Source organism: Choloepus didactylus, chromosome 4, assembly GCF_015220235.1.
Source record: "Choloepus didactylus isolate mChoDid1 chromosome 4, mChoDid1.pri, whole genome shotgun sequence".
In the NCBI taxonomy this organism is placed as follows: Eukaryota; Metazoa; Chordata; class Mammalia; order Pilosa; family Megalonychidae; genus Choloepus; species Choloepus didactylus.
The window spans coordinates 66666807-67118045 of NC_051310.1; the positions used below are offsets into that span (position 1 = coordinate 66666807).

Sequence of the window (451239 nt, forward strand, 5' to 3'; positions counted from 1 at the left end):
TTTGGGAGAGGAGACTGGCCTTGGACAGTGAGTACTGCAAAACGGGACTGGCACAGCTGTGTCCTTCTCACAGCCTCTGGAAGAACTATTTCACACAGCTGGAGTTTATCCACCTGTCAAAATGAAAGAATCTAGTGTACTATTTGAGTCATGGAAATAAATAGATAAGAATTGAGAAACTAAAGTCAAATTTTTAAGTATCGAGTAGGAATTATCTGGAAATTCTAAGTGAACGGAAAAAAAAAATGTTATGTTTGTATTGTGAGTGAACAATACAGACAAAACAGAGGGCCAACATTATTAGGTGACCTCACTGTACATTATTTGGAGGGTCAATGGCTCACTCAGCAATTGTGAGTAATTTTCTACAGACAACATTCCCAAAAAAGTAGGAGTAACTTCTTTGTCTTGGGAAATTTAGCACCAAAGTCCAGGAGCACCATGTGGGTACAGAAAATAAAGTACGCAAATGATTGCGGTGTATTGTTAACTTGAATTATATGAAGTTTAATAGAACTATTTTTTACAAAAGTTATCTAAAAATGTTGCTTTGGTAATGAGAATGAACAACCCTAGGTCCATCAGGCTTGCCCCATACTGAAACCATAGACTATGATAGAAAATTATCTTTAAAACTAAGATGACCAAAATTAAACAGTTCATATTACTGAGTTTTTATAAGATTTAATTACAAACCAAATAAAAAGTGGTAATTTACACTTATGTATAAGACAATTTCAAGTGCTAAAAAATTTTTAAATTTTTTTAGTATTAATTAATTCAGGTGTTCTCGATGGGGGCAATATCATCCCCAAAACTGGTTCTTGGGGAGGCAAAAAACTTCTTATGTATAAAGCACATCCAGGCACAGTACATGGGGAAGGTGGGCACACACTCCACCCCCAGCAGCCTCCCGCCTGCACCCCTGGCTGGGGAGGGCCCTCCAGGTGGTTGCTGCCCATGCTGACCACAGGCTGGCATCTTGGGCAGGAGCAGCAGAACAGGGCAGGCCCAATATTTTTTTTAAGAAACTAATGGCTATAAGTTGACAGGTTTTGAAGTCGTTATATTAGTCTACTTTTTTTACATGTTTAAAACTGTTCTCTAACATTTTTTAAGACCAAAATATAGAATGTTTCAAGTGAACCCTTTAAGCAGCAAAATAAAATACGTGGTACAAAGAAATCGTATTTTACAAGCATTTTAAGTTTGCTCCAAGCATTTAGACTTAGAAAAGAATTTTATCAATTTGTCTTTTTATTGTAACGAGTTAAATTCAAGAAATAACCCTCGTCTTCTGATGCTATTTTACGTCCCAGAGTTGTTAAATGGTCTAAATGACAAATATAACTCATTATGAAAATATATTGAAAAGTACAAGAGCTGCTGTAAAATAATCAAGTTTCCAGGCATCACAAGATTAGAGTAACTGAACAGTAAAACTGGCAGACTCCAAAAGAGCCCAGTCCCAAAGAGGCAAGATGCACCAGGTTTAACAAAACTGTTGCCTAAGTAGTCCATCAACTGTGCGCATGGAATCTTATGTGTGGTGATTACGTCACAGCTGGAAAAATATTTCTTTGGGGTAATTTCCTAATCTTTTTTGTCTGGAGTTTGTCCTCATTTAGTAACTTAAGATTTCCTTAAAATAACGGTTCAAAATCAAAATAATTCATCAAACAGGAGGCATTTTATAGGCAAGGTAAACCAGAGCATATTGTATTCAGATAATTTTGTTCTTTTTAAATTGAAAAAAATTTAAAATGGTCAGGATTGACAGAGAAGATGACAAATATACATTTCAGACTTTTATACCAATGAAAAAATAAAGCATTTTTATAGACTTAAAATTGTCACTAGTGCATTTAGTCTTGGGTAAAGGACTCAGAATTTAAAATACCTCTAAAATAATACAGTGTTACTAGAAATAGAAATCGGCCACATACTGAGGTCATTTTAGTGAGCTACCATTGTTTAAATGTATGAAAAGTATTATCTTGGTCCCAATTAGTGAAACCTTTAAAAAGATTGTCTTTAGAGAAACTTACTTGAGGACTATGCTTTTTCAGATATTCAAATTCACTTTATAGCAGAACTATAGATTAAATTTTTAACTTCTTCTTTTTTAAAAAGCTGCCAGGTTTCCATTTCTTCGGGAGATACTTTCACTAGTGCGTTCAACTCCACAGGTTAAGCTTTCTTCGTTATTATTAAGAATTTCATACATATTAGAGGGATTGCCATTCATTACTTTCTCATCTTTTCGAAAAGACAATGGCAGACTTGCTAGACTAAAACTGAGATCTTTAAAGGCATGCAATAAAAATATGCCCACAATGATGGTAAGGAAGCCGCTCAAAGTACCAATGACATCGTCAACAGGCATATTCTGCCACTCCTTAAAAAGAATAGCTGAACAAGTTAAAACCGATGTTGTGAAGAACACGTAATAAATGGGCGTCACGATGGAGGTGTTGAATATGTCCAGGGCCCTGTTTAGGTAATTGATCTGTGTGCTCACACACACCACCAGGCTCAGCAGCAGGGCCCAGGCCAGCGGGTGCTGCAGCACGGGCTTTCCAGCAAGCAGTTCTTTAATAGCGATGCCCAGGCCTTTGACACAGGACACCGAAAATGCTCCGATCACAGAGCAGATTGTTATATACACGAGAACGTTGGTCTGTCCATGGCGGGGTCCCACTATGAAGATTAATATCAAGGACACAATGACCACAAGGGTGGCAAAGACCACAAAACCTGGAGGAAGCAAAGCAAAGTTATATGTAGTTAAACGATTAAGTACCAAGAGAAAACTGAAAACCCAAAACAAAATATAAACTCAACAGGAAGGAGAAAAAATATGGCCTTAAAATAAACATCAGCTTTCTTTAAATCTGCCCCAGCAAAAGCACACCCACAGAAGTTTAGTTTTACGTACACAGTGTAAGATTAAAGTATGCCTTCATATTCACAAAATGTTACACCTCCAATATTTTTAAAGCAGCATCTTATGCCTCATGATAACTGTACAAAAGAAAACAGAATTTGGGTAATCCGTAGCCTCCTATTCTTCTGGAATACCTCTGTACTCTTTATCTCCCACCTACTCGAATGTTGCAACTCACAAGGCAAGGGAGCCAGAATTAGAGCAGAAATCACAGGTGCAAATAAAGACAAGAAAAGGAAAGGACAGGAAAAGAAGAGACAGTTATTTGGGAAGTCATAGACAGAGGACAACTAATAATACATCTAAGAAAGCTGAATCCTCCATCAGCAGCGATCCAAGCCTAAACTCTGTAGCACAGAACCCTGAAAGGGCACAAGGAGCTGTGGAAATGGAGGTGATACTGAGACTGTAAGCAGGAGGCCTTGCTCGAAGTCCACTGGGGAAGCAGTCAGACCCCAGGGGGCTGCACATGTGGGCAAGGGTCCCCCGCAGCCACAGTGGGCAGCCTTGGTGTCGAGGACTCCGGGCCCAGCTGAGGATGTGAGGGGCTGGAAAGAGGTGTACTTCTAAGATGCCAGCCCCACTTTGCCACTCAGCTACCAGAAGTTTCTTGTCCGGAGACATGACCAGCCCTACTTTTAAGGAGCAGTCAAGGATCATCAGGCAGCTGAGCAAGGAACTTGCCTAATAAGGAAGGGAAGGGCCAAAATCAACAAAAAAAGCAGCAGCCTTTTATTCTTCCGTGTTGAGAAAAAAGCCTTCAAAATAATCTCCCCCACTGAAAAAATAAGAATCTCCCCCACTGAAAAAATAAGAAAAACTAGCATTAATAACCTCAGAGACAAAGAAGAAATACCAGACTAACTTTGCTTCCAAACAACCATAAACAATGAAAAAACTACACAAATGAAACAAAAACAAACAAACAAAAAAAACCCAAACAAAAAATCATTTGAGGCCGTCAGAAAGCAAGCAAAGCATCAGGAGCTGAAGGGCCAAGATACAGAGAAAAGGTGAGCACTCCGAGGTGAGCCGCGTTTACCCCTGCTTTTCCCTCAAGCAACTGCCAATTCTGGAGCAGGATAATGGGCATAAAGGCCAGCAGACAAACTGGTGGCCTGGGGCATACAGAAGTTTCCGTGGGCTGGGTAAAAAGATACAGGATTTGGGAATAAGCAGCCAGGATGTAATAGGCCAATGTCCCTAGAAAGGAGGGAACTACGGACAAGTGAGCCCCAAGTCCCACATGGTGTTTGGGGGCCCAGCGCTGCACGAGCTGAGGAACCAGGTGGGAAGCCGGTTAGGGGTCCAAGGACAGCAGTCACGTACACAGACATGGAATTCGTGACTCCCTGCGGTGGAGGGGGTCCGAGGAAAGACCCCAGGCTATCCCCTGAGAGCCAGAAGGGCTATGACCAAGAATAACGGCCACCTGGAAGGAACCAGCCCCAGCAAGGCTTGACAGGCAGCTCAACTGGTTGCAGGTGATCCGCTGCACTCTGCCTGCAGAAAAAACGTAAGTTCTCTTTGAGGGAAGAACACGTCACCCAGAGCCATTATGCATTTTATAACATTATAGCCAGCATTCAGTCAAAAATGCCAAAATACACAAAACTAAATGGATGAAAACCAAAAGAAAAAAAACAGACCAAAGAAACAGACCCAAAACAAAATCCTGACACTGAAGTTAGCAGGAAAAGACTTTTAAAATAATTAAGAACCAAAGCTCTTGGAAATTAAAATAGCAAAAATAAAATCTCACCAGAAGGGTTGAAGATAAAACTGAGGAAATCTTCCAGAAGGCAAAGCAAAAAGGCAAGAAAAAAAAAAGAGGAGGTAAAAATATGAGAACAAATGTAAGAAAACTAATCGTCTAGATTAGAAGGTTCAACCACAGGCAAACAAGGCCTCCACTCAGAGAAAAAGGAGGGAAGACTATCAAAGGAGTAATTCCATTTATTCCCCAGAACAGGACAAGGATTTCCAAATTAATAAGACCCCATCAAATACCTAGCACAATGGATGAAAAGTGACCCACATCCGGATACATTATTGGGAAATTTCAGATAGTGAAGGCAAAATCCTAAAAGCTTTCAAAGGCAAAAAACTGGTCAGATGAAAGATAAAAAATCAATTGCATTAGATTTCTCAACAGCAGCACTAGAAGTGAGAAGTGGGTTAAAGACATTTTGAGATACACAAGGTCTCAAAAAAACATCTCTCCCCTGGGCCCTTCCTCCTTTCCTAGGAGAGTGGCTCCATGAAAGTGAAGGAGCAAGAAACCTAAGATGTAGGAAACAAGGAAACCAAGAGAAAACAAAACGTGTAGGGAATTCCCAGGATGTTGAAGAAGCAAAACCCAGGCTGGCCACTGTGCCAGCAGCCTAGAGATCCCAGTGTAGACTGAGGCCAAACCAAAGCTCAGGGAAAGAGACTTCCAAAACGATCGAACTGCAGGAATACCCAAATGTGTGTGAAATGCCTGAGAACAGAACCAGACAACCAGGGAAGAGTTTCAGGATAGACCGATTAAATTCTAGAACAGGGAAAACATGTCATACAAGAAAGGGAAAATAGTCATAACATACTACATGGGCTGAGCTTCAAAGTTATGTAGTGATGATAGTGTAAACCAATAATTTCAAAAAGCAGCTAAATACTCATCTTTTACAGTGTAAAGCCAATAGATAAAGCCTAAAGCCCAGGAAGAAGCAGAGAGAGAGAGTTGAAGAAAAGAGCAACAAGGGGCTGGGGCTACCAGGAAGGACTGTGACTGCTCCTTTCATACTAAGCCCTGCAGAATATTTGCCTCTTTTAGGCACACATAAAATTTTGATTAAAATTAAAAGTAGATTAAAAAACTAAAACGTAAGGCTAATAAAGCTTTTAATTTTTCTCACCTGGATCACCCAGCTTGTGAGACATCTCATTTAAGGTCTCTATCTCCTCTTCCTTTGGAGCATGAATGACCATAACTGTAGACCCTAGAATACTTAACAGACACCCAATTTTCCCGTGAAGATTAAGTCTTTCATTTAGAAAGTATGAAGAAAGAATGGCACTGAAATGGAGGGGGGACATGAAAGTAATCAGTTTTCTCATTTTTAAACATCAACACAATTTTAAAAACTGAACTCAAACAACACTGTACGCTTATGAAGATTCTGGCTTTTAATTAAGGTAAAGAAAATGCACATTCAATCATAAAATGCAAGTTTCTAAAGAATCATATTTCATTATATACAAGTGTGTACACATTTTACATCCTAATTGGGAATTTGTATCCACAACAGTGCTTAAAAACAGCTCACCCTTAATTCAGCCCTACTGGTTGAGGTATCCTTATTTGTTTTCAGTTAATTCTATTTAGTTTGCCTATTAATTAAATTGCCAGTTTTAATACTTTATCATTTTATCTACATCTGAAAATACAGTATAATGCTATAAACATAATAATAGTATAAAGTAACAGAAAATTAAAGGTAAAAAACATGTACCAAATTCCTTTATATCTTGTGCCTTCATAAAAAGGATTAAAATAACTAATTATCAGTCACCATTCTGGGAATAGTAACCAAAATCCAAACTTTAATTTGGGCTTAGCTGTCTAGGCTAATCATTAAAATACCAGAAACAGAACAAGTCTTGGACTCGGCTTCCAAGGCACAGAACTTTGTCCCAGTCATTGGTTTTTTGTAGTAAGTACAGAAATCGACTCATCACCAACCAGCACGTAACACAGTATGTATGTGTCAAATGGTAAATACTGTACTGGTAAGTAGTACTTGGAATTTTAAAAAACTGATATCAAACTAGAACTAGTGCTGGTACTGAATACAAGCAAGGCAATGCATAAAAACATTTCCTCCTCCAAATCAGTAGCTTTGCAAATGTATAGAGGGTAACTTTTTAAAGCAAGTTCCTGCATAGTGTAAAAAAAAGTCCTCAAGGCTGATTAAATACAAATTATGCCAAACACATGTAATTAGGTGGGGCTGAATGTTTTAGAGACTGAAACCCTGACCACTGCTTCTCCAGGTGAGACGGGTGCACGTACCTCACTAGGACACTGAGCGCTCCCAGCGGAGTCACCAACGTGGCCGGAGCAAACGCATATGCAGCGAAGTTGGCCACCTCACCAGCTCCCACTGGGAGATGGAAGCAAAAGAAAACTTAAGTAAGAACATATATGCAAACAAATTTGTGAATGCCTGAACTTATGCAATATCTACATACTGTTTCAACCGTATTTAGAAACTTCCTTATTTTTTCCCATCTACTCATAAGGGTTAGGGTTCCCCTGTGAATTATCAACATTAAGAGTAGAACAAATCAATCAGAAACAATATTAAATCTATAATTTTAGTTGAAGAAATCTAACATATGCTTAATTTAGGTTTTTCTTATAAAAAAATTCAACAAATCTGTATACCATATGACAACAAACACAAATCCACTAAAAGAAGCAGAGTTCTTGTATACCACTTTCCCTCAAGCCTTTTTCACTGGGAATCTTGTTTTCAAAACCCCATTCTTACATTCAGAAAGTGGTCTTGCGTACCTCTGTGCCAAGTCCTATTCTAAGATCTAGAAATTAGGCAGGCAGCAAAACAAAGATACTGCTCTCATAAAACCATTTTAGTGGAAGGAAGACTGGCAGATACAATACACGTCAAGTGGCTGTGGAGAAAAACAAAGCAAGGGAGAGGGTACACTATTTTATATCACTGTGTTAGGCCAGGGCTCTCTGGTAAGGTAAACTGAACAGAATCTGAAATGAAGTGAAAGTTTCCCCTGCAGCTCTCTGGGGAAGACCATTCCAAGTCGGGAACAGCAAGTGGAAAACCCGTGAGTTAAGAAAATGTTTGGCATGTCTGAACAAGCAAGGAAGACAATATGTGTCCAGCAGAGTGAGCAAGGGGGAGTGGCAGTGAAGGTTAGGATTTTATCTGAGTTGAAAAGTCGTTCAGAACTTCATGCAGTGGAGGAGCACTATCTGATAAAAAGATCACTCTTGGCTCCTGCATTTTCAAAATGGTTATGCCAATTTTCACTTCCACTATCAGTGTATGAGAACTCCCATGAACCACACTCTGACCAGTATTGTCAGCAGGTTTGTTAATGTTAGGAGTACTGGGATTATTTTATTGTGCTTTCAATTTGCATTTCCCCTTTTCATTTGTTCACTAGCAATATGAACATTTTTAGTGAAATGACTGTTCAAGGTTTTCCCCTATTTGTCTCATGTTTATTTTCTCTTATTGATTTGAGGCAATTTCTTTTTATATTTTGGATATGAATCTTTGCTATTTTTTTCACACTCTACAATTTACATTTTTATCCTTTTAAATTTTCTGATCAAAAGCAGCTTTTAATTTAATAGTTATCCATTTTTTAAATATTTTCCTTCATGGTTAGTGCTTCATACTTGTTTAAGAAATCTCTCCCTAAATTCTTCATAATCTTCTGAATTCTTTAGTGTCCTGCCTTTCACAACTAGGCCTACGAATAGGCTGTAGCTGATTTTTGTGTACGGAGTGAGAAAGAAATCCAATTTTATTCTTTTCCATATGCATACCCAATTGTTACAGCAATATTTACTAAAAAGTGCATTTCTCTACTTCTCTTCAATACCACATTCTCCATGGGTCTGTGCCAGGGCTATTTCATTGGTGTATTATCCATCTTGACACAGTACTGAATGAATTAGTACAACCTCGTATTACATCACCTAGCTAGTTCACCTTCTCTGTTTCTTGATCAGTTTTACCAAAAGTTTATCAATTTCATTAATATGATCATAGACCCAAATGTTGACTATGATGACCCTTTGCTTCCTATTTAACAAATTTTTATCTTCCCTTTATCTACTTCTTTCTACATTTTTGGGTTTACTTTACCATTCTTTTTCTAATTTCTTGACTTCGATGCCTTGCCTTTCTGAAGTACTTGCTTCAGCTATATTCCACAAGTACCTGGCATCAACATATTAAAGCGCTTTCTAAGTTAAATATTAACATATATACTTTCTAATTCTCAGACTTCTTTGAATCATGGCTTGCATGAAAGTACATTTCTTAATCTCCATGCATGTGGGATTTTCATGTTATCTTTTTGTTATTGGTTTTTAACTTATTGCTACTGGCTTTCCTGTAAAAACGCTCCATTAAATCTTTTGAAAAATGTTAAGACTAGCTTTATAAAGCTAGCAATTTGTATAAATATTCCATATGCACTTGAAAAGACTGTATATCTGAAGTAGAGTGTGGTGATGTATGTCCATGTGTTAGGTTTGTTAAACTGGCTGTTCAAATTTTCCATAGCCTTAATGAGTTTTCTCTGTTTGTCCTATCAACTACTAAGAGCAGTATATTAAAATTTCACTATATGATTTTACAGCTGTCTGTTTCTCCTTGTTCTGTTGATTTTTGCTTTGCATATTTCCATGTTCTTACATAACGTTATAATTGTTATAGCTTCCAGGTGAGTTGAAACTTTCATCTTTACAAACTAATCCTGTATCTCCAATATGGTTTTTTGCTTTGAAGTATATTTTGTCAAATATTAATAACAGCAATCTCAATTTTCTTCTGGGATATGTTTTTCCATCCTTTTCTCTCAACCTTTATATATCCTTATGTTTTACATGTGTCTCTTGTAAAAACCATATAATTGGTTCTGTTTGTTTTTTTTAAATTCCGGTCTGATAATCTTTGCCTTTAAACTAGAGCATTTCTTTTAAGGAGTTATTGATATATCAGGCTTTATATATGCCATCCTTTATCTTAAAGATTGTTTTATTTTTAAACTCTTAAACATTCCAAATAATGAATAACAAAACATCCTAAATATTCAGAAACAGAATAAAATATACCTACCACCCAGACTTAATCAATTTCTCAAAACATATTTTCAACCAAAAATGCTGTTCATCTTTTTTTAAGATAAATGCTTTTAATATTTGCTAAAACATTTTTAACAAATTACGAAAAGCACAATGTCTCACTCCTAAATACTTCTTGGGAATGCAAATATCTTAGTAAGTAAGAATACGCCCTACTTAACCACAAAATCATTATCGCACCTAATGAAACGTACAGTAAATCCCTAATACCATCTAAGAAGCAATCCATATTCATATTTTCCTTACAATCAAATGGTTTGTTCCTTCCAGGAATCTATTAAGGAATTTGGCTGCAGTGTCTCAAATAATTTTTCATCTAGGATAGTCCTCTATTCCTATTGATTACATAATATACAGGAAACAAAACAAACAAAAAAACAAAAAAATCAGATTTGTATTATTTTCATTTTCTTATCTACTATCTGTCTTACCTGTCTTTTCTTCTTTCTCATCTTCCTTGCTTTTCCAACTTTTTAAAAACATTCTATTCTTTCTTCCATTAATTAGGAAGCTCCACACTGGCTCTATTCCTTTCCTGTGTAGCCTAGATATTACAACATGTATCCAGGGTTGTTAAGTCTAATGTTAACGTTAGCTTTACTCTCCTACCAACAAGGCAAGAACCTCAGGACACCTGAATCCATTTTCTCCCTTACAACTTGTGTTGTTTTGTTGCATATTTTAAGTATGGAAATTTTAAGTTCACAAGTCCTTTTTATTGCTTTTCAGCAACTTGTTTCTTTCCTTCCTCCATCTCTAACCTTCTACATGGACCAATTTCTTTCTGCTACAGAAATCTCTTCGAATTTGCTTTAGTTTAACTGTTATCTGTTTTACTTTGTCCAAAAATATCTTTATTTAGTTCTTATTCTTGGAGGTTATTTTCAACAAGTAGAGAATTCTATCGCCCACTACCTCCTTTCAGCACCACTATTTCCAGCTTCAAATGCTGTTGAGAAGTCAGCCATCGATCTGTCATCCCCTCTAAGGGTACCTGGATTTTTTTTTCTGACTGCTTTTAAGATATTCTGTCTCTGCTATGATGTGTCTAAGTCTGGTTTTCTTTTCACAGATCCTGCTTCAGTCTTGTTGGACTTCTTGATTTCATGGTTTGATACAGTCAGTTTTTGGAAAATTCTCAGCCATTTTCTCTTCAAACAGCTTGAGCTCCATTCCCTTTTCTCCCAATTCTGGAAATCCAATTATTCCCTGAATCCTCTAAATTTCATAACCTTCTTATCCATATTTTCCACCTTTTGATCTCCTCTGGCTTCCATCTAGATAATTTCTTCGAAACTACTGTCCAGTTCACGGTGTCTCTCTTCAGTCACACCTAATCCACCGTTAAATCCATTCATTTAATTTTCATTATTGCATTTTTCAATTATACAATATCTTTTAGGCTTTTTTTTTTTGTAAATGTGCAATGTTGCTGTAGTTTCCAGTTCACTGCTGGAACTACAACTCCTTGTAGTAAGCACACTGTTTTACGATCTGTGATTCATCCAATATCTGCAGAGTCTATGGGTCAGTTTCTACCAATCACTTCTGTTAATTTTTCTTATTCTCATGTGCTTCTTTTTTTTTTTCCTGGATATTTTATTTTAAAAATTACTTATAGAAAAAGTTAAGGCCAAGATGATATAATCCCCTTCAAGACAGAAGTTGCTTCCTTCTGGCAGGCTCCAGAGAACACTGGCAACTCAGGACCAAGGCTTGACATTGTCTGGTCCACCCCAATGATCAGACACTGCACAGCCTCCATCTTACTCCATAGGTACAGTTATCAACATCCCCAGCCTAGCCCAGAGCTCCCAGAGCAGGTTTTCTTCGTTTTTTTTTGTTTGTTTGTTTGTTTTTTGTTTTTAGCAGAATTACCATCCTTGGCAGCATCAGACTCTGACTCTTACTAATCCAGTGCAAAGATTTACTCTGTCTCTCAGCTGCCTCCTCTGGAGTCTACAAACACTTTAGGACAGAAGTGTCTCCAGCTTACTCTTCTAAGCCCTAATCCTTTCCTTGATCTTGGTGAAGTAATTCTCAACTATCATGTTAATTCTTTGATGTTTTTTAGGATACTTTTAATATTTTGTTCAGCTTTTTGTTTCCAGTAGGAATGTTGATTCACTCACCTAGTCCACCACTACCAGAAGCATCAATATTGCTTTCTGACATCAAACCTTTTGTATACTTTTGATACCTGAACTGCTTTCCTCAGGGTCATCAAGGGCTTACCTGTGTCTAAACTCCATGGTTACCTTTCCATCTTCATTGTACCTATACTACATCAGCACCAGGTGACACAAATGAGCACTCTGCTCCCTTAACATTTTCTTCACTTAGCTTCCATGATAACCACACTCACTCGGTTTCCTCCTAGTACCCTGGTTCCTCTTTCTCAGACTCTTCTAACACCTTCTCCTCATCTCCCTGAACTCTGAATACTAGACTGCTCTCAGGTCAGATCTTGAACCTCTTTCTCTATCCATACTCATTTCCTAGATGATCTTACCCAATCGCATAGCCTTAAATACCATCTATAAGCTGATGAGTCCCAAAATTTTATTCTCTACAGCCTGGACCGCATCATGGAATTCCAGACCTGTATATCTAACTGGAAACTTGACATTCCATTTGAATATTTTATAGGCATTTCAATCGTTAACACGTCCAGATCTAACTACTGATACCATCCCACCCCATCAGCTCAGGTCCTCTCATAGTCTTACCATCAGGTTAACGGTAAATCAATTCTTCCAGGCACTATTGCCAAATACCTCCATGTCATCCATACCACTCCTTCCCACCCTACAAATGGTCAGTCAGCAAGTCTTGTCAGTCTACTTTCAAAATACATCCAGAATTCTACCAGTTCTCCACATCCTCATTACCACTACCCTGGCCCAGCCACCACCACATCTTACCTGATCACTGCAGCAGCCTCTTACTTAGCGTCTTGCTGCTTCTGCACTTAAGCAGACTACTCCCACTCAGCACAGCAACTGGACAGATCCTATCAACACCTAAGTCAGGTCAGGCAACCCCTCAGCTCAAAAGCCTCCCACGGCTTCCAACAAAAGTCCTTTCTGTGACCAAAAACACCTGCATGATCTGGCCCCGCAGAACCTCTCTGAACTTATCCCAAGATATTTCAGTAACTGAATTCTCCATAACAAAGCAACTCAAAACTTGGCAGCTTCAAACATGTAATCTGTAATATTATCTCTCATATTGGTCAACAATTCAAGACGGGCTCAGTAGATAGCTCTAACTCATAGCCTTTCAAGAGGCTGCAGTCAAGATGTCGGCAGGGCCTGCAGTAATCTGATGGCCTGACTAGAGCCTAAGGGTCCACTTCCAAGGTGGCTCACTCCCAGGACTGCCAGGTGGGTGCTGGCTGTAGCCAGGGGACCCCTCCGCAGGCTGAGTGTCCTCAGAGCACAGTTCCTGGCTTCCCCCAGAGCATGTAACCCAAGAGACCAAGGTAGAAGCTGCATCACCTCTCATGGCGTAGCCTCAGAAGTCACACATCATCACTTCTGCCACATCCTTTGACCTCCAGGCCAGCAGTGATTCATTGTGAGAGGGTGTACATAAAGGTGTGAAGACCAGAAGGTGAGAACCACTGGGGGCATCTTGGAGTCTGCCTCACACTTCAACAGGCAAGGCATGGTCCCACCTCACTGTCTTCACATTACCGTTTCTTCCTGCCTAAATGTTCTTTCCCTCAAATATCCACATGGCTAGCCTACTCATTTCCTTTTGTTCTTTTTCTCAAATAATATCTTTTCAGTGAGGCCTTCCCGACCCCCTATTTAAATTTTAAACCTATCTATCTTCTATTTCACATCCCCCTTCCCTATGTTATTCCTTCTCCTTAACATGTATCACTAACATATTTAAACTTATTTAGTTTATTGTCTGTCTTCCCATCCTGAATGTAAGCTTCTAGGGTAGGAATTTTTCTGATTTCTTCTCACTAGTGTATCTCCAGTACCAAGAACAGTGCCTGGCATGTAAGAGATAAACAATAAACATTTGATGAATGAACAGTCAAATCTATCAGTTTCTTTATTACTTCATCTGCTCTTAGCTTAGAAAGTTGTTCATTATCCTAGGTTTCAATATCTATTTATTAATTTAATACAAAACACTTACGTAATAATCCTGAATAGTTTCTCTGAAGGCTAAGTGTCTTAAGGATCATTTGTTCCATGTACCTTTTTAAAGGTAACCATTATCAGAATAACTTTGGACAGTCTTATTAATTATGTGCTCCCCTTTCAATCTGGAATGAGAACTAATGGAAGAAGAGGAACTAAAAACAGGATATTACAGGATATTTTCTAGGATCTTTCCCTTCTTAAATGGAGAATTTTAAAAACACATACTAGACATGTTTTAATCAGGTAAAATAATCTTCTAGTTCAAATTAAATAAGATAAGCTACTGAACTGCTGAATAATGTTTACATCTTAAATTTCACTCATTTTGAATATTTTTCATTAAAAAAAGTGAAGTTTAAAAATTTTCTAATAAGATGAGACTATAATAGTACATGCAAGTATTTAATATATAAATATCATAAACATATATTTTCTTGAAATTTCTCTATACATACTTGATAGCAGTCCAGCCCACCACAACCATTCTTTAAGATACGCATGGCCGCCTTGACCTGTGAATGAAAAAATACTTTACTTCTTTGGAAGATTATCAGACTCTTGTATTAATAATTATGACAACTGCTAGAAATGATGTATTTTTAAATATCTCATTTGTTGATTATTATTACTTTAAAGGAATTTGTATAAAGGAATTTCTCAGTATTATTTTTATGACTTTCTTGGAGAAAAGGGCTGTGGGGATCATGAGAATGTTAAAAATGTTCAAGTTTATACCATACTGTTGAGTGAAGGAATTAAATCAATCCTTAAATTCAGTTCAGTTCTTTTTTTGTTTTGTGAACTCAGCACAATAAACAAAGCAAAGAAAATGAACCCGGTAGCCTTACCTTCTAATGAGTCTGACAGTGAATAAACCCTTTCAGCGGGGCATGTCCCACATCATATAATAACGTTGGAGAATATGGTCCTATCTGCATCAAACATAGTAAGACTGAGCACTGCTCATGGGGTGGAACTGCCATGATGCACACCATGCTTTTCTCCTTGGCTTCCCTCCTGACCAAACTAATCAAGTCAGGAAGTAAGGGAGCCATTGGTCCCGAAGCCACTATCCAAAAGGAAAAAGCAACATGAATGAATCCTTTGCCAACCACATAGATCACGGCCAATGAAAGTACCTTCCCGAGGACCGAAGATGAGGGATTGGGGAAACAAGCAGTGTATGTTGATAGATTCTTCTCTGTCCACTGAACCCCAACAGAGGCTACTGTTTTAAGATTGCTTCATTAGGTTTGCCCTTATGGGTAACACAGTAAAGAGGGAGGTGACATTTTACTGCCAAAGCAGATCTTCTAATCAGATCCAGGTCTAGAACACGACAATAATGCCACATTACAACAGTGGAACTATTGTGGACGCACCCAACAGAGGCAGAGTGGGCTGAAGCTTGTCAAGTCTCCCCAAAGGTCACTGTCACTTTTGGCAATTTCTGAGAAAATGTTTACCACCCAGTGGTTCACTGAACCAGGGATTCTTCGAGCCAGGGAAGCCCCCTCTTCCTCTTCTTATCAATTGAAAAGCATCAGGAAAAATCTTTCGGTAAAGTAAGGTAAAAACCAGAACTTTTCCGACTCCCTTCAATCTCAAGGACAAAAGATGCTAGGCTTCAATCCCACTCACGGACCTTTATTTCCTTCTTTGCAGACATTATCAGAAGGCAAAGAAAAGGCTAAACACTAACTGGCTCCTGTTCCTACTTTACATTTACATCTTCTCATTACAAAATTGTAATTTTTTATTTTTCACATTGCAAAACTGATTTGGCATTCTCCATGAACATTTAGAACTCCTTCATGACTCAAAGGTATGAATACATTCACCAGGAATGAAGGTCCTCTGCAAAGAACCCCATAGAGCAAACGCTGTCATTTCATATTTTCAGCTGTAACACAGGGAAAACTTACCTGCTCTCATGGAGCCTTTTCTGGCAAGTCGCAGGAGGCCTTTCTTTTTCAAAATGAAACTCCCTCCAATGAAAATGCTGGAGCTCATAGCCAATCCCAGACCAATATAAAAATCATATTTTCCACGCCCCTGGATCATTTCGTTTTCTACTTAAGAAGTTCCTGTGAATCACATTGATCACAGAACAGAGAAACTGCTGGCACTGGAGGCAGGACAATGCAGCCTTCAAATCTAAGCAACAAAAAACGAAATGAGATAGTCACAGAACAATCCTAAGAGCTCACCCACACCATGTCCAAGTTAAAACTTTACTCCATTTCTCTTCTCGTAAAGGAAGAACATTTTCTTTATTACTATTATTGATAATAAATATATTTACTATTTAAATTTAGAACTGATCTTATATTTCCTCCATTATGGCAAAAAATGGTATAATCATATAAAACTATGTTTAAATTGCTTTTATAAACTCTGGTTTTATATTTTTAAAAAATTGTCTCTAGTCGTCGCTGACAGTATATGATAACAAATCTGTGCTGATAAAGGGGAAAAAAAGAGAACAAAAAGTCAGACATAACAATATTCAAATCTCATTTGTAAATCTACTTACCAACTTCACAAATGTGTCCTTTTTGAATAATTCAAACAGAAAAACTACAAATGTCCTCACACAGACTGTTTCTTGTTAGAAATATATGTAGTGTACATAGCAATTTATTCCTTATTTACCCTTTTTGGGTGTATGTAGAGAGAAGGTAGAGTTCATGTTATTTTTTAGCAGAGGATGATGATACTAGGACACAAATGTTTGGCAGGATGTGTGTGGTGTTGGTGAACTTTAGAGCACAAGAGGGCAATGGCACCCGGAGGGCTCAGTGAACAAGATTACAACAGTAAGAAGAGGCTTACCAACGACTGCAAGGTTTTTTCTAATAGCTAACTCATGAACTTGGCTGACAAGTGAACTAAAACAAAGTGCTGACAGCAGAGAAAAACATTATTTAACAGCAAGGTTCATGATTATTTATAATTACCTGCCAGTTCAACCTTTTAAGTCATGGGATTTTTGTTCCCCAATTTAACATTTACTCCCAGAATTAATCTGCAATTCAGTCAGGATCCCCTTGCCGTCACTATTTTCAGACTATGAGACTGTAGCCCTTAACTAGGTAATTTACTCTCCTATCCACTTGGCCTCTCAGTTACTTTATCCAGCGCTCAAACAGTAGTTATTGAACAGATCCCATGTGCACAAAGCATCAGACTAAGCTCTCTCTATAAAATGGTGATGCAGATACGCAAAGCCTGCCCTGAGGGAGCTTTTAAGACTTCCCTGGGGAGACAGACAAGAGGCAACTAAATAAAGGTGATAAAAACTATAATAATGCCAAGAGCAGTATTATCACACTGAGTTATACATCTTATACAACTTATACATCTTAACAGGCTTACCACAGGAAAATAGAAAACTTCCAACGTGAGTTTTGAAAAACCAAAAACTGTCTGAATAAAATGTGGATCACTGTTGAGGGTAAATGAAGGAGGTTCATCATATTATTTTCTCTACTTTCAGGCATATATGTGAACATCTCCACATTAAAGCTTTTAAAACACATCTTGCAGTGCTCAAGAGCTGCAGGGATGCCAGGATGGAAATCACTAGCACGTCCCAAAAGCAAGGTCACCCCACAATCTAGGAAAAGATAATAGTGAACCATGGGATCCAAGATGGCAGATTAGGAGAGACACAGCAAAATTCTCCTCCATGAAAAACACTAGAAAAAAGACAGAAAGTGCTCCAGAATAGCAGTTCCTGGGTTCCACTGGCTGGGCAGAGACTTCTACAGCCATAGTGAGTATGCACGTGGAGAAACTGAGACTGTGTCCAGAGGCGGGTGAGTGTGTGACCCAGAGAGCCGCCAGGGAACCAATAGCTGGTCCCGCAGTTAAGTGCAGTGGAGAGTACCTTCCACGCCCTGGGCACCCACCTCAGTATCTACCATGGGCGATAACCCTTTGCAGAACCACAGCTAAGAGCCCTCACACCAGGGATCGGTTGTTGCAGCAGACAGAGGATCATGGGAGGGAGTAGCTTTCCATGCCCCGAGCAGCCGTCTTTGCAGCTGGCTGGTACGCAACCCTTCGCAGCGTTGCGGCCAAAAGCTTCCCTGAGGGAATTTGGGATTCAGCTGGCTTGTGACAGCGCACACGCCTCTTCCACAGAAGCCCGCAGCATACACAGCCTAGAGGCACGGAAGGAACAAGAGCCCTCTGCCAATCCCAGGGACTTGTGGGCCCACAGCAGAGAAGGACGGAGGAGAGTCTGAGCTGAAGGGTTTGATGCCTGTTGCAGCCCCAGGGTATTCCAGCCGCAGCCTCAGAATGGCTGGTAGTACTGGGTCCTAGAGTGGTCTCCCTGCCAAATTGCACAGGGCATGCCCCCCACCGACAGGGCTAGCAGTCCCCACTGCACACAGAAAATTGGTGCACTGAATGGACATCCACATGGTTTGGACCCCCACTCAGTGCACGGACGAAGTTGGGGAGAACTGGCTTGAGGGTAAGAGGTGGTTCAGGAGCACCATCTTCTGGTAGGTCAGGGAAAGTGCACACCACCAAGCTGTAGCTCTGTCAAATTACAGAAAATTGTTTAAATGAGCTTGCATTTCCTAAAAAAACCCTAGCAAGATAAGCGAATGCCAAGAGGCCAAAAACAACAGAAAATTATAAAGCATATGAAGAAACCAGAAGATATGGATAACCCAAACACCCAACTTAAAAAACCACAGGAGAAAAAGAACTTGGAGCAATTAATCAAAGAAGTAACCACAAATGCAAATATCATGGCTCAGGAGATAAAGGACATCAAAAAGACCCTAGAAGAGAATAAAGAAGAATTTGCAAGAGTAACTAAGAAAATAGCATATCTTATGGAAATAAAAGATACTTATGATCAAATGAAAAAGATTCTTGAATCACATAACACCAGATTTGAAGAAACAGAGGAACGAAAAGGCAAACTCGAAGACAACGTGTTGGAAAGTAAATGCATAAAAGAACGAATGGTGAAAAAAATCGAAATATTTGAAATGGATCTCAGGGAAATGATGAACAACACGAAGCACACAAATACAAGAATCATTGGTGTTCCAGAAAGGGAAGAGAAGGGTAAAGGAATAGGAAGAGCATTCAAAGAAATCATTGGGAAAAATTTCCCAACCCTGCTAATGACATAGATATCCAAATCAAAGGTGCCCAATGAACTCCAAATAGAATAAATCCAAATAAACCCACTCCAAGACATATTGTGATCAGTTTGTCAAATACTGAAGAGAAGGAGCAAGTTCTGAAAGTAGCACAAGAAAAGCGATTCACCAAATACAAAGGAAACAACGTAAGACTAAGTAGTCATTACTCAGTGGGCACAGTGGAGGTAAGAAGGCAGTGATATGACATATTTAAAATTCTGAAAGAGAAAAATTGCCAGCCAAGAATTCTTTATAAAGCAGAACATTTCATAGACAAACAAATGCCAAGAGAATTTGCTAACAAAAGACCTGCCCTACAAGAATTACTAAAGGGAGCTCTACCGCATGAGAAAAAAAAGGAAAGAGAGCTCTGTAGAAGGGTAAAGAGCTGAAAAGTTTTAGTAAGAATACCTTAAAGGAAGTAAAGAGAGAGAAGAAAAAAGTAAATCTGACAAAAAACCGAAGGATAAGATGGCTGATTCAAGAACTGCCTTCACAGTAATAAAACTGAATGTGAATGGATTAAACTCCCCAATTAAAAGATATAGACTGGCAGAATGGATTTTTAAAATATGAACCATTAATATGTTGCTTACAGGAGACTCAACTTAGACCCGAGACACAAGGAAATTGAAAGTGAAAGGATGGAAAAAAATATTCCATGCAAGATACATCCAAAAGAAAGCAGGAGTAGCAATATTAATCTCAGATAAAATAGACTTTAAATGCAAAGATGTCATAAGAGACAAAGAAGGACACTATATACTAACAAAAGAAACAATTCAACAAGAAGTAACAACCAGAAATGTTTATGCACCCAATCAAGGTGCCCCAAAGTACATGAGACAAACATTGGCAAAACTAAAGAAACAAATGTTTCCACAATAATTTGGGAGACTTCACTACATCACTTTCTCCTACAGATAGCTCAACCAGACAGAGAAACAATAAGTAAACTGAGAACCTAAACAATCTGATAAATGAATTAGACTTAACAGACTTATACAGAGCATTACATCCCAAATCACCAGGATACACATTCTTCTCTAGTGCTCATGGAACTTTCTCCAGAATAGATCATATGATGGGCCACAAAACAAGCCTCAATAAATTTTGAAAGGTTGAAATTATTCAAAGCACATTCTCTGATTACAATGGAATACAACTAGAAGTCAATAACCATCAAAGATCTAGAACATTCACAAATATCTGGAGGTTAAACAACACACTCCTAAACAATCAGTGGGTTAAAGAAGAAATTGCAAGAAAGTTGCTAAATATAGAGAGACAAATGAAAATGAGAACACAACTATCAAAACTTATGGGATGCAGCAAAGGCGGTACTGAGGGGGAAATTTATAGCTCCAAATACATACCTTAAAAAGGAAGAAAGAGCAAAAATCAAAGAATTAATGGAACAACTGAAGAAGCTAGAAAATGAACAGCAAACTAATCCTAAACCAAGAAGAAGAAAAGAAGTAACAAGGATTAGAGCAGACATAAATGATACGGAGAACAAAAAAACAATGAGAGAATAAAATCAAAAATTGGTTCTTTGAGAAGACCAACAAGATCAACAAGCCGTTAGCTAGACTTACAAAATCAAACAGAGAGAAGACACAAATAAAATAATAAATGAAAGAGGGGATATTACTGTGGATCCCTGTTCTAGTTTGCTAATGCTGCGGAATTGCTAATACTTTTCCTTTCGCTTTGGATCTGTGGACTTAGAACAAGTTATGTGCTCCCAATATACAAAGGAGGGACATTCATAGGATAAACATTCCCATTGCCATAAGGAGAAACAGTAAGGAAAACAGGGTTAACAGGACCAAAACAGTTCTTAAAACCTGCAGGACAAACTCCATTAGATTTCAAAGTCTGAGAGCCATTAACAGAACAATGTTGCATCCTTGGGGCTTCAGAGAGCGGGAGCCTAATCCTTCCTAAGGGCCTTTTCGGCAGCCCTTTCCTCTCCAAACGCTTAGGTGAGTGCTCCAACATACCCACACATTGGGGAGACCACCTTCTTGGCCCCACCCTCCTCAAACATCGGGGCAGCTCCCGGATTCCCTTCCATCTCCGGGGCACACGCTCAACCCCTTCAGCACAGTGTGGTGGCAGCCAGGCTCTCCCCAATTCCCTGGGAATGCGTTCCACCCTCTTTGGGACCTTGGGTGGCAAAACTCTTCCAGAGCATTGAGGTGGAATGCCCACCCTCGACCTCCGGGGCAAACTCACCCTTTCCATGCGTGTGGGCTGCTCCACTCTCACAGCCCAAGGCCTTTTGACTCCAGACCTCAATCTCCATGGCTCTGTCTTTGAAGAAATTTTTCCTTCAATTTGTTCCTTGTCCTTCTCCTCCAGTCCTGACTGGCAGCGGCTCTGTCTGTAAAGATCTTGCAAAAATTCTGTTGGCTTTGCATGAAGCACACAGGGGTCAAAGCCATCAGACAATAGGAGTTTCCCTAAATCCTTTCTGGATAATTCCATCTCCAATCTTGGCTTGTACTGAAATGGTGGCTGGGTTCCATGTTTGGTTACATCCTCACGTTGGGCTGTAGCTTCTGGGAATTTCCCAAACCATCAGCTTCTGGTTTCTTTGAACCCAAGAGTTCAGTTCTAAGTTTATCTCTCTCTGCTTGCATTTTACTATAAGCTGCAAGGAGAAGCCAGGGTATATCCTCCACACGTAGTCTGGAGATCTCCTCAGCTAAGTATTCCAGGTTGTCACTTTTAAATTCTTCCTTCCATCTAACACCAGGACTCAATTTTGCCAAATTCTCTGCCACTTTAAAACAAGGATCACCTTTCTTCCAGTTTGCAACAACACATTCAACATTTCTGCTCAAGTCCTCATCAGAAGTATCTTTAGAGTCCATATTTCCATAAACAGTCTCTTTAAAGCAGTTTTGGCCTTTTCTATCAAGCTCGTCCCAATTCTTCCAGAATCTTCCCCTTATCCATTTAAAAAGCTGTTCCACCATGTTTGGTATTTGCAAACTCAGCAGCAAAAGCACCCCACTTCTCTGGTACCAAAATCTGTTTTAGTTTGCTAATGCTACGGAATGCGAAACACCAGAGATGGATTGGCTTTTATGAAAAGGGGGTTTATTTGGCTACACAGTTACAGTCTTAAGGCCATAAAGCGTCCAAGGTAACACATCAGTAATTGGGTACCTTCACTGGAGGATGGCCAATGGCATCCGGAAAACCTCTGTTAGCTGGGAAGGCATGTGGCTGGCATCTGCTCCAAAGTTCTGGTTTCAAAATGGCTTTCTCCCAGGACGTTCCTCTCTAGCAAGCTTGCTCCTCTTCAAAATGTTACTCACAGCTGCACTCCGTTTCCTCTCCTTGAGCCAGCTCATTTATATGGCTCCACTGATCAAGGCCCACCCTGAATGAGTGGGGCCACACCTCCATGGAAATATCCCATCAGTTATCCTCTACAGTTGGGTGGGGCGCATCTCCATGCAAACAACCTAATTCAAACGTTCCAACTTAATCCCCACTATTATGTCTGCCCCACAAGATTGCCTCAAAGAATATGGCTTTTTCTGGGGGACATAATACATTCAAACTGGCACAATCCCGAATTAAAAAACAATATCATAAGAGGATACTATGAACAACTGTATGCCAACAAACTAGATAATTCAGAGGAAATGAATAATTTCCTGGAAACACACGAACAAACTATACTGACCAGAAAAGAAATAGAAGACCTCAACAAACCAATCACAAGCAAAGAGACCCAATCAGTCATCAAAAAGCTTCCTACAGAACAAGTTCACTGAAATGTTGCTATATTATGTAACTTTCTTGGGGTAAAGTAGGAACATGTTGGAAGTTAAGCAGTTATCTTAGGTTAGTTGTCTTTTTCTTACTCCCTTGTTATGGTCTCTTTGAAATGTTCTTTTATTGTATGTTTGTTTTCTTTTTAACTTTTTTTTTCATACAGTTGATTTAAAAAAGAAGGGAAAGTTAAAAAAAAAAAAGAAAAGAAAAAAGACAAACGAGGAAAAAAAAAAAAAAAGATGTAGTGCCCCCTTGAGGAGCCTGTGGGGAATGCAGGGGTATTCGCCTACCCCACCTCCATGGTTGCTAACATGACCACAGACATAGGGGACTGGTGGTTTGATGGGTTGAGCCCTCTACCATAAGTTTTACCCTTGGGAAGATGGTTGCTGCAAAGGAGAGGCTAGGCCTCCCTGTATTTGTGCCTAAGAGTCTCCTCCTGAATGCCTCTTTGTTGCTCAGATGTGGCCCTCTCTCTCTGGCTAAGCCAACTTGAAAGGTGAAATCACTGCCCTCCCCCCTACGTGGGATCAGACACCCAGGGAAGTGAATCTCCCTGGCAACGTGGAATATGACTCCCGGGGAGGAATGTAGACCCGGCATCGTGGGATGGAGAACATCTTCTTGACCAAAAGGGGGATGTGAAAGGAAATGAAATAAGCTTCAGTGGCAGAGAGATTCCAAAACAAGCCGAGAGATCACTCTGGTGGGCACTCTTACGCACACTTTAGACAACCTTTTTTAGGTTCTAAAGAATTGGGGTAGCTGGTGGTGGATACCTGAAACTATTAAACTACAACCCAGAACCCATGAATCTCGAAGACAGTTGTATAAAAATGTAGCTTATGAGGGGTGACAGTGGGATTGGGAATGCCATAAGGACCAAACTCCACTTTGTCTAGTTTATGGATGGATGTGTAGAAAAGTAGGGGAAGCAAACAAACAGACAAAGGTACCCAGTGTTCTTTTTTACTTCAATTGCTCTTTTTCACTCTAATTATTATTCTTGTTATTTTTGTGTGTGTGCTAATGAAGGTGTCAGGGATTGATTTAGGTGATGAATGTACAACTATGTAATGGTACTGTAAACAATCGAAAGTACAATTTGTTTTGGATGACTGCGTGGTATGTGAATATATCTCAATAAAATGATGATTAAAAAAAAAAAAAATAGCCTGCCCTTCAAAAAAAAAAAAAAAAAAAAAAGCTTCCTACAAATAAAAGCCTAGGGCCAGATGGCTTCACAGGGGAATTCTACCAACTGTCCAAAAAGAAGTGACACCAGTCTGACTTAAACTCTTTCAAAAAATGGAAGAAAATGGAACCCTACTGTTCTAGTTTGCTAATGCTACCAGACTGCCAAACACCAGAAATGGAACAGCTTTTATAAAGGGGGTCTATTTGGTTACAAAGTTACAGTCTTAAGGCCATAAAGTGTCCAAGGTAAGTCATCAACAAGGTGGTACCTTCAGTGGAGGATGGCCAATGGCGTCTGGAAAACCTCTGTTAGCTGGGAAGGCACGTGCCTGGTGTCTGCTCCAGAGTTCTGGTTTCAAAATGGCTTTCTCCCAGGACATTCCTCTCTAGGCTGCAGTTCCTCAAAAATGTCACTTTTAGTTGCTCTTGGGGAGTTTTTCCTCCCTTAGCTTCTCCGGAGCAGAAGTCTGCTTTCAAAGGCTGTCTCCAAAATGTCTCTTCCGCTGAGAGAGGAACTGCAGCTCCTCTCTCAGCTCCTATGCATTCTTCTAAGTGTCCCTCTTGACTGTAGCAAGCTAGCTCCTTCTGTCTGAGCTTATATAGTGCTCCAGTAAACTAATCAAGGCCCACGCTGAATGGGTGAGGCCACATCTCCCTGGAAACTATCCAATTAGAGTTATCACCTACAGTTGGGTGGGTTGCATCTCCATAGAAACACTCAAAGAATTACAATCTAATCAACAACAACATGTCTGCCCACACAAGACTGCATCAAAGATAATGGTGTTTTGGGGGGACACAAAACATTCAAACTGGCACACCCACCTAACTCATTTTATGAAGCCAACATCACTCTAATACCAAAACCAGATAAAGATCTACAAGAAAAGAAACACAGGCCAATCTCCCTAATGAATATAGATGCAAAAATTCTCAACAAATACTTGGAAATCAAATTCAAAGACGTTAAAAAAAGCATACACCATGACCAAGTGGGGTTCATTCTAGGCATGCAAGGATGGTTCAACATAAGAAAATCAATCAATGTAATACAACACATTAACAAATCAAAAGGGAAAAATCAAATGACCATCTCAATTGAAGCTGAAAAAGCATTTGACAAAATTCAGCATCCTTTTTTGATCAAAACACTTTCAAAGGTAGGAACTGCAGGAAACTTCCTCAATATGACAAAGGAAATATATGAAAAGCCTACAGCCAGCATAGTACTCAATGGAGAGAGACTGAAAGCCTTTCCCCTAAGATCAGGAACGAGACAAGGATACTCACTGTCACCACTACTATTCAACATTGTGCTAGAATATCTAGCCAGAACAATCCGGCAAAACAAAGAAATAAAAGGCATCCAAATTGGAAAGGAAGAAGGAAAACTGTCATTATTTGCAGATGATATGATCTTATATTTGGAAAACCCTGAGAAATTGACAACACAGCTACCTGAGCTAATAAATTTAAGAAAGTGGTGAGGCACAAAAGTCAATAACGTTCCTATACACTAGAAATCACCTAACTGAAGAGTCACTCAAGAAAAAGATTCCAGTCTCAACAGAACTAAAAAATCAAGTACCTAAGAATAAACTTAATCAAGGATGTAAAAGACCTCTACACAGGGAGAAACTAAGATGGCGGCTAAGTGAGACAGTACAAAAAAAGACCTCCATGAAAAACACTAGATAAAAACCAGAAAGTAACCCAGAATACCAGTTACAGCGATGCGCCAGCTGAATGAGGTATCCTAGTTCCACAGGGCTGTATACTTGGTGAAACCGGGAGTCTGCATTCTGAAACGAGTGAGTAAGTTGGCTGGAAGACCTGCAGCCACGTGGCAGTCTGGGGAAGCCAGGGTTTGGCATTTGGAGACCAATGGCTCTTTAAAAAAAAAGGGAAAAACCCAGGAGTGGCTGCAGCTGCGATAGTGGGAACCAGGCAGTAAAACACAGCAAGAGGGGGCTGGGCCGGCCTCTCGGTGTCTGGCCTGGAAGATAGCCCGCTGCAGATACCCTTGGGGTTGGGGGAACAGAGGGCAGAGCTGGAAGCAGAAAGAAACCCCACGGCTAGCAGCTGGCTCCCTGGAGGGCTGGATAAACTCCTGCCCGGGGCCGTGCCCACAGCTCAGAGCCCCGCCAGTCGTCCTGGAGCTGGGAAGGAGGAACAGTGCGAGGAGCAGGGTGTGGAGACGCCCCGTTCGGCCATCTTTGCATCAGGCTGAATGCGGCACGGCCCGGCAGCCCGGGGCTTCCCTTGAGGGCGCGCTGGTGACGTAGCACGGCATTCCCTCAGCAGAGATCCTGGAGGATCACGGCTGGGCGGGCAGACCCGCCCGGAGAACCCAGGGACACTACGCCAAATCCGGTGGTTTGTGGGACAGCGAGAGAGAGGGTCTGGGGCTGAAATGAAATGAAGGCTTAGACTCTTGCAGTGGCCTTGAATCTCCGGGAACCTGGGGGATTTGAATATTAAAGCTGTCCTTCCTCCCTGGCCACCCGTACATACGCCCCACATTCAGGGCGGACGGCTCCATCAACACACCCAAACTGAGTTCTCCAACTGAACCCCACAAGAATCATTTCCCCACACACCGCGGGGACAAGGTGGAGAACTGACTTGAGGGGTATAGGCGACTCACAGATGCCATCTGCTGGTTACTTAAAGTGTACGCCACCAAACTGTTTCTGAAAAATTAGATAGGTATTTTTTTTTTACAACTTGAAAGAACCCTATCAAGCAAAGCAAATGCCAAGAGGCCAAAAACAACAGAAAATCTTTATGCATATGATAAAACCAGACGATATGGAGAATCCAACTCCAAACACACAAATCAAGATATCTGAAGAGACACCGTACCTTCCACAATTAATCAAAGAACTACAATCGAGGAACGAAAACATGGCAAAGGATTTAAAGGACATCAAGAAGACCATGGCCCAGGATATAAGCGACATAAAGAAGACCCTAGAAGAGCATAAAGAAGACATTGCAAGAGTAAATAAAAAAATAGAAGATCTTATGGAAATAAAAGAAACTGTTGGCCAAATTAAAAAGACTCTGGATATTCACAATACAAGACTAGAGGAAGCTGAACAATGTCTCAGTGTCCTAGAAGTCCACAGAACAGAAAATGAAAGAACAAAAGAAAGAATGGAGAAAAAAATAAAAATCGAAATGGATCTCAGGGATACGATACATAAAATAAAACGTCCAAACTTAAGACTCATTGGTGTCCCAGAAGGGGAAGAGAAGGGTAAAGGTCTAGAAAGAGTATTCAAAGAAATTGTTGGGGAAAACTTCCCCAACCTTCTACACAATATAAATACACAAAGCATAAATGCCCAGCGAACCCCAAACAGAATAAATCCAAATAAACCCACTCCGAGACATATTCTGATCAGACTGTCAAATACTGAAGAGAAGGAGCAAGTTCTGAAAGCAGCAAGAGAAAAGCAATTCACCACATACAAAGGAAACAATATAAGACTAAGTTGTGACTACTCAGCAGCCACCATGGAGGTGAGAAGGCAGTGGCATGACATATTTAAAATTCTGAGAGAGAAAAATTTCCAGCCAAGAATACTTTATCCAGCAAAACTCTCCTTCATATTTGAAGGAGAGCTTAAATTTTTCACAGACAAACAAATGCTGAGAGACTTTGCCAATAAAAGACCTGCCCTACTTCAAATACTAAAGGGAGCCCTACCAACAGAGACACAAAGAAAGGAGAAAGAGATATAGAGAATTTTAACAGACATATATAGTACCTTACATCCCAAATCACCAGGACGCTTATTTTTCTCCAGTGATCACAGATCTTTCTCCAGAAGGGACCACAAGCTGGGACATAAAACAAGCCTCAAGAAATTTAAAAAAAAAAAAAAAAAAAAAAAAAAAATTTGAATATACTGAAAGCACATTCTCCAACTACAATGGAATACAAATAGAAGTCAATAATTTTTGAACTGTAACTCCACTATTTACTTCCTACATGATATAAAATACACAAACTCTAATGACAAATCAGTGGTTTTGAACTCAATGTAAAATATGTAATTTTAGACAACCATATAAAGGTGGGGGAATGGAGGAGTATAGGAACATAGTTTATGTGTCCTATTGAAGTGAAGGTGGTATCAAAGAAAAACAAGATTGATATGGATTTAAGAGGTTAATTTTAAGCCCCACAGTAAACACAAAGAAATTATCAGAGAATATTACCATAAAGATGAAAAGTAGAGTTTGGCTTAAGAGAAATGGGGGAAGGAGCAAGGGAAGTTAAGAAATGAGTGTAGGGTTGCTGTTTGAGGTGAAGGGAAATTTCTAGTAATGGATGGTGGGAAAGAGCATTACAACATTCTAAATGTGATTAATCCCACTAATGGAAGGCTAGGGAGGAGGTGGAATGGGAAGATTTAGGCTATATATATGTTTCCACAATTGGAAAAAAAAAAAAAAGACAGTCTAAATAGATGACAATTGAATGCCAAGGATGAACTTGGATGGGATTGGAGGACAGAGGACAGGTGGCTCAAAGGGACACAGTTGAGACATAAGGAAAAGGAAATACAGAATGTAAGCTTCATATCATTGTTGAATCTCTTGTACTTCTTAGCTGCGCTTAATGGGATTGCACAAAAGAATGTTCTTGTTCATGAGAAGTGTATACGTGAATTATAGTGTATATTCAATGATGTGTGCCGCTAGCTCTCATATGTTCAGAAGACAGAGCAATAGATGATGGATGACAGATAGGGAGGGAGGAAGGGAAAGAAAGCGATGTGACAGCATGTTAAAGTTGGTGGATTGAGCTATCGGGAGAGGGGGTCAGGATATGATGGAATTCTGTGATGGGGTTAGTATTGTTTTTGCAACTGTTTCTGTAACTTTGAATTTATTTCAAAATAAAAAAAAAAAAAAAAGACCTCTACACAGAAAATTATACCACTTTACTAAAAGAACAAAAGGGGACCTAAAGAGATGTAAAAATATATCATGCTCCTGGAAAGGAAGGCTAAACATTGTTAAGATGTCAATCCTACCCAAACTGATCTACAGGTTCAGTGCAATTACAATCAAAATTCCAGCAAGCTACTTTGCATAATTGGTAAAGCTAGTTATCAAATTTATTTGGAAGGGATAGATGCCTTGAATTGCTGAAAACATTTTAAAAAAGAAAAATGAAGTTGGAGGACTTATATTCCTGATTTTGTAGCTTACCATAAAACCACAGTAGTCAAAACAGCATGGTATTAGCACAAAGACAGACATATTGATCAATGGGATCCAATTGAGAATTCAGAAATAGACCCCCAGATCTATGGTTGACTGATATTTGATAAGGCCCCCAAATCCACCAAACTGGGACATAACAGTCTCTTCAACAAACGGCCTGGAAGAACTGGATATCCATATTCAAAAGAATGAAAGAGGACCCCTATCTCACACCCTACACAAAAATTAACTCAAAATGGATCAAAGACCTCAATATAAGAGACAGTACCATAAAACTCCTAGAAAACAATGCAAGGAAACACCTTCAAGACCAAGTATTAGGAAGTCGCTTCTTAGACCTAACACCTAAAGCACAAGCAATGAAGGAAAAAACAGATAAATGGGAACTCCTCAAACTTAAAAGCTTATGTACCTCAAAGGAATTTGTCAAAAACATGACAGTCAACTCAATGGGAAACAATATTTGGAAACCATGTATCTGATAAGAGACTAATATCTTGCAAATAAAAAGAAATCCTACAACTCAAAGACAATAGTACGAACAGCCTAATTATAAAATGGGCAAAAGATCTGAGAAGACTTTTCTTTGAAGAAGAAATACAAATGGCTAAAAAACACATGAAAAAATGTTCATCTTCACTAGCTATTAGGGAGATTCAAGTCAAGACCACAATGAGACATCACCTCACATCAATTAGATTGGCTGCCGTTAAACAAACAGGAAACGACAAATGTTGGAGAGGATGTGGAGAAACTGGAACTCATTCATTGCTGGTGGGACTGTATAATGGTACAGCCACTCTGGAGAACAGTTTGGCATTTCCTCAGAAAAGTAGATATTGAATTACCCTATGATCCAGCAATTTCACTTCTTGGTATATACCCAGATCTGAAAGCAGTGACACAAACAGGTATTTGCACACTGATGTTCATAGAGGCATTGTTCACAATTGCCAAGAAATGGAAATAATCCAAATGTCCTTCAACAGATGAGTGGATAAACTAAATGTGGTATTTACACACCACAGAATATTATGTGACAGTAAGAAGGAACAAGATCGTGAAACATATGACAACATGGATGAACACTGAAGACACAATGTTGAGTGAAATAAGCCAGGCACAAAAGGAGACATATTGTACGTTACCTCTAATGTGAACTCTGTGAAAAATATAAAGTAAGTGTCTTAAAAAGTAGACTATAGGGAATCTAGAGATAGTCAGAACCTAGTGAAGGGGGAACAATAATCTAATATGTACAGATGTGACAAGGCGGGTGATCTTAATGGTATGGGAATTGTCCGTAGTGACTATGGCACGTTAATGGGATTCATCCTTGGGGATTTGCTCCACAGCTGCTCATTGAATTGTGCCTTGAAGGTTTCACCTTCCTACATATACCTTGTATTGTATAATAAGGAAAGAACTGAAACCGTCGAACTGTAACTCATAACAATTTTTGAAACTACCTATGTGACTGCTTGTTGAGCTGTACATTGAGAGATGACACCTTTCTGTATGTATGTTACATTTTACAACAATGGAAACTGAAGTTGTGGAACTGTGATCCATGACATTCTTTGAGTTTTGCTCTCTAAGTACTTGTGAAATCATACATGGAATGTTATCACTGTCATTTAAATATGTTAAATTCACAATTTAAAAAAATGGAAAAAAAAGTGAACCAGGGACAGAAGAGCCTCAAGACAAAAAAACACTCTGAGTTTTTAAAGTATGAGTTACGTATAACAGATAAGACTAACTGTCTACTTGAAACCTTTGCAGACTCTCTCTCTCATAAGGAATTTGGAAAAGTATCCGCAGCCCTCCCAATCCCCCTCCTGAGGTAAGATGGTGCTGAGAACTCCAGGCAGTTGGAGACACAGCCCTGCCCCTGACTGGGTGTGTAACAAAGTATGCTGCGAAGTGGTAGTTCCAGACCCAAGTAACAGTGCAAGGATTGTGGTTATAGGGTCCAGGAAAAGGGAATAAAAAAACTAGCTACTAATCCCGCTGGTCCACTTGGAAGGTATATCATTCTAATAAGCATGGTGGTCACCTAACTTTAATGAAAGCCTTAAGATCATTAACATTAAAAAACATATATCACCTTTCTTTACCATTAGCTTCATGAAGCAATGTTCTTTGTGATCATGCAAATTCTCCTACTGAGGAAGTAACTACTTGGTAGTTGTATTTCTCATTAAATTTTAGAAGTTCCATGGTTCATAAATTTCCCTTTGTAAGGTCTGAACAGAACAAATCAACTTATAGTCTAAATATTCTGGAATCAATAAAATGGTACTTTGTTACCTGTAAAGATGATACACAGAAACCAATCAGATTTTCGACAATGCTAATCCTCACATAGTGGTAGCTTCACAAATTCAAATCCAGGCCTTCCTTATAGGAACCTCACCTTCAAATACCAAATGTGTAACTATTCAATTTGCTAATAATCACTAACACTATGATGACTTTCATATTCATATTTCTATTAGGTGAGTTATATACACCTAATAGAATTCTATTCACTTCTTCCTAAGGTCACTGTGGATGGTTAGGTTCATGTGTCAACTTGGCCAGGTGATGGTTTCCAAGTGTGTGGTCAAGCAAGCACTGGACTAACCATTACTGCAAGGACATTTGTGGTTGGTTAATAAACCAGAAGGCTGGTTTATTAAATCATCACTCAACTGCCTGTACCTGTGACTAATTACATCAATGAACGGCATGTCTTCCACAATGAGAGGATTCAATCAGCTGGATTTGCTCCAATCAGTTGAATAAGGGAGACAGAGACTACCTTCACTTCTTCTTTGGCTAGCCAGCGACTCCTGAGTTCATCAAACACCTTCATCAGAGCTGCCAGTTCACTGCCTGCCCCACAGAATTTGGACTAGTACAACCCCATCATTGCATGAGACACTTTTATAAAATCTTGTATTTACAGATATCTCTTGTTGGTTCTGTTTCCCTAGAGAACCTTAACTAATACAGTTGCTAAAAGTTTATTGCTCCTAACTTTATTATATAATAAAATTCACTTACTGTATGTATTTTCTCTATATTTATTACATAGTTTCACAATGCTATTTAAAATCTATTTTCCCCTCTCCTTTTCATTTTTTCCTTTTCATTATGGGAAATTTAAAAACACACAAAAGTAGAGAAGGCCTTTTTTCCTGTTTGCTGATTTGCATCAGGCATGTGTGTGAACCTCCAGAACATCCTCTTTCCTGTCCACTTTATTTCCTACTCTCTGCCAATCCAGAATCATGGCTCCCATCAGACAGGCGTCACCGCTGCCCATACACTCCATGGGCCTCCTAGCTTCCTACCACCTCCTTAGAACTAATTCTTTCCTCAGGACCAGGTCACATTTCAAGCTGTGCTACAAAGACGTCTTTAACAACTCCAGACCACTGGCACTTTCTCTCCTGTGCACTTGTGTTATTTACACTCAGCCTCACAAAATTTAATCCTCAATTACTGTTCTATCTTCTAACACAAACTCTAAGTTTCTTAAAGATAATGACTTTGATCCTTGGTGGTGAATACCTATCAAAAGATTCCCCCCAGAAAAGGCACTCATTTATGGTAGCAAATTTGATTTGTAAGCCTTTCTAGAATTAAGGTGTTTTGTTTATGTTGTTTGTTCACTGGTGGAACTATACCATAAGAGGGGTGGGGGTAAGAAATGGCAAGCAACATTAAAATCCCCAAGCCTCGTCATTAAAAGCAGCCTTCAGCCCCTAAACTAAGTAAACAAATTATATCATTTTGACTTACAGTTTGAAAACAGGACACTGGCATGAATATCCTGAAAAGTATGAGTTACTCTGCTATTCTCAGATCTAATAATGCTCTGCTACCTTCCCTGTAGCAGAGAAAGTCAATCACAGCCGGGAGAGCCTGCAACAGAGATATTTTTTATTCTTAAAGATTAGCCATCAGGAAGGTCCAGACTTAAAGAAAGCTAAACAAGAAAATCTTCAAGTTTTACTTCAACTAGATTCCCAAACCAGAGACGATGATCTCCTGCCCATCTTTCCTCAAGTAGAAGGTCCCACAGCTAAGCATTCATGTTATTTATTTGTCGCCATCTGTTCAATAAACCTGAGCAGCTACCATGTGTCAAGCACAGGAGTCAGAAAGATGACCAAAGGCCCCTTCCCTCAAGAATTCACAGCTGAGTGAATAAAAACTTCTGAAAATAATAAACACACTTTTGAAGACTCTTGGAATTCCCAGATTGTTCTTTCTGTCTTTTCATAAACTTAATTTTTACAAACTTAATTTACTATCATTTACAAATACTTACAATGTGAACCTTCATTAAATGCAAGTATGTTGAGAATGAAATATATCTCAAAGAGAATAAAACTGGTCCACCTTCCTCACTAATGTGGTGAACATGTAATTTAAGGAACAGGAGAAGATGAACTAGCATTTTAACATCTATGAGGAAAACCCAAGTTAAAATATGCTTTGCAAAATGATTAACAGTAAGCAATACAATCGCCAAAGACAGCAATCTTTAAAAACCACACCAACTGAAGTACATATCCAGCTTTAAACGTGTCACAGCACTTTTGATTTCTCATTTCCACAAAGGCTTGAAGAGGTATGAGATGAGGGTCCATGACGAAGAAACAGGCACAGAGGGGTAACTTGTCACACAGGTGACGGATAGCAGGACTCGGACTAGAGTCCAGCTCTCCTCATTCTCCACCTTCTGCCTTTCCCACTGGAGTCTCCATTTCTTCCCAGAGATGAACACAAGCAAGCAGCAGCTCAAACCCAACTCTCAGTATCGGGCAATGTCTTCTCTTCCTTTTGTGTTTTGACAATGGCTTCAACATCTTCATCATTGCAACTGGATACAAGGGCAAGGGTGCAGATGGATTAAACCTTTGAAATATGGCCTCATGCCTGCTCTGCCTGTCTAGACCCTGCAGCTCTGCGTGTCTCCTGACCCCAATGCAGCTTAAACACAATACTGTCACGCTGCTCCACAAAAGACATCTCTGCCAAAGCCATCCTCCTGCTAAAAACTAGCAGTGGCTACCTACTGCAATTCTGCAACCCAGTAACCAGTATCCTTCACCATTTGTTCCAACCCTGTGTTTTACGTGAAGCCAACACACTACTGCCATTCTTACCTACTCCTACTTTTCCTCCTTCAGATCTTTGTTTTTCTTTTTTTATCCCTGTCATCATTTAAATAACACCTTCTTGGTGCAACCCTGCCTGAATTCCACAACCCAGAATAATCCCAATCATTTTTTAATTCCCTCAGCCTTTCACCTGCATCTGTCTTTAAACACTTATTTTCCAGCCTGTATTATGGTTACTTACGTACATGACTCATTTCCCATTTATTGTGGCTCCCTGTGGACAGATGGCTTGCTTATCTTACTTAATCAATAAACACATACTACGAGCACATATTATGTTTTAGGAACTGAGGATGCACAAGTGAATAAAACAGACCCCAACCGCTACCCTCATGAAGTTTAACTTCTACCAAGGGCAGGGAGAGATAATGAACATAAATAAGAACATTATATAGTATATTAGAAGGTGGTAAATGCTACGGTTTTTTTTTTTTAAAAAAAAAAAAAGCAAGGGAAGTCAGAGTGGGGAGAAGTCTGTTTTAATTAGGGTGATCAGGGAGTCTCACTGGAGGTAACCTTGAGCAAAGGCTTGAAAGCAAATGGAAAAGAACAGTCCAATCAGCAAGAAAAGCAAGTGCAAAGGCTCTGTGGTGTGGGCATGTTTACAGTTTTCTAGGAAAAAAAAGGCCATTGTGGCTGACCCTGAATGAGAAAGGTAAGTGGGAGACCAGCACACAGAGTAAGCAGGTGAAGTGTCAGACCCTGGGGACCCAAAGAATGTGAAACAGATGGATCTACAATCCATTTACTTTGCCAGATAATTTATTTTCATGTAGATTCATTTAGGACTTTATACAGTTAATATATCTCAAATCTATTTAGATGAAATAAATACAGTTAGTCATGCATGAATGTTTAAGGTTGAGCATCTCTTTAGACTGAGGGGTGCTCTTAGTTCTTTGTTTCTTTTCAAAAACATAACATACACCAGTGAAGTATATCAGAATTTAGATGGTAATTATACCTTGCATGAAAAAAATAATGTAATATTTAAAGTCAGTAGTTTTAAATAAGTGAACCATTTTTTACACAATAGAAATATCCTAAAATCCTGTGTAATTCTTTTTTATAATTATTTCTTCCCAATAATAGCTACCACTTATTGAGCACCTATGTAAGCCAGTTTTGAGTGATTTACACTCATTATTTCTAAGCCACACAATAATGAAAAGGTACCATTTTCTGTGCCTTACCACTAAAGAAGCTAAACCTCAAGGGGTTAACATATAAAGGATTACAAGGAAAGTAAATTATAAAGCCTGAACTGGGGCCCAAGTGCCCAATGGATTCTACTTCTACATTAGGTTCCCTAACATTAAAATTTGAGAGTTCTTAATCTTTACTTCTCCTTGGTTCCCGCTGCTACCTAAAGTTAGCTTTAGTTTTTTCCAACCTCTCATTTGGCTAATTATTTTTCAAAGCAGTACTTATAAATACTAGAAAGCCTAAATCTCCAACCCTAATTTAGTGGCACAATCAATTAGTTATAAGTCAACTTGCACATTAAGCTAACATCATTTGTCTTATGAAAAAAAAAGGCTGGAAGAGTTTAGAGGATGACTCATTCACTTTTTCATTTCCTCATAAATATTACCCTTTATTCTCATTTAAAGTTTTAAGCCCTGGCAGAGTGACTCCAGCCTGGAAGAAGAGAGTATAAAGGTAGACAAAAGGACTGAATGAAGTTACTACGTGCTTTTTAAATTTGGTTTCTAGTCCCCATGCTCATTTTCCTTACCAAATGACATGAAGCTTACTCAACTGAGCATAACGTGTGAAGAACACTGCTTGAAAGACAACTTACTGAAACGGACCAAAGACCTGTAATCACATTTTCTCTTATTACCAAAAACACAAATAACAAAATTTACTTCTAATGAACGAAATGGACACAGGGTATACATAGAATTTCTAGGAACAGAAACGATGCGGTCTTGTATTTAAAATCTGGTGAAGAGATGAATGAGACATGAAGTTGCATGAAGAGGGAGACTGGAATCAGTGATTTTATAAGTTAGTAACTTAAAGCAGGCTTGCTGAAAACGTTAGGTTACAGCAGACTTCCGTCAGTTAATGACTTCGGCGGTAGCTGAAAGCACCTAAAACTCACCACGATAAAATGAAACTCTTTTAACGCGCGCACCGACAGAGCCAGAACGGGTTTCCATTGGATTTAACAGAATCCAATTCACGTTTGGGTTCCCCGCTGCAGCTTACGAGGTAACCCACCCTCACCTCCCAAGGAGCGTGGCCCGACGTCCCCGGGGAAAGCAAAGTCGCCCCTGAGAGGCGCCTCCCAGCGCTGGACCCGCCGACCCGCCCGCAAAGTGGCCCTGAGAGGAAGGGAGCGGCGCGCTCACCGGGTCCGCAGGCCGCCCCGCGGCCGCCCTCCTCGGGCCGGCGGGGTCACCGCGGCTCACACCCGCGCGCAGGCCGCCACGGCCGCCCCGACCTGCGCTCGCGCGGCCACTGCCGTCGTCGCTGTCCTGCAGGATGTGCGAGCATCCGAGGCTGCAGCTGTCCGCGCCGCCTCCTCCATGGGGAAGCCCCGAGGGCAGCCCGTCTGGGACGACCTCCGCCCCGCCACAGCCGCCGGGACCCAGGGGCCGCAGCCGAGGAATACCCAGACGCGGCCGAATGACGCAACATAGCGGCGGCGCGCATGCGCAGCGGCCTGGGGAAGCCCCGCCCCAGGGCCCTCCCGGTGGTCTCGTTTCCTTACAAGGGCTTGTCGGCGGAGCCAAGGAGGGCAACCCGAGGGAGAAGGGTTCTGGCGAGTAGTTCGTAAGGTAGCGTCTGCCAACCGTCTGGCCACAGCCAGAATCCATGCGGCACTTATGTGAAACGCGCGTTCCCAGCGGTGGTCAGTTTGAGAGGCTGCGTTTGCCCAGGCGTCCCTGGTAATCCCCTAAGGCAGTGGAGGTTCAGAGGAGGATAAGGGGAGGACGGAGCAAGGGAGGCCTGGGGGCGGGGCAAAGGGAAGCCTGGGGCGGGGGCAGGGTGGGCGGGGCCAATGGAGTCTGGAGGCGGGGCGGGGCGGGGAGGGGCGGGGCCGACCGAATCCCGGAACAGATGCTTTCTTTGAAGAGTTTGTGGTTTGGTAAAAGCTGGCTTCGCGACACCAGGAGCAGGAAGGTTTATTTTTCCTGAACATAGGAACCCTACTGTGAGGCCGTTGGCCTGAGCTCCTTCTCAGACAAGGACGGAGCTCAGAGGATGCGTTCCTGAGGAAAGGAAGGGGATTTGCCCACAAATCAGTGATTGCTTGGGTACAGGTGTAAATGTCCCTCAGGGACGTTCTCCTAGGTGCAAAAATACTATTACGTATACAAAATTTAAATCATTTTGCATGTGCAGCTTTCTAAATTGAATTATATGCCTATTTAAACGGAAAATGTCAAATATAACTTGCCCCTTTGAGACTAATCCCACTGTACTGGTCCGTTCTAGACCACACACCAGACCACTCTGGTTTTGGTGTACTTAACTATGCCCCTTGTAATTTAAAAGTCCTTCATCTGCTGTGCGTTCCGCAACCAAGGACTACGGTGCTGTGGTAGACTGAAGTCGAATGGCTCTGATTCTCTGCCCTTCCATGTGCCTGCACATTTTACAGTGACTTTGCAGCTCTCCCTAATCCCTGAATCTGGGCTGCTCTTGGGACAGGCTGTGGCCAGTAAAATGTGGCAGCAGTGAGAGTGTGCTGGTTCCCAGCCTAGACCACGAAAAGAAGCTTGGGCTAGACTGCCGGAGGCTGCGAGTGTTCGGAGTGCAGTAACGGGGCCCAGTTGCATGGTCAAGCCCCAGACATGTGAGAGCCCAGCCAAGTAGTACAGCCGCCCAGTGGAAACCAGCCAAGTCATCCAAATTAGCAAAATTGCATTGACCCATAAACCTATGGTTGCAATAACTAACTAATAAAGATGCCAACAGATACCTCTAAGAGCACAGATGACTGTGATGAAAGCAGTTTTCAGTTCATGTGAGCAAGAATGCTTAGAAGTTGATATGTTAATTAAACCTAATGAATGAATTTCTTTGCAGCTCTTCTCTGCCAATATTCTAATCATCCCTGCTAAAGCCCTGCCTCATCTAATCAGCTCTCTCCTACCACCGTAGTCCACAGACTCCTATCTCATTCTCTGGACCTGACACTTATTATCACATTGTACATGGCCTTTGCATGTGTATATATATCTTGCTAATATGATACATACTTCTTAAATGCTGAAATCACGATTCTCCAGCCACTGGGTGCACATCATGTACATTGTGAATATGCAAGCATTGATATGGAGGTATTTTTAAACCTAAAAAAATCTAGTTCCTTTTCATAAACTGCTGGTTTATGTAAACGTAAAATGGAACAACTTCTTTGGGAAACAATTTGGCACCTTCTTAAAAGATTAAATGTACACCAACCATATAATCCAGCCACTCTCTTCCTACATATTTACCCAAGAGAAATGAAAGCATATGTCCATAAAAAGACTTGTAAAGTTAAGGGAAAGAAGCCATTCACGAAAGTTCACATATTATATGATTCTATTTATATGAAAGCCCAGAAAAGGTAAAGCTATAGAGATAAGAGTGGATTGGTGGCTGACTAGGGCTGGGGGTGGGAGGTGGGAAGGACTGGGGAATACAGGGTGATAGCTAAAGGATAGGGGTTTTCTTTCTGAGGGGATGAAAATGTTCTAAAATTGACTGCGTTGATAGTTGCACATATCTGTGAATTTACTAAAAACCACTGAACTGTACGCTTTAAATGGGTGAATGGTACGTGAATTATATATTAATAAGGCTGTTTTTAAAACAGAGACTTGTAAATGCACATTCAATATCAATTTTATTTGTAATAGTCCAAAACTGGAAACAACCCAAATGTCCATCGACAGCTGAATGGATAAACAAACTGATATATCCATATAATGGAATGCTACTCAGAATAAAAGGTAATGAACTATTGATACACACCATAACATGGCTCAATTTCAAAACAATTTTGCTCAGTGAAAAAAAAAGCCATACCAAAAAAAAAAGAGTACATAACCATATGATTCCATTTATATAAAATTCTAGGAAATGCACACTGACCTATAGTGACAGAAAGCAAATGAGTGGTTGCCTGGGAATGAGGTGTAGAGGGAGGACAGGAATTACAATAGAGTAAAATGAAAGCTTTGGGTGATAGATAAGTTCACTATTTTGATTACGGTGTTGCTTTCAAGGGTATATACATGTGTCAAAACTTAACAAACTGTACATTTTATACAGGTGCAGTTTATTGTATGTCAATTATACCTCAGTAAGGCTGTTAAAATCTACTTTGTCTGGATTACAGAACCATAGGCAAGAGTGCTTATTAAAACTTTTTTAAAACCAAATATTAGGAAATCAAATAGGTTTCTTATTTTCTTATCTATAAATTATTCCCCAGTTACACTCACATTTTGGTTTTGTTGCCACAGATGCCAGCCAGAAGCATGAAAACAGCATAGTATGCAAACATTTCTTCTTTATCTCAACCCCCTATTACCAGTTAAATTTGCCCTTTCCTTCCAAAGTGAATGGTGGCATTCTCTGGCATTTAAAAATATTAATTTATGTTTGTCAGTTAATATTATTTAGTTTATTCAAGGCCAGAGATGACCTACAATGTACTGGGGCATTTTTCCAAAACATTTTTGGATGGGAATTGGGAAGCTTTCTGAGAAAGATAGGAATAACTGGAAGTGAGAACACTAGGATATTCATTAAAAGCCAGGAGTTGGCTGTTTACTAATAGACTCACTTGACTGGTTAGTAAATGTAGTATGAAGAATATTGCCCCCTCACCCACACACAGATGGTCACATCCTAATCACCAGAACCTGTGAACATTTACACAGCAAAGGGGACTTTGCAGAACTGATTATTTTAAAGGATTTTGAGATGGGGAGATTATCCTGGATTATCTGAGTAGACCCAAAGTAAATCACAAAAGTCTTTCTAAGAGGGAGGCAGGAGATGTGACTATAGAAGAATAGTCAGAGACAACATTGCCAGCTTTGAAGAGGGAAGAAAGGGCCACAAGCCAAGGAATGAGGGGCTCTAGCTCTAGCAGCTGGAAAAGGCAAGAATTCATTTGAATGTTCCCTGAAAGTCTCCAGAAAGGAGTGCAGTCCCACCAACACCTTGAATTTAGCCCAGTGAAACTGGTATCAGACTTCTGAGCTACCGACTGGAAACAAACTGACTTTGGGTTGTCCCAAGCCCCTAAGTTTGTGGTAATTATCATAGCATCAATAGAACACTAATACAAAGAAAAAGTATGTCATATTATGGAGAAGATACTGATAATTTCCTGACATCTTCACCAAAAGTAAAAAGACTTAATTTTACAGACAAGCAATCTAATTTGACCTTTCTTCCACCCTCTAGTCCATCTTCTCAGTTATTTTATACTTACTTATTGTATTTGCTACTTGGTTGGCCATCTCTCCTATCCTGTTCACCAAGGTCCAGTTCCAACCACAACTCTTCACATTTCCTCAGCTGGAATTAATCCTTCCTTTCTCCAGACCACAAATACAGAGAGAGGCGCCTAAACATTTGAGTTCTGTTTGTTTCCAGACTGTCTCACCTCCCCAACTCAAAAGAACTCTTTGAGAATACGCTATGAGGATCAAAGAATAGTATATAATTAAGTGTGATGAACATTACAACAAACATACTGACAATGTTATGCCTACGGATAAATGGATGGGATGTAATTAATCAAGAGGAACAAGAACACAAGCTCCTTGGAGGGCAAGGACTGTGCTTGATTTTACCTAAATCTCGGAACTAAGTGTATTGCTAGCATTCAGACCCACTGTGCTTCGCAAGCAGCTAGAAGTAAGTTCTATAATGTTTCCCACCCAGGACAAGTTTTACTAAACGACTACAGAATTTGGCATTTATACATTTCACAGCCCCAAAAACCTCTGTGGAAAAGATTATCCATAGAAACACTGGGTGATTTCTTAAAATGTTTGTTCCTGATTTCTTTATAGGTGTACTTTGATCAAAATGTGAGTAATTAAATTCTTTTGGACATTTGTGCTCACATATTTTTCTTATTTGATATTTTATTATTGATTTAGTACAGAGTATTAAGATTAATGACAGGATTTCTGATGACATTTGGAGTATTAGTATATGTTATGATTCTTTAATTTTCTATGTACTTAAAATATAATAAAAGTATGTTATGCTACTCAAAAACAAAAATATTAACACTAAAATAGAGCTGGTTTTTGGTAAGACATAATTTCATTGTATGAGGAGGTAGTCACAGAATGGTTGAATTCCTTTGGATATCATGGATTTACCCTCTAAAATATAGACAGGCAGACATTTTCTACATCATCATGAAAACCTAGGCTATTCATTTCTACAAAGAAAATGGAAAAAATTTGATTGACAAATTAGGATAATACAGAACCTGAAACTATACAAACATTTCAAGTAAAGGGGAAAAAAAGCAATGAGTGGTCAGCTAGAAATAAGTTATTTTATTTTAAAACACATACAGATTAATAAATATTATTGGAAAACTTAATAAATAGCCTTTTTATTTACATAAGGCAATTGCAACATGCCATGATTACTTCTATGAAACAAAATATAAGCAAATCTTAGCCACTGACAACTGTGTATGTGCATGTTTGTATGTATGTATGTGTGTGTGTATATACATACATGTAAAACTGTTATGCAACAATCAACATTTTCATTTTTAATCTTCTAGTCTTCTTCCTCTTCTTCATGATGATATTCTATTTTACAAGAAAATAACAGTTATCATTTAAAAAGGCAAAAACACTCCCAAATGCTACTGAAAAACAGTACCTTTTAATTGTTCCAAAGTGCAAAATACCAATATACAGGGGGGAGGTACCAAATTATTTCATTCTGACAAATAAAAGAAATACTCTTAACTTTGCAATGTGACTCTTTGGGAGTGGCTTGGGAGCCCCTGAACTCAGCCTGGTGTCAGAGAGTTCATCATCAGAGTTGAGCTACGTGAAAGCAGGAAATTCAGCATCATTCATTACAAATTCAATTCAACAAAGATGATCCATTTCACAGGCTATGAAGTCTTTCTAAAGAATACAAACCTAAGCAGAGGCCTAAAGACCGAAAGTCCTCTGTGGACATCAGAAGGTAAAGGGGGTTCATCAAACCATCAGAGTGAGACCTTTCAGTACAGCTTCTAAAAGCCCCTGTTTAATTTGCATATTTCACAGTAGAATATACAAAACCCTTCCTTTTAAAACAAAAAAGGGGAAGTTAAAGCTTGGTCAAATCATGAAACCTTTACACCCAGTGCTGTCTGCTTTCTCAGTGCTCAGAAGTGGGTGTTCTCTATCGCAGTCCTTAGTGGACTGAGGAGACAGCTGGGAACAGGGTTTCCCATGTCAGCTACAGAGCAATTCTGAAGATGGTGCTCCCACTGGGGCTGCCAGAACACGGGTAAAAGTGCTCCAGTTCTAAACCAGTCAATATGGAGAATCATCCCGCCCCTTTAGAGGTAGAAAAATGAGGCACAGGAAGGTTAAGTGACTTACCTAAATTTGTACAATTCAGGGAAGAATAGAGAAAAGAACAAATAAATCCTTCTCCCTGGTTCATCATGCTCTGGGCCCTAGACTATGATTTTTTTCACCTGGAGTACAATTAAAATAGATTTTTATTTACATGATCATTGTTCTATTGAATACCAACTTTTTATTAGGCAGCATTTTTTGGATGAACCACAAAGTTAATTTTCTTAAAATATAACTTTTGTCACATGTAAGAGCATAGGAGATATGTATAAAAAGAAATGAGTAGTGATAATTGACCAAATTCTTCCTGTTCCTATAATTCTTAATCTTTTCAAGTATATAATGGGAGTATAAGAATCTGGTCAGATGCGAAAAATCACCGATAAGCTAAAGGACAGGCCTTAATAGCTGTGATGTTGAAGTGAGGAATACAGAAAATTGAGGTATTTATAAAATACTGTCTTATGGTGTGACTGGCAAGTAAATTGATCTTTTCTCTTTCCAACTCAAGTTAACAGACCTCTAGTTATGAATATGAGCAAAATATAAGAAAAATGAATACGGACATATCTTTGGGAAGAGAATCAATGCTAGGGAGTTAATGTTACATTTTTGGTCCCTGAGATGGCGGAACACAAAGATTCCACCTAATCCTGCCGGAAGGGTGAACTGCTTTCTTCATGTTAGATACACTGAGAAGGATCACTCCTTCAGACCACTGAAGCTGATCTGTGCAGCCTTGAAAAGATTTAAAAACATAACACTCTTTTCTTTCCTTTCAGTCATGGGAAGCCTACCTCAAGATCACATAGGCATCAGAGAAAATGTGATCTCAAGCTCTTCTAGAATTAGTTGAGCAGCCTAGGAAAGAAAAGTATCTCCTGACAAGAATTATACACCATACAGGGTGGCCTGTGCTTATCAACACATCTCTTTCAAGGATCTCATCCACAGATCTCTACAAACTAGCTACAAAGAGCTTACTCATCTAGGCATAAGTTAGATGAAAAGTGACTGCACATTTTAGTATGTGCTCTCCTATCAGAAAACAGAAGTGGAACCAAAGAACAAAGACCAACATACTACTGCTGGGGTGAATTTCTGGAAATAAAATTGAACTTAGCAAATTGGCTTGAAAAGTAGGAACTGCAAGAATATTGCTTATTGCTGAGCAAAGAGCAGCAAAATACATTTCACTAATATTCTAACAGGAATGTTACATAACTACAGTGTGAGTGATGAGTGATGAAAACTGCAGATTCCTCCCTAAAGGTTCTGGTTTTGGCAGTCCTCCCTTTTCCCAAAGAACCTTCTAGGAGACCTAATCGTCCTGAGAGCAGCAAAAGGCTCTGGGATGGTTTTTACATGCTGGGTTTGGCTTAGAATCCTTAATAGGTCCAACACTTGATCAATGTGCAAAACCAGAAGCAATATTCTTAAATGCCAAGATTCAGATAGGAAAATAAGGCATTATCCAAGTAGGAGAAGGGAGAAGGCCTACTGACTACCCATCAACAATAATATGCAAAGCATATGATTTCAAAGGAGGTTTAAAAACAAGTATATAGTGGGTATTTTTTTCTTTCTTATCTTTATCAGAGAGAAAATCCAAAGAATAGTATAACAATGCAAAGGTTTCACATGGAGGCCTACTTAAATATCTATCAACAGTAAATCTGCAAATTGTAAAATATATATATATGTATGATTTCAGAGGAGGCTTGAAAACAAATGTATATAGATATTTTTTTCTTTCTTAGCTTTATGAGAGATAAAATCCAAAGAATTTTATAATCCAAAGAATAACGCAGATGTTTCAGATGTAGATGCTTTTGGAAAAACCAACCCAAGAATCATCCCCATCCGAGGCCTTCCGCCAAAGCTCTGACTTTGGGGGGTTTAATAAATATCGTAAATCCTACTATCCTTCACTTTTGTTTTTTCTATGCATTTCTAAATGAATTATGAAAACATGAATTTGTAAAATAATTACCATTCAAATCAGAGATCTGTTCTAAATTAAGTTTGAAAATTAGCCTGTTAGACTATGATTATCTAGTCACATTAATTACCTTGAGGCTAGTGTCACACTTGAAATACAACGGATGGTGTGATCTTTGTTACACTGGAAGAAAAACATATCCTACCAATGTAATTGCCAAACATATAAACTTGGGGATTCTACCTGTGGCCGGGACCAGTCATCCTTAAGAGAAGAGCTATTAATACTTTGAGATTTTGTTTTACTCTTAAAGAAATAATAGGGAAGATCACCCACAAAATATCATTTCCGAATACCAAGGGTATAACTGTGGATTAAAATACAATAAAATACACCAATGGCTGTATTTAATATAAGCTTCACATATAAGCTATAACAAAATTAAAATGATAATTTCCATTAGACACATGAACCTTCTCATTTATCCTTGTATAGCCACATGTATTATTTGAATATCTTAAAATTCTTACCTAGGAAGATATTCTCATGCCTAAAAGTAAGTGAATACTGCTACACTACATTTTCAGAATGTCCAGTTCAATAAAGTAAGGCTTGCATACCTAGAAATATTCATGATTAAAAAACAAGCCTTCAGGAACTGATGAAAGCAGTAATGGACATTTAAGCGTTTATTATCTATTGGGTAACATAATATTTTTTAAAATTTTTAAATAATTTTGTTGATGCCCTTAGTCACAAATTGCTGGCAACCCATGATCATTATGTATACTTCTAATCCATAAAGGTATTTTTTGTTCTATGTTAAACTATTCTCATTTTATTTAGCCTCTTTGTTCAACACTTTATGGAACTATTCCTTGAGTCGTTAATATAGACATTTCTTTTTGCCTGGAAAATACACATTTCTTTTCTTAGCAAGTGACTTCAGTTGGATCTTACTAAATTTCATGTTCTACTTTTTCATAATACACTTTGCCCAATCCCATCTTTCCACTTGGTATAGTTCCCTGTTTAGATAAAGCATTGCACATGAAGTGCATGATATCTTGATGAAATATTCACAATACTTTGTATTTCTCTCCCATTTAACACACATGGAAGGTTACTATAGACAGAATGAGCACTTTGATCCAAATAACTGGCATAATTAATGGCTATTTTGCATTTCGGAGGTTTAATAAGAGGTTTAAAGCGATGGCTAAATTAATTGTTTTCATTTTTTGCTAGAAATTCTTTTGAAAGTCAACATTAAAGCCAGATGTGTTCAAATTGTAGAAACTAGCCTAAGCATAATTGTGTCCTTTAAATCATTCCTGTATTACAGGGAACTCAATATATGTGCTATTTAACAATTAGTCTCTCATATAATAGCCTTATTTATCAAGTTAAATAATTTGTCTTCTGAATGGCCAGCTAATCAAAGCCACAATACCTGCTGAAAGAGCATGTGGAAATATTAGACACTGGATCCCAGTTATTACAGGTTGAATGCAAATGAGATATTTCATACTACTTAAATCAATTGTCTTTAACTGGACACTACATGCTAACAGGGTAAATGTGCTCTAATGTGGCTTTAGTCTTGACTCTCTTTCAAGGAATAAAGTATGATTTCTAACTGCTTTACACATTTATAATTTGAATACTGAAGTATTAAAGTATAATCAAGGAAGTTGCATTATTCTAATCTCAGAGAACATACACACAGTAGTTAAACTAAGTGAAAAGTTCAAGTGATAAAGGCACTGAAATAGATCTGAGCTACTGAGAGTCACCCTGTGAATGGAACACTGTGTTATGTCCATTCACTCTTCTCTCTCGATTTGCTGTTAAAATGTCTTGGGGAGTTGGGGTGGGAGGTTGTCAACTTGTTAAAGGATTAAGAACAATTAAATGTATACACCTCTTATTTGGGTAAGGTACCTGAATGTTATACATGCTTAAGTATAAAATAACACAACTACAGAGTCAGATTTCAAGACAACATCTTCCATTTCTGAAAATAATCATTTAAGTAGGAACATCTGCTCCCTTACAAAGACTGATCAGAAAGAGCCCATTGTTCGTTTCTATTTAAATATGTGAAAATGTCTTAAAAGGAAACTGGATTCATGAAAGCTTAGAGGTTAACGGCAATGAAAACGAGATTTTTCTCATCAGAGAGAGAGTGATGACCCCCAGGCAATCCTCTGGCAAATCCAGGCACCGGGAGGCTGGGCTTCCACCAGGGATCACTCATTAACACACAGGCAACTCTACTCCCACTTCTCAGGGTATCGTCTACTCCACCTCAAAGTATGACCAGAAACCATGTCCACTTCCTGCTCCTCATGCCACCCAATGCCCTCTCTCCTCAGTCTGTTTTCATGTTAGACTTGTTCATCTCCCCAAGGTTGAAATTGAACTCTTTGAACACCTGGATGAGGACGATGCCCACAGAGACGGTGGTGAACCCGCAGGCCATCCCCAGGAAGTCCACGAGGCCCACATTGCTCCACTCACGGAACAGGATGGCCGAGGCCAGCAGGACCAGTGTGGTGAAGACCACGTAGTAGATGGCCCCAAACACTGAGGAGTCGAAGCACTCGAGCGCCTTGTTGATGTACCTGAACTGCACGATGATGCTGCAGCCCAGCACCGCCAGGAGCCCCAGGCACAAGCACAGGGCTCGCTGGCTGGACGGGTTGTTATGCAGGATGTCCTGGGCAGCCAGCCCGATGCCCTTGGTGGAAGGCACGGTGAAACTCCCCAGCAAGGAGCAGATGCTGATGTACACCATGATGTTGGTGGGCCCGTGGGCAGGCGCGATCCAGAAGATCAGCAGCAGCAGCATGAGCAGCACGATGCACAGGTAGCCCACAAACACTGCAAAACAGACCACAAGGTGACTGGCAGGGGCCCAGGCAGCCACGGCAGGAAGCGCAGGCAGGCTCCTACATCTCGGGGCGACCCTGCCAGCTCCATTCATCTCCTCTCACCGGAGCACCCCTACCATGAAGACATTCAAAGCTCCATGCTGGTTGACCAAGATGGTAGCACAGATGACCCACGTGCCATTTCCCCCAGGATCTTTGAACAACAAACAAAAACTGGCAGACATTGTCTCAAAACTCCAGGATACAGCTAAAGGGTTGCAGCAACTGGGCAAGTACGAAATCAAGAAACACACCTTTAAAAAGGTAGGAATAAAGGTCTGAACAAGGAAATTCTCACCACACTCTTGCTGACCAGTCCCCCACTCTCTCCCTGGTACAGTGTAGACCCAGTCTGAGCTTGCATTGTCATCCCTGGTCCTGTTTGGGAGCAAGCAGAGTGACCCTGTGCACATACTGGGGTGCCTGAGGTCAGTACCAATCTAGCTGGGGGCAGACTGGAAGACTGAACCCAGAAACTCCTCTTGGGTTCAACCTTCCAGAACTTGCCCTGTGGGCAGAGGCAGTTTGCTCACAGCTAAAGCAGTATAAGAAACAATTAAATCAAAGCAGCCTGGAACAAAGGATTACTGGCATTAAGCCATACAATAGAGGACACTGGAGAGGGTGAAACTCTCTTTCACAGGCAGTAGAGTCGAAATTCAAAATCCTATAAACTGGGGAATTCCTAAATCTGTGAGCAAGCACAGCAGGACAAGACACAGACTCATAAAACACAGGACCATATGCTTCGCATTGGCCTTAGGATGATCTTTCTGACAGGAGGGCTAAACTCTGAAGGAAAGCAGCAGCTAATGCAGGGCCAATTTGCAAAGACTGTGAAAGGTGTTTTTTGCCTTGTTTTCTTTGTTTTTATTGGCTCCTGGCACTCAAGGAAATCGGGGTCCTATCACTTCCTGGAAACAGACTTAAGGAACAGACGGCTCAGGGAATAAATCCCATGGTTAACACTTTACAATATTAAAATGTGCAATTTTAAAGTGTGCAACAAATGATTACCGTACAAAGAAACAGGAAATGATGGCTCATCCAAAGGAATAAGATAAAAATCCAGAAACCATCATGAAGAGCAGCAGACATATTGGAAAAAGTCTTTTTAAAAAATGATCCTCAAGGATCAAGGAGATAAAGGGAAAAAAAAAAAACAGAAAGAATGAAAGAATATCAGAAAAACAATCAACAATTTCAGAATCTCAATAAAGAATTAGAAATTTTAAAAACGAACCAAACATGATGAATGCATAACTATGTTATCATACTGTGGACAGTGGATTGTATACCATGGATGACTGTATGGTGTGTGAATGTATTTCAATAAAACTGAATTTAATTTAAAAAAATGAAAAAAAAAAAAAAATGAACCAAACAGAAATACTGCAGTTAAAGACCACAATAACTAAAATGAAAAACTCCCTAGCAGGTTTTAACAGCAGATTGGATCTGGCAGAAGAAAGAATCACTGAACAAGAAGACAAGACAACTGAAATGATTCAAGCTAGGGCAATTAAAAAACAAAAACAAAAACAGAGCCTCAGATACATGTGAGACACCATCAAACACACCAACATGTGAAGTATGGGAGTCCCAGGAGGATAAGAGAGAGAAAGAGGCAGAAGGAATAATCAAAGAAATAATAGCAGAAAACTTCCCACATTTAATGAAAAACATGAATATACACATTTAAGAAGACCAATAAACCCAAAACAGGATAAACACCAAGAGAAACACATCAATACACATATTACTCAAACTGTCAAATGCCAAAGACAGAGAGTTCTGAAAGCTAAAAGAAAAAGGCAATGTGTTATATACAAGGAATTCCAAAAAGATTCTGATTTCTTATCAGAAACTATGGAGGCAATAATGCAGTGAGAAAAAATGTTTAACGTGCTAAAAGGAAACAACTGCCAACCAAGAATTTTGTATCCAGCAAGATTGTCTTTCAAAAATGAGGGAGATACTAAGATATTCCCCGATCAACAAAAGCAATGCAATTTGCCATCACTAGACATGCCCTACAAGAATGCTAAAGGGAGTTCTCCACACTGAAAGGAAAGAACAACAGACAGGGAATCAAAGCTGCATAAAGAAATAAAGACCTCCCGTAAAGGTAACCATATGGGTAATCATAAATACCAGTGATACTGTCTTATACTTTTTGGTATGTAACTCCACTTTTCACTCCTTACAGGTTCTAAATTGTAAATGCATAAAAAGTAATAATAAATATATGATTTGGGGACAGAGAATGTACAAAGATATAATTTATAACAAGTACAACAAAAAAGTGGGGAGATGAAATGGTTATAGGAACAGAGTATGTGCATACTATTGAAGTTAATCTGGCATCAAGCCAAACATGACTGTAATATATTTAGGATGTTAAATTTTAGTCCCATGGTAACCACAAAGAAAATATATGAAAAAAATTCGGAGAGAATTAAGAAGGGACTTTATACGGTACATCGCAAATAAATAATATGAAAACAGGCACCAACAGAAGGTTTGTGGGACAAAAAAGGTATAATATTTTAAAACACTAAAGAGCAAAACGGCAGAAGAAAGTCCTGCATTATCAGGAGTAATTTTAAATGTAAATGGATTAAAATCTCCAGTTACAAGGCAGAAACTGTTAGAAGGGATTAAAAAACATGACCGAACCAGATGCTGTTTATAAGAGTCTCACCTTAAATTCAAAGATATAACTAGGCTGAAAGTGAAAGAATGGGAAAAAAAATTTTTCCATGCAAGTTGTAACCAAAAGGGGTGGGGTGGCTATACTAATATCAGATAAAATAGGCTTTAAGTCAAGAACTGTTACGAAGGACAAAGGTCATTATATACTGATAAAGAGTCAATTAAAAAAGAAGACATAATTATAAATTATTAATGCACCCAATGGCAGAGCCCCAAACTATATAAAGCAAATATTGACAGATACGCAGGGAAAAATAGACAGTACTACATTAATAGTAGGAGCTTCAATACACAACTTTCAATAATGGATAGAACATCTAGACAAAAGATTAATAAGAAAATAGAAGACTTGAACAATATTCTAAACCAACTAGATCTAACAGACATCCATAAAATATTTTATCCCACGACAGAAGAACACACATTCTTTTCTAGTACACAAGGATCATTCTCCAGGATAGACCATATCTTAGGTCACAAAACAAGTCTCAATAAATTCAAAAATATTGAAATCACACAATGTATCTTCTCTAACTACAATGGAATGAAACTAGAAATTAACAACAAAGGGAGAAATGGAAAATTTGCAAATATGTGGAAATTAAACAACATACTCTCAAGCAACCAATGGGTCAAAGAAGAAATCAAAAGGGAAATTAAGAAATATCTTGTGGTGAATGAAAATGAAAACACAAGATACCCAAACTTAAGGGATATAGCAAAGGAATTATGGAGAGGGAAATTCATAGCTCTAAACGCTTAAATTTAGAAAGAAGAGAGATCTCAAATCACAGACCTAACCACACAACTGAAAGATCTAGAAAAAGAAGAGCAACCTAAATCCAAAGTGATCAGAAAAAGGAAATAACAAAGATTAGAGCAGAGATAAATGAAATAGAGAATAAAACAATAGATTCAATGAAACCAAAACATGGTGCTTTGAAAAGATCAACAAAATCAACAAACCTTTAGCAGACTGACAAACAAACAAAAAAACAGAGGACATGGCTGAGAGATTTCAAATGGAGTCAAGAGGTCACTCTGGTGGGCATTCTTATGCGCTATATAGATATCCCTTTCTAGGTTTTGTAAATTGGAATAGCTAGAAGTAAACACCTGAAACTATCAAACTGCAACCCAGTATCCGTGACTCTTGAAGACGATTGTATAACTATGTAGCCTACAATGGGTGACAGTGTGATTGTGAAAACCTTGTGGATCACACTCCCTTTATCCAGTGTATGGATGGATGAGTAGAAAAATGGTTACAAAAACTAAGTGAAAAATAGGCTGGAATAGGGGGATGATTTGGGTGTTCTTTTTTACTTTTACTTCTTATTTTTATTATTTCTGGTGTAAGGAATGTTCAGAAATTGATTGGGATGATGAAAACACAACTATATGATGGTACTGTGAACAGCTGATTGTACACCATGGATGACTGTATGGTATGTGACTGTATCTCAATAAAACTGAATTTAAAAAAAAACAAGAATAACAGCATGTGTAAACACAAAGAAATGCAAACTGCAGGGCCTATAGCAGGGAAGAGGAGTCATTAGAAGCAGGTAGAATGCAAATGAACAGGCTCAGGAGCAAAAGAAACAGCTGGCGTGAATAGGAAGCAGACTGGGCTTCTCTCCAGGAGGGAAATTCCAAGGGCTTTTAAGCTGGGAAGAGACAAAATCCGACTACTTTTCCAAGGGGTCCAGAAAGCTATGTAGTTGGGGTGAGTGCAGAGTTGGGGGTCCAGTGAGAGACCACACCGAGGAAGAAAAGGCCTCCAGCTGAAGTGGGACAGGAGCTGGGCCGGCTGGAAGGGGCATTACCAGGAGCTTCAGCGGCTACAGTGAAGACCCAAGAAAGCCTTTTCATGTGACCAAACTTAATTTATTATTTTTTACCTTTAGAAAAAGCAACCAGATGCCCCTCAGCCTTGTAACTCTTACTTTAGGTCAGTGTTTCTCAACCTTTTTTTTCATGATCACCACCCCCCCACAACAAACCATTTTAGACATTTTTTTCCTCCTTGTCTAACCCCATTAAATCTTAACACCACAGATGTACTGTGTCTTTTATATATATATATATATCTGTGCTATGTACATAAAAAAGGGTAAGTTTTTTTCACCCAAATAACCAATTGTTGCTCTCTTGGGGTGATACCATCCCACCAAGAATGCAGTTTTACATTATCCTCTCTTTAGCGAACTCTTCTCCCAACCTTTCTTTCCTGTCCCCTCTTTGAATATTAGAAATTGCATATCCAGGGTTTGAGAAATACAAATGAATATTGATTTTAAATTTCTTCCAAGACAATTATATCTTCATGGCAACATATTATGGTGATATTCAAATTAGACACTTTTTTCTTTTTTAATATATATAAATTGTAACTTAGGACCCGAATATATTGGCATTGTCCACATTTACCAAAAAGTTAGAAACTATCTGGGTATGTCTTCTGGAACTGACATAAAGTAAATCCCTGAGAACACTGATTTCTAGTTCTCTGATCTTTTTCGAAGTCTCTATAGTCCCTTTTGTTGCTCACAGTATTGGAAACATTTTGGCTTTTCTGGGAAGAAATGAGTAACACTGTGATACATATTTAGAGCTAAAAATTAAAGATATAGTCTTGGCTAATTTCACTGTTAATCACTTTTTCAAATTTTACAGATGTTCTACTGCTGTTGATCACTGCCCCTAGAGAGCTACAAAACACTGGCTGACTCAGGTGTCACGGAGACATTTGTACTCGTAGCTGGATGGGGGTAGCCCTGCACAGGAAGCTGTCTAAAAGAGGTGGTAAGCAACACAGGGTGATTTACTGGAAGGAATCTAGGAGAAACCTACACTTTAAGGCCACTGTAATTGTGCAGATAGAATTTTTTTTTTTGCAATTAACAAGAAGAGAGACAGAACACACAAACGGACAATGACCCTCTATCACCAGTATCTGGAACAGGAAACTGGTCCACAACCTGCAACGAGCAACCCAGGAACCTGCCCACCATCTATAGCAAATAGCTCAGGAAGCCAAACCACAATCCCTGTAACAATTGACCCAAAATAGACAGGACTTATCAATAACTGACAGCTTCCCCCAGTTTTCGCCCCTGCTCCAAACTTAGGACCAACCAGAGAAAGCCAAATATGCTCCTGTAATCAATCCCACGGGGTGCCCCCTTCTAGTAAACGCACCTCCAGCTTCTAGTGCCCACAGTCTCCAGTCAGGGCATACTGAAGGTTTCCCTGCTTCCCACTGTAAGGCTTTCCCACTCCCCTGGCCTGCCCTTGAGTCTCTGTCAAATGCAGGTGACAGTGGCTGACTCCTTTGCTGTAGCAAGCTCTGAATAAATAACCTTCGTTTGTTCTTATTTGGGTGTTCTTCGTTTATTTCCACAAAAGTAAGAAAGAAGTTATTACTGTGTCAAAAGTACATAGAGCTCTATGAAGAATATAAAGATAAATGAAACTCAGGCTCTGCTCTCCAAGCACTTGAAATCAAGGAGCCCTGAGGCATGAATGGAAACAGCTGTTACATAAGGGGTACCATCCCGGGATCACAGGTCCCCAGTGGTAGGCTCAGGGCCTGGCTCACCCTGCTAAGCAGCTCGCCCTGCTGAGCGGGTGGCAGAGGCCACCCCGAGGGGCAGCAGGGCCGCACAGAGAAGTGAGTGTGGCTGTGGACAGCAGGATGTCTTGGGGTGCAGTGTGATGGTGGGAAGGAGAGCGACAAAGACGGGAGTCGGCATGAGGAGGCCCATGTGTGGCTGTGCACGTGAGCTATGTTCAGAGAACCAGGCCTGGGATGTGTGTGCTCTGAGGGCAGCTGGAGGGGGCAGGGGAGCCGACGGGTGGTGGGGATTGTGGGACGGCTAAACGTCCTGCGGCCATACCAGAGCTGCCGTGACTGAAGTCTGTGCCACTACACACAAAGAGTGGGTGTCTGGGAGGGCATGTGGGAAAGGCAGTGCTATAAAGGCACAAGTGGGGAAGGCCTTGCAGAAGAGCTTCAGGCATACCACAGATGGGGCCAGAAGGGGCCCAAATGCCAAGCCCAAGGTGAGGCTCTGGTTGGTGGGAGGGTCACTAAGAACAGTCTGAGAGCACAGGGACTTGGGGGTGGGACCACCCAGGTAGGAGATGTGAGGGGCTAGAGAGAGGGCAGATGGCTGGGAAGTATGCCAGGACCTTTAGCAGAAGCCAGAGCTGCAGGAGGCTAAAGAGGAAACCTTTGCAGGGAGGAAGGGTTGGGGGAAAAGATGTGACAAGCTACATTTCAGACAATGAGTGAGAGGCAACCACCCCAGGAGGTGCTCGGCAGTGGTCAAAAATACAGAACAGAGACCCAACCAGCCTTGCATCTGGCCCCTCCCAGGCTGCTGAAGTTCTACCAGAGAGAGGCAGTCACCCTGGGAGTGGCAGCTCCTCACAAATCGGAGGTGAGGGTGAAGAACAAGAGAAGCCTGAGGTCAGGGGGGCACAGCTGACTGACAGGTGTACTAGATGAACACGCAATATGTCATAAGAAACAAAGGGGTAGATACTACAGTATAACGAGACCTGTAGGATGCATCATATGTATAATGCTTTATGTACCATAAAAAAGATGAGATTCCTTGTGCCTTTCTTAGCAAGCTCTCATGGCAGGGTTGCTAGAAAGGAGTTACCTGGATTGGTCAGCTTCTCTTCGAGCTCAGCCTGAGTGGTCACACTCTCGGATTTCGGGGAGTGGATAATTAGTACGACAGAACCCGCACAGCTTAGGAGACACCCCAACTTGCCCAAGATGTTGAGCTTTTCCTTCAGAAGGTAAGAAGCTAAAATGGACCTTCAATGAAAAAAAGAAAGTAAGTTAGATCAAACTATTTAACTTGTTTCTACTTATTGCAAATAGTTTAGATAGAAAAGCCACATTATCTTTATAGCCATATTTTAATTATTGTAAATTTGGTTTTTGAGAGTAAAAAAGATTGGGAATTTTTACTGAAGATTTTATTTCAACAGAAATCGGTCTTTCATACCAACTCTGTGCCCGTTTGAATGTCTTATGTCCCCCCAAACGCCATTATTTTTGATGTAATCTTGTGGGGCAGACCTACCAGTGTTAATTAGATTGTAATTCTTTGAGTGTTCCCATGGAGATGCGCCCCACCCAACTGTGGGTGATGACTCTAATTGGATAATTCCCATGGAGGTGTTGGCCCACCCTTTCAGGATGGGTCTGAATTAAATTACTGGAGCACTATATAAGATCAGACAGAAGGAGCAAGCTGCTACAGCCAAGAGGGACGCTTTGAAGAAAGCACAGGAGCTGCAGATGAGAGACAGTTTGAAGATGGCAGTTGAAAGCAGACTCTTGCTCCAGAGAAGCTGAGAGAGGACAAATATCCCAAGTGCAACCGAAAGTGATATTTTTGAGGAACTGCAGCCTAGAGAGGAATGTCCTGAGAGAAAGCCATTTTGAAACCAGAACTTTGGAGCAGACACCAGCCACGTGCCTTCCCAGCTAACAGAGGTTTCTGGACACCATTGGCCATCCTCCATTGAAGGTACCCAATTGCTGATGTGTTAACTTGGACATTTTATGGCCTTAAGACTGTAACTGTGTAACCAAATAAACCCCCTTTTATAAAAGCCAATCCGTCTCTGGTGTTTTGCATTCTGGCAGCATTAGCAAACTAGAACAAACTCCATGCTAGGAATTGCTAGGAATTGCATGTTAGGCATGAAATGTCATTGACATAGTTAATGACACACTTACTATGTCATTATATTCCATTATTACTTCAGTAGTTACGAAACACACTGGAGTAGAAAAAGAAGTTTTAGGATTGACTAAACATAAAAGTATTATTTCCTTATTTATAAAAGCAGACAAATAATAAAAAACCTGTTAAATGGGAAAGTAGAAATTGAAATTGTTCAAATAATTACAAGTAATTCATTATCACAACAGTTAAAAATGCACAAAAAGAAGAAAAATGCTAACAGTAATTGTACTATGGTGGAAGGAGTATGGGTGATTATTTTTCTCTTCTCTAATGCCCAAAACTTTAAAACTATGCTCAGTATGTTTTTTCCCTTTTCTTTTTAAAATTTTTTCTTTCTTTCTTTTGTCTCTTTTTGTTTATTAAAGAAGTAGTAGATTTACAAAAATAGGCAGAAAATGCAGAATTCCCATATAAACTCCTATTATTAACACCTTGCATTAGTGTGGTACACTTACTACAACTGAAGAATGAACTGGATTTTTTTTTTAATTTTATTTTAGTAACATATGTACAACCTAAAATTTCTCATTTTAACCACATTCAAATAATTGATGCTGTTAATTAAGTTCACAATGTTGTGCTACCATCACCACCATCCATTACCAAAACTTTTCCATCACCCCGTAAGAGAAACTCTGTGCAATTTAAGTTTTAACTCCCATTATCCCTATCCCCAGCCCCACACTGGCCTCTGGTAACCTATATTCTAGTTTCTAACTATGAATTTGCTTATTCTAATTATTCATATCCATGAGATCATACAATATTTTTCCTTTTATGTCTGGCTTATTTCATTCAACATGATGTCTTCAAGGTTCATCCATGTTGTCACATGTAGAACTGCATTTCTTTTTATGGCTGAATAATATTCCATTGTGTATATACACCACATTTTGTTTATCTATTCATCGGTTGATGGACACTTGGGTTGCTTCCATCTTTGGATAACTGTGAATAATGCCATTATGAACACTGGAGTGCAAATATATGTTTGAGTTCTGCTTTCAACTATTTCGGTATTTACCTAGAAATGGGATTGCTGGGTCATATTGTAATTCTATTCTTAACTTTCTGAAAAACCACCAAACTGTCTTCCACACAGAGTACACCATTTTACGTTCCCACCAACAATGAACAAGTGTTCCTTTTTCTCTATATCCTCTCCAACACTTGTAATTTTCCATTTTTTAATGGTAGCCATTCAATTAGGTATGAAGTGGTATCTCACTGTGGTTTTGCTTTGCATTTCCTTAATGGCTAATAATGTTGAGCATCTTTTCATGTGCTTTCTGGCCATTTGTACATCCTCTTTGGAGAAATGTCTATTCAAGTCTTTCACCCATTTTTTAATTGGGTTGTTTGTCTTCTTGTTATTGAGTTGTAAGTTTTCTTTCTATACTCTGGATATCAAACTCTTATTGGGTATGGTTTCCAAATACTTTCTCCCATTCTGTAGGTAGTCTTTTTACTTTCATGATAAAAATCCTTTGATGCACAAAAGTGTTTAATTTTAATGAAGTCACATTTATCTAATTTTTCTTTTGTTGCTTGTGCTCTGGGTGTAAAGTGTAAGAAACTATTGCCTAACACAAAGTCCTGAAGATGCTACCCTATGTTTTCTTTTAGAAGTTTTATAGTTATAGTCACATTACTTTTTAATAAAAGCACAAGTGTATTCTTTATAAAACATCTATAGTCTTAAGACTTGTAATGTGTGTCTTCTCTCTTTCCCTTATTTAGCAGAAGTTAATAAAATCTGTGTAACATCAGTATGAAATCTGATTTGGAGAACCTGGGCTGTCTGTAAGTCACTGGCCTGGCCATTCTCCCTTTTCCGGGGTCCATGGAAAAGGCACTCAAGGAAAAAGGAACACGAACATGAACTCACAAGGAACACCAGGCCCAGGTATGTGCTAGATTATCTCCTTTAATCCTCATTTCAGAAATAAGGAAACCAAGCCTCAGAAAGGATCAGCATCAAACCTAAGACCACAGAGTTAACAGGTGAAAATTGGTGAAGACACATCTGTACGGCCAAAGCTCCCATTTTTTCCATTGTACCACTTAGCATCTCTGGCCCCAGACAGCCTGTCATCAAGGATCCCCTAGTGGTGTAGCTGGGGAAATAAGCAATGTCACTGAAACAACTAACCAACAATATAATAATATGCAACTGGATATTAAATTGAGGAGCTCCGATGATCTCCATGAAGCTATTCAGAAAAGAGGAAACCACAGAGAAGTGGGAGGCTCACAGAGCAAGATGTGGAATCTTTCTGATTTCTGAAATCCTCAGTTCTGGCTTATAAGACATCCAATTGGCTGGATGAGGAGACTCCCCTCATTGCAGAGGGCAATCTCCTTCGTTGACTGCAATCAAGTAATTGTAGACAAAAATCCATCTGTGAAATACACAATATTGTGTTTCAGAGTAACAATCAGGCCAGCACTCGCTTGACCAAACGACTGGACACCACACCCTAGCCAAGATGACACATGAAACTAATCATCACACAGTTTTACTGAGATACAATGCACATAACATATAATTCCCACATTTAAATTACACAGTCAATGGTTTTTAGTATATTCACAGAGTTGTGCATCCATTACCACAAAGAATTTTAGAACTTTTTCATTATGCCAGAAAGAAACTCTTTAGCATTCCTTAGCCATTACCCACCAATCCTCCCATGCCCAGGCAACCACTAATTTACTTTCTGTCTCTATATAGATTTGCTTATGCTGGACATTTCATAAAAATGGAATCATACAATATGTGGTCTTTAGTACTGGCTTCTTTCACATAGAATAATGTTTTCAAGATGTATCCATGTTGTAGCATATATGATTCATTTCATTTTACCGCTGCATAATATTCCATTACATTCCATTTCTTTTTACTGCTGAATAATATTCCATTTCATTTACCCATTCATCAGTTGATGGCCATATGGATGGTTTCCATTTTTTAGTTACTATAAATAAAGCTGCTATGAACATTTCTGTACAAATTTTTGTGTGGACAAAGTTTTCATTTCTCTTGGGTACATACCTAGAATTGCTTAGATCATATGGTAACTATGTTTAATTATTTTAGGACCTGCCAGAAACTGTTCCTAAGTAGCTGCACCATTTTACATTCCCACCAGCTACTATGTCCCCCACAAAAGCTATGTTCTTTAATGCAATATTGCAGGGGCAGACTTATTAGTCTTTTGATAAGGGCGGTACCTTCTGATTAGGTCGCTTCCATGGAGATGTGACTCACCCAACTGCAGGTGAGACCTTTTGATTAGATCATTTCCATGGAGGTGTTAACCTACCCATTCAGGGTGGGTCTTGATTAACTCACTGGAACCCTTTAAGAGAGCCCAAAGAAACCAGAAGCTCAGAGAAGCTGAGAGACAATTTTGGAGAGAAGCTAAGATATATAATCCAGAGTTTGCCCCTAGGGAGAAGCTAAGAGCAGACACTGACCCAGATGCTTGGATATGCAGACAGGAAGACATTTGGAGATGCTAAGCTAAGAGATAAAGTCCAGATTTGCCCTGGAGAAGCTAAGAGAGGACCCCTAGATGCTTACAGAGAAATGCCCAGGAGCTTTTTCTGCATCTTTTGAGGTGATAATATGGTTTTTATCCTTTATTCTATTAATGTGTTATATTTCATAAATTGATTTTGATACTAAAGCAACCTTGCATTCCTGGGATAAATCCCACTTGGTCAGCATGTATAATCCTTTGTATATATATTGTTGGATTTGATTTGCTAATATTTTGATGGATTTTGTGTCTGGATTAACAAGAGAATTGGTCTATTAGTTTTCTTTGACTGTGATGTCTTTGTCTAGTTTTAGTATCAGGGTAATACTAGCCTCATAAAAAGTTCCCCCTCTTCTATTTTTTTGGGAGAGTTTGTGAAGAATTGGTATTAATTTTTCTTTAAATGTGTGGTTGAATTCACCAGTGAAACCATGTGTGACTGGGCTTTGTATTGTATGAAGGTTTTTTAAATTACTAATTTTATCTCTTTAATTATTATTGCTCTATTTGAATTTTCTACTTCTTCTTGAGTCATTTTAAGTAATTTGTGTCTTTCTAGGAATTTGTCCATTTTATCCAAGTTATTTAATTTGCTGGCACACAGTTGTTAACATACAGTACAAATATACAGTTGTTTTATTTCTGTAAGATCGGTAGTAATGTCCCCTCTTTCATTCCTGATTTTAGTAATTTGAATCTTCTCTTTTTGCTTGGTGAGTTGAGCCTAAGATTTGTCATATTTGTTGATTTTTTCAAAGAACATATTTTGGTTTCATTCACTATAGTAGGTTGAATTATGTACCCCAGGAAAAAAACATGTTGCTAATCTTAATCCACATTCCTGTAGGAGTAAACTCATTGTAAATAGGACCTTTCAAAGATGTTATTTTTAGTTAAGATGTGGCAAACTGAATGAAGTTGGGCCTTAATCCTATTACTGGAGGCTTTACAAAGGGAAAACCACTGGAAGGAGTAGAAGCTAGTCAACAGAACCTGGAAAAGAAGCAAACATTGCCATGGTATGGGAAAGCCAAGTTTTACAGTTTGCTAATGCTGCCATTATGCAAAATACCATAAATGGATTGGCTTTTATAAAGGGAGTTTATTTGGTTACAAATTTACAGTCTAAAGGCCATGAAAATGTCCAAATTAAGGCATTGACACAAGTATACCTTCACTGAAGAACAGCCGATGGCATCTGGAACTCTTCTGTCAGCTGGGAAGGCACGTGGCTGGTGTCTGCTGTGGGGTTCTGGTTTCAAAACGGCTTTCTCCCAGGATGTTTCTCTCTAAGTGTCTTGGGGCATTCTCTTAGTTTCTCCCAGGCAAACTCTGGGCAGGCCCAGTCAACGGAAGTTACACGTCAACTGAGATACAGGAATTTAAACAACTACTACTAAGTAAATTCAAAAAGTTTAGGGAGGATATTGCAAAAGAGATGAACCGTATAATGGAAACACTGGGCGTACATAAGGTAGAAACTGAAAGTTCGAAAAAACAACTGGTAGAATCTATGGAAATGAAAAGCACAACACAAGAGATGAAAGACACAATGGAAACATACAACAGCAGATCTCAAGAAGCAGAAGACAACACTCAGGAACTGGAGAACAAGGCACTTGAAAGCCTGCACACAAAAGAACAGATAGAGAAAAGAATGGAAAAACATGAGCAATGTCTCTGGGAACTTAAGGACAAAACAAAAAGCAGGAATGTACGTGTCACTGGTGTCCCAGATGGAGAAGAGAAGGGAAAAGGGGCAGAAGCAATAATAGAGGAAATAATCAATGAAAATTTCCCATTTCTTATGAAAGACATAAAATTATGGGTCCAAGAAGCACAGCATACCCCAAACAGAGTAGATCTGAATAGGCCTATGCCAAGACACTTAATAATCAGATTATCAAACATCGAAGATAAAGAGAGAATCCTGAAAGCAGCAAGAGAAAAGCGATCCATCACATACAAAGGAAGCTTGATAAGACTATGTACGGATTTCTCAATAGAAACCACAGAGACAAGAAGGAAGAGGTGTGAAATATTTAAGATACTGAAAGAGAAAAACCACCAACCAAGAATCCTATATCCAGCAAAACTGTCCTTCAAATACGAGGGAGAGCTTAAAATATTCTCAGACAAACAGACAATGACAGAGTTTGTGAACAAGATACCTGCTCTACAGGAAACACTAAAGGAAGCACTGCAGACAGAAAGGAAAAGACAGAAGTGAGTGGTTTGGAAAACAATTCGAGGAGATAGTAGCACAGCAATGTAAGTACACTGAACAAAGATGACTGTGAATATGGTTCAAAGAGGAAGACTGGGACCATGTGGGACACCAGAACAAAACATGAACGATAAAGACTGGGACTGGGTAACTCAGAGAAACCTAGGATGCTCAATGATTGCAATAAAATGTACAAATATGTTTTTATACGAGGTAGAACAAATGAATGTCAACATTGCAAGGCATTAAAAATAGGGTGGATTTGGGGGGGAAATACAATCAATGAAAACTAGAGACTATAATTAATGGAAACATTGTATTATGCTTCCTTTAATATAACAAAGGCAATATACCAAAGCTAAATGCATATAGGGGTGGGAGGAATAGGGGAAGGGTATGGGACTCCTGGCATTGGTGATGCTGTCTGACTATTCTACTTTGGGTTAATGCTATCTTTCCTTTTATTGCCTTCTAGCTGTCATGGTTTTTTTTTTGTTTTTTTTTTTTGGTTTTTTTTGGCTTTTTTTTTTCTCTCTCTCTTTTCTTTTTCTTTTGTCTCTCTGCCTTCTTTGACTCTTCCTACTTCTTTGTGGAAGAAATGGAGATGTCCTTATATAGATAGTGGCGATGGTGTTGAATACATAAATACATGACTATAAGGGAACTAACGACTGTTTACTTAGGATGGAATGTATGGTGTGTGAACAAAACCATCTTAAAAGAAATAGGTTGGTTCCTTTGACTGCCATCTTCGCCATGTCTTCTCATAAGACTTTTAGAATCAAGCGATTCCTGGCCAAGAAACAAAAAAAGAATCGTCCCATTCCTCAATGGATTCAAATGAAAACTGGCAATAAAATCAGGTACAACTTCAAGAGAAGACATTGGAGAAGAACCAAGCCGGGTCTGTAAGGAATGGTACGTGATGGTGCAGACGTTGATCCTGTACCAAGTTCACTAGCACCTTCAAGTGGAAAGAGTTCCCCTTTCTGAACAGCTGGACTTATTTTATTGGGGAAAAACCTGGCTTTTCTTTGCTTTTATGCTTCTGCGTAAATAAGTTGGTTCAGTAATAACTATGTGAGGCCTTTTGCTTGGGAAAAAAAAAAAAGAAAGAAATGGGTTGATGAAGATATCTTGAGGGCACTATATTGAGTCAAATAAGACAGACACATGAAGACAAATATTGCAGGGTCTTGTTGATATGAACCAATTGTAATATGTAAACTCATAGACATGAAATATAAGTTACCAGGATATAAAATGAGGCTGAAGAATGGGGAGCAGCTGCTTATTATGAGCAGAATGTTCAGCTAGGATGCACTAGGATGAACATTTAGAAATGGCCAGGGGTGATGGTAGCACATTGTGAGAATAACTAACAGTGCTGAATGGTGTGTGAATGTGGTGGAAAGGGTAAGCTCGGAGTCATGTATGTCACCAGAAGGAAAGTTGGAGGTTAAAAGTTGGAAATGTGTAAAACAGTGAACTTTGTGGTGGGCAATGTCCATGATTAACTGTACAAATATTAGAAATCTCTTTCATGAACCAGAACAAATGTATGGCACTACAACTGGAAGTTAATAATTGAGGGGCATATAGGAAAAATATATATACCTATTGCAAACTATATACTACAGTTAGTAGTATTTTAACATTCTTTCATTAACAGTAACAAATGTACTATACCAACACTATGAGTCAATAATGGAAGGGAAGGTGGTTAGAGGATATGGGAGTACTGGAGTTTCCTTTTTCTATCTTTATTTCTTTTCTGGAGTAATAACAATGTTCTAAAAATTGGAAAAAAAATTAATTGTGATGGATGCACAGCTGTATGATGGTACTATGGGCAATTGATTGTACACTTTGGATCTTTGGATAGTTGTATGGTATGTGAACAATCTCAATTAAAAAATAATTAATTAATTAATTAATTAAATGTTCCACCCAACAAGACTGGATTAAAAATCATGGCTTTGTGGGGGACATAATATATCCAAATTGGCACACCAAGGAACCCAAGGACTGCTAGCCAGTTACAATGCTCCTGATCCTGGGAGGAAACAAGCCTTCTAGCCTCTGAAACCATGAGCGAATAAATTCCTGTGGTTAACCAACCTATTGCATATTTGCCTTTGCAGCCTGAAAACTAAGACATTATTTTTCTCCACTGTTTTTCTATTCATCATTTCATTCATTTCTGCTCTGATCTTTATTATTTCCTTCCTTTTACTTGCTTTGGGTTTAGTTTGCTCTTCTTTTTCTATTAAGGTAGAAGGTTTGATTGTTGGCTGAGATATTTCCATTTTTAAATGTAGGTATTACAGTTATAGATTTTCCACTGAGGACTGCTTTAGCTGCACCACATAAAATCTGGTAAGTTCGATCTTCATCTTTATTCATTTCAAAGTATTTTCAAATTTCCCCTGTGATTTCTTCTTTGACCCTATTTTAGTTTCCTTGGCAGCTCAAGCAAATATCATGCAGTATGCTAGCATAAACAAGGGGAATGTATCAACTCATGGTTTTGAGGCCAGGACAATGTCCAAATCAAGCCTCATCAAGATGATGCTTGCTCCCCAAATACTGTAGGTTCTGGGGCTGGCTGCTGTGATCCTTGGTCCTTAGCTTTTCTATCACATGGCAGTGCACATGGTGGCCTCTCCCTTCTCTCCCGGTTTCCACGGAGCAGACACCAGCCATGTGCCTTCGCAGATGACACAGGTGTTCCGGATGCCATCGGCCATTCTTCAGTGAAGGTACACTCGTGCTGAATTTCAGCTTCTGGCTGCTCCCTGTGGCTTTCTCTCTCTTTCTGAATTTCATTCTGCTAATACGGGACTCAACAGTAGGATTAAGACCCATCTTGTTTGAGTTGGGTCACACCTTAACTGAGGTGACCTCACCAAAAGTCCTACTTGCAATGGGTTCACACCCACTGTAATGGATTAAGTTAGAGAACATGTTTTTCTGGGGTATGAGGCTCCAAAATACCACAGACCCATTGTTATTTAGTAGTGAAATATTTGATTTCTACATATTTGTGCATTTCCAGATTTCTTTCTATTACAAATTTCCAGTTTTGCTACATTGTGATTGGAAAATATACTTCATATGGTTTCAATCTTTTGCAATTTATGGCCTAGCATATGGATTATCCTCTTGAATGTTATGTGCATTTGAGAAGAATGTGTATTCTGCTATTGTTGGGTGTTCCATAGGTATCTGTCCTGTCAAATTGGTTTATAGTGTTGTTTAAGTCACCTATTTCCATGCTGATCTGCTACCTAGTTGGTCTATCCATTACTGAAAGTATCAACGTCTCTGACTATTATTGTTGAAATGTCTATTTATTTTATTCTGTCAATTTTTGCTTCATACATTTGAAGCCTGTTTTTAGGTGCATATTTGTTTATAATTATTATGTCTTCATGATGAATAGATCATTTTGTCATTATGAAATACCCCTCTTTTTCTCTAGTAACATTTTTTGCTTTAGAGTCTAGTTCATCTTATACTAAAAAAGACACTCCAGCTTTCTATGGTTGCTGCTTGCATGACATCTTTTTCCCATCCTTTTACTTTCAACCTATTTGTACCTTTGAATTTAAAGTGTCTCCTGTAGAGAGCCTATATTTGAATCATGTTTTCTTGTCTAGTCTAATAATCTCTGCCTTTTGAATGAATTGTTTAATCCATTGACATTTAATGTTTTTATTGGTATAGTTGGATTTATGTCTGCCATTTTACTTTTTGCTTTCTGTGTCTCAAGTCTTTCCCCCCAACTATTCTTCCTCATTTACTGCTTTCTTTTGTATTAAGTGAATATTTTCTAGTATAACATTTTAATTCCTTTAATGATTTTTTTTCCACTATACTTTTTTTGAGTTATTTTCCTATTGGTTACTCTAGGACTTACCATATACATCTTAACTTACCAGAATCCATTTTAGGTTTATAGTAACAATTCCAGTGAGATATAGAAATGTTACATGTGAAGGAATAAAATTAAATTATCATATAGCCTGGAAATACTGAAGTCTTAACTTCAGTTACAAGTTAACGTTTATTATTTTAAGAGAAACTTTTAATTAATTTTTTAAAAAATATCTAAACTATGCACTAAATGTCAAAACACAAAATTCCAACTCTCACCCAAATGGCACTCCGAGGGCACCCAGAGGTGTCACCAGGACTGTGGGAACTGCCGTGTATGCCAGGAAGTTTCCAATCTGACCGACAGCCACTGTCAAGAGAACCAGAAGATTACCACTTGGAATTATCAAGCTGTCCCGTAACACTGATCACTGAGCTGAACTACACAACGCTGTGCTTTGAAAATTCAACTTCTTTTTCGCTACTCATAAGGAAGCAAACCTGGGGTGTCATTCACATGTTTCATGGCTAGGATGGCAGAGAAGAGAAGGTCCAGCAGCTTCAAGGGTCAAATTTGTGGGTTAGGTCAATGTTAGCCATCTATGGAGACCCCTAATCCAGGCAACAGTGTTGACAGTAGGGCACAATATGGGGGCATATTTCCACTCTCTCCTTAATGCAGCCTCAGTTTTTAAGATGAGACAAAGAGCCTCATCCCCTCAAGTAGCCTGGCACCCATTCGGTGTGAGCAGTGGGGTTACCATGACCAGCTGCTCGTCCACCAAAGGAAACACGGCTGCCCACCTGGCACTGCAGCCAGGACCTCACAGAGAGCAGTGCTTAAAGACGACCATATAGGAATCCATGTTGACTAGATGATCTATTGAATAATTTCTAGCCTAAAAGCCAATATGTGAAATTCCTAATGCATTTTTCCATTATATGTTTATATTTATGAACTATAATTTTACTATTTATTTTTATGTTATAACACATGACCTGTGATCTGGTACTAAAGTTGAATCAAGAAACTCTCCTTTGTAAAGCCAATTGTGTGGAGCAAAAGTAGACAGCTTGACAAATAGCACAACTAGGGATGGGCAAGGAGCTGTTGCAATTTCTTCAGTACAGTTTGACACCCTGCTTCCTCTTCCATCCCACTCCCTTCCAACAAGGTGTAGGGCGGAGGGAGGAGCTGTGGGAGATGTAGAGCGAGAAGCCCACTCTGCAGAGGTGGGGATGGGGTGGGAGCCCTGGAATGGCGGTCAGACCCTGGGAAGAGGCAGAATTACATCACCTTCAAAGGACAGAGCCAAGCTCCATCCCACCCAGTGGAATGACTAAAGAAAGAAAAAGAAAAAAAACTCTTCACCCACAGGGTACTTACTTGCAATGGTGCCTGCCCACCACACAATGTCTGTTAAATAGGAAGTACCTATAAAAGAGTGAGATAAAAATGGATATGTTAGGAAATACTACAGAGATGTTTACAAACTACATACTTGTTGGGGACTGTACCCCAAAACGACAGTTCAAGTCTTAACCTGTGCTCTTGTAGGTGCGAACACACTTGTAAACAGGACATTATTAAAATACGAACTCATTTGTGAACGTGATCTTTGACGATCCTGTTTAGACAAGGCCACATAGAATCAGAGTGGGCCTTTATCACGAGACCGGAGTCCCATAAGCAAGAAGAATTCAGACACAGTCAGAGAAAGCCACAAGAGGAGACAAAGGGAACAGATCGCCAGGTGACGGTGGCAGAGACGCAAGCCAAGGAACCCCAAGGACAGCGGCAAGCCAGCACCAGAACGCTACAGTCACTGGGGGAAAGCATGGCCTGTCGAGACCTGGATTTTGGACTTCTAGCCTCCAAATCCGTGAGACAGTAAATTCCTGTCCTGTAAGCCAATCCACTGTGCAGTACTTGTCATAACAGCCCTGGCAAACTAGGACAATACTTAGAAGAGGAATTCTTACATGAAAACTACAATTGAAAGGAACATGAATACTATACTGCATATTCACCCTAGAAAGTACATTTAAATTAGTCTAATAACAACATGACAAACCTCTAACAGTAACAACATAAAGACATTTTTTTGCAACTAACAGACTGATCAAACAAATGAAACCTTTATAAACTATGGAGACATGAATATTCTTTGGAATGGGACTATATGTTAATTTCAAACAAAAATTTGGTGTTTAAAGTCCAACCCACATGCATTTACTGTCCCCCACTTTTATGATAATTTTACTAGTATAGGGTTCAATGACCTGCTGCTTAAACAGGTTAATCAATTTTCATAATTTAGAACTCTTCTGATATGGCTCTCTTCCAACCATTTGGGCACCAGACCCTTACAATCACTCAAGGTTTCACATGTTACAAAATGCTTCCCTGTGTATTATCTCAGGTTAGCCTCATGCACCCCCCGGGTTGTTGAGGGGCTTCCCAGGCCTCCCCATCACATTGCCAGCCCCCTCCTGCCCTGGGTCTCCCCTTCTCCTTGCCCTTCCCCTTTTTCACCTCAAAAAATACCTACATCTATCTACATCTTACTATCTACTTCTTAACTAACAGAATTTACTTCAGTCTATGCTAACTTAATTCCAGCAAGATATAGAAACATTACTCCTACATAGCCATATTGCCTCTTCCTTTTTTTGTTATTATTGTTATAAATATTACATTTATATGTTATGAACCCAACAATACATTTTTATAAATATTGCTTTATATTATTTTACATCTAAAGAAGCTGAGAAAACAAAACAAAGGAGAACAAGTATTTATTTGTAATGTTTCTAATATTAACTGGATATCTGCCAATTTTTGCCTCTTCATTTGTTCTTGTAGATTCAAGTTACTATCTGGTGTCATTTTCTTATTCAATAAAGTTTTGCTCCCACCCATATACTTTATGTTGGTCTTCTTCAATAATATCAAAATATTCCAAGTCTGAGAGATTTTAGAACTGCAAAATAAAGTGCCTAATGCTACTTGGACATTTTAATTCTTGGTAGTAAAACCTCAGTAATTTGGTAAAATGAACCTACGAAGCCAGGCTCCTTAGAGGAACATTCACAGAAAGACACAAAATACCAAAATTGAGTCAAGAAGAAATAGAAAATCAGAATAGACCTATAAAAAGTAGACATAAAATTAGTAATCAAGAGTTTTCTCAAGGAAAATGGTGGTGAATTCAACCTCATATTTAAAGAATTAATACCGGTGCAGCTGTGAGTGATGTTTTGAAGAGGAGCTACAGCCAAGAGGGACACTTCGAAGAATGCACAGTTGCTGAGAGAGGAGCTGCAGATGAGAGACAGTTTGAAGACGGCTGTTGAAAGCACTCTTGCTCCAGAGAAGCTAAGAGACAACAAACACCCCAAGAGCAACTAAGAGTGACATTTTTGAGGAATTGCAGCCTAGAGAGGAACATCCTTGAAGAAAGCCATTTTGAAACCAGAACTTTGGAGCAGATGCCAGTCACGTGTCTTCCCAGCTAACAGAGGTTTTTCGGACATGATTGGCCATCCTCCAGTGAAGGTACTGATTGTTGATGCATTCCCTTGTCCATTTTATGCCCTTAAGACTGTAACTGTGTAACCATATAAACCCCCTTTTATAAAAGCCAATCCGTATCTGGTGTTTTGCATTCTGGCAGCATTGGCAAACTAGAACAGATTTTGGTACCAGGAGTGGTGTGCTTGTGCTGCAGCGTTTGCAAATACCAAACATGTTGGAACAACTTTTTAAATAAATAAAGGGAAGATTCTGGAAGAATTGTGAGGAGCTCAATATAAAAGGCCTAAACTGCTTTGAAGAGACTGTTTATGGAAATATGGACTCTAAAGATACTTCTGACAAGGCCTTGAACAGAAATGATGAATGTGTTGTTGTGAACTGAAAGAAAGGTGATCCTTGTTTTAAAGTGGCAGAGAATTTGGCAAAATTGAGTCCTGGTGTCAGATGGAAGGAAGAATCTGAAAGCAACAACCTGGAATACTTAGCTGAGGAGATCTCCAGACTACATGTGGAGGATGTACCCTGGCTTCTCCTTGCAGCTTATAATAAAATGCAAGCAGAGAGAGATAAACTTAGAACTGAACTCTTGGGTTCAAAGAAACCAGAAACTGATGGCTTGGAAAATTATGGGCTTCCAGGGAGTGGAATCCCAGAAGCTACAGCCCAACATGAGGATTTAACACAACATGGAACCCAGTTGCCATTTCAGTATAAGCCAAGATTGGAAAAGGAGTTAAGCAGAAAGGATTTGTGGAAAGTCCTGTTGTCTGATGGCTTTGATCCCTGTGTGCTTCATGCGAAGCCAACAGAATGTTTGCGAGATCTTTATAGGCAGAGCCATTGCAGTCTGGACTGCAGGAGACAGACAAGGAACAAATTGAAGGAAAAATGTCTTCAAAGACAGAGCCATAGAGGTTGAGGTCTGGAGTCAAGAGGCCTTGGGCTGGGAGAGCGGAGCAGCCCACATGCATGGAAAGGGTGAGTTTGCCCTGGAGGCTGAGGGTGGGCATTCCACCTCAATGCTCTGGAAGAGTTTTGCCACCCCAGGTCCCAAAGAGGGTGGAGCACATCCCTAGGGAATTGGGGAGAGCCTGGCTGCCACCACACTATTTTGAAGGGGTTGAGCATGTGCCCCGGAGACGGAAGGGAATCCGGGTGCTGCCCCGATGTTTGAAGAAGGTGGGGCCAAGAAGGTGGTCTCCCCAATGTGTGGATATGTTGGAGAACTCATCCCAGCGTTTGGAGAGGAAAGGGCTGCCAAAAAGGCCCTTGGGAAGGGTTAGACTCCCACTCTCTCAAGCCCCAAGGATGCAACCTCATTCTGTTAATGACTCTCAGACTTTGAAATCTAATGGAATTTGTCCTGCAGGTTTTAGGAACTGTTTTGGTCCCTTAAACCCTGTTTTCCTTACTGTTTCTCCTTATGGCAATGGGAATGTTTATCCTATGACTGTCCCTCCTTTGTATATTGGAAGCACATAACTTGTTCTAAGTTCACAGATCCACAGCTAAAGGAGAATTATGCCTGAGGACTGACCATGCCTATAATTGATTTTGATGGGATCTTATACTTAACTGTTGTTACTGAAATGATTTAAGTATCTGTGATATTGTTGTGGGATGAATGTATTTTGTATATGGAAAGATAATGACATTTTGGGGTCCAGGGGGTGGAATGTGCCAGTTTGAATGTATTATGTCCCCCCAAATGCCCTTATCTTTGATGTAATCTTGGGTGGGCAGACCTTTCAGTGTTATTTAGATTGTAATTCTTTGAGTGTTCCCATGGAGATGCGCCCCACCCAACTGTGGGTGATGACTCTGATTGGATAATTTCCATGGAGATGTTGGCCCACCCATTCAGGATGAGTCTGAATTAAATTACTGGAGCACTATATAAGATCAGACAGAAGGAGCAAGCTGGTACAGCCAAGAGCAACACTTTGAAGAAAGCACAGGAGCTGCAGATGAGAAACAGTTTGAAGATGGCTGTTGAAAGCAGACTCTTGCTCCGGAGAAGCTGAGAGAGGACAAATATCCCAAGTGCAACTAAGACTGACATTTTTGAGGAACTGCAGCCTAGAGAGGAATGTTCTGGGAGAAAGCCATTTTGAAACCAGAACTTTGGAGCAGACACCAGCCACATGCCTTCCCAGCTAACAGAGGTTTTCTGGACACCATTGGCCATCCTCCAGTGAAGGTACCCGATTGCTGATGCGTTACCTTGGACAGTTTATGGCCTTAAGACTGTAACTGTGTAATCAAATAAACCCCCTTTTATAAAAGCCAAAAAAAAAAAAAAAAAGAATTAATACCATTTCTTAACAAACTCTTCCAAAAAATAGAAAAAGAGAGAACACTTCCTAACTCACTCTATGAGATGAGTGACATCATAGAAAACAAAACTAATGACCAATATATCTTATGAATGTATGCCCCAAAATCCTAAGAAAAATTCTAGCAAATGGATTCCAGCGACATATAAAGGATTACACAGCATGATCAAGTAGAATTTATCCCAGGAATGCAAGGTTGGTTGAACATCCAAAAAGAGCAATCAGCGTAATACGCCATATAATAGAATAAGGGGGGAAATCGTCACACAATCATCTCAATAGATTTAGAAAAGGCTTTTGACAAAATCCAATATCTGTTCATGATAAAAGCACTCAACAAACTAGGAAAAGAAGGGAATGTCTTTAACTGGACAAAGGCCATCTATGAAAAAGTCACAGATGTCATCATAACAGTGACAGACTGGACATCTTTCATCAGTCAAGACAAAAAGACATCCACACTCACCATTTTCATTCAGCATTGTACTAATAGGGCAATTTGGCAAGAAAATGAAATTATAAAGGCATCCAGATTGGAAAGGTATAAGCCAAACTATCTCTATTTGCAGATGACATGATTTTGAATATAGAAAATCCTAGGGAAGAATTTAAAAAAGGTAATGAACAAGTTCAGCAAGGTTGCAGGATACAAGATCAATATGCAAAGATCAGTTGCATTTTTATGCACTAGCAATGAACAATCAAAAAATGAAATTAAGAAAACGCTTCTAATTATAATAGCATCAGGAAAAAAATATTTAAAATAAATTTAACAAAAAGTGAAAAACTAATATTCTGAAAACTATAAAACATTACAGAAAGTCAATGTTCATAAAAGGAAAGACACCCCATTTCTTGGACCGGAAGAATAATATTAAGACGGCAATGCTCCCCAAATTGATCTACATATTCAATGCAATCTCCACCAGATTTCCAGCTGCCGTTTTGTAGAGACTGACAGCTGAACCTAAAATTCGTATGGAAATGCAAGGGATCCAGAATAGCCAAACAATCTTGGAGAAAAACACTCACTTCCCAATTTCAAAACTTACAACAAAGCTACAACAATCAAAGACAATGTATACTAGCATAAAGATAGACATATAGATCAACGGACTAAACTTAAGAGTCCAGATATAAACCATCATTAACGATCACTTACTTCCTCAAGGGAGCCAATCCTAACCCTAACCCTAACACACATTTGATAATATATTTGGTAGAATTTAATTAAAGCCTTCTGGGCCTGGGCTTTTGTCAGTAGTTTTGTTTTCTTTAGTTTTATTACTAATTCAATCTCTTTGGTTGATGTAGATCATTCAGATTTTCCATTTCTTCTTCATCAGTTTCACTATTTTGTGTCTTTCTAGGAAATTATTCTTTCATCTATGTTATTTAATTTGTTGTCATACAGTTGTTCACAGTATTGTCTCATAATCCTTTTTATTTCATAAGTGTTAGTTATGTCTCCTCTGTCATAAATTTTATTAATCTGAGTCTTCTCTCTTGTTTGCTTGGCTAATCTAGCTAAAGATTTGTCAATTTTGATCTTTTCAAAGAACTAACTTTGGGTTCATTGATTTTTTCATTGCTTTTCTATTTTCTATTTTATTTATTTCCATTCCAATAGTTACTGTTTCCTCCCTTTTGCTCGCCTTAGGCTTAGCTTGCTCTTTTTCCCCCCTATAATTTAAGGTGTAAGGTTAGGTTGCTGATTTCAAGTCTGTCATCTCTTTAAAATAAATTTTAGCATTTGTAGCTATAAATTTTCCTTTATTCACTATTTAACTGCATCCTATAAGTTACGGTATTTTGTGTTTTTGTTTACATTCATTTCAAAGTATTTTCTAGTTTCTCTTGTGATTTCTTCTTTAACACCTTTGACTCATTGGTTATTTAGGAGCATGTTGTTTAATTCCCACACATTTGTTAATTTCCTAAATTTCCCTCTGTTACTGATATCTAAATTCATTCCACTGTGGGTGGAGAACATACTTAGTATTCTTTCAATCCTTTTCAATTTACTGATGCTTGTTTTATTGCCTAACACATGATCCATCCTGGAGAATGTTCCATGTACACCCAAAGCAAATTCTGTCTAGTTTTTCTATCCATTATTGAAAGTAGAGTATTGAAAATCTCCAACTACTATTGTTGAATTGTCTACTTTTGTCTTTATTCTATCTGCTTTTGCTCCATGTACTTTGGGGCTCTGTTGTTAGGTGCATATATATTTATATTTGTTATGTCTTCCTGATTGATTGACCTTTTAATTATTATAGAATGTCCTCCTTTGTCTCTAGTAACAAATTTTGTCCTAAGCTTTACACATCTGCTCCAGCTGTCTTTTGGGGCTAAGGATATATTCTTTTAATTATTTTAAATAATTGTTAACATATTTCATTGCCCAACACCTTGAAGCTCATTTTTATGGAAGATACACAAAGTAATTTACTTAACAATTTTTCAAGTTCTTATATAAGATATAAAAAGATTTCAGGCACCTTGGAATCTAGGAGGTAGTCACAGTCTTTCCTGTTGGGGTCTGGGTTGGGGACAAAGGAAGACAGAAAAGTCATCTCCTTTTATTGTGATGATTATGGTCTTGCCATGGACCTTATGAAGTCCCAGAATTGCTGCTCCAGTGGCTGGAACTTGGGGGAACTCTCCTGCAGTGAAAGCTGGCCAAAGGACATGAGCAGCCAACAAAGTGGGGCCCAAGGGCTCCCCACTTTCACTCTACAGTTTCCCCAACTCACAGACACCTCAAAGCACATGCTTTCATTAGTCTGAAATTGCCCAGATGTCCAAAATAATGAGGAACCTGGGATACCAGATACCAAGGGTAGGAAAGTGAGTGGGGAAGTGATAGGCTCTTAGACCCTCTTTATTTAAACTTCAAAGCATTCCCAGGAAGCTTTCAGCCCCTTCCTCTTTTACTCCCCAGGAGGAGCTTGTTTCTGCTGAAATCCAAAAGGTGTTTAGGTCACCTTTTAAGCCACTAGTAGGCCAATATTTCCTGTTTCCGTGAACATTAGGAAGTCAGCTTCTTCTGTCTGTGCCCCTGCTCTACACCCCTGGCTGTAGATCAAGACGACTCCCCTGCATGTGGGGCCCCAGGGCCTTGGTCTGGTGGCATCCTCTGTGCTCCGCACTAAATGATCACAAGGAAAGAGCCCCTGGGAGCCCATTCCACACCAGCCCTCAGCCTCTGTCCTAAAGGAACATTTCTCTGTTGTGTCCTAAAACCACTGGGTTTCTTCAGTTTTACCCTCAAGCATCCCTGTCCCTGCCCTCCTAAACTCGTTCTGCAGGCAAGCACAGGAAGCCCCTCTTCCCCACTGATGTCTCTATTCTATTATTCATCAGGTCCTCTGGCCTCTGCAAGATGAGGGAGCCACAGAATTACAGGACGGTGGGGAATTTTCTGTTTATTTGTTTCACTACACTTATACTCCTAGGCGTGGGGTGCAAAGGTAGTTCTAGCACAGTTCTAGTGGCATTTTCCATCATCAGATGCCTTATATGCTGGAGGGACTGAGACTTGGATGGTTGTTTATAACAGCTGAACTATAAGACAAAGATGTGATTGTGCAAATACAAAAGACACTTGTCAGGACGATAATATCAATTGGCAGCAATGCTGTCCAACACAGATTTGTGGCTTTTAAAATCTCCCATTTAGTTATAAATGTGTATCAGAAATGTCCTTAAACATGACTTTCTGGTATAAAAATGCAGTCATCTAATATATTTACCTTTTGATTACACCACAGAAAAATTGCTTTTACTTGTGTGACAGCAACAAATAGAAGTTTGAAGAGCAAAGCAAGCATCAGTGGGCCCTTCTACATATGCACCCCAAAGAATTGAGACAGCGACTTGATCAGATATTTGCACACCAATGTTCACAGCAACATTATTCACGATTGCCAAGATTTGAAAGCAACCCAAGTGTCCATCAGCTGATGAATAAATGTGGTACATACATGCACTGGAATATTATTCAGCCATAAAAAGGAATGAAGTTTTGCACATACTACAGCACGGATGACCCTTCAGCATATCATGTTGAGTGAAATAAGCCAGACACAAAAGGACAAATACTGTGTGATTCCACTTATGTGAAATATCTAAGATAAACAAATTCATAGCGACAGAGAGTAGATTAGAGGCTACAAGGGGCCAGGGAAGAAAGGGGAAGTATTTCTTAATAGGTACAGAGTTTCTGCTTGCGGTGACGAAAAAGATTTTGTAATGGAAGGTGCGACACTTAAAATGGTAATGTAGGAAATGTTGTGTTTTATATATACACACCTACCCCAATCAAAATTTAAAAGAAGAGTAAATGGGCCACTGTGCTCTTTATAAACTGATCCCTTGACTTCAAAAATGTGTATAAAGATGCTACACAAATTTCACAGATTCTTAAAGGATTAAAAAATCAAAGAAATTTTCTTTCCCAACATCATTTAATGAGAACATTAAATATTAGAGTCAATTTGAGTACCGGTGTTCAACTTATGACAAACTTGGTACTTCATGTTCTTTTGCACGTTATTAGAGATGCAGAAGTTATTTTTCTGAAGAAATAGTCTGGCAATGTTGAGAAAGCAGAACAAAGTTGGAGGATGTTACTATCTGACTTTAAGATTTACTGTAAAATTAGAGCAGTCAAAATAGTGTAGTACTCGCATGAGGATACACTCACAGACCAATGGAACAAAGCAGGGACATGGGTGAAGAAGCCATCTTGGATGGCCAGTCCAGTCGAGCATTCTGATGGCTTCAGACCCAGCAGCCAATTGACTATGAATGCCCCCGAGACCCCCAAGCAAGCACCACCCAGCTGAGCCCATGGATCTTCTTTAAAGAGTAGCCCCTTTATCTTCTCTATCTGTGGAAACCGTATCAAGTCAGCCAGGTAGAAGCTGTGGAGCCTTGCCAACTCTACGTCTCATGCTATACTCTATCAATGATCTCCTCCCAGGGTTAGGTAAAGATCAGCTAGGGTTACAGATTTTCAGATCTAGCAGTTACTCTGGATTCTGTTACTTATTAGAGGCTACAGATATATGAGGTCATCTCTAAGTAACTTAAAGCTCTAAAATCTTTTCATAAAATATAAGGTTCAGTTTTGCCCTCCTTGCTCCGTGGTTACTCACAGCTGGTTAGACGCCATCACCGAGTGTCCATCAGGAGTGTCCAGTGATGAGCTGAGATCCGGGGGGAGGCAGACAGGCGAACAGACCACCATCCCACAGGTTTCAGAGAGCGTGAAGGGGTGAGGACAGGAGCCGAGGGAACACGCAGGAGAGGCAAGTGACCCTATCTGTCAGGGTCTGGAGATTTCTTAGAGGCAGTGGAAATTAAGGCAAACCTAAAGGGCCGTAGGATTGAAGGCAATGCACATCTGTCTCTGGTGTGAAGGTGTGCACTCGGTGCCTGCCTGGATGTCGAGAGCAAGGGAACGGCAGAAAAGAACACACATGTGCATCCCAGAAGCCAGGAGCGCACAGACTCTCCAGGGTTCTAGAAGTTGGGATGCCTGGATTCCATTTCCATTCACATGGGACAAATCACCCACCTTCCAAGTGTCTTAAATGTCACATCTCTAAGCAGTGCTCCTCTCAGGGAGGAGACTACAAACCTGAAAAGGATTTTTTAAACATCAGCTGGTTCATCCTGGTCTGGGGCATCCTACTGGAGAGTTAATTAACTATCCAATTCTTAAAGGGCTCTAGCAAATTCAAACACACAACTTTCCAAGACTGTCTAAAAGCCTGTCTCAAAGCCAGCCACACTGTCGCTGAACACCTCCCACCCACCCCGATGCCGGACAGGACCCTCCCGTGCACCTCACCTGCCATTTTAATGTTGTAACTGTTTCTCCACAAATGCCTTCACACCCAGTCACCACCTTGTTTCTTATTCAAACCCTACTTAAATTGGGCTCTAGAACTAGATACAGTATGCATGAAACATGGACCCTGTGCCTCCGTACCTACTTCCCATCCACCCCGTCATTCAAAAGTACCGCGAGGACCCCAAGCAGTCCCATTATGGGACTGTATGCGAAGAACATTTTCCTGCATTCCCCAGAGTTGTATTAATTGTTAACAATCTGCAGGGCTGATTCAGTGGGAAGGCCATTTAAAAGGGTGAGAGCTGAATCCTGTCAGAGGAAGCCATGTCCCCAAACCTCCCACCTGAAGGACTGACCAGAACGTGGGTTCCCTGAAGCTGAGACTCCCTCTAGAAATGCTGCAGCCTGGCAAATCATCTAAAGTTTAAACTCCAAGGCCTGAGACCTAGCTTTTTTACAGCATTAGACAGTCTCCTTGAACTCAGGAGCTTCATCCCCCATTTTGCCCATTGCTTCCTCCTCCTTCCTCCTCCTTCCATTTCTGACATTTCATAATTATCAATTATGCTATGGCTATTAGCAGATGTGGAAAAGGGTTTTAAGGGGAATATATTCTAAAACTGCTGAATCCACAATACCTAAAAGAGTGCCTGGCAAGTAATAAGAGCTTCATTAATATTTGTTGGACAAATCAACTAAATTTATCAAAACAAGACGCCTGTCACCATAAATAACAACGCAAGCTTGAATTCAGGTATCAAGTTAGCAAATATCACATTTCCATTCTTAAGATATAGTATGCAGGTGTAAATAACACCGTCAATCTTGTGGTAGTGGTGTTTTGGGGGGGGAGGTTTATCTATATTTTATTTTCTTATTATACGCCAATTCCCTTCAACATACAAGCTGAGTTGAAATACAATTAGTTATACCCGATTCTTTCATATAACTAGAGTCCGCACTTCATTCAGATTGCCTTAGTTTTTCCCTGATGTCCTTCTCATGTCCCCAAGTCCCACCCAGGATGTCACAGCACGTTTAGCCATCCTGTCTCCTTAGGATCCCCTTGGCTGTGATGGATCCTCAGACCTTCCTTGTCTTAGATGACCTTGACCACTCGAGGAGAACTGGTCATGTATTCTGTAGGGCGTCCCTCAGTTGGGATTTGTCTGACGTTTTCCTCACGGTTAGCCTGGAGTTATGGGTTTGTATGTGGTGAGGTGCCCTTCTCATCCCAGCATCTCAAGGACATGTGCTGTTTCTCCATCAGCCTCTGAAGACCATCACACTCACGGGCAGTCCCTAAGAAAGTGTGACTGCCCAGACATCCGTTTCTCACCTTGGATTTCCCACAGCTACATCCTTGGGAAATCGTACTTGGTTTGATTCAGATTTTAGGCAAAGACCACAATGCTTTCCCTGTGAAGCAGAATTCTTTAAACTAATGTCTACAATTTTATATTTTCATGAAAGGCTGCCAGACCCTTTATTGCTTTCCATTCAGAGCTCTCCATGAGGATGTGTCTGGTCCATGCTTCAAGGCACTCAGAGAAGGTTGCACCACATTCTGGAATCTGGATGGCTGTTAAATCAGTGGCTTTCTCTCACAACCCATGCCCCAGAAGTCCCATACTTCCCCTAAGAGTTCATCACACTAACCTTGTGAAAACGGACTTAACTGCCCCAAGCCTTTCTCAATCCCTCTGGAAGCAACATTTATTTTCAGTTTCAAAACATGTTAATCAGGAGTTCAGTAAACTTCTGCGCCAGGCCTGTCTTAGTGCACAGTGACACTGGCAGAGAAAACCTTTGTTAGATCGCTCACTTTCCACCTCATTAAGGTGTGGGGTTCTGGTGGGATTATCCACCCAGGGGAATACTCAGTGGGCCCGTTTGCTTGTTGGTTTTTCAATCTGCCTTGAGTTTTGTTCAAACTGAACAGCCCTTGCATTCAGATGGCTCAAATCTAAAGCAGAGCTGGCTCGATCAAGGACACTCAGGAACGGAAGCCACGGAGAGAACACACCTCTTGGCGGACCGTGGGCTGCCTCCTGGGCTCCTGGCTCCACTCTCCCGGACCTGGGAGGGTCTTGGGTCCATCTTGGTGTGGCAACTCCAGGGAGCAGGAAATTCAGCAGGGCTTGCTCTCCAAAGTGCACTCCAGGCCGGGAACCCTGGCAAAGCCAGGAAACCATCAGAGCTCTGAGAACGCATTGGGCTCCGACCATTTCTAGGACACTGTGATCCGGAAGGGCAGTTGCAAGTGACCGGGAACCTTGCCCCCGGCTGCGGAGGGGTTGGGACGACCTGGCACGGGGAAAGAAGAGGCTAGTTTCTCCTGGAGAAACCCTATAAAACTGAGCTAGGCCTCTCCAGCCGCTGGGGAAAAAACCGTGGCGGCGACAAAGCTCCCATTCCACCCGGCGCACCGGGTTACGCCGGGCCGGGTATGGAGATAACTGACGGCAAAGATGCGGCCGCCGCGGAGACTTTTCGGAGACGCTGTTCTCACCAACAACGCGCATCCGTTCCTGGGCCGGAGGCTGCACGCGGGTGCCTCGGGGCGCCCGGGGAGGTGGCCCTGTGCCCGCTGCGCCCCCGCGGGGCCCGGGGCTCCCGGCCCGGGGCTGACACGGCCCGCGCGCGCCAGGCCCTCGGCTCGGCAGCCGTTTTCACTGTAACTTAGTGAACTTGCCTCCCAAACGATTCTGGGTCATCCTGCAAAAGCGCGGCCTCGCGGTAAGCAAATCTCAAAGTCAGCGGTCATCGCGGATGCGGACGATCAACGGCCGCCACCTGCCGGGCACCACGCCCGCAAGAGACCCCGCATCCCACAGAGGCCCCGAGTCCGCGAGCCGGCGGGGGCGCGCCCGGGGCCGCAGCGCCCTGTCCCCGACGCCCCCTCCGACGACCCCCGCGGCCGGGCCGCTGCCTCCACCCCTCCACTCGGCCGGGCCTACCTCGCCGTTTGGCCCGCACAATGCCCTTCTTCTGCAGCACGAACGTGGACCCGTTCACCAGGCTGGACACCACGGCCACGCCCAGGCCGAGCGACACGGCGGCGGGGCTCGGGCTGCGCGCCCCCTCCCCGGCCGCCGCCGCCACCGCTGCCGCCGCAGTCCCCATGCCGCCCGCGCCCTGCGCACCGCCGCGCCTGCGCCTGCGCGCGCCCCGGGCCGGGAGGAAGCCGGGCGGGAGGGGACACCCGGGCTCCCCGGACCGGGAGGGCACCGCGCTCGCCGCGGCCAGGGGATCCGCGCGGCCGGGGGTCCCGGGACCGTGGCGCAATGGCGGGGTGGGCTCTGGGGCGTTCCGGGGCTACGCGGAGCCCGAGAGAGGAAAGGGAGGGGGCTAGGGTCTCCAACCCGCCGAGTTGCGGGGGGCGCGGGGCGCGCACAGAGGCTCCGCGGGGCTGGGGCTCCTGAGGGCTCCGGGAGACAGGACCTGGGACTAAAAGGAGTTCGGTGGTGGGGGTCCCCAGAGCAAGGCTAGGTCCGCAGTCCCGGAATTAACGACCACTGGTCCCACAGGAAGCCTTTCAGTCAATAGTTTCAGATTTTTTTTTTTAAGAGATGTGAGTTTATAGAAAAATTATGCATAAAATACAGAATTCCCATATGCCACCCATTATTAACACCTTGCATTGTTGCAGAACATTTGTTACAATTGATGAAAGCGCATCTTTTAATTGTATTGTTAACTATAGTCCACAGTTTAACTTAGGTTTCACTGTTGTGAAGTTCCATGAATTTTTAAAAAAAAAAGGTTTTATTGTAGTAAAGTAGATACAACGTAACATTTCCCATGTTCAGCATAATCAAATATAGAATTGGGTGCTGTTCATTATGTCACAATGTTGTGCTACCATCATCACTATCCGTTACCAAAACTTCAATCTTCCCGAATACAAACTCTAAATTTTAAGCCTTAACTCCTTATTCCCTAACCACAACTATTCCACTAGTAACCTATATTCTAGATTCTGGCATTCTGATTATTTCATATCAGTGACATCATACAATATTTGTCCTTTTCTGTCTGGCTTATTTTACTCAACGTGATGTCCTAAAGATTCATCCGTGTTGTCTCACATATTAGAACGTAATTTCTTTTTACCACTGAATAATATTCCATCATGTGTATATAACACATTTTGTTTATCCACTCATTGGTTCATGAACACTTTGGTTGCTTCCGTCTTTTGGCAATTGCCCCTATGAACATTGGTGTGCAGATATCTTTTCAAGTCCCCACTTTCTATTCTTTTGGGCTGTATACCTAGAAGTGGGAATGCCAGGTCATATGGTAATTCTATATATAATTTTCTGAGGAACTGCCAGCCTGTCTTCCACAGCAACTGCACCATATTAAATTCTCACAAGCAATGAAAGAGAGTTCCTATTTCTCTGCATCGTCTCCAACACTTGTTATTTTCTGTTGTTTTAATAGTAGCCATTCTAGTGGGTGTGAAATGGCATCTCATGGCGATTTTCATTTGCATTTCCCTAATACCTGATAATGTTAAGCATACAGGCCATTTTTATATCTTCTTTGGAGTAATGTCTGTTGAAGTCTTTTGCCCATTTTTAATCCAATTTTATTGATATCTAGTCACATACTGTACCGTCCATACACAGTGTTTATTCAAAGGCTATTAGTATAATCACAGAGTTGTGCATTCATCACTACAATTAATTTTAGAACATTTTCATTACTCCAAAAAGAAAAATTCTATACCCCTTAGCAGTCATCTCAATCCCTCTATCCTTCCCCAGCCCTAATAACATCTTTATAAATTTATTTATATATACATTTTATACAAATGGAATCTTACCATATGTAGTACCTTGCATCTGGATCTTTAAGTTAGCATAATAGTTTTTTATTATTAACTTTTTAAAACTAGAGAAGTTGTAGATTCACATAAAAGTCATGTAAAAAGAAAAACCACAACGTTCCCATATATAACCCTACTGTGACATTTTGCATTGGTGTGATTCTTTTGTTGCAATTGATGAAAGAATATTAAAATGTTACTGTTAAATATAGTCCATAATTTGTATTAGGTGTATGTATTAGTTAGGGTTCTCTAGGGAAACAGAATCAATGAGAGATATCTATAAATATAAGATTTATAAAAGTGTCTCACGCAACTGTGGGTACGCACGAGTCCAAATTCTGTAGGGCAGGCAGCAAACTGGCAACTCCAATGAAGATGTTTGATGAACTCCTCAGGAAATGAACTGGCAACTTCAACGAACTCCTCAGGAAACACTTCACTAGTCAGCCGAAGAAGTGAAGATTGTCTATCTGTCTCTCCAGCCCTATGTCATAATATTGTCCACAGGGATCTTGATCATTTTTCCCTCCCACAAGACACCACACTGGTCAATTATATTGATGATATCATGTTGCTTGGACCTAGTAAGCAAGAAGTAGCAACTACTCTAGATTAGTTGGTAAGGCATTTGTGTGACAGAAGATGGGAAATAAATCCAAGAAAAACACAGGGTCTTCCAACTCAGTGAAATTTCTAGGTGTCCAGTGGTGTGGGGAATGTCATGATATCCCTTCTAAGATGAAGGATAAGCTGCTGCATCTGGCCACTCCTACAAGCAAAAAGTAGGCACAACACTTAGTTGGCTTCTTTGGATTTTGGAGACAATATATTCCTCATTTGGGTATGCTACTCCGACCCATTTACCAAGTGACCAAAAAAGCTTCTAGTTCTGAGTGAGGGTGGGAACAAGATGAGTCTCTGTGACAGGTCCAGGCTGCTGTGAAAGCTGCTTGGCCACTTGGCCCATATGATCCAGCTGATTCAATGGTGCTGGAAATGTCAGCAGCAAATAGAGATGATGTTTGGATCCAATGTAGGCTTTTAGGTTTTTGGTGTAGAGCCTTACCATCCTCTGCAGATAACTGCTCTCCATTTGAGAAACAGCTTTTGGCCTGCTATTAGGCATTAGTACAGACAGAATGCTTAACCATGGGCCACCAAGTTACCATGGGACCTGAGTTACCTATCATGAGCTGGGTGTTGTCCAACCCACCAAGCCATAAAGTTGGGCATGCACAGCAGCACTCCATCATAAAATGGAAATGGCATACATGAAATAGGGCTCAAGCTGGTCCTGATGGCACAAGTTAGTTACATGAGGAAGTGGCCCAAATGAAAATGGCCCCCACTCCTTCTACCTTACCTTCTCTTTCCCAGTCCATAGCTATGGCCTTGTGGGGAGTTCCTTACAATCAGTTGACATGAAGAGAAGGCTTGGGCCTGGTATACAGATGGTTCTGCATTATATACAGGCATCAGCTGAAAGTGAGAGCTGCAGCACTGCAGCCCCTTTCTGGGATGTCCCTGAAGGACAGTGGTGAGGGGAAATCCTCCAGTGGCTGTAACTTCAAGCAGTGCACCTGGTTGTTCATTTTGCTGGAAGGATAAATGGCCAGAGGTGCATTTGTAATACTGATTCATGGGCTATTGCTAATGGTTTGGCTGGATGGTCAGGAACTTGGAAGAAACATGACTGGAAAATTGGTGACCAAGAATTCTGGGGAAGAGGTATGTGGATAGACCTTTCTGGGTAGGCAAAAAAAAAAAAAAAAAAAAAAAAAGTGAAGATATTTAAGATATTTGTGTCCCATGTCAATGCTTACCAGAGGATGACTTCCTTAGAGAAAGCTTTTAATAGTCAAGTGGATATGACGGCCCATTCTGTGGACCAGTCAGCCTCTTTCCCAGCCACTCCTGTCATTGCCCAATGGGCTCATGAACAAAGTGGTCATGGTGGTAGGGATGGAGGTTATGCATGGGCTCAGCAACATGGACTTTCACTCACCAAGGCTAACCTGGCTACAGCCACTGCTGAGTGCCCAATCTGCCAGCAGCAGAGACCCACACTCAGTTCCTGATATGGCACCATTCACCGAGGTGATCAGCCTGCTACCTGGTGGCAGGTTGATTACACTGGACCACTTCCATCATGGAAGGGGCAGCGATTTGTTCTTACTGGAATAGACACATACTCTGGATATGGGTTTGCCTTCCCTGCACACAATGCTTCTGCCAAAACTGCCATCCATGGATTTACAGAATGCCTTATCCACCATCATGATATTCGACATGGCATTGCTTCTGACCAAGGAAATCACTTTACAGCAAATGAACTGTGGCATGAACACATGCTCATGGAATTCTCTGTCTTACCATGTTTTCCATCATCCAGAGGCAGCTGGGTTGATAGAATGGTGGAATGGCCTGTTGAAGACTCAACTATGGTGCCAACTAGGTGGTAACACCTTGCAGGGCTGGGGCAGTGTTCTCCAGGAGGCTGTGTATGCTCTGAGTCAGTGTCCATGCTATGAGGCTGTTTATCCCATAGCAAGGATTCACAGGTCCAGGAATCAAGGGATGGAAATGGGAGTGGCACCACTCACTATCACTCCTAGTCATCCACTAAGAAATTTTTGCTTCCTGTCCCTGCAAGCTTAAGCTCTGCTGGTCTACATGTCTTAGTTCCAAAAGGAGGAGTGCTTCCTTATAGGAGACACAATGATAATCCCATTGAACTGGAAGTTAGAACTGCCACCTGGCCACTTTGGACTTCTCATGTCTCTGAATCAAGAGGCAAGGAAGGGGATTACTCTATTGACTGGGGTGATTGAACCTTATTATCCAGGGGATATAGCACTGCAACTACACAATGGAGGTAAAGAAGAGTTTTCCTGGAATACAGGAGATCCCCTATGGCATCGCTTAGTATTACCATGCCCTGTGATTAAAGTCACCACATTTGCTGTGAAGTGGGTTCCTTGGACAGAAGCAATGCTGTTTGGAATACCATGAAGGTGGATAAGGCATTCTGTAAGTCTATGGATAGTAGTTTTCACAGAAGCATTTCATGCAGGGAAGGCAAACCCATATCCAGAGTATGTGTCTGTTGAAGTAAGAACAATTCGCTGCCTCTTCCATGATGGAAGTGGTCCAGTGTAATCAACCTGCCACCAGGTAGCAGGCTGATCACCTCGGCGAATGGTGCCGTATCAGGGACTGAGTGTAGGTCTCTGCTGCCGGCAGATTGGGCACTCAGCATTGGCTGTGGCCAGGTCAGCCTTGGTGAGTGGAAGTCCATGTTGCTGAGCCCATGCATAACCTCCATCCCTACCACCATGTCCACTTTGTTCATGAGTCCATTTGGCAATGACAGGAGTGGCTGGGGAACGAAGCTCATTGGTATCCACCAAACAGGTTCTTTTATCCACTTGGTTATTAAAATCTTCTTCTGCTGAAGTCACCTTCTGGTGAGAATTAACATGAGACACAAATATCTTCATATTTTTTGCCCACTCAGAAAAGTCTATCCACATACCCCTTCCCCGGACTTCTTTGTCACCAATTTTCTAATCATGTTCCTTCCAAGTCCCTGGCCATCCAACCAAACCATAACAACAGCCCATGAATCAGTATACAAATGCACCTCTGTTCAGTTCTCCTTCAAGCAAAGTGAACAACCAGGTGCACTGCTCATAGTTCTGCCCACTAGAAGGATTTCCCCTCACCACTGTCCTTCAGGGACATCCCAGAAAGGGCTGCAGTGCTGCAGCTGTCCACTTTGGGGTGGTGCCTGCATATTGTGCAGACCCATCTGTAAACCAGGCCCAAGTTTTCTCTTCCTCGGTCAACTAACTATAAGGGACTCCCCAAGATGCCACAGCTGTGGGTGGGGAATGAGAAGGTAAGGTGGAAGGACTGGGGGCCATGGGCATTGGGGCCACTTCCTCATGTAACTTACTTGTGCCTTCAGGACCCACTTGACCTCTATCTCAGATATACCGTTTCCAATTTATGATGGAGTGCTCCTGTGCATGCCCAACTTTATGGCTTGGTGGGTTGGACAACACCCAGCTCATGATAGGTAACTCAGGTCTCATGGTAACTTTAGTGGCCCATGGTTAAGTGTTCTCTCTCTACTAAGGCCTGGTAGCAGGCCAAAAGCTGTTTCTCAAATGGAGAGTAGTTATCTGCAGAGGATGGTAAAGATTTACTCCAAAATCCTAAGGGCCTGCTTTGTGATTCTCCTATAGGAGCCTGCCAAAGGCTCCAAACAGCACCATTGGATCAGCTGAATAATACGGTCGAAGCAGCGGAGTAGCTTACACAGCAGCCTGGACCTGTCGGAGAGCCTCATCTTGTTCTGGTCCCCACACAAAACTAGAAGATTTTCTGGTCACTCAGTAAATGGGCTGGAATGGTGCACTGAAATGAGGAATATATTGTCTCCAAAATCCAAAGAGGTCAACTCATTGTGCCTCTATTATGGTCCTAGGAGAGACCAGATGCAACAGCTTATCCTTCACCTTAGAAGGGATATCTTGACATGCCCCACACCAGTGGACACCTAGAAATTTCACTGAGGTGGAAGGCCTCTGTATTTTTGTAGGACTTATCTCCCATCCTCTGCCATGCAAATACCTTACCAACAAATCTAGAGTAGTTGCTACTTCCTGCTCACCAGGTCCAATCAGCATGATATCATCAATATAGTGGACCAATGTGATGTCTTGTGGGTGGGAGAAATAATGAAGTTCCCTGCAGTCAATATTATGACATAGGGCTGGAGAGTTCATATAACCCTGAGGTAGCACAGTGAATGTAAACTGCTGGCCTTGCCAGCTGAATGCAGACTTTTTCTGGTGGTCCTTACTAACAGCTATTGAGAAAAAGAATTTTCCAGATCAATAGCTGCATACCAGGTACCAGAGGATGTTTTGCCTTGCTCAAGCAATAATACCACATCTGGAACAGTAGCTGCAATTGAAGTCACCACCTGGTTAAGCTTACAATAATTCACTATCATCCTCCAAGACCCATCTGTTTTCTGCACAGGCCAAATGGGACAGTTGAATGGGGATATGGTGGGAATCACCACCCCTTCATCCTTCAAGTCCTCAAGAGTGGCATTCATCTCTGCAATCTCTCCAGGAATATAGTATTGCTTCTGGTTTATTATTTTGCCAACCAGGGGGAATTTCTAGTGGCTTCCACTTGGCCTTTCCCACCATAATAGCCCTCACTCCATGAGTCAGGGAACCATCATGGGCATTCTGCCAGTTGCTGAGTATGTCTATTCCAATTATGCATGCTGGCACTGGGGAAATAACCACAGAATGGGTCCAGGGGCATGCTAGGCCCACTGTGAGATGGACCTGAACTAAAACTCCATCGATCACCTGACCTCCATAAGCTCCAACTCTGACTGGTGTACCAGAGTGATGTTTTGGGTCTCCTGGAATTAATGTCACTTCTGAACCAGTGTCTAATAATCCCTGAAATATCTGGTCATTTCCTTTTCCCAGTTCACTGTTACCCTCATAATAGGTGTGTCCTCTGGACATTCCAGAGGTGTGTGAGCAGGTCTTCCATGAGAAATTCACTCTAACATTCCAATCTCTCTAAGCCTTTGAATTCTCTTCTCTACATTATACCAGAGCAGTTCTGGCATTTCAGCCTCAGGTAATGTTGGCCACCTTTTTATCCATGTTTCAGCCAACCACCTAAACAAACTGCTAACACCTTTTCTAACCCCTTGAGCTGCAACCTTGAATGAAGAATCTCTGCTTAGTGGGCCCATATCAGTAAATTCAGCCTGATCCCACTTCATATTCCTCCCACCAGTATCCCACACCTTTAATATCAATTCCCACACATATTCTCCTTGTTTCTGTCTGTATAAGTTGGAAAACTCATACAGTTCTTTTGGAGTATAGTATACTTCCTCATGGGTCAGAATTTGCACCTCACCCTTTGGGGCCTATTGGGACTTTAGTCTATTTATAGGTCTTGAAGCAAAGACTGGTGGTGGGGGTGGGTCATGAAAAGAGTTAGAAGTATCCCTCAAACCATTTACCTCAGGACATTCTGTTGCAGTTTCATCTCATAAAACAGGATCAATGTCTCCAGACAGGGGAGTGAGGGCTGCTTCTTCAGAGGAGGTGATGACAGGTTTAGCAGGCACTGAATGGTTAATATCTTTAAGTGAAGATTGGATGGCAGGCTCCTCAGGGCAGACAGGAGGTCAGGAAGCTGTTTCCTCCAAGCAGGCTGGAGGTTGGGTAGCTGTCTCCTCAGAGCAGACTGGAGGTGGGGGTGCTGTTTCCTCAGAACAGACTTACCATAGGTATATCTAACAATGACTCAGCAGAATCCAGGGTTCCAGTGTCCTCACTGCCATTATTATCAATCTATATGTCCACATCTGAAGTTTCAGTTCTTTTCCAATCAATGACTTGACTTTAACAGTAGACACCCTGTGAGGTTGAGATTTTAGTTTACATTGTAAATCTGCTACTTGCACAATGAGACTCTGGGTCTGGTTTTCAGAAATCTCAAGTCTGTGGCCACAGGAAATAAGATTTTCTTTCAGGGCACACATAGAAACCTTTACATCTGTCATACCACACTTAAGTTTCAAATTTGAAGCCTTTTGCTCATCCCTGTCTCTTATAATTCTATCCAGCATATCTAAGAGCAGCCAGCCAACATCATTATACCTCTTAACTCTGCAAAACTCTGTGAAGGTGTGTCAAAAACATGGTCACCCAGAGCCTTGCTTCATACAAGAGGATGATTAGGAGAATCAAATGGTGCTATTTTGCATGTCTCCATTGCCAACTCATGCCATGGACTGTCAGTGCCATCTTGATTATTGAAAGTGGAGTCATTAGTGCCTTTGAATCTAATTAGAGTAAAAAACATATTGTAAAGGCCCATTTTTAGATTCCATTTCTCAAGAACCACTCCCAATACCAAGTTTTATTAGTTAGGGTTCTCAGGGAAATGGAATCAACAAGAGATATCTACAAATGTAAGATTTATAGAAGTGTCTCATGCAACTGTGTGTATGCATGAGTCCAGATTCTGTAGGGCAGGCAGCAAACTGGCAAGTCCAATGAAGATGTTTGATGAACTCAGGCAGTGAACTTGCGACTTCAATATGCATGTCAATGAACTCCTCAGGAAACAAACTGGCAACTTTGATGTACTCGTCAGGAAATGCTTTGCTGGTTAGCTGAAGAAGAAGTGAAGTCCTCTGTCTTACTTAAAGGTCTTCAACTGATTGGATTAAACCCAGCTAATTGCATTCTCTCATTGTGGAAGACATGCCCTTCATTGCTGTCATCAGTCACAGCTGCAGCCAATTGACTGATGATTTAATAACCAGCCTTCTGGTTATTAAGCAGCCACAAACATCCTTGAAGTAATGGTTAGGCCAGTGCTTGCTTGACCAGACACCTAGGTACCATCACCTGGCCAGGTTGACACCTGAACCTAACCACTGCAGACTTCAAAAGGCTATTCCACAGTTCTCTCAATATGACTCCTTCAAGATGATAGGGAACATGGTAAGACCACAGAATTCCATGAGCATGTGCCCATTCCCACACTTCACTCACCATAAAGTTGGATTCTTGATGAAAGCAATGCTGTATGGCATACCTTGATGGCAGATAAGGCATTCTGTAAGTCCTCAGATGGTAGTTTGGGCAGAAACATTGCATGCAGGGAAGACAAAACCATATCTGGAGTATGTGTCCATTCCAGTTAGAACAAAATGTTGTCCCTTCCTTGATAGAAGTGATCCAATGTAATCACCCTGTTTTCAGGCAACTGGCTGATCATCTTAGGGAATGGTGCCATATGGGGACTGAATGTGGGTCTCTGCTGCTGGCAGATTGGACACTCAGCAGTGGCTGTTGCCATGTCAGCCTTGGTAAGTGAAGTCCATGCTGCTGTGCCCATGCATAACCTCCATCCCGACTACTATGTCCACTTTGTTTATGATCCCATTGGGCAATGGCAGGAATGGCTGGGGAAAGAAGCCAAGTGGTTTCTATAGAATGTGTCATGATTATTAAAATCCTCCACTGCTGAAATCACCCTCTAGTGACCAATCACATGGGGCATGAATACCTGAATGGTTTTTGCACATTCAGCAAAGCCTATCCACATACTTCTCTCTAGACATCTTTTTCAACAGTTTTCTAATGATGTTCTGTACATGTCCTTGATCATCCAGCCAAACCATTGTCACAGCCCAGGAATCAGTATACAAATGCACCTCCAGTCATTTTTCCTTCCAAGCAAAATGAACAATGAGGTGCACTACTGAAGTTCTATCCACTGGGAGGATTTCTCCTCACCACTGTCCTTCAGGGACATCCCAGAAAGGGGATGCAGTGCTGAAGTTTACCACTTTCAGGTTGTACCCATATATCATGCAGAATCATCTGTAAAGCAGGCCTAAGTTTTTCCTTCCTCAGTCAACTGACCATAAGGAACTCCCCAAGAGGCCAGAGCTGTGGACTGGGAAAGAGAAAGTAATTTTTCAGGAGTGGGGGCCATGGGCATTTGGTCCACTTCCTCATGTACCTTATGTGATTTCAGGGTCTGTTCAAGCCCTATCTCATATATGCCACTTCCATTTCATGATGCAGTGTTGAGGTGCATGCCAAAATTTATGGCTTAGTGGGTCAGACAACACAGAGTGGATAATAGACAACTCAGGTCTCATGGTAACTTGGTGGTCCATGGTTAAGTGTTCAGTCTCCACCAAATTCCAGTAGCAGGCCAAAAGCTCTTAGAAGAATAGTTACCTGAAGTGGAAAGCAGGGCTTTGCTCCAAAATCCTAATGGTCTGCACTGTGATTCTCCTACAGGGGCTAGCCAAAGTGTTCAGAAAGCATCTCTGTTTACACTGACATCCAGCACCACTGGCTCAACTGGATTATGGGGACCAAGTGGCAGAGCAGCTTGCACAGTAGTAGCCTGGACCTGTTGCAGAGCCTGTTCTTGTTCCAGTCCCCACTCAAAACCAGTAGCTTTTCAGGTTATCTGGTAAATGAGCTGGAGTAGCATACCCTGGTGAGGAATATGTTGTCTCCAAAATCCAAAAAGTCCAACTAGACATTGTGTCTATTTATTGGTTGTAGGAGGGGCCAGATGAAACAGCTTATGCTTCACCTTAGGAGGGATATCTTGATGTGCCCTATACCACTAGAAGCCTAGAAATTTAACTGATGTTGAAGGCCCTGGAATTTTTGTTGGATTTATCTCCCACCTTCAGATATGCAAATACCCTACAAATAAGACTAGAGTAGTTGCTATTTCTTGCTCGCTAGGTCCAATAAACATGGTATCATCAATATAATGGGCCAATGTGATGTACTGTGGGAAGGAGAGATGATCAAGGTCTCTGTGGTCAAGATTATGACATAGGCCTGGAGAGTTGATAATTCCTTAAGGAAGGACAGGAAAAATGTATTGCTGTCCTTGTCAGATGAAAGCAAACTATTTTTGTGGTCTTTACTAACAAATTGAGAAAAAATGCATTTGCCAGGTCAATAGTTGCATATAAGGTACTAGGGGAGGTGTTGATTTTCTCAAGCACTGATACAGCATCTGGAACAGCATTGCAATTGGAGTCACCACCTGGTTAAGTTTATGATAAACCACTGTCAACTCCAGGACCCTTCTGTTTTCTGCACAGGCCATATAGGAGACTTGAATGGGGATGTGGTGGGAATCACTACCCCTGTACAAGCCTTCGAGTCCTTGATGGTGGCACTAATTTCTTCAATGCCTCCCACAATCTGTCATTGCTTTTTTTTCAGTAAGTAGGTAGAATGTTTATTAAGAATGCATGTGAGAGGACATGTGGGCCCTCTCATAAGAAAAGAGAGGTGAGAGGAGAGAGGCCCCAACAATACGACATAAACTGCTTTTATAGATTTTTGCTCCTTTTGTAATTTTTATAAGCTATTTTACCACCCTCTCCTTCTCTCCCCTTTGTGGTTGCTTAATCATAGATGACTCAGTCCAGCAGGGTTTGTTTACTCCACTCTTCTCCCTCCTTTGTGATGTTGGGCATAGATGACTCACTCAGGTGGGGTCAATTTTCCCCATATACTGTTCATTGTTCTTCTCAGGGATACCTTTCTCCTTGTGGCCTGAGCACTTCTTGAAATTTGCCCTTTGCTCATCACCCAGCCACTAACATAACTCTAAGCCTGCTTCAACCTCCCCCTCAGAAAGTTCCAACTCCCCTTAATCTTAAGGGAATTTGGGCCAATGGTCCATCTTCTGTAGCTGCTTTAAATTGTCAGAGCATCATAGGCCCTACTTGTGGGAGCATAGAAGTCTCTGGTTATCCTATTGAGGGTAGTTGGTTGAGTGTGGGGAATGGGAGCATCACCTCTGATGAGGAGGAGTTTGTTGTGAAAGTCTTCTAATCTGGAACAAACAAACGGTGAGAAATTGTATACATGATCTGAACAGAAGCAGGAACAAGATGGAGCTCAGGTATTCTTTAGGGTTTTTAGGAACATTGTTGGTTGGGCTTGGCATACTGTGACAGTTTGCAATATTTTGGCTGAAATTTGCATAAGAATAACTTCTAGAATGACTTCTTGACTCCATTTGAGCCGCTGAAATTTTATTTCCTGTTTTTTTGTTCAACTAATCCTATGATACAAGGGCTGGGCTCATCTTTGGGAGTCATGTCTTAAGTTACTTGGGAGAATTACACCCCTGGAAGTCATGTCCTACATAGGGGTAAAGGTAGTGAGTTTATTTGCTGAGTTTGGCTTAGAGAGAGAGACTACATCTGAGCAACCAAATAAGTTCTCTTGAGGTTACACTTAGGCATTAATTATAAGTAGGCTTAGCTTTGCCATTACAGAAATAAGTTTTGTAAGGGCAAGCCTCAAGATCTAGGCTTTAGCTATTGCTTAAGAGAATAGCAAGAGTTCCCCAGGTGAGGAAATGTAATAGTTCTGTTTTCCTGTAGTCTTATAGGGGACTTGGTAAATATTTTCCTTTTTTGATTAAGATTTTATTCTTTTTCCAGGTTCCATGTCAAATAAAGCTGAATTAGGTTGTTTGAATTAACTGACTAGACAGGTTAAATTATTTATTGTGCTACAGAAATTTTAAATTTTGGAAACTTTAGAGCAAATTAGTATAACTGACTAGTAAATTTAGTTGGTTGTTTTTATGAACTGTACTTTTTAACATCATACAGGTCAGTATTAGGACATAATGTGGACAGTGAGAACATTGTCAAGTCTTTAGGAATTTTACACAATTTTGGAATATATGAATAACATTTCCTTATACAAATTTAGCTTAACAGAAAGATAGAAAATCTCATTCTTAAAGATAAGGGGACTATTTTGAAACCCTTGGGAAAGCACTGTCTAAATGAGCAGGGCAGGTATCTTATCTTTAAGTCCCTGCCATTCAAAAGCAAATAATAAGTATTGAGGGACAGGCTGAAGAGGGAGACAAAAATTCATCTTCAAGATCCAGGACTAAGAACCTGAATGCAGACAGGGTCTACTCAGTGGGCTGGCCCCAGAGTGCCTTCATCCCTTACAGATGGGTCTATTTGTTCAAGGATTTCCTTTGGAATGCCAAGAGGCTTTGCTCTAGTAGGGGCCTCAGGGCAAACAAGGGGTAAACAGTAGCCAGGTCTAGTGGTCTTAAGGCAGCCCCCAGGGAGTGAAGAAGATCCCTCCCTAGAAGGGGGTGGGGCATTCAGGGACAATGAAAAACTGATGGGACACTAGAATGTCCTCAAACCTACAAAGAAGAGGGTTAGTGAATGCCCTAGTTTCGGTTTTACCATCAACTCCCATAAACTAGGGAAGTCCAAATAGAGGTAGGCCCAGAGTGGCAGTTTCAGGTCAGAGTAAGTGACTCCAGTGTCAATTAAGAAATTAATACTCTCACCTTCCACATTGAATATCACTCAAGGCTCCTCTAGGTTGAAGTTCAGATGTGAAGTCAGCAGAGCCATACACAGCCTCAGGCATGCTCAGTACTCTTCACTTGCCATGAGCAAGGCTCTGGGGGCCAAGCCACCCCCACCTTCATTAGACTGTGCAGTCCCTGGGCCCAATGCCCATGTTGGTGGCATGTGGCGCAAGGCCCTGTTAAGTCCCAAGGTCAAGGGTTGTCTTGAGGTTTCTGGCACTCTCTCTCTGCCCATGGCCCACAGTTGAAGCAAGGCTCTTGAGACTTGGATCCATGATTTGGGTGACCTCAAATGGACAGGGAACTTTTAACAGTGACTTCGATAAGCTGAGCCTGTTCTCTGGTCTTTTGCTTACCTCTCATTATCTTCTACTCCACCTTGGCTTTGTCCTGATTGTTAAAGACAGAGAAGACAGTTTCTAATAGGTCATTAGTGAGAATTTGCAGGCCCATAGAGAGCTTTTTCAGTTTTCTCTGAATATCAGGGGCAGACCTATTCATGAAAATGGTGCCCAGCAAAAATCTGACCTTCCTGGGAATCTGGGCTTACATTAGTATATTCTTTTAGGGATTCCACTAACTTCCCCTGAAACGGAGCCAAGTTTTCCTCTTTCTCCTGAGTGATCTACCATAGCTTATTATACTTACCTGGCTTGGTGGTACATTTTCTCATACCTTCTAGCAAACAGGTCCTTATACCTGAGGTGAGCTTGCCCTATCTGGCAGGGGCATAACTGAAGAAATAAGTTCCTTCTCAGATCTTGTCTTAACAGAAAATTATAAAATTTGGACATAGGGAATCTCTGAACACTTTCCCTTTTACAGATTGGAGGATGATTTTGTAATTGAAAGTCCCATTGGAGAGCTATGCTTCCCCATCTTTTAGCTTATATTGACTATTGACATTTCCCATTTTCTCTGGAAAAGGAAATAGAGGAGACTACAACCTCTCCACTGGCCCAATGTCTTAGGAACATGGGAAGTAAAGTCATTGGGCATCCCCAGGACAACTTTCCTGAGAGATATCTAAACCTATGCTTCTAGGGATTTCTGGGCCTTGCCCAGAAGAATTCCAGGAAAATGCTCTTGAGGAGTCCTTAGTTTCCACTGGTCCAATGTCTTGGGAACATGGGGAATAAAGTTGCCAGGTGCCCCTGGGGCATTCCTCCCTGGAAGATGTTTAGATCTACACTCCTGAGTTGGGGGCTCACTCCACCTGAGAGAAGTCTAGGACAGCACTCCTGGGAAATACTTTTGTTCTCTAGTTTCCTGTTTACTGAGGTCTGAAACTGAGCATGCTTTAGAAGGGGAACTTTATATTCAGCCACAATGGGTCTCAATAGAGACTAAATGATCAGGGCCTGGAGGCAAGACACTCCAATAGGAAAGTAAGTATTCAAATCCCATGAGCATAAACCAGAGGCGATTCCCTAGAATGTCAAAGACAACATCTTGCTTGTACAAGGATCCTTAGCTCAGAATCCTGTGTTTAAAAGATGGATTGCATCAATAGGCATTAAGAGCCAGACAGGAGAATAAGGAGGCTCTCATGGAGGCTAGGGAGAGGACCTCTGTTGAAGAGGTGAGAAGAGGAACGGATTCAGATGGAAGAATGGTCTGGGTCTCCAGAGGGGAGATGAGAGTGTATGGGGAAGATTGGAGAGCTGAGGAGAGAGAGAGCAATGGGGGGTGATTTGATGTCACTTCCATTGGATTTCTGCATGATATGGGGAAAAGTCCCCAGTTGGTTCTCAAGGGCAGCATCACCTACCCCTCTGAGTTTCCTTGGATCTTCAAACCACATGCCTGAGGGTGGAGTCAGAGAACTCAGAGTAGACTGAGATTATGTCCTGGGGAACTTGGATCAGAGTACCTAGATTATCAAGAGGTGGTTCCCAGAGGAGAGGAAAAGAGAGAGTGGGTGGGAATTCATGGAGAACCAAGGAGAGAAAGAGAGATGGGGGGACATGATTTGACTCACATTGGACTACTGCACGACATGGGGAAAGTGCCCAGTCACATCTAAAAGGAAGCATCATCATCTGCCCCTCTCAGGCTCCTTAGAGCTGCATGGCATGGAGACAACCTCCTGCCACTTCTGAAGAGGGAGCTAGAAAACTCAGAGTAGACTGAGATTATGTCCTGGGAGAGCCTAATCAGCATCCCCAGATTAAGCCAAGTGAGAAGAAAAGTGAAAGCACAAGGCCAAATCTCCCAGTACTCACCAGTCCAGATAGCAAGAGAGGAGAAGAGTCTCCTGGCTGGCTCACCAAAATATGTTGTTGGATTGGGTTCCTAGGTTCTTGACCATGCCATGAGAAAGATTTCAGTTGAGTAATCAGGTAGAAAATTTATTAAGTACACACATATAAAAAAAAAGAATGCATGTGAGAGGACATTCAGACATTCTCACAATAAAAGACAGTTGAGATATGAGAGGTCCTGGTGTTGCTTTTGATTTTCCATTTTGCTAGGTAAGGGCAGTTCTAGTGGCTTCCACTTGGCTGTTACTACAATAATAGCCCTCACTCCACAAGTCAGGGTGCCAATCTTGGGATTCTACTGGTTGTTGACTATATCCATTCCAATTACGCATTCTGGAACTGGGGAAATAATCACAAAATAGGTCCAGGGAATGTTATAATGGACTTATAATAGAAGATCTTCTCCTTCTCACCCCAGAAATGTCCAGAAGACACACCTTTCACCAGGAGTGTGAGGACAACATTTGTGAGACTAACTCATTGTCTCTATAAAACAGTCTGGTTGTTCTTCTCTGTAGGTCACATATTACTGTAGGAAATGCTGTCACTGAACTGGGATCCCTAAAAACAGTGGGGATGATTGGATCCAGGATTTTCAGGAGCCAAGTGGCAGTACTTAATTGATATAGACAAGGCAGATGTGGCTACTGTAATGGACAGTAGACACAAAGCAGCAACCAAAATAGTCTGTCTCTTACAGACTTATGGAATTAGGTAGTTGAACATGGGGATACCTAGAAGGAAAATATATGAGCTGTCTACTGAATTCTTACTTGATTTATGAAATCAGATGAGTCTTGGTCAACTGAACAAAAGTTTAACTTGAATCAGAAACACAGAGAGTGGAGAGGATCCAAGATGGTGGATTAGGAGAGACAGAGCAACATACTTCTCCATGAAAAACACTAGGTAAAAGACAGAAAGTGCTCCAGAATACCAGTTCCAGGGTTGTACCAGCTGGACAAGGTCTGCTACATCCATGGTGTGCCGGTTTGAGTGTATTGTGTCCCCCAAATGTCATTATCTTTGATGTAATCTTATGTGGGCAGACATTATCAGTTTTGATTAGATTTCCTTGAGTGTTTCTTTGGAGATGCACCCCACCCAGCTGTGGGTGATGACTCTGATTGGATATTTCCATGGAGGCATGGCCCCACCCATTTAGGGTGGGCCTTGATCAGTGGAGCCATATAAATGAGCTGGCAGACAGAGGGAACTCAGTGCAGCTGTGAGTGATGTTTTGGAGAGGAGCTACAGCCAAGAGGGACACTCTGAAGAAAACACAGGAGCTGCAGATGAGACAGTTTGAAGACAGCCATTGAAAGCAGACTCTTGCTCTGGAGACGCTGAGAGAGGACAAATACCCCAAGTGCAACTAACAGTGACATTTTTGAGGAACTGCAGCCTAGAGAGGAACGTCCTGGGAGAAAGCCATTCTGAAACCAGAACTTTGGAGCAGATGCCAGCCATGTGCCTTCCCAGCTAATGGAGGTCTTCTGGACACCATTGGCCATCCTCCAGTGAAGGTACCCAATTGCTTGGACACTATATGGCCTTAAGACTGTAACTGTGTAACCAAATAAACCCCCTTTATAAAAGTCAATCCATTTCTGGTGTTTTGCATTTGGCAGCATTAGCAAACTAGAACGCACGGTGACCATGCACTTGGTGAAACCAAGAATCTGTGTTTGGAATCAAGTGAGTGAGGCTTTGGGGAAATGGCAGCTGTGCTGAGGTGGGGAGAAAACTGGGGTCAGCATTTGGAGGCAGGTTAGTTAAAAAAAAAAACAAAAGTGGCTGTGGATCCAGCAGAGAAAGCCTCACAGTTGAGTGTGGTGGGGAGTGCCTTCCACATGCTGGGCACCAGCCTCAGTACTGACATGGATGATAGCATTTTGCACACCTGCAGCTAATTGTCCCAGAGCTATGAACAGCCTGCTGCAGGAGGCTGAGGCCCACAGAAGTGGGAAGTTGCCATGCCCTATACAGCCATCTTTTCAGCAGGCCAGGAGACACCGCTGTGCAGTGCTACAGCTGAGAACTTCCCTTGGGGATTCTGCTTGCCTGTGACATTGTGCAGTCTTCCTCTGTGGAGGCCTGTGGAGTACATGGCTTGGAGGCAGGGTCCCACACAGAAGTCCCAAGGGCCCTACATCAATTCCAGGAACTTGTGGGCCTGCAGCAGAGAGAGACTGGGGAATCTGAGCTGAAGGGTTGGACTCATGCAACAGCTTTAAGACTCCAGGAATGGCTAGGAATTCTGTGTCTTATAGCTGTATTCTCTGCCTAACTTCACAGGGCACATCCCTCACCCTCAGGGCTGGCAGCCCCAACTACAAACAGAAATTTGGTGAACTAATTAGAACCTCACAAGGTTTAAACCCCCAATCACTGCATAGACAAAGTTGGGGAGAACTGTCTTGAGAATAATAGGTGGCTCAGGTCCGCCATCTGCCGGTAATTTAGGGAAAGTGCACAGTTGTAGCTCTGACAAATTATAGATAATTGTTCAAACACATTGGCATATCCTAAAAGAACCCTATCAAGACAAGCAAATGCCAAGAGGCCAAAAACAACAGAAAATTTTAAAGCATGTGAAGAAGCCAGAAGATATGGATAATCCAAACCCAAACACACAAATCAAAAAATCAGAGGAGACACAGTACTTGGAGCAATTAATAAAAGATGTAATCACAAACAGCAAGATCATGGCACAGGATATAAAGGACATGAAGAAGACCCTAGAAGAGCATAAAAAAGAATTTGAAACAGTAAATTAAAAAAAAAGATGATCTTATGGAAATAAAAGAAGCTGTCAATCAAATTAAAAAGATTCTGGTTACACACAGTACTAGATTAGAGGAAGCTGAGGAAAGAATAAGCAAACTTGAAGAGTGCAGAATGGAAAGTGAAATTCCAAAATAATGATGGAGAAAAAAATAAAATTTGAAATGGATCACTGGGATATCATGGACAACATGAAGCACAGAAATATAAGAATTGTTGGTGTTTTAGAAGGGGAAGAGAAGGGTAAAGTTCTGGGAAGAGTATTCAAAGACATTGCTGGAGAAAACTTCCCATACCTTCTAAACAACATAAATACACAAATAATAGATGCCCAATGAACTCCAAACAAAATAAATCCAAATAAACCCACTCTGAGACATATTTGGATCAGACTGTCAAATGCTGAAGAGGAGCAAGTTCTGAAAGCACCAAGAGAAAAGCAATTCACCACATACAAGAGAAACAACACAATACTAATTAGTGACTATTCTGCAGCCACCATAGAGGTAAGTAGGCAGTGGTTTGGCATATTTAAAATTCTGAAAAAGAAAAATTGTCAGCCAAGAATTCTTTATCCAGCAAACCTCACTTTCAAATTTGAGGGGGAGCTTAAAATCTTCACAAACAAATGCTGAAAGAATTTGCTAAGGAGAGACCTGCCCTACAAGAGACACTGAAGGGAGCCCTACTGACAGAGAAACAAAGAAAGGAGAGAGAGGTATGGAGAAGGGTTCAGAACAAAAGTGATTTAGTAAGGGTGTGTTAAAGGAAATAGAGAGAGGGGGAAATTATATTGGGCAAACAAAAAACGAAGGACAGGATGGCTGATTCAAGAAATGCCTCCAGAATAATAACATTGAATGTGAATGGATTAAACTTCCCAATTAAAAGACATAGATTGGCAGAATAGATTTAAAAATGTGAACAATCAGCATGTTGCTTACAAGAGACTCATCTTAAACCCAGAGACACAAAGAAATTGAAAGTGAAGAGATGGAAGAAAGTATTCCATGCAAGCCACAGCCAAAAGAAAGCAAGAGTAACAATATTAATCTCAGATAAAATAACTTTAAATGGAAAGATGTTATAAGAGACAAAGAAGGTCATTATATACAAATAAAAGGGACAATTAAACTAGAAGAAACAGCAAACATAAATGTCTGTGCACTCAATCAATGTGCCCCAAAGTACGAAACAAACATTTGCAAAACTGAAGGAAGCAGTTGATGTTTCCACAATAATTGTGGGAGACTTAAATGCATCACTCTCTCCTGTAGATAGATCAACCAGACAGAAGACCAATAAGGAAAATGAAAACCTAAACAGTCTGATAAATGAATCTGAATTAACAGACATAAATAGAACATTGCATCCTGAATCACCAGGATACACAGTCTTCTCTAGTGCTCATGAAACTTTCTCCAGAATAGATCATACTGGGCTATAAAAAAAGCCTCAATAAATTAAAAAGATTGAGATTATTCAATGCACATTCTCTGACCACAATGGAATACAATTAGAAGTCAATAACCATCAGAGACTTAGAACATTCACAAATATCTGCTGGTTAAACAACACACTCCTATACATCAGTGGGTTAAGGAAGAAATAGCAAGAGAAATTGCTAAATATCTAGAGATGAATGAAAATGAGAACACAACATATCAAAATTTATGGGACACAGTGAAGGTGGTATTGAGGGGGAAATTTATACCTCTGAATACATTAAAAAGGAAGAAAGAGCAAAAATCAAAGAACTAATGGAACAACTGAAGAAGCTAGAAAATGAACAGCAAACTAATCCTAAACCAAGTAGAAGAAAAGAAATAACAAGGATTAAAGCAGAAATAAATGACATAGAGAACAACAACAACAAAAATAGGATAAATAAAACCAACAGCTGGTTCTTTGAAAAGATCATCAAGATTAACAAGCCCCTTGCTAGGATGAAAAAAGAAAGAAGAGAGAAGGCCAAAAAAACCACACAAAACAACAAAACAAAATAGTAAATGAGAGACGTGACATTACAGTGGATCCTGAAGTAATTTAAAAATTTATGAGGATACTATGAACAACTGTATGCCAACAAAAAAGATAATGTAGAGGAAATAGACAACTTCCTGGAAAAACATGAACAACCTAGACTGACCAGAAGAGAAACAGAAGTCCTCAACAAACCAATCAGAAGCAAAGAGATGCAATCAGTCATCAAAAATCTTCCCACAAATAAATGCCCAGGGCCAGATGGCTTCACAGGGGAATTCTACCAAACTTTCCAGAAAGAACTGACACCAATCTTACTTAAACTCTTTCAAAACATTGAATAAAATGGAACACTACCTAACTCATTTTATGAAGCTAACATTACTCTAATACCAAAACCAGTTAAAGATGCTGCAAGAAAAGAAAACTACAGGCCAATCTCCCTAATGAATATAGATGCAAAACTTCTCAACAAAATACTTGCAAATCAAATCCAAAGACACATTAAAAAAAATCATACACCATGACCAAGTGGGGTTCATTCCAGGCATGCAAGGATTGTTCAACATAAGAAAATCAATCAATGTAATACAGATATTAAAAAATCAAAAGGTAAAAATCAAATGATCTTCTCAATAGATGCTGAAAAAGCTTTTGACAAAATCCAGCAATCTTTTCTGATAAAAACACTTCAAAAGATAGGAATTGAAGGAAACTTCCTCAATATGATAAAAGAGCAAAAAGAAAAACCCACAGCCAGCATAGTTCTTAATGGCGAGAGACTGAAAGCCTTCCCTCTAAGATCAGGAACAAGACAAGGATGCTCGCTGTCACCACTGTTATTCAACATTGTGCTAGAGGTGTTAGCCAGAGCAATCCAGCAAGGCAAAGAAATAAAAGGCATCCAAATTGGAAAGGAAGAAGGAAAACTGGCATTATTTGCAGATGATGTGATCATTTTTTTTTTCATTTTACATTCATTTAATGGAATATTATTGAGCCATAAACAGAAATGAAGGTCTGTACATGCAATAACATGGATGAACCAATTGGCACAAAGTTTCTTTGTGAGGTGATTGATAACATTTGATAATGGATGGTATTCATGGGAGCACTACATTATGAGTGCAATTAACACCAATCAGTAATATATTTGAATGTGGTTAAAAGGGAGAAAATAAGCTGTTTGTATTAAACTACAAAACAAATTAAAAGAAAACATGATTGTACAACACAATGAATCCTAATGTAAACTCTAGACTATAGTTAATACTACAATTATAATAAATTTTTTCACAATTTTAACAAAGTTACACACTAATGCAATTTTTTTGTCTTTTATAAAGGGTGATATGATTTTTTTAATTCATTTTTATTGAGATATATTTACATACCATGCAGTCATACAAAACAAAGCATACATTCAATTGTTTACAGTACCATTATATAGTTGTGCATTCATCACCAAAATTAATTTTTGACATTTTCATTACCACACACACACAAAAATAATAATAAAAATTAAAGTGAAAAAGAACAATTAAAGTAAAAAAGAACACTGTGTGCCTTTTTCTATTCTTCCCCCATTTTTCTACTCATCCATCCATAAACTAGACAAAGGGGAGTGTGGTCCTTATGACTGTCCCAAACACATTGTCACTCCTTATAAGCTACACTTTTATACAATCATCTTCAAGATTCATGGGTTCTGGGGGATGATATGATCTTATATCTGGAAAACACTGAGAAATGGATGACACCGCTACTTGAGCTAATAAACAAATTTAACAAAGTAGCAGGATACAAGATTAATGCACATAAGTCAGTAATGTTCCTATACACTAGAAATGACCTAACTGAAGAGACACCAAGGAAAAAGATTCCATTCTCAACAGCAAATAAAAAAAGTCAAGTACCTAGGTATAAACTTAACCAAGGATGTAAAAGACCTCTACACAGAAAATTACATAACTTTACTAAAAGAAATAGAAGGGGACCTAAAAAATGGGAAAGTATTCCTGTTCATGGATGGGAAGGCTAAGTGTCATTAAAAAGTCAATTCTACCCAAACTCATCTAGGGATTTAATGCAACTCCTGTCAAAATTCCAACAACCTACTTTGCAGACTTGAAAAAGCTAGTTATCAAATTTATTTGGAAGGGGACGATGACTTGAATTGCTAAAAACATTCTAAAAAAGAAAAGTGAAGTGGGAGGACTTACACTCCCTGACTTTGAAGCTTATTATAAAGCTTCAAAGATAGGCATATTGATTGATGAAATCAAATGAGAAGTCAGAGATAGACTCTCAGCTCTGTGGTTGACTGATCTTTGATAAGGCCCCCAAAACCACTGAACTAGGATAGAACAGTCTATTTAACAAATGGGGCTGGAGAGCTGGATATCCATATCCAAAAGAATTAAAGAGGACCCCTGTCTCACACCCTACACAAAAATTAACTCAAAATGGATTAAAGACCTCAATATAAGAGACAGTACCATAAAACTCCTAGAAGATTATGTAGGGAAACATCTTCAAGACCTTGTATTAGGAGGTCACTCCTTAGACCTTACAACCAAAGCACAAAAAAAAGAAAAAAAAGAAAAAAAATAGATAAATGGAAACTACTCAAACTTAAAAGTTTCTGTACCTCAAAGGAATTTGTCAAATAGGTGAAGAGGCAGCCAACTCAATCAGAAAAAATATTTGGAAAGCACATATCTGACAAAAGACTGATATCTTACAGATATAAATAAATCCTACAACTCAAAGACAATAGTAGAGAGAGCCCAATGATAAAATTGGCAAAAAATATGAAAAAACATTTCTCTGAAGAGGAAATACTAGTGGCCAAAAAACACATGAAAAAATGTTCATCTTCACCAGCTTTATTATTTAAGGTTTTCTAGGGAAACAGAATCAGTGAGATATCTATAAATATAAGATTTATAAAAGTATCTCACACAACTGTGGGTAGGCATAAGTCCAAATTCTGTAGAGCAGGCAGCAAAATGGCAACTCCAATGAAGATGTTAGATGAACTCCTTAGGAAACGAACTGGCAACTTTGACGAATGTGTTCAATGAACTCCTCAGGAAACAAACTGGCAAGTTTGATGAACTCCTCAGGAAACAGCTGGTCAGCTGAAGAAGAAGTGAAGGTCCTCTATCTGTCTCTCTTAAAAGTCTTCAACTGATTGGATTAAATCCAGCTGACTGCATTCTCTCATTGTGGAAGCCACACTCTTCATTGACATCATCAGTCACAGCTGCTGCTAATTGACTGATGATTTAATAAACCAGCCTGTTTGTTTACTAACCAGCCACAAACATCTTTGCAGCAGCATCACCTGGCCAAATTGACACATGAACCTAACCATCACAGTCCACCCCTTGTTAACTTGGCAGTTGTACACATCACCTAAAACCATACTTTATCTCTAAATAGAGAATAATAACAGACATATATTTCACCTAACAATACTCCACTGTGCAGTATACAACCAGAAATGCACTAAATCTCTCCAGAATAGGGTGCAAGTCCTTGGGTGACATTAACTCTTAAAATTGATTTCCTTTAGCTTAAATACAGCAAAATGAACAATACAGCTTATGTCATATGATAAGGGGATAAGACAGAGAAGAAAGCAAAGATATTTGCTTTACAGGCAAATACAAACATACTCAAAACAAGGAGGAAATAGTCATGCTGTCATAGTCCTCATTTCTGTAACTGGTCACATGGCTGTAGGTCATATTTATCACGACCTTCTTCCACTACCCATTCCATTGTTCCCTTTACCCTCAGCAAGCACTTCAGCTGGCCACGGTTCTTTGCCTGGTGGGGTGAACCAAACCTTCATTCCTGAAGTTTCTGGGCCATTGGCATCCTGCCTGGATTGGGTTTCTTGCAGTTTTCCATTGACTTTAATCACAGGGCATGGTAGTACTAAGAGATGCCCTAGGGTATCTCTTGTGTTCCAGGAAAACTCTTCTTTATTTCCACTGTGTAGTGGCAATGCTATTTCCCCCTGATAGTCAGGATCAATCACCCCAGCCAGTACAGTAATCCCCTTCCTTGCCCATTGATTCAGAGGAATAAGAAGCCCAAAGTGACCAGGTGGCAATCTTAACTTCTAGTTCAATGGGATTATTGTTGTGGTTCCTGGTGGAAGCACTCCTCCTTTTGGAACAAAGACTTGTGGACCATCAGAAGTTAAGCTTGCAGGGACAGGAAGCAAAAATTTACCTAGTGTATCACTAGGAGTGATAGTGAGTGGTGCCACTCCTGTTTCCACCCCTTGATTCCTGGATCCGTGAATCCTGGCTATGGGAAACACAGCACCATAGAGTGGATGCTGATTCAGAGCATCACAGCCTCCTGGAGAACACTGCCCCAGCCCTGCAAGGTATTGCCACCCAGTTGGAACTGTAATTGAGCCTTCAACATGCCATTCCACCATTCTATCAACCCAGCTGCCTCGGGATGATGGGGAACATGGTAAGACCAGAGAATTCCATGAGCATGTGCCCATTCCCTCATTTCATTTGCTGTGAAGTGGGTTCCTTGATCGGAAGCAATGCTGTGTGGAATACCATGATGGTGGATAAGGATTCTCTAAGTCCACAATAGTTTTGTCAGAAGCATTTCATGCAGTGAAGGCAAACCCATGTCCAGAGTATGTGTCTATTCCAGTAAGAACAAATCACAGATCACTTTCATGATGGAAGTGGTCCAATGTAATCAACCTGCCACCAGGTAGCAGGCTGATCACTTTGAGGAATGGTGCCAAATCAGGGACTGAGTGTGGGTCTCTGCTGCTGGCAGATTGGGCACTCAGCAGTGGCTGTGGCCAGTCCAGCCTTGGTGAGTGGAAGTCCATGTTGCTGAGCCCATGCATAACCTTTATCCTTACAATCATGACCACTTTTTTCATGAGCCATTGGGCAATGACAGATGTGGCTAGGGAAAGAGGCTGATTGGTATCCACCAAACAGGTCATTTTATCCGCTTGGTTATTAAAATCTTCTGCTGCTGAAGTCACCCTCTGGTGAGAATTCACATGGGGCACAAATATCTTCATGCTTTTTGCCCACTCAGAAAGGCCTATATGCATACCCCTTCTCCAAACTTCTTTGTCAGCAATCTTCCAATCATGTTCCTTCCAAGTCTCTGACCATCCAGCCAAACCATTAGCAACAGCCCATGAATCACTATACAAATGTATCTCTGGTCAGTTCTCCTTCCAAGCAAAGTAAACAACCAGGTGCACTGCTCAAAGTTCTGCCCACTGGGAGGATTTCCCCTCACCATTGCCCTTCAGGGATATCCCAGAAAGGTCCTGCAGTGCTGCAGCTGTCCATTTTTGGGTGGTGCCTGCATATCATGCAGAACCATCTGTAAACCAAGCCTGAGTTTTCTCTTCCTCAGTCAACTGACTATAAGGAACCCCCCAAGATGCCATAGCTGTGGGTGGGGAAAGAGAAAGTAAGGTGGAAAGAGTGGGGGCCATGGGCATTTGGGCCACTTCCTCATATAACTTACTCGTGCCTTCAGGACCCACTCAAGCTCTATCTCATATATACCATTTCCATTTTATGATGGAGTGCTGCTGTGCATGTTCAACTTTATGGCTTGGCAGGTCAGACAATACCCAGCTCATGATAGGTAACTCAGGTCTCATGGTAAGTTTGTGGCCCATGGTTAAGCATTCTGTCTCTACTAAGTCTCAGTAGCAGGCCAACTGTTGTTTCTCAAAGGGAGAGTAGTTATCTGGAGAAGATGGTAAAGCTTTACTCCCAAATCCTAAGAGCCTGCACTGTGATTCTCCTATGGGAGCCTGCCAAAGGCTCCAAACAGCATCTCAATTTGCAACTGACACTTCCAGCACCATTGGGTCAGCTGGATCATATGGTCAAAGTGGCAGAGCAGCTTGTACAGCAGCCTGAACCTATCACAGAGCCTCATCTTGTTCTGGTCCCCACCCAAATCTAGAAGCTTTCCTCTTGGGCTGGAGTAGTGCACCCAAATGTGGAATATGTTGTCTCCAAAATCCAAGGAGGCCAACTAAGTGTTGTGCCTCTTTTTTGGTCATAGGAGGGACCAGATGCAACAGCTTATCCTTCACCTTAGAAGGGATATCTTGAGAAGCCCCACACCAGTGGACACCTAGAAATTTTACTGATTTGGAAAGCTCCTGTATTTCTGTTGGATTTATCTCCCATCTTCTGCCATGCAAATACCTTACCAACAAATCTAGAGTAGTTGTTACTTCTTGCTGACTAGGTCCAATCAACATGATATCATCCATATAATGGACCAGTGTGATGTCTTGTGGGAGGGAGAAAGGATCAAGATCCCTGTGGACAATATTATGACATAGGGCTGGAGAGTTGATTTAACCCTGAGGTAGCGCAGTGAATGTAAACTGCTGGCCTTGTCAGCTGAGTGCAGACTATTTCTGGTGGTTCTTACTAACAGCTATGGAGAAAAAAGCATTTACTAGATCAATAGCTGCATACCAGGTACCAGGGGATGTGTTGATTTGCTCAAGCAATGATACCACACCTGGAACAGCAGCTGCAATTGGAGTCACCACCTGGTTAAGCTTATGATAATCCACTGTAATCCTCCAAGACTCATCTGTTTTCTGCACAAGCCAAATAGGAGTGTTGAATGGGGATGTAGTGGGAATCACCACCCCTGCATCCTTCAAGTCCTTAAGAGTGTCATTAATCTCTGCAACCCCTCCAAGAATTCAGTATTTCTTTTGGTTTACTATTTTCCCAGGCAGGGGCAGTTCTAGTGGCTTCCACTTGGACTTTCCCACCACAATAGCCCTCACTCCATGAGTCAGGGAACCAATGTGAGGATTCTGCCAGTTGCTGAGTATATCTATTCCAATTATGCATTCCAGCACTAGGGAAATAACCACAGAATGGGTCCAGGGACACACTGAACCCACTGCGAGATGGACCTGAGAGAAAATTCCATTGATCACCTTATCTCCACAAGCCCCAACTCTGACTGGTGGACCAGAAGGATGTTTTGAATCTCCTGGAATTAATGTCACTTTTGAACCAGTGTCTAATAGTCCATGAAATATCTGATCATTGCCTTTTCCCCAATGCACAGTTACTCTGTTAAAAGGCCATAGGTCCCCCTGGGGAAGGCTGGGAGGAAGATTAACAGTATAAATTTTTGGCACTGTACCCCAAGTGTACCCGGCCTTCCCCTCATTCAAGGGGCTCTGGATCTGTAAACTCTCTCAAGTCTGGGAATTGATTAAGGGGCCATGACTCTCTGTTTTTGTAATTCAAGGGAGACTTTTGTTCACTTGACCTAGAATTCTGCTTATATAGTTCAAACAAGAATTTAGTCAATTGCCCATCTATTTTACTAGTTGGTACTCCATGATCTACTAGCAAATGCCATAAGTCTCTGTGAGTCAGATTATTTTGATTGCTGCTTTGAGCCTGTTTTCCAGTATGGCAGCCACACCCACCTTGTCTGTGGCAATTAACTGCAGCCACTTGGCTTCTGCCGACTTGGGATCCAATTATCCCCAATGTATTTAAGGATTCCAGCTCAGGAATAACAGTTCCTACAGTAATATCTGACATACAGAGAAGAGCAACTGCAGAGCTCTTCAGAGATGATGGAGTTAGTCTCACAAATTTATTCCTCACAGTCCTGGTAAAAAGTGTACCTCTGGACATTCCAGGGGTGTGTGAGCAGGTCTTCCACGATAAATCCACTCTGACATTCCAATCTCTCTAAGCCTTTGAATCCCCTACTATACATTAAACCAGGGCAGTTCTGGCATTTCAACCTCAGGTAATGCTAGCCATCTTTTTTTTTTTCCATGTTTCAGCCAACCACCCAAACAAACTCTTTTTTTTTTGAAATAAATTCAAAGTTATAGGAACAGTTGCAAAAACAATACTAACCCCATACACAGAACTCCATCATACCCTGACCTCCCTTCCCCGATAGCCCAATCCACCAACTTTAACATGCTGTCACATCGTTGTTTCTTTCCCTCCCTCCCGCCCTCCCTATCTATCGTCCATCATCTATTGCTCTGTCTTCTGAACATATGAGAGCTAGCTGCACACATCCTTGAAAATACACTATAATTCACATATACACTTCCCATGAACAAGAACATTCTTTTATACAATCCCATTAAGTACAGCTAAGAAGTACAAGAGATTCAACAATGATACAAAGCTTACATTCTACATTTCCTTTTCCTTATGTCTCAACTGTGTCCCTTTGAGCCTCCTGTCCTCCATCCTCAGATCCCATCCAGGTTCATCCTTGGCATTTAATTGTCTTCTATTTAGACTGTCCTTTTTTTTTTCAATTGTGGAAACATATACACAGCCTAAATCTTCCCATTCCACCCCCTCCCTAGCATTCCATTAGTGGGATTAATCACATTAAGAATGTTGTAATCCTCTTTCCTACCATCCAATACTAGAAATTTCCCTTCACCTCAAACAGCAACCCTACACTCATTTCGTAACTCCCCATTGCCCCTTCCCCCATTTCTCTTAACCATACTCTACTTTTCATCTCTATGGTCATATTCTCTGATAACCTCTTAAATCCATAACAATGGATCCATAACAATCTTGTTTTTCTTTGATACCAACTTAATTTCAATAGGACATACAAACTATGTTCCTATACTCCTCCATTCCCCCACCTTTATATAGTTGTCTAAAATTACATATTTTACATTGAGTTCAAAACCACTGATTTGTCATTAGAGTTTGTGTATTTTATATCATGTAGGAAGTAAATAGTGGAGTTACAATTCAAAAAATTATTGACTTCTATTTGTATTCCCTTGTGGTTGGAGAATGCACTTTGAGTATATTCAATTTTTTTTTTTAATTTATTGAGGCTTGTTTCATGTCCCAGCTTATGGTCCCTTCTGGAGAAAGATCCATGATCACTGGAGAAAAATGAGTGTCCTGGTGATTTGGGATGTAAGGTACTATATATGTCTGTTAAAATTCTCTATATCTCTTTCTCCTTTCTTTGTTTCTCTGTTGGTAGGGCTCCCTTTAGTAGCTGAAGTAGGGCAGGTCTCTTATTGGCAAACTCTCTCAGCATTTGTTTGTCTGTGAAAAATTTAAGCTCTCCCTCAAATTTGAAGGAGAGTTTTGCTGGATAAAGTATTCTTGGTTGGAAATTTTTCTCTCAGAATTTTGAATATTTCATGCCACTGCCTTCTCACCTCCATGGTGGCCGCTGAGTAGTCACTACTTAGTCTTATTTTGTTTCCTTTGTACGTGGTGAATTGCTTTTCTCTTGCTGCTTTCAGAACTTGCTCCTTCTCTTCAGTATTTGAGAGTCTGATCAGAATATGTCTCAGAGTGGGTTTATTCGGATTTCTTCTATTTGGAGTTCACTGGGCATTTATGCTTTGTGTATTTACATTGTGTAGAAGGTTGGGGAAATTTTCCCCAACAATTTCTTTGAATACTCTTCCTAGACCTTTACCCTTCTCTTCCCCTTCTGGGACACCAATGAGTCTTAAGTTTGGATGTTTCATTTTATCTATCGTATCCCTGAGATCCATTTCGATTTTTTCAGTTTTTTCTCCATTCTTTCTTTTGTTCTTTCATTTTCTATTCCGTGGACTTCTAGGACACTGAGACATTGTGCAACTTCCTCTAATCTTGTATTGTGAGCATCCAGAGTCTTTTTAATTTGGCCAACAGTTTCTTTTATTTCTGTAAGATCTTCTATTTTTTTTATTTACTCTTGCAATGTCTTCTTTATGCTCTTCTAGGGTCTTCTTTATGTCGCTTATATCCTGGGCCATGGTCTTCTTGATGTCCTTTAAATCCTTTGCCATGTTTTCGTTCCTCGATTGTAGTTCTTTGATTAATTGTGCCAAGTACTGTGTCTCTTCTGATATTTTGATTTGGGTGTTTGGAATTGGATTCTCCATATCATCTGGTTTTATCATATGCATTAAGATTTTCTGTTGTTTTTGGCCTCTTGGCATTTGCTTTGCTTGATAGGGTTCTTTCAAGTTGTAAAAAAAAAAAGATACCAATCTAATTTTTCAGAAACACAGTTTGGTTGTGTACACTTTCTCTAACTATCCAACAGATGGCATCTGTGAGTCACCTATACCCCTCAAGTCAGTTCTCAACCTTGTCCCCACAGTGTGTGGGGAAAGGATTCTTGTGGGGTTCAGTTGGAGAACTCAGTTTGGGTGTGTTGCTGGAGCTGTCTGCCCTGAATGTGGGGTGCATGTCCAGGTGGCCAGGGAGGAAGGGCAGCTTTAGTATTCAAATCCCCCAGGTTCCTGGAGAATCAAGGCTGCCACAAGAGTCTAAGCCTTCATTTCAGTTCAGCCCCAGACCCTCTCTGTTGCTGTCCCACAAACCACCTGACTTGGCATAGCATCCCTGGGTTCTCCAAGTGGGCCCCCCCTCCCAGCCATGATCCTCCAGGACCTCTGCTGAGGGAATGCCATGCTACATCACCAGTGCATGCCATCCCTCAAGGGAAGCCCTGGGCCACTGGGCTGTGCAGGGACGCTCTCAGCCTGATGCAAAGATGGCCAAATGGGGCATCTCAACCCCCCTCCTTGCATAGTTCCTCCTTCCCAGCTCCGGGACAACTGGCGGAGCTCTGGGCTATGGGCACGGCCCCAGGCAGGAGTTTATCCAGCCCTCCAGGGAGCCAGCTGCTAGCTGCAGGGTTTCTTTCTGCTTCTGGCTCTCCCCTCTGCTCCCCTGGCCCTGACGGTATCTGCAGCAGGCTATCCTCCAGGCCAGACACTGAGAGGCTGGCCCAACCCCCTCTTGCTGTGTTTTAGTGCATGGTTCCCACTGTCACAACTGCGGCTGTTCCTGGGTTTTTCCCTTTTTGTTTTTTTTAAAAAAAGAACCAGTAGGTCTCCAAATGCCAACCCCTGGCTTCCTCACACCACCACATGGCTGCAGGTTTTCCAGCCAGCTTACCCATTTCAGAATGCAGACTCCCAGTTTCACCAAGTATATGGCCCCTGTGGTACTAGCAGACCTCGTCCAGCTGGCGCATTGCTGTAACCGGTATTCTGGGTCACTGTCTGGTTTTTATGTAGTGTTTTTCACGGAGGTGTTGTTTTGCCCTGTCTCATCTAGCCGCCATCTTAGTTTCTCCCCAAACAAACTCTTAATGCCTTTTCTAACTCCTTGAGCTGCAACATTGAATGCAGAGTCTCTGCTTAGTGGCCCATATCAGTAAATTCAACCTTATATTCCTTCCACCATTATCCCACACCCTTAATATCCATTCCCACACATATCCCCCTGTTTTTTTGTCTGTATAATTTGGAAAACGCATATAGTTCTTTTGAAGTATGGCATACTTCCTCATAAGTCACACTTTGTACCTCACATTTTCGGGCCTGTTGTGACTTTAGTCTAGTTATAGGTGGGCCCATATCAGTAAATTCAGCCGTATATTCCTTCCACCATTATATTCCTTCCACTATTATCCCACAGCTTTAATATCCATTCCCACACATATTCCCTTGGTATCTGTATAAGTTGGAAAACTCATACAGTTCTTTTGAAGTATAACATACTTCCTCATGGGTCACACTTTGTACCTCACCCATCAGGCCTGTTGGGACTTTAGTCTAGTTATAGTTCTTGAAGTAAAGACTGGTGGTGGGGGTGGGTCATGAAAAGAATTAGAAGTATCCCTCAAGCCATTTACTTCAGGATGTTCTGTTGCATTTTCATCTCATAAAACAGGATTAATCTCTCCAGACAGAAGAATGAGGACTGCTTCCTCAGGGGAGGTGATTACAGGATTAGCAGGCACTGTAGGGTTAACCTTTTCAGGCAGAGGTTTGATGGAAGTCTCCTTAGGGTAGACTGGAGGTGTGGAAGCTGTTTCCTCAATGCAGACTGGAGGTGGGGGGCCTGTTTCCTCAGGACAGCCCACTACAGGTAAATGTAACAATGACTCAGCAGATTCCAGGGTTCCAATGTCCTCCCTGCCATTATTATCAAACCATATGTCCCTATCCCAAGTTTCAGGGTCCCATTCTTTTCCAATTAATGCCTTTACTTTAACAGCAGACACTCTGAGAGGTTGAGATTTTATTTTACCTTGTAAATCTCCTACTCACACAAAGAGAATCTGCATCTGGTTTTCAGAAATCTCAAGTCTGTGGCCACAGAAAATAAGATTTTCTTTCAGGGCACACATAGAAACTTTTACATTTGTCATACAGAACTTAAGTTTTAAATTTGAAGCCTTTATTTTGTCCCTTACCCTTATAACTTTATCCAAGGTATCTAAGAGCAGCCAGCCAACATCATTATACCTCTTAATTCTGCAAAACTCTGTGAAGGTTGCAGAAACACTCTCACCCAGAGCCTTGTTGTGTACAAGAGTATGATTAGGAGAATCAAATGGTGCTATTTTGGGTATCTCCATTGCCAACCCATGCCATGGACCATCAGTGCCCTCTTGATTATTGGAAATGGAATCATTAGTGCCTTTGAATCTAATCAGAGTAGAAAACAAATTGTAAATGCCCATTTTAAGATTCTGTTTCTCAATAACCACCCCAGTACCAAGTTTTATTTGTTATGGTTCTCTAGGGAACAGAATCAATGAGATATCTGTAAATATAAGATTTATAAAAGTGTCTCATGCAACTGTGGGTATGCCTGAGTCCAAATTCCTAGGGCAGGCAGCAAACATCTTCACAGCACCAGTTAGGTCAGTGGTGGCTTGACCAGACAGGTGGGTACCATCACCAGGCCAAGTTGACACATGAACATAACCATCACAGCTATTAGGGAGATGCAAATTAAGAACACTATGAAATATTATCTCACACCAATTAGATTGGCTGCCATTAAACAAACAGGAGACTAAAAATGTTGGAGAGGATGTGGAGAAATTGGAACTCTTATTCATTGTTGGTAGGATTGTATAATTTTATAGCCACTCTGGAAGACATTCTGGTGGTTCCTTTTAGAAAATTACATGCAGAGCCAACATTCTATCCAGCAATTTCACTTCTCGGTAAATACCTGGAAAATCTGCAGCAGTGACATGAGCAGATATTTGCATACCAATGTTCATAGCATCATAATTCACAATTACCAAGAGATGGAAACAATCCAAATGTCCTTCAACAGATGAGTGGATAAGCAAAATATGGTATATGCCCATGATGGGATACTATGCAGCAGTAAGAAGGAATGATGTTGTGAAACATATGACAACATGATGAACCTAGAAGACATAATGCTGAGCAAAATAAGCCAGGCACAAAAAGAGAGATATTGTATGTTACCGCTAATGTGAACACTGTAAAATGTAAAATAAATGGCTTGTATTGTAGAATGTAGGGGACCTAGTGATAGACAGTGAATAGTGAAGGGGAAATGATGATCTAAAAAGAACAGAGAAGTTTTGGAGGGTAAACTTAATGTTATGGGAATGCTCAGCAATGACTATGGTTTAATTTCTGGGTTGTATGGTAGGAACAAATTTACATAAACATAGTTATTTTAGGTTATTTGTTTTTCTTATTCCTTTGTTGGGTTATAGCCTGTTTATTTTCTTGAAGTAGGGTATGAACATGATGGAAGCAATGTTGTTATTTTAGGTTATTTGTCTTTCCTTACTCCTTTGTTTTAGTTTTGTTTGAAAATTTTATTGTTTGTTTTTTTAATTTTATGATAAAGTTAAAAAAATGAATGAATGTTAAAAAAGTAAAAGAACAATGGGGGGACTAGAGGAATGGAATGTTTTGGATGTTCTTTTTTACTCTAATTTTTATTTTAATTTTTGAAGTAATGAAAATGTTCAAAGATTGTGGTGATGAATGCACAACTATATGATGATACTATGAACAACTGTACACTTTGAAGGATTGTATGTTATGCAAATATATCTCAATAAAATTGCATTAAAAAGAGAAATAAATAAGAAACGTGAGAGTCATGGCTGCTCAATCACTTCCCGGATTTGGGACAGTTTGCAGACCCAGAACCCTTGAATGAAGGGAATGCAGCGCCCCTTGGGGAATGACCCTGCTACACTGCCAAATCTTTATACTGATAATCTTACAGCCTTCCCCAAAGGGATCTATGTCCTCTTATTATGGTGACTGTGCATTAGGGTAATGGAAATTTTCAGACATTTGGGTGATTATTAGACACTGGTTCAGAAGTGACATTAATTCCTAGAGACCCAAAACATCACTCTGGTCCACCAGCCAGTGTTGAGGCTTATGTGCAATGGATTTTTAGCTCAGGGCCATCTATAAGTGAGTCCAATGTATCCCTGAACTGATTTCATTGTTATTTCCCCAGTTCCAGGATGCATAATTTTAATAAGCATTCCCAGCAACAGCCAGAATCATCACATAGGTTCTCTGAATCAGGAATGAGGGACTCTTATGATAAGAAGGGCCAGGTAGAAGCCACTAGGAGTTCCTCTACCCAGCAAAATAATAAATCAAAAGCACTACAGTGTTTGACAATGTTGGCAGTGTAAGGCACTCCAGAGTATCTTTTCTTCCACAGAATCTTTGAACAACTAACAAAAACTGGAAAAGACATATTCCTCAAAAACCCAGAAAACAGTTAAAGGTTTGCAATAACTGGGCAAGAGCCAATTCAAGAAAACACAGCTTGAAAATGCTCTAGGTGCCCTTGCTAACCCCTTCTCTGGCCCCTTTCTTTTGTAGTGTAGGCCTAGCCTGCACACCCATTGTGGGTTCCTGGCCCTGTTCCAGATGGAGCAGAATAATTCCTATGCACATACTTGGGGGTCTGTATGTCAATGCCAACCAATTGGGGGAAGCTTGAAAGACTAAAACAGGAAGTGTTTCCAAAAGGCCATGCAGTCTAAGGAGCTTGCAGGTAACTAAAGCATATAAGAAATACTTAAGTTAAAAAAGTCTGGGGCAAAAGATTACCTGCATTATATTGTATAGTAGAGCACCTAGAAAAGGTGAAAATCTATTCCATAGGGAATAAAGGAGGCATTCAAATTCCTGTAGATGGGGGGATTACTAAGGCCATGATCAAGAACAACCCCAGGACAAAAATCAGGCTCCATATAGGCTCAAGGTAGAGAAGATCCTGCACTTCACATTCACATTCACATTGGGCTGATCTTCTTGATAGGAGGGCTAAGCTCTGAAGGAGACTACCATCAAAAGCAGAAATAATTTGTAAAGACAGTGAGAGATTATTTTTGTGTTTATTTTTGTTAGTTCCTGGCACTCAAGGAAATAGCTATTATATCTCTAGCTGGATACAAACTTGAAGAACAGACAGCTCAAGGACTATATACCAGAGATAACACTTTCAAATATTAAAATGCACAGTGTGCAACAAAAGATTACAAGACCAAGAAACAGAAAATGATGGTCCACATAAAAAAAAAAAAAAAAACAGCATAAAAATCCAGAAACCATCAACAAGGAGGACCAGACTTTAGACATAATGGACAAAGCTACTTTTAAAATGCTCTTCAATATGCTCAAGGAGATAAAGGATAACATGGAGAAAGAATGAAAGGATAAGAGAAAAACAATGAATGAACAATATGAGTATCTTAATAAAGAGGTGGGTATCTTAGAGGAAACAAACATAATTACTGGAGTTGAAGAACACGACTGAAATTTTAAAAATCCCCAAAGGATTTCAACAGCAGATTTGAGGTGGCAGAAGAAAGACTCAGTGATCTCAAAGACAAGACTATTGAAATGATTCCTCTAAGGAAAAAATAGAAAAAAGAATTTTAAAAAAGCAAACAGATCTTAAGACCTGTGGGTCACCATCAAATGTACCAATATATGTGTTATGAAAATACTAAAAGGAGAAGAAAGGGGCAGAAGGAATATTCAAAGAAATAATGGCAGAAAACTTCTAAAATTTAGTGAAAGACATAAAAATGCACTTCCAAGTACCCCAACTTCCCAAACAGGATAAGCTCAAAGACACCATGTGCAGTGTAGTAGTATGTAGCTATGTACCCAAGAAAAACATGTTCTTAAACTTAACTCATTCCTGTGGGTGTCAACACATGTAAATAGGATCTTTTGTTGAGGTTATTGCAACAAGATGTGACACAGGATGTGTCTTAGTCCTATTACTGAAAGTCATATAGGGAAGGTCACAGAGAAAGAAAAAAAGCCACAGAGGGAGAAGCCAGAAGCTGAAAGTCAATGGAACCTCGAAGCAAATGGAGAAACTAGGGGAGACCACCTTGTGCATTGCCATGTGACAAGCCAAGGATCAAGGATCACAGGCATCCAGCCCAAAACACCAGTTTTTCAGGGAGAAAATATTGCCCTTATGACATTTTGATTTGGGCTTCTCCTAGCCTCAAACTCATGAACTAATAAATTCCCATTGTTTAAGCCAGTCCATTGCATGACCTTTGGTTTAGCAATAAGTAAACTGAAACACTTTAAACACATAGTAATCAAACTTTCAATGCCAAGGACAAGGAAATTTCCAATTTCTCACCAGAAACCAGGAGGCAAGAGGCAGTGGGATGAAATATTTAAGGGGCAGAAAGAAAACTATTGCCTACGAAGTATTACATGTATGGTGAGACTTTCTCTCAAAAATGAGGGAGAGATGAAGACATTCCCAGATAAACAAAAGATGAGAGTTATTCACCAGTAGACCTACCTACACACATGCTAAAGTGAGATCTTCAGATTGAAAGAAAGGACACTAGACAGTGGATCACAGTGGCATAAGGAAATAAAGAACTCAGGGAGGTGGGGCAAGATGGCAGAGTGGTGAGGTGTATGTTTTAGTTACTCCTCCAGGGCAGTAGGTAGAAAGCCAGGAACTGCGTGGATCAGACACCGCAGAGCAATATGACTTTGGGCATACTTCATACAACACACATGAATGCATGGAACTGCTGAGTTCAGTGAAATCTGTAACTGTTCCTGGCCAGTGGACCCATGCCCCTCCCTGCCAGGCTCAGTCCCATGGGAGGAGGGGCCATCAGCACTGGGAATGAGGAGGGAGAACTGCAGTTGTGACTCTTATCAGAAACTCATTCTACGGATCCAAACTCCAATCATAGATAGACTGAGAACAGAAACCGGAGAATCCAGGAGCAGTCAGCCCAGTGGAGAGGAGATAGGGATAGCAAAAACAGCAGAAAAAACCCAAAAATAAAAGCAGAGGCTTTTTGGAGATCTGGTGAACATAGAAAGGGGAAGGGCAGAGCTCAGGCAGAGTCATATGTAAATCCAGAAGAAAAATCGGTTTCTCTGCCCCCTGGAACCTTCCTTAATGGCCCTAATTGCCTTGTCTCTTAACATGTCAATAACCAATTAGATCTGCAAGGACGGCCTTTCCCTTTTTTTTTTTTTTTAAATCTTTTTCTCTTTTTCTAAAACAATTACTCTAAGAGGCCCAATACAGAAAGCCTCAAGGACTTGCAATTTGGGCAAATCAGGACAAGAACAGAACTAAGAGAGCTCTGAGACCCAAGGCAATAAGTCCAGTGGCTGAGAAAATTCACTAAACACCACAACTTCCCAAGAAAAGGGGGGTGTCCTCTCACTGCCATCATCCCAGTGGACAGGGAACTCTCCTGCTCATCGCTGGCCCCAGAGCCCAGAGCTGCCCCAGACAACCCAGTGTGATGAGAAGTGCTTCCAATAACACATGCACACACCACAAAATCAGGCATGGACAGTAGCCTTCCCTGCACCCTCAGCTGGTAGTCCCAGAGTTGAGAAGGCAGAGCAGTGTGAATTAACACACCTCATTCAGCCATCCTTTTAGCAGACTGGGAGCCTCCCTACACAGCCCTACAGACCAGAACCACCCTAGGGGGATGGCGCCCACCTGTGACATAGCACAGTCATCCCTCAACAGAGGACCAGGGGGTGCACGGCCTGGAAGAGGGACCCACTCACAAGTCTCAGGGGCCATACGCCAATACCAAGGACTTGTGGGTCAGCAGCAGAGACAAACTGTGGCAGGACTGAACTGAAGGATTAGACTATTGCAGCAGCTTTAAATCTCCAGGAACTCCAGGGTGATTTGATTGTTAGAGCCACCCCCCTCCCAGACCGCCCAGACACATGCCCCATATACAGGGCAGGCAACACCAACAACACACAAAGCTTGGTACACCAGTTGGACCCCACAAGACTCACACCCCCACTCACCACAAATACAAAGCAGAGGAGAACTGGCTTGAGGGGAATGGGTGGCTCACGGATGCCATCTGCTGGTTAAAGTGTACTCCATGAAGCTGTAGATCTGACAAATTAAGAGATAAGGATTTTAATTGGTCTACAAATCCTAGAAGAACCCTATCAAGTTAAGCAAATGCCAAGAGACCAAAAACAACAGAAAATTTTAAAGCATATGATAAAAGCAGACAATATGGATAACCCAGACCCGAACACCCAGATCAAAAGATCAGGGAGACACAGTACTTGGAACAACTAACCAAAGAACTAAAGATGAACAATGAGACTATGGCACAGGATATAAATGACAACAAGAAGACCCTAGAAGAGCATAAAGAAGAAATTGCAAGAGCAAATAAAAAAATAGATGACCTTATGGAAATTAAAGAAACTGTTGACCAAATTAAAAAGATTCTGGATACTCATAGTACAAGACTAGAGGAATTTGAACACTGTATCAGTGACCTGGAAGATCATAGAATGGAAAATGAAAGAACAAAAGAAAGAATGGGGAAAAAAATCAAAAAAATCAAAAAGGACCTCAGGGATATGATAGATGATATAAAACATCCAAATATAAGAGTCATTGGTGTTCCATAAGGGGAAGAGAAGGATAAAGGTCTAGGAAGAGTATTCAAAGAAATTGTTGGGGAAAACTTCCCAAATCTTCTAAACACCATAAATACATAAATCATAAATGCCCAGCAAACTCCAAATAGAATAAATCCAAATAAACCCACTCCGAGACATATTCTCATCACACTGTCAAATACAGAAGAGAAGGAGCAACTTCTGAAAGCAGCAAGAGAAAACCAATTCACCACATACAAAGGAAACAGCATAAGACTAAGCAGTGACTATCCAGCTGCCACCATGGAGGCAAGAAGGCATTGGCATGACATTTAAAATTTTGAGAGAGAAAAATTTCCAACCAAGAATACTTTATCCAGCAAAGCTCTCCTTCAAATTTCAGGGAGAGCTTAAATTTTTCACAGACAAACAAATGCTGAGAGAATTTGCTAACAAGAGACCTGCCCTACTGGTGATACTATAGGGAGCCCTACCAACAGAGAAACAAAGAAAGGAGAGAGAGACACAGAGAAAGGTTCAGTACTAAAGAGACTCAGTATGGGTACATTAAATGATATTAATAGAGAGAGGGAAAAAATATATATGAAAAACATAAACCAAAGGATAAGATGGCTGATTCAAGAAATGCCTTCACAATTATAACATTGAATGTAATGGATTAAACTCCCCAATAAAAGATAGAGATTCACAGAATGGAAAAAAAATGAATCATCAGTATGTTGCATACAAGAGACTCATCTTAAATACAGGGACACAAAGAAATTGAAAGTGAAAGGATGGAAAAAAATATTTCATGCAAACTACAGCCAAAACAAAGCAGGAGTAGCAATATTAATCTTGGATAAAATAGACTTTAAATGCAAGGATATTATGAGAGACAAAGAAGGCCACTACATACTAATACAAGGGGCAATTCAACAAAAAGAAATAACAATCATAAATATTTATGCACCAAATCAAGGTGCCACAAAATACATGAGATGAACATTGGCAAAACTAAAGGAAGCAATAGATGTTTCCACAATAATTGTGGGAGAATTCAACACATCACTCTCTCCTATAGATAGATCAACCAGACAAAAGACCAATAAGAAAATTGAAAACCTAAATAATCTGAGAAATGAATTGGATTTAACAGACATCTATAGAACATTACATCCCAGATCACCAGGATACACGTACTTCTCTAGTGCTCATGGAACTTTCTCCAGAATAGGTCATATGCTGGGACATAAAACAAGCCTCAATAAATTTAAAAAGATTGAAGTTATTCAAAGCACATTCTCTGACCACAATGGAATACAATTAGAAGTCAATAACCATCAGAGACTTAGAAAATTCACAAATACCTGGAGGTTAAACAACACACTCCTAAACAATCAGTGGGTTAAAGAAGAAATAGCAAGAGAACTTGCTAAATATATAGAGACGAATGAAAATGAGAACACAACATACCAAAACCTATGGGATGCAGCAAAAGTGGTACTGAGGGGGAAATTTAAAGCAGTAAATGCATGTATTAAAAAGTAAGAAAGAGCCAAAATCAAAGAACTAATGGATCAACTGAAGAAGCTAGAAAATGAACAGCAAACCAATCCTAAACCAAGTAGAAGAAAAGAAATAACAAGGATTAAAGCAGAAATAAATGATATAGAGAATAAAAAAACAATAGAGAGGATAAATAACACCAAAAGTTGGTTCTTTGAGAAGATCAACAAGATTGACAAGCCCCTAGCTAGACTGACAAAATCAAAAAGACAGAAGATCCATATAAACAAAATAATGAATGAGAAAGGTGACATTACTGCAGATCCTGAAGAAATTAAAAAAAAATTATGAGGATACTATGAACAACTGTATGCCAACAAACTGGATAATGTAGAGGAAATGGACAATTTCCTGGAAACATATGAACAACCCAGACTGACCAGAGAAGAAACAGAAGACCTCAACCAACCAATCATAAGCAAAGAGATCCAATCAGTCATCAAAAATCTTCCCACAAATAAATGCCCGGGGCCAGATGGCTTCACAGGGGAATTCAACCAAACTTTCCAAAAAGAACTGACACCAATCTTACTTAAACTCTTTCAAAACATCAAAGAAAATGGAACACTACCTGACCCATTTTATGAAGCTAACATCAATCTAATACCAAAACCAGACAAAGATGCTACAAAAAAGGAAAACTATAGCCAATCTCCCTAATGAATATAGATGCAAAACTTCTCAACAAAATACTTGCAAATCAAATCCAAAGACACATTAAAAAAATCATCCACCATGACCAAGTGGGGTTCATTCCTGGCATTCAAGGATGGGTCAACATAAGAAAATCGATCAATGTATTATAGCACATTAACAAATCAAAAGGGAAAAATCAAAAGATCATCTCAATAGATGCTGAAAAAGCATTTGACAAAATCCAACGTTCGTTTTTGATAAAAACACTTCAGAAGTTAGAAATTGAAGGAAACTTCCTCAGTATGTTAAAGAGCATATATGAAAAACCCACAGCCAGCATAGTACTCAATGGTGAGAGACTGAAAGCCTTCCCTCTAAGATCAGGAACAAGACAAGGATGCCCGCTGTCACCACTGTTATTCAACATTGTGCTGGAAGTGCTAGCCAGGGCAATCCAGCAAGACAAGGAAATAAAAAGCATCCAAATTGGAAAGGAAGAAGTAAAACTGTCATTGCAGATGATATGATCTTATATCTGGAAAACCCTGAGAAATCAATGATAAAGCTACTACAGCTAATCAACAAATTTAGCAAAGTAGCGGGATACAAGATTAAAGCACATAAGTCAGTAATGTTTCTATATGCTAGAAATGAACAAACTGAAGAGACACTCAAGAAAAAGATAGCATTTTCAGTAGCAACTAAAAAAATCAAGTACCTAGGAATAAATTTAACCAAAGATGTAAAAGACCTATACAAAGAAAACTACATAACTCTACTAAAAGAAATAGAAGGAGACCTTAAAAGATGGAAAAATACTCCATGTTCATGGATAGGAAGGCTAAATGTCATTAAGATGTCAATTCTACCCAAACTCATCTACAGATTCAATGGAATCCCAACCAAAATTCCAACAATCTACTTTGCAGACTTGGAAAAGCTAGTAATCAAATTTATTTGGAAAGGGAAGATGTCTCAAATTGCTAAGACAATTTAAAAAAGAAAAACGAAGTTGGAGGAGTTACACTCCCAAGCTTCGAAGCTTATTATAAAGCCACAGTTGTCAAAACAGCATGGCGCAAAGAGAGACATATTGATCAACGGAATTGAATTTGAGAATTCAGAGCTAGATCCCCAGATCTATGGCTGACTGATCTTTGATAAGGCCCCCAAAGTCACTGAACTGGGTCATAACGGTCTTTTCAACAAATGGGGCTGAGAGACTTGCATATACTTATCCAAAAGAATAACGGAGGACCCCTACCTCACACCCTGCAGAAAAATAAACTCAAAATGTATCAAAGATCTCAATATAAAAGAAAGTACCATAAAACTCCTAGAAGATAATGTAGGGAAACATCTTTAAGACCTTGTATTAGGGGGCCACTTCCTAGACTTTACACCCAAAGCACAAGCAACAAAAGAGAAAATCAATAAATGGGAACTCCTCAAGCTTAGAAGTTTCTGCACCTCAAAGGAATTTCTCAAAAAGGTAAAGAGGCAGACAGCTCAAGGGGAAAAAAATTTTGGAAACCATGTATCTGACAAAAGACTGATATCTTGCATATATAAAGAAATCCTACAACTCAATGACAATAGTACAGACAGCCCAATTATAAAATGGGCAAAAGATATAAAAAGACAGTTCTCTGAAGAGGAAATACAAATGGCCAAGAAACACATGAAAAAATGTTCAGCTTCGCTAGCTATTAGAGAGATGCAAATTAAGACCACAATGAGATACCATCTCACACCGATTAGAATGGCTGCCATTAAACAAACAGGAAACTACAAATGCTGGAGAGGATGTGGAGAAATTGGAACTCTTATTCATTGTTGGTGGGACTGTATAATGGTTCAGCCACTCTGGAAGTCAGTCTGGCAGTTCCTTAGGATCCAGCAATTGTACTTCTCAGCATATAGCTGGAAGATCTGAAAGCAGTGACATGAACAGATATCTGCATGTCAATGTTCATAGCAGCATATTCACAATTGCAAAGACATGGAAACAACCCAAATGTCCTTAAACACATGAGTGGATAAATAAAATGTGGTATATAAACTCTATCTTTAGAGTAAACTTCTGTGCTTCATAAGTTATTTTTTCTGCATTAGAAATAAGATGCCACACAGGGAATTACATTCCAGATTTAAATAAATGAAGGGATACAAACCATATAGCAGGTTATTATTCATATTTGTACCGCACATTATATCATTTAGAAAATAAAGAACAGTGCCTTAAAAGACAGACTGAAAGGAAGACTGTAACTTTAACTGTGATTTGTTCTTTCACATTAAAGAAGGTAAAGGGATGGTTCTGCAGATGGAACTGTAGATGTGAGCAGTAGTAAACTTGCTTTTAGATACTATACTGTTAATATTTAGCTAAAAACTTGCCTACTTTATTTTATTTTATTTTATTTTATTATTTATTTATTTATTTATTTTTTATTTTGCATACTTAGGCTGTTTGGCTTTTTTTTTTTTTTATATCTTCATTTTATTGAGATATATTCACATACCACTCAGTCATACAAAACAAATCGTACATTCGGTTGCTCACAGTACCATTACATAGTTGTACATTCATCACCTAAATCAAGCCCTGACACCTTCGTTAGCACACACACAAAAATAACAAGAATAATAATTCAAGTGAAAAAGAGCAATTGAAGTAAAAAAGAACACTGGGTACCTTGGTCTGTTTGTTTGTTTGTTTCCTTCCCCTATTTTTCTACTCATCCATCCATAAACTAGACAAAGTGGAGTGTGGTCCTTATGGCTTTCCCAATCCCATTGTCACCCCTCATAGGCTACATTGTTATACAATTGTCTTCGAGATTCATGGGTTCTGGGTTGTAGTTTTATAGTTTCAGGCATCCACCACCAGCTACCACAATTCTTTAGAACCTAAAAAGAGTTGTCTAAATTGTGCATAAGAGTGCCCACCAGGGTGACCTCTCAGCTCCTTTTGGAATCTCTCTGCCACTGAAGCTTATTTCATTTCCTTTCACATCCCCCTTTTGGTCAAGAAGATGTTCTTCCAAACTGAAGAGACACTCAGGAAAAAGATACCATTTTCAATAGCAACAAAAAAAATCAAGTACCTAGGAATAAACTTAACCAAAGATGCAAAAGACCTATACAAAGAAAACTACATAACTCTACTAAAAGAAATAGAAGGGGACCTTAAAAGATGGAAAAGTATTACATGTTCATGGATAGGAAGACTAAATGTCATTAAGATGTCAATTCTACCCAAACTCATCTACAGATTCAATGCAATCCCAATCAAAATTCCAACAACCTACTTTGCAGACTTGGATAAGCTAGTTATCAAATTTATTTGGAAAGGGAAGATGCCTCGAATTGCTAAAGACACTCTAAAAAAGAAAAACGAAGCGGGAGGACTTACACTCCCTGACTTTGAAGCTTATTATAAAGCCACAGTTGCCAAAACAGCATGGTACTGGCACAAAGATAGACATATAGATCAATGGAATCGAATTGAGAATTCAGAGATAGACCCTCAGATCTATGGCCGACTGATCTTTGATAAGGCCCCCAAAGTCACTGAACTGAGTCATAATGGTCTTTTCAACAAATGGGGCTGGGAGAGTTGGATATCCATAGCCAAAAGAATGAAAGAGGACCCCTACCTCACACCCTACACAAAAATTAACTCAAAATGGACCAAAGATCTCAATATAAAAGAAAGTACCATAAAACTCCTAGAATATAATGTAGGAAAACATCTTCAGGACCTTGTATTAGGCGGCCACTTCCTAGACTTTACACCCAAAGCACAAGCAACAAAAGAGAAAATAGATAAATGGGAACTCCTCAAGCTTAGAAGTTTCTGCACCTCAAAGGAATTTCTCAAAAAGGTAAAGAGGCAGCCAACTCAATGGGAAAAAAATTTTGGAAACCATGTATCTGACAAAAGACTGATATCTTGCATATATAAAGAAATCCTACAACTCAATGACAATAGTACAGACAGCCCAATTATAAAATGGGCAAAAGATATGAAAAGACAGTTCTCTGAAGAGGAAATACAAATGGCCAAGAAACACATGAAAAAATGTTCAGCTTCACTAGCTATTAGAGAGATGCAAATTAAGACCACAATGAGATACCATCTAACACCGGTTAGAATGGCTGCCATTAAACAAACAGGAAACTACAAATGCTGGAGGGGATGTGGAGAAACTGGAACTCTTATTCATTGTTGGTGGGACTGTATAATGGTTCAGCCACTCTGGAAGTCAGTCTGGCAGTTCCTTAGAAAACTAGATATAGAGCTACCATTCGATCCAGCGATTGCACTTCTCGGTATATACCAGGAAGATCGGAAAGCAGTGACACGAACAGATATCTGCACGCCAATGTTCATAGCAGCATCATTCACAATTGCCAAGAGATGGAAACAACCCAAATGTCCTTCAACAGATGAGTGGATAAATAAAATGTGGTATATACACACGATGGAATACTACACGGCAGTAAGAAGGAACGATCTGGTGAAACATATGACAACATGGATGAACCTTGAAGACACAATGCTGAGCGAAATAAGCCAGGCACAAAAAGAGAAATATTATATGCTACCACTAATTTGAACTTTGAAAAATGTAAAACAAATGGTTTATAATGTAGAATGTAGGGGAACTAGCAATAGAGAGCAATTAAGGAAGGGGGAACAATAATCCAAGAAGAACAGATAAGCTATTTAACGTTCTGGGGATGCCCAGGAATGACTATGGTCTGTTAATTTCTGATGGATATAGTAGGAACAAGTTCACAGAAATGTTGCTATATTAGGTAACTTTCTTGGGGTAAAGTAGGAACATGTTGGAAGTAAAGCAGTTATCTTAGGTTAGCTGCCTTTTTCTTACTCCCTTGTTATGGTCTCTTTGAAATGTTCTTTTATTGTATGTTTGTTTTCTTTTTAACTGTTTTTTTTCATACAGTTGATTTAAAAAAGAAGGGAAAGTTAAAAAAAAAAAAAAAGAAAAACAAGGGAAAAAAAAAAAGATGTAGTCCCCCTTGAGGAGCCTGTGGAGAATGCAGGGGTATTGGCCTACCCCACCTCCATGGTTGCTAACATGACCACAGACATAGGGGACTGGTGGTTTGATGGGTTGAGCCCTCTACCGTAGGTTTTACCCTTGGGAAGACGGTTGCTGCAAAGGAGAGGCTAGGCCTCCCTATGGTTGTGCCTAAGAGCCTCCTCCCGAATGCCTCTTTGTTGCTCAGATGTGGCCCTCTCTCTCTGGCTAAGCCAACTTGAAAGGTGAAATCACTGCCCTCCCCCCTACGTGGGATCAGACACCCAGGTGAGTGAATCTCCCTGGCAACGTGGAATATGACTCCCGGGGAGGAATGTAGACCCAGCATCGTGGGACGGAGAATATCTTCTTGACCAAGGGGGGGATGTGAAAGGAAATGAGGTGGGCTTCAGTGGCAGAGAGATTCCAAGGGGAGCCGAGAGGTCACTGTGGTGGGCACTCTTACGCACACTTTAGACAACCCTTTTTAGGTTCTAAAGAATTAGGGTAGCTGGTGGTGGATACCTGAAACTATCAAACTACAACCCAGAACCCATGAATCTCGAAGACAGTTGTATAAAAATGTAGCTTATGAGGGGTGACAATGGGATTGGGAAAGCCATAAGATCCACACTCCACTTTGTCTAGTTTATGGATGGATGAGTAGAAAAATAGGGAAAGGAAACAAACAGACAAAGGTACCCAGTGTTCTTTTTTACTTCAATTGCTCTTTTTGACTCTAATTATTATTCTTGTTATTTTTGTGTGTGTGCTAATGAAGGTGTCAGGGATTGATTTAGGTGATGAATGTACAACTATGTAATGGTACTGTAAACAATCGAAAGTACGATTTGTTTTGTATGACTGCGTGGTATGTGAATATATCTCAATAAAATGAAGATTAAAAAAAAAAAAAAAAAAAAGATGTTCTTCGTCCCACGATGCCAGGTCTGCATTCCTCCCCGGGAGTCATATTCCATGTTGCCAGGGAGATTCACTCCCCTGGGTGTCTGATCCCACATAGGGGGGTGGGCAGTGATTTCACCTTTCAAGTTGACTTAGCTAGAGAGAGAGGGCCACATCTGAGCCAAAAAGAGGCATTTGAGAGGAGGCTCTTGGGCACAATTATAGGGTGGCCTAGCCTCTCCTTTGCAGCAACCGTCTTCCCAAGGGTAAAACCTATGGTAGAGGGCTCAACCCATCAAACCACCAGTCCCTTATGTCTGTGGTCCTGTTAGCAACCCTCGAGGTGGGGTAGGCCAATACCCCTGCATTCTCCACAGGCTCCTCAAGGGGGCACTACGTGGTTTTTTCCTTGTTTTATTTCTTTTTTTCAACTTTTTTTTCCCTTTTAAATCAACTGTATGGAAAAAAAAAAATACAATAAAAGAACATTTCAAAGAGACCATAACAAGGGAGTAAGAAAAAGACAACTAACCTAAGATAACTGCTTTACTTCCAACCTGTTCCTACTTTACCCCAAGAAAATTACCTAATATAGGAACATTTCTGTGAACTTGTTCCTACTATATCCATCAGAAATTAACAGACCATAGTCACTCCTGAGCATCCTCAGAACGTTAAATAGCTTATCTGTTCTTCTTGGATTACTGTTCCCCCTTCCTTAATTGCTCTCTATTGCTAGTTCCCCTACATTCTACATTATAAACCATTTGTTTTACATTTTTCAAAGTTCACATTAGTGGTAGCATATAATATTTCTCTTTTTGTGCCTGGATTATTTTGCTCAGCATTACGTCTTCAAGGTTCATCCATGTTGTCATATGTTTCACGAGATCGTTCCTTCTTACTGCCGTGAAGTATTCCATCGTGTGTATATACCACATTTTATTTATCCACTCATCTGTTGAAGGACATTTGGGTTGTTTCTATCTCTTGGCAATTGTGAATGATGCTGCTATGAACATTGGCGTGCAGATATCTGTTCGTGTCACTGCTTTCCGATCTTCCGGGTATATCCCGAGAAGTGCAATCGCTGGATCGAATGGTAACTCTATATCTAGTTTTCTAAGGAACTGCCAGACTGACTTCCAGAGTGGCTGAACCATTATACAGTTCCACCAACAATGAATAAGAGTTCCAATTTCTCCACATCCCCTCCAGCATTTGTAGTTTCCTGTTTGTTTAATGGCAGCCATTCTAACCGGTGTGAGATGGTATCTCATTGTGGTCTTAATTTGCATCTCTCTAATAGCTAGTGAAGCTGAACATTTTTTCATGTGTTTCTTGGCCATTTGTATTTCCTCTTCAGGGAACTGTCTTTTCATATCTTTTGCCCATTTTATAATTGGGCTGTCTGTACTATTGTCATTGAGTTGTAGGATTTCTTTATATATGCAAGATATCAGTCTTTTGTCAGATACATGGTTTCCAAAATTTTTTTCCCATTGAGTTGGCTGCCTCTTTACCTTTTTGAGAAATTCCTTTGAGGTGCAGAAACTTCTAAGCTTGAGGAGTTCCCATTTATTGATTTTTTCTTTTGTTGCTTGTACCTTGGGTGTAGTCTAGGAAGCGGCTGCCTAATACAAGGTCTTGAAGATGTTTTCCAACATTATCTTCTAGGAGTTTTATGGTACTTTCTTTTATATTGAGATCTTTCATCCATTTTGAGTTAATTTTTGTGTAGGGTGTGAGGTAGGGGTCCTCTTTCATTCTTTTGGCTATGGATATCCAACTCTCCCAGCCCCATTTGTTGAAAAGACCATTATGACTCAGTTCAGTGACTTTGGGGGCCTTATCAAAGATCAGTCGGCCATAGATCTGAGGGTCTATCTCTGAATTCTCAATTCGATTCCATTGATCTATATGTCTATCTTTGTGCCAGTACCATGCTGTTTTGACAATTGTGGCTTTATAATAAGCTTCAAAGTCAGGGAGTGTAAGTCCTCCCACTTCGTTTTTCTTTTTTAGAGTGTCTTTAGCAATTCGAAGCATCTTCCCTTTCCAAATAAATTTGATAACTAGCTTTTCTAAGTCTGCAAAGTAGGTTGTTGGAATTTTGATTGGGATTGCATTGAATCTGTAGATGAGTTTGGGTAGAATTGACATCTTAATGACATTTAGCCTTCCTATCCATGAACATGGAGTATTTTTCCATCTTTTAAGGTCTCCTTCTATTTCTTTTAGTAGAGTTATGTAGTTTTCTTTGTATAGGTCTTTTGCATCTTTGGTTAAGTTTATTCCTAGGTACTTGATTTTTTTAGTTGCTATTGAAAATGGTATCTTTTTCTTGAGTGTCTCTTCAGTTTGTTCATTTCTAGCATATAGAAACATTACTGACTTATGTGCATTAATCTTGTATCCCGCTACTTTGCTAAATTTGTTGATTAGCTGTAGTAGCTGTGTCGTTGATTTCTCAGGGTTTTCCAGATATAAGATCATATGATCTGCAAATAATGACAGTTTTACTTCCTCTTTTCCAATTTGGATGCCTTTTATTTCTTTGTCTTGCCGGATTGCCCTGGCTAGCACTTCCAGCACAATGTTGAATAACAGTGGTGACAGCGGGCATCCTTGTCTTGTTCCTGATCTTAGAGGGAAGGCTTTCAGTCTCTCACCATTGAGTACTATGCTGGCTGTGGGTTTTTCATATATGCTCTTTATCATATTGAGGAAGTTTCCTTCAATTCCTACCTTTTGAAGTGTTTTTATCAAAAACGGATGTTGGATTTTGTCAAATGCTTTTTCAGCATCTATTGAGATGATCATTTGATTTTTCCCTTTTGAATTGTTAATGTGTTGTAATACATTGATTGATTTTCTTGTGTTGACCCATCCTTGCATGCCTGGAATGAACCCCACTTGGTCATGGTGGATGATTTTTTTAATGTGTCTTTGGATTCGTTTTGCAAGTATTTTGTTGAGGATTTTTGCGACTATATTCATTAGAGAGATTGGCCGGTAGTTTTCCTTTTTTGTAGCATCTTTGCCTGGTTTTGGTATTAGATTGATGTTAGCTTCATAAAGTGAGTTATGTAGTGTTCCATTTTCTTGAATGTTTTGAAAGAGTTTGAGTAAGATTGGTGTCAGTTCTTTCTGGAAAGTTTGGTAGAATTTCCCTGTGAAGCCATCTGGCCCTGGGCATTTATTTGTGGGAAGATTTTTGATGACTGATTGGATCTCTTTGCTTGTAATGGGTTGACTGAGGTCTTTTATTTCTTCTCTGGTCAGTCTAAGTTGTTCATATGTTTCCAGGAAATTGTCCATTTCCTCTACATTATCCAGTTTGTTGCCATAGAGTTGTTCATAGTATCCTCTTATAATTTTTTTAATTTCTTCAGGATCTGCAGTTATGTCACCTTTTTCATTCATTATTTTGTTTATATGGATCTTCTCTCTTTTTGATTTTGTCAGTCTAGCTAGGGGCTTGTCAATCTTGTTGATCTTCTCAAAGAACCAATTTTGGTGATATTTTTCCTCTCTATTGTTGTTTTGTCCTCTATATCATTTATTTCTGCTTTAATCCTTGTTATTTCTTTTCTTCTACTTGGTTTAGGATTGGTTTGCTGTTCATTTTCTAGCTTCTTCAGTTGATCCGTTAGTTCTTTGATTTTGGCTCTTTCTTCCTTTTTAATATATGCATTTAGTGGTATAAATTTCCCCCTCAGCACTGCTTTTGCTGCATTCCATAGGTTTTGGTATGTTGTGTTCTCATTTTCATTCATCTCTATATATTTAGCAATTTCTCTTGGTATTTCTTCTTTAACCCACTGATTGTTTAGGAGTGTGTTGTTTAACCTCCAGGTATTTGTGAATTTTCTAAGTCTCTGTTGGTTATTGACTTCTAATTGTATTCCATTGTGGTCAGAGAATGTGCTTTGAATAATTTCAATCTTTTTAAATTTATTGAGGCTTGTTTTATGTCCCAGCATATGATCTATTCTGGAGAAAGTTCCGTGAGCACTAGAAAAGTATGTGTATCCTGGTGATTTGGGATGTAATGTCCTGTACATGTCTGTTAAATCTAATTCATTTATCAGATTGTTTAGGTTTTCAATTTCCTTATTGGTCTTCTGTCTGGTTGGTCTATGTATAGGAGAGAGTGATGTGTTGAAGTCTCCCACAATTATTGTGGAAACATCAATTGCTTCCTTTAGTTTTGCCAGTGTTTCTCTCATGTATTTTGTGGCACCTTGATTGGGTGCATAGACATTTATGATTGTTATTTCTTCTTGTTGAATTGCCCCTTTTATTAGTATGTTGTGGCCTTCTTTGTCTCTCAAAACATCCCTGCATTTAAAGTCTATTTTATCTGAGATTAATATTGCTACACCTGCTTTCTTTTGGCTGTAGCTTGCATGAAATATTTTTTTTCCATCCTTTCACTTTCAATTTCTTTGTGTCCCTGTGTCTAAGATGAGTCTCTTGTATGCAACATATTGATGGTTCGTTTTTTTTTGATCCATTCTGTGAATCTATATCTTTTAATTGGGGCATTTAATCCATTTACATTCAACGTTATAACCGTGAAGGCATTTCTTGAATCAGCCATCTTATCCTTTGGTTTATGTTTGTCATATATATTTTTCCCCTCTCTCTATTAATATCCTTTATTGTACCCATACCAAATCTCTTTAGTACTGAACCTTTCTCCAAGTTTCTCTGTCCTTTCTTTGTTTCTCTGTCTGTAGGGCTCCCTTTGGTATCTCCAGTAGGGCAGGTCTCTTGTTAGCAAATTCTCTCAGCATTTGTTTGTCTGTGAAAAATTTAAACTCTCCCTCAAATTTGAAGGAGAGCTTTGCTGGATAACGTATTCTTGGTTGGAAATTTTTCTCACTCAGAATTTTAAATATATTGTGCCACTGCCTTCTCGCCTCCATGGTGGCTGCTGAGTAGTCACTACTTAGTCTTATGCTGTTTCCTTTGTATGTGGTGAATTGCTTTTCTCTTGCTGCTTTCAGAACTTGCTCCTTCTCTTCGGTGTTTGACAGTGTGATCAGAATATGTCTCGGAGTGGGTTTATTTGGATTTATTCTATTTGGAGTTCGCTGAGCATTTATGATTTGTGTATTTATGTTGTTTAGAAGATTTGGGAAGTTTTCCCCAACAATTTCTTTGAATACTCTTCCTAGACCTTTACCCTTTTCTTCCCCTTCTGGAACACCAATGAGTATTATATTCGGACGTTTCATATCATCTATCATATCCCTGAGGTTCATTTCAATTTTTTCAATTTTTTCCCCATTCTTTCTTTTATGCTTTCATTTTCCATTCTGTCATCTTCCAGGTCACTGATTCGTTGTTCAACTTCCTCTAGTCTTGTACTATGAGTGTCCAGAATCTTTTTAATTTGGTTAACAGTTTCTTTAATTTCCATAAGATCATCCATTTTTTTATTTAGTCTTGCAATGTCTTCTTTATGCTCTTCTAGGGTCTTCTTGATTTCCTTTGTATCCCGTACTATGGTCTGATTGTTCATCTTGAGTTCTTTGAGTAGCTGCTCTAGGTGCTGTGTCTCTTCTGATCTTTTGATTTGGGTGCTTGGGCTTGGGTTATCCATATCGTCTGGTTTTTTCATATGCTTTATAATTTTCTGTTGTTTTTGGCCTCTTGGCATTAGCTGAACTTGATAGGGTTCTTTTAGGATTTGTAGACCAATTGAAGTCCTTATCTCTAATTTATCAGATCTACAGCTTCGTAGAGTACACTTTCTCTAACTAACCAGCAGGTGGCATCCACGAGCCACCTGTTCTCCACAAGCCAGTTCTCCCCTGCTTAGCCTTTTTGGTGAGTGGGGGAGTGAGTCTTGTGGGGTCCAATTGGTGTACCAAGCTTGCGTGTGTAGTTGGTGTTCCCTGCCCTGTATATGCGGCGTGTTTCTGGGCAGTCAGGGAGGGGGGGTGGCCCTAACAATAAAATCTCCCTGGTGATCCTAGAGTTTTAAAGCTGCTGCAATAGTCTAATCCTTCAGTTCAGTCCTGCCACAGTTTGTCTCTGCCACTGACCCACAAGTCCTTGGTATTGGCGTATGGCTCCTGAGACTTGCAAGTGGGCCCCTCTTCCAGGCCGTGCACCCCGGGTCCTCTGTTGAGGGATGACTGTGCTATGTCACAGGTGAGTGCCGTCCCCCCAGGGCAGTTCTGGGCTGCTGGGCTGTGTAGGGAGGCTCCCAGTCTGCTCAAATGATGGCTGAGTGGGGCTTTGTTAATTCACACTGCTCCACCTTCCCAACTCTGGGACAATCAGCTGAGGTTGCAGGGAAGGCTAATGTCCACACCCAGTTTTGTGGTGTGTGTCTGTTATTTGAAGCACTTCCGTCACACTGGGTTGTCTGGGGCAGCTCTGGGCTATGGGGCTGGCGATGGGCAGGAGTGTTTCCTGTCCTCCAGGATGATGGCTGTGAGCGGACGCCCCCCTTTTCTTGGGAAGTTGTGGTGTTTAGTGAATTTTCTCAGCCACTGGATTATTGCCTTTTGTCTCAGAGCTCTCTTAGTTCTGCTCTTGTCTTGACCTGCCCAAATTGCAAGTCTTTGAAGCTTTCTGTATTGGGCTTCTTAGAGTAATTGTTTTAGAAAAAGAAAAAAGGATTAAAAAAAAGGGCCCTCCTCAGAGATCTAATGGGTTATTGAAATGGTAAGAGACAAAGCAATTAGGGCCATTAAGGAAAGGTCCACAGGGCAGAGAGATCAGCTTTTCTTCAGGATTTGCATATGAGCCTCAGGGCCTGAGCTCTGCCCTTCCCCTTTCTATGTTCACCAGAACTCCAAAAATCCTCTGCTTTTATTTTGGAGTTTTTCATGTTGTTTTTTTTCTATGCCTGTCTCCTCTCTGCTGGGCTGGCTGCTCTCAGATTCTCTGGTGTCTGGTCTCAGTCCATCTATGGTTGGAGTTTGGATCAGTAGAATGAGTTTCCGATCAGGGCTGCCACTGCAGTTCTCCCTTCTCCTTCCCAGAGCTGACAGCCCCTCCTCCCATGGGACTGAGCCTGGCAGGGAGGGGTGCAGGTCCCCTGGCCACAAAAACTTACATATTTCGCTGATCTCAGCAGTTCCATGTTTTCATGAGTGTTGTATGAAGTATGCCCAAAGTCAGATTGCTCTGTGGTGTCCAGTCCACGCTGTTCCTGGCTTTCTACCTACTTTCCTGGAGGAGTAACTAAAACATACAGCTCACCAGTCCGCCATCTTGCCCCGCCCTCTACTGTCTATTTTTTAAACGGTTTTATTCACACATGATACAATCCATCCTATATGTACAATCAGTGTACCATTGCACAGTATTGTGCTACCCATTTCTGAACCTTTACAATCAAGAATATTTTACATTCTGTACTCCTTAAACATCAATTTCTCAATCTCTGCCCTCTTTGTATCTCCCAAAAACCTATGCTTTTGACTTTACCTCTCAGAGTTTGCTCATTATAGTTAGTTCATATTAGTGAAACCATACAATATCGGTCCTGGTATAATCACATAGTTATGCATTCATCACCGTAGTCTATATGAGAACATTCGCATTTCTTCTGAAAAGAAAGAAGGAAAAAATCTCATACTTCTCCCTTATATCACCCTCTTATTTACATTTAGCTTTGGTGTATTGCCTTTATTAAAATTAATGAAGACTATTACAGTGTTACTGCAGATCTTATTTTGTTTTAATTCTATTTTTTTCCATATACCATCTGTGGCGGTTTGGATATACTATGCCCCACACAAAAGCCATGATCTTTTAATACAATATTCTTGGGTGGAAACTTTTGTTTGAATGTTTCCATGGAGATGTGACCCACTCAACTGTGGGTAATATTCTGATAGAATTATTTCCATGGAGGTGTGGCCCTGCCCATTCAGTGTGGATCTTGATTAGTTCACTGGAATATTTAAGAGAGAAGCTAAGAGCCAACACAGACCCAGATGCTGCTGATGCTAGGAGTTTTGGACTGAAGGATATTTGGAGATGCTAAGCAGAGTTTGCCCCAGAGAAGCTAAGAAAGAGCCCCCAGACACTTAGAAAGAAATGGCCTGGGAGAAAGCAGTAGGGATGCACAGAAGCTGAGAGAGGAGCAAAGAGAGCTCCCCAGGGACAGTTTGGAGAAAGCCATTTTGAAACACAGCCCAGGAGCAAAGGACCAGAAGATGTCAGCCACATGCCTTTCAGCTGACAGAGGTATTCCAGACACCATCGGCCATTCTTCAGTGAAGGTATCATCTTGTTGGCCCCTCAGCCTCTACACTCCAATGCCTTAGAACTGTAACTTTGTAACCTAATAAATCCCTTATATAAAAGCCAATCCATTTCTGGTATTTTGCATAACAGCAGCTCTAGCAAACTGGAACAGATTTTGGTGCTGAGAGTCGGGTGCTCCTGCTGAGTTTGCAAATACCAAACTTGTTGGAACAGCTTTTTAAATGGATAAGGGGAAGATTCTGGAAGAATTGTGAGGCACTTGATAGAAAAGGCCTAGATTGCTTTGAAGAGACTGTTGATAGAAATATGGACTCTAAAGATACTTGTGTTGAGGACTTACACAGAAATGGTGAATGTATTGTTACAAACTGAAGAAAGGTGAGCTTTGTTTAATTTAGTGCATGTTTACTGTGAACTTTAACATATTTACATAACAGTGATAACTTTCACTCAAAAACATAAAATAAAAATTCAAAGAAAGAACATCCAAAACATACCATTCCCCTCCTACCCCATTGTTCTCTTACTTACTTTTTTAAATACTCATTCATTTTTTTAAATTTATCAAAAAATTAAAAAACAAACAATACTAAAACATTTCAAACAAAACGAAGACAAAAAAATAAGAAAAAACAAATAACCTAAAATAACTACATTGCTTCCAACATGTTCCTACCCTATCCCCAAGAAAATAAATAAACTATAGCCAAAGGAATAAGAAAAACAAATAACCTAAAATACCTACATTGCTGTCAACTTGTTCCTACCATACCCTGTAAAAATTAACAAGCCATAGTCATTCCTGAGGATTCTCATAACATTGTTTGGCCTCAATAACTTATATGTTCTTATTAGATTACTGTTCCCCTTTCACAATTTGCTGTCTATTTCTAGGTTCCCTACATTCTACAATGTAAGCAATTTATCCTACATTTTTCACAGCATTCACGTTAGTGGTAACATACAGTATCTCTCTTTTTGCCTAGCTTATTTCACTCAGCATTATGTCTTCAAGTTTCATCCATGTTCTCATATGTTTCACAACATTGTTCCATCTTACTGCTGCATAGTATTCCATCACATGTATATGCCACATTTTGTTTATCCACTTTTCTGTTGAAGGACAGTTGGATTGTTTCCATCTCTTGGTTATTGTGAATAATGCTGCTGTGGACATCAGTGTACAGATACCTGTTCATGTCACTGCTTTCACATCTTCTGGGTATAGACTGAGAAGTGAAATTGCTAGATCGAAGGGTAACTCTATATCTAGTTTTCTAAGGAACCACCAGAATGTCTTCCAGAGTGGCTGTACAATTATACAGTCCCACCAACAATGAATAAGTGTTCCAATTTCTCCACATCCTCTCCAGCATTTGTAGTTTTCTGTTTGTTTAATGTCAACCAATCTAATTGATGTGAGATGATATCTCATTGTGGTCTTAGTTTGCATCTCCCTAACAGCTAGTGAAGATGAACATTTTTTATGTGTTTTTGGCCATTTGTATTTCCTCTTCAGAGAATTGTCTTTTCATATCTTTTGCCCATTTTATAATTGGGCAGTGTGCTGGTTTGAATGTATTATGTCCCCCAGAAAAAGTCATATTCTTTGATGCAATCTTGTGGGGCAGACATATTAGTGGGGATTAAGTTGGAACATTTGAATTAGGTTGTTTCCATGGAAATGCATGGTCTATATTTGTCAGATATATTTTTTCCCTCTCTCTCTCTTAATGTCCTTTAACATGCCCATACTGAATCTCTTTAGTACTGAACCTTTCTCCATCTCTCTCTCCTTTGTTTCTCTGTTGGTAGGGCTTCCTTTAGCATCTCAAGTAAGGCAGGTCTCTTGTTAGCAAATTCTCTCAGCATTTGTTTGTCTGCGAAAGATTTAAGCTCTCCCTGAAATTTGAAGGAGAGCTTTGCTGGATAAAGAATTCTTGTTTGGCAATTTTCCTCTCTCAGAATTTTAAATATGTCACACCACTACCTGCTCACCTCCATGGTGGCTGCTGAGTAGTCACTGCTTAGTCTTATGCTGTTTCCTTTGTAAGTGGTGAATTGCTTTTCTCTTTCTGCTTTCAGAACTTGCTCCTTCTTTTCAGTATTTGACAATCTGATCAGAATATGTCTCAGAGTGGGTTTATTTGTATTTATTCTATTTGGAGTTTGCTGGGCATTTATGATTTGTGTATTTATGTTGTTTAGGAGATTTGGGAAGTTTTCCCCAACTATTTCTTTGAATGCTCTTCCTAGACCTTTACCCATCTCTTCCCCTTCTGGAATACCAATGACTCTTATATTTGGACATTTTATATTATCTATCATATCCCTGAGGTCCATTTTGATTTTTTCAGTTTTTCCCCATTCTTTCTTTTGTTCTTTCATTTTTTCACTCTGTCATCCTCAAGGTCACTGAATCACTGTTCAGCTTCCTCTATTCTTGTACTATGAGTATCCAGAATCTTTTTAATTTGGTCAACAGTTTCTTTTATTTCCATAAGATCTTTTTTTTTTTATTTACTCTTGCAATTTCTTCTTTATAGTCTTCTAGGGTTTTCTTCATGTCTTTTATATCCTGTGCCATGCTCTCATTGTTTATCTTTAGTTCTTTGATTAATTGCTCCAAGTACTGTGTCTCCTCTGGTCTTTTGATTTGGGTGTTTAGGTTTGGGTTATCCATATCATCTGCTTTTTTCAAATGCTTTAAAATTTTCTGTTGTTTTTTGCCTCTTGGCATTGCTAAACTTCATAGGGTTCTTTTAGGATATGTAGACTGATTCAAACCCTTATCTCTAATTTGTCAAATCTACAGGTTCATGGAGTACACTTTCTCTATCAAACCAGCAGGTGGCATCTGCAAGCCACTGATTCCCCTCAAGCCAGTTCTCCCCAACTTTGTCTTTGTGGTGAGTGGGGGTGTGAGTCTTGTAGGGTCCAAATGGTGCACCAAGTTTGTGTCTGTAGTTGGTACTGCCCACCCTGAATGTGGGGCAGTTAGGGAGGGAGGGCGGCCTTAATAATCAACTCTCCCAGGTGTTACTGGAGATTTAAAGCTGTTGCAATAGTCTAATCCTTCAGTTCAGTCTTGCCACAGTTTGTCTCTTCTGCTGACCCACAAGTCCTTGGTATTGGCATATGGTCCCTGGTACTTGCGAGTGGGTCCCTCTTCCAAGCCATGCACTCCTAGGTCCTCTGCTGCAGGAAGACTGTGCTATGTCACAAGTGAGTGCCATCCCCCAAGGGAAGTTCTGGGCCACAGGGCCATGTAGGGGCATTCCCAGTCTGCTGAAAGGATGTTGAATGGGCATTTTAATTTCCCCCTTTTCACACAGCTCTGCCTTCTCAGCTCTGGGACAATTAGCTGTTGGTGCATGAAAGGCTATTGTCCAGCCCAATTTATTGTTGTGTCCATGTGTTGTTGGAGTTAGAAACAATTCTGGTCATACTGGGTTGTTTGGGGCAGTTCTGGGTTGTGGCACTGGCACCAGACAGGATCATTCCCAGCCCTCCAGGAAGAGGGGTGTAAGGGATGCCCCCCTTTTCTTGGGAAGTTTGATGTTTAACAAATTTTCTCAGTCACTAGATTTGTTGCTTTGTCTCTCAGAGCTATCTTAGCTCTGTTCTTGCCTTGGCCCAAATTGCAAGTCTTTGAGGCTTTCTGTAATGGGCTTCTTAGATTAATCGCTTTAGAAAAAGAGAAAAAGATTTAAAAAAAAAAAAAAAGGAAAAGAAGGGCCCTCCTTGCACATCTAATTGCTATTGAAATGCTAAGAGACAAGGAGATTAGGGCCATTAAGGAAGAATCAAGAAAGCAGAGAAACCAGCTCTTCAGACAAGGGAACTTGTCCTCTGGATTTGCATATGTGTCTGATTCTGTTTGAATTCTGCCCTTCTCCATTTTACATTCACCAGAACTCCAAAAAGTCTCTGTTTTTATTTTTGGGGTTTTTTTTTTTTGGGCTGTTTTTGCTAGCCCTATCTCTTGGAGTTGGGCTGACTGCTCCTGGATTCTCTGGTGTCTGGTCTCAGTCTATCTATCTTTGGAGTTTCAATCAGGAGTCTGAGTTTTCAATCAGAGCCACAACTGTCATTCTCCCTCCTAGTTCTCAGCACTGATGGCCCCTCATCCTATGGGACTGAGCCTGTCAGGGAGGGGCACAGGTCCCCTGGCCATGAGAACTTACAGATTTTGCTGATCTCAGCTGTTCCACACATTCATGAGTGTTGCATGAAGTATGCCTAAAGTCAAATTGCTCTCCAGTGTCTGGTCCATGCAGTTCCTGGCTTTCTACCTACTGCCCTGGAGGAGTAACTAAAACCTACACCTCACCACTCCACCATCTTGCCCCTCCTCCTAAGGATAAAGTTAAGTACTATTAAATTTATACATTTATTCCATGTTTTAAATGGTAGCCCCAAATCCACCTGATTGATGCTCATTTGGCACATTCTTCTCAATTCTGGCCACTAAACTATATCCTGAGTTAGGATGAAAGTAACACAGCTTTCAAGCCTTAAAATGACTAAATTTAAACTGCGAAGAGTCATGAGATTGTCTGCTCAGGACAACATTTTCCATCACTTACAAAAGGTTACATTTGGCATGTCAAGAAGAGAGAACATAATCCCACAGCAGCAGCCATTTAAAATAAAAGAAGACAGCCATAGGATTCATGCAGAATGTTTTAAATATTTCTGTAGAGCAAAGTGATTTAACTGATTTTTCAAGGATGATGCTCCAAATTATCCTATGTGCATCCTTTGGAAATTTAAAGATCATGAAATAGCATCTTCCATGTGGGATATCTTAAAAGATAGTATTTTTGTTTCAATGAATTACTCAAATGAACCACCAATCTGTGTTAATTTGATGATGTTTTACAGAGTGTAGTAATTTCTTTCTTTAGATTTGCAGAATTTATAAAGAAAGAAAATTACAGCCTGAATACCCAAGACAAGGATAATTCCCTCAATATAACTGGCTGCATCATAGGTAGACTTCTGTGCAGGTTGTGAGGTTGGAGTCAAAGTGGTATTTGTTGTATCTGACGTAGTCACCGTGGGGGAAGCTGTAGGAGAGGTAGGCTGAGTTGTGGTTTTAGCTGTAGAATTGGTTGGCAATGGAGTGGCAGTGGGAGCAGAACAGAATTCTGTGCCATTCACCACATGGCAATCACTAGCTGCTGAATTATGTGAACAGTAGCTCTTACCTTCTTTACATTCTATCCAGAAGCAGGTAGTATTAGCAATGCTAGCACTGACACAGGATAAGAAGTTGTAGCTTTCACTGATTGCTGGTGCTAAAATGGTGGCCGGAGGTGGTTTGCCAGGGGCGTCGGGAAAATCTTGGCAGTGGGCCCTGAGGTCACAGGTCCAATCACAATCGGAATGAGGGTCCTGTTGTCAGCCATGGACACCACACAGAGCGCAGCAAGGCAAGTGGTGGCCCAAGCAGTGGATGAGAAAGCCCTGATATTGCATCCTCAATGTTGGTGCTTGAGCAAAATTTCCCTCATTTTTGAGAGAGTCTTGCTGTATATAATATTCTTGGCTGGCATTTGTTTTTCTTAAGCACTTTAAGTATTCCACTGCCTTCTTACCTCCATGGCATCTGATGTGAAATTAGCACTCAATCTAATTGGGACTCCCTTGTACTTAATGTGTTGCTTTTCTCTTGTAGCTTTCAGAACTCTTTCCACATCCTTTGCACTCAATAGTGTGATCAATATGTAATGGGGTGTATTTTTCTTCACATTTATCCTTTTTGATGTTCTCTGGGCTTCTTGAGTGTGCATATTCATGTCTTTTGCTAAGTTTGGGAAGTTCTCCATCAATTTTTCTTTGAATATTGCTTCTGCCCCTATCTCTCTTTCTTCTCCTTCTGGGACACCCATAATGCATATATTGGTGTGTTTGATGGTGTCCCAGAGGTGTCTTGGGCTATTTTTGATTTTAACACATATATTTTTTTTTCTGCTCTTCAGCCTGACTCATTTCAGGTGTCTTGTCTTCAAGTTCACTGATTCTTTCTTCTTCCATCTCCAACCTGTTCTTGAAACCCTCCTGGGCATTTTTCATTTCAGTTATTGTGTTCTTCAGCTTCAGTTCTGTTTGGTTGCTTTTAACAATTTCTATCTCTTTACTCAATTGCTCATTCATTGTTTTTCTGATATCCTTTGGTTCTTTATAGTATCATTCAACTCCTTAAACACTCATCATCTTTATTTGTGTTTTCTGGATTTTATGCTCTAACTGTGGTTGGGCCATCTTTTATGGTTTCTTTATCTTGCTTTCTTGTTTCATGCTGTACTTTTTAATATTTTAAAACAGTAACTGTGGGATTTATTCCCTGAGATATCTGTTTCTTGGTTTTCTAACAAGTTGGTGATAAGACAGGGATTTTCTTGAGCTTCAGCCCTTCTATGAGGAAGGTGTGCCCTAGGAGAATTCAGTGTGCAGGGTTTTCCCTGTCTTTCTGGGCGTCTGTCTTGTCCTGGGTCTTTGCTTTTTAGTTGTTTTGTAGTTCTCTCCTGTTTATAGTTTTGTTGTAACCTCTGTTTCCCTGGAGACAGATCTCCCTCTCCCAGGTGTTTGAATCCAGCAGGTCTTTGTTTCAGACTGTCTGAATAGTATTTCACACTCCTTTCATTGCCTCATGCTGCTTCTGTCTGGAAATAAAATTCTGGGAGAAGAGCACCCTGGAGTGCACTTTCCCAAGTCAGTCTTTAAAGCCAACACAGGGTCAGGGACATGTATTTGGGGTGCAACCAGCTGCACTGTGCCCTGGAGAGAGAAGGTCAGGAAGGGTGCTAACAGCTTCTCCAATGGCTACTCAGAACTAAGCTTTTGTGGCTTGCTTAGTAAATGCAGCCCTGCAGCTAACTGTCCCTTGCAGCCCTGAGGAAGCATAGCATCTTTAAGTTCCCACTGCCACCACTCGTGTCTCGGACAGGTTGAAACAATGGCTGCCCTCAGTGCTGAGACCCATTAGTCAAAAGCTGTGATCAGTGATTGGTCATGCCCACCCCTGTTCTTGAGGAACAGGATTTTTGTGTCCCTTTCTGACCAGTGAGCTAGCTAGGGGCTAGATCTCATGGTAGCCTGGGTGAGAGTGGGGGGTGGGTGCCAGTCAGCTGCAGTGTGGAGGGAGCAATTTACTGTTCTTTACTGTAAACTATGAGCTCTTCCTCTGGCTCTTCCCTGGATGTTCTACAGTGTTCTTATGGCCTCCTCAGTTTCAAAATAGTTGTTTCAGACAGTTTCTGCTTGTTTAATAGTTGTTTTGGTGAAAGGACTGAGTCCTGGTGCTCTCTAATCTTCCATCTTCCTACAATTCTCTTTCTTCTATTTCTTTTGAGATTTCCTCTTTGACCCATTGGTTATCTAGAAGTGTGTTGTCCTGTTATCTTTTATTGATTTCTGGATTAATTCCATTATGATCAGAAAACATACTTTGTATGATTTCAATAGTTTTAAATTTCTTAAGATTTGTTTATGGCTGCTGGTTGACTGGTACTTACAGTTCTGATCTCCTTTTCCAATTCCCCTGTTACTCTGTGCTTTTTAGGGCCTCCAGATAGCTGCTCTGTGCATCCAGGATTTTAGCATGTATTCAGTGGGACAGACAGGGTACAGTGTCCCTGTCTCTTTACACAAACCCAAACTTCAAAAATAAATAACATTTTTATTATTAAAGTTTTCTCTATTCCTTGGCGTGAGTGATAGTAGCAATGCTCTGTATGAAAATAATAATTGAGAACATGTGAAAGAAAAGCCTAATTGACCTGAATTGTCAATTTGGAGTTTTGAAAAAGATGAAAGAATCCATCCAAGCCAGAGTTCTCACAGCCAGATTTGCTTTCTGGGCAAGCAAATGCACTAGCTTTGCATTCCACACAATTAAATTGCACAAGATTCAGATGTACAAAGACGTTCATACATAATGGAAACCACAGTTCTTAAGCCTTCATTTTCCCTTGGGAGCAGAACAAAATATGTAAAAGTGCCCCGTATCCATATTAAACTAGCTCATACAAATTCTCAGTGGGCTCTGCCTTTTCCCACCTTGAACAGAGATGTGGGCTTTCCTTTTATGCCCTCTGTCACCAATGCTCCCTTCTCTTTCTCTCTTTCAGCGGGACAGGACAAGTTGTTCATACGCTAGATTGGGCAGAATTTTTGGGTCACTGGATGCTCTCTGCCACCATGCATTTGGAGGTCTACAGGCAAAGGCAGCTCTGTGCTGCGTCCAGTTCTGCTCTGTTTGCAGCAGCTTCAGTATAGTTGTCCTTGTGCTTTTGTTCCCACCCCATGCCTTTTCCATGGGTTAGCTCTTTCAGTCTTTTCCCTTTAAGGACCTTGGAACTCCAGGCTGCTTTTGTTGCAGCATATGGGTTTACATGGCACCTGCGGTTTGTCTGGACAATTCCCTCCCAGTTTACTCACACACCTCACACAGCACATAGAGCAGAGCATATACCCTGGTAATCCAGGCTTAGTTCCTTTTGCTCTGTAATACCCAAACATTATCTGGGGTTCATTTTGCAATTCCTGCACAGTATGGGAGGCCACATCTCAGGCACTCACCAGTGCCTCGGCTCATCAAGCCTAAATTGATTTTCTTCTTCCTTGTGATTGAACTAATTTGGGGGGTGGAGGGTGGGAAACTGCTTTTAAGGCATCATGCATTCTCTACTTCTCTATGGTTTATGAATAAAGAAAAGATCTATGCTCTCATTTCCTTGGGCTTTGGCTTGGGTCCTACAACTAAAATCTGTGGCATATAAGACATTTTTCTCTGATATTGATCCCTGTAAGACAAGATTTCTCAACCTCACACTATTGACATAATTCTTTGTAATTGGGAGGCTATCCTGTGCATTGTAGGATGCTTCTACCAACTAGATGCCAAGTACCAGCCCCATTCCCCTCTTGCAAGAGCCAAACATGTCTCCAGACATTGCCAAATGTCCTTTGGGGGGCAAAATCCTGCCCCTGCCCGACTGAGAAACACCCTAAGATAACTGGATCCATGTCTACAATTTCTGTCTGAATGGAAGGGCAATGAACCTCACTTAATACCTAAAATTTATTACCATAATGGAGGAACCTACAGAGTGAAGTTTTCACAGCTTGAAGAAAATATTCCTCAAGGATATCCATGTGTTTATACTTGGGTTCTGTATTCATCAATGGCTAGATTTAATTCAGTGTCTACTACTATTAAGTTCTTGTTATATACTACCTCATTTCATCCTTACAGAATTCTGCAATGTATTTTTATAAATGAGAAATCGAAGTCTGGGAATTCAGTGAATTGTGCCAAGTCACATGGACCATAAGTGGCAGAAGTATGATCTTGTTTCTAGCTGTTGTCCACTACTTGGCACTTCTGGCCCAGGCTGTGTCCACAAGCCTCGGACGCCCCCACTTGACTGCTCTGGCTGGGAACAGAAAGGCACCTTAAACTGAACTTGCAGAGTGGTTTTTGTCCTCCCCCAACCTGGTCCCCCTCTTGTGTTATCTTGGCACATGGCATCAGCATCCAGCTAGCCCCACAAACCAGAAGATAGGGTTACTATGATCTTTCCTTTACCCTCTTCCCCCATGTTTATTCCATCACTGAGTTCTGTCTGTTCTACCTCCTAAATGTCCTTTGACTCTACCTGTGTTCACCAATCACTGCCTCCTTACTGGTCTGCCTTATTCCTGCATGCTTACCACTCTACTGGCCACTTCCCACCTTACAACCCAGTGCCTCATAACTAATTCATTCATTTTAGCAACTTCTTATTTTGATATGATTTTAAACACACAAAACTTGCAAGAATAGCACAAAGAATCCCTTTAACACTTCAGCAATTATTAGCATTTTACCACATTTGCTTTATCATTCATGTATCTAAAGATTTTTTTATTTGAGAATTGCCAATACAATTCCCCTTTACCCCTAAATACTTTAGTGTATATTTCCAAAGAACAAGGATGCTCTCTTCATAACTACAGTAATCAAAATTTGGTAACACTGATCCAATGTTATTGATCTACAGAACTTACTCTGCTTTGCCAGCTCTCCCAGGGCTGTCCCTTACATCTCTTTCCTGGCTCACACTCCAGTCTTTGGTCATGCATTGGTTGCTCTCACCTGGCTGGAGCACTGGCCAATGCAATGTCTTTTTGGAGTCTGAATCTGACCATGTTACTCTGTGAGTTAAAACCGTTTAGTGGCTTCTTCCAGAGAATACCAAACATCCTCAGGTGCTCTGGACATGCCCAGCTCCTACTTCCTTTCCACCTTCCAGATGAACTTGCCATCTCTCAGAACATGCTGTCTCCCATTTGAGCCTCTGCTGTTGTGTCCAGTCAACCCAGCTCAGCTGAAATGTCCTTCTTTAGGGGCCTTTGTTGCCCTTCAGGACTGGAATCAATTTCTCTGGTAAGACCCAACAGTGCAGAGGCTGGGCTGTTTCTGATCATGGTGCATCCCCAGCCTGCCTCAATAGAAAAACACTTTCTCTGCTTGGCAGTATTCCACTAGGAGCAGGGATTTGGGACTACTAGGCATGAAAACCTAGAGTGTAACATTTATTACTTGTTTTTCTTTAAAAAGTCAACTACTTTAGCAAAGGCCCTGAGTTGGTCTTATATTCTCTTTAAATGATTGTCAGGCTTTTAAGCAGTTGAAATTTTGGAAATGAAGCTCTACCTTTGGACATATCACAAACTGCATATTTCTGAGTTGAAGGCCTTTAAAATAGTCTTCACTTACCTGATGCAACATTATTTGGAGGACCCAATTCCGTGTAAGTGACAATAGTTAACACAGAGACCAGAGGGCAGTGTGAGCCTGTCGACAGGTTTGAGCTGCTACAGTCATTTGATTTTAGACCCAAGATGCCCCAATTCAGGATTATCTTAGCCAAATTTGGTTAAAGATTTCACCAATATCCCCTTGAAAAGTCAGTCAAGGTTCATCCCAGAATTGCACTGTAATTATTTATAGTGCATGCCTTTAAGGCAGGACACTTAGTTGATGGACTCCCTTTACAGTTGTCCCATTTGTGTCCCTTTGCCTTAGGACATTTGTTTCTCAGGGCCAAAGTTGATTGAGGAAGACTTTCCTTTCCAGTTTTTACATTTTTAGAGAAACTAAAGTCCTTGGGAAGGTCTAGTAAGGTGTGAAGACTGGGAGATGCAAGCCCAGGCATATTCGTTTGGAGTTGTTCATGTCTGTGCATCTTGGGGGCTTGCACCCTTCCTGAGGTCAGGGAAGTCCCATGTATTCCGATTCATCAACACATATTTATTGAGCACCTGCTTTGTGCCAGGTACAACCAAACAAGGTTCCAGTTCTTGTGTAGCTTACGTTCCAGAAAGGAAGAGACAGGAAATGAATAATGAACAAGTACACTATATATTTGCATGGTCATAAGTGTTATGAAGTAAAGCAAAGCAGGGAAGGTGGTAGGGGAATTGGGGAAGAGAAAGGGTCAAAGTTGGTTGCACAAGAAGGTAGCACTGGAGCAAAGACTTGCAGATGATGGGGGGCCATGCAGAGATCTGGGGGGATGACCATGTCAGGCTGAGTTTAGGAAGAATGAGTGCAAAGGCCAAGGAACAAACCAGTGTGTTTGAAGAACAGGAGGAAGACCGGTATGAAGAGGGGATGGGAGGCAGGAGAGTCCCGGAGGGTCATTATGTGGCCATTGGTTTTGATCCCAACAGAATCCTTTGAGGAGAGACTGACATGTCTAACAACAGGATCCCCCTGACTGCATGGGGCCAAGGGTAGCAGTAATAATCTACGGTGGGGTGATGATAGTCTGTGCCATGATGGGGCATTGGATATGGACAGACCGGAGGCTGGACCCTAGGCTGTGGGCCCTGAAAGACTACCACACCAGAGAATCACTTGGATGCCTCAAAGGTGCTTCACAGGACTGTACAGACTTGATGAGCATACTGCCCATGGACGCTATGCACTGAAGACTAGAAGGGCATGTGTTGTGACCTTTGTAAGACCCCTGAGCTCTTTCTGCCAATTTAAAGAGGTGAGAGCAGAGTCAGACTATTTAAAGGAAATAAAATGATACATGCAATAAAACTTATACTTTATCTACTACATAGTTAAGTTTTAGTAAGTACTCAGTAAATATGTATAATGTCCACTTGCTCATTTCTCAACTAAGGTTTGTGCTGTCCCATTAAGGATTGGAATAAGAGTCATTTCAGTTATAGTAATAGGTGGATACCTGGACCTGGAGAAACCCAACTGACAGACCCAAGTTAAGGTTCTTCTGTTTTGGTAAGACTTCTTCCTATCTCTTTTATTTTGGCCCAAATCCTGTGCCCTTGGTACGGACAATAACATCATTACCCCCCAAGTCTAAATGACTTATCATACAGCGCAGAGTGCTGTAGCTGGGATTTGAGCTAGGTCTTCTCACAACAAATCAAGTAATTTTTCAGCCATATCATTTGCCCAGGGCTGGAAAGAAAGCAAATTTGCATTGAGGGTGTGCTGTAAATGACAATACAGCTTTACATGCAGAATGGAAGGCAAAATGGATCTAGACAGACTACGGAGTGAGACATATAAGTTGAAAAAAATGAACAGAATTAACAAAGTATTTTAGAAAAAAATATTTAAGTCAAGGAATAAGTTTGCAAAAATGTCTTTTGTCAAGCAATGTATGCACACATCATACCTAGCACACCACACACTGACAGACTCATCATCTCCATTTCTTCTCCCACTTTAAGTAGTTCTACTTACAGGAATACTAAGAATGTCAAAATGTTGACGTTAAAAACATTTAGCCTTTGTCTGCCCTCCTTTCGAAACCCAATGACGTCTTGTTTTGCCCCCACACCCTTAGCCAGCCTTGCCCGGGTTCCCAAAGCTGCGCGGCCAGAGGGCGGCCGCCGGGTTTACTAACGTCTGTGGGGACTGGGGCGGAGCCGCGGAGGAGGTGGGGCGCGGTCCTCTAGTCGGGAACTCTCGCAGAGGCCACGCGCACAACCCCGCCGTCCGGCCGCTCAGGCCCAGGGCTCCCGGACCGGGTGGGCACCACTCTCCGGGCCTCACCGGCCTTCCGCGCTGTGTCCCCATCACAGGGCGGGCCCGTCTCGCACACCCACCCACACCGCCATCGATCCTCGCAGTCTGACACGTCCTGCGGCCCCCGCCTGCGGGAGCGGCGAGCTCTGGGACAGAGGGAACCCCAGAGCTAGCGTGCTTACGACCGAGCGTGTGTGCGCGCGGCGGCGGAAGGCCCGCCTCCTGCAGCCTAAGATTGGCTCAGATCGCAGGACTGACGCGATCAGGAGAGAGGGGAGGCGGGGCGAGGGGACTCCTTTTCACTATTGGCTGAGCCCGGGGAGCAGCCTCGCCGCGATTGGCTGGGAGGAGGAGGTGGTGTGCGCGTCGCCCTCCTCTCCCGGCCGCGGGAGGCGCTGGGATCGCGAGCACCGGCTGAGGCAGCGGCGGCGGCTGGCTGCTTCGCCTGCACCCCCCGGGCGCGGTCCCCGGTCCCCAGCGCGTCAGGTGCTTGGTCCCCGGGCGGCGGCGAAGGCGGCGGCGGGAGGGCTGGCCCGGGCCAGGTGGGCGGTCGCGCCATGGCGTGGCGGCGGGAGCTGGGCCTGCACGGTCCGCCTGCGGCTCGCGGCTCCCGTCGCCCTCGGCTTTGACGGGATTATTGTGCTGTGTTAGTCTGCAGTCGTAAATTTTGGTGAATTTTTTGCTTGTCGTACCACTCACTGGTTTGGGGTAAAAGCGGGAGATGCATGATGGTGTCATTGGCCTTTGAGACGATGGGCTTTCTGTCGTATTTGGTACCTGGAATTTAAGGGAGGGGTAATGACATTTAATTGGGCCTCCTGTGGTCGTGTATCCCAAGGTCTCACCAACGTAGTCAAGAAAGCGGGCGAATTCCGAGTATGACTCTTACCTTCACTGAACAGAATCCCTGCTCCTCCCTGTCTCCATCTTTCTTTTCCCCTCTCCTTCCCCTCCCTCCTCTTTCCCCTCTCCCTACTCCTCTCCTCTCTCCTTTCTCCCCTTTCTCTCTTTTTACCTTATTAAACCCTGCGGGAGGTTCTTTTGAAATTTTTACAAAGCTTTAGGTCTCCAATTTTTCTGTTTTGCTTGCAGGTCTGACGGCTGGGAGTAAGCTGGAGGAAAGATGCCCTCTGATTCTTTCTGTCTGGCTGCCCAGGCTCGACTTGACTCCAAATGGTTGAAGACAGATATACAGGTGGGTTTTTTTTTTTTTTTTTTTTTTTTTTTTTTAAATTAATTTCTTTTTTTTATTAAATTCAGTTTTATTGAAATACATTCACACACCATACAATCATCCATGATATATAATCCGCTGTCCACAGTATGATAACATAGTTATGTGTTCATCACCACAATCTGTCTCTGAACATTTTCCTTACATCAGAAAGAACCAGAACAAGAATAAAAAATAAAAGTGAAAAAAAGCACCCAAATCATCCCCCCATCTTACCCCATTTGTCCTTTAGTTTTTATCCCCATTCCTCCACTCATCCATACACTAGATAAAGGGGGTGTGATCCACAAGGTCTTCACAATCACACTGTCACCCCTTGTAATCTACATTATTATATAATTGTCTTCAGGAGTCCAGACTGCTGGGTTGGAGTTTGGTAGTTTCAGGTATTTACTTCTAGCTATTCCAATACATTAAAGCCTAAGAGGTGTTATCTATATAGTGCATAAGAATGTCCACCAGAGTGACCTCTCGACTCCATTTGGAATCTCTCAGCCACTGAAACTATTTAGTCTCATTTTGCATCCCCCTTTTGGTCAAGAAGATACACTCAGTCCCACGATGCCGGGTCCACATTCATCCCCGGGAGTCATACTCTGCATTGCCAGGGAGATTTACACCCCTGGGAGTCGGGTCCCACGTAGGCGGGAGGGCAGTGAGTTCACCTGTCGAGATGGCTCAGTTAGAGAGAGAGAGGGCCACATCTGAGCAACAAAGAGGTACTTAGGGGGAGACTCTTAGTCACCATTACATACAAGTTTAGACTCTCCTTTCTGGTAATGAGCTTCATAAGGGCAAGTCCCATGCTCGAGGGCTCAGCACATCAAACCGCCAGTCCCAATGTTTGTGACAACATATGCTAGGGGATCAGCATCTCAAAGTTTAGAGATAGGCCTTACACTTCAGGGATAGAGTTAACTGCTGTAAGAGCTTACAATCTAGGGACTATTACAGTTATTTTGTCCACGTTAGGCTATGTTCTAAGATTCAATTCTGAGTTTACACATTGTAGTTAGTCCATATTGGTGAGGCATCATCCCTCTCACCATGTTTTCTCCAACACTTTTACTCCTATATATATATTTTCCTACAATTTTATAGAGTTATATTTACATACCATACATTTATCCACAGTGTACAATCAGTTGTTCATGGTATCATCATAAAGTTGTACATTTATCACCACAATCAGCATTTGAACATACTTATTACTACAAGAAAAATTGTTTTTTTTTTTTTTTTTTTTTTTTTTTTAGCAATAAGAAAAAATGATAAAAAGAAAAATAACATGTCATACAATACAATATACTACTAAGGACAGCAAATAACACCACTACCAAGAATCCCATATGACTCCCCTATATCCCCCTCTCATATACATTTAACATTGGCATATTGCCTTTGTTACATTTAATGGAGGTATATTACAATGTTACTGTGGACCATAGACTCAAGTTTGCTTCGATTATGTTTTTTCCTGAATACCATCCCTTTTTCAAATTTCTACATGGTTGACATTCATTTGCTTTCCCACATGCAAAAAGATTTTTATATTTGTATATTTAGTAACAGTCATTGGCCACTCCAGTTTTTGCCACTTTATACAGTCCCAGTCTTTATCATCTATCTTTGCCTCTGGTGTCATACATTCTCCTATCCCACCTCTTTCAGCTTTACTCACAGACATCTTTGTTCAGTGTACTTACAGTACCGTGCTACCATCACACAGTATTATGCTATCTATTTCTGGATCTATGCAATCAATCCTAAACGTTCTGTAGTCCTTCAGCATCAAATGGCTGATCTCTGCCCTCTTTCTATCTCCTGGTCACCTGTGTTGTCAGCTTTTAACTCCCAAAGTTTGTTCATTAATGTCTGTTCATGTTAGTGAGACCATACAGAATCTGTCCTTTTGTTTCTGGCTGACTTCACTCAACATAATGTCCTCAAGGTTCATCCACATTATTACATGATCCATGTCTTTGTTCTGTCTTACAGCTGCATAATATTCCATCATGTGTATATACCACAGTTTGTTTATCCACTCGTCCTTTGATGGGCATTTGGGCTGTTTCCATCTCTTGGCAATTGTGAATAATGCTGCAATAAAGATTGGTTTACAAATGTCTGTTTGTGTCTTAAGTTTCAGTTCCTCTGAGTATATATCCAGCAATGGAATAGCTGGGTCATATGGCAAATCTATATTTAGCTTCCTGAGGAACCTCCATACTGTCTTCCAGAGTGGTTGCACCATTCTACATTCCCACTAACAATGAATAAGTGTGCCTCTTTCTCCACATTACAGGTGGGGTTTTGACATGCCTTTTTCTCGGCGTGTTCCTGCCTCCAGTTTTCTGGTTAAAAAAAAAAAAAATTTCCGGATATATAACGGGATGTGAATTGGACCTTGCCATATTAGAGAAGCAGGTTTATTTCCTATAACGTAAAATGTACCTTTTATTGCATGAGATTTTATAGCTGTTTTTGTAGGTTATTTTCTTAATTGGTTTTTGTAGGTTATTTTTGTAGGCTGTTATAATTACAGTTATTTGTAATTGCAGCAAGCTTGAGGTCTAGTTAGGCAACGTGTTTTCCTATTATTATTTTTTAAAGAAGTCTGGATCACTCTTAAACTATATCTTCCTGACTGTTGTTTGTTTAGTGATAGTTTTTGAAATGTTCAGTTAACTGTGAGGGGAAAATTGATGATGTGACATGCAGTAATTTATTATGTCCTGCAGAAACTCACTTATTTTATGGTAATTGCCTTGCTGGAGAGACAAGGGTTCTTTCAGATGAGCTGTTTGTTTTATATTTGTGACTGGTCTTTAAAGAAGAGTGCCCAAATTTTCACATCAGTAACAAGTGGAAACGGAATGTTGGCCTTAGATTCTAATGTTTTGATTTAATAAGATAAAGCTTGCCCCGAATTATTAAATAACTAGTGGTAATATTGCTGTAAACTATTCTTTAAGCCAGTTTTTCTTGCAAATGGTTTGAAAAAGCTACTTTTGAAACTCCATATTACCATATCAAAAAGAAGTGTCTGAAAAATTTTGTAATACAAATATATTTTTTTCCCTTCTCCTTGAGGTTAACCATTTTAAGTATTTTTAAAGTAATCTATTTTATTTTATAAAATCTTGCATAGTGTATGACTGTTCATCAAGAATCATGGAGTATATAAGGAATTGATAAAAGATACTAGTGGTGAAGTTTTATTTCCCTTCCCTATTTCTTTCTTTCTTTTTTTTTTTTTTTTAGACAGGTTTTGAGTACCAGGCAGTCTAAGAGTCAAGTTTTTAGAACTGAACTATAGCTGATGGGATTGTTATTAATGGTATAATGTTAGACGAAACAGAGCACAAAGAATTGTTTTAAGAATTGGCAGAATAGTCAGTCTCAGTTTGGTTTAGTTTGATCATTTACTTTTATTTAGCAATTACTGTTTTTTTTAAATATATATATATGTATTTTAAAGTATGGTGGGGGAAGATAATCCTTCTGAAATCTTGAGATTCAGGCAAGCTTTTTTTTTTAATGTAATTTTATTATGATATATTCTCACACCATACAATCCATCTAAAGTATATAATCAGTGGTTCACAGTATCATCACATAGTTGTGCATTCATCACCATTATCAGTTTTAGAATATTTGCATTCTCCAGAAAAAGAAATAAAAAAAGAAAACCCAAAACATTCCATACCCCTTATCTCCACCCTTATTGACCTTGTAGTATTTGCACTGTACCTGATTTTAAGACTCACAATAAAGGTAGGTAAACTAAGGCAGTGTAGTATTGTCAGAGATAGATATATCGATCAGTGGAACAGAACAACATATCCAAAAGTAGATCCATACAAACACAGGAGGCTCACCTTTTTTGTTGTTTGTTTTTTGTTATATAGCTATATAGTCATTATTAAAGATAAGGGATGCTGGATTACAGCTCAGCAGTTTCTGGTATTTCCTTCTAGGTATTCTAATATACTAGAAACTGAAAAGAAATATCTACATAATGAGCTAGAGTAGTCATAATCATTTGTTTAATCCTTATTTTTCAGTTACACCTCCTCCCTCTCATTTGATCATTCTCTCAATCTTCAGGGATATCTGCACAATGAACATTTTAACTTCTTGCTGTTGGAAAGGGGTGTTAACTTTATGGGGTAGAGGAATGAAACTGGTTGATGTTCTTGGAGAGATTGGTACCTCTTTCAGAGCTTATCTGGCACAGGATCAATCTGGAGGCCTTAAGTTTCTGAAAAAAATAAAGTTACTAAGAAAAACTTGTATAGAGATTTAAATAGAGCCCAGTGCACTCCCTAGGGTTTTCAGTAATACCCTTGGTTGGGGCTTGGTGTACTGTGGCAATTTGCAATATCTGGCTGAAGCTTGCATAAGACTAACCTCCAGAATGACCTCTTGATTCTTCAGGTAAACTTGTTTTAAGAATTGTTTTTATATTAGTATTTGTGTGTCTTAAGAGACCTGTTGAAGTAAAGAACTTTAACTAATAAAGCTTTATTTTTCTTAAGAATCATAATTTAATAACTTCAAAATATGAGTTTTAGCACGTTAAATTAAAACCAGTTTAATGCTGAATTAAATGCCTATAATGAATCTATCAGTTATACATAGATGGAGGTACCATTTATACCTAGAGTGCTTGTCATTGCACTTTTGATTTTTTTCGGTATAATACACAAAGCTTGATCTTTCTTAGACATTTCCAATTATTCACAAAGTCTTCCAGACTACTAGGAATAGGTGAAGAGACCTAGGTTTTGACTTATGCATCAGAGAAAAAATGTGTTATGGGTAATGGAGCTATTTAAAAGCATGAAAATAGTGATTGGTGACCCTTATTTTATAGTTTCTCCAGCATTGCTTATTAAATGTGAGACATGAATGTAGTTGTTACCCTAAGGAGTTACATAGATACAGATACCTATTGTGTATGAAAGCCTTGTGCTGACACATTTTACCCCAATCGTGTTGGGGATGCTCTCCCACCTGGAGTGAGAAGCTCCCCATTCCTTACTTGAGGCTTTATATTGGGAGCAGAATTGATCGATGGTTAATAAATGGTACTTGGGATAGAAAGATGTTTCTTAGCCATAGAATTTAGCAAATCTGTTTTCCATAAGTTTTTTTTTTTCCTTTTTAATACAATTTTGAAATACATTCATACATCATACAATCCATCCAAATCTACAGATATTAATTTTTGCTTTTGGAATGCCATTGGAATTTTTAGTGACTTTAGAAAGGAAAAACTTTTGGAGACCATGAAAACTTTTAATATGTGTGTAACATAAGGAACACCAATCCTAGACTTTCTTATATTGGTTGGGCCTTCTGCTTCAGGCTTAGGACCTTGCCTCTACTGGGGTGCCCAGTATATACCAAGCATATATTTGTTTTTTATATATATATCGTTCTTTAATTCTTCAAACATCCTTTTCTGATTGTTGTGTGGAATCACTTGAATTGCTATGTTTTCCTCCACTACTTTCTTGAAGAGGAAATAAAATATAGAGCTTAAGAGATGTTAGCTGCATCATCACCATTTTAATTTTTACAGTAAAAGTCCACCTGTCTCATGTGATTGGTAGTTTTCCGGTTAACCAAAAAGTAAATCAAGAAAAGGAACCATGAAAGATGGTACATGATACCTTAAAAGCCAAGTCTTTTATTCATAAAACATATATACGTATTTGTTTACCACTCTTGATGTAAAGCTAAGGCCATGTCTTTGAGTATATGTCCAACAGTGGGAGTTATCCTGCTCTTCCTTGCATGAACCATACTCAGGTGAATCCCCTATAGTTTCTGTTTTTGATTTCTTTGAAATGGAGCATGAAATTGGGTATGTATGAAGAATTTTTTTTTTTTTTTTTACTTTTTATTTTGAAAGACTCACAGCAAATTGTAAAGATAAAACAGAGAGGTACTGGGTGTCCTTCACCCAGATTGGTCCCATACTCCCCCAGTGGTTACATCTTATGTAACTATAAGACAGTATCAAAACCAGAATATTAGCATTGGTACAATGGGTGTGTGTAGTTCAATGCCATTTTATCACGTGTAGTAAAGATACAGAACTGTTGCTTCACAGCAAATATCTCTTTCCTGTTACCCCTTTATAGTCACACCCTCTCCTTCCTTATTCCCCACTATCCCTAACCCCTGGCAACCACTAATCTGTTTTCCATCCTATAATTTTGTCATTTCTAGAATGCCATAGGATATGTGACCTTTTGACATTGGCTTTGTTCATTCACCATAATGCCCTTGAGGTGCATCCAAGTTGTTGAGTGTATCAGTAGTTAAACTTGGGATGTTCATTTGTGTCTTCTTCTAATCACAAATTTAGAATGGCTAAACATAAAAGTTAGCTTTTAAAATTAAACTTAAAATTATTAAATATAAATATCATCACTTGTGCTTAGGAATATCAGTAGATTAAAACATGTAACCATAAATCTTAGTAACATCTATTCTCAGATTTTCTGATTAACAATCCATTTGATAGATGTGATGTGGAAATAAAGGAATTTTGTATCAATAGGTAATTTAATTGATGTTTTTAGGAATAGATTATAAAAGGGATTCTTATACTTCTTAATGTATAAATATAGCTGCCTCAATATGAAAAATACCTGCTTACAAAATTACATGATTAAAAAGAGGGCTTAATAAGATGGCATATGACATTTTGTCAGTTTTATTCAAAGTATTACGTAGAATTGTTAATATAGCTGTCCCTGTGTCCATATGAGAAAAAAATCTTCCAATGAAAACTTTGCTCTGCTGTTATTTCAGTTTAAGAAAAACGATGACGACCCCAAAACGGATGCCTCGTGTTTTTTCAGTAATGTTTTATGTCTTTCCAACTAGAGTAATTTTCAGAACCAAATTTTTCTTTGATGGAGAAATTGAATGGGAATGAAAAGAAAAGCAATATATAGTTCTGTGTAATTTTTACCACAAGATTAAATTAAAATTACATAGCTGAGTTTACTGTTAAATATTTAGATTTTGAAATTTAAAATTATATAATTTTACTAGTTTTCAAATGTACCTTTACGGTAAAACAATTAATAGTCCTCTCTAACATGGGAATAATTTGTATTCTGAATATTGTGTTTTTCCTCTACTATTTCCAACTTTGTGCTTCTAATTAGTTTCAAATGCTTTTAGCAACTGTGGGTAGATTCCTCATTTTTGTTTGTTAAGCTGGGAATAACTAGATTGTTTTATAGAATGCTAATTATCCACCTGTCGTTTCATGTCAGTGAGGTCAGGGCTATTTGAGCATTGCTGCATTGTCAGGAATTAAAAAACATACCCGGGGTTAAAAAAAATAATTTTGAGTAATAACACTTAAAAATGGACTAATTTATTCCTCAGACATTTCTTGAAAATGTATTCTCCCAGTCTGTTAAACACCAGGGAGATGAGGATGAGAAACAGATCCTGCCCAAAAGGCACCCGCAGTCAGTTGGGAAGACAGACTCATAAACAGGGATGATGTGATGTGGTATGAGCTGTACCTAGTACAGCTAGCCAGCCATTTTTACTGTGTCATTGAGTTCTACAAGAACTGTTAGTGCTGCTAATCATATTTTTAACCAAGAAATAATGCCTAGCCCAGAGTCAAGATGGTGTGTTACTGAACTACATAGATGAGTAAGGCAGCTTTTGCCCTTGAGAGTATGCTAGTTCATGGGTTAGTGAAGGGCAAGAATGATAATACATAAATATAACAATTAAGATATTTGATTCTTTCAGTTGATACTGTAAATGGATTTTTTTTCTTGATTTCTTCCTCAGATTGTTCATTACCACTGTATAGAACACCACTGATTTTTGTGTGTTGATCTTATACCCTCCTACTTTGCTAAATTCACTTATTTGTTCTGATTGCTTTGTTGTGGATTTCTCAGGATTTCCTATGTAGAGAATCTTGTCATCTGCAAAGAGGGAGAAGTTTACGTCCTCCTGTCCTATTTGGATACCTTTTATTTCTCTCTCTTGCCTAATCACTCTGGTTAGAATTTCCACTATGATTTTGAATGACAGTGGTGACAGTGGGCATCCTTGTCCTTGATCTTATGGGGATAGCTTATGATCTTTCACCACTGAGTATGATGTTAGCTGTGGGTTTTTCATATATGCCCTTTATCATGTTTGGGATGTTTCCTTCTATTCCTTGTTTTCTGAATGTTTTAATCAGTAAGGGGTGCTGAATTTTGTCAAATGCCTTTTCTGTGTCAGTTGAAATGATCGTGTGGTTTTTTTTTCTTCTAAAAATGTGGTATATTATATTAATTGATTTTCCTATGTTGAACCCCCCCTGCATATCTAGTAAAAATCCCCCAATCTGCTTTTAATTCCATCCACTGAGTTCTTAATTTTTGATATTATATTGTTTACTTCTAGAATTGACATGAATGTTTTTTTAAAGATCAACTTTATTGGGATATAAGTGTATATGGTAAGATATAACTGTTTTAAATGTTTTAAGTATTTTGACAGTTTATTTAACTCATGTAACTGTCATGCTTGATAACTTTTTTTTTTTAGTTTTCTTCTCTGCTGACATTTTCAGTTTGGTCTTTTAATTGTTTGAGCATACAAGATTAAAAGTTTGTTTACAAACTTTGTTTGCCCTTTAGATCCCTTGACTGCCTGTCTTCTGCCCTTTCTGTTGGTGTCTACTTCCTGACCCACTGCTCACCTACTTGGTTGTCCTTTCCACCTCCAGGCTCAGATGTCTTGTCACACAGCAGAGCATGGGTTGGGTTATGGCTTCCTGAGTGTCTAGTAAGGAGCCAGGTGATCTAGCTTGGTGGGGGTGGGGTGGGTGGATGAGCACTAGCTCCCTACGGGGTGAATGTTCACCTATTGGTGAACCTATGAGGTAAGGGGACTGGGTTTTTAAATTTCCCCATTATCTTCCCTTTTTGGATTGCTCTGTGATGTGGTTTCTCCTTGTAGCATATCATAAGCCTAGTGAATGTGCCTGCTGAGCAAGCGGTTTTATCTCTAGTTTGTTGTGACGTGGTGGCCAACACAGTAACATGGGATTCAGCAAACTTTTTCTTTAAAGGGCCAGATTGTAAACATTGCAGGGCATATTCTCTGCAATAACTAGTCACCTCTGCCATTGTAGTGCGAAAGAAGCCAGAGACAATATATAAACCGAGTGAGGATGTGTGCCAATAAAACTTTATTTTTGGACACTGAAATTTGAGTGCTATGTTAATTTTCATATGGCACAAAATAGCATTTTTCTTTTGATTATTTTTCAACTGTAGAAAAATAAATGTAAAAGCCATTGTTAGCTTTTGGGCAGGCCAGATTTTGCTTGTGGGTTGCAGTTTGCCAGTGTTGGTAGTAACATATTGCATAATGTTGTTCCATGTTTTCTTGTCCCACTTCCCCCATTTCCCCTTCAACTTCACTGCCCTGGGCTGGCATCTGCTAAATACTTGAATCCATTCCACAGGCTGTCCTTTTAGGACAAAGCCTGCATCTATATTTCTGTTTTCTGGATCTTCTCTTGATCTGTTTCTGTTGTCTTCTGTTTTTTTTGTTTTTTTTTTTTTTCATTTTCATTTTTCAGTTGAAGTTCTAGACATTGTACAATTATAAGGATAATTTGAGGCTCTTCCTTCAGATTATTTACTAGGCTAGGGGCATTAGCAATCCCAGATCACCTCCTTTCAGTTGGGGATTGAGATGATTGAGAGATGAGTTCATTCGCTGTGAAGGCTGACCTATTTCCAATTCACCTGTACTTCTTGTGTGTGGCCCTTCAAGGTGTACCAGGTCTCCAGGCAGAACCTGGGCTCCAGCCTCGTCTCTCCCAGCCCTGGGAATCCATCAGGAACTCTGCTCAGCTTCTTGACCTCAGGTCTGCTCTCAGGATTGGCATGTGCCTCTGTGGGGAAAGCAGCTTTAGGTTCTCTGGTTGCTTTCTCCCTCTCTCAAGTCTTTGGTTTGCACTTTGTTCATTGCCTTGGTAACTTGATGTCTTCAAACAGGTGTATTTTATGTTTTTGTCTGACCTTTCTTGTTGTTCGAGAAATCCATTTTTAAAATTCTTGGGAATTGATGTGTTGTCGTATCTTCAGTAGGTACTTAGTCTTTTTCTTCAGGACTAAGAAAAGCCGCAGATGGCTGCTGGCAGTGGATGAATATGATGGTGTTGGTGGGAAGAGGACAAACTTGAGAGTTAGTTTTGTTCCCCTCCTTCTGACAACTTCAAAGTTGTGTGAGCCTTGGTCAAGTAATTGAACCTATGAGCTTCAGTTTACTGACCACCAGAATGGGCCTCTTACTACTCACCTGCTGGGTTCTTTTTAGGAAATAGGAACGTGAAATAGGAACGTGAAATAGGAACGTGAAAGCTAATTGGAAAAGTACTACTACAATACCTAGTACTACTAATTAGAAACATCTGTGTCCTGCACCAACACAAGCTGAAGAAAATTTAAAGACCTATATTTTCACCCATTGGGAATTTTTATGTAAGTTAGTTACTAATGAGAACAAGCTACTTATGGACACTTGGACAGATACTCTTAATTTACAAATTAAAGTGATTTTTACTATGTTTCCTTTACATTCCCTGTTCCTGTCAATGCTTTGAATATTTTCCAGCTATTCCCAGAATTTTTTTCCCCCTCAAGATCCTTTGCACCCTGACCACAGACGTGGGGGACTGGTGGTTTGATGGGTTGAGCCCTCTACCACGGGTTTTGCCCTTGGGAGGACGGTTGCTGCGGGGGAGAGGCTGGGCCTCCCTGTGGTTGTGCCTGAGAGCCTCCTCCCGGGTGCCTCTTTGTTGCTCGGATGTGGCCCTCTCTCTCTGGCTAAGCCAACTTGAAGGGTGAAATCACTGCCCTCCCCCCTACGTGGGATCAGACACCGAGGGGAGTGAATCTTCCTGGCAACGTGGAATATGACTCCCGGGGAGGAATGTAGACCTGTCATCGTGGGATGGAGAACGTCTTCTTGACCAAAAGGGGGATATGAAAGGAAATGAAATAAGCTTCAGTGGCAGAGAGATTCCAAAAGGAGCCGAGAGGTCACTCTGGTGGGCACTCTTACGCACACTTTAGACAACCCTTTTTGGGTTCTAAAGAATTGGGGTGGCTGGTGGTGGATACCTGAAACTATCAAACTACAACCCAGAACCCATGAATCTCGAAGACAGTTGTATAAAAATGTAGCTTATGAGGGGTGACAATGGGATTGGGAAAGCCATAAGGACCACACTCCACTTTGTCTAGTTTATGGATGGATGAGTAGAAAAATAGGGGAAGGAAACAAACAGACAAAGGTACCCAGTGTTCTTTTTTACTTCAATTGCTCTTTTTCACTCTAATTATTATTCTTGTTATTTTTGTGTGTGTGCTAATGAAGGTGTCAGGGATTGATTTGGGTGATGAATGTACCACTATGTGATGGTACTGTAAACAATCGAAGGTATGATTTGTTTTGTATGACTGCGTGGTATGTGAATATATCTCAATAAAATAAAGATTAAAAAAAAAAAAAAAAAAAAAAGATCCTTTGCACCCTTTCCAGTGTCTTCCTGGAGTGCTTTCCCACTGGGCTTCACTTCTTCCTGTTGACAGTCCAGCTCTTTCCAGACCTTCCTCCACAAAGGTTGCTTTGCTTTATTGCCTTAGTAATGTTCCTCCTTCCTCTGAATTCCTGTAAGATCCTGAACCCCTGTCCTTGGAGTTGTCTTAATCATGTCTGTGCCTGGTTTCCATACATGCCCCTCAAAACCGACTCCTCTGCACTATTTTATGTATTAAGTCCCCATTTCCAAAAATGCCTTTGTCACTCCTTAGAGCTTCTGCCCTACCCCCTTCCCTCCTGGTGCCATCCAAGTGATGAAAGAATGGGATGTAGTGGTAATTCTTGTTTCTGTCCTCATCTGGGCTTCTTCCTTGGCCTATTGAAAGGTTTCATCTTTTGTCTCTTTTTCTCTCTTCTTTTAAATAGCTCTGATGTTAATTTTGTCAACCTTGGCTACCTGAGGAACTTTCAAAAATATTGATGCTTGGACCTCAGCCATACAAAGTGTTCAGCAGCTTTTTGGGTAATTCCAGTGTCAGTCGGACTTGAGGATGTTGGTCCACCCTGTTCCTGGGTGTTTGCATCTCCTCCAGGCCATTATCTGGAACTCATTTGCTAATGACTTCCAAATTTAAATCTTGATACCTGAACACTCTGCTAAGATCTGGATTGGTATTTCCAGCTTGTGTGTGAGGGTGGAGGGTGGGGGAGTGGTGGGAGCTCTCCTGGTTTATGTTCAGTAGTTAGTACAAATCTCAGTGGTTAAAACTGAGTTAATTTTCTCTCAATTCCTAGTCTGTTTCCTGTGCCCCCTTTGCCCTTTCATATCTAACCTGTCACTTTTGATCTTAAATCTCTGTTCTCCCTGTCTCAGTTTAGGCTTTCATCCCTTGTGTTTTTGTACTCTTGGCAATGGGCTTCTAATTTGTTTTCTTTGTTTCTGGCTTCTTCCTCCTTTTTCCATTCATTATATTGATACTGAGTTACTACTTTAAGGCATATATCCTTCATTTCCTTGAGTGCCCCAAGATGGCATGTCACTTCTGGAAGCACATAGGAGGCTCTTTGGTGTGGCCTCTCAGCCTTATATGTGTGGCTGCTGTGGTGTGGGGATTGGGCTGAACCACAGCAGCAGCTCCTTAGCTGCCCTCTTAACTGAATGAGCAGATGAGCCCATCCTTTCCATTCCCTCATTAAATCTCAGGGGCCCTGAATGCTCATGGGTCTCTTTGGAAAGGAGTTTATTTCTCCCCTGCCAGTTGATACATATACCAAGAGTCATTTTTTAGGTCCTGGGTATGTTAATGCTAGTTATCTTGTTATTGATGTGAAGAGTTGTGAGTGTTCAAAGAAAGCTGTTGCTTCTACAAAACTTAGTTGCTTTGTAGAACAAAACTGTGTTAGTTTTCTGTTGCCATGCGACAAGTGTCCAACCACAAATTAATCAGCTTTATGCATCACCCATTTATAATCTCACAGTTTCTGTGGGTCAGGAGTCTAGGCATGGCTTAGCTGGGTTATCTGCTTAGATCCTCACCGCCTGGACTCAAGGTATTGGCAGGCTGTGTTTTCATTCAGAGCTTTGGGTCCTCATTGGAGCTCACCCAGGTTGTTGGCATAGTGCAATTCCTTGTGGTTGTAGGGCTGAAGCCCTCAGCTCTAGAGCTGCCCCTCTCCATAATAGTTCACAATGTGGCTGCTGGTTCCCTTGAGGCCTGCAGGAGAGGATCTCTTCAGGAGGGCCCAGTCCCTTTTTTAAGGACTTGCAACTGTAGTCAGGCTACCCAGGATAATCTCTCTTTGGGTTAATTACAAATCAGCTGATTTGGGACCTTAATTACTATGCAAAATCCCTTCACTTTTGCCTAATGAGGGTTCCAAACCTAATCATGGACATGGCATCACATCAGATTCATAGTGCATCCACACTGGGGGAGGAGATAATGCAGCGTGTACCCACCAGGGGGTGGGGATTGGGTGTGCCATCTTAGAATTTTGCCTAGCACAGATGCTTGGATAAAAGTGAGATTCTAAAAAATCTCCTGCAGATTAGGTGGTAGAGAACTTTAAAGAATTGGGAAAAAATCATAACAATCTAGAAATCTGTACTGAGACAGCACCACAAATTCTTGCTTCATTTTAAAGAAATGGAAACTGGAAACTGTAGTAGATGCTTCATGAGTGTGGTTTATGCTAAAGGTCTTTTGTGTTGGATAGAGGGCTTCTGTTACACCTGCCTTTTGCACTGCTCCCTTTCCCCATCTGCCTTCCGTGCTCTGCTTTGGCCTTTGCTCTGGAAGCCTTCTGTGACTTAAAAATACTGACAGATGAGGGCTTTGTTTTTGCTTTTTCCTTGAATATCACTATAGACTTATGGAATTTTATTTACTTTTGCAGTCCATTACAGTTAATTTTGCTGCCCTTATTTGTTTCAAATTTGGCCAGTAGGAGTCCCCATTAGTTTTTGAGGAAGCACAAGAAATTCCAGGCTCATTATGTCTGCCTTAGCCCTGGAATCAGCCTTTTCTTTCAAGAGCCCTGGTTCCTTTTAGTAGGGAATGGTACTTAAAAAGTACTCATTGCTATTACATGTCATTGGTTCTAGGTCTTTTCCAAAGACAGGGCAAGCAAATGTATTAAAAAATAAAGTTCTTATTACTATTTCCAATTCACATTGTTTTTTGAAATTTCTTTCATTTTTATTTCTTTTACACTTAAAACCTTAGATTCTAGTAACATTAACATACTTATACAATATACATACAATTGTTTTAAAATTACAATACCAGTATTATGATTATCAATATGACCAAAAAGCAAGATTTTAAAGTTTTTTTTCCTTAGAGTATTCCTACTAATGATGTGTAATTCGAAAGTCCCATGAAATATTTTTCTCTTTGATACATACGTTAATTTGCTTGCTTCCAGGTGTAGGTTTTGCTTTTATTATGATTTAACTTCAATTTTTGAAGATGAAAACCATTTACATGTTTTAGAAGTAATATATAAAGTATACTCAAAATCTTGCTTTCATTTGTCCCTACTTGTCTCCCACCCTATCTCCCAATAGGTGATCATTGTTATTTGTTTTTGGTTTATCTTTCCATTTTGCGCACGTATGCGCGCGCGCGCGTGTGTGTCTGTCTGTGTGTGTGTGTGTATGTCTGTGTCTTTTTCCTAATATCTTACATAAAAGTTAGCATACTTTATACACTATTCTGTGCTGGGCCTATTCACTTGACTATATTTCTTGGATGATTTTCATTAAATGTTGAATGATTGAATAACTAGAGGGAAATGAGATTTTTATTCATATCATTCTTTAAGAATTGCAATACAAGTACGATTACTTTGTAAGCTTGTCTTATTTATTGTTGCTAGCTTGCATTCACAAGAGATGGACTCTGTGGTCTGTGGAATGAAATGGTTAAAGATGGAGAAATTATATATACTGGAACAGAATTAACACAGAACGGAGAGCTCCCTCCTAGAAAAGGTAAGGGCCTTTAGTATTTTTCATACATAATTTTTTCAAACATAAATTGTGTTTTCTAAAAATTTTGGAATGTGTTATAGGGATAGGAATGTTTGAGCATAATTTTTTGAGGTTTTGTTTTCACTTCGGTGATTATGTTCTAAAATTATAGTAAATATTATGAACTGCGTAAATGTCATTATTCTGTGTGAATTGAAGTCATTTTCCATTGCAAAAACACTTCTCTGCGTTTGTAGTGTCTTCTGATGTCTCGTTTGCAGCTTATAGGAACTCCACGTCAGATATCTTTCGAAATATGTGTTTCCTTGGCTAACTATAAATATTAAATATTATAATAAGAGTGAGTGTAAATAATTATTCTTGAAATTTCTCCTGTATGACTCTCCTTTGGAAGTATATAAGTCACTATTTGAAGTCTTTGGTCTTTGGACTGGATCTGATTTCATATTTTCTTGTTTTTTAGCCCCAAGCAAGGAAATACCAATGAACAATCTTGTTTAGTCCTGTAGTTAGGAAAATTCAACAAGACTCTAATTCAGTTGTTTTTGACTTCGGCTGTGTATCAGAATCACCACTGAAGCTAAAAAAAAATGGATGCCTGTACCTGTCCCAGACCTATTAAATCTGAATCTTGGGGATATGGTTTTGGGCCTTTATATTTGTAAAACGTTCTGGTTGAGAATCACTGCTCTAGTTTGTTGGTGTCACTATTTGAAAGTCATCAAGATAGATAAAAACACTCTAGAAAGTAGGTATTTTTTCCCCTTGTGGAACAAATTGGAGTAGTGTTGACTTGTGAGTACATTGGAAAATGAAGGGGAAAATTAAAAGAATGTGAAGAATGACTTATGTAAGCATTAGTATATCTTTTTGGTTACAGCATCTAGCAAAGTTAAACCTAGTTATTCTGATATTTTATTACGAAAATTTCCAAACATACAGAATAATTGAAAGATTTATACAGTGAGTAGCCTCACCCCCTGCATCCTTACCACCAGCATTTCATTCCAGTTATATATCACAGATCTCCCTGATTCTCCATTCTTCTGTCCATCCATCTTACCCATCTTCCTTAAACCCTTTATGCATATTGTTAACTCGTATAGTTTTAGGTTTTTATCTATGAGGTAAAATTTATGCATAATGAAATGTATATATTTTAGTTTACGATTTTACAAGTTTTGACAAATGTAACCTTTGTAACCTAAATCTCTTTCAACATTATTCTTACTCAAAAAGTTCCCTCTGCCCCTTCCTCCACTACTCTAAAGGCATCTACTGGTCTGATATTGTTCCATTGTAGATTAGTTTTGCCTATTCTAGAACGTCATGTAGATGGATTCATGCAGTATGTATTCTTTTATGTCTGGCTTCTTTTACTCTGATTAATTTTATTGTATTAATCCTTTTTTCTTTTCTTTTTCTATTTTTATTTTTTTTTGGTGTGGATCAGTAGTTCATCCTGTATTTTTTTTTTTTTTTTTCATTTTTGTTGAGATTGTTCAGATACCATACAATTATCCAAAGATCCAAAGTGTACAATCACTTGCCCCTGGGTACCCTCATACAGCTGTGCATCCATCACACTTAATTTTTGTTCAATTTTTAGAAACTTTTCATTACTCCAGACAAGAAATAAAGTGAAAGATGAAAAAAGAAAAAAAGAAAAGGAAACTCTAATCCTCCCCTATCCCTAAGCAACCCCCCTCAATTGTTGACTCGTAGTATTGGTATAGTACATTTGTTACTATTTATGAAAAAAATGTTGAAATACTACTAACTGTAGTATATAGTTTGTAATAGGTATATAGTTCTTCCCTATGTGCCCCTCTATTACTAACTTCTAATTGTATTGTCATATATTTGTTCTGGTTCATGGAAGCGATTTCTAGTATTTGTACAGTTGATCATGGATGTTGCCCACCATAGGATTCAGTTTTATCATCCTGTATATTTTTAAAAGATTTATACCTCTTCTTCCCAGACCTTCATTATTTGTTAATGGATTAAAGTGTTTCCCAAAATGTTTTCGTTGGAACTCTAGTTTTAAGAGATGCTCTGAGAGAAACTAATTACATGGAAAATCCAAAGTATGTTTTTTATCAATTACAATTGATAAATAGTTTTATGTTCTCTGTTCTTTTAAAATCGTGTGGTTACAATGTTTTTTTGTTTTTTTTTTTGTCTTTCCTGTTTTACTTAAAAAAACCCCATACTTATCCTTTATGTAAGCCCCAAATTAATGTTTTTTGGGGGTCATTTTTTTGGCATTTAGTAAAAGTCTGTTTCTTTTTTTTTGAGCTTGATGTGTGCCTTTTATTATTAGAAAATCATTCACACATGTTTATACATACAAAGTTCAGTGTTTAAGACTACATTATACATTAGTAAGTATGAAAATACTTACAGAAAATACAGATTAGAGTGGAAGTTTCTCAAGTATACAGTTTTCTGTACTGTATGTATTTTCCCTAAGGGATTGAATACTTTCTCCCACATATGATCACATGTGGGTGGGTTCATTGTTGTCAAGCATCGATTCCTTTCATTTTGTTTCTGAATCATTTTCTGAGAAAATATTGGCTTCTAATCATTTGTACTTTCCCCTGGGATAAACTTACCTTACTTTCTTTTGCAATCACATTTGGAATTTTCTGGGCTTACTGATGAGGTAAGAAAGCTATCTTCCGTGTAGTAACCATTTGTGTTTCTTTTTGGGGCCATACATCTCAGAGACAGCCTTGAGCTAGGCTCTATAATGGTCTTTTACTTTTTCAAGTTAATGTTCTTATTAACACCCTATTTAGGGTTACTTGTATTTTGTTATTTTGAGGGAAAATAGAAGAGGGAGTCAGATGTAAAGAAAGGAAGGTTAAGAGGCTATTTAGGAGGCTAAGCTTATCTTTTATTTTTGACTGGGGCTGGCCTTGGGTGAAGAAACTAAGTATCATGAGCTATTTCATCTACTGTAAATCTTTTCAATCTATGCAGATACTGGAAATAATATCAGTCAATACTTATTTGTTTTATTTTTTCTTGAAAGTACTTTTTCATTGTTTACTTTTCATTATTTACTTTGTCAACAACTTTGCCAAAAAATGGAGGCTACAGTTTGCACAAATAAGGGACAGAGCTAGAAATTGAACCCAGGTTGTCTGAAAAAAATTCATTGCTATTTCCATTGTACTACAAATGTAATTTATTGAAATCAGGACTGACTTTTTGTAGTCCCATGAATCTTAATTTTGGCTCACTCTGACTTCATGTTGTGCATAAACATGGTGATTGTTCTCAGTTTTTGTTGTCTAGTCAATAATCTTTAGCTATTATGGGTTCCAATTTTAAAAACTCAGGAAAACAATTTTTTTTTAAAACGTATCTTGTGCCAATTGACAGTTTTCTTGAAAGTTGCAGTTTTTCTTTGGAGATTATTAAAAAAAAACATTAGATGTGACCTTTCTCCTAAAATAACTCATCATTATTTGGGCGCAACTAGCATTCACATATAGATAAATAACAGTCTGACAAATCCCAAATGGTGTTATTTCTGGTAAGGACTGCAGGAATTCAGAGAGAGGAGCATTTCCTGTGCTTTGTGCAGCAGTCCAGGAAGTAAGACCTGCTACCCAGCATATGTTGTCAGAAGTGCCCTCCTGGGAGAGGACTGCAAACAGCAAAGCTGGCAGTGGCGCTGTGGGGTGGGGACAGGGGAAGTGTGAATGGAGAGCAGGGAGAAGTGGGTGTGGCCTGGGCGGGGCTGGGGAGACAGGTACCTCTCAGTGTCTCTGACCTTCATTTCAGTCCTGGCATGGTATGCCTTGATGCAGTGTACAGACTCCCCACAGGCTACATTTATACACTGAGGTCTAAAAAAACCCACTGCTGTAGAGGTGCCTGAACGTTAGGAAAAGTAGCCAGGAGTCTCTATCCTCCTAGCATCAGAAGCTCAAAGAATTAAATCATAATTCCTTAGCCCAAGGGTACATCTGAATCACCAGGAGGGCTTGTTCAGACGCGGATGGCTGGGCCCCAGCCTCAGAGTTTCTGATTCAGTAGTTTTGGAGTTAGGCCTGAGAAATTGTTTCTAAGAAGGTCTCAGGTGAGGCTTGTGGTACCTTCTTTTTACTGTATTTCCACATAAAATCTAAACTCCTTTTCCAGACTGCACAATCTTCTCACATCTCAGTTCCTTTGCAAATATTATTCTTTCTATCTATAAACTTCTTTTTCTCTTTTTTTCCCAGGTACCAAAGAGTGTTCATTTTAGTTTGCACAGGAGAAGTCTTATTGTATTAAGGATTAAAAACCCAGAATAAAGAAAGACTTTCTTGTATCCTCATAAGAAAATCAAAGGTTAAAAAAAAATACCAAAAATGTTCCAAAACAGATAGCTGCGATTAGATTACCCTCATAAATTCATTCTACCCTCAATAATTAATCCTTATTATTCTTATTGATTCTATTAATTCTTACTGAATTCTTGAATCCTAGTGAAAGCTTTACCCATCCCTAGTCATCAAACTGATTTCTACTTGGGTAGTGGGGTCAGCTTAGGCTGGGAATGTTTGCCCAGAAGTCTGTTCCCTACATTTTTGGTAATTTCACTGAGGCCCTGGGATTATTCTTGTTGGTTGAAGACCCAGTTTCTTGTCTTAAGCATATACCAACATTCACAGTTAAGTGTTGGAAAAAAAGCAGATGATACAAGTCTAATAGCTTGGGTTAATTGATTACAGTTACCAACAGTATCAGAAAAGATATGAGTAAAATCCTCGTTAGGGTAGAATTCATAACTGCCTTATGAGGATTTGGTCACTTTTGGCCCTGGGGCTAGAACAGGGCCAAAGTCCATCTGTGAATGGAAATGTGTTTGCTCAAATAATATTCTACCTGAACGTTGTTAACCTGGGAAAATTATTTTCAGTTTTTGATTTGACAGCTCCACCCAAAAAATACCGTGGGTCAAAAGAACAGGGAAGCTCTAACAATAGCATTGAGCTAATTAAGAAATAAGGATCATCCCAACCATTTCTAATTTTACTTTCAGCCTTCTTTCTTCTGATTGTTAATGTCATGAATTCCATAATGTGGGAGCAAGAGTTTGGAATGGTACCAAAGACCATTTGGGTGTAAAATCACCTTGACAGTTTTATAGTTCAGAATTTAGAGTCTGATTTTGGGAAGATACAATGAGAAGGTTATCATAGGAGACTGCACAGCTCTTCTGGAAAGGAGTGTGGGGCCTAGGACAATGTTTCACACATACACAACAAAGGGTTTTATAGTGGTATTTGGTATCAAGGGCCGGCTTGCTATATGTGTTTTCTGTTGAATGAGATGGAATTATTTTTAAAAGTTTCATCACATTCTCATTCAGATATGGTTAGCATTTTGGTGTCTGTCCTTCCTGTGAGTATGTGCTGCTCGGTGGTTATATGTATGGATCCTGGGGCTCGCTGTGGGATTGGCTGTCCTTATTCATTAGCCCTGGTCTCTGGGTGAGTTACATGCTCTGTGAAGAATGGGGGTGGTAAGGACTGTCACAGTAGTTAGATGTGCTATTATTTATCACCAAGAGAGAATGCCCTGTCCATGAATCCAGCATGTCGAAGACAGATGCATCTCAATTTCAAACGATGGACTTTGTAAAAGGTGCATCTCAGAATTGACAAAACACATAGGTACCCACTGCATAAGATATTGGGCTGGATAATGAGTTGATAAAAATCTATGATGTACTTCTGCTTCATTCATATCTCTAATTGAGGTTTGATCTCTTTTTCAGCTTTTTTAACAGTTGCTGTATGAGATAATAACTGACATTCATAGCTGCCAAGCTGTAGCTCTGATAAATCTACTTTTGAAGGGACTTGCCTTCGTGAGAGACACATACTCCTTTTTTTATTTGGGAGAGTTCCAGCAGGAATGATTACAAATCTTTTATGTCAGATGTTTATTTTTAAATTAAGTGTTAGGATTAAGAAGAAAAGTACTGGCATGCCCCAAGTATAACAAGCAAAAGCTTACTGGCAATCTGAAATGAAATTAAGAAGAAATTCCATTTACAATAGCAACTGAAAGAATCAAATATCTAGGAATAAAGTTATCCAAGGATGTAAAGGGCTTATACACAGAAAACTACAAAATATTGCTACAAAAAGTTAAAGAAGTTCTAAATAAATGGAAGGACATTCCATGTTCATAGATTGGAAGATTAAATATTGGTAAGACGTCAGTTCTACCCAAAGCCTTTTACAGATTCCATATAATCCCAATCAAATGTCCAACAGCCTTCTTTACATAAATGAAAAGCTAACCATCAAATTTATATGGAAGGGCAAGGAGCCCTGAACAGCCAGAAAACTTTTTCTGAGCCCAGTGTCTAGGTTAAATTCTCTGCCTGTGTTATGCAGCCCCTGTGCATTTTCTTTCCTATGCCATCAAACTGTCTTTTAACGACTTGGGTCCTTAGCTGGGATCCCCAGTCTTTGGGGCAGGCTCTGTGGTTTTTACCTGAGTGTCCCCTGCACTGGGCAGAGTAGAGTACTTGCCACACAGTAGGTGTCCAGTAATATTTGTAGCATCTCCTGACTTGTCTTGGCTTTTAGGTGGTGTTTTGATTCTTTAGAATATTTGGCAAGATTCCTGTTAACCTTCACCGAAGGGGCTGTGCACATTTCCATGAAGAAGATGGGACACTGAAGATGAACACCTTTTTATGTGTCACTTAGATGGCTGCTTTGAGCTGCTTTACTCTATTTCCATGCCTACTGAGTATTCTAACTTATTTTTTCTCTATTTTAATCCCATTATTAATTTGGATCAGTTCTTTTTCCTGTTTGAAAATTGAATTTCTCAATTTAAATGAATATAGGCATCTCTTTTCTGAATCTGCTGCTAAAATCTTTGAGTCATTTGTGAGGTTGCCCATTTATGACTATTACATTTACCTTAGTAAAGTGAGCGAGAGAAAATAAATATTTCATATTGTATCTTTGTAATGTAATAGAGTCGGGGAAAATCTGCATAGGTTAAAAGAAGAAATATTGAAGTTAATGTGCGGATTGTTTTTGGCTTGGTGGAGCTAATTATTCTTCTTGGTTGTTTTCATTGCCTTCAGTGACTTCATCCTGCTTTGCTGTTGTGAAGTGTTCTAATTTATGCTCCTGAGAATAAAACGTGAGGTGTACTTAGTGATGCTCTTGTTGGTTTCCTGGTGACTGTTAAAGCTTTTCAGCTGAAGAAGAGATTATATGACTAGTTTACACTTTATTTTCCTTTTGGTGTACAATTTAATGAATTTTAACACGTGTAAATTTGTGTAACCACCATCACATCAGGATACAGATGGTTTCATTTCTTCCCCAAACTCCCTTGTGTACACTCGCCCTTCTGTGATACCCTGGCAGTCATTGATCTGTTGTCCATCTTTGTCTTTTCTAGACTGTCATAGAAGTGGAATCAGATGTGGTATGTGACATTTAGCTACTAGCTTCATTTACTCACTGTGTCTTTGAGCTATGGAGCTAATTATTATTCTTGGTTTTCATACTCTTGAGTGACTTCCTCATGCTTTGCTGTTGTAAAGTATTCCAATTTATGCTCCTGAGAATAAGTTTTAAAGTGTACTTAGTGATGCTTTGTCTGCTTCCTGGTTACTCTTGAGGCATTTGAAGAAAAGGTTTTATCATCAGTGTATACTCAGTGTACTGAGCTTAAAATTAAGTTAATCATTCATGTTGTATCAGTAGTTTATTTTAGTGCAGAGTAGTATTTCGTTGTTAGAATGTACCACAGTTTGCTTGTCCATCCACCTATCGAAGGACTTGCCTAATGCCAGGTAATGAATATTTACTATGTTTTCTTCTAAAAGTTTTATAGTTTTACATTTTGTTGTTAGATCTATGATCCATTTTGGATTAAGTTTTGTATAAAGTGTGAGGGTTGGGTTGAAGTTCATTTTTTTTTAGCATGTGGCTTTCCAGATGTTCCAGTACCATTTGTTGAAAGGACTGTCCTTTCTCCACTGAATTGCTTTTGTAACTTTATCGAAGATCAGCTGACCAAATTTATGTGGGTTTATTCTTGGGTGCTCTAGCCTGTTTCATTGCTGTGTGTCTATCCCTTCAGCATTATCACAGTCTTGAGTACTGTAACTTTGTAGTAAGATTTTTGTTATTTCTCCCAACTTTTATTCTTCCTAAAATTATTTTATCTGGTTTTGTTCCTTTCCCCTTATATTTAAATTTTATAATCATCTTGTCTGTGTCTTCAAAAATATATTTTCAGGATTTTTTTTACTGGTGTGTTAGATCTATTTATCAATTTGGGGAGAACTGACATTTTACATTTTAGTCCTTCAATTCATGAACATGGTATGTCTCTCCAGTTTTTTTTTTTAAATGGTCTTTGATTTCTTTAAGCAGGGTTTTATACTTTTCAGTATAGATAATATTGGCCTTGTAAAATGATCTGGGAAGTGTTCCTTTTATTTTCTGGAAGAGATCATGTAGAAATGGTATTATTTCTTCTGTGAATGTTTAGTAGAATTTTCAAGTGAAATGTTCTAGGTCTGGAGATTTCTTTTTTGGAAAGTTTTAAATTATTAACTAAATTTTTGTAACAATTATCTCATTATTCATTTTAACCAGTTTCTCCTTTGGAGAGTTTTGGTAGTTTGTAGTTTTTGGCACACTGGTCCAGTTCATCTTAGTGCTTGACTTTATCTTAGAATTGTTTGTTTCAATAATATCGTTTCATTACTGATATCAGTAATTTGTGTCTTTTCTCCTTTTCTCTTTTTCTGTTTCACTAGAAATTTATCAGTTTTATTAATTTTTTCAAAAAACCAGCTCTTGATTTTCACTGATTTTTTTTTTTTTTCTATTTTTCTTTTTTCAGTTTCATTGATTTCTGCTCTTTTCTGTCTCTCCTTCCTTTTGCCTGCTTTGGGTTTATTTTGCATTTATTTTTTCTAGTTTCTTAAGGTAGAAACTTAAATTGTTGGTTTGAGACCTTTTTCTCGTTTTCTAATATAAACATTTAATGCTATTAAAATTCCCGTTAAGTGCTACTCTGACTATATCCCACACTTATTTTTTCCTTCTTTTTTTAAAAGACTATTTCATATCCTCTGAACCATTCTTAGGAATGCCCTCTTTTTTTAATTCCAAGAAATTAGGCTTTTTGAAGAAAGTGTATATAACTTTAGATTAAAATCTGAAAAAAAAAATAGAAATATGAGTTACAGTTTTTTAATTAGAAAGCATGAAAAGGATTTTTAAATCTGTGAAATTTTTAATTTTAGTGTTAAAAATTGAGTTTTTACTTGAAATTCTTTTTGAAACATCCATGATTGAGTACCACTCACTTTGATGTATATTATATTTTCATTTCCATTGAGTTCAAAATATTTTCGTTTCCTTTGAGACTTCTTCTTTGACCTATGGATTATTTAGAAGCATACTATTTAATTTCTGAGTATTTTGAGATTGTATGGTTATCTGTTATTGATTTTTCAGTTCCATGCCGTGTGGACAGAGCATATACTTTGTATGATTTCAGTTCCTTTAAATTTGTTAATATTTATTTTGTGAACCAGAATGTGGTCTACTTTGTTGAATATTCAGTGTATGATTAAAACTTTTGACAGCTGTTGTTGGGAAGATTGTTCTCTAAATTTTGATTACTTTCATTTGGTTGGTGGGAGTGTCCAATTCTTTATCCTTGCTGATTTTCTGTCTATTTGTTCTGTTACTAAAAGAGTAGTGTTGGTATTTCCAACTGTAATTGTGGATTTGTACATTTTCCTTTCAGTTTTTGTTTTGTGTATTTTAAGGCTGGAGTGTACACATTTAATATGGTTTTATCTTCTTGATAAATTTACTCCTTTTATCATTATGTCATCCCTTTTTATTCCTGGTAGTTTTCTTTGCTCTGGAGTCTATTTTGTCTGATATTAACAAAGTCATTCCAAGTTTCTTGTGATTACAATTCCTGTGGTTTATCTTTTTCCATCCATTTATTTTCTTAAAAAATATTTTTTTATTAGGGAAGTTGTAGGTTTACTGAAAAATCGTAATGAAAATACTATGTTCCTAAATGCCTCCCCTATTATTTTTTCCTTTGTCTGTAATGTCTTTTTTTTATTATCAGAAAAGTTGGAGGTTTACAGAAATCATTCTTAAAATACTGAGTTCCCATGTAAGCCCCTTTTATTAGCATCTTGCATTACTGTGGTTCATTTGTTTCAACTGAAACATTAAGAACATTATTATGATTGTACTGTTAGCTATAGTCCATGGTTTATATTAGTATTTACTGTGTTGTACAGTCCTATGGGTGTTTTTTAAAATTTTTGTTCTGGTAATATATATATACAACTTAAAATTTCCGTTTTAACCACATTCAAATATACAATTCAGTGGTGTCAGTCACATTCACAATGTTATGATGTCGACACCACCATCCATTACCAAAACCATTCCATCAAACCAAATAGATATTCTGCACCAATTAAGCATTAAATCCCCATTTAATCCTACCCCTGCTCTGGGCCCTGGCAACCTGTATTCCAGTTTTCTAACTATAAATTTGCTTATTCTAATTATTTCATATCAGTGAGATCACAGAACATTTGTACTTTTGTGTCTGGATTATTTCGTACAACGTGATGTCTTCTAGGGTCATCCCTACTGTTGCATGTATCAGAACATCATTCCTTTTTATGGCAGAATAATATTCTGTTACATGTGTATATCACATTTTCTGTATCCATTCATCGGTTAATGGGCACTTGGGGTTACTTCCATCTTTGGCAGTTGTGAGTAATACTGCTAGGAACATCAGTGTGAAAATATCTATTCTGGTCCCTGCTTTCAGTTCTTTTGGGTATCTACCTAGTAGGGGGATTGCTGGATCATACGGTAGTTCTATACTTAGCTTTCTGAGGAACTGCCAAACTGTCTTCCACAGCAGCAGCACCATTTTACATTGCATCCAGCAATGAATGAATAGTCCTATTTCTGCACATCCTCACCAACACTTGATATTTTCCTTTTTTTAATAAACCCATTCTAAAGGGTGTGAAATCATGTCTTGTGATTTTGATCTGCATTTCCCTGAGGGCTAATGATGTTGAACATCTTTTCATGTGCTTATTTGCCATTTGTATATCTTCTTTGGAGAAATATGTATTCAGGTATTTAGCCCATTTTTAAATTGGGTTGTATGTCTTTTGTTGTTGAGATGTGCGTTTTGGATATTAAACTCTTAGTGGTTATATGGTTGCCAAATAGCGTCTCTCATTTTTTAGACTGTCTTTTTACTTTCATGAATGTCTTTTGATGCACAAATGTATTTAATCTTGATGAAGTCCCACTTACCTGTTTTTTCTTTTGTTGTTTGTGCTTTTGGTTTAAAGTCTAAGGAACCATTGCCTAACACAAAATTCTGATGATGCTTCCCCATGATTTCTTCTAGGAGTTTTATAGTTTTGGTTCTTGTATTTAGGTCTTTGATCCATTTTGAGTTAGCTTTTGTTTGTGGAGTGAAGTAGGAGTACACCTTCATTATTCTGCCTGTAGATGTCCAGTTGTCTCAGCATCATTTGTTGAAGAGACTCTTCCTTCCTTATTCAGTGGACTTGACACCCTTGTCAAAAATTAAGTGGCCATAGATATGAGAGTTTATTTCTGAACTGTCAGTTTGATTCCATTGGCCTGTCTGTCCTTGTGTTAGTACCATGCTGTTTTGATTACTGGAGCTTTGTAATAAGTTTTATAATTGGGTCTGATGAACCCTCCAGCTTTGTTTTTCTTTCTCAGGATGGTTTTGGCTATTTAGAGTCCCTCATCCTTCCATATAAATTTTATGATTGACTTTTCCATTTCTTCTTGAAGGCCTTTGGAATTTTGGTTGGGACTGTGTTGAATCTGTATGTCATTTTGGATAGAATAAACAATTTAACAATATTTACTCTTCCAGTCCATGAACAACAAATGTACTTTCATTTATTTAGGTTTTTTTTTTTTTTTTTAATTTCTTTTGGCAATATTTTGTAGTTTTCTGTATATAAGTCCTTTACAGTTTTGGAAAAAATTATTCCTAGATATTTGAGTCTTTTATTATTGTTAATATATTTTTTTCTTGATTTCCTCTTCACATTGGTCAATATTAGTGTATAGAAACACTACTGATATTTGGGTGTTGATCGTGTTCCTCTCAACTTTGTGAATTTATTAACTCTAGTAGATTTGTAGTTGATTTTTCAGGATCTATATATGATCATGTCATCAGCAAATATGGAAAGTTTCACTTCTTTTTTTCCAGTTTGATGCCTTTTATTTCTCTCTTGCCTAATTGCCCTAGCTAGAACTTGAATTGTGACAGTGGGCATCCTTGTCTTGTTCCTGATCTTAAAGGGAAAGCTTTCAGGCTTTCACCATTGAGTATGATGTCAGCTGTGGGTTTTTCATATATACCCTTTATCACGCTGAGGAAGTTTCCTTCTATTCCTCTCTTTCGAAGTGTTTCTATCAAGAAAGGATGCTGAATTTTGTCAAATGCCTTTTCTGCCTCAATCGATATGATCCTGTTTTTTCCCCTTTGATTGTTAATGTTGTGTATTACATTAATTGATTTTCTTGTGTTTAACCACCCTTGCATACCTGGGATAAAACCCACTTGAACATGGTGTATAAGTCTTTTGATGTGCTTTTTTTTTTTTTTTTTTATTAAATTCAGTTTTATTGAAATACATTCACACACCATACAATCATCCATGATATACAATCCACTGTCCACAGTATGATAACATAGTTATGCGTTCATCACCACAATCTATCTCTGAACATTTTCCTTACATCAGAAAGAACCAGAACAAGAATAAAAAATAAAAGTGAAAAAAGAACACCCAAATCATCCCCCCATCTTACCCCATTTGTCCTTTAGTTTTTATCCCCATTCCTCCACTCATCCATACACTAGATAAAGGGGGTGTGATCCACAAGGTCTTCACAATCACACTGTCACCCCTTGTAATCTACATTATTATGTAATTGTCTTCAGGAGTCCAGACTGCTGGGTTGGAGTTTGGTAGTTTCAGGTATTTACTTCTAGCTATTCCAATACATTAAAGCCTGAGAGGTGTTATCTATATAGTGCATAAGAATGTCCACCAGAGTGACCTCTCGACTCCATTTGGAATCTCTCAGCCACTGAAACTATTTAGTCTCATTTTGCATCCCCCTTTTGGTCAAGAAGATACTCTCAGTCCCACGATGCCAGGTCCACATTCATCCCCAGGAGTCATACTCTGCGTTGCCAGGGAGATTTACACCCCTGGGAGTCGGGTCCCACGTAGAGGGGAGGGCAGCGAGTTCACCTGTCGAGATGGCTCAGTTAGAGAGAGAGAGGGCCACATCTGAGCAACAAAGAGGTACTCAGGGGGAGACTCTTAGGCACCATTACATACAACTTTAAACTCTCCTTTGTGGTAATGAGCTTCATAAGGGCAAATCCCGTGCTCGAGGGCTCAGCACATCAAACCGCCAGTCCCAATGTTTGTGACAACATCAACGCCAGTCCAGGTGAGGATGTCCAACACATCCGCACCTTCCCCCAGATCCTTGGGGCTGGGGAGGGGGAGGCTGTAAATATATTTTTTATTATCTGCTCAAATTACTCTAGGATGTGTCACTATTTCACTCCAGCCTATACTAACCTACCGTATCTCACTTCCTATTCAAAGTTCCATGCAATTGTGGTGTTTGAACAAATCGACTGTAGAGTTGTACCGTTTAGAAAATTTAGATCCTGTACCAAATAGATATCTCTTTCCTTGGTCTCATATGAAAGTTGAAGTTTTAAAACGCAATCAGTTTCAGCCTTTACCCTTTGGCCTGGCTTGCCCTGGTCTTAACCAGACCTGCTTCATTCATATCACTAATTGAAGTCTGGGCTCTTTTTCAGCTTTTTTTTTTTTTTTTGACAGTGGCCGTATGCACTAATACTGACATTCATATCTGCCGAGCTCTAGCTCTGAGTTTCAGGTGTCTCAGAGATATGCATTGTTCCAGAGACCAATCAGGTTATACGCTAGGGGATCAGCATCTCAAAGTTTAGAGATAGGCCTTACAATTCAGGGATAGAGTTAACTGCTGTAAGAGCTTACAATCTAGGGACTATTACAATTATTGTGTCCACGTTAGGCTATGTTCTAAGATTCAATTCTGAGTTTACACATTGTAGTTAGTCCATATTGGTGAGGCATCATCCCTCTCACCATGTTTTCTCCAACACTTTTACTCCTATATATATATTTTCCTACAATTTTATAGAGTTATATTCACATACCATACATTTATCCACAGTGTACAATCAGTTGTTCATGGTATCATCATAAAGTTGTACACTTATCACCACAATCAGCACTTGAACATACTGATTACTACAAGAAAAATTTTCTTTCTTTTTTTTTTTTTTTAGCAATAAGAAAAAATGATAAAAAGAAAAATAACATGTCATACAATACAATATACTACTAAGGACAGCAAATAACACCACTACCAAGAATCCCATATGACTCCCCTATATCCCCCTCTCATATACATTTAACATTGGCATATTGCCTTTGTTACATTTAATGGAGGTATATTACAATGTTACTGTGGACCATAGACTCAAGTTTGCTTCGATTATGTTTTTTCCTGAATACCATCCCTTTTTCAAATTTCTACATGGTTGACATTCATTTGCTTTCCCACATGCAAAAAGATTTTTATATTTGTATATTTAGTAACAGTCATTGGCCACTCCAGTTTTTGCCACTTTATACAGTCCCAGTCTTTATCATCTATCTTTGCCTCTGGTGTCATACATTCTCCTATCCTACCTCTTTCAGCTTTACTCACAGACATCTTTGTTCAGTGTACTTACAATACCGTGCTACCATCACACAGTATTATGCTATCTATTTCTGGATCTATGCAATCAATCCTAAACGTTCTGTAGTCCTTCAGCATCAAATGGCTGATCTCTGCCCTCTTTCTATCTCCTGGTCACCTGTGTTGTCAGCTTTTAACTCCCAAAGTTTGTTCATTAATGTCTGTTCATGTTAGTGAGACCATACAGAATCTGTCCTTTTGTTTCTGGCTAACTTCACTCAACATAATGTCCTCAAGGTTCATCCACATTATTACATGATCCATGTCTTTGTTCTGTCTTACAGCTGCATAATATTCCATCATGTGTATATACCACAGTTTGTTTATCCACTCGTCCTTTGATGGGCATTTGGGCTGTTTCCATCTCTTGGCAATTGTGAATAATGCTGCAATAAAGATTGGTTTACAAATGTCTGTTTGTGTCTTAAGTTTCAGTTCCTCTGAGTATATATCCAGCAATGGAATAGCTGGGTCATATGGCAAATCTATATTTAGCTTCCTGAGGAACCTTTGATGTGCTTTTAAATTTGATTTGCAAGTATTTTGTTGAGGATTTTTGCCTCTATATACATTAGAGAGATTATTAGTCTGTTGTTTCCTTTTTTTTGTAGTATCTTTATCTGGCTTTGGTATTTGGTATTAGGGTGATGTTGGAGTCATAGAATGAATTAGGGAGTGTTCCATCCATTTCAGTTTTTTCGGAAGAGTTTGAGCAGGAGTGGTATTAATTCTTCTTGGAAAGATTGGTAGAATTCACCTGCGAAGCCATTTGGTCCTGGGCTTGCTTTGTTGGTAGGGTTTTGATGACTAATTCAATCTCTTTGCTTGTGATTGGCTTGTTGAGGTCTTTAGTTTCTTCTAGAATCAGTGTAGGTTGGTTGTGTGTTTCTAGGAAATTAGTCACATCCATTTATCCTTTCATTCCCGTAAATTCTGTTACTTTTCTTTGCATGCATTCAGATTATTCTTTATGCTCACTCAGTGTCTTCTTATATCCTTTATCTCTTTACCTGTATTTTCCTTTGTCGCCTTGAATTGAATTTGGAGATTTGTTTTTAACATCTTTGATTAGTTGTTCCCAGTTCTCCTCTGACTTTTTAATTTATTCCTTTGGCTGGGCCATATCTTCCTGTTTCTTAGTATGGCTTGTAATTTTTTGCTGATTTCAAGGCTTCTGATTATCTTGATAAACTTGGATCATCAGTTTCTCTCTCTTGACTTGGCTTTGTGTTAAAGCTCTTCTTTAATTCTTTGTACAATTATTCAAGGCCTTTAGAATTGCCTGTGTTTATCAGATCAAAACATGGCCAGAGACCCTTGAATGAGAAGCAGACCAGGTCCAAATGTCACTGGGGATAGAGATAGGAAAGACACCATAAAGCCTCCTCCCTTAAAGATGCACTTTTCTAGCCTTCCCAGCAGATGATGCTCTTTTGCAGACATTTCCCCGCAGTCATAGGAGGGAATGTATTTTTTTTCCAACCCCCATCAGGCAGTATTGATGCAGTGGCTTCAAGGATTCCTGTTTGAGGTAGGTTAGAACTGCGATTCAGAGCTGTGCCTGGCAGTCCAAACTCATTGATCAGAAGCCATGCTAGGTTCTTGGCCATGCCACCCCTTTTCCTGGTGAGGAAGATCTCCAATCCCATCTCTGTCCATGGCAGCCAGGCATGGACCATACTGGAGGCTGCTTGCCTTGAGGGTGGGGGCTGCACACTGGCTACTACTTGGAAGTGATTCACTCACTACTTTCTACTGCAGTTTCTCGGTCTTCTGGTCCCGCTTTTTCCTGGATGCTGAACAGTACTGTCCTGGTCTCTGGAGCCTCAGAGTAGTAGTTTCAGACAGTTTCTGCCTGGGCACTTGCTCTTTTTGGAAGAAGGATGAGCCCTGTTACTCTCTTCTCCTCAGTCTTTCCAGAAGTCATCTCCTACCATTTTTAAAGTGGTGTTTTCTTGATTTGGCCCTTGTCCAGTTATGGCAGCCCTTCACCTGTTTTCTGAAGTTTTCCGGTATGTGGCTCTGCCAGTTTTTGCCAGTTGTTGAAAGATTCTGTGGTGAGTGGCACCTTGGACTATCTTACACTGCCAAAAGAAAACTTTCTTTTCCACTCTGGCATCTTTGCTACATGATTGTTGCTGTCAACTGAGTGGGTTGAGGGGAGACAAAGGGGATGGCTTCCCCCATCTATTTCCTTTTAACCTACCTATGTAAGTGTATTTCAAGTGAGTTTCTTGGAGAGTGTGTTTTTTTTGTTTCTTTAGGTTTTCATTCATTTTGTCTTTTCATTTGTTTTTTACCCCATTTATATTTAATATAATTGCTGACATATATGATACTTCATTGGTTGTTTCTTCCCTCTATTGTTTGCTCCTCTGTTTCCCTTTCTTGCCTTCTTTTGCATATTTGAATATTTTTTAGTATTGAATTTTAGTTTACTCATTGTGATATTGAGTACATGTTTTTATGTTTTTTTTAGTTGTTGTAGAGGCTATAAAATGCATACTTGTGTTTTTTATGGTCTACTTAGAAGCATTATTTTATAACTTTAATTAGAATCTAGAAATCTTAACCACCATATAGGTGCTTTTTTTTTTTTTTTTTTTTTTTTAATTCAGTTTTATTGAAATATATTCACAAACCATACAGTCATCCATGGTATACAATCAACTGTTCACAGTATGATCATATAGTTATGCGTTCATCACCACAATCTATTTCTGAACATTTTCCTTACATCAGAAAGAATCAGAATAAGAATAACAAATAAAAGTGAAAAGAGAATACCCAAACCATCCCCCCATCCCACCCTATTTGTCATTTAGTTTTTACTCCCATTTTTCTACTGATTTTTTTTCAATTTTTTAACTTTGTTTATCAAAAAATTAAAAACAAACAGGCAAACAACAACCAAAAAAACCCCACAACATTTCAAACAAAGCAATGGATTAAGGAAAACAAATAACCTAAAATAACTACTTTGCTTCCAATATGTTCCTACCATACCCCAAGAAAATTAATAAACCATGTCCAAACAGAGGAGTAAGAAAAACAAATAATCTAAAATAACTACATTGCTTCCAACATGTTCCTACCATACCCCAAGAAAATTAACAACCCCTAAGAAAACAAAGGAATAAGAGAAAAAAAAAACCTAAAATAACTCTATTGCTTCCAACATGATCTTACTATATCCAAGAAAGTTTACAAACCATAATCATTCCTGAGCATTCCCATAACATTGAGATTACCCTCCATAGTTTATCTGTTCTTATTAGATTATCATTCCCCCTCCACTAATTGGTATCTCTCGGTCCCGTACATTCTACAGTATAAAACATTGCACATTTTTCACAGAATTCACATTAGTGGTAACATACAATATCTCTCTTTTTGTGCCTGGCTTATTTTGCTCAGCATTATGTCTTTTTTTTTTTTTTTTTTTCCTTTTTTTAATCTTCATTTTATTGAGATATATTCATATACCACGCAGTCATACAAAACAAATCGTACTTTCGATTGTTCACAGTACCATTACATAGTTGTACATTCATCACCCAAATCAATCCCTGACACCTTCATTAGCACACACACAAGAATAGCAAGAATAATAATTAGAGTGAAAAAGAGCAATTGAAGTAAAAAAGAACACTGGGTATCTTTGTCTGTTTGTTTCCTTCCCCTATTTTTCTACTCATCCATCCATAAACTAGACAAAGTGGAGTGTGGTCCTTATGGCTTTCCCAATCCCCTTGTCACCCCTCATAAGCTACATTTTTATACAACTGTCTTCGAGATTCATGGGTTCTGGGTTGTAGTTTGATAGTTTCAGGTATCCACCACCAGCTACCCCAATTCTTTAGAACCTAAAAAGGGTTGTCTAAAGTGTGCGTAAGAGTGCCCACCAGAGTGACCTCTCGGCTCCTTTTGGATTCTCTCTGCCACTGAAGCTTATTTCATTTCCTTTCACATCCCCCTTTTGGTCAAGAAGATGTTCTCCGTCCCACGATGCCAGGTCTACATTCCTCCCCGGGAGTCATATTCCACGTTGCCAGGGAGATTCACTCCCCTGGGTGTCTGATCCCACGTAGGGGGGAGGGCAGTGATTTCACCTTTCAAGTTGGCTTAGCTAGAGAGACAGGGCCACATCTGAGCAACAAAGAGGCATTCGGGAGGAGGCTCTTAGGCACAACCAGAGGGAGGCCTAGCCTCTCCTTTGCAGCAACCGTCTTCCCAAGGGTAAAACCTGTGGTAGAGGGCTCAACCCATCAAACCACCAGTCCCCTATGTCTGTGGTCATGTTAGCAACCATGGAGGTGGGGTAGGCGAATACCCCTGCATTCTCCACAAGCTCCTCAAGGGGGCACTGCATCTTTTTTTTTTTTCCTTGTATTTTTTTTTTTTTAACTTTCCCTTCTTTTTTTTTTTTTTTTTTTTTTTTTAATCATCATTTTATTGAGATATATTCACATACCACGCAGTCATACAAAACAAATTGTAGTTTCGATTGTTTACAGTACCATTACATAGTTGTACATTCATCACCTAAATCAATCCCTGACACCTTCATTAGCACACACACAAAAATAACAAGAATAATAATTAGAGTGAAAAAGAGCAATTGAAGTAAAAAAGAACACTGGGTACCTTTGTCTGTTTGTTTCCTTCCCCTACTTTTCTACACATCCATCCATAAACTAGACAAAGTGGTGTTTGGTCCTTATGGCTTTCCCAATCCCATTGTCACCCCTCATAAGCTACATTTTTATACAACTGTCTTCGAGATTCATGGGTTCTGGGTTGTAGTTTGATAGTTTCAGGTATCCACCACCAGCTACCCCAATTCTTTAGAACCTAAAAAGGGTTGTCTAAAGTGTGCATAAGAGTGCCCACCAGAGTGACCTCTCGGCTCCTTTTGGAATCTCTCTGCCACTGAAGCTTATTTCATTTCCTTTCACATCCCCCTTTTGGTCAAGAAGATGTTCTCCGTCCCACGATGCCAGGTCTACATTCCTCCCCGGGAGTCATATTCCACGTTGCCAGGGAGATTCACTCCCCTGGGTGTCTGATCCCACGTAGGGGGGAGGGCAGTGATTTCACCTTTCAAGTTGGCTTAGCTAGAGAGACAGGGCCACATCTGAGCAACAAAGAGGCATTCGGGAGGAGGCTCTTAGGCACAACCAGAGGGAGGCCTAGCCTCTCCTTTGCAGCAACCGTCTTCCCAAGGGTAAAACCTGTGGTAGAGGGCTCAACCCATCAAACCACCAGTCCCCTATGTCTGTGGTCATGTTAGCAACCATGGAGGTGGGGTAGGCGAATACCCCTGCATTCTCCACAAGCTCCTCAAGGGGGCACTGCATCTTTTTTTTTTTTTCCTTGTATTTTTTTTTTTTTTAACTTTCCCTTCTTTTTTAAATCAACTGTATGAAAAAAAAGTTAAAAAGAAAACAAACATACAATAAAAGAACATTTCAAAGAGACCATAACAAGGGAGTAAGAAAAAGACAACTAACCTAAGGTAACTGCTTAACTTCCAACATGTTCCTACTTTACCCCAAGAAAGTTACCTAATATAGCAACATTTCTGTGAACTTGCTCCTACTATATCCATCAGAAATTAGCAGACCATAGTCATTCCTGGGCATCCCCAGAACGTTAAATAGCTTATATGTTCTTCTTGGATTATTGTTCCCCCTTCCTTAATTGCTCTCTATTGCTAGTTCCCCTACATTCTACATTATAAGCCATTTGTTTTACATTTTTTAAAGATCACATTAGTGGTAGCATATAATATTTCTCTTTTTGTGCCTGGCTTATTTCGCTCAGCATTATGTCTTCAAGGTTCATCCATGTTGTCATATGTTTCACGAGATCGTTCCTTCTTACTGCCGCGTAGTATTCCATTGTGTGTATATACCACATTTTATTTATCCACTCATCTGTTGAAGGACATTTGGGTTGTTTCCATCTTTTGGCAATTGTGAATAATGCTGCTATGAACATTGGCGTGCAGATATCTGTTCGTGTCACTGCTTTCCAATCTTCCGGGTATATCCCGAGAAGTGCAATCGCTGGATCGAATGGTAACTCTATATCTAGTTTTCTAAGGAACTGCCAGACTGACTTCCAGAGTGGCTGAACCATTATACAGTCCCACCAACAATGAATAAGAGTTCCAATTTCTCCACATCCCCTCCAGCATTTGTAGTTTCCTGTTTGTTTAATGGCAGCCATTCTAATTGGTGTTAGATGGTATCTCATTGTGGTCTTAATTTGCATCTAATAGCTAGTGAAGCTGAACATTTTTTCATGTGTTTCTTGGTCATTTGTATTTCCTCTTCAGAGAACTGTCTTTTCATATCTTTTGCCCATTTTATAATTGGGCTGTCTGTACTATTGTCATTGAGTTGTAGGATTTCTTTATATATGCAAGATATCAGTCTTTTGTCAGATACATGGTTTCCAAAAATTTTTTCCCATTGAGTTGGCTGCCTCTTTACTTTTTTGAGAAATTCCTTTGAGGTGCAGAAACTTCTAAGCTTGAGGAGTTCCCATTTATCTATTTTCTCTTTTGTTGCTTGTGCTTTGGGTATAAAGTCTAGGAAGTGGCCCCCTAATACAAGGTCTTGAAGATGTTTTCCTACATTATCTTCTAGGAGTTTTATGGTACTTTCTTTTATATTGAGATCTTTGGTCCATTTTGAGTTAATTTTTGTGTAGGGTGTGAGGTAGGGGTCCTCTTTCATTCTTTTGGATATGGATATCCAACTCTCCCAGCCCCATTTGTTGAAAAGACCATTATGACTCAGTTCAGTGACTTTGGGGGCTTTATCAAAGATCAGTCGGCCATAGATCTGAGGGTCTATCTCCGAATTCTCAATTCGATTCCATTGATCTATATGTCTATCTTTGTGCCAGTACCATGCTGTTTTGGCAACTGTGGCTTTATAATAAGCTTCGAAGTCAGGGAGTGTAAGTCCTCCCACTTCGTTTTTCTTTTTTAGAGTGTCTTTAGCAATTCGAGGCATCTTCCCTTTCCAAATAAATTTGATAACTAGCTTTTCCAAGTCTGCAAAGTAGGTTGTTGGAATTTTGATTGGGATTGCATTGAATCTGTAGATGAGTTTGGGTAGAATTGACATCTTAATGACATTTAGTCTTCCTATCCATGAACATGGAATATTTTTCCATCTTTTAAGGTCCCCTTCTATTTCTTTTAGTAGAGTTATGTAGTTTTCTTTGTATAGGTCTTTTACATCTTTGGTTAAGTTTATTCCTAGGTACTTGATTTTTTTAGTTGCTATTGAAAATGGTATCTTTTTCTTGAGTGTCTCTTCTGTTTGTTCATTTCTAGCATATAGAAACATTACTGACTTATGTGCATTAACCTTGTATCCCGCTACTTTGCTAAATTTGTTTTTTAGCTCTAGTAGCTGTATCGTTGATTTCTCAGGGTTTTCTAGATATAAGATCATATCATCTGCAAACAATGACAGTTTTACTTCTTCTTTTCCAATTTGGATGCCTTTTATTTCTTTGTCTTGCCGGATTGCCCTGGCTAGCACTTCCAGCACAATGTTGAATAACAGTGGTGACAGCGGGCATCCTTGTCTTGTTCCTGATCTTAGAGGGAAGGCTTTCAGTCTCTCACCATTGAGTACTATGCTGGCTGTGGGTTTTTCATATATGCTCTTTATCATGTTGAGGAAGTTTCCTTCAATTCCTACCTTTTGAAGTGTTTTTATCAAAAAGGGATGTTGGATTTTGTCAAACGCGTTTTCAGCATCTATTGAGATGATCAATTGATTTTTCCCTTTTGACTTGTTGATGTGTTGTAATACATTGATTGATTTTCTTATGTTGAACCATCCTTGCATGCCTGGAATAAACCCCACTTGGTCATGGTGTATGATATTTTTAATGTGTCTTTGGATTCGATTTGCAAGTATTTTGTTGAGGATTTTTGCATGTATATTCATTAGGGAGATTGGCCGGTAGTTTTCCTTTTTTGTAACATCTTTGCCTGGTTTTGGTATTAGATTGATGTTAGCTTCATAAAATGAGTTAGGTAGTGTTCCATTTTCTTCAATGTTTTGAAAGAGTTTGAGTAAGATTGGTGTCAGTTCTTTCTGGAAAGTTTGGTAGAATTCCCCTGTGAAGCCATCTGGCCCTGGGCATTTATTTGTGGGAAGATTTTTGATGACTGATTGGATCTCTTTGCTTGTGATGGGTTGGTTGAGGTCTTCTATTTCTTCTCTGGTCAGTCTAGGTTGTTCATATGTTTCCAGGAAATTGTCCATTTCCTCTACATTATCCAGGTTGTTGCCATACAGTTGTTCATAGTATCCTCTTATAATTTTTTTAATTTCTTCAGGATCTGCAGTTATGTCACCTTTTTCATTCATTATTTTGTTTATATGGGTCTTCTCTCTTTTTGATTTTGTCAGTCTAGCTAGGGGCTTGTCAATCTTGTTGATCTTCTCAAAGAACCAACTTTTGGTGATATTTATCCTCTCTATTGTTTTTTTGTTCTCTATGTCATTTATTTCTGCTTTAATCCTTGTTATTTCTTTTCTTCTACTTGGTTTAGGATTGGTTTGCTGTTCATTTTCTAGCTTCTTCAGTTGATCCATTAGTTCTTTGATTTTGGCTCTTTCTTCCTTTTTAATATATGCGTTTAGTGCTATAAATTTCCCCCTTAGCACTGCTTTTGCTGCATCCCATAGGTTTTGGTATGTTGTGTTCTCATTTTCATTCGTCTCTATATATTTAGCAATTTCTCTTGCTATTTCTTCTTTAACCCACTGATTGTTTAGGAGTGTGTTGTTTAACCTCCAGGTATTTGTGAATTTCCTAAGTCTCTGATGGTTATTGACTTCTAATTGTATTCCATTGTGGTCAGAGAATGTGCTTTGAATAATTTCAATCTTTTTAAATTTATTGAGGCTTGTTTTATGTCCCAGCATATGATCTATTCTGGAGAAAGTTCCATGAGCACTAGAAAAGTATGTGTATCCTGGTGATTTGGGATGTAATGTCCTGTATATGTCTGTTAAATCTAATTCATTTATCAGATTGTTTAGGTTTTCAATTTCCTTATTGGTCTTCTGTCTGGTTGATCTATCTATAGGAGAGAGTGATGTGTTGAAGTCTCCCACAATTATTGTGGAAACATCAATTGCTTCCTTTAGTTTTGCCAGTGTTTCTCTCATGTATTTTGTGGCACCTTGGTTGGGTGCATAGACATTTATGATTGTTATTTCTTCTTGCTGAATTGCCCCTTTTATTAGTACATAGTGGCCTTCTTTGTCTTTCAAAACATCCCTGCATTTGAAGTCTATTTTATTTGAGATTAATATTGCTACACCTGCTTTCTTTTGGCTGTAGCTTGCATGAAATATTTTTTTCCATCCTTTCACTTTCAGTTTCTTTGTGTCCCTGTGTCTAAGATGAGTCTCTTGTATGCAACATATTGATGGTTTATTTTTTTTGATCCATTCTGCGAATCTATATCTTTTAATTGGGGAGTTTAATCCATTTACTTTCAACGTTATAACCGTGAAGGCATTTCTTGAATCAGCCATCTTATCCTTTGGTTTATGTTTGTCATATTTTTCCCCTCTGTCTATTAATATCCTTTATTGTACCCATACCGAATCTCTTTAGTACTGAACCTTTCTCCAAGTCTCTCTGTCCTGTCTTTGTTTCTCTGTCTGTAGGGCTCACTTTTGTATCACCAGTAGGGCAGGTCTCTTGTTAGCAAATTCTCTCAGCATTTGTTTGTCTGTGAAAAATTTAAGCTCTCCCTGAAATTTGAAGGAGAGGTTTGCTGGATAAAGTATTCTTGGCTGGAAATTTTTCTCACTCAGAATTTTAAATATATCGTGCCACTGCCTTCTTGCCTCCATGGTGGCTGCTGAGTAGTCACTACTTAGTCTTATGCTGTTTCCTTTGTATGTGGTGAATTGCTTTTCTCTTGCTGCTTTCAGAACTTGCTCCTTCTCTTCTGTGTTTGATAGTGTGATCAGTATATGTCTCGGAGTGGGTTCATTTGGATTTATTCTATTTGGAGTTCGCTGAGCATTTATTATTTGTGTACTTATGTTGTTTAGAATATTTGGGAAGTTTTCCCCAACAATTTCTTTGAATACTCTTCCTAGACCTTTACCCTTTTCTTCCCCTTCTGGGACACCAATGAGTCTTATATTTGGACGTTTCATATTATCTATCATATCCCTGAGGTCCATTTCGATTTTTTCAGTTTTTTTCCCCATTCTTTCTTTTATGCTTTCATTTTCCATTCTGTCATCTTCCAGGTCACTGATTCGTTGTTCAACTTCCTCTAGTCTTGTACTATGAGTGTCCAGAATCTTTTTAATTTGGTCAACAGTTTCTTTAATTTCCATAAGATCATCCATTTTTTTATTTAGTCTTGCAATGTCTTCTTTATGCTCTTCTAGGGTCTTCTTGATCTCCTTTATCTCCCGTACTATGGTCTCATTGTTCATCTTTAGTTCTTTGAGTAGCTGCTCTAGGTGCTGTGTCTCTTCTGGTCTTTTGATTTGGGTGCTTGGGCTTGGGTTATCCATATCGTCTGGTCTGGTTTTTTCATATGCTTTATAATTTTCTGTTGTTTTTGGCCTCGTGGCATTTGCTGAACTTGATAGGGTTCTTTTAGGATTTGTAGACCAATTGAAGTCCTTATCTCTAATTTATCAGATCTACAGCTTCGTGGAGTACACTTTCTCTAACTAACCAGCAGGTGGCGTCCACGAGCCACCTGTTCTCCACAAGCCAGTTCTCCCCTGCTTAGCCTTTTTGGTGAGCGGGGGAGTGAGTCTTGTGGGGTCCAATTGGTGTACCAAGCTTGCGTGTGTAGTTGGTGTTGCCTGCCCTGTATATGGGGCGTGTTTCTGGGCAGTCAGGGAGGGGGGGGTGGCTCTAACAATCAAATCTCCCTGGTGATCCTAGAGTTTTAAAGCTGCTGCAATAGTCTAATCCTTCAGTTCAGTCCTGCCACAGTTTGTCTCTGCCACTGACCCACAAGTCCTTGGTATTGGCGTATGGCTCCTGAGACTTGCAAGTGGGCCCCTCTTCCAGGCTGTGCACCCCGGGTCCTCTGTTGAGGGATGACTGTGCTATGTCACAGGTGAGTGCCGTCCCCCCAGGGCAGTTCTGGGCTGCTGGGCTGTGTAGGGAGGCTCCCAGTCTGCTGAAATGATGGCTGAATGGGGGTTTGTTAATTCACACTGCTCTACCTTCCCAACTCTGGGACAGTCAGCTGAGGTTGCAGGGAAGGGTAATGTCCACGCCCAGTTTTGTGGTGTGTGCCTGTTATTTGAAGCACTTCCGTCTCACTGGGTTGTCTGGGGCAGTTCTGGGCTATGGGGCTGGCGATGGGCAGGAGTGTTTCCTGTCCACCAGGATGATGGCTGTGAGCGGACACCCCCCTTTTCTTGGGAAGTTGTGGTGTTTAGTGAATTTTCTCAGCCACTGGATTATTGCGTTTTGTCTCAGAGCTCTCCTAGTTCTGCTCTTGACTTGACCTGCCCAAATAGTAAGTCTTTGAAGCTTTCTGTATTGGGCTTCTTAGAGTAATTGTTTTAGAAAAATAAAAAAGGATTTAAAAAAAAAAAAAAAAAAAAAAGGGGGCCCTCTTTAGAGATCTAATGGATTATTGAAATGGTAAGAGACAAAGCAACCAGGGCCATTAAGGAAAGGTCCACAGGGCAGAGAGATCAGCTTTTCTTCGGGATTTGCATATGCGCCTCAGGGCCCTTCCCCTTTCTATGTTCACCAGAACTCCAAAAATCCTCCGCTTTTATTTTGGAGTTTTTCGTGTTGGTTTTTTTTCTATGCCTGTCTCCTCTCTGCTGGGCTGGCTGCTCTCAGATTCTCTGGTGTCTGGTCTCAGTCTATCTATGGTTGGATTTTGGATCAGTAGAATGAGTTTCCGATAAGGGCTGCCACTTCAGTTCTCCCTTCTCCTTCCCGGAGCTGACAGCCCCTCCTCCCCCGGGACTGAGCCTGGCAGGGAGGGGCGCGGGTCCCCTGGCCGCAAAAACTTACAGATTTCGCTGATCTCAGCAGTTCCACGTTTTCATGAGTGTTGTATGAAGTATGCCCAAAGTCAGATTGCTCTGTGGTGTCCAGTCCACGCAGTTCCTGGCTTTCTACCTACTTTCCTGGAGGAGTAACTAAAACATACAGCTCACCAGTCTGCCATCTTGCCCCGCCTCCCATATAGGTGCTTTTACCCTTCTTCCTTAATGCTGTATTTGTCTTATACATTACATTCACATACTTAGAAAACCTCATAGGCAATTGTGGTGGAATGAATTGTATACCCCAGTTTGGGCATGTTCTTGGTCTTGTATCGTATTCTAGTGGGTATGGACCCATCTTAAATAGAATCTATTGAAGGTCTTACTTCGGTTAAGGTGTGGCCCAACTGAATCATGTTGGGCTTTAATCTGGATCACACCAGTCCTTTATAAGCAGAAAGAAATTCAGACATAAGGAGAGAAATTCATGAGTAGGTAGAAACTGGCAGTCAGTGGAGTCTAAAAGAAAGGAGAGGACATCGGTATCTGCATTGCTATGTGCTGTAAAAGCCAAGGATTTCCATGGATTGCCATCAGCCAGTCGCAGTACACCACAGTCTTCAGGTAGAAAGTGTTGTCTTGCTGCATTGAAAGCACTGAATAATTTGGGCTTTCTCTTAATCTCAAAATTGTGAGTCAGTAAATTTGTACTGTTTAAGCCAACTTATTGTGTGTTATTTGTTTTGCAGCTGGGAAACTAAGAAAGCAATGTTATGTATTTTTCTTTCAACCATCAAACAAACTGTAAAGAAGTCCAGAGGAGAAGAATAATTATATTTACTTAGGCATTTACCTTTCTGTTGCTCATCCTTCATTCCTGCTATTCCAAGTTTCCCTCTGGTATGGTTTCCTCCTTTTTAAAAATCTTCCCTTTCTAATTCTATTAGAACAGATTTGTTGGCTACAAATTCTTAGTTTTCCTTCGAGAATGATAGACATTTTTGCTTAGATACGGAATTCTGGTTGGTAAGATTCTTTTAGCAGTTTGAAAATGTTGTTCTGCCTTTTGGTATTCATGGTGACTGATGAGAAATTTACAGTCATTGAAATCATTGTTCTCCTATAGGTAATGTGACTTTTTTCTCTGGCATTTTTCAAGATATTTTATTTTTCTTTATTTTTCAGCAGTGTGATTATGATGCTTCTGGGCATGGATTTCTTTGAGTGTATCCTGTTTAGGGTTTGATTAGCTTCTTCAGTCTGTAGGTCTTTGTGTTTTGCCATACTTAGGAAGTTTTCAGTCATTAGTTTTTCTAATAGTTTTTCAGCACTGTACCTTTTACATTTCTGTTATCTCGTTTGCATCTGTGGATTTTTTCCCATGGGAAGTCACAAGTTCTGCCTTGCCTTCTGTGCACTGTGCTTCTAATGTCAATTTGGTTTTAAAATCCTTGGCAGTAGTCTGGGATTGGGCGAAGTCTATCCATTAGCTCAGTTCTCAGTCTGTTTGGTATGCGAATTAAGATAAAACCTAAGCATGTGCAGATTGAGAGTAAGTTCAGTGGTTCGTAAACAACTTCGTGGGTCACTTTCCTGAGTTTTTCCTTCCTGCAATCTCCCAGGCAATTTCTGGTGCGTTGGGCCCCCTTTTTGTTCCTCTGGCATGAAACCACCTTTTCTAGCAGTTATGCTGCATCAGAGCCCAGGTGGTAGGAGTACAGAGAGATTATGAAAAGCCCCTCTCTTGTGTTTGCAGCGCACTGAAAGGAGAAGATGCCCCTTCCTTGGTGTTTTGGCTCTTATGGATTCCCATTACCTGCATTGCCTCCTACCCTGACAGGATTTCATGAGTCCTGGACAGAGAAAATGAAGGGGGAAAACATGAAGATTTCTGCACTTTTTCTGAATTTTAGGAGGTCTTTTCTTGCTCCTTGAGACAGAACTGGAGGCTTTTCTGGGTGTTGTCTATTATACCACGGTGCTCTCCTCTTGATTTTTGTCAGCCTTAAGTTCTGGCCAGGGACTTTGGAGGGAAGAAAAATTGGTAACTCGCTGCTGGATTGATGGTACTTAGAATTTTGGTGTTCTTTCCTGTTAAGCCTGCTGCTGTTTACTTTCCCAAGTCCTCAAAGTGCTGCTCTATGCGTTCTGTCCAGATTTTATAGTTGTATCAGTGGGAAAGATAGGGTGGGGTGTACTTACCCATCTTGTCCAGAACCTGGAAACCATTTTTGACTTTAAATCTTATTTATATATTGAATAAATATGTTTTCTTAATTTTTGCCTTAAAAACCGAATTTGATATATATTTTGGTAGGTAAAATGTTTCATTCTTTTATTTCTACAATAAAATGTAGACTTCCAATTTAAAAAGTGGTTCTGTATTTATTGGTTCTGTAGAATAAATATTTCACAATATTGTCTTTTGCCTTAGATGTAACAAAAAGATATGTTTGAACTTTGTACTTTCCTGTGGTTGTGAATTTACAGCTTTATTTGAAATTAAACCTCATTGGATCGGCTTCATCCATTATCCTTATCAGTGCACTCTTGAGAATCAGGACTTTAGCAACACATTTGTCTGTGCATCTTATTACAGGCAGGTTTTATAATTTGGGAGTAGTCATTTAGTAAGTTCATTTATTCATTTACATCTCTAGAATATGTAGCTAGTTTCAACCTATACAGAATTTACTGTAATGCATTGGAGGACAAGAGGATTATCTGACCACCAGGACCTCATAGAGATGTATATCATCTAAGGGGAGGGAGCAGTGTAATGTTACATTCTGGGCAACCGAGCCGACGGAGTTTAACCAGGTAGTGGTGATGTCTCAGTGAAGACTGGCACTACATGAGCCTGATGACTTTTTAGTATGACACCATAATGGTAAAACACCCATGTACATGAAGAAAACAGCAGTTAGTGGTTGAACCATGCATGGTCTTGCTCTTCCCACCTTGGGGGAAAGTTAGGAGGAATTTGGAGGAGGTTTATGTCACAGAGAAAAAGTGAAGTCAGAAGGCAGATAATTTGAGTTAAGTATAAAATTGTTTTTATGAGAACCTGCTCCAGGGAGGTTCTGGGTATAGTTTCCTTTGCTGACTTCAAGTCAGTGTAGGTAATAAATAGTAATAAATCTTGTTGCTATTTATTTTTTCATATATTCTGCTTTTTCTTGGTATTTCTGTTTGGAAGAAATCTTGGATCAGGAAACAGTGTTTCTGGGTTTACTTTCTGGGTGTTTTTCTGACCTTGGAACATTGGTAGTAGCCTGTTACTTAAATAGCCTTCCCTTACCCTTAATCCTCACCAGAAGAGTCTGGCCGGAGAGGGTGGTGGAAGGAGAACAAGGAGCCCATGGTTTCTGACATACCCGCTTACCCAGGCAACCAAACAAGAAACTTAGGAGTTGAATCCTGTAGATTTTTCCTCATTGTTGCTGCTTGCATCTCCACTCCCCTGCCTTAGTTGAGGGCCTCATCATTTGTTATGTAGATTTTTGTTTTACATAGGAACAGTCTGGTCTTTCTGATAAGTTCAAATCTATCTGGGTCATCCTTGCTGGATCGTAGTAATCATTCTGAGAAACAAATCCTACTATGTTTTCCTCAGTGTAAACCCTTGCATGGTCCCCATTATTTGCAAGATGAAGATCCAACTCATTTTTGTTGGTGTGACAAAAAGTATATTTTATGAACTGGCGCCAGTATTCCTTTCCAGGCTTATTTATTTTCATCTTGCCCATCTCCCACTCTTGCCAGAAGAGCCAGCTAGCAGATGCCTAATCACAATTTGCATTTCATTCCTCAATGTCTTTGAACATGCTATTGTCTCTTCTAGAAATATCTTTTTCTTTGCCTCCGTTTACACCCAACTTCAGCCATTTTGAACATCCCTTTTATGAAACTGCTCCTGTGCATGCCTGTATGGTTGTATTTGTCACTACAATTTCCTGTTTAGCTTCCTGATAGATGGTGAATTCATTGAAGGCAGGACCACATCTTGTTTATTAGGTTTTTGTTCTTGGCTTTAGAAAAGTACCTGGCATATAGTAGGTGCTAATTAATTATGCATAATTGAATTCAGTTGTCAGGGTTCTATTTTCAAAGTGCACTGTTGAATATTAGTAACTTCTATGTTATGTTAACCTCGATGTCAGTTCTGGATCAGTTTTGATTCATTGATTATTCTCATTAAGGATTGTGTTTCCCTGCCTTTTTTATTGGTTGCCAGCCATGTGAATTTTACCCTTTTAGATGCTGGATGTTTTATATTTCTCTAAGACTTCTTGAGCTTTTTTTCTGGGATGAAGTTAAGTTATTTGATAACAGTTTGATTCTTTTTGTTTTTGCCTTTATGATTTCTTAGGTATGAGCAGAGCAGTGCTCAGTTGGGGATAATTATTCCCTGCTACTGAGGCAAGACCTTCCTGATTTTAGAATAAGCTTTTCAAATTTATAAAAAAGCCTGCTGGGAATTTTGATTGGGATTACATTGACTCTGTAGATTAGTTTGGAGAGAATTGACATCTTAATATTGATTGCTGCAACCCATGATCACGGTATATCTCTACATTTATTTAGGTCTTTAATTTCTCTAAGAATGGTTTATAGTTTTTGGTGTATAGATCTTGTGCCTGTTTTGCCAGATTTATCCCTAAGTATTGCATATTTTTGTTAATGTTGTAAATGATATATTTTAAAAATTTCGGCTTCCAGTTGTTGCTAATATATGCAAATAAGAGATTTTTCTATGTTGATCTTTTATGCTGCAACCTTTCTAAACTGCCTTATTAATTATAGTAGCTTTTTAAAAAATAGATTCCATTGGATTTCATAAATAGATGATAATGTCATCTGAGAATAAGGACAGCTTTCTTTTTTTCTTTCCAATATAGATGCCTTTTATTTCTTTTTCTTGCTTTATTTTTGGCTAGAACTTTCTGGCTAGAACTTTGAGTCCAGTGCTGAATGGCAGCAGTGAGAAGTAGTATTCCTCAGGATTTGTCAGACTTTGAAACACTTTGAAACTATCTGCATGAAACAGAGGGTTCCTGAACTAGTCTGTAAGGAAGTTAGGGCTGTTTTTAGAGTTGTCCAGGGGCTCTGTGGCTGTGTGCTTGAGCCTTTCATGTCTGTGGGAATTATCCTATACACTTTGACTTTTAATAGTTTCTTTTATGTAACCAATTGCAGCTGAAGTATTTTTAGAAAACTTTCATTCCTTGCTATATTTTTAGCAATTGTGAAAGATGGATTATTGTTTTAGCTTCCTAGGTGCTGGAAGCAGATCCCATAAACTGGGTTGGCTTTAACAATGGGAATTTATTAGCTTACAAGCTTACAGTTTTGAGTCTGTGAGAATGCCTAAATCAAGGCATCATCAAGGTGTTGCTTTCTTCTCAAAGACTGGCTGCTGGCGATCCTTGGCTCCTCTGTCACATGGCAAGGCACATGGCAGTGTCTGCTGGTCTCCCCCTTCGCTTCTGGGTTTTGTTGCTTTCACCTTCTTGCTTCCATAGCTTTCTCTCTCTGTATTCATTCCATTTATAAAGGACTCCAGTGAGAATTAATACCCAACATGAATGAAGTGGGTCATGCTTTAACTGAAGTAGCCTCATCAGAAGATCCTACTTAGAATGGATGTACACCCACAGGAATGGATTAACTTTAAAAACATGCTTTTCTGGGTCGCATACAGTTTCAGACCACCACAGTTATTTTTTAAGTGTTTTGGGTCTTGGTCATTCCTCAATTCCTTGTGGAAAACCTGCTTGAAAAATGCGAAGTGAGTATACTGTCAAGAGTGCTCATAACTTTTTCCTTGATTTAATGCTTTTTCCTTTTAACATTTTTTGAAGAAGAGAGATTTTAAGTTTAAATTGTATTGTGATGTTTCTAGTTACCCATTTGCCCTCACATCTAAAACTGAGGGGTCTTTAGAAGTGTGGGAAAAAAGAGACAAGATAGCTTTTGTTTTTATAGTGACTTATAATTTATGTCATGCCTTCATCTTTATTACACCCAATATGCAGTTTTGGTAATAACATGAATTTAAGTCATGGCTCTGCCACTTTCTGCTCTCTGATCTTAAGCAGCTAACTTCCTTGTGAGTCAGTTTGCTGCAATTTAAAGTGTGGACCCTTTGAGTGACCACTTTCCCTGGGCTGTGGTGAGGAGCAATTGGGATTTTGCATGGAGAGCTCAGGACAGATTCCTGCACACGGACTGTTACCTGGCTCTCCCTTAGTAAGCTGGTGTTGGGGATCTGAGGTTTCAGTGATGACAAACAGGCTCAGAGAGGCCAAGGAACTTACCTATGTCTATAGCTTATAATGAGCCAAATTCTGAAAGCCAGGTTTCTAGTATAGAACACTTTTTTCACACTTGTGCAAAAACCAAAACTTAACAAACTCCCTTTCTTAATCACCAAACTCAGCAATTTCATTATTTAGTTTTTAACAAAAAGATAAGTAATGTGTAAAAAACACAGTGAGTGCCAAAATTCTTTTCTCTCAAGCATCTTTGTTTTAAGCATTACTTACTTTTTCAGAGACTTAATTTGTTACTATTAAGATTGGAATCTAAAACTATCATTGCAGTTTGGTCAGTTGTATTTGCATTGACTTAATACAATTTTATCTTATATACTAGTGGTCCTTAATCTTGGCTACACATGAGAATCACCTGGGAACACAAAAATGCTACTGCTGGAGCCACACCCATGTCTTAGTTTCCCGGAGCAGCCCATAACAATGTACCACAGACTGGGTGGTGTTAGCTCCCAGTCCTGGAGGCCACAAGTCCGAGTCAAGGTATCATCAGGGCCATGGTTCCTCTGAAGTCTCTAGGGTTCTAGCAGTGGCATGCCAACAATCCATGGAATTCTTTCTTAATTTTTTTTGCTTGTGGCATAACTAAACCTTTGTTTTAGTTCTCCTTCTCTCTGTGCCCAAATTTCCTGTCCTTAAAAGGATGCCAGCCATATTTGATTAAGGGCCACCTTAATCCAGTTGAGCCTCATTTTAACTAACATCTTCAAAGATCCTATTTCCAAAGAGTACCATGTTCATGAGACTAGGTATTAGGACTTGACCATGTCTTTTTTTTTTAAATGCAATTTTATTGAGATATGTTCACAAAGCGTAGAAACCATCTGAAATATACAATCACTGGTTCACCGTATCATTACATAGTTGTGCATATGGCCATGATCAAACTGAGAACATTTTCATTACTCCAGAAAAGAAATAAAAAAGAAAACTTTAATCCTACCATAGTCCTTATCCCCCCATTATTATTGACCTATAGTATTGGTGTGGTACATTTGTTACTATTGATGAAAGACTATTAAAATATTGCTGTTAACTATAGTCCATAGTCTGCAATAGGTGCATTTTCCCCAGATTACTCCTCTATTGTTAGCACCTTATAATAGTGTCGTACATCTGCTCTGGTTCATGAAAGAATTTTTTTATATTTATACAGTTAATAATGGACATTGTCCACTACAAGATTCACTGTGTTATACATTCCCATATTTTAACCTCCAACTTTCCTTCTGGTGACATACGTGACTCTAAACTTCCCCTTTCCACCACACACACACTTCAGCACAGTTAGTTATTCTCACAATAACATGCTACCATAACTTCTGTGATGGTGAACGTTTATAAGTTCACCCTAGTTAAACATTCTGCACATATTAAGCAACTGCTCTCCATTCTTTAGCCTCATTCTAAAGAATATGGTAACCTATATTCTATATTTTATATCTATGCGTTTACATATTATAATTAGTTCATATCAGTGAGATCATAAGATATTTGTCCTTTTGTGTCTGACTTAGTTGAAATGTCATCAGGGTTCATCCATGTTGTCGAATGCTTCAGGACTTCATTCCTTCTTATTGCTGTGTAATATTCCCTAGTATGTATGTACCACTTTTTTGTTTATCCATTCAGCTGTTGATGGACACTTGGGTTGTTTCCATCTTTTGGCAATTTTGACCATATCTTTTGAGAGATACGATTCAATCCATAACAACCCCAGACTAACTGAACCAGGGTCTCAGGTGAAGGAACTTAGGCTTGGTATGAAAAACGTGTGCACACGTGTGTGTGTATGTGTGTATCCTCCTCACTCCATGCTTCTGATGAGCCGTGAGGGAGGGTTATGGACCTGATTCTAACCATTAATTTTTTCTGTGATTTAATTAAGCAAACCTGTAGTGCTTAATTACACTGTATAGTTTTATATTTGTAATGTGTATAAAAAGTGTACATTATAAAAAACATCCGCAATTAATGTTCAGGTTCTTGTTGGATATTTCTGTAAATACAAGAGGTACCATCAAGAATAACAGTGACAGGAGTTGAAGGAATGGGACCATGTGAAAAGTTCTGGTTACCAGGGTCCTTCCTCAGGCCCCAGGTCGAGACAGCCCCATTAATTACACTCAGCTCCTGACACACCATTTCCAAGGCCCCTCTTAAAAATTTTTGTGTATCCTTTTTGTTGTTGTTGTTTTTCCTTTTTTTGATTGTGATTGTCCACATACCATACAATTATCCAGAGATCCAAAGTGTACAATCAATTGCCCCTTGTACCATCATACAGCTGTGCATCCATCACCACAGTTAATTTTTGTTCAATTTTTAGAATGTTTTCATTAATTCAGAAAAGAAATAAAGAGGAAAAAAAAAAAAATGAAAAGAAAACTCAAATCCTCCCATATCCCTAATCACCCCCGCTCCATTGTTGACTTGTAGTATTGGTATAGTACATTTGTTACTGTTTATGAAAGAATGTTGAAATACTGCTAACTGTAATATATAGTTTGTAGTAGGTATATATTTTTTCCCTATATGCCCCTCTATTATCAACCTCTAGTTGTAGTGTCATACATTTGTTCCGGTTCATGAAAGAGATTTCTAATATTTGTACAGTTAATCATGGACATTGCCCACCGTAAGGTTTACTGTGTTATACATTCCCATCTTTTAACCTCCAACTTTCCTTCTGGTGACATATGTGACTCTAAGCTTCCCCTTTCCACCATATTCACACACCATTCACCCCTGTTAGCCTCACAACATGCTACCATCACCTCTGTTCGTTTCCAAACATTTAAGTTCATCCTAGTTGAACATTCTGCTCATACTAAGCTACTGCTCCCCATTCTTTAGCCTCGTTCTATATCCTGGTAACTTGCATTTCATGTCTATGAGTTTACATATTATAATTAGTTTCTATCAGTGAGACCCTGCAATATTTGTCCTTATGTGTCTGGCTTATTTCACTCAGTATAGTGCCCTCAAGGTTTCATCATCGACTCATTTTTTTTTTTTTAAGATGGTTTTGTTCACTTGCCATGCATTCCATCCTAAGTAAACAATGGATGTTTCCCTCTATAGTCACGTATTTATTTCACCACCCTCACCACTATATAAGGACATCTACATTTCTTTCACAAAGCAGGAGGAAGAGTCAAAGAAGGTAGAGAGGCAAAAGAAAAAGAAAAAAGAGAAGAAAGAAAAACATGACAGCTAGGAAGCAGCAAAAGGAAAGATAACCTTAGATCAAAGTAGAATAAAGAGTCATACAACCCACCAATGCCAAGAGCCTCACACCCCTTCCCTGTGACCCTCTCTTATCTGCATTTACCTTGGTATATTGCCTTTGTTACATTAAAGGAAGCATAATACAATGATTCTGTTAATTATAGTCTCTAGTTTACATTGATTGTATTTTCCCCCCCAATACCTCCCTATTTTTAACACCTTGCAAGGTTGACATTCGTTTGTTCTCCCTTGTGGAAAAACATATTTGTACATTTTGTCACAGTTGTTGAAGAGTTTAGGTTTCACTGAGTTACACAGACCCAGTCTTTATCTTTCCGTTTTCCTTCTGGTGTCCCACATGCCCCTAACCTTCCTCTTTAAACCGTATTCATAGTTATCTTTGTTCAGTGTACTTACATTGCTGTGCTGCCATCACCCAAAATTGTGTTCCAAACCTCTCACTCCTGTCTTTTCCTATCAGTCTGTAGTGCTCCCTTTAGTATTTCTTGTAGGGCACGTATCTTGTTCACAAACTCGCTCATTGTCTGTTTGTCAGAGAATATTTTGAACTCTCATATTTGAAGGACAGTTTTGCTGGATATAGGATTCTTGGTTGGCAGTTTTTCTCTTTCCGTATCTTAAATATATCACACCACTTCCTTCTTGCCTCCGTGGTTTCTGCTGAGAAATCTGCACATAGTCTTATTAAGCTTCCTTTGCATATGATGGATCACTTTTCTCTTGCTGCCTTCAGGATTCTCTCTTTGTTCTTGAAGTTTGATAATCTGATTATTAAGTGTCTTGGTGTAGGTCTATTCAGATCTTTTCTGTTTGGGGTACGCTACGCTTCTTGGATCTGTAATTTTATGTCTTTCATAGGAGATGGGAAATTTTCATTGATTATTATTTTTTTTTAATCATCATTTTATTGAGATATATTCACATACCACGCAGTCATACAAAACAAATTGTACTTTCGATTGTTTACAGTACCATTACATAGTTGTACATTCATCACCTAAATCAATCCCTGACACCTTCATTAGCACACACACAAAAATAACAAGAATAATAGTTAGAGTGAAAAAGAGCAATTGAAGTAAAAAAGAACACTGGGTACCTTTGTCTGTTTGTTTCCTTCCCCTACTTTTCTACACATCCATCCATAAACTAGACAAAGTGGAGTTTGGTCCTTATGGCTTTCCCAATCCCATTGTCACCCCTCATAAGCTACATTTTTATACAACTGTCTTCGAGATTCATGGGTTCTGGGTTGTAGTTTGATAGTTTCAGGTATCCACCACCAGCTACCCCAATTCTTTAGAACCTAAAAAGGTTTGTCTAAAGTGTGCGTAAGAGTGCCCACCAGAGTGATCTCTCGGCTCGTTTTGGAATCTCTCTGCCACTGAAGCTTATTTCATTTCCTTTCACATCCCCCTTTTGGTCAAGAAGATGTTCTCCGTCCCACGATGCCGGGTCTACATTCCTCCCCGGGAGTCATATTCCACGTTGCCAGGGAGATTCACTCCCCTGGGTGTCTGATCCCACGTAGGGGGGAGGGCAGTGATTTCACCTTTCAAGTTGGCTTAGCCAGAGAGAGAGGGCCACATCTGAGCAACAAAGAGGCATTCAGGAGGAGACTCTTAGGCACAAATATAGGGAGGCCTTGCCTCTCCTTTGCAGCAACCGTCTTCCCAAGCGTAAAACTTATGGTAGAGGGCTCAACCCATCAAACCACCAGTCCCCTATGTCTGTGGTCATGTTAGCAACCATGGAGGTGGGGTAGGCGAATACCCCTGCATTCTCCACAGGCTCCTCAAGGGGGCACTACATCTTTTTTTTTTTTTTCCTTGTTTTTCTTTTTCTTTCTTTTTTTTTTTTTAACTTTCCCTTCTTTTTTAAATCAACTGTATGAAAAAAAAAGTTAAAAAGAAAACAAACATACAATAAAAGAACATTTCAAAGAGACCATAACAAGGGGGTAAGAAAAAGACAACTAACCTAAGATAACTGCTTAACTTCCAACATGTTCCTACTTTACCCCAAGAAAGTTACATAATATAGCAACATTTCTGTGAACTTGTTCCTACTATATCCATCAGAAATTAACAGACCATAGTCATTTCTGGGCATCCCCAGAACGTTAAATAGCTTATCTGTTCTTCTTGGATTATTGTTCCCCCTTCCTTAATTGCTCTCTACTGCTAGTTCCCCTACATTCTACATTATAAACCATTTGTTTTACATTTTTCAAAGTTCACATTAGTGGTAACATATAATATTTCTCTTTTTGTGCCTGGCTTATTTCGCTCAGCATTATGTCTTCAAGGTTCATCCATGTTGTCATATGTTTCACCAGATCGTTCCTTCTTACTGCCGCGTAGTATTCCATCGTGTGTATATACCACATTTTATTTATCCACTCATCTGTTGAAGGACATTTGGGTTGTTTCCATCTCTTGGCAATCGTGAATAATGCTGCTATGAACATTGGCGTGCAGATATCTGTTCGTGTCACTGCTTTCCGATCTTCCGGGTATATACCGAGAAGTGCAATCGCTGGATCGAATGGTAGCTCTATATCTAGTTTTCTAAGGAACTGCCAGACTGACTTCCAGAGTGGCTGAACCATTATACAGTCCCACCAACAATGAATAAGAGTTCCAATTTCTCCACATCCCCTCCAGCATTTGTAGTTTCCTGTTTGTTTAATGGCAGCCATTCTAACCGGTGTTAGATGGTATCTCATTGTGGTCTTAATTTGCATCTCTCTAATAGCTAGTGAAGCTGAACATTTTTTCATGTGTTTCTTGGCCATTTGTATTTCCTCTTCAGAGAACTGTCTTTTCATATCTTTTGCCCATTTTATAATTGGGCGGTCTGTACTATTGTCATTGAGTTGTAGGATTTTTTTTTATATGCAAGATACCAGTCTTTTGTTAGATACATGGTTTCCAAAAATTTTTTCCCATTGAGTTGGCTGCCTCTTTACCTTTTTGAGAAATTCCTTTGAGGTGCAGAAACTTCTAAGCTTGAGGAGTTCCCATTTATCTATTTTCTCTTTTGTTGCTTGTGCTTTGGGTGTAAAGTCTAGGAAGTGGCCACCTAATACAAGGTCTTGAAGATGTTTTCCTACATTATCTTCTAGGAGTTTTATGGTACTTTCTTTTATATTGAGATCTTTGGTCCATTTTGAGTTCATTTTTCTGTAGGGGGTGAGGTAGGGGTCCTCTTTCATTCTTTTGGATATGGATATCCAGCTCTCCCAGCCCCATTTGTTGAAAAGACCATTATGGCTCAGTTCAGTGACTTTGGGGGCCTTATCAAAGATCAGTTGGCCATAGATCTGAGGGTCTATCTCTGAATTCTCAATTCGATTCCATTGATCTATATGTCTATCTTTGTGCCAGTACCATGCTGTTTTGGCAACTGTGGCTTTATAATAAGCTTCAAAGTCAGGGAGTGTAAGTTCTCCCACTTCGTTTTTCTTTTTTAGAGTGTCTTTAGCAATTCAAGGCATCTTCCCTTTCCAAATAAATTTGATAACTAGCTTTTCCAAGTCTGCAAAGTAGGTTGTTGGAATTTTGATTGGCATTGCATTGAATCTGTAGATGAGTTTGGGTAGAATTGACATCTTAATGACATTTAGCCTTCCTATCCATGAACATGGAATATTTTTCCATCTTTTAAGGTCCCCTTCTATTTCTTTTAGTAGAGTTATGTAGTTTTGTTTATATAGGTCTTTTACATCTTTGGTTAAGTTTATTCCTAGGTAGTTGATTTTTTTAGTTGCTATTGAAAATGGTATCTTTTTCTTGAGTGTCTCTTCAGTTTGTTCATTTCTAGCATATAGAAACATTACTGACTTATGTGCATTAATCTTGTATCCCGCTACTTTGCTAAATTTGTTTATTAGCTCTAGTAGGTGTATCGTTGATTTCTCAGGGTTTTCTAGATATAAGATCATATATATCATCTGCAAAGAATGACAGTTTTACTTCTTCGTTTCCAATTTGGATGCCTTTTATTTCTTTGTCTTGCTGGATTGCCCTGGCTAGGACTTCCAGCACAATGTTGAATAACAGTGGTGACAGCAGGCATCCTTGTCTTGTTCCTGATCTTAGAGGGAAGGCTTTCAGTCTCTCACCATTGAGTACTATGCTGGCTGTGGGTTTTTCATATATGCTCTTCATCATGTTGAGGAAGTTTCCTTCAATTCCTACCTTTTGAAGTGTTTTTATCAAAAAGGGATGTTGGATTTTGTCAAATGCTTTTTCAGCATCTATTGAGATGATCAATTGATTTTTCCCTTTTGACTTGTTAATGTGTTGTAATACATTGATTGTTTTTCTTATGTTGAACCATCCTTGCATGCCTGGAATGAACCCCACTTGGTCATGGTGTATGATTTTTTTAATGTGTCTTTGGATTCGATTTGCAAGTATTTTGTTGAGGATTTTTGCATGTATATTCATTAGGGAGATTGGCCGGTAGTTTTCCTTTTTTGTAGCATCTTTGCCTGGTTTTGGTATTAGATATATGTTAGCTTCATAAAATGAGTTAGGTAGTGTTCCATTTTCTTCAATGTTTTGAAAGAGTTTGAGTAAGATTGGTGTCAGTTCTTTCTGGAAAGTTTGGTAGAATTCCCCTGTGAAGCCATCTGGCCCTGGGCATTTATTTGTGGGAAGATTTTTGATGACTGATTGGATCTCTTTGCTTGTCATGGGTTGGTTGAGGTCTTCTATTTCTTCTCTGGTCAGTCTAGGTTGTTCATATGTTTCCAGGAAATTGTCCATTTCCTCTACATTATCCCATTTGTTGCCATATAGTTGTTCATAATATCCTCTTGTAATTTTTTTAATTTCTTCAGGATCTGCAGTTGTGTCACCTTTTTCATTCATTATTTTGTTTATATGGGTCTTCTCTCTTTTTGATTTTGTCAGTCTAGCTAGGGGCTTGTCAATCTTGTTGATCTTCTGAAACAACCAACTTTTGGTGATATTTATCCTCTCTATTGTTTTTTTGTTCTCTATGTCATTTATTTCTGCTTTAATCCTTGTTATTTCTTTTCTTGTACTTGGTTTAGGATTGGTTTGCTGTTCATTTTCTAGCTTCTTCAGTTGATCCATTAGTTCTTTGATTTTGGCTCTTTCTTCCTTTTTAATATATGCGTTTAGTGCTATAAATTTCCCCCTTAGCACTGCTTTTGCTGCATCCCATAGGTTTTGGTATGTTGTGTTCTCATTTTCATTCATCTCTATATATTTAGCAATTTCTCTTGCTGTTTCTTCTTTAACCCAGTGATTGTTTAGGAGTGTGTTGTTTAACCTCCAGGTATTTGTGAATTTTCTAAGTCTCTGATGGTTATTGACTTCTAATTGTATTCCATTGTGGTCAGAGCATGTGCTTTGAATAATTTCAGTCTTTTTAAATGTATTGAGGCTTGTTTTATGTTCCAGCATATGATCTATTCTGGAGAAAGTTCCATGAGCACTAGAAAAGTATGTGTATCCTGGTGATTTGGGATGTAATGTCCTGTATATGTCTGTTAAATCTAATTCATTTATCAGATTGTTTAGGTTTTCAGTTTCCTTATTGGTCTTCTGTCTGGTTTATCTATCTATAGGAGAGAGTGATGTGTTGAAGTCTCCCACAATTATTGTGGAAACATCAATTGCTTCCTTTAGTTTTGCCAGTGTTTCTCTCATGTATTTTGTGGCACCTTGATTGGGTGCATAGACACTTACGATTGTTATTTCTTCTTGCTGAATTGCCCCTTTTATTAGTATGTAGTGGCCTTCTTTGTCTCTCAAAACCTCCCTGCATTTAAAGTCTATTTTATCTGAGATTAATATTGCTATACCTGCTTTGTTTTCGCTGTAGCTTGCATGAAATATTTTTTTCCATCCTTTCACTTCCAATTTCTCTGTGTCCCTGTGTCTAAGATGAGTCTCTTGTATGCAACATATTGATGGTTCATTTTTTTTGATCCATTCTGCAAATCTATATCTTTTATTTGGGGAGTTTAATCCATTTACATTCAACGTTAAATCCGTGAAGGCATTTCTTGAATCGGCCATCTTATCCTTTGGTTTATGTTTGCCATATTTTTCCCTCTCTCTATTAATATCCTTTATTGTACCCATACCGAATCTCTTTAGTACTGAACCTTTCTCCACGTCTCTCTGTCCTGTCTTTGTTTCTCTGTCTGTAGGGCTCCCTTTTGTATCTGCAGTAGGGCAGGTCTCTTGTTAGCAAATTCTCTCAGCATTTGTTTGTCTGTGAAAAATTCAAGCTCTCCCTCAAATTTGAAGGAGAGCTTTGCTGGATAAAGTGTTCTTGGTTGGAAATTTTTCTCACTCAGAATTTTAATTATATCGTGCCGCTGCCTTCTTGCCTCCATGGTGGCTGCTGAGTAGTCACTACTTAGTCTTATGCTGTTTCCTTTGTATGTGGTGAATTGCTTTTCTCTTGCTGCTTTCAGAACTTGCTCCTTCTCTTCCGTGTTTGACAATGTGATCAGCATATGTCTCGGAGTGGGTTTATTTGGATTTATTCTATTTGGAGTTCGCTGAGCATTTATGATTTGTGTATTTATGTTGTTTAGAAGATTTGGGAAGTTTTCCCCTACAATTTCTTTGAATACTCTTCCTACACCTTTACCCTTTTCTTCCCCTTCTGAAACACCAACGAGTCTTATATTCGGACGTTTTATATCATATATCATATCCCTGAGGTCCATTTCGATTTTTTCAGTTTTTTTTCCCCATTCTTTCTTTTATGCTTTCATTTTCCATTGTGTCATCTTCCAGGTCACTGATTTGTTGTTCATCTTCGTCTAGTCTTGTACTATGAGTGTCCAGAATCTTTTTAATTTGGTCAACAGATTCTTTAATTTCCATAAGATCATCTATTTTTTTAATTTAGTCTTGTAATGTCTTCTTTATGCTCTTCTAGGGTCTTCTTGATATCCTTTGTATCCCGTACTATGGTCTGATTGTTCATCTTTAGTTCTTTGAGTAGCTGCTCTAGGTGCTGTGTCTCTTCTGATCTTTTGATTTGGGTGCTTGGGCTTGGGTTATCCATATCGTCTGGTTTTTTCATATGCTTTATAATTTCATGTTGTTTTTGGCCTCTTGGCATTTGCTGAAGTTGATAGGTTTCTTTTAGGATTTGTAGAGCATTTGAAGTCCTTATCTCTAATTTATCAGATCTACAGCTTCGTAGAGTACACTTTCTCTAAGTAACCAGCAGGTGACGTCCACGAGCCACCTGTTCTCCACAAGCCATTTCTCCCCTGCTTTGCCTTTGTGGTGAGTGGGGTAGTGAGTCTTTTGGGGTCCAATTGGTGTACCAAGCTTGCGTGTGTAGTTGGTGTTGACCGCCCTGTATATGGGGTGTTTTTCTGGGCAGTCGGGGAGGGGAGGTGGCTCTAACAATCAAATCTCCCTGGTGATCATGGAGTTTTAAAGCTGCTGCAATAGTCTAATCCTTCAGTTCAGTCCTGCCGCAGTTTGTCTCTGCCACTGACCCACAAGTCTTTGGTATTGGCGTATGGCTCCTGAGACTTACGAGTGGGTCCCTCTTCCCAGGCCGTGCACCCCCAGGTCCTCTGTTGAGGGATGACTGTTCTATGTCACTGGTAAGTGCTGTCCCCACAAGGCAGTTCTGGGCTGCAGGGCTGTGTAGGGAGGCTCCCAGTCTGCTGAAATGATGGCTGAATGGGGCTTTGTTAATTCACACTGCTCCACCTTCCCAACTCTGGGACAATTAGCTGAGGTTGCAGGGAAGGCTAATGTCCACATCCAGTTTTTTGGTGTGTGTCTGTTTGAAGCACTTCTGTCACACTGGGTTGTCTGGGGCAGCTCTGGGGTATGGGGCTGGTGATGGGCAGGAGTGTTTCCTGTCCACCAGGATGATGTCTGTGAGCGGACACCTCCCTTTTCTTGGGAAGTTGTGCTGTTTAGTGAATTTTCTCAGCCATTGGATTATTGCCTTTTGTCTCAGAGCTCTCTTAGTTCTGCTCTTGTCTTCACCTGCCCAAATTACATGCCTCTGAGGCTTTCTGTATTGTGCTTCTTAGAGTAATTGTTTTAGAAAAAGAAAAAAGGATTTAAGAAAAAAAGAAAAGGGCCCTCCTCACAGATCTAATGGGTTATTGAAATGCTAAGAGACAAAGCAGTTAGGGCCATTAAGGAAAGGTCCACAGGGCAGAGAGATCAGCTTTTCTTTGGGATTTGCATATGAGCCTCAGGGCCTGAGCTCTGCCCTTCCCCTTTCTGTGTTCACCAGAACTCCAAGAATCCTCCCCTTTTGTTGTGGAGTTTTTCGTGCTTTCTTTTTTTCTATGCCTGTCTCCTCTCTGCTGGGCTGGCTGCTCTCAGCTTCTCTGGTGTCTGGTCTCAGTCTATCTATGGTTGGAGTTTGGATCAGTAGAAGGAGTTTCCAATAAGAGCTGCCAGTGTAGTTCTCCCTTCTCCTTCCCGGAGCTGACAGCCCCTCCTCCCATGGGACTGAGCCTGGCAGGGAGGGGTGGGGGTCCCCTGGCCACAAAAAGTTACAGATTTTGCTGATCTCAGCAGTTCCACGTTTTTATGATTGTTGTATGAAGTATGCCCAAAGTGAGATTGCTCTGTGGTGTCCAGTCCACACAGTTCCTGGCTTTCTACCTACTTTCCTGGAGGAGTAACTAAAACATACAGCTCACCAGTCCGCCGTCTTGCCCCGCCTCAGGAATAACTGGTTTTTTACCATCAGAACACAAATCATTTGTTGGCGTATGGGAACAAGTCTCCTTAGCTGTCTGATTTTTATACAGAGAGGGAGTTATAGTTCTTATTATCAGATTCCTTAGTAGAGATACTATTCTACAACACTGGTTTGACAGTTTGCACTTTTGCTGATTTTTAAATTGTATTAGTTACTTTTGATGTCTTTCTAGCAATTTCAGGCTTTTGCAAGGACCGTTTTGACTAGGTTCGTTTTGACTTCTTAATTTTAAAAACTGATAGGCCAGCACAATTACAATATTATTTCTTTTACATTTGCATTATTATTTCTTTTATTTAATTGCTTTGGAAGGCTTTACATTAAAGCAGAGGTGGAAGTCCGCATATTTTTAAACTGTAACTTTTCTTTTCATGTACAGATTTCTTTGTCTTTCTTGATACGCTTTGCTGTAGCTAGTTATACCATACATAAAGGCAAGCTGACTGCAGCTATAGCTCATTTGTTTTGTTCTTGTAATACATTTTTTACCTGGATATTACTTGAAGGTTAGTTTCCCATTTTCTGGTTATTTTGCCTTTTTACTTAATTGTGGCCACACACAGTTGCAATAGTATACTTTCCAAATTTAGACCAATTATTAAGAATAGTTTTTAAGGGAGATGTAACTGGCGTATTTTGAGAGTTTCCCATGGCTGAGCAATAGCCAAAGAAATTATAAAGACAGAACATAGTGGGCGCTGTTTAAATGTAACTGGTTTTTAATACAAACGCAAACTGTGCAAACTGCACAAAATTTAAAAGGAGAACTACAAATCTAGGGTTATGGTTATTGGGGCTCAAACCCACTGAGTTTGCGTGCATGACCCTTGGATCAACTGAGTTAGCTTTACTACACAATAGACTAATGGAAACAAAAGAAAGCAAAGTGAACACAATAAACAAAAAATTACACACTTACCCAGCACAGGGAAAGTTTGAATTGCAAAGCTACCTAAATTCAGATGCATTTGGTATTTGTCTATGGCAGGCGCTTCCACCTGGACTTCCCAGTCCTGGTACTTGAGGAAAAATTTCTGGGCAGCTGGTTAAGCATAATGGGACAAACAAGATTGCTAGCTACTGCCGCTTCGCGCAGACAGCGTTGTAAAACAGGCGCGGCACCTTTAGAAAGGGGAGGTGGCGGTGGTGGCGTTCAAGGAGGAAGGGGAGGGAGTGAGGCTATAGTCATTTCCCTGCCGCCTTTATCAGCTGGCGGTATGGGAGCTGAGGGCTTGGGAGGCAGAAGACATTCATTGGAGAGAGCGACGGTTTCTTCTTTAGGGACCTTAGTTTCAGAACTCTCAGTCTCGGCGATATGAAGAGGGGCCAGGGCAGTGTGAACAAGAGCCCATGTAGTAAATGTTTTAGAGGAAACTTTCTGTCCTTGCTTAAAGTGGCGCTTTAAATTTTGTACAATGCGCTCCCACACATCTAAGTCTAATGTGCCTTCCTTGGGAAACCAAGGGTTGTGTTGAACAACATCTTGCAATAAAGAGTACAAATTGTCTTCTGAAACAGAAGCTTCACTAGCCTGCAGCAGCCGTTGTAAAATTAAAACATACCAGTGCTGGGGAACACAGAGACTGACCCATATCGTTGAGTGGCTGAAACTACTGAACCACTGTGAGACAACTCGCTTGTACTTACTGCATAGCTTCCAAACGTCATGGTCAGGACTGGAATTCCTCACACGGGGCACCAATTGTGAAAGAAGGGAGCCAACTCCATCTCTGTGTTCCTGCAAAAGAAACTTTTTTTTACCCATTCCTGCAGGTTTTTATAGCATACAAGGTAGTCTCCCACGTGACTGTTTTTGGGTTTTTCAGGGAGGGAGCATTTTTTCTAAAGGCATAAAATCATGATTGCATGTCTTTGATCTCAAGGGACAATCTGTTTGAGGCTGGATGGGAGGCAGGAGCAGGAGACAGGAGCATGGAAGGAGCCCGGGCGTCTTTATCCTTATCTAAATTGCCTGCCTTCAGGCACACAATGCTTGGAAAGAGGCCTCTTTCTATAACCTATCAAGCCAGGGAACCTTCTGTGTCTCCACAAATGTGCATTCATTTTAGCTTATATGAATGGAAGGTTTCATAGCCCATCGTTTATTCCGTTTGTCATTCATCATTGTGTTTTTTAAGTTGTGTCCATGGTGCTTTCGACTGCTGGTTTCTCTCCTCGTTTTACTTCCTCATTTTCCTAATCATGGACATCCCTGCACAGATTCCCTTGTGGGCCTGAGCCAGAGCTCTGAGGGGCAGTGCCCTTGGAGGAGATTGCTGGACCTTTCCTGTAACTCATTTGCACTGGGTTGCTATCCAGTCTGACCGTGGAGTCTGCCCATCTGCCAGCAGTGCTGAAGTTATGTGCCTCTAGCCCCACTTTTCTTTTGACATATGGCGTTATTTATTTCTGTACCAAATTATTGCGAGCTTACCTGGCAGATGTTGTTCTAGGCATTTGGGGTATACCAGTGAACAAAATCAGTTGAGAAAGGGGAACAGAATTCCTTTCTTGCAACTTATATTCTAGCTTCCTAATATTTCCCAGTTTTTATATTTTTCTGAACATGACTGTATCTCTTCCTAGGATCAGCCATTTGGGTTTCTTCTAGTGATTTCCCTGTTTTTCTGTTGGATATTTCTTATAGAATGCAGCAGTTTGTTAAATAGATGTTAGTTCCTTGTTGGTTTTAGTTATTACAGATATTTTATTTCATTTGGATATTCATTTTTAAAGTAACTTTGTGTGTGGTCTTGTTTGAAGAGAGTCTAAATTTTGTTATAATTGTATCTATTAATTTTTTTACATTGTGTTTTTTTTTGGAGTTTTATTTAAGAAGTACTCTCTCACATCCATACCATGTATATTCTGAATACAACGTAGTCTCTTTCACAGATCTAGATGTATATTTCTAGTTTTGTCATTTAGAAAATAATGAATTTAGTAGAGAGCCTGATACAATAGGATGTGTTTAAACTTCAAGGTTAAGGTTAGTTCTCTCATCTCTTCGCTTGCTATGTATGAATTCATGGCAGTGCTCTTGACTGAACCTTAAGTTGTCAATAGCCTTGTCATGGCTTTCAGCTTTCTTTTGTATTCCAACACTATGAATTACGCTCTGTACTCTTGTCAGTGGTAGTGCCCTGTGTTACTGTGATTCTCAGTTGGCAATAGGGTAGGGAATTGTAGTGAGTTTAAATTTGGGGAATTCAGAGTTGACCAAGGTGGCAGTACCACATAAGTTGTTTTTGGGGGCCAATGTTTTGACAAGTTTGCAGTGGTAGGGGCAAGCCCTCTCAGTGGGAAACTTCCAAAAGCTGTCACAAGGGAGTCACCTAGAGGAAAAGCAGGCCAAGGGGAAAACTCTCAAACTCTTTGGGGAGAGAGGAAAGGAAGGGGGTTGGTACTTACATGTCTAGGTTGTGGCACAGTCAATATGGCAGGGGACCTCAGGGGAAGAGAGGTCAGAGGAGACTTATAAGTGTAGGGTCTTATCAATTGAGAACAGAGGCTGGGCAAATGAAAAGCAGGTATATGCAAAGCAGGTTGACTCTGAGTGGAAAAATTGCTTATTTGGACTCTTTAAAAAATAATTGGATTTGTAAAATTTGAGTTTGGCACCTGTGTGCTTTTTAATGGACCCAGACTACCATGAAGAAGTAAACAATACACAGAACCAATAAACAGAGGCCATTTTTGGCTCATTTATGTAACAATTATATAGGCTTAAAAAGAGATTTTTGAATCACACTCCCATTCCACACCTTCCTTTCCCTCCATCATCATGCCAGCAACCTGGGAATCACTGGATAAAAGAATTAGTGTGAGATTCAAGTAGATAAATATCAAAGACTAAGTTTCTTAGCTGTGAAACAGAGTAGGAAATTGATGAAATATTATTTTGGAAATCATACGTTTGAAAGAAGTAGTTGAGTGATATATTGATTTCTTTATTAAAGGGTCACTGGGGCCATTCATTACAACATAAATCACTGCTACTGTTACAATTATGTTTCATGTAATTTTTCTTTTTCATCATCAGACATTCAACATGTGCGCTGTAACTTGATGTTTCTGTTTTTGGAATGAGCATTGACAAAGAGACTTGACTTGTGAGTGTTGAATTTTAAAAAGCAATTTTACAGGTTTTATTTTTAATTCTCCAGATGATGGTGTTGATGGTCAAAGTGGAACAAAAAAAGAAGATCTGAATGACAAAGAGAAAAAGGATGAAGAAGAAACTCCTGTGCCTACATGTAGGGCCAAATCAATCTTGGAGAGCTGGGTATGGGGCAAGCAACCAGGTATTATGATCTGAGATTCTGGTACTTTGGAAAGCTTGGTCTGGTATTCCTTTTCTAGATATTACAGATGGGCTTTTTATAGTCATTTATTCTGTTTATCTAGTTTAGTAAAACTCATCCTTTTTCTTTATGTCCTATTTATCTTGTATAGTTCAGCTTTTTTAATTTATTAGATTCATTTTTGTTTCACATTTTTTAATACACAAGGAATAAATAAATATTTTCTTATATATATCATGAATTATAAAGTGGATATTCCACTTGGCTGTTATTGGGGAAATATAATTAAAGACAAAATCGCTTGCCAACCCGGAAAACTTCTGTACAAAAGTAGAAGAGAAGAAAAAGCAGTTTTATTATTGGCTAAGCAGTAAAGCAGAAAGTTAATGCTCATCACAGGCAATCTGCTAATGAGATTGCAAAGACAGAAATTTTACCCTTTTTTATAGCTAGGCAGATACAATTCTCATTACATACGTTTCTCAAGATAAACAATAACTAGTTCTCAGGAGGACTTGACAGTACCATTTGCCTCACATAGTTCATCCTAAATTAACCTGGTAATTGGAGTGGCCTTCTCTGTTTGTTAATTGCCTTTATCCAAAGGAAAATAAATTTTTTGTATCTTTATAACAGGAAGTAGAAGTTAGGCTCCTTATTCTCCCATGGAAAATGAGAGATAGGATTGCTATCTTCCTGGATCATTACATTTCAAAGAGATGGCTCTCAGGTCCTTGAGGGAAAAAATATCCTACTTTGTAAAACTGGCCAGAGACTTATTTAGTTTTTCAAAAGATTTACGTACAGTTTAAAGGGGCAGAGAAAGAATTTATAGCTGCAAGTTTTCTGAAGTAAATGTTCTGAGAAAAGGGGGGTGGGGGTGGAGGGTGAGAGGGTGGGTTGTGTCTGTGGTGGGGTTGAAGAGGAGGGAGAGGAGGTGGGGGGTGTGTGTGTGTGGTGGTAGTGGTGTTTTGTTCACATTACCTGGTATGGCTTGATGTAGATCAAGAGAGAGAGGCTGGAAGGATTTCAGAGTTATTGTACAGGCATACCTTGTTTTATTTTGCTTTGCTTCATCGTGTTTCGCAGATACTGTGTTTTTTTACAAATTGAAGGTTTGTGGCACCCTTGCGTTGAGCCAGTCTGTCAGTGCCATTTTTCCAGCAGCTTGTGCTCACTTCATGTCTCTGTGTCACATTTTGGTATTTCTTGCAAAATTTCAAACTTTTTCAATATTATTATAACTGTTATGGTGATCTGTGATCACTGATCCTCGATGTTACTATTGTAATTGTTTTGAGGATTCATGAACCATGCCCGTAATTAGATGGCGAACTTAATTGAGAAATGTGTGTGTTCTGACTGCTCCACTGATTGGCTGTTCCCCCATCTCTCTCCTTCTCCTGTGCCTCCCTATTACCTGAGACACAGTGATATGGAAATTATGTCAATTAATAACCCTACAATGGCCTCTAAGCGTTCAAGTGAAAGGAAGAGTCCCATGTCTCATTTTAAATCAAAAGCTAGAAATGATTAAGCTTAGTGAGGAAGGCATGTTGAAAGCCAAGGTGGGTCAAAAGCTAGCAGAGTTATCAAAGTTGTGAATGCATGGTAAAGTTCTTGAAGTAATGAAAAGTGCTACTCTAGTGAACACATGAATGATAAGAAAGCAGAAACAGCCTTATTGCTGATGAGGAAAAAAGTTTTACTGGTCTGGGTAGAAGATCAAATCAGCCACAACATTCCCTTAAACCAAAGCCTAATCTGGCACAAGGACCTAACTCTTCAGTTCTGTAAAAGCTGAGAGAGATGAGGAAGCTGCAGAAGAAAATTACGAAGCTAGTAGAGGTTGATTCATGAGGTTTAAGGAAAGAAGCCGTCTCTATAACATAAAAGTGCAAGGTGAAGCAACAAGTGTTGCAGCAAGTTATCCAGAAGATCTATCTAAGATAATTGATGAAGGTGGCTACACTCAACAGATTTTCAGCATAAACAGAACAGCCTTCTGTTGGAAAAATAGGCCATCCAGGACTTTAATAGCTAGAGAGAAGTCAATGTATAGTTTCAAAGAACAGGCTGACTCTCTTGTTAGAAGTTATTGGAGCTGATGACTTTAAGTTGAAGCCAGTGCTCATTTACCATTCCAAAAGTCTTAGGGCCCTAAGTCTACTCTGTCTGTGCTCTATAAATGGAACAACAAAGCCTGGATGATAGCACGTCTGTTTACAACATGGTTTTCTCAATATTTTAAGCCTACTGTTGAGACCTACTGTTTAGAGAAAAAGATTCCTTTCAAAATATTAACTGCCCATTGATAATGTACCTGGTCATGCAAGAGCTCTGATGGAGATGTACAATGAAATTAATGTTGTATTCATGCTTGCTAACACAATGTCCATTCTGCAACTGATGGATTAAGGAGTAATTTTGGCTTTTAAGACTTAGTATTGTAAAAATACATGTTGTGAGGCTAAGGCTGCCATGGCTAGTAATTCCTCTAATAGGTTTGAGGAAAGTCAGTTGAAAACCTTTTGGAAAAGAGTCACCATTCTAGATACCATTAAAAACATTCTTGATTCATGCAAGAACGTCAAAATATCAACATAAACGAGAGTTTGGAAGAAGTTGATTCCAGCCCTCATGGATGACCCTCAAGACTTCAGTGGAGGAAGTAACTGCAGATGTGGTAGAAATAGCAGGATAATTAGAATTTGAGTGGAGCTTGAAGATGGGACTGAATTGCTGCAATCTCATGATAAAACTTTAACAGACGAGGAGTTGCTCCTTATGGATGAGCAAAGAAAGTGTTTTCTTGAGATCGAGTGTGTTCCTGGTGAAGATGCTGTGAACATTGTTGAAAAGACGAGAGAGGATTTAGAATATTACATAATCCTTAGTTGGCAGGATTTAAGAGGATTGGCTCCAGTTATGAAAGAAGTTCTGCCGTGACTAAAATGCTTTCAAACAGCATTGCAACAGAGAAATCTTTCATGAAAGGAAGAGTTAATCAATGTGGCAAACTTCATTGTTTACTTTAAGAAATTGCCATGGCTACCCCAACCTTCAGCCACTACCACCCTCATTAGTCAGCAGCCATCAGCATCGAGTCAAGACCCTCCATCACCATAAAGATTATAATTTGCTGAAGGCTCAGATGATGTTTAGCCTTTTTTAGCATTGAAGTATTTTAAAATCAATGTGTATACACTGCTTTTTTTTAAAGACATAATGCTGTTGCACATGTAACAGACTACAGTATAGTGTAAACATAACTTTTATATGCACTGGGAAACCAAAAAATTTATGTGGCTTGCTTTATTGTGATACCTGCTTTATTGCAGTGGTCTGGAACTGAACCCATAATATCTGCAAGGTATGCCTGTATTAATACTTTGAGTCCCAAATCACTGATTTATCATAACATTTTATGCGTTTGTCTTTTATCCTGTAGCAAGTAAAAGGTAGAGTTACAAAACAGCAATACAGCGGTACTGGCTTTTATATTTAGCCATGCCATTACTAGAACCGGAGATCTGTATTTCTTCTTGTGGTTTCTATGTGTTGCATATTGTCCTTTCCTTTCAACCTGCAGAACTGCCTTTAGCATCTCTTATAGAACCAGTCTACTGGTGACACACTCCCTTGGAGCTTTTGTTTATCTGGGAATGTATTAATTTCTCCTTCATTTTCTCTTTTTAAATTCAGTTTTTCTGAGATACATGGTATACAATAAACTGTTCTCTGTACCATCGTATAGTTGTGCATTCATCACCCCAATATATTTTTGAACATTTTCCTTATACCAGAAAGAATAAAAATAGGAATTTAAAAAAAAGTATAAAAGAACACCCAAATCATCCCCCCCATCACACCTTATTTTTCATTTACTTTTTGTCCCCATTTTTCTACTCATCTGTCCATACACTTGATAAAGGGAGTGTGATCCATAAGGTTTTTACAATCACAGTCACTCCATGTAAGCTACATGGTTACACGATACACTAAAACCTAAAAAGGGATATCTATATAGTGCATAAGAATGCCCACCAGAGTGACTTCTTAACTCCATTTGAAATTGCTTAGCCACTGAAACTTTATTATGTTTCATTTCACTTCTCCCTTTTGGTCAAGAAGATGTTCTCAATGCCACGATCCTGGGTCCAGGCTCATCCGTGAGAGTCATATCCTGCATCGCCAGGGAGATTTACACCCTTGGGAGTCAGGCCCACGTAGAGGGGAGGGCAGTGAGCTCACCCGCCAAGTTGGCTTAGCTAGAGAGAGAGGCCACATCTGAGCAACAAAGAGGCACTTGGGGAGACTCACGAGTAGGCTTAGTCTCTCCTCTGCTATAATCAGCTTCATAAGGGCAAGCCCCAAGATAGAGGGCTTGGCATACCAAACTGTCAGTACCCAATGTTTGCGAGAACACCAGCAACAACCCAGCTGGGGAAGTCCAACATTTCTATATTTCCCCCCAGCTCCTCAGGGGTCCCTGCATATGTATTTTTATTCTCTGCCCAGATTGCTTTGGGATGTGTTGCTGTTTCACACTAACCTGTGCAAACAAAAGTTCCATGTAATTGTGGTGTTTGAATAAACTGTATGAGTTAAACTATTTAGTGTACTACAGAAAACATAGATCCTGCACCAGATAAACATCTCTTCCCTGGTCTCACACAGAAGTTGAAGTTTTAAAACACAGTCAATATTTGTCCTTTACCCTTTGGCCTGATTTGCCTTAGTAGTAACCAGATTTGCTTCATTCATATGTCTAGTTGAAGTCTGGGCTCTGTTTCAGCTTTTATAACAGTTGCTGTATGTGCTAATACTGATGTTCATAGCTGCTGAGCTCTAGCTCTGAGTTTCAGGTGTCACACAGATACCCAACGTTCCCGAGACCGACCAAATTATACACAAAGGGATCAGCATCTCGGAATTGGAAGATAGCCATTACAATTCAGGAATAGATGTGACTGCTGTAAGAGCTTACAATCTAGGGACCATTACAATAAGTGTTCCCCTCACAATCTCTGCTCTAAGAGTAAATTCTGAGTTTACACATTGTAGTTAGTTCATATTGGTGAGGCATTATAATGCTCATCTTTTTGTTTCTGGGAACTTCACTCAAAATGCTGTCTACAGGATCCATTCACCTCCTTGCATGTCTCACAGCTTCACTCCTCGCAGTTGCTCAATATTCCATTCCATGCATACACCACAGTTCACTATTCTTTTCATCAGTCGGTGTACCCTTAGGCCACCTTCACCTGTTGCGGGTCATGAATACTGCTTCCATAAACACTGGTGTGCAAATGTCCATTCATGTCCCTGCTCTCAGATCTTCCAAATATATACCCCATAATGAGGTTGCAGGACCTGATGACACCCACATACTTAGCTTCTTGTGGAACCACCACACTGTCCTCCAGGTAGGCTACACCATTCTCCCTTACCACCAACAGTAAATAGGTATATCCTTCTCTCCATTTTTTCTTCAGCACTTTTATCCCTATTTATATATATATTTATATTTTATTAAATTCAGTTTTATTGAAATACATTCACACACCCTACAATCATCCATGGTATACAATCCACTGTCCACAGTATGATAACATAGTTATGCGTTCATCACCACAATCTATCTCTGAACCTTTTCCTTACATTAGAAAGAACCAGAACAAGAATAAAAAATAAAAGTGAAAAAAGAACACCCAAATCATCCCCCCATCCCATCCCATTTGTCCTTTAGTTTTTATCCCAATTTTTCTACTCATCCATACACTAGGTAAAGGGGGTGTGATCCACAAGGTCTTCACAATCACACTGTCACCCCTTGTAATCTACATTGTTATATAATTGTCTTCAGGAGTCCAGACTGCTGGGTTGGAGTTTGGTAGTTTCAGGTATTTACTTCTAGCTATTCCAATACATTAAAGCCTAAGAGGTGTTATCTCTTATAACGTCCACCAGAGTGACCTCTCGACTCCATTTGAAATCTCTCAGCCACTGAAACTATTTTGTCTCATTTTGCATCCCCCTTTTGGTCAAGAAGATACTCTCAGTCCCACGATGCCGGGTCCACATTCATCCCCGGGAGTCATATTCTGCATTGCCAGGGAGATGTACAACCCTGGGAGTTGGGTCCCACATAGTGGGGAGGGCAGCGAGTTCACCTGTCGAGATGGCTCAGTTAGAGAGAGAGGGCCACATCTGAGCAACAAAGAGGTACTCAGGGGGAGACTCTTAGGCACAATTACGTGCAAGTTTAGACTCTCCTTTGCAGTAACGAGCTTCACAAGGGCAAGTCCCATGATCAAGGGCTCAGCACATCAAACCACCAGTCCCAGTGTCTGTGACAACGTCAATACCAGTCCAGGTGAGGATGTCCAACACATCCGTACCTTCCCCCAGATCCTCGGGGCTGGGGAGGGGGAGGCTGCAAATATATTTTTTATTATCTGCCCAAATTACTCTGGGATGTGTCACTATTTCACTCCAGCCTATACTAACCTACCGTATCTCACTTCCTATTCAAAGTTCCATGCAATTGTGGTGTTTGAACAAATCGACTGTAGAGTTGTACCGTTTAGAAAATTTAGATCCTGTACCAAATAGATATCTCTTTCCTTGGTCTCATATGAAAGTTGAAGTTTTAAAACACAATCAGTTTCAACCTTTACCCTTTGGCCTGGCTTGCCCTGGTCTTAACCAGACCTGCTTCATTCATATGACTAATTGAAGTCTGGACCACACTGTCCTCCAGGTAGGCTACACCATTCTGCCTCACTACCAACAGTAAATAGGTATATCCTTCTCTCCATTTTTTCTTCAGCACTTTTATCCCTATTTATATTTTTTCCTACAATTTCATAGAGATACAGTCACATGCCATAAAATCATCCATAGTGTACAATCAGTTGTTCATGGTATCCTCATATAGTTGTGCATTTATCACCACAATCAGCACTTGAACATATTGATTACCAAGAAAAAATTAAAAAAAAAATAATTAAAAAGATAATAAAAAGAAAAAATATCATAAAAAGAAAAATAAAATATTCTCTCATTTTTGAAAGACTTTTTCTGGTTGGCTGTTTTTTTCTTTCAGCTCTTTAAGTATGTTATCTTCCTGCTTTCTTGACTCCATGGTTTCTGATGAGAAATCAGCACTTATTCTTACTGAGGCTCTGTTGTATGTTAACATGTTGCTTTTCTTTCGTGGCTTTCAGAATTCTCTTTTTCTTTGGCATTCAACAGTTTGTTTACAGTGTGCTGTGGCATGGCCTGTTTGGGTTTATCCTGTTTTGAGTTCGTTGACCATTTTGGATGCCCATTTCATGTCTTTTGTAAATTTGGGAAATTTTCAGCTATTATTTCTTTGAATATTCTTTCTGCCCCTTTTTCTCTTTCTTCTTCTCAGACTCCCACAGTGTGTATATTGGTGTGCTTGATGGTGGCCCACAGGTTCCTCAGGCTCTGTTCATATTTCTTCATTCTTCTTTCTGCTCCTCAGAGTCGATTTCAGTTGTGTTATCTTCAAGTTTGCTGATTCTTTCTTTACCCTCTTCAATCTTCTGTTGAACCCCTCTAGGGAATTTTTAATTTTTAAATTGCTTTTCCCTCTGGATTTCTAGGTCTCTATATTTCATCTTAGAGGTTTTCCTCAGATGTGTGTTCTGTTTGGAGACCAGAAAGACCAGAAAGCTGATGGCAGTCCTGAATATATGGAGTGGGTTTTGGCTGTAGAGTCTCTGATGTTATCTTAAAGTGTTCACCCTTGAATTGTTCAGATTTCCCACTGAAGACTTCTTGTCACCTGCTTTGTGGGTGAAGGCTAGGCTGTGAACATTAAGAAAAACTTTCTGGGTGACAGGTGGAGATGGGGAACAAGGCTCTGTTACGGGCATGTATTCACTTCACCCCCCGTGTTTTGCATAGCGTTGCTATACCTGGCTAGGCCTGATGTCTTGTCAGTCCTTGTGCCTTGTCTTTTACTCTTTGCAGAAGTGAAACCTTCCATTTTCTGCAGAGGTTGGGCTGTGGTGAGCGGGGATGGGCTCTGGGTTCCACTGATGTTTGAGACAGCCTTTTCCATTCCTTCTCCTATCTTGCCTATTTATTTCATCCCTCCTTTGAGAGCTAACTGGCAGGGTAAGTACCTGTGTCATTCAGGGGATTTGTGGTATAAATTAATTCTCAGATTTTCCTCTGACCTAGTTTTCACTTTTCTTGGATTCCCTTTAGCTACTTCTCTACCTTTTGCAAAATGTTACTGCTCTTGTCTCCCTATCAATTTTTTTTCCTTGCAAGTGTATACCTCTTTATACAAAACCCTCTTATTCTCATTTCAGTGGAATTTTTCAAGGAGGGAAGGTGGATGATGTGTTCAGTCTGCCCTCTTCACGCAGAAATGTGATATCCCCTTTTTAGATTTCCCTTTTTACCTTGGGTTTCAGGAAGATTGTAAACACACTTAAAATGAAATTGTGTCAGGTAAACCCTATAGTTTATCTGTTTTTTGTCTTGTTCCTGAGGTTTTTATTTTGTTTACCAATGTCTTGACCAGTTATATGCATGTTTTGTTTGAAATTGCTTCCAGTCCCTTGAGTAAAGAATTGAGGGTTAGCAAAAACTCAATAAATGAGTGAAATTAATTTTCCTTTTGTAACCTTGTTCCTCATATGCACTTATAACCCTTTCTCATTGTCCTTTTTTTGGGATTTCTCAATTGTGTACATTTTGTTTATTATTCATCCACTTCTTTCAAGGTGTCTGAGTGCCTTGGTTCCCTACATTAAATTACTGATGGACTTGGCAGTCAGGAGTGTGTCAATACAAGCAGAAGTGGAACCTCAAGAAGAATGCATGGGTGCTCAAAGGAAGAGATACTCTCTTTGAACTTCTGCTTATCTTGGGACTTTGTTGTCAAAGTACAGGGGAGACGTAGTCTAATTATTTAAAAGTGGAAAACACAGTGACTCATACGAAAGGGTAAAGCTTTTCCTTGAGTGACTTCGGACAAGTTACTTAACTACTCTGTGCCTCAGTTTACTCATAAATACTTCCCAATGGTTGATGTGACAATTCTTGAACTAATGCATGTAAAGTGTTTAAAATTGTTTGGCGCGTATTAAGCCCTTGAGTGGTACCTATCATTCTAAGCCATTTTATGAACATTACAAGTCAGGTCCACAATATTGAGAGGTTTGCATGTTTTCTGTCTTGTTTCCTAGATGTGAATGAACTGAAGGAATGTCTTTCTGTGCTGGTTAAAGAACAGCAAACTCTGGCCATCCAGTCAGCCACAACCACTCTTTCAGCCACGAGACTCAAGCAGAGGCTGATTATTTTGGAACGATACTTCATTGCCTTGAATAGAACTGTTTTTCAGGAGAATGTCAAGGTTAAGTGGAAAAGCAGCAGTATTTCTCTACCTCCTGTGGACAAAAAAAGGTAATAAGATAATGAAAGAAAAAGAATTCTTATGCTAGCTAATTATACAGTTGAGCCTGTGTACTGCATATCTTTTATAGGGTCAGTTTGTTTAAGGTACTTCTTTAAGGCACAGCATGTATTAGGAAAGGTTTTCGATATAGTCCTTCCTTTCCATCTAGTGAAATCCTGTCCTTTCTCTCTGTCTCGTTCATTTCTTAGAGTAATTTTGGGTTTACTGAAGTATCAAAAATAAAATACAGTATTCCCAAATACCACCCCACCACCAACACCTTGCATTGGTGTGGAACACCTGTTACAATTGATGATAGCACACTTTCACAATGACACCATTAATAAAGGTCCATGGTGTAACCCAGGGTTCACCGTTTGTGTAGTGTAGTTCAGTGGATTTTAAAAAAAATTTTTTTTCAGTTACCATAAGTACAATAGAACATTTCCTCATTTAATAATATTCAGATGTATGTTTTACTGCTGTTAATTGTGTTCCACAATGTTGTGCCCCCATTATCACAATCCATTACCAAAACATTTCTGTCGCCCTAAATAGAAACTCTGTTTTGTATGTTAATTCCCCATTCCCTGCTCCCACCCCTTTCCCTGGTAACCTATATTCTAGATTCTGACACTATGAGTTTGCTTATTCTAATTGTTTTAAAACAGTAAGATCACACAATATGTGTTCTTCTGTCTCTGGCTTATTTCACTCAACGTGGTATCTTCAGGGTTCATCCATGTTATCAAATATTTAAGAACTTTATTCCTTTTTATGGCAGAATAATGTTCCACCAACATTTTGTTGAACCACTCATTGGTTGATGGACGCTTGGGTTGCTTCCATCTTTTGGCAGTTGTAAATAATGCCACTATGAATATTGGTGTGCAAATCCCTGCTTTCATTTCTTTTGAGTATATGCCTAGAAGTGGGATTGGAGGTCGTATGGTAGTTCTATACTTAGCTTTCTGAGGAACCACCGAACTCTTCCACAGTGGCTGCATAATTTTACAATCCCACCAGCAAGGAGTGAGTGTTCTATTTCTCCACATCTTCTCCAAACTTGTTATTTTCAGTTTTTTAATAGCAGCCGTTGTAATGGGTGTGAAATGGTATCTCGTTGTGGTTTTGATTTGCATTTCCCTAATGGCTAATGATGTTGAGCATCTTTTCATGTGCTTTTTGGCCATTTGTATATCTTCTTTGCAGAGATGTCTGTTCAAGGCCTTTGTCCATTTTTAAATTGGGTTGTTTGTCTTTTTGTTGTTAAGTTGAAGGATTTCTTTATATATTCTAGGTATTAATTGTTTATAAGATACGTGGTTTTTAAATACTTTCTCCCGTGGTGCAGGTTGTCATTTTACTTTCAGGTTTAAGAACTCTGATGAACAAAGGTTTTTAATTTTGATGTGGGCCCATTTATCTATTTTTTCTTTTGTTGCTTGTGCTTTGGGAGTAAAGACTAAAAACTGATCCAGCACAAGATCCTAAAGATACTTTCTGATGTTTTCTTCTAAAAGTTCAATAGTTCTAGCTCTTATATTAAGATCTGTGATCCATTTTGATTTTGTTTTTTAAGAAGTTTTATTCACATTCCATACATTCCCTTCTAAGTAAACAATCAAAGGTTTCTGGTATAATTACATAGTTATGCATTCAGCACCACAATCTATGAGGAGATTTCCATTTCTTCTGCAAACAAAGAAGAACAGGAGGAAAAAAAACAAGAAAAAAAGAGAAAGAAAAAAAAATGGCGATCAATAAAGTAAAACACACTGAAAATGTCAGACAACACCACCAAGCCAAGAACCCCTTAACTCTCCATATATCCCCCTTATAGACATTTAGCTTTGGTATATTACCTTTGTTACAATTAATGGAAGCATATTACAATGTTACTGTTAACTACAAACTCTAGTTTGCATTGATTGTATTTTTTCACCAATGTCATCCCATTTTCAATACCTTGCAAAGTTGACATTCATTTGTTTCCCCTCATGTAAAACATTCATATATTTGGACATTTCATCACAATCATTGACCACTCTATGTTTCAGTAAGTTATACAGTCCCAAGTCTTTATCTTCTGTCTTTCCTTCTGGTGTCATACATACCCCTCATCTTCCGCTTTCAACTGTACTCACAGTCATCTTTGTTCAGTGTACTTACAGTGTTGTGCTGCCATCAAACAGTATTGTGCTATCCATTTCTGTATATTTGCAATTAATCCTCTTGAACATTCTATACTACTTCAGCATCAAATCCCTGATCTCTACCCTCTTTCTATCTCCTGATACCTTCATTTCTATACTCTTCTCCAGATCTCTCTCTCCTATCTTTTCCTGATTGTCTATAGCACTCCCTTTAGTATTTCTTGTAGAGAAGGTCACCTGTTCATGAACTCTCTTAGTGTTTGTTTATCTGTAAATATTCTAAACTCTCCCTCATTTTGAAGGACAGTTTTGCCGGATATAGGATTCGTGGTTGGTGGTTTTTCTCTTTCAGTGTCTTAAATTTATGATTTCCTTTTCCTCTGCATGATTCTGCTGAGACATCCACACTTAGTCTTAATGAGCTTCCCTTGTATGTGATGGATTGCTTTTCTCTTGCTGTTTCCAGAATTCTCTCTTTGTCTTTGACATTTGAAAATCTGGTTAGTAGGTGTCTAGGAGTAGGTCTATTTGGATCAGTTCTGTTTGGGGTATGTTGTGCTTCTTGAACCTGTAATTTTATGTCTTTCATAAGAGTTGAGAAATTGTCATTGATTATTTCCTGTATTATCCTTTCTGCCACTTTCCCCTTCTCTTTTCCTTCTGGGAAAGCTGTAATACATCTATTTATGTGCTTCGTGTTGTCATTCAGTTCCCTGAGACCCTGCTCATATTTTTCCATTTTTTTTCTCTATCTGTTCCTTTGTGTGTAGGATTTCAGATGTCCTGTCCTCTAGTTCACTGATTCTTTCTTCTGCCTCTTCAAATCTGCTGTTGTATGTCTCCATTGTGTTTTTCATCTCTTCTGTTGTACCTTTCATTCCCATAAGTTCTACCATTAATTTTTTTAAGCTTACGAATTCTTCCTTATGATCATCCAGTGTCTTCTTTATTTCTTTTATCTCTTGTCACATTTTCTTTCAACTTGTCGATTTGATTTAGAAGATTTGTTTGAACATCAAGTATTGAATCTCAGTTGAGGTATTAGTTTGTTCCTTTGACTGGGCCATGTCTTTGTGTTCCTGTTTGACTTGTGATTTTTTGCTGTCTAGGCATCTGGTTTTCTTGATTACTTTATTCTGGAGGTTGTTTTCTCTCTTTTGCTGGTCTTTTCTTGTTGGTCATCTTCATCTCTTATCTTTTCTTTCTTTCTCTCACTGGCCAGTTATCAGATTGTCTCTACCCCACTACTTCCCTCCCAAAATTAGGTGCCCATTGTGGCCTGCCACAGGGATAGGAGGTAGGAGCTGTGCACCTTAGCAAATTCACTGTGTGTGGTAATACACATCTGCTGGCTGTCAGTGGTGGTCTTTTTTCCACTGGCCAGTAAGACCTGGGTTTGTTTTAGAGCCCTGCTTTAACAGTTGGGTCTTCGGTATTTCTCAGCCAAAACAGGGCCTGGTTTCCATATAGTGCATGCATACCAGCTCCTGTGGTCCTAAGAAAGGATCTGGAGCATCATTTTAAATGTTTCAATTCCCTTGCACTTTCTGGACCATCCAGCAGATGTTGCTGTTCAGTGACTTAATCTTCCCTCAAAAGGTGCTTTGCCTCCGAGCACATGCTTTGTCTACACAGGTGAGCTGAAACTGCGGGATTCCTATACCCCCAGTTTGCCGGCCAGAATCTGGCTCTATGTGGGCCTACACCTGTGATAGAGTACTCTTTCTGATGACCCAGTACTCCAGCTGTCCCCCAGGCAAGGAAATGGCCAGCGGCTGCTGCTTCCTCAAGGTTTGGGGAAGGCCCTTCAGACCCAGGGCTGGAAACACAGTCTCTGTCCCTTACTGACCTGGGCCTTAAAATGTCTTCCCCTGTCCCCTGGGTCTTTAAATAGTGGGGGTATGTCTCACTGCTGTGAGAGATTTTGTAGTATGTATCTGTGATCGGGAGGGAACCCGTCTGCTAATTCTGTGCCCTTCTCTTACTGAGATTGAGTGCGGGGGAGGGGATAGGACCTGTTGAAGAATCCTACCTGATATTTCTTCTCTTTTCTTCAGTTCAGCATTTGCAGTCATTCTCCAGTCTATATCTTCTTCCAAAATTTCAAATAATTCAGAATTGTCCTTTTTCTCATTGAATCTGTAGAAAGACGTTTTCAGTAGCTGTTTATGTCACCATGTTGATAATGTCACCTCCTCTTGAATTGATTTTTACATATGGTGTGAGGTAGGGATCCTCCTTTTTATGCAAATGGAGATCAGTTTTCCCAGCACCATTTGTTAAAGAAGCTATTCTTTTTTTTTTTTTTTTTAATTCAGTTTTATTGAAATATATTCACAAACCATACAGTCATCCATGGTATACAATCAACTGTTCACAGTATGATCATATAGTTATGCGTTCATCACCACAATCCATTTCTGAACATTTTCCTTACATCAGAAAGAATCAGAATCAGAATAAAAAATAAAAGTGAAAAGAGAATACCCAAACCATCCCCCCATCCCACCCTATTTGTCATTTAGTTTTTACTCCCATTTTTCTACTGATTTTTTTTCAATTTTTTAACTTTGTTTATCAAAAAATTAAAAACAAACAGGCAAACAACAACCAAAAAAACCCCACAACATTTCAAACAAAGCAATGGATTAAGGAAAACAAATAACCTAAAATAACTACTTTGCTTCCAATATGTTCCTACCATACCCCAAGAAAACTAATAAACCATGTCCAAACAGAGGAGTAAGAAAAACAAATAATCTAAAATAACTACATTGCTTCCAACATGTTCCTACCATACCCCAAGAAAATTAACAACCCCTAAGAAAACAAAGGAATAAGAGAAAAAAAAAACCTAAAATAACTCTATTGCTTCCAACATGATCTTACTATATCCAAGAAAGTTTACAAACCATAATCATTCCTGAGCATTCCCATAACATTGAGATTACCCTCCATAGTTTATCTGTTCTTATTAGATTATCATTCCCCCTCCACTAATTGGTATCTCTAGGTCCCGTACATTCTACAGTATAAAACATTGCACATTTTTCACAGAATTCACATTAGTGGTAACATACAATATCTCTCTTTTTGTGCCTGGCTTATTTTGCTCAGCATTATGTCTTTTTTTTTTTTTTTTTTTTTTTTTTTTTTAATCTTCATTTTATTGAGATATATTCATATACCACGCAGTCATACAAAACAAATCGTACTTTTGATTTTCACAGTACCATTACATAGTTGTACATTCATCACCCAAATCAATCCCTGACACCTTCATTAGCACACGCACAAGAATAACAAGAATAATAATTAGAGTGAAAAAGAGCAATTGAAGTAAAAAAGAACACTGGGTACCTTTGTCTGTATGTTTCCTTCCCCTATTTTTCTACTCATCCATCCATAAACTAGACAAAGTGGAGTGTGGTCCTTATGGCTTTCCCAATCCCCTTGTCACCCCTCATAAGCTACATTTTTATACAACTGTCTTCGAGATTCATGGGTTCTGGGTTGTAGTTTAATAGTTTCAGGTATCCACCACCAGCTACCCCAATTCTTTAGAACCTAAAAAGGGTTGTCTAAAGTGTGCGTAAGAGTGCCCACCAGAGTGACCTCTCGGCTCCTTTTGGATTCTCTCTGCCACTGAAGCTTATTTCATTTCCTTTCACATCCCCCTTTTGGTCAAGAAGATGTTAAAGAAGCTATTCTTTACTAATTGAGTGGTCTTTTCACCATCTCAAAAATCAGTTGACCATAAGCATGAGGGTTGATTTCTGAACTCTCAGTATGATTCCATTGGTCTATATGTCTGTCCTTGTGCCATTACCATACTATTTTGTTATTACTGTGGCTCTGAAATAAGTTTAAATATCAGGGAAGTGTGAGTCCTTTAACTTCACTCTTCTTTTTTCAAGATGGCTTTAGGTATTCGGGGCCCCTTCCCCTTCCATATAAATTTTTTTTTTTTTAATCATCATTTTATTGAGATATATTCACATACCATGCAGTCATACAAAACAAATTGTACTTTCGATTGTTTACAGTACCATTACATAGTTGTACATTCATCACCTAAATCAATCCCTGACACCTTCATTAGCACACACACAAAAATAACAAGAATAATAATTAGAGTGAAAAAGAGCAATTGAAGTAAAAAAGAACACTGGGTACCTTTGTCTGTTTGTTTCCTTCCCCTACTTTTCTACACATCCATCCATAAACTAGACAAAGTGGAGTTTGGTCCTTATGGCATTCCCAATCCCACTGTCACCCCTCATAAGCTACATTTTTATACAACTGTCTTCGAGATTCATGGGTTCTGGGTTGTAGTTTAATAGTTTCAAGTATCCACCACCAGCTACCCCAATTCTTTAGAACCTAAAAAAGGTTGTCTAAAGTGTGCGTAAGAGTGCCCACCAGAGTGACCTCTCGGCTCCTTTTGGATTCTCTCTGCCACTGAAGCTTATTTCATTTCCTTTCACATCCCCCTTTTGGTCAAGAAGATGTTAAAGAAGCTATTCTTTACTAATTGAGTGGTCTTTTCACCATCTCAAAAATCAGTTGACCATAAGCATGAGGGTTGATTTCTGAACTCTCAGTATGATTCCATTGGTCTATATGTCTGTCCTTGTGCCAGTACCATACTATTTTGTTATTACTGTGGCTCTGAAATAAGTTTAAATATCAGGGAAGTGTGAGTCCTTTAACTTCACTCTTCCTTTTTCAAGATGGCTTTAGGTATTCGGGGCCCCTTCCCCTTCCATATAAATTTGATGATTGGCTTTTCCATTTCTGCAAAAATGTTGTTGGAATTTTGATTCGGATTGCATGGAATCTATAGATTGCTTTGGTTGGTGTGATGGTTAAGTTCATGTGTCAGCTTCACCAGGTGAATCACAATCATTGACCACTGTACGTTTCACTAAGTTATACAGTCCCAAGTCTTTATCTTCTGTCTTTCCTTCTGGTGTCATACATACCCCTAATCTTCCACTTATAGTTCTTTTCATTTCAGCGGGGTCGCTCAGGCAAGTACTAGCTTAACCGTTACTGCAAGGACATTTGTGTCTGATTAATAAAGCAGAAGGCTGGTTTATTAAATCATCAGTCAGTTGACTGCACCTGTGACTGATTATATCAACAAAGATGTTGTCTTCCACAATGAGAGGATTCAGTCAGCTGCATTTAATCCAGTCAGTTGAAGACTTTTAAGGGATAAAGAGAGAGGACCTTCATTTCTTCTTTGGCTAGCCAGCGAGACATTTCCTAAGGAGTTCATTGAACACCGTCATTGGAGTTGTCAGTTCACTGCCTGCCCTATGGAATTTGGACTCGTGCATCCCCACACTTACATGAGATACTTTTATAAAATATCATATTTGCAAATATCTCTTGTTGGTTCTGTTTCCCTAGAGAACCCTAACTAATATAGGTAGTATTGACATCTTAATGATATTTAGTCTTCCAATCTATGAACATGGATAGCCTTCCTTTGATTTAGGTCTTCTTTAAGTTGTTTTAGCAGTGTTTTGTAGTTATCTGTGTACACATCCTTCATATTCTTGGTTAGATTTACTCCTACATATTTGATTCTTTTAGTTGCCATTGTGAATGGAATTTTTTTCTTTTCTTCTTCTGATTGTTCATTGCTTGTGTATAGAAACGCTACTGATTTTTGAGTGTTGATCTTGTACCCTGCCACTTGGCTGAATTCATTTATTAGCTTTAAGAGTTTTTTTTGTGGTGTTTTCAGGATTTTCTGTATATAGGATCATATCATCTGCAAATAGGGAAAGTTTCACTTCTTCCTTTCCAATCTGGATGCCTTTTATTTCTTTTTCTTGCCTAATTGTTCTGGCAAGAAATTCCAGTACTATGTTTAATAATAGTGGTGAAAGTGGGTGCCGTAGTCTTGTTTCTGATAGAGGGAAAGCTTTCAGTCTTTCACCACTAAGTAGGATGTTAGTTGTGGGCTTTTCACATATGCCCTTTGTCCTGCTGTGGAAGTTTCCTTCTGTTCCTGGTGTTCTAAGTGTTTTTATCAAGAAAGGGTGCTGTGTTTTATCAGATGCCTTCCCCACATCAATTGAGATGGTCGTGTGTTGTTGTTTTTTTTCCCTTAGTTCTTTTAATGTGCTGTTGTTGCACTAATTGATTTTCTTATGTTGACAAACTTTGCCTACCAGGGATAAATCCCACTTGATCACGGTATATAATTCTTTTAATATGCTGTTGGATTCGGTTTGCTAGTATTTTGTGGAGGATTTAGGCATGTGTATTCATAAGAGATACTGGTCTGTAGTTTCCTTCCCTTGTAGTATCCTTATCCAGCTTTGGTATCAGAGTGATGCTGGCCTTGTAAAATGAGTTAGGGAGTGTTCTCTCCTCTTCAATTTTTTGGAAGTGTTTGAGCAGAATTAGAGTAAGTTTTCTTGGAATGTTTGGTAGAATTCCCCTTTGAAACCACCTGGTCCTGGGCTTTTCTTTGTTGGGATGTTTTTAATTACTGATTTATTCTTTTTACTAGTAATTGGTTTGTTGAGATCTTCTATTTCTTCTTGACTCAGTGTAGGTAGTCAGTGTTTTTCTTACAATTTGTTCATGTCATCTGGGTCGTCTAATTTATTGCCATACAGTTATTCATAGTAGTCCACTTATAGTCCTTTTCATTTCAGCGGAGTCGGTAATAATGTTCCCATTGTCCATTTCTAATTTTCATTATTTGTATCTTCTTTCTTTTTCATTATAGGTAAAGGTTTGTCTATTTTTGATCTTTTCAATGGAAGAACTTTTGTTTTTCTTGATTTTCTTGTTTTTCTTGTTTTCTGTTTTATTTATCTTCACTCTAATCTTTGTTATTACCTTCCTTCTGCTCACTCTGGGTTTAGTTTGCTTCTCTTTTTCGTTCTTCCAGTTTTGGGTTTAGGTCTCTGATTTAAAGTCTTTCTTTCTTTTAATGTAAACTTTTGGCACTGTAAATTCCCCTCTCAGCACTGTCTTTGCTTCATCCCATACATTTTTACGTTATATTTTCATTTTCATGAGCCTAAAAATTATTTACTAATTTTACTTGTCGTTTACTTTTTAACCCATTGTTCGTTTAAGAGTATGTTGTGTAGTTTTGAGATATTTGTGAATATTCCATTTTTCCCTCTGTTATTGATTCCTAGCTTCATTGTGTTGTGGTCAGAGACCATATACTGTATGGTTTAAATATTCTTGTATTTGAGACTTGTTTTGTGATCCAGTATATGGTCTATCCTGGAGAGTGATCCATATGTACTCAAGAATTTATGTGATCTGTTTTCTTTGGGTGCAGTGTTCTAAATATGTCTTTTATGTCTAGTTCATTTAGTGTGTCATTGAAATCCTGTACTTATTTATTTTCTGACTGTGTGTTTTATCCATTATTGAGAGTGGCATCTCTACTATTAATGTAGAATTAACTGTCTGTTTCACCCTTTAATCTTTCAGTATTCATGTATTTTAGGTCTCTGCTCTTAGGTACATGTATATTGCTAGTTGTTACATCTACCTATTTGTTCTTCTGCTTTACCAGTATGTAATTTCTGACTTTGTCCCACATAGCTGTTTCTGACTCTAAGTGTATTTTATTCTATATTATTATAGCCACCCCAGCTCTTTTTTGGTTGCTATTTGCATGGTTTATTTTTTTCAAACCTTTGACCCTCCACCTACTTATATCTTTTGACTTTAAGCTGAGTGTCTTACAGGCAGCATGTGGTTGGGTCATGCTTTTTTTATCCATTTGCCTGTCTCTGCCTTTTGACTGGAACGTTTAATCTATTTACATTTAAAGTCACTACTGATAATATGGGACTTCCTTCTTTCATTTTGATGTTTAGGCTTTGTAAGTCTTACACCTTTTTCGTCCCTCATTTTCATTAAAGCTTACTCTTATACTTATCTGCTTTTTGCTTTTGTACCATATTGAGTACCTTCTCACTTCTATCTGGATGTATTTTTCATCTGTTTTCCTTGTGGTTACCATGGGGTTAAAATTTGACATCCTAAGTATATAACAGTGATGTTTGCTTTGATACCAACTTAACTTCAGTAGCGTGTACATATACTTTTTCTATTCCCTTCTGTCATTCCCACCATTTTTTGGGTACTTTTTACCACATATCTTCATTTTTTTTATGTCCAAAAGCGTAGATTTATTATTTTTTTATGCATTTGCATTTTAGCACCTGTGGGAAGTGAGAAGTGGAGTTACATACTGAACAATACAGTACAATAATACTGGCATTTTTAATTAAAATGGTTACCTTTATTTCTTTATGCCATTTTGAACCACTGTCTTGTCTTTTCATTTCAGTCTGAAGAACTCTCTTTAGCCTTGATTGCAAGTAAGGTCTAGTGGTGATGAACTTCCTCATCTTTTTTTTTTTGCTAAGAATGTCTCAATTTCTGCCTCATTTTGGAAAGAGACTTGCCAGATGTAAAATTCTTGGCTGGCAGTTGTTTTCCTTCAGTCCTTTTAAGTATTTCAACCCACTGCATTCTTGCCTCCCTGTTTCTGATGAGAAGTTGGCACTCAGTCTAATGGGACTTCTTTCATGTAACATGTAGCTTTTCTTTTGCAGCTTTCAGAGCCTTCTCCTTGTCCTTTGCATTTGGTAGTGTAATCAGTATATGGCAGGGTGTGTTTTTTCTTCATGATTATTCCGTTTGGTATTCCCAGAGCTTCATGGATGTGCATATTCACGTCTTGCTTTGTTTGGGAAGTTCTCTGTCTTTTCTTTGTGCATTCCTTTTGTCTCTGTCTCTTTCTTCTCTTTCTGTGACTCCCATAATGTGAATATTGGTGCACTTGATGGTGTCCCAGAGCTGTCTTAGGCTATTTTTACTTTTTATTTTTCTTTTTTCTCTCTGTTCTTCAGCCTGACTCATTTCAAGTTTCTTGTCTTCAAGTGTCTTCTCTTATTTATGTTTCATAATCTGGAGAATCACTTTGCCAGTTTGCCTATAAAGTTCAGGCCATGCCCCATTATCTGTGTCGTTGTTTTAAAGACCCTTTTCTGCCAGTAACTGTAGAAGCCAGCCTGTTCAGAACATTATACTCATATTCTTTTTGTTCGTTTTTGTTTTGATAATGGATATGAAATAATCACATCGTCACATTTAGTACCTAACTAGTGCGGATGGTTCATTTTTCTTCCTAATGTGATTTTATTATTCCTTTATTATAAGAGTTGCTTTCAGGCATAAGATTTTAAGTTTTTAAAATTTTTAAATTAAAAAAATTTATTGTGGGAATATACAAGAAAAGTTTTCCATTTTAACTCTTTCGTGTTTACAATTTAATGACATTAATTATTGTCACAATATTGTGCTGCCATCATCCCCATCCATTAAGAAAACTTTTTTATCACCCCAAACAGAAACTCTATCCATTAAGCAATAACTCCCCATTCTCCCTGTTCTACTACCCCCATAGGATTTTTAATATGTTGGTACACATCAGGAGAAAAATTGTGTTTCCCCAAAATGTAGCTGCGTCCCAAACTTTTGTTCTCAGAAGGCTAGACTAATTATGAGATGAAACTCTCATTTTATGAGTTTAGGAGATTTGATTAGAATAGTAATTTTTACTCCCTGCATGGCACTTGGAAAGTAGAGGAGGCAGAAAGCAGCAGAAGGGAAAAACTTATAATCTTGCTATTCAGAGATGAGAAATACTGAGGTGTATTTCCTTATTATTTCAATTTTTAAATCTAGTTGAAATCTCATTACATGCCATGTTTGTGAGTAGTAGATTTAAAAACAAATTAAACAAAGTGATAGATGAGGACTTCTGCCTGTTTGGTAATAGCTGGCAGCACTGTTCTGTGTTTCCTTTTTGACTGGAGAGTGAGTGGCCATCTGTGACAGTCATTAACTAAGCATGGATTCTGCATATGTGGATAGTAGATTGTAAGATTTTCCAAGCACTCTTGTGTGTTTGTGAATTCAAACTGAATTCCATAAGAAGCAGAAGTGGCTGAGAGCCCAACTGAATTTTCTGTGTATTTTTTCCTTTGTGATGAAGTAAGTGTGAATTAATTTAAAGTCTCTTCCATTAAATGGAGGAAATTCCTAAAAATTTTTCTAAACTTTTTATTTTGAGATAATTTTAGTCATATGTAGTTGTAACAGAGAGTAGGGAGATTCTATATACCCTTCAACCAGTTTTTCTCCATTGTGTTTTACAATATAGCAACTAGCATATTGACATTGATACACTCCTACTTTATTCAGATTTCCCCAGTTTTTACATGCCTTCGTATGTGTCTCTGTGTGTGTATTTTTGTATTTCTGTGCAATTTTTTTCACATGTGTAGATTCATGTCACCACTTCCACAGTCTATGATACAGAACAGGGATCCTTAGAACTGCCCTTGAATAGCCACACCCACCTCCTTTCTCTCGTGTCCCCTTCCTAACCCCTAGCAATCGCTCGTCTGTTCTCCATCTCCATTATATAACCTTTGGAGATTGGCTTTTTTTTTTTTTTTTTCAAATTTCTTTTTTAACTTAATAAATTTTGTTTTGAAATAAATTCAATCTTACAGGAACCGTTGCAAAAACAGTACAAACCCCATACATAGAACTCCATCATACACCGAACCCCCCGATAACCTGATCCACCACCTTTAACATCCTGTCACTCCACCGTTTCTTTCTTTCCCTCTCTCTCTCCCTCCATCTCTCCCTATCTATCATCCATCATCTATTGCTCTGTCCTCTGAACATATAAGAGCAAGCTGCACATATCTTTGAACAAACAACATAATTTACATATACCTTTCCCATGGACAAGAACATTCTTTTACGCAGTCTCATTAAGCGCAGCTAAGAAGTTCAAGAAATTCAACATTGATACAAAGCTTACATTCTATATTTCCTTTTTTTTTTTTCTTGTGTCCCATCTGTGTCCCTTTGAGCCTCCTCTCCTCCATCCTCAGATCCCATCCAGGATCATCCTTGGCATTTAATTGTCATCTATTTAGACTGTCTTTAGTTTTTTGTTTTTTTTTTTTTCAATTGTGGAAACATATATATAGCCTAAATCTTCCCATTCCACCCCCTCCCTAGCATTCCGTTAGTGGGACTAATCACATTTAGAATGTTGCAATTCTATCACCTTGCCACCATCTATTTCTAGAAGTTTCCCTTCACCCCAAACAGAAACCCTACACTCATTTCTTAACTTCCCTTTGCCTCTAACCCCACTTCTCAGAACCCCTACTCTACTTTTCATCTCTATGGTCATATTCTCTGATACTTTCTTTGTGTTTACCATGGGGCTTAAATTTAACATCTTAAATCTATAACAATCTTGTTTTTCTTTGATACCAACTTAACTTCAATATGGCACATAAACTATGTTCCTATACTCCATCATTCCCCCACCTTTATGTAGTTCTTGTCAAAATCCACATATTTTACATTGAGTCCAAAACCACTGATTTATCATTACAGTTTTTATGTATTTTAGATCCTGTAGGAAGTAAATAGTGGAGTTATAAGTCAGAAATACAGTAGTATTGGTATTTATATTTACCATGTGATCTTTACTGGAAATCTTTATTTCTTCGTGTAGTTTCAGTCAATTGTTTAGTGTCCCTTCCTTTTAGCCTGCTCAGCTCCCTTTAGCATTTCTTGTAGGACTGATTACTGGTGATGAAGTCCCTCAGCTTTTGATTATCCATGAATGTTTTCATCTCCCCTCATTTTTATCCTCCAGGTGTTTGTGAATTCTCCAAGTCTCTGATGGTTATTGACTTTATTTGTATTCCATTGTGGTCAGAGAATGTGTTTTGAAGAAGTTCATTTTTTTTTTTTTTTTTTTTTTTAATTTTATCGAGGCTTGTTTTTATGTCCCAGCATGCGGTCTATTCTGGAGAAAGAGCCGTGATCACTAGAGAAGAATGTGTGTCCCGGTGACCTGGGTTGTAATATTCTATATATGTCTGTTAAAATTCTCTGTATCTCTCTATCCTTTCTTTGTTTCTCTGTTGCTAGGGCTCCCTTTAGTATCTGAAGTAGGGCAGGACTTTTATTAGCAAAATCTCTCAGCATTTGTTTGTGAAAAATTTAAGCTCTCCCTCAAATTTATAGGAAAGTTTTGCTGGATAAAGTATTCTTGGTTGGAAATTTTTCTTTCTCAGAATTTTAAATGTGTCATGCCACTGCCTTCTTGCCTCCATGGTGGCCGCTGAGTAGTCACTACTTAGTCTTATGTTGTTTCCTTTGGGGTGAATTGCTTTTCTCTTGCTGCTTTCAGAACTTGCTCCTTCTCTTCAGTATTTGACAGTCTGATCAGAATATGTCTCGGAGTGGGCTTATTTGGATTTCTTCTATTTGGAGTTCGCTGGGCATTTATGCTTTGTGTATTTATATTGTGTAGAAGGTTTGGGAAGTTTTCCCCAACAATTTCTCTGAATACTCTTTCTAGACCTTTACCCTTCTCTTCCACTTCTGGGACCCCAATGAGTCTTAAATTTGGACTTTTTGTTTTATCTGTCCCTTTTTATTTTATCCCTGAGATCTGTTTCCATTTTTTCGATTTTTTTCCCTGTTCTTTCTTTTGCTCTTTCATTTTCTGTTCTATGGTCCTCAAGGAGGCTGAGTTGTTGTTCAACTTCCTCTAATCTTGTATTATGAGTATCCAGAGTCTTTTTAATTTGGCCAACAGTTTCTTTAATTTCCATAAGATCTTCTATTTTTTTTATTTACTCTTGCAATTTCTTCTTTATGCTCTTCTAGGGTCTTCTTCATGTCCTTTATGTCCTGTGCCATGCTCTTGTTGCCTGTCTGTAGTTCTTTGATTAATTTCGCCAAGTGCTGTGTCTCTTCTGATCTTTTGATTCAGGTGTTTGGGTTTGGGTTCTCCATAGTGTCTGGTTTTATCATATGCTGTAAGATTTTCTGTTGTTTTTGGCCTCTTGGCATTTGCTTCACTTGATCTTTAATTTGTGAGAACTGCAGCTTGGTGGCGTGCACTTTCTCTAACTAACCAGCAGATGGCGTCCGTGAGTTGCCAATTCCCCTCAAGTCAGTTCTCCCCAACTTTGTCTTTGTGGTGTGTGGGGGGATCTGATTCTTGTGGGGTCCAATTGGTGCACTTAATTTGGGTGTGTGGTCGATGCTGTCTGCCCTGAATAAGGGGCGTGTGTCTGAGCAGTTAGGGAGGAAGGGCAGCTTTAATAATCAGACCTCCCAAGTGTTCCCAGAGATTTAAGGCTGTTCGCTGCCGCTGATCCAAAGTCCTTGGTATTGGCGTAGGTTCCCTGGGATTTCTGAGTGGTTCCCCCTTCCCTGCTGTGCACTTCCAGGACCTCTGCTGAGGGAGGGAGAGCCGTGCCACGTCACAAGTGCGCGCCGGTCTCCAGGGAAGCCCTGGGATGCGGGGCTGTGCAGGGGCATTCCCAGCCCGCTTCAAAGATGGTTGAATGGGACGCGTTAACTTCCCCCTTCCCCACAGCTCCACCCTCCCAGCTCCGGGACAGTCAGCCGTGGGTGTATTAAAGGCCACTGTCCACGGCAGATATTGTGGTGTGTGCGCGATGTTGTGGGAAGGACTCCCTGTCACACAGGGTTTCTTGGTGCGGCTCTGTGCTGTGGGTTCGGCCCTGGGCAGGAGCCCCTCCCCCCAGCTGGGGAGATGGCTGCAAGTTGTGCGTTTTTTCCTCCTTTTCGCTCCCCTTTGCTCCCCTGGGCCCAAGACAATCAGCCGTGGGTGTGGGAAGGGGTATTCTCCACGCCAGACACCGAGGCGTTAGCCCAGCCTGTTCCTGTTATATCTGCAGCTGTCCCGGGCTTTTTTTTTTTTTTTTTTAAAGAACTAATCCGTCTCCGGATGCCAGCCCACCATTTCCCCACACTGCAGCATGGCCGAGGGACTTTCAGCTGACTCACTCACTCATTTCAGAATGCAGACTCCTGGTTTCACCAAATGCACGGTCCTTGTAGATTTAGCAGACCTTGTCTGGCTGGTGCTACTCTGGAAGTGGTGTTCTGGGTCACTTTCTGATTTTTATCTAGTATTTTTCATGGAGGTGTTTTTTTGCCCTGTCTCACCTAGCCTCCTAAATTTTTTTTAAATGTTAAATATTACTTTATTAGTTATTTGCTAAAAGAAAAACACATGCATATACGTCTACTCTAATTATGCTGCATTTGAAATTTCTCTGGCTCACAATTAAAGCTTTTTATTGCTAAGAAACATTCCATGGTATTGATGTACCATAGTTTGCTTAACCATCCACCTGTTGAAGGACACATAGGTTGTTTCTAGTTTGGGCATATTATGAATAAAGCTGCTGTGCCTATTTGTATACAGGATTTTGCATGAACATAAATTTCATTGCTTTGGGATAAGTGTCTAACAGTGTGATTGCTGGTCATTTGTTTACGTTTGTAAGAAATTGTCACGCTCTTTCAGTGTGTCAGTGCTGTTTTACATTCTCATCAACCTGTGGAGTGATCCAGTTTCTCCGCATCCTCGCCACCATTTGGCATTGTCTTTTATTTTGTCCATTCTGATATGCGTGCAGTGATATCCCAATGTAGTCCTAAGTTTTTGAAGATTCCTTTTCCTCATTTCTCAACTTACTTGCTGGTGGTGGCTTGCACCTTTCTTTGTGGAACTGGCTGTGGGTTGGCTATTTCTATGTCTTTTTTTTTCCTTGAATATCTGTAGAGAGTCACTTATAGAAGATTCAATGTTTTACCCTATATAAGTATTTGTCCAGGGACAAGGCTGCAAGTGCCTGAGGGCATCTCATGCTTGCCCTGGAGCAGTTTTCTCTGTGGCACTCTGTCCAGGGCAGTCCAGGAAAACACTCAGTATCTGTAGCTTCTGTTTTAAAGACATGTCCCGTTTTACAGCCATATCCTGTATTTCTCATTCAAAAATAAAATTTAAATCTCTTCGTTCCTGTCTCCCTGGTTCTCTGTCTCCTCCTCTCCTAACAGCATTCTCATGTCCCCTCACAGAGCTGTTCATGCATGATTCCAGGTCTCTGCATAGGAGATGCCCCTGCGGCCTGGGCTCTTTAATCTCACTTGACTTTGTATCTTGGAGAGAGCATTACCTATCATTAACCTCTTTTACATAGCACTTTCCCCCAGTTATAAAAGTGCAAATTATAGTCGATGTGGACAGTACATTTATATATAAAGTAGAAAATAAAGTCAGTTGTATGTGATTGAGTTTGCATTTTTTGTATTTTTTTTTCAGGATGATTTTTATTGTGTACTACATTTTGAAAATGTGAAATGAAACCACGTCTTTCTAAAGTAACACATATAAGTAGTAAAAACTTAAAAAGATATATGAGAATGATAAATAGCTGATTTGGGAGATGAGTAACCTCAGCAGGGTGGGGACGGAAGGGAGTAGGACAAGCACAGAGGCCTTTAAACCCATAAACCTATCAATCATATAGATTTAAGGAATGAAAGCAAATACAGCCAAATGTTGAGATTTAACAGCATGGTGGGTGGGGGTCTGGCTGTTTGTTGCGTTTTTCTCTGCATGCTTTTCATCTTTTCTCATCTGCCTTTTTTTTTGTACATGTGACCCAGCCCTCTCCCCCAGCCCTGCCCAGTTTATGTATCTATGTTCTTGTCTTTATCATCTGCCCCTCTGCCAGAATATCAGCTCCTTCAGGATATTTCTTGATCATTTTCCAAGTCATATAAAATTCTTTATAAATGTCATTTTTTTTTGGTTAAGAAAAAAATCTTTTCCTTTAGCAATAAAAAACAAATAAAAATAAAAAAACAAATAAAAATCACTTAAGATCCTACCATGTAAAGAAAACCCTTGATAATGTTTTGGTGTAAATCCTGCCACGTTATTTGTCCTGCTTTAGCATTTGCAAACCTCTTGACTGAAAGTTATCACAGCCCCCCATGTGTGTTGTCTGCAGTTCCCGACCTACCGGCAAAGGGGTTGAAGGACTTGCAAGAGTTGGATCCCGAGCAGCTCTTTCTTTTGCCTTCGCGTTCTTACGCAGGGCCTGGAGGTCAGGTAATGTGTGTCATTTAACAATATCCCAGCCTGTAGTTCTGTTTCCCTCACCTGCCAGGAGACGGGTTTATTCCCAGTTCTGCCACATACGCCTTTGGGCCAATCCCTTATAAGCTCTCTGGGCCTCATTTTTCTCATTTGTAAAATGAGAGGGTTCAGAGTGTTTTTTCAGCTGTTCGCTTCTTAAAAAGAAAAAAAGAGTGTATGCACATACACCTGCCCGAGTATACAATACAGTGGAGTGCCTGCAGTCCTGATGCATTTTCTAGAAGAGAAGAAGTTAGAGCTGTAAATTTACAGAATTGGCTCTGAGGCAGTTGCAGTAAAGTTTAGTCTGTTGAGTCTTGGAGCCCATCATTTAGAGGAAAGCGAGGGATTAAGTCTTTGGCAGGGACGTCTTCTTAAGCTGAGATGTGGTGGGGAGACCCCTTTGGAGAGAGAAACTTTGCTGGTTGTTCCGATCTGGGGACGTGGCTCTGACCTGTGTGTGTGCCCAGGTGAGGATGCGGACCTCTGCAGTGAGCTGTTGCAGGAGTCCCTGGATGCCCTGAGAGCTCTTCCTGAGGCGTCTCTCTTCGATGAGGGCACAGTGTCCTCTGTGTGGCTGGAGGTCGTTGAACGAGCAACGAGGTTCCTCAGGTCAGTTGTGACAGGGTAAGTGCTCACGTTTCGTATCCTACTGCATGAATGGCTACAGCCTGTTGCAGAGTTTTCTGTTTTTCTTTAGAGCAACTTGGTAGGTTGTTTTCTGGTGTGTGTTTCCAGTACCCAGTCAGCGTTGATTTTGAGTCTTGGTTTTCAGCTTTCTAAAATGATTTCATGTAAGTTATTCTGATTTTGACCCAGGAAGCTGTCATATTGAATAGAATGGAAAAATTAAAGGTACTTTTTATAACTTTTCTTCGTATACTTTATGCTTTGGTAATCTGTTATTCAAAATGTGTTAGAGCATGTATTATATGATTGTTGGGGATAAATGAGAATGCCACCATTATGATGGCAATGTATTTGGATTTTCATAGAAAATATTGGAGTAAATAACTATTATTACACTTACAATCAAAATGTTTAAACCTAAGCTAGCCTCTAAGTGTATTTTTAACAATTTATGAATGATTTATTCTGACAGGAAAAACCTAAACCCTGGTCTCGGCTGCTATGCATTTTTATTGTTTTTTAAATTAAAAAATAGCATATACTGAATCCAAAATTCAACAGCATAGACAGAGAGGAAAAATGAGCCCATTCACATTCCACCATGGCAGGGCACGACTCTGCCTCCTTACAGTGAGCAGGAATGCTCTGCTTTCCATGCCCTTGGGGTTGGAGGACGTGTCTGGGAGTGATGCTTAAGGCATCAACTACAAAGGGTTTTTTTTTTTTTTTTAATGTAGTTTTATTGATATATATTCACATACCAAATAATCATCTGAAGTGTACAATTAATGGTTAAGGGTATCATCATATAGTTGTGCATTCATCACCACAGTCAATTTTTGAACACTTTCATTACCCACCCACCCTCCAAAAAAGAATAAAAATATAAATAAAAAAGAACATGCAAAACATCCCATACTCCTTATCCCTCCTATTTATCTATTTTTTTGTCTGTCTTTTCTTACTCATGTGTCTATACACTGGATAAAGGGAGTGTCAGTCACAAAGCTTTCATGATCACACAGCCATACAATAGAAGTTAATATAATTACACAATCATCTTCAAGAATCTAGGCTACTGCATTACAGCTCAACAGTTTCAGGTATTTCCCTCTAGCTATTCTAGTATATTAAAAACTAAAAAGGAGGATCTATCTATATATAAAATGCATAAGAATAACTTCTAGATTGACCCTCTATTTGAAATCTCTCAGGCACTGAACCTTTATTTTGTTTCATTTCTCTTCCCTCTTTTGGTCAAGAAGGTTTTCTCAATCCCATGATGCCAGGGCCAGGCTCATTCCTGGGAGTCATGTAGCATGTTGCAAGGGAGTTTTACACTCCTGGGAGTCATGTCCCACATAGCGGGGAGGGCAGTGAGTTTACCTGCAGAGTTGTCTTAGAGAGGGAGGCCACATCTGAGCAACAAAAAAGGTTCTCTGGGGATGACTCTTAGGCATAATTATAAGTAGGCTTAGCTTCTCCTTTGCAGGAATAAGTTTCATAACGGCAAGCCTGAAGATCTAGGGCTTGGCCTATTAAATTGGTAGTCACCAATGTTTGTGAGAGTATCAGGAATTCCCCAGGTGGGGAAGTTTAATATTTCCACATTTTTCCCGGTCCCTCAAGGGGACTTTGCAAATAGTTGTTTATTTTCTGCACAAATACCTTTGGGTTGTATCAGAATATCACACTAATCTGTACAAGCCCACAAGATCTCACTCCCTATTCAGTGTTTCATGTAATTATGGTATTAGAATAAACTGACCATACAGGTTAAATTAGATGATTTGCTAAAGAAGATACAAATTTTGCACCAAATAAACATCTCTTCCTTTGGTCTCACACGGAAGTTGAAGTTTTAAAACTTAGCAATATCGTCCTTTACCCTTTAGTCTGATGTGCCTTAGTCCTAACCATATCAGCTTCATTCATATCTCTAATTGAAGTCTGATCTGTTTTTCAGCTTTTTTTTTTTTTTAATAGTTTTTGTATGGGGTAAAGCTGACTTTCATAGCTACAGAACTCTAGCTCTCAATCTCAGGTGTCACACGTATACCCAAAGTTTCAGGGAATGACCAGGTTATTCACAAAGAGCTCAGCATCTCAGAATTTGTAGATAACTATAATAAGTCAGGAATAGATGTGACTGCTGTGAGAGCTTACAGTCTAGGAACCTTTACCATAAGCTTTCCACTGATAACCTATGCTCTTGGATTCATTTCTCAGAATTTGCGCATATTGTTTAGTCCATATAATATTTGTCTTTTCGTTTCTGACTTATTTCACTCAACATGTTGTCCTTAAGGTTCATTCACCTAGTTGCATGCCTCACAACTACACAATTTTGAGGCTGGGGGACCCTAAAAAATAGGCCTGGAATTCATTTCAAAAAATTCAACTGTAGTGATGATGTCATGAGGTCATTCCCCCTGCCCTTCCCCCCTTAGGTTAAGAAAACTTGTTTATTATTGGATAATGAAAAAAATTTGAAAATATTTTTGATCGGAGGTAAAAATAAGCATAGCTATTTTGTGTATAGATTCTTAGGTACTTTGAAAAATTGGTTCTTCATCAGTTCTATAGGAGAATGAACCTTAGTTCATTGAAACTGGAAAAACATTTAAACATTTTTTTTAGTCAAGTCTTGAATAAGGATATAAATTTTTGCTTCAGAAGTTTGGAATGTGTCTTCTAATGTAATTGTATGTTATTGAATATGAATTAATACTTTAAGTAGTGTCTCTTACAAGTTAATTTTATACTTGAAAATTTCTGAATAAATTTGAGTCGCAAGTCTAAGCTTATTTTTTCATATTAAAAAACTTTTTCCCATGGGAGAGAGAATATAATTAATTTAATATTTTAGTATTATTTTAAGCATGCCCTTGCTCTCTGATGTTGCTCTTTCCTTCACCTCCTGCTGTCCTTTCAGAGATGTTCACGGAGCACCTGGCATCAAAGGACCGGGAAGCATCCCCCTGCAGGACCAGCACTTAGCCCTGGCCATCTTGTTAGAGCTGGCTGTGCAGAGAGGCACGCTGAGGTGAGGGGACACAGGCAGGAGCATGTCAGGGAATTGCCTCTGCAGCCAGAAATAGTTTGCATTTTATAATGTTTCATTTAATAGTTTGTTATTTTAGCAAATGTGCGTTGTTCTGAAATCAGAGAATCATTTCAAAGGGCCCTCTCTTTCGAATCCAGGTACAATCAGGTTTTTTCACTTCTGTTTATGCCCAGTTTTCTAGACTCTTAGGAAGTGTTCCTTTTTTCTCTTTGCTTTCCTAAAATAATTAATTTATTCTATTAATATAAAGGTAGTAGATATCCCCTGTAGAAAGAGCTATTTGAATGGTAAAATCTTGGTGCTGATTCAGTGATTTTATTGCTAGGAATTGTTGCCATGACATTATTTTAGTTTCCATTCAAATTGAGAGTATTTCATCAGTTTTGTTTAGCTTCTTGCTGTTATTTTTGTCAACTTACTACAAAAAAATGTTAGGGTGTTTTTACTAAAGAATAAATATATTTTCTCTTTTAGCCAAATGCTGTCTGCCATCATGTTGTTGCTACAATTGTGGGACAGTGGGACACAGGAGACAGACAATGAACGCTCAGCACAGGGAACCAGCGCCCCCCTCCTCCCATTGCTGCAGAGGTTCCAGAGCATTGTCTGCTGTAAAGACACACCTCATACAGATGGTGACACAAATGTGAGTACCATCACTAACTTGGGGCACTCTTCATTTTTGTCATTTTCAAATAAACTGTGATAAATAACACTCGAGTGCGTGTCTGGAGGGGTTTTTCTTTTGGGGAGAGTGTACACTTGGGGATCACAGCAGTGTGTCACATGAGACAGGAGTGGTAGGTCATGGTGGCAGTTAACAGTTGATACAGATTAGTATTCTTTAATGTAGCTAAGAGGTAGCTGGAGCCAGCTCTACTCTATAGCCTGGGGTGCTCTGTGTCCTTTGTTTTTGAGTTGTGTGTGTTAAATAGGAGGAATTTATATCTTGTTACATTCATCTTGTAGTTTTGGGGAGACCTGCCCTCTGCCATGTGGACAGTTCAGGGCTCTTTCTGCTTTGTGAGAGCTGTCGAGCCCTTTGTGTCCATGGGTTTAGTGTGTGTGTTCTTAGCAGCTACTCATATTGTGTATTTGATGTGATGGGGAGTGAATTTTAGATGTTACAGAAAATGTAAAAAAAAAAAGGCAAGCTCAGTTACTTAAAGGAGTTAGTAGAGAAAGGAAGATGGGTGAAAGTCCTGACAGTATTAAGGGCAAAAGAAGAGGCTCGAGTAGTTCCTCAATGATGTCTGGAACAGATAACATCAGGAGGTGGTGCTTAGAGTTGAGAGAAGGATGAGTGCTTGAAATGGAACACTAGTACTGACTATGCAGAAATGAAATGGACTGTAAGTGGATACTATGAACAACTGTATGGCAATTAATTAGATAACCTAGATGACATGGACAAATTCTTAGAAAAACACTGACTACCTACATTGAGTCAAGAAGATCTCAACAAACCAATTACTAGTAAAAAGAATAAATCAGTAATTAAAAACATCCCAACAAAGAAAAGCCCAGGACCAGGTGGTTTCAAAGGGGAATTCTACCAAACATTCCAAGAAAACTTACTCTAATTCTGCTCAAACACTTCCAAAAAATTGAAGAGGAGAGAACACTCCCTAACTCATTTTACAAGGCCAGCATCACTCTGATACCAAAGCTGGATAAGGATACTACAAGGGAAGGAAACTACAGACCAGTATCTCTTATGAATACACATGCCTAAATCCTCCACAAAATACTAGCAAACCGAATCCAACAGCATATTAAAAGAATTATATACCGTGATCAAGTGGGATTTATCCCTGGTAGGCAAAGTTTGTTCAACATAAGAAAATCAATTAGTGCAACAACAGCACATTAAAAGAACTAAGGGAAAAAAAACAATAACACACGACCATCTCAATTGATGTGAGGAAGGCATTTGATAAAATACAGCACCCTTTCTTGATAAAAACGCTTAAACGCTAGGAGTAGAAGGAAACTTCCTCAGCAGGGTAAAGGGCATATGTGAAAAGCCCACAACTAACATCCTACTTAATGGTGAAAGACTGAAAGCTTTCCCTCTATCAGAAACAAGACTACGGCACCCACTTTCACCACTATTATTAAACATAGTACTGGAAATTCTTGCCAGAACAGTTAGGCAAGAAAAGGAAATAAAAGGCATCCAGATTGGAAAGGAAGAAGTGAAACTTTCCCTGTTTGCAGATGATATGATCCTATATACAGAAAATCCTGAAAACTCCACAGAAAAGCTCTTTGAGCTGATAAATGAATTCAGCCAAGTGGCAGGGTACAAGATCAGCACTCAAAAATCAGTAGTGAGGATTGGGGGGCAAGATGGTGGCATAGAGAGAAGTGGAGTTTATTTAGTCCCCTTGAACAACTAATAATCAACCAGGAACAACTAGTAAATAATTTGGAGTAACTGCTGGAGGACAACCATGACTGTCCACATGTTGTGCACCAACCTGGATTTCGAGGAATGTCTGAGATCACAGCATAAAATCTGTGTGTTGAAACTGCGGAACCGCGCTGGGAGCCCCCTCCCCCTACAGCAAGCTGAGCTACAAAACCTCACTGTGGTAGAAAGCAGTTCTCTCCATGTGAATATAGCTCAGCTGAGCTCCAGCTGGGGTTTTAATTAACAAATGTGGGCTGCTGAATACAAGCTACAAACCCCTAACAAGCAGACGGAGGCTTTTAGTGACTACTGACCATAAAGAACCAGAAGACACTTCTGGTCTGGGAAAATCTGATTGAGGTAATCAAGAAAACCAGATGCCTAGACAACAGAAATCTGCAATCTATACTAGGGAAAATGAAGATATGGCCCAGTCAGAGGAACAAACTTAACCTCAATCAAGTTACAGTCGAGATACTGTTTCATTTTAATGAAACAATCTATTAAAGATTTTCAAAGAAATATGCTAAATCAAATAAAAAACCAAATCAATGAGTTCAGGGAAGATATGGCAAAAGAGATGAAGGCTATAAAGAAAGACTGGGACTGTGTAACTCAGTGAAACCTAGAGTGCTCAACAGTTGTGATAGAAGGTACAAATATGTTTTTACACAAAGGAGAACGAATGTCAGCATTGCAAGATGTTAAAAATAGGGTGGTGTTGGGTAAAAAGATAGAATCAATGCAAACTAGAGTCTGTGGTTATAGGAAACATTGCGTTATGCTTCCTTTAATGTAACAAAGACAATATACCAAAGCTAAATGCCTATAAGAGGGGGACATAAGGGAGGGGTATGGGACTCGTGGCATTGGTGATGTTGTCTGACTCTTTTATTGTACTTTAGTTTAATCCTGTCTTTCCTTTTGTTGCTTTTTAGCTGTCATTGTTTTTTTTTCTTTCTTTTTCTTTTCCTTTGTCTCTCTAACTTCTTTGACTCTTCCTCCTCCTTTGTGGAAGAAACAGAGATGTCTTTAGATAGTGGTGATGGTGCTGAATACATAAATTGTTTACTTAGGAGGTAAAGTGTGGTGGGTGAACAAAACCATCTTAAAAACAAAAAACAAAAATGGGTTGATGAAGAAAACTTGAGGGCACTACATTGAGTGAAGTAAGTCAGACACGTAAAGACAAATATTGCATGGTCTCACTGATATGAACTAATTATAATATGTAAACACAGACTTGAAATACCAGAATATAATATGAGGTTAAAGAATGTGGAGCGGTTGCTTATTATGAGCAGAATGTTCAACTAGGTTGAACTTAAATGTTTGGTGATGGTAGTACGTTGTGAAAATAACTAACAGTGCTGAATGTGGTGAAAGGGGGAAGCTCAGAGTCACTTATATCACCAGAAGGAAAAATCGGAGGTTAAAAGATGGGAACGTTTAGAAAAGTGAATCTTATGGTGGACAATGTCCGTGATTAACTATACAAATATTAGAAATGTGTCATGAACTAGAACAAATATATGCTACTGTAACTAGAAGGTAATAATAGAGGGATATAGAGGGAAAAGATATACCTATTGCAAACTATGTACTACAGTTAGTAGCATGTTAACATTCTTTCATCAACAGTAACAAATGTAGTATACCAATACTATGAGTCAGTAATGGAGGGGGGTTGGTTAGGGGTATGGAAGGAATTGTGTTTTCTTTTTTTGTCTTTATTTCTTTTCTGAAGTAATGAAAATGTTCTAAAAATTGGAAAAAAAATTAATTGTGATAGATGCACAGCTGTATGACGGTGCTGTGGGCAATTGATTGTGCACTTTGGATCTTTGGATAATTGTATGGTATGTGAACAATCTCAATAAAATTAAATTAAAAAAAATTTAAAAACATCAGTATTGTTTCTGTATACAAGCAGTGAACAATCAGAGGAAGAAATCAAGAAAAGAATTCCATTCACAATGGTAACTAAAGAATCAAATATCTAGGAGTATATCTAACCAAAATATGAAGGACTTGTACAGAGAAAACTACAAAACACTGCTAAAAGAGTTTAATGAAGACCTAAACTAAAGGAAGGATATCCATGTTCATGGATTGGAAGACTAAATATCACTAAGATGTCAGTACCACTCAAAGCAATTTATAGATTCAGTGCAATCCGAATCAAAGTTTCAACAACCTTTTTGAGATATGGAACAGCCAGCCATGAACATATGTGGAAGGGGACGGGGCCCTGAATACCTAAAGCCATCTTGAAAAAGAAGAGTGAAGTTGGAGGACTCCCACTTTCCGAATATTAAAACTTATCACAGAGCCACAGTAATAACAGAACAGCATGGTACTGGCACAAGGAAAGACATGTAGACCAATGGAATTCAGAAATCCACCCTCACTTTATGGCCAACTCATTTTTGAGAAGGTGGCAACCACCACTCAATTAGTAAAGAATAGCCTCTTCAACAAATGGTGCTTGGAAAACTGGATCTCCGTTTGCAAAAAAGAAGAGGACCCTTTCATCACAGCATTTATAAAAATTGACTCAAGATGCATCAAAGACCTTAATATAAATTGTTGAACTATCAAACCCTAGAACACAATGTAGGGAACATCTTTAGGACCTTTTGTTAGTCAGTAGTATTAGACTTAGACCTAAAGCACAAGCAACAAAAATAAAAATGGATAAATGGGACCTCATCAAAATTAGAAACCGTTATTCCTCAAAGGATTTCATTATGAAAGTTAAGACGACAACCTACACCATGGGAGAAAGTATTGGGAACCTCATATCCGATGAAGGATTAATATTCAGTATATATAAAGAGATCCTTTAACTTATCAAGAAAAAGACCAACAACTCAATTCAAAAATGAGCAAAGGACTTGAAAAGACATTCCTCCAAAGAAGATAATACAAATGGCCAGAAAGCACCTGAATAGGTGCTCAGTGTCCTTAGCCATTAGGGAAATGCAAATCAGAACCAACAGTTGCCATTTTATACCCCTTAGATTCACTCCTATTTAAGGAATAGAAAATAACAAGCATTGGAGAGGATGCAGAGAAAAACGAACACTCATTTATTGGCTGGTGGCCATGTAAAATGGAGGAACTGCTGTGGAATACAGTTTGGCTGTTCCTCAGAAAGCCAAGTATAGGACTACCATATGATCCAGCAGTCCCACTTTTAGGTATATACCTGAGAGAATTGAATGCAGGAATTTGAACAGATGTTTGCACACTGATGTTCATGGTGGCATTTTTCACAATTGCTGAATGATGGATGTGCCAGTTTGGATGTATTTTGTCCCCCAAAATGCCATGTTCTTTGATGCAATCTTATGGGGCAGAAGTGTTTAGTCTTTGATTAGGTGGAACCTTTGGATTGTGTTGTTTCCTTGGAGATGTAACCCACCAACTGTGGGTAATACCTTTGATTGGATTATTTCCATGGAGGTGTGGCACCACCCATTTAGGGTGGGCCTTGATTTATTTACCGGAGTGCTTTAAAAAGAGCCACGCATGCCCGGATGCTGCTGCAGCTTACAGAGACATTTTGGAGATGACCTTTGAAAGCAGACTTTTGCTGACACTTTGCTCTGGAGAAGCTAAGAGAGGACAAACACTCCAAGAACAACATTTTGAAGAATGCAGAGAAGCTGAGAGAGGCTGGAACGCAACCCGGGATCAGCAGATGCCAGCCACATGCCTTCTCAGCTAACGGAGGTTTTCTGGACGCCAAAGGCCTTTCTCCATTGAAGGTACACTCAGGTTTATGCCTGGGTTTGGACACTTTTAGGGCCTTAGGACTATTAACTGTGCAACCAAATAAACCCCCCTTTATAAAAGCCAATCCATTTCTAATGTTTTGCAAACAGCAGCATTAGCAAACTGGAAGAATGGATGCAACCCAGGTGTCCATCAGCCGCTGAATGGATAAACAAAATGTGGTATAGACACACAGTGGAATATTATTCAGCCATAAAAAGGAATGACGTCCTGATACATGTGACAACGTAGATGAACTTTGAAGACATCATGTTGAGTGAAATGAGCTGGACACAAAAGGACAAATATTCTGTGATCTCTTTGATACAGGCATTTAGAATAAGCAAACTGAGAGTCATAATTTATAATCTGTTATCAGTCAGTGGGTTGGGAAGTTAGAGATGGGAAGTTAGAGAATGGGAGTTAGGGAATGGGAAGTTAGAGATGAAAATGTACCTAGTTCCTATTTGGAATGATGGAAATGTTTTGGTAATGCCTGGGGGAATGGTGGCACAACATTGTGAATGCAGTTAACAGCACTGAAATATATATATGAATTTGATTCAAAGGGGAAATTTTAGGTTGTATATGCAGTAACAAAATTAAAAAAAAAATCCATGGATCTAAATTACAGAAACTTTGTAAATCATGAACTTTAATAGTATATTTATAGAAACATGGGATGGTATATGAGAATCATGTATTTTATGCATGATTGTTCTGTAAACCTCAACTTCTCTAATTTAAAAAAAAAGTCATGTGCCTGGTTCAAAGGATATGATGTAGCAAAATGTCAGTTTGTCCACGTGAACAACAAACAACTCCTCTAGTCCTCTTGTGAATAGGTTTCTCCTTCTTTTATTCATTTGAGAATATGGATAGAGAACCAGATAAGTCCTTATCTTCTACCCCATGTCAACCCCCTGTCCTGAATCACCCCCCACCGCTATTATGCTTTTATTATGTTTTGGTTTGCTAATGCTGCTGTTTGCAAAACATCCCACTTAGATTGGTGAACACCTGCTTCATCATCAACATAGACCTAATTCTGAAAACAGCATTGTGGATTGTAGTTCTCTTTGTTGACCGTTCCTGTGGGCACGATGTCAGCGATGTGTCATTCCTCACCACAGCCACTGCGGTCAGTTCTGTGGCTGTCCCATCCAGGTGCAGACATGAGGCTTACCTGGAAGGAGGACCTGCCCATGTGGCTGCAGGAACAGGGTTGGATTGTGGCACTGGCTCCACTGGCCCTGCCATCCTCACTCCTGGGACAGCTTCTCTTTAGAATAGATGTGCAATCTTACAATTTTTTTCTGGCAAGATTTTGCTTTAGTTTTATTTGAAACTTAATTTTCTATAAAATTATGTTTTCTCCAGGAAGTACCACTTAAATTCAAATAGGTGTTTTTTCTTTTATTTTTTAAAGTTGGTTTGAGCTGTTGAGCTGTGTCACCACAGGGCTTTTTCTGCATTCCTTGGAGGGCCCCCTGTGGCCCATGTCCTGGAGATTGGTCCTGGCTGTGTTAAGTGTGTGTGAAGGCTACACATGAGCTTGAACTTGTGTTTTGGTGTAATAAATGACTGCATGGATATGTATGTAGTCAACATTGTATAAATGTATATAATAAGGTTATAAATATTTAGATGTATCATATAAGTGTATAGTCAACATTTATCATTTGGTGGCAAAAATATTGCCTATCTATAAATACCAAAATATAAAGAGAGGTTAAAGGATCACTGTGTTACTTTTAATTTTTTCCCAACATTTCTGAAGATGTTTGCCTACATTTCTTATCCAGCTCTTATCTGGCCCTCTGAGTCCCAATGAGAGTTTTCTGAGGTATCTTACTCTACCACAAGACAATGAGCTAGCCATCGATTTACGACAGACGGCGGTTGTTGTCATGGCCCATCTAGACCGCCTGGCGACTCCCTGCATGCCTCCTTTGTGTAGCTCTCCAACATCTCATAAGGTACTGCTGTAGCAGTGTTCGTTGTGTGTTTTGTCATTAATAACACCACAGATTCTCATTCTATAGATTGGTGTGATACTTACCTTTGTGTGATACTGGGGCTGGGAGCTGGTTGATAACTTTAAAAAATGTGTTCAGTTTAAGGTATTCTGTGTTCATTATGAGTATATGAGTGACCTCAGTTTTGTCTTTAGCACCGACATTTTGGCCTTCGTATGTGTAGCCTCTCTTGTCACTTGGTTTTTTTTTTTTTTTTTTTTTTTTCATACAAAACAAATTGTTTATTTGATTGTTCACAGTACCATTACATAGTTGTACATTCATTACCAAAATCAATCCCCAACACCTTCATTACCACACACAGAAAAATAATCAGAATAATAATTAAAGTGAAAAGGAGCAACTAAAGTAAAAAAGAACACTGGGCACCCTTGTCTGTTTGTTTGTTTCCTTCCCACACCTTTCCACTCATCCATCCACAAACCTGTCCCTATACTCTTTTTTTTTTTTTTTTTTAAATTCAGTTTTATTGAAATATATTCACAAACCATACAGTCATCCATGGTATACAATCAACTGTTCACAGTATGATCATATAGTTATGCGTTCATCACCACAGTCTATTTCTGAACATTTTCCTTACATCAGAAAGAATCAGAATAAGAATAAAAAATAAAAGTGAAAAAAGAATACCCAAACCATCCCCCCATCCCACCCTATTTGTCATTTAGTTTTTACTCCCATTTTTCTACTGATTTTTTTTCAATTTTTTAACTTTGTTTATCAAAAAATTAAAAACAAACAGGCAAACAACAACCAAAAAAACCCCACAACATTTCAAACAAAGCAATGGATTAAGGAAAACAAATAACCTAAAATAACTACTTTGCTTCCAATATGTTCCTACCATACCCCAAGAAAATTAATAAACCATGTCCAAACAGAGGAGTAAGAAAAACAAATAATCTAAAATAACTACATTGCTTCCAACATGTTCCTTCCATACCCCAAGAAAATTAACAACCCCTAAGAAAACAAAGGAATAAGAGAAAAAAAAAACCTAAAATAACTCTATTGCTTCCAACTTGATCTTACTATATCCAAGAAAGTTTACAAACCATAATCATTCCTGAGCATTCCCATAACATTGAGATTACCCTCCATAGTTTATCTGTTCTTATTAGATTATCATTCCCCCTCCACTAATTGGTATCTCTAGGTCCCCTACATTCTACAGTATAAAACATTGTACATTTTTCACAGAATTCACATTAGTGGTAACATACAATATCTCTCTTTTTGTGCCTGGCTTATTTTGCTCAGCATTATGTCTTTTTTTTTTTTAATCTTCATTTTATTGAGATATATTCGTATACCACACAGTCATACAAAACAAATCGTACTTTCGATTGTTCACAGTACCATTACATAGTTGTACATTCATCACCCAAATCAATCCCTGACACCTTCATTAGCACACACACAAGAATAACAAGAATAATAATTAGAGTGAAAAAGAGCAATTGAAGTAAAAAAGAACACTGGGTACCTTTGTCTGTTTGTTTCCTTCCCCTATTTTTCTACTCATCCATCCATAAACTAGACAAAGTGGAGTGTGGTCCTTATGGCTTTCCCAATCCCCTTGTCACCCCTCATAAGCTACATTTTTATACAACTGTCTTCGAGATTCATGGGTTCTGGGTTGTAGTTTGATAGTTTCAGGTATCCACCACCAGCTACCCCAATTCTTTAGAACCTAAAAAGGGTTGTCTAAAGTGTGCATAAGAGTGCCCACCAGAGTGACCTCTCGGCTCCTTTTGGATTCTCTCTGCCACTGAAGCTTATTTCATTTCCTTTCACATCCCCCTTTTGGTCAAGAAGATGTTCTCCGTCCCATGATGCCGGGTCTACATTCCTCCCCAGGAGTCATATTCCACGTTGCCAGGGAGATTCACTCCCCTGGGTGTCTGATCCCACGTAGGGGGGAGGGCAGTGTCACTTGGTTTTAAAAGGTGCAGGGCAGGTGCCGCGTGATTGTGGGTGCCTGGGAGGTCCCGTGGCTGCCCCTACGGAGTTTAGGATGGTAGTGGTGTGCAGTGATAGGATGCTCATGATGTGCCGGGCGCTGTATCCCTTCCTGAGTTCTCCTAGATGACCTCCTGTCTGCCTCAGGAAGCAAGTCTTTATCATGTTTTATAGGTGAGCAAGCTGAACCAACCTGCTGTCCCAAGTTCCAGGTTCAGGAGATGTTCCCAGAGAGCTCACCTTTATCCACACAACTGTATTCCAGCCTGCCCTCTGCACTAGAACCTCTGAAAATGGGCTGTCCATTACAAGCTAGTTGTAGTGACAAGGATGGTCACCTGCTAATGGAAGGAGCAGCCATTTGTACAGTGAACTCACGGAGGACCTCACACACATGGTCTTATCTGTCCCAGCAGTCACCCCATGGTATAGATGAGAAAACCACAGTTTAGAAGGATAGCTAACTTTGCCAAGGCTACCCAGAGAGTAATCCTGGCTTTAAAGAGAGTTTCTGGCTTTATTTTTTTTTTAAAGCTGCATAGTATTCCATTTGTGGATGTATCATAATTTTTTAGTACAGTTTCCTATTGGTGGGCACCTGGGTTGTTGCCAGAAGTGTGCTACTCAAATTGTTTAAGGTTCATTTGTAGTTTAAATGGGGCCCTATTAAATGAAATGCTATATAAGAGATAAACTGTTCAATTACTTCATCTTATGTGTTAACTGATGTTTTTATGTTTAAGAATATTATGAATTATTTTATGTTTTGAATAGTAACTCCTTCTTTTACTTTGTTTAAGCTTCTAGTATCCCAGCGTTATAGAGTAAGTTATTCTTTCTTTTGACTGAGAAGGAAATTTTCATGTTGCTATAAAGTGAATGTTTACTTACTTTCAGGGATCGTTGCAAGAGGTCATAGGTTGGGGGTTAATAGGATGGAAATACTATGCCAACGTGATTGGTCCAATTCAGTGTGAAGGCCTTGCCAACCTGGGGGTCACGCAGATTGCCTGCGCAGAGAAGCGCTTCCTGATCTTATCGCGGAATGGCCGTGTGTACACACAGACATATAATAGTGACACGTTGGTAAGTGTTCCCTGTGGTATACCTTGCATACACTCCATGTTGGGCACGTTCCCTAGGAAGGATGCTATCAAGGTTTAATCTTTCTCTAAGTTGTTTGATTTCTGAAGATTTATAAGCTTTTCTTCATTGTATAATATGTTCTGTTTTATCATCTTAAAATCATTGTTAGGGGATGGAATTTCTTAGTTGTTAAGATCAGGAACTCCTTATAGGGAAAATCACTGCTAATAATGATTCCCATGTGTGTAAACTCATTTGACTTTGGGAGCTTGCAGATAACATGAATGAATTGGGCCTCATGGGAAGGTGACAAATCGGAAGGTGCATGTTTCTCTTAAAGGACAGGTGTTCTTCCCTCGAGCTGAGTGTTTTCATCACACCGGGTGGCCTGTGCTGACTTAGCATTGGCCCAGGCAAGCAGGTGGGCAGCTGGAAGAAGCTATGGTTCTGCTGATGTTGGGCAGGGTGGAGTGGAGAAAATGAGGCTGGCTGTCAGAGGCTCCTGTCTTTCAGTTAAGAGTTGGGTTTGTTAAAGTTAGATAAGCCATTGAAGAAAGTCATGCTATTTTCATTATCTTTGTATTGGTTGCTAGTCTGACTTCTTATTTTTACCTTTTTAGGCCCCACAGCTGGTCCAGGGTCTTGCCTCTAGAAACATTGTAAAGATTGCTGCGCATTCTGATGGTCACCATTACCTGGCCTTGGCAGCCACTGGAGAGGTTTACTCCTGGGGCTGTGGGGACGGTGGAAGACTGGGCCACGGAGACACCGTGTGCGTATGATGCCACTCTCCTTTCACATTGCTGTATCTAAAACAGGATGGGAAATAATGTGGTTGCTAGTTTTTAAAGTCACCTGCCATGCAGAATTGGGCATGGATAGGGTGTGATGTTTCGCTCCTTGGTGACACTGCAGGGCTCTGCCCTAGCACAGGCCTTTGTGGTCCTTTCCCCTGGCTTTAATGTCTACCTGCCCTGTGCTCCTCTTGTTCTGTCTGCTCACCACCACCCCCTCCTCCCATCATGGAGTTTTCTAAAGTACATCCCATACAACTATCATTTCATTCATAAATACTTCAACATCTCTCTAACAGATAAGGTACCTGCTTTTTAAAACCATAACGTCATTATCAAAAGTACTGAAATTAATTTCTTAGTATTCTCTTATTTGGTGGAAGCTTTTGATTACTTTGAGAGAGCAGAAATAAACAGAAAATGGTTAAGGTAAAAATGCAAGGTTGTAAAAATTGAGAGGTCTGACAGGTCCTCTGGAGCCGTGGGAACTCTTTTCTCTGTTACTGTTGTGAATTGAAACTGGTGAAAAAGCTTTGGCATTAAAATGAAATTGAAGATGCCTATATGCACCAACTCAGCAACCCTACTCAGCAGGCCTTAGAGACCTACAGAGGAGGTGGACAGTGGCAGGATTGAAAGTGCAGCCATCTAGACTCTGCCCACATGTTCACGGTGGAGGCTGGCAAGGCTCGGTGTTATCTGTCCATATGGTGGAATCTCTACTTCCCGTCACCTGGAAATGAATGTTTTGCTGCTGCACACCATCGATAGGGAAGAGTCTAAAAAACCATGAATGATAAATGTAGGATGCATGTATACAGAGTTCAGAAACATTCAGACTTAACCATTGTTGTAAGAGATTTGGACAAATGTGGCAAAACTATAATGGAAATCAAAGAGATAATAAACATGAAATTTAGAGCTGTTATCCTCAAACTGGCAGGAGGGGTATGGCTGGTGTGGGGTACATATACCTGGGAAGGTGTCACAGGTGATCTTCCCATCGGGAGCAAGGTAGACACTTGCATGTTAAGCCTGCTATTCTTCTTTACCTCATTTATGTTATTTATTATTTAGTATATGTAAATATATCATAATGAAACCATATTTAGCTGAGATTAACTGCTAGATTGTGGTAGTTTTTCCATTGCTGTTGGACTTCCAGGAAGAAAATGGAATCAGTATAGACGGCAGGAGTTGGAGAGAAGCTGTTGGGAGAGGCGAAACAAGCTGAAGCAAGAAGGGACAGGTTGTGCCAGAGTAGAGTCATTTGGCTGTGCATATGCCAGTATATGTGTTTTTTGCAGAATGGTGGGTTACAAAGTGAGTAAGCCATGTCTTTGGATAGGCTAGAATGGGCTTATGTAGACACTCAAGAAAATGTTATCAATAACAGTGAACATACTCGAACATACTCTAGATCGTAAACCTAGGATATTTGGCTAATTTTGAAAATTTCTTCTAGTAAGAAGAAAGACTTTTCTGTCCTATTCCTTATTCTTTTTTTTTTTTTTTTCAAGTATGCTTTTTTTTAAAAATTTATTTATTTATTTATTTATATTTTGAAATAAATTCAAAGTTACATGAATAGTTGCAAAAACAATACTAGCCTCATACACAGAATTCCATCATACCCTGATCCCCCTCCCCCGATAGCTCAATCCACCAACTTTAACATGCTGTCACATCACTGTTTCTTTCCCTCCCTATCTATCATCCATCATATATTTCTCTGTCTTCTGTACATATGAGAGTTAGCTGCACACATCCTTGAACATACACTATAATTCACGTATGTACTTCCCATGAACAAGAACATTCTTTTATGTAATTCCATTAAGCACAGCTAAGAAGTACAAGAGATTCAACAATGATACAATGCTTACAGTCTATATTTCCTTTTCCTTATGTCTCAACTGTGTCCCTTCGAGCCACCTGTCCTGCGCTCTCCAATCCCATCCAAGTTCATCCTTAGCATTCAATTGTCGTCTAGTTAAACTTTTTTTTTTTCTTTTTCTTTTTTCAATTGTGGAAACATATATACAGCCTAAATCTTCCCATTCCACCCCCTCCCTAGCATTCCATTAGTGGGATTAATCACATTTAGAATGATGTTATGCTCTTTCCCACCATCCATTACTAGAAATTTCCCTTCACCTCAAACAGCAACCCTACACTCCTTTCTTAACTCCCCATTGCCCCTTCCCCCATTTCTCTTATCCCAAACTCTACTTTTCATCTCTATGGTTATATTCCCTGATAATTTCTTTGTGTTTACTGTGGGGCTTAAAATTAACCTCTTAAATCCATATCAATCTTGTTTTTCTTTGATACCACCTTCACTTCAATAGGGCACATAAACTATGTTCCTATACTCCTTCATTCCCCCACCTTTATATAGTTGTCTAAAATTACATATTTTACATTGAGTTCAAAACCACTGATTTGTCCTTAGAGTTTGTGTATTGTTTATCATGTAGGAAGTAAATAGTGTAGTTATAGTTCAAAAATTATTGACTTCTATTTGTATTCCATTGTGTTTGGAGAATGTTCTTTGAGTATATTCAATTTTTTTTTTTTTTAATTTCTTGAAGCTTGTTTTATGTCCCAGCTTATGGTCCCTTCTGGAGAAAGATCTGTGATCACTAGAGAAAAATGAGTGTCCTGGTGATTTGGGATGTAAGGTACTATATATGTCTGTTAAAATTCTCTGTATCTCTTTCTCCGTTCTTTGTCTCTCTGTTGGTAGGGCTTCCTTTAGAATCTGAAGCAGGGCAGGTCTTTTATTGGCAAAGTCTCTCAGCATTTGTTTGTCTGTGAAAAATTTAAGCTCTCCCTCAGATTTGAAGGAGAGTTTCGCTGGATAAAGTATTCTTGGCTGGAAATTTTTCTCTCTCAGAATTTTAAATATGTCCTGCCACTGCCTTCTCACCTCCATAGTGGCCACTGAGTAGTCACTACTTAGTCTTATATTGTTTCCTTTGTATGTGGTGAATTGCTTTTCTCTTGCTGCTTTCAGAACTTGCTCCTTCTCTTCAGTATTTGACAGTCTGATCAGAATATGTCTCGGAGTGGGTTTATTTGGATTTCTTCTATTTGGAGTTCACTGGGCATTTATGCTTTATGTGTTTATATTGTGCAGAAGGTTGGGGAAGTTTTCCCCAACAATTTCTTTGAATACTCTTTCTAGACCTTTACCCTTCTCTTCCCCTTCTGGGACACCAATGAGTCTTTTAAGTTTGGATGTTTTATTTTATCTATAGTATCCCTGAGATCCATTGAGATTTTTTCAATTTTTTTTCCATTCTTTCTTTTGTTCTTTCATTTTCTGTTCTGTGGATTTCTAGGACACTGAGATGTTGTTCAGCTTCCTCTAGTCTTGTATTGTGAATATCCAGAGTCTTTAATTTGGCCAACAGTTTCTTTTATTTCCAAAAGATCTTCTATTTTTTTATTTACGCTTGCAATGTCTTCTTTATGCTCTTCTAGGGTCTTCTTCATGGCACTTATATCCTGGGCCATGGTCCTCTTGATGTCCTTTAAATCCTTTGCCATGTTTTCGTTCTTTGAGTGTAGTTCTTTAATTAATTTTGTGAGGTACAGCGTTTCTTCCGAAATCTTGATTTGTGTGTTTGGAGCTGGATTCTCCATATTGTCTGGTTTTATCATATGCATTAAGATTTTCTGTTGTTTTTGGCCTCTTGGCATTTGTTTTGTTTGATGGGGTTCTTTCAAGTTGTATCAAAAAAAAAAGGATATCGATGTAATTTTTCAGAGACACAGTTTGGTGACGTACACTTTCTCTTACTAACCAGCAGATGGCATCCGTGAGTCTTTAATTTGTTAGAATTGCAGCTTGGTGACATACACTTTCTCTAACTAACCAGCAGATGGTGTCCGTGAGTCACTTACTCCCCTCAAGTCAGTTCTCCCCAACTTTGTGGTATGTGGGGATCTGATTCTTTTGGGGTCCAATTGGTGCACTTAATTTGGGTGTGTCGTCGGTGCTGTCTGCCCTCAATGAGGGGCGTGTGCCTGAGTGGTTAGGGAGGAAGGGCAGGTTTAACAATCAGATCTCCCAGGTGTTCCCGGTGATTTAAGGCTGTTCTCTCCCGCTGACACAAAAGTCCTTGGTATTGGCATAGGTTCCCTGGGATTTCTGAGCAGTTCCCCCCTCCCTGCTGTGCTTTTCCAGGATCTCTGTTGGGGGTGGGGGCTGGGTTGTGCCATGTCACAAGTGAGTGCCAGCCTCCAGGGAAGCCCTCGGCCACCAGGCTGTGTAGGGGCGTTCCCAGCCCGCTTCAAAGATGGTTGAATGGGACGCATTAACTTCCCCCTTTCTGCACAGCTCTGCTCTCCCAGCTCCGGGACAGTCAGCCGTGGGTGTATTCAAGGCCACTGTCCACGGCTGATATTGTGTCGTGTGAGCGACGCTGCGGGAAAGACTCCCTGTCAGGCTGGGTTTCTTGTCTTGGGTCTGTGCTGTGTGTTCAGCTGGGCAGGAGTAGCCCCGCCCGCTGCGGAGACAGCTGGGAGGCTGGGTTTCTTGGCTGGGCTCTGCGCCGTGTACTCGGCCCCAGGCAGGAGCAGCCCCACCCGCTGGGGCGACGGCTGTGAGACTGGGCCTCCCAGCTTGGCTCTGCGCCGTGTGCTCGGCCCCGGGCAGGAGCAGCCCTGCCTGCTGGGGCAATGGCTGCAAGGCTGGGCCTCTCGGCTCTGCTCCGTGCTGTGTGTTCGGCCTGGGCAGAAATAGCCCCGCCCGCTGGGGAGACTGCTGCAAGTTGTGTGTCTCCCCTTTGTTTCCCTGGACCCGAGACAATCAGCAGTGGGTGTGGGAAGGGGTATCCTCCACCCCAGACACCGAGACTTTGGTCCAGACCACTCCCGTCTTATCTGCAGCTGTTCCCGGGCTTCTTTTATTTTTTTTATAAAGTCCAACCCACCATTTCCCTCCAACGCAGCGTGGCTGAGGGATTCAGCCTACTCCCTCACTCGTTTCAGAATGCAGACTCCTGGTTTCACCAAATGCACGCTCCCTGTGGCTTTAGCAGAACTTGTCCAGCTGGTGCTACTTTGGAAGTGGTGTTCTGGGTCCTTTCTGGTTTTTTATCTAGTGTTTTCCATGGAGGTGTTTTTTTCTCTATCTCACCTAGTCGCCATCTTAGGTTCCTCTCCCAAGTATCTCCTTATTCTTTTATACTTTTCATTTGTAAAATCAGTTTTAAGGTCAATTTGATGAGTTGGGGCAAATACATAGTCTGGTAGCCACCATGATCAAGATAAAGAACATTTCTATTATACCCAAAGTTTTTTTGTACCCCTTTGTGGTCAGTCCTGTCTCCCCATGTCCAGCCCCTGGCAACCACTGATCTGTTTTCTGTCACTATTATTTTGCCTTTTCTAGAAATTAATATAGATGAAATCATAATGTAGTATTTTGTTTCTGGCTTCTTTCACTTAGCATATGTTTTTGAGATTCAGCCATGTTATGGTGTGCATCAGTAGTTCATTTCTTTTTATTGCTGAGTAGTATTTCTATTGTATGGGTATACCACAGTGTGTTTATTCATCAGTTCATGTACATTCCAGTTCTGGACTATTATGGATAAAGCTGCTGTAAACTTTTGTGTACAAATGTTTTGAACTCCTCCTGGATACCATGATTGGGATCAGATACCTACTTAACAGAAAGTCATGGAGATGTTAGGTTTTTGAATTATATAGTGCCTTAATTATTTTATAAGATACTTGAAAGGAGAAACAGTGTTGGCACTATGATAGTTTATGCCTGATAGTGAACTTTCTTTGTTAACATTAAGTAAAACTGCCTAGAAGGTCATTGACTTTTGTCCTCTTTGCACAGGCCTCTGGAGGAGCCTAAGGTGATCTCTGCTTTCTCCGGGAAGCAGGCAGGGAAGCATGTTGTGCACATCGCGTGTGGGAGCACGTACAGTGCGGCCATCACTGCTGAGGGCGAGCTGTACACCTGGGGCCGGGGCAACTACGGCCGGCTGGGCCATGGTGCGTCCACGGTGGGGGGCGGAGTGTGCAACAGGAAGCTGCCTCTCCTGAGAGACTTGTAGTAACAAAAGTCCTATCTGTTTGAAGGCTCCAGTGAAGATGAGGCCATTCCGATGCTAGTAGCTGGGCTTAAAGGACTGAAGGTCATCGACGTGGCGTGTGGTAGTGGGGATGCTCAAACCCTGGCTGTGACTGAGAACGGTACGTAGAACATGGGCCGCCCTTGGGCAGACTCTCAAGGATGTGGAGGCACACACATTTCAGGGGGTGATGGGGTGTACATCTGGAGCATAGTGAACCTCAAGAGGGCACCCTGGCCAGTTGTCTGCTGTTAAAGACTATAAATGATGGGCTTGCTCAAAAGAAGCTAGTTAGTGTCCTGCCCTTCCATTTTTTCACTAAAATGAAAGTTAAAGTAGAATAATTGACATTCTGAAATGGCATCTGATTATTATTATTACATTTCCAAATGTTCAGCCACCCTTGATTTCCTGTGGTAAACTCTGCTTAGAATTTGTATATTCTTTTATAATAATGCTTTATCATTTGTTTGCTTTTAATTTAGTTTTGCATTTGTTTTCATTGGTGAGATTGTACTTGTTTTATTTGAAGATGCATTTATCAGATTTTGTGGTTAAAATAACCTCTATTTTTTCAAATTGTGTGTGTTAGCATTGTAAGGTCTGTCCTCAGGATTGTGGGGGCTGTCTGTTGGCACTGTGGGAGGCAGTCTTCAGCATCCTGGAGGTTTGTTTGTCGCATAAGCAAGGGAGCCTCTCAGCCCTCTCTCTCCCCAAGAAGTTGATTGCAGGTTGAGAATTGACTTTTTTCTGTTAGTTTCCTATATGACAGATCAGAGATCGTTTCAGGCACTTTCATATACCTATAGGTCCTACTATCACTGAAGCATAGATATTGTCAGGATCATCTTGACTTTGCTGTTGTGAGTCTTAGAAAAAAGATTTTCTCGCCTGTCATGTGAGAGATTTCTTCTTCTTCTGGCATGAAGCTTTCAGTCAGACATCTTGTTGTAGCTGTTACTGTTCTTAAATATCCAGTGTTGGGCAAGTTGTATACTTTACAAAACTTTTAACCAGGAAACATTTTCTTAATAAAACCTCATTAGGATATTGCCCTTGCATTCTTTGTGTGAAACTGCTATCTAAGTAAAATTGCATGATAGTTGACCAAATTGCCTGGAATTTAGTCTGTGTAAGTAGACTGGACTGTGTAAGTAATGTACCTGACAGTGGTGTGTCTTTGTTGCAGATGTTATAGGAAAATATCCCTTGTTAAAATACTGTTTGAGACTAACCATAGATTGGAAGCCGCCTGTCCTATGCATTCTGGACCTGGGATCGTGGGCTCACTGAGAACACTGGTGAAAGTGGGAAGCGTTAAGTAGGATATGTGAATAGCAGACATTTTAACTGAAAGCAGATGAAAGTACACATGTTCTCCAATATTTGGGTTTGAATCTGCTGCATTGGTGGGATTTTTTTGTTTGTTTGTTTTGTTTTGTTTTGTTTTCCATGAACTACCCTAATGGTGCATTGTTTTAGTTTCCTGACTGCTAAATCAAATACCATGAAGTGCATTGACTTAACTAATGGGAATTTATTGGCTCATGGTTTTGAAGCTAGAAGTCCAAAATCAAGGTGTCTTCAAGATGATGTTTTTTCCCACAAGACTGTGGACTTCTGGACCAGGCTGCCAGCGATTCTTGGTCCTTGGGTTTTCTGTCACATGGCAGTGCACATGATGGTCTCCTGGCTTCTATTTTCTCTTCTGGGTTACGTTGACTTCCAGCTTCTGGCTGCTCCCTGTGGCTTTCTCCTCTGAAGCCTTCTCTGTAAGGCCTCTAATAATAGGAGTAAGAGCCATCCTGAATCAGTTGGGTCATGCCTTAACTGTAGTAATCCATCAAAAAGATCCTATTTAAAATGGGTTCACACCCACAGGAATGGATTAAGTTTAAGAACATATTTTTCTGGGGTACATAACTCCAAGCCACCATGTGCAGCATCATCTAAAATTTTCAGTTTAGGTCATGAATTGGCCTGATTGTGGAGATAGAATTGTCTTGGAACACAGCCACTGGTCTATTTACGTGTTTCCTCTGGCCTCTTCTGTGCTGCAAGGGTGCAGTTGAGTAGTTGCAGCAGAGACCTTGTGGCCCATAAAGCCTTCAGTAATCATCCTCCGGTCTTTTCAGAAAAAGTTTGTCAAATTTTGGTTTAGATTATTTAAAAGAGAATAGAAGTTTTGTCTCTGTGGAGCAATTTGAGTGCAGAATCCTTCTGATTTCTTAGGATTTCTTTTCTCGTGTTTTACAGTTTTTACCTGTACCTAATTTTAAGCTTCTGTTTTTAGCATCTCACTTTTGAGTTTTTGCAAAGTATTCAACTTAGTTCCCAGAGTTAAAAAACTAAACTACGCTTATTTTTTGCAATTGTGTTTTCTCCGTTTAAGTAATATTTAATTAAATTACATAAATACAATAAAAAATTGCAAACAAATGCAGTTGTGCAGTAGCTCTTGATCAGCATGATGGGAACAGAAGTGTGCAGGCCCACTGAGCAGTCATGCTTCATGATTGTGATTTATAAAGGGAATGGAGGGTTTTTTTTGGCGTGTGGTGAGTATTAGTCCAAGTAGTATGATTGAACCGAAGGTAGTAAGTCGGGATTTTCTTGCTTGTTTAATTGAAACAAAAAGAAAATCCACCTTTCCCTTTCCTGACTGCTTATGTATAACCTGAAGTATAAACTAGACTTCATTTGGACAGTAACCATCCCTTAGGTGTTTACTATATACATTGGTGGCCTAGATTTGCATGCTTTAGTGATTATATTATTTTCAGCCATTAAGAAGTTTCCATTAAAAAATACAATTATCTTTATTTAGATACATTTGTATTTTTTTAGGTCAAGTTTGGTCTTGGGGAGATGGCGACTATGGGAAATTGGGCAGAGGTGGTAGTGATGGCTGCAAAACGCCAAAGCTGATTGAAAAACTTCAAGACTTGGATATTGTCAAAGTACGCTGTGGAAGTCAGTTTTCTATTGCATTGACTAAAGATGGACAAGTTTACTCTTGGGGAAAAGGTGACAATCAGAGACTTGGGCATGGAACAGAGGAACACGTTCGTTATCCGAAACTATTGGAAGGCTTGCAAGGTGAGTGTAAAATGTAAACTTCAAAAGAATACTCTTTGGGGCAGTTTCTTTTGTAAGCTTTTATAGTTTACAATTTGTTTTTCCTTAACTGACGTTCTGTGACTGGACCATTATCAGCAGTTTTCATCTATATTTTATTAGCTACAGATAGTTGAATATTGGTTTGTATATGTTAAGAAGTGGCCTAGAACTGTTCTTACCAAATTTAATTAAAAACCCATTTAGTTTTACTAATATTTGGGAGTTGTTTCTGTGGAAGGCATCTCATTGCTCAGTAATACAGATTCAGTGAGATTAGCTTCTGTTTGGTGAGTTTACAGGTAGTTGCACTGTAGAAATTGCTAAGACCATGGGTCTGTATTGAGCTTTTGGAGTAGAGAAGGATTTGTAATTGGGCCTACCTGGGCTTGTCTCATTTGAATTTGCCTGGAAGGGGGAATAGAAGTTTGCTAGGTTGAGAAGGCATTCAACTTTGCATTTTAGGTAGAGAGAACAAATGAGAGCCAAGAAATGTAGGTGTGGATGCATGGTGCCTTCTGTAGTGGTGAGCCACCAGTGTGATTAGAGAGGGTGGGGAGAAAAGAGACTAGAGAGAGGAGCTAGGTATAGGCTTTTAAATGCGTCTATGGCATTTTTATTATGGATGTTATGCTGCAGGAAGTGGGTGGACTACGTGAATGATTCTTTTTAGGGGAGAACTGTATTTTTCCATGCAGTTGTGGTGTGGTAGGCCATGTCCATCCTAATGGAGAGCTGGTGAAGAGCCAGGCGAGGTGAGAAGAAAGCAGGGAGGAAGGCGGAGGTCAGTCATAGATATATCACATGGGGCCGTTTGTCTAGTGTTTTGTCTGTTTCAGGGTTAGACAGACTTTTAAGGGCCACATCATAAATATTTTAAGTTTTGAGGGCCAAATGCTGTCCCAGCTACTCGCCTCTGCTGTCCTAGCAAGAAAGCAGCCATAGGTAATGTGTAAACAAATGGGCCTGGCTATGTTCCAATAAAAGTTTATTCACAAAAACAGACTTTGGGCTGCATTTGGCCCAAGGGCTGTAGTTTGCCTCTTACCTGCACTAGTACATTTTCTGTTGTTTATATTTTATTTCTTTATCAAGGGTTTTGAAAGTAGGACTTTTAAGCAGGACTTGCTGGTTCTTTATCCTGTCAGTTTTTTTTTCCCTAAAGAATTGTAATACCTTGCTGAGTAGGAGTTATATGTGCTCAAATGGTGATTATTCTTTTCCAGGCTTCTGAGATAGACTGTAAAGTAATGCCATTTACTAGTATATTATGGAATTGTCTTTTAATTTCAGCTGCTTTCAATTTTATAGTCTCCGTTAATAAAGAAAATCAACTTGCTCATTTGCATTTATTAGGTATGGAAATAACTTATTATGGAGGGTATTTAAAATGATTATTGATAAAGTTTTTTAAACAATTTTTTTATGAACTTTAGGCTCTTAGAATTGTTCTCCTTACTGTGGTACAGTTTTTCAGCTATATTATTTTTTATGTTGACATTTCTAAGAAATTCCCCTTGTGTTGATGACATTAGACTTAAAGTAAGCAAAAATACAGTACTTGGCTAACACTATCTAAATAGAAAAAAATTATTTTGCATTTATATCAGATGAATCTGGAGAGGAATACCTTGCATGATTGTACCTGGGGACAAGAGAATATGATCTTATAGTTAATTAAAAATGCGCTGTGTCGAATATTGAGCAGCTGCAAGAAAGAATGAAGTCGTGAGATATGCAGCTAGGTGGATGATTTTTGAGGATATTATATTGAATGAAATAAGCCAAAAATGAAGGAACAAATATTATAAGGCTCTCTAATATAAACTAACTATAATGACCAAATCCTGAGAATTGAATTCTAAAGCATAGAATATCCAGGGATAGAAACGGGGCAGAAATTGGGCAATCGATGATTAAGGAGTATAGAATGTTTAATAAAGCTTATTTTAAATGTTCCTAGATTATAAGCTCTTGTAGCAGTCACATCTATTCCTGAGTTTTAACTGCTATTTCAAAATTCTGAGATGCATTATGAACTCTGTCTGTAACCTGGTAGTTCCCTGGAAATTTGGGTATCTGTGTGACCCATGAGACTCACAGTTACAGTTTTGCAGCTCTAAAAGTCAGCATTACTACATACAGCAACTATTAAAGAAGCTAAAACAGAAATCAGACTACAATTAGAGATATGAATGAAGTGGACTTGGTTAGGACTAAGGTAAATTAGAATACAGGGTAAAGGATGCTATTGACTGTATTTTAAAACTCCAACTTCTGTGTGAGACCAAAAAAAGAAGTTTATTTGGTACAAAATTTATATTTTCTGTAGCACATTATCTAATTTAATCTATCTGGTCAGTTTATTTAAACAACATAATAACATGCAACCTAGAATAGAGAATGAGTTCTTGTTATTTTGTACAGGCTAATATAATACCCCAGTACATCCCAGAATATTTTGGGCAGAAAATAAAAAAAAGTATTTGCAAAGTCTCCTTGACAGACTGGGGGAAAATGTGGAACTATTAAATTTCCCCACCTGGGGAATTCCTTCTATTCTCTCTCTCTTTTTTTTTTTAATATTTCAATTTTATTGATATATTCACATACCATGCAGTCATACAAAGCATACAATCAATTGTTCACAGTCCTGCTATTCTCTTAAGCAATAGGGGCTCCCAATTTAATAAGCCAAGCCCTCAATCTAGAGCCTTGCATTTATGAAACTTATCCTTCCAATGGCAAAGCTAAGCCTGCTTATAACTATGCCTAAGAATCACCCCCAGAGAACCTCTTTTGTTGCTCAGATGTGGCCTGTATCTCTAAGCCAGCTCTACAAATCAACTTACTACCCAGTCCCCTACATGGGACATGACTCCCAGGGGTGAGCCTGGCTCTGGCATTGTGGGATTGAGAATGGCTCCTTGACCAACAGGAGGAAAATAAATGTGAGAAAATAAAGTTTCGGTGGCTAAGAGATTTCAAATAGAATTGAGAGGTCATTCTGGATTTTATTCTTATGCATTATGTAGATATTCCTTTTTAGTTTCTAGTGTATTAGAATAGCTAGAAGGAAATACCTGAAATGGTTGAACTGTAATGCAGTAGACTTGATTCTTGAAGTATGATTGTATAACTCTATAGCTTTTATTTTGTAACCTTGTGATTGTGAAAACCTAGCATTTCCTGGATCCAGTATATGGACAGATGAATAATAAAATAAAGACAAAAATAAATACAAATAATAGGGGGAGATAAGGGTGTGGGATGTGTTGGGTGTTCTTTTTTATTTTTTAATATTTTAAATTTTGGGGGGGAAATATTGAAAATGTTCTATAACTGATTGTGGTGATGAATGTGCAACTATATGATGCTACACAGTACTAGGTGATTTGAATGGTTTTATTGTAACCAAAGTCATAGGATTGGAACTGAAGCTACACTGTTCTTTCTTTGTAGGGAAAAAAGTGATTGATGTTGCTGCAGGCTCCACACACTGCCTTGCTTTGACGGAGGATAGTGAGGTCCACAGCTGGGGCAGCAATGATCAGTGCCAGCACTTTGACACCTTGCGGGTGACCAAACCGGAGCCTGCGGCACTGCCAGGACTGGATACGAAGCATATAGTTGGGATTGCCTGTGGGCCTGCCCAGGTACTGAGAATATGGCTTGGTTTGATATTTTTTAAAAGTTTGGTTTCCAATTATTCATTGCCAGTGTATAGAAATAGGATTGATTGTTGCTTCTTTCATCTTGCAGTCATACAAAACTACACTTTTATTAAACTCACTTAATGGTCCTAGGAATTTCATCGTAGATTCCGTGGGGTATTCTTCACAGACAGTCATGTTGTTTGTGAATCGAGGCAGTTTTATTTCTTCCTTTGCAATATGTGTGCCTTTTATATCTTTTCCTTTTCTTACTGCTTTGGGCAGGCCTTCCAGAATGAGTTTAGAATGATGTGAGTGGACATCCTTTCCTTGTTCCTGATCTTAAGGGGAAAGCATTCATTCTTTCACCATTAAGTATGTTAGCTGTAGGTTTTTTGTAGATTCCTTTTGTTAGATTAAGGAAATTTCCTTCAAGTCCTACTTTTTTTTGAGAGTTTTATCCTGAATGGATGTTGAACTTTTGTCAAATGCTTTTTCTTCCTCAAGTGATATGACCATGTAGTTTTCTGTCTTTACTCTGTTAATATGGTGGATTACATTGATTGATTATCAGATATTCACCAAGCCTTGCTTTGCTAGGATAAGCCCTACTTGGTCATGGTGTATTATTCTTTATATAAATTGCTGGGTTTGACTTGCTAATATTTTGTTGAGGAATTTTCTGTCGGGGTTCATGAGATTTGGTTTGTAGTTTTCTTTTCTTGTACCTGTCTTATCTGACTTTGGTAGCAGGGTAGAGTTGACCTCATAAAAAGTGCTGCCAAGTGTTCCCTTCTCTTCTGTTTTCTTGAAGAGATTGTGTAAAATTGGTGTTATTTCTTCTTTAAACATTCAGTAGAATTCACTTGGGAAACCATCTGGGCCTAGAGAATTTCTTTCTTAGAATGTTCTTAACTATAAATTCAATTCCTTTAATAGATACAGAACTACTTATTTTTGGGGGGTGGTGGGTGGTTTTTCTGATTGTGGCATTCAAGGAATTGTTCTGTTTCCATCTTATTTATTTCACTTTTGTGTATTAAAAATTTCTCTAGTATTCCCTTACCAGCCTTTTGAAGTCTGTGGGGTTTGTAGTGATATCCATTCTTTCATTCTTGATACTGGTAAATTGTGTCTTTTCTTTTTATTTCTTTGTCACTTTTGCTAGAGGTCCATCAATTTCATTGATCTTTTCAAAAACCAGCTTTTAGTTTTTTCTTTTTTAAAATTTCACTGATTTCTGCCCTTTGCTATTTTTTTTCCGTCAATTTGCTTTTATGTTTACTTGTTCTCTTTTCACTAGTTGCTTATATTAAGGGCTTAAATTGTTGATTTTAGACCATTCTTTTTTACTATTACGTATTTGATGCTATAACTTTCCCTCTAATCAGCACTTTAACTGCGTCCCACAAATTTTGATATGTTGTGTTTTCATTTTTGTTCAGTTAAACACATTTTCTAATTTCCCTTGGGAATTGCTCTTTGACCTATTGGATTATTAATGGATCAATTCCATTGGATTATTAATGGATCAATTCAAATTGTTTGGAGATTGTTCCATTATCCTCCTGTTACTGATTTCTAGTTTAATTTCATTGTCATCTAAGAACATACTCTGTATGGTTTAAATTCTCTTAAATTTGTTAAGATTTGTTTTACGCTTTATCTTGGTGAATGTTTTGTGTGTGCTTAAAAACAATAGTATTCTGCTGTTATTGGATGAAGTGTTCTATGTATGTCAGTTTTCACTGAGGGTATTGTTCAGTTCTTCTAGTGACATTGATTTTCTGCCTACTTGTTCTGTCTATTAATAGGATGGTGTTGGTATCTCCAACTATAATTGTGAATTTGTCCATTTCTCTTTTTAGTTCTGTCAGTTTTTCTTGCATGTATTTTTTTTTTTTAATCATCATTTTATTGAGATATATTCACATACCACGCAGTCATACAAAACAAACGTACTGTCGATTGTTTACAGTACCATACATAGTGTACATTCATCACCTAAATCAATCCCTGACACCTTCATTAGCACACACACAAAATAACAAGAATAATAATTAGAGTGAAAAAGAGCAATTGAAGTAAAAAGAACACTGGGTACCTTTGTCTGTTTGTTTCCTTCCCCTATTTTTCTACTCATCCATCCATAAACTAGACAAAGTGGAGTGTGGTCCTTATGGCTTTCCCAATCCCATTGTCACCCCCTCATAAGCTACATTTTTATACAACTGTCTTCGAGATTCATGGGTTCTGGGTTGTAGTTTGATAGTTTCAGGTATCCACCACCAGCTACCCCAATTCTTTAGAACCTAAAAAGGGTTGTCTAAAGTGTGCGTAAGGGTGCCCACCAGAGTGACCTCTCGGCTCGTTTTGGAATCTCTCTGCCACTGAAGCTTATTTCATTTCCTTTCACATCCCGCTTTTGGTCAAGAAGATGTTCTCCGTCCCACGATGCCAGGTCTGCATTCCTCCCCGGGAGTCATATTGCGCGTTGCCAGGGAGATTCACTCCCCTGGGTGTCTGATCCCACGTAGGGGGGAGGGCAGTGATTTCACCTTTCAAGTTGTCTTAGCTAGAGAGAGAGGGCCACATCTGAGCAACAAAGAGGCATTCAGGAGGAGACTCTTAGGCACAAATATAGGGAGGCCTAGCCTCTCCTTTGCAGCAACCGTCTTCCCAAGGGTAAAACTTATGGTAGAGGGCTCAACCCATCAAACCACCAGTCCCCTATGTCTGTGGTCATCTTGCATGTATTTTTAAGTGGTTTTGTTAGTTGGATACACTTTTAGGATTGTTCTGTCTTTATGGTGATTGACTCCTTTATCATTATGGTAATGTTCCTCTTTATTCCTTTTTATTTTTGTTGCTCTAGAGTCTATTTTGTCTGCTATTGATAGCTATTCTAGTTTTCTTTTGATTAGTGTTTGCACAGTGTATCTTTGCATTAAAAAGCAGAACTTTTTGAGGTAATTACAGATTCATAGGCCATTCAAAGATAGTAATGAAAGGTCCTGTGTACCCTTAACCCAGTTTCCCCCATTAGTTACATCTTACTTACCTGTTCAACTACCAAAATTAGGTAGTCTATATCGATACAATGTGTGTATATAGTTCGCCATCTTTTTATCCGCATGGATTCAAGTTAGCACTGCTGCAGTCAATACAGAACTATTCCAGCACCGTAAAGATCTCCATGCTACCTCTTTATAATCATACCCATCTCCCTTACTCCCCACTATCCCTATTCCTTGGTAACCATAATCTGTTTTCTACCACTATAATTTTGTCATTTCGAGAATGTTATATAAATGCATTCATGCAGCATATGACCTTCTGAGATTGGCCTTGTATGCTCAGTCTAAGGCCCTTGAGAGCCATCCAAGTTGTTATGCATATCAAAGTTCATTATTTTTTTGTTTCAGAGTAGTATTTCATAGTATGGATGTACCAATTTGCTTAACCACTGGGTTTATGATTTTGGGCAGTTTTGAATAAAACTGCTGTGAACATTTGTGTACAGGTTTTTGTGTGAACGTAAATTTTCATTTCTCTGATAAATGCCTAGGAATGCAGTTGCTAGAACATATGACAAGTATGTTTAATTTTTTTTTTTTTTTTAAGAATTTGCCAAACGGTTTTTCAGAGTGGCTGTACCATTTTACCTTCCCACTTGGCAATGTATTGAGTAAAACAGTTGTTCTGTGTTTTGCCAACATTTGGTCGTATCACTGTTTTTTAATTTAATTTTTTTATATTTTAGGTATGTAGTGATATCTCATTCTGGTTTTAATTTGCATTTCTCTGTGGCTAATGAAGATGTGCATCTTTTCGAGTGCTTATTTGCCATCTTTATATCCTCTGGTGAAATGTCTCTTCATGTCTTTTGCCCATTTTCTAACTGGACTGTCCTTTAACTGTTGAGTTGGAGAGTTCTTTATATGTTCTGGACACTAATCCTTTGTCAGATATGTGGTTTACAAATATTTTCTCCAGGATTGTATCTTTTTCTTTTCATCTTCTTAGAATCTTTTGTAGAACAAAAGTTTTAAATTTTGATGAAGTCCAATTTATCAACTTTTCTTTTAAAGTTTGTGGTTTTTCATATCAAGTGTAAGAACTTTGTGCCTAGCCCTAGTTCCTGAAGATTTTTCTATTTTTTCCTAAAAGTTTTATATTTATGTTCATGATACATTTTGAGTTAAATTTAGTGTGAGTTGTGAGGTTTACATTGAAGTTCCTTTTTTTTTTTTTTTTTTTTTTTGCCTATAAATCAATTGCTGCAGCATCATTTGTTGAAAAGGCTGTCTTTCTTCTACTGAATTGCTTTTGTACCTTTGTGAAAAATCAGTTTGGCTTATTTGTGCAGGTCTGTTTTTCGTTTCTCTTGTCTGTTTCAGTGATCTGTCTGTCTGTCTATCTATCTTTCCTTCCACCTACACCACACAATCTTATTTATAATAGCTATATAATAAGTCTTGAAATTGAATTGGCTGGTCCTCCCACTTTATTCTTTTTCCAAATTATTTTAGTTGTTCTAGTTCTTTTGCTTTTCCATATAAAATTTAAAATATTCTTGCGTCTATATCTACAAAAATATCTTACTGGGAGTTTGATAGGAATTGCAGTTTGTGGAGAACTAGCATTTTTACTTTGTTGAGTCTTCTATCCAGTGAAAACAGTATGTCTAACATTTATTTAGATCTTCTTCGGTTTCATTTGAGTTTTGTAGTTTTCAGCATACAAAGCCTATACATACTTGTTAGTTTTAGTTTTACACCATTTACCTTAACTTACCTGTATCATTTTATTTATAGTGAGTTTTTTTGGAGATGGAGTGTAGTGAGGTCATTTTAAAAGAAATCCATGTTTAGATTGTTTATATTTAGTTTAATTGCTGATGTGTGGATTTAGAGCTACCTTTCTTTTCATGTATTTTTTTCTGTTCTTTCTGTTACTTGTTTCTCTGTTTTCCCTTTCTGCTTTTTTTAAGGTGTATACAGTTTTTAGCATTCATTTTGATTTTTTTTAATTTTGATTATGTTTTTTTAATATCTTAAGTTATGCTATAGGAATTACAGTATACATACTTAATTTTTTGTAGTCTACTTACAGCCAATATTTTACTACTTCAATTGGAATATAGAAACCTGTTTAATTTCCAGGTGCTTGGAGATCTTTCCAGTTATTGACACCTACTTTATTTTTATTAATTTCTAGTTCTGTTATTGATTTCTAGTTTTAATTTTGTTGTGTTCAAGGAAGACACTGTGTGATATCAGTTTGTTTATGCAGTTAAGACTTGTTTTATGATTCAGAATATGGTCTGTTGTACTGAATGTCTCTTTGTGCTTGAAAATAATGAGTATTCTGCTGTTGGTTAAAGTGTTATATAAATGTCAATTAGACCTAGTTCAGTGAGTGTATGATTCGACTCTTCTAAATCTGCTGATTTTGTCTGTCTGTTCTGTTAGTATGAGGGTAGTGTTGATATCTTCAGCTATAATTGTGATTCTTTCTTCTTTCACTTTGATTAGATTCTGCGTGTGTTTTGCTACTCTGTTGTTAGGTGCATACATATTTAGGATTATGTCTTCTTTGTGAATTGACCCTTTGATCGTTATGTAACTATAGCCATTTTCCATCTTTTTACTTTAACCTATTTTCTAAATCTTTTTTTTTCCCCTTTACTATAGAAGTTGTGGGTTTACGGAACAATTCTGGGTAAAATATAGGATTCCCATACGCTGCCCTACCACCAGCACCTTGCATTGGTGTGGAACATTTGTTACAATTGATGATAGAACTTTTTAATAATTGTACTTTTAATTAAAGTCCATGATTTAACATAGGGTTCAGTGTTTGTGTAGTGTATGCCATGGATTTTTTTTTTAATTTTTTATTCTGTTGCCATATATACAATCTAACATTTCCCCTTTAAATCAAACTCATATGTATCTCAGTGCTGTTAATAGTGTTCACAGTGTTGTGCTGCCATCACCATCATCCATCATCAAAACATTTTCATCGTTCCAAATGGGAACCAGGTACATTTTAAACTCTAACTTCCCATTCCCAAAGCCTCCACCCCCCCCTTTCCCCTGGTAACCTATATTCTAGATTCTGACTCTTGAGTTTGTTTATTCTAATTGTTTCAAAACAGTGAGATCATACAATATTTGTCCTTTTGTGTCTGGCTTATTCACTCAACTGGTATCTTCAGGGTTCATCTGTGTTGTTGTTTCTATCAGGACTTCGTTCCTTTTGACAGCTGAATAGTATTCCATTATCTGTATATAGCACTCTTTAACCTTTTTTTTTTTTTTTAATTTTATTTTGAAATAAATTCAAAGTTATAGGAACAGTTGCAGAAATAATACTAACCCCAAACACAGAATTCCATCATACCCTGACCCCCCTCCCCCAATAGCCCAATCCACCAACTTTAACATGCTGTCACTTCGCTATTTCTTTCCCTCCCTCCCTCCCTATCTATCATCATCTATTGCTCTGTCTTCTGAACATATGAGAGCTAGCTGCTCACACCCTTGAACAAACACTATGATTCACAGATACACTTCCCATGAATAAGAACCTTCTTTTATGCAACCCCATTAAGCACAGCTAAGAAATTTTAACCTTTTTTTATCATCACATTTACATGATGGTTTCTTGTAGACACCATCCAGTTAGGTTTTGTTTTATATCTATTCTGATAACTGTCTTTTTACTTGGGTTTTTAGATCATTGAAATCCAATATAATTACTTATACATTGGATTTATGTCTATCATTTTATTATTTGTTTCTTTTTGCTCTCTGTTTTTTGTTCCTTTGTTCTTAACTGTCTTCTTTTGTGTTATTTGAATATTTTTTAGTATTCCTTTTTAATTTATTGAATTCTTTCATGTCTCTTTGCATATTTTTTTCACGGTTGCTCTAGGGATTACAGTATATATACCCAACCTTTCACTGTCTATTTGAGGTCAAGTGAATTGTGAACCTCAATGCTATCTATTAATGTACGTTAGTAATTTTGAGGTCAAAAAATCTAAAGAACTTTTTATTTCTTTAGGTATGGCAAAACGAGATGGGGGCTAGTGAATGGGAAGAAAGAATATTGGAAGTAAATAGGATGTGAGCTAGATAGTCATGAATTACATATGCATTTGGAAAATTGAGAAGATTAATAATTTAAGACACCCTTGTCTTTCATGAAGTCTCATATCCACTGAGTTACAGTCACAGCTGAATTTTGTAGATTCATTTTAGGGTCTTGCATTTTTTCTATAGAGTTTTGCTTGGTCGTCTTGTTCCGAGTGGTCCATTGGCCTCCGTGTCCCTTTTGTGGTGGACATTTGCTCAATGACTTTTGAGCAGTTGGATCTCCTACTGCGGCAAGTGAGTGAGGGGATGGACGGCACTGCTGACTGGCCCCCACCCCAAGAGAAAGAGTGCATGGCTGTGGCAACACTGAATCTTCTGCGGCTTCAGGTAGTAATGACCTTCCTTCCTTCTCACCTTTTGTAAGTGTCTTCAGTATTCATAAGAATGTTTATGCATTATTGAAGGGTGTGAATTTTAGTCTAAGTGAACTGGTAATGGAGTATTAAAGTAAGGATATGATGGAGTAGTGTGTGTGTGTGTGTGTGTGTGTGTGTGTGTGTGTGTGGCTTAAATCAATCAGTAATTATATTCTGTTTACCCTGTAAGTCATTCCCTGAGTGCAGGTAATAATATGTGTGGATTGTATTATTTTGCTATTATCAGTTTCTTGGCATTCATCAGGGAGATTAATCTTGAATTTAGTTTGTCTATTGAGAAAATCTGGGTAATACAATATATGGTGAAAGAGAGAGACAGAGTATGTGGACATGCTAGCCAGTCTCTCCTCTGGAGCGTGAGAGCTCTGTTCAGTATTAAGTTAGCTCCCTGCAGAAATACCCTCACTTAGTCGCACTTCAGTTTTGTCATTCCCCCTTGTGGAATTCCTGTTAAGTTTATGTTAAACTTTCTTCCATGCACCACAACTTATGTGATATGTTAAAATCTCTTTATCATGTTTGCTGCTTATCTCTATCTTTCTGTGCTGTTTTCTGGTTGATTTGCTCACCTCACTTTTTTTTTTTGAGAAATTCAGTTTTTTGAGATATATTCACATACCATACAGTCATCTTTGGTGTACAATGAACTGTTCACAGTACCATCATATAGTTGTGCATTCATCACCCCAATCAATCTCACCTCACTTTCCATAACAAATTCTTCCTTTAGCTCAGTGTTGAATTTGTCCATTAATTTAGCAAATACTTACATGACCTGGCACTATGATTTACCATTATTGGCTCATTAAATCCATGCAGGTGCCCTATGAGAGGGGGGACCGTTATGTTCACTGTACAGATGAAAAAACAGAAGAAGTTAAGTAACATTTCTAAGGTCATGTACCCAGCACATGTTGAGCCAGGATTTGAACCCAAGCATCCATGATCTCTTCACACCTTGGCTCTGAGGTTTTTATTCCCACAATCATATTTTTCTCATTTCTAGAGTTATATGTGAGTCTTTTCAATTTGCTTATTATATTCTCGTCTTCTAGTCCTTCTTTAATCTCTTAAAGTTCAATGGATTAATTCTAGTTTTTAAATTCCATTTTTCTTTTTATTCTTTTCACAACTGTCCCTCATGGTGGCTTGTGACCTAGTGTGGTTTTTCATTTTTGATTGTGAGACCACCTTCAGGGGATGGGTTCCTTAGAATGTCCCTTTGCCCTTGACTGTGGGGGTGCCCCTACAGGGGAGTTTTGCATTTGCCTCTCAGAGTGTTCATGGGTTTTCTGATTGACTGACATGTGGGCAATCTTTAATGCCTCCCAGCTTTCTGCAGGACCCAAAACATAGATTCCCTGTGTTGATAGTTGCACAAGATAGAAGGTTGGTTTCTAGCCCAAAGACTTTGATTTGCTTTAAAGGTCCTAGAACCTCATGGCTTCTGCTGTGTTTAACAATGTGAGTTCTGGTCCTTTGCCCTTGGGGATTTTCCTTTCATACTCTAGCTTGACTATATAAAATTTACGCGTTTTGCTTATATTATACCCAATCTCTCTATGTTGGATGTGGCTTGTTGGGGGGGGTGGGGGTGGGGGTTGCTGTTTCTTTATCATTTTAGTACACTCTCTTGATCTTGAGCTTTTCCACGTACATAGTTATAGTTGTTTAAATACTTCAAATTATTAAAGATTTTGAAATCTATTTACTTTTAGGAGTTCTAAGTGAGATTGTTTTTCTCCTTTCAGTTGCATGCTGCCATTAGCCACCAGGTTGACCCAGAATTCCTTGGTTTAGGTCTGGGCAGCGTCCTCCTGAACAGCTTGAAGCAGACCGTGGTGACACTGGCCAGCAATGTGGGTGTCCTGTGTACCGTACAGTCAGCCGCGCAGGCAGTTCTGCAGAGTGGGTGGTCAGTGCTGTTGCCCACTGCTGAGGAACGGGCACGGGCACTCTCTGCACTCTTGCCCTGCTCAGGTGGGCTTGTGAGAGGAGTGAGGATGCATGTGGCATGGTGCTGGGAGGGCCTGGCATTCAAGTTACACTGTCAGGAAACACTTTTCCTTTTTCAGTTTCAGGCAATGAAGTGAACATAAGTCCAGGCCGTCGATTCATGATTGATCTTCTGGTGGGGAGCTTGATGGCTGACGGAGGGCTGGAATCGGCCTTGAATGCAGCCATTACTGCAGAAATCCAGGTATGGCCCAGGAGCATAGATGGGCTGTCCAAAGCAGCGTTGTTCTGCAATGAGAGGTTTATATTGCCACATCAATATGTGTAAAAAAAATAACAGCCTATTGTCAGGATTATTAAAATGATTAAAACACAAAATTATGAGTAACATCCAACTGTTTTCTTTAATAAAAGCTCTTAATTTTAGCATACTAATTAAAAAAAATTTATTGAGGCATTTTGTAAGTATGATAAAATTGACCCATTTAAATGTCTATTTCACTGAGTTTGACAAATACCCCGTTCAATATATAGATCATTTCCATCACCCCAGAAAGTTCCCTTGCACCCCTTTGCAGTTGCAATTAGTAATACTTCTCTGCCTCCCTCAGCTCTACATTAATTTTGCTTTTCTAGAATTTCATATGAATGGAATCATACAATATGTACTCTTCTGTGTCTGCTTTCTTTTCTCTCAGTTTTTAGATTCATCATGTTGCTGTGTGTATCATTACGTTGTTTTTATTGCTGGGGAGTATTCCACGGTATGGTTATAGCACACTTTGTTTTTCCCTTCTTCTATTAGTGGACATTTGAGTTATTTCTGGTTTTTAATGATACTAAGCTGCTGTGATCATTTTGTGTTCAAGTCTAAGTGAACTTGTGTTTTCTCCTGGGTAAATGCTTAGAAGTGGAATTTGTTGGATCCTAGGGTGAGTGTATATTTATACCATTTCCAGAGTTGCCACATCATTTTACATTGGAACCAGCCACATATGAGAGTTCTAGTTCTTTCATATCCTCATCTACGTATAGTATTGTCAATCTTTTTAACTTAGGCATTCTGTTGGTTGTGTGATAGTATCTCATTGTGGTTTTAATTTGCATTTCCATGAGCATGTTGACCATTCATATATTTTGTTGATTTTACTCTTGATTAGGATAGTTTTTGTTTTTAAACTTACACTGATAAAATTAAATGGGGTAAGTGTTTACAAAATGTCTTTGAGAACGTAAATACTTGCTTAAATTGAAAAAGTTAGAAGAAATCATATGTAATAGTAATAGTGCCTATGATTCTTGGTGTACCCTGTTTTTTAACCTTATAAACTATGATGAATAAGAAAAATAGTTTGAAAATTCCCATTTTACACACAAGGATATGAGTACCAGAGAAATTCAGTGATTTGCTCAGGCTTGCTGCTTAGTGACCAGCAGGCTTGCTGACCCCTGTGTTCCATGTGGTTCCCTGTGGCAGCATGACACCTCCTGCTGGTGGAGAACTGGTGGTAAACAGGAAGAGGCAGCCCAGCTCTCGACCAGAAAACAGTCTTGATGTGATCCCAGTGGTATCTCTGAACATTATTTTTAGAGCCTGTCAATTTAATGAGCAAAGGTTTATTCTGTGCCTGCTATAAAGGAATTGCAGGGGAGAATGCAGAGAAATGAAATTGTGATCTCTACTGCTAACAAGTTTGTAAGCTCTAATGCAGGAACTTCAGATGTACCATGATAATTAAGATGCCTAAAAAATATCCAAAAGGCCTTTTTATTTTAAAACAAAACTAGTTTGTAGGGTAAATAGTACATGTTCTCTGAAGACCATTTAGAAGCTGCAGAAAGGCACAAACAAAAAAGAACATTATAATCTCATCATTTAGGAATGAACAGTGTTAAAATTTTCAGTGTATAGTTTTCCAGACTTCTTAAATGCAAATATGTACTACTAATAATATTGATTATGGTGTCAGAATTAGTCTCAGTTATATGTATATATGTGTGTGTGTGTGTGTGTGTGTGTGTGTGTGTATATGTATTTGTCTCTTTTTCACTCTTCAGGTTGTCATGTTTTCCTGTGTTGAATATTCTGCTATGTCTTATTTTGTTCTGTCACTTTGGGGAATCTGTCATATGGAAAGGGAGTCACTTTTATTTATTTTTTCCTTAACCACCAGTGGTTGATCATTTAGATTTTGGATGGTTACACTACTTGAATAATTTTTGGATTACTTTTTAAAATATATGTCATTCAAGTATAGGAATGATTATTATGAAAAAGTTCCAGAAGTGGAATTGCTTAGTCAAAAGCATGCACATTTTTAGGCTTTCTGATACCTGTTGCCTTCTTATCCTTAAGAAAGTTTGTACCAGTTCCACTATCACCACCGAGTTCATGAGAATCTTTGTTTCCAGACTTTACAGGACTGGGGAGTACTGTTAGTGTTTAGTCTATTCTGGCTTTTGCCCTTAGAAAATCAGGCCCAGAAGGAAAGGAAGGAACTGTGTTTACATTTTCACAAGAAATTTGTTTAGGTAGTACTGTAGGTCCTCAGGAGTATTGATTGCGTTTGACTGGCAAAAGATAGCTCCCTTATTTTCCCCCCTAAAACAGTTATTAAGACATAATTCACATGCCTTAAAATTCACCCTTTGAAAGTGTAAAACAGTGTTTTTTAGTACATTCAGAGTTATATAATCATTACCACTAATTTCAGAACATTTTCATCACCCCAAAAAAGAAACACATACACATTAACAGTCACTCCCCATTCACTCCTTCACCCCAGCCATTGGCAACCACTAATCTGCTTTCTGTCTCTACAGTTTTCCCTATTCTGGGTATTTCTTAAGAGTGGAATCATACAATATATGGCCTTTTGTGACTGGCTTCTTTCGCTTAGTATTGTATTTTCAAGGTTCATCCATGCTGCAGCCGTTCATCAGTACTTCAGTTGTTTACATTGCTGAATAATATTCCTTTGTATGTATATACCACATTTTGTTTATCCATTAGTCAGTTGGTGGACATTTGGATTGTTTCCCCTGTTAGTTCATATGAATAATGCTGTTATGAACATTATGAACCAATCATTCATGCTTTTATTTCCTAATCTTGCCTTATTGCACTGGCTAAAACCTTCAGTACAATGTTGAATAGAAGTGCTGAGAGTGGATGTTCTTTTTGTATTACTGATCTTAGGAGGAAAGCTTTTTGTCTTTTACCATTAAGCATCATCTTAGCTGTGACTATTTTTTTTTTTTTTAATTAAATTCAGCTTTATTGAGAGATATTCACATACCATACAGTCATCCATGGTATGCAATCAACTGTTCACAGAACCATCTGCATTCATCATCCCAATCCATTTTTGAACATTTTCCTTACACCAGAAAGAATAAGAATAAAAATAAAATATAAAAGAAAACATAACACCCAAATCATCCCCCCATCCCACCCTATTTTTCATTTAGTTTTTTCCCCATTTTTCTACTCATCCATCCATAACATTGGATAAAGGAAGTGCAATCCACAAGATTTTCACAATCACACTGTCACCCCTTGTAATCTACATTGTTATACAATCATCATCAAGAGTCACAGCTACTGGGTTGGAGTTTGATAGTTTCAGGTATTTACTTCTAGCTATTCCAGTACATGAAAACCTAAAAAGGGTTATCTATATAGTGCATAAGATTGTCCACCAGAGTGGCCTCTCGACTCCATTTGAAATCTCTCAGTCAGTGAAACTTTATTTCGTTTCATTTCACATCCCCTTTTTGGTCAAGAAGATGTTCTCAATCTCACGATGCCATGTCCAGATTCATCCCTGGGAGCCATATCCCGTGTTGCCAGGGAGATTTGCACCCTTGGGAGTCAGGTCCCACATAGTAGGGAGGGCAGCGAGATCACCTGCCCGGGTGGCTTAGTTAGAGAGAGAAGGCCACATCTGAACAACAAAGTGGCACTCAGGGGGAGACTCTTAGGCACAGTTATAAGCAGGTTTAGCCTCTCCTTTGCAGTAATGTTAGCTGTGACTTTTTAGCGGATGCCCTTTATCAGGTTGATGAAGTTAGTACCCTTCTACTCATCTGATGAGGCATTTTATAATGAAGAGGTATTGAATTTTGTCAAGTGCTTTTTTCTGCATCTATTGAAATGATCATATGGTATTTGTCCCTTGTTTTCTATTAATACAGTGATTAATACATTGATTTATTTTCATATGTTGAGCCAACTTTGCATTCTTGGTATAAATCCCACGTGGTCATGGTATATTATTCCTTTTATTTGTTGCTGGATTCAATTTGCTTGTGTTTTGTTGAGCAGACTTTGTGTTTGTATTCATAAGAGATAAAGGTTTGAGGTTTTCTTTTCTTGTGATGTCTTTTTCTTGTTAGGGTATGTGGTAACTAGCCTCATAGAAAGAGTTTGTGCAGTTTTCTATAATTGTTTGCTGCCTTGTTCAAGAGAAATTTCCACTGTTTTGATACCACTTTCTAACCTCAGGCTCTGTAGGCCTTGAATGTCATTTTACCTTTTGGCCTTACCAGTCTTTCTTTTAACACTTTCATTATTGACTTACACCTTTTAACCCTCCAGTTGCAATTAATGCAAATAATCAAAATCAGAAATAAAAGAAGGGACAAATAAAAATTATGAGGAAATACTATGAACAATTATATGCCAACAAATTAGATTACATAGATGGAATGGACAAATCCATAGAAAAACGCAAACTACCAAAACTAACTCAAGAAGAAATAGAAATAGAAAATCTAAAAAAGACCTGTAACAAGCAGAGAATGTGTTGGTAATCCAAAAACATCCCACAAAGAAAAGCCCAAGATCAGATGACTTCATTGGTGAATTTTGCCAAGCAATTAAAGAACACCAATCCTTCACCAACTCTTCCAAAAAGGTAGAAGAGAGAATTGTCCAAACTTTTCCATGAGGCTAATATTACCCTAATATCAAAACCAGAAAAAGACATCACAAGGAAAGAAAACTATAAACCATTATAACTTATGAACATAGATGCAAAATCTGCTCAACAAAATACCAGCAAACAAAGACCAGCAAAATATAAAAGGGATAGTACATCATGACTAAGTGGGATTTATACCAAGAATGCAAAGTTGGCTTAACATATGAAAATAAATCAGTGTTTATAGACAAAGAACAAAGAACTACTTACAGGACAAAGAATAATAACTAGAGCAGTTGACTAAAAATCTGTGCGTCAAGGCAGTCTACAATACTTGGTTTAACAGTAAATAGGTGCTATTTTGTCACCTGGACCCATTATATAACGTAAGAGTCTCACATGCAGATATAGAAAAGAAGATAACAGTCCAGTTTGGGTCCCTAGAATGACTTGGCTCATCTCTGTAGTTTCTCAGTCACCTTCATACTCTTTAGAATCCTATCTCATCTGTTTTAGAAAAAATTTCCTTAAATTTTTTTATCTTCATTTTATTGAGATATAGTCACCACGCAGTCATACAAAACAAATCATACATTCGATTGTTCACAGTACCATTACATAGTTGTACATTCATCACCTAAATCAATCCCTGACACCTTCATTAGCACACACACAAAAATAACAAGAATAATAATTAGAGTGAAAAAGAGCAATTGAAGTAAAAAAGAACACTGGGTACCTTGGTCTGTTTGTTTGTTTGTTTCCTTCCCCTATTTTTCTACTCATCCATCCATAAACTAGACAAAGTGGAGTGTGGTCCTTATGGCTTTCCCAATCCCATCGTCACCCCTCATAAGCTACATTATTATACAATTGTCTTCGAGATTCATGGGTTCTGGGTTGTAGTTTGATAGTTTCAGGTATCCACCACCAGCTACCTCAATTCTTTAGAACCTAAAAAGGGTTGTCTAAATTGTGCGTAAGAGTGCCCAGCAGAGTGACCTCTCCGCTCCTTTTGGAATCTCTCTGCCACTGAAGCTTATTTCATTTCCTTTCACATCCCCCTTTTGGTCAAGAAGATGTTCTCCGTCCCACGATGCCAGGTCTACATTCCTCCCTGGGAGTCATATTCCATGTTGCCATGGAGTTTCACTCCCCTGGGTGTCTGATCCCACGTAGGGGGGAGGGCAGTGATTTCACCTTTCAAGTTGGCTTAGCTAGAGAGAGAGGGCCACATCTGAGCAACAAAGAGGCATTCGGGAGGAGGCTCTTAGGCACAATTATAGGGAGGCCTAGCCTCTCCTTTGCAGCAAACATCTTCCCAAGGGTAAAACCTATGGTAGAGGGCTCAACCCATCAAACCACCAGTCCCCTATGTCTGTGGTCATGTTAGCAACCCTCGAGGTGGGGTAGGCCAATACCCCTGCATTCTCCACAGGCTCCTCAAGGGGGCTCTACATATTTTTTTCCTTGTTTTTTTTTTTTTTTTTTTTTTTTTTAATCAATTGTATGGAAAAAAAAAATTAAAAAAAAAAAAGAGAAAACATACAATAAAAGAACATTTCAAAGAGACCATAACAAGGGAGTAAGAAAAAGGCAGCTAACCTAAGATAACTGCTTTACTTCCAACATGTTCCTACTTTACCCCAAGAAAGTTACCTAATATAGCAACATTTCTGTGAACTTGTTCCTACTATATCCATCAGAAATTAACAGACCATAGTCATTCCTGGGCATCCCCAGAACGTTAAATAGCTTATCTGTTCTTCTTGGATTACTGTTCCCCGTTCCTTAATTGCTCTCTAATGCTAGTTCCCCTACATTCTACATTATAAACCATTTGTTTTACATTTTTCAAAGTTCACATTAGTGGTAGCATATAATATTTCTCTTTTTGTGCCTGGCTTATTTCACTCAGCATTATGTCCTCAAGGTTCATCCATGTTGTCGTATGTTTCATGAGATCGTTTCTTCTTACTGCCGTGTAGTATTCCACAGTGTGTATATACCACGTTTTATTTATCCACTCATCTGTTGAAGGACATTTGGGTTGTTTCCATCTCTTGGCAATTGTGAATAATGCTGCTATGAACATCGGCGTGCAGATATCTGTTCGTGTCTCTGCTTTCCGATCTTCCGGGTATATACCGAGAAGTGCAATCGCTGGATCGAATGGTAACTCTATATCTAGTTTTCTAAGGAACTGCCAGACTGACTTCCAGAGTGGCTGAACCATTATACAGTCCCACCAACAATGAATAAGAGTTCCAATTTCTCCACATCCCTCCAGCATTTGTAGTTTCCTGTTTGTTTAATGGCAGCCATTCTAATCGGTGTGAGATGGTATCTCATTGTGGTCTTAATTTGCATCTCTCTAATAGCTAGTGAAGCTGAACATTTTTTCATGTGTTTCTTGGCCATTTGTATTTCCTCTTCAGAGAACTGTCCTTTCATATCTTTTGCCCATTTTATAATTGGGCTGTCTGTACTATTGTCATTGAGTTGTAGGATTTCTTTATATATGCAAGATATCAGTCTTTTGTCAGATACATGGTTTCCAAAAATTTTTTCCCATTGAGTTGGCTGCCTCTTTACCTTTTTGAGAAATACCTTTGAGGTGCAGAAACTTCTAAGCTTGAGGAGTTCCCATTTATTGATTTTTTCTTTTGTTGCTTGTGCTTTGGGTGTAAAGTCTAGGAAGCGACTGCCTAATACAAGGTCTTGAAGATGTTTTCCTACATTATCTTCTAGGAGTTTTATGGTACTTTCTTTTATATTGAGATCTTTGGTCCATTTTGAGTTAATTTTTGTGTAAGGTGTGAGGTAGGGGTCCTCTTTCATTCTTTTGGATATGGATATCCAACTCTCCCAGCCCCATTTGTTGAAAAGACCATTATGACTCAGTTCAGTGACTTTGGGGGCCTTATCAAAGATCAGTCGGCCATAGATCTGAGGGTCAATCTCTGAATTCTCAATTCGATTCCATTGATGTATATGTCTATGTTTATGCCAGTACCATGCTGTTTTGACAACTGTGGCTTTATAATAAGCTTCAAAGTCAGGGAGGGTAAGTACTCCCACTTGGTTTTTCTTTCTTAGAGTGTCTTTAGCAATTCGAGGCATCTTCCCTTTCCAAATAAATTTGATAACTAGCTTTTCCAAGTCTGCAAAGTAGGTTGTTGGAATTTTGGTTAGGATTGCATTGAATCTGTAGATGAGTTTGGGTAGAATTGACATCTTAATGACATTTAGTCTTCCTATCTATGAACATGGAATATTTTTCCATCTTTTAAGGTCCCCTTCTATTTCTTTTAGTAGAGTTATGTAGTTTTCTTTGTATAGGTCTTTTGCATCTTTGGTTAAGTTTATTCCTAGGTACTTGATTTTTTTAGTTGCTATTGAAAATGGTATCTTTTTCTTGAGTGTCTCTTCAGTTTGTTCATTTCTAGCATATAGAAACATTACTGACTTATGTGCATTAACCTTGTATCCCGCTACTTTGCTAAATTTGTTGATTAGCTCTAGTAGCTGTGTCGTCGATTTCTCAGGGTTTTCCAGATATAAGATCATATGATCTGCAAATAATGACAGTTTTACTTCTTCCTTTCCAATTTGGATGCCTTTTATTTAGTTGTCTTGCCGGATTGCCCTGGCTAGCACTTCTAGCACAATGTTGAATAACAGTGGTGACAGCGGGCATCCTTGTCTTGTTCCTGATCTTAGAGGGAAGGCTTTCAGTCTCTCGCCATTGAGTACTATGCTGGCTGTGGGTTTTTCATATATGCTCTTTATCATGTTGAGGAAGTTTCCTTCAATTCCTACCTTTTGAAGTGTTTTTATCAAAAACGGATGTTGGATTTTGTTAAATGCTTTTTCAGCATCTATTGAGATGATCATTTGATTTTTCCTTTTCGAATTTTTAATGTTGTAATACATTGATTGATTTTCTTGTGTTGACCCGTCCTTGCATGCCTGGAATAAACCCCACTTGGTCATGGTGTATGATTTTTTTAATGTGTCTTTGGATTCGATTTGCAAGTATTTTGTTGAGGATTTTTGCATCTATATTCATTAGGGAGATTGGCCGGTAGTTTTCCTTTTTTGTAGCATCTTTGCCTGGTTTTGGTATTAGATTGATGTTAGCGTCATAAAATGAGTTAGGTAGTGTTCCATTTTCTTCAATGTTTTGAAAGAGTTTGAGTAAGATTGGTGTCAGTTCTTTCTGGAAAGTTTGGTAGAATTCCCCTGTGAAGCCATCTGGCCCTGGGCATTTATTTGTGGGAAGATTTTTGATGACTGATTGGATCTCTTTGCTTGTGATGGGCTGGTTGAGGTCTTCTATTTCTTCTCTGGTCAGTCAAAGTTGTTCATATGTTTCCAGGAAATTGTCCATTTCCTCTACATTATCCAGTTTGTTGCCATACAGTTGTTCATAGTATCCTCTTGTAATTTTTTTAATTTCTTCAGGATCTGCAGTTATGTCACCTTTTTCATTCATTATTTTGTTTATATGGGTCTTCTCTCTTTTTGATTTTGTCAGTCTAGCTAGGGGCTTGTCAATCTTGTTGATCTTCTGAAAGAACCAACTTTGGTGATATTTATCCTCTCTATTGTTTTTTTGTTCTCTATATCATTTATTTCTGCTTTAATCCTTGTTATTTCTTTTCTTCTACTTGGTTTAGGATTGGTTTGCTCTTCATTTCCTAGCTTCTTCAGTTGATCCATTAGTTCTTTGATTTTGGCTCTTTTTTTCCTTTTTAATATATGCATTTAGTGCTATAAATTTCCCCCTCAGCACTGCTTTTGCTGCATCCCATAGGTTTTGGTATGTTGTGTTCTCATTTTCATTTGTCTCTATATATTTAGCAATTTCTCTTGCTATTTCTTCTTTAACCCACTGATTGTTTAGGAGTGTGTTGTTTAACCTCCAGGTATTTGTGAATTTTCTAAGTCTCTGATGGTTATTGCCTTCTAATTGTATTCCATTGTGGTCAGAGAATGTGCTTTGAATAATTTCAATCTTTTTAAATGTATTGAGACTTGTTTTATGTCCCAGCATATGATCTATTCTGGAGAAAGTTCCGTGAGCACTAGAAAAGTATGTGTATCCTGGTGATTTGGGATGTAATGTTCTGTATATGTCTGTTAAATCTAATTCATTTATCAGATTGTTTAGGTTTTCAATTTCCTTATTGGTCTTCTGTCTCGTTGATCTGTGTATAGGAGAGAGTGATGTGTTGAAGTCTCCCACAGTTATTGTGGAAACATCCATTGCTTCCTTTAGTTTTGCCAGTGTTTCTCTCATGTATTTTGTGGCACCTTGATTGGGTGCATAGACATTTATGATTGTTATTTCTTCTTGTTGAATTGCCCCTTTTATTAGTATGTAGTGGCCTTCTTTGTCTCTCAAAACCTCCCTGCATTTAAAGTCTATTTTATCTGAGATTAATATTGCTACACCTGCTTTCTTTTGGCTGTAGCTTGCATGAAATATTTTTTTCCATCCTTTCACTTTCAGTTTCTTTGTGTCCCTGTGTCTAAGATGAGTCTCTTGTATGCAACATGTTGATGGTTCATTATTTTTGATCCATTCTGTGAATCTGTATCTGTTAATTGGGGAATTTAATCCATTTACATTCAACGTTATAACCGTGAAGGCATTTCTTGAATCAGCCATCTTATCCTTTCGTTTATGTTTGTCATATATATTTTTTACCCTCTCTGTATTAATATCCTTTATTGTACCCATACCGAATCTGTTTAGTACTGAACCATTCTCCAAGTCTCTCTGTCCTTTCTTTGTTTCTCTGTCTGTAGGGCTCCCTTGAGTATCTCCAGTAGGGCATGTCTCTTGTTAGCAAATTCTCTCAGCATTTTTTTGTCTGTGAAAAATTTAAGCTCTCCCTCAAATTTGAAGGAGAGCTTTGCTGGATAAAGTATTCTTGGCTGGAAATTTTTCTCACTCAGAATTTTAAATATATCTTGCCGCTGCTTTCTCGCCTCCATGGTGGCTGCTGAGTAGTCACTACTTAGTCTTATGTTGTTTCCTTTGTATGTGGTGAATTGCTTTTCTCTTGCTGCTTTCCAAACTTGCTCCTTCTCTTCCGTGTTTGACAGTGTGATCAGAATATGTCTCGGAGTGGATGTATTTGGATGTATTCTTTTTGGAGTTCACTGGGCATTTATGATTTGTGTATTTATGTTGTTTAGAAGATTTGGGAAGTTTTCCCCAACAATTTCTTTGAATACTCTTCCTAGACCTTTACCCTTTTCTTCCCCTTCTGGAACACCAATGAGTCTTATATTCGGACGTTTTATATCATATATCATATCCCTGAGGTCCATTTCGATTTTTTCAGTTTTTTTCCCCATTCTTTCTTTTATGCTTTCATTTTCCATTGTGTCATCTTCCAGGTCACTGATTTGTTGTTCATCTTCCTCTAGTCTTGTACTATGAGTGTCCAGAATCTTTTTAATTTGGTCAACAGTTTCTTTAATTTCCATAAGATCATCTATTTTTTTTTATTTAGTCTTGCAATGTCTTCTTTATGCTCTTCTAGAGTCTTCTTGATATCCTTTGTATCCCGTACTATGGTCTGATTGTTCATCTTTAGTTCTTTGAGTAGCTACTCTAGGTGCTGTGTCTCTTCTGATCTTTTGATTTGGGTGCTTGGGCTTGGGTTATCCATATCGTCTGGTTTTTTCATATGCTTTATAATTTTCTGTTGTTTTTGGCCTCTTGGCATTTGCTTAACCTGATTGGTTTCTTTTAGGATTTGTAGAGCATTTGAAGTCCTTATCTCTAATTTGTCAGATCTACAGCTTCGTGGAGTACACTTTAACTAACCAGCAGGTGGCGTCCACGAGCCACCTGTTCTCCACAAGCCAGTTCTCCCCTGCTTTGCCGTTGTGGTGAGTGGGGGAGTGAGTCTTGTGGGGTCCAATTGGTGTACCAAGCTTGTGTGTGTATTTGGTGTTGCCCGCCCTGTTTATGGGGTGTGTTTCTGGGCAGTCAGGGAGGGGAGGTGGCTCTAACAATCAGATCTCCCTGGTGATCCTGGAGTTTTAAAGCTGCTGCAGTAGTCTAATCCTTCGGTTCAGTCCTGCCACAGTTTGTCTCTGCCACTGACCCACAAGTCCTTGGTATTGGCGTATGGCTCCTGAGACTTGCGAGTGGGTCCCTCTTCCAGGCCGTGCACCCCCTGGTCCTCTGTTGAGGGATGACTGTGCTATGTCACAGGTGAGTGCCGTCCCCCCAGGGCGGTTCTGGGCTGCTGGGCTGTGTAGGGAGGCTCCCATTCTGCTGAAATGATGGCTGAATGGGGCTTTGTTAATTCACACTGCTCCACCTTCCCAACTCTGGGACAGTCAGCTGAGGTTGCAGGGAAGGCTAATGTCCACGCCCAGTTTTGTGGTGTGTGCCTGTTATTTGAAGCACTTCAGTCATTGTGGGTTGTCTTTGGCAGCTCTGGGCTATGGGGCTGGCGATGGGCATGAGTGTTTCCTGTCCACCAGGATGATGGCTGTGAGCGGACACCCCCCTTTTCTTGGAAAGTTGTTCTGTTTAGTGAATTTTCTCAGCCACTGGATTATTGCCTTTTGTCTCAGAGCTCTCTTAGTTCTGCTCTTGTCTTGATCTGCCCAAATTGCAAGTCTTTGAAGCTTTCTGTATTGGGCTTCTTAGAGTAATTGTTTTAGAAAAAGAGAAAAGGATTAAAAAAAAACACAAAAATCGGCCCTCCTCACGGGTCTAATGGGTTATTGAAATGCTAAGAGACAAAGCAATTAGGGACATTAAGGAAAGGTCCACAGGGCAGAGAGATCAGCTTTTCTTTGGGATTTGCATATGAGCCTCAGGGCCTGAGCTCTGCCCTTCCCCTTTCTATGTTCACCAGGACTCCAAAAATCCTCCGCTTTTATTTTGGAGTTTTTCGTGCTGTTTTTTTCTATGCCTGTCTCCTCTCTGCTGGGCTGGCTGCTCTGATTCTCTGGTGTCTGGTCTCAGTCTATCTATGGTTGAAGTTTGGATCAGTAGAATGAGTTTCTGATAAGGGTTGCTACTGCATTTCTACCTTCTCCTTCCCAGAGGTGACAGCCCCTTCTCCCACGGGACTGCGCCTGGTAGGGATGGGTGCGGGTACCCTGGCCCCAAAAACTTACAGATTTCGCTGCTCTCAGCAGTTCCACATTTTCATGAGTGTTGTATGAAGTATGCCCAAAGTCAGATTGCTCTGTGGTGTCCAGTCCACGCAGTTCCTAGCTTTCTACCTACTTTCCTGGAGGAGTAAGTAAAACATATAGCTCACCAGTCCGCCATCTTGCCCCGCCTCTCCTTAAATTTTTAATGTTTTATTTTGTTATAATTTTAGACTTATAGTAAAGTTACAGAAATAGCACAGTGTTTCCATATACCCTTTCCTCAGCTTCCCTTAATATTTACATTTTGCATAATCATGGTACATTTATTTAAACTAAGAAGTTAACTTTGGTACAGTCTTATTAAATTATACACTGTATCTAATTTCACCAGTTTTCCACTCATGTCCTTTTTGTGTTCCATGATTCAGTCCAAGATCCCATACTGCATTTAGACTTCTTGTTTCCTTAGTCTCTTCCAATTCCTCAGTCTTTCTTTATGTTTCATGACCTTGAGACTTTTGAAGAGTAGTAGGCAATTATTTTATGGAGTTCTCTTCAATTTGTGTGTGTTTTTTTTTTTATGATTAGGTTGAAGTTATCCATGTTTGGTCAGAAAGCCACAGGGGTGATATGCCCTGTCAGTAGATCATATCAGGGGTATAGGTTAGCAGTATGTATTATTGGTAGTATTAGTCTTGATCGCTTGGGTAAGGTGGTATCTTCCATGATTATGCACTGTAAATTTACTTTCTTTTTATTTGCGCTTAATAAATATTTGAGGGAGCTGTTTCTAGACTGTGCAGATGTCCTGTTTCTACTTAAACTTTTTCCTACTAATTTTAGCATCCATTGGTGGCTCCACCCTGACAGTCTGGCTTCTCCTGGGCAAGAGACTCCATCTTTGTCCTGTTCGGTTTCCATGTATTTTAAAACGGATGATAATAGTGTCTGCTCCATATGTTTGTGTTGAGGGTTCAGTGAGGTAATAAATAAAACTGGCTTCTAAAATGGGTGCTCAGTAAAAGTCTCATGTGACTGTAGAGTGGAAGGTGAAGGGGAGGCGCACCTAGTGGGCCACACCAGCACGGACATGTCTATGAGGCATCCTGGGTGTGGATGTCACCTTCAAGGGCAGCATTCTGGGAGGAAGAGTGAGAATTATTATTATTATTATTATTATTATTATTATTATTATTATTTTGCATTTAATGAGAACTTTTATTTCAATTGTTCACCAAAAAATATTATAATAATTTATAAAAATATTAAATTTTAGGCTACCATCATTCATTTAAAAAAGTGTCTCTGCTAGAAAGTTGTTTTTGCCAACTTTTATTTTTGGTAAGGGTTAAGTTCCACATTAAGAGATTGAAGAATGCAAGCTGTTGAAAAAAAATCTTCAAATGTACAAAGTTGTTTCTTTTTTCTTGACAATTGATAATACCATAACCATTTAAACTGAATACACTTATGTTAGTGTTTTATATCCTTACTATACCGTTGTTATTATAAGCAACTGCTCCATTCAGTTAAAACCTAATGAATACCATCAACTTTTCCTGTCTTATTTTTCTTAAGAGAATTAGTACATATATAATGTTACCCTTTTCAAAATGCTTAGAAAAATTACAATATCATAGTTCACTAAAGCCCTTTAAAAATCTGATGTCACAGGGTTGTAGAAGTTAAGGGTAAATAATGATGCACTCTTCCATAGGAGGATCACTTGGTAGAGGAATTCAATACTAAGCAGGTTATGTAAACATAAGAAACAATCACAATTTTTAGTGCCAGAACTGTTGTCAACTTGCATGAAGTTTATTTGTCACATTTTAAAATGGTTTGAATTCCAACAGTTATGATGGTATAGAATTTTAAATTTCATGATTTAATCAGGTAAGTTAAAAATTACATTCCCAATGTATGGGGACCTGATGTTATTGCTTTATTTTAAGTGTGACTATGAAATAGAGTATTTTAAAAGCATAAATACTAGACTTTTATCAGATTCATTTTTCCTTTGCTAGACACTTAAACCAGTAATGCTGCTATTCAAATTCATATTTTGGAATTTCTTTGTAACTTAGCCATAAAAACCAGTCTTACCTTGCACTTCTCCACTTTAAGTTTAAATGGACAAAAACTGTCTCCTTTTTTGCATTCTTATTATTATTCTGAATTAGTTTTCCTCCTCAGATCAGTTATATTCTAAAAGAGAAAAAATGGTCACCATTCAGTGTATTTAAAAAGTGGATGTAAGATAAAACAAATTTGAAAACTGAAGTTTTAAAAATGTTTTGAGGAAAGGCTGTATTACTGGAATAAATGTGGAGCCTAACTTTGCTATTTTGAGGATATGACACTTATGTAGTGTGTTTACTATGAAAAATTATAGTCATTCCTTATAATTCTTAAAAAGTCTCAGGAAAGAGATAAGTGAGGAGCTCTGAGTGCCCCCAAAGCCATTTTGTCACTCCATGACATCAACATTAAACATTCCATTCCATTCCTCTACCTGTAAAGATTTCACATTTTTTTCTATTTCTTTTTAATACATTTTTCTCTCTTAGTCTATATTCATTAACAACAAAAGTGCATTCAAGTCCCTGATCTAGTGATATTTTATATTTGTGGCACTCTTCCCCATAAGTGCATATTAGGAACATCTATAATACCAAGTCTATTTTTTGAAAAAGCATCATTTAAATTCTGGGTCTTAGTTTTCATGGTATCTAAAGATTAGAAGATTTCCCCTTGTATTGAACAGTACAATTTCAATCATATATTGCCTTTTTAAATCAATGCAACCTTATAAAAGATTAGCTCACTTTCTAGTTATCTTCATTATTCTGAATTAAACTACTCAGAAAATGATTAAAGTGAAAAATTGCTTTTTCTACTTTCTAGTTCTGTGAATGAGTGCTAACATAATTAACATAGTGCATTATACTTTCAAATTACACTTAATCAAGGTTTAGATGGTTCTTACATTCCTTTTTGCTTTTGAGAAACCTGGTCCAATTTTATGCAAAAGGGGGCATCTATTAAGATTGCATATTAACAGTTCAACTTAATGAATGCAAAAAATTTTTAAAAACTGGAATGGAATTGTTTGGTCCCATGAAGTTCCTTGATCGTAGATTTTATTGTGTATAACTTTTTATGTCCGAAGTTTTGACTGTAATGATACATAATTTTCCCTTAAACAATTCTGATTTGGGGGATGAGGGAAAGAGGATTTATAAGCAGTAGCCTTGTTGCTCTTCATTGTTATGCTATCACTCACACTGTCATTAACATCTTAGCTATACTTTCTTTGGACCCTGAAATCAGTTGGAAAGTTCATCACTGGAACTTTAGAGTTTAACATTTGGGGGAAAAAAAAAGTTGTTTTGTGCAGCCATGTCTGGAATTTCAGTTAATACTTCATTAATTCCATTAAAAAACATGCAGAGTGAGGGTTTTCTTCTTTTGATTCCTGTACATAAGTGAGGAACTCTACACAAGTTCTTTATATTTTGGCAGATTTGTGCATATAGAATAGGCTACTTGATAAATTTTCTCCTGGCTGGTCCTGCAGCTCAGTAGCAGTGAAGTAGTCTTCCAAAAAGGACTGAATATATTCAATGTTGATTGTTCGTCAGGGTCCTTTTTCCAACAGAGGTTCATCAATTCATGTAGGGATTCTGGACAGCCCTGAGGGCAAGGCATCCTATACCCCGTTCCACCTGCTCCAGCACTTTGCTGTTTACCATGCCTGGAAATGGAACTCTGCCCTTTGTTACCAGTTCTGTCTGTAGAATTCCAGATGACCACACGTCAGACTTTATTGTAAATCAACCATATGGTGCAGCCTCAGGAGCTGTCCATTGTATTGGGAATTTTGCACTTTGTCTTGCAGTATATTCATTGTCTTCAGTTAACCTTGATAAACCAAAATCTATTTTGCACACCAAATTTTCCCCTCCAAGAATATTAGCAGTCCAAAGGTTGCGGTGGATAAAATTCATTCTTTAAATATATGTCTCGTAAACTCCCTTTTGACATAAATTCAGTGACAGTGTAAACTGGCTCTTCAGATACAACTGCATAGAGTGGAACAAGTTTATCATGTCTGAATTTCTTCATGATCTGAGCCTTCTGGCATCATTGTACCTGGTTTTAGTGTTTTGATTGCTACTTTTGTGGTTTCATCCATGTTCCCATCCATACTTCACCAAAACATCCTTGTCCTAGTTTAACCTCTAGTCAGAAAGATTCTCGAGAGATTTCCCAAGCATCTTTTGCTAGACCTTGAGTCTGGGGTTTCACAGTTGGACACACAGTTGTTTACTTATGGCATAAACCATCAGCATGCTCTGTGTAGTGTTTCACCAATTTCTGCAGAGTATCAAATTGTGCTCTGGTTGTGATATAATATCTGCCATTGTCAAGTTTCCTAATTTTGTAGTGTTTCATATTGTCACTTCTTATCCCAATCACGAATAGAGAGGGAATAAGCACCTTTAATAGTTTTCACTCTCTTCTACCAAGAAAATACCTCACGGATTTCCAGGATTCACAAGTAATCTTTCAGCATCTTTTCTCCCCATTTTGCCAAAATACCATTCTTCTGCCTGAATGGAATCTGCAAGTGCTACATAATTTCTAGGGATCTAACCATTCTTTCCTGTAGCAATTGATCTTGCTTCCCATCAGTCTCCTTCTATATTATTAGTTGTCTGAAATCTTTCACCCTTCTTAAGTGAAAGGTCTTCTGTAGTTCTAGCTTCATAATCATATAAGGCTGCAAATATAGTACCACCACATGTTAAACCAGCAGGATATGAAGCTGGCACCACCGAGAATGAGGAAGATGCTCCTCCAAAAGGTGTCACCCCTGAGGATTCTCCAAATGGTGTTATGGAAAGATTGCTAAAACTAACAGATGTTCCCTTTGCTGATGATGATGGTGACGTTGCAGTGTATTCTGCTCCATAATGGCTGACACTTGTGCTGACATGCTCTGGAGTGTTTCCAGTTCTAGATTTAATGGCTGGACTTTTGTTCTCTTTACTTTTAATGCAGCGCATTATCAAATCTGTTTTCTGGTGGCGATCGCCTGAGGCGCTGCCACAACAACTCAGGTGGAGGGGAGGGGGTGTTGTGTGGCGGCGGCAGCCATAGCAGTCGAGAATTATTTTTTAAAACTAGGGATTCTCAAAATGTATTTTCTGGCTCTTGTGGCCAAGAAACAATCTCAACATCCCGGTCACACATTCAGCTCTTGTAGGTAAAAGATGTTCATTTCTTTGAATGAGGTAGTTACCCGTGACTTACTGAATGAACTAAGATCTGCTGATTTTCTGTGGTATTTCTAAATCACATGAACCATGTTTCCAGAGTTCCTGAGGATTCCAGTGAAGAGATCTGGCTGTCATTTGAAATTGTAAGGCTTCTGCATGATATGTGTGATTTTAAGAAATCAAATTTCTGGACCACAAAGATTTCTCATCAAGTTATTGTCAGAAATTACCTTAAGATGTAATAGGTTTTCTATTGCTCTTAGTCAATTAAAAGTGAGCATTTATCTTTATTGTCAAAAATTAATTTACAGTATTTGATTAACTCAACATTGTTTTGTTATACATGTTTTCATCAAGAGTGTTTTTGTCCTAGAATTTTCCAATGTCTAGACTTTAAGCATACCTATGTATGACTATTTGTGGATGAACCATTAGTATTGCTATAATACAGCCTTCTGCAAAATTTGCTGAAAGTGACACACTTCATTGGTATGTTAATTTCATTGATGCATTGACCCATGGATTTTGCTATTTAAGTAACTTTGTTAATCTTATCATGCCATAGTATAACAAAATTACTGAGTTCTTTTGGGTGTTTAAAGCATTGTTTTATTACAGGAGATGACAAAAATTTTCTGTAAAAGGCCATATCATCTGTTGCAGCTACTCAGCTCTTTTGCTGTAGTGTGAAAGCAGCCATAGACAATGAGCCATAAACAAATGAGAGCATAATTGTGTTTCTATAAAGTTTCATTTATTAACACTGAAATTCGAATTTCCTAAAATTTTCATGTCATGAAATTTTAAATTCTTAATTTTTCCCCAACCACTTTTAAAAATGAGAAAACCGTAATAGTAAATACATATAAGCTGATAGTTACTTCTTAAAGAATAAATGTTTCATGCATTTGCCAAGCAGCAATTTTAGTGAAATTTGTTTATGTTCTTAAATTTGTTATCATCTCAGAGTTCTTTGTCACTGGAGGTTGGGAATGGTATTTGATGGGGTAGGTGAACCTTCAGACCTTTCGCTCAACTTAAATAGGGCTTCAGTCATAACAGTGTAAGAATCACTGTTGAATGTGATAAAAGTAAAGGAGGGTAGACAAAATTCAGAAGCAGGGGAAAGGACCCAGGTGGGGGAGTTGGTAGAGGTTGCTGTGTTGGAGAGAAGAAATTTTGTTGACAAAACGGATAGACTCTGTGTATACAGGGCAGATCATATGGTGTTTGTAAGTGCCACTAGCAGGGTTAAAGATTTTAGGGGCTTCACAGGAGGCTGGAGACTATCAGCAATTCCTGCCTAGACATTTGATTTGTAGGAAGAACAGTCTTTTTAGAAACTGAGCAACCAAGTAATAGGATTCCGACAGGTGGCGTATGAGCAAGTGTAACCTGGTGTATGAATTAGAATCCAGATTCAGGGGATAACTAGTTAGTGGGGATTGGGCCTCTACCAAAGGGTGCCTTCATTGCCTGCTAAGAGGGTGATTATTAATCTCTGTTTTATGAGTTACAGGACATTGAAGCCAAAAAAGAAGCACAGAAGGAAAAAGAAATTGATGAACAGGAAGCAAATGACTCGACTTTTCACAGAAGTAGGACTCCCTTGGATAAAGACCTCATTAATACAGGGATCTATGAATCTTCTGGAAAACAGTGTTTGCCTCTAGTTCAGCTCATACAACAGCTTCTTAGGTAAATAGTATTAGCTCTATTATATATTTCAGTAGTAGAATTGTTGATTTTCATATTAAGATAGTGAATCTAGCATTAGTGTCTCAAAACTGTTTGGCTGAAACTAGCTAGAAGAGATTTTAGTGTAAAGAGCAGAGCAAAGAGATTGGAATGTATGGGGGAGAGCTGGGGCGTCTTCACAGAAGAGAAAGTTAGTGTGTGCAATAAACATGAAAAGATGCTATCCTTAGTAGTAAGCAGGTAGAAGCAAATGAAAATCATTTCTTAAACTGGATTCTGGGTACACAGGAGTTTGTTATATCATAGATTTGTATAGATTTTTATATATATTACTTTGTAAGGAAAAAAGTGGGGAAAAAGGGGAAGTGTTATTTTGGAAGGCATGAGGAGGAGGAGTTAAGAATAAATCTGATTCTCAGAATATAAACAGTAACTCACTTTGACAATGATGATCCAGGATAGGGCGGAAGTGATCAGACAGTCCTCGCTGAAAAGGTCAGCCCAGTGTGTCAGTGTTATCCAAAAGGAGCAGAAAAGCAAGGTAATTACAGAAAGGAATTTGTAAAGAAATGAAAACCTTTTGTGCCTCTGTTTAACGAAACACTGCTTTATGTTAACTTGGACCCTGACTTCTTTTTCTATATGTAGGGAGGGTAGATCCCTTGTGGTGGTCTTGGAAATTTTGTGTAGAGTGCAGGGTGGCTCTGTGTTCTCTTTGCACCAGCACAGACATGGGCCCACTCCACACCCAAGGACACGAGAGCTTACTGGCCACTCTGGAACTTTTTAAAAAGGAAACTTCAGAGCTAGTTCTTGCCATAGGTTTTAGTAAATGCTAACGAAAAAAAACAAACCCTTTTCTGAATTTTCCTCCTAATTTGATGATAGTTTCGTCTGATCAGTATTTAACACATTCTGGTATTCAGTGTAACATATTTGAAATAAAGGGGATTAACTTGATCTAGTCAGTGGTAGTGGAAACAGCTTGGGATTTGCTCTCAGAAAATCTCACTTTTAACTCCTTACATCAAGTTGATAGGTGCACATTCGCCCAGCATGGCAATGGAGAGAGTAATAATAAGTTTTGTTTACTTCACTGGGTTAAGGATCGAGCGAGAAGAATATCTGAGTTTTTATGAGTTCTGAATGCTCCTCTATTAACTGGTGAGGCTGGTGGCGTGGAGTCAGGGGTGGGGGTATGTTCTAGTTTGCTAATGCTGCAGAATGCAAAACAGCAGAGATGGACTGGCTTTTCTAAAAAGGGGGTTTATTTGGCTATACAGTTACAGTCTGAAGGCCATAAAGTGTCCAAGGTAACACATCAGTAATCAGGTACCTTCACTGGAGGATGGCAAATGGCATCCGGAAAACCTCTGTTAGCTGGGAAGGCACGTGGCTGGCATCTGCTCCAAAGTTCTGGTTTCAAAATGGCTTTCTCGCAGGACGTTCCTCTCTAGCAAGCTTGCTCGTCTTCAAAACATCACTCACAGCTGCACTCCGTTTCCTCTCCTTGAGCCAGCTCATTTATATGCCTCTACTGATCAAGGCCCACCCTGAATGGGTGGGGCCATGCCTCCGTGGGAGTATCCCACCAGAGTCACCACCCACAGCTGGGTGGGGCACATCTCCATGCAAACAACCTAATCCAAACAAACAAACTTAATCCCCACTATTATGCTTGCCCCACAAGATTGCATCAAAGAATATGGCTTTTTCTGGGGGACATAATACATTCAAACCGGCACAGGGTAGATGTTCCTGCAGAGAGTGAGTGCTGGCTTTCTGCTTTGCTCAGTCAAGGCTGTGGCTGTTTTCTTGAGGGGAGGGCTGGTTTCTGATCTCTTGCTTGCTCAGCCTGTGTTCCGGCATGGAGAGACCTGTCCTGCCTTTAGCTGGTGAGGCTTACGCTGTCTAGTACAGCAGTCACCAGCCACATTTGGCTGTTGAGCTCTTGAATGTGGCTGGTGCAACTGAGCCTTTGAATTGTTTATCTGCATAATTAAAATTTAAATTAAAAAACTGTTTCCCAGTTTAGCTATTGGGAAAGTTTTAAGCATGATTAGAATAAATTGAGCATGTGAATCTACTTTTTCAGTTGTACATTTTATGAGTCCAAATACAGGTAGAATTTTTTCAATGAAAATTTAGTGTCCAAATTGAGATGTGCTGTAAGTATAAAATACACATTGGCTCATGAAGACTTAGTATGAACAAATTAAGGTAAAAGATATAAGTTTTTCTTATATTGGTCTCATGCTGAAATGATAAATTCTCAATATATTGGGATAAATAAAATACATTATTGAAATTAATTTATGTCTTAATTTTTAAAATGTGACTAATAGAGCACTTCAAGTTGCATTTTGTGGCTTGCTCACAGTGTGAGTTTCAGTTGGATGGGACTGCTCTATACCATCTGCACAGGACAGTTACTCTTTTTGGTCACTCTGGCATGCAGGGAGGAAGGAATTGGGTCCATAGCATGTTTAAAATAAAGATATTCCTATTTTAAAAATATGAAAGGAAAACCTAAGCATGGAAGTAAATATCACCTTAAAAAAAGAGTGGAAAATAGAAAAAGAAAGAAATTCATTTCTTGCTTCATCACTAACTCATACCTGTGATCCAGCTGTCTTCACAAGCATAGAGAGTTTGCCTTTCCCTGGTGAAGATGGGCATTGACATTTTATTTTCTTACCTTAAGTATTAGTGATGGAAAGGTACTTGATATTTTTACTTAGCTCATGCAGGTGGTTAAAAATACTCTTAAGGAGTTAAAAGATTTTGGAGATATTTCATATACTTTATTCCTTGGAAAATTGGGTTAAAGAAATTGCTGCTTGCCAAAAATAAACTGTGATTTGAGAGTAACTCTTTAGTTTTCTGCTGACAAAGAGCTACACAATACCATATGTATATTGCTATTAGAGAAGTTGTAGATTATAAAACAATCATGCATAAAATACAGGATTCCCATATTCTACTCTAATTAACACCTTGCATTGGTATGGTACAGTTGTTATAATTGATGAAAGCACATTTTAATAATTGTGCTTTTTTTTATTTTATTTTGAAATAAATTCAAAGTTATAGGAACAGGTGCAAAAACAATACAAACCCCTACACAGAACTCCAACATACCCTGACCCCCCTCCCCTGATACCCCACTCCACCAACTTCAATATGCTGTCACACCACTATTTCTTTCCCTCCCTCCCTATCATCCATCATCTATTGCTCTGTCTTCTGAACATATGCGAGCAAGCTGCACACATCCTTGAACAAACACTATAATTCACATATACAATTCCCATGAACAAGAACATTCTTTTATGCAATCCCATTAAACGCAGCTAAGAAGTACAAGAGATTTAACATTGGTACAAAGCTTACATTCTATATTTCCTTTTTTTTTTTCCTGATGTCTCAGCTGTGTCCCTTTGAGGCTCCTCTCCTCCATCCTCAGATCCCATCCAGGATCATCCTTGGCATTCAATTGTCATCTATTTAGACTTTTTTTTTTTTTTTCAATTGTGGAAACATGTATACAGCCTAAATCTTCCCATTCCACTCCCTCGCTAGCATTCCGTTAGTGGGATTAATCACATTTAGAATGTTGTAATGCTATCTCTTTCCTCCCATCCATCACTAGAAATTTCCCTTCACCTCAAACAGCAACCCTACACTCATTTCTTAACTCCCCCTTGCCCCTTCCCCCATTTCTCTTAACCCATACTCTACTTTTCATCTCTATGGTCATATTCTCTGATAATTTCTTTGTGTTTACTGTGGGGCTTAACATTAGCCTCTTAAATCCATGACACTCTTGTTTTTCTTTGATACCAACTTAACTTCAACAGGACACATAAACTCTATTCCTATACTCCTCCATTCCCCCACCTCTGTATAGTTCTTGTCAAAAATTACATATTTCATATTGAGTTCAAAATTTTTGTCATTAGAGTTTTGTCATTAGAGTTTGTGTATTTTATATCCTGTAGGAAGTAAATAGTGGAGTTACAAATAAAAAATTATTGACTTCTATTTGTATTCCATTGTGGTCAGAGAATGTGCTTTGAATATATTCAATTGTTTTTTGCTTTTTTTTTTTTTTTAATTTATTGAGGCTTGTTTTATGTCCCAGCATATGGTCTATTCTGTAGAAACTTCTGTGATCACTAGAGAAGAATGTGTACCCTGGTGATTTGGGATGTAATATTCTATATATGTCTATTACATTTCTCTATATCTCTCTCTCCTTTCTTTGTTTCTCTGTTGGTAGGGCTCCCTTCTGAAGTAGGGCAGGTCTTTTATTGACAAAATCTCTCAGCATTTGTTTGTGAAAAATTTAAGCTCTCCCTGAAATTTGAAGGAGAGTTTTGCTGGATAAAGTATTCTTGGTTGGAAATTTTTCTCTCTCGGAATTTTAAATATGTCATGCCACTGCCTTCTCACCTCCATGGTGGCTGCTGAGTAGTCACTACTTAGTCTTATGTTGTTTCCTTTGTATGTGGTGAATTGCTTTTCTCTTGCTGCTTTCAGAACTTGCTCCTTCTCTTCAGTATTTGACAGTCTGATCAGAATATGTCTCGGCGTGAGTTTATTTGGATTTATTCTATTTGGAATTCGCTGGGCATTTATGCTTTGTGTATTTATATTGTTTAGAAGGTTTGGGAAGTTTTCCCCAACAATTTTTTTGAATACTCTTTCTAGACCTTTACCCTTCCCTTCCCCTTCTGGGACACCAATGAGTCTTAAGTTTGGATGTTTTATTTTATCTATCGTATCCCTGAGATCCATTTTGATTTTTTCAATTTTTTTCTCCTTTCTTTTGTTCTTTCATTTCTGTTCTGTGGTTGTCTAGGACACTGAGTTGTTGTTCAGCTTCCTCTAATCTTGTATTTTGAGTATCCAGAGTCTTTTTAATTTGGCCAACACTTTCTTTTATTTCCATAAGATCTTCTATTTTTTTATTTACTCCTGCAGTTTCTTCTTTATGCACTTCTAAGGTCTTCTTTATGTCCTTTATATCCTGTGCCATGTTCTTCTTCATGTCCTTTATATCCTGTGCCATGCTTTCATTCTTTGATTGTAGTCCTTTGATTAATTGCGCCAAGCACTGTGTCTCTTCTGATCGTTTGATATGGGTGTTTTGGATTGGGTTCTCCATATCGTCTGGTTTTATCAAATGCTTTAAGATTTTCTGTTGTGTTTGGCCTCTTGGCATTTGCTTTGGTTGATAGCTGTGATCTTCCAGGACCTCTGCTGTGGGAAGACTGGTATGTCACAAGTGCGTGCCTTCCCTCAAGGGAAGCCTCGGGCCACCGGGCTGTGCAGGGCACTCCCAGCCTGATGCACAAATGGCTGAATGGGGCGTCTCAACCACCCCTTTTCACACAGCTCCGCCTTCCCAGCTCTGGGACAACTAGCTGTAGGTGCACCCAAGACCACTGTCCACGGCCGATATTGTGGCATGTGCTTGGTGCCGTAGGATACACTCCCCATCAGACTGGGTTTTCTGGCATGACTCTGGGCTGTGGATCTGGCCCCGGGCAGTAGTGTCGCCAGCACACCGGGAAGCTGGCTGCAAGGGGCGTGGTTTCTTTCTCCTTTTGGCTCTCCGCTCTGTCCCTCTGTCCCTGGGACAGTCAGCAACGGGTGTGGGGATGGCTGTCCTCCATGCCAGACACCGAGGCGTTGGCTGCAGCCTGCTCCTGCAGTGCTTCGCTGCGTGGTTCTCACTGCTGTATCTGCAGCCACTCCCGGGTTTTTTTTAAAAGGAAACTAGTCCATCTCCAAATGCCAACCCGCCCGCTGTTTTCCCACACCACAGCATGGCCGCGGGACTTTCAGCCAGCTTATTCACTCGTTTCAGAATGCAAACTCCCAGTTTCACCAAGTGCACGGTCCTTGTGGTTTTAGCAGACCTTGTCCAGCTGGTGCATCACTGGAATTGGTGTTCTGGGTCACTTTCTGGTTTTTATCTGGTATTTTTCACGGAGGTGTTTTTTTGCCCTGTCTCACCTAGCCGCTGTCTTAGGTTCTCTGTTCAGTTCTTTTGCCTATTTTAAAATTGGGTTTTCTTTTTGTTGCTAGGTTGAAGGATTTCTAATTATATTCTGGATATTAAACCTTTAATGGATATGTGGTTTCTAAATACTTTTTTCCTTTATGTAGGTTGTCATTTTACTTTCATTATAAAAATTTGTGAAGCATGTATTTTAGATAAATGGATAAATGGGCCCATTTATCTATTTTTTTCTTTTGTTGCTTGTCCTTGAGTGTAAAGTCAAGAAAGCATTTCATAACACTTGGTCCTGAAGATGCTTCCCTAATTTTCTTCTAGGAGTTGTATAGGTCTGGCTCTTATATGTATGGCTTTGATTGGTTTTGTGTTTATTTTTGTATATGGTGTGAAATAGGGGCCTACTCTCATTCGTTTGCAAATGGATGTACAGTTTTCCCAACACCATTTGTTGAAGAGACTATTCTTTCCCAGTTGAGTGATCTTTAACCCCCTTGTCAGAACTCATTTGGATATAACCATGAGGGTTGATTTCTGAGCTTTTCAGTTCTGTTCCATCTGTTCCTTCTTCAGATGGCTTTCACTATTCAGGGCCCCTTTCCCTTCCATATAAATTTGATGATTGGCTTTTCCAGTTTCTAAAGAAGGTTGTTGGAATTTTGATTGGGATCGCTTTGAATCTGTAATTCCCTTTGGGTAGAATGGACATCTTAATATCCTGCCATCCAATCCATGAACATGGGATGTCCTTCCATTTATTTAGGTCTTCTTTGATTTCTTTAACTACTTCTTATAGTTTTCTGTGTCCTTTACATCCTCGGTTAGATTTATTCTTAAATATTTTTTTCTTTTAGTTGATCTTACAAATAGAATTATTTTCTTGATTTCTTCTCCCAATTACTCATTGCTAGTGTATAGAAACTGTTTTTGTGTTGTTTATCTTGTATTTCACCACTTTGCTCAATTTATTTATTAGCTCTCGGATATTTGTTGTGGATTTTTCAGGATTTTCTATATATAGGATCAAGTCATCTGCAACTAGGGAAAGGTTTACTTCTTCCTTTCCAGTTTGGATGCCTTTTCTTTGTTTTTCTTGCCTAATTACTCTGGCTAGAACTTCAGTACAGTATTGAATAACAGTGTTGCTGGTAGTCATTCTTGGGTTGTTCCTGATCTTAAAGGGAAAGCTTTCAGTCTTTCACTATTAAGTATGATGTTAGCTGTGGGTTTTTCATATGCTCCCTTTATCATGTTAAGAATGTTTCCTTTTATGCCTAGTTTTCTTAGGGTTTTTTTTTTTTTTCTCAAGAAGGGGTGCTGGGTTTTGTCAAATGCCTTTTCTGCATCAATTGAGATTATCATGTGTTTTTTCCCCCTTAATTCTGTTAATGTGGTGTAATTCATTAATTGATTTTCTTATGCTGAACCACCTTGGTATACTTGGGATAAACCCCACTTATTCTTGGTGTATAAGTCTCTTAATGTGCTTATGGATTTGGTTTGCTAGCATTTTGCTGAGAATTTTTGCATCTATATTCATAAGACATATTGGTCTGTAGTTTTCTTGTATCTTTATCTGGTTTTGGTATAAGGGTGATATTGATCTTGTAGAATGAACTAGAGAGTGTTCTCTCCTGTTCAGATTTTTTGGAAGAGTCTGAACAGGATTGTTGTTAATTCTAATTGGAATGTTTGGTAAAATTCATCTGTAATGCCATATGGTTCTTGGGCTTTTCTTCATTGGGAGGTTTTTTATTACTGCTTCAATATCTTTACTGTGTTTTGGTTTGCTGAGATCTTTTATTCTTGTGTCAGTGTAGGTAGTTTGTGTGTTTCTAGGAATTTGTGCATTTCATCTAGGTTATCTAATTTGTTGGTGTACTATTGTTCATAGCATCCTTTTATGATCCTTTTTATTTCAATGAGGTTGGTTGTAATGTCCCCTTTTTATTTCTGATTGTAGTTATTTGTGTCCTTTTTTTTTCTTGTGAGTCTAGCTAAAGGTTTGTCCATTTTATTGATCTTTTCAAAGACCCAATTTTTTATTTTGTTGATTCTATTGTTTTTTTTTAATTTTCTATTTCATTTGTTGCTACTCTAATATTTGTTATTTCTTTCCTTCTGCTCGCTTTACATTTAGTTTGCTCTTGTTTTCCTAGTTCTTCCAGTTTTGAGGTTAGGTCGGATTTCAAATCTTTCTTCTCTTACAAGCATTTAGAGCTATAGATTTCCCTCTCAGCACTGCCTTTGCTGCATCCCATACGTTTTGATATGCTGTATTTTCATTTTCATACTGGTCATGATATGTGCTAATTTCACTTGTGATTTCCTCTTTAACCCAATGTTTGTTTAAGAGTATGCTGTTTTAATCTCCACATATTTGTGAATTTTGCGTTTCTCCCTATGTTCTTGCTTCTAATTCTTTCCTTTGTGGTCATGGCATATACACCTTATGATTTCAATATTTTTAATTTATTGAGATTTGTTTTGTGACCCAACCAAAGTCACTGGGTCTCTGTCAGTTTTCCTCTTCAAATCTGTCAGTATTTGATTTATCTATTTTGTGGCTTTGGTGTTAGGTGCATATATATTTATAGTTGTTACATCTTCCTGATGAATTATCCCCTTTATCAGTATATAATGACCATCTTTGTCCTCTGTAACTCTTTTTGGATTAGTCTCTTTTACCTGATACTAACATGGCTACCTGAGCTCTCTTTTGCTTGCTGCTTGCATGATATATGTTTTTCCATCCTTTCAATTTTACCATCTTGGTGTTTTGCAGAGATTCTGAGACTCTACCTCTCACTGGCAGTGTCTTGCATTGCCAACAACCCTGATAAACTTTTGGGAGAATGGGACTTGTGTCATGAGTCTGGTTTAATGGAGGTTTTGCACCAGGCTCTGTCATGGGTTCCTTTCCTCCACTCCCTGACTATCTCCTTTCCACTCCCAGTACTGGTTATGAGACCTTGGCCACCTCGAGCTTGAACTGTTGCTCTGTGGCAGGATGTTTTCTTGTGTCCCTCCTTCTACCTCCATTCTGCTTTTATGCTGACATAGAGTTATTTTCCTCAAACACAAACAGGGTCACCTCACTTTGTTTTTAAAACCTCCTTGGCTTAGAATTGCAGGCTCCAGTCCTAGCAGCCTGGCACTCCATCACTGTGCAGTTTGTTTCCCCCTTTTCTTGTTCTTCCTGACCTCGTGCCCTTGCATTCTGCTCAGTGAGCCAGAAACAGTCACTACTTTTGTAACTGTCGCTTCTGGTAATCCCTGTTTCTTCTTTCTCCCTGTCTACTGAAGGTTCATGGGTCACATCAGATTGCACAGTTGGAATTGGATCCTCTACTCCTTTCCTTGCTGTAGTGTTGTTTGTCTGTGATCCTATCCTGGGATTTTTGTACGTGTATTTTTTTCTTTTCTGTACTCACTGAGCCCTGAGTACTCAACACATGGCCCACCTGGAGCTGTTCTTGAGTACGTGCTAAAGGCAGAGAAAATGAATGGGAACCTTTCAGGTTGTATTTATGTTTGGAATGCAGCTTTGGGCAAAAGATGACAATATGAATGTTTGTCCTTCCAGTGGTTTTTGCAGGAGTATTCCTTTTGTAAGTGAGGTCCTCTATCATTTTGGGCTATTTCATGCAGCTGTTTAGGAGTGTATTTTTTGCAAAGCAAAGGTATCATTGTATCTCTTGGGTCTGACTCGGCTTAGTTTTGACTGAGGTTGTGCTTACTGCAGATACATCTGGCACTTATCTGGGGGTGTGAATCAGCTATAGGTCACCTGTGTGTATTACCTATTTTCTTATGTTAGTTTGTGTTGTGAGTTTTTAATACTTTTTTTTGTAATAGAGATAACTTGTTTAAATTTGCAATTTTTTTCCTCTTTATAGAAACATTGCTTCTCAAACTGTGGCCAGATTGAAAGATGTTGCTCGTCGGATTTCATTGTGCCTGGACTTTGAGCAGCACAGTCATGGAAGATCTGCTTCCTTGGATTTGTTGCTACGTTTTCAGCGTTTACTCATCAGTAAACTTTATCCAGGAGAAAGTATTGGTCAGATCTCAGATATTTCTAGTAAGTTGCCTAAATTATGAAAGTGACTTCTATTTTGGTGCTTTTGTGTTCAAGCTTTTTGACATGTCATTCAGTATACCCAGATGTGTAGTTCTTAAACTATAAATGCACCATTTTGGGGGTTGGGGGTAGTATTACAATAGTTCAGTTTTCATCCGATTTTTTGGTTGAATATTTCTGTGTTAGAGTCATTAATATTTTATTTCATTGTCTTAAAATTTAAATTCTTGTAGGCCTCAGAAATAGCCTCCTTTTATATTATAATTTAGTTTTTTATAAGATTTGTCAGATTTATTCCACATATTCGTACCAGACTGTTGGATGCTGACATAATGAAGTCACTAAATGGTGACATACTATTTAGTATGTCATACTGGGAAGTTATTGGGGTGTAGTGGAAGGAATTATTGTGGAGGAAGACTGGATTTCAGTTATAGCTCTGTGTTTACTAGCTGTTTCACATTTGCTAAGTTAGTCTCCTGAAGCTATATGTTTCTCATCTACAAGATTGAGATAATCCCTTAGGGTGCCTAGGAGGATTAAGATAGGATTATATGTAAGTGTTCAGAGCTGTGGTTGATATCTAGTAAATGGTGACTTTGCATAAGCATCCCTGGTATTTTCTTCCTCCTATAAAATGTAGTATTTTCTGCCAAAAAATGGAAAGTCTGCAGCTTTTGTTAATGTTTTATAGCTAGGTTATTGTAATGAATAACTGAGTTGCTTCCTGAAACAAATTAGGCTCTTGTAAATGCTGAAAATATTCAGATTCAAATGTGTTGATTTTTAGTCTGAAAGAGGTTGCCATCAGAGTTAAAAAGATGGAAAAACTATTAAGAGCTGTGTGGGAAGAAAAGTTGAAGATTTTATGAGACTGAAAAGGCTTGAGTTTGTTCTTTGGTAGTAATTCACAAATTTTAAGACTTGCATTTTGAGAACAAATGTTCGTGTATATAGATAATATAGATATTATCTATAAGTTAATATCTTTAGTATTTATACACCTGAAGTTTTTAGGTACTAAGTAATATAGTATCTGAAATTCAACATAGTCAAATTCACTGTCCCTCAAGGTACATGATATAGAAAGAACCAAGGACTAAAGGTTAATGGGCTCCTGTTTGAGAAAATGATTTTGGGTAAAAGATGTATAGATAAGCGTGGGATAATGGACATGTTCACTTTATTTATAGGGATTTTTTAATAGTGAATGTGAAAATTTCCGTATCTTTCTTCAAGGTCCTGAGCTAATGGGTGTTGGTTCCTTGCTGAAAAAGTACACAGCCCTTTTGTGCACACACATTGGAGATATATTGCCTGTGGCTGCTAGCATTGCTTCTTCCAGCTGGCGGCACTTTGCAGAGGTGGCCTGTGTTGTGGAAGGAGACTTCACTGGTACTTTCCTCATGTCCTGCCTATGACACGTCTCAGTTCCTGTTAAAACTGCATGCGTTTGCTCTTTTTATTTTGTAGTGCTTTTTGCCTCTTCCTTTTATTTTTAAAGTTACTGATAGTTCTGTTCAGTCTTCTGGTATGGGAATCATATTGCTGTAAATATTAGTGATTTAGATTTATGCCACTATTATTAAAACTTCAATAATGAGGTTAATGGTAGTTGCTTCATTTTATTTCAGAAACCTAAAATTTAGTTGTCCTTTCTGAAACTTAATAAATTCTAACATTGCTTAGTATTTTTAAGTTAATTTTGTGAGGTTAGAGCATATTATTTATTGAGTACCTTTTTCTGATGGTAAACATGGTGATAACATTTAGTTTTTTGAATAAAAGACTTAATTTTGATAAAAGAATTAATTAGTTCTGTGTTGAAGCACAGTGTTTTTGAAAGATATTCTTTAAGAGTGTTCTGTTTTATAGTTATATATATCTTTCAAAATGAAAGATAAAATAATCTTACAGAGATATGCTTAAGGTCAAGCCTTCCTTATTTTGTGATTTTAAACATAGAGCAAGCTTATAAGTTGTTTTACAGGGTAAACACTTTTATTTATATCTTTCAATGCCTTTTTTTAAAATTCAGGTGTTCTCCTTCCAGAACTAGTAGTTTCTATAGTACTTTTGCTCAGCAAAAATGCTGGCCTCATGCAAGAGGCTGGAGCTATTCCTCTGTTGGGTGGCCTGTTGGAACACCTGGATCGGTTCAACCACATCGCACCAGGAAAAGAAAGGGATGATCATGAAGATTTAGCCTGGCCTGGCATAATGGGTATGATATTTTAACTTAAAGTACTTTCACTGAGGAATGTTTTGGCTTAGTCTAACCTATTCTTGCCTTTCCATTTCAAGGAATACTTTACAAAGGAACACCAATTTTGCCGTTCCACTGTTGGTAGTATAAGTGGAAAATGAAGATAATCCAAATCAGTAGAAATTTGTATGATGTTTAATGAGCAAGATTTTTCTGTTAACATTGTTAAATCCTGAAATGGATTATTGTAGAAAGTTCTGCACAGCCCTTTCTTGAGAGGTGCCTCCAGAAGGTGTTGTTGAGATCCTTAGATGTGGTCCAGATTAGGAGAAGCAATTGATACAGGAAGACCTCCCACAGCATTCGGTGGTGTTTGCTGTTAATGAGTTATGAACTTCTGTGGTCAGCTGAGCACTTCCCAACAAGTACTGCCTGTATTGCGTACCTCACTGAAGTATTTGCTTTCTCAGGGTTCTGATCTTTGACGTTTTTGAATCAAAACCTAAATAACCATGGTCTGTAGGGTTCTGGTTTCCTGGACTCAGAATTGACAGAAGTTGTGGCTCAGGGACATTACATATCTATCTTTTTATGTGAAAGTTCAAGCTTGGTGAGCTCTGCTTTTCTTCTCCCATTACAGACAGTCATCTTTATTTATAACACAGAACCTTAAAACCGGTAGTAGCAATTGTTCTGTTAGGATATCTTTGTGTCTGTTTAGCTGTCTATCAAATATCATGTTGAATATGTATATTATTTCTTAATACAGCTAATATGTTTAGCACCATTCATCTCCTTTTGTGTAGGAATGAACTAATCGGCATTTGTTTGACTGCTAAATGTGGTTGAGAGTGTTTAATTTCATTAGCACTTCAAGCTTACTCATTCTTAAACTTTATTGTGAAATATAATACATACATAATAAAAGTGCCCAAAGCATCTCTATGGTTTGTCACAGAGAAAACATGTAACATCATCCAGGTCCTGCTCCCTTCCAGGCACTGCTTGTCTCCCTGTAAAGGTATCCTCTCTGGGCTTTGGTGACCTTTGTTTCCTTGCTTTTCCTTATCATTTTATCATTTAAACACATATCCCTAAATTATGTAGTTTAATTTTTTCTTTTCTTGGACTTTGTATAAATGCAGCCATTCAGTATGTACTCTTTGGTGCCTTCTTTCTCTCAATGTTAGATTTTTGAGATTGATCCATATTACTGAGTTCTTTCAGTTTTATTGCTATATATATAGTAATCCAGTGCTTGAATATATTGCAATTTATTCATTCTACTGGTTGGTGTACATATAGGTTATTTCTAGGTTTGTGTTTTAGTAAATAATGTTGGCTTAAACATTTTAGGTCTGTTTCTTGGTGGACTTGCTGGTTCATAAAATGCTTTAGTGAATAATGCCAGTTTTCCAAAGTAACTGGAAAATTCCATCACTTTCATCACAGAGTCAGAGTTCTCATTGCCCCACATCTGCACCAAGATATGGCACTGTTGATCCTTTCCTATTTAACCATTCTGGTGGGTAGACACAGTATCTTACTGTGGTTTAGTTGCACTTTCCTAATCAGTAGAGAGGTTTAATTTCGTTTCTGTGTGCATTAACCAGTTGATTATCATTTTTAGTGAAATTCCAATTTAAGTCTTCTACCCATTTTATATATATATATATATATATATATTTTTTTTTTGCTTCATAGGAGTGTTATAGTTTATTTGGGATACAAACCTTTGGCTCTGTTTTTCAATGAGATTTTTCTCTCATTCTTGCCTTTATACTCTTAATAGTGTTTTCTGATGAACAGAAGTGGTTTATAGTAATTTTTTGCCTTGCTTAGGAAATCTTTTCTGTACTCAGATTTTCTCTCGTATTATAGTATAGAAGTTTTATTGTATTAACTTTCATATTTAGAACTATAATACATTTGGAATTCACTTTTGAAAATGTTTTGTGGTGGGGGCAGGTTTCAATGTTTTGTTTTGTTTTATCTGCATGGGTTTTGTCCATAGGGACATTGTGCCAACCCAGTCAGTTGAAAAGACTGTCCTTGGTCACCCTCTGGAGTGAGCTTCTTTTGTCATAAATCTAGCAACGTTTATATGTGTTTTTCTTGTCTTTCTTTGTCTTCTGTTTTGCTGGTAGCACCCTGTCTTAAAGGCTGAAGCTTAAATAGGTGTTTCTAGTGGGGCCAGCCTTCTGGCATTGGTTCGTTCTTTTTCAGTTTCTTGGATATTCGTGACATTTTACATTTTCATATAAATTTTAAGTTCAGCTTTTAAGTTCTACAAAAAGCCTGTTAAGATACTAATTGGGATAGCATTGACTCCATAGAGTCATCGGTTTTGGGAAAGTTGACATCTTTCATGGTTAGTAACAAACATGGCACAATTTTCCATTTATTTAAGACTCTGCTAATTTCCTATTGAATCCATTAATTTCCTGTTGTCCATTAGGTTTCTCTGTGTTGGACTGTACTATGGTGTTTATTTTTTTTTATTTTAATTATAGTAAAATATATGCAACTTTAAATTACCCCTTTTAACCACATTCACATATCTCATACAGTGGAATAAATTACATTCACAATGTCATGCTATCGTCAACACCAGCCATCAGCCCAAATAGAAATTCTTTATCAAGTAAGGATTAACTTCCCATTTCTTAGCCCCACCTAGGCCCGTGGTAGTCTGTATTCTAATTTATAACTTTATGAATTTGCTTATTCTAATTATTTCTTAACAGTGAGATCATACAGTATTTGGCTTTATGTGTCTGGATATCCAGTTTTCCCAGAACCATTAGTTGAAGAAACTCGTCTTTCCCAGTTGAGTGGACTCAGCAGCCTTATCAAAAATCAATTGGCCATAGATGTGAGGGTCTACTACTGATCTCTCAGTTCAATTCCATTGGTCTGTATGTCTGTCCTTAAACCAGTACCATGCTGTTTTGATTACTGTAGCTTTGTAATTAGTTTTATAATTGAGAAGTGTGGGTCTTCTGATTTTGTTCTTCTTTTTCAAAATGGTATGCAGGACCCCTTACCCTTCCATGTAAATTAGATGGTTGGCTTTTCCATTTCTTCAAAGAAGGCTGTTAGAATTTTGATTGGGATCATGTTGAATCTGTAAATTGCTTTGGGTAAAACTGACATCTTAACAATATTTAGTTTTCCAATGCATGAACATAGAATCTGGTTTCAGCATGTTTTTTTAGTTTTCTGTGTGCAAATCCTTTACATTCTTGGTTTAGTTTATTCCTAGATATTTGATTATTTTAGTTGCTATGGAACTTCTTTCTGATTTCCTCTTCAGATTGTTCATTACTTGTCTGTAGTAACACAACTGATTTTGCATGTTGATTTTGTACCTTGCCACTTTGTCAAATTGGTTAGTCAGCTCTAGGAACTTTGTTGTGGATTTTTCAGAATTTTCTATGTATAGGATCATGTCATCTGTAAATAGGGATGGTTTTACTTCTTCCTTTCCAATTTGAATGCCTTTTATTTCTTTTTGTTGCCTAATTGCTCTGGCTAGAACTTCAGTACAGTATTGAATATCGGTGGAGACGTTGGATCCTTGCATTGTTCCTGATCTTAGAAGGAAGGCTTTCCTCACCATTAAGTATGATGTTAGCTGTTATTTTTTCATATGTACCCTTTATCATGTGGAGGAAGTTTCCTTCTACTCCTAGTTTTCTAAGGGTTTTTCTCAGGGAGTGGTGCTGGACTTGTTGAGTGCCTTTTCTGCATCAACTGAGATGCTCATGTGGTTTTTTCCCATTGTTCTATTAATATAGTATATTGCATTAATTGATGATTTTTAAAGTTGGACCATCCTTGTACACCTGAGATTGATCACACTTGTTCATGGTGTATAGTTCTTTTAATGTGCTAATGGATTCGGTTTGCTAGGATTTTGTTGGTGATTTTTGCATCTATACTTATAAGAGATATTGATCTATAATTTTCTTTACTGGTGGTATCTTTATCTTGCTTTCGTATTAGGGTGATGTTTGCTTCCAAGAATGAGTTTGAGAATGTTCCCTCCTTTTCCATTTTTGGAAGTGTTTAAGCAGAATTGGTATTAATTCTTGGAAATGTTTGTCAACATTCACCAGTAAAGCCATCTGTTCCTGAGTTTTTCTCTAGTGGTTTTTGATGACTGGTTCAATTTCTTTACTTGGTGTACTGTTGTTCATAGTATCCTCTTATAATTCTTTTTATTTCTTTGGCTGGTAGTAATGTCCTCCCTTTTATTTCTGGTTTTAATTATTTGTATCCTCTCTCTTTTTGCTTTGTCAGTCTCTCTAACGACTTGTCAGTTTTGTTGATTTTTTCTGAAGAACCAGCTTTCTTTTGTTGATTCTCTCTATTCTTTGTTTATTTTCTATTTCATTTATCTCTGCTTCGCTCTTTGTTATTTTTTCCCTTCTTGTTTTTGGTATCGTTTGGTCTTCATTTTGTAGATCTTCCTGTTGTGAGGTTAGGTTTTGATTTGAGATCTTTCTTCTTTTTTAATGTAAGCATTTGGAGCATTAAGTTTACTGCTCAGCACTGCCTTTGGTCCATACCATAAATTTTGCTATGTTGTGTTGTCTTTTCATTTGCTTCAACATATATCCTAATTTCCTTTGTGATTTCTTCTTCTTCAGCCCATTGGTTGTTTAAGAGTGCATTGTTTAATTTCCACATTTGTGAATTTTCCACTTCTTCCTCTATTACTGATTTCTGGCTTCATTCCATTGTGACCAGAGAAGATACATTGTATGATTTCAATATTTTTGAATTTATTGAGACTTGTTTTGGGACAAAAGATGTAGTTTATCCGGGGGAATGAACCATGTGTACTTGAGAAGAATGTATTCTGCTGCTATTGGGTGAAGTGTTTTAAATATATGTCTAATAGTTGGTTTATAGTGTCATTCACGTCTTCTGTTTCCTTTTGATCTTCTTTCTGGATGTTCTATCCTTTATTGAAAGTGATATATTGAAATCTTGTACTATTAACGTAGAACTGTCTATTTCTCTCTTCAAATCTGTCAGTATTTGCTTCAGATATTTTGGGGCTCTGCCAATAATTATATGTAATTATAATTGTTATGTCTTCTTGTTGAATTAACCCTTTATCAGAATATAGTGACCCTCTTTGTCTCTCATTATAGTTTTTGAACTAAAGTCTATTTTATCTGATGGTAGTATAGCTCTCTTTTGGTTACTATTTGTATGATATATTTTTTTCTATCCTTTCACTTTCAACCTACTAGCATCTTTGAATTTAAGGTGAGTCTTTTGTAAATAGCATATGATTGGTTCATGCTTTTTTATTTGTTCTGCCAATCTCTGCCCTTTGACTGGATAGTTTAATCCATTTACATTTCAGGTAAGTACTGATGATACACAGTTTTCTTCTGCCATTTTGCTGTTTTGTCTTTGTAAGTCTTATACCTTTTTTGTCCATCAGTTTTTTCATTCATGCCTACTTTCATATTTATTTGATTTTTTTGTGGTGTATATTTGGAGTTCCTTCTCATTTTTCTCTGTGTATATTTTTTGTATGTTTTCTTTGTGGTTGCCATGGGGCTTAAATTTAGCATCCTAAGTCTATAACAATCACATTTGAATTAAAAGCAACTTAACTTCAATAGCATACGTACACTGTTCTTATACCATTTGTCTCCCCACCATTTTGTTGTATTTGTTACTGATTTTATCTTTATACATTTTACATCCCAAACTCATTGCTTTTTGTGCATTTGCATTTTAAAACCTTTCAGAAGTGAAAAGTGGAATTATATACAAAAAAATACAGTAAAATAGTACTGGCATTTATAATTGTCCATACAATTACTTTCCTAGAGATTATTTATTTATTTATGTATGTATTTATTTATTTTTGCTGCTTTGGTCCACTGTGTGGTGTCTTTTCTTTTAAGTCAGAACTTCATTAGCATTGCTTGTATGGAAGGGCTACTTCTTACAAACTACCTCAGTTTTTGTTTATCTGGGAATGCCTTAGTCTTTCTTGGTTGGCAGTTGTTTTTTTCAGTACTCTAAATATTTCATCCCATTGCCTTCTTTCTTCCATGGCTTCTGATTAGAAATTGGCAGTTTGTCTTATTGGGACTACCTGTGCGTAGGACGTTGCTTTTCTCATTCAGCTTTTAGAACATTCCTTGTCCTTGGCATTGACTATATGTGCCTGAATGTGGTTCTTCAAGTTTATCCTGTTTGGGGTTTGTTGGGCTTCTTGAATATGCACATTCATGTCTTTCATTAAATTTGGGAAAGTTTCTGGCATTGTTTCTTTGAGTATTCTTTCTGTCCATAGAATTCTTTCATAGATGCTTTTAATATATTGACTAACACTCCTTCTCTATTTGGCTTGTCACATGTGGATACTTGATACATGTTTAACTTCATCAGATGCTTTTTCTGCATCTTTTTTGATGATCATGCAAGTTTTCTTTGCCTTTTTTTCCACCTGTTAATGTTTGAATTATGTTTTTTTTTTAATTGTTAAACCAACTTTCAATTTGTGAAATAAAACTACTGTGGTCATATTAATATATATACTGCTGGTCTTGGTTTGCTGTGTTTTTTTTTTTTTTTTTTTTTAATTTGGCATCTTTTTTATAAGTGAGATGGGCCTGTAATTTTCTCTTCTTGTGATGCCCCAGAAGTTTCTGAGAATAACTACCTGTCCACTATCAAAAAAGCTGAAAATCAAAAAAGAGAGTAGCTCTTTTGCAACCCCTGAGTTGCAATCTATCCAACTGAGAATGTTAGTGAATTGGTGGAAACTAGCTGATGTATCACATAGTAGGGAAACATAATAAGGTTTTGATACCAATGTTGTGCTCTCCTCTTAAGAGTGAATTGGACAAATTTCCTTCCTGTTCTTTTCTTGGAAGGGAGTGTATAAGATGGATAGAGTTTGTTAGAGAAACCATCTTGGCCTGGAGTTTAATTTGGTAGACAGATATTTTCTTGAGGGGTGCGGTGGAGTGGGAGCCCAAGTTTTATTTTTTAATATTTGAAACCTCCAGAGAAATTGTAAAAATAGTACAATAAATACTCATGCATCTTTCACTTAGATTTTCTACTTGTTTAATAATTTGCCGCATTTGCTTTATCTCTTTCTATGTATACATCCTTACTCAGCCGTTTTTCTGCAAGTCACATTCTGACAGTGTCTTCCTAAATATTTCTGTTTCTATTTTCTATAATAAGGACATTTTCTAACCTAGCCACAACACAGAGTAGTAGTATGAGGTGAATACAGGATAATGTACAAGGTGTCATCATACAGTTCAAAGAATCAATACAAAGTGACCCAATCTGTGTAAACTCCATATTCGTGTCTAGAAACAAAATATTGCCGTCCCCTCAGATGTTCTCTTATGCCATCTTTTCCGGCTCGTTCCCCTCATTGCCTCCAGCCCCCATCCAGTCACTAACCTTTTCCCTTTTAAATATGGGCATACACTATAGTTTGCTCATTTTTAACTTTATATAAATGTAATCGTGTTTTAGGAAATGTGCCGGTTTGAGTGTATTGTGTCCCCCAAATGCCATTATCTTTGTGGTTTTGTGTGGGGCAGGCGTTTTGGTGATGGTTGGATTTGCTTGGAATGTGCCCCACCCAGCTGTGGGCAATGATTCTGATGAGATGTTCTCATGGAGGCGTGGCCCCACCCATTCGGGGTGGGCCTTGATCGGTGGAGTTACATAAATGAGCTGACTCGGGGGGAGGAAGAGAGTGCAGCTGGGAGTGATGTTTTGAAGAGGAGCAAGCTTGCTAGAGAGGAACGTCCTGGGAGAAAGCCGTTTTGAGGCTGGAGCTTTGGAGCAGATGCCAGATGCCAGCTGCCTTCCTAGCTAACAGAGGTTTTCCGGAGGCCATTGGCCATCCTCCGGTTAGGGTACCCGATTGCTGATGTGTTGCCTTGGACGCTTCGTGGCCTTAAGACTGTAACTGTGTAGCAAAATAAATCCCCGTTTTATAAAAGCCAATCCATCTCTGGTGTTTTGCATTCTGCAGCATTAGCAAACTAGGACAGGAAATTTTTTTTCTTTTTTTTTTGCTCAATGTCATTTGTGAGAGTCATCCATATTGTTGCATATCTTGTGTTGAATATCTGTAGGATCAGGATTTATATTATGTATATATATCTTTATATACACAATGTATGTATAAATGTAAATATTGAATGTATATTTATTCTCTAGTGTACAGTGATAGTAAGAAATATGTACACATACATGTATTATACGTATATGTACAATGTGTATCAGGCCAGAGTTATGGGATTTGGCTTTCTTTTTTTTTTTGGCTTTCTTGATCTTTTTCACTGTTTTTTTTAATTTTGTTTCATTGTTTTTTGTTCTTTATTATTTTCTTCTTTCTTAGTGTTTAATATCTTTTTCTAACTTTTTGGAGATGCATGCATGTTAGCACACTAATGTTTTTGCAATTTGTTTATTATGAAAAATTTCTTAGATAAATATAGAGAGCACAGTATAATTAATCTAGCTTTAAGTTATTTACATTTTGCCACCCATTCACATTTTTCTATTTTATTGATAGGTGGTTTAGATTGGATTATTTTAAAGCATAGCTCAGGTTTTAAAGCATTTTAAGGCATTTCATCTGTTAACAAGAACTATTTCTTTAGTAAAACCATAACATCATTACCCTTACAAAGAGTAGCAGTGCTTCCTTAATCACTGAGCCTCTGTTCAATTTTCCTCGATTGTCTTAAAATGTTCTTTTGTAGGTGCTTATTTTGAATTAGGATTGAAACAAATACTGCATGTCGGTCAAATTTGGTTGATGTGTGCTGTCTCTTTTTTTTCTTTTCTCTCACAGTATATCTCCATGCCCTTCTGCTCCTGTGTTTTGATCATACTCTATTTTTAAAAGAAATAGGTCATTTGTTTTGGAGAATTTCACATTTTCTGAACTTGTCTGAATTGCATTATATTCTTGTAGATTAACATGTTCTTTATCAGTTATGTTTTTTCTAAGCCACTGGTTACGTCTAGAAGCTTGATCAAATTCTGATTCAATTTTGATGGGTCAGAATATGTCCACAATCATGAGACATGCATTCTGTTCCATCGGATTAGGAGGGCTGTAACGTTGGGTGTCCCTATCTTTAGTTCTGTTAAGATGGTTCAGTGAGTTCATATATTTTCTATCTACAGTCTGTATAATTCTTCACCAACCTTTCCCTCTGCTATTTGGTTATCATGAGGAAAAGCATGAGACGTGCTTGATTTCTTCCACATTTGCCGCCCATCTTTCACCATTATTCTTAGTAATAATTGGTGATCTGCTACTTCCAAAGGAGACCAGTGATTTTTTTTTGTTCTTTTCTTTTTGTTTTTGAGTATCATTATGAACTGATAGAATTTTATTGATTTGATATGTAACTTATTTACATTTTTGCTTTTCTTTTTTTCTGTATTTATACATTTAAAGGTATAAACACCTTCAAGCATAGATCTAGCTATATGTCACTAGTTCTGGTCTGTAATATTTTCATTATCTTTCATTTCAGTACACTTTCTAACTTCCACAATCATTTTTTTCTAGGAGTTTTGGGTTATTTACAAGTGTATTTTGTATTTTTCAAATGTGCAGATAATTTTTATTCATCTTTTTGTTACCTATTAGTTGTCAACGCATAATGCATATAATTAATTTCTTTGAAATTTGTTGATTTTCTCTGTTGTCTGGCATTATGATCAGAGTTGCTATTCATGCTGCTGAAGTGTTTTTTTTTTTTTTTTAATCAATTTATGTCCTTGCTGAATTTTGTTTTTTTTTTTTTTAGTTATAGAGAGTATGTTAATCTCCCACTGTGATAGGGGATTTGCCTATTTCTCCTTATAGTTCTTTCACACAATTTGTTCTTTCATTTTATCTATCTATGTATTTATTCATTGATTTTTGGTTTCTGTATATACAGAGTCTTTTTTTACAGGTCAGAACTGTAGAAATAATGAGGAGGTGACACTTATACGCAAAGCTGATTTGGAAAACCACAATAAAGACGGAGGCTTCTGGACAGTGATTGATGGGAAAGTGTATGATATAAAAGACTTCCAGACACAATCTTTAACAGGGAATAGCATTCTTGGTAAGGCCCCATGTTTGACCTCAGGGTTAAAAGTTGTATTGTGTGTCATTTTAGGCAGAACATCTGGCTTATAAACAGTCCCTTTAGTACTGCTCCACTCCCCTGCACTTTTTGATGTATCTTTCTTGTCGGCTGATACAAGCATGCTTAAAAAATTTGTCATTATGCATATTTTTGGAGCCCTCAGTTTTGAGTTGACCTTGGCAGCCCTTCTAGAGGGCCCATCATTCTTGAGTTAACCTATCTAGTTTATTTCCCACTAGCATTCCTACTATTGCTACTAAGCAAATGGTGTCCAAGTTACATTAGTTAGTAAGTACTTTTTCCTTTTTGTTTTAGCTCAGTTTGCAGGAGAAGACCCTGTAATTGCTTTGGAAGCGGCTTTGCAGTTTGAAGACACCCGGGAGTCAATGCATGCATTCTGTGTTGGCCAGTATCTGGAGGTGAGGCTGTGTGCGTTGGGGCACAGGAATGTTCAGATGGGGTGGAGGGGGTGGGGGGTTAGCTTGTCTGCTTGTTAGTGATGGATGATTTTTGCCCTAACATACTGATTTGGGATCTTTTGGAGGGGGTGGGCATTTAAGTGATAAGCATAAAGATATTTTACAAGTTTTTTCCCAAATGAACTTACAGTTATTCACATTAAGAGTTATGAATGATGAAAACTATTTAAAAATCATTAATTTGTAAGAAATATAGCTACTGTTTTACAAATAGCTATAGTCAACAAAGAAGTTGATCTTTGGTTTTTACAGTTATGTTGTAAGCTTATGTAGAAATTTGTAATGGCTTACTGTCTTGATTGAAAAAATTATATTTTTATGATGAACAATGTAGAAGCATAATTCTTTAGAATAGAAATTTGTCCTTTATACATATTCATAAGCATTGGAGTTTATATATTGGGATTGGGTTTCCAGGTATATATATCTCTGAAGGTAGTAAAATTTATTACATGCCAGAAGGCATTAATGCTTAAGGGTTTTTATGAAGGGGGAAATTTCTTTGCTTATAAATTTTCTAATGGGGCTGGAAAAGTTTAAGAAAATTTTTATTTGGACTCTAGCTTTCTTTTTTTGTTAAGAATTTTTCCTTTATGTGTGTGGTCATGGATCACTAATTAGGAACCAGCAATACTTATGCCATATTTTTGATTCTTACTGGTTCTTTATGCATGTAATAATTCAGCATATTTTCTGAAGCATTGTACATACTCACTCTGCAAACTTCTGTTTGGTCTCCTAAGGAATTTTCTACATAAATAATTTATTCGTGTTTTGTTTTTCCCCAGTAGAGCCATGCATTTGCTTTTTGCTGTGTACGGTGTGTGTGGTTTATATGGTATTTGCCTATTATTTTAGTATGGCAGCATAAGCTCATTATTATAAGATGTAGAAACAGGTTGCTGAGAGTGCCCACTTACGTTCATCATATTTGTAAGCCTTTTTTCAGGATGTACACTGTAGCTCTTTATGTTTTTAATAAACCCTGATTTCTCAGACTCATGATAAAATTTATTTTTCCCAGCCTGACCAAGAAGTTGTTACCATACCAGACCTGGGAAGTCTCTCCTCACCTCTTATAGACACAGAGAGAAATCTGGGCCTTCTCCTTGGATTACATGCCTCCTACTTAGCAATGAGTACACCGCTGTCTCCTGTTGAGGTTGAATGTGCCAGTAAGAAAATTTTTACTTATTGTGAACTAATTAGCAGATGGTTTTAGTCGAGCCTTAAGTGCTTGTTCTAGTTTGCTAATGCTGTTGGAATGCAAAACACCAGAGATGGATTGGCTTTTATAAAAAGAGGTTTATTTGGTTACACAGTTACAGTCTTAAGGCCATAAAGTGTCCAAGGTAACACATCAGCAATTGGGTACTTTGACTGGAGGATGGCCAATGGTGTCTGGAAAACCTCTGTTAGCTGGGAAGGCATGTGGCTGGTGTCTGCTCCAGGGTTCTGGTTTCAAAATGGCTTTTTCCCAGGACATTCCTCTCTAGGCTGCAGTTCCTCAAAAATGGCTCTCTTAGTTGCTCTTGTGGTGTTTGTCTTCTCTTAGGTTCTCTGGAGCGTGAGTCTGCTTTCAACAGCCGTCTTCAAACTGTCTCTCATCTGCAGCTACTCTCTTAGCTTCTGTGTATTCTTCAAAGTATCCCTCTTGGGTGTAGCTCCTCTTCACAATGTCACTCACAGCTGCACTGAGTTCCTTCTGTTTGTCAGCTCATTTATATGGCTCCAGTGATTCAATTTAGACCCACCCTGAATGGGTGGGGCAACACCTCCATGGAAATTATCCAATCAGAGTCATCACCCACAGTTGGGTGGGGCACATCTCCACAGAAACACTCAAAGAATTACAATCTAATCAACACTGATATGTCTGCCCACAGAAGATTACATCAAAGGTAATGGCGTTTTGGGGAACATAATACATTCAAACTGGCACAGTACCATTAAGAGAAGGAGAGAGAAGAATCAACACAGTTGTGGAGAAAACATAAGAGTGAGACTGAACCAATGAATCTGAAGTAGCTCTGGGTGGCTCTCACTTAACTGTATTGATCTGTGGCCTTAGGGGAAGCTAGCTAGTGTGCAGTAGTGACAGTCCTACAGCTGGGCTCTTTCTGCCAGGCTTCAACACAGACTTGGTGTGTCCATGCTCCTCTGCACCCCCAGAAATCATTGTTAGTATGGGTTGTCTCTTCTTATTAGGAAGTGCTTTCTGTTTGAGGACTGCTTTTAACAGACTTTGTAATAAATAATTTATAGCAATGGCAACTTAAAATCTTTGAAATAACCTAAAATTATGAAAGATTCCCCATGTCCCATCAAATGGATTTGAGTTTTTCTTCGTATAATTGTACCTTTATCCATCGACCCATCCATCCAGTTGGTGTCTGTTGAGCATCACTGTTTACAAGTCATCAGGGTAGGCATTTGAGATACAACATGACATAAGACAAAAGACAATCCCGCCTTCCAGGCACTTCCTGTCTGATGGCGAGCCAGACATTATGGATGGATAAGGACAGAGTGTGATAAATGCTCAAGTGGAGGCATTGGAAGAAAGGCTGTATAGATGTATAGAGGTGGCAGCAGCTGACTGAGACTTGAAAATGAACTTGGATGTGAGAACAGTCTGGGCAGAAACACAGGATTGCAAGGGGCATCTCTGAGGGTTGCAGATTTCAAGCTTGTGGTGGTGGTGGTGGTGGTTTTGGTAGTGGTGGGGTGTCGGTGAGAGGCTCTGGCACCAGAGCCCTCCACGAGGGAGTGGAGCTGTCCTCATCCTCACACCAGTACTTTAGTTTCTGGTGAATTCACTCCAGTTTTCACAAGCAGATGTAGTTCATCATTCCTGCTAGCCCTGTAGATGGTGTGTTCTTGTCTGATGGGGCCTATCCTGTACCTTCTGAGTACACAGATCTCTTTTACAGTTCATTGGATCTCTATGTTTCCTAGAATCTGTCTATTCCTTCTTAAAAACCATGTGTTGTATGTTAACTATACTGTTACTCCCATTGCTTTATAACTGCTCTTGATAAATATGGTCTGCTCTGAAGATGTCTTCTTCCTCTAATCCCTTCATGCGTGCTGGCCCTCTGCCCATGCTCTGCCTTCTCTGTCTCATCCCAGAGCTCAGCCCAGTGGTTGTTTTATGAGAACCCTTTCCTGACTCGCAGAATGGTGAGGCCTCTCTAATGCACTCTGACTACTCCTGTAGCACTTTGTGTGTACAGTTATCATCGTTGAAAGTTAGTGATTGGTTTTATAAGCATTACTCTAATGCTAGACTTCTTGTCCCTGTCTTCACATGAAGACTTCAGGACCAAATGGCTCCAAGCATACAGTAGGTATCCAATATATGCTGGACTGGAAATATTATACTAAGTCCTGACTCTATGCTTAAAAATTTTGAATAACCAGAAAGTGTTACCTGGTTTCATATAGATATAGGAATTATAATCCATTTGTATAAGTGTGTCTCTCATATAAATGATGCTAAATTTCACCTCCTAAATATCCAGTTTAGCATTTGTTTTTTTAACTATTTTTTAAATTCAATTTTATTGAGATATATTCACATACCATACAGTCATCCACAGTGTTCAGTCGGTTGTTCACAGTACCATCCTATAGTTGTGCATTCATCACAGCAATCAATTTTTGAACATTTTCATTATTCCAAAAAAAAATAAAATAAGAATAAAAATAAAAGTGTATAAGAACACCCAAAACATCTCATCTCCCCTATTATTCATTTAATTTTTGTTCCCATTTTTCTACTTATCTGTGCATACACTGGATAAAGGGAGTGTGAGCTACAAGTTTTTCACAATCACATAGTCATACCATGTAAAGTTATATAGTTATATAATCATCTTCAGTAATCAAAGCCACTGGGTTACACTGCAATAGCTTCAGGTATTTCCTTCTAGCTATTCCAGTACACTAAAAACTAAAAAGGGCTATCTATGTAACATATAAGAATAACCTCCAGAATAACCTCTCAATTCCATTTGAAGTCTCTCAGCCACTGAAACTTTATTTTGTTTCATTTCTCTTCCCTGTTTTGGTCAAGAAGGGTCCTACAATGCCAGGACCAGGCCCTCCCTGAGAGTCATGTCCCATGTAGCCAGGGAGATTTACACCCCTGGGAGTCATGTCCCACATAGTTGGGGGGAGCAGTGAGTTTACCTGCTGAGGTGGCTTAGAGAGGGAGGCCACATCTGAGCAACAAAAAAAGTTCTCTGGGGGTGACTCAGGCACAGTTATAAGTAGGCTTAGTCTCTCCTTTGCAATAACAAGCTTCATAAGGGCAAGCCCCAAGACCGAGGGCTTGGCCTTCTAAATTGGTATTCCCCAATGCTTGTGATAATATCAGTAATTCCCCTCTGCCCAAATTACTTTGGGGTATATTGGGACTTCACGGTAACCTGTAAAAAGCAACAAGATTTTACTCGCTATTCAAAGTACCATGTAATTAAGGTGCTTGAATAAACTTAACATGCAAGTTAAATTTATAGTGTCCTACAGAAAATATAGATTCTGTACCAAATAAACCTTTCTTCCTTTGGGCTCACACAGAAGTTGAAGTTTTAAAACTCCACCAATATCGTCCTTTACCCTTTAGTCTGATTTGCCTTAGTCCTAACCAGATCAGCTTCATTCATATCACTAATTGAAGTCTGAACTCTTTTTCAACTTTTTGATAGTTGCTGTATGGGGTTAGAATGTTTTTTACAGTTTATTTCTGAATAGTGCACTTAAGGTTCTCTTTAACATTTTGCGTCTGCATTTTCTAGAGTGGCTTCAGTCATCCATCTTCTCTGGGGGCCTGCAGACCAGCCAGATCCACTACAGCTACAATGAGGAGAAAGATGAGGACCACTGTAGCTCTCCTGGTGGCACTCCTGCCAGCAAATCCCGGCTCTGCCCCCACAGACGGGCACTGGGTGACCATTCCCAGGCTTTCCTGCAAGCCATTGCTGACAATAACATTCAGGACCATAGTGTGAAGGTGAGCCTGCCCCTAGCATCAACCACACAGGAAGATGCTCACCTTCCCACATTGACTCAGTTGCCTTCTCTTCTTAGGACTTTGACTTCTGAATGCATTCATATTCTTTGATTAAGTTAGTCTGAACTTTGTGTTAAATATTGTTCAGGGAGGGAGAGAACCTAAGATGGTGGCTAGGAGAGACAGGGCAAAAAAACACCTCCGTGAAAAATACTAGATAAAAGCCAGAAAGTGACCCAGAACACAGTTCCAGCGATGCACCAGCTGGACAAGTTCTGCTAAATCCACAGGGACCATGAACTTGGTGAAACCAGGAATCTGCATTCTGAAACGAGTGAGTAAGCCGCTGAATATCCAGCAGCCACGCTGTGATGTGGGGAAATCGAGGTTTGGAGGCAAACTAGTTGTTTTTTAAAAAACCCAAAAGCGGCTGCAGATACGGCAGCTAGAACCGCACAGTGAAGCATGGCAGGAACGGGCTGTGCGAACGCCTCAGTATCTGGCGTGGAATACAGCCTTTCGCGCACCCGCTGCTAATTGTCTGAGTGAGGAAGGCAGAGGTGAGCCAAAAGGGGAAAAAATCACGCCCCTTGCAGCTATCTTCCCGGCGGGCTGGGAACGCTCCTGCCCGGCGCGGGGGCCACAGCCCAGAGCCGTGCCAAGAAACCCAGTGTGACAGGGGGTGTTTCCAGTGGCATGTGCACACGCCACAGTGTTGGGCATGGACAGTAGCCTTTCGCGCACCCACGGCTAATTGTCCCAGAGCTGGGAAGGCAGAGTTGTGCAAAAAGGGGGAAATTAACACACCCCATACAGCCATCCTTACAGCAGGCTGGGAATGCGCTTACATGGCCTGGTGGCCCAGAACTTCCCTTGAGCGACGGTGCGCACTTGTGATGTAGCACAACTTTCCCTCAGCGGAGGCCCCAGAAGGGCACGGCTTGGAAGAGGGAAATCCCAGGGACCATACGCCAATACCAAAGACAGGGACAATCTGTGGCGAGACTGAAATGAAGGTTTAGACTCTTGCAACAGCCTTAAATCTCCAGGAACACCTGGGAGGTTTGATTATTAAAGCTGCCCTCCCTCCCTGACCCCTCAGACATGCCCCACATTCAGGGCGGACAGCACCAGCAACACACCCAAACTTGTTGCACCAATTAGACCCTACAAGAATCAGACCCCCACACACCACAAAGACAAAGTTGAGGAGAACTGATTTAAGAGGAATAGGTGACTCGCGGATGCCATCTGCTGGTTAGTTAGAGAAAGTGTATGCCACCAAGCTGCAGATCTGACAAATTAGAGATTGGTCCTTGAATAATCCTGCATATCCTAAAGAACCCTATCAAGTAAAGCAAATGCCCAGAGGCCAAAAACAACAGAAAATTTTAAAGCATATGGTAAAACCAGATGGTATGGATAACCCAAACCCAAACTCCCAAATCAAAAGATCAGAGGAGACACGGTACTCGGAGCAATTAATCAAAGAACTAAAGACAAACAGTGAGAGTATGGCACAGGATTTAAAGGACATGAAGAAGACCCTAGAAGAGCATAAAGAAGAAATTGCAAGAGTAAATAAAGAAACGGATGATCTTATGGAAATAAAAGAAACTTGACCAAATTAAAAAGATTCTGGATACTCATAGTACAAGATTAATAGAAGCTGAACAATGAATCAGCAACCTCGAGGACCACAGAACGGAAAATGAAAGAACAAAAGAAAGAATGGGGGAAAAATCGAAAAAATTGAAATGGACCTCAGGAATGTGATAGATAAAATAAAACGTCCAAATATAAGACTCATTGTTGTCCCAGAAGGGGAAGAGAAGGGGAAAGGTCTAGAAAGTGTATTCAAAGAAATTGTTGGGGAAACTTCCCAAACCTTCTCCACAATATAAATATACAAACTCCAAATAGAATAAATCCAAATAAACCCACTCCAAGACATATTCTGATCAGACTGTCAAATACTGAAGAGAAGGAGCAAGTTCTGAAAGCAGCAAGAGAAAAGCAATTCACCACGTATAAAGAAAACAATGTAAGACTAAGTAGTGACTACTCAGCAGCCACCATGGAGGTGAGAAGGCAGTTGCATGACATCTTTAAAATTCTGAGAAAAATTTCCAACCAAGAATATCCAGCAGAGCTCTCCTTCAAATTTGAGGGAGAGCTTAAATTTTTCACAGACAAACAGATGCTGAGAGACTTTGCTAATAAAAGACTTGCCCTACTTGAGATACTAAAGGGAGCCCTACCAACAGAGAAACAAAGAAAGGAGAGAGAGAGATATGGAGAAAGGTTCAGTACTAAAGAGATTCGATATAGGTTCATTTAAAGGATATTAAGAGAGAGAGGGGAAAAATATATCTGACAAACACAAACCAAAGGATAGTATGGCTGATTCAAGAAATGCCTTCACAGTAATAACATTGAATGTAAATGGATTAAACTCCGCCATTAAAAGATATAGATTGGCAGAATAGATCAAAAAAAATGAACCATCAATATGTTGCATAGAGGAGACTCATCTTAGACACAGTGACACAAAGAAATTGAAAGCCAAAGGATGGAATAAATATTTCATTCAAGCTACTGCCAAAAGAAAGCAGGTGTAGCAATATTAATCTCAGATAAAATAAGACTTTAAATGCCAGGATGTTAGGAGAGACAAAGAAGACCACTACATACTAATAAAAGGGACAATGCAACAAGAAGAAATAACAATCATAAATGTTTATGCACCCAATCAGGTGCCACAAAATACATGAGACAAACACTGGCAAAACTAAAGGATGCAATGGACATTTCCACAATAATTGTGGGAGACTTCAATACATCACTCTCTCCTATAGATAGATCAACCAGACAGAAGACCAATATGGAAATTGAAAACCTAAACAGTCTGATAAATGAATTGCATTTAACAGACATATATAGAATATCACATCCCAAATCACCAGCATACACATTCTTCTCTAGTGATCACAGAACTTTCTCCAGAATAGACTATATGCTGGGACATAAAACAAGCCTCAATAAATTTAAAAAAAAATTGAAATTATTCAAAGCACATTCTCTAACCACGAAGAAATACAATTAGAAGTTAATAACCATCCGGGACTTAGAAAATTCACAAACACCTGGATGTTAAAGAACACACTCCTAAAATAAATGGTTTATAATGTAGAATGTAGGGGAGCTAGCGATAGAGAGCAATTAATGAAGGGGGAACGATAGCCCAGTAAGAACAGATAAGCTATCGTGGGTAAATTTAATTTTCTTGGAATTCCCTGGAATGACTATGGTTTGTTAATTTCTGATGGGTATGGTAGGAACTAGTTCACAGAAATGTTGCTATATTAGGTTATTTTCTTGGGATAGAGTAGGAACATGTTGGAAGTAAAGTAGTTATTTTAGGTTAGGTGTCTTTTTCTTACTCCCTTGTTATGGTTTGTTTGAAATGTTTTTTTATTGTATAACTTAAAAAAATTTTTTTTATTATAGTTAATTTAATCCAAAAAAAGAGCTAAGAATTAATGGCAATCAATGGTGTTCTAGTTTGCTAATGCTGCAGAATGCAAAACACCAGAGATGGATAGGCTTTTATAAAAAGGGGGTTTATTTGGCTATACAGTTACAGTCTTAAGGCCATAAAGTGTCCAAGGTAACACATGAGTAATCGAGTACCTTCACTGGAGGATGGCCGATGGCGTCCGGAAAACCTCTGTTAGCTGGGAAGGCGCGTGGCTGGCGTCTGCTCCAAAGTTCTGGTTTCAAAATGGCTTTCTCCCAGGACGTTCCTCTCTAGCAAGCTTGCTCTTCTTCAAAACGTCACTCACAGCTGCACTCCATCCAGTCTCTTTGAGTCAGCATGTTTTATATGGCTCCACTGATCAAGGCCCACCCTGAATGGGTGGGGTCACGCCTCCATGGGAGTATCCCACCAAAGTCACCACCCACAGCTGGGTGGGGCACATTCCAAGCAAATCTAACCAGCACCAAAACGTCTGTCCCACAAGACCACAAAGATAATGGCATTTCGGGGACACAATACATTCAAACCGGCACAAATGGTATATATGATACTGGAGTGGATCTAAGAATGGGGGAGAAAAGCTCAAAGAGGGCATAAGGAAAAATTGGAATATAGAATTTAAGCTTTATATCTGTATTAAATTTCTTGAATTAACTGCAGTTAAGTTAATGACGTAAGTTAATATCCTTGTTCATAGGAAATGTACATGGAAGGATTATGAGTTCAAGGAGTATGATATATGCAACATGCTTTCAAATGTTCAGAAGATGATAAATGGGTAGATAGATAGTTGATAGGAAGATAATAGATATAGTTGAAAGAAAGGGGGGGAGGAAGGAAGGAAAGAAGAAAGGAAGGAAAGAAAGAAAGAAAGGTACTGCAAAGGTAGCAAAATGTAAAATTGGTAGATATAGTTAACGGGTTGGGGGGTGTTGGAGTTCTCTGTATGGGGTTTGTATTGTATTTGCAACTGTCCTCTGTGTTTGAAATTATTTCAAAATAAAAATTAAAAATATTATATTGTTTGGGGGATAGTTTTGAGTTAAAAAGCTGGTTTTATTCACTGTGGAAACAAAACTTCAGAAGCTTTGCTGATTGCAAGTGCATCAGAAGCTGTGGCATTGGTGGGATTCATGAAGATGTGCTAGGATGACTCTGAAATTACCTGTGGCCACTTGTGTTGCAGGACTTTCTGTGTCAGATAGAAAAGTACTGCAAACAGTGCCACTTAACCACACCAATCACGTTTCCTCCCGAGCATCCCGTAGAAGAAGTCGGCCGCTTGCTGTTATGTTGTCTCTTAAAGCATGAAGATTTAGGTATGCAGTTTGATATCAATGTATTTTCAGCTGCACCATAGATCTCCTGACTAAAGTGCACTACTCATTCATCCCTCCCCTGCCCCTTCTGTTACAGGTCATGTGGCATTATCTTCAGTTCATGCAGGTGCTCTTGGTATTGAGCAAGTCAAACACAGAACGTTGCCTAAATCAGTGGTAGATGTTTGTAGAGTTGTCTACCAAGCAAAATGCTCATTAATCAAGGTAAGTAAGTTTTAATTCACTTTCTTCTGTGCCTGGCAGACATTTGTTAAAATATTTGTTGTGAGGTTGTCTTTTTCATACTTAACTTTTCAGACACATCAAGAACAGGGCCGTTCTTATAAGGAGGTCTGCGCCCCTGTCATTGAACGTTTGAGATTCCTTTTTAATGAATTGAGGCCTGCAGTGTGTAATGATCTCTCTATAATGTCTAAGTTTAAGCTGTTAAGTTCTCTGCCCCGGTGGAAGAGGATAGCTCAGAAGATAATTCGAGAACGAAGGAAAAAGAGAGGTAAGAATATAAAAGGTAGGAAAATACTATCAAAATGTGCACTTTTTTCCTTATAGTTGAATCTGTGTTTTCAGAATGAAACGGTTGACTACTGTTAGTTACATGTGGCATTTCCATATACTACCATTATACTTGTTATGTGTATTTATAATTAAATACAGAAATCTTGCTTATTTTTGCAAGAGCTCAGAATATGATGAAACTTTCGAATCAAATGTGAGTTGATCTGGTAACTAGTAAATTGATGCAGAAAAAGGTAAATACTGTAAACTTTCCTAAATTGATGGGGAAAATGAAATACTTTTTGTCATTTGTCCTGGTAGTGAATAGTCAATCATATAATTAATTTTTCAATTCTTGCAATGAAATGTTTTTCTCCTGTGAAAATATTGAATATTCTGGTACATGGGGAATTGTTATAGAAGGGAATTAAAGCATTACTGATATTTTCTCAGTTGTTAGAGATATGGGAAAGATTTTTTTGTATTAAATAACCAAAATTGAATAAAAATGTATAAAATACTTTAGAATTTGGTCACTTGTGATTATAAATCAGTCTATAGAAATGATCTAGAAGTGACAGCAACAGCACATCTGAGATCCCTTTAACCCAAGCCGAATCATGGGCTCTGGAGCAGGCCTGTCTCAGCTTTGAGGGAGAATGAGCTTCCTTAACCACCTGTCTGTCTTGCATTATGGTTTCTAAGCCCATATTGTCACCTTTTAAAGTTTCTTGTTGTGAGTTTTTATTTTTATTATATGATGTCTGAAACTTTTAAAAATATTAAGTATGTTATAAAATACAGATAATTACTATTACTGGGATTGTTTCAGGAGTCACAATAGTAATAGTATAATTACTATTATTGGGATTGTGTCAGGAGGGTAAAGTTCACCCTTAGGCTTGCTGATTTGTTAGAAGGACTCACAGGACTCAGAAGAATGGTTACCCTTGGTTATGCTTACTGCAGCAAAAGGATAAAGATACAAATCAGCTAAGGGAAAAGGTGCATGGGTGAAGCCCAGGAGAAACCAAGCATGCACTTCCAGTTCAGTCCCACTGGAATCACACAAAGATGCTCTTAATTCTCCCAGCAATGTTGGGATGACATATCCAAAGCTTGCCAACCAGGGAAGGTCACTTGAGCCCTGTCCAGGGTTTTTATTGGGCCTTAGTCATATAGGCATGCAGTGCCTGTGTGGCTGACTTTAGCTTTTCCAGAACATAAATAGGCAATCATCATAAATTGCATTGTTACCAAAAAACTAGCTGGTACCCAGTGGCCCCAGGCCTCAGGAACACAAAAAAACCTCTCTTATCAGATCAGATCTTTCAAAGGCTCAGAGGTTATTTCCTTGGAGCCATCTAATATCCAGTCCTGAAGATAGGCCTTTTTTTGGAATGTGTAGGATTTGAGCAACCCAGAGCTCCTGAGTTAACGTGTTATTATATAGGTATAGTATGTTATTTATTATTTATATATATGCTGAGTAAAACTAGACTAAAAGCCTTGAAAGACAGCAAAGAAATGGAAGAAATACTGTCTTTCAGATCGCAAATTCAATAGAAGTCTTCCTGATTAAAGAAGCCAACACAGAAAAGAGGTATCTAGTGGATTCTGTTGCACGCTGGTGTCAAAGAACCACTGGACTAGACCAGGGTGAGCATGTCGCCACCCATGGGCCAAATCTGGACTGCCAGCTGCTTTTTTGTACTGCCTATGAGTTAAGAATGGTTTTTACATTTTTAAATGGGTTTTTAAAAAGCAAAAGAAGAATGATATTTTTGATACTTGAAGATTTTATGAAATTTAAATCACAGTATCCATAATAAAGTTTTATTGGAGCACAGTCATACCTATCCATTTACTTTTTGTGAATGGCTACTGTCCTTTCTCCGCAATTGAGTTGCGACAGAGATCATTCTGCTTCGGGCCTAACGTACTCATTCTCTGTCCCTTTAAGAAAATGTTTGCTAACCACTAGGCTCCACAGTTTTTGGGGTTTCTCCCTACTGTAACACTCTCACTGTGTGTCTTTCTGTTCGCTAATGGCTGTTATTACCAGACTAATTATGAAAGTTTTTACTTTTGTAGTTTAAGCATTTCAGTTGACAATGTAGTTTACATGTTTTTATGAGCAAAATATTCATGACTTTACAACTTCATATAAGTTTAAATATTTTTTAATTTAAATTTTTATTTAAGTAAGTGGTTTTTATAATGAGTGACTTTTTTTTTAAACACAGTTCCTAAAAAGCCAGAATCTACTGATGATGAAGAGAAAATTGGAAATGAAGAGAGTGATTTAGAAGAAACTTGTATTTTGCCTCACAGTCCTATAAATGTGGACAAAAGGCCCATTACAATTAAATCACCCAAGGTAGAGTATTTTCTGTGACTCTGAAAATTGACTGAGTGGATGCAACCACAATACATAGCAAAGGATTCCACAGCAGCTGTATCTCCGTGTTCCAGCATCTGTAAGGTCATGGGGTGCAGTGGGGCTGTCTTGTTATTCAGAGTACTAACTCAAGAGCTGTGCCCAGAGATGCTTGATGAGCTTGACTGATTGTCTGTGGTCAGATTATAGTCTGAATGTTTCCTTTCATATGTAGGAATACATTGTATCATATTCATTCACCCATCATTCATAGAATATATCCTTTGTTCTACAAACTGTACTGGTCCCAGTCCATTAATATGAATAACTGAACTTCATGTGCCAAGTCAGTCCTTTCAAGAGCACATTGATATAGGATAGGGATTATAAATTCATTTTTATATGAATTTAAATTTAAGATATTTTGTTAGTTTAAATTTGTCAGCATTATTTATATTTTATTTGAGTGACTATTTTAGAATACCACATGTCAGTATTAAGAGGGTAAAACTAAATGCATTTGTTTTCCTTTGTTAGGATAAGTGGCAGCCACTGTTGAATACAGTGACAGGTGTTCACAAATACAAATGGCTGAAGCAGAATGTTCAGGGTCTTTATCCACAGTCTGCCCTCCTTAGTACAATTGCTGAATTTGCCCTTAAAGAAGAGCCAGTGGATGTGGAAAAAATGAGGAAGTGCTTATTGAAACAGGTAAGATTTGCTGAGAACATGCTTCTATGCATTAGATAATATACATTACACTGAACAGTATTCTCTGATATTTTGCAGTTGGAGAGAGCAGAGGTTCGCTTGGAAGGGATAGATACAATTTTAAAACTGGCTACCAAAAATTTCTTACTTCCGTCAGTCCAGTATGCTATGTTTTGTGGATGGCAAAGACTTATTCCTGAGGGGATTGATACAGGGTAAACCTGCAACCTTCTTTTCTTATGGGGAAATTGTGGCAACAAAACAGTATCCCATTAAAGTTCAATGTTAGGTTGTGTTCCAATTAAAATTCTTTATCATTGTTTGAAAGGGAGCCCCTTACAGATTGTTTAAAGGATGTTGATCTGATCCCACCTTTTAATCGGATGCTGCTGGAAGTAACCTTTGGCAAACTATATGCTTGGGCTGTTCAGAATATTCGACATGTTCTGATGGATGCAAATGCCAAATTTAAAGAGCTTGGTGAGTTTGAAAAAAATCTGGTGATGAAAGACTGTATTTGAATTGTTGTTGCAGGACTGCCAATGTCCACATCAGTAGTATCTGGAATACTTTTCGGAGTTTGGAAACTTAAAATGCCAATACTTGCTTTTGTAAAGACTTGACATATGTTGTATAATCTAAGCTGCTCTTGAGTTTCTCAGGTTCTGAACACAACTTTCAAAATTTGGCAGGAGGCACAATCTTAAAGCATTTTAATATAAAACTTTAAAATTTTAACATGTTTTCATGTGTTCTGAATCACTTATACCATACTCTCTGAAATTAAAATGTCTGTATCCTATAATAATGCTTAGTTGTAGGATAATTTGAGTATCTACATAGAAATCGATTGGTTTTGTGGAAGAAAAGTGAAACATGTCTGTTAGATTTGAAATTAAATGAACAGGCACTAGGAATATTTAGAGGAGCAGTGTGATGAGTCTTCTTAGGTAGAAAGTGATAATGGTTGTGGAATGAAGGAGGTAGGATTATTGCAAAGTAATCCAGAGCTGCCTGAGGTCCATGGTCTGTGGAAATCCATTGAAAAATAGCATTTTGAAAATTGCCAATGCTTTCTGCATCATGTATGTTCTTGTATCCATGCATAAGGAATTCATGTGGGTGCCAATGCTTCTTAGGTATCCAGCCTGTTCCCCTGCAAACCATTACCAATGAGAACGCATCAGGCCCAAGCCTGGGGACGATCCCACAGGCTCGCTTCCTCCTGGTGATGCTCAGCATGCTCACCCTGCAGCACGGCGCCCACAACCTGAACCTCCTGCTCAACTCCGGCATGCTCGCCCTCACCCAGACAGCGCTGCGGCTTGTCGGTAGGTGCCTGCTCCTCTTTCCATCTTTGACCAGTGTCTCCAGGTTTTCCCGTGCTCTCTTTTACATGTGCTTTTTATAGTAGTCTTTTCGTAACCTGAAAGCGGTGATTATTTGTTGTACATCTGAAGTCCTAGCCTCTGTGCCTCACTGGCTTTATTCTCCCTGGGTGCAGCCAATAACTACTTTGTTTGCCTGTTGCCAACTTCTCTCATCTCTGTTTAGGAGGAGGGATAGGCTATGTAATAGTTTGTAAGAAAAGTAAATAGTATTTATAATGTAAAATGTCAAGACTTGTGCTTTCTGACTGTTTAAACATATTCCCTGAAGGACGATAACTGTTTTCCATTTCTGGTAAGTGGGAAAGTGGAAAAGAAATGAGCTTCATTGTCATTGTCATTAGCTTTCAGGAAGGCTCCTATATAATTAACCCTCAGCATGGGTTACTGCAGTTTGAAATTCTTGGAGAGAACAATAAGAAGGCCTCACCTGGGGATGGACCAGGTGCTTTTGTGGTGCGTCTTTGGTCCTACTGGCTCACTCCACTTCAGAGGTTGTTTGTGTGCAGGCTTTCCTCTAGAAAGATTTTCAAGTGTTACAATCTTTTAAATGCTGTAATTACCTTTTCTGAGAATAACACCCCCCATCCCCAAAGAAATCCGTTGTTTGTTCTGTCTCTTTTTACTTATTTATTTATATCTAATTATTCTTGTTTTCTCCACTTCTCCTACTTAAAATTTCATGAGCTAACTTCAGAGTCTTATAGAGCTAAGGTCAGTCTGCTTTTAAAGTAATTAGTATCTGTGGAATCTTAACACTGTTGATAGTTGCATAGATAAGTAATAAAATTTCTTCACAATTATAATATAAAATAAAGCTGTAGTTTAAAAATAAGGCATTCATGATTAAAAGAATAGTTTATCTTTAAATAAAAAATTTTCTCCTTTCAAAAGCAACACAGTTTCATTAAAGAAAAATTTAACTACAGAAAAAGCAAAATAAGATAAGTCACTCATATCTTATCATGCGGAGATAGCTGTTCTGAGTAAATGTCATTCATACCTATGTGTGTACATTTTTGTATAACTAGAGCTCTCCTATATTTTGTTTTCAAAAACCGGCAATTTATTATAGTTACTTTTCGTAACTTTTTTTCGGTTTACCTTTAAAGATCTTCCCATGTCTAAAAGAATTTGTCCACAACATGCGTTTCAGTGGCTGCGTTCTATTACATTGACTGTATGGAATGTATAGAATATGTGTCTACAAGATCACTTCCAGGTTTGATGATTTTTAGGAGTGCTCACAAGATTCAGCATATAGTCATATACACAGCTGTGATTTATTACAGTGAAAGGATGCAAAACAAAACAGCAGAGGGGAAAGGCACAAAGAGTGAAGTCCTGGGAAAACTAGGCACAGGTTCCAAGAGTCCTCTCCAAGTGATGCGCTTAATTCCCCCAAAATAGGTGTGACAATATGTGTGAAATGCTGTCTCTCAGTGAAGCTCATTAGGGACTCAGTTGCCAGGGTTTTTATGGTTTTTGTTGGAGCTCTCACATAGGCCCCCTCTGCCTGGCATACTCCGGAGTTCCCAACTCCCAGAAGGAAAGCAGGTGTCCAACACAGATAACTGTTCATCATGGTGAGCCATGCTTCTCGTGGTCAGTTAGGGAGTGGTGGGAGTTCCCAAAATCTAAGTTCCCAGACACTGGTCGAGGCTAGCCTTGCAGGCATCTTTCTAAGGACAGCAGTCTCAGGCCTGCTCTGCTAGCTCTTTTTTTGCATAGTACCATCATTATATTTTGTTAATTTCTGATTGTTAGACATTTAGGTGGCAATCTTATTTTTTCTGTTATATAAAAAAAGTGATGAGTATTTTTCTGGCTTAATCATTGTACGTATGTTTATTTTTGCATAATTCCTAGAAGTAGAATAAATACTTTTTCTGAGCACTTGTTTTTCTAATTTATGTTTTGTCCTTATCTTACCTTTTTTGTAATCTTAGGTCAGTCAATAAATTTTTCAGTGTTTATTGTGTTAACTGAAAAACAATACACTGTGAATCTTTTAAAATTATATACTCTATCAGTACGTAATTTTTTGTGCATGTATTTGAAATAGAAAATTGTAGCCATTTATTGACTCACCTATTGTCATTGATGCTCTGATAGGCCCTAGTTCTGACAGTGTTGAAGAAGACATGAATGCTTCTGCCCGGGGTGCTTCAGCTACAGTTTTGGAAGAAACAAGAAAAGAGACGACTCATGTGCAGCTGCCTGTGTCAGGCCCAGAGCTGGCAGCCATGATGAAAATTGGGACCCGGGTCATGAGGGGTGTGGACTGGAAGTGGGGTGATCAGGTACTCAGCCCCGGGGCTCAGCATGGCAGCCACACCATAGTTGGGTTCCACACCCTCTGATGTATGTGGTGTTCGTGGGTAGAAATTGTAACCCATGCCCACCTTAACTCATATGGTTGATCGATGGTGAAGGGTGGTGGTGGTTGATTCCTGAGCACATCAGTAGAATTACACAGGTGGGAGATAATGGTGGTGTGTTATCAGGCACCTCAAGCAGAACCTGCTCGGAGACAGTGGTGGTGTTTTTCAGAAAACCCATCAGCCCATGACTCAGTCTGATGTATACTTCTTACTTTGGGAAAATCCTGAGGTGCAGCAAGATTTTACAAGTTTTTAAAGTGGAAGAGAAAAGTTCTCTGGAGGGAAGAACAGAGCACAAGCTAGCTATTTCCTGGGACCTTATTAAAGTAGTGATTGTAGCTGTACCTTTCATAGTGCATTTGGAGCTCTTCCTGTAAAGATGAAGTCAGTGGACAGTCAGGAGGCTCCTTCATGGGGAGGGACCTCTGTGGGGGGCTGGTGGAGGGGCTGAGGTGGCTCATGCTCTCTCTTAACTGACTATCCTTTGGCTTTCTCAGGATGGACCTCCTCCCGGCCTAGGCCGTGTGATTGGTGAATTGGGAGAGGATGGATGGATCAGGGTTCAGTGGGACACGGGCAGCACCAACTCGTACAGAATGGGGAAAGAAGGGAAGTATGATCTCAAGCTGGCTGAGCTGCCAGCATCCACACAGCCCTCCGCAGAGGACTCGGACACAGAGGATGACTCCGGTGGGTGACAAGGATAAGGTCTGGTGTGGTGCAGCCTGGCAAATTGTTTCCAAAGGCTTGCTGTCTGTTTTCTTCTGGTACATTAAAAAAAAATGTCAGGACCCACTGCAGATGGTGCTCTTGTAGGTTTGGATCTGTCCTCTGAACCTGCCTTTTTAAGTGAGGTCTCCAATGATTGTGATGCAGGTGCACAGCTGGTTGTGGTGACCTAACTGGAAGGGACTTTCACCGTTTTCCCTCAACTTGCCCTTCCCCCTCTGCCTTTGAGGTCAGTCTGGTAAAGCAAGGCAATGCAGCTGTTTACTTTGTACTGCAGTACACACTTCACAACCTCCAGTGCACGTCCAGTGATTGGCTCCTGAGCAAAGTGTGAAGTACTGAATCAGGCACCCAACAGAGTAGGCATCGCCCCCTTGCAGCTGCTCAGTTTTTTACCTTCCTTCTCCACTCAGGCATCGACCATGTCTTTCCTATTCTTTTCTCTCTCCCCCTGTTCTCCTTGACCCAGAATGTGTTACAGAATGTGGAGCAAGTCAGTTTTTGTTCAAGGAGAGCAGTGGTGAGAATTTGGTGGTGACTTCTGAAGATTAAATTTTCACTGAGAAAATCTAGGGGGAAGGGCTCTTCCTTGACTTTTTAGTGTATCAAAAAGACACTGGGACATGCGAATGAAGCTTTGCTATCAGCAGGTTTGTGAGACGGTCTGGTGGGCAGTATATGCTGCACAGTCAGACTTCAGAGTCACACCTACACTTAGCAGATGACACCTCTTCCTGACAGTAGGGTTCCAGTGCCACAGAGGGATGTTGAGGGTTGGGGGAGCCGTGTGGCCGTGTGTATCCTGGGTGTGGGGAGTGCATGGGAGTCCAAGTCACAGGCTAGGTTCACATCCCATGGCTCTGTCCTTTTGAAAGGGGATGACGCCTGCCCTGGAGGGCTGCTAGAACACCGTAGAGACAGCCTGCAGCATTAAATAAACAGCTCTACTGTTCCTATCTTTATATCTGACTGTGCAGTGTACGGCTCCAAGTCTCTTGTTGCCTCTCCCCCCACCCCCACCCCCACTCTCCTCACTCCCGCCTAGTGGAAAGCAGATCTGGCTGTCTGCTTGGGAAGTTTACTCATGAGGACACTGGAAGCCCTTTGGCAGAAAGGTGGGGCTTCTGCTGCCTCCTGTGTACATGTCTGACCCAGCCAGGCCTCAGTGCACATGCTGCTGGTCTCCTTCCCCAAGGTAGTTCATCGGAAACCAGTTTTTGGCATTTTGTAATTTGAACAATATAAATTGCCTTTTTAAATAAATGAATTCTTGAATTTATTTTAATGCTCCTTTAATACTGATATTGTTTAAAAAGCTGTTATTTACAAGGCTTGTTTTCTTTGATGAAAAAGGAGTGATTAGGGCAGGTGTTTAATGTATCCTTGATTCCATCTCGTCTCATGAAGATCTACTTCTTTCTCCAAAGTGAAGAAGAACCAAGAATGTAATATTAAGCCTTTGAATTATGCGTGTGGCCAGTTTCTAATTGTATTTGAAAGTGTAGTTTCCTGTTTTGATTTGTTTTTTTTTAGAAGCTGAACAAATTGAAAGGAACATCCACCCCACTTCGATGATGCTTACAAGTACTATTAATTTACTGCAAACCCTCTGCCTCTCTGCTGGAGTCCATGCAGAGGTCATGCAGAGTGAAGCCACCAAGACTCTGTGTGGACTGCTCCGAATGCTGGTGGAGAGCGGGACCACGGACAAGACCTGTATGTAGTGGAGCCAGGGGCCAGAAATTCACTATCTGGGGGCTCTGCCTTTGTCTTTAATTGTACGTCCTTTGGCCCTATGTTTTCAGATTTGTTCTTCTAAAGATTTTAACCCTAAAAGTAGAATTTTGGAAATTATATGTTTAGTTTGGACCAGGGACTTTTAAATCCAGGGAATCCTAGACCCCATGGGTGGGCTGAAGGGTTAGATGCGGGTCCTGGAGCTGTAAAGTTGTGCTTATGCATTTTTTGGGAGAAAGGGTCAATAATATTCACCAAATTCTCAAATAAAATGCAAAATCAGCTAAAAACCTTTTGTTTAGGCTGTATCTTGTGATGTAACAGTTTAGCCCATTTCTCTCCTAACTGAAACACCAATATTTCAGTGTTCTCAGGAAAGTTTTCTGACTGTGAATCCTGAGGTTTTATAAAAGCAAATTGGGGAAACTAGGTACCTTGATAAGAAGGATTCTGAAAGTGTCTTTTGGAAAGAAGCCTTTTAATATATGTATGTGAGTGTTGTATGTGTATAAGCATTAATGAGATTGTGAATGCATGTGAATGAGTGTATGAGGGTGTGCAGGTGTGAATGTAACTGTGGACTTGTTACTGATTCAAGTTTGATTTATAGAGAAAATTTCTGTTCTTGGGATCAGGTCAAATTTAGCATGAAGGAAACAAAGAACATAAAATTAAAACAAGTATCTTTTGGGTTTGTGTGTTTCCCTTTAGGTTGTGATAGGTGCATTAATTTGATGATATCCCTTGATCATAAAAAAGGCAGGGGCATTGGAAAGTTATTCCCTGAATAAGCAGAGGTGCAGGGAAATGTACTGGTTGGGGCTGAGGAACTGATGTGAAGGGGGGCTATGTTTATTACAGTAATTTTTCTCTTAGGAAGGAGGGTGTTGGAAAATTCTTGAGTGGAAATTATTTAAATGGGAGATATTTCATGGGAGTGAGTGTGGATAACTTTAAGGACATTTGGACAAACTAAAATCAGTCAATAGTTTTCCCTTGACTGGGGAGGTGCTTGTGATTTATTAGTGAATTTGATGACAGTTTAAAGTGAGGAAAGTTGACTCATCGGCAGAATGGAACGGTAGCAGGTGGGAGCTTCAACATGTGAAGAGCCTGTTTGGGGAAGAGATGTGTGGGCGTGCATGGGGGTGAGGGGAGTTGTGTGTGTGAGCAGGGGTTATATGAATGAGTGTGATTGAGTGTGTGACTATTAGGAGGGAATGAGTACACATATGTGAGTATTGTAAGTGTATAAGCATTAATGAGATTGTGAATGCATGTGAAGGAGTGGGTAAGTGCATGTGAGTGTATGAGGGTGTGCCGGGTTGAATGTGATTGAAAAAGTGTGAGTGTTGTGAGTGAGTGTGAAAGTGTGTTTTTGAGAGAATGTGAGAGTGTATGAGTGGATATGAATATATGTGCGTGTGTCACTGTACAGGAGTGCACGTGAGTTTCTGTATGTTTATCGTGTGTGTGTGTGAGTGTGTGTTGCTCTGAAAGAACATGGGTGTCCCCCTAAGCCTGGTGAGCAGGAGGGAAGGTGAGCTGGGCCTCAGGGCCTCGGGAGGAGGGCCCCCTAGAGCAGCTTGGGAATGGTCCTGGGGTGCTATCCCAACCTCAGAGCTCAGAGCGCAGCTGAGGGCAGAGCCCGTCGGGGGGTCTGGGAAGCCAGCAGGAGCCACCGTTGTCTTTGATATCTCAGTCCATCAGAATCCCAGTCTATTAGTGCAGACTTCTTGAACTTGGGCTGGAAGTTGATGGTGCCGATTAAATACCCACAAGATTATGGGATATGTTTAAAACACGACTTGTTTTTTAACGTAATAGATGTACTCTCAAAAATAACTGCTCTTTGAGTTATGTCATTTTCTGTTGCCTAGAAATATTAAGTAGATGAAATTCACTAACTAGTTTGGTTACTACATGTACCTTAAAGGTATTTAAGTGTTTAAAGATATTCCTTGTGCTAACTTGAAAATCTTTTCCCACTCCTCTCACTTTGAATTACTGAAGTGTAATACATTTGTAAAATAGCTTATTGTTGAAAGTAAAATAGGAGAATTAAAAGTAAAGATTTTACTAATTAATTTTAAAAATAAATTAATTTTAACAAAAAATTTAAAGAATAAGTTTTAAAAATTATAGATTGAAAACTTAAAAATAATTTTAAAAAGTTTTGTTTTGATTCCAGCAGCATTACCAAACAAGCTGGTGTTTAAAGAGCAGCACCGAAGCTGGTGCACACTGGGGTTTGTGCGGAGCATTGCTCTCACGCCGCAGATGTGCAGCACCCTGAGCTCCCCACAGTGGATCAGCCTCCTGATGAAGATTGTGGAGGGACACGCACCCTTCACTGCAGCGTCGCTGCAGAGGCAGGTGAGGAGCCGCTGGCCACAGCGCTGTGCTGTATGCCGTCAGGGTCTGGGAAGACTGTCCCAGTCAGCATTGTGATTCGGTGCTGTAATGCAGCAATGGGTGAGGGAAGAGAGAAGAGGTAGAAGATGTCAGCATACATTTTCCAGTATGATTGTTTTGAATTGGGTAGGTTGAGGAACTTTAGTTTATTTGCCTTTCTGTTAAGTGATGAAATTGTACCAGCTGCTCTGATTTTCTTCACAGGATTTGTAATGTAATTGACTTGGAATCTATTGGGTAATAGTTTTCCCTAATACTTTGCATTGTAAATTGTCTTTTATTAGATCTTAGCTGTACATTTACTGCAAGCAGTACTTCCCTCGTGGGACAAGGCTGAACGGTCACGAGACATGAAATGCCTTGTGGAGAAACTCTTTGGTTTCCTGGGCAGCTTGCTCACTACTTGTTCTTCAGATATTCCTCTGCTCAGAGGTAGGGTGCTCTCCTCTGCATCTGTGTCCTCACTCCATGTGCAATTTGCAGTGAACCATGTAGCTTCCCTCGTGCTTCTTCCAGAGTCCACTCTGAGGAGGAGGAGGGCCCGCCCACAGGCCTCGTTGACCGCCACGCACAGCAGCACGCTGGCAGAGGAGGTGGTGGCCCTGCTCAGGACTCTGCACTCGCTGAGCCAGTGGAACGGACTCATAAACAAGTACATCAACTCTCAGCTCCACTCCGTCACCCCCAGCTTTGCAGGAAAGCAGTCTGAAGGGGTAGTTGCTGCATTTTAAAATAAGCTCATTTTTCTTTATTGAATGCTATTTTAGCTATTAAATTATCTTTTTAAATGCTGTGTATTTTGTTCAAAGATATTTTTAAAGGTGTTTTACTGGAAATAATTATTGAAGAAACTCAAAATTAATTTAGCTTAATTGTAAATTACTCTTGTGAAAAATAGGCAGTTCCGTTGGCTTTCTGCTTGAGGCTTGTTGTCTCCTGTGTGCATTAGGCCCAGTTGGATGACTATTTCCCTGATTCGGAGAACCCAGAAGTGGGGGGCCTCATGGCAGTGCTGGCTGTGATTGGCGGGATTGACAGCCGCCTGCGATTGGGGGGCCAAGTCACACACGAGGAGTTTGGAGAGGGCACTGTGACTCGCATCACCCCGAAGGGCAGGATCACTGTGCAGTTTTCTGACATGCGGGCGTGTCGCGTTTGTCCTCTGAACCAGCTGAAGCCGGTAGGGGAACTTGTATTAAATCACTGTATAATGAGGCACAAAGGTTTCTGTTAGGACTGGGTTCTAATATCAGTCCTTGAAAGGAATTGAATCTTGCACTTCTTGTTACTCTTCTAAGATGCTATCTGACTTTAGGAAAATCATTTACCTTTCTTGCCTTGTTCCTTTTGTGGTCATGAATAAAGTAGTAGTTTATATGTAATATTTTGCCCTCAAAAGACATAAAAAGGCATTAGCAATGTAAAAGATGCTGTGTTACCAAGATTTTATAATTATTTTAAAATATGAACTTATGAAGTTTATTTTTTAATGAATAACTCAACTTTAAACATCTTATAAAAAAAGATTCCTTTAAATAACCTTCCAGTGGAAAAGACTTCTCATTTTTGTTGAGTGAGATGACTTACATAATAGCTACTAAATATTTGGAACTTGTGATAGGTAGGGAAAGTGTGTAATTATTGTTGACAAGTTGGTACAAAACAATGACTGTAATTGTGATTATGTTTGTACATGTTTGTATCTATAGATGTAAGAGTATTTTGCCTTAAATGTCTTAAATAATCTTTAAAAATTATTGTTAGATGTAAAAAGACTTCTGGATATATGTGGTATTTAGGAATTAAGAATCATGGTTATAATATTTTTCAGAATATTTCATTTGTTAATTTTTTTGTCAACACTAAAGAATTATGACCTCTCTTTTCAGCTCCCGACTGTGGCATTCAGTGTGACCAACCTGCCTTTTATGGAGCCCATGCTCTCTGTCTGGGCTCAGTTGGTGAACCTTGCCGGAAGCAAATTAGAAAAGCACAAAGTAAAGAAATCACCTAAACAGGCCTTTGCAGGTCAGTTCATGGTCCTTCTTGATGACAGCTACAATCTTAACTAATGTTGTCTGGACAATTATTATCATTTTATTAAAGCAAGTCCACATCCCAGCCAAAGTCACTGGTTTCAGATTGATTTAGCATTTATGGAGTTACTGTTGAGGATGTAACATTGTGCTTGGTGATATGAGAATATATAAAGGGTTGTACCTGAGCCAGCCATAAATACCAGGTTCAGAGTGATACCTGAAGAACCCCATCCCTTACCCCCTCTTCGCAGTGCTTCTGCTTATCCTGAGTAAGCTTTTTAAAGCGGAGTCCATGTTCTCTTCTCTCCCTCACCATTGACCTTTCAGACCTTGGCCCTCTTGCCCCAGTTACTCTGTTGAAGCTTTGCTTATAATGTCTTGGCTGTCAGATCCAGTCATCTTTTTATTTGGATCCTCCTTCCTTCATTCTTCTTAGTTGTGAACTAAGACTGTGGCCACTCTTTCTAAGCTTTTCCTTCTGCTGTGAAGATTTTCCTCTATATTACAATTACCCCTTGCCTGCTCCTTGAGAGTTCTTCTCCCTGGCTGTTATTTACACTTTGGGAATCCTTGTAGTTGCTCCTTTGGCTCATTCTGCCCCACTTGTCTTGAGTCATCTCACCAATTCCCATGGTTTTTTTCCTTGTCATTTTCCTGGATTGTGGTAGTAGCTTCTTTAGGCTGCTTCCCAGTCATAAATGCGCATCAGTTGATCATATAAGACTGTAGGGCATTGGCCTGATTTTCGTCAATTAAGAGAACGGTATTTTGTGAGCACCTGGTAGAATTTTCTTAGAAGAATCTCGGATAAAAAGGTGAAATTATTTTGTTTGTGGCATAGGTAAAATTGAAGTAATTTGGGAAACATTTGATCGTAGTAGTGCAAGTAGCTGACACTGTTCTAACCATGCTAAATCATTCACTCCTTACCACAAATAAAGTGGGTACATGGGAGTAGGAAAAGAGAAAGACCTGGGCAAGCTAGAGGATACTTGCCAAGAAGCACCAGTTGTGCTCCAGGGAAAGGCAAGTCCTTCATTACTGACAATGTATTTGTGTCGTCAGTAAATTCCTCAGGGGAGAAGTGACACTGACCCCAGTGCCTTCCCCAAGGTCACACAGCTGGTAAGTGTGAGAGAGAGTAGAGTGTGATTCTCACTTAGTTCTTTTCTCCTATAGCACAAGTAGACCTGGATCTGCTGAGATGTCAACAATTAAAGTTGTACATATTGAAAGCAGGCCGAGCATTGCTTTCCCATCAAGATAAACTACGGCAAATCTTGTCTCAACCAGCTATTCAGGAGACTGGTACTGTTCATACAGGTATATATTTTTAAAAAGCTTTATTGATTTGTATAAGAAAGGCAAATACTCTAATAGAAAAACAGGAAAAGGACATGAACAAGGAATTTATAATAGGGGAAATATAGATGGCTTATAAATGTACAGAAAGATGTGTAGTCCATGCAGTCATCAGAATTACAGAAGAGATCATTGTTTTTTGAGACATGAAACAAGGTTAACAGTATCTGGCGGAGAGGGATGGGGAGCCAGCACCCTGATGCGTTTCTATGTAAAGTGTGGTTCCATGCACCAGCAGCACTGATGGCAGCGAAGGCTCTCAGGTCCCACCCCAGACCTAAAGATCGAGTCTCCATGTTAAGGAAACCAAAGGATTCATGTGCAGATGGAGAAGCTCTGCTCTAACACGGTATTAGTGGGAATTAGATTGGTACAGTCCTCTAGTGGGCGTTTGGGGAACAGTGTCAGACTTTAAATGACACATTCCTTAACCCAGCAAATCATCTTCTGGGAATTTATCACAAGAACATGCATGAAGATAGCTGTATATGGATACTCATTATGGCTTTCTCATTGGCATTGCTTTTATGTTGAAAACCTGGAGGTGGCCGGTATGCCTGTCGTGATATGGTATAACCATACAGTGGGATGCCATGGAGCCATTCAAAATGATATCCATATATGTTCATTGCCACAGAATTATGAATGATAAAACAAGGAAACCAAAGGCAGTGTTACATGTATGTTTGTAGATATGCATAGTCATCTGTTTACTAAAATAATGGCAATAGTCTCTAAGTTGTGGAATTTCACCTGACTGCAATTTTCTTTATACTTAATAGTACTTTAGTTTTCTACAGTGAATTCATACCACTTTGAATAGGAAAAAAAAAAAAAAAACCCAAAACGATGAAATATTAGTTGATCATCTACTATTGAAAGACATTATGTTAATTATTATGGGGAACATACAGAGAACAAGATAGTGCTTGTTTATGACCATCACTCTCTAGGGTCAGGGTGAGCACAGGTGGCTCTGTGCAGTGCAGAGCCAGTGCGCTATGGGTGTGTGAGTACACCTGAGAGATCGGGAGGGATCCTTTGACAGTGTGTGGCCATCAGGGTCAGGGCTTAGATAGAATCTTCGTTCTGGTGGAGGAAAGGGCCGGAGCACAAAAGTAAGCAGTGAGTCTTTGGGAGATACAAGGCACTCCACTTTGCTTGGAGCTCAGGGTTTAAAGGTCAGTGGTGGGGAATAAAGCTGGAGAGGTCAGGGGAAATTAGGTTACAGACTACCTGGAACACCAGGGTAAAACTTAAAGCTGACCTAGAAAGCTGAGGCAGGGGATATACATGAGAAGGATTGATATTCAGGAGGACAAAGCCACTACTGATGTATGGGAATATTCAGAACAGGCAGATAAACGGAGATGGGAAGAATTACTCTTGTGACAAGTGATGAGGTGTCTTCCAGGGAAGTCATTGAAAAATTGAAAGAATGCTCCCCTTGACCCTGTGATAATGTAGTCTTTTAGGTGATTACTTTAAGGGAAACTGGTGTAAAGTCAAGGTCAAGCTGTGTTAATGGGGGAACTGTGAGTAGAGCCTTTGACAAATAAAAGAAAGTACAGTGGAGTGTGTTTTGTTTTGTTCCGTTTGTTAATTTTAAGAGGAGAGGGTATCGTGAATGTCATTTTAGACATGTTGAGTTTGAGGTAATTTTATTGAAACTGCATAATGATAAGGACTAGAGAATGGAAATGGCTTTTCCATGCTCTCTGCCTGAGGAGTTGTTATTGGCAGAGCTAAATCAAGATTATTGTTGCCACAGCAGGGGGATCACTAAAAAAAATAAGTGGATATCAAGAAAGAGAGGGTATAAGAATTGGACAAAGGGCAGAAATCTAGGAGGTAATTTTTGTTGCTTCTAAGAAACAGATGAACTTGGTGAAGGACAGAGACCAAGAAGCAGGGCATGGAAAAGTTCTTTAGAAGCTAGTTTTTATTTGCTGTCTGTGTCTTGAAGATTTTGGTTGTAGTAATTGTTGAGGTAGAAATCATGTCCTGTTTAATAACATGTTCAATGTATTATTTTTAATAGTAAAAAGATGTTCGAGGTTGAAACTAGAATGTTGTACATGTTTTGTTTTTAAATTCAGATGATGGTGCAGTTGCGTCCCCTGACCTTGGGGACATGTCTCCTGAAGGGCCGCAGCCCCCCATGATCCTCTTGCAGCAGTTACTAGCATCGGCCACCCAGCCATCCCCAGTAAAGGCCATATTTGATAAACAAGAGCTTGAGGTACAGTTATGCAGCCTTGACAGTTTTTCTGTTTTTTAATGTTCTTACTTTTATTGTGGTAACACTGATGCAACATGAAATTTCCCATTTTAACCACCTTCAAGTACATAATTCAGTGCTGTTAATTACATTCACAATGTTGTACTACCATCATTACCAGCCATTACCAAAACCTCACCCCAAAACAAATTCTTTGTCAATTAAGCATTAACTCCCCATTCCCATTCCACCTCCTTTCCTGTCTTTGTAAACTGTATCCTAATTTGATTCTGAATTTGCATATTCTAATTATTTCATGTAAGTGAGATCATACATTTCTTTTGTCACCTTGACAGTTTTTATTCCACCTTGAGAACTTTTTATAGAAGTATTTTTTTCTTGAGGATATAATGTTAATTTCAAATAATATGCCAAATTTATACCGATAATATACCAAATAATAAGCCAAAATAATTCTCTGGCTATTTAGAATTTCTTGTTTTGGGAGTTTTATTGTTCCAGTTTTGATGGTTCTCCACTGCCTTCAAATATCCTTTTTAGATTTTATATAGGGTTCATAATTATTATCAGCAGAGGTTGTAATCCAGTGCAACCTAACTCTCCATTATCAGAACCAGACTCCTAGCTCACTCTGGTTTTGAGTTGTAAGATGTTAGAATGACACCTGTTACCTCCACGTTACTCAACTTAACAGGAAAACCTGGGCTTTGTCCCTTCCTAGGCACTGGAAGGCTCTAAGTTGTCCTCTGTTTTTCCTTCACTCCTTCCTCAGACACTCAGTTTAGAAAAATAGCAAGTTGTAGTTGCTGGGAGAGCAGTCAGGGTGGAGGAGTAGAGAGTTGTGAGTACAGCAGGAGAGAGGGTGTGTGGTTGTACCAAGTGCCCAGTGGAGATTCTGGGGTCAAGAGTGTTTATTGAACCATTGCTATTTGATTTCCAACTAATATGCTTTTTTCCCCCTTATTTTTTATATCATGTTTAACCCACAAATGGGTTATTTTGCCCTTGCACAGTTGGGGACTGGTTTGGTGGTACATGCAAGACCCTCGGGCATTTTCTGGCCTGTTGACGGAGGGAAGAACGCAGGTGACCTGGGCCTGGGGCCCACCCCTCTCCAAGCTGACCAGGGCCTCACTCCTGTGCACTGTCGGTCAGCACTCAGAGCTTAAAGGGCCTTGATAATGGGCTTATTTACTAGGTTCTCTTATTGCTGAGGCAGTTAGGCAAGCTATTTGATCACCAAATCTTCCCTCTGCCTTGAACTCTGAAACTAGTCTTGGATGTCTTCTAACACATTTTCTCATTAATTTAAAAATATACATGGGAGCCTGGATTTTCTATACTTCTTTACTGTAATTCATAGTGGAAGTTCCTAGTTTTCATTTTCATAAACTGCTCAGGTTAACTGATGACACTTTATGGAGTTCCCAGGAAAGCCCCTCTCGTTTGCCCAGGCTGCTGCTTTGGCCGTGTGTCAATGCTTAGCTGTGGAGTCGGCCCACCCGTCGAGCCCCATGTTTGAAGACTGCAGCTCCAGTGAGGCCACCACGCCAGTCCCAGTGCAGCACCTTCGCCCTGTCAGGGTGAAGAAGCGCAAGCAGTCGCCTGTACCAGCTCTGCCCATTGTGGTTCAGCTTATGGAAATGGGATTTCCCAGAAGGAACATAGAGTTTGCACTGAAAGCGCTCACTGGAGCTTCTGGGAATGCTTCCGGGTTACCCGGTATTGCCTTTTCCTTGAGGGGATTACATGTAATGCACCCGCATTGTTTATTTTTGGGTTTGCCTTAAATGCTAGTGATAGGACATCCCCACACAGTGCTCATCCTTCCCGCATCATGACTTGTGCCTTTGTGGGCTCACTCCTAGGTGTCGAAGCCCTTGTCGGGTGGCTCCTGGACCACTCTGATGTCCAGATCACGGATCTCTCGGATGCGGACACTGTGTCTGATGAGTACTCAGATGAGGAGCTGGTGGAGGACATAGATGAGGCTGCTTACCCTGTGGTCAGTGTCTTCAGAGCTGATTACCTGCCCACTGGCCTGCTGCCTATCTTCTTTCACTCTGGGTCTTTTGTATCTTAGTTTTCTCTGTCCCTTGAAAGAACTAACCATCTCTACCGAGGACTGCTGGGCGCATAACAAATAGCTCTCTGTTTTATTATGGAAGGGATTACTGAATATCTACATCTTTTAGCTTTAAAAAAACCCTTGTCTGAACAGCTAATAATTTGAGAGAGCCATTAGAAGATACTTTATTAAAATCTCATGTTTGATATGACACATTGATTTCTGACCTGAGTAAATTGTTTCATAAGATTAACTTGGAAATGACTTGGAAATTTTATATACTTGTGGCTTTTGAGATTTGTTTCTGCATACTGTACTACTGCTATTAATCTTTTTTAAACAAAGACTTTAATAGTGAAAATATAGTATTTGATATTTCATTGTTTAGTAGTATGGATTTCACAAACTTCATTCTTTTTGAATAGTTTTATCCTATTTCACCATTTTTTAAAATGAATTCATCTGTTGTAGTCTACTGGTGCTGTTGTAACAGAGAGCCAAACTTACAAAAAACGAGCTGATTTCCTAAGTAATGATGATTATGCTGTGTATGTGAGAGAAAATATTCAGGTGAGTAATTGTCTTAAACTGGAGCTTTAATCATTTATTCACTTGGCAAATATTTGAGCATATTCTGTGTTGCTAAGCATCTGTGAACAAAGGCCCTGCCTCCATGGAGCCTATGTTCTAGTGGTATAAGAGACAATAATCAAACCACAGATTCTGTAGCATGGAAGTGAGAATAAGCAGATTAGAGTCAAGGGACCAGACTGTGGGAAGCAGATGCAGGCATTATCAGAATCAGTTGACTGGGGAAGGCCTCACGGAGGTGAGCCCATTGTATGGGCCTGGAGGGCATGGGGCTGTCTGGCAGCCGTCTGGGGAAGGTCAGAGGTCTCGCGGGGGCTCTCAGGTGCTCTCAGCGTCCGGCCAAGAGGCCAGGGTGGTGGAGCAGAGTCATCACAGGGCAGAGGAGCAAAAGGTTGAGCTGGAGGCCTAGAGCTTTAGAACAGAAGTGTGGCTGTCCACAGTGCACATGACTCAGGGTGTGTGTTTTTTCATTACCCCTATTTTGATACCTTTTAAATATATTTTTATTTGTTTTTCTTTTATCTTTCTCATTGCTATCCAAATTTTTTTTTAAAAAATCTAGTTATGTTTTATGTAGTGCTACATCCACCTTGAAAACCTTTCCTTTCTTGTTTTAATTTTTTTGTTCTAGTTAGTATATTTCAGAGAAAACCCCAGATGTCATCTCATTTCACCTGTAAATGTCAGTATGTATCCCTAACAGATAAAGGAATTAATTTTTAATATAATGGCATTACTGTTATCTAACACTGACTAAGTAATAATTTCTTAATATTATCTCATACCCAGTGCTTGCTCAAATTTCCCTAATTTTCTCAAAAGTGTTTTTTTACAGTTAGTTTTTAAATTTTAGATATAAATAAGATCATAAACCTTACATTTAGGTGATGTGTCTCTGAAATCTCTTTTAACCTAGAGAAGTTTCTCTTCTTTTTTTAAATGCCACTTTTTTTGTGGCTGAAAGTATATCCTCAAACATGTCTTATACCCTGGATTTGGTTGTAGCCTCCTGGTGGTGTCTGACATCTTCCTCTGCCCCTGCATCTCCTGTGAGGCAGGTGTTAGAGCTAGAGGGTGACTAGAAGCAAGCAGAGTCTCAGGCAAGAACGCTCCTGAGGTGGCAGCGTGTTTTCACCAATGCATCATACCTAGAAGGGCATCCCACTTAGAGCGGCTCTAGGGTTGACTAGTGGGTTCAGGTTGTCAGCCTGTCCCATTGTAAAGTTCTCCATTAATCTCTCACCTGATTTCAACAGTAGCCATTGGTGGTCATTCACCTAAGGGTTGTGCAATAGTGATTTTCTAATTTTGACCTCACTTCCAAATTTATTAGCTGGAGCACCATTCAATGAAGAAATTTTCTTATCAAGTCTACTTACCCTTTCCAATATAGTTTGTACAGGAAAGACAGAATAAATGCTTGCCTTTTTTTTTACTTTGCCAGTTTTCAGAATGACGAGTTGGTGCCCTGCTACTTACAAAGGTGACCAGGAAACTTTGTTTGGCTTATTGAGTATCATTATGAATTTGTTGACATCTGTGTATTCAATGTGCTTCAGCCGTTGCAATCAACTTTCAGTGATCAAATTGCCCTTTGAGTAAATCTGTTAATCTGTGAGCGCTCCTTTGCTTTATGGCACAAGTTGGTCCAGGTTCATCTTGTATATTTCCTGCCTTAGACATAGAACCAACCATTTTTCTAAAGAGCTTTGGTTCCATTTAAGGTGAAATGATATGAGAGCCCACCCTGGATGCAAAAAAAATATTTTCTTAAGGGTAGAATAATGCTATTTATAATTGTTCATTTGATCTATGTACACTGGACTGGATTTTTAATTTTATTTTAATTGTAGGTTGGAATGATGGTTAGATGCTGTCGAACGTATGAAGAAGTATGTGAGGGAGATGTGGGCAAAGTTATCAAACTGGACAGAGATGGATTACATGACCTCAATGTGCAGTGTGATTGGCAACAGAAAGGAGGCACCTACTGGGTTAGATATATTCACGTTGAACTTATAGGTGAGCGCATTCTTGCATTCTCTTAATTAGACAGAGTTCCCAGAAACGAATGCTAATTGTAGTCCATTTATTGTTGAAATCTCTAGGTTATCCACCACCAAGTTCTCCTTCTCACATCAAGATTGGTGATAAAATACGAGTCAAAACCTCAGTAACCACACCAAAATACAAATGGGGATCTGTTACCCATCAAAGTGTGGGGGTTGTGAAAGGTAATATTATCTCCTTAACAAAATTCAGAATATTAGCTTTACATTAACTAATATAAACGCAATATTTTTTTTGCATCCAAGAGCAAGGGAAAAAGAAGTGCAAAGAAAGCATTATGATATATAAACAGTGTTGTTTTGCTTGTCAGTACCCTCTTGCCAAAGCCCACTAGGAACACCTGTAGTTGATCAAAATCAAACTTCTCAACTCATTGCAATGTGGGAGGATGCATACCCTGGGAAATTGTGGGGTGACTTATTGGGTTTGTGTTGGGTAATTTAGGGGGAGGGTTCAGGAAGCAGAAATAATTCTAAACCTGTATCTCTTAATAAATTTTATCTAGAAGGTATAAATACGGGAGCTAAGGCTGAATCTTTTTGATTGGTAAAGAAGAAGCTATCATCATATTAGCTCTGATGGGGGATTGTACAGTAATGTTCCAGGTTTGGACTTTTGAACTTGATCCTTTGATTAAGAACTGGTCATTTTTGTCTTGATGAATTAGTCACAGAGTGGTCTTGTCTGATGTTGGTGTTCTATAAATTGTTCTACAAAATGACCTGTGAGTGCCAGGCTAGCTCTTAACCAATCCCAAGGCCAAGCTCTGTCACACCAGCTCCAAGCTCTCAGAGGCTGCTTTTTTTTTCTGCTATGTAAATATTTGAGGCTGAATTTAAGAAACAGAAATGTGCAAATAATGGAAGTTAGGAACTGGAAACATAAAATTTTCATTAGGTTGTATTTAATGTGATATTTCAGATTACAAATCACACATAGCACACTTTAATGGTGTATAATGTTCACTTTAAAATTGCTTGGGAAATAATTTAAGTATGAATATGGTTTTGTTTTTCCTTTAGGCTTTTTTGATGCCACTAAGAGATTGTGGGTTTTTTTTTTTTTTTTTTTTTTTTTTTCCCAAACCAAAAAAAAAAACTTCTAGAAGGCGCTGTTTCCTTCAAATAGCATAATTTGAAAAGGTCACAATGGTTTTCTTCCCCAGGGGTTGGGTTGTTAGTGGCTTTTAGGTTATATAATAACAAATGGTTATTTAATATTTTACAATATTTTACTTTAACATTTTTCTGCACTTAAGGAATTCTTAAAAGCCTTACAAATTAAAACAAAGGCAAATTTTAAAAACAAGATTTTGGTTTAGAAGTTAATGTTTTGGGTGGCATATTGCTCTTATCTAAGGGTAAGAGAAGTCTTACCATTATTTTTTTTTCAAATTCCACAAACTACATAATTTTATTTATAAAATTCAACCTGTTGCTTACTCTTGCCTATGTCCATTTATGTATTCCTCAGTTATAGCTCTTGTTCAAAATAAACATCCATGAAAACGTTCTTAGAGCAATGTTTTGTTACTAAATATGTTATTAAGTTGATATCCCATGGACATAAACTGCTAATACTATGGAAAAAGGGCAAAGTAGAAGACAACACAGAAGTATCATAGACAATCACTTATCAATGTAATCTTCATTCCATCAGTGTGAGTCTGTTACATAGTAACCATTATTTATGAGATGGTTTCATTTACAAAACTGTTATTCCTTACTATCTCCTCAGCTTTCAGCTGTTTTACCATCACTGTGATATTTTCCTCCAATATTTCAGTAAAGGCCACTTGCTTCACCTTAGAAATTCCTGAATAAATTTTTTACCTTGCTCTCTTTCTAGATAGCATCTCTTTGCTGCTGGTTCTGTTTCATCATATTCTTGAGATTTTCCAGTATTCCGAAACTCCTCCAATTCCAGGGCTTTTTGCTTAGCACACTCTATTACATGCCTAGGAAAGTTAGCAAACTCTGCAACATGAATCCCAAAACTTTGATCACAGACAACTTTCTTCACCTGATAAAGCATAGTTAAGGTCTTTTCAGTGGTTAGTGACATAGATTATTAACAGTTGGTATCTGATTGGCCAAGGCAGTAAGTTCATGAAAATGGGTTGCAAACATGGGTTGCCGTCTTTGTGGCAATGTACTCTGATATACCCCCTGCTAACCCAAATCCATCGTAGGTAGAGGTCCGTCTTCCCAATTCATCTATGATTATTACAGAATCTTTGGTTGCGGACCTGAGAATAGAAGCAGTTTCCAACATTTCAGCCATGAATGTGGAGACTCCTTTCAACTGACTCACCAGCCCCTACCCAAGCCAAAAGGCAGTCTACAATGGACATTTCTGCGAACTCTCAATGGCACAAAACATCTGATTTGGGCCATGAGAACTATCACACCAGTTTGGCAAATATATGTTGATTTACCTCCCATATTGGGGCCAGTAACAATGTGGAACATTTGTTTATCTTGTTCAAAGTGAACATGATTAGGAGTAAATGCAGCTTCATCTTGAACTTCTACACAGGCATGTCTGGATGCTTTCAATATAATTCTTCCTTATCCTTTCTCTAAAATGACTGGCCGTACATATGGAATAGGTGCTCCATTTGACACGTGAGCAAAGCTAACAACAGCATCCAGCTGAGCCAGCACATCATTAAGTGTCTGCATTGATTCTGCATAGCCTGAGGAAATGTTGACAATTTCTTTAACAATGGCATCCCGGGCTTCCTCATATTTAGTTTTATTTTGGTATACTCTTCATTGAGAGAAGTCAATTTACTGTTAGTAAATTTAACACAATTCTTTGGGATATCTACTCTCCTAAAGTTATTATTGTTACGAAGGGCTTTTTCTTCCTTACGAGTTAGTCGAAAGTAACATCTGAACTGTGCACTGGAATCCAGTTTAATCTGTTTGCTGGGTTCCAGGCGTAAATCTCTGGCTGCACTCATTAATGTTGCCTGCATCTTCATTTCCAAGTCATCCATTACTTCTCTTAATTCACTCAAATTAGTATCGAAAGAAGGTTTTACAAGGAATTCATAGTTTTCTACCTGATCCATATCTAAAATTGTTTCTATCATTTCCTGAAACTTGGAGAAATCAGAACAGAGATCAATAAGAGGAGTCACAAAACCTGCCAACAACAGTGTCTGGTGTTTTCCTTCATATTTTTCCAAAGCCTGTATAATATTAGGTAGTTGATTTATACCCTGATAGATCTGGTAACCATCTTGTAAATTTGCTGCTTGTCTTTGAAATTTTCTTACCATTATTTTAATGCCATTTTTCTTCCCTAAGATATTAAGATACTATATGGAATTTTTGACTTTGTGTAATAAAACAAGAAACAAAAAAATGAAAACCCTACTTGTGGAAAATTTGAAACGTGCAAAAGTAGAGAAACTAGTATAATGAACCTCTGTGTACACATCACCTGAGTTCAACAGTTGTCAGCTTATGGCCAAAATTGTTTCATATCTAACCCCCCCTTGATTAGTTTGGCATCATATTATTTCATTCATAAGCATCCTTAGTGTGTATCTCTAATGGTCTTCGTAAAACATAACTACAATATAATATCACATGACTAGGTAAAGTTTAATTTTTACTGGTGATAAATTAGATTTTTCAGCTGATCTCTGTTCTGTCCTAGCTTTTAGTGCTAACGGAAAGGATGTCATTGTCGACTTTCCTCAGCAGTCTCACTGGACTGGACTGCTATCAGAAATGGAGTTGGTACCTAGTATTCATCCTGGGGTTACGTAAGTTTTGTTTTTAAGATTGTTAGATTTGTTTCGGGAGGAATAGTTTTCTGTTGAATTAAGTTTAATAAATGACCTTGTTTTTTCTTATCAATTCAATGGACATTTTAAAAATAGGTGTGACGGCTGTCAGATGTTTCCTATCAATGGATCTAGATTCAAATGCAGAAACTGTGATGACTTTGATTTTTGTGAAACCTGTTTCAAGACCAAAAAACATAACACTAGGCATGCATTTGGCAGAATAAATGAACCAGGTATGATAGAATGGTTATGTTCTTTCTTCCAGCAGATATCATTAATGATGTAACTGTTGTGGACACAAATGTATTTTAGTTCATTAAGTTTTGTATTTGTACAGTGAAACAAAAGACAGGGTCCTACTCACTGGTGATTTGCTATCTTCTTAATAAGAAAGGGGGAGGGAAGTGGGAGAATACAAAACTGGGTTGGTTTGCCTATATTTCCATAAAGAAGCATTAGAAGGATCTTAAACTAGTAAATGTTCATTTGCATAGAATTGGAGTGATGGAAAGTGAGTTTTTGTGTGCCCTTATTATATTGTTTTATATTGTTTTGATGAACCACATGAATATATTATCTATTTTAAAAAAGGTAAGCATTCAATTTTTAAAAATTAGATATGTTGTTCTAAAAATATAACAAATAAATACAAATAAATGTTATCTTATTCACAGGACAAATTATTAATTTTATCTGCTCTATAATTATACTTTTGCTTTGAATTGAGTTCAGTGGAACAGAGGCAACAACCCTAGAGAGAGACCATTTTTTAAAATTGTGAAATGTAACACATTTAGAAACATACATGAAACAAAAATGCACTGCCCAATGATTTATCCTAAAGTGAAAACTTGTTGGCAAACCAACACTTAGGTCAAGATACAGAACCCCAGCAGCTGTCCTAGTTCTCCTTCCTGGGTACTGCCCCTCACTCTTCCTCAAAGGCCCTGATTGTCCCAACTCTTACAGAATTGCTGCCTTGCTTTACCACCTGTCCCTGCGTGCCTCTTGCCTAAACACTATAGTTTAGTTTGGCTTGGTTTGGAACATGTTGCATGTGGATGCATACAGTATCTATTCTTAGTGTCTGCCCTAATTTGCCTAAAGTTGTGTTTGCTGAGAGTTCTCCACATAGTTGCTTGTGTATAATTTGTTCACTTTTATTGATACACATAATATATTATAAATCAGATAAATTTGGATAAGCAGAATTATATAGAAATACATGACTTAATCATTGATGGTCATTTGGGTTATTTTAGTTTTGAATTATTTCTGATAATACATGCCTCTTACTTCTGTTTAGGGTATGTAAATCTTCAGCATTAGCAGATACTATCAAATTGTTTTCCAAAGTATTTGTATCTATCTGTGTTCCCACCAATAATGTATGAGAGTTCTGGTTTCTTCTTGTTGTTGAAGTTCTTTATTCCTTTGTTGAATTTGTCTGTCAGTACCACAGTACCTTAATTACTGTAGTTTTATACTGAGTCTTGATCTCCAGTAGTGTTAATCTCCATCTTACGATTGTTCCTCAGTAATGTTTTGGCTTGCTTGGCCATTTGCATTTCCATGTATATGTTAGTATTAGCTCATCAGGTTCCTTGAAGATTTGGGAAGTTTTCCCCAACAATTTCTTTGAATACTCTTTCTAGACCTTTACCCTTCTCTTCCCCTTCTGGAACACCAGTGAGTCTTACATTGGATGTTTTATATTATCTGTCATATCCCTGAGGTCCATTTCGATTTTTTCGATTCTTTTCCCCATTCTTTCCTTTGTTCTTTCATTTTCCGTTCTGTCATCCTCGAGGTCACTGGTTCACTGTTAGCTTCCTGTAGTCTTGTACTATGAGTATCCAGAATCTTTTTAATTTGACCGACAGTTTCTTTTATTTCCATAAGATCGTCTGCTTTTTTAATTTCCTCTTGCAGTTTCTTCTTTCTGCTCTTCTAGGGTCTTCTTCATGTCCTTTATATCCTCTGCCATGCTCTCATTGTTTGTCTTTAGTTCTTTAATTAATTGCTCCAAGTACTGTGTCTCCTCTGATCTTTTGATTTGGGTGTTTGGGTTTGGGTTGTCCATATTGTCTGGTCTTATCATATGCTTTAAAATTTTCTGTTGTTTTGGCCTCTTGGCATTTGCTTAACTTGATAGGGTTCTTTTAGGATATGTAGGCTGACTCAAACATTTATCTCTAATTTGTCAGATCTACAGTAGTGGAGTACACTTTCTCTAACTAACCAGCAGGTGGCGTCCGCAAGCTACCTATTCCCCTCCAGTCAGTTCTCCCCCACTTTGTCTTTGTGGTGAGTGGGGGTGTGAGTCTTGTGGGGTCCAATTGGTGCATGTGTAGTTGGTGTTGCCCACCCTGAATGTGGGGTGTGTGTCTGAGTGGTTAGGGAGGGAGGGCAGCTTTAATAATCATATCTCCCAGGTGTCCCTTGAGATTTAAAGCTGTTGCAATAGTCTAATCCTTCAGTTCAGTCTTGCCACAGTTTGTCTCTGCTGCTGACCCACAGGTCCTTGGTATTGGCATATGGTCCCTGGGACCTCTTCCAAGCCCTGCCCTCCTAGGGCCTCTGCTGAGGGAAGGCTGTGCTATGTCGCAGGTGAGCGCTGTCCCCCAAGGGAAGTTCTGGGCCACAGGGCCGTGTAGGAGCATTCCCAGTCTGCTGAAAGGATGGCTGAATGGGGCGTGTTAATTTCCCCCTTTTCATGTAGCTCCTCCATCCCAGCTCTGGAACAATTAGCTGTGGGTGCGCAAAAGGCTATTGTCCATGTCCGATATTGTGGTGTGTGCCCATGTTGTTGGAAACACTTCCCGTCACACTGGGTTGTTTGGGGCAGCTCTGGGCTGTGGTGCTGGCACCGAGCAGGAGCGTTCCCAGCTCTCCAGGAAGATAGGTATAAGGGGACGCCCCCCTTTTCTTGGGAAGTTGTGGTGTTTTGCGAATTTTCTCAGCCACTAGACTTATTGCTTTGTCTCTCAGAGCTCTTAGCTCTGCTCTTGCTTGGGCCCAAATTGCAAGTCTTTGAGGCTTTCTGTAATGGGCTTCTTAGAGAAATTGTTTTAGAAAAAGAGAGAAAGATTAGAAAAAAAAAGAAAGAAAGAAAAAGAAGGGCCCTCCTTGCAGATCTAATAGGCTATTGAAATGCTAAGAGACAAGGAGATTAGGGCCATTAAGGAACAATCAAGAAAGCAGAGAACCTGGCTCTTCAGACAAGGAAACTTACCCTCTGGATTTGCATATGAACCTAATTCTATTTGAGTCCTGCCCTTCTCCGTTTTATGTTCACCAGAACTCCAAAAAGTCTCTGTTTTTATTTTTCGGTTTTTTTTGTTGTTTTTTTGTTTTCCTGTTTTTTTGCTGGTTTTGCTAGCGCTATCTCCTCTCCGCTGGGCTGACTGCTCCCGGATTCTCCAGTGTCTGGTCTCAGTCTATTTATGTTTGGAGTTTGGGTCAGCAGTCTGAGTTTTCAATCAGAGCCGCAACTGCAGTTCTCCCGCCTTGTTCCCAGCACTGATGGCCCCTCTTCCCATGGGACTGAGCTTGGCAGGGAGGGGCATGGGACCCCTGGCTGCGAGAACTTACAGATTTCGCTGATCTTAGGTGTTCCACACATTTGTGAGTGTTGTATGAAGTATGCCCAAAGTCAAATTGCTCTGTGGTGTCCGTTCCACACAGTTCCTGGCTTTCTACCTACTGCCCTGGAGGAGTAACTAAAACCTACACCTCACCAGTCCACCATCTTGCCCCACCTCCCAGGTTCGTTGAGGTACCTGTGAGAAGTTTGCCTGGCAATGCATCAAATATGTAAATCCGTTTGGGAAGAATTGACATTTTTATAGTATTGAGCATTCTAGACCATAAACGTAGTATATAATCATTACTTTTGTTTATTTATAGCTTCAGTTTCTCTCAGTATTTTAAATGTTTCTGCATAGATATCTTGTACATTTTTTGAAACTGCTTTATTGAGATACAATTCCCATACCATAGAATTTGTCCATTTAAAGTGTACAGTTCAGGGTTTTTAGTATATTCACAGAGTTGTACAACCTTCACCATAACCAAATTCCAGAATATTTTCCTCACCCCCTAAAGATATCCTAGATCCATTAGTAGTGCCTTCCCATTCTCACCAGCCACTACTCTTCTCCCCTCTCTCAGCCCCAGGCAACTGCTAATTACTTTCTGTCTATATGGATTTGCCTATTCTCGATATTTCGTATAAATGGAATCATACAATAGGTGATTTGTTGTGTCTGGCTTCTTTCACTTAGCATAATGTTTCCATTGTTCATTCACATTGTAACACATATCATTATTTTATTCTTTTAATGACTGAATAGTATTCTATCTATATATCACATTTTGTTTGTTCGTCAGTTGTTGGACATTGTGTTATTTTCACTTTTTGGCTATAGTGAGTAATGTTTTTATGAACATTTGTGTATAAGTTTCTGTATGGATATATGTTTTCTCATTCTGGGGGTATATCCCTTAGAGTGAAATTGTTCAATCATATGATAACTCTATGTTTTTGAGTAACTGCCAAGCTGCGTGATTTTATATTCCCATGCGATGCCATTAGGGTTTCAGTTTCTCCACGTCCTTGCCAACATTTGCTATTGTTTGTCTTTTTGATTATAGTCATCCTAGTTGCGTATGAAGTGGTATCTCATTGTGGTTTTAATTTGAATTTCCCTAGTGACTAGTGACTAATGAAGTCTTTATCTTCTCCTATAAGTTTTCTAAACTTTTGCTCCTCAGTGCTGCCCTCTAGGTATCTTTACTGATTCTCTCTTTAACTGAGTCTATTCTTCTGGTGTACCTAGTCATTGAGTTCTTAATTCCCTTCTGTCTTTCTACTCTTTCTTTTTTAAAACTAGTTTCCAATTCTCTACTGAAATATTTGATGTCTTATTTAAACATAGTAAGCACAGTTATTTTATATTCTATGTTTTATAACTCCAGTTATCTGGAGCCTCTGTGGTTCTATTTCTATTGTCTGTCATTTCTGGTAGATTGTAATCATGTTTCTTGGTCTTTTCCTGTTCCATTATATACCGGACATTGTGTTTTAAAAATTATTTCTTCGATCCGTTTGAGGCCTAAGATGTTATCTTTTCCAGAGATTGTGGGAGGGAGGGTTGCTCTGCCAGCCACATAACTATCTAGGCTCACTTAATCCACTGTTACTGATTGAGGTGCTTTCATGCTAAGCTGCCATCAGTACAAAACCTGCCTGGTTCAGCCTTACCCTGGGGTGCGTGTCGTGGGCCTCCCAATCAAGGGGAGGTCTGGTAGGCCTCCGACTGGCCCTGGGCTCAGTCAGTGCCTTTCTCAGCACCTCCAGACACCCTGTGCTGCCATTTCTAACCTGACAGAGCCTGTTCTCTGCTGCATCATGTTACTTAGGGGCTGCAGTTCTTTCGGGGGTTCTGACCTCCTTGTTATGCCCTGGACCCCAGTTCCTGCCCCTTCCCCGGGAGGCTGTCAGAAGTGCCACTCATCCTTCCAGTGGCTCCACTTGGAAACTGACCAAGGGCAGCTGCAGATTTATGGGCCACGGCTACCTCCCTGGTCTCTAACTTCCCTCAGATTCTGGTCCCATGATTCTTGACTATCTTTTTTGTTCTGATACTTTCAAAAAGATTTAATCATTTTTAAGTGTTTTGCCCACTTCTTCTAAGTTGTCCTTAATGGGAGGGTTAGTTGAATTTCCAGGTTTATCATTAATAAAAGTGGAACCTTTCCAAGTTTGTTTTTGCTTTGTGTTTATAAAAGCATTTTTAATAATAGTCTTCTGCAAGCACTGTTGCTAAACTTATCCCCAATTTATATGTATTTTTCTGCCTGAAATACATTACTCTGCTTATTAGTTGAGAGATTTAAGTGGAATAAATCCTATCATTATATGAACTTGATCTCATAAATTGGCATAAACTATATTGAGTAGGCGTTTTGTTTTTCGGTATTTATTAGTCCATTTAAATTTGAAAACTTTCTATTTGTCTGGAAGGTAAAAAGCTCATCGTTCTGTAATAGTCCTGATTTCTTGATCATCAGGATTCTGCCCAAGCTCAGCACTTTTTAATCCTCTGTCTGACTATTGTGAAATAGGACAGTCTGCAGTGTTTTGTGGCCGCTCTGGGAAGCAGCTGAAGCGCTGTCACAGCAGTCAGCCTGGAACGCTGCTTGATAGCTGGTCGCGCATGGTGAAGAGCCTGAATGTTTCGTCCTCGGTGAACCAGGCTGCACGCCTCATCGACGGCAGCGAGCCCTGCTGGCAGTCGTCTGGGTCACAGGGGAAGGTAGTTTGCACCAGTATCATGCCAGAGAACATTTTCATTATCTGGTTGCCTTTCAGATTTTCAGCGTGAACTTGGAAAATGTCCAAAGTATGCACATGCTACCTGTCAGTACTCATTTTATATTTTAAGGAGTAAATTATTTTAAAGTTACATGGGTAGTATATTGTCAGACATCAGTATAGGTAACAGATTTTACCTAACTGACCAACTGGTAGAGGGTCTAGATGGATTTTCCTCCTCCCCCACATAAAATGTACTGAATTCACATTCAACTTCTGGCTAGCCTTTTTTTCTGATGTATCCTAATAAATTTGTGTTGAACTTTGGAATGCTACCCTAATTTCATTTACATATGGTTATACTTCATTTGGACACACAGCTCAGACTTGGAGAGAGTGGCTTTTTCTCCATTTTGATGCTAGTGCTTTCTGTAACCCACCCCTTGATGGGTTGAAAGGACCACACTTGATTAGGGGTTTATCAGTACTTCTCTTCTGGAGCTTAGAGTGAAACTTGCTTCTAAGAAGCAAGTAGTGGAGTAGAATACGCTTGTTTCTGCTAGGTGCAAGGCAAAATTTACCATATATTTAAGATCTCAGGTAGAATCAAGCTTCAGTGATAGAATTATAGTAGCTAAGTTATAACTGCTTTTTATTAACCAAGAATTTTTTTTTTTCTTTTTTAAAGCATTGGATTCGTTTGGAGATCTTCCCAGATGTTCTTGTTCATAGATTGAAAATGATAGTAGATCCTGCTGACAGTAGCTATATGCCTTCCCTGGTTGTAGTGTCAGGTAATCAAAGTAGTTTACTCAAAAAGTAGGTATCTTCTATCATATAACAGACACTTATTTGCCTGATTCCTTTACCCCTTTTCTCTCCACAGGTGGAAATTCCCTAAATAATTTAATTGAACTAAAGACAATCAATATTAACCCGACTGACACCACAGTGCCCCTTCTGAGTGACTGCACTGAGGTCAGTAACTGTGATTGTGTTCTTCCTTGTGATTTGCAGATGTTTAAACTGGCTGTTTCTGTACCAACACGGGGCTCGTTTTTCCTCCCTCTTAATTAATTGATTGTATTTCCTTTGAAATTTGATATGTACACACATGAAATTTACAACTGATCAGATCATACTTGAAAAGGAAGCAGAATAACTTCATTCTCATTCTCTTCCTTAACAAGCTTGGGTAAGGTTCCTAATGAAAGTAGCTATCAGCCATTTCAGGTGCTGTTTGTACCCAATACAGTGGATTCCATGGTGTTGCTTTCATTAAATATGTATAGTTTTAGGGGGGTTGTTCCTAGTATATATGTGACATTGACATTGCTTTTTTATGTCATACCTGTTGGCATCAAGTGCTGAACTGTTTGTTTGTTTTGGTTGGTTTTTCGGTTTGCTAAAGCTGCCATTGTGCAAAATACCAGAAATGGATTGGCTTTTATAAAGGGGATTTATTAAGTTACAAATTTACAGTCCTAAGGCCATAAAAGTGTTCAAACTAAGGCATCAACAAGAGGGCACCTTCACTAAAGAAAGGCTGATGGTGTCTGGAACACCTCTGTCAGCTGGGAAGGCATGTGGCTGACATTGCCAGTCCTTTGCTCCCAGGTTGTGTTTCAAAATGGCTTTCTCTGAAATGTCTGTGGGCATCTGTCTTGGTTCCTCTCTGTCAGCTCCTGTGTATCCTTGTTTTTCTCTCCCAGAGCATTTCTCTGTAAGTGTCTGGGGGGTCCTCTCTTAGATAAACTCTGGCCTTCATCTCTTCTCTGGGACAAACTCTGCACTTCATCTTTTAGCATCTCCACACATCCTTCTGTCTGCATTTCCAAGCCTCAGCTTTCAATGGCCATCTCCAAAATGTCTCTCTCAGCCTCTCTTGGGACATTTTATCCTCTCTGCTCTCTGTGTGAGCTCTCTTAAAGGGAGCTCCCTTAAGGACTACAGTGATCTAATTAAGACCCACCTTGAATGGGCAGGGTCCACAGCTCCATGGAAATAATTCAGTCAGGGGTTTCACCCTAATCAACAGACTAATCAGTTTGCCCCCAAAAGATTGCATTAAAGAAAATGGCTTTTGGGGGGACATAATATATCCAAACCGGCACAGTTGGGTAACTTTAAATATCAATCCAAGTTTATTGTATCCCTTGACAATTTTGTCAGAGAGAAAGTCAGTGAGGGTTCTTTTAAACAATATCCCAGCATTATAGGTTAGTGAAATGATTTCTCTGAAATCTTCCAGTAGATCTTTACGTGTAGGGTTTCCATACTATTTTAATAAGTGAATATGTTGAAAATAATACTTATTAAGACAGTTTTTTCTGCTGTCTAAACTGTCTTGTGAATACTGACTTAATTCGTAAAGTGATGGTGGGTAAAATTATCAAATACTTGGTTTTTAAATTTATCTAAAGTTTATTAAGTCAGAAGTTTAAGTTTGGATTATTAAATGCTGCTCACCATTCATTCCTGAATATCATCTAATTATTTCACAATATATTGACCAATTAATTAATACAGTGTTGCTAACAAATGAATAAACTATCAAGTTATACAAATGGAAGGTAATATTGAATTTTTCTGAGAAAAGCATACTATTGAATTTTAGTGCATTTTACTGTTAACTTATTGCTGAGTAACTGCACTTGGTAGAATGAGTATTTTTGAATCTTAGTTAAATTACTATTTTACTTCCAAAGATTATCATTTATTAAAGTCTGAGATTCTATTTAAAATAATTTTATTATGCACTATTTGACAAGTACAAAAACAGTGTTTGTCATTTATATGAGAAAGATGAAGTATTGTGAATAAACAAACTCTCATGACCCCCCTTCATCCCCCCCATCAACTTAAGAATTAAATGTTACTCTTCCTGCGAAGCTACTGGACTTCCTGGGAAGCATTGCCTTTCCTCTAAAAATGATATATTATGGAAATTTTCTAACATAACCAAAAAGTAGAAGATAGTATAATGAAACTCCCATGTACCTATCACCCAGTTTAACACTTAAAAACATTTTTGCCAGTTGTGTTTCACTATCTCCCTCCATGTCCCTCCCCAACTACTTTTTTTTTTTCTCTTGGAATGTTTAAAAGTACTTTGCAGACTTGATTTTATTTCCATAGCAACTATTTTAATATTCATCTCTAACAGACAAGGACTTAAAAATGTGTAACCACACCATCATTATTACACCTAACAATTATGCTTTAATATTATATAATATGCAGTCAATTTTCAAATTTTTCCAATGATCCCATATATGTTCTCTTGCAGGTGGTTTGTGTGGCTCATGATTCAAACAATGCCTGCACTTTGCATTAATTCTTAATTATCTTAGTGCTTCCTTTCTAAAGAAAACAAAGACACTGGGCCATTTTTCCTGTAGAATTCTTCATATTCTCAATTTGGTTTTTGCAATTCTGTGGTCAGTTCACCCTATACTTCCTTTGAAGTCATAGGCGGGTCTTGAGGTTTAATGAATTCCAGTTTTGGCAAGAAAAAGTACTTGGTAGTGTTGTGTACTTCCTGCTGCATTCCTGTTTGGCCCCATGAAATGCAGGCAATAGAAGAAATATTGTAAGGGACACAAGAGGTGCAGGCTGCCAAATCTAGGCTCTGGGGCATTTCAGAACAAATGCACCAGCTTTCCTAAATGAATGCAAAGGTATAACAGAGGGAGGCCAGACCTTGAGTGGATCCTGGTTTGAACAAGCCAACAATCAAAAGACATTTATGAGACAGTCAGAAAAATTTGATCACTTGTAGCATGTTAGATGGTTTAAGGATTTATTAGTTGTTTTAGCTATGATAATAGTATTGAGTATATGTTAAAAAAAATTGTCCTTATCTCTTAGTGATACATACTGAAATATTGAAACAATGTGATGCCTGGAATTTTCTGAGTTAAACCATGTATCTACAAGATTTCTTATATGATCATAATTGTTGAACTGAGTGATGGGTTCATGTGGGTTCTTTATACTATTTTCTCTAATTTATGTATATTGAAATATTTTTATTATACTTTAGAAGTTTTGAAGATGCTGTGAGTACGTAGTATTTCATCTCTTTCTTAGTTCATACCTTCTGGTTTAAGAAACCTCTAAGAGAGATTTGAAGTCATTCAGTATGGCTATCATAATATTTAATTCTAGTAAGAAAGCCAGTGTGAGTCCCATGTCTTGGATGGACTCATTAGATGAATTAAAGACCTCTTTTGAAGACAAAACCCTACTCTGATGTGGCTGCATCAGTTTTGCCTAACTCACTTGATACTTTCAGAACTTAAATAAAGGAGCTCCAGATGTTGACACATTCCACATCGAAAACCTCCTGCTGTCCAGTTATAGTATTTAATGTTTGAAATTCTGTAGCTCATTGTTTTTCTTTCTAGTATCACAGATATATTGAAATTGCAATAAAGCAGTGCAGGAGCTCAGGAATTGATTGTAAAATTCATGGTCTCATCATACTGGGACGGATTCGTGCAGAGGAAGAAGATTTGGCTGCAGTCCCTTTCCTAGCTTCAGATAATGAGGAGGAAGATGATGATAAAGGCAATAGTGGAAGGTAAGGGTCATTTGTTATTGACATTTACTTATATTCTGCCTCATTGCAAAATTCTGACTTTCAAAAGTAAATATTTAGTTACAGTGTATCTCATAATGACAGTAGTTTTATAACCACAGGAATGTTTGGTAAATTTTTGTTGAACTTCCAAAAATTGTAATTTGTTTTATTTTTAGAAAAATGTTCAATGTAGAAACATGTTACATTTAGAAAAATGTAATTAAAACCCTGAAATAAAAATGTTTAATTTTTCTCCCTGAAATATCACAATTAATGTTTTTTTATATGTCCTCATTTTTTTTGTTCCTAAATGTGTTTTTCTATGTAAGTGGTGTGGTATGATATACATATTTTATACCCTTTGTTGTTTAGAATTTTATCATTAAGTTTTATCCATATTTTCTGTAGTGTAATTTCTATTGAGTGCAGTATTTCATCCTATGGCTGTGTCATCTTTACTCACTCAATTTCTTCCTTTGTCTGAGCTCTGTGGTGATGACTACTGCTTCATTTATTCATTCAACATCTATCTATTGAGCTCGTTTGGTGGGCAAAGCTCTAGTCTGTGTTTTGAGAATACCATGGTGAATGGTGAACAAGCAAAATAAAATAAGACAAACTCATCCCTGACTGTATGGAATTTAGAGTTAAATGTGGGAGCAAATGTTAATCAGATGAGCCTGTGCATAAATGTGGCTTTAGAGCTGTGGTGAAGGGCTTGAAGAGAAGCACATGGTGTTTTGAGAGGCTACAGTGGGGAGAACAGGGAAACTTTCTCAAAAGCCAAAATTACAGGAAAAGTTATAGTTAACAAAGCAAAGTGGGCAGGAAAGAGTGTTTCTGGCTGGGAAACAGCATATCCAAGTGGAGAGGAGAGGTATCATGTTTGTGCATATTTTAGGACTCTGTGTAGGTGCTGTTCTAGGTGGTGGTTATGATTTCGGCAGCAAATAGACAATCACTGTCCTCTTGTAACTACTTTCCTAGGTTGAATACAGCTATAGAGATACAGCTCTACAGGCCAAGCTTAAATGGAGTTGCCAGTGTAGCAGGGTCCTTGCAGATACGCATAGGAGGCCAGTAGCAAATGCTAGCTTAACTACGGATCGTTAAAATGCTCTTTGCACGTGGTCCTTCCCTGTTGGAAATGAAGGAGCTCTGCACTATGTTGTTACAGAGTGCACTGTCCCAGTCAGGGTGCAGAGCAACTCAAGGCGTTCAAGATTCTTGTCTGTTTCATTTTGGAACCTTTGCATAGAAGTTGAAAAGAAAATATGTGTGACACTAGCTTATTTTTATGTTTTAATTCAAACTGTCTACACAGATTAGCTGAATTAAATAAGGAATATACCAGTTCCTTAAGTAAGGCAATCATTGTGACTTGTAAAAGAAAGGATCATAGACTAGCATTTTCTTGTGCAATAGCTTCTAAAATAGATTGGGCAAGTATAATTATACATGTACTGTATATGTGAAGTGATCAAAAAGTTTTGAACTCTCTTCTTCATTTTGTTCACTTAATTGAATTCATTAACAAAAGAAAACCCAGTTTTTCCCCTGTATATTACCATAAATAAGCTAATAGCTTGAGGGAGAACCAGTGCTCCAAGCAGTCCCCCGCGGTCTGTCATCCAGTGGAGCTGTGCTGGGCTGGCTGGGTGCCTGGCCTCCTCTGACTCACTGAGGCATGCATGGTACCAGTTGTTGAATGTTTTGAATATCATTCACATGTCCATGGGATTACAGTCTACATATCGTTCCTTTCATCAAAGTTTCCCTATGTTTTCATCCCCAAAACATAAATGTTTGATCCCTAAACTAAATATTCATATTAGGCAGTGCCAGTGTATAACTTATTAAAGGAAATCTCACCTATCTAGAACTTAGTCTCTGAAGCCTTTAATCTTCCACCCTAGCTTATAGTAATAGAATAAAAGCAAAATAATAAAGATGAAACAAACAGCCCAAAACCCTAAAAGTAGAAATAGCGGTTCCGTAGCATCTGGCCTCAAACTCACAACCATGCTCTATCCCATGCACTTGGTGATTTCATCAGGTTGAAGAATTGGAGGGCTTTGGCTACTGCTGATTAAACTTCCAGCCTATTGAGGGTAGGTCAGGCAATGGGACAACAAGGTGGAGAGAGTAAACCAGCTGACTAGTGCTTCAGGAGCCTGTACAGGTGCAGAGCAGGTCTCTGGGAGGAAACAGAGGCAGGGACCTCCAGTCCAGCTGCCCTGTGGTTACAAGTTCTGGCCAGTGTTGTTAGCAGATGGGCTTGGGCAGAGGATGCAAAAGAAGAAAACAGCATTTTGCCTCTGAGGTCATGTGTTTACATCTGTTTTATTCTTTGGGGAAAACAACAACAAATGACCACCCAGATGTCTAGGTTTAGGAGCATCACCATAATGCCAGTCTAGTCTCAGTGGTGGCTCCTGGGGTCATTTAGCAAATGTTCTCTACAGTTCATCTGTAGTAGTTGTGAATCATGGTGGTTGATGGGAATTGCTCGGTGTCATCAAAACAGTTATGTTCAACTTTATATTTAAGAAGAAAAAGATACATAGTGTGTATTTAGAAAGACTACTGCCAGAGAAATAAATAAACAAAACCAAAATAAAATTCTAGTATTAAAAGGTAGTATTTTGAAGTCTAGAAAATTTGGCTCTCTAGGACACTTACTCCTGTACATACTCAAAGTTTTATTGTATTACAACAAAACCCTAAGAGTTTCTGATAGTAGCTAGTGAACTTTGAGAACTTGTGGTTGCCTTCCCATATTTTATTTCTGTGTGAATAACATGTATTTCTGTCTTTATTTTTTCCTTTGGTTAGCCTTATTAGGAAGAAGGCTTCAGGGCTGGAATCAGCTGCTACAATAAGAACCAAGGTGTTTGTGTGGGGCCTGAATGACAAGGACCAGCTGGGCGGCCTGAAAGGCTCTAAGGTATCTCTCTCTCCAGCACCGAGATCCCATTATCTCTTGTTGTCATTTGATTGACTAGGATGTTTGCTTGTACCTTTATCCAGGGGAGACTGAACAATAGGAAAACCTCTTCTAAAGTTTTTATAATGGTTTTTTATTACTTCTGTTTTAGTTTCATAGGCTTCTCAGGCAAATACTATGAAATGGGTTGGGCTAAACAATGGGAATTTAGTCTCTAATGGTTTTGAGGCTAAGAGAAAGCCCCAATCAGGACATTATCAAGGTGATGCTTTCTTCCTAAAGACTTGCTTTCTGGGCTGGCTGCTGGTGATCCTTGGTCCTGGGCTCGTCTGTCACATGGCAATGCACATTGCAGCCTCTCCTGGCCACTCCTTTCTCTTCAGGGTTCCATGGACCTTCAGCTTCTTCTTGTGGTTTTCTCTCTTTCTGTCTGAATTTTATTCTGCTCATAAAGGACTCCAGTAATCAGATTAAGACCCATCCTGATTGGGCTGGACCACACCTTAACTGAAAAACCTCCCCAAAATGTCCTACTTACAATGGGTTCACACCCATGGAATGGATTAGATTTAAGAGTATGTTTTTCTGGGATATGTACAGTTTCACACCACTCACATTCCACCCTCTGGACCCAAAAAGACATGTTGTTTCTATATTCAGAATACATTCATTCCATCACAGCATCCCAAAAGCTTTAAGTCATTTCAGAAACAATGCTTAGTACACAGTCTCATCAGTATCGGTTATGGGAGCATTGTATCCTGGGCCATAATTCCCCTCTTTCTGTGGACCTCTGAAACCTAGAGAACAAGTTATCAGCTTCCAGTATGCAATGGTGGGCCAGGCACAGGATAAACATATTTATTCCAGAAGGGAGAAATAGGAAGGAAAACAAGGGGCACGAGTCCCAAACAGTTCCAAAACCCAGGAAAGCAAATTCCATTTGATTTCAGGATCTGAGAGTCATCTGTGTAACGATATATTGTCCTCCGGGCCTGATGGAGTGGCAGCCCTACCCCTTAGAAGTATTTGCGCAGAGGTTATGCTCTCCCGAAACACTGGGGAGGAAGGCTCCACCCTCTCCAAGCATCGAAGTGGTGGCCATGCTGTCCATGAACACCAGGACACAGGCTCCAGTCTCCCTGAAATACTTTGGGCTTAGGCTCTGCCATCTCCAAGCATTGGGTGGCCACACTCTTCCTGAACAATGGTACAGAGGCCCACCCTTTCCAAGTGCCGTAGCCAGCTTGCCATTTCCACACATGGGTGGGTCAGCTCTGATGACCCAAGCAGATATCTTCCAACCAGACTGCACTCCCCCCACCCTTGAAACCATTCTTCCTTTTGTTTGTCCTTTCTCTGTCCTTTTCCATCCAGGCTGGCAGTGGTTCCATTCATACAATTTATGCAAAAATGTGTTAGATTTTTGTATAGTTCACATGGGTCCAATCCTCCAAGCCATCAGACAATAGAGCCCTTCCATAGATCTTTTCTGCATAACTGCATTTCCAGTCTTGACTTCCCCTGAAATGGTTGACTGGTTCCATGTTTAATTAAACCCTCACATGGAGCGCTGTTCTCTGGGGCCTTACTTTCTGGAAGCTCAGAATTTTCCAAACCATTAATTTCTGATTTCTTTGTGCCCCGGAGTTCAGTTCTTAGTTTATCCCTTTCCTCTTGCATTTTACTAGAAGCTGCAAGGAGAAATCAGGCTGCACTTCCCACATTCAGCTGGGAAGTCTCCTCAGCTAAATATCTAAGTTTGTTGCTTTCAAGTTCTGCATTCCAGCTGACATCGTAACTTAATTTTGCCAAGTTCTCTGCCAATTTACAATAAGGATCACATTTCCTCCAAACTCTAATAACATATTCAACATTTCCCCCTAAGGCATCGCTGGAACTACTTTTAACATCCATATTGCTACAGATGGTCTCAGCAAAGCAATCTAGGCTTTTTCTGTTAAGCTTCTCACAATTCTTCTAGCCTCTACCCACTACCCAATTCCAAAGCTGTTTCCATATTTTTTGGTATTTGCGATAGCAGCATCCCACTCTCCTAGTGCCAAAGTCTGTGTTAGTGTTCTCTAGAGAAACAGAACTGACAGGAGATATGTGTGTGTATGTATATTATGCAAGTATTATGAGTTTTTTAAATAAGAATTGGCTCACTTGACTGTGGGAATGGGTAAGTCCAATTCTGTAGGACAAGCAGTAAGCTGGGAACACAGATGAAAGTTTCAGTGAATTTCCCAGGAAAATTCCAAGAGTGGCTGGCTGAGGTAGAGACGGAAATTCTCTTTTCTGACTGCTGAAATTGTCACTTCTCCTTTTAAAGCCTTCAGTTGATTGGATGAAATATCTCTAATTGTTGAAGGCAGTATCCTCAGTTGATTATAGATGCAATCATCCATAGATTTACTGATGATTTGAATTCATGAAATATTCCCACAAGTAACAGTCAGGCCAGTGCTTGCTTAACCAAAGGACTGGATACCATAACCTGGCCAAGTTGACACATGAACTTATCCAACACACCTTCTATTTGTTTTCTTAATGCAAACAGAAATAATTTTTCTCAAGTAATTCTTGACATGAATTAATAGCCATTATCAAATTTAGTTTCTGAAAAGCCTCTGTGGTTGGAAAGTAGTGCACTTTAGATATAGTTGTACTATAACTTTTTTTTTTTAAATTAGAGAAGTTATGGGTGCATACAACAATCATGAATAAAATTATCATACACCACCCACCACCAACACCTTGCATTGGTGTGGAACAGTTTGTTACAATTATTTATAATTGTACTATTAATGAATGTTCATAATTAACTTAGGGTTCACTGTGTAGAGTAGTTCCATGGATTTTTTTTTTAATTTTTATTTTGTTACCATATATATAATCTAGTATTTCCCCCTTTAAATCATCTGAAGATACATATTCCAGTGCTGGTAATTGTGTTCACACTGTTGTGCTACCATCACCACCATCCATTACCAAAATATTTCCGTCATTCCAGATAGGAACCCTGTACATTTGAAGCCTTAATTTCCCATTCCCTATCCTCATCCCATCTTCTGGTAACCTGTATTCTAGATTCTGACTCTTTGAATGGTTATTCTAATTGTTTCAAATTGATGAGGTCATACAACATTTGTCCTTTTTGTCTGGCTTATTTCATTCTATAGGATGTCCTCGAATTTCATCCATGTTTTCGCATGTATCAGGACTTCATTCATTTTTACGACTATATGATATTCCATTGTATGTGTATACCACATTTTATTTATCCATTCATCAGCTTATGGACACTTGGGTTGCTTCCATCTTTTGGCAATTGTGAATAACATCGCTATGAACATAGGTGTGCAAATATCTGTTTGTATCCCTGTTTTCAGTTCTTTAGGTATATACCTAATAGTGGGATTGCCGAGTCATATGGTAGTTCTATAGTTAGCTTTTGAAGGAGCCACAAAACTATCTTCCATAGCAGCTGTACCATTTTATGTTGATGAAAGCAATGAGTGAGTGTTCCTATTTCTCCACATTCTCTCCAACACTTGTTATATTCCATTTTTTTAACAGAAGCCATTCTAATGGGTGTGAAATTGTATCTCATTGTAGGTTTGATTTGCCTATCTCTGATGGCTGATGATGGTGAGCATCTTTTCATGTGCTTTCTGGCCATTTGTATATAATCTTTAGAGAGATGCCTGTTCAAGTTCTTTGCCCATTTTTAAATTGGGTTGTTTGTCTTTTTCTTGTTAAGTTGAAAGATTTCTTTATATATTCTGTATATTAATCCTTTCTTGTATATGTGGTTTCCAGATATTTTCTCTCATGGTGTAGGTTGTCATTTTACTTTCAGGATTAAGTGATCTGAGAAACAAAGTTCCCACTTGATCAGGGTATATAAATATTTTGATATGCTGTTGTATTCAGCTTGCTAGTGTTTTGTTGAGGATTATTGTATTTATTCCTAGGAAATATCAGTATGTAGTTTTCTTTTCTTGGCGGTGTCTTATCCAGCTTTAGTATGAGGGTGATGTTGGCCTTCTTACATTAGGGAGTGTTCCTCTTCAGTTTTTTGGAAGAGATTAAGCAGAATTGGAATTAAGTCTTGGAATGTTTCGTAAAATGCCTCTGTGAAGCCATCTGGTGCTGGGCTTTTCTTTATCGGGAGGTTTTTTATTACTGATCCAATCTCTTTACTAGTACTTGGTTGTTGAGGTTTTCTGTTTCTTCTTGAGTCAGTGTAGGTAGTTTCTGTCCATTTTGTCTAGGTTATATCATTTGTTGGCATACAGTTTTTCGTAGTATGCTCTTTTAGTCCTTTTTATTTCTGTGGTGTCAGTAGTAATGTCCCCCCCATCATTCTGAATTCATTATTTGTGTTCTCTCTTTTTTTCTTTGTCAGTTCTAACTAAAGGTTTGTCAATTTTATTGATTTTTTCAAAGGAACATCTTTTGGTTTTGTTGGTTCTATTGCTTTTCTTCCCCCTATTTCATTTTTCTCTGCTCTGATGTTTGTTATTTCTTTCTTTCTGCTAACTTTGGGTTAAGTTTGCTCTTCCTTTTGTAATTCTTCTAGTTTTAAGGCTAGGTTTCTCATTTCTTTCTTTTTTTTTTTTTTTTAATTTAATTCCTTCACTTAGCATAAGGTTTATTTGAAAAACAAATAACAGCTTTATGCAGATATAATTAACATACTTTACAGTTCACCTGAAGTGTACAAGTCATTGTTTTGTTTTGTTTTATATATATATATTTTATTGAGATTTTTCACATACCATACAACTATCCAGATATCCAAAGTGTACAATCAGTTGCCCATGATACCATCATACAGCTGTGCATCCATCACCACAATTTTTTTTCAATTTTTAGAACATTTTCACTACTCCAGGAAAGAAATAAAGAACAAAAAAAGGAAACTCAAATCCTCCCATATCCCTAAATTAAGTTTTTTTTCAATTTTTAGAATACTTTCATTACTCCAGAAAAGAAATAAAGACAAAAAGGAAACTGAAATCCTCCCTTACCCCTAACAATGTCCCCCCTCCATTATTAATTCATAGTTTTGGTATAGTACATTTGTTACTATTGATGAAAGAATGTTGAAATACTACTAACTGTAATATATAGTTTGCAGTAGGTATATTTTTTTTTCCATATATGCCTCTCTATTATTAACTTCTAGTTACAGTCTCATACATTTGTTCTAGTTCGTCAGAGAGATTTCTATTTATAATCAGACATTGTCCACCACAAGATTCACTGTTTTATACATTCTCATCTTTTAACCTCCAACTTTCCTTCTGGTGACATACATGACTCTGAGCTTACCCTTTCCACCACCTTCATACACCTTTCAGCACTGTTAGTTATTCTGGCAACATGCTACCATCACCCATGTCCATTTCCAAATGTTTAAGTTCACCCTAGTTGAACATTCTGCTCATAATAAGCAACTGCTACCCATTCTTTAACCTCATTCTATAACCTGGTAACTTATATTTCATGTCTATGAGTTTATATGTTATAATTAGTTCATATCAGTGAGACCCTGCAATATTTGCCTTTGTGTGCCTCCCTTATTTCACTCAATTATAGTGCCCTCAAAGTTTCTTCATCAGTCCCTTTCTTTTAAGACAGTTTTGTTCACACACCATACATTCTGTCCTAAGTAAACAATCGTTGGTTCCTTGTATAGTCACGTATTTATGTATTCAGCACCATCGCCACTGTCTATATAAGGACATCTCCATTTCTTCCACAAAGAAGGAGGAAGAGTCAAAGAAGCAGAGAGGCAAAAGAAAAGAGAGAAAAAAAGAAACAACAACAACAACAAAAAGTGACAGCTAGAAAGCACAAAAGGAAAGATAGCATTAACCTAAAGTAGAATAAAGAGTCAGACAACATCACCACTGCCAGGAGTCCATATCCTTCCCCTATCCACCCCCCCCCCCATATGCATTTAGCTTTGGTATATTGCCTTTGTTATAGTAAAGGAAGCATAATACTGTGTTTCTGTTAATTATAGTCTCCAGTTTGCATTGATTGTATTTTCCCCCCAATCCCACCCTATTTTTAACACCTTGCAATGTTGACCTTCATTTGTTCTACCTCATGTAAAAACATATTTGTACCTTTTATTACAATCGTTGAACACCCTAGGTTTCCCTGAGTTACACAGTCCCAGTCTTGATCCTTCGTCTTTTGTTCTGGTGTCCCACATGGTCCCAGCCTTCCTCTTTCACCCATACTCACGGTCATCTTTGTTCAGTATACTTACGTTGCTGTGTTACTATCTCACAAAATTGTTTTTCAAACCTCTCACTTCTGTCTTTTCCTTCTGTCTGCAGCACTTCCTTTTGTGTTTCCGGTAGAGCAGGTATCTTGTTCACAAACTGTCATTGTCTGTTTGTCAGAGAATATCTTAAGCTCTCTCTCATATTTGAAGGACAGTTTTGCCTGAAATAGGATTCTTGGTTGGCGGTTTGTCTCTTTCAGTATCTTAAATATATCACCCCACTTCCTTCTTGCCTGCATGGTTTCTTTTGAGAAATCCGCACGAAGTCTTATCAAGCTTCCTTTGTATGTGATGGATCACTTTTCTCTTGCTGCTTTCAGGATTCTCTTTATCTTTGACATTTGATAATCTGATTGTTAAGTGTCTTGGCATAGGCCTGTTCAGATCTATTTTGTTTGGGGTATGCTGTGCTTCTTGGATCTGTAATTTTATGTCTTTCATAAGAGATGGGAAATTTTCATTGGTTATTTCCTCCATTATTGCTTCTCCCCTTTTTCCCTTCTCTTCTCCTTACTGGGATACCAGTAACACATACATTCCTGATTTTGTTTTATCCTTAATTATTTGGAGACATTGCTCATATTTTTCAATTCTTTTCTCTGTCCTTTTTTAGGCTTTCAGGTGCCTATTTTCCAGTTCCTGAGTGTTTTCTTCTGCCTCTTGAGATCTGCTGTTGTATGTTTCCATTGTGTCTTTCATCTCTTGTGTTGTACTTTTCATTTCCATAGATTCTGCTAGTTGGTTTTTTGAACTTTCAATTTCTACCATATGTACGCCCAGTGTTTTCATTATATGGTTCACTTCTTTTGCCATATCTTCCCTAAACTTTTTGGTTTGATTTTGCATTAGTTGTTTCAATTCCTGTATCTCAGTTGAAGTGTAACTTTGTTCCTTTGGGCCATAACTTCGTTTTTCTTAGTGTTGGTTGTAGTTTTATGTTGTCTAGGCATGGTTTCCTTGGTTACCCCCATCAGCCTTTCCCAGACCGAAACAGGCTCCAGTCCCAGAAGGAAGAACTACTCAGTATCCAGTTTCCCTGAGGGTGTGTCTTAGAAAATTGGTACACCATGTGAAGCCTCAGGTCCCTGTGCTTTTCTACCTAGCAGGTGGCACCTGTCAGCCTGTAGCTCCAGACTAGTGTAAGGAGGTGTGGCCCATGGCTGTTTTCCCCCAGGCCTTGGGGTCTGGTTCTGAATGGGAGGTGGATAGTAGATCTGGGCCCCACCTCTTTCTTCTTAGGTAAGATAGACCCCTTAGGGAGAGGTCATTAGCATTTCAGTGATCTCTTTCTGCCTGTGCTATCTCCATCCTTGTCTGGGTCAGAGCACTGGGAACTGAAAATGGCTGAGGCCTTCTCCACTGAGCTGAAACAGGGACAGAAAGCCCCCTTGAGGGCCAGTCCACGGCTACCCTCCGGCTCTCCAAGGTCAGTCTTCACCCAAAGCCTCTGTCTGCTTGTTGGGGATTTGTATTGAGCAGTCCACGTTTGTTAATTAAAACCCCAGTTGGAGCTCAGCTGAGCGGTATTCACTTGCTTGGAGAGAGCTGCTCTCTGGCTCCACCAGGCTTTGCAGCTAGGGCCCTGGGGGCCAAGGGGTCTCCTGGCTTGGAGCCACAGTTTTTAATTACAGATTTTACGCTGCGATCTCAGACATTCCTCCCAATTCAGGTTGGCGTATGATGAGTGGACAGTCACGTTTGTCCCCCCGCAGTTATTCTAGATTATTTATTAGCTGTTCCTGGTTGCTTATTAGTTGTTCCAGGGGGACTAACTAGCTTCCACTGCTCTCTGTGCTGCCATCTTAGGTGAGTCCCCTCATAACTGTTTTTGACTTAAAGCCTATTTTATCTGATATTAGTATACTAACCTTAACTCTTTTTTGGTTGCTATTTTATGGTGTATTTTTTTTCCATCCCTTCACCCTCAACTTACTTGTATCGTTGACTTTAAGGTGAGTCTCCTGAAGACAGCATATCATTGAGTTATGTTTTTTGTCAATTCTGCCAATCTTTGCCTTTTGATTACAGAGTTTAATGGATTTACATTTAAAGTCACGACTGATAATACAGTGCTTTCTTTTGCCGTTTTGCAATTTAGCTTTTCTAAGTCTTCTACCTTTTTTTGTCCCTTACTTCCATTAAAGACTACTTGTATATTTATTGGCTTTTTTGTGTTGTACCATTTTGAGTGCCTTCTCGTTTCTTTCTGGATATATTTTTCTTGTGGTTACCATGGGGTTAAAACTTAACCTCCTAAATATATGGCAGTCATATTTGATTTGATACCAACTTAACTTCAATGGCATGTGTGTGTACTTTTCTCATACCCCTCTGTCCACTCACCATTTTTTTTGTACTTATTACCACTTACATTTTTGTACACTGTATGTCCAAAAACCTAGATTCATCATTACTTCTTAGGCATTGGCATTTTAATACCAGTAGGAAGTAAGAAGTGGATTTATATACCAAACAATAGAGTACAATAATGCTGATGTTTATATTACCCAAATGTTTATCTTTACCACAGGTCTTTAGTTGTTTTTTTTTTAATGCTGCTTTGACCACTGTCTAGTGTCCCTTCCTTTCAGTCTGAAGGACTCCCTGTAGCATTGCTTGTAGAGCCAGTCTAGTGGTGACAAACTCCCTCAGCTTTTATTTATCTGAGAAATTCTTAATCTCTTCCTCATTTTTGAAAGAAAGTCTAAGCAGATCTAAAATTCTTGACTGGCAATTGTTTTCCTTTCCTTGAAATACTTTTAAGTATTTTAACCCACTGCCTTCTTGCCTCATCGTTTCTGATGAGAAACCAGCACGTGATCTAATTGGGACTCCCTTGTACGTAACGTGTTGCTTTTCTCTTGCAGCTTTCAGAACTCTGCAAGAGATAGTCTAATCAGTATATGGCGAGGTGTGTTTTTCTGTATTTTATCCTGTATGGTGTTCTCTGAGCTTCTCGGATATGCATATTCATATCTTTTCCTAAGTTTGGGAAGTCTTCTGTCATTATTTCTCTATTTCTTCTGTCCCTTTCTCCCTTCTCTTTTTGGGACTCCCACAGTGTGTATGTTGATGCCCTTGATGTTTTCCCATAGCTGCCTTAGGCTATTTTTGTTTTTAATATTTTGTTTTCTCTGCTCTTCAGTCTGACTCATTTTAAGTGTCTCATCTTCAAGTTCACTGATTCTTTCTTCTGGCAGCTCCAATCTGCTCTTGAAACCCTGCTGGGCACTTTTCATTTCAGTTATTGTGGTCTTCAACTCCAGTAGTTCTGTTCAGTTCTTTTTTACAGTTTCTCTGTCATTACTTAGAGTTTTATATTGCTCATTCATTGTTTTCCTGATATCCTTTAGTTCTTTCTCTGTACTTTCCTTCATCTTCTTGAGCATTTTTAAGATCCTTTTTTTTACAGAAATTGTTCGGTATGTCCACAGTCTCATCATCTTTGTTGGTGTTTTCTGTATTTTTATCCCTTTCCTTTGGATGGGCCATCATTTCCTGTTTCTTTGTTTGTCTTGAACTCTTGTTGTACATTGTACTTTTTAATATTTTAATATGTTAACTGGGAATTTCCCTTTGGCATGTCTGTTTCTTGATTCACTAACCAGCTGGTGATAAGACAGAGATTTTCTTGAGCTTCCACCCTCCTGTCAGGTAGCTGTGCTCAAGAAGAATGTGGTGTGCAGGGTTTTCCCTGCTTTTTGGGCCTCTTTTCCTGAGCTTTTGCTTGTTAGTTATTTTGGAGTTCCCCTGTTATAGGAGTTTGGTTGTCCCCTCTGTTTTAGGAGACAGACTTCCCTCCCCCAGGTATTTGACTCTGGTAGGCCTTTGTCCCACAATGTCCCCCCTATAGATTTTTATACTCCTCTAATTGTCTCAAGCTGCTTTTGCCTCGATGACAAATTCTGGGAGTAGGGTCACCTCAGAGAGAACTTTCCCAAGTCCGTCTTTCCCTGCCATGACTAGAGACCCCCGAAGTGGGGTGCAGACTGGCTCCAGAATGCCCTGGGGAGGGGACCAGGAAGGGTGCCAAATGCATCTCAGATGACGCCCCAAAGTTGAGCTTTGCTGGCCTGCCCAGCTAATATAGGCCTTCAGCTGATTCTCCCCTGCAGCTCTGAGGAAGTGCTGTGTCTTTAAATCTCCACCTGCTCTGCCCCTATCTGGGGAGGGCTAAAACAGTTGCTGCCCTCAGAGCCGTGCCCCCAATGATCTGAATTCACTAATCAGATGCCATGATCAGTGATTGGCCATGCACACCTTTGTTCTTGTAGGGGAGGGTTTTTATGACCCTTTCTGTCAGCATCTGCTAGCCTGGGACTGGACCCTGCAGCAGCCTTCTGTGAGAGTGGAGGATGGGTGACAGCAGCAACCATGGGGACAGAGCATTTTACAGTTGTTCACTGTAATTTATCTGTGCCTTCCTCCCACTCTTCCCTGGATGCTATACAGTGTTATTCTGGCTTCTAGAGTTTCAAAATAGTTGTTTCAGACCATTCCTGCGTGTTTAAAAGTTGTTTTGGTGGGGGAACTAAGTCCTGGAGCTCCCTACTCCTCCATCTTCCCTGGAAGTCCTTGCACTATGACTTTTTTTATAAACTGGCATATATGCTTTTGAAAATATTTGATGAGTCCCTGGGTAAATACTGTATACTGTAAATACATGTATCCTGCCTTCAGTACAAAAAATAATGTGTGAAATGCCATAGTGTTGCAAAGATGAGCAATATGTCATTTCTGCCCTCTAGGAGCTTGATGCCTGAGATACTCCAGCATGAAAAAAACTAAAGATGTCATGCTTTGTGAGCACAGAGAAACAATCAAACAAGCGCACACACACACACACAGACACAAACACGTGTCCTCTTCTCTAGAGGGACTTTTTCTCATTCACCTTGTTCAGTTATGAAACCGGGAATGTTTAGTTGTAGACTCTGTTCTCAAATCTTACTTAATCCCATAGCTACTTGTGTGAAAGATTTTTGAATACACATTTCTCCAAAGAGGAAATACAAAGCCTAACAAGCACATGAAAAGATGCTCAACATCATTAGCTATTAGGGAAATGCAAATCAAAACCACAATGAGATATCATTCCACACCTACTAGAATGGCTCCTGTTGAAAAAACAGAAGACTATAAATTTTGGAGAGAATGCGGAGAAATAGGAACTCTCAGTCACTGCTGGTGGGAATGTAAAAATGGTGTAGCTGCTGTGGAAGACAGTCTGGTGGTTTCTCAGGAAGCTAATTATAGAATCACCAGTGACCCAGTGTTTCAGTTTGCTAAAACTTCCGGAGTGCAGTATACCAGAAATAGGTTGGCTTTTACAATGAGGATTTATTACTTTACAAATTTACAGTTCTAAGGCCTTGAAAATGTCCAAATTAAGGTATCACAGGATACCTTCTCTGAAGAAAGGCCACTGATACCCGGGGTTCCTTTGTCAAATAACAAGGCACCTGGCTGGCTTTTGCTGGTCCTTCTTTCCTGGGTTTCATTGCTTTCAGCTCCTGACTCAGTGGCTCCCTCAGCTCCTCCAGGAACTTTCCTCTAAGCTTCTCTGGTGTTTCTCTCTCTGAGCTCAGTGGGTTTTTTCTGTCCTTTATTCTCTCATAAAGGACTCCAGTAAAGGATTAAGACCCACCTTAAATTGGGTGGGTCACATCTCAATTGAAACAACCTTATCAAAAGGTCCCAACCGCAATAGGTCCACAATAGGAGTGGATCAAAAGAACATGGCCTTTTCTGGGGTGCATAGCTGCTTCAAACCAGCATACCCAGCTATCCACTACTACCCAGAAGAATTTAAAGCAAGGAGTTGAGCAGACATTTGCACACCTTTGTTCATAGAGGCATTATTCACAATTGCTAAAAGATGGAAGCAACCCAAGTGTACTTCAACCAATGAGTGGATAAACAAAATGTGGTATATACATAACAATGGCATATTATTCAGCTGTAAAAATTAATGAATTCCTGATACATGTGACAACATAGATGAACCTTGAGGGACATTATGTTGAGTGAAATAAGCCAGACAGAAAAGGACAAATAGTGTGTGATCTCTCTGTTATGACTTAATTAAGCAAACTCATAGAGTTAGTATTTAGAATATAAATTACTAGGCAGTAGATGGGGGTTAGAAAATGGGATGTTGGTGCTTATCTTGTATAGACTATCTATTTAGGCTGATGGTAAATGTTTTGAAATGGATTGTGGTGATAGCACATTATTATGAGTGTAATCAACAGCAGTGAACTATATAGGTGAATGTGGTTAAAAGAGGAAATTTTAGGATATATATATTACTACAATAAAAATTTTAAAAATAGAGGAGTGTACACCACAGTGAATCCTATTGTATTAATAGTACAAGTCTGAAAGTGTTCTTTCATGGGTTATAGCAAGGTGGGAATACTAGAGTGGTATATAGGAAAAAATACCTAATATAAATAATGGATGATAGATGGAACTATTTTAATAATCAGTTGTAACAAAGGTAAATACTGTTAAACAAAAAATGCAAATTTTAAAAAAATTGCTGTCATGAGTAGTAAGAATCATCTATACCATTGGCAGTGGGGTGGTATACAGAAATCCTGTATTTTATGCATTATTGTTTTGTAAACTCACATGTTCTCTAATTAGGGAAAAAAAGAAAAGAACATGAAGTGATGGAAAGACAATGGGATTTGGACCCAATAAATGTCTTTAAAAAAAAAAAAGATTGATTTGTGAAGTTTTTTAAGTTACTTAGAAAAAGAATGACTGAACTTTTCTAAGAGTAGATAGAAGAAAAGACACATTGGGGCTAGATTCAAATTTATTGTCCCTTTTATTACTTGGAGACTCTTGTGTAAGGGGCTACAAAACAAAGTCCTCCAAGCTTAGTACCTAGAAACAGTTCCTCTTCAGATAATTATCTCTTCTTTCTTTTAGTTTTCTTTGAGCTATCACCAATTGTAAATTCCCTGTTACCTTCAATTTTTGAGAATTAAATTGAGTACTCGTTTATTTTAACTCTGTCTTCTAAGGTACAATTATTTTTTATCCTTCTTTGGACAGTCTTGAATTGCATTTGTGTTTTAAGGCACCTGAACTCCATTTTGAAAGTTGGCACAGAGTAAATTATGACTGTCTCAGCTGTGGCAGTGGCAGGCTGTCTAAGGGTTTTTCTTTGGGCACCAGCCGTTGCTGGTAGCCCATGACCTTGGTCACGGTGGTAGATGGTATTTTACATCGTGTTCGATTTAGCGTGCCACAGTTTTGATATGCCTTTTTACCACTGTAGAAGTGATTATTTGATCATTTCTGACACATGGAGAATCATAAAGGGTTTCTTAGATGGGCTTCAAGAATAATTGAATCACACCCATTTATAATGGAAATGTAAACATATAATTTCTTAGAGATGTTAGAATCAAAGAGAATGACCAGGACAGAACTTGAAATAAAATGCAGTTTACCAAATGGCTCTTTGTATCTTTATATTATTTACATTTTATCTTTAACCTTTTATTATGGAAATCTTCAAATGTACCCAAGTAGAAAGAACAGGACTGTCAGCCCTGGTAGCAGCTTCAGCAGTTATGAACAGCTGGCTACCTCTTCTCCTGGTTTATTTTAAAGCAAATCAGTGTATCATTTCATCCTTAAATACTTCAGTGTGTAACTGTAAGAGATAAACTCCTTTTGTTAATATAACCATATTAACTAACAGCAATTCTTTGTATTATCTAATAAGTTTACCTCCAGTTTTAAAGATATAAATAAAATTATCTTTTCCTTCTTTTGCTTTTTAAAAAATTCTGTTCTAGATAAAGGTTCCTTCATTCTCTGAGACCTTATCTGCTTTGAATGTAGTACAGGTGGCTGGTGGTTCTAAAAGTTTGTTTGCAGGTACGATTATTCTAATATTTTAAATTTTAAAAATTTTATACTTAACATTTGAAGTATAATTGTTATAATTTGAACTGTTATTCCTTTTTATCCCTTCTTGTTCCTTACAGTGACTGTGGAAGGGAAAGTATATGCATGTGGAGAAGCCACCAATGGACGGCTGGGGCTGGGCATCTCCAGTGGGACAGTACCCATCCCTCGACAGATCACGGCCCTAAGCAACTACGTGGTTAAAAAGGTGGCTGTTCATTCAGGTACACATCCAGCGTTTGAACTTGTAAGGATAAACCTATAGTTCACACCCTGCAAATAGCCAAGGTCCTTAAATAATTTCCCTAAGGTGTTCTTGGGTTCTTAGTCAGGTTTCATTTTATAGGAATAAAAACTGGATAATGTAAATCACTGGGTGGTCAATAATTTAATTGTCTTTAGTAAACTAGGCTTTTTGGAGACCAGTAGTTGATGGCATTCCAGGTGTGTGGGCATACTGCTCCATGGTCTGCTTCATAGCATCTATGGAATCATATGTAAAAGTGTGTGTTTAAATATGTGTTATCTTTTCTGAAGAGAAAAGTTTATAACTTTCATCAGATTTGCGAAAGTGTCTATGCACCTCATGATGAAAAAGTTCCTGAAAACCATCACTCTCCTTCCCTTTGGTAAACCTTTGTTGAGTATTATTTCAAACCACTGGCTTGGCCTCTGGGGAATAGAGCTGAAGGGGATAAGAGCTCATATCCTGCCTGTATTCAGTAGGGCTAGGCTTAGAATAGAAATTCCAACCAATAGTGGCTTAAACAAGGTAGAATTCAACTTTTCCCCTATGTAAAAAGTCTGGAGGTGGGAGTTCAGGGCCAGTCTGGAGCTCCATGCCCACGCAGACCCGGCTCATTCTTTCTGTCCATACAACCCTAGTCCAACCTAGTCCAAGTTCCAGACGTAAGGAGGAAGAGCCTGGCACAAGGCAGGTGTTTCTCCCAGCCCCTTCAGCCCCCTCTGGAGAGTTTTTCTGGAATTCTCTCTTCTGTTGCCTCTTAGTTGCCATCTCCTATGAGCAAGGGAGACTGGGAAGTGTAGTTTTTTCATTAAGCACATTGTTGGCTGCTAATGTGGGGCTCTGTCGGTCAAGAAGCGGGAGGAGGGTATTTGGTGGGCTCGGAGCCCTGTCTGCCACATTGTCCTCAGGAGCCCAGGAGATGGTCTGGGACCCAGGAGTATCGGGACAGGTTCCACCCATTAAGACAGTGTTCCTGAATCCTGAGGCAGGGTTGGGGGATGAACTGGGGAAACTCATGTTTTGGAAAGAGCTTGTAGAATGCCTTAATAGTAAATGATAGTCCTTTTGCTTAAATAAATCGACTGGTCAGGGCATCTGTTTTGAAAGCTTACCTTTTAATTTGTCTAATCACAAATGCATTTATTTTTACATTTTCCAATGGAATTTTTATCTTTTGTATATTTAACATAATATGAATCCCTTAATAATAACCTGCAATATTTTATCTCTTTTTTCCAAGTAAAATTTTTTCTAGGAGTTAAGATTTGTAGTGTAATAAAGTAGATTTATTTTGCGTATTTGTCACCCAGAAAACTTTTCATAATAACTGAAATGTCAGTTCTGTTTACTCATTTATTCAACACATATTCGTTGACACACACTGTCTGCCAGTCAGCATAGGTAGTTATTCTGGGAACTTGTATAGAACGACTTTTTAGGAGCCCATGTCTGTGTATGTGTTGCAGGTGGTCGGCATGCTACAGCTCTGACTGTTGATGGAAAAGTGTTTTCGTGGGGTGAAGGTGATGATGGAAAACTTGGACACTTCAGCAGGATGTAAGGATATTTTCTTCAGTCTTACTAATAAGAAGCTGTTACTGGGTAATATTAGTGACTATTTTTAATTGTTACTTTTGTACAAAATTAATATAGGATAGACTATATAAATGAATCGTAATTCTTTTGGTATCAACAAATGTAATTTGGTCTCACGTTCTGTTTTAAGGTTCGATAGTTACATTGATCTATAGATATTGTTTTGACTAACTTTGGATCAGTGTAGATGCTCTTTCTTTCTTTCTTTTTTTTTTTTTAAAGGATGGATTCACTACAGAAAGTATGATTTAATTTTGTTTAGGAACTGTGACAAGCCAAGGCTGATAGAGGCCCTGAAAACCAAGCGTATACGCGACATTGCCTGTGGGAGCTCTCACAGTGCCGCCATCACTTCCAGTGGTGAACTGTACACTTGGGGCCTTGGAGAGTATGGCCGGTTGGGACATGGGGATAATACAACACAGCTGAAGCCCAAAATGGTGATTATACACATTTTTGTTGCTTACAGAAAGCTTACCATCTGATGATTTCAAGAGAATATAAGCTTCAAGTCTAGGAAAGTTCATAGACTTGCTTTGTTGACTTTCTGTTGCTTTCTTAGTGCCTGTGCTTGATTCTGTTTCTAAATTTGTAATTGAGTAGGTGAAAGTCCTTCTTGGTCACAGAGTAATCCAGGTTGCATGTGGAAGTAGAGATGCACAGACTCTGGCTCTGACTGATGAAGGTGAGCTCCGTTGGGATTATCCTAAGTTGGGTGGATACGAACATTATAAAGTACTGGCCTGAAGTGTGTGTGTGTTTTTTTAACCTAGGTTTGGTATTTTCCTGGGGTGATGGTGACTTCGGAAAACTGGGCCGAGGAGGAAGTGAAGGCTGCAACATTCCCCAGAACATTGAAAGACTAAATGGACAGGGTGTTTGCCAGATTGAGTGTGGTGCTCAGTTTTCCTTGGCTCTTACAAAGTCAGGAGTGGTGTGGACATGGTACATAAAATTCCTTCTTATCCCACAGTATCTTGCAGCTATGCAGTCATGGGCAAGGAGATTCTGGTCACCCCTTGTTGAATTATTAAACCTTCATTTTCTTATTCATCCAGATATCTTTGGCCCTTTTAATTATGTTGAGTTGGTTTTAGTGGCAATATTAAAAAAAGAAATTTCCCATGATAATTGGGTCATTTTAAAAGAACACTCAAAAAAATTTAGCTCACTTACTTTCCTTACGAGAAACCTGGTGATAAAATGAGAGGAAAACAGATTTTTGATTTCTTTAATCCTAAAAAAATTCACACGTTTCTTGTGAAACCTTATTTATTAAAGTTCGGAGATATGGAACCACCAAAATTAACCTTGGACAGCACACCAAAATATTAGTTTTGAATATCATAACATAGATGCACCTTCATGAAGAATTACACCAGATATGTCTTTTTGGACGCATTTGGGGTTACTTGTTATGTTTTCAGCCTCTTTATATGAAAACCTATAATTGTAATTTGAATATTCTAAAACCTGTATTACAGTATTAAAGATCTTGCTAGCAGAATTAATGAGTTGATTCGAATTAATAATGATTTTATAGCAATTTAAGAAGCCTTGAGCTTTGTGTGGGATATCGAGCTTGCTCTAAAAGCTGTAAAAAATGGTATTTTCTTGTATAGCATTGCCAAACTATGTGCTGAAATTCCTGTTGACCTCACAGGGGGAAGGGGGATTACTTCAGGCTGGGCCATGGCTCAGATGTACATGTGCGGAAGCCACAGGTGGTGGAAGGACTGCGGGGGAAGAGGATTGTGCACGTAGCCGTGGGGGCCCTGCATTGCCTGGCTGTCACTGACGCGGGTCAGGTAAGCCTGCGGCCGGGTGGCAGGGGAGTCCTCAAGACGAGATTGTGGCACAGTCCTGCCTCAACAGAATTGTAACTCTTGATGAATATGAGCTAATTCTTGGCCCCCGAAGAACCTGAATGGGGGGTGGGCAGGGGGGGGGTGTTTATCCATTTTGTTCATTCCTGTATTGGTGTCATCTGTCAGCACAGGCGTGGGACTTAGTGGGCCCCTGGTGGTATATTTGCTGGCTGATGTGTTATCAAATAGAGGGATTCCCAATTCCAAGGAGTTCAACCTTAAGTCCACACAGAAAAGTGAAAATATTGTTATCATTGAACATGCTCCTACAGAAAAGGTATTAGCATTACTATATGTTATAGAATTGATGGCTGTTGAAGAGATCTACATATTTCCTTTTAGAAATAAAGTTGTACTTGACAAGCATTACTCATTTTCTGCTCTGAGATGCCATACCATGGCAGACTCATGAATGATATATTTTTTTAATTAGTTTATGACAACAAAATTAGTACACTGTTTTTTAAACAAACTAAATGTATTGTATCTTACAGTTCTGTAAAGCTAAGAAGCAAGTTACTTGACACGTAAACTTACTGTTTTTGACATTTCTTTGCAAAATAAAGGACAAAATTAATTATTGCACTTGGCTAGAGACAACCCTCTCCACTTGGTATAACGAAATAGAATAGATGACTTGCTTTCATATAAATGCTCATTTATAGTCATTGTCAAGCATTTCGCTTGGCTAAATTTTCCTCAGAATTATAGTACATAGATGCTTTTTTTTGTAAGACTGCAAAGTGGCTTTGCTTTTACCTTTAAGACCCTAATTCTTTCAAGTACTATGGTATATACTGTAAGCATTTTGAAGTAGATTTAAAGAAAATGTTTTGAAAGTTTGAAGCATTCTAGGTTTCTCTTTTTTGCCAGGTATATGCCTGGGGTGACAATGATCATGGTCAGCAGGGCAATGGCACGACCACAGTTAACAGAAAGCCCACACTCGTACAAGGCCTAGAAGGCCAGAAAATCACACGAGTGGCTTGCGGGTCATCTCACAGTGTGGCATGGACAACCGTCGACGTAGCAACACCGTCCGTCCACGAGCCAGTTCTCTTCCAAACTGCAAGAGACCCTTTAGGTGCTTCCTATTTAGGTAACACAGATTTGTATTTTATAAGATTCTTCTCCATGTTATTACAACATTATGTCTGTTTAATAGCACCAGCGGATTAGAGGTTGTAAAGCTATGTGTTAGCATTATGAACCAAAAGCCATATCAAAATTATAGTACATTCAGATACATGCATGGTGGAATAAAATTTTAAAGCAAAATAAGATGCTGATTTTTATGTTTATGATCAGGTTAACTCTGGATTGGCTGTTCATGTATGCAAATAGAGAAAATTTGTAATAATGATGACTACTTGATAGATATAGGCACCATGTTATACTTCTTAACAGCATTATTTCTTAGTATAATAAACTATACATATTTAAAATGTACACTTGGATCAGTTTTGACATAGATGTTCACCCAGGAAAGCACCACACACTCCAGATTATGAACATGTCCACCCCTAAAAGTTTCTTTGTGTTCCTTTGTAGCCCCTTCTTTCACCCTTAACACTTCTCCCCCACATCCCACAGCCACTGGTCTCCGTTTTGTCACTATAGATCAGCTTGTGTTTTCTACAGGTTTTTCTTTTTTGCCAGGTATATGCCTGGGGTGACAGTGATCATGGTCAGCAGGGCAATGGCACGACCACATTTAACAGAAAGCCCACACTCGTACAAGGCCTAGCTAGAACCTCTAGCATGATATGGAGAGAGTCAACAGCCTTGTCTTATTTCTGTCTAAGGGGAAAGGTTTTCAGTATTTCACCATTGAGTGTGGTGATAGCTGTGGTTTGTTAGTAGGTGCCCTTCATGAGTTTGAGGACGTTCCTTTCTATCTTTAGTGCTGAGAGTTGTAATATCAAAATTGAATGTTACATATTGCTAAATGATTTTTATGCATCTATTAAAATGGACATAGCGTTTTTCTTTATTAGTTTGTTAATATGGTACATTACAGGGACTTGCGAATGCTTTACTTCAGGGATAAACCTTACTTATCATGATATATTATCCTTTTTATACATTGTTGGATTCAGGTTGCTAAAAATAATTTTTTAAGAACTTTTACGTTCCTGTTCATTAGTGATATTAGTCTGTATTTTTTTGTAATGTCTCTGGTTTTGATATCAGGGTAATGCTGGCCTCATAGAATGAGGTAGTAAGTGTTCCCTTTTCGGTTTTCCTTTTAAATTTGTGTAGAATTTGTATTATACCTTCCTGAAATGTTGAGTAGAATTCACCAGTGAAGCCCTCTGGGCCTAGAGTTTTCTTTGTGGGGTTTCCTGGTGTTTTTTTTAATCTACAAATTTATTTAATAGATTCAGGATTATCTTTCTTTTCTGTGGAAGTTTGATACTTTGTGTCTTTGACAGAAATAGTCCATTTTATCTAAGCTGTTGGATTTATTGGCATAAAGTTGGTTTCAGTGTTCCTTTATTTTCTTTTTAATATCTGTAGTGATGTCACCTCTCTCATTCCTTATTTGGTAATTATATCTTCTCTTTTCAGTTTGGCTAGAGGTTTATCAATTTTATTGATTTTTTTTGAAAAACAAGCTTATGATCGCCTTGATTTTTCTCCATTGTTTTTCTGTTTCATTGATTTCTGCTCTAATCTTTATGAATTCTTTTCTTCATACATTGGGTTTAATTTGTTCTTTTCTAGTTGCTTATAAGATTAGTCACTGGATTAGGATCTTTCTACTTTTCTAAGGTTGACATTTGCTTTTTTTTTTAAACCCAACACTTCTTTCAGTTTATTCAAAATAAAAATACACATAGAATTATGAAAATATAGGTTTACTATTTCCACCACATAAGCGGATGTTGCTGTTGAAAGGCTTGCAAATTGTTTTTTAAGTTTTTAAAGCTCATCTCGATCCCTCAATAAAGTACACCTATATTCACTGGGAGCTAGTTTCTGGAAGGAGCTCTCAGGTGGACTGCTTGCTACATCTTGGACTGGCTATCTTGGGGCTGTGTCGGTTGGGTCAGGCCCATGATGGAATTCTCTGTGTAGTTTTCCAGAATGTAAGTCAAATATGAACTGCTTGAGTTTTCCTGGGACTAATACATCTCTGAAGTCTTCAAACACATACATATGCCTAAAGCTGTCAATAGCTATTACAGGACAATCTGCTGGAGTTTTCTGTATGTGCAGAAGAGGCTGTGTAAATTTGTCACAGTCAGCATGTAAAAAGTTTATTGTACCTTTTTCACTTATTAATTGCCAGGCTACTTCATTCTGGAATATTTCTAAACTCTCTGTGTCCTCTCTCATGTGGAAGAGTATGAGAAAAGGCAGTCCTTCTTCTGTCAATTCCTCTCCATTTTCAAATGTTATTTCTCGGACAAGAGGAACACATTTATCTTGAATCCAATTATACGTCAGGTCAAAATTTGTCATAGATCCCAAGTATACCATATCTGGAGCAGAATGCCCTGGTGGTTTGTAGATTATATTGTCTCCACTATATCTTTCCGGTTTTGAAACAGACCCAAATGCAGCAAGGAAGGCACAATCATCATGCAAAATATTTGCTACTCTTTCAAAAACTCTATAGTTTTCTGAATCCTTTTGCTCAAAATATCCAATGATATTTCTTTTGCTGCGATTGAGAGTGGTGATTTCTTCTAAGTCATGAAGTTCTTGAATAGGGTCACTTTTTTGTTGCCTGATGTAATCTGCAAGTGCTTTCACTGATTGTTGACCCCTATATTCTCTCTTCATCATCATCCCATTACGAAACAATTTGAGGGTTGGGTATTTGCTTATCCTATATCTCTGGGCTATATCAGAGTGCTGATCACAATCAACTCTGGCAAACACAACTTGATTCTGATTTGGATATTCTTCCTTAATGACTTTGGAAGCTTCCTCAAAAATTGGATGCAACATCTGGCTGAAACGACACCTGACTTCCTAAGGAGATGTCCTAGAATATAACAAGGAGATACAATCTGTATTTTCAATCTCTTGCTTTCAAGTGGCTCTTTCCTCTTTTAGCATTCTTAAATCTCTCCCATCCGGGATAGGTGGGTGGGGTCTGTGGACATCAGGAACTGTGTCTTATTTGACTACGTATTCTAGTAAGCATTCAATAGATGTCAGTCACCATAAAAATTTACTAAAGCAACATCAGCATTGTCAGGAGCAGCAGGGAGCATCTGAGGTTGGGTAAGGAGAGCAAGACGGCAGGATTCATGGTAACACTAGGGTCTGCGGCAGGGACAGGTGTTGGCAGCTGAGGGTGGGCTGGGAAAGGGCTGGGCTCCGGGAGCCAGCAGTAGCTGAGACGGCACCTCGTCCTCTCGACCCGGAGCTCCTGTTGACATTTGCTTTTATCTCCTTGATTAACTGACTCCACATCATTATGAAATACCCTTTCCTTTGAAAAGTATTTGCTTTAAAATCTAATTTGATATTAATATAGCCACTCCAGCTAGACAATGCTATATGGCTTTTCCATTCTTTTACTTTTAATGTATTTGTGTCTTTATATTAAAAGTAGGTTCCTTGTAGACAATGTATAGTTGGATTTTGCTCTTTTTAATCCACTCTGACCATCTCTGCTTTTTATTGGGGTATTTAGTCTAATTACATTTAATATCATTATTGATGTAATTGTTTTACATCTGTCTTCTAGCTATTTTATTAGTATTAGCTATTCTCTTTTTCTGCCTGGCTTTGAATTATTTTTATGATTTTATTATTATTTTTCTCCTTTGTTGGTGTGAGCCCTAACTTGTTACTTTAATGGTTGCTCTAGGGTGTTAACTATATACCTTTAATTTAGCATAGTCTACCTTCAGGTGATACTATACTATTTCATGTATATGAACCATCCAAAGTACATTTCTGTGTATGTTGCAAACTTCACGGTGTTTTAAAAATTATTTTTTATGTCTGCTATGTCTTCAAATTTATTAATCTTTTCTGCATTTTCTAATATGCCATTAATCCCTCCAGTGTATTTTTGATCTCAGATATTGTAGTTTCATCTCTAGAAGTTTGATTTGGTTCTTTTCATATTTTCCATTTCTTTGGTTACATTTTTGAACATATGGAATCAGCTGTAGTAAGCATTTTAATTTCCTTGTCTGCTGATTTTGTGTTAGTTCTGGGTTGGTTTTGAATGTTTGATTTTCCTACTTGTTATTTTTGTATTGAGTTGTATTTTCTTGCCTTCCTACCTACCTGGTAATTTTGTGTTGGATGCTATACATTGTGAATTTTACCCTATATGTTGCTGGCAGTTTTTATATGTCTATAAATCTTGCGCTTGGTTTTCAGATGCAGTTAGGTTATTCTGAAACAGTCTCCTCCTTTTGGGTCTTGGTTTTGGATTTGTTCGGTGGGTCAGAGCTGATAGCAGTCTTGGGTTAATTATTCCCCACCACGGAGGCAAGCCCTTCTGAGTACTTTACCCAGCCCTGTGATTATGGGGTTTTCCAGTCTGATTGATGGGAATAGTCACTGTTCTGGGCCCTGTGTGTTCACCAGGTACTCTTCCCTCTAATCCTTTCATGTATTTCTTTTTTTGGCTTTGGGCAGTTTCTTCTCATGTATGTGCTCATCAGCTTCTGCTGAACCCTTGGTTGGGTTGGGGGAGGGCACCTGCAATCTCTGGGCCTCTTCCTGAGCAACTGTGTCCTCTCTGGAATCTCCGGTGTTCTGTTCGGTGGACTCAAGCCACCTTGGTCTCCCCAGCTCTCAGACTCCTTCACTCAAGCAGACTTCTGGTCTCCACGGTTCCCCCTCCCTGTGCCTAGGCCTGGCAACTCTCAGGGCTGTGAGCTGGGACATGTGTCACATAAGATTGCTTATTGGTGAACATCTTCTCTGTTTTATTGTTTCAAATTATTTTTTGTCTCACATTTCAAAGTAAATACATATAACTGGTATAGCATTTTCACAGCTTATATATGTATAGCATAAACTGTTTTAAGTACATTTTGTCAGAGTATCTACATTTTCCTAGAATTGGAGTGAACATTTGCTGGAAATGGTCTCTTTATAGAAGTATAGATAAGATAAGATAAAGGTTTTTCTTTTTTTTTTTTTAAATCTGAAAGACCATAAATGAGTCTAATACCCACTCTATGAAATCACAAAATGCAGTTTGCGCTGTGTTGTGGAACTAAAGGGGAGATTCTTACTTTATAGAAATAGAGTACACTGTGATTTTAAAAATAGAAACCAAATTCTGTTTTCCTTGTTCAGGCGTGCCTTCAGATGCAGATTCTTCTGCTGCCAGTAATAAAATCAGTGGTGCAAATCTATCTAAGCCAAATCGCCCTTCTCTTGCCAAGATTCTCTTGTCATTGGATGGAAATCTGGCCAAACAGCAGGCCTTATCTCATATACTTACAGCATTGCAAATCATGTATGCCAGGTAGGTCTGTTGCTAATTTTTGATATCCTAGGATTAAGTAAGCTTTGGGTTTTTGTAATTTTCTGATTGATCAAATTTCTGCAATAATTTTACTGTCTTTAAGTACTGTGAATTGTAAGGTAATATGCCCTGGATCATGGATAATGGTACCTTTGTACTTGCTTTAATAGGTATTAAAATATGAATAAGTAAACCAATTATAGACCCATTTTCACAATTCCTTTTGGACAAGAAACTTGAAACATTAATATTTGAGAGAAGAGAAGAGGAATTAACCCTAATCCAAACCCTCCGACCCCAAACGCTTGATAAGGCAAATATTTGATAATGATACATTTTGTAATATTTTGCTACTATTTTCTCATAGCCTAAGTAAGTTGCCAATCTATAATGTATCATGATTATATAAAGACCTGACAAACAGAGAGAAATAAGTATTTGCATAGGACCTTTAAATAGCCAGGACCCTTAATTTCAGATCAAAGCCCGAGTCAGTCATTGAGAGGACAGTCAGTCTTTATCGCCTAGTGTGAGGCCCCCTTGGTCCATGTCTGGCTTTAGTAAATACACAATTATTTGATGTGGAGTTACCTGGCCCTCAAACAGTATCAAGAACCCAAGAAGATTTCTCAGGAAAATCCAGAGACTTACTCTGATCTTATTCAGCAGTTTTTCACCTATTTTCACATGGTTATTCAAATAAGTAAGATCCAGAGCAAACATTTTGGCTTTTAATCAATGAATACAAGGTAATAATGTTTCATGCTTTCCCAGGACTCCTCTGTGAATCCTGTAAAGTGAGGTAGTCCTGCAGTGAGCACTTGTCCTCTCTTCCTAACTCTGCTGTTGTTGCCTCAGTGAAGCTGCAGTTTCCTGAGGCTTGGCTTTCTGTCCCACAGAGATGCAGTGGTTGGAGCCTTGATGCCAGCCGGCATGATAGCTCTGGGCGAGTGCCCTCCACTCTCCTCTCCAGCATCCTCTGCTGACATGCCAGCCATGGCCAGTCCAGTGAATGCAGAAGAGTGCGTTCTGGCTTTCGATCTTGAGGACAGGCTGAGTCCAAATCCATGGCAAGAAAAGAGAGGAGAGGTAAGACGTCAATGGGAAAACAACAGAGTAGTGTCATATTAGAAGGGCTTTGTGTCAGTCATTTGTCTACTTTATTTAGAGAGTTTCTACGTCTACTACTCTGTGTTTTTTGGATTAAATTAGAAAAATATCCTATTTCAAAGAGCATTTTTAATGTTTAAATGGAAATAGGATTAGTCTTTTAAAAAGTCTTTAGATGGAAACCTGCATTTTTTTATCTTCAATTCTGAAATCGTAAAAGCCCTGGAAAGCAAACGTACGACTTACTTTGTGGAAAAACCCAACTTGAAGAGATGTGAAGCTTGTTTTAGTCTTTTTCATATGACTTGTGAATAATAACAGCTTTTCCTGTGAGTACAAATGTGCCTGACTGCAGAGCTTCCCCAAGATCCCCTCTGAAGGTGGTAGCTAATATGTGGGGTGAGGACTTGTTCTACCACTGTGAAATCTGGAACATTCCTCATAGCTTAGTGGTTTTAGATAGGGCATTATCGACCTGTGTAGGAAATGTACCATGATGCTGAGTTTTTCCACTTAAGCTCTACCCGTCTGTGTCCATTTTCAAACTAGATGATGTCTTCTGAAGATGCCGTGACTCCCTCTGCAGTAACCCCCTCTGCTGCTTCAGCTTCCTCTCGGCCGTTTATCCCTGTGACAGATGACCCAGGAGCTGCCAGCATCATTGCAGAAACCATGACCAAAACCAAAGAAGTAGGAGGCGTCTTTTTGCAATTGTTTCAGATTTACGTAAAAGTTGTAGAAATAGTACGCTAAACTCCCATATACTGTCCACCTAGGTTTTCCAATTGTTAACTTTTCTGAATCATTTGTGATCAAGTTGCAGGACGTGATTCCCATCATTTCTTAATATTTAGCATGCATTTCCTAAGTACAGGAACATTCACCCACATAACCAGTGCAACTACCAGGATCATGACATAAAAATGGATCCAGGATTACCTTCTAATCCACAGACCTTTTCAAATTTTGCTGATGGGTCTAGGATCCAAGCCATGGTTGTGTGTTGTCTCTTTATTCTTCAGTATAGAACAATTATTCAGTCTTTCCTTTTGGCAGAAAGAAATACCACAAAAATGTCAAGTTTTTTCAGTGTATCAAGTTGGGATGCGTACATGTTGATTTTCTGCATTACTGGTGATATTAATTTTGGTTCCTTGGTTAAGGGGGTCTGTCAGCTTTCTCCACTGGAAGTTAATTAGTGTGTTACTAAATATTTATGAAGAGATACTTTGAGACTATGGTATTATCTTCTTTCTCGTCACAATTTTATCTACCAGTTTTTAGCATCTGTTGATGATTCTAGCTAAATCCGTTAGTACCATGGTGGTTATCAAATGGTGATTTTTCTAATTTCATCATTTATTCTAGAATGCATTGTTGCCATTCTGTAAGGTAGAACTTCCCTTCTCATCTGTCTGTCTTTCTGTCTATCTGTCTGTCTGTCTGTATGTCTGTCTGCCTACCTACATGCCTGCCTGCCTGCCTATCCATGTTGGCATAGAGTCATGGATTCCTCTTACTCTAATACTGACATCTGTTAACATCATCATCATTTGATCCCCAAATCTTCCCAGATTTGGCCAGTAGGATCCCTTTGGGCTGGTTTCTGTTGTTCCAACATATCCTCATCATTTTTTGAGGAGCTCCTTACTTTCTGGCAGAAGAATGTATTCCAGAGTCATACCTACCCAGCCCCTTACCTGGAATTATTTGGTCGTAGGACTTAGAAACCAAGATCTGTGTGCTAGGTGAGCTCATCGCTACCTGGTGTCACTGATTTAAGCACTCTCAACAGACAGACATGTGTACACACAAGCATTTTTTCCTCTTTGTATATATTATCTATTTAATAAAAACCATGGACAGTTTAAGCCCCTAGTATTTCCAATTCTATTCTAAGATCACGGGGTTTATTCCTTCTCTTTGTTTTCATATTCATGGTATAGAGTCCTTTTTATATGCAACTGAATTCCTTTTGCTTATATTCTTTTGAGGATTTTTGCATCTGTAGTTTTCTTGTGATATCTTTGTCTTGTCTGATTTTGGTATTAGGGTAATACTGGCCTTATAATGAGCTGGGAAGTGTTCCCTCCTCCTCTTTAAATGTTTGGTGGAATTTTATGTGTCTTTTTAATATGTTCCCATTGTTCTTTGAGTGATGCCTTGCTTTCTAGCACAAAATGACATTCCAGGCTCAACTAGTTTTGTCCTCCAGCCCAGGAATCAGCTGTTTTGCCACGAAGTCCTGGCTCTTTATAGTGGAGAACAGTGTTGAGAAGCCCAGATCTGAGCCCTCAGTGTGCTCATTGCCACTGGGGTATTGCTGTTCTCCAGCCCTCTTACTGCACAGAGCTAGGGAGTAAATGTGTGTGTGTTTACACACGTAGGAGATGTTTGCATACCTGTATGTCCATATATAATGACAACTACTAGTTCCTCCCAATGCAGTGGTTCTAATCCAACAGAACAGGATTCACTCTAGTTTTCTCCTTTTCCATATTTATAATGCCAGTCTCTGAAAGTGAGTAGCTCCTATTACTGGCAGTATATCTACTTGTGATTCAGTCCCTTTATGGAACCAGCCTCCCTGCCCCAGGTGGCTCCCCTTCCCTGAGCAGTCGCTGATTCTCAAAGCCAGCTCATGCCCTCCTGTGTTCAGCACAGACTCACAGTGATTCTCACTGCTTCCAAGTCAAAAGCTTTGGGACATTCCAGCCCTGATGATTCCATTCCACATGCCAAGCCCCTGTGCCAGCCTTCCAGAGGCTTGTGCCTGCAGGACTGGTCGGGGTGGAGGGCTAGCTGGCAGCACTCTGTGGGATGGGTGTGGGTAAGGCTGGGTACCTCGCTGCGTGAGCAGCATGGGCAGCGTGGCTCTTGCCGCTGGGGAAATGGCTTCCAGGCAAATCAACAGTGCTCCTCCTCTTCTCAGAAGGAGAGAGAAATGATCACCAATGCACTGTGGAAAGTAAAAGGGTAATGCTAAGAAAACTCTTACTTTATATGTTTCCTCTTCCGAAGAATCCAGTGAGCAAGAGTATGGATAATGTAATACCTACCAATGATCATTCTAAATAAGATTTTTAGAGGGGATCTAGAGAAAATATGGAAAATTACAATGTACAAATTTTGTTAATAGGTATTCTTATTCATATCTTATGGGGAGGAAGTAGATTTTATATAGATGACTTCATTGCAAGTCTTCCCTTGTATGTATGCCTGTTGTATGAACTTAGTCACAGTAGAAAATTGTCATTTCTTTATGGTTGAAGGCATTCCTTTTGGCTGATGCTGTTTGGTGATTTGTAAAACAGTTAGGTGGTCTTGAAACCATAGTATCTGTCTTGGTGGATATTTTAGGGACTTATCATTTCTTAATCAGGCTGTCATTCCATGGTCTTCAACACCTCATAATATCCCTTACTTATCAGTGGTAGTCACATGTCCCTTGAGTTTATGGGTAAATTGGTGACTGTTTCTTTCTCAGCATTATCATTAATCATTTTAATTGTTGAACTTTTTAGGATGTTGAAAACCAAAATAAAGCATCAGGCCCTGAACCTCAGTATTTGGATGAATTCACCAGTCTGTTGATCGCAGACGACACTCGAGTCGTGGTGGACCTGCTCAAGCTGTCTGTCTGCAGCCGGGCCGGGGACAAGGGCAAGGACGTCCTCTCTGCTGTGCTGTCTGGGATGGGCACTGCCTACCCACAGGTGAGGGCAGGGGGTCCTCCTCCACGCTGCCTGCTCGGTTCTGGGCTGACATTCTCCAAGGTAGAGACTGCTGTTGGCATGGCTTATTTTATCTGTTACTTGTTTTTTATTGTAGTATACAGCAGTTTAGAGGGATTCCTTTTAAAACAATTTTTAATTCTAATTGTTTTCCCTAATGGCATCTTTTACCTGTTTTATAATTGGTTTGTGGATTTGCTAGAGTTCTTTACATAAGCCTTTTTTGTCATATGTGCTGTAATTTTCCTCCCCATTTTACCTTTTGACATTATTTTGGTATTTTCTTGCCACGTTGAAATGTTTCTTTAAAACATGGTTTTAAAGAAATTCTCTTGAGTTTTCTTGTAATCATTTTTTGAGAATTCATTCATTTATTATGTTTATGTTTTTGAGCCACCTGGAATTTATTTTGATGTCATGAATGAAGTAGGGGGATCCAACATAATTTTTCCTAAGTGGCAAACCATTTGTCCAACATCATTTTTTGACCAATCCATCTTTTTTCACTCATTTGAAAACTAATTTTATCATATTCTAAATTCCTTTATCTGTTTAGGTCTATTCATGGATTCATTTCTAGTCCATCACTCTAATTCTTTATGCTTTAGTATGATGGTGTTTTAACTGTTGTAACTTTATGTTTTATTATTTAGTAGAACTGGGTCCAATAGGACTTTCTGCCATGTGGGAATGTGCTGTATCTGAGTCATCCATTACCATAGTCGCCAGCCACATGTATTCATTGAGCACTTGAAATATGGCTAGTGTGTCTGAGGACTGAAATTGTAATTTTATTTAACTTTAAATTTAAGTAGCTACCTGCAGCTGATGGCAATTTAATTGGTCTAGACTACAGGGCTAGAGTACAAGGTAAACACACCTCACTTTATCTTAGAAATAGGATTGCTCAATTCTACAAGTCCTTGTGCTCACTTAAGGATTCTCAGTTAGGTCCCTGCTCTCCCTTTTTCAGAACTGACAAGTGTTGGGGGGTGCAACCTGGCATTCCCCATCACCCTCCTGAATTGTCAGTATTTGATCCATGATTCTCTGGGCCCTGTACTGCTACCACCAGAATAAGACAGTACTTAGGTACAGTTAATTGAAAACATAATAAATGCTTGCTGGATGTTTTAGTGGCTTGTCATTTATTAATTTGGTGTTCAGAAACAACTAAAAAGCTCTAGGTTTTCTGCTTTCTAGTTTATTGAGACAAGTTACTTGGCATAATTGGGAGAGATTACACCAGGGTGAAGTGCCATAAGCAAAGTATTAATTTTTTTCACAAGTTTATTGCATTTGGAGAGGAAGGATGCGCTGGTGAACTTTGGTTTAGAACAGTAATGCCCAGCCCTGTTGTACACCAGTGTGCCAGGCCGGTTCTACACATGTTCTCTCAGCCCAGCCGTGTTCACCCTGGAGGACAGGCATTGCCTTTATTCACAGATGGGGCAAGTGAGGCTCTAGGGCACCCATGCTGCTAGTTGGGAGCAGAGATTGGGTCTTGCACTCAGAGCCCTCTGACACCCAAGCCCATGTCTGTCCCCTCCTCAACCTCTTTTGAGGAGCTTGTTGGGCTCTCTCCTGTCTGAACTAATGGGCTTTTGGCAGAGGAAAGTTCTGAAACTCCGAAGAGCCCTGATGGATGCTGCCAGTAGGAGCCTAAGAATGCCACCTGCTTTTCAGTAACTCAAACAAATTCAAGAGGAGACCGAAAGAAGGATATGGATTTCTTCAGATTATCTTTGCTAGTGGCAGGTTGGCTACTCCTGTGTCCTACTCTGACCCAATGCTTGGGAGTCTTAAAAAAAAAAAGGACACATTTGAATTTATCATGGTAACATCTATGTATTGATATTAGTTTATTATTAATATAATTGTTCACTAACTAAACTGTCATCTAGTTATGAGGAAATAATAGAGAAAAAATAATCATCTATTCCTTAAGATGTACTTTCCATGGAATATAGTCTTATTTTTTTTCTGAATTAAAAATTTCTGGGTTAATACATTGTTGCTATTATAATACATTCTCAGTTGTTTTAAAAATTATTTTTAAAATAATAATTGTAGTCACCAGTGTTAACCACTAAAATGATGTAAATCACTTAAAATTTTAAATAAAATAAAGACATTAAGAATGGTTGAGAATACGGTATGGGTCTTAGCCCTTAGTGTCTTAGACCAAGATAAATCCCCTAATTGTGTTTGTATTTGTAGCCCTCCCTCTTTCAGGTATTCTGTCTGCCACTGTTTTGCCTCAATGGCTTGATGGTTCTCCATTCCTGCCACCTTCTACTTAACCCCTCATGCCTTATAGGCTCTTGATAAGTTTTATCAACTTTCTGCTCCTTCCCCTTCATATTTTTGTTTCTGAGGCAGACTTTCCTCTCTAGGAAGTAATCTTATTGAGTATCTTGTGTGTGTGTCAGGTGCCTTCCACCCGCTTTTATGTAGGTCATCTCTGAGCTTCACAGCACCTTTACAAGCTCCATGCTGTCTCAGTTTTATAGGGGGGAAACTAAGCTGGAGGTTGCTGAGCTCTGATTTGAACTAGAGTTCTCAGGCTTCAAGCCCTCCACTCTGCCATGCTGTCCCTCATGGAAAGATCCAGAGCAGGATGAGCAAGGTGGTGTCTTGTCAATGGAGCTATTCAAGTGTGCTTTGATTTGGGTGTCATGGGCAGCTGACATCCTCGTTTGCATCCCTGCTTCCTCTCCCAGGTGGCAGATATGCTGTTGGAGCTCTGTGTCACCGAGTTGGAGGATGTAGCAACAGACTCACAGAGTGGCCGTCTCTCCTCGCAGCCAGTGGTGGTGGAGAGCAGCCACCCCTATACTGATGACACTTCTACCAGTGGCACAGTAAAAATCCCAGGTACTGACGACTGGCTGTTGGGGAGGTGATGGAGGGGTAGTCTTCCTTTAAAGTGGTTTGATTTGTGTCATTGCCTTGGTTGAAACACCCATCAATGTTTTATAGGAAAGGAATAATGGAGTTGCTCTTTCCCCTCTTTTTTAAAAAAGCTTTTATGCAAAATAAAACATGATACAGAAAACCACGCAAAATAAAGACTTGGCTTGATGCCCTAGTAACAAAAACCAGGTCTTAGATGTAGTTCTCTGCCAGCCCCCAGCAGCTGTCCATGTGTCTGGTCTCAGCTCTGTCCCCCACAATGTGGCACTGTCCTGATGCGAGCCACCTTTGACTGGAGTTTCTGTCATCCTTTCTGTTTAAATCTCTTTTAATCTGTAATTTCCGTATTTTGCTTTTAAGTTTTCTTTTAATCTGTAGTTTCTTTTCCTTCCTTCCCCCCTTCCTTCTCTCGTCCTTCTCCTTCCTTCCTTCCTCCCTCCCTCCTCTTTTACTCCCTCCCTCCCTCCCTTCCTTCCTCCCTTCCTTCCTTCCTTCTTCCCTTGGTTCTTCCCTTCCTTCCTTCCTTCCTCCCTTCGTTCTTCCCTTCTTCCCTCCCTCCCTCCCTCCCTTCCTCTTTCTTTTTAAACAATTCACCTTTTGAGAAACCTGGGCCTTTTGACCCACAGAGTGTCCCACAGTCTGATCTGCCAATTGCACACTCCTGGTGCAATTCAGCATGTTCCTGGGTCCTGTCTTCCTGCGAATTGACAACTGGATCCAGAGACTTAGTTCAGTCCCTTTGATCTTGTGATCTTGCATTAGAAAGTACATGCTGTCTGGTTGTCTCTTTGTGATGTCAGCAGCTGTTGATGCTTATACTGCCTAAAGCCATTAATCCACTGGGGGTTGGAAATGGTACTATTCTGTTTCTCTCTTTTCTTTTTATTGGCTGGAATACTTTGTAAAGAGACATTTCCTCTCATTCTGTAGTTGATTACCCAGAGGTACTATTTGCCTAAGAAAGGCAGGATAAAAACTTGATTCTCTCCTGTATTTATCCATTTTCAAGAAAATAAATTGGTTCTCTATCATCCCTTCAAGGGGATCAGTCAGTTATTTTTTTCCTTTATATCATTATGAACTCAGGGATTTAAACACATATGATGAGTTTTAATTTATTGTGATTATTATCCTTACTGAAACTCAAATTATTCCATCTCTAGACAGTGGAAGCCTCTTCTGAACAATGACTCTACTGGTCCATTGATAATTCTCTCGCAGTCCAGTATGACAAGATGTCTTGTGTTTCTGCCCTATATGTGTACTCTACCCTGGTTTCTTTAGTGGGAGATGGCATTTTGAGGTCACAACATGAGGGCTTGGGGTACTCATTGCTACTAGGTTATCATTGGTTCTAGACCTTTTCAGTGGACAGAGACTGGGTGGATGAACAGAGGGACACACTGACTGACTAGCTGACTTTCTCTTGAGCTCATACTGATAACTTTGCCTTCAAGTTCAGGACTACAGGGTTCCTATTTAACCTCTTCTATGAATCCCGCTTCTCTTTTCTTCCACAGTGAAAATTCTGGTTCCAAGCAAATAGAATTGGAATGTATCATAACTACTCATTTGTTTTATCCCTCTTGACATGCGCAACAGACTCAAGATACGATGCTAATACTACCAACTACAATATGATTACTAAAAACAGTTAAAATTTTTTGTTTATGTGTATACTCTCTTTGTTCTTCCAAATTTATTAAAATTATATTCCACCTAATAGCATAACAGGTACTGCATTCTATACTTTCTTCCTTTTAATGTCAGCCAATAGTGTTCATGTATTTAATGCTCACTGCTAGTCCTTTGGTCAGGCTCTTTAGTCCTTGTGACTGTCTGAATGTACTCACTCTAGTAAATTCCTTAGCAAGAGCTCAGAGGACAGCAGTGCCAGAGATCGAAGTTGTTGATGACAGTTTGTGCTCTGTGAACTTGAAAGTTAACTTTTCTGGATACTGAATCCTTGAATTATCTATTCTTACTCTATTCAAGTCTGATAATAATAATCTGATTTTCTTTCCCTTTTAAGTCATGTCCTTTTTTTTCAATAATGTTACTAGAATTTGTTTTCATGTTGTTCACTTTGGGCAGTAGTCTCAGATATGGCATGTACTCTTTTAATATATAGTTCCAAATCTTTTCTTTCCGGAAAGTTTTCTTAAATTCCAATTTTTAGAATGTGCCAACCTCTTCGCTCCACCATAACCCAAAGTCCTGCCCACCATTCATTCTTTTGTAAGCTGATTATCTTCTAGGGAGGACTCTAGTTCTAATGCTAATTGCTTGAATATTATGACTTTATGTGGCATTTTAAATGAAGAAGGAAGGATGGTAAATCTTGCACCAGGGGTTGTGATTACAGCATGAAAGTTGGCCCAGAAGTGAGAACACAGAAAGGATTAGTCAAGCAAAGGAACAATCCTTTGTGGAACAATCCTTTGATGAGGGGACGGGGCATGGCCAGTGTCTTAGACTCCTGATTTTTAGGTCAGTTCTTCCTGATGTGCTACTTTTCGTTAGCTGCTAAATATAGTAGTAGTCCTGAGTTTCCTACTTGGTGAGTTGTGATTTCAAAACTTTTCAATTCCAAGTTTGTTGGGAGGGGTCACTCGGTGTTTTGTGCTCATCTGTCCTCCAGGTGCAGAAGGACTCAGGGTGGAATTTGATCGACAGTGCTCCACAGAACGGCGCCATGACCCCCTTACAGTCATGGATGGGGTCAACAGGATTGTCTCAGTGCGATCAGGTGATGGAGAGAAGGATGAGTGTGTGTGGCCTCCTGGCCTCCAAAAACAGGGCCATTAAAATTTGTAGGATAAGATACCACTGCTTTATTCTTGGGTGAGCCTTGAAGAAGAGAAAACCTTTTTAGCTGTTAAATACAGGATGTTTTATTTGCCTCTTCCCAGTACTTTAAAAAAGATAATTGTTGAAGCGGTGTCTGCACCACACAAATAACTGAGTGAGGTGACTGAATGATTGGTATTAGAAGGTCATCATGACCATAGAAGGTGCTGTAAGACATTGTAGGGATGCCTTTTGTACATGTAGTGTGAATGTTTGCATACTACACAGGTTTTTTGTTTTTGTTTTTTTTTTAATGGATGTCCATTTATTGACTGCTGGAAATAGAGCCTATTGAGAATAACATGACATGCATTTTGGGGGAGAAATTAACTAAATTTGAAATGAAATCATTCAATAAGCTTGCTGTGAGTTAATAAGGTAACATAGATTAGATCTCAGGACAGGGTGGGGACAACGGAAACAGCCACTTAGAGTTGTTATTAAGATTCCAGCTACACGTTCTTTTAGAACTCATTTATTCTTTATTGCTTCAGAAGGTCAGTCCTATACAGCTTTTTAAAGGGGCCAGTTTTTTAGTTGGTTCCAGGCAAAGATTGTTACATATGGAACTATTGTTCTGTAAATAAGATGGGCAGAACATTGTAATAGTCCGCCTCGCTTCACTGACATGCTCCAGGAAGTTGAACGTGGGCAAGTCATTCCATCAGTTGGGGTTTCTTAGATGTTCTACTGGGCGTTTTAGAATTATTAGTGGACTGTATCTGTGTATGTATCTTTTCAGACTATCCTTCATCTCAAGTAGAGCTCAGCAAACTTTTTCTTTAAAGGGCCAAATAGTAAATATTTTAGGTTTTGTGGGTCAGATGGTTTCTGTTGCAACTGCTTAATTCTGCTATAGACCATGTCTAGATGAATGGGCATGATTGTGTTCCAGTAAAACTTCATTTACATGATTTGTTTAAAACCCCTTGCCTAAAGCTTTGGTTAAAGTGACTGTGGTCATGTATTAGCACAGATTATTTTCTGCCAGTTTGACAAAATATCTGTCTGTAGTTTTCAGGCCATGGTGTGAGGTGCTCCGGTCTTGCACACACCCGTCCTTTGGTGGGGAGCGTCAGGGTTCTCCCAAGAAGCTGTCCTGGAGCTCCCGACCTGGGTGTGCATGCTGGCAGCTCTGCTGTAGGACTCTCTCAGCACTTTGTGATGGGGTGTTTGACGGTGTCCCCACAATCTGCCAGAGCAGTGCCCACCTGCTCTCAGTCTGCCCGGGACTTGGTAATGAGGCCGAGTGGGTGTTTATTGAAAGGGTGATGTATATTAAAATGTGATTCACCAAGAGTGTAGTCACACATAGGAGAACATGGGTTTAAAGAGCCTGCTATTCTTCAGATGTAGTATGAATATTGTGCTTGTATCCAAGAAGTTTGTCTTCATTGGATAATCATGTGAATCTGACGTTAGTGTGTATGTCCCTCCATCAGGCCGTGAATGGTCCGACTGGTCCAGTGAGCTCCGCATCCCGGGCGACGAGCTCAAGTGGAAGTTCATCAGTGACGGGTCTGTGAATGGGTGGGGCTGGCGCTTCACTGTCTACCCTATCATGCCGGCCGCAGGTGAGGAGGGGCTTGTGGGTGAACGGGCTTGATGACTAGCTGCAGATTTACACAAGCAGCCTAGCAGCAGATACACACACTTGTTTCATTTAGGACTCAGTTGTCTGCCTTCACCTATCAAATGAGAGTTAGCACTACCTATGCACCCACCAAGGAGAGGGTCTCCGCCTCTGGTGGTTACACAAATATTCTGTCTTCACCAAGTGGAAAAGGAAGTTGTTGCTACTGGTTATGCAGTTCTTAAGCCATCTGATTGAAAGTTAAAATGTAAGCTTAAAGAGCGTAGTGAGTGCAGCTTAGACAGTGGCAGTACCATGGAGCACACCTTTGTCAGAGGCACTCCACAGGGAAGGAGCCACTTACTTGTGAGTAGAGTTTTCAGTATTACCTCACAGTGGTAGTCCTCACCTTGTCACACCCAGAGAAAAAAAATTTACACTGATCTGTTTCACAGGCCCTAAAGACCTCCTCTCCGATCGCTGCATCCTGTCCTGCCCGTCCATGGACCTGGTGACATGTCTGTTAGATTTCCGACTCAACCTTGCCTCTAACAGGAGCATCGTCCCCCGCCTCGCGGCCTCTCTTGCAGCGTGTGCACAGCTGAGTGCCTTAGGTAAATGGCACCGATGTTGTCATGCCTGTTTCTTGAGTTGGAAAAATGTTCAAGTTTCTGATATTTTCTGCCTGATTATTTCAGCTGCCAGTCACAGAATGTGGGCCCTTCAAAGACTGAGGAAGCTGCTTACGACTGAATTTGGGCAATCAATTAACATAAATAGATTACTTGGAGATAATGATGGAGAAACAAGAGCATTGGTATGGAACATTATCTTCAAATTTCTAAACTTTGAACCGTTTGAGAATAAAATGTTGTTTCAATAATTTAACCTTCCAAATCATTGAGAAGAGTTGGGAAATTTCATATAAGAATAAGGGCGCCTTTTTCACATCCAGACTTCTTATGTTACTGCATATGCTAAGTGCAGGCTTTGGGCCGAGACATTTTTAATTTCGTTTTTTGTGTTGGAAGCTCTTTTTGAGCTAGACTTTGCTTTTTGAAAAATTGATGTGTAGGTGGGTTGTGTCTATTAAAATTGTCTGTCTCACCACATCACACTGATTTTGCTGGGAAAGATACTTACTGCTAAGAGAATACTTGGTCCTAACGTTATTAGAAAATCAAGAGGAATTATAGGCCAGAAGGAGATTTTGACAGGTTGCTTGGGAAGGGCTGTACTGAAGTCAAGGCTAAACATTCTAAAATGACTTTCAGATTCCTCTTTTTTATTTTAGTATTTATCATGTCCTTGTAGCTTTTTTCGTATTTGAGAATACCAGTAAGCATTTTGCGGGGAGGAGGGGAAATAGTACCAGTATAATAAAATATTTGACTCAGAAAATAGCAAGTATGTGTTGTAACAAACTGTCAGCTTCCCTTCGTTTTGGATTCTTGGAATAGAATATTCTTTCATTTTCTTAGAGTTTTACAGGCAGTGCTCTTGCAGCTTTGGTGAAAGGCCTTCCGGAAGCTTTGCAAAGGCAGTTTGAATATGAAGATCCTATTGTGAGAGGTGGCAAACAGCTACTCCACAGCCCATTCTTTAAGGTAACATCTGACTTGATTTAAAGTAATTATAGAGCTGGTTGGCTGGGAGAGCCACAAAAAGCCATCATACATATTGCACTGCACTTCAGGCCTCCTTGAGGGTACTTGTGGGTATTGCTGAAGTCAAATATGAAAAACTTCAAGAAATTATTGTGTGCTCTAAGCCATTGTACTTTATGTATCAGCATGTTTCGTGATGAACAGATATTCCGGTTACTTGACTTAGGCAACAAGCTTTGTAGCAGTTGTCAGATGTGAAGGGTGTATGATCTACCTGTTGGATGGATTGCTGGGGATTGTGTAGGAATACTCCTCCTCACTGGTGACTATAAAATACTTGTTGGGCACATGGGATTAAGGAGCTGTATAAAGTCTGATTTGGGAATGTGCTCCTGAATGGGGATCTACAGAAACCCTGTTATAGGTTCCAGTGATGATCAGGCTCATCTTTAGCATGCGGTAGAGATGAAATAGAATATTAGCTGCCTTTCTGAGCATCTGTGTTTTTAACTTCTGTTGTCCACAGGTACTAGTAGCTCTTGCATGTGACCTAGAACTTGATACTCTCTCTTGCTGTGCTGAGACACACAAGTGGGCTTGGTTCAGAAGGTACTGCGTGGCCTCCCGAGTTGCTGTGGCCTTGGACAAAAGAACACCGTTGCCCCGTCTGTTTCTTGATGAGGTATCATACGTTATTTTGGAATCACTTTGGAAAGGCAAAAACCTTTTGGTTATTTGGCTGTAATGTAAAAAGATGCCAATATTATGTAACACAGAAGCATTTTTCTTGCCAAGGAGCACCATGAAGAAAAAGTACATGGGTGAAAATGGGTAAACTGACACTGAATTTCAGTTTAAGTTTATTTTTAGCAAAGTAAACAAAAGATATAATGATATTCTTTCGAAATTTTTGAGTATCTTACACTTGATTTAATCTTGCTGATTTGGTTTATTGACTGTAAAAATCATGATGTTGGCATTAGCCCATATTCTTGGGCAGAGACTTCTCTTTTTCTTCTTATCTTAATATTATTTGCTTTATTCTTATGAGATGACTGATTTATAATCTCATAATAATGTTGTCTAGGTGGCTAAGAAAATTCGCGAATTAATGGCAGACAGTGAAAACATGGATGTTCTCCATGAGAGCCATGACATTTTTAAAAGAGAGCAAGATGAACAACTTGTGCAGTGGCTGAACAGGTTATTATATTAGAAACAAGAATTAATGATGTTTGCAAAAGACAGATGTTTCACATACAGTCGTTTCCCATGTCCAATGTTCTCTCAATATTTGTTGTAGGCGACCAGATGACTGGACTCTTTCTGCTGGTGGCAGTGGAACAATTTATGGATGGGGACATAATCATAGGGGGCAACTTGGGGGCATTGAAGGTGCAAAAGTTAAAGTTCCAACTCCATGTGAAGCTCTTGCAACTCTCAGACCAGTGCAATTAATTGGGGGAGAACAGACTCTCTTTGCTGTGACAGCTGATGGAAAGGTAAGAACACATTTTCCTTCATCATATTGTCATTAAAATTGAGACAGTTATGGCTACAATGTATTGTTTGAGTTTATAGTATATGTAGGGACTCTGTTTTGAAATATTATCTCAAGATTAATAGTACTAGGGGATGCTGGGAACAGTTATAGTTCTGAAATATTTCTGTATGATTTTTAGAAGTGTTCTATAACTTTAAAACTTTTTATTTTGTAATATAGCATACATACAAAAGTGTATTATAATTTTAGTTCATATATCATGTTAGATATATTTGTTTTTCTACTTTAAATAGTATCTTTTAAAAAATTAATTGCTGCTGGTGTGCAGACATAGTTGATGTCTATATATTGAATTTATTTCTGGTGACCTTTTTCTACTCTTCTTTCTTCTCAAGATTTTTTTGTATCTTCTTTATAGACAACCATCTGTCAGTAAATGAATTGTGTTCCTGCCTTTCCAGTCCACCTATCTTTTACTTTTTTTCCTTTTGGGGACAGAAAAAGGGAGCTTATAGTGCTGGTTAGGACTCACAGTATAATGTTGAGTAGGCATAGTGGCCTTGACTTTAAAGGAAACACTTTGAACATTTCACATAGCCATGGGCCTTTGGTACATTAACCTTTATCAGGTTAATGAAGTTCCTTTCTGCTTCTATTCATGAATGGATATTGACTTCTGTCAAGAACTCTTTCTGCATTTTTTTGAGGTATTTTATAGATGTCATCTCTTTTAATGAGTTACTGTTTGTTTTGGATTAATTTATTTTCTCACATTACACAACCTTGAATACCTGGATAAACCTTAGTTGGTCTATAGTTTTGGTTTGTTTTCTAATATTTTGTTTAGGATTGTTGGGAGATCTGTGTTTATGAGTGATATCATATAATATTTATATCATATAATATACCCCTAGGCTGGTTTTGATGGAGTTATTAGTTATCTAACTTAAAAAATGAACTTAAAATAATATACATTTATTGTTTCTGTGGATCAGGGATCTAGTCTCAACTTAGCTGGGTCTTCCAGCCCAGAATCTCTCACAAGGCTATAGTCATCTCAAGGCTATACTGGGAGGGATCCAATTCCTAGCTTATTCACAGGGTGGTTGACAGGATTCAGCTCTTCCTGTCAACCTGTTGGGCTTAGGCCTCAGTTCCTAATAGTTGTCTGCCAGAGGCTGCCCTCAGTTCTCTGTCATGTATCCATCGAGCATCTCATGTTGACACATGAACCTAACGATCCCAGGCATATTTGCAACCTTTTATTTCTTTAAACATAATAACAAACTGTTGTTCTTTCGCTGGCTCTCACTCATGGTTCCTTCTTTTTGTGTGATGTGATTTTAAAAACTATGAGCTGACCTTTTTCCTTGGAAAATAATCTAGGAATTCTTTGAGGCCTAGTTTGAAATCACTCATCCAAAGAGAATTTATAAGTCTAGAGCACTACCAACCTAAAATGTTGTAAATTAAATTCTCTGCCTGAGCATTTCAGACCATAAGTAGCATGGTTCGAGTTTGGCTTTTATGGCTATGAAGTTTCCTGTGTGATTTCTGCCTCCCCCCAACCCTCATTCAGTGCTATGATGGAGAAACGCAACTTTCTTTGTTCTCTTCTTGTTCTCATTCATAGTTACCCTAAAGGTGTAGTTCTTTTTAGCCTCACTTTTACACAGAGAGTCTTCTTTTAGGCTTGGCAACTCACATCCCACATCCTGTGCAGCCATTATCATGGATGCTTAATGTCTTCAAAACTTGCCAAACAGAAATTGGCCTTGAGACTCTGGGTGATTGGTTTCATGTCTTGTTTTAGCTCTTGCAGTTTTATTACTGTTGTGTGAGTACAGCAGTGCATTTGAAAAAATGTTAAAAATAGTGTTTGCTCTACTGTTAGATTTGGGAATATAGCTTGCCATGCTTTTGGAAATAGCAACCTGATCTGCTTTTTTCTTTTTCTTTTCCTTTTCCCATTAATGATAGATGTTTTGTGTCCCTTCTAGAAGAAACCATTTTGGTATTCTAGCCAAAAATGGATAAGATTTCAGGGAGAAGATCTTGGTTTCAAAATATATTTTGTGAATTTGGCATTTCTGATACCTTTTTTTTCATTTTTAGAACTTTAATAAAGCATATCTAAGTCTCAGATATTTCTGTGATTTTTAAGTTCCAATTTCATTTCTCTTGATAAAAATGTTTGAAGCACAGATTAGGTTTACTAATTACTAAATATGGAAGTATTTAGATAAAAATCTTTTGTTTTATTATTTTTTTCTTGTCTTAGCTATATGCCACTGGGTATGGGGCAGGAGGAAGACTAGGAATTGGAGGAACGGAATCCGTATCTACTCCAACATTACTTGAATCCATTCAGCATGTGTTTATTAAGAAAGTAGCTGTGAACTCAGGAGGAAAACACTGTCTTGCCCTTTCTTCAGAAGGAGAAGTTTACTCTTGGGGTGAGGCAGAAGATGGAAAGTTGGGGCATGGCAACAGAAGGTATTTTGTGAAAACATTTTAAATGTTAAGTTTTCCTTTGTTTTTATTCATTTGTTCACTTGCTTAATTGTTGGTATAGTGTATTAGCACTTTGTTTTTCAGAACATTTGCAAATTCTACTCAAATTAATGTTAATCACTCAGTTGGCAGAAATAAGTTCATGTGCCAATATGTGGACTTACTTATATGACACAGTATCGGAAAATAAATACGATTTTTTGATTCACAAGTACTAAATACAGTAAGCTTCTCTGTGTCCTCCTCCTGAGTCATCCACTGAATCGTATTTGGCATTTGTAGCATGCATGATACTAAAACTGTAAGTACGAAAGAAATGGCAATGGTGAGGTAAAAGGCACACACAAATGACACAGTTTTTTAAACAGCAATCAAACTCACTAGTATTTAAACTATTAAAATTACTGGGAACTACCAGCCAAGTTAGAGTAACAGGGACCTCTCCCATATGCAATAACTAAAATACCAGACAAAATATATGAAAGATCAGCCCTAAAGACGTTGGGTATCAGGCATGAAAGTACAGTGATCCCTTAGAAAGGGGAGACAAGCAAGGTGAGTCCTAAAAATTTCACCATCCTACTGTCTGTAGTTTTGAGGCTGTGGTGCAGGAAGGAGAAACCCAGGCAGATTCTGGCAGACTCTCTTAGTAGAGAAGACAGAACTAGAAGTCTAGGGAGGGCAAGATACCTAGAGAAACAGAACAGACTGCCAGAGCGGAGAGAGTTCTAAAGAGAGAGAACCCCAGAGATCCCTTTCAACTGAGCCCTGACCATCGCATGTATGTGAGGAGACTTCACTAGGCCAGAGAACAAACAGCTCAAAAGGTTAGAAGAAACAGCCCCAGAGCTCACACACAGCAGTAGATGGAGCCTATTCCCAAATAACTATATTGGAAAATCTCATAATTCACAGGGCATTGGTTAGAGTACTAAAGATAACATTGCTCAATAGTGGAGGAAAAATTAACCATAAATTAAATGCTATTCTGAGTCCACCAACAAAGTTTGAAAGCAAGACCCAATAGAATTAAACTATTTAGGGGTAACTTAACCATGTCTTAAATAAAGCTCAAGAATATTTTTAGGAATACAAACATAGCAAGCACCCAACAAAGTAAACAGCACAATGTCCTGCATTCAGTCAAAAACTAGCAGGTGTGTGCTCGCTTTGGCAGCACATACACTAAAATTGGAACAATACAGAGAAGATTAGCTTAGTCTAGCACACAAGGCAGACACACAGATTCATGAAGCATTCCATATTTTATGGTTCAGGTGATAAACCAAAGTCAAGAGGGTACTAAATGGAATTTGGCCCCTGGCAGTCAAGTTTCAAATCTTGTAATCTTAACGAACCATGTGAGCATTCATAAAATTGTAGAATTGTATTTACCCTGCTATGGGATGCATTGTAAGAGCTACATTTTGGGGATTGCAATGAAATTTATTAAAGAAATTCAGAAGCACAAAACAAAACAATAAAACTACCAGGTGTGTAGTTTTATTCATAGCAGGACAATAAACCCATGATGAGAAAAAATAAGTTGAAACTGACCCAGAAATGACTCAGTTGATAGAATTACTAGATAAGAACTTAAAACAGTTAATTTTAATGATAAGCCATATCTTCAGAAAAGTAGAGAAAAATTTGAACATGTTAAGTAGAGAGTGGGAGATATTTAAACAACCCAAATCAAAGTTCTAATGATGAAAAGTACAGTGTGTGAGACAAAAAATGTATTGGGTGGGATTAATGGCTGATTAGACATTGCAGAAGAAAAAAATCAGTGAACTTGAAGACATAGCAGTAGAAACCCCAAAATGAAACAGAGAGAAAAAATAATGTAAAATATGAAAGAGCATCAGTGAGCTGTGGGACAACCTCACATAGCCTATTATATCCATAATTGGAGTTACTGAAGGAGGGGAGGGTGGGAGAATTTGAAGAAAAAATTGCCTAAATTTTCCAAATTTGATGAAAACTATAAATACAGATTCAAGAGGCTTAAGAACCCTAAGCATGAGCAACATTAAGAAAACTACACCAAGACACATTGTAATCAATTGGCTCAAAACCAGAGAGAGACAAAATCTTAAAAGCAGCTAGAGAAAAAAGGGCATGTAAAAAAAGATAAGGATGACAGCAAATATCTTACCAGAAACAATGCAAGCTAGAGGGTATTGGAATTACCAAAAGAAAAAATAAAGCTGAAAACCTTGCATCTTTCCCTAGTGAAAGTATTTTTTCTAGAATGAAGTTGAAATAGACTTGTTCAGACATAACAAAAGCTGAAAGAATTCAACACCAGCAGACCTACACAATGAAAAAACATTAAAGAAATCTACACACAGAAGAAAAATGGTACCACATGTAATCATAGATCTATACAAAGGAATGAATAAATTACTATATGAGTAAATATCATGACTTTTTCCCTCATTATGCAAATCTCTGAGAAAATTGAGTATTTCAAGTATATAATAAAAATAAATTTGAGCTGTTTAAAGCATTCATAGAAGTAAAATACATGACAGCACTAGCACAAAGGCTGGGAGGGAAGAAATGGAACTATACTGTTGTAAAGTACTTATGCTGAATGTGATGTAGCATAATATTACTTCAGAGTAAACTGTGATAAGTTAAAAGTGTATTCTGGAAGCCTTAAAACAACCACTGAAGTAACACATCAAAGAGTTTATCTGATAAGCCAACAAAGGAATTGCACTGGAACCATTAAACTTATACTCAGTTAATCTAGAAAAGAGGGAAAAGGGGGCAAAGAACAGATGGGACAAATAGAAAATAAACAGCAAGATGGTAGTTCTAAATCCATGTATTAATAATCATATCAAATGTAATTGATTTAAGCACCTCAATTAAAAGTCAGAGATTATCAAAATGGATATAAGAGCAAGAAAACCCACATTAAAGACAAAGGCACAAATTGGTTACCAAACTAACACTAATGAAAAGAAAGCTAGATGCCTATGTTAATATCATATAAAGTAGATTCCACACCAAAGGATATTGACAGGGATAAAAATCATTATTTCTTGATAACAAAGGGGTCAGTTGATCAAGAGGACATAACAATCCTAAATATTTACATGCCTAATAATACACCTTCAAAATACATGAAATAAAAAAATGTTAGAACTGCAAGGAGAAATAGACAAATGCACAATTATAGTCAGAGTTAGATACCCCTCCCCCAATAATTGATAGAATAAGTGGATAGAAAATTTTTAAGACTAGAAGACTTGAGCAATACTGCCAACCAAGTTGAATTAATTGCCATTTATAGAGCAGTCTATTTGGCAAAAGTACATTTTTTTCAAGTGCGTATGGAACACCTACCAAGTTAGACCATAATTTAGGTCATAAAATAAATCTCATATATCAAAGGGATTCAGATTATACAAAGCATGTTCTCTGCCCACAATGGTATAACAAAAAGATCTCTGGAAAATACCCCAAATATTTGGAAAGTAATGGCCCATTTCAAAATACCTATGACTCAAAGAAGAAATCAGAAGGTAAATTGGAAATAATTTTGAATTTAGTGAAAATGAAGAAAACTGTGTGGGGTCCAGCAAAAGCAGTAGCTAAAGGAAAGTTTATAGCATGAAATGCATATTTTAAAAAGAAAAAATGGTCTCCAATCAATGACCACTGCTTCTATTTTAAGAAATTAGAAGGATAAATGCAACCTGAGGTAAGCAAAAGAAAGGGAATAAGAAAGATCACAGCAGGAATTCTTAAAATAGAAAACAGGAAAACAGTAATGAAAATCAAAAAAAACAAAAGCTGGTTCTTTAAATTTAAGGTCAAAGAATCAATAAACCTCTATCTGGATCGATCAAGAAAAAAAGGTACAAATTGTAGCAGTATCATAAATGAGAGAAGGACATCATCACAGAGTTAACATCACAGATGTTAAAAGATAATGAAGTATAATGAGTGACTTTATGCCACCAAATTTGACTTTTTAAATGACAAATTCCTTGAAAGACACTATGAAAGCTCATTCAAGGATAGATGACTTAAATCACTGTGTGTCTATTTAAGTAATTGAATTTCCCACCAAATTTTTAAGTAAGAAATAATACTGGTTCTTCACAAACTATCTCAGAAAATCGAAGAGAAGGAAATTCTTCTCTACTTATTCTGTGAGACCAACTTTATTCTTATATCAAAACCAGATTACAATATTATTAGGAAACAACAGACCAATATACTAAATGAAAATAGAGATGGCAAACTGAATCCAACAATATGTGAAAAAACACACAACATGGTCAAATGGGGTTTATGCCAGAAAATCGTTAGAAAAATCAATAAAATCTGTTAAAAATATAATACACTACCCTTCATAAAAATTAAGAACTTCTGCTCTTTAAAAGTCCACCATTAAGAAATTGAAATGAGATGCCTGCCGCAGACTAGGAAAGCATATTTGCAGTCATTATCTGATTAAGGTCTTATATCCAAAATATATAAAGAGATTTCAAAACTCAGTAATAAGGAAACAAACAACTCAGTTTAAGGAATGGACAGAAAGAAGATTTGAATCAATAGTTCACCAAAGAAGATACATAGATGTTAAGTAAGCACTTGACAAGATGTTTAATGTCTTTCATCATTAGGAAATTCCAAATTAAAACCACACTGAGATACCACTAAATACCTATTGCAATGTCTAATATTTAAAAGACTCATTATACCAAATGTTGGTGAAGATGTGGAAGAATTGGAACTTTCATGCACATTGGAAAACTGATAATTTTTTAGTTAAACATATGTATATCGTATGACTCAGCCATTCCACTCCCATATATTTATCCAAGAGAGATTAAAACATGTCCATAAAAAGACTCATATGTGAATATTCACAGCAGCTTTATTTATAATAGCCCCAAACTGGAAACAACCCAAATGTCCATCAACAGGTGAATGGATAAATAATTTATATATTCATTCACTGATATATGCTACTCAGCAGTAAAAAGGAATGGGCTGTTGTTACACACAGCATCATGGGTAGACCTCAAAATATTTATGGTGAGTCAAAGAAGTCAGGCATGAAAGAGTACATATGGTATGATTCCATTCATATAAAATTCTAGAGAATGCAAACTAACCTATAGTAACAGAATGTAGGCTAGTGGTTTCCTGGCAGGTAGGTAGGGTTGAGGAGAGGGGGTGCATATGCTTTTCTGTTTTTATTTTACAACCTTTGGAAAATGTAAAAACCATTCTTAGTGCAGAGGCCTCTTAAAAGTGTGCAGTCAGCCAGATTTGGCCCACACCCTTTGATTTAGACTGGTAGTCTCCTCGCTGGCATTAGGGCACCTTGTGTAGAAGGAAATAGGTCGGAAATTATGAGACTGAGTTCAGATCTGAATGATTCTTTGTGTTTGATTTAGTTAATTGATTTGGAGGATGTAGATTGAAAGGTATACTTTGAATAACCTAGCAACTAACCCAAATCTCTAATATTTAGTAAGTTTAAAAATATTTCAAAGACATGCATTGCAGTTATATTTGGGTACTGTCTTACAGTCCTTGTGACCGCCCTCGTGTGATTGAGTCTTTGAGGGGGATTGAAGTGGTTGACATTGCTGCTGGTGGAGCCCACAGTGCTTGTGTCACGGCGGCTGGGGACCTCTACACATGGGGCAAAGGCCGGTACGGTCGCCTGGGGCACAGTGACAGTGAGGATCAGCTAAAGCCAAAGCTGGTGAGGAAGCCCTGGAGCATCTGCCCTGCCCTTTACTGTTGAAATGCAATGACTGGGGAGAAGTGGAAGCTTGCTATTTTTAATAAATTTTAAAAAGTCAAAAATGATTCCTGTTCTAGATGCCGCTTAGTTTTAGAATTAATAGTCATAGCCTCATTATTTATTAGTAGGTGTTATTTTGGGTGGCAGTAAAAGCCATCTTGGTCATTTAAAACAGATAGTATTTTAAATATCCTTTTTATGTATAATAGTAACTTAATACTTGGCATTTAGCTAAATGCTTTGGCTTGAAGGCCCCACAGTATTTTGGATCCAGCAATGCAGTGAACAAGTCAACTTTTTTGTAATGTTGAAAGATTGGTTCACTGAAGACACCTCTTATAGTTTAAATGGGTATAGTTCAATAGGTGAAGGTATTTTTTGTTTTGTCTTATAGGATCATTAAAATTGCCCATTTTCTTTGTAAAGGCTTAAAATAGACACACCATAAAAGAAAAAAGAATTATAAAGTTTTGAAGCCTCTCCTTTGGCTGATGGAGAGCTGTATCCTCCTTGCTGTGGTCAGATAACCCAGATTGCCCCTTTTCCCTGAAGGTGGAGGCCCTGCAAGGGCACCGCGTGGTGGACATTGCCTGTGGCAGTGGTGACGCCCAGACCCTCTGCCTCACCGACGGTGACACTGTCTGGTCCTGGGGAGATGGGGACTATGGCAAGCTTGGCAGAGGAGGCAGCGACGGCTGTAAGGTGCCGATGAAGGTATTTCCTGTTCTGCAGCCCTTCCTCACCGGTGCAGGCCAGGAGACTGCCCTGGAACTCTCTGAGAACCAGATGTGCTCTTGACCGCCCAGGGACAGGCCCTACTCACGGGGTCCCTGCAGGGTGCTGGGGACCACAGTGTCTGAGCCACCACTCACCTGTCCCTCTGCCCTTTCCAAGAACATTTTCACTTCCCCTTTACCTTTTTGAAGAAAATAAGACAGTCCTCAGATGAAAGGTAAGGGAAGAGCCCTTGGGTAATAAGATTTTTTTTAAGGTGATACTTGGGCTTTCCTAAGAAATTCACATAACCTAGTGGGAAAACTACAAAGCCTGTGCTTTATTTATTTAGTATGTAAGCGTGTTGGAGATAAAAGATAAATTATTCACTATTCTTTTCAGTTTACAGTGGTATACAGATGTCACTTTACAAACCTATGGAATTTAACAGTCCTGGCTGAGAAGGTTGCCCTGGATTAGCCAGCGGGCTGTCTTATGTGGCAGTGGTACGGGAGCTGATGCCTGCCCCACACGGGCTGTGTGACTGTGGGCAAGCATCCAAACATTTGTGAGACTCTCCTTTTGCCTTTGTAAAATGGGGACAGTAATGCCATCCTCAGAGGGTAGTTGTTAAAGCTTAAGTTAATTGATGTGTTTCAGTCTCTTACTGCTCAGTGGCCTGTAGGAATGATGTGCTTAGCCATGGGCCCAGGAGTGTGGGGGCTATAAGAGAAAATAACCAGGTTCTCTGTCCATGGAGTTTCCTCTTGTGTTGGATGGTGGGAGTGCACATGCCAAAGCAGAGACCCAGAAGTGCACAGGCACCCCTGGAGCTGACATGGGCCTGGAGGTGCCTGGGCACAGAGGCCGGCTCGTGTGGAAGATAGTCCACTGGCCATGTGTGCCTACTTAAATTTAAGTTTAAATTAATTAAAATTAAATGAGATTAACTGTGGCCCCTAGGCACAGTTCACATGCTCGGGAGCCCTTGTGTCTGGGGGCTCCCATTACTGAGCGGTGCAGATGTAGGACATGCCTGTTACTGCAGAGTGACTTTTGTGTGTTGCCCAGAGGTCTCCTGGTCACACCACATATCCCTGTTCCCTGTGCCTGCTAGGAGCGCTCTTCCTGCAGGCTTCTGTCTTGGTGGGTCTGAGCAGCTGACTGTGGCTGCTGAGTGACCAAGGGGCTCAGGGCTGCCTCTTTGTTCTGATCCCCTCTGGCTCTTTTTTCCATGACTTATATGTGATATTTTAACCACATCACCCTTACAAAGGATCTCCACCTTGAAAATGCTTGTCTTTCATGGATTTTCACATATACAAAGGTTCTGCCTCCTCAACATTAGGATATTTGGCATTGGGAGGAGATAGAGGGCATCACTAATGTATTCACGTGGGGGAGGTGGTGAGGAGAGAGCTAACTAAGATGATTAATTGTTTTAATTAGTTTAAACTTATATTTAGGCATGAGAAAATCCACCAAGGTTAATCAGGACCATAGAAGGTTGGCTGAGGGAAAAATGATGAAGAGGTAGAGTGAGCCCAACCGAGATGCTGGTGGCTGGGTTAGAAGGGTCTGGACTCATGTGGGCAGATTGATCTGGATAGAGGCAGGGGTATCGGCCCTCCTGAAAGAGTCATGTGAGCTCACTTACTGCCTTTGTCTCCTCCATGCTGCTTTTTCCCTAAGGGTCTCCGTGACAGGAGGGAGGCTGGAGGCAGATCAGCAGAGCATGTAGGGTGCTGGGGGGTGGTGGTGCTGCCGTGAAGAGGAATGAGCTAGGAGGGTTGGTTCTGGGGAGAAAGGATTCCACAACTCTGAGTCTCAGGAATCCTATTCCAAGGGAAGGTGCTGGGCTCTGTCATGCAGACATGCCCCGCTCAGTTGGTCAGTGCTGGTCTGCACCTGTCATACCTCTCCATGTGCTCTTCAGGTCAAAGTGTACCCTCTCTTCCTACAGCTCTTACTTGGTTAAGTTGGGTGGGATTTTAAGTTGTGCTAACTATTCAGCATGGATGAGAATTTTCAAAATTCTTTTTTAGGTTTAGTTCATCCTAATGTGGTTGTGCAGTCAGTAATTGTTTTGATTGACTTATTCCAATTGAACCTTTTCCCTTCTAGATTGACTCCCTTACAGGCCTCGGAGTGGTGAAGGTAGAGTGTGGATCCCAGTTTTCTGTTGCACTGACCAAATCTGGAGCTGTTTATACTTGGTATGAGAGATTCTGTTTGTTTAGTCCCACCAAAAACAGATTTTTCATATCTTTTAGTAGACTGAAATGTAAGTTTTATGACAGGGCATGGTTTGCCTAAGGATGGACAGGGATTGAGCCAGGAGGTGGGGTAGTTTGGTAAATGGAAGGACCTTACACGTGTACATTCTATGCTTCTCTCATGTGCAGGGGCAAAGGTGATTATCACAGGCTGGGACATGGATCCGATGACCATGTGAGAAGACCTCGGCAAGTCCAAGGACTGCAGGGAAAGAAAGTCATTGCAGTTGCCACTGGCTCTTTACACTGTGTGTGCTGCACAGAGGACGGTAGGTGGAGACGCCCCAGTACATCACAGAGCAGAAGTGTTTTAAATCTAAGAGAGCTGCTTAGGGACTTGCCTCTGCAGCTGTTAAAAAGTGAAAGGGAGGGGATCCAAGATGGCAGATGAGGAGAGACAGAGCAAAATTCCCCTCTATGAAAAACACTATAAAAGACAGAAAGTGCTCCAGAATAGCAGTTCCAGGGTTCCACTTGGCTGGGCAAGGTCTTCTACATTCACAGGACTGTGCGCTTAGAGAAACTGAGAGTGCATTCGGAATCATGTGAGTGTTGAAGGCTGCTGGGGAAACAGCAGCTGAGCTGCTCCACGGTGGGGAGAAACCTAGGGACAGAGTTTGGAGGCGGGTTAGTTTAAAAACCCAGAAAGGGGCTGCAAGAGCGGGCAGCAAGAACCACAGTCGAGCATAGTGGGGAGTGCCTTCCATGCTCTGGGCACCACATCAGCATCTGGTGTGGGTGATAGCCCTTCCCACACCCACAGCTAGCAACCCCCAAGCCAGGAATGGGCCACTGCATCAGGTGGAGGACTAAGGAAGTGGGAAATTACCATGTCCCATATAGCCATCTTTTCAGCAGGCTGGGAGATGCCCCTTCACGGCACCACGGCCAAGAGCTTCCCTTAGAATTCCGCTTGCCTGAGACAGCACGCAGTCCTCCTCTGTGGAAGCCCGCGGAGTGCACAGCCTAGAGGCAGGGGTCCTGCATGAAAGTACCAATAGCCGTACACCAGTCTCAGGGACTTGTGGGCCCACGGTAGAGAGGGACTGAGGGGAATCTGAGCTGAGGAGTTGGAAGCCTGCTACAACCCCAGGGTATTCCAGCCACAGCCCCAGGAACGGCTGGGAGTACTGGGTCTTTAAGCCATCTTCCCTACCTAACTGCACAGGGCACAACCCCCACCCTCAGGCTAGCAGTCCCAACTGCACAGGGAAAATTGGCACTGACTAACTGCACAAAGTTGGGGAGAACTGGCTTGAGGGTAAGAGGTGGCTCAGGAGCGCTATCTGCTGATAGGTCAGGGAAAGTGCACGCCACCAAGCTGTAGCTCTGACAAATTATAGATAAGTGTTCAAGTAAGTCTGCATATCCTAAAATAACCCTTTCAAGATAAGCAAATGTCAAGGGGCCAAAAACAACAGAAAATTTTAAAGCATATGAAGAAACCAGAAGATTCAGATAACCTAAACGCCCATATCAAAAAACCAGAGGAGACACAGCACTTGGTGCAATTAATCAAAGAAGTAATCACAAACACCAATACCATGGCACAGGATATAAAGGACATCAAGAAGACCCTAGAAGAGCGCAGAGAAGAATTTGCAAGAGTAAATAAAAAAAAATAGAGGAGCTTATACAAATAAAAGAAACTGTTTATCAAATTACAGAAATTCTGGAAACACAGCAGATTAGATGAAGTTGAAGAACTAGTAAAGGAACTTGAAGAAAATGTTTTGGAGAGTGAAAGCACAAAAGAACGAATTGAGAAAAACATAGAAAAATTGGAAATTGATCTCAGGATATGATGGACAACATGAAGCATATAAATATAAGAATCATAGGTGTCCAGAAGGGAAAGAGAAGGGTAAAGGACTAGGAAGAGTATTCAAAGACATTGTTGGGGAAAACTTCCAAACCCCTCTAAATGACATAAATATGCAAATCATAGATGCCCAACAAATTCCAAACAGAATAAATCCAAATAAACCTACTCCAAGACATATTCTGATCAGAGTGTCAAATGTTGAAGAAAAGGAGGAAGTTCTGAAAGCAGCAAGAGAGAAACGATTCACCACATACAAGGGAAACAGTGTAAGACTAAGTAGTGACTACTCAGCAGCCACCATGGAGGCAAGAAGGCAGTGGTATGACATATTTGAAACTCAGAAAGAAAAAATTGCCAACGAATAATTCTTTACCCTGCAAAGCTCTACTTCATATTTCACGGAGAGCTTAAAATATTCATAGACAAACAAATGCTGAGAGAGTTTGCTAACAAGAGACCTGCCCTGCAAGAAATGCTGAAGGGAGCCCTACCGGCACAGAAAAAAAACAGTTCTGGAGAAGGACTCAGAACCAAAGAGTTTTAGTAAGGGTAGATTAAAGAAAATAAAGATGGGGGAAAAATTTATCCAACAAAATCCAAAGGATACGATGGCTGATTCAAGAACTGCCTTCACAGTAATAACATTGAATGTGAATGGTTTAAACTCCCCAATTAAAAGATACAGATTGCCAAAATGGATTGAAAAATATGAACCATCAATATGTTGCTTACAAGAGACTCATCTTAGATCCAGACACACAAAGAAATTGAAAGTGAAGGATGGAAAAAAATATTCCATGCAAACTACAGCCAAAAGAAAGCAGGAGTAGCAATATTAATCTCAGATAAAATAGACTTTGAATGCAAGGCTGTCATAAGAGAAAAAGAATGTCACTACATACTAATAAAAGGGACAATTCAGTAAGGAAATAACAATCATAAATGTCTATGCACCCAATCATGGTGCACCAAAGTACATGAGACAAACATTGGCAAAATTGAAGGAAGTAATAGATGTTTCCACAATAATTGTGGGAGACTTCAGTACCTCACTCTCTTATAGATAGATCAGACAGAGGACCAGTAAGGAAATTAAGGACATAAACAATGTGATAAATGAATTTGAATTAATAGACATATATAGAGCATTACATCCCAGATCACCAGGATACACATTCTTCTCTAGTGCTCACAGAACTTTCTCCAGAATAGATCATATGCTGGGACATAAAACAAGCCTCAATGAATTTTAAAAAATTGAAATTATTCAAAGCACATTCTCTGAACACAATGGAATACATTTAGAAGTCAATAACTATCAAAGATTTAGAACATTCACAAATGTTGGCAGTTACCAACACACTCCTAAACAATCAGTGGGTTAAGGAAGAAATAGCCAGAGAAATTGCTAAATATTTAGGGACAAATGAAAACGAGAGCATATAAGGATATAAGATTAATGCATATAAGTTTTGTATCAAAACTTGCGGGATGCAGCGAAGGCAGTATTGAGGGGAAATTTATAGCTCTAAATGAATGCATTAAAAAGGAAGAAAGAGCTAAATCAGAGAACTAATGGAACAACTGAAGAAGCTAGAAAATGCACAGCAAACTAAACCAAGTAGAAGAAAAAAAGTAACAAGAATTAAAGCAGAAATAAATGTCATAGAGAACAAAAAACAATAGAATAAATAAAACCAAAAGTTGTTTCTTTGTGAAGATCAAGGTTGACAAGCCCCTAGGTAGACTAACAAAATCAAAAAGAGAGATGACCCAAATAAACAAAATAATAAATGAAAGAGGCAACATTACTGTGGATCCTGAAGAAATTAAAAAAATTATAAGAAGTTACTATGAACAACTGTATGCCAACAAACTAGATAATGTAGAGGAAATGAATAATTTCCTGGAAACACATGAATAACCTAGACTGACCAGAGAAGAAATAGAAGACCTCAACAAGCCAATCACAAGCAAAGAGAGCCAATCAGTCATCAAAAAGCACCCCACAAATAAATGCCCAGGGCCAGATGGATTCACAGGGGAGTTCTACCAAACTTTCCAAAAAGAACTGACACCGATCTTACTTAAATGCTTCCAAAAAATTGAAGAAAATGGAACACTACCTAACTCATTTTATGAAGCTAACATCAATCTAATACCAACACCAGCTAAAGATGCTACAAGAAAAGAAAACTACAGGCTAATCTGTCTCATGAATATAGAAGCAAAAATTCTCAACAAAATACTTGCAAATCGAATCCAAGGACATGTTAAAAAAATCATACACCATGATGAAGTGGGGTTCATTCCAGGCGTGCAAGGATGGTTCAACAGGAGAAAATCAATCTGTAGTACAACACATTAACAAATCAAAAGGGAAAAATCAAATGATTATCTCAATAGATGCTGAAAAAGCATTTGACAAAATCCAGCACCCGTTTTTGATAAAAACACTTCAAAAGATACGAGTTGAAGGAAACTTCCTCAATATGATAAAGGGCATATGTGAAAAACCCACAGCCAGCATAGTACACGATGGCGAGAGACTGAAAGCTTTCCCTCTAAGATCGGGACTAAGACAAGGATGCCCGCTGTCATCACTGTTATTCAACATTGCACTAGAAGTGCTAGCCAGAGCAAACCTGCAAGACAAAGAAATAAAAGGCATCCAAATTGGAAAGAAAGAAGTAAAACGGTCATTATTTGCAGATGATATGATCTTGTATCTGGAAAACCATGAGAAATCGACGATGTAGCTACTTAAGCTAATAGGCAAATTTAGCAAAGTAGCAGGATACAAGATTAATGCACATAAGTAAGTAATGTTCCTATACACCAGAAATGACCTAACTGAAGAGAAACTTAAGAAAAAGATTGTATTCTCAATAGCAGCCAAAAAAATCAGGTACCTGGGAGTAAACTTAACCAAGGATGTAAAAGACCTATACATAGAAAACTATATAACTTTACTAAAAGAAATATAAGGGGACCTAAAAAGATGGAAAAGTATTGCATGTTCATGGATAGGAAGACTAAATGTCATTAAGATGTCAGTTCTACCCAAACTCATCTACAGATTCAGTGCAATTCCAATCAGAATTCCAGCAGCCTAATTTGCAGACTTGGAAAAGCTAGTTATCAAATTTATTTGGAAGGGAAAGATGCCTCGAATTGCTAAAAACATTCTAAAAAAGAAAAACAAAGCAGGAGAACTTACACTCACTGACTTTGAAGCTATTGTAAAGCCACAGTAGTCAAAATAGCATGGTACTGCACAAACATAAACATATTGATCAATGGAATCGAATTGAGAGTTTGAAGATAGACCCCCAGATCTATGGCCAACTGATCTTTGATGAGCCACCCCTCCCCCCAAACCGCTGAACTGGGACATAACAGTCTCTTCAACAGACAGGGCTTGGAGAGCTAGATATCCATGTTCAGAAGAATGAAACAGGACCCTTACCTCACACCCTACACAAAAATTAACTCAAAGTGGATTAAAGACCTCAATATAAGAGACAGTACCATAAAACTCCTAGAAGATAATGTAGGGAAACATCTTCAGGACCTTGTATTATGAGGTTGCTTCTATGACCTTACACCCAAAGTACAAGCAACAAAAGAAAAAATAGATAAATGGAAACTCCTCAAACTTAATAGTTCTGTACCTCAAAGGAATTTGTCAGAAAGGTGAAGAGGCAGCAAACTCTATGGGAAAAAATATTTGGAGACCATGTATCTGACAAAGTACTGATATCTTGCATTTATAAAGAATCCTATAACAACGAGAATAGACAAACAGCCCAGTTATAAAATGGGCAAAAGAAATGGAAAGGCATTTCTCTGAAGAGGAAATACAAATGGCCAAAAAACACATGAAAATAATTGTCATTTTCACTAGCTTTTAGGAATTAGAATGGCTGCCATTAAACAAAGAGGAAACTACAAATTCTAGAGAGGATGTGGAGAAATTGGAACTCATTGTTCCAGTGAACTCATTGTTCATTGTTGGTGGGACTGTATAATGGTACAGCCACTCTGGAAGACAGTTGGGTGGTTCCTTAGAAAACTAAATATAGAGTTACCCTTCGATCCAGCAAGTGCGCTTCTTGGTATATACCCAGACGATCTGAATTCAGTGACAGGAACAGATATTTGCGCACCGATGTCCATAGCAGCATTATTAACAATAGCCAAGAGATGGCAACAATCCAAATATCCTTCAACGGATCAGTGGATAAATAAAATGTGGTATATACACACAACGGAATACTACGCAGCAGTAAGAAGGAACAAGATCATGAAACATGTGACAACATAGATGAACTTTGAAGACATAAGGCTGAGTGAAATATGCCAGGCACAAAAAGAGAGATATTGTATGTTACCACTAATGTGAACTCTGTGAAAAATGTAAAATGAATGTTTTATATTGTAGAATGTAGGGGACCTCGGATAGACAACAAATAGTGAATGGGAGGGGGGGCGATAATCTAATAAGAACAGATAAGTTATGGAGGGTATTCTTAATGTTATAGGAATGCTCAGGAACGACTATGGTTTAATTTTTGGGGGGCATGGTAGGAACATGATGGAAGCAATGTAGTTATTTTAGATTATTTCTTTGTCTTATTCCTTTGGTTATAGTTTGTTAATTTTTTTTGGTGTATGGTAGGAACGTTGCAAGGAATGTAGTTATTTTAGGTTATTTGTGTTTCTTATTCCTTTGTTTTGGTTTTGTTTGAAATGGTTTTTCATTGTTTTTTTAACTTTTTGATAAGTGAAGTTTAAAAAATGAAAAAAAATTATTAGAAGGCAAAAAAATAAATAAAAGTGAGGGGGCATTTATAATTTATTCTGAGAATCTGTCTGTGGTAGACAGGATTTTGGCTCCCACTATCTTCACTCTCTGGTATTACACCGATGGTTATGTTACGTTACATGGCTGTACAGAAAAGAGCCAACATAACAGGCCTGAGTCTGCTGTCCTTAGAATGATCTTGCAAGGCTGGCCCTTGGCTGGTGTCTGGGAACTTGGACTTTAGGGAGTTCCACCACCACTTCCTAACCAATAAACAGAGCTCACTGTGCTAAACTGTTTGTACAAACAATGTGGTCTGTGTTGAACACTTGCTTTCCTGCTGGGAATTGGGAACATTGGTACGTGCCAGGTAGAGGATGCCTAGTTGAATAGCTCCAGATAAACTGCACACAGTTGCTCATGAGCTATCCTGGTAGACAACTTCAAACATGCTGTCACAATTCAGTGCTGGATAAATTGAGTGTGTTTTGTGTGACTCCACTCATAGAGGACTCCGAATTGGTGCCTGGTTTTAACCTGGACATCACTCCATGCACCTTTTCCCTTTGCTGATTTAGCTGTCTTCTTTCGCTTTAATAATCGTAACTTATAAGTACAACTGTATACTGAGACCTCTTGAGTCCACCTAGCCATGATCAAAACCTGGGGATGTCTTGGACTCTGACACAGTCAGAAGGGGGCTTGTGGATGAAATTAAGGTTGCTAACAGTTGACTTTAAGATATGGAGATTATCCTGAATCATCAGGCAGGCCCAATGTAATTATATGGACCCTTGAAAGCAGAGAAGGAAGGCAGAAGGCCACATATCACTCTCATGTGTCCCCTCTCATTCTAGCTGGAACAGCCTCAGTCTTTCCTGGGTTTTTTTGACCTTGACACTTTTGAAGATTACAGGCCAGTTATATTGTTGAGCATCACTCAGTTTGTGTTTGTCTTCTGTTCCTGCATGAGATGCTGGTTGTGTATCTTGGTTTTTAATTCATCCTGTCAGGGGACACACAGATTCTCGTCATCCCATCACTAATGATGTAATGTGTCCATCACTTGATTAAGGTGGTGTCTGCTAGGCTTCTCCACCATAAACATTCTCTTTCCTCTTGTAATCAGTAAGTATTTTGTAGGGATAGGAGGGCATTCTGAAACTTTAAATATCCTTCTCATTGAACTTTTGATTTTTTCACTTGATTTGTTTATATTTGTATGGGACTCATGGTTTCCTAAGTTAGTCAATGGGTTACATATAGTTTTTTTTATTATTTATTTTGATGCACAATTTTTCCCTATTGTGTGACTGGCTTTGTTTCCATTTGACATGTCTCTGTCATTCTCTGAGCACTTCCTTGCTTTCTAGCACAACGTGATGTTCCAGGCTCATCTTCTACAGTCCCTTTCCCTGAGGAGCACTGATGTCTTCAGAGGAGGATGGTAGTGAGAAGACAAGATCTGGGTGCTGGTTGTGCTCATTGCTGTTGGGGTGTCACTGCTCCAGGTCCTTTTGTGGACAGAGCAGGGGCCATTTTTGTGAACAATACTCAAGTTTACATCTACATTTATTTCTGTATCATAGAAGTAGATTGAAAACCATGATTCACAGCAGTCCTCTAGTTCCAGGTCAGTGCCAGAGGCTTCGTTCTTGTTGTCTCTCTCCACATTTGTTGTGACTCCTTTCTCTTTCTGTAAGAAACGTGGACCCCATTGTCCCTAATGTAGTGACCTGGTCACTCCTCCTGTCTGCAGCCATCTCCTCCCCATCATCTTTGTCCTCTCTGCCACACGATTCCTAATCCCTCCAGGATCTGGCTCCTTCATTGGGCCCCCAGCGTCGAAAGCCTTCCTCACTCTCGCCGGCTGCAGCTCCAGGGCTGCCCTTCTCACTCCCTTGCGCTCCAGCCCTCTCCCTGCCCACTATGGCTTTAAGGATGAACAGTTCAGGACAGGAAGAGCTAGGATGCAGCCTTTCTGCCTGGACAGTCCAGGCATCACAGGTACAGAGCGGTGGTGACAGGCTGCATGAAGGACTCCTGCATTTGGCAAGGCTGGTCATGTCTCCAGAGACATGAGCCTTGTTTCTGTGGCAGACACTGGGTGATTGGAGCCTTAGGATGTTCTAACAGTGGCGTTTTGTGTTTGGGACCCAGCATGGCACATTTAAAAATGCGGTGATTCTCACTGATGCACAGGCATTGTTTAGGATATAAATAAATTTAGGAAGAACTACATGTTCCTTTATAAACATCAGTTTAGTTGAGCTTAAAACTAACTTTTTATCCTCCATTTAACATGTAAGCACACTTTGGGTTTTTAAGAACATTACCATCTGTTTTAATATTGTTTTTTCTATTTAAGAATTACTGCGGCCATGTGCTTCAGCCCTGTGAGCTAACACTGTTGGATTTCTAAGACCAGAGTCTAGTGCCACTTGCTGAAAAGAGGTCTTGTCCTGCAGGGCTGTTGAGAACCCTGGCAAGTGCTCTCACCTCTTTGAGTGCTCTGGTTAGAGTGGGCCACTTCTAGGTCTTGTGTGATGTTGACATTCAGACAGTTGCTCGCCATCTCCTGGTTGAAGGGGAGTGAATGATGACAATTGTTTGTGATGGTAAGACTGCAGTTAGGCATTCATTGGTCCTAGTGTACTGAGCTTTTGCCATCACATTCATGTTCTAAATTTCCTTCATTTAGGTGAAGTTTACACGTGGGGTGACAATGATGAGGGACAGCTTGGAGATGGAACAACAAACGCCATCCAGAGGCCTCGGCTGGTTGCTGCCCTTCAGGGTAAGAAGGTCAACCGTGTAGCCTGCGGCTCAGCGCATACCCTCGCCTGGTCAACCAGCAAGCCTGCCAGCACCGGGAAACTACCTGCTCAGGTCGGTGTGATTGGCTCGGGGGCAGGAGACCTCTGGGTGAGCAAAGTTACCATCTCAGTATTGAATTGTGCATGTATAATCACGTACACACTTCTTTCTTCCACTGTGTATTTATAGAGGTGTTCCACCAAAAATAATTGGGGCTCATAGTGTTAATAAACAATGCTTTAAAGAATCTTAAACATTCATGCCAGCCAACAATCTGTGTAATATCAGTGTGTCCACCTTCTAATCTAAATTGTATAGACTACACTAACTGTTCTGATAGTGCATATTCCTTAGTAAATATATTTCTGTAAGCTGTTCTTTTAGCATTCTCCAAGGAGTCTGGCAAACAGGCCAGAATATTATTTTAGAAGCTCCATAGTGTATTTTCTCAAACCAAACTCAAATTGGAACATTCCTCAGGTTTTGAAAAAAAATATTTTCAGAATCGGTTTACAAACTGTGGTTTATCTGTTCATCTGACACCTACGTTGACTTAGCACTGTTTCACTTCCCCAGGTCCCCATGGAGTACAATCACCTGCAGGAAATTCCAATAATCGCACTGCGGAATCGACTGCTGCTGCTGCATCACATCTCAGAGCTCTTCTGTCCCTGCATCCCCATGTTTGACCTGGAGGGCTATCTTGATGAAACTGGACTCGGACCTTCCGTGGGCTTCGACACACTACGAGGAATCCTGATATCGCAGGGAAAGGTATTCTTGCAGTATTCTTAGCTGTGAATGAAACTGGTCAATTTTAATATGACAAAAATCCCAAAACTGGGAAGATAATAGAATACAGTTCATTCAGCAAATGCTTACTGTGGTCCAGGTACTGTTCTGGGCACCTGTAGTTTATCAGTGAGCAAAGCAGACAAAATCCCTTTCCTCTGGGAGGTTATACTGAAGAGTAATAGTGTGGGTCGGCATTTTCCCTTGTACTCGCTGCTTCCCACCCCCAAAAGCGAGTCGCAAAGCTGAGCTGCTGTTCCTGCCACCGTTCCTGTTCGCCTGGTGAGGCACGTGGGCAGGTCTCTGCGGGCAGGGAAGGAAGATGGTCCAGGAGCGGAGCCAAATGTCACAGCTTCTTAGGTAGAAGTGAGGGACGGGGACTGTAGGATTCCTAGTAGAGGGACAGACGGTGAACAGAATTGTGGATGAGGGTGTCTGAATGTCAGCAGTCAGATTTTGGCCCATTGAAGTTTTTAATAATTAGGGCTTTCTAGAAATGATGCAGGAGTTAGAGGTTTCCCAGTACCAGGAGTCATCAAGTTTCTGGCAAACAACTTGACAAGACAGTCAAAAGAGGCTCCATTATTCTACGGTAGAGGGAGTATTTATGTAGGGAGAAAGTGTAGAGGTGGGATGAAGACTCCTCTAATCTTGAAAAGGAAATATTTTGTTAGCAAGGATTATGGCATTGTCTTAATGATATAATGAAATTTATATGTTTTGGAGCCCTGTCCAAACAGGTTTTCTTTTGGTGTTGGCTTTGTTTGTACTCCACTGGAACAGGTTCCTCTGGACAAGATTGCCATGGCACTTTATTTTCTTATTGTGGCAAGAGGGGCAAGTGCACAGTGATAAATATTGTACCTAATGGGAAGATCATCTCAGATGGTGGGAAGTAGGAAAAAATTGGGGGCGGGTAAAATTTCCCGTCAGTGGGGAGAAGAGAAAAGTGAAAGGCATGGCTGCATCTCACCACAGACTGTGTGCGGGCTGTGTGCCGAGAGCATGAAGGATGGGGCTGAAGTGGGGGCAGCAGAGGGCAGGGCCGTCAGCCTGGAGAGCGTGGGCAGCCAAGGGTGTGGTAGGGGCAGCTGGAGGCACAGTGGTCGTGCTGGTGGTAGAGAGTCACAGAACTGTGAGAGCCCACTGTGGGAAGGTGGCTTTGAGGAGGGAGGGATGCAAGGGCAGTGTCCAAGGGCTTCTGGAGGAAGCTGTTAGGAGATGGGAGTCTCAGTGTCACCCTAGGGTGCAAGGGATGTGTGTTGACCTCTCTGTTCCAAACAGGCATTGCTGGACCTGTTTGGAAAGTGGGTGTACTTGGTGGAGGTGAGGAGGCAGGAGGCTAAGTTATTGCCGGGAGGCATTCAGAGCCCAAAAGTAGCATTCCAGGAGGGCTGGGCTGGGCAGCGATTCCAGCGGGAAGGGTTATGTAGTGGAGGAGAAGCAACCACCAGGTGAGACAAGCAGGAACAGGGTGAAGTTGGGGTGCAGGGCAGGGGTGTGGCAGGACGGTATGGGGGCCCCTGTGAGGTTCCCCACCTCAGGCTTGCACGGGTGCAGGGTGCTGAGCATCCAGCTGAAGTCTGTCCACAGCTGCCAGCCAGGCCAGCTAGCGGGTCCACAACTGTGTGTGAAGAAAAGCTGACCGGTGGAAGTATTTGATGTTTGTATCTCTTCACTGCCTGCCTATTTTTGAGAATTGACTCTCCTGCTGTCATATAGAGCACGTAGGCAGGTCTGGAAGGCTACACAGAGAGGAATGTGCTCTGTTATACTCTTCTGTCTTTTAGATGGCTGTGATTGTAATGTTTTCCTCTGTCACATCATCCTGTAAAGACAGATCGCTAACTTTTCTCCAGTGCTGTCACTGGGATCTTCGGGTTTGCCTCTGCTCAGCTGTGTTTCTAGCCTATGGTCCGCACTGCACAACCCTCCCCAAGAAGGCATTTGGGCGGTGAGCTTGTCTCCCTGCCACTGCCTCTGCATGTTGTCTAGCTTGGGCATAGGCGCAGGTTCCCAAGACGCCTGTCCTTTGGGGATCTCCAGCCAAATGTAGTCTCTTCCTTGCAGGGTGTCTGCTTTAAATTTGCATAAGCATTCCTTCTGTGATGCTCTAGACCAGCAACCTGAAAAGGAACCTAAAAAATCCCCTTCTGCTTTTCTTTTCTTGAAACCTGGAACCTCAACAGCCAGATCCCCACTGCAGTGTCCTCCCTGGAGCCTTCAGCCAGCTCTCTCCCCAGATCCAGGCAGGGCATTGAGGGCCCCAGGAGCAGGAGCCTCCTGGGACGTCCTCCCACCTGAGGTGTGCCTGAAGAGGGAGCCATGGTGTCTGTGTGCTGTTCCAGCACAGACCGTGGGGGCTCCTTCTCACCCCAGATCCCTCTCTCCCCAGCACTGGAGCCCTCTTCTTCCTCCCTTTGTAGAAAATTTCTTGGCCATTTTTACTCTCCATTTCTCCACTCCCTAGCCCACTGCAATCTGGTTTCCTCCTGAACCTCACCACAAAAACGGCTCTTGCCAGGGTGAAGATATCTTGGTGAAACTGGAGCCAGGTGCTCTTGAGTCTTTTCAGCCTGCGAGTGTCTTCCCTGCAGCCAGCCCAAGCTGGTCTCTGTGTCCAGTGATGAATGCCCTCATACAAGTGACCGGTGGGCACAGGACACAGGCACTTTCTCTCTAGGAATGTGATACTCCCCCCCATTCCATCCAGAAACACTTTAATCAGCTGCTGGACCCTCTTGGGCCTCCTCCTACCTCCAGTCTTCTCCTCAGGCTGATCAGTTCCTCCCCTTACTTTCTGGCGTGCGTTTCAGCTCTGTTCTGGATTTCCTCTAACACTCCTGGAATAGGGAGCCTACCTTGTATCTGCCCCCAGTTCTCCTGGGTGTCTGCAGCCTCAGGCAGAGAGAAGGGCCCACGGTGGCCCCAGATCTCTCCCAGGCTGGGACAGTGGCCCACCATGACCCCAGCCAACATATGCTCTCCTAGCCAACCCCATTTCACGTGATTATCCACTTGGTTCAAGATAGGGACCTGGGACTCCTACTGAGTCTATCTCCTTTAAGTGGCTCTTGAATCTCCATCTTCTTCCATTACCATAGCTGCCACTGCCCTTGCCCACTCAGAGTGCCTGCTCTCTGATATACTCTGACATGCCCCAACACTCTGACATTCTCCAACATGCCCTGCCATGCTCTGACACCCTCTGCAGACCCATGCTCCAGCACAGGATGGGCACCGGCTCACATGAGCACAGCTGGTCCCTTCTTTCTGGCTTCAGGCACTCTTAGGCCAAACCTAATTCTCCATTGCTTTCCCAAGCTTGGGATCTGCCCCCCACATCTTTTCCTTGTGGTCTGTGCCCTGCGCATTCTGGATTTCTTCAGTTGGGTGCATGCTCACCTCCAAGACATGCATACGTTTTCCTCTCCACATCTCTCTTCCCCACCTGCTGCAGGCTTTGTGCTTTGTACCTTCTATCAAGACATTCCACCTAGAAGCACATCATGTGTTTTAAATAGCGGGGAAGGCATTGTTCCCTAGTGTATGCTTAGAGCCCAGGCCAGGGCCTGGGGGTGTGCAAGTGCTTAGTGCTCACCTGCTGCATGGAGCAGAGTGGGATGGCTGAAAAAGATGCCCTCTCCCTCTCCATTCTCTTGCACCCTCTCCTCAATGGCCTGGGCAGGTATGGCCCCTCCCAGCCAAGTACCGGCAAACAGCAAACACCACCCTGTACACCAGGGATCAGGCACAAAGGACCACACCTCCACCCAGCGCACTTCATGGTCCCCCCGCTGGCCGGTGCTGTGGCATTTAGGTCTGTCTTCCTGTCATTGCCAGGCCACTCCTCATAATCCCACGACAGAAAATCAAGTTTGCAGCTGTCTAATGAAATGCAGTTGATGAAATGTGACTTCCCGGGAACAGGAGATTCTCAACAAAACTACATGTAATTTCTTTATAGTTGATGCTTTCTGTGTCAGATTCTAAATTTTGTCCGTTTGACGTGTTTTAGGAGGCAGCTTTCCGAAAAGTAGTACAAGCCACTATGGTGCGAGATCGTCAACACGGTCCTGTCGTAGAGCTGAACCGGATCCAGGTAACATAGAGGGGTTCTTCTGAGCTGGACAGCTCTAAGACGCATGTTCTCTGGGCTCCATGTGCCCACAGCCCCAGGAAGCCAGAACGTGAGCAGCCTAACTCCTTGGACGTTGTCGTCCTGGGGGTGACATCCTGTGATGCTTAGGCTTCTTGGTAGGAATTAAAATTTTTTCCTTTCCAACAGAAGTAACTAAAATTTGTTTTATATTACCCAGAAGTACATATACAGATAAGCAAAAAGGGGAAAATAAAAGCCATCCATCTTTCTGCCACAATGCAATATCTAATACTGTTACATTTGGGGTATGTATATATGTTAGTTGTAATCAAAACGGCATCACAGTCTTTGTAACCTACATCATTAGAGGCCTCGTAAGCCCTCTCCAGGCCAGGAGATAGCATGTCAGGGTGGGGTGTGGGGAGCAGCTGCTTGCTCTTCTTGGGGGGGTGTCCTAATTTGTTTTGTCAGATTCCTCTAGTTGGGACTCGAGTGCCACTGCTCTTTTCCCTGACCTAGGCAGGGCCGTGCTGAGCTGCATCTCGTGGCTCCCTCAGTGCTCCAGGGGAGTGCCGAGGAGCCTGGCTGGCCAGGGCCAGCGGTGCGTGCCAAGCTGATAGGCAAGAATTACTGCAGCAGCATCATTGCAGTCCTCAGAGAACCAAAAAGTACACCGTCTCTGAATTTACACTCTTCAGGTGTAAATAAGCCACGGTTACAACATTAATTAAAAACGAAAACCCTGACGATGGTTACAGCATTGTGAGGCACTTGACATTTAATGTGCATATGAGATTGGAATGGAAACAGAGAGCTGGGAAGAAATAATTTTTTGTTTCTCTACCATTTGTATTCACACATGATTTGGTTATATGACTAGAGCTTTTCCAGAATTGTACTTGGGGGCATTTTGAAGTAAGACATCAAACTCTCGTCCTTTGTCGGACAGCCCATGTGACCACATTAATGGACGTGGCCGTGGGCATCTTTCCCTTCGCTGACGTCAGAGCAGTTACTGCTAAATGGATCATTTAATTAGGTACATGAAAAAGCTTTTATTCCCCCCCTTGGATGATCGTTCTGATTCGCTGTGCCTTATTAGGTCCTAGAAAGGAAAAGTTGTAAGAAGGAAAGCTGGTGGCTTCCGAATCGTCCAGTGCAGACTGTTGAGCATTACTGGGTCATAGGACCCTCCCTGAAGCTTATGCCAGAGTTCCTCAGTGGGACCAGCATTCTCAGCCTGGCTGCTGGTCTAGGGGCTTGGGACCATCAGGTAATCATCCAGGCAGTCACAGCCTGACTACCTGGGACCAAGGCTGGGTCCATGTGGGTCTTTCTCTTGTCTCACATCTGAGAAGTCACCCCCTGTGTGCTGCGTGCCTGTCTCCTATTCGTATCCCCAGCACAGCACCCAGCATCACAAAAATGTTCAGTGCTTGAGTGAGAGAGCAAAATAGGTAAATGGCAAACAGTTCTGTGTTAGGGATGTTTTTAAAAGCATGCAGTCTTGGATGCAGGGTGTGGTGCTAGGTGGTGTCTGAATGATCGGCTCTGCATGTCTGGTGGCCTCAGCTCGTTGACTCAAGGTGTCACACCCCTCCTGGTTAGATATGTTGTCAACAGAGACGGAGACAGAAGTGTTCTCTCTTTCACTTCCATAGCTCAGTCTCTTCTGAGAATAATATATACCTTAATGAGTTGCTGCCAAGGTTAAATGGAATAACATTTGTGAACATTTACCAGAGAGGGTAGCACATAGCCAAGTTCACTCAACAGGAAACTATCACTGTATATTGTTGTCTCTATTCTTACACATTTAAGTGTTACAGTAATTTGTGCTGTAAGACAATTAGCTGTTTAAACTCAACCTAGAACTAAAAAGTTAAAGATGAGACTTTAGCTGAAGATTCAGTATAGAAGTACATTCTTAATGATCGTTTTTCCTTTTACTTTTCCTTTTGACATAATTTCAGACTAAGCTTCACAGTTGATTTTGAAGCATAGCGTGGGCTACAAACTGTAATTTACAGCATCAGCATTGATTTAAGGGCCTTGAAGGTCTTCATTTGATGTGTGTGAATACCTTAGTTTAGGATGAGAGACATGGGCATGAAAAGTGGTTGTATTTGGGGGAGACTGGACATTATGGATGGAATATCATCAGCCCGGTGAGGAGGGAGTGCTCAGGTCCGGCCTCAGAGGCCTGCACATGTATCTCATGAGCAGTCACGGTTTGTTCGAGGGCTGCTTCTGGAGGCTTGGGGATGTGTTCCATGGTGGTCCCAGCAGTGGTGGGACACGTCAGGTTACAGGTGCAGTCACCCACACCACAGCTGCCACTCCCCGTGGAAGAGGTCAATTTGGTTGGTTATTACTCGTTTAGAAACCACCCGTTCTGAGGGGGCTGCGTGGACCGAAGGGAGTGAAGTGCTGAGGGAGGGAGGAAGGATCAGGCACCGAGGCCTCTGATGCTGAGAGTGAGAGCCCTGAACCCAGCACTGCACAGGGGGCTTCCCGTCCACATACTTGACCCTGGTAGTAGCTCCAGGATGCAGTGGGCCCATGTGTGCACAGCACTGTCTCTCAGCTCCTGTCCCCGTGCTCACCCCCAGGAGTGGCAGGAGGGCCCCTGAAGGCCCTGTATAGTAGAGGAAGAAAACGAGTTGACACTGGGTGCTTTGGAAACCACTCTGAGAAAGGAGCTAGGCGACTGGCTGTTTTCCAGAGTAGAGGAAAGCTCTCCTCAGTGGGCATGACCAAAACAATGAACAATAAAGGACTTTGATACAGACAGAGAAAATGTTAGAATGAGTGCCAAAAGAATGAGATGCAAAGGTCATTTATAAAATTTCTTTATAGTTTCCATGGGCGGTTTCCTTTGGTGCTGCTTCTGTTATTTTGTTGGATGCTTTTCATGTCCCTCTGAAGTGGTGGTGGTGGTACCGCATACATGAGTGCTGCATCCACCATTCTAACAGCTCCTCAAGTGGGAGCTGTCCACACCCAACAAACAACGTGAGGGTCTCCCACAACTCTGGCAGAGTGAGTTCCAGCTCAGGCTAGAATCCAGGCTCAGAGAAAGCATGTAGCTCCCCCAGGTATACATAGAAGAAGCAGAGGATTGAGAGGCTGGGTGTGGGGCGGCAGGGCTTGGTGTCTTGTGTAGGCACACTTGTGGTTACCCGCCTCACATCTATGGTAAGTCTCACTGTGAGCTGTCTTTGCTGCAACTTTCTTTCTTTCTCCTTTTAGGTAAAACGTTCAAGGAGTAAAGGCGGGCTGGCTGGCCCTGATGGCACAAAGTCTGTCTTTGGGCAGATGTGCGCTAAAATGAGCTCGTTTAGTGCAGACAGCCTCCTCCTCCCCCACCGCGTCTGGAAAGTGAAGTTTGTAGGTGAGGACTTGCTCTGTGTGCTCAAGAACCTATGAATCCCAAAGATACTGAGAGCCTGCAAGCCCACAGTCAACCCAGGCAAAGTTAATGCGTAGGGGGAGCTAAACTGCTCCAGTGCTAGTGAATGCTCAGGTTAGGAGAGAGAGCCGAAAAGCCCAGCATGCTTCCCCCTAGGACCATCCCAAGAGCTGTGGGTTGCTGACTCTCCTTTTCTCTCAAGGTGAATCTGTGGACGACTGTGGTGGTGGCTACAGTGAGTCCATAGCAGAGATCTGTGAAGAGCTTCAGAACGGGCTCACTCCTCTGCTAATTGTGACACCCAACGGGAGGGATGAGTCGGGGGCCAACCGCGACTGCTACCTGTTCAACCCAGCCGCCAGGGCGCCAGTGCACACCAACATGTTCCGCTTCCTGGGTAGGCGCCCTCCCACTGCTGCACTGGCGAGGTTTCACATCTGCCTTTATCTCGGTCCAGAATCTGCTTTTTGCCTTGCTTGTGACAGTAGATACTTGTATATTTGCTTTTAGTTTTTGAGACTCTCTCCATCAAAAATGATTTCTAGCTTTTATTGTCTGCTTCACCAAAATTCTAGAAATTAGCAACGTGTGTGTTGTTGACTTTCAAACCCAGGTTGCACGTAGCATCTCAGGGTTTGATGTGGGTGAGCTGTTGGATGTTGTGTGGGGTAGCTGCAGAGAGATGCCCAAGGCCAGACCTCGGAAGGTCTTTTGCAGTCAGAGGTCTGAAATGCATTTTTTCTGTATCTTCAATCTATCTGAAACCCAGGATATTGCCTCTGAGGAGGTGGCAGGGACGAGGGTTCTTGGTGGTCTTCCAGCCACTCTCCTCCTTGCCCGTGGATTCTGGTGAGGGTTTCCACCTGCACTTGCACCTCTCCAGGTCTGGGGCAGGGGTTGCTCACTGCTACGCAGCACAGCACCTGCTGTCTTAGGGAAGCTGTTGGCTTTGCATTCAAAGCTGTAATTGGCCTCTCTACAGCTTACCCCTGTTGGTGGGAAGAGTATGAGGAGTTTCTACCTTGGGATACACTTTGCTAATGTTAGAAACTTGGCCTAGAGGAGCACAAAGAGATAATAGGCGGCTGTCTGTGAAATAGAGTTCAAAATACCTGATTCCTCTGACTTTATGTAGGACAGAATGTTCTAAGGAAAGATGAAACATCTATGGCTTGGGTGACATTTAAAAGGCACACACCTCACTGTAGAGCTAATTCTCCACTGTGTTTCTGAGTGAGACCAGAAAGAAGATGTTTTGTCATTGATTTCACATCTTCGGCAACTTTATGTTTTGCATGATCAGGCGTGTTGCTGGGCATTGCCATCCGAACCGGGAGCCCACTGAGCCTCAACCTTGCTGAGCCTGTGTGGAAGCAGCTGGCTGGGATGAGCCTCACCATCGCTGACCTCAGTGAGGTACCTACCAGTGTAGCCTGTGTGCCTCTTTGGAGGGCAGAAGGGGGTAAAGCAAGGGTCTTGCTTGGGGAACACGAGTGGGAATACAACAACCTCGACCCCTGATATGACGTGCAGTGAGAGGGGGTCCTGAGCCTGGCCAAGATGTGCAGTCTGGGCGGGGCCCAGGATTCAGTGGGGCTGACGCTCCTGGGGGACGCCTAGGATGCAGACCGCTTTGTGAGCACCAAAGTTCGTCGGCTGGCAGTAGGCCAGCTTGTTTCTGGAACTGGGTAGATGATGTGTTTTGTGCTACTTTACAACGTGCAGATGCTTCCAGGTGCACATTCTTGTCAGATAAGAAAATCCCAGCTTTCCCCTTGGAGCAGCTGAGCTTGTGGGTGGCTGGGCGGCAGCTTGTCCCCAGAGCAGTGATGCAGACCTGGTCTCTGAACGCGGCCAGGTGGGGCCTCCTCTGTAGGGAGGGGTTTGTTGCTGCTGCCTTCTCAGCAGTTAATTTTAAGAAACTCCCTTGAATTTTGGATTCTGTCCTCAGCCCCTCGGGTGAAGTACTTTCTTGCTGCTGCTTTTTGTGTAGCAGGAGTGGGGCGCTTGCAGCCTCCTCACACACATCTCCGAGCCTGCTGTGTGTGACACAAGAGTCCGATACGGGAGCAGGTACCCAATGTTTCTCCTTAAAAGGTCGATAAGGATTTTATCCCTGGGCTCATGTACATCCGCGACAACGAGGCTGCTGCAGAGGAGTTCGAGGCCATGGGGTTGCCCTTCACGGTGCCAAGTGCGGGCGGCCAGGATGTGCAGCTGAGTGCCAAGCACGCCCACATCACACTGGACAACCGGGCGGAGTATGTCCGCCTGGCAATCAACTATAGGTTGGTGGTCTGTCTTCCTCAGTTGTTTGGACTTCAGAAATAGCAAAAACAGCCCAAGAAATTAAAAGTGTTTTATGTGGCCATGTACATTTTATCAGACGTGTCATAGACAATAAAATGTTAATGGATTGGGCTCCAAATATTGCTGATTTGTAGTCACTGCAGCTTATTTTGTGATGTGATCAGGGTCAGAGTATTATTCTAGTAAGAAATCCTTGATACTAAGTAGGATACTGAGGTAGGCCTAACTACACTAGTCAGAGTTCCTGGCCCCAGCACTCTGCCTGCCTCTCTGTGCTCTGGGTGTTGTTGCCCAGTCACTTGATGTGGGATTGTATTGACACGTCTGCCTCCCTTGGTGGAGTGTGGCCCTCCCAGAAGCCAGGGCTGAGGCTTGGTTCTGTTGCAGCCCACGCATGGCTGAGTTCTCAACACAGAGTGACCTCAGCAAGTCGACCACGAGCAGGCCCTCGGCACTGAGCATCACGTCCACCCGACACACAGGTGTCCAGTTAGCAGGTCCACCCCCCCACACACAGGTGCCTGGGCAGCGTGACAGCTGGCAGGCAGGCAGGCAGCCACACAGTGTGCATTTTGAGGGCAGAGGGGCTTTATCTTCCAGAAGCACCTTGCACAGTGTTTGGTGAGCTTCGTCTGCTGGTTTCTGGTGGGTACGGTCCCTTCGGGGGTTGTGTGGTGTGCTGTTCTCCAACTGGGCACTGTCACTCAGTAAGGAAAGGCAGGAACTCAGCATCTGTTCCACGGAGTGTTCTTCTCTCCAGGGAGCACGGGGTGGGCAGGATGCTCTTGTACCTTCTTTGACTCTGCACTGTCTGTTGCTGGGCTCTCTCCTGACCTCCAGTGAGTACTGAGGGTTGTTTCCTAGACCATGACATCTGCAGGTGGCTCCTTAAGGTTACGTCACATCTGCCAATGCAGATGACCTGCGCTCTGTCAGCAGCACTGTCATGCCAGGTCTGTGGAGCATGCTCAGCCCTCCTCTGCAGCATTCTTCCCCACCCTTGCCAGCCCGACGGCCACAGTGCTGTACAGGGGGCCTGGTGTGAGCAGGAGAAAAACCACATCATCCTAGATGGAAATGTAAAGTGAGCTTTTTCTTTCAGACTCCATGAATTCGATGAGCAGGTGGCTGCAGTTCGGGAAGGAATGGCCAGAGTCGTGCCTGTCCCCCTCCTTTCCCTGTTTACTGGATACGAACTGGAAACCATGGTACACTCACCCCCCATATGGTGCTGCTCTGGTTCTGCCATCTACCCCTGGTATAGCGGTCAGCTGTATCACAGTGTCACTGGTTGATTTCATCTTGCATTTGGAAATCTAGAATAGGTCCATGCATGCCAAGTGAAGTAAACACATGCTTAAGGTGCATGTGTGTTCCCTTCCTCTCCCTCTTGTGACTCCCACCCCACCACACCCCACCCTGCAGCATCAAGTGCTCTTCCATCCAAGACACCCAGGCCCAAGCCAGGCTAACAGGAAGGCTTTCATCTTGCCAGTCCTCTCAGGCACTCTCAGGCACTACCACTCCCCAAAAAGGCCTCGGTGGAAACAACGAGTATAGGTCTTGAGCTGAAAATGAAGAGGTTTGACAGTTTGATGAATTTGATAAATGTTCTTCCATAGGTATGTGGCAGCCCAGATATCCTCTGCATCTCTTAAATCGGTGCAACATATAAGGGGATCGAGCCTTCGGCACCCCTGATGCAGTGGTTCTGGGAGGTGATGGAGTCCTTCTCCAACACAGAGCGCTCCCTCTTCCTCCGCTTCGTGTGGGGCCGGACCAGGCTCCCCAGGACCATCGCCGACTTCCGGGGCAGAGATTTTGTGGTCCAGGTACGGCTCCTTCCTGAGCTGTCCTCTGGGCACATCCGCACAGGGCCTGTATCCAAGTTCTGGGTCCAGCTTTTGGTGACCTTTCTTTGTCCACAGGTGGAGAGGGTGGTGCAGTGTCCTGGAGTACATTGAAAGTATCTTTCCTGCTATATTGTTTTCTTTCTTCATTGAGACAAAATGAAAACAACCCAACTTCTTTGACTCGATAGCTCAAAGCTTTATAATTATAGGGTTGGTCCATTTATTTTTCTTGGAAACCACTACTTACTCAAAAAAAAATTATTTGACCATCTCCAGAATATGCTATTAAATGTCAGCACATTCTAGATTTTGCACACACATATAGAAACCATCTGTTTTCTTCACTGTTTAAATTAGATGAATAACTAAGGGCTGGTTACCCAGAAAAATCAGAAACCTCATTAGATTTTTACTCAGAGGAATTTGACTCTGATCTTCACCAAGTTCTGCCCAATGGTCAGAAACAGGCTGTTTCCCTGACAGACAGAGAATTACATGACATACTCCCCTTTCCCTGCCCCTTTTGCTCCTGATGTACCCAGTGGTGATTTTCCTGAGGGGAATACTTTGGGGCAGGGAGAGCTTCCTCCAAAGGAGTGGAGTTGGGTGGCTGTGTCCCCCTTCCCTGGCATGCTTGTCGGATGGGCTCTTATCCCAGTGCAGCCTGACCTGAGTCTCTGGCCAGGATTAGGAAAAGCATTCATCCTTCAGGAAGACATCTGAGAGCAGGTATAGTTTTTCTTCCAAAAGGCAGGTGATTCCTCATTTTTGTATACAGTTTTTACTGACTTCCTAGAATGCTGACTCGTAGTGACAGAAGTGGACTGGTGGGCACATGGAGGGCTCCCTGTGTGGGCAGGACACTGGACAGAGCCATCACCTCCACCCTGCACCCAGCTGGCTGTACCCCCACACCCCGACCAGGCCTGCTCCAGCTGGGTGGCCAAGAAGTGATGGATGAAGCCATTGGACCCTTGTTGTAGTACCGATTAGTAAAAACTAATCATCACAGAAACCAATTGCAATTTTTTACTGCAAGTCTTATGAATTAATGAGTTACTTCTTTTTTCTAAATTGTCAGATTAGGTGTTTGCTGATATTTCATTATTCTTAGTCAAAAATATGGTGATACTTTAAGTGTCCAGAGTCTAATGAACATCATAAAATAGATTTACAGTTTCACCCATCCTTATTTTACATTAGTTTCTGACAGTTTAACATTTTTTATCAACAGGTTCTGGATAAATACAACCCTCCTGACCACTTCCTTCCTGAATCGTACACATGTTTCTTTTTGCTGAAGTTGCCCAGGTATTCCTGTAAACAGGTGTTAGAGGAAAAACTGAAATATGCCATCCACTTTTGCAAATCAATAGACACAGATGATTATGCTCGCATAGCCCTCACAGGAGAGCCGGCAGCCGACGACAGCAGCGATGACTCTGACAATGAAGACGCAGACTCCTTTGCTTCAGATTCTACACAGGACTACCTAACTGGACACTGAGTGGGGGATACACTCTCTTGAAGCAGCAGGAGGCTTAGACCAAGGAGGCAAAGTGCTATTGCTTAGATAATGGAATATCTGATGAGTGAAACCAGAATTATTCGTCTTCTAAATGTATGGGTGGAGGGGGAGGCGGAGAGACTGATTGTTCATGATTGGAATAATGAATGGAATGATGATCAGAAAAATCAGCTTTGTGCAAATGGAACACTATATGGACACTTAACATTTATTTTTGAGATGTGAAAGGGTCCTGTCACCCCATAAAATGCTGCATTACATGTAGAACTTTTGTGTTTACTAAAGTGTGTAAATATTTATATAAATAACTGAATTGCAGCTTTCCAAGAATGAATAAAGCCTTTTTACTTGTGGGTGCCATAGATTTTTTTTTTCCTTTTTTCTTCCTTTCAAGTGTTGTGCATCATCTTCATTACATATTGGAAATACTGTGTAACAAATTGTATTATAAATACTTCAATTAATTTTACTCTTAATTTGTTTATCAAAGCTTTTTGAACATTAAATGATCAGTATTAATTGAAATACATCCAGAAGTTACTTAAACCCCCAAGAAAAAAACAAACAGCTGTTGGCCCTGTTCTCCCAGGTGTACATTTGAGCATATGCATTATGTAATGAATTGAGGACTTTCTGTGAGCGGTGTTATAACTTATCATGGGAAGTGTACTATATATATAATGTCTGTGTCATGTATATGCATAGATCTTAAGACCCTATAAATAAAACATCTGTCACAAAATCGTAGGCTGAGCTTTCTTATCTGGTTAGACTAGCACCAATAGATAACTGAAAAACCACACAATGCATAAATGAGTGTTTGACATAGCAGTGGTTAAGCCTTTCCACTCTAGTTTAGGCTTTCTTGGTTTCAAAAACCAAACTCACTCAAGTAACAATGGAGAATGGAATGCCATCAAGGAAAGCACAGCTGTTTCAGGGGAACAAGGACCCTCCATTTCCCGTCCTCTGCCCCCATCTCCATTCATGTAATTTGCAGTCTTGGTTCACATTCCTGTTGGCCTTGGGTCTGCGGTGTCTTTCTGGTCCAATCAGCCATGGGGTGGGATTTGAGCCACTTGTTCTGGGGACTGTGTGCACGACAGGCTCTCTGCAAAGGGAAGGACTGAAAATAGGGTAGGAAAATTGGGTGACAGGTCTAGGACAGTAAAATTTGAGGTATAGTGTACCAGACAGAGGCAACAGTATGTAATTCATTTTGGGAGACAGCTTCTTTATTCAGGGATAGGCACTGGCATAGGAGATATAAAGAGGTAAAGTTTGTTATGGGAACTTTCCATGACCAAATTGGTGAATACCCAGATAAGCCCTTTTCAGCTTGGCTCGAAATTTCCATAAGCTGTGTGGTGTTTTTGTTTGTTGTTTTTATTCATTAACATTTTTATTTCAATGGGCTTTTTATGCAGCAGACTACCACAGAAAGCAGTGAAGAAGCATTTATTTCTTACACATCTCTGAGTTGGCTGGGACTTGCTAATCTTGGCAGGATGGCTCTACAGGTAAGCTAGGTCTCTGCTTAGTGTGTGTCTTTCTGGCTACCCAAGGTGTGTCTTACCACAGTGATGACAGACGTAACAAGAGAGCAAGTGGAAGCATGCTAGGCCTAAGTCCAGAACTGCACTGTCGACCTCCATCCATGTTCTGTTGACCAAAGCCAGTCATGTGCCATGCCCAAAGGCAGTGAGCAAGGAATTGTAGGCTGCCTGTAGAACCACAGTTCTAGAGAACCTGACTAA

At 39.5% G+C, this 451239-nt stretch overlaps 5 protein-coding genes, 1 non-coding gene and 3 pseudogenes across 9 annotated transcripts; 3 read left to right on the forward strand and 6 right to left on the reverse strand.

Moving 5' to 3' along the window:
* Nucleotides 1-668: 668 nt before the first annotated feature.
* LOC119531496 (magnesium transporter NIPA2) lies at nt 669-37435 on the reverse strand. 4 transcript variants are annotated; one of them, XM_037832801.1, is made up of 7 exons: nt 36971-37234; nt 33223-33345; nt 15943-16174; nt 14473-14529; nt 7005-7095; nt 5848-6008; nt 669-2757 (listed from the first exon to the last, which is right to left on the reverse strand). In XM_037832801.1, exons 3-7 carry the CDS (start codon nt 16079-16081, stop codon nt 2126-2128), a joined length of 1080 nt encoding a protein of 359 aa, XP_037688729.1. In that variant the 5' UTR covers nt 16082-16174; nt 33223-33345; nt 36971-37234; the 3' UTR covers nt 669-2125. The 4 variants fall into 4 exon arrangements, with proteins under 4 accessions (XP_037688729.1, XP_037688730.1, XP_037688728.1 ...); XM_037832802.1 differs by lacking the exons at nt 33223-33345; nt 36971-37234 and adding an exon at nt 37333-37435; XM_037832800.1 differs by lacking the exon at nt 33223-33345.
* Nucleotides 37436-42133: 4698 nt separating this feature from the next.
* Nucleotides 42134-81073, reverse strand: NIPA1 (NIPA magnesium transporter 1). Its single transcript, XM_037832805.1, has 5 exons — nt 80908-81073; nt 67595-67642; nt 66487-66577; nt 55453-55613; nt 42134-48011 (listed from the first exon to the last, which is right to left on the reverse strand). Exons 1-5 carry the CDS (start codon nt 81071-81073, stop codon nt 47500-47502), a joined length of 978 nt encoding a protein of 325 aa, XP_037688733.1. The 3' UTR covers nt 42134-47499.
* LOC119531498 (60S ribosomal protein L39-like) lies at nt 63085-63240 on the forward strand. Its single transcript, XM_037832806.1, has one exon. It carries the CDS (start codon nt 63085-63087, stop codon nt 63238-63240), a length of 156 nt encoding a protein of 51 aa, XP_037688734.1.
* Nucleotides 81074-141889: 60816 nt separating the features above from the next.
* LOC119532675 lies at nt 141890-147208 on the reverse strand (annotated as a pseudogene).
* Nucleotides 147209-150447: 3239 nt separating this feature from the next.
* Nucleotides 150448-449846, forward strand: HERC2 (HECT and RLD domain containing E3 ubiquitin protein ligase 2). The gene is made up of 93 exons (XM_037832807.1): nt 150448-150557; nt 151164-151266; nt 166294-166408; nt 215899-216036; nt 225273-225492; nt 243591-243691; nt 244189-244345; nt 247284-247394; nt 247890-248061; nt 255417-255590; nt 258513-258701; nt 259322-259473; nt 265359-265516; nt 265604-265717; nt 268444-268695; nt 272176-272369; nt 279659-279859; nt 281661-281889; nt 281985-282109; nt 301728-301912; nt 311837-312021; nt 313261-313416; nt 314060-314245; nt 324205-324375; nt 324715-324818; nt 325903-326053; nt 329681-329895; nt 334623-334755; nt 334853-334980; nt 335074-335269; nt 337518-337651; nt 338189-338362; nt 338441-338577; nt 338691-338842; nt 339502-339693; nt 341866-342053; nt 342632-342824; nt 344397-344579; nt 346792-346976; nt 347300-347447; nt 347532-347728; nt 347965-348195; nt 348905-349043; nt 350234-350377; nt 352516-352658; nt 354113-354380; nt 354527-354663; nt 355198-355296; nt 357171-357339; nt 357426-357551; nt 361060-361168; nt 361286-361425; nt 367322-367512; nt 368200-368305; nt 368398-368489; nt 371921-372096; nt 374932-375043; nt 389174-389255; nt 389366-389509; nt 390999-391089; nt 391391-391568; nt 391732-391813; nt 391902-392073; nt 392792-392936; nt 393870-394095; nt 399282-399453; nt 400353-400542; nt 401113-401253; nt 404088-404279; nt 407021-407174; nt 409855-409962; nt 411506-411637; nt 412092-412250; nt 412335-412453; nt 413118-413243; nt 413770-413925; nt 414331-414446; nt 414547-414745; nt 417029-417243; nt 422827-423004; nt 423599-423760; nt 425885-425976; nt 426166-426305; nt 435370-435557; nt 436062-436259; nt 440296-440379; nt 443632-443773; nt 443994-444188; nt 445095-445207; nt 445889-446079; nt 447204-447309; nt 447724-447933; nt 449189-449846. Exons 2-92 carry the CDS (start codon nt 151195-151197, stop codon nt 447757-447759), a joined length of 14073 nt encoding a protein of 4690 aa, XP_037688735.1. The 5' UTR covers nt 150448-150557; nt 151164-151194; the 3' UTR covers nt 447760-447933; nt 449189-449846.
* LOC119530880 lies at nt 298441-300001 on the reverse strand (annotated as a pseudogene).
* LOC119530881 lies at nt 359057-360676 on the reverse strand (annotated as a pseudogene).
* Nucleotides 395800-396966, reverse strand: LOC119531501 (endoplasmic reticulum resident protein 44-like). Its single transcript, XM_037832808.1, has one exon. The coding sequence runs from the start codon at nt 396954-396956 to the stop codon at nt 396024-396026; it is 933 nt and encodes a 310-aa protein (XP_037688736.1). The 5' UTR covers nt 396957-396966; the 3' UTR covers nt 395800-396023.
* Nucleotides 418423-418530, forward strand: LOC119533556. Its single transcript, XR_005216682.1, has one exon. It is a non-coding gene; the product is annotated as a U6 spliceosomal RNA (small nuclear RNA).
* Nucleotides 449847-451239: the final 1393 nt, after the last annotated feature.

Excerpts from the sequence above, each read along its gene's own strand:
- HERC2 (XM_037832807.1), top strand. The coding sequence starts at position 151,195 with ATGCCCTCTGATTCTTTCTGTCTGGCTGCCCAGGCTCGACTTGACTCC. Across the intron at positions 349,044-350,233 it reads ACCTAAACAGGCCTTTGCAG|CACAAGTAGACCTGGATCTG; the intron begins GTCAGTTCATGG and ends TTTCTCCTATAG. Across the intron at positions 404,280-407,020 it reads TGGGCACTGCCTACCCACAG|GTGGCAGATATGCTGTTGGA; the intron begins GTGAGGGCAGGG and ends TTCCTCTCCCAG.
- LOC119531501 (XM_037832808.1), bottom strand. The coding sequence starts at position 396,956 with ATGTTGCATCCAATTTTTGAGGAAGCTTCCAAAGTCATTAAGGAAGAA.
- LOC119531498 (XM_037832806.1), top strand. The coding sequence starts at position 63,085 with ATGTCTTCTCATAAGACTTTTAGAATCAAGCGATTCCTGGCCAAGAAA.
- LOC119531496 (XM_037832802.1), bottom strand. The coding sequence starts at position 16,081 with ATGATCCAGGGGCGTGGAAAATATGATTTTTATATTGGTCTGGGATTG. Across the intron at positions 6,009-7,004 it reads GCGCTCAGTGTCCTAGTGAG|TGCCATTCTTTCTTCATACT; the intron begins GTACGTGCACCC and ends CCTCCATTTCAG. Across the intron at positions 2,758-5,847 it reads TCACAAGCTGGGTGATCCAG|GTTTTGTGGTCTTTGCCACC; the intron begins GTGAGAAAAATT and ends TGCTTCCTCCAG.
- NIPA1 (XM_037832805.1), bottom strand. The coding sequence starts at position 81,073 with ATGGGGACTGCGGCGGCAGCGGTGGCGGCGGCGGCCGGGGAGGGGGCG. Across the intron at positions 67,643-80,907 it reads TGTGCGGGCCAAACGGCGAG|GTACTTCCTATTTAACAGAC; the intron begins GTAGGCCCGGCC and ends ACTCTTTTATAG. Across the intron at positions 66,578-67,594 it reads GTGGGCAGGCACCATTGCAA|TGGCTGTCGGTCAGATTGGA; the intron begins GTAAGTACCCTG and ends TTCTCTTGACAG.